This window comes from Passer domesticus, chromosome 9 (assembly GCF_036417665.1).
Source record: "Passer domesticus isolate bPasDom1 chromosome 9, bPasDom1.hap1, whole genome shotgun sequence".
Taxonomy (NCBI): domain Eukaryota; kingdom Metazoa; phylum Chordata; class Aves; order Passeriformes; family Passeridae; genus Passer; species Passer domesticus.
In genome coordinates this window covers 239598-703962 of record NC_087482.1, presented here as the reverse complement: position 1 = coordinate 703962, position 464365 = coordinate 239598, and the positions used below count along the sequence as shown (strand labels likewise).

The 464365-nt window shown below is 43.8% G+C and overlaps 7 protein-coding genes and 3 long non-coding RNA genes across 52 annotated transcripts; 3 read left to right on the top strand and 7 right to left on the bottom strand.

Annotated features, from left to right (window-relative positions):
- Positions 1-2204: 2204 nt before the first annotated feature.
- PHF2 (PHD finger protein 2) lies at positions 2205-55830 on the bottom strand. Of its 2 annotated transcripts, XM_064431933.1 has the most exons (22): positions 55147-55830; positions 33510-33595; positions 26704-26818; positions 24195-24355; positions 23566-23707; positions 21021-21207; positions 20299-20461; positions 19366-19453; positions 18702-18808; positions 18314-18405; positions 17820-17909; positions 16698-17060; positions 15780-15899; positions 15098-15216; positions 14582-14760; positions 14303-14376; positions 12872-13029; positions 8246-8523; positions 7197-7292; positions 6216-6325; positions 4805-5066; positions 2205-3312 (listed from the first exon to the last, which is right to left on the bottom strand). In XM_064431933.1, exons 1-22 carry the CDS (start codon positions 55242-55244, stop codon positions 3224-3226), a joined length of 3177 nt encoding a protein of 1058 aa, XP_064288003.1. In that variant the 5' UTR covers positions 55245-55830; the 3' UTR covers positions 2205-3223. The 2 variants fall into 2 exon arrangements, with proteins under 2 accessions (XP_064288003.1, XP_064288004.1); XM_064431934.1 differs by lacking the exon at positions 4805-5066 and having other exon boundaries at positions 55147-55829.
- A 6972-nt stretch (positions 55831-62802) lies between these two features.
- On the bottom strand, positions 62803-109955 carry FAM120A (family with sequence similarity 120 member A). Of its 3 annotated transcripts, none has more exons than XM_064431929.1 (18): positions 108977-109955; positions 103276-103522; positions 98494-98576; positions 90757-90885; positions 90185-90281; positions 89021-89121; positions 88452-88735; positions 87683-87770; positions 84121-84345; positions 81514-81688; positions 75796-76045; positions 74962-75076; positions 73251-73460; positions 72225-72408; positions 71216-71353; positions 69664-69805; positions 65823-65919; positions 62803-63346 (listed from the first exon to the last, which is right to left on the bottom strand). In XM_064431929.1, exons 1-18 carry the CDS (start codon positions 109448-109450, stop codon positions 63035-63037), a joined length of 3351 nt encoding a protein of 1116 aa, XP_064287999.1. In that variant the 5' UTR covers positions 109451-109955; the 3' UTR covers positions 62803-63034. The 3 variants fall into 3 exon arrangements, with proteins under 3 accessions (XP_064287999.1, XP_064288000.1, XP_064288001.1); XM_064431930.1 differs by having other exon boundaries at positions 89021-89118; XM_064431931.1 differs by lacking the exon at positions 71216-71353 and having other exon boundaries at positions 108977-109953.
- On the top strand, positions 109313-132865 carry LOC135307509 (uncharacterized). 6 transcript variants are annotated; one of them, XR_010368252.1, is made up of 7 exons: positions 109313-109451; positions 112043-112722; positions 112815-112903; positions 116889-116982; positions 119815-119901; positions 122212-123556; positions 127399-132865. It is a non-coding gene; the product is annotated as an uncharacterized LOC135307509 (long non-coding RNA). The 6 variants fall into 6 exon arrangements; XR_010368250.1 differs by having other exon boundaries at positions 116889-116971; positions 122212-132865; XR_010368249.1 differs by having other exon boundaries at positions 122212-132865.
- Positions 132866-139874: 7009 nt separating this feature from the next.
- WNK2 (WNK lysine deficient protein kinase 2) lies at positions 139875-234846 on the bottom strand. 14 transcript variants are annotated; one of them, XM_064431897.1, is made up of 29 exons: positions 233554-234846; positions 199952-200124; positions 198751-198971; positions 195488-195645; positions 188447-188535; positions 187452-187671; positions 184753-185041; positions 182457-182653; positions 181739-181882; positions 179381-179575; positions 177864-178361; positions 174641-174955; positions 171838-171887; positions 171037-171202; positions 170840-170956; positions 170520-170687; positions 170268-170313; positions 169975-170091; positions 168587-169539; positions 166965-167037; positions 166502-166557; positions 165737-166428; positions 165021-165235; positions 163333-163548; positions 162333-162431; positions 156846-156890; positions 155118-155371; positions 145312-148094; positions 139875-140112 (listed from the first exon to the last, which is right to left on the bottom strand). In XM_064431897.1, exons 1-28 carry the CDS (start codon positions 234265-234267, stop codon positions 147747-147749), a joined length of 6828 nt encoding a protein of 2275 aa, XP_064287967.1. In that variant the 5' UTR covers positions 234268-234846; the 3' UTR covers positions 139875-140112; positions 145312-147746. The 14 variants fall into 14 exon arrangements, with proteins under 14 accessions (XP_064287967.1, XP_064287966.1, XP_064287969.1 ...); XM_064431896.1 differs by having other exon boundaries at positions 179381-179578; positions 233554-234845; XM_064431899.1 differs by having other exon boundaries at positions 168653-169539; positions 179381-179578; positions 233554-234845.
- A 4878-nt stretch (positions 234847-239724) lies between these two features.
- LOC135307505 (uncharacterized) lies at positions 239725-273052 on the bottom strand. 3 transcript variants are annotated; one of them, XR_010368244.1, is made up of 5 exons: positions 272919-273052; positions 272553-272646; positions 270557-270651; positions 265843-268362; positions 239725-241540 (listed from the first exon to the last, which is right to left on the bottom strand). It is a non-coding gene; the product is annotated as an uncharacterized LOC135307505 (long non-coding RNA). The 3 variants fall into 3 exon arrangements; XR_010368245.1 differs by lacking the exon at positions 265843-268362 and adding an exon at positions 242313-242436; XR_010368246.1 differs by lacking the exon at positions 265843-268362.
- Positions 273053-273216: 164 nt separating this feature from the next.
- On the top strand, positions 273217-310127 carry NINJ1 (ninjurin 1). 2 transcript variants are annotated; one of them, XM_064431926.1, is made up of 4 exons: positions 273218-273351; positions 280282-280516; positions 284643-284804; positions 287325-289186. In XM_064431926.1, the coding sequence occupies exons 1-3, from the start codon at positions 273280-273282 to the stop codon at positions 284795-284797; spliced, it is 462 nt and encodes a 153-aa protein (XP_064287996.1). In that variant the 5' UTR covers positions 273218-273279; the 3' UTR covers positions 284798-284804; positions 287325-289186. The 2 variants fall into 2 exon arrangements, with proteins under 2 accessions (XP_064287998.1, XP_064287996.1); XM_064431928.1 differs by lacking the exons at positions 284643-284804; positions 287325-289186 and adding an exon at positions 309299-310127 and having other exon boundaries at positions 273217-273351; positions 280287-280516.
- On the bottom strand, positions 294710-310509 carry CARD19 (caspase recruitment domain family member 19). 7 transcript variants are annotated; one of them, XM_064431920.1, is made up of 7 exons: positions 307930-307992; positions 307292-307379; positions 305074-305216; positions 303085-303238; positions 299672-299731; positions 297988-298059; positions 294710-297279 (listed from the first exon to the last, which is right to left on the bottom strand). In XM_064431920.1, the coding sequence occupies exons 2-7, from the start codon at positions 307296-307298 to the stop codon at positions 297167-297169; spliced, it is 549 nt and encodes a 182-aa protein (XP_064287990.1). In that variant the 5' UTR covers positions 307299-307379; positions 307930-307992; the 3' UTR covers positions 294710-297166. The 7 variants fall into 7 exon arrangements, with proteins under 7 accessions (XP_064287990.1, XP_064287991.1, XP_064287989.1 ...); XM_064431921.1 differs by lacking the exon at positions 307930-307992 and adding an exon at positions 307509-307691; XM_064431919.1 differs by lacking the exons at positions 307292-307379; positions 307930-307992 and adding an exon at positions 310334-310504.
- A 4349-nt stretch (positions 310510-314858) lies between these two features.
- Positions 314859-348133, bottom strand: SUSD3 (sushi domain containing 3). The gene is made up of 7 exons (XM_064433244.1): positions 348021-348133; positions 347065-347233; positions 340935-341646; positions 327567-327755; positions 325057-325204; positions 322052-322216; positions 314859-315522 (listed from the first exon to the last, which is right to left on the bottom strand). Exons 1-7 carry the CDS (start codon positions 348131-348133, stop codon positions 315309-315311), a joined length of 1710 nt encoding a protein of 569 aa, XP_064289314.1. The 3' UTR covers positions 314859-315308.
- A 2349-nt stretch (positions 348134-350482) lies between these two features.
- Positions 350483-459026, bottom strand: FGD3 (FYVE, RhoGEF and PH domain containing 3). 13 transcript variants are annotated; one of them, XR_010368238.1, is made up of 21 exons: positions 458700-459024; positions 405262-405432; positions 400821-400989; positions 399241-399838; positions 392572-392661; positions 391241-391377; positions 389790-389946; positions 385717-385855; positions 384881-384939; positions 383192-383338; positions 382470-382562; positions 380711-380790; positions 380275-380305; positions 379716-379817; positions 375449-375511; positions 370992-371114; positions 359311-359463; positions 357620-357760; positions 355088-355391; positions 353406-353498; positions 351835-351879 (listed from the first exon to the last, which is right to left on the bottom strand). XR_010368238.1 is itself a non-coding variant. In XM_064431914.1 (20 exons), the coding sequence occupies exons 1-20, from the start codon at positions 458833-458835 to the stop codon at positions 351801-351803; spliced, it is 2757 nt and encodes a 918-aa protein (XP_064287984.1). In that variant the 5' UTR covers positions 458836-459025; the 3' UTR covers positions 350483-351800. The 13 variants fall into 13 exon arrangements, 9 of the variants coding, with proteins under 9 accessions (XP_064287984.1, XP_064287981.1, XP_064287980.1 ...); XM_064431914.1 differs by lacking the exon at positions 355088-355391 and having other exon boundaries at positions 350483-351879; positions 353406-353494; positions 458700-459025; XR_010368239.1 differs by lacking the exon at positions 353406-353498 and having other exon boundaries at positions 351741-351879.
- Positions 421941-424701, top strand: LOC135307506 (uncharacterized). The gene is made up of 3 exons (XR_010368247.1): positions 421941-422032; positions 423694-423757; positions 424083-424701. It is a non-coding gene; the product is annotated as an uncharacterized LOC135307506 (long non-coding RNA).
- Positions 459027-464365: the final 5339 nt, after the last annotated feature.

The following is a 464365-nucleotide window of genomic DNA, read 5'->3' as shown; positions in this document are numbered from 1 at the left end:
TGCAGTCTTTAACCCTGGGCAAGGGACATGTAAACCATACAGCATTAGTACACATTTTTAATTGTATGACTTGTTCTAGGTCCTATTTTAAGGAGTGCTCCCATAAATTCGTACGTAAGTGCTTCTAGAAAACTTTCACCCCCTCTTCCCTTTCTAGCTCCTCAGGATTCAGACAGCTGATATTCCACATAGTGTGGAAGGTTTGTTCTCCAAACCAACAAAACACTAAATGTGCTTTATGGTAGCAAGTGAAGTGGCTGTGGGCTGGAACTGCTGAGTTCAGCAAAGAAAGGGAAAAGAATGGACTATGGAGGGGAGTTTCTAGTCCACAACCACATGCTCCCCACAGACAGCAGGAGGGCAGGGCCGTTGTGAAGGGACAGGGAGTTTTGAGAGACCACGAAGGAGGAGAGCTGTGGCCATAGCAGTGCCCACGGTGCCCACTGCCCAGCCAGTGGTGAGAAATTAGTGTGAACTCTTCTGCAGGCCAAAGATGAACCCAGGGTGCCCTGGTGACCTCAGGAAGAAAGGGTTTCCACTGCACTGCTAAACAGAGCTCATAAATGAAGAAGTAGGGAAAACACAAAGACTTTCAAGATGTGTCACCTAATTGACTCCCAAGTGACTGCTAATTATTTGATTGAGTTGGAGGTGAGAGGAAGACACGTGGTCACACACAGTCTGCAAACACCTGCAGTGTGCGATGGGAAGAGTGAGGCAGAAGCAAGCTCAGTGAGCCAGGGAGTGAGCCAAGAGGCAGACAGCCCTGGCTGGTCCATGCCTCTCCCCGAGGAGCAGTGCACCGCGGAGATCAGTGTTTAGCAAATACAGTGAGCTGCGGCACAGAGGTAAGTTTGACAGGACAATGACCTGAAAATGAGTCTCCAAGTGTGTCTTCCCTGAAGACTGCAAACAGAAGAATATCTAATTAATTATAATTATTACTCTTTCAAGAGAAGAGGAGGAGCAGGCTTTCTCTTGCGATATGCAGAGCAGAACTTCCAAACAGTTTACACAAATGCTGTGAGTCCTGTGGGGCGGGCACTGAGATCCGTGGCAGATGGAGTGGAAAGAACGGAGCCTGCAGCGTGGGATGGCACCGGGCCACCGCTGGAAGCACCCCAGAGCCCAGGCAGGCCCTGCCCCGGCCAGGGGAAAGATGAATGTGAGGCCTGTGAGACTAAGGTGTGGTTGTGCCAAATGCCAGCGTTGGAGTGATTCTTGTCAGTATAAAGACAGAAACAACAGAAACACGAATGTTGTGAGTAGTCGTTTACCAGGAGCAGCCAACAGCCTCTCTGCAGGTGTGCACAGAAAACACCTCCCTGGCCGGGCCATCCTTAGTACATTAAGCAGCACGTTTATGAATTCACAGGCGCCAGTCACCGCAGAGGTAATAGCAGAGGTGAGCCGATGGCCCACACCGGCACTCAGGACCTTGTGGCAGCCCCGGGCTCCTGCGCAGGGAGGCTGGCACAGCGAGTGTCACCCCTTGTCCCGCCCTGGAAGGGAGCGGCAGCTCCGCGCTGGTTTTCCAGCTCCTCCGGCTGCAGCCCCGGGCTCTGCGTGCCCGCGGGGCTGGGGCAGAGCCGGCGCTGGGTGCGCGCTCCCTTCCCCCGTCACAGCGCATCCTCAGCTGTGCTCCTTGCGGGTCCCTTCCAGCTCGGGATATTTTATGATGAGCCAGGACTGCTGGCGTGTCCCCGAGCCGCAGGAGGTGCTCGGGAGGCTCCTTTCCGACGGGTCCCATTTTCCCGGCTGTTTGTGAACTGTGAACTCCCCCAGCTGGCGATAGCTCGATATCGCCACCAGCCACCGCAGCCCGCCCGAAATGTCCCTTCGGGGACGGCCTGCGAGGATTCCCCCGCGGAGCCGGGGATGGGCGCTCGGCCGCTCCGGAGCAGGGGCTGGGCCAGGGGCTGCTGCGGCCGTCAGAGGGGAACAGGCAACTGTGCAGGCGCAGGTGGCTCGGGCCACTGCCAGCACAAGGTGTCCAAGAGCAGGGAGCAGAGTGAGGGGTGGGAATGGCCTTCTTGCATGGCCCGATTCACCGGGGCTCCTCGCGGTGCTGTAGCAAGTATGGGGGTGGGTGACAGATGGGGCAGTGGCAGCAGAGCCACCCCCTGTCCCACCCTCAGGGACCCCTGGCTGCCTCCCCACTCCTCCTTCACCGACCCCACAAAAAGTCCAGGCCCAGGCAATTGTGTACAAAACCTGAAATAGTTTTACTTTGCTTTCTTTTTTTTTTTTTGCCTTTTTTTTCTTCTTTTTTTAAACTTTGCTCTAGGTTTACTTAAGATTTTGTGAAGTCGATACAAGAGCATTTGATATGAATCGGTAAATAAAACACCGTCATAGATAGATAGCCACGATAAACTTTGTTAGAAATGTACATGTCGCGAAAAAATAATAATACTAATAATAATAATCATAATCATAATAAAAAAAGCTGGCGCGACGCCCGGGCCTGCGTGGCCCTGTTGGCCCTGGTGGTGGCCCTGGTGGTGGCCCCGGTGGCCACGGCACACAGCGGCAGGTGGCTCTGGTTCCCCGCAGGCGCCGCGCCCCAGTAATGTGTGTATATAAACAAAGCCCATAAGAAATGTACAAATATAAAAAGCTACAAACATTAATAAATTACATCGTCACAAAACACGGAAACACTCCACAAGGTGCTAGTAAAATAACTGTCTCCCTCCTCGTACAAGAAGTTACGCAAAGAGCTGGTACCGGCGGGCAGCGCCCGGAGAGACCCTCCCCGTATAAAAACCCGGCGGTGGTTATTCCAAAAGCTATGTACAAGCTACATTCTAGGTAAAGGGGCCTGGCATGCGGCTGCGTGGGGCGGAGGCGGTGTCTGAAACGCGCCCGCCACCTCGCCGCCCCGCGCCTCGAGTCCTGCAGTCTCCTCCCGCCACGTGGCCTCGTGGCCCTTCCTGCTCCTGGCAGTGCCACCACAGCGGCTGCGGCCACCCGCCCTGCCCGCTCGCCGGGCGGGACGAGGGGCCCAAGGCCGGAGCTGGTGCTGGAGCGGGGGCCTGGCGCGCTCCTCCGTGGCCGAGATTAGTATTAACTTTTTGCGGCTAGTTGCTCTCAGCACTCTGAGAAAGGACATCTATATTAAAAAATATTTATAGCAGGATTCTGTACAGTCCGACCGCTGAAAGTTAAAGGGATTATTGTGGTGGTGGCCCAGAACTGGGTGGCAGTGTCCCCGGGGCCACTAGAGCAGCAGCTTCCCATTCCGGTGGATCTTCAGGATCTTGCCGAGCCGCTGCTTGGCCGTGGCCATCCCCTTCTTCGTACGCTTCCCTGGAAGGACAGCAGGGGTGGGGTGAGGACCCATGCCCACCCCACACCACCCCACAGGCACAGACCCTCCAACTGCCTCCTGCCTCCATGGCCCTGCTGCCAGCCCAGCCCAGCACCTTCAAGGACACCCACCAGCACCCCTCAGGAATGGGGCTGCTGGCCACAGGACAGGGCTTGGCTGGGAGCACAGCCCCTGGAGAGACAGCCCTGCTGAGCCGGAGCCCAGTGCACACCCACCCCCGTGGATACATGGGGACACCTGCTCTGGGGAGGCACAGCTCTGCTGGGCACCCTCCTGCCCCTGCAGTTCCAGCCCTGCTGCCCTGTGCCCTCACCTGCCCTGGCTTGCTGCTCATGGTCACCTGTTTGCCCACAGGGTGACAGCCAAACCCAGCCCCACCACTGCCATTCTGCTCCTCAGGGAGAGGCTGCACACACACGCAGACACACTGACACAGACACACAGACACATTCCCTACAGCTCTTCGCAGCTCCAGGCTCTTGGGCACACCTCTGCCTTGGACCTGTTTCCCACCATTTCACCACAAAAGCACAATTCCAAATACATTCTTTCCACTTGAGCTCTGCAGAGAGCCACAGGTACCACCAGCTCCTGGCAGGACCCCAGCCCCTACCACAGGCTACACACATCCTGCCCTATGGCCATCCAAGCTGCCAGGGTAGTGTGCACTACCTCTAATCTGCTCCACTCGAATACATGGAATTCAGGAAACATCTGCCACATTGCCTCACTTGTCCCTGGGGCCTTTCCCAGTGGGATCACACATAATTTTCACGCTATACAGTGCCTGCCCTACACACCTGCCTCAGTTACACTTCCTGAGTCAAGTTCAAATGGAGAGCAAGAGGTCCCAGCCCAGATTTTGGGACAGCCTCAGCTTTCTCACGCTTTCCCTATGACAGACAGCGAGCAACCTCTTCCTCTCTCCTGCCTTTGGTTGTAGTTGTGTTACTCCCAAGGTCTGATATTCCTCTGCTTCCTTGCAGCAACCCTCCAGAGAGATCTGCAGTGTGTCCTGCTCTACATGTCCTGGGAGGACTGTCCTCAGCTACAGTCAGCACAGAGCTGGTGTACAGCCACCACCAACACCACAGTGCCTGCCCCAGCCCTGGGCAGAACAGCCTTCATGGATGCTTCCTCCTCTGGCCAAGGCTCCACCGGCCAGGCTGTCTGGGATGTGGCCCTGCAGGCGCTCCTCCTGAGCTGTGGCCAGGTTGGGCAGCGCTCCTGCCAGTGATACCCCACATCCTGCAACCAACAGCCCAGCAGAGAAACTCCTACTTGGCCCCGCAGTGCCAGGAGAGTCAAGGCCACAGGCCCTATCTCTGACCAGATCTGACTTGCATCCGCACACCTGCGCCTGTGCATGCCCACACCACACACTGCAGTGGAGGCCCTGTGGAAGGCTCGGGTTCCACGGCCCTTCACCCTTCCCCACTCCTGCACCACAACCCGGGCGTTTCCTGGTACCTTTGGCGGAGGCATTGTTCTGCGAGGATGACGAGGGTCTCCTCTGTGTGAGGAAAACACCGGGTGCCATCGGCTGCGATCCCCTGTTAGGCTGGGCGACCCCAAAGGTGCTGGCCCCTGCGGTGTACTCGTGATCTGTGAGGCTGCTGGCCTGTGACTCCAGCTTCGGCTCGGGGGAGCTGCCTTCCTGAGCCTCTTTGCTTGCGTTGGGGGCTGACAGCTTCTTTTTGGTATTTTTTTTCTTCTTGCCTTTTTGTTCCTCCTTTAAAATGACAAAGATGAAGCTCAGATTAATCCCCAGAAGACCTTTAGCTAGGGCAAGGGCGAGCGGCGTTGCTTAGGGTCCTGATACAACGACACGCCAGGAGTTGGCCATGGACAAGCGCTCGGGGGCTGCTCCGACACGTCTGGCTCACAGCTGCACACACACGTTTGCCTCTCGTGCCTCTACGTCCTCGCTCTGTGCGGGGCCTCCTCGTTCCTTACCACTGCGGCGAGCGGGAGCCAGCGGGACCGCACCGACACCGCCCCGGCACAGCAGCGTGGTCAGCATGGGCAAATCTTTCCATCTTCCACAAAAACTGGCACCTCCTATCTTCGGGGATCTTCACACCCTCGCACAACAGCATGAAGGACATTAAACATCCCACTGATTCAGCCTCTGCTTCCTGCTAGGACACACACATCATCTCCTGACCTGTAACTGCACCTGGACATGCACACTGGGATGGCACTGCCACTGTCCTGTGGCCCTTGTCTACTTTCAGTTCCTTCTTCTTGAAACCCTGCCACCATCCTTAAAGCTCTTCTACTCAATAGTCCACATCGCAGAAGCCCAAGGCCACCACAACCTGCATCTCCACCAGCTGGCTGAGGTGCCTCACCAACCTCGCTCCAGCAGACCTTGTCACCTTAGCATCTCACCATGTCACCTTCACGGGGCTTCTCTGACCCCTTCAGAGACCAGACACTTACCAAACATCCAAACTGCCCCATTCCCTTTCCTAAACTGACCCTTTGCTGACAGTTCACCAATCCTTTGGAAGCAAACCTTGACACTTCCCAGCAGCCAATCTGCACAGACAGGCAATCACACCAGTCAGGCTCTCAAGTACACATCAAATACACTCCTTTGAGGCAGCCTTCTCCTGTTCTACCCCAGTAGCCATTCTCACCCCCTCGTCCTTCCCTGTGCTTTTCTCTGTCCCTTGCTACCCTGTGACATGCTCAGGTGTGTTGTGACACCTCTGGGCTTGGATCCCATTTCTTTCCCTGAGACTGCAGAGCATCGTGTCATTGGCAGGACCAAACACTAAGCAGGGCTGGCACAGCACTAGGCTTGGGCACAGCTCTGCTGCTGGGGACAGGGCTCTGCTTTCTGACAGCTCCTACTCTCCAGGCAACCTCTCACCTGCTGTGACAGCTTGGCGGCAGCGGCGGCGAGTCCAGTTTCGATGGAGGCGACTCTTGTGCCTTCTCGCACCGGTCTGTCCTGGCGGGGCACCGAGGGGCCAACCCGTGCTGCAGGGAGAGCAGAGGCAGGTGAGGGGCAGGAACATGCCCGTGGGAGCAGCAGAGCCACCACAGGGCAGCGGGCTCTGCCCTGCTCAGCCAGGAGAGATGGGGGCAGCCTCTGCCCTTCCCTTCCCCAGGTACAAGAGCCAACAGCCTCCCGGCAGGGTGGCACGGGCAGAAGCTGCTGATAGAGATGTCACACAGCTGAGCAGCTCCACAGCCACCTGAAGCCAAAGCCACGCAGGTTTGTGCCTACATCCTGGATTACGAGTGTTATCTCCGAAGTGACAATGCTCACCTGCAGCTGGGGGAGGACATGCAGGGCCACAAGCTGATGAGACCACCCATGAGCTGCTTGTCACAGCCAGCACACAAAGAGGGTGCCCTGCTCATGGACCACAGAGGTCAAAGGGGTCTAGGGGCCCTCTTGCCTGTCACTACCCCTGGTGAGCTCCAACAAACCCAGGGTAGACCAAACTCTTCCAGATCATGAGCTTCGGCTGAACCTGGAGGAGACTATTCCTGCTCTCTCTCACTATTCCCACAGTCAACCCTGAAATCCACAGCAATTCAGCTGTCCAGGACTTGATTCACTGTTACACCACTGCTATGGTGGCAACCAAATGATCTGTCACTAAGGGTGTGAGAAAAAATGAACCAGCCAAGGAATGACTTTCTCCTGCCAGCTGATTGCAGGAGGAAGGCTAAAACTGCTTGGCAGGAATCCCAGTGCCTGGATCACCCCCCACTGCCCTGGAAAGGGTTAACCTTCATGTGATAAAGAAATCACTAATTGTGTGTTACAGTTTCCACACTCCTTGAAAAATTTAGAGATTTGCATGACTTAGCCTGGGCAGCACAGACCACATCGACTTACCAGTTGGACTGTAAGGGGCATCATCCGAACTTTTCCTTTTCTTTGATCGGGACTTGAATACTGGATTATCTTCGTCTGATTCCAGAGAAGGGTAAACTACAGCAGGAAACAAAGGCAAGAGTTTCAGTTTAAGAAAAAGCTTTACCCTGCACAGAGGACCCTTGCTGCAGTGACCACAGGCATCACAGCTGCATGATCCCCAGAAGTGCCATTGAGCATTTCTGTCACAGCTGGGACACTCAGGGGACTTTCCTCTGCTCTCATCCACACATTACTATTGCGAGCTGCTGTCACTAAACTGTGACTGGCTCTCTATATTCCTCTAACAGAATATCCTGAGCTGCAAGGGAGCCAGAAGAATCAAGTCCAACTTGGTTGCCCAGTGAAGCTGTGTCTGCTCCATCTCTGCAAGTGTCCAAGGCCAGGCTGGACAGGGCTTGGAGCAACCTGATCTAGTGCCTGCCCACGGGAGAGGGTGGAACTAGATGGCCCTTGAAGGTCCTTTAAAACTTAAATCACTCTCTGATTCCATGATAATTATGGCAGAACTGATGTAACTGCTGTAAACTTTGTGCCCATTTCTGCTGCAGATGCTTGCCTTCTCTGCCAAAACTCAAAACAGCATTAGATCCCTTTTCCATGTACAAATTCAACTTCTCACTCCTCTCAACTGAAGGTTTAATTGCTACTGTGCAGACAAGGAATTTTCTGTTACAAGTAGCAGTACCTGACCCACATTTCTGGGACAGTCCCCCGTTTCTGGGTTGACTGCTGCAGTTTCGAGGGCTCTCCATGTTTCTTGAGAGTTTCTCATTGTGTCGCACCTCAAATCCAGCCTGCCTGGAGGCTGTGTGACCCTGGGCTCTGCAGCAGTCTGCTGTGACATGTCTTTGCTCCCTTTGGTGTGCAGGTCCCTGTTCCATGCACTGCTCCTGCGCACGCGTGGCTGATCCCAGGGTGGCAGAGAGGGAGGAAAAGCCCATGAGCAAAGGGACATTCACCAACAGGCAGCCCCAGGCACAGCCTCACTCTGCTTCCCTCCTACTCACCATAATCTGAGTCCTTAAAACAGGCATCCAAGTGATCCTGGTCCTCGTCATAATCCTCGATGTCGATGCTGTTCTTTGTGCTTTTCTTCAGGAGCCGTTTCCCAGCGTTTTTATTGCCACCACCACCAGTTTTCTTCAAGTTTTGTGTGGAGAAGGAGTTGTTCTTCGCCTGATTGGTACCCCACGACGTCTGCAGGCAGGACTCTGAGGCCTGGAGGTTTGCCATAGAGAGCATGCCCTGGATGGCTTCCTGCGTGCTGGGGGACGCAGGTGGCTGGCTGTGGGGCACACAAGAGATGCCAGAGCACTTAGTGATTCCAGAAACACCAACCCCTCACAGGCAGCCAGCTCCTGCCAGGCAGCTGTGCTAGCAGAGACCCCCTGATTCCTCTGAGTGGCTGCACATACCACCAGGGCCAGTGGGAAATTTTACAGGACAGGAATGCCACAAAGAGCACCTCAGATGTGGGGGTGATGGCCTAGGAGCCAGGGAGATGTGGGCAGGTCCCTGGGCTGTCAGCACTTTGGGCAGAACTCAGAAAACTTCCCAAAGCCCACAGCAGAATCCCTGACAGAGCAGTGTCTCTCTACCAACTATCATCATCATCACCCTCCTTTTCCTCCTCCTCCTCATCATCTTTAAATATCTATCTATCTATCTATCTATCTATCATCTATCTATCTATCTATCTATCTATCATCTATCTTTAATAATGTTATTTTTCTGTACTACCAAATCATCTTCCTCCTCATCATAATTTTTAATAGTATTATTTATAATCTACATTATCAGCTCCTGTGAAAGGAGAGCTTATGCATCAGCACTGGTGGGGGATGTAAAGGGGGCTCTACTCAAAACTGCCTGGAAGTTTTTGGTCCCTGTTCACATCATGGGCTGTCACCACTCCAGGAACTGCTGGAAATTAATTCTGAGACTGGCAGAAAGCATCATCCAGTATTTACAGAAGTTTGGAGTTTGGCAAGCTGTGAAATGCAAAAAAACCCTTGTGGCAATAATATTTGTTACACTTGTTACACTTGTTATACATTTGTTGTGCAACAGAAGCCACAAACATACAAGAAAATTAACAGCACCATGTCACTTTCTCCTACTTGAGCTTCATCTGGGCTCTGAATAGAGTAATGTACAAGACCATAAAGGAAGTTTCTGGGCACTAGTGGCATTAGTCATGATCCTGAAAATGAGTTAAGACTAATTCACAATTCAACAAACAGAAGAACATAAAAAAACTTATTTAGGAAAGTGTTATTTAAATCCCTCCAATATAATGCCTTCTCCTCTGCCTTCTTCCTGGCAAAGAAATATTTTAAATATCTACAAGGAATTATCATATTTTCTTCCAGCCTTTTTCCCTGAACTGTTTTTCCAAACACTGGACTCTCAAAACACTGCAAACAGACCATCAAATACTGACCACTAAATGGGCAAATCAGAGAGGAACTGCCTTAAGCAACACAAACTTCAACAAATAAATGGTGGGATATGATCAAAAACAGGGGTTCTGAGACTTAAACACCAACCTGAAGATGGGGAAATGTCTCAGAGCTGCACATGGGGCAGAGTGTTTCTCATTAGGGCATGTGCTTGGTGTGCTTCCATCAGGAGTATTTCAGCTTTCTAATCCAAAAAAATTCAAGAAGACTCAGGAAGCAATTTTGAAGCTCTGGAAGAGCCATATCCCCTTTCTGTAGCTTCAGCAATGATTTTTAAAAAACCACACTTATGAAAGTAAACTATCACTGAGTTACAATTATGGCTTAAAACCATTTTAAAAGCGCATTGGAGCAGGAACAAAGTGCTTCTGTCCCTGCTGTATCCCCACAGCCGTCTCCAAACACACAGGAGGTGGCACTGGTTGATGGCTCAGACCTGCCTCCAGCCTTGTTGTCCTGTCCTCGGGCTGACGGCTGCTCTCGTGGGTGCACAGAGAGGAGGACGCTCTAACAGACACGCTGGCAGTTCTCTGTGCCTTCATCCTGCTCGTGGCAGCCCGGGTGTGGCAGCAGGCCCAGGGCAGTGCCCGTCCCCTGTGCTGGCACTGCTGCGGCCCCACCTGGAACCCTGGGGTCAGCTTTGGGCTCCTCCTGACAAGAAGGACATTGAGGGGCTGGAGCGTGTCCAGAGAAGGGAGCAGACCTGGGGAAGGGGCTGGAACACCGGCAGTGGCTGAGGGAGATGGGAAAAGGGCTCAGGCTGAGAAAAGGAGGCTTAGGGAGACTGTGGTACCCAGGTTTGCCATTCTGTCCCTGACATGTCCCAGAGCATGTGGAGCAGGCAAACAGCTGTGTTGGGGACAGTGACAAGCACTGTTGGACTCAGGTTTTACTTCCTCGGTGGGTAGGGCACAGGAATGATCCCAGTACCCTCCATCATGCAGGATATTGTGTAGGGAGCCTGTGCCTTGCTCTTCATCACCAACTCTACCACTGCCATCTCTCTCACCCTCTCTAGGCAGATCATGTCCTTCCTTCCATCAGCAATTACTGAGTCTCCTACCAGTATCCTCATATGTAGAAACTGAATTTATAATATTTCAGAAGAGTATTACTGATTGAGAGGTGGCTCTGGAGAAGTCACAATTGTATAAAATGAAAGAACTCAAACAATTTCAAGCACAAACCCAGTGTTATCTTCCATTTTTGAGTCAGACCTGGACACGAGTAATTTTGCTCCTTTCAAGATCAGGTGAAGACCAGCCCTCCAAGCTTTTTGCATATTCCCTTTCAGTTCTTTCAGTCTGTTCCCACACTCACAGCAGCCTTTCTGCAGGAGCTCTGTCCTTCCCTCTCCCTGTCTTGCTGACACACACAGTTGAGCTGCAGCTCTCTAGAGCACTCCAGGTAATGCCATCAGGGCCTCTGGGGTGGCCAGCTGGCAGTGACAGCTCAGTGTTTTACAGAATAAAGCTTGCCATGGTTCAGATAAGGCCACTATCACAAAAAGTCCTGACCTGCTTCCCAGTGCCTGGGAATCCAGCACTGTTCTGACAGGGATGCAGGCACTGACTGCTTGTGTGGGAGGAGATCCCACAGTGACACAGGGCTGCTCCACAGCATCCACAATATACACATACAGACCTATAAATACACACATTCCCTACCCTTCATCTGCCCTGCAAGCAGAGAAAGGTGGGAATTGTTCCTGAGAGTCAGACATGACCGCACTGGCCTCATGCTGGGACGCAGCGTGTTTGCATATCGCGTTTCTTCTGCTTCATTTTCAAAAAGACCACGTTATGGCCATTTGAAAAGCCAAATGTAATTATGAAATGAAACACAGTAATTACATTTACATGGGGCTTTTTCCAATCAAGGTGCAGCGCACACTGCCAAAACCCAGTGTTTATCCCAGAGCCAGCATTGATGTGACACACTCCTCCTGAACACCCCACACAGAGCAGTAACTCAGCCGAGTCTGGGGTGGGACTTTGATTTCAGAAACCACAGAGCCTTCAAACACCCTGGGTACAGCGCCCAGGCTCAGGGGGGAAAGCAAAGGCCTGGGTTTAACCTCTGTTCTGGTTTAACCCCTTGCAGACAGCAAAACAGACCCTGAGCAAGGCAGACAATTGTCAAGGACCATTTCAAAGCATGCAGTGAGCTGTGTTATCCACAGAATGGCCAGCAGTGTACACAGGGCCAAGGAAGACTTCTTTGAGTTCTTATAATAGTTGATAATTTTTCTTTTTTATAGCAAACTTCCAGCATGGAAGTTATATTAACCCAGCAACTTTATGACAGTATCAGACACACCTAACTACTTTTTGCTGTGTCTAATCCTCTGCTAAAATGAAACTGTAAAATCAACATAAACACTCTTATTATGGACCATAATGCAGAAAGGAAAAGGAATTCACAGGGATGGTGTCAAACAGACAAGTGTTAATGTGATTATTTCTTTCCACCTCTCACTGTTTGGATCACTGAAGGATCTGGTGCTGTACCTTACTGGCCATAGCCCAAAACATCCAGTGTCAGTTTGCATGTTCCACATAAAACACCACTAAGCCCAGGCAGACATTGCCATTTCAGATACAGAAGTGCCCATGAAAGAGTGTGCATTTTTCCCCCAAGCCTTATTTTTTGGTGAGAAGAAGAATGAGAACCACAGATGGGAGGGAGGGAGGGAGGGAGGGAGGGAGGGAGGGAGGGAGGGAGGGAGGGAGGGAGGGAGGGAGGGAGGGAGGGCAGACAGTTTCCTATATCCTTTTTATAAACACCCAGCATTTGTAGCACCTTAGAGTTCCTTACGGGAGAAATGCTGGCCACTGAGATAACTTTATTACAATCTCACTACATTAAAAACCTTAATTCTCACCCTCAAGCTGCAGTCACTGAACTCTCTCCTTGTTTTGAATTATTAATCTATTACAGCATTATTGCTAAAACTGACCTTCAGCATCTACAGATGTGAAACCCTCCATTTGTTCAAATTATACCTCCAAAATCTTTCCTCCCTCTCCCTCCAGATTGCAGGATAATGGAAAATTTGCTTACTGGAGATAAAGCAGTTGCCAAGCTGCAAAATTCATTCTTACTCACACACAATCACAAAAGGGCAATTTTGTTCACAGGAAAGAGGGAAAAGCATCCCCTGGTGCATACCTGTTGGTGTTATACTCTAAACCCCCAACTTCCTTGCTTGCCTGCAAAAGATCAAGAATTCCTGCTGAACTTCCACTCTCTTTCTTTACTTTGGAATTGCGTCCTGGCTTTGCCTCTGTGTCAATGTGAAGCAAATCTTCATCTGATGAGTCCTCGCTCTGCAAAAACAAGGAAAGGGCTAAAAAAGGTGGAAACTCAATGAGCTGGTGCCCAAGAACAGCACGGTGATTTCTGCAGCCTGCTGCTCCTGCAAAGACACAGGCCTAGCCTTTGGAATTTGCTTTATTTAAACTACACAAAAAACAAACAAACAAAAAAACCCAAAAAAACCAAAAACAAAACCAAAAACAACAACAAAAAAAATCCAAAAACCCCAAAAAACAAACAAAAAGAAAAACAAAAACCACCAAAAACAATAAAAAACCCCAAAAAACCCAACAACAACAACAACAACAACAACAACAACAACAACAACAACAAAACCCTAAAAAAAAACCAAACCCAACCCAAAACCATGGCAAAAATCCATTTCCTTGTAGCCTGTAGGCATGGTAGGTTTTTCTTTTCCTGTCCAAAGCTTTGAGATCTGACTGATCCTGTTCATGGGATCAATTCCCTTTAGCAGTGGTGTTTCCATCCCCACAGGAGCAGAGTGGGAGGATCAGGCAGAGAAATGGGACAGACATGTGGAACAATGCCATGTTGGGCTCTGGAAGGGAGTTGCCTACATCTGGCCCTCTCTCTGGGGCTGAGATTTCTAGCCACTGTAGTCTGGTGCCTAAGAAAACAAGTTCTTCCCCGCTTCCTGCCCTGCCTTCAGGCTGCTACAGCACCAGCCCTTATTGCTGTGGGTGCCAGTCTTGTCTCCAGGGACTCTCTCCTTAGGCTCCTGCACATGGAGACACCCCCAGCCCCAGACCTCTGGTACTGACTCAGACAGAAGTCTGTACTTCCTCCTGAACGTCCCAGACACAAATCAGGGTGAAAACAACTCCATAGTACTGAAGGCCAAGCACTTTGGTCATCTTTGGCTCTGTCTTAACAAACTATTTTGCTTTTTCTGAGTTATTCTTGTACTATAATATGAATTTGTATTAACCACAGTTGGGCAAAACATTTAATTTTAATGTAATTTGATTTCCAGCATTGAGTTTCAGACACAGGGCACACTCACACCTGGGCCATGCCATCCTGCAGGTAAGCTCCACCCAGGCTCACTGACACTGCAGGGACTGGGCTGGGCTCACCTGGGTTAGGAGTGTTCCAGAGCTCAGCCCATAATGGGCAGAGAGGCTCTGCCAAGTGGCACAAAACAAACACTTGAGTTGCTACATCACAGGAAGAGAATCACTGAACGGTTTGAGTTGGAAAGGACCTTAAAAACATCGTGTTCTAGGTGTGTCTCCTTGAGAAGGTACAATAACCTCATACCTTGTATGGTACTGACTCCACCTTTGGCTTCTTAACAGGAGTGTGATGCAGGGCTTCCTTTTTATCTGATAAAACTGAATCAATAAAAAGAAACAAAAAGTCATATTTTTTCCCCTTCATAAACCAGCCCTCTTATTCCACTCACATTTGACTGATAGGTAAGACATGGCTTTCTTTATTCTAAATCACATAGTTTTTAAAGATTATATTGATTGTATTGGACAACCAGCACCTAAGATTTTGTTGAGCAGGTAAAGATAAACCAGGAAATATCCTTACAGGGCAGTTCTCTTTTTGCAGTGTTTTTCTTTCTTCTGATTGGAAACTCATCAATTTTTAGTTCACCATCATCTGACACATATTCATATTCATCCCGTACAGGTTTGGCTTTGTCCTCTTTAAAATTCTGCAGTGACCCAAACACGCTGGTATTCAGATGAGTTTTGACTCCCTTTGAACTGAAAAAAAAATATTTACAAATCAGTAACAACACTCTGAGTAGAAAACAGCTTGTGACTTGACAGACAATGAGTACCTCTGTGCAGAAATCTCAGTCAAACTGAATTCCTTCAGGGGTGCCAAATCAACTAGAATAATTTTACAAACACATTTCTGAACGTCCAATTTATATCTCAAAATAGGACTCTGACTAGAGCACTAGAAGAAGTTTTAATGATAGGGTATTTTCTACATTGACCAGAAAGGCAGGTTTTCATGATCTTGTATTAAAAAATATAAATAATGACTTTTTAATTTCCTTTTTCAGTTGATGTGTGTTGTCATATTTTTACTTACCCAAGCAACTTCTTATTAGAGAAAGAGAATGTGAATTTGTTGTCTTTATTGCCTGATAAAGGTGTCTTTTCCGATTTGTGTTCCTCTTCCATTTTTAGAAGTGAATCAGGTTTACTGTTCTGAAAGGCAAAAGACCAAACCGAAATAAATAAATCAGTTAAATGAGTCCTTTATGTTTCAGCTTCCCAGGTACCCTCAGAATCTAAGCCTGTTAAATTTTCTCTTATTAAAAACCCTATCAAATCTTCCCTGCAGACAAAATGTTCTATTCTGTGGGTGAATTTCACTCACACTGCATTATCCTTCAAAACAGGCAAGCTTTTAATCCATAGGCCATAATTCAGATTTCATTAACTCTAATCTTATGCCATGAAAATTAGTTATTGATTATTAGCTATTAGTTAGTTATTGATTTCTCATTAGTTATTGATTTCAGACTTAAACTAGTAGGACTGTGTCAGAGCAAGAATCACACTGAACCATCTCACTCTATGGACAAATGGAAATTCAGCACATGCTTTTGAAGAATCCATCCACCCTCTCTTCCTTTAGCAGGGATTATTTGATATTATTAATTCCCTTTTCTTTGGGAACCGAAAATTGGCTCCTTGTTCTCTCCGCTTAGACAGAGCCACAACCCTTGGCTTATCATCATGTGGCAGAATTTAAAAGGAGACATTACCTTGTATTTCCATTTGGCTTCTGTTTTGCTTTTATTTTGCTCTCGAACTTCAAATTTCTCCACCTCATTCTGTTTGCTCGCAGATTCCTTATTGGGAACATTTAAAACATTCTTTGCAGCCTGGGAAAAAAGTCAGGAAAAAGTCCTCTGAATGAGGATGGAGTGCTGGCATGTCAGAAACACAGGCTTTATGTGGGAAGTAACATGACATATTTTTGAAAACTCCCATTTATTCTTTTTGAATCCCAATTTGAGGTTCGATCAAATATTGCTCCTTCAGAGTGCGTAGAGTAGCAGCTGCACTTCTCCTTGATACACCAATACTCTCCGCTCTCTGTCTGTCACCTCATAACAGGTTTCACAAACTGCACACAGACTCTTAGAACTTCAGAAACATTTTAGGAAAGATTTTTCTTCATAAACATGGATATTTCTTCACAAACAGCATACAACAATTCCTCTGTCAGAGCCTTGATGGATCCTGGCCCCTACTGAAATCAGTAGCAAAATTCATGCTGAATTACAGGGCATCAGAATTAAAGGACGTCAAAAAGAAACTTTTTTGTCCTACATGGGCAAAAGTGGAAGAAAACTATTGTTCTGTTTCCAGTCACCCATTCTAGAGTAACATTTCAAGCAAATGAGATACTTTAGAAATAAGTTCTTCCATGACAGACACCTTTTGATACCAGTGGGTTTCTGGGAGGCTTCACATCAATGAATAACCAGCAAAGAGTCAAATCAAACCCAGCAGCTGGGTAAGAGAAGGGCAATGAGGCAGCAGTTACAAACCCCTCCTTTGCTTCTGCAGAGCCAGGCTTTCACAATGTGTGCACATATTACTTTTGCATGAGACTTACAGAGTGATTTTGTCTCTCTGAGGGTGGGAGAAGAGGGAGAGGTTAAAACATGACTCACCTTCCCCTTCTTTGGCGTCTCAATCTTGGTCAGAGCCTCCTTTGTGTGTGCCTCCAGCAGGTCGAGGTTGGGGATGGCTGGTGGAGGGCTCTCCTTTGCCTTCTTTCCTTTCTTTTTGCCTTCTCCCTTCACTTTCGGTGTTTTGGGAGGTTTGGGGGGTTTGGGAGGCTTCGGGGGTTTGGATGGCTTGAGTTGTTTGGGGGTTTTCACAGTTTTGGGAGTCTTTTTTTTAGGAAGCTTTTCTAGAGGTGGGGGCGGAGGGGTGACTTGGACGGGCGACGGAGCCTCCTCCTTCTCCACAGGACAGATCTCCTCAGCTGTGGGGTTGGCACTCAAGTCTGCTTTGCTGGCCTTTGAAGCATTCTGTGGTTTGGCACAAAGCACAAGGTGTTCAGACACACCTGTCCTGATTTTGATATTCACCTGCACCCTCTGTTAGGTGGGGAAACCACCCCAAAGATGCCCAGATTTGTGGTGGAGAGGATCTGCAGCACAGGTCAGTCTGACCGAGGAATGAAGATCCCATCATGGCCACAATTACACCCTGCTCACCAATCCCCACCCCCAGTTCCCACCTCCACATTCCCCAAGCCTGGTCTCCAGAGGCTTGGTAGGGAATGTAACCCTCTCTGGGTTGTACCCTCATGTGGCCTGACCACATAGGATGGAGAAAATGAACAGCCTTCTGCTTAAAATGCTGATTGGCTTCAGCAAAACCCCTTTCCATTCAATTCTGATGTGATAAATATATCAGAATCACATTTCATGCCCTTGGGAAAAATTAGCAGTAATATAGCTGTCCAATTAAAATTAACACAGACTAATTAAAAATAAATTATTTTCTGCTTAACTTGCTATTCTGACAATCAGACAACTTAAAATACTACATCAAAGAGGATCAAAGAACATTATAGGTTTCAGTTTTAAGGTCTCGGATTTGGTTAGGAAAAGGGTGGAATGCAGCACAATGTCTTCCTGAAGGGGCTGAGCCAGTTGTGGTCACCTTTTGCTGTCACACATCTCGACCCGGCTGGAGTTGGTACCACACTCAATGGGTGATACCTCCATGCATTTTACAGCCTGAATGCCCAATACAGTAAATATTATAAAAACAGCACAAACCTCACTTAATCTTATTTCTTTGGCAAGGTCCTTGATAAGTTGTGCTGGTTTGAAGTTTTCTGGCAGTTCATCTTCATGCTCTGCTAAAGCCTAAAACACAAGAAAAGCCAAATTGCTGTTTCTGTGCAAGTTATCTTCAAAAAATTTTTTTTAAATCCCTCTTGAAGTGACTTGTCTGTATTTTTTCCTATGTATTTAAATCAATCTTGACTTCATTAGAAATTCAAATAAGAAAAAAAAGGACTTTTTTCCTATTCTGCATGTTATTGTAACAAGTTGTCCTGAGAGAACAACAAATCAATCATCTTTTTTCAGGTATTATTTCATTTTCACAACTGCAACATCACTTTGCTCACCCCGCCATTCTCCCAGCTCCTTCTCTTTGGCGTCTTAGAATTGCATGCTTTGCAATGGAGATGTTATTTGTTCCACAATTTCCTCTCTGCTCTAGCAACAGACAAACACATAATATTTATCCATGCTGCCTCTCCTACCTGTTTTTTAGTCCACGACCTGAAAGCACCATTGAGAATCTTTGCTCCCTGAAGGAGATGAGCAGGTGGTTGTTGTCCAGCTTTATGCAAACCTAAGCAAAGAAAAAGACCAGTATCATTCAACCACTGACAGCTACAGTTGTTTATTGAAAGCATTTAATTTGAAAATTCTAACTGGGAAAGCTGAAGTTAACTCTTTGAGAGTTGATCCCCACAAATGAATCCCTACTACAACCTAAAGGTAATAAGCAGTGCTTTCATTGTGCCCCAAATCCAGCTAAGCCTTCCTGCCCTGTGCTCCTGTCAGTTATGGCTACTGAAATGCAGGGCAACTGTTCTCAGATCCCAAAGCTGAGCCACCAGGGTGGGCAAAGAAATGTAGTTTTACCTTTGAATTTCTCTAGTAGATGCTTCCCCATATACCAACACGCCGTTTCAAAGTTGGGAAACTGGGTCAGACTGACAATTTTCAATCTCCTTTCTACTTCATATGCCCTGCAAGATAAAGCCACAGGAATCTGAGCATGGCAGAGCACGAGTGTGTCACAGAAGTGCCAGGGTCACTTTGCAGTGGGTCACCTCTTTGTCCTGCTGCCACGTAGGCTGGCCTCAGGCCAAAAGCAAAACATTACAGCACTGGTAAAATACTGAGATACAGATGTATGATGGTTTTATTGCACTATTTGCCCAGAATCAGTAAAGAACTCGTTGCATTGTCTTACACTGGGCAAAGAGCCCAGCTGAGCATGTGGGGGTTGATCCAGCAGCGAGTGGCAGGTGCCAGGGTAAAGCTCCAGGCAGTGTGTAACTGTTCTGCCTTCAGGATGTGGCCACATCAATCCAGGCACCTCAGGCATTCTCCTGTGCCTTGTCGACAGGTGTAAGGACAGCTCAGGATAAGTCAGCACGAGGGAATATGGTCAGAGGGGACAAAGGTGGGTGCACCAGCCAAAACTGCCCAAGAGCTACACCAGCATTACTGTCAGTGATCCTTATTACTGATTTATTTTAAAATGAGCTCTACATAACTTTAGACTTTAAAGACAGATTACCTCATCTGCATTTCCACGCTTAGACTGTGTAGAAAATGTCCCGCAAAGGCCAGGCAGTCTACTGGTGTTAGAGTTGCATAAATCCAGCCTAAAAGAGAGAGAAGAGTCCTCAAGACAAGAACTCGAAGGCTATTAGCACAGACTTCGATCCCAAATGATATCTACACTTCACTGAGCACCTTGCTCCATAGGTACCCACACAGCCCAGCCCCAGAACCACACACACTTGGAACAAAGCTGCTTCTGGTCCCATCTTTGTTTTGCTACATAATGGCAGCTGCTTTCCTGTCTCCACAAAGACCTGAAACAGCCCATGACATGCTTTATCACAGTGTCAGAATCAGGTGTTTTCTAAATATGTATTTTCATACAAAAATCTACTCAAGTTTGTGAATCTCTGTAAACTGCTCTGTATTTGTTCCACCATCTGCTCCACAGAGGGTCAGAAGAGAAACACTTTCCACTTCTTACACCCAAGGTAAAATTCAAGTGCATAAACATTTGGTGCAAGAATCTACTCACACACAGTGACCTGTAGTTCCTTAGTGTCACAGGGGATTAAGGGGTGACAAGGATTTGGGGGTGTCATGGTCAGAATGCATGGTCAAATTCACTCCATATAAATTGTCTGTTAAATGTCAGAAAGCACCAATGACATGGTGGATACAGAAAGAGAACTCATGGGTTACTACAATCCAGCTAGACCATGAGTGGAACACTCTTCCTACAAGTTTAACTTTTAAAAGGCTGCTAAAATATTAATAGAAAGCAGTAAAAGTTGTGATTGTTTTGTTTGTAAGCACATGAAATAAAACCTCTACTGAGAATTAGACTCCATACTTTGTCAGAGAGAGTTGTCAAATCCCACCCCTCTGACATTTTGGATGTGCTACTCCAGAGGGTGAGGAAAGCCCTCCTCCCCCCCTCACCCACCTGATGGGATGAAGAGTGTCTGGCCTTGCTTAACAGTGCATTTGTAACATTTGTCTACTTGGTCTGCAAAAAACATCTCACTGTGATTTGCTGCTGACTGCCAGCGTTCATACAGAGAAATATTTGCAGAGGCTGGTTTGATGAGATAAAAGATCTTTTCTCCCTGAATTAGAAATATAAAATTAGCAATGAGCAGCCAAATCAAACAACACTGCACTGGCACACACACACACAAAGACACACACACACACACACACAAATAGTTATCTAAATACACATGTATGTGTATTTTGGCGGTGTTTAAATCAAATTAATTTGTCAGCTTTTTACAGAAGGGCTGAAATAATTAAATCACACCTGACCATATCTGCTCAGATTTGTGGGAGTGACGGTACAAAAGGTTTACAGTGCCGCGTTCCATCATGCCGCAAAAATAGGACATGGTATCTTTAAGGCCTAGGGTGATGTATGTGCAGAAGGCACTAAACAAATACAAAAATCCTAATAGTGAGAAAATACACAGAGGACTTCCATGCTCCAAGCCTTTTCTCACTCAGGAGACCCTGGCACCTCTGGGAGGGCGCTCAGAGCAGTAAAGGCTCACATACAACAGGCCAACGACGAAAAAACCCGAGAGCTGAATTTTGGAGAGAATTCTATATGGCCTTCGTGGATAAAATGGAGTTTGTTACTAGCTACACCTGAGAGCCAGGCTCCCTCACCTTCAGCACGTGGTACCAGGCAGAAGCTCCCCCAGAGTCTATGTGGAAGTCAGTGTAGCTGTCTTTCACGCAGATCAGGCAGTACTTGGTCACTTTGGGTTTAGCCAGCAGAGCATCGTCAGGCCAGTAATTTTCCACCCAGGACAGCTTCTTAACGATATCAGGAGGCTCTACAAAGCTGGACATCCTTACAGACAGAGTGGAGAACAGACAGGCAGCTTTTAAAACAGAGCACCAGGACCCTGGTACAGCAAGAAGCAAGTGTGACAAATACTTGCATGGCAAACTGGAGCAGCTCCTCTTGTGGTAGTGGAACTGCTCTTCATTCAGAAAATTAGGGAAAACTGTTTACAGACAGAGATTTAAGGTTTTTCAAGTGTGAAGACTTAACAACAATCCTTTGCCTTCTTTCAGCAGTATAATCTATGATCAAATATGTGCTGGTTGTAGTTTTCCAGCCCCTGCTACACAGGCTCAGGGACCACACTGCTGTGATCACAGTCACCTTCCCAGCCCCCTCCAGAACAGAAAGTGAAATGTGTGCACTTGGACAGAAATCCCCTGGTAAACTGTAAAAATTAGCAAGTCAAGCTTAATATTAATACTCCAAATAACAACAACATTAATGCTTGTTGATAAATAACTCTTGATCTGATGCTGAAAATCAGCAATCTTCTTTAGATGGAGTAAATTATATTCAAAGCTCAGAAGAAGGAAAAAGTCTAGTTTGGGTTGATAATGTGAATATATTTAAAATATAAGACAGATAATACATATTTCTATAATTAATATGAATTAATCTATTTATGTACATTAAGAACATACTCTTACTGCATATGTATCTAAATTTATACCACATATTATCTTCATTCACACTGAACATACGTTCCTGATTATTTATTTACATCATTCATATGTTTTTGTCAAATACATGACATATACTATAATCAGAGCTAAGACAATGCAGTAGCATGACAACCAGATATTAAATGTTTCGTCCTAGAATGTGCTAAATTTTTGATTCAAATAGTCCAAAATTTGGGCTGATAGTTCAGGAAGTAAAGATTCAGTGCTAGGCACTCTAAAATACCATGTCAGTAAGAGTATCTGCACTTCAAGCCAATATTAAATGCTCCCACATGTCATTGTGCTCAGTGTCAAGCCCTAATGACAATAACTCCATTGCCATGGCAGGGAAGATGGAGCTATGTATTCAATTAAACTGTCACTGTCTATGCTAAGAAATAAAATATTTGCTATTTATGTCTCGATTAGTGGAGTATGAATGACAGCTGCAGCAGTCCTTCAGGAAAAAAGACATCCCATTATTTGGGGATAATGGCAGAAAGCTGAAAAAATCTCTGCTGAGAATCTCGGTGGTCCCAAACCTGCAGTGAGCAGAGCTGCTCTCTGCAGTGATGAGTGTAAGCCACTAAATCCCAGCCACAGGGATCAGGGGAATGCCTGGGAAAATAAGCTTGTCATTATCCACCAGCCTTATTTTTTTCAGCCTTCGTGCTGAAGCAAAATGCTCCCCAAAACAACCATTCTTTGTTTTCTGCTGACATTCATTATCATCTGTGTAGTGTGTTTGTCTGTAAAAGGATCTTTTCCTTTTCTGGTGCTTCCCTTCTGGAAGCAACAGCTACCCCAAAGGATCCAGGGCCTGTGAAAATAACCTGCACAGCTTTTGGTGTTCCATATCTCAGAGATGCCCCTGTCCACTGCTGCAAGGAAAGCACTGCTCAGTTATGGCAGCACAGCCACAGAGAGCACCAGGCACTGCCCTCAGCATTGGCATCAGCTAATCATGGAATCACAGGGTGGTTTGGGCTGGAAGGGACCTGAAAGACCATCTCATTCCCATCTAGTCCTGGGCAGGGACACCTTCCACTGTCCCAGGCTGCTCCCAGCCCCAGTGCCCAGCCTGGCCTTGGGCACTGCCAGGGATCCAGGGGCAGCCCCAGCTGCTCTGGGCACCTGGGCCAGGGCCTGCCCACCCTCCCAGGGAGAAATTTCATCCCAGTATCTCATCCCTCTGATCTGCACCATCACCTCCAGACTGCCACTGGGAAGTCAGCATCACCCTGACCCTGAGCTGCTGTCAGACAGATCACAGATTACCTGGCAAAAGCACTGAAACCAGAACTAGAATTCATACTGTAGGATTACAGAATTATAACAAAATTCCAAAGTTATTCTCCTCAAAGGACACCCAGCAACATGTTACCCTGCACCTAAAGTCAGAGCAACCAGAAGCTGCTAAACTTTCCCTAAGGAGGAAAAGCACTAGGGAAGGCAGTGGCCTAACCCAGACACATACCCCAGTCGCAATGTGAGATTCAGTAATTTAAAATTATAATTTCTATATAATTCTATGTGAGCAATATTAATATAATTCAAAAAAAACCACATAGGGTAGTATAGTATAGCATACAGCTATGTTATTATATAGAAATATGTTATATACAAATAATAAATTAAATAAAAATTATAAATCAAAATAAATCTGTAGTAATTACTATGCAGCAGGCTGGATCCTTACCTGGTGTCAGAGAACTCCAGGTTTGTGACATTTAAGACCCTTTTCCTGTTTGTGCTGTAGTAGTAATCCACAAATTCCTTGAGCTTCATCTTGCAATCTTTCTGCTTGGTGACATCAGTGACATCAACACTCCGCTCCGGCCCTGCACATGAATTCAGTGGAGAGGACAGGTTGATGGACAGCCTGCCTTGCCCCCTTTTCTATGCTTGGGGTGAGTTAACCTGTCCAGAAATATCTAAATCTTCTGATTTTCTGCCTTTTTCAGCCCTTGGATCCTCCCTGTTGCTTATGTATGCACCCACACAGACACACGCACAAAAGACCTGCATATACATAAATACCCATCAAATGGTGCTTTTGTAGTCATGTCCCTGGGAAAACCATTCCTTGATGCTACTTTGGCTGTTACTGCTGATGCAGAGCTGTGGAGAGCCTCACTGCCAAGCTGCCACACGAAACAAGAATGACTTAATTGCTAACTACAACCTCCCACTACACAAAAAGCTGCACGGAGACCAGCACAGCTCATGGCACAGGCAATGTTTTAGAACGCGTTTTACAGTTTTCCATACAACTAATTGTTTCTGTAAAGCAGCTGAGCTCCAAGCACTGCAATGCCAGGTACCCACCAACGTAGTTCTCGACGTCGCTGACGTAGAAGGTGGGGGCAGGCACAGCCAGGCCCAGCCCATCCTTCTTGGGGACCAGGATGGGCTCGGCAAAGCCCTTCTCTTCCAAATACTCTGCTGTCAGCTGGCTGCCTGGCACTTTCACCACTATGTCTTCAGCACTGCAAAAGCAAACACAGATTCAGTGGTGAGGAGCTCCACGCTGAGGTTGGAATGCTCTGTGTTTCACTGCTGAAAGGAAGACACCATGAAAAAGGAATTATAGGCAAATTAGGTACATAAGCCAAAACCGCATTCATTGCAAAGCACAAACAGCACAAAAAAAATTCATGTAATCGCTTGAGCCTCATGCTCCAGCTACTGGGAAGTCCTAAAATTATTGCTTATAGCAAAAGACCATTTTCCTCAGCTGTAGGATCAGTCGAGCTACCAGTGATCAATGTTAAAGAATTAATGTTACATGTTTCACTCTAAAGAAGATGAGGTTAAAAACGTTACCCAATCTCAAATAAACGGCCCTAGAAATGCTTTGCAAATCATTTTAAAACAGTTGAATAATGTGCTCAGGAAGTGTTCTGCAGGTCATTTTGAAGTGGCAGGGACACCTTCCACTGTCCCAGGCTGCTCCCAGCCCCAGTGTCCAACCTGGCCTTGGACACTGCCAGGGATCCAGGGGCAGCCCCAGCTGCTCTGGGACCCTATGCCGGGCCCTCACCACCCTCACAGAGAATAATCAATTTAATTGTTTTCACTGCTACTCTTGCTACTCCAGCACTATTTTGGTATTAAACATTTTAGAAAGAATGACATGAATAATGTTTTTTGCCTTTTTGCTCCCATCAGTGTTCCTTTTGATCTGAGACCCTCCCAAGCACTCACTGGGGGTTGTTACTGCCTGCCTTGTGCTGGGAGTCACCAGTGATGCTCCTGGTCTGTCCCCCTGTCCCCTCCAGCAGCCATTAGGTCTGAGTGATGGGGCCTGGTCTGTCCCATCTGCACATCCCATTCATTTGCTTTTCTTGTTGAGAAAATTCCTCCACAAGACTTGGTGTCTGAGTCCTGAATCTTGCAGGCATTTTTGTGCTACAGACCCTCCTGTCTCAGGAGATTTCATCTGGCAGCAGGATTTTCTTATGCACACTTTAATGAGTAACAAAGAGAAAAAATGGGGGGGCTCTATTCTTTATAACAATTTTGGAGTGACTCAAAGATACTGTATGTGTGACTGCAGTCTCAGAGCCACCCAAGGTTACTGAAATCAGTCTGCCTGGGCCATAAATCTTTCTTAAAATGAGCTGTGCAACCTGTCAAATTACAAATGAAAAAAAAAAAGAAAAAAAAAAAAAAGGACAAACAGCAAAGATAAAAAACCTTGCAGGCCCCAATGGAAATAGCCAGGCAAGTGAAAATACTGGATCCTGAGCTCGGCGAAACACATCTGTAAAAGCTGCAAAATACTTTACAGGATTGTTTTCAGTTTTTTCTTTAAGCATTCTAAGACCAGTATCTTAAAGACAGTGTGAAATTAAATTCTCCATAAAAAGGAAGAAGTTCTGTGTTTACTTTGCCAGTCTCCAAGGATGGTTCTAAAATAATTAGTTATTAATAATTAAAGATTTATTTGGCTACAGCCTACATTAAAGTGCCAAAAGAAAATTATCATTCTCGCAAATGGCTGTGGAGCAGCCTAATAACATGTGGGACATGTCACCTAACAATTAGTACCATTCATTACTCCAGTGAGAGAGCCTTTGTCACCCAGTGACTGAGCATGTCATTGTTCTGTCCAAGACGGGGACAGACTTCAGCAAAGTCGTTAGGATTTTAAGAACTGGAGAGTTCTATGCAATAAGTGGGTTAGTTTCTTATGCAAGTGGATGTTCTAGGGGCCAAACACACTCTGGGTTCAGCCTGGAGAAGAGAAGGCTCTGGGGAGATCTTAGAGCCACTTTCAGTGCCTAAAGGGGGCCTATAAAGAACAGCAAGAGTGAGTTTCTCCAGAGGCAGATAGGGATAGGACAAGGGAGAAGAGTTTTAAACCAGGAAAGATTTAGATTGGATGTTCGGAAGAAATTGTTCCCTGGCAGGGTGGGCAGGCCCTGGCACAGGGTGCCCAGAGCAGCTGGGGCTGCCCCTGGATCCCTGGCAGTGCCCAAGGCCAGGCTGGGCACTGGGGCTGGGAGCACCCTGCGACAGTGGAAGGTGTCCCTGCCATGGCAGGGGTGGCACTGGATGGGCTTTAAGGTCCCTTCCCACCAAAACTATTCTCTGATTCCATGATCCTTGCCTTCCCAAATCCCAGCATCTACGGAAATCCACAGGCACTGGGCTCCGCTGAGAGGAGATCTGAATACAGCTGCACAAATGTGAAAAAGGGAAGAGCCTGGGACACCTGCTATCAAGCAGCACTGATTTAATCACCAGTGCTCTTCAATGCTTCCAGCACAGCCCATTCCCAGCCTCACAAGACCCCAGCACTGCCCCTGTGCCCCATTCACACCGAACCCACCTGGGAAATGTCCGGCTCCGCAGCTCTTTTATAAACACTTGGCTCCCGTTCTGCACAGGCTTCACCTCTGTTGTCTGGCCGGTATCATGCTTATGCCAATTTCTTTTCTTTTTCACTGGAAAAGAATGAATTGGTCAGCTATGTTAAGTTGAAGGTAATTATTAAGACATTGGCAGGAAGGATGAATCTTCATTTAATTTCTCTCACGAGTAGAGTGGAGGGAACCCCCGCCATGCTGCCCTGCAGATTTTAATATTGCTCTCAGTGCCCCATTAGACAATTGTGGTGCAGTTGAAGATCCATTACAGAGTAAGCAGTGAGCATTTTGGAGCAGAGGGCAGCAGTTGGGTAATTGCTGAGCTGCAGTGCCTGCAGCCTCACACAAGCACCGGCTCTGGACACTCTGGGCTCTCACACTGTCCCTGATCCTCACCAGGAAACTCCCTGAAAACCCCTTGGCACAACCTGCAGGACAGATCTGTGGGAATGCATTAGTCAGGAATCACCTCAGAATAAAGCTCTGTCCAGTGGTCCTGCATTTGACACCAAGTTTGATGGGATTTTATTGTGCCCTGCACAGGGAATGGACAGGGAAGGAAAAGGAGAAGGAAAAAGGAAAAAGGAAAAAGGAAAAGGAAAAGGAAAAGGAAAAGGAAAAGGAAAAGGAAAAGGAAAAGGAAAAGGAAAAGGAAAAGGAAAAGGAATTAGTTGCTAGAGGTGCAGGGAAGGGAATTTATCATTCCAGAGCTGCAGCTGGTTGAGGCCCCCTGACTATGCTCCCAGTGAGGGATGGATGGACACACAGGACAGTCTATCAGGGATAAAGGGCCAGCAGGAATGAGCACACTTGAGCCCATCAGGTTTCAGTGTGGTTTTGCCCTGCCTCTAACAGCCAGATAACACAAAGCAAGAAAAACTGGTCCTGCTTTTTCCCTGAGTCAGCACTATCTCCCTCAGCTTCCACAGTGAGTGCAGAGAAACTCACTTTGGTAGGAAACCGGCTTTTTCCTCATTTGTATCAGTTAAAGCCTCTGTTAATAGAATTTTCATATGTCACATACTTTTACTTTCCACCCTTGTTTTACATCACAAAACTCAGTATTTCACCCCAAGTCCAGGCCTCTTATCAAAACAGTGAGGGAAGGCAGCATACCCCTCACAGATGGCACCCACTCCTCACTCTTTGCACTCACACAGATCCATACACTTTTCCATTAGGAAAGGAATCTGGAGGCTACAGATACAATACATGAGATTTGGAATGAGCAAATTTTGTTTTCCCAACCACAGCCCTGGAATAACTCAAGGAAAGACATCTCCCAGTGAGTCCATCCCAGGTTTTGCACAAAGCATGTTGGGTTTATTAGTTCCATGCAGGCTCCAGCCTAGCTGGAGATATTCATTAAAGCTGCTAGTTCTTTATCTTAATGACTCTCAGGCTTAGTGTATTAATTCAATGCTCCTGGTAACAAAGGAAACAAGCCTGGCTTGAATGCCAAACCTTCCAGCTCTCCCTCCCTCCCTCCCTTCCCAACCCCTGCCTCCTCCCCCTCTCAGCCATCTGAATCCACACCACGAGTGTGCTGATTGCACTTGCACTCTGAGTGCAAGTCCCAGGGAAAGAGGTGTCACTAGCCACAGGAAAATTAAAGAGCTTAACCACATTCCTTTATTAACACTCCAGACAGCACATAGCATCAGAAAATGAAGGCGACAGATCAGTGCTGAATTAACAAATCTACTGCAACTCTCCCAAAACCTCCAGGGAGCTCTTTGCCTCAGCACCAAGGGCTGGCAGGCATCCCCTTTCCGATGAACCTCCCGATCCAGCTCTCCCATCCAGCTGTCCCCTCCAGCTCCCCCCATCCAGCTCTCCCCATCCAGCTCTCCCATCCAGCTCTCCCCTCCAGCTCACCCATCCAGCTCTCCCATCCAGCTCTCCTATCCAGCTCTCCCCATCCAGCTCTCTCCATCCAGCTCACCCATCCAGCTCTCCCATCCAGCTCTCCTATCCAGCTCTCCCCATCCAGCTCTCCCATCCAGCTCTCCCCTCCAGCTCACCCATCCAGCTCTCCCATCCAGCTCTCCCCATCCAGCTCTCCCCATCCAGCTCTCCCATCCAGCTCTCCCCATCCAGCTCACCCATCCAGCTCTCCCCATCCAGCTCTCTCCATCCAGCTCACCCATCCAGCTCACCCCATCCAGCTCACCCATCCAGCTCTCCCATCCAGCTCTCCCATCCATCTCTCCCATCCATCTCTCCCATCCAGCTCTCCCATCCAGCTCTCCCATCCATCTCTCCCATCCAGCTCTCCCATCCAGCTCTCTCCATCCAGCTCACCCATCCAGCTCTCTCCATCCAGCTCTCCCATCCAGCTCTCCCATCCAGCTCTCCCCATCCAGCTCTCCCATCCAGCTCTCCCATCCATCTCTCCCATCCAGCTCTCTCCATCCAGCTCACCCACCCAGCTCTCCCATCCAGCTCTCCCATCCAGCTCTCTCATCCAGCTCTCCCCATCCAGCTCTCCCATCCAGCTCTCCCATCCATCTCTCCCATCCAGCTCACCCACCCAGCTCTCCCATCCAGCTCTCCCATCCAGCTCTCTCATCCAGCTCTCCCCATCCAGCTCTCCCATCCAGCTCTCCCCATCCAACTCTCCCATCCAGCTCTCCCATCCAGCTCACCCATCCAGCTCACCCCATCCAGCTCTCCCATCCAGCTCTCCCCATCCAGCTCTCCCATCCAGCTCACCCATCCAGCTCTCCCATCCAGCTCTCCCATCCAGCTCACCCATCCAGCTCTCCCATCCAGCTCTCCCATCCAGCCCTCCTGCAGAGGCAGCCCAGATTCTCACCCCAGAGCATTCCCCAGGAGGAGCTGTGTCCTGGACACCAGCTGGAGTCCATTACACTGCATCAAACACTTGACTCTTGGTCATTTTCAGCCACACTTTCTATATTTTATCTTTGCCTTGAACACCACAGTAAGGACTAAAGACTCATTCTCACATGCAACAGATCCCAGCTTGGGCCAGAAAAGCTACTTTTTTGTAATTTATCACAGATTTCTTTTTCTGCAGATCTTTCTGATCCAAATTCAGCCTTGGAAGTCCAGCACTGGAAAAAGGGAATAAATTTTTACAAAAACTATATCTCAATATGAGTAATTAACATATATATATTATATTAATATATACAATTATATAGTAATATAATTATAATTACTATTAAGTATATATTAATTACAATTAATCATATATTGATTATTATTAATTATATATTAATATTATTATAAATTATAATAATGTATAGATACACATATATTGTGTCAAACCTATTTGTGTAGAAGGGATCATCAACTTGAATTCTCGCGAAGAATGAAAGGGTGGTCAAGCATGGGATAGGGCTGCCCAGGGAGGGGTGGAGTCCCCATCCCTGGAAGTGCTCATGGAACTGCTGGACATGGCACTCAGTGCCCTAGTCTTAACAAGCAGGTGATCAGTCACAGATTGGACTAAGTGATCTTGGAGTTTTTTCCAACCTAAATGACTGACTTTAAAGCCCATCTTGTTCCAGCCATGACCTAGAGCAGGGATAGCCAGGAGCACCCTGTGAGCTCTCTACTGATCAACCCCAAAGGTTGTAAGTACTTAAAGCCAAACACAGCCTTTGGCTCATTTGCAGCTCTGTAACTCCACTGATTCCAAAGGATTTCTCCTGATTTTCACTGTGGCAAATGAGGCAGCAATCAAACCCAGCATTTTAGACTGTGTTATGAAAATGAGCCAAGCCTGCCCAAATGAAGCCCTTACATTTTATTGAAATGATGTCAGAAAATGTTGGATGAATATGGATGATTTTTCCCAAAGAGAAGTCCCTACACATTTATTAAGCAGGAATGGCTTAAAATGCCATGTGACAGGAAGCAATCTTCTGAGAGCAGCCACTCACCACAGTGGTAATGTGGAAAAATGTAAGGAGAGGAAAATGATTTTTAAATTTGACATCTGGAAAACATATCTGGGAGAAGGCAAGCTCCAGAAATACATGTATATTTTTAAATCCAGACAAGTTGCATAACAGACAATTGGTGTCTGTGTTTCCCTTTGCTAATCTCACCATAATTAAATCCTACCAGAGAACTACTGGTGCTGGAACAACTCCTACTCCTTTATTACAGAGCTGATAGTGCTGGATAACGGGTCTGAACAGATTCTGGAGCAGTTAATAAGCAAAGGAAGCGATCTCCCAGCAGTGCCCAAGCCCTGCAGCAGGATATCCTCCATGCAAATTCCAGCAGATGGAATTCACCAGCCGAGCCGCTCCCTCCTTCACTTCTTCCAGCTTCTAACTCCCTTGGCCTGGTGTACCCTGCAGGGATGAGCTAGAGTAGAACAGCCTCCTTTTTCCACAGAATCCACCACTCCACACATTAGCAGGGAAAATTACTATGCAGCTTGTGACTTTGTCACCAAAACTCAAGGTAAGGATAGCTATGATTTTTATTTAAATAAAACTTTTGCACTTCACTTCTTTGATGATTGGTGTTGCATGCCATTAAACTGCCTATTCTGTATTCAAAGAGAAAAAAGGAAGTGTGCTGGCTGTCCTACAGAATGGATGTTGTTCTGTATTCCCACCATGCTGCATCCCCAGAGGGAGGAGGGTCAAGGGACACCTTCTGAGACCCCAGCTGCAGAGCTGCCCCAGATCTGCAGGCCACAACATCAGAATAATGTGGAGCTGCTGGAGAAATCCAGAGGAGGCCCTGGAGCTGCTCCAAGGGCTGGAGCCCCTCTGCTCTGGAGTCAGGCTGGGAGAGCTGGGGGTGCTCATGTGGAGAGGAGAAGGCTCCAGGCAGAGCTCAGAGCCCTTTCAGGGCCTCAAGGGGCTCCAGGAGAGCTGGAGAGGGACTGGGGACAAGGGATGGAGGGACAGGACACAGGGAATGGCTTCCCACTGCCAGAGGGGAGGGATGGATGGGAGTTTGGGAATTAGGAATTGTTCCCTGTGAGCATGGTGAGGCCCTGGCACAGGGTGCCCAGAGCAGCTGTGGCTGCCCCTGGATCCCTGGCAGTGCCCAAGGCCAGGCTGGACACTGGGGCTTGGAGCAGCCTGGGACAGTAGAAGGTGTCCCTGCCATGGCAGGGGCTGGAACTGTGCTCCAGCAGCACTTTCTGCTGGGCTGAATGCTCTGGGACACATCAGTGGATTTTTATTTGGATTAAAAAAAAATGGATAGACAGAAACCTTTTAAAAAGCATCAAAATGCTGTTGTCAATTCAACTCTCCTCATCATAACTGATATATTAAACTTGCAATCTTTTTATCAAAACTGCCATGCCTTGAATTCTAGGATGACGCACCCCAGTTTTTATAGAACTGATATTCAATTCCTGATTATAGTTTTTTGCTGCTTCTGACTTTGTTTTTCCCCTTGCCCTGAAAAGTAGGTGCCTTTCATAATTTTTTTTTTTAAGTGAAAGAATTCAAAGTATCAGACCCATCTCGAAGTTATGCACTGACAGACTCAGAGGGTGGAGATCCTGTGCTGCTTCTTCCCTCCTGGGTTAGGAACAGTCTGGGAATGCCTGCAATCACCCCCCCTCCAATCCCAAATCATTAATTTCAAAATGATTTGTGGTTATTTGTGTAAGCAGGAAAACAAAACACTACAAAGGCTGATCCTTTCAAACCACAACATTTTGTAGGGACATACTGATTTTGTCTTGCAGAACCAGCCCCCCAGTTGGGATTTTGCCAGTTTCTCAGTTGGACCCTCTGGGAGACAGGAGCAGCTGCAGGTCATTCAGGTTTCCAGTTCGAATTTGATTTTTAAAAATTCACAGTGGAAAACACAAACAAAACAAACATTCAGACTCCACCCCATTCTCACTAGAAATTTCTTAAACTTTAAAAATTAAGGCAATAATTGTTAAACAAAGGGTTAAACATTCTGAATTTTAACACAACAGCAGTCACTTTGCAGTCATCCCTTCTTTCACACTAAATAAAAGGTCATCAGGCTTCCCTCAGCTCCAGCAGATGAGCAGGGTGCTCTTCCTCTGCAGGACGCCCTTAGGTTGCAGAGCAGCAGGATCCTCCCTGGCACTGTTGCTTATTTATAACAACTGGTTTTCAAGCAAAGCTTTTAATCTTTCACAGGGATTGGTTTCTTTTCTTCTTTTTTTTTTCTCCATTGTATAATAGAAAGAATTTGTGAATTAATCTGACCAAAGCAAACACATCCCACGATTCCTTCCCAGACAAAACTCCCACTGAGATCAACTGTCACTTTTGCTCAGGAGAATCTTTTTCCTGTGAAAGAACTGCAAGAATTGGCACCCTCAGTGTATCCTACAATTTTGACTGACACTGAAATCACTGCAATTCTATTTCCAAGCCAAGCACAACAAACTGCTTCTTACTCTTCTCATCTGCAGACAGAAAACTCCATGTAGGTTCCAAAACTCTCTCTATTAGCACTTAGCTGCCTCCATAGGGTTTTTCTAGCCCACATTACTGAGTGTAGGCACAATTCAGCCCAGGAAGGACACTCCGTTTTTTGTGGGGTTGAGGACTGCAGTTTTCCAGGTAAGTGCCTGCATGAGCTCACACACGTGCCTAAGGCTACAGCAAAAGCTCCGTGATCCAAACATCTTTCTTCACCTTCTGGTTTGAATTCCAGTATTTATGGCACATGATACTGAGGTGTGCCTTTTGTAATGACCAAAACAAAAAGCTCCTGTTGTTCAAACACCCCCACCCTGCTGTGTGTCAGGGACTGGCTGCACAGGGGTACTTACAGGTTGACTTTCCGTGGGTTTTCTCACAATTTGGACAATGATAGATGTCAATATCTGGTGCCTCCTCTTCTTCCACACCAACACAGCTGGAACACAAGAAGGTAAATCTGACATTAGCCTGACCATGCCCAAGCATACCATTAATGATGATAGCCCCATGTGTTTGCAGCTGCACTGACCAGCAGCACCCTGCCCAAACCAGCTTTGGCGCCGTGTATGCTGGTTCAGACTGGGTTTTTGTCACCTACATTCCTGAGGGCTTGCTCCACAAGCTGCCAGCCAGAAGTCCACCCAGTAGCCCACTGCGGAACTCCAAGAAAATGTGGCAGAGAGACCCACAGGATTTTGTTTTTTCCAAGGAGACTATTTTGCACCTACACAGAGTTCTCCCAGTACCATCCCACACAAACCCGACTAACAAAACACACTTTCGCAAAATATGTGTGGACAGCTGTGAAGTACCAGAGGGATCTTGGCAAGGGATACCATGTGCACAGCTTCCATAGGTCCCACCTCTGCTGTAATGTAGGAAGATGAGGAGGTGAGGCAGACACGCCAGGATGCCACCGAGGTGGGTTTGGATGGGACACACCAGCAGCAGCCCTGGGCACGCCCGTGGACAATCCCGCGGGAGCACAGCGTGGGGAGGAGCCAAGCACACAGCTAAGCATTGAAGCACCCAAGACAAGAAGCTGCTGCACAGTCCAAGTGCCAAGCAGCCAGCCAAAGAATCCAGGTGCAGCATGGCACTGGCCTGCCCACAGAGGGAGGAAGGGCAAAGGGGACTCTGCTCCTGCTGCCTGTGTCAGGAGCAGCCCAGGCTGCAACGCGCTGCACAGGGAAAAGGGTTCAGTGCAGTGCTCTGGGATTCATCCCTGGTGCCTTGGCTCCATGGGAGCTCAGCTAGGCAAGATCACCCACCAGAGGCATCAGAGGCACCTTAAGCTGCAGCACAAGGAAGGCTGGATCGCACCGTGCCAAGAGCTCTCCTGGGCTGTCTCTACTTTATCTCCTGAAATGCCTCCTCAGGGCTCCTCAGCTTGCAGAGAACACCAACACTGCTTTTCTGCCAGGGAAAAGGTATGGGCAGGGGTCACACAGTGCTACCTCCATGCAAAAGGCCACATTCTGCATCCCGGCATTCCCCAGCAGGGCTGAGCACTGACAAGTGCAGGAGTTCAGAGTTCATGGCTCCTGTTTCAGCCTGGAGGAAGCAGAGCAGAGGATGGCTGCTTCATCCCAAAGGCCAGGAAGCAGTGTGAGCCAGTTCTAGCAAGCACCTCACAGAAACTCAGATCATTCTCACTCTGTTCAAGCTCTGCAGGACACCAGCGTGTCCAAAAATTGGTTCAGCAACAGGAGAGATTCATACAGGGTGGACACACAGCAGCACCTGGTGCTGGTCCAGAAGCAGGAAGGCCATGACCTCGGTGCTGATAAAGGAGGATAACGCACAATCCTGTGCCCACCCCTCCCACGAGAGTCCCTGGACCCACTCCCTAAGGGCTCTGGGTGCCCTTCCCAGGGCATGCACGTGTCCAAGAACCAACAGAAGCGCACCTGGGGCATGGAGCAGCTGTTAAAATGCACTGAGCCCCCATTTCCAGAGGTGGTTTTGAACCCCCTGCTGACCCCAAGGCCCCAGTGGTGCACGTCACCATCACAAACCACAGGCACACCTGCTGCTGGAGAACAGCAGCAACAAAACCAAGGCTGCAATCATGCTGGGAAAGGCCAAACTAGCTAAGATACAGCAACACATCCTTTTTATTACCATTGTAACTGTTGTGTCAAAATAAGATCCTGCCAGAAGCCTTGGTAGGTATGGTGCCCCTGTTGTCAATGTGTGAGCCAGCTCCCTTCCAAACAAAGAGCCCAGGGTGACAGGAGCTCTGTAACTAAAGCCAGAGACACTCTCATCTCTGTGAAACCAGACTGGGAACAAAAATCACTATTTTGGAATTGTGTCAAAGCAACTGCAGATTTGGCTGATTTTTTTCATTAAACAGTTACTTGAAAAAATACAAAATTATTGTGTGTCCCTGGGAAGCCAGCACAGAAAACTGAAGTTTGCTGACAGGAAAAATCACCATCACAACTATCCAGTCCTCAGAATCCTGTACATATATAGAGAAAAATATTAGATTGGTAGAAAATACCAGAAAAAAATAGTAGAAAAATACCAGATTAATCAGTAGAAAAATTAAACAAACCTTGGTAGATTAGAGCCAGTGTAAGAGAATGTAGAGGATTCCTCTACCCACAAAGCTCTGTCAGCTGCTTATGCCACTGGATTCAGCTGGCTAAGCTCAGTAAAGGTATGGATTAGGCTCTCTACAAGAGCTTGAAAACTCTATATTTAGCTGAAGTAAGGAGATGAGACCCTTGGCACGGGAGGGGAGGAGGTCTGAGCAGCTGTGGCACAGGGCAATGGCTGCAGCATGGTGGGAGCCATTGTTCTGAGAGAGTCAAACATCTGAGGGAGCAACACAGAGAAGTAAAAATAACTGACCTCAAACTCCAGCCAGCCCCTACAACTTTTCCAACTAAACTATGGTTTTGGAATAAGGCTTGGCCACTTACAGCTGCTCACAGGGATGCACCTGCTGTGCAGGGCACAGATGTGGATGCTGGAGCAGCAGCCACCACCACCTCTCACGGCTCAAAAAACCCTTTCTCACCAAACACAGCAAAGATGGCCTAAGAGATTAATTTTCCTGCATCCAGGAATCTTATAGGATTTCAACAATTTCAACCAACCTGATGGCTGATTTTTAAATGGTCGTTAAGTGATTTAACCCATGTTGAGGCAGCATAAAACTAATTTGATAATGACATAAAAGGGAAATATTATTAAAAATGTATTTGAATTTCACCAAAACTGTTGTAGGGAAAAAAATAAAAATGACAAGTAAAGGCTTTGATATTGCAGCTGTTTAAGCTGATATCTCACCCACATTACATGGATTTAAAGGAGAATTAGCACATTAGAAGCTTTTGCAGTCAGAGGCTACAAATTACATTTTTATAAGACACTCTGCCCTTTGCCACTTTAAAATGAAATTGCTTCTGTGTTTGCATTGAAGAGATGTTCAAGTTTCAATATTCTGATAAAGCTAACAATGATTTTTCTGTTGTGCAGGCAACACTAATAAAAGGTGAGTAAACTAAACTGGTTTTATAGCATGAAAGTTTCTGGCAACCTGGGGTTGTCATCTGCAGGGAGGTGACATTTTAAGTAGCTTCAGGAGAAAAATTAACCCACTTAGTATCTGTTCTATCAAAACCATGTCACCTCTATTATCAACCAGAAGACAAATATGAAAAAAAAAAAAAAAACCAAGAAAAATACTCTTAGATGGGGAAGAAAATCAAATCTAGGAAAACAGATATAGAGCTGAAGAAAAAAAATAGGCTAACTTCCCTTCCCTTCCCTTCCCTTCCCTTCCCTTCCCTTCCCTTCCCTTCCCTTCCCTTCCCTTCCCTTCCCTTCCCTTCCCTTCCCTTCCCTTCCCTTCCCTTCCCTTCCCTTCCCGGCACTGCTCCACCCCAGCTCATGAGGACAGATGATCAAAGCTCCATGGAGTGTAGAAGAAGAACTCACAGCATTTTTACAGGTCACAATTAGTGATTACCCTGAGCTCATCCCTATCCCTTACAGCTGGTACTCCTCGGTGTGTCACCAGTCACATGTTCACAGTCACGCTCTTCCTTAACGAGGTGTAATTTCATTTACTTCTGTAATTTGCACAGAAGACACCTGTCCAGTTCCAGGAGCCTCTACCACCTGGACAAAGCCATAGGTGCTGCAAAAAAGCAGCACTGCCCAGCAGTGGAGACGCTCACACTTCATGTTTGGATGCCAGGTCAATGTTAATTGTCCATCCCAGCACCCAGAAATGCAACAGCCAACACTGTGAGCACAAGAGAATTTAATGAAAGACAGAAAAGGGGAAAGAGGGAGACCATTTTGAGAGCAAGGAAATGAGCTGTTCCATGGGTTCATGTCTTCTGGGCTGTTTTCCTAGTGGTGAACTCTGACCAGAGCTCTCTCCTGTGTGCTCTCCAATGTCTCCAGAGCAAACAAACAAGCCTTTTCCTAAGCAGAAGGATTTGTCTCATCTAATCAGTCACATGTTTTCATGAAACAGAGATTTTGGAGAGATGAAGCCTGCTGTCAGCTGGGCTTAAAGAAAAGCAGCGAGTTCAGGAGTCATCCAGGAGAACAGGGACACACGTTGGTGTCACTCCAGTAGGAGACCCAAGACCAAGGACAGCAGAAGGAGCTCATGTGCTGGTGTGGGCACAGGGGTGAGAGTGCCCTGCATGGATGTCTTTAATTAAGGCCTAAATGAGAGAGAACTCAAGCTGTACTGGACAGACAGAATTTCACATCACCTCTCATTTGCTCACAGAAACACAAATGTGGAGAGAAAGGGATGGGGAAAGGGAAGAAGGAAAGGGAAAAGTGAAAAGGGAAAAGGGAAAAGGGAAAAGGGAAAAGGGAAAAGGCCTCCTTGCAAACTGAACAGCATCTGCACAGTCCCAGCAAGGAGCCCAGCAGCACCTGAATGCGGGCACAGGGACAATCCTCACTGCTTATTAGATTGCTTGGACTGCTTTTCATCCCAGGAAATGAGCTCAGCTTTTTGACTCAGTTTCCCCCCTGCAGGCAGCAGCACCACCAACACCTGCCCCACGGCCTCAAGGCTGCTGATGTAGAATGGACAAACACTCATTCAGTGCTTTGCAAATGCCCAGCTCTGTGCAAGAGCTGGGCTGTGCTGCCCACACAGAGCTTTCAGAGGCTTCATAAAATCATGGAATATCCTCAGCTCAAAGGACTCATTAATTAGGGTTAATCATGTTCAAAGTTATATTTCAGATCTTGGTTTAGTGCCTGCTGCCAATAAGTGGAAAACTGAAATCCAGAACTATTGGCAGGAGGGTTTTTTTTTCAGATTTTAAGTTAAAGACATCACTCTAGTAGGATGAAAATTAATGTGAAAGTTAAATAAATAAAACCCAGTTTGCTATGTATTCTTATCAGATTATCACAGTCTTCCTAAACAATTGCCATTTTGATATTTATGGAGAGAAATGAACTAATTCATACAAGTGTGACCATGTTTTTTCTGTATTATTGAAAATCTTCTATGTCTGAATTTTCTCTAGCTCAATGATAGGATCGTGGAGTCCAACCCCAGGCCCTGCCCAGACCCCCCAACAACCCCACCCTGGGCATCCCTGGCAGTGCTGTCCAAAGGCTCCTGGAGCTCTGGCAGCCTCGGGGCTGTGCCCATTCCCTGGGGAGCCTGGGCAGTGCCAGCACCCTCTGGGGAAGAACCTTTCCCTGAGATACAACCTCACCATCCCTGACACAGCTCCAGCTGCTCCCTCAAATCACCAGAGACTCAGCCTCAAGTAAGTAAGGAGAGATTTGGGAGGGAGGGTTGCAGGGGCCTGTGCAAGTCTGCACTGCTCTAAGGGCTCTCAGGCTGGTACATAACTCTCACTGCCAACACTTGAATTCCACCAGTGAAACATTGTTCAGGATGACTAAGGTTTTTAAGGAGCCAGTGGAACCATCCACCTCCTGCGAGTGTTGAAATCAACAACCACAATCTGACAGTACTCCTTCAAACCAAGCAGTTCTGAGATCAGCATGAGATGAAATGACAGCAGCAGAGGTGTGCATCCACCACAACATTCCAGATCCACCGAGCCAACTGTAATGTCTTCCATCCTTATTTCTGGGCCGTAGTGAACCACTATGGTTATTTCTGGGGCTGATGAGAGAAGGTCTGGTCCTGAATCAGAAACTGAGACCAAAACAAAACCAAAGTCCACTTGCAAGCCAGGAGCTGTGGACTGGGGGCTCCTCAAGGGAAGCTGTGTCCCAGCTGGAGCAGGGCACTGTCCTTTCCAAACGACATCTGCTGCAGGCCCCTGAGCCTGATACACAAAGGTATGGCTGGTGACTCTGTGCTTTGCCTTGCTATAAATAATATGGTTTCGTTTCCTTCACGGAGCTTTTGATTTGTTTCCTTTGGGAGACTCACAGGTTATAATGGCATTAATCCCTATTTGCCAACCTTGTCCTTATAAATGAGGATCTTCATTAAATGAATGTTAAGCGATGAGCACTATAATTAGGACAGATTTAAAATGCAGTGTGCCTAAATCAGAGACTGCCTAAGATGTTATCTTTTTTATTAAGATATAATTTGAAGGAGAATTACTGCTTAGTTTAGAATGAATTACATTTTCCAACAATCTCCTCTCACCGAGAGAATCTACAGAGCAAGGAAATACACTCTGCTTCAGAAGTGAAGCCCAGATCTCCTGATCCCTGCTGCTGGCAGATGACTCTCTCATGAAACACACATGGCTGAAAAGTGCTAGATGAGACTCTTTTCCCCCTAATTATTTTATGTCAACTCAAAATTCTATTCAATCTTGCTGTCATATAATTTTAAATAATTAAAGACTTAGAGACTGACCCCAACAATCAATCACACAATTCCAGCCGACTGCAATGCCTGTCATCTTGATGACCTCAGAGGCAACACCTCTGAAGAGGTGAACCCCTTCACCACTGACTGGGGAGAATGTCTCATGCCATTTTTTTGCACAGTAACATATCTCTTGCCCTATCCTCTGGCAGTGGCAGTGCCAGCCCCATCCTCTGCCACGTGAAAGACCTGAGCTGGGCACAGGACATGTGTGAACCCACTACTGTGCCAAGATGCTGCTGCAAACTGGGCTCAGCCTGTTCAGCAGAGACGCTGCTCACCCTTGTGTGATTACAGCTGCCCTGATGTTTGTTCTCCTCCTTCTCAGCACTGGGTTTCCCATAAGCAGATAGGAAATAAGCCGAGAGGGAGGGAACCAGACAAAGAGAGTGGTAAAAAACAGGAATAAAACAAAACTGAAGGAAAAAATTGCCAAGCCCAAATTCAAGGTCCCAAATTCTTGACCCAAAAGGTCAAAAAGTCCATTAAACAAACATAACAAAAATATCTCTCTTCTCAAAATCATTCTGTTAGGTTTCATTTATTCCTTATGTAACTCCACTGACAGAAGTGGCACTGGTCCACAAAGAAATCTAGCTACATCCAAAATTTTTTCCAGGCTGGGTGACCATACCACAGTTGCAGGGCACAAGAAGGACTCATCCCAGCCTGGGAGCAGGGGAGATGACAAAGCAGCCAGCATCACTGTGCAGGCCTTCCACAGCACCCCCGTGCATCCCAGCCCGGCCCCAGAGGCTGCTGCGAGGACGACAGAGCCCCCACCTCAAGGGCTGAGCCAACAGGGTGCAGGTGTGAAAAGTGAGCCCGCCTGCACGTCCTGCCTCTGCTGCTCTCTTCCTCTCTCCCACTCCTTTCACCAGTCACCTTCTGCTCTCTGTGTATGGTTTCCATTTCATCTCCAACTGACGTGCAGGTGTCAGCCAGAACCACAGAGCCAGCAGAGCTGTGACACCCATGGTACTCGGCGCGACACCATCCACACAGCTCTGCTCTGCTGCCACACAGCTTCAAACAGATACAGCTGAGCAGACACACTGCACTCTACAGAATTCAGAAACAAAGCCAGTGAGCGGGCAGCACACGTCCCGGCTCCCCCTGCACAGCCACAGCCAGGTGCAGTGCAGGGGCTCCTCCCCACAGCTCATCTCCCCAGTCTGTGGCACTCAGCCCTATGACCAATACAGCAGAATGACAGAATCATAGAATCATTTACATTGGAAAAGAATCTGAAGGACGTGGAGGCCAACCATTCCCCAGCATTGCCAATGCCACCACCAATTAATGTCCTCAGGTGCCCCAAACCCTTTCTGCCCCATCCTAAGGAAAGCAGCAGCTCCGCACCCTGATGGAGCCCATAGCACTGGGGGTTGCTGCCAGTTTGCTCCACGCACTAGCCTGACACTTACCTTACAGGCTCCCTGTCCTCAGACCTGTCATCCTCACAGGACACTCCTAACCAGAGCCTCTGTCAGCAGAATAACCTCTCACATGGAGCTCCCCCATGGCTGAGATCTACAGACAGATTGGGGGGACAGCAAGGTTATCCTGCTGAGGTCACTGAGAGCTCCACAGAGCAAAGGGCACTTGCAAGAGGAGTGCTGCCCTGAGACTCTGCCTAGGTGTAAACATAGTGTCTGTCAAGTTTGTGGCCATACATCTGAAAGTGGACTCATGCATAAAATTGCCCTTTACCTTTCCTCCCTCCGGTTCCCAGCTCATCCCAGTCTGCACAGGCAACTCTCCAGACCCCTAAAAACCTCCTCTTCTATCTCCAAGCATACAGCAAAACTTCTCTACAGAATTAGTGCTGGGTTGATCAAATAAATCCTTGTTTATCTGCTGCACATAATGGAGAGATGGAGTGATGGAGTGCATTCTCTCACATGCACTGAGACAAGCACAGCAGGAAACAAAAGATCCCAGGAATGGACTGATTTTCATGAGCCACAGGCTGTATTCTGCCTAGTGCAGAAGGGAGTAGGAAGGAGAATTGTCTCAGGGAAAATAATCCTTGAATTATTGTATGACTAACAAAATTCTGTGATATTAGTGTCTCAGCACTTCTTCCTCACGCAGTGCGTCACCTCAGCTGTTGACCACTGCTCCATGAAGAGCTCCAGGAGGCAGCCCCTGGGAACAGCCCACTGTCAGACCAGCCTTGTATGAGCCTAGCACAAATTATCCTCCACAGAGAAGTGGTAGAACCCAGCCTTTGTGTGTTTTCACTCACAGGGCACCTTGTGCCCCAAGCACAGGTCAAACTCCTTTACAAAAATATCTACTATTAGCACATGCCTTTCGTTCCTCAGCAAAAACCAACATTGTATAAAAGAAATATCACCCACTCTAGGAAAAAATAAATCAACCAAACAGAAATAAATGAAGTTTCTAGATTGCAGCAACCTGCACCTACTGCACAGCCCAAGTCTTTGCCAGCATCACACTGTTATGTGGCCTAACTAGAATCTGTGCATGCCAGCAACAAATCTGTTATTCAAAGCTGGAATTCAGAATGCCCAAAATCAGCCAGGGCTCACTGCTCAGTTCCTTGAAACCATACAGAATGAGCTCTCAGTTTCAAGGTTCAGTACAACACATCATGCATCCACGAGGGATGAGAAGGGTGGACACTGCCAACTGTCTAACCAGGATGTATCCAAACCCTACAGACCAACAGAGCCAACTCCCATGGCAGACTGGTCTGAGTGAGCCCTGACAGCCACCAGCCCAGTGTGGCAGCAAGCAGCACTGCAAATGAGACTGGATTTAACCTCAGCCTTTCTTTGCTGGCACAAGGATCTGAAGATTATAAGCATCTCCATCAGGAATAGCGCCCGACAAGTGACCAAGCAGGTAGGCCACATTTCCAGGAGAGCCCCACAGCAGAAGGAATCCCAAAAGCTGGGTTAAACCTAAGCCCTGAGGAGCAGCAGCCAGGATCAACTCTGCTGCAATACAAACCTGTGTTTACCAAGCACTGCTCAGTAAAACATATCCCTTGTTTTGCCCTCTGCAATTCTAGGAATTACCTTTAAAAATGAGCACATACACTCCAGGAAATCAGCCTGCAAACCCTTACAAACTGACTGCAGCCTTGCCCTGACCCTGTTGTTGCAATTCTCCCTCCAACAGGAACATCACTGCAAATAAATACCTCTGCTGTAACATCAGCTGTGCAGGACCCACAACTCACCAAACTCCTGTAACACTGGCCTCTTACAAACTCACACCTGCAACCAATGGATCCCTCTGGAATTTCTGATTTTGTGAGTTGTCCTTCAAAGGCCACAAGACTGAGCAACGCCACTCCTTTGCATTTCATGTCCCTCCTCACTCCTCTTGACTGCATTGAGGATCTGCTCATTCTGCATGTCACACGTATGGCAGAGCAGGCTGGGGATGGGCAGTGCACGTGTGGGACTAAATGGCAGATAAATGCAAACAAACTAAACACCAGCAAAGCTCCAGACATCATTAACTTTGTACAGTAACAACTACCTGTACTTGGGTATTTATACATCCATGTATGTATTTATACACATTAATAGAAATCTGACTGTATGTGTTTGATTTGCTTTAATTGTGAAACCCATTTATATAACTTACTTTTAAATCTGAGGTAACTTATCACTGTAATTTGCATAAGCATGCTCAGATCTTGCTAAAAAATACTGATCAATGGTTGGTTGTCCTTTTCAGTCACAGGACCATTTCCAAGTATTCCTTATAGATACATATAAATATATAAACCCATGGCAATCCTGATAGTACCCCAGTGTTACCTTTTCATGCTCTGTTTGGCATGGCAAACACCCTGAACCAACCGCAATGCTCACAGGAGGAGCTCCAAAATGAGCAGACAGTACAACAAGGAGGGAGAAGGAACAGGAATGATTTTCACTGTCATATTTACAAAGAACTTACTATATTAAACCCAACAACCACACAATTAAAGAATAATAAATTATTGACAGACCCTTCAAACCATTCTTGACTGTTCCTCTTGTTGACATGCATAACCCGCTCTTGTACCTTAATTTCACTTCAGCACTTCAAATACATTTTCAAAAGATTAACATCAAATTTCAAATGACCCAATTACAGCTTTATCACATTTTATTCCTATTTCAAGATGCAAACTGGCTTTATCCATGTACATCCATGCTGTGCTCTGCGTGTTCTTTCCATGCCATTCTCCAGCTGGCTCACCTCCACCACCACTAATCCAGGTGACAGTAAAGGGTCCCCTGCCCATGGCATGCTCAGCACTGCCCCACTGTGAATTCAGCCATGGTGGAGATGGTCCATCGTGCTTTGATACAGCATATGGCATGTGTGTGTGGGAATGATGGATAACATCCTTGATAGAGGGAAACAAAAGAACCTGCGTGTTTAGAAAGAAAACCATGGTAGCAACAGCCATAAATGACATGAGTGTCCTTGGATCAGGCATTCAGGCACTGGGCTGGAATGAAGTGGTGTCCTTCATGTCCATGGACTTGTAAGGATTTGCTCCACCTGGTAACTGACAGGGAAACCCCAACATATTTCTTCATCACCCATGATTTTGAACGGTGGAGCAGTAACAGCTCAAAATAAAATACCCAGTGACATGCAGTGCTACTAGCAGTGAGTTAGCAGCCAAGATTCCTCGTTCCTGTGCTGATGTAAAGTGCTCTTTTTTTCAGCTGATTCAGACATCTGCACATCAATGCATCCCGGTAGGAAGTGGGAACAAGGTGAGGTTTAAGGTCTCTCCCAACACAAATGATTCCAGGATTCTATGGGAAGTCATAAATTTCCTCTTTTTCTCCAGATATTTTTCTTGCCTTTTTACAAACATGACATGAAGTGTTAATATTCTTTCACTCCTTGTGACTTATCAACTCAAAATTAGAACTCTGCCTTGCTCTTCTCAAAGGGAAAACCTTACCTGACTGGACCCTTCCAGCCCATGCAGGATGTGCTCCATAAGACACTCCTTAAAAAATGACTGTGACATTTTCTGTGACATTTCTGTCCCACAGAAGCCCTGTGGCATAAGCAGGACTTGGAATGCCAGCAGAGCAGTGCCACTGAGCCACCCCATCAGCATGGTTTGCAGTTAAAGCAATCAGTTTGCTCAGAGAGGATTTCAGAGTTCCAAGAATGCAAAAAAACACAAAATTCAGAAGGAACAATGAAAAGGCAGCAGCAGCAGCTGGCAGGTTGAGGCTGTGACTTCAGGCAGCCAGATGGGCTCTGTTCCCACTCACTGTAAGATTCCAGGTAAGTGCTCTTCAAAAACACTTCCTTGACACACGCTTTCCTTCCTCAAACCATTTGCCAACTCTCACACCACAAAAAAAAGCAGAAATAATTATTCTGAAGAACGTTTGTGAGTGCTTTGTATCTGAAAAACTTCCTTGCACCACAGCATAAAACAACAGTTTTGCTTGTTCTAAATAAAAAGTCCTAAGCAACCAAAAAACCCCAAGTAAACAACAAAACCTGCCCACCCTCCCTGCAGAAATCCTCCCAGGAAAAAGCTTAGCTCTGGGAACTTAAAAACATTAAGTCTTGGCTCATCATTGAACATTACAGGCAACAGCAGTTCTGACTGCAAGTGACATGTTGAATAGATCATTTCCTACAGCCCTTTGCTTTGGAAGCATGAGGGAACAACCCCAGCTCCTGCTCATTCCAGCCCTTTGGGTATTTTTCAAGTAGGACTGTAACTGAATTCCAGCAACTACTTCAGATCAGCATTTTTTAAATGGAAAAATTTAGTAGTATGGCAAAAAAGGGACTTAACTGTATATGGGACTTAGGTAGCAGCCAACACCAGTTCAGGGCAGCCTCAGATGGTAACTGGGAGCAGAGCTCTGCCCAGTACCACCCTCGGTGCAGGACTGCTTGTCTCACCATCTCCTCCCGGCTGGTGTCACTCACAGCACCCATCCCTTACCTGCTCCCCGCTCCATGCAGTCTGCAAACGTCACAAGTGAATCTGAAACATGAACTCCCGCTTTTCCATAACACCCAGAGCATTCCACAGAGGCAGTGTCTGCCTGCAAAGCAAAGGAATATCACCACATTCCCTGAGAACTGCTCACGGGGAGCAGCGAGCGTGCAGGACAAGCACGCAGCTGATCATACCCAAACCCCACAGGTACCTGAGATATTAAAGTGTGGGCTGAGCAGGAATCACCACTGTACAGCCAACCTCAGCACTCTGCCTTTTACAGGAAGTGTTTGGGCAAAATTAACCTGTTCTCTGGCCTGCCTGGTGCAATGTCAAAAAGAGGGTAAAACTTGATAAAACTGGAAAATGCCGTGGGCACTGACAATGCTGCAGGAGAATGGTCCTGCAAAGCCTGGCAGGGCCCAGGAGAGGAGCTGGGGTGTCTCTGAAAGCATTTCTCAGTTCCTAACAGTCCTGCGCAATTCTGTGTCCAAAGAATGAAGGAAAATAATATATCCAAGTCCTTGTGAACCCTCTCCATCCATTTCGACCGAAGTGTCCTGACACACTGTGCCTCTGCCTTGCACTGTCTCCTCCAGTCTGTGATTTACAGGCAGCATCAGGAATAGTAACAGCTTCTCACCCACAGCTGCATTTCGTTCCCCTGGTGTTGCTCATAGTCCCCCACAGTTTTACTCCCACACCTTCCAGCAATCCTTGATCTCTAAGGACATTGCTGCATCCTTGGACACACACCCATTCCTTCTGCAGCAGCTGGAGCTGGGTTGTAGGGGTGCAGCAGTGCCAGCTGGGCAGAGGAGTGAAGCTGGGAGCCAGGGCTCGGGGAAGGACTGAGCTGCTGCCTGGGGTGAGTGTGGAGCCTGCTCCCAGGAGTGCTGGAAGGACAGCGCTGAGGGCAGGCATCCCTCAGCAGGAGCTGCTGTGGGGCCACCACAGTGCCTTGATTCCACCAGGCTGAACTTCGTCACAGTCCTGTGCAATAGGCTAAAAATTTCTTTTGAGGGACTGTTACATGTTTCTGTTTGCTTTCCTTGGTCCTTCAGCACTTCGACTTATCAGTGCTAGTTCAGCAGACTGGAGAGGTTTTTCTTGCTCCAACTCTGAACAAGGCTGAGGCTTTCTGCTGTTATTCATGAGCCAATTCCAAAAGCAGAAACCAAATTTCAAAACCAGGCTGCTTAAAAAGTAACTAGTACAGCCATATCTGGCTCCTTTACAAGTTTAATGCAGATAACCAACATTTGTCTGATAAGTTAAAAAAAAAAGGGAAACCTGAATGTGGAGTAGGAGATGAGAAAAATATTCACCTCAACATGGTCAAAAGTTAAAAGGTCTCTGTATAGAACTAGAAAATGAAGAGTATTTCTTGGACTGTAGAAGAAATATTCTACTATTTTAGCCAAACCCAGACAAACAATTTTATCATCTTACAATTAAAGAAGATGACTTGAGCAGAAGCACATCAAAACATTGATAGAAACACCTCAGTGAGAAAGAACCTCTTCACTCATGCAATAATACAGCACTTGGAAACTGAAAATAAGCAAACTTGGATTGGAAATACACATTATTTTTTCCAATAATGAACTAATAAACATTGGGACAAATCATGAGTGGATATGTTGCCTTTCCCTCAAGAACAGCTGTGCTTTCATTTGGCCAGTGTGTTTGTCCTGATGCAAAAGAGTGGTGGATAAGAGTTCCAAATACTGCCAAGAACCACTTTGGCAGTAAAAGCTGTGAATTCATAGGATCTCCTCAGAACATATCTGAGTGTTTTAAGATCTCCTCAGCCACCTCAACAAGAACAAATCCATCCCTTTTAGAACATTTGCCTGCAAGGAAATGGCATCTCACCTTTTCCAACCCTCTACCCACCTTTTCACCTTTCAGTGGAAGTTTCATTGAGAGGCAATGCCAGAGCAGGAATTAGTCAAGTCTTTGGAATGATGAATCCCTTACTAGCAACCAGCTGCAGAGTAGCACTGTCAGTGTTCCATACACAGGAGCAGGGATGAGAGAGAAGAGGCTGTCAGAGGCTGCCCCTGGACTCCCAGCCTCGGGCACCTCGGCTCTCTGGGGGTCTTGTGGCTTCTGATGGCACCTCTGTGCCTGGGATTTCTGAAGTGATCATGGAACAAAAGACTTAGCAGCAGCACGTGCTTACCACTCTTTGCTCAATGACTCCTCATTCAGGTATCAAGAGGACTCCTCAGTGACAGCTTTTATTTCATTCTATTTTTCTTTAATACCCTGGCAAACATTTCTGGGATGTGAAGGAGCTCGTATGCTGTTCATATGCTGACCCCATGCCTGTAAGGAGCTAGGGGTTCCAGCAGTCCTGCCTGCTCCTGGCCAATAAACTGCTCCTTTTGGCAAAATATATTAAGATACACTAGATACCCTCCACATTCCTTAGTAACTGCTGCAATCTATTTAAGGGTTTTTAGTGATCACGAGTGGAGAGGAAATCCCAAGTGGATGGTATGGTGGTCCAGGAGACACTGTCCCTGTTAACACATATGCCCAGCAGCAACAGCACTGCAAGTCCTTTTGCTTCCCCCACCTGCCCCAACCCAGAGGCTTTGCTGAGATGCTCCATAAAGGCATTAAATCTCACTTTCAACCTGGCTGTGGGGACTGTGCTCCTGCACAATGATCCCTGGCTGTTCCGTGTGCTGCTGACACAAGGGACATGGCACATATGGCACAGGAACAGCATTCCAGCCAATTTTCATGTTTCCATTCCCTTCCATTGAGATGTTAACAGCAAAAATGGAGGTTTAATAAAAAATCATACTACTGATATCTAGCAGAAATATTTCACTTCTTTTTTTTACTTGTTACATCCTTCCAGTCTGTCAGATGAGGCAAAATGCTGTTTCTGAGAGTAAATGTGCTGTGTATTTTGCTAAAAGAGGAAAACACGATGAAATCCATGAGCAACTCCATAAAAACAATAAGGTAGCTCTCACATAGTTCCAGATTAGTGGGTTGATAATTGCAAACAGGAAATTTAAAAATATCTTTGTTTCTGCAATTCTGGTTTCTTTTTTCCTGTCAAAATATACTATTGCTTAACTTTCTGCTTGTCTTGACTGCTTGCTAAAACAAATGGGTGAAGCACTAAAAATTGCTGAACATCCCAGGAGAAGTCTATCCTGGTTAGCTGGGAAGCTAAGCACAATTACACCCAGGGAAACTCAGCGTCCTCACTCCTGCTCTGCCTGTAAGCACAGGACTAAGCCCTGGCCTCACCTGGAGAAGCAGCAGCCATCAGATTTTGGGGGTGTGCCTGAGAGGAAAAGAAGGAACTCCTCCATGGGCTGCTGGCTGGGAGCCCTGTGCATGTTGTCAGCCTCTTCCAACAGCTCTTCCAAAGGCCCAGGAGAGTACAACAAAGAGGGATTTGCACTCTCCAAGACCGGGAGAAAACATTCATCCCTGGGTGTCCTGGGCTGCGGGCTGAAGAACACCAAGCACCAGAACAAAGCAGGAGTTCACAGAATCATGGAATTGTTTGGGTTGGAAACGACTCTAAAATCATCAGGTCCAGCCATCCCCCCAGCACGGCCAAGTGCACCACTAACCACATCCCCCAGTCTACACCCCTCTTAAATCCATCCAGGGATGGTGACTCCACCACTGCCCTGGACAGTCTGTGCCAAGGATGAAAACTCTTCTAATGCAGAAATTTTCCCCAATATCCAATTGAAGCTTCCCCTGGCACAAGCTGAAGCCATTTGCCTCAAGATGTTGCAGCCTGATCACACCACACTGCTGGAGACCATGGCCCCCAGGACACCCCAGTCCCACAGAGAGTGCCCTTCTGGGGGAGGAGATGCTCAGCCTTCACACAGGGTGGGGGACCAACATCCCAGGAAAAATCTGCATGAGAGACCTAACACATTGTTATTGCCATTATATTACATACCAGAGGTACTTGGATGGAACAGCCAGGTAACATCCAAAAATAGCCATGCATAAAGTCATAAAATGGACGGTGAACAGGCTCATTTTTTTTTCAGATAAAACCCTGGAAATGAATTACTATTGGTATCAGTGAGCCAGTGTAAGATTTGATAATGCACACCCACGTTACAGAGTTATCAGTCACTGATAAGATGCCTGACATGGTCACTATGAAAAACCCACGTGATTCCAAAGCATCAGCTCACATGTAGCACAAACAAACCTCCAGCACTGCTTCAGAGCAACTTTACAAGACACTCTTAATGCCACAAACCATATTTTAATAAAATATTTTGAGAACTGTAGACCTACAGGCTGCCATACAAGAGAGGGCTATTTGGGCAAGGAGAAGACACTCAATTTTCAGTGTAAATATACTACGCTGCTACTACAAAATTTACATTGGTCAGAAAGAAGAAAATACATTAAGGTAATATTGGTGGCCTCTGAGTTTTGGAAAGCCTTATAGTGACTATATAACACTTCTTCTCTTCACTTGTATCTCCCTATATGTAGTTACATTCCTTTGATAATTTTTTGTCAAGACATCTTTACCCATTTACTATGGAGCTATTCAGCACCAAGGAAAAAGTTCCCCTTTCCTTGCAGAACTCATTTCTTTGTTGTGACATGGCTGATAAGCCTGCCATCCCACTAATGCTGAGCTCAACAGGTACCTGGGAGCCCACAGGGCTGCTCACAAAACAGTGCAGCTGAAGGCTTGGGCTGCTGGAGAGTACTCAAACCACAGTATTTTTGCCTTTTTTAATTAAATATGAATTGTGTTTAATATTTCTAACATTTTATCCTTTCAGAGATAAAATTTGGGTGAAAACTTCTAGAATTACGAGAATCTTTATGTACAAAAATCTTCTGTGATCTATACTGGCTCTAAGGTACCAGGAGGTTCATGTAGGCCTTTCCACTCTCGGTATTACTTAGGCCTGGATTTTTCAAAAGCATTCTAGTATAGGCATTTGCATGGCTCATTCATGATACCTGTTGTGGGCAGGCTCCCAAAAAATCTGAGCCTGTCATTATTGTCAACTAATTATTCAGGAAAAATTGAAATAACCTGAGATTTTTAGTTATTTGAAAAACTTACACACTTTGGTCCTATCTGAACTCATGAAAGGAAATCATTCTGGGCACAGCACAATTAACCTCAGAGATTCCCTCTGCTGTGACAAAAGCAAAGCAAATAGCACTCTAGTTTTAGGATTATCCTCAACTTCAAATTTTACCCAAATTTCCAAATTTGCCCATAGCTAGTGATAAGCCAGGGTAAAAGAGTGGAACTAGATGCTGCTGTGTAAAACCAGACCTGTTTTTGAAAGGGAGAATGCTGAATGCTCTGTTATGAGTATAAAATCTGCCCACACACAGAGTTTAGCTTTGCAGTGTAGCAGAGAAGTGCTTTTCTTAACCCAGCCATGTTTACTCTGTGTGCCAGGGTGTCCTGAGTAACTCCCACCATCACTTTAGGCTGCTCTGATAACTGCACAAGCTGCTTTTTGGTAACTAAACCTTGTACTAATTTATTGACCACTGCTAGTCCTGGAGCAAGAAGGTTCAAAGTTTAAATATACACAGGGTAATAAAATCAATACTTGTAATTTCATTTAGTGAGCATGATCCCACCCTACAACACCAGGTGTGGGTTATAAGAACAGGTAACAAAATACTGCAGAGAAAATGAATAATTTACCTCCCCTCACCTACAGCTGTAATGAGTAACCCTGTACAGATTTCTAGTTGAACAAACTGGTACAAAAAGACTTGTCTTGGAGACAAGGTTCTGTAACGTTTCCAGTGCAGATGAGACGCTCGGAGATCTGTCATCACGTACAGCTGCTCCCAGGAAGGGGGCATGGAAGGTGTCCCTGTGGGGCAGCACGGTGTCACCAGGCAGGGACAGCCAGCAGCATCACCTGCAAGCTGAGGAGAAGGCAGAGCTGCTCACAGCACACAGCTGAGCCCCCTTGTCCTACATCACCTGTGCCCAAGCAGCACAGGAACCCTGTGCCATGGCCTGTGGCACAGCTGGCACCAATTTTTCTGCCCAGCCAGGCCTACCCTTGAGGCAGCAGAGTGACCCATGGCATCTGCTGAGTGTCAGCTTCTTCACACATCAAGACCTCTCCCTCTTCCTCCTCTTTTCCTGGTCTTCAAAGAGTCAGTTCCCATGCCAACCAGTGCCCACACCCTGGCTGTCCCTGCTACCAGGCAGAACAATGCCAGGATGCCTCCTGAGGATGGGACCCGAGGGGAGGAGAGCCAGCACAGGCGATGAAGGGGCCAGGAGATCACAGAGCACCAGGCTGGCTGCTCAGAGCAGAGTACTGAGGTGTGTGGGACTCGTCAGCCCAAAGAGCCACACCAGAGAACACCCGACCTGCACATGGAGGGGAGACAAACAGCCCTGTGCCCACTTTGGCATTAGTGCCCTTGGCCTCTCAGACCATCTCTGTCCTTTCCAGACAGCTGGAAGCTGCTTGTCTAGAGCACCTCAGGCAAACGGAGAGAACAGGAATCATCAAATCTCAGTCTCACAAGGAGTCACAGGGTTTGTGAACACACCAACAGCTCCATGGCTCAGCACGCTTCAGCAGTGTCCAAGGGTCCCCAGTGCATTTGGCCCAGAAGTGGAGAGGGCTCCATTGCCCTGTGTCCAACTTCTAAACTACATTACAGAAGCTTAAAACACTTTAGATACTTTGAAAATATCAATTTGCCATCAGAACTGCTGAAGTTGCCACAGAGACGTTGCCTAGCCTTAGACAAAAGGGAGACTGCGACTGCTGCAGGGATAACCCATGAAAAATATTAATTTTAGATATTTGGGAACCCCTGTCAGAAGGGAAAGATGAAAACACCTGATCTGCTTCTACAAAACCAAACCCATGAAATTACACCTTTTTTTTCTGAATTGCACACTGTACATCATGTTAAAAAGAAACAGAAGTATCATTAAAACACTAGGCAATCCTCCTGAGCGCTGCACAGCTTGGCGCACTGGCTCGTGTTCGGTTGGGAACCTAGGTAACATTGTATTTTTTGTTGCAGTACTATGTAACATTGAATGTTTTTGTTGCAGTTCCAAATGAACATTAACATCAGCGCTTTGAGCGTCCAGGACAGACACGATTTTACACAACTAAATCCTGATTTTTTTTTTTTCTCTATTTATTTGCTTATATATTATCAAGAAAAGCAAACAGTGTCATAGATAAGCTCTTGCTCCTAATACTCCATGAACTTCTCTGATACAATTATCTCAGGCTCTGACACTGTGAAAAGTGAACTCCTCCTCAGTTTTCTTTCTCTAGCATCAATCTCTGGGCACTACTACAAACTAAGGAAAAAGGGTACAAACCCAACCCCCCCGCCCCCAGCAGCACTACAAATCAATTCTGCCCCTTATGCCACAAAATCAAACACCTTTCCTCTTGCTATTGACCCTGAGCTGCCCACAACATGATCATTCGGTTGATCAGCTACAAGCAACCTTTCTTTGTCAGTTTCAATGGACATTCAGCATCCTGCGCAGGCAGCTTACCTCCTTTCGCTGCTTACTCTTCAGCAATTCACTCTGTCATTACTTTGCCTGAAAATCTTAATTTTTTTCATGCCCTTAAACTTTCTAAGTTTCAAGTGCACATGCTTGAGGCTTCTCTCCAGCCTCACCTCACCCTGTGTGCCCGAGTCCTCAGTGGCACGGGCCAGCGCGATTCCTGCGAGCCTCCCGTCCCGGACCACACGTGCGGAGCACCCTTCTGCCAGCACTGGCACCAGGACTGTCTGTTTCTGTATTTCCCTCCCTGTTTCTACACAGATTCTAAAATAAACGGCAGAACATCATTCCTAACGCCACGGCAAATCGTCTTGAATAGTTTATTCCGCGCGCGGAAGATCCGCGGACGCCCCAGTGCCCGCTCGAACATCCGTGAGCCGCACCGGGCAGAGCCTCTCGCCTCCGCCAGCTGTTAGGAGACTCTCCTGGGCGCTGGTTGCGACGAAAGAGCGACAGCCTAACCTGACCGGACCCCTGTCGTAAAAAGCGCTCATCCAGGTGATTTACCTGATTTTAATCACACTTTTTACACTTCAATCACTCCTGGGGAATTGCTGCGATGCCGCTGACACTCCATCCTCCTCCTGCTCCGTCACACCCGAAAGGAGCGAGGGGTCCTGTCGGGCGGCTGTCCCCGCTTGTACCCCCTTTCGCCCAGAGATGCCCTTCGCCTGCACGGCTGCCCAGGGGTGCGGGGGCTGTTGAGGCTCTCGGTCCCCAGTCGCCGCCCTCGCCCCCATCACACCAGGCGCCACCGAAGTTCCGCCGCCCGCCGCAACTCCGCCGCGGCCGCCCATTGTCTGCGCGCCGGGAGGCGCTCGGGGGAGAACCGAGCCGAAAAGCCGAGTCCTCCGCCCCGCCCGGCCTCCCCTGCCCGCGGCCCCGCCACGGCAGGCTCCGGCTTCGGGCAGGGCCGGGGGTGCGCGGGGGTCCCGGGGGCGGGGGCGCTGCCCGGCGGGGCCGCGGGGCGGGCGCTGCGCCAGCGAGGGCTCCCCCGCCCGCTGCCGCCGCCCCGCCCGGCCCCGGCCCCGGCCCCGGCCCCGGCCCCGGCCCCGGCGGGCTGCCAGGGCGGGCGCTCCCCGCAGCCCCCGGCCCTGCTGGCCATGGCCGCCCGCCACCGGGGAACACCCCGCGGGCCCGCTCCGCGCCGCGGGGAGCCGCGGCCGAGGTGCCCGAGCCCTGCCCGGGCGGGAGGCCGAGGCGCGGGAGCCGAGCCCGCTGACAGCGCGGCCGAGCCCCGCCGCGGCCCCTCGCTCCCCGCCCCGGGCCCGGCTCCGGGAGGGACGCGGCGCGGAGCCGCGGGCGGAGGGCGCAAGGCGGCCCCATCGCCTCCGCGGGCGCGCACAATGGCCCCCGCCAGCCCGGGGCTCCGCTGTCACCGCGGGGGGAGCAGCTTTGTGTCGGGAATCCAGCCCTAAACCCACAAAACACACAAAACCAGCGCGCGGGGAGCGCGGGAGCGGCGCCGGGAAGCGCGGCTCCTCCTTCCCCGCTCCGGGAAGGCCTGCGGGAGGGAGCGCGGCGGCGGGAGCGCCGGGGGCGGCGGGGCCGGGGTGCCGGGGTGCCGGGGTGCCGGGCGCGGTGCGTTACCTGCCGTGGAACCAGTCCTTGCAGGCGTCGCACTCGATCATGAAGCGGGTCACGTCGTAGGGCAGCCGGCAGATGCAATAGACGGGCACCGTCGCCATGTTCGCGCCGACCGCGCCGATCCGCTCCGCTCGCGGCCGCCCGCCCGCCCGGCCGAGCGGAGCGGAGCGCGGCGGGGCCGAGGCGCCGAGGGGGGTGGCACGGAGGAGGAAGGGGACAGCGGAAAACCAGAAATAATACGAAATAATAAAAAAACGCTACAAAACCGAGATAGTGGATTTAGGGCTCCAGAGGGGCGGGCGAGCGGTGCCGGAGGACGGGGAAGCGCTGCCCGGAGCCGGGGGCCATGGCCAGGTCCCGCCGCCCGCCGGCGCCGCGGGCCGGGGCTCTCTGTTGTTGTTGTTGTTGTTGTCCCTCCAGGATGGTGATTCCCGGTGCTCGGTGATCGCGGCGGTGCCCCCTGGTGACAGCCCGGCGCGGCCTCCCCGGCGGGCCCGGCCTTGCGTCAGCCCGGAGGGAGCGGGGCCGAGCGGGGCCGGGCCGGGCGGAGCGGAGCGCGGCGGAGCGGGGTTCCCCGGTCGGGGCCGGGGCGCGGCGGGGGCTCGGCGGAAAGCGCGTGTTTTTGTTAACCCCCGCCTGCCGGGAGGGAGTTGCCCCAGCCCGAGCGCCCCCGCCCGCCCCGCCGGGGGGGCCTGGGGGGCGGTGCGCGGGCACCGGGAGCGGGGAGCGCTCGGGGGCTGTGGGAAAGCGGGGACCCCGCTCGGGGCGCTCGGGGGCGTCTGCGACAGCGGGCAGAGCCCCAGCGCGGAGCGGGATCCCCGCGGGAGCGGGGGCCTCCGGGCCGCCCCAAGGGCAAGGAAGCCCGGAGAAGTGGCCGCAAGTGCGGCGCGACCCGCGGGAACAACGCCTGGCTGGGTGTACGGCTGAGGGCAGCCAGATACACAACGCGGCTAGTCCTCATCTAAAGAAACCCAAAGAACGAGCTTCTTTCTATTCAGTAACATGATCTTAGTGGGGTTCTAACCACCCGGGGGGTTTACTGGGCTGCGGAAGGAGGCGATCTTAAAGGTCCCTATGATTCTCTATTTGTATAATTTCTGCTTTTAAAGTCACCAGCTCTGCTCACAGCACCCTGCTGTGACACCAAGGGGATGGTAATGAACACCTTGTGCCTCCCAAGAACCAGATCACAGCAGCACATGAGCTGGGGGGGGTACACTGAGGCCCTGAATGACCATGAACCCCAACACTGCACAGCCCCACCAACCTCCTCCCATGCAGAGGCCATAGAGGAACACACAAAGAGTGTGAGCCAGGGCTGAGGATGCAGAACCTTGCTGCCCCACCATGCAAGGCTCTGACAGGGGTTAAACAAACAGGCTGGGAGCTTTTGGAATTACCTCTATTCCCAGAGTGTTCAAAGGCCAAGTGGCACCTTTCCCTGATGAGTGAGAGCTTCCTACAGAGTGCTTACAAAAGGCCTTCCAACTAAGGTGGGATCTGAAGTCTCTTATGGTGGATTCAGCTTTTTTAATCCATTACATTTAGCGGTGTGGCAGGGAATGTGTTTTTGAGCAAAAAACTAAAACTCAGACTTCATCTGTCTGCAAAAATCTTCAGAATCACCTGTGGAGGAAAAAGGTGATTCATGAAGCCAAAAAACTTCAGTTTCAAGTTTTTCTGCAGAGAGGCAGCTATTGTTGAATGGCTGAAGAAGGGCTGTCAGGATCATCCCCCTTGCCCACTGCATGTATATGCCACAGGCAGGACTGTCACACACAGGGCTGTGTGTGACTGACACACTTAGCCCGGCCATATTTGGCCTCTTGACACAACTGGAAGTGCAGTGACACAGTGGGAGGCCCCAGGCGTGAGTCCTGAACTGTCACTTGGTGCTTTTGCGTGTCTCAAAGTGTACCAAGGGACCTGTTTCCTTCATCACAATGCACTGTGTAAGAACCTGCCCCCTAAAACCAGTCCTCTTTAAGTTTAAATCTACTGGTCAAGGCTTTAATGGTTCAGGGCTTCAGCCAGAAAGTAGAAGATAAGTCATGAGAGTACAGCAGGATGGGGCAGAACGGCTTGAGAACCATCACAGAGCTTCACACACCTTTACACTGCTCCTTGATGCCAAGGACATCTCCCAGCATCACTCAGCTCAGGGTTTAAATGAGCCTCTAGAGACTGGGATGTCCTTTGGTACAGGATGGGTTTTGTGCCTCTGCACACCCTACACACCGGCAGCTGCAACCTGCTGGGCCTCCCTCCCTTCCTGAAACCAGTGTTGTCATGTTGCAGAGCATGGAAGCAGAGGGTGGATCCGTGATCTTGGAGGCCTTTTCCAAACAGTTATTTTCCAAAAAATAACTATTCCCTGAAGCAGCTCCTCCACACCACTTTCTGTGCCCATGTTCCCTCTCCCAGTTGTTTATGGGCTTTGTTCACCCAGCCCATAACAGCTGTGAAGAATTTTCCTCATCCCCTTTCCTTAGTCCCATGAGCAGCTCTATGCAAACAGCTTTATTTCCAAGGCACCACCCAAATTCCAGCGTCCCAGCTGCCGAAGTGGGTGAGCCAACCCTCTGAATGCCCTGAGGGTTTGGTGCTCCCTACAGAGGCCAGCAGGGCCATGCCTGAGTGCAGCCAGGTGCTCCTAGGGGCTGGAATCATGTCCTGCTCTCCATTGTCCATTGCTGGCCCTCAGGTGATGCCATATCTAGCAGCAGAGTGGTGTGTCTGTGGTTTTACTCGTTTCTACAGTGTCCATGTTTTTATGGATACTGCCAAGTGCCATAGACAGTTGGGCCATCTGTAATTGTGCTGGAGGATGCTGGAGCTGACACTGCATGGAAATGCAGAAGCTCAGTTCTGGCAGCCCAGGCATCTTACTCATAATTTTAACAGGGATTCATGAATTAAGAAATTTATGGGTGTGGTTGACCCACTGTCCTGAGCTCTTAATGAGCATTTCAGTCCAGAAGGTGCCTGGCTGCCCTTGGGAGGGGAGGGTGAGCTGTGGAGCTGTGCCCAAGTGCCTCAGTAAAACACCATTTGATCACATAGTTCACTGTTTGAAACCTTGAAGTGAGTTTTAAAACGTATTTTTAAACTGATTGGAAAAAAGCGGCACAGGTCCAGAGGGCAGTGACTCTCACAGCGTTGCTGTGCAGGGCCATGAGCATTCTCTAGCCCAAAACCAGGCTGATCCCCACTTATTTTGTCTCTTGCTAGGGATGAGGACACTTCCTGAGGCATCAGAAATTTCATTTTTCCCAAATTCAAAGCACCCAGGAATTTCCCAGGTAAAAGAGATTTTCCAAGTGTTTAGAACCTTTTCTATTTTCTGAGAGCTGTTAAGAACCAGAAACTGGAGTAAGATAACAGAGGAATGAATCACTGTTAGATGAGCCCTCTGCTCCCATCCCATCCCATCCCATCCCATCCCATCCCATCCCATCCCATCCCATCCCATCCCATCCCATCCCATCCCATCCCATGCAGTCCATTCTTTCAGATCTTTCTGGAAATGGGTCAGAGGGCTTCGAGGGACATGGGTGGTTTTGATCACCTCCTACAGCCGATGCTCACTCCTCAGCCTCATTCCTCTGCTTACACTGGACTGTGTTGTGCTAATCTCCAGAGACTGGAACAAGGACGTTTGTCCCAGGAAAGTGCTGCCCTCCCTCTGCATCACCCCTTCTCCAGCCACATCTTGTTCTTTTCCAATGGGGTGTTATTACCAACAATCCTTGGATGGCTCCACAGCTATTCCGGCTATCAGTGCTCGAGACACACACATTATTAGCCCCTTATCTTCTGGGATCCTACACTGTCCCACTTCATCCCATCTCTGTCCAATGGGTGGGACCTGCCTGTACTTGGCGGGTCAGTGCGACCGGGCTGGATTCACTTTACAGGCTTTGGGTGCGATCTAAAGGATCACACAGACTCTCACCACCACCGGCACAGCCATCTGCCCTGGGGCTGGATCACTGCGAGGCTGGACAACTGCGGGGCTGGATAACTGCGGGGCTGGGTAAATGCGGGGCTGGATAACTGCGGGGCTGGATAGCGGTGCTCCTGCGCACCGGCAGCACTCAGAGACGTGCCACGGCCCCATGCTCACCTCGTCCCAGCGCAGGAGCGATGGCTGCACGTCCCATTCCCCATTCCCCATTCCCCATTCCTCAGTCCCCATTCCCCATTCCCCATTCTCCATTCCTGGCTGCACCAGGCACTGGGGATCTGCCCGACAGTCACCAGAGCTGCTCACTGAGAGGGAGAACGGCCCCAGCCGCCGGCAGGGCTCCTCACAGCCCCCTGGAACCCGCCCCTCCGCACGGCAGCACGCCGGGCGGCCGCGGCTCCGCCGGCCCCGGGCAGGAAGGGGCGGAGCGGGGATGGCGCCGGCGCCGGCGAGGCCTTCCTGCCCTGCCCGCCGCCCGGACACTGCCTCGCAGGCGGCAGCCGAGAACAAAGCTGGGCCGGGACGCTGCCCTAGGAGTCCCCGGACACGAAACCTTCCGGGCTGCCGCTGCCCGGCCCTGCGCTGGCGGGGACCGGGGAAGGCCGGGGAGCGGCTGCGGCGCACGCCGAGCATCGCTAACACAGCAAGGGAAGAGCCCCGCTGCTGCCGCTGATGGCACGGAACGGACAGTGGCCCCACGTCCCACCCAAAGAGTGGATTCTCCCAGTTTTACTCTTTTGTTGGAGCTGGATAATGAGATAGTGGTCACACTGTCTCATGAGATATCTCAGTGAGATACTATCACACTATCTCAATGATAGTGTGATATCGGGCTTTCCTTACCGAGAAGGTGGTCAGACCCTGGATCAGGGTCCTGGAGAGTGGGTCAGTGCCCCAAGCTGTCAGTGTTCAAGGGACATTTGGATAATGTCCTTAATAACGAGCTTAAATTTTTGGTCAGCCTTGAAGGGATCATGCAGTTCAACTCACTGATCCTCGAGGATCACTTTCAACTGAAATATCCCATATTCTATTCTATTCTATTCTATTCTATTCTATTCTATTCTATTCTATTCTATTCTATTCTATTCTATTCTATTCTATTCGTAAATTCAGGTGTCACAGATGTTCTTCAGGAGCAAGTCCAGGCAGTAGCCAGTCATTCCATAGGATCACCGCTCCTGGAGTCAGTTTAGCTCCCTCTGAGAGGACTGTGTCAGTGCTAAATGCATCTGTCCTGCAGGAAGCTGCTCGGGACAGCAGGCAGGCAGGCAGCCCCGTGCTTGTCCCGAGGGTGCAGGGTCACAGAGCTCTCCAGTGCACCCACACTGGGGACTGGCACTGCCCCACGGGACCACTCCCGTGAATCTTGGGTTTGCTGATGCTGGTTATTCCATGCCAGCTCCCAGTTTGGGCTCGGAAAGGAAACCTGCTGGGCAGTGGGACAAGGGGTGCCCTGCAGCTGCATGAGAACCGGGAAGTGGGAATGCTGTCACAGCAAAGTGCTGGCATGGGGTGAGTCACACTGCATGGAGCAGGGAGGGCAGGGACATGACCCCTCCGGCTGCTGCAGGGGGATCTGACTCGGAAAGGAGACCGATTGCTGTGCCTTGTTTTCTGGAAAACACAGCTGTGCTTCGGGGCAGGGCAGAGGGAGCTGTGCCTACTGCTCACAGCGCGGGGGCCGGGCTGTAGCTGACACAGTGAGCAGACAGCCATGGTAGGGGAGAAAGCTCCCCAGTTTACACCAAGGTGTAAATCTGCAGATCCTTGTGTTCTGTCAGTTGGATCTTGTGTAACAGACTCATTGGTTCCCAGCTCTGCAGAGACATTGCCCACTACTCTCTCACTGCTCACCCCCACCAACCTCTGTGAGCACCTGCAGTTCTTTTTCTTTAAACAACTGCCCCATTATTTCTGGCTTATTTACTTCTCTTCAACCATCTGACATTTAAAGGTGATGTCTAAAGGAGCTGCACACACCAGCAAAGCCAGGGCATGACTCCAACCAGCTGTGGTGTCCCCCAGCAGTGAGTGAATCACAGAATCCCAGAATGGTTTGGGTTGGAAGCGACCTTAAAGCCCAGCCAGTGCCACCCCTGCCGTGGAAGGGACACGTTCCATTGTCCCAGGGTGCTGGAAACCCCATCCAACCTGGCCTTGGACACTGCCAGGAATAGGGCAGCCACAACCAAAGGCCATGCTTCCCTCCTCTGCCTTTTAGGAGGACACCACAGATCCTGGCAACTCAACCACTTGACTTGGGCATAGGAAAAACTTTTATTTACATGTTAATTAAAAAAATACTTGACAAAAAAGGCATACAGTATTTTATACTAAAAGAATAAAGATTTTTATTAAGCACTGTAAGTTGCATTCAATAGCCTTCAAAGACACCACACCACAATCCATCTACAACCAGCCAAACCCAACAGTAGTTCATTCTTGCACAATCCATGAGTTGGGGCAGAACTCCCTTCAACTTACATTAAGATACCTACTTAGCTCTGGCGGGCAGGGAATGGGGAATTACACCTCATTTCTGATCACTAATGTGTGATGAAGAGCATCAGGAGAATTATATGAAAACGAATATAAAGAAATGATTCTGATTTTGAAGTACATTAAGTTTGGAAACACTAACAAAAACATCAAAATGATACAGGTATATTTGCTTATACTAAATTCTTGATGGGAAAGTTCTCAAGAACAAGCCATTTGTTTCCTGCTACAGAAGGGGGGTACTTTTTTTTTTGAAGATCAAAGCGTTTTTTTTTTGTTTTTCACAGAATTTCATATTTGCTAATATGAAGGCATAAAACAGCAACAGAGAACAATAATGCATACAGCAATGAGTACACCAGGGTAACGTTGATATTCAAAACGGCTAGATAATTTTTTTTTTAAAGTTTTAGAATAAATGCAACAGAGGTCAATAATCACAAAATTTTAAGGTTAGAGCAAGATCAGTCAATGACTAAACATAGTTAACATCTTTTATAGGACTATTACTGATTATTAGCTTTTTTTGTTTTGCAAATGGGCACAGTACTTGTAAGAATGGAAGAAAGAGGACAATAACATGCATAATATTAACTACACACTTTAAAAATCATGAACCATGCAGAAGTTTAGCTCAAATAGTAGTACTAATGGTCTACGTCTGATTCAAAACCACATAGTTCATTGATCACGGATGCATGGTATTAGTCACAAAAAGTTTCCTAACACATTGTGTTTGTTTTGAAAGGTCGTTTGCATCTTCTATGATTTCAAGTTTATCTCCGTTTAACTCGCTCGTAACATATGTATGATGTCTATTGAACTCAGCAGAACTGCAGTGTTACTGAGAATTGGTAGTTTCGAGAGTTTGCACATTTTTAACACAAAAGAACCACGGCAACGGTGATGAGATTTAGAAAGAAAGAACTGTGGTTGTGCCTTTTTCCCCCCATAATCATGAAATCAAAGCCTTAAAGAAAGCTTTATTGTGACACAGTAATGCAAAATCAAATATAATGGCATACATATGGTGCCAAGTACTAAAAATTATAGGTTTAAGCTATATATACTTAAAGACTGCCAAAATTTGTTTTCTTTATATTTCAAAAAACAAAACTACAAGCTTTTGTCATAACCAGTTTAAACTTTATGCATACTTCATTTTAAGTGCGGGAGTCAAATGCTCTTCATTCTTTTTTTTTTTTTTTTTTTGTTTTATTGTAGCATTTTGACTACAACTGGTTAAAACTAAAAAAATGTGTTGTTTAAATCTCTGACATCAAAGAGGGATCCGAATTTCCAAAGTCCTCATTTTTCTCTTACGGAAAGGAAAAAATGTACGTAACTGTAGGCTCTCTTTCTTTCCAGATATTCCTAATCCTGACCCTTCCCAACATCCTTCACCCTCTATAAAAAATAAGTTTACTCTTCTTTTTTTAAGACAGTGGCCTCAAGAGTATCATCTTTATGGCAAACACTGTCTGCATTTAGTGCATTTAAGTGAGGATTCGTATTGCACATTTTAGAGTCATTACTCAAGGCACTTTCAGACTGATTGGAAGCCCTGATGTCTCCTGTATTCCCATTCATCTGGGAAGCTGGTTTTTCCTCAGTCACAACTCCATTTTCAGCCAGGGATCCATCTGAAGACACAAGTGAGGATTTAGATTCCTCGGATTTTGACTTAAGTTCTTTGGCTACTTCTTCTGCTGAAGCAGCGTAAGGAGGTTTGCCCTAGTTGTTAAAAAAAGAAGAGAATTACTGAAGAACCAGTGCTAAAAATGTATATAAATGTACAGTCTGATATAAGGACACTACAACAGGCAGCATGCAGGGCACAGGGTCATGAGTGAACACCAAATATTAGGCATTGCTGAAAGAAGTGGCCCACAAAATACACTGAGAGGATTTTCGGTGTTCCCCAGAGCCTTCTGATGCCCCTGGGGCAATGCTTTAGTTTTAACTTTGCTGTTGCCCTCCTTTCACGACATCAGAGCTACATAAATGTCCAAACCACCAAAACTGAGAATCAATGTACAGCTGCACTTTGCCCCTTGGTTCACATGTGCTGTGATTCAGTGGCAGGATTCCGTGTTACTCAAATATAAACACGACTGTTTCCAGCCAGTGCTTGGAGAAGTGCAGAAGCACCATGCACTATTACCTGCACAAAGCCATATGCTTCCAAGATTAGAAAAGGCTTTCATAAAAAAGCATATAGTAAAATTGTACAAGACTGAGTATAGCCATAAAAACCAGACTGATGCAGCATACAATTAGTTTTTAAGTATTTATAATTAATCTTAGTGTTCCAGAAACATAATAGGCTTTAAACAAACCAAAATAAGCAGGTTAGGCTGCTAAGAAGCAGCACACTGGTCTGTCACACTGTTCACAAAGTCAAGTGCTAAGAAATGGCTTAAGAAAGGGACACCTCAAAGAGCAGCAAACAGCTCTGCAGTATAAAAACCTCCACTGTTACCTACTAGAACACCTGCAGTAAGCTGCTAAAGGATTTTACAGAAGGACTTTGCAGGTGAGTCAAAACTGCCTCTAGCGTTCTTATCCAGATAATCATAATTCTCAGTCCCATTGCACAGGTATGGGACTGCACAAGGTACACTCATCACTGTCACATCCTTAACAGACATTCAGCTTTCAAGACATGCTTTACTTTTTTCCAGAACAAGAGTGAATATTTTCATCTTGTGACAAAACAGACCAGTCTGGTGTGCTGGATAAATCCAAAGAGCTTGTTTTGGTCAGATTCCCAAGCTGAGGGGAGGAAGTGCCTTGGGTTGAGCCTAGCCCTGCACAGGCACAGCATCACTGAGGCAGAGGGGCCACTGGCACCTCCCAGCCTCACCTGGCCCTCACAGTCCACTCACTGTGTGGGAACTTTCCCAAGTTCTCCCTGCCATGTGCATTTTAAATCATCTTTTTTATCTTCCTGTACAAGAAACATCCTATATGGCCTTAATGACCACAAAATGCAATGTGCTCAGGTCCATAGAAAATGCCACTTATCTTCTCCAGGCACAATTTTACACACAGGTCCCAGTGATCACAAGTATTTACCATTCAAATTACACATCGTTAATAAAAATGCAAATACCCAACCCTGATGGCACTTGTCAAGACACCTGCAGCTATTACCTGATCTATACTCCCATATGTACATCTGTAGTAAGCCTGGAGTATTTGGGAGCTCGTTTTCAGGATTTCCTTTATTTCAAAGCTTAAGATACTCAGAAATTAGATGCTCTATTATTAACACAGTGGTTTCTCTTCTACTTAAAATGTAAAGTTTCAGATCCACAGGTACATTTGTAGACATATAGTCTGCATACACAGCAATTTAACAAAGAAGAGAAGTATTTGAATTTTTATACCTGTAAAACAGTAAGTTTTCACTGGAAGTTAACAGTTCCTTCATTATCTACTGGAGAACATTCTTTTCTGTCTGACACCTGAAAACACCCCCCTACTCTCAGGTCTCTCTGACAAATGGCATGTCCATATGACATATTCATTGTGGAAGTTTTTCCAGCTATTTACTACTCATTCATCCAAACTGCATAGCAGCCAGAACCACAGAAAAGGGAGCAAAACAGAACTCTGAAAGCAACTGACATCTCATATAGATCATCAGTGTGCCTCAGCTATATTTGAAGGATCCATGGAAGAGACAGAAGTCATGATCCATGGACGCTTTGCAGGGTGTCACCAGGAAGGAACCTGCATGCTCAGGGGGAAAGGCTGCTCTGCTATTCCCAAGAAGTTTAGAGTGACCTGTTAGAACTGGAGCATGGCAGCAGCAAAGATCCTTCACTGCTACAAACTTTCCTTCATGAGGCTGGACCGTGGTCCCAGAAAAGAAACTGGGGAAGAGTGGGGGTAGGAACAGAACTGCTAATTTGTTTCAGCTTTGTATTTCTCCCATTTTCTAAATTTTCTTCTACTCCCACGGCTGGTTAGAGCTGTGTAGGCACAGGATTCATGTCAAAATACATTCTTCCACATCTGTCTTTAGAAGCAAAGTTTGCTTTAAGTGAGCTGTGACACCAGCCTGTCCTGTCACCGCTGTGCGGCTCACAGTTTCCACGGGTCGCCAGAAACACTTGTAGCTGTTAAAGTGGTGCTGGTCTGGAGTCCAGCCCAGCCCAGCCCATCACAGAGCGTGCTGCAGTCAGGCACATGGCTTCATTACCTGAATTGCTCCCTGGCTTTTATAACCTCGCCCATAGTACCTTCCACCTCTTCCAAAAGTTCTTATCACCGGAGTGGAGATAACTCCTCTAGGTCGCCTGCAGGGGTGGGACAAGGGGAGAAAAGAAAACACTGATCAGTTTTGTTTACAACTGCTTTACATTTACTTTTGCCAGACTATTATTTCCCTAGCTTTACTGTCAATTGCCTATCATCAACACATCTTGAAAGAAGAGATACCTAATTCTGAATTGCAGGGTTCTGCTGCTCGCAATTGTATCAAATCCAACCAACCTTTCAGGTACAGAGCAATAAAATGTCTCTTTCTAGATTTCCCTTCAAAAGAAACAATAAATGATATTTTCAAATGTTGCACAAACATTTTCCAAGTGTCAAATTATCCTCATGGCACTTTAAAACCAGAGCTCAAAATACTTTCACCTTACAAAAATAGCAAATTGAACCACATAGAAAGCCATTTCCCCCATTAAGTAACAGTTCCCAGTGTAAACACATGAGACAGGCTCTGACAAAAGAAAGTGAGGCAGAATTAAAAAGTCGTGTAGGTACAAAATTATCTAAGAAAGTGAGGGAATAAAGGAGTGTCACCTTTACCTGGCATGTGACAATTGATAAGTTGGGATGCTTTCCAATGGAGACTCCCAACTCAGACACATTAGGCAGTGGCTTTTGGTGTGATTCAGTACAGATTACACTAGATGAAACCAAACTTTCTCACCTTGGTCTCAAGTTGTGCCAGGGAAGGTGGTTTAGATTAGATATATTTGGAAAAATTTGTTCACAGAAAGGGTTGTCAAGCCCTGGTACAGGCTGCCCAGGGCAATGCTGGAGTCATCATTTTGGAACTGTTCACAAAACACATGGATGTGGCACTTGGGGATACAGTTTAGGGGTGAGCATGGTGGTGGGTACTGGGTTGACAGCTGGACTTGATGATCTTAGAGGTCTTTTCCAACCGCAGCAATTCCAGGATTCAGGTACAACTGCTTTAACTCCATCAGCTGCAGGAACTGAATTTCCCAATCATTATGTCAAGAACACTGATCTCCTAAAAACACCTTGTTTTCTCTACTAGAGATACTGGATTTCTCTAGAAGCCTGGCAATGCCCTAGATTTGCTCTGGATGTGCTGCCCGATACTAGGAGGTGCTAGTGTGACACCTGACCCCACTGGAGCTGGCTGGGTGCTGCTCAGGTCCCTGAGATGAATGAAGCTGAACTGCCCAGGGGAACAGCACTGTGCCCCCAGTCTCCTCTGATATGCTGTGAATTCCCACACTGGGCATTAAGAAATCAAATTTTGGGGTTTAGAAGCAACAGCAGAGAATGAAGCTGTGGTTTGCATGTGAGTCCCTCTCACTGTGGTCCCTCCTTGCCAACCCCACTGGCTGTCTTTTTACAAGGTCAAAGCATGTCCTTCAAGGAGTGCAGAAAAACTTTTCCCCCTCAGAAAATCACACTAAATACACTGATGGATTGAGGCTAATACAAAGCAGCTGGTATAATTTTACAAAATAAGAACAACATCCGAGCTCAGCATTGCAGAGACATGAGGCAATGGGGTAAACAAGCCTGACTCAATCCCCTCTGCTGAAAGAGACAAAAATGGAATATAAGTGTGTGAAACTGGGCCATGAACTAAGACAACCTGCTGTGCTGTTTCCTAGCTGTGACCTTTGGTAGGAAATAACCTCTGCCAACATGAACCTGTTGTTAAAGTACTGGAGATCAGGGCAAGGTTCTTCCCCCAAAGGGTGCTGGCACTGCCCAGGCTCCCCAGGGAATGGGCACGGCCCCGAGGCTGCCAGAGCTCCAGGAGCCTTTGGACAGCGCTGCCAGGGATGCCCAGGGTGGGATTGTTGGGGTGTCTGTGCAGGACCAAGGGTTGGACTCTATGATCCTTTTGGCTCCTAACGCAAAATATTCTATAGTTCTGTGATTCTGTCCTTAGGCAGAGCCCTTAACATGAGCATGTTTTCCTATTGGTTCTACTTTAGTATCAACTGGCCCAACAGACAGGTAAGCTGCCTGCAATCATTTTCCCTCTGGCCTATTCTAGTAACTCTGCATGTGACCAATGCCCTATCAGTGCTGATCTCATGGAGACAGGAAGATCTGGCATTGACAGTTTTCCTGTCTCTTTGGGGTGGCAACCTGCACCAAACCTTACTGCCCTTAAGGCAGTACCACCAACAAAAAGAAACTTCAGCCATTTTATCTCAAATTGAAACCTACTACTGAAAAATCATATTTCTCTGTCATAAAGGTTCCGGCAGGAGCAGCAACACCCTTTCAGTGATCACTTCCCCAATAAGGAGGGTTCTCAGCTACCGGCTACTGATGTTCTGCATGAATTCAGGTATTTCCCTCTTCAGGAGATGGAGGAACTGCTGTCCTGTATGGATTTAACTGAGCTCTGAGTCCCAGGCTGCCCACAGACCCTGGTTTTGGCAGGACACCAACCATCACCAGCAGCATCTCCCCACACAGAGTGCAGATCACTGGGAGAAGCGACCAGCTTCTGTTCATGTATCCTCATGAAAAACAGAACTGATGATCATCCAAGAACCTCATTTCAATAGTGAAAAAGGTTATTTTGTCCCCTGGTACCCAAGCAAACCTCATGCCTCCTCACCTCCTCTCACTCACACTCTCTCCAGATGCTGTTCTGGGTCAGCACAGGGTTCCCCCCCACACCCACAGGTGCCTGACAGTTGTCTGAAAAACCTAAAACAACACTCAATGCTTCTGCTTTGGCAGCTGGATCTCATTCTCGAGAACTGGGCAGTCCTAGCTAAATGGGTTCCCCTCAAAGGGTCAGCTTTGCAGCCACTGAACCTGTTCACATTTGTTCCCACTGCTCCTGCCTCTCCCTGGCTGCGCAGTAGCTCCCATTCTCCCAGGGCTTCAGATTAACCCTCACTCAGCCCAACACAACAGGCATTCCAACAGCTCTGGCTGATTCCAGCATGAAGCTTCATAGTGCACACTGGAGTAAATTAACAGACAGATGAAATGCATGCAGTGCAGTCTTTTACACTGCTGCTCCCTAGCTCAAGGTGGCAATAAATCCATCAGCTTTACTCCACTCCTAATACAGACAGACACAATGCATAGTACTTTAGGATTGTCTACTGTAATAGACACAACCTTAATGAAAGATAAAGACAGATCTGTAAGGCACAGAACCAGCAAGCCTACAAAAAAAATACCATCTTAAAAGTAATAAACAAGATTTTTTTTTGTAATAAAGTACTTGGTTTTCAGACATGTTGTGCACCTGTAACTTCAGCTGTAATGAAATGAAGTGGAAAAGCTGAAGAAATTTAAAAAGTGTGCTTTTAAGCACACTTCCATGATGACTGTAACAGAGAACTATTAAACTCAGAAATGTCATTCAGGTGTTCTCTGCTTCACAGGATTACATAATGCAGTTACTAAACTGCTGTCATGCTTCTTAATAAATGTCCTTCCACAAAAAAGAAAGACATTTAATGTAATGTATCTACTGGTTTTATGGACAAGTCCCGAAGTCATCTCCTCATGCAAAAGCAACATCTGTGTGTGTGTATATGTATATCTATATATATTTCAGTATGAATTTTATTTGCACCTGAAAATGCTTATACCTGTACAAATAACTGGTGTAAAGCATCTTAAAAGGAATGCCAATGTTTTTCTTGAATATTCAGTGGCTATAATTGACCCTATGTGTCCTAAAGTATGTCATATGCAATCTCTACTGCTTCCAACTTCTGTTTTCCTTGCTTCCCCAGTCATTAAATCCCATGTGAGAAGCACATTCCCAGGCTGGCACTTACCCTCTGGCTGGTCCTCCCACGGACACCACCTGCAGAGGAAAGGGCCCTCTCCCCCCTCGTCCACGTCTGCTTCCAGCCCAGTGGCCGACTACAGTGCCGGCAATTTCAAGTTTCCCTCCCTGAGAAGGAATAGGTTGGACTCCTGCACATAAAAGCAAAACCAAACTTTGATCTTCACAATCATCACAGTAAAGTTCCAAATGAATGGAAAGCTGGTTTGCCCGGATTTTACCACATAACCCATTTTCTCTAGGGATACTGTGAGATTATTGCTCATTTTGCAGTATTCAACAAGCCGTAGAACTCCACGAGCCTGTTTCCCCCCACCCCTTTTTAAAAATAAATATGAATTCTGAAAAGAAAAATTATCTGACATGAATGCTTCAGTTTCAGTAATTAAAAATATACTTGAGATAGGCCTCAAGAAACCAGGGGAATTTTACAAGCTGGCTGAAGATTGTTTTTTTCCTGCATTCTTGAAGAAGGAATTCTTGCAGGTTCCAGGCACTTTTTAGCCAACAGCAAATATCAGCACAGATCACACAGATTATATTGGCAATAAAGAACTTACTAGGCAGGATAAGCTGCACTAAGTTGCTATAAAAATGTAGCAATCAAACAGATCTGGTTTAAAAGGAGAGTTTATCATTTCCCCTCAAAGAAGGCAGCTAAAGTTACAGTTGTCTAAGATGCAACTACAGCTTCTGCTTAAGTTGCTCATGTCTTTATACTAAATCAGCTCTGAGGCATAACATATATTTCAAGAAATCCAGGTATGTGAACTGAGCAAGATGTTACTGGTAAGACCATCAGCACCAAAAGGGTTACAAACCACAGCAGTTACGCAGCCATAATTAGTCTCCAAATGTTATAGGCTGGGAACTACACTACTGATTACATCCAGAAGGTTCCTACTTCCCTGTGCAAGTCCTTCAGCTCCAAATGCAGATGGTTTGCAGGGCCAGAGTTATCCACACATGAAGCTCTAGAGGTATGTTTGCTCTTAGGATAAAAGCTCAGGGGCCAGAAAGAACAGCTAAATATGTGGGAAAAATTTACCCTCCACAGGTTTCCATAATCTCACATCACACAGGAAGTGAGCAATGGGCACACAGGTAGGGAAGTAAATCCCACTCCTGATCACCAGCACTAATGCCAGCAAAGAAGGGCTCAGCAGTAATACCAAAGTCAGTAATTTCTACACTGGGTCTTTGCAAAAAGCTCAACTGTCCCCAGATTTTGGAAAATCCCTGTTAATAGAGAGGCCAGTGGGTTACAGATGCCCTCTTTTCCAGTGGCAGCACAGGAGACAGGCTGCCTGCTGGGTTTTGGGCTCTCCTGTGTTTGGAGGAGGTTTCTGGCACAAGGAGGGCTGGCGCTGGGGGCTTGCGGCAGGGACGGGAGCAGAGCGGACAGCAGCCGGGCAGGCTCTAGAGAGGGAAGCTGAGACAGTTAAGGAGACAGGGAGTCAGTAGGAAAGCCTCAGACCAACCCATACAGTGGAGGAAGCCGTTGCCAGAAGCTCTAAGAAAAGGGGTTTGGGTATAATTACCGCCCTGAAACTTGCTAGTCCTGTTGCTGTCATTGCCAGAGAAGGCTCCGGAGTGTCCTGCCGCTGCCGCCACCCGGAAGGCCCGGTAAGTGCCTGTGGCTACTGTTTCCCCATAAGGGCCTCCGAAGCCATAGACTCCTGTTAGACCCAGGGTAAAGAAAGACAGGGGAAAAGCTGTGAGGGGGGCCAGGCAACCAGGAAGGCCACAGCAGAGAGGTTGCTGCCTCCTTCCACCCTTCCAGAGCCAGCCAGGAGGGCCGCGCTCCTGCGGGCCGGGCTCCTGTAGGCGATGTTGCAGCACTGCTGAGGGAGCCCTGGCCAAACGTGTCCTGCTGTCTCAGCCAGCAGGGAGCCTCCGATCCAAAAGGCAGGCCTTGGGGCTTGGAATGGAATCCCAACTTCTGTGGCATTGTAAAGGCTTATGACAATTTTTTGGCAGTGAGCATTGGTAGCTACAGTCATGGCACCCCTGAAATGCCTGTGGCCGGTATCTATACACCTCCAGGCCTTGGTTCGAAGAGATTTCAAGGAAGGGAGCAATTCCAGGAACAGCCTGGAATGGTTATGTCACTATTTACACTTGAGGGTGCCAATGGTTGTATTACTGCAGCAAAACACAGAGGAGTGGGGAGGGGGAAAGGTTGTCTTCAGCCCTGACAGTTAAACTGTGTCTGGTAATTTATAAATGTTTTGAACCAATTTACTGTGCAAATCAAAGCTTTTTCATACCGCCCAGTGTCAATCCATTCCTCTTTTTTCTAGTTCTACAATAACAGTAAAAAAATTTTGATCTGGCACAGTTACTAAAATCCTGGTGAAAATACTCAGCAATACAGTACATTCCCTATCACTGAGCTAATAAAAGCACCCCCAAAATACAGTGACTGGCACATGCCAACACAAGCTGACCACTTGCTTTTCTGTATCTTCACTATGAAATTAACTGGAGTTGGTAGTTTCGCAATGTGCAAGGTAAGGTAATGTTTGGCACCACTGTCCCATCACTTACCAGCAAAGCCTCTCCCCCTGCCCTGAGGTGGTGGGACTGGCCCAAAGTGTCGAGGATACATAGAAGCTGGATAGAAAGGCATGGCAGGTGGAGGTGGGAAAGGGAGAGGATGGTTCTGCCTGGAGAAATTTAATCCTTCTAGGATGCTCTGACGCATCTTTTCAACCTTGGCTGCCTGCTCAGCCTAGGAATAAAGAGAAGGTAACAGAGGGACATTAAAATTCTCATTTCAATTGTTTAAAGCTACATGTACACAACAAATTCAAAGGAAAACCCAAAATAATGGAGAAGCAGAGACAGAATCATCATCCTAAACCTGGACTGCAAACCAAACCAGAGTCTGTGCATACAAGCTGAAACATGCCTGGAGGGTTATAACCCTGAGAAGGGACCACAGCCACCATCAGCAGCAAACTTAGGATCAGCTTCCCTCAAGTCACAAAAAAAGAAGGGATACAATTTCATATCTTTCAAAAAGTTAAAACAAAAAAGTTTGGGTTATTCAGTAAACTGTTTTATCAGGTTCCTGGTTTTACAGGTGGATATTAACTTCGCATGATTTGGATAACACAAAAAAGGCCTTGATTCATATTTTAAGGTGGCTGTAAGAAACATGAAAAGATTTTGAGCTGAGGACCCCAAGAATGACTTCACAGTCTGTCAAATCAGTTAGAAAACACCAATTTTCTTTCACTACAAACCCAGTGCAGCTTAGTCCTTTGGACAGTCTGACCCAAAAAGGTGGGACTTGAAAAATGAGCAGTTTCCAACTTGGCCATTCCTCATATCAGTGTTTCCGTTTTCAGAGACGGAAAAACAAATTCAACTTGATGCCTCTTCTTCTAAATCTACCCAAATGCCATCCTACTCATCAAGAAATAAGGAGCTAAACAGTAAAACCCACCCATTAGCCATTCCCCTCATATTTGCCTTTAAAAGCGGAGGTGACATGTGGAGAATGACAACCCATGCCATGGAACCCTTGTGGACACATGGGACACTCCATCACCCTGCACAACTACACACCTGACCATCACAGAGGTCGATGAGCGGAACTTTCTCCCGGCTTGCTTTGATGAGCTTGGTCTGGAATAATTTCCCATCAAAATACATCCAGGGACAGCAGTGCTCCCATGGAATCGGCTGTCCACAGGCATCGTTGGCAAAAAGAGCCATGTCCACACCACTCATAAAGAGAGCAGACAACTGGATTCCACGGGGATCCAGATTCTCAATCTGTTCAAAACCAGAGTAAATATAGTAAGATCGCAATGAGATGAAATTCAAAGTTATTCCAATAGTTACATTCTTTTCAAAACTCTTGCAAACAGAGGGATTTTAAAAGGTCATCCAGACTTTCAGAGGTTTGAGCAGAAGTATGCAGCAGAACCTCACACTTATGCGTGCAGAGGTGCCATCTTCAGAAAAGTTGTTGTCCCATCCACCTGCTCTGGAGACCAGAGATAAACACAAACCCCTACTTTCTCAACACAAAGTGCAGGAAACTATTTCTAAAGACACTTACAGGAAATTAGCACTAGAAAACTTAATTATTTGGAATAAAATTTTTAATGAAGTGCTTCTGAGATGTGTGGCGGAACATCTCAGAAATGAGTTCAACACAAAATTCCATTTTTCTTCCCATGTAACATTTCTTTCTCAACTCCTTTATAATGGATTTTCTATTAGTTTGATTCAAGATTTTGCTTTTAGAACACATCTGTTAATAACAAAATAGTGTGTATGCATACAACAGCTTTATTTAGGATGTAGGATAGGGACACTAAGGTAGAATTAAACAGTGAATGTAGGTAGTGGTCCAAGAAAAATGGATTTGCTCACAGCAAGTGTATTTTTAGCTCTGGCATAAGAAAATATCACTACTGGTGTTCTCTGAAATACTTCTCAAAATATCAGCCCTTGCTTGGGAACATTTTCAAGACCTTGGTATTAAATTTTAATTTTAAACTCCATTACCACCTTCCTTATACATAAGCAACCTTTAAGAGCCCAAAGACTCTCCCGCTCATTTTGCAGATACATGGCTGGGTTCAATCAAATTCAGCTGCTCTTTATCTCTGACTTCACCAGCTGCTTCCTGTGAAGACAGTAACAACCCTGAGGGAATTACTGCATCTTCCAGCTAAGCAACATTACTTTATGTATGATTGAAAAATAAAAAAAATTACTATTAAACCAAAATATTATCTGCTATCAGTGGCCTGTTGTTTTGTGTTGGAATGGAAAGAATATTTTCTCTGGGAATTCCTTTCTTAGGTCTCTAAGAACAGTGATTTTCACAGTGGAGTTTCTTCCTTTTTGCATCAGATCTTATGAAATAAGTGAGACTTTGATGACTCTATAACAGGTAACTTTGCCAAAACCTCTACCTCTAGATGTCATTTAGGCTGAGGACTCAACAGGAGGTGCTCCAGGCCAGGTTGGATGGGGCTTGGAGCAACTTGGGATAGTGGAAGGTGTCCCTACCCATGTCAGGGAGTGGAATGAGATGGGCTTTAAGGTCCCTCCCAACCCAATTTTGATGTATTATGTTGTGTTTGGAAAATGGACACTGTAGACCATTGAAGCCATCTCTGCAACGCTTTAAGCCACTATGACTAATATTTTGGAAAGTATAGGCTTTTAGTGAGGCACATGTAGATCAACTACTACAGTTAATTCCTGGATCAGCTGGAAACAAATCTCTTAAATTATGTCAGTCCTAGTTAAGAATTACCTTGAGTTCCTGAAGCTGGTCAGGTTCATAGAGCTTTGGAGACAATGCTTGGGCAAGGAAAGCATCAAGCTCCTGGCGACGCAGAATGCGCACCCCTGGCCACTGTACCATATACCTGTGAGGGAAGCATGGCCTCAGTCAGTGGCTTCTTAATGGCTAAGTCAGAAATCACCAAGGTAGATACAGGATGTGTGACAGGAGAGAAACAGGCTGTGCCAGTGAAAAAAGAAGCTTTAAGATACCACTTTTTTTGCATACCTAGTAGCCTATAAGGAGAAACAGTGTCTTAGTGCTCAAAAGGCAAGATGAAGTTCAATAGAACCAAAGACAAATTTACATTTATCATTCTCAAAAATGGCTTAAATTTTACCATGTTTAAGATGCTAGCCTTGGATTCTGAAAGAATTATAAGCTAATTGTCTTAAATAACTACCCCAAATGTAAGCATCTCCCAACTCCTCTGTCAATTTTCAATGTGAAAATTAACCAGTTCAAGATTTTGGAACCTGTGACTTTTTTCTTTGGAAATCTGGAAGCTTTTGTTGGGCAACTTCACCTACAGAACCCTCTGAGGCCCTAAAAGCTGTTTTTTTTACTAAGCTGAAGTCTTCAGTACACACTAAGGTAAAACTAATTCAAATGACACAACATCTTTGCAACCCAAGATCATTTTGTCTTCCCATCAATCTTTTAGAGACTGAAAAAGAACTACACACATGCTTTTCTGCAACCAAACCCCCTCTCTCAGTAAGGCTGCAAATATGAATTAACACCTTCTAGAAATCCAGAGTAAAACCTTTCCTTGGTTCTGATGCCCCTGGAGGTGACACTAACCTCAGCACACAGCAGAGCACCATAAGATGAGTGGGCACATTAGTTGGGTTGAGCATTGCTGGTGTGTCTGATCGCATACAGGCCAGGAATGCCCTCATCCGCCGGTTCTTGTCTTCCACAGCTTTGCCCAGCCACAGTTTCTTCAGGTTTGGGCAGGTCCACTCCCTGAAGGCGAGGGCTTCCACCAGCTCAGGGGTCTGAGGAGATTTGCCTTTGTAAGCAGCCCATTCCTTAATTATCACTGGTGAAACTGCAGAATAGCAACAGCAGAAAGAAATCAGCCTGACTCATATTCAAGCATTTATTTCAAATTTCACATGCAAGAGATTCTGATTCAAGAAGCATCACTTTGAGACTGCAACAGTGTGTTGGATTTACACTGCCAAACGGGTAATTCAAACCCTGCATGAAATATCTTTTAATTGTGATCACTTACAAATTAGATGCATACAGACATGCATACATTAGGAATGTAATGCTATTATTTTCAAATGAATATACAACATAGAGGAAGGACACGTATTTTTCTAAAACAAACAGCACGATTTCCCCTGGAAGTGTTCAATGCCAGGGTGGACACGGCTTGAAGAAACCTGGTCTGCTGGAATGTGTTCCTGCCCATGGCGGAGGATTGGAAATGGACGGTGTTTAAGGTCCCTTCCAATCTAAATAATTCTGTGATTTTTACTTAGAAGTGCAATTTTCCCCTTAAATATCTGTGTTCTATCTGTGTGTGATCATATGTCATATTTGATAATACTTGTGTATGATCAGAAACCTATTCCAGAGGTGGTCTTTCAAGAATAATACGATGCTAGTGATTTTATTTGAAACATATTTAAACCTGGTATTATTATACTTGTCTGTAGCCGTTCAGCTACTGCAATGGAATGAGATCTCAAATATAGGCAAGTGTGGAGTTCTCTCTAAAAATTTTACAAAACATTACTTTATATTAAGCCTTCCCATTTAATGCACTGCTTTCTATGAAGAGGTTAGTGGTTTTGTGCCTAATCTCCCTCTCATCCACATCAGCACAAAGACAGTTCACTCTACATTGCTGCTAAATCATCTCCATTCTTCTATTTGAAGACAAACAGAACAGAACACAAGTTCAAGTCAAGGCTGAGACACAACACCTTTGGCCTTGGAGCAACCCTGAGCCTGACACAGTTCACAGTGTGCCTGCACCCTTCTAATTCTGAGCCAGTTATGCAGTGTGGAAAGGTTCAAGGAACTTGTTAGTGCAGGTTCAGGTTACAGCCTGGGCAGATTCATGAGGGAGCCCAGACCAGCTCTTTCTGCTGGAAATCCACTGGATACAGCCTGGGGAATAGATCCTACTGGTGCCAGCACAGGCTTGATGGCTATAAAGCAATGGGGCAGCAACCTAACGTGTTGCAACCTATAGCCAGGGGCAGGCAAACCACAGCAGAGGTGATGGTCAGGATTACAGAGAAAAGCTCCAAGAACACCCCAAAGAGCTCTCCTGCTTTTCAGGAATAAATCCAGCCTAGCATTACAGTTACTCTTCACAGAGCTCAGGGCAGTTTTACAAAGACCACATACAGCAATGCAAATAAGCACTCTGATATATTTAGTTGGTCACCTCACTATAAAATCATGTTCTATTTTGGGTGCTTCCAGGTTTTATACACTACCACACTCTAAAGATGGGCTCCAACAGCCAGCAGAGCTATCCTGCCCTAGTAAACAGCTCATCTCTCTGTGCTCCTCTGCTTGCTTAGGCCCAGAACAGCAAAAACAAATAGAAGTATGAATTTAAGCTTTAGATATCAGAAGCAAAGCTGTACACACCACCAGTGTTTTCCAAATGTTTCTTTCACTTAGACTGAACACACTTCTTAAGCTTGTAAGAAGGGAATGTTTTATGTCTATGTTTTCTACCTTATGTTTCAACATTCAAATACAATTCAAAGTTTTTAATCTGTGGATGAGAACTTCCATGGCCCTGTGACATAAAGGCCACAGGAAGAATACCTCAGCCTGTTCTTCAGCCACATACTACAAAGGTTACACTACAGATGCACACTGCCTTCTACGTTGTGCTAAACAATAATAATATACAAGACCCCTAGAACAGCTGGAGTGGGAACAGACCTTAAAGCCCACTTTGTTCCATCCCCCACTGCGGCAAGACAACCTGTGCTAAACATCCTCACCACTCTCACAAGGAAGAATTTGTTCCCAATATTTCATAGTTGCCCTCAGGAAGCAATTCCCCTTGTCCTGCCACTCCAGGCCCTTGTCCAAAGTCCATCTGCAGCTCTCTTGGAGTCCCTTTAGATACTGGAAAGGCCTCTAATTCTCTCTGGAGCCTTATCTTCTCCAGGCTAAAGAGTCCTCCCAGAGTGTCTCCACAGCAGAAGCCCTCAGAACATCTTCAAAGCCTTCTCTGGACTTGCTCCTGCAGATCCATGCCCTGTGCTGAGGACCCACAGCTGGGTGCAGGTAACCATGCTTCTTGTGGAAAGGTTTAACACGAAGGTCAATCTACTGGGCTGCAATAGTTTCCTCTCTGAGTGATGGGGATGAGAAATTGCAGCTGAATCCATTAACAAGCAACTCTAGCACCATCCACCCAAAATTAGCATTTAACCTAACAGATTAACCCAGATGAAACAGATGAACCTTGTCCATATCCACTGATTTTTCCAGGGCATTTCTTAAACCTTTGAAAAATCTCCACTGAGACTGCTGCCAAACTCACTGCATCCTCAGCTGACAGAATCACATATGTTTTCATACCAAACTTCATCTTACTGCTCAACAGCACGTTTGAAGGCCTGAGGCACCACACAATCTATGGACCTCTGCTTTCAAAAGGGCCCTCATGACATGCTAAGGTTAATCCAAGCAAAGAGGGTCACCATCAACCTGCACAACAGTAACCTGCTTAAAAAACACCTGAGTGCCATTACAGACTCTGAAGGCACCAGCCACAGCACCCCAGCAGAGCTCTGGTTGCCAAGCACAGCTCCAGTGGTTCTGGTTTTATTCATTAACTGTGATTTTTAACCTTACAATCCTTCCTGACAGCACAGCTTGAGCTCAGCACACTTGATTTTGCACAAGGGCTACTGCTCAAGAGACATGACTTGGCAGAGCCAGCGCCGGCTGAGTACATCCACGATGGGAACAGCACGTCACAAGGCGGCTGGGCTTAAAGGAACAAACCTTGGGATCCAACCAGGAGCTCTGACAGCTTGTGCAAGGGTGTCTTTTGCCACTGAGCAGAAAGAGCAGACAGTTTCACTACACACACGTGTTTATCAGGACACAGAAATAACCCGGTTCAGCCCTTGACAAGCAGAGCAAGGGAGACCCCCTGGTTTTCACCCCTGTGAGGGAAGGGCAGCACAGCCAGCACCGTGCCCTTGGCAGTCAAACACAATTAGGCACTCTGTGACCCAGCATCTCCTGTCCTCTGAGAGCAGAGATGAGGCCATGTACAGCAAAGGCATCACTTAGCAGTCACTGATCACTGAAGAACCCCACTGACTGCTGCTTCTGTTGTTTCTTATTGGCTTTTAAACTTCATACAAAAAATAATGATTTAAAAGACAAGAAGCCATCCGTTTCATGATAGATCCATTATCTTGCCTCTATATAATTAGTAGTAATCCTGATGTGTCAGTTTATTATGCATTTTTTCCAGCTTCCCATAACCCTCACGTACAATACTCTTTCCAATTATTCAGGCACTATTATTAAGTTGCCAGTGTTTGGTTTGTACAACAAAGATGACAGGATTTTAGATATTAATATTCATTACCTCTCTACATAAATCTTAAGGATCATTTACATTTCTTCAGAAACTAATTTCTTGATTCTCTTAACATATCTTAATTCCTAGGTTTTCTCTTAATTGTCTTCATTACTGCATTTCATAACATACTCATTTTTGAGAGCAGCAAAATAATTTAGACACTGGAGAAGAATGAGCATCACCAGTTCATGATAGCCTGGGTGCTCAGAAAATTAGAGAAGGCTAATCAGTGCTTCATACACTGTTCTCTCCCTATGTATTTCACAGACTGCCCATGCCTTGTAAGAGAGCCAACCAAAATAAAGGTCTTCCTGCACCAGAGCCCATTCATACCCCACACTTGCACAGCAGCCCAAATCCATCTTTACCAGCACTGCCAGCTTTGCAGCGAAGCAAGGAACTTTTGGGCATACATTCAAACTGGCTTCTGCTTTTTTAAGAGCTTGGTGAGTCCTAAGCTAGAAGTAGGTCAGTAGCTGAATGCGTCCTGCAGCATGATTTGCCAGAGCTCTTGTAACTAAACCAAGTCAGCAGCAGTGTGCTTACCCGCCAGAGGTAAACTCTGGAAAGCAGGAAAAATGAAGAGAAAATAGAGATTATAGAGGCTTCCCCAGTATCCTACAAAGAACATTCTAGGTTTATGAGATTAACCTGAAGCAGAACTCTAGCACTCAGCCACTTCACGAAAAAACAGCTGTAGTATGCTTTTCAGGACAGAATTCTCATGAGCATAAATGATGACTGCAAGTAAAATAATTTTTTAATCCTGAAATGACCTTGTAACCCAAAATATCACAATGTTGTGTGAGTTTTAAGAAGTAAGAAGTTTGTGAGTAGGTGTGCTGAGGTATTATTCAAGCAGGGTCAATACTGATTCCCACAAAGTATCTGGCAAAGATAAACAGCTTTTCAAACATCATTGGGAGATTATCATCTTCATGACAAACGTACAAAAACATTCACAATCACAAATGGAAAGAGCAAAGGGAATGAATACAAAGTTTACAACTGATACTTATTTTTATCCTTTTACACATGAAGCCTGTGAATGACGATTTCATACATTTTGCATATCTGATTCTTAAAATTACCATAGTGACAGCAGACTCCTACATTTAAATACTTGTGCTGCTGCTGTGCACTGAATGCTTCAGCATTCTTGTAACCTTTATAAGCTGCTACTGCAAAGTTCAGTTATTTGCTTGTATGCATTCATTATGACAAAAACACTCTAGAACGAGGACTGAAATGACAGTAATTCCTGGAAACAGAAGACTTAAAAAGACAACTTTCAGATTAATGAGAAGATTAACATCCATATATCCAAACAAGTCAAGGATCTTCTGACAAGGCTGTTTGCAAAAGTTTAGTCTTTCCTCACCCAGGTCTACCTTTGGTTACATTACACCCTGATTTCTGTGGGATTTAAGCTTGGTTTTTATATGCCAGTACCTGAAGGACACGTGATACTTGCAAATTTCCCTGAGGTACCTTCAGGGACACATTTGGGAAGCCAGGGCAAGTTAACCTATGCACCTCTCATTTTTTAACAAAGCAGGCAGATTTGTATGTGTGTGCAGAAAATAGAAGTTCCCTAAAATCCAGTTCTGCCATACACAGAAATGACATCACAAGCTGACATCACTCACTGCAGGTCTGGCAGAAGCTAAAGCAGATTTTCAAAACCAAGTCTCAGAGCTTGCTTAGAAACAGCAACATTTATAGCTCTTAAACTACGATAGGAAATAAAATTTCAAATTAACACCATCTTTTCCTCTTATCCACAGCACCCAATAGGCCTGAAATTCCTCTGGCTTCAGCTACCGTGATGGGATCTTAGCAACAATTTTCATTCACATCATGGTACAAGTGGCTCTGAAACCACAGCAAAGGGAAGAGGAATAAAGCATGGGTTCTGCAGTACGTACATTCTGGTGGAAGTCTGTTCTTTCTAAAAGCAAGCCTTTCAGTTTTCTTTCTGCTTTCTGCCAAACTAAACAGGACTCCGTAAACATACTGACGCACTGGCCTATACAGAAGAGCAGCAGGAGGCAAGTCTTTGTTGGCTTCATCTTCTATAGAAACGGCGATTTTGATTTCACCCTTTGGCATGAAAGAAAGCAGAGAAATATGACATATTACAGTGAACAAGAAGCATTCACGTATGCACGGCAACCCAATCCAACCCTAATACACGTCAGCGAGTCAAGACAAATGTGATTCAGTAGTAAAGTGGATCTCAGCTCAGGGATGAATTAGCCTGGCCTGCTTCATTTCCTCCAGGTTCTATAGCTTTCCTCTTTGCCTTCTCCATCACACACATATTTGTCAAGACATGTAAGGATTAACTAAATATTGATCTTTTAATACAGGCACTTGGAAAAACAGTATACATGGAAATAGAGCAAAGTGCTTTTAGACAGCCAAAGCACATTTGAAGCTGATCTAGATTTCAGGCAGTTATTTTACAAAATACTCATGCTGTCTAAAAACACCAGTCTGACTTTTTGCTGCAGGATTTGAAACAGTATTGGGGACTCACTGTAACAAACAACGCATGAGCACACCTGGACAAAAACCACCTAACTGGGAATTACTACAATAAGGCTAAGTTTTTACATGTATGTAAAAATTTAGCATTTTATACATTTTAAGAAAAAAAGCTTGAAAGAACCTTCTAACATTTTTTCTCAAAACAGCAACACTGTTTTGTATAACTGCACATCCAAACATGTTAAGATATTATTGGAAAATAACTGACTGCACTGCCCCCAAAAATCAACCTTTATTTTTAACACTGACAAGAAAACACTCCATTGTGCTACTTTCTCTTAAAAAAACCCCCCTATTTAAACTATCCCCGTAATGAGTTCTGAAGGTGACACCTTGAAGTGGTTACATTAGGATATTGTCAGGTTTAACTTGGACAACACTACCTTAAGTGCAAGGTTATGCCTCAAAGGTCTCTCTCAATAACAGCAACATAACTTGAAACATGTGCCCATTTCTAAAGAATCTCCATAATTCCACCACAGGGTTCAAGAGTTCTGCACTAGGGTCACAGAGACCCCCTGCAGCTCCAGGCTGAGCCAGAGGGGCTGGAAAGGGCTGGCAGGAAAGGCCCTGGGGTTGCTGGTGGCAGTGGCTGAACAGGAGCCCAGGTGGGTAAGTAGGACCAGGGCAGTGCCCATTCCCTGTGCTGCACATTCTGGGGTCAGTTTTGAGCCCTGCACAACAAGAAAGAGCTTGAGGGGCTGGAGTGTGTCCAGAGAAGGGAATGGAGCCTCCTTTTCTCCCAGCCGAGGAAAGGGGCTCAGCTGGGAGAAAAGGAGGCTCAGGAGGGACCTTCTTCCTCTGCACAACTCCCTGACAGGAGAGTAGAGCCAGAGGTGGTCAGGCTTGGCTTCCAGGGAACATGGGACAGGACAAAGGAAGTGGCTTCAGGTGGCTCAGCTGGGAGAAATGGAGGCTCAGGAGGGACCTTCTGGGACCTTCTTCCTCTGCACAACTCCCTGACAGGAGAGTAGAGCCAGAGGTGGTCCCGCTCTGCTTCCAGGGAACGTGGGACAGGACAAAGGAAGTGGCTTCAGGTGGCATGATGGAGTCCCCATCCATGAAGGGATTTAAAAGCCATGTAGATGTGGCACATGGGGGCATGGTTCAGTGGTGGCCTTGGCAGTGCTGGGTTAACAGTTGTACACAATGATCCTGAAGATCTTTTCTAACTGAAATGATTCTGTGATTAAACATCAAGTAGCATTTAAACGTGCTAAGAATATTTGGTTATGCAAAGTGTGAAAAAGAACTAGCATCAATGGTCATCACAGACCTTTTGATTCTTCTTGTCTTTGACAAAAAAGTGTAAGAATACAAGAGCAACACAAGCTGTGGTACTAAACAAACAAATGGGAAATAGGAAATCCAAACCCCAACCCCAATGCAGTAACTTAGTTTCATGAATTTCTGGCTGTGGTCCCTACTGTCGGGAAGAGGATTTTAAAGGTGAATAAAAGTTAACAACCATGGGGACAGTGCCATTTTTCTAGCTGCTAGTACAGAAGGGATTTCTTAGAACTCTTGTGTTTCTCTCAGGGCCAGCTATTAGTAATGGGAGGGATCAGATTGGGAGAGAAAACAATCTCAGTACTTTTGAACACTGAAAATAGAGAAGACTTGGCACAGACACCAAAGCACACAAGTAGGAATTTTTAGATGGAAATGGACTCTGCATAAACACACGCACACAGACATATACAGGCATGCATAGAGATATATACAAATAACTGCAAATAGCTGGGAAAAAAAATAAATTTTGTAAATAAACACTTCTAATTATAGCCATCTCATATTTACTGGAACAATGCACCATATCAGTGGTTAGAAAACAGAGGGGAAACTGGTTCAAGAGACTAAAAAGTGACCAGAAGTTAGAGCATTAAATAGGATGTAAAAATCTGATACTCTAGCCAGAAATGCCAGGGCAATTATCTTCAAAGAATCATTCTGTCACAGTACCTCATTTTAAAATGTCATACCTTAGTTAGGACATGAAAGATGTAGGGATACATTAACCCCTTCTTGTGCCTGTGCTCTGCCACTCGTAATACTTCAGGTGCTACCGGAGGTAATGGAGGGGTGGTAATATCCATGTGGTTTCTGGTGGGCATGGACAACAGGCATGGGATTTGTGGATTACTGGTTTGATTCCCTTTGACATCAGCTGCCTGACTTCCTGAAGAAGCACTAGAGGAACCTTCTGCCTGTAACAGAACATACAAAACAAAATGCTTTGGATGTGTCCAGAAACATACCAGGAGATCAACCAAGAGCAAATTTCCTCCCTCACCCCTAATGAAAATAGTACATCTTCAGATTACACTGCTGCAGTATGTAGAATACATTATCCAAAGCTGGCTACAAGGTTTTCAGGAAACCTTCAGCCACTGTTTGCTAGTAGAACCAAATTACTAAGAAAATAAATATTATGATAAAACTTTTAACTTATTAACAGCAGCAAAAATTGTTATTTTCAAAAAATTTTAACTGTATAATGCACAAGTGGACTGATAACCTTTTAATGATCTGTGAATGGCCTTTTAACTCACTATTTCCAAGATACTCCCAACTCAATGTGTTAACTGACAGTCACATAGTCTGTAATTTATCTAGACTTCCATAAACATAGCCCTTCTCAGCTTGCAAGTCTACTCAAAACAGGGGAAATTACATGGTTCAATTAAATAACATGCAAAATACATAGTGTCCAAACTCAAAACCTGGTAAATGCTGTTGGTTTTTTTGGCTGTTTGGGCTTTTTTTTTTTTTTTAACATAAAAGCTATTTGTCTGAGAAGACTGCAAGAAAAAATGCTGAAGTTTTCTGACTGGAAAACTGAAGTGGCATTCTATTCCAGGTCTAGAAATGCAGTTCATAAACTTATGGGGAAAATATGATACATAAAAATATATATACTGTAAACCTCCCAGCCTTTATAAGGATTCTCTGTTGATTTCTCACAGATACAACAAAAAAAATTTACAGTTCACTCCTAAAAATCTAAAAGTCTTGGCCTCCAAGACAGAAAGCTGTTTTTAGCTTAAGACTTCATGCTAGCTTCATGCCTATAAATTATTACAGCAATAGTAAAAACTTTTAAGAGCAAAATTTCATCACTTGATGATACATCATGTATGTGTATTTTCATAATATGAGTAAAGACGTTCACATGCTTCCTAAGACAAGAAAAGCAAGGCTAAAATGGAAATGGCCAAAGCATGAAATCCCATAAAAGATGTAACATAAAAAAACAGGTCCAAACAAGGTCAGGTGGTTCACCTCAGACCCATGAAAAATACAAACCTGAATGCAATCAATAAAAAACCTCACACAACTTCCAAAAGTCTTCTTCAGAAAGGTGTAGGTAGTAAAAACAGGCTCTAGCAAAATATCAAAGGGCAACCTTCTTTTCAGATGATGCTTTAATCACACAATCAAAGAGGATGCTACTGAAAGATTGTATTTTAGTTGTGTTTTAATATAGACTTCATTTGAGTTATAAAAATGAAAATACGTAGATGAAATTGTTAAAATCTGTAAACCAGAACATTTCCAAAACAATATGCTTAGCAACAAATACTTTTATTATCACAGCTTTATTAAATCTGTGTTATTTATAGTATCAAATATATCTATGTCATGTTAAAGACTTTTTCCCTGTCTTCTAATACCCCAACAACTTTAAGTCAGCAACACTGAACCACGAGAAGTTTACAGAACTATCAAGTACTGGGGGTGCAGAAGAAAGAAGACAAAAACCGTCACATGACAGCAATGCTTTCCCTGACTGCAGTACCCAGGATCTTCCTGCACCTGCTCCAGCAATATTCCAACACCTAAGCTGGGAAAACACCACAGTTAAAGGGTGATTCTTTTCTTTAGAAATAAGCATCCAGCCAAATGCGAGGAGTTTATCTTTGGCATGTAGAATTCACACTGAGAGATAACTCCAAGGAATTTTGACATTTAAGTCAAGTGAAAGGAGTGTCAAGACTGCTGCTACTTGCATGACCTATGCTGGATTTTCAGCACTTTACTTCAAAAAATCACACGGCTCACTCAGTTGAAATCTTCATAGAGTCACAGACTGGAAGGGACCTTTGAGACCATCTTGTTCCACATCTGCCAGGGCCAGGAACACCTTCCACTAATCTCAGGTTGCTCCAAGCCCTGTCCAACCTGGCCTTGGACACTTCCAGGGATGGGGCAGCTTCTCTGGGCAACTTCTTAAGAAAGTACTACCTTTTTTCTGAATCATTGATGTTTTATCTCTCCAGGAAATTAGTTCATTTTCAAAATGTACTCGCAACCCTTCCTTTTGTGCTCAAAAGATACTTCTGCCTTCTCCTGCAACTGAGGGCTGACAAAGTGATTTGATAATCAAAAACAAACAGGCAAGTAAAGCTCAGGAGCATCACTATATTAAAGTGGATATGTTTAAGTCAGTCTGTGATACATCTCCTGCAAAGTTTAGTGAGTGCTCCTTCAGCTCTGGCTCAGTGTAGGGGCTGTCTCTGTGAAAGGACATACTCAGGGCTGGAGGACCCACAGGGCTGCACACATGGCCCAGCCCAGCAGAGAAGAAAGGAATGTAATAGGTCAAATTAGCATTTGCATAAGGTGACTAATCCCAGGCAGACACAGTTACAGGCACGGTCTGCAGAAATAATAACTGCTGATGGATGAAATCATCCACTTGATATTTTAAGCACAAAAGCCCAAGTTTACTGGAATTCCTACACCAAAAGTACAGGGAAAATGTTCTGCTTGCTCATAGCGTAACTAACTCAAGATCATGGTTTTTTCACAGAGTTAACAGTTGGTGTACAGCTCCACCATCAAGGCACAGAGATATTAAGTGCAAAAGCTCTGAATGTTCTTTCCAAACACAGATCAAACTTGGAATCAAGACCATCATGCCCTTGATTTGAACATGGTTTGAAATCGCTAATTTAATAATGATAAACCTTCATCAAGGGCTATCTAGCCCATCTTTACCTAGTTAAACAGCAACACCACCATGGAGCTACTTTAACAAGTATTATGTGAAATTCCTACCATGCAGTTATAAAGGACTTTTCACTCCTCAGCTGAGCCCTAATGCACCTGCAGTGGCCTGTGGCTAACACTGATGGTGTCAGAGCTGTGCTTTCTCCACTGTGGGTTACAAGATATGGACTCTGACTCCATGGACACTCAGACTATCACACTCCTTCCTAAAAATCCAACATGCACTACTGGAAGGCCAGAGAACAACATCTGAGGGTGAGATTGTCAGCTCAAGGGCCAAACAAACTTATTGATTTGTTCCTAGTATTGTTTGTATCTAGTATTCTCTAAAACATCCTATTCCATGTTTGTTTTTATGCATATGCTACAATGTCCTTGGAAAACTTCCTCCTGTATTCCAAAGTTGTTGTTTCATAACTAACAAAGTGTACAGGTTTGCACTAAATACTATGGATCAATATTGAAAATAATCCTCGAAGTTTGCTGTAAAGTTTTAACACAAAGTAATAAAATGTGAATTTAGGGAAATACCTTTGTTTGGTCTCCCAGCTCTCCACGCGTTTGACCTTCTGGCTGGGTTCCTGGCTTTTCCCAGCCTATTTTGTTCCCACTGACATGGCTGAAGGACAACAGAAAGAAAAACATCATACTAAAATGCAGTTTGAAAGACAGTGAAATAAATCCTTGGTGTCTGTGACTGGAATTCTTGGCAAAATATTCTGATTTTAAGGGATGCTTTCTATTAAAAATGTCCATTTTCAGGAGCCTTGAAAAAATTTCTGATATTCACATTACATTATGCTCAAATTTAGGATGTGTAAACAGTACAAGTTCAGTGAAGTTCTGTAGATTATCGCTTCTGAAATTTTAATGAATTCTATTGTGAAGCAGGAATATTTTTTATACAATGTAAAGGACTGAAAGGCTTTATGACATTTACCAAAACCTCACCCTCTCAATAAAACATAAGGGCAGAAGAGGAAAAACATCCAACACTTTTTGGTTTTGGATTCCTGCTTAAGGAAGAAGGCAATGAGATTGAACAATGCACATGACTGCAGTCATAGTGACCCAAAACTACCTTTTTAAGGTCTATCATATCACTAATTTGCAGACTTCTGCAACGTCCAACTCTGCCAAGAGTCGGACTTCAATGATGCTTGTGGGTCCCCTTCAACTTGGGGTACTCTATGATTGATTCATTCTATGATTCTTACTTTCAGGATACAGGTAAACTATTTTGAAAGTAGATTCATTTTAACAGAAGCTGAGTATGAGAATATCCTCATGAGAAACTTACTTCACTGCACCCCCATTGCCTTCATCATTGTCAGAGGACGAAGATGTAGAAGAGGCAGGAAAATAGGTTGAATCCACATGATTAGGGCTCCCACTCTGGGCTGGATTTATTGGAGAAGACCGCTCATACAATGGTGTGTGTTTTCCTTCGTGAGGAATGTTACTGTAGTTGTTCTGCTCAGACAGACTTTTTCCACCCGTTTCCAAGGTGATGGCTGGCTCAGAGAGGCTGTATGGGTATGGACCCTGGCCTTGGGCCCCACCCTGACTGGACATCTGCTGGGCCTAGAATAAAGGGATCTCTCTTGAGTGAAGGCAACTAAGGCATTGCTTTTTTAAAAAAATACATTCTTTAATCAAGTGGCCTTTTCCAAATGTACAAACTCAGCCATCTTGAGCATCCACAAAAACTGTTCCACTAGAGGCTGTAATATCACTTTAGTTTCAGATTTAAAATTCAGTCAGTGACTCCCCACACTGAAAAAGCTGGCTACACCTTTCCCACCTGGATTCCAGTTTGCTGAGCACAGCAGACCTCCCCCCAAGGAGCGGGGCAGAAGCTGTACTTACCACAGGTTTTGCTTGTAGTGAGGTCTGTGGAATGTTAAGCATCTGAGAAGGAACATATGGTGGCACTATCCCAGGCATACCAAACTGATTTGGTCTGGCTGCTGTATTGCAGGGGAGGAGGGGAAAAGAGAAGGGAAAAAAAAAAGAAAAAACCCCAAACCAATCACTTATGAAAACACTCAGTATGTGACACAAATGTTACCCTGTTTGTCCTTTTGCTTCTATGGTTTATTTATTCTTGTTCTGTTAGCACTACTGTTTTCTTCTATGCCTTTAAGTCGGTTTTGTTCATTTTTACCTTTCAACAGAAATACTTTGTAGCTTGTGAAGTGTATTTAATGTGTCTCACCTTCTTTCAGGTCTTTGTATCTCTCATTGCTGGACATTCCTATTCTGTCTGGGAATCAAAGGTAGCTTACAAGAAAAAAAAACCCAAGACATGTCATAATGGACATGCTGCCAACACCAGGCAGAATGCTGGCATTTTGTCATTTGAATATTTGACCTAGAGTAGCCTCTTAACCCTTTGATGCAGGTCTTTGGAAGTAAATAAAGACACCCCACACCCTCCAGAAGGAGCAGGAAAAATCTCTGTCAGTGTACTAGTATAGTATCTGAAGATCTTAAGAAAATTTCAGCTAAAATGACATTTTAGTGTTAAGACTGGGGCATGAGTAGGAAATCCTGTGATCACACATTTTAATTTTTAAGCCTTGAGAATAATCTGTGACACCACAACAATGTGTGGCTGCAATTTGAGCAGGTTTGCTATTACACCAAAAAAATCAAAGACTATAAAGGAATTTCTAAAACATGCCAGCAAGGGCAGTGAGAAATAATAAGTATGTTTTAATGACTAGAAATAGCAACTTATGAATGGGAGTGGACACCAGACTTCAGCTGTTCACAGCACCATTCTCTCAAGAGTCCCAATGCCAGAATGGATGTTGCAATAGCCAAGAAGAAAAGTAATCCAGGTTGTTCTCCTCTGGGACAAGAACACAACATATCCTATGAAAACCTTCTTCTGAAACCTCATCTTCACAGGTCAATGGGAATTGCCAGAAGAGATAAACATTTTCTAAGATGCTACCACCAATACCTGATTTAGGGTTACCCCAGGTTTTAGTTAAAACAAAAGGCCCGGTTGCTGTCATTACTTACCTAGGTAATGTGGTGGATGAAATGGCATAGGTTTATTAGTTGCCGAGTAATAAGCAACCGCTCTCTTAAACCGAGTAACTTTGTCATCTGTTCTAGACTAAAACAACAACAACAACAAAAAAACCCATCAGAAGCACATCCAGGTTTGTCACCTGCAGGTCAGCACAGGCCTGTACAGTAGTTAATGTACACCATATCTCAGGATTAATGCCTATGGACCCTCCAGGGCTGCAGCACTGCTCCAGTACAAGAAATGTTACATCAACCCAGGTAAGGGTAAAGTTTAAACATTCAGTCTTCACATACAGCTGATTCTCAAAGGCAGTGCATACAGCTAGGTTAAAAATCCCTCTGGTTATCAAGAATTTAAAGCACTAAGGGTAAACACAGTATTTTCACCCCCAGAAAGCACAGAAGATGAAATCAGAACAGCTGAGCCACTGCAAATATCAACAGATTCTTATTATCAACTGATCAAATCACTATTTTATCAAGTGCAATTCTTCAATACAAATGTACAGCAAAATTAATTAAAAAAAGAAAACAAGACAATATTTGGCTTTATCCTTTACCTGCGAATGCTGAAAAACATCTTTTGCTATGGCATCCAAATCAGTGGTGTCCTGAATGTTGCGGACGTAGTCGGCTACGGCTTTGATCACTACGTCACACGGCGGTAAAACTAACTGGTGAGCACGTACCTGTGAGCAAACATGGCAGGTGAGCAGGCAATGGGCACACAGCTGAACTCCCCTCTACTGACAGCATGTGCAACAAATTCTCTGTGCCCACATGTGCTATCTAACTACTTCTGGGCCTTCCACTTTTAGACCTCACCTCAAACAGGGACTCACACAATTACAACTCACCTCTATACAAACATGCTGGTTAAGTATCAGCTCCAACAACAAATGTCAACAATGCTGATTCTTTTACTGCTTTCTAGTTGCACATTTCCTCCAGTACAAAATGTTTCATCTAATTCATCACACACTATAATCTTCACCATACATTCATGTATATATGCCAGGAAATATTTTGACACTGTTTATTTTCTGAGTGTAAAGTGATAACAGAATTGATGAAAAAGACCCATTGGAAACCCAGGACTTCCACCTCAGCATTCAATTAGTTACTCCTGAAAAATAAATGATGACTTGGCCTATGATTATGGGAACGGCTGCTTCTATGTGCCCTGTGTAATCCTATATGGGGAACAGAAGATTCAGGCCAAGGAACCATCCTGGACCTCTGCAGAATTCTAGGCAGGGAGCAGTGCTGACAGCTGGATCTGAAGAACTCCTCAACTATCAGCAGCTTCTGCTCCCACCCCAAGTGCTGCACAGGCTCACAGAGCCAGGAATGAGGTCTCCAAACACATGTCCTACATTCTAGAGGAAGCCTGAGCAATTTCTAAAGATTCTGGCTGGAAGCTCTGCACAATTCTGAAGCACTCTTCTTGGGCCTATAGGGGCAGCTAGGTTTTTCCTTTTAACATTTTTTAACCTGTCTGTTTGCAAAATTCTGTGATTCAGAACCTGAGAGGTGACTATTATCAGTTAACAGTTCTATTTTTAAGAAAAAAAAATTGAAAAATCTTTATGAGTCCTTACTGCATTCCATACAGAGAGATCACATTTTACTAGAAAATAGTGCAATTCAGACTTGTCAGAAACATTTATGCAAATTTCTGACAAATACTTTGTTAGTTTTCTCTTTGCAAATTTAAAACCCATACCACAGCTCCTTTTCATTTTGTATTTGGTCTATCATATGTGATTATTTTCTCCCCTGCCCTTATCTGATCTACTTATGATGTGATTTCTTACGCTGCCCTCTTCATATTTAGACCAATTCTTGCCAGATACCCATTTTCATTAATTTCCTTCTCCTCATGTCTACTTAATACAAATGTCAGGATATTCATTCTATACCTGATCATTCTCTATCAGAAATGAGCTCTATATTTTATAAGCCTAAATTAAACAAAGAAGCAGAATAGTTAAGGGACCTAAAGTCCAACCAGTTCCACCCCTGCCCTGGGCAGGGACACCTTCCACTACCCCAGGGTGCTCCAAGCCTCATCCAGCCTGGCCTCGGACCCTCCCAGGGATCCAGGGGCAGCCACAACTTCTCTGGGCACCCTGTACCAGGGCCTCCCCACCCTCCCAAGGAAGAAATTTTTTCTAATACCTGCCCTCCCCTTCAGGTTAAGACCATTCCCCTATGTTCTGTCAGTCCATGCCCTTGTGAAAAGTGAACAGATAAAAACAGTTTTGTTTAATGTAGTCAGTGGCAGCATAATTATTCCTATCTCAGATACTAAAATCTAAGTTTACACTAGTGAATATAGACAACAATACTAAATATAGATCACACTCACATGTAAGCTTAAAGTCACAAATATTGGTGATGAAATTTTGCCCACATTTTGCCAGAAGGAGGAATAGATTTTCTTCTCTCTGGTAATCCAAGTCAGCTGCTGAACAACTCCCATTTTTCTCCTATGTTTAACAATTGCCCAGCTCTAAAACAGCTGAATCATTCCATGGCTGTGTCATGCTGCATGTGCTCTCTGCAGAACCCTTGCAGAAACCCTGCACTATTCCCTGAGTGCTCCTGCAATCTCTGCTTGGAAATACAGTGGATGACAGAAGTAAGCAATCTCCCATTAATTTATGTGTTCTCCATGATGGCAATATTGAATAAACAATATAAAGCTGGCATCACAAGAAGACATCACATCACTTTGGCACTAACAGCCAGCTAAGGCCCTGAAGTTTGAAGCCCAAGTGAGGCCTATCAAGGGCTCACTTGGCGTATTGCTCCCACTGAGCTGCCTGTGAACAGCCTCAAGATCTCACTAGAGCATACTCTTAAATCCTGAAGTGAGACCTTCTGGAAGTATGTTTTACAGACCTAGAGACATCTCACGTATTTGGACATTCTTCTATTTCAAAGACATCCAGTGCAGATGTGAGAACATCCTCAAAACTAAGAGTATCACGACCTATGCTACACAAAATTCTGAAATTAAAACTGTGAAATGAAAAGTACTTTCCTGATATTAAGGAATAAAATATCCTTCTATTAATTTCAGAACTTTCCAGAAATCCAAAATTGTAGATCTTGTACTGAATCATAAAGAATGTTTCTAATCCTGTGTGCATTAAAACACAAGCTAAGTCTTACTGCATGTTAGGGCTAGGAAAAATTCAGACATGCAGCAGAAGTTACAGAGCATGTGTTGGTGGTACAAACTTACTTTTAGCGTCACACAAAGCATTTCATAGCAAAAGCAGCAGCATGTTTTACCAATTTCTTACTGGAAGTTACTTTTTTTCCCCTCATCCTCTAGAAAAACATTTCAGACAAGCAACAATACAGAAAATCAGTTTTGGAAGGCAAACATGGTGGTGGGTCCCGTACTTGCAGGTAATCAGGTTGGAGAGCTTACACCTGAGAGGGGCCCAGTTTCTTTGCTAGTTGTAAAAGGACTCCTTCAGTTTGACAGAGCACTGACAAAAATCACAAGTCGCTTATTTGTGCACTCTGAAAAGACTAAGTGGGGAAAGGCAATGAATTCTATTGGGGTATTTGTCAAAATGAGTAACAGTACAAACATAGAAGCAGCAAGATAAAAATGTCCTGTAAATGCTTTTTTGGAAGAGAACAGACTCACATAAGCACAACTCCATGGGATGATTAGGATAGTGTAGAAGGTACCTAAGCTACACTTGGCAAAAACTCCCCAACTCTGGGAACACCCCAGCTGCCCACTGTCTTCAGGAAGCAAAGCCTGCAGAGACTAATCAACATCACACTTACTGCTGTGCCTGCTGGGAACAAATAATTGGTTCAGTTTCATTTTCAAAACATTAAAAAAGAGACCTCAAACATTTGGTTGCTGTGAGGCAACACACAGGTAACATCTTTTTCCCACTGCTGAGTGAAAAGGCTGAAGATATGAAGAGGAACACAAATTATGTCAGAAAGCAAAGGAGAGAGCAGAAGCATAAGCCAAAGATGTGACACAGACAGACTTCATGAGACCTGTGGGCAGCCCAGCACACTCCAAACCTGAGGGTTGGGCTGCCATCCAGAACTCCCTGACAAACTGTAGGGGTGAGCCAAGAGGAGCCTTCAGAAATGCTACAGCTATAGAAGTGAAGCCTTGCACCTGGGCAGGAATAACCCCTGCCTACTCCACAGGCTGCAGGTGTGCCAAAAGGGACCTGTGGCCAGAAGGCACAGCAGACTAAAGGGGAGCTGGGGGAGCACCCTGGGCTGTGCAGCAGGAGCACAGCTGCCAGAGCCAGGGATCCCACTCCTCAGTGCACAGCAGATCCACTCCAGAGCACTGCACTCTGATTGGGGCTCCAGCCACCTGTCACAACAGTTGAGCTGGTTGCAGGCATCCAGATTGTCAGAGAGGAGCAATTGCTCTGGAAAGGGCTGAGGGAATGGGGCTTATCCAGCGTGGCAAAAAAAAGGCGTTGTACACACAGCCTTCCACTACCCACAGAAAGGTAACTGAGCACAGACAGCCAAGCTCTTCACAGTAGTAAGTTGTGCAAGAGCAAAAGACATCAGACATACCCTGAAACAAGAAGAGCTCAGACAGCACACAAGGAAAAGTGTCTTCACGTCGGGGCCATGAAACCACAGGGCAGGCTGCTCAGACAGGCTGTGCAGCCTCCAACCTTGCCCATTTTCAAGACTAGTCTAGGCCGTGCCCTGAGCAATCTGCTCTGACCTCAAGCTCACCACACTTCACAGGAGGCTGTATTAGATGACTTCCTGAGATCCTTTCTGACCTGCATTATGATGACCCTTAGCATCAAAAAACCCCACAAACAACAAGGCACTTACTTGAAGTATATCTTAATAGTGTCACCTTTGTCATCTGAGCAGCAGCAAATTACCTAAGCACCTACTTCACATATTAGTCTCCCTCTGGCAAACACCCTCTGAAGTCAACAAACAGTAAGACAGGAATTTCCTAGAGAAAGATTCAGAGAAGAAGCCTAACCTGCATAATCTGGATTGCTTTCTAGAAGCATCTTTGCCTCTCCACTGAGACGGAACAACTAAGGAAATGGTTTCCCTGCATACTCTTCTTATTTATAAAGGGAGATTGCATTAAGCTTTGTTTCTAAGGTTACATTGTGAATGAAGAGTCAGCACTTCTTCGGTGGTCTGTGCTCCCAAATAGGTACCAGTGCCTTCTAGAGGTAAGAAACTGCCCTCCCAAACTCATTCTGACAGTATTACACATTGATCGTGAAGCTCCATACTGTAACCAGTTTTTCCAGAATAAGAACCAAATTGTCTTTGTCTAAAAGATATATCCCAAAGCACACCAATAAAAAGCAGGATAATGCTGGTTTATAAACAAAGTCTACCAATCAGATGGTTCCTCAGGAAATCTATCAACTCTTCTTGTTTCAAACCCCTGATTTGGGTGTTCATTTTAGTCTGCTCTCAGGCAGGTGGCGGGACTCAAGTGCAGGTCTGCACTCTTATTAGATTTTTCTACAGGGACATTTGGACAGATGCGATCCTGACTCAGACCAGGTCACAAGAGCCAGCTTTTGATTCCTTCTCCCGGTTGCAGCAACAGCAACTCATATCTGTTCATTTAACTCTGGTCATGGAATCTTCTCAGTTCTGCTGAGCTGATGGTAATTGTTGGTGTCTGCTGAAAGGCTTTTCATCCAGCACATAGAGACCTTGTCCTGATTCTCGGGTTCATTTCCTTCCAGATGTTAAGGTATGGATTCTTCAGTCAGGCTTTCATTTCCCTGCCAGTGATGGCCCTGCCTCCTTCCCATTTCTACTCAGCTGTTCCTGGATGAACACCCATCCAATAAAAACAGAGGCAGGGGTTCCTTTGGTTTGTTTTTTTTTCCTTCCCCATGGTGACTCCAGGGGAGACAAAGCAATTTCCACCAGCAAAGCTGGTAGTTTCTTTTTTAAGTTAGCCTTTTCCACTGGTGAACTGGCAAAGCTTCTCTTGCAGGAAAAGTATCTATTTTGCTACAGCATAATAAAAGATTGAAAGAGAATGCAGGAAATAAATTGTACTTTATTAACTGTCACGGTTCTCCCTGAAAAGCACACAAATCCGGCTACTGGAATAGAATCTGTCAGCTTTGAAGCTCAAGACCATACTGTTCTAAAGACAAAATATTAAAATCTTTACACAGTGAAAAAGCTTTCTAAATCCTGAGCTGAAGGAGGTGAGGGATTAAAGCCCTTGGTTCCTGAGCATGAAGAACACTCAGTTGTGACTCTAAATAGACATAACAAAGCAAAGTTTGTAAGCACAGCCCAGGAAGGACATCCCGGGGAAACACAACAACTTCCCTCCATTTCTAGGTTTCATGAAGGCTCGTGCCTTTTGGGACTGTTCTAAAACTACTCCTTGCTATCAACCTTGTGGTTAATAGAAGTGTTTTGTAGGGTTTTTTAAGCATACATAAAAGTTACAAGTAATATTGCTGTGCCACAGCTACACTAAAGATATCCCTACAGAGAGCTGTGGTGACATCACTGATATACTGGCATGTCAAGGAAATTAAACTCAATTAATGAGCTCCTGAAACAAGTCACCATTTCAAACCACAAGCACTGTAAAATTAAAGCTGAAACAAACAGGCAGCTGTTCCGTTATCATAACTAAAGAAGACTGGTTTGCTGCAGGTACGTTCTTCCACATGAGAGCCCTGCCAGGCAGGAGACAGAGGTGCTGTGCTCAGTTTGGGGCTGTGCACTGAACAAATGGCCAGCAAGCTGCTGAGATTCAACAAATCCTGTGTTGTCATAGTCTTTCCTCAGTCAGGGCACTCATCTGGGGCTTTGCATTGCTAACAATGCATCAGTTTCCATGGAACCCTTAACAGCCAAATGGGAACTGCTTTCATATCTAATCACACTGGCCAACAGATGAAATCCAGCAGGGAGGACTGCTGATGGCAGGCCAGGATGCTCTGAGGGTACATGTTTCACTTCCTTGAGATGCCAGCTACAAAGTCCAGTTGGCCTTTTCACTGAACAGGTACATCCAGATGCAAAGATGACAAATACCTAATTTTCACTCAAGTAATTCAGTATAAATTTAGAGGGCTTTCCAGAAGGTCTAGTTGCCTGAAGTCATAATCTGACCTGACTGACAAACAAGTCTACTCAGGCTAGACCACAGGAAAGAACCACCAGAAATTTAACAAACACTCAGCAAGAACTGCTACATTTTAACCTCTTTAATAAAAAATGAAAATACAGGCACACTCACTCATTTTTTCACCCCAAATTTTAAGAGGAAGTAACAAACATGCATGTAGGTTTTGTTTTGCCACTAGAATGTTCTGATACTTACCTTTCTAAACAGCAGAGCAGCAGCAAAATAGAGGATGAGTGTAACATCAAATGTCATAGCTGTTCACTAATCAATGCTTGTGCAAGCATTGAAAATTCTGCTGAAAATCTGGAATCTTGTTTTAAATTCTACCTTTGGCAAAACAAGTTTTCAAGGCTTAATAAACTTTCAGAACAGAAGGGGAAAAAACCCGCTTATTTTTGCTGTAGAGATAACTAAGCAATCTGACAGAATTTACAAAAAGCAGATTATTTGCTACATAGTACACCTTAGGAGAAAGGTAAATAGATGTATCCGTTGTGGCAGAGACAAAGGTCACTATGATCCCATTCTCTGATGTGCCCAGTTTCCCTTTTATAGCCCTATACTTGGCAGATGCACAAGGCAAGTGTGATGAAGCAACAGAACACACATACTGTAAACTAAGAGCATCAGGCAATTTACTTGTCTCAAACCCCCTCCCCAAAACCTACCAAAGGCCACTTTAGCTTTCTCATGCAATCTGTTTTCCAGCATATTTACACTTTAAATACCAAAAACAGATTATTACACAAAAACTCAGAGCAGCAGAAAATAAAACAAGATGGTAGGAAGATATACAGCTCATTATTTTTCATAGCTGAAGAACATGACTAAACAAAAAACACTCCTCTTCAAGAAAGAGGAAAGCAAGAAGCTGCATTCTGCAAGCCAAACCACACTGGAGCTCTGACTCGTGCAGCTGAAGGGCACTGAGGGGGATCACCCAGGCTAAGTTTAGCCTTGTAAGGCCAATGACCCCAGGTATCCTCTGCAGCCAAGCACTGGGACACTCGAGGGTGACCGAGCACAAGGGCCGTGCAGAGCTGCTCTCAATTAAGCTATCACACTGCTCTTGTTAACCAGTAGCATTGATTTTAGCTTAATTTCTCTTAGTTATATTAAATTGTACCTTAAGTGAAGCTAGTGGATGTTCTGGACCGAGTAAACTCCAATGAAAGGAAGCCAAATCTTCATCAGGTAGAATATGATTACCTGGAACATAATGCAGAACTCATTTAAGTGCACTGTAAAACATTATACACTCTTTCTACGTACAGCAAACAATCTGCAGTCAGTCCTCAACTCCTGATCAAGAGGATTAACAGATTAACTTGCAGATAGCATTCTGTTACTCCAGAAAAACCTAATTAGCATGCTACTGCTGCAGCGGCAAGAGCCACTTGGTGTGTGTGAGGACCACTCTTCCATGAAACCAGCTCACCTACACCAGCAACGGAGCCAGGCACAACATGGAGACCACCTCAAGCCAGCGAGTCATATTAGGGAATCCTCAACAGATTTCACAATGCAGGTGCAAGAGAGTAAGAGCCCCTTCTCTTGCACCCTGACACATGCTGGTAAGGCCTTTCTGCAGCCCAGCACATGCCGTTACTGATCCACATGGGAGTGGCCGCTGGAATCTGCACTCTGCTCCACTGTGCAAGCATGGGTCAAGCAGCAAGGCACCAGCCAGGTTTATCTAACCCTCAAGAATACCAGCAGCTCCGGTGACACTTAGCAGGTCCCCAGTTCCTGAATTATTTTTTTTTATGATCTGACCAGGTCAGATGGGACCTTGGGTGGCAGCAGGAAAAGAATTGGGAAATTATTCTGTTGTTTCCATGGACAGAGATAGAGACTGTATTTACCATACTGTTCATACACAATCATCACCTACATTCAGTTTTTTTTTTCCAAAGCACATCATACTCAAAAAAAAAAAATTATTAACATTTAAAATATTTGTATTAATCAATGACATAACTGATCAACCTCCGATGGAGTTCAGTGGCTGTGGACACAAACTTTACAAAGAGCTAAACAGAACATCTTAACACAACTCTGGCAGAAAATTTCAGGATATATTCAACACCTGACTTTATGGAGCAGCAGTTTAATAGTGAATGCACTGTTCATAAAGAATATGAAAATATTCTCTGAATATCACAACAATTTTTTTTTATTTCTTGGTAGTTTGTAAAATCATCTAGCTTGCTCTTAATGCTCTTTAACCTGCGAAAGCCAGGAAAGCTGCCTGGTGACAAGCATATGTCTTCTCAGAGTGGGAAGTCTTTGTGTCCAATCAATACTTCACCCACTACTGAGATTTCCAGCAAGGAGATGTTATAATTTCTTTTCATTAGGAGCTAAACTTTAGTCTCACATCAGAAAGATTCAACAAGTTTGCATATAACAGCCACACTCACTAATCTGGTCAAGGTAAGATTAGACAGTCTTTAGACAGGCCTGCAAAAATCTATTGTAGCCAGAGCAGGACAGTTCTGTGACAACTGAATCACTCCTGCAGCTGCTACCTTTTAAAACACTCAGGGCCTCTCTCCTCTCCACCAAAACCCCAATTTTGTTTCGTCTCCATCTGTCATTGCAGTTAATTCATCCCCCAGAACACACAGAGGCCATGTTCGATCAATTCTCACCATGTACGCTGAAGAGCAGCAGTGTCTTCTGTGGTTCAATTAAGAAGTGATGCCTGTACTCACCTTATGTAGTTCTAAAATTTTACTGAGCAGCAGAACAGGATTCCATAATTAAACATGTTACAAAGTGCTGTCACAGTGGGAAAGAGATCAGTGTTACATAAGCAATCTCTATTTCTTGACCTGGCTGAACAACCTCAACATATATTGATTTTTCCCAATTTAATGGCTTATTTTAGGTGTATGCCTTAGGTTTGTTTTGTTTTGTTTTTTTTTTTTAAAAAGCAATCAGATACTAATTGAAGCCATTGTCCTTTCTAGAGTTCACTGAATTAGAGCCTATATTTCACACTGGATTTGATTTCCTACTTGCTGAAGCTTGGGTTATCCTTTTTAAAATTATTCTTAAGTATTTGAGTCAAAAGTTACAAAATAATCCAAACCATCTCCCTGTTTATATAAGCAGCAACTAGAACAGAAATTTTTAAGAGCATGCTCAGAGGATGCAGTATCCAGGCCACATTTTAACCACCCATTCCAAAAATATCCTTTATATTACAATGCTGCAGCTATAAACCCCTCCCGAATGAGAAGGTGTAAGAAGGAAAAAAAACCTGTAAACCAAGCCAATCAACCACAGTGTACACAGAACCTCATCTGAAAGCAATCTTTACAAGTTTGCCTTGTTGATACAGTCAGAAAAAAGATTTTGAGGGAATATTTCAATAGAGACTTTATCCCTGAACAGAACTCAATGCCAAATCACTTGCCATTGAGAACAATTTTTTAACTGCCCAGTTTAGAGTCATTCCTCAGGCATCTCCAACTGTTCAATGTGAGACTGAAACTTTGAGGATGATTTTCCTTTTTCAGTATTGCTCAAATTAATTACTGGAGTTAATGACAAGAAAGATTCTGAACACAAAGAAAACTTTAGTTTTCTGGACACAAGGAAATACATCTGCAGCCCTAAAGCTGAATATGGATATCACAGCTATAGTGATAGTTTGGGCCTGCTGGAATTACAAATATTAAACCAGCAACTTAACTGTAATTATTTCAGAACACATTATTTTATTCCTACACAAAGTACTAGCATGGGGAGTTACACTGATGTACCCAGAAAAAAATTCATGTGCCTTCCCATGTCATCAAATGCTCACTCATTCCTTCCCATTGTGCTTTTCTTTATTCTATTTAACACAATCAAAAAAGACCCAAAGAGGCCACAGGAATAAGGACAGAATAACCTGTGAAGCCAGAGAAATCCTCAGATATTCAACAAAAATATAAAAAATTTAGATTAGAAAATGAGCCACCCTAATTTAAACGCATTCCATGCTACACACACCTATATGCATATAGGCATGCAATATCCTATTAAAAAAAAGTTACTGTATTACCAAGGTTGCAAACTTAAAACATGTTGCCCATACTTCAAGCCAAACTGTATCTGTTTGTTGTCAGCTTATAGAATCACTTTCTATCCAAATACCTAAGGTTCCTAAAATTCACTCACATAAAAAAATCAAAAAAGCTCCAAGCACAGGAAGATCTTCAGAGTATCATTTGTTCCAACCCTGATTTCCATGAATTTTATTCTGCTTACTCATACTGAATACATACACACAAGAAATGCAAAGGAATACTCAGAACTAAACTTGTAGCTGACCTGGGGGTTTTTAACCTTCGTACCAATTTGACAGAGAGGGTGGCAAAGCAACCAAATCTCTAGTGTAATCATGTGAAATTACCTCCAATTTCTTTCTCCTAAGAACATGCTGAAAACTCTGTGATCGTGAAAGACAAGAGAGAAAAAACAATTAAGAGTTTCTTGCATAAAACTGCAAAGCCTTCAAAAACTTTATCAGAACTTATCTCACCTACTGTTTGATATAAGCAAGCAAAGCCCCAGCGGGCCATGTGGCTGGAATTGTGTGGTGACTTAAAGCCACACTTCCCATGGAGTGCATAAAGCATATCTGCAACTGAGAAACTGCTTTTCCAGCAGTAATTATTACTCACTGAACTGGCATGCCCCAACTTATTTATAGACTCCAAAACAAAGCCAAGCAATAGTAGTCTGTCATGCAATTCCTGCAACAAGAGCTCAGCCGTCCCTAGTATTGCCTTCCCTCCCTACACCTGTGCAGGCAGGAAAAACAAACTGACAAAAAGCAAGTCCAATTAGTCAAGTACTTGTGGCTGTCTACTGCAAGATCCATTGGATCTTTCCTTCTTAACATGTAAGGTGCCTTCCTGCACTGGGAACAATGTTAAAGACCACTAAAATATTAGCATTTAAAACAGTAACACAGCCCCTCTCACTGAGAGCTTTCCAAGAAGTTTTATTCCTCTATCTTGTAACCATACTGAAACAAAGTGAGTGAGAAATTAACAAGAAAATCCAGTTATCTTATTTGCACAGCATGACAAGATCAAGAACATGGCTGTTCCCAAAAAGCATTTAGAATGCTATTATAAATAAATCTTATTCACTGGAGTCAACTTTGTCAGTACTTAATTCACTCTTCTGTCTGAGAGAGTATGACAGTTATTCCCTATCACTGCTATGGAAATAGAGTGTGTTAAAACTGTCCCATTTAAGCAGAAATGTGACACTGGAGATATTCCCACCTATGCTACTGAGTATGAGAACCTCATGGGCATGAGAAGCAGGAGTGCTATGAAAGTATACAGCCAAAACCAATGGAATGGTACAATGTCGGTCACTTGTGCTTTCAGAAATGCGGAGTTCCACTCAATTCCAGCTTGGTATATTTCTGTTGCACCTGACATGCTGCCATATTTGTCCAATACTCATTTCTGAGGGGAAAAAAATGCTCCAGCAAACCAAGCACCTTCACTCCATAGGTGTTATTTTTAGGTAGAATTCAGGACAAAAGCATACTTCCCGTCAGGAAAGTGTACCTCATACTCTATACAGGACCCAAACTAGAACCACAATTGTCCTGATTTCCCCCACCTACAGAGAATATTCTGGCTAGGCAGAGCTCTACTGAGCCCTTGCTTTCAACTCTTCCTTCTAGACAGCCACAATTTGCATTGCTCAAAGGTTTCTATAAACTGGGCATGTCTGACCTCAAACACACATCCAGTCCACCTCACACAGCAGGAATGTCTGGAACAAAGGGATGCCTTTCCCCAGGTACTTGTCAAATTACATACACATTATTTTAAAACCGTTAATAGCAACTGAAATCATAAGGCTGACTAGCAGCATCTTCACTTACCTAAAAGAGCAGCAAAAATAGGAAAGCGATTTGGATTCAGGTCCAGTTGCTTGGCAACTTCATGCATTAGGTATTGGCTTGTTGTGAGGCTTTTCCCATTCCGGCTCAGTTTTAGGGCATGGGCACTGAAATAGTAAGGGATGTTGCACAATGCATAATCGGAGTCATATGCAACCAAACCATGGAAACCTTTTTCTCTGCAGAAAGCAATTACTTCTTGATGATGATCCTCAATGCTCTGCGCAACCTATAGTGGAAGACAGAGCAATTAGCTTCAGAGTAAATGGAAGCACTGACTGATCACAACTATTATGACATAGTGGGTCTTTCTGAAACTATACACGTGAATTTAAAATACTCAATATATTTTTAAAGTAATTTTAAAAATCCAGTGATGCAGCACATACAGACAGGATGTAAGGAGCACTTGGAAGCACAGCACACACTTCTGGAAGCCTGCACACTGCACTGGCATTACGCACTAGTGAACTTATCTAAAAAACCTGCTTATTACCAGAAACACTTGAACTCTGAAGACATTACTGTTCCAGTGTCTGTACCAGCTCATGGGAAAAGCCTTGAGGCTGTGGGTACTCCAGCAGTTCAGCACACCAAGATGCCCTGCATGATCAAACAAACCCATGATACCTTTTAAAGTTTTTTGAGCCTCTTTTAAACAGGTCGAACACAACCCCAGATGAACAGAGATAGCTTTGTTGACCTTTCAAATGCATACCTTGCTGTATTAAGCAAACTTTTTTCCCATTTCCACCTTCAGCCTAATCCCTTCATGCACAACTGTATCTGATGGTGCAAACTGCTTTGAGTTTTTAGCCCAAACTTCACCTCTCCGCTCTGTTGCCTAGCAAAGCACATATTTTAGGCTACAGAAATCAGATTACTTGAATAGACATGTGCAGGGAGACACGGGCCAATGCCTAATGTCGGATATATAAAAGGAACCCTTTCTAATCAAGAAGCTTATACTGAAACTTAAAGTCCTATGAGGACAGGTCAGGACCTACAGTCCTGCATTCCAACACACCTTCAGAACTGCTACAATTACAGTATGCATACAAGCACACTCAACTACAGCCAGCTGAGGGCTTTGGATCCCTCATGCTTCTGCCACCCACAGACATAATACACATTCAGTGATACAGAAATCCTCTTGGAAGCTGGGTGTTGGTATAACCCACCCTCACTGTGTAGGCCATTTTAACAACAATATAGATAGCAAGTTATCCCAAAATAGACTAGTACAAAACCATTAGCTTCAGTCTCCACAGCTGAATAACCACAGCCTTAGTGCAAGCAAGGTTATTTATTTCCTCTGCAGAACAGGAGACAAGGTCCCAAACTCCACAGCCACTGCAGTCACCCACAGCAAGTTTACAGTGACCCTTCCTCTTCTACTCATGTCTTGCACTTGCTGAACCTGATCCTGAACTATTCCAGATCTTGTACTCCAGAAAGGTATGTCAAATTTTACTTCTCCCATGCACCTTCATAAGATGCTCCCTTTCAAGCCAGATCCTGAGCAGCAACACAGTCAGCACCTCACCTGCTCCTGCAAACGAAGACCAGTTCACTAAGCTCTCCCTACTACTAATCCTACCATCCCGTGGTCTTCAGAAAACGTTATTTCTTCAGAAACTTCCTTTGATGGACTGTTTTTGAAATTTACTTTGTTTGTGAGAAGAACACACACACTCATTTTTCTTGCAATGATGCTGCCCTCTAGCATAAGGTGTGGGAGAAACAATAAACGTTTTTGGAAAAATTTAAACACATCAGATTTGCATAGTTCCTAACTAAAGGAAGGCAACTTAGGCTTTACCCCACCCCCACCCACCAGTCTTCACAAGTTTTAAATTAGAAAAATCCCTCTGATGTTTTTTAATTAAGGGTAAATAGATTTAAATTATGTCCATATCTGTAAACCCAACCTCTCTGCATGCACAAGCAGCTCTGATCTATAAAAAACCAAGTGAGAACTCCTTCTGCAACACTAGGTGTGACATGGGTGTGCAGATAACGCAAGAGGAAGCTCTGTGTACAGCTCCTCTGATTTTCTATGAGCAATTTCCTCTACCTCCACAACCTCCAGTTCCCTCCCCGCTTTATAGAACTCTTTAACCCAGCATGAATCTGCTGTGTGTTCAGGGAACACCAGAATCCATGTTCAAATAACTGAACCATCACAAGGAAAAGTGTTGCATTTACCAAAGTACAGTTAACCCACAAAGCTCTAACAAGATGGGAATAAGAGATATATCTCATGGCTCTCACAAATGCAGAGGTACCCGGGAACATGCAGGCTTCAAAAGCAACCCCAGGAGAGGGATGTAGTGGAAATCACAGACAGGAATTTGGAATCATTTTCAAGTCTAAATCTTGTGTAAACATTAATGGTGCTGGCTCAGAGAGAACCCTGCCTGAGTAAATACACATGAGCACCATTAGGTACTGAGAACAAAACAGTCCCCCCAACTATTAGAGCTATTAAGAACGCCACTGCCTAAATATTTAAATTTTAGCAAACCTACTTAGCATAAAAGTTTCTTTTAAGAATTATGCTCCCCAAACTGAAAAACACCAGGTCACAATGAAACTAAGAACCCACAGGAGATTTTTTATAACCTGGACGAACCTGTTATTTTTACATCCTGCTGAAAACATCTGTGAGTGATTTATAACTGTTCTGGATAGAAGACATTACTTTTTCTCCTCTCTAATTACCAAAATGGATTAAATTCATGGCCAGTTCCTAGCTTCACATAGAAACCTACTCCAGACTCAATACTCCTAAAAATATGAAGGAGCATTCACATTTAAAGTCAATCAGTATTCTCAAACCCAACTTCTCAAAACAAAGTGAGAAAACACTACAATTTAACAATTGTTTTATGCATATGTAGATTTTTAAAATCACCTATACATGTAAATAAAAATCACACTTTCAAGATGCATTTGCTCTGTGCCCATCAAGAGGGCTACACCAGAGTGAGAGTGAGACTAAAACTGGAGAAAGATTTAGAGAAAAACAGATACATGTAACAAAGCAGATTTAGAAATATAAAGAAACATGTAAGAGAAGAACAGCAGAGAAGGAAAGTGCTTTAAGCTCAGAGATATCTTTAATGTGTATTATGCATGTGACCACTATAACCACTATAACCATGAAACATCCTTCCTAACCTGAAAATTAATCCATTACAACTAGATTTATCAGCAGTTTCTCGACAACTGAAAAAATTGAGGCATCAAATAGAAACTGCTGATATCCTTCCTGTCCCCAGGACAGCTGAGCAATGCAGAGAACCAGCGCAGTTGGGACATCCATGGTGGTGGCTGAGTGGTGAGGACAGCAACAACCTCTCCCCATACACCCCTCAGTATCTGGTAATAAGCTGCCAACTCCCAGGGCTAACCCAACACAGACAAATAAATACAGACCTCATAAACCTTCTCTATCAAACTGGGGGGACATTGTATGTACTGATATTTTGCAAGTCTAGGATTTTTTTTTAATGACAGAAAAGGGACTCTGTATGAGTGTGCTCACACTCCTGTAACTGCTTCCAGAGATTAGGAATAAGGCCTGTCACCAAGAAACCATAAAGGAGACAAAAGCAGCTGGACTGGAAAGTAAACAAAATGCTACAGGGTAATACCATTGTTAAATGCAGCAACTCGACTCAGATGTAATGTACCTGAGTCAGGTCTGGAACAGAAAATGCTTAACAAACTAACAGCCATTTCAACATACCACAAAACTACTGCAAGCACTAAATTCCCATTGATATCAAAACAGGTGGCTTCCTGTTGAACACTGGATTTCTATGTTGCATTAAACCAAGTCTCTAACACATTAAAAGAAAAAAAATCCTTATTTTACCCCATTCATTGTTTTTACTAATGATCTCTATGTCTCAATAACAAATGAGGAAGATTTATAATGCACCCACAAACAAATCAAGGTAAGGACCTTCACTGCATGGGCCCTAACTTTTCGCTGAAAGAACAGAAGTATTTCCTAGCTACAAAAGGTCCCACAAAGTTCAAATGATAGGATGTTTTACTTATAATGCAAATTTCCACCATCCAAAAAACATAACACTATTCAGCTTCTACGATGACCAGGAAAAGTGACTGCAGCACATGCGGCCATAACCTCCTCACTTTAACCAAGGCCAAGTCCAAGCCCAAGGCATCACGTTTGGCAGAGCTGCACGTGCCCTGCAAGAACAAGCTTCGCCTCCACTTCCAGTTTGTTCCACACATGCTTTGCCTGGCCCAGCAGCCCCAGCCTGGTGACCCAATCCCCACCACGGCCGGGGCCACCACAGGGTGGGTCCTCCACTGCCGAGTGAACTCAGGATGGCTGTACTCCAGCTCGGTGCTCCTCCAAGGATGGGCCTGGCCCAGTGAGCGGGGCACTACAAGGGAGCAACAAGATTCCTGCCCTGTTGGCAGAACTAGGAGAAACTTCACCCAAAGCCACCTGTGGGGTGAGCTCCTTGGAGAGCGGCCTATGTACTCCAGGGCTGCAGCCGAGCCAGAATGTTTCTAATCCGCTGAAAGGCCAAATAACATTGACGTTAAGGTGCTGCTAGCGATCGAGCAATTCCGAAAGTTACATAATACTTTTCTACACACAAAAAGTAATTTAAGATAATAAAGCATGAGTATGTGTTTCCCTCCTGCTGCTCTTCCCTCCCCAGCAGGAAGGTGAGCAGGCAACTCCTAAAACTGCAGCTTCATCTCTGGGCTTGCTTTTCCAGCGTCTTGTGTTTCAATATACACAATCGCTCAGCTGAACAGAAACCATCGTAAATCAGGAACGCCATGTGGAGAGCTGCGACGTGGTCATATCCTGCAACCTTTGAAATCATAGCCTTCGAGGGCAAGATGGCCATAGAGCCCAGCTGCGACGTGAAGGGCTGTTTGTGGGGCTGGAAAACTGAGGCTGCCCCTTAAAATAAGGAGTTTAAAAGGACTGTCAGCTTGGCACTGCTGATTGCACAAACTAGAAGTGTTGCTGTTATGGAGTAAGGAGCTAGTTAGTCTACAACTGGTTTAAAAAGCTTGTTGATACTGAGAAAACACTGAGCAAACACGAAAACCTCCATAAAGCCAAAAGTGGCACCCCTGTGTTTTTTGCAGCGAACCATTTCCCCTTCAGCCCAAGTTTAAAACACCTCGCCTCAGCCGGGAACTTGTTGCAGATCCATCCTGCGCGAGAACTAAACTGATTAATTATTTTTTCTTCCCCTCAGTAATTAATTACAGAGATGCTTTTCGCCCACCCGCTCTCCCCTGCGGTACCACAGCCCACAAGGCAAGAAGGGACATTTTGAGTCAACGGAGCGAAAGAACATGGAGGCAGAAGCCGCCCTGCTGCCGGGCCGGGCCATCAGCGCTGCCAGTCGCCCCGCCAAGGCCTCCCGGCCTCCGGCCTCGGCGAGGCGGCGAGCAACGCCACGTAAATAAGCCAAAATCCCCCGGGGATTGAGGCCGCCGAAAGTTGTGCCGCCCCCGCGGGTCTGGGCGACATTTTGAGGCGCTGAGGGGAGCGGCTGAGGGTGCCCTCCCTCCCCCCGCGGGCAGCCCCCGCTGCCATCTTGGAGCCGGGAGGGAGCGGCGGGGAGGGGGCGCCGGGACCCCCGGGCGGGGGGGACCCCGGGCTCCTCCTCACCTTGATGTGGAAGCGGATGAGGGCCAGGCGGATGCAGTGCGCCATGCAGACGGGCGGCAGGAACCAGACCTTGGGCGGCGGGGTGCCCTTGTTCTGGACGTGGCTGACGATCTGCTGCGCCGTCTGGCGCTCGTTGCCCTGGCGCTTCACCCACTCGTGCAGCCGGGCCTTCTCCAGGGCGCCGTTGAAGAAGACGAAGAGCTCGATGTTCCCGTTGAAGCAGGCCTTGGCCAGGGCCGCCAGGTAGCCCAGCATGTGGTTCCACTGCCCGCCGCTCACCCAGTCCGTGTAGAAGCCGCCGTAGAGCCGGTGCAGGCAGTTGTCGGCGTCGATGAGGAGGCGCAGCGGGGTCTGGGGGGGCCGCTGGCGGCCCCCACCCACGAGGCTGCCCCGCGCCAGCTTCTGCAGCTCGACGGGCACCACGGCGCTGGGGCAGTGCTTCTCGATGTAGTCCTGGAATCCCTGCACTCCCATGGTGAGGACCGGGCGGCGGCGGCGAGCGGGCGAGCGGGGGCCCGGCGGCGGCGGCGGCAGCAGCGGGGTCTGGGCTCGGGCCGGGCGGCGCGGCGGCGGCGGGCGGGCGGTGGGAGCGGTGGAGCCGGGTGGGAGCGCTGGCTGCCGTTGGTGGCTGATCAGGGGGGAGTTGTATGGATTAGTGGGGGGCTCATGGCTGCCGCGGCCGCCATGTGCTGCGCTCACAGAGCCATGGCTCGGGGATCCGGGCGGCTGCGGCTCCGACTGCCGGGGGGCGGGGGAGCGGCCGGGCGCGCAGGAAGCCAACCCGCCGCCGCCGCCGCCTGCGGCAGCGAGAGCGGAACGGGCGGGACTTGGCGGCGGCGCCGCTGCCACTCACACACCGCGCGGGGCCGCGGCGGGAGCGCAGGGAGAGCGGAGCGCCCTCGGCGCCGCCCGTGCTCGGAGCCCGGAGCCCCTCACGGCCCCCTGCCCTGCCCTTCCCTGCGGCTCTGGCCCGGCCCGGCCCGCCCGCCGCGGCCGTTGCATAACCCGGGCATGCGCGGGAGCGCGGCGGAAGCGAGTGGCGGGGAAGGGGAGGGGGCCGGGGGCGGGGAGCGGCGGCGGGAACCCGGGCAGGGGTGTCTCGGCTCGGCCTGCTCCGCTCCCGGTCCCGCTCTGCCGTCCAGCGACGCTCCGTCAGCCCTGCGGCCGCTGTGGCGGGCCCCGCGGGGCAGAGCGGCGCCCCGGGCACCTGTTGGCTCGGGGATGTTCGGCCGTGACAGGGCCGCAGAAGTGGTCCCACAGCGGTTCGGTTCCGGCCGGGGAGCCGCGCCCGACCTGGCCGTAGCGCCTCCGGTAAAGGGTGACCGGCTGGCCTGGCCTCTCCTGGCTGAGCGTTTGCTGCTCCTGGTAAAGCTTCCAGAGCGTAGAATACCCCGATCTGGAAGGGAGCTGCAAGGATCATCGAGTCCAGCTCCCAGCCCTGCACAGGACACGCCAACAATCCCACCCCGGGTATCCCTGAGAGTGTTCTCCAAATGCTCCTGGAGCTCTGGCAGCCTTGGGGACATGACCAAACCCTGGGCAGTCTGTTCAGTGCCCCAGCACCCTCTGGGGGAAGAACCTTTCCCTGATATCCACCCTCAGCCTCCCCTGGCCCAGCTCCAGCCGTTCCCTGGGTGCTGTCCCTGTCCCAGGCAGCAGAGATTGGAGCTGCAGCCCCTGGTGAGGTCTGACCTCAATCTTCCCTTCTCCAGCTGAGCAAACCAAGTGCCTTCAGCCACTCTTTGTAGGGCCGCTCCGGACCCTTCGCCATCTTCATAGACTTTCTTTGGGCATTCTGTAATTGCTTAAGGTCTTTCTTGTATTGTGGCACCTGAAACTGCACACAAGACTTGAGGTGCGGCCGCACCAGCGGAGCACAGGGATACACAATCCCCTCCCTCAAGGATTTTGGCAACCTTTTCATCTTAGACATGCTTGAAGTAGCACCTGCTTGCATCTTGAGATCTGCCATCCACAGGGCAGCCAGACTTTTGCCATAACTGGTAAATGAGCATAAGTATCAACTACCAGGGAAGAATCCCATAAATGAGCATTAGTATCAACTACTGCTAGAAACCTGCTCTTCACTGCACAGGCAGTGAGGAATTAACGGTCTTTGGTTTTAGCAGAAGAAATTATGTTTTAAAAGGCCAAGGTGCCTAAGCTCCAGAGGTTGCCTGCAAATTTATCATTGCAATAATACCAAAGCACCTGAACAGTTCTCTGCTGTTTAGCTGTTGGAAAACTACAGGAAGTGTCAAGCTGCTGATGCTGTATATTCACTTTAATATTTTATTAATGAGGAAGAGCATATTGGTAATGAGATTTCAGTCAGGCTGGATTGACACCCACAGTAAATATTCCCAGCAGGGACTAGCTGTTGCAGCAGGAGTGGGCCAGCTCACCCCCAGGCAGTGAGTGCCATGGGTGTGTGTCTGAGCCCAACTGGTGCAGCATCAGGATAATAGAGTAAAGAATCCTGGAAAAGCTATGGAACTAATCAATGATAAGTGCATGTTACTTCTCAGAAATCTGTTTTTGCAGTACTCTGAGAGTGTGGTTTCCTAAGTAAATATTCTGATCTCTTTCTGAACTACTTTCCCCCTAGAATTATTAGATTACCCTATAAGAATAGATATGTTATAGTAACATTGAAATAATAAAACAGTTTGGAAGGAACATTTTTTGGAACACACAAAATATGGTAGCAGGCCAATAGTGCTAATAGAAGGAAAGGGGATCAAGGAGAAAGAACTTCAGAATTTCAAATATCCTAAAAATCACCAAAATTTGGTCAAAATAACAGCTACTGCCATGCATGAGATGTCTAAAAATAAGACTTTCAAACAGCCCTGCATGAATCCAATGCTCCAACAGTGCAAAGCTTGATCACAAACAAGACATTCTCTAAGTAGCCTTGTGAGCGATAACTGAGTCAAGAAGAATTAACTTCTTGTCGTTAATTGTCTTACAGAGTCTTTAAGTTCAATAGTCTTAGGAATGGCAAATGATCTATAAATAAAAGATGATAAATTTGCTTGTGCTTTTTTCTGTTTTGTTGTTTAGGGAGGAAACTAGTCCAGAGCACGTGCCACCAGGAGCCCGGCTCTTGGCATCCTTGGAGTCAGGAGGTGCAGCAGAACTGAGCGCTGCCAGCTCATGCCCAGCCACAAACACAACCCTCCCTCCCCAGTGAGAAGAAAAAGGAAAAGCACAAGGGGAATCAAGGTGCTTCTAGAACTTATTTAATATAAACTAAAAGTTTGGCCAGACAAGAAGACAAGGGAAAATAAGTTAAATTTATGGAAAACAAAATTACTCTGGAAAGCAGGTAGATTAAGCTACACTTAAAGAGCAATTAGTCAAAGACATGAGGCAAGGAAAGTGTTTTTTCATCAACCAACAGCAGAAAGCCTGCGAGATTAATCAATCTTCTACTTCAGCACTGAGATGCAATGTGTTCCACAGTTCCTAGATGTTGGTTGTGTAAAGGAAGGGTTAATAGCAGTTGGTATTAAAGTCAGTGACTCATTATCCAACCTGAACAGAGGCAGATTAGGAGTGGCTCCCTCAAAGGAAGGAACTGAACAGTCATTAGGAAGAACTAAGGAATAACCATGTCAGAGCAAGAACAGAGATGAATGTTATCAGTTTAGTCTTGGTTCCTCTGTTAAGGAAAGTCAGTCCCACAGCAAGATGAACATGGACACAGACTGTGGAGCAGACTAGCCACTGGGACCTGAAAGGTACGCCTGCCTGGGAGGAATAGATACTTACATTATCCATGGGAAACACTTGTTCAGTGTAATTTCCCTTAATATTTCTTCTCTTTTCTCAGCCTGGTGCATCTTGCTGTGGACCTGCTGCTCCAGAACTCCCCCATTCTTGCTGCTGTAGAAGAGCTCCCAGCCTTCACCTCACTGCCAGGTCTGCAAGTGGCTGTAGGCTCACCTTGTGGGCAGGTGCTTTTCTGTATTGCTACTTCAGCATTCACAGTTCTAGGCATGCATGTCACTTAGTTGAAAAAAGTTACGAAAATAAAAGAAGAAAAAATGTTCAGGTTTAAAAAAGTATTGCGGATAAAATTTGTCACTTGTTGCATTCTTGCTCTGATTTCGTATCATCATATTTGCTACCACATGTGACATCCCTTCCTTGTCTCTTACATTGCTGCAATTAAACTGTACACCATCACACAACATTTCTAGAAGGAGGTTTTTCATGTTCAGATATCCCCACAAAATATCAATAAACACCATCTTGCTTAAGCATACAATAACTTTCTTCAAATATCTATGATACTTCAGATGGAACATTTTTCTCTTAGGACAAAGATGTGCATGTAGAAGGCACATCACTGAGTTATTTAAAACACATACTGGTCTCTGCATCAGCTCTCTAGGGACCACCAATCCAAAGACAAGATGATTTAAAAGGTAGCATACTTTACTAGAGCCACTTCTATGCTCAAACTTAAAATTTCTGATTGTCCGTAGAGGCCAATCCTTGAGAAGTTTGGCCCTGGGCATATGTGGGGTAAATGATGGTGTTGCTCCAGCAAACTTTTAGGGCAAGAAAATGACTGGCAGTGAGTCCTCTGAGCGCCTGGGAGAAGCAGGCTGGAGGAGGAGGGGGCCATGACGCTGGCTGAAAGAATTCCTCCTTTCAGAGAACAAGCAGCGCTTTCACAGCAGTGGATGCTCAGCCACAGCACACACTACACAGATTACATCAGGGCCATTTGCTGCCTTTGATTAGTTTTAAGAAACAAAAGTATGAAAATTTTAAGTTCTAAACTTGGATTTTCAAGAGAAAAAGCATAATAATAAGGGCATTATGGAGCAGGCAGTGGGAGCTGGTGGGGAGCAGTAGCACTGCTTCAAAAACCTGGAACAGTAGTGTGCTGTTCCTGTGTGAACAGTAGTGTGCAGTTGTGTGAGACATACAAAAAGCCAGTATTTAAATCCTATTCTACTGCAGTTTTTGCCATCAATAATATTACAAAAAGATACTATTAGAATGCTACAGGTTGATATTATAACAGATAAGATGCACTTGCCAGTGGTATCACAAGAGCACATCTGAGCTAAAATACATCTGCTGTGGCCATTTCAGAAGAGCAGCGATTTACACTCCTAACACTTTAAAAACATGTCATTTTTGTTGGCATTTATGAAATTAACACAAGTATCGGAAGTAACAGATTTAGCTACCTAGATGTGGGGTAGGGCTGCCAGATTTGGGAATACCATCCTTGCCAGACCTTTCCTTTCAGTCTGCTACAGCAACTGAATTCTTCATCTTGCCCAAACGCACAGGAGCACGGTCTGCCAGCACGCTACCCGTAGATGTGGATCACTCAGTTATTTGTCTTACTATGGTCTGCCTGTATTTCATCCCTACAGTTCTTGCTGCAGACTCTAAAATGAAAGTATGAAAAAACCCCTAAATTAATTTGAATTGCAAAGTATAAAGTTCTGGTGCTGTGCCTGCTTGAATCAGCACACAGAATGAAATGAGGTCCATAAATCCAGAGTTTTCAAAGTAGTAGCCTGGACACAAGGGATACTTTGTGCTGCTGCCTTTCCTGTCACATAATGGCTCTCCCATGTCCATCCCAGAGGCACAGCCACCACTCCTGGGACAGGGTGCTCCATGAGCTGGTGCAGTTGGAGAAGCAGACAATCCTCCTGTTGTCCAGAACTGGCCCACGAGCCACCAATTAGACTGCTCTAAACGACAGCATTCTGTTCAAAGGGCTGCTAATTGTGTTTTAATGATGATTTAAATGCTGCTGCTGATAATTTCAGAGACATCCAGATCACTAATTACTCATAGTCTATGTTGAGCTTTAAGCAGGCGCAGGCACAGCACTGTAGAAGCATCAAGTAATGTCATTAATGTTCTCAAAGGCCTTCAGTGCCCTCCTGCATGTCAAAAGCATCATCTCCTGTTCCCAGGCCCAAGCCCAGCCCTGGCTACCACATCTGGGATCCAGCAGCCCAGCTGCACCACAGGTTCTCGCAGCATTCTGGAAATAAGGAAAGAGAAGCAGCGAATCAAAATTACTTACATTGATTAAACTAAATTCTACCAGTATTTATAAAAAAATAGCGTGAATTCTTACAACAACGCCACTTCAGATAATTTTACTTTTAAAGTAAAATACTAGCTTTATTGAACTGCATCCCTAAACACAATGTGGTCAGAATATTTGAATAAACTCACCAGAAATGCAAATCCTAACAAGCCACCTGCACAGCCAGGAAGAACATCAGTCTGTTGGAGCAAGTCTAGAGGAGGCCGCCAAGATGGTCAGAAGGATGGAGCACCTCTGCTACAAGGAAAGGCTGAGAGCATGGAGGTTGTCCAGCCTGGAGAAGAGAAGCTTCAGGGTGACCCAGTTGCAGCCTTCCAGTACCTGAAGGGAGCTTACAAGAGAAATGGAAAGAGGCTATTTACCAGGACCCAGAGTGGTAGAACAAGGGAGAATGTCTTCAATCTGACAGAGGACAGGTTTAGGTTAGATATTAGAAAGAAATTGTTTGCTTTGAGGGTCACGAGGCCCTGGCACAGGCTACCCAGAGAAGCTGTGGCAGCCCCATCCCTCGAAGTGTCCAAGGCCAGTTTGGACAGGGCTTGGAACATCCTGGGATAGTGGAAGGTGTCCCTGCTCATGGCAGGGGTGGCACTGGATGATCTTTGGGATCCCTTCCAAGCCATTCAACTCTCAGGTTCTCTGACTGTCTCCTTGCCGTTGCAGCAGGAGCAGTCATATGGTGGGAATGTGGCCGGCCTGCAGAGCTCACACAGTCAGAGCTGTGCTGTCCAGTGAGTCCAAGGGAGTAGAGTTTCCAAGGCTGGCAAATCAATACCTGCCATAAGCATGAAATTCCTTCCCAAATGTTTACTTGTATTCTGTACAAGATGCTCATAGTGTGTGGAGGAATCTATTCTCCAGAAAAAATATTTAGAGTGCAAGTCATAGTTTTCCCCTTCAGAAATTCAGCCAAAACACACCGAATGTGCTATCCATGGGCAGTGTAGTGCTGGTCAAGATGTTTATACATAAAACACTCTGTCAGTGAGAGTAAAGCACATGTCTTGCCTGTGTAATTGATATCTACAAACGGGGAAGCTGGCTGAGCCCTATTCTAAAATACATGCTTTTATGAGAATGTAGGTTAGCTGTAGTACAGTGGATTTTACATGCCAAACCTAAGCAGTCAGAATTCGGAAGAGACTTTTAATGATTCAGGAACAAAAGGGAGGCTTGTTTTCTCATTGGAAAATAAAATGCATGTAAACAATTCCTAATGCTGTTTGGCTTTTTTTTGGTGAAGATTTATGTGAGATTAATCACTTTATAATCCTAGACTGTATTAGTTTCACTAATCTACCCTCAGTTTGATGTGAGATTGCTGCCTAGGACAAGAGTGAGGAGCTTGCTCCACTCTCTGACCAGGCACACAGTAAAGAGTGTGGGATCCTCTGTGCACTCCTTCCCCCAGAGATGTTGTGCCTGGAGCTGCAGGGGCCCCTCTGCCTGAGCAAGCCCCTGAAACAGCCTTAAAGGAGACATTTGCTTGTGCAGCTCAGGTGGCTGGTACAGAACAACCAGATCGGCATGTGGGAAAAATTGTACATGTGATTTCTTGCAGCAAACATACCTAAGAGTTTTACTTTCTGTATAAATTGTCTGTCTTGCTTGTCTGAGGAAGGTTTTAAGTGTGTGTTTTGTGTGTCTCTCCATTTTCTGAGGGCTGTGCAGCCATGGCAGCTTTGTAAATGAAAAGTCATTAAAAATTCTTGCACTTTGTTACCAAGTGCTGTTTTATTTTTCCTTTTACGTTGTTGATGGTAGAAACTGAGTAGATACAAGGGCAAATAAGTCCTCCCTTTTCTGTTTCAGCAAGCACCTGCCTCATCTGCCAACCTGCTCCTACAAACCCCACAGCTTGCACAGAGCAGCTGAGCTGAGCTGATGTCAGGAAGGTGAAGGTCTTGTAAGACAATGTTTAAACTTGTGTATTCCCAGCTTTTGTAATTACAAGTTAGTCATTCAGTTTTCATTCTTTTCAACAAGACCTGAGATGTTGGTGTCATAGGTTTTCTGTCTGATCTACACAGGTTACTTCCATATCTTCATTTAGTCTTTTAAAGATACATCACATGAACTTTGTCCTGTGGCTTTCTTGCCTAAGATTAGTCAGGAAAATGTTTAAAAATGAAAGAATTAAATATTTTTGTATAATAGATAATCTCTTTTGCAAGAGATGAAGAGAGTTAAACCCTGCAAGCTTGTCACTCAATGACAGAAACCCTGACTTCTGGAAGTTGTACATACATGCAGCTTGGCCTGCGCTCAATGTCTTGATTGCCATGAAACTAGAAACATTAATGATCATAAAAAAATTGTAATCCAGTTCTGAAAAAGAAGAAAAAAAAAAAAACAAGAAAAAAGGCAAATATTACTCAGCTTTCATTTATGAGAGCATTCTTTTCTTCCAGAAGAATTCCGTTTAATTCTCCAGTTACTCTCACTGTACCCAGCAACTTTTCATCTCCCCCCACATACTACAGCACAGGAGAGTGTCTCTTTAAATTCATTTATAAAATAATTCAGGGCTGTGGGTGTCTTTGATCTGTTCCTCTCTGCTAACGTACAGAAGAGAAGAACATGTCGCTTAGCAACTCCGCTTAGCCTGCTCTGGGGGAGGCAGGAGGGATGGATGGTCCAGAGCCACAAAACGGGAGGATTAAACCCCGTCAGGAAACTAAATTTTGGACAATCTTTCTCAAACTGAAGCAAGCAAACATGGCTGTTTGCAGAATTGGATAACTGGGTAATCTCACTTTTTCCTTTTTTTTTTTTTACATCCACTTATGGTCTATTAATAGCAATCTTCCAACCAAATGGGAAAATCTGGCATGGCATGGACAGTGCAGGGTTCGACAGCTTCAGGGCTAGGTTGCAGGTGAAGGGAACCTGAAGTTTAACTTTAAACCAGTTCAATAGATTTTAAATAGAGTTAGTGTTGTGGTAATGAATTTCATAGGTTTAATCTTAACACTTCAAATAAATTTTGTGTGAGTCTCATCCCGTTGTACAATTGGACAGCCTAAGTGTCCCCAGCCTGACTTGTTCAGGGTCACTTACCTTGTTGTAAATAAACCCCAGAATTCTCTGAGTGGTTACCAGGCTGTGATTCACTGGTAACTAGGTAACATCTTAGAGCTGCAAAAATATACCAGTTAGGAAAGTAACTTTGCACTGAAGTAGACAAGCAGCCCTCAGCCCTTTGTCCTTCTTGCAGCTGCAGGATGGTGATGTCCCAAGAGCCATGGAAGGAGGAGGCACCAGCTCAAACCCTCCTGCTCGTGCCCTTGCTGACCAATGCTGGCCTAGAGCAGACTTGATTGATTTTTTTTTTCCCAAACATCAAATCCCACAGCAATGTATGGCTGAGTTATAGAAGGAAAAATGGTGCTAAAAACCTGTGTCAGAGGAAGAATCACAGAACTACCCACTTCAGTACCTCACACAGACAAAAAATAGGTCTAAATGAAATACAAGTAAATTGTTACACTTAGTCTTCTGTTAATGATCATAAAGATTGTCCTAAATCTAATTAATTTTTGCACTACTTTCATGTACTAATCACCCATAACTTATTAGTGAACAGTTAAGAGAGTCCCTAAATTCTAATGGTTCAGTTTTCTCCCAGAGCTCGGTGCAGACAATCTTGTGCTCAAACTCTGTAGTAAAACTGCAGATTATTAGACTGAGTACCTACCTCTGTCCACAGGCAGGAAGCTTGTCTAAACTGGCATCTGCTACATATTCCAGCAATTATAAACATACCTGAAAATGGACATGATTGGACTCTGAAGTAACATTGTTTTTATCTAGTAAGGGAGGTGGTAAGTTCTAATGTGGAGCTCATTCAGAGCTGAGGTTCTTAGAAGTGTAATGAAGAACTTAATTCCTAAGTGACAAGATAATTTTTATTACCCATATATAGTAAAGATCTGTACAGTAGAATAATGTCTTCAAGGGGAATTTTACTGGTGACTGTAGGGGTGCCTGGATTTTACCCAGATTCTCTCAGTGTGCTTTTGTATTGGCAAATGCCTGTGTAATGTGATTCTTTGGAGAAATTTAATTAAAGAAAAATGTGTAAGGCACTTGGCATTGAGTGGCTTAAGTTTGTTAACATACAGTATGGAGAATAAAGCCCAAATTAGAAGCAAATAACACCAATTTAACTGTGAGCATTTCCATAAAAATGCTTTAGTAAGAAACTTCTATTTTTGTAACACATATTTTCTCTATACTTTTATGATGATTTTCTCTATACTTCATACTTTCAATTTTATGATCTAAACAAATTTAGAGGCTTTAGTCGAAGTATCACAAGCTGAAGGAAACCCTGTTGACTTGACTTTGTCTTTGCTCTCAGTTACACCACAGTTAACAATTCTTAACTGTAACTCAATACTGAGAAAGTAATTTTGCTGACTGCCTAAATTGAGGAGGAGGAGGAGGAATCCAGCAACAGTAGAAGTCTTTTACTTGCACTTGTGTTTACAGCTGCAGTTCATACATGTAGTGGGTTTTAGTTTTAGGAAACAGAAATATGTCATATCCATAAGGCCAAGATGCTCTTTGTTGGAGATTCTTGTCACGAAGACTTTCTATGATTCCTCTAACAGATAGAACATCTCCAGCTTCTCGAGCAGTCTTTGTGAGGCTGATGGTCTTGAGGAATATATTTTGGACTACACTGACTTCCAAAACTGTACAATTAACATAGCTTTCTGCTTATGGCATTCAGGTTCCCATATCAGGATGATACATGGAAAAAGCATGCAGATAAAGTATCATTTGCCCAAGCATGTCATCAGAAACTGAGTTCCTAAAGGTATGTCTCAAGTTGCAGAATACAAATAGATGTGTGATATTTTTCCATTTCAGAGCAATCATTATAATATCACTATGATGCAGATTACCTTAATGACTTCTTAATCTCAGCACTGACAGAAAGAGAATAATCTAAATTTGCAGAAGCATCATGCTGGAGAACTCTCAGTTTAGTGCAGCAATTCTTGAAAATGGGGAAAAGAAGATTATCTCTGGCATGGAACCAGACTGCAACAGCCCCTGTTCTCAGGGAAGCAGCTCTAATCTAAAATCTATCAGACTATTTATTTGTCTTATAATTTCCTCCTAAATGAAAAAAGAATTATTAAACTTTTTGTCACAATATATAGAAAAGTGTGAAGTTAAAAATAAATCTCAGCTCTTCCTCAATGGAGGGTCAGTGGCTGTCTTTTTAAATTAAAAGCTCATTTGTCCCATTGCCTTCTGCTAAACAGTTGAGCATCACAGAAAGATTTTTTGGTATTTGAGGCTCAGTTTCCCCAGAGAAGAATAATTACAGCAAGGAGAACTGCAGAGAGATTGGACATCTTTACTGTTTGCAGTACTACCACCACACGTCTGACTCCAGCACCAGGCAGCTGGAATATAAACAGACTGAAAAATTCACTGAAATGCTTTGATACTGTATAGATGCAGAATTTGAAAGGATTATGAGTGTCTATTTTTAAAAGTAAATTAATAAAAGGCATTGTAAGGCTATGAAAAATACTGTGTGGTATAAAGGAAGATCAGGAAATTCTTGTTTTTCTTACAGTGTAAGGAACACAGGCATTCACACAAAGAGATACAGTGTGCAAAAATATTCAAACAAACCAAAAAAGCCATTCTCTCCTGGATTTCACTGTGTCCTGACTGCCTGGTTCAGCTGAGAGGGAACCATTGGCGAGCCTGCCCAAAGTAGCCCTGCTCGCGCCTGTCTCTCCCTGAAATCACGATGAGTATCATCCCCATGGTGCTGCCACTCTGAAAATTGTGAATGGAAGCAAATGGTTTTGAAGGAGAGAAAAAACAAGTGCAGTGAGGCCCTTGTCCTCAGAAAGCCTGCTGAACCACGCCTTTTCCTTGGAAGAAGTCATATTTATATGACAAATTTATGTGTAGCGGTGACAGTGACAGAATATTTCCAAGAAAATGGAATTATTAATGTTTTGGCAGTGTGAGATTGTTTTTTTCCCAATTGCAAATGTTGCTCCATCTGCCACAAAACCATTAGTTCCAACAGCCTGACCTTCCCCATTAAAGGGGCATCACAACACATCATGTTTGTGGCAGAGATGTGAGGAGAGGAAGGTGATACCAGTGTGTGGCACACTGCAATGGTGTGCCCTGTTGGCAAGGAGTTGGCTCTGAGAAAACAAGCCAGCTGGGGAGGTGTGTCTTCCTTCCTCTTTTCTGGTGTGTGAATATTAAGTTAGTTGTTTGACATCATCTATGTTAAGATTTTGATAACACCACAGGCTTAAATCTGAGTTATACCATAGAAATACTGGTTGGACGGGGCCTTTAGATCAGCTCCTGCCTTCTGCTCAAAGCAGGACTGAACCAACACTGGATTAGGTCTGCTGTGATTTTACCTGGCCAAATGTTTGGTATCTCCCACTGGGTATTCTCTTCCCTTGGTAGTCCTCATTATTTTTAGATTTTAAGATCATGACAGGTCTGTGTCTGCAAAACAATGTTTTTAGCAAAGCATCACATGTCCACAAAGATACCTTCCTGATTTATTTTTTGAAATCTGAGTTATAATGAGGATAAAAGATATGCAATTCCTTAAACCTAAAGGAGATATCCAACATAAGAAAGCAATCTTAATTCTAAAATGTCTATTTTAGTGATGACTTGTAATCTATGCAGTTTTATCTACTTGATAATATTCAGCTTAGTGTTGTATCTAACAAAAAAAAAAAAAGAAATGGGAAAACTATTCCTTTGATACACATTAAATTATTCAGTTAGTAAATTAGTGAATCTTATCCTGTTATTAGCTATTAGCATGTTACACTTCTTGATGTTGCTCATGAAGAATGCCTATGGAAATGAGGAAAAAAAATTGCCTTTTGAAGTTCCTGCCACTTGATATGTTGACATTTATTTTAATTTGTGACTGTCCTCTTGAATGCAGTATTCCACTGTCTGGTTTTATGAGAGATTCTGCATTTTTAATTTGTTCTCCCATTGATCAGCCTTTTTTTTTTTTTTTTGAATGGGTAGCTCTCAAGATAATTAGCCTTTCAAGGAAACCATGTTCTCCTAAATAGTTATTAATATCTCTCCCATTCAATACTCTTAGCTCTTTTTCATTAGGAGATTTTCAAGGCCTGGTTAACCTGTGCCTGGTACTACTGAAGACAGCAAGCATCTCACTGAAGATTTCAGGGAGAGCAAGAGCAGACCCTGGGAGTGAAGAAACATCATTTGCATTCACTTTGGTGGATGGCTGTGTTCTAGGAGAACCTACAAACACTTCTTGATGCTCCAGGGTACACTGAGGAGGGAGTAAAATGAGTGAAAGAAAACAAGGTATGTTGCCTTCTCTTTTTTCATCCTCCTTATAGTCCAGGTTTCCATCTTCAGAGGATTCCATCAGATGCAGCAGCTGTGATAAGGAGCCTCCATTAGACTGTCCTGTTCACAGTGCTGGAGATGAAAAGTTCCCTTTTATTTGAAGTCAATGTACATTACATAAACATAAACCCATTCAAACTAACAGTCATTCTGTGTCTGAAGCTATTTGCTGTTTTCATCTGCAGTTATGCACAGCCAATTTCAGTGAGGTCTTATTCTGTACCTCAGGTTTCTATAAGCAACAGAAAATAACAGTTGGCTATTTTGTCTCTGCTCGTCCTGATTTTAAAATACCTAAAGACCAACATCTTCCTTTGCAGTAGACACTGGACATTTTTGGGAAGAAATAGATCAAGAACTTCAATACAAAAAAAGGCTTAGAAACATCAACAACACCTTTCAGGAAGAAAATCAATATGAGATTAAAGAAATTAAATAAAAAATTACAAATGAAATGCAAAGTGATCCAACAAAGGTTGTAAAAGTCATAATAAATGCTGACCAAACAACCATCATGGAGTCATAATTTAAAGGGAAGCTTCACTTTAGAGAAGAGCAGTGTTTAAAGAAAAGCTAATTTTATCTTTTTGAATACTGTTAAAATAGCTATTAAAAGTAACAAGTTGTCATCCAAAACACTGCAGTGCATCTCAGAGGAGAGCTAGCACAGACTATGAACTGGCCTCACATGGTGATCTATGTCTGATACCATAAGAAATACACTATTTCAAGAGCCCAGGCAAGCTGTATAGGTGGAGCCCTGTTCTTGCTGCAATGATAGTTTTGCTAGTGATGTTGGTGAATTGATGTTTTCCTCTGATTTTAGCCCATACAAGTTTAAATTCTGAGCTAGGAAACCCATAGCAGTTCTACTGCATGTAATACCAGTGATTTTAAATACATTTGCTTAGGAGGATTACTGAATGGAATTTGAAAAGCGATTTATTATTGGAAATTATTTGTACTTGTTTATTCACCCAGTTTTCCTAACTGTGCCATGTTATTTTGGATGGTAGTGCGCCTCAGCTGTACCAGGACACGATAAACACGTAAGCCTTTGGGCATCTGAGGTGAGTTGTTTCCCTTCCCCATTCCATTGGAAAATCAACAAAAGCAAGCCTTCAACAGCACGAATTCCATTATGACCCACCTTAGCAGGCACCTAAATCCTGCAACGATAATTTATCTTTGAACTCCTTAGTAGTGGTGCATAATTAACAAGTAAGCTGCAGGAGCAGGCAGTTGCTCTGTATTTACCTGGTATTTGCTGTGCAGTCGTGGTGTAATTACGGAGATTATACCTGCTCTCTGGAGTAGGAGTACATGGTGTACCTCGTTTTGTGCTATCTCACACCAGCAAAGCAGACCCCAGCGCGACGGAGCTGAACAAAAATTCCATTCTGCAGCGGGTGGAAGGGAGCCGCAGGCAGGGAGGGGCACCGCGCGGGGCTTGGGTTTGGGACTGCTGCCCTGGCTGTCAGGCAGGCAGCTTGAACATGCAGATTCAAAGTCAGCCAGGAGGAGTTCGGGGTTTTTAGTATAGTAACTTTCCCCTCTGATGTATACTATGGTAGGTTTCTGTACTAATTACAGGAAATGCGTGGGAAGAATCTACCTTCTTACAAAGTTTAAATTTTTTAAAGTATATTTGATGTTAGCACATCCTCACTGCTTTGCCCTTTGGTATCACAATACCAAATGTGAAGTTGCAGCACTTAGGTGCTGGGAAAAAAATACCAGCAAGTGGTGAAAAGTGCAAAGAAATAATGCTGTGCCTCTTGAGTTGATCGCATTCTATGTGATTCAGCATAAACTATAAGTAAAACTAAATTTAAAGTTTCTATTATATTTGAGATCTACATCTAACAGGAAGGGGAATACTGTACACAACACTTAGTGCAGAAATTTCTGTGCCACTGCTCCAAAGCAGACTTTCTGCTCCTGAATGCAGTATTGCCTTCTCTAAGGAGAATGCACAAGCCTTTCTAGAGCATGGATACAGCAACACTAGTTAAGCAACTCAGCAGAAGAAACATGGATTTATTTGCTGTTGCCAAAGAATAAAATTTCACTTCAGCAGACAATAAAACCGTCTAAGAGTTCCCTGTTCTGCTCCAGGAAAAGTAGGTAGCTTTTCTAAGTGTAAATTATTGTTGTTCAGCTTCATAATAATTGTCCTGTCTTAAGTGACTTGATTTCTCAGTACAGAGTTAACAGATTCTCACTCTGAAGGGCCAGCCATGTGACCTGACAGGGGATGAGCTGTGCTGTATTGATTTCCAGCACTGCGTTAGCAGTGTTCAGCTACGTCACCAAAATGAGATACAAATTACCACAATATAATTAGTTCATTTGAATGTCTCATGGTGATTTCACTCTGTGCCACAGCCAGGGCTCTTGTGGTTTTTATGGGATCTGTTGACCTTGGCAAGGCGGGTGGGGCTCCCCCATCCCCTCCTGGCTGGGCTGCATCTGGCACCCAGCTTGGTGCAAACCTAAAACTGACTTTTGAACCTTGGGTTCAGGAAACTTTGATGCTTAACATCAATAACTTATTTCTGTCACAAACTACATTATCTGAGGAGTTGTTCATGAGCAGCGAGAGTTAATATTTCAGTCCATCTCAGATGGTGCTGCTTAAGGACATGAACACAGTGCACTAAATCTTTTCTGTACTGACAGATTTAAAAATCATTTCAGAAGAAGTTAGAGAGCAAAAATAAAATAAAACTTCTTTTCCAAAATTCATATTTGAAAAAATGGTAATTGGTTTCTCACTAGCAGTATTTCTATGCGGAGTTTTTTATTGTTTTTAAATTAAAAAATATTTTAAATAAAAGTCTTTTATTCTTAAATAAAATCTTCCTGTTTTCATAGTGGACAGTAAGGAACAATGGAAGAGATGCCCCTCTGTGTCCCATTTACAATCACAAACATCATCGTCCATGAATTCCATGACTTTTTCATTTCCATTTTTCCTACTTAACATCACAGAGTGCTGGGGTGGCAGCTGCAGCAGCTGTTTACTCTAGCTGGAACGCCAGCAAAGCATTTCCCTGGCACACCAACCAGAGCCAGGCCTGTATTTTACAAGCTCCTTAAAGGAAACATTTCAGGCCAACTGTGAGACTTGGATTTGGAATTCTAAACCTCCTTGGCTCTGGTGTACCACAGCACTCAGGCTTTGACTTTTACCTCCTTTTCCATATTGTCAGAGTCACTCCAATGCTTTATTTTGTGAGAGGATGCAAGGTACCCAACCCAGCTTCCATTGAAAAGTGCAATCATTCCTTTGAACTTTTCTCTTAAAAGACAGTGTTTTACCGTCTGAGAAGGGCACTTGCCTCCATCTAAAAAATGGAGAAAGAAGAACTTTGCACTGAGTCCAGCATGGTCCTGATCAGACTCCTCAGTTGGAGTTCCAATACAGCCTTGTTTTTCATTCAAGCATTACAACAACCAGGAGAATATTTCCATTATTTCTAGGAACGAAGTAATTTTTAAATGGTGAAAGTGTGCATAATTTCAATTGTTCTCACGGAGAATACTCAAGACTAGCTCTTTTGATGTTTTGTTCACAGAAATAGACATGTCATGCAAGTGTATATATACAATGAATGGACGTGGGACAAATGTTTGAAGACCTATTGCAACAAGTTGCTCACAAATGATCTACAGCAAGAGTTACTTCCAGAATGGTTACTGAACATGTGTTTGGAAAAAAGATATTTAAGCAAATCAATCTGCTTGTGGACAAATAATAAAAAGAGAAAAAGGAAAAATTCCTCTAACAAATATGAAACTGCAAATTATTCACTCAGTTCAGTTGGCAACAACCAACTTTTGTGGTAGTAGGAGCTCATAGAGTAGGAGGTAACTGTGTGAAGAATGATTGGTTTGGTATCTTATATTGCAATTCTGGAAGGGCTTAAATTTCTAATTTAAAAGCTATCTTCCTTCTTTTACCCAGTAAAGGAAACAAAATGATAGTTGATTTCTGTGAGCTTTTTTGGGCAGATAGGATCTATTTTATGTCCTCTAGACACTGACAACAGCTAGCTCATAAGAAAGAGCAGTTATTTATTAGAAAAGATCTCTCTTGCCAGGAAAAAACCCCAAAGCCTGCCTAAGGAAGGATATTGCCATCACAATCCTCTTTGCATCTTCCTAGGAAAGACGTAATGGGTCTGAACTTGGTGCATCTTTGAGTTGTGGAGCCTTGTGTAAGCTGCACCTCCACAGCCCGTTTTTCAGTACAAGCACTGATTTACTTCCCTCTTGGAAGAATATAAAGCTCATCTGGGACATCTCTGAGCTAAGAGCACCTTTTGCTTCTCCTTCCCCATTCCTGGGATGAAGCCAGCCACCTTTTGGTGAGAGGCTCTGGGATGCTGCAGTGGGATGCCAGCAGAATTGTCTTCTTCTCCAAAGTGACTATAGCTTGCTCTGTTTATACCTGTGGAGTGGTGGATGAGAGTTTAGCATTCAACTCTTCTCAACTCCTTACGCGCATATTCTTGATTGAATATGTAACTCCTAATTTATTCACGAGCAGGCACATGCTCTCTTCCAAGGCATGGCAGATGCGAGGGAGCACACTGCATCCCTACTGCTTTACTTCACAAAACCTAAAAATGCTAAAGCCATAAATAGGCATTATACCACAATCTTTGGCTGAACGATCTCCAATGTTACTGCAGATCTTAGTCATAGTGAAAGCTTTTACAAGCTACTTTGAGCTAATGGCAAAATAGTTTTCCTTTAAAGCAGTGATGTGTTCCTTTCCACAAATGCTAATTGCTATGATTGTATTGTAAGTTCTGGGCTTCGTTACACTGAGCTTTAGTTAGCTTGTTATAACTTTACCCTAACCATTGACCAGAGATTAATTTTACCCTTTCTGTGGTTTTAGAGAGAAAGATACAGGGACTGAGACTCTTTCATGTCACCAAAGTCAGCAATGGTAAAAAGGTGCGTTTCTGCAAGAATGTTCTAGGCAACCTCCTCAGCCACAGAAGGATGTGCTGCAGAAGCTGATGTTCATGAGCTATTTCACCAGCCCACTAGGATACAAGATGAGGATATCTGCATCCAGCTGAGCTGTGCCAAAACTACCTTGTCTTCCTGCCTCTTATACCTTTCTTTTCATGCTGCAAATCCATGTTAGTTTCAAGACTGCTTGAAATGTCTGTGGCTGGCAATGCCAGCCCATGACTGGTGAACATCCTACCCACTGCTGGTGCTTTAGGAGTCCTTTTGGCAGGACCTGCCTCCTTGGGACAGGAGCTGGAGCATACGGTAGCTCATCACCTCATTGTCAGAGCACAGCTGATATGTTGGTGGACTAACTTCAACAATTTCACTGCAAGAGAGCTTTAATTCTGACTCTTGCAAGAATATAGACAAATTTCTCAGTCTGCTTCAGTCTATGAATTGCAGATACATATATAGGTTGTTTGATCCTGGATAAAAACCCATCACTGCCCTCTCTCTTTTACCTTCCCCATTCCCTGCAATTTGGGAACGTTTGCCTAGAAAGGGTAAGAAAACATTCAGCTGCTGCAGATCCTCCTAAACACACCAGCTTTTTTTTTGTTTGTTTGTTTGTTTGTTTAATTTGCTACATATGACTAATTCCACTGAGTTTCTGCCAGGGAGAATTTGCAACTCAAAGTACCCCATGAGTGTGCTACAACACTGCCAAGAATTGAATACCACCAGTCTTCATAATTGCTGTTTTTCCAAAGATCAGGTATAGCAGAGGCTATTTTGGGCTATAAATGGAAATCAGAAAATGGGATTTTCTTTCCCTATTAGTTCCTCTCCTGGGAATTTTAGTCCTTTTCTCTGTGCACATGCTTTGGTTGTTGGTATATTGGTAATGTGGGTCTCTCAGAGCATCCGTCACTGGAGCCTGTTCTGAAGCACTGCAATGCCAGTGAACATGGGAAATCATTCCCACTAGTACCAATGTGCAGATTGTTGATATAATATCATGTATTAGACCAAAACCAAATCAGAATAGCCTAATTTACCCCATGATTCTGGTGACAGGTGATTCAAAAGTAAGGTTTACAAAATAAGTAAAGGTATTTCCCAGCTACCTGTACTTCCTTTCCTAATAGTGGCAATCCATTTGCAACACTCAGTTTTGCAGATTGCCTGTTACCTCCTGTGGATGATCAAAGTCCAATCATGAATGCAGGCACTCTGGACTTGCAGTCCTGTCAATATCAGGGATGTCTGGCCTTGCCTTCAGTTTACAGCACAGACATTGCCATCTTAATCACCCATATCATATAGATCTAATGCAAGATCTTTGCATGGCCTTTAAATCTGAGAAGTTCCAATTATCATTCTTTTATCATCAATTCTTCTGTCATCATTTCTATCATTCTTCATGAATTACGCATTTTTCTTTTTTTCTGGAAAAAGCTTTGCATTATTAGGAGTTCAAGAGATTAGGTTTTGCTACAGCAACATGCAGATCTCAGAACTTGAGAACAAACCCTTAGCATCATATGCACTTTTCTGTTGCCCCTAATGGTAATGAGAAGCATTTTCTGGGCTAGAAAATACCCTCGTTAGTTCATGACAGGGTAATTCTAGGCCTGTATGCCCTTGTTTGATTAAATGGTCCTTTGATAGGGTCAAAAAATAATTATCCTTTGATATTTTAGTCAATTGTAGTACTACTGAGAGGCACTCTTTTCCTGCCTATAGAAATAAAGAACCCATTTAACCTTGGAAAAACATGATTCATGCTATTTTCTTCATATAAGGAAAAGGAGTGGGCTTTTTTTGGGTACAAACCTATTCAGTGAGAGATATCTTAGTGTCCTGGGGTGACTTTATGATGCTTGTATCCCCATTTGTTGGTTTAGCCCAGAAATAAGTTTTGCACCCTTAGGTCTGGTTCCAAGAGTGAAGGGGGGACAAGAAGAATCGTGGAGTTTGTTATCAGAAACTGCTCTTGCACCTCTGCATCCTTCTCCTGCACTGTGTTGTCTGCGGCAAGGACAGACAGCAGGATAGAGGTCTGCTTTGATTTTTAGTTAGTTTTAGCTAGCTAAGGCAGAGAATTTCTCTGGACTGTGGTTTTTCTTTTTTTGTGGAACTGTTTAGACCTCCTCTGGACTGAAAACCCAGAAGAGCACCAGCAGCTCACTGCTGTGGCCCACTGGGCTGGGCCAGGCTTGCAGCATTTCCAGTGCCAGAGGGACTGATAAGAGAATGAGTTAGGAGAGCTATAGCCCACGAAGGTGACTGTCTGAGCATGTCATCTCTTCTAAGTGGCAAGAGGTTTTAGTGTTTGATATTGTTCATTTCTTTGTGCTGGTGAATATTTTGCCTGTTAAATAAAAAAAAATTTCCCACTTTCCTCCAAAGAAATCTTTTGCCGAACTAGTTAAAGGAAGGGCTGCTTAAATCTGCTTTCTAGAGGAGCCCCTTTGGAGGTTTTCTCACAAATTTGCCCTAAACCAAGACACTTAGTCAACAGGGGTCAGCTCTGGCACTGAGAGAAGATGAAAAAATTTGAGACAATATGTGAAAAAACCCCGGATGGCTTTAACTAAATTAATAGAAAATGTATTTTGTCTTTTATCCAGCCATCACATGATAATCCTGACATCCCAAACTTTTGTCACAGTCATATGCTCTCATTTTCGTAGTCTTCCACTTTGCTTTGTCATTTACAGCATTCATGTCCTTGACTTCAAGCAACCTGATGCTGTTCACTAGTTACTTGATTTGATATTAAAATATTATTAAAATTGAAAAAAAATTTAGAAATTTGGAGAAGTGTGACTCAGTAAAAATTCTGAGAGTACAGTGAAAGATGTAAAGTGACTGAACTCTTGGATTTACTTTGAAGAGGTCCTGTCCCCCTGTGTCTCTCCTTGCCCACCACCAACTGCAGCCACCCTTGTTGATGCTGCTTCCTCTGCATCTTTCACTTGGAGGCTCCTTTTTTTTTACATGATTTATGAAGATATCTTCATCCTCAGCTCTCTCTAGTCCTCCTTCAGAAACAGCTGGAGACCCAGCAATTACCTGTGCCTCCTTGCTCTATCACCCAGCTCAAAGCCTTTAGACCATTGATGTTAACAGCTGACCCCCATTCTTTAATTCCACAGTTTTCTCTGTAAAGCCCCTTGTCCCAGCACTTCTTTCTCCTTGAGCCATTGTGGTTCCTCAGAATTAGAGGTGCCATGGTTTAGCTGAGGTGTTAGGGAACGGGTTGGACTCAATGGTCTTGAAGGTCTCTTCCAACCTTGTGATTCTGTAAAAAAAGAAAACAACCAAGCAAACAAACCAAAAATAAAACAAAAACAACAACAACAAAAAAACCCAAACAAAAAAAAAACCCAAACAAACAAAAAAAACCCAAAAACCCCAGTGAACAGATGACAGCTGTGAGGACACACAGCTCTCAGCCAGCAGCATCCTGACCTACAGCAGTGTCTGTATTCAGTAACCACTGAAGCTGCAAAGTTATGCCTAACAGCTGGCAGCTACAGGTCCATTCCTGTATTTGCAGCATCCACCAGGTGCTTGATTCCATTGATGATCCTATAGGCTATCAGGGAGAGTTTGTATCAGGATATGCATCAGAAAAGCAGCTTTTCTCAGAATAGGAATCAAGATCAGGAGGCAGAAACCCTCACTTCATAAACAGGGCTTAAATCTGAACAAGAAGTGTGGGCTAATCTATCTGCCAGTCCTCTCCTGCTAGAGCTATGCTGCTTGAACAAGGAATACTCTGGTTTTGTTATTCATGTTTTCTTATATTGCCCCATGCCTACATGTCCCATATGCTGTGTAGGCACAAAAGAGCCAGTCATCCTTGTGCAGAACATCTGCAATACTAAATCATGATCCTTATGTCCTGCTTTCTCAGCCTTCAACCAGAGGTTATTTTTCATCACCAGTCTAAAAGGGCTCAGAAGAAATCTCTTTTTGGTTTAAATAATTAACTACTTTGACCTGGATATTCTGAGAGGCCCCACTAATCTCAGCCTTCACAGCAGTTTCTAAAATAAAGTAAAAGCAATAGAATAATATGAAATAACATGACAATAATGAAATGAAATAAAGTAAATTAGTCTAAGTCACCATTAGTTTTATGATCGAGCTCTTCTGCTGCATGCACAGCTCCGCTTGGGATCAGACCTGTGCTTCTCCATCCTGTTTGGTTTGTGCCCGAGGCAATGTCAAGACAACAGTTTATTTCAGCTGAGAATTTGATGCCAGGCTATTCTGGGACTGAGTAAAATTTGTTCTCCATAATTACTTTACAATCAGTGAAGAGCTCTTTCTAAGAGCAGCCTGATGCTTTACACATATGCTTTAAATATTCTGGGCTTGTACTGCGTAACAGCCAGAAAGGACAATGGCCTGGAGAGTGCAGGGTGTTCACTTGAGAGGCCATCATCTTCTCAAAAGTGCTATGGCTGTGACAGAACGGGCAGAAATAGACCATTTAACCAGTCCTGAGACTGCTAACAGGGGGTGAAAGAAGTCCACAGGAGAACTGGAAAGTTTACGATGTGTGATAACACATCACTCTCTAGTTCTACGTGGAATTTTATTCAAAAATATATGTACTTTAATAAATGAAATATCAGCCTGTGATTTTATTTCTCTGTTGCAGAAAGAAGGCGAATATACCGTTTATTGGGATCCTCTGGGTGTGCAGGCACTGCCTACAGTGTGTTTAACCGCGCCTCGGCAGGGCCAACACGGGCGGGCCCAGGCAGGGAGCGGGACAGGGAGGGCACAGCTGCCACCCCCTGCGCTGTCACCAGACACTGAGTAGTGTCCCTTGGTGTCACCTGGCACCGAGCACGTGTCCCAGCACCTCCCTCAGCCACAGGTTAGACAGTCAGCTGTTAGACACCCCTGCTCTCCACCTAGCACTGGGTGCGAGATGATTGCACAGATCCTGAGGTAGAGGAAGGGACAGCGGGGTGACACAGCCGAGGTCCCAACATCTGCCTGCAGCTGGGCAAGAGGTGTCATGGACACAAAGGGTCTCTGCTTACCTGCCCCAGACATGGCAGCACCATGCCCTGCAGGAAGAGTCTGGGCTCCTGCCTGTGACATGTGCACCCGTCGGGCTGGGCTCCTGGTGTGCCAGTGCCCAGACACCCATCTGGTCGGTGGCACTTGCTGGTGATCCCTGGCATGTGTCCCACATCCATGCACGTAGCAGGACACCAGGACCAGCTCTTGGCACCCTCTGGCAAGGCTGAGATCTGCAAGTGACAAGTTCCACCCCAGCTCTGACCTTGCCTGTACTGTGAGACACTGGACAGCACCACGAGCCAGACCCCAGGATTTTAATGGCACTTAGCAAATCTCACTTGCATCTTGGTTCTAGCTGAGACCAATCTTCAGTGCTTGAGAGGATGGGAAAGAAAAACAACCCAACACCCACAAGTTAGATGCTCCACCAACAGGATTTTTTTTCTTTCCAAAAACAGATAACCCTAGGAATCTAGCAGGGGAAAAACAAAAAGTTCCTTCTGTTCCCAACTACAGCAGTCCACCAAATCCCTCAGGACTCACAACAAAAGCCATTTTCTCCCTTACAGAATTTCTACTTAGTTGCACAATCCTTCCACAAGCTTCTCAAACCACCTCTGCAACCACAAGGTGCTCCAGAATTTTTGTCCTCCCATTACTATTAACTGTATTCTAATTTCCAGCCTGCGTTAACTTGAGAGTAATTGATTCCCGTTAAAAGGGAGGAGTTGACTTTTACCTGATGTAGTTCTTCCAGCCTGATACTTACCCCTAAGGGTATTTATCAATAGTTGTCTTTTGCTGTCCTTTCTTTGGTGGGGCTGAAAAAGAGAAACTGATCATGAAATCCTCCATTTACAGCAATGAGTATGTCCCTTCACCTGGAAGCCCAGAATGGGTCTGCAGTTTGCTAAAACACAGTATTCTCAGCTGCATGTAAAAGTTGGTTATTTTTGGCGTGCAGTGAAGGTGATCAGGTACCAGGGCAGGAGTCCTGGTCGGTGAATTCACAAAGCCCCACACTGGCAGGGGGGCTCAGCTGTGCCAATGTCCCTCAGCAGCAAAGAGTCACTGTCACCTCCCCCTGCAACCTGTCTCTGTCACTTTCCTACAGTATTACTGCTTCCAAAAAAAAAGTTTAACCCGGCAGATTTTTGACTAGCAAACAGCAGAGCCTTTGGGAGCACTTCCTTCAGTTCTGGTTAAATTCTCTGTGGTGGTTGCTGGATTTCGCTGTCCCTGCCCTGCACTCCATGCCCTGCTGCCTTCCTCTCACCCTGCTCTGTTTGCCATCTCTAGCCCCTGCTGTCTCTCATGGAGGTATTACAGCGATTCCCTGCAAGTTCTGAGCTCTGCTGGGCAGGACACAGGCCTACCCCACCCCTCCCTCTGCCCCTGGCCCAAATCTCACACACCTCCTGTACCAGGATAATGCCAGCAGTGAACCCATGGCATCTGGAGGGGCATGAACTCCAGCTGGTGCATTCAGCACCATAAAACCCCCAGGCTGGGGCTGGAGCTAAAGAAGATCATCTCCCACTCATAGATTTGGTATATTTGGGCATCCATTGTATTTACTCCCCACAAATATTCTGTCAAAATGAGATTAGCGGTAAAAATATTTGTTAAGAAAGCAACCAAAGCAATTATTGCTGCATGTTTGTAGAACAACAAAGAGTTGGAAGGGGCACATCTGCCCCAGACACTGTTCTGGCCATGGCCAACAGTTCCATGTGGGACAAGAGTGTAAATTCCAGCTCCCTTTGTACCCTGAGAAGGTCCAATGGCACCTGCATGTCCTCCATCGCTGCTCCCCTTCCTGGGAGGGTGGTGAGGGGCTGCCCCTGTGACACTGCCCTCCCAGGGCTGTGTGCCAGAGCGAGCCTGGGAGACACCACAGCAGCACTCAGACAGGGCTAAGAGGATTTTTAGGGTCCCTGTCTGGTTTTACTTTGCACATGATCTGAGCCATGACCAGGACACAAGTGGGGACACCAAATCTCCCAAATCCTTCCCTGACAGAGGCTGACACTGACACCACTGCTGCTGCCTCACACAGACAGTGGGGCACCTTCCACTGCTCCCGGGCTCACACAGAGACTCTGCTTAGATTAGGTTTCAATAAAAAATGAGCCTGTGTGCCACTGTGCAGCCGATCTTCCCCTGGCCAGAGGGGACACTGTGCCTGCCAGCTGCAGCTGGTGCCATGCGGGCTTATCCTTCTCCATCCCCACCCTCCTGTGGTGGGGCAGGAGTGAGGTGCTCTGCTGGGATCCTCCCCCAGGCATTTTGCCACCGTTTTCTTTTTTTACCTGGCAATGCATAAACTCTGAAACTAAACATAGTGACCAGGTTCCTGCCCCAAGCAAAGCAGTGATAAGGAATGCAGCACAGCTGCAACACACTGGCTCTCAGCCTCAGCAGCTCGGAAGATATTTTCCACAGACCTTTTCAATTTTGCAAGGAGGTTTCTGGACAATTAAATGATCAGTGAACTTTGCTTGGTGTTAAGGTACAAAACTCAGCCAAAGAGCTGAAGCAGAGTCAGACTGGGTATTTTGGAGGACAGCAGGAATCAGGTCTATCTGATCCCGCATGTTAGAAAAACAAGGCACAGGGAACAGACTGCTGCTTTCAGTTGACTTAATTAGTTTATACACTGAAACTATGAATAAAGGGGCTGTGCAGTGCTTTGGCTTCAGTAGTAGCCCCGCAACCATGACAACAGCGAAGCATTGCTGATTACCATGACAAAGAGCGGAGGGCTGCTGCCACAGAGAGCCAGCTCCGGCCCATCAGTCATTCGGTGTGAGTGGAAAAACCCACCCTGAAAAACAAGCCCTGAAAAACCCACTAGTACGGCCACTGCTGTACTCCACACTCCAGTTCTAGTCCTCTGCAAAAACAAGTGTTTGGAAACAGGTTTGGGCAGCTCACACATGTCCATGTCATTTCATGAACGGTAACAGTAGTATCTTGTGAAGCTAGGATGTAACACGGAAGTTTCTTTTAAAATAGAGATTTGAACAGTTAGAGACCAGTAACAGAATGCTGTGCCCCTGCCTGCCCCAAGCTCCCAGCCTGGCCTGGCACAGGGGAATTCTCCAGGCTCCAGCCCACATCTTAAACATGTTGTCCTAGATCTGGTTCAAAAGGACAATAAAAAAAATCCCCTGTTTGCCCCCAGTCCTTCCCTCTGGTTCAGTCTGTGGTAAGAGGCAAGCTCAGCAGTGAGTTGACAGCCTCAAGGATGACACTGTCACAGGGTGTACAGGCATGCACCCCCTCCAGAGTACCCTTTTCTGCCCTGGTGCCCCCATGGAGCAGCCCCAGCTCCCCAAGACCCTTTCCCCAGGGTGGGCACAGCGCCTTGGGATGCTCCAGCTTTGCAGAACAAGGAGCAGAGGAAAGAAAAAGGGGGAACTTTGCTTTTTCATCTGGGAAACATCATCTCAGGCTGTCCCCCCACTGGGGTCCAGCAGGGACTCCCTGGGCCAGCTGAGTCCCCCCACCCCCCTTGCCCATTGCTGGCCGGCACAGTCCCACCTGCCCTGCACAAGGGCCATTACTCCTGGGGACACTGCGTTTGTTACCGGAGCCTGAGCTGCTGACACTGAGCACAACCAAAAGTTTACCCAGGGAGATTAAATAAAGAAAATAAACAGTGCTGTGAGAAAGACATGGAATTGAGGCACTTTCTTAACAGGACCAACACCACATGTGTGTGAATGCAGATGAAGCACCCAGGGAAGGGAGGTAACTCAAAGCATCTCAGAGCTGAATAAAAACTGATGGAGAGCCCAGCCCCACTCCAAGAGGGTCCCACGCCTCTGGGACAGGGGCACAGCCCCACTCTGGGCACTTCTAATTCAACTGGAGGTGGACACAGGAAACCTGCTCATAGTGTCAGCTCCAGCTGAAATGGAGCATTTGGGTTTGCTTTACAACAACTGTGTTTTCCCATGGAGAAGCCATCCAGGTAGGTGATTTCTGAAGAATTTTCCTTGTCTGTTTTTGTAATAAGAGGTGGTAGAAAACAATAAAGAATAATCATACAATTACAGAATGGTTTGGGTTGGAAGTGACCTTAAGGCTTTTCTAATTCCAACCCCCTGCCAGAGGCAGGGACACCTTCCAGTAGGTAGAAGGAAATAGAAGGAAAAGGACAAATAAAAATCTCCAACTGCTGAACTGTACAAGTTGCATGTCCCTTTGCTTGTCTTTGCTCATAAGTAAACAGAAATATTCTGCATTGCTAATTGTCAGCTTCTTCATATCATCTCTCAGTGTTGAATAAATATAAAATAAATGCAGAAATATGCTCCTAAAATCCTACTCCAAGACCAAACAGGATGCTGCCAGTGATTTTCAGGGTGTTCATCACTTCTCATGTATGAGAGCAAACCCACAGGGAAGGTGTTGGGAGGAGGGTGTCTTCCTCCTGATGCCTTCTCCCATCCCTGCATCACCAACCAGCATTGGGACACAGAAAGTTCATTCTGCCACCAATAGGCAGCACAGCAATGCAGAGCTCCACTGATGCCAGTTTATGGGTTTTTAAAAAAAAAACAAAACAATGCGTGCTCTAAGAAGGATAACAAACATGAGTTACCTCCCAAAGTGTTCCCAAACAAAAGGTTTAGGGCTGCAAAGCCCTGTAGAGTCCCCAAGCCATCCCTCTCCCAAAGCACAGGCCACTGAGTCCAGCAGCTCACGTGCCATTAACAAACATTTGAGAATGATGTTGCTATGTCTGACCTTTTTAACTGGCTCTGCATTTCCATGACTGTGTTACAAGCCCCTGGAATCCTGGTTAAACATCCAGCAGCCTCAAACATCTCCACGTGCCCCCAGGCATCATATCAGTCTCTCACCAAATGTATTTCTTCTTTTACTTTCCAGATATTCTCCTGCTCAGACAACTAAAGCCCTGAGAAACTGCACAGAAAAGAAACCATTTAAACATCCTCTAAAGTCTTACAGAAACTCCAAAAATCCAGGGGGAGGGGATTTGAAACATTTCCAGTCTTCCCTGCCCCATAAAATCAGCAGCCACCCAAACAGTTCACTGCTTCAGCAGCCCCTGAAGTCACAGGGAACTAAGCTGTGCTTTAAACATTTGCAGGAATTTCCTTCCATTGCCATAAACCCCCAGTACTCACATCCCTTCTTCAGCCAGGAGGCTGGGATGAAACATTGGGACCACAGAATCCTGGGATGGTTTGGGTTGAAAGGGACTTTACAAGCCATCCTTGTCCACCCCTGCCATGAGCAGGGACACCTTCCACTACCCCAGGCTGTTCCAAGCCTCATCCAACCTGGCCTTGGACACTTCCAGGGATCCAGAGGCAGCCTCAGCTTCTCAGGGCAACCTGTGCCAGGGCCTCCCCACCGTCCCAGGGAACAATTTATTCTTAGAATCCAATCTAAATTGCTTCTTATTTAGTTTAAACTTGTTCCCCCTCACAGAATAATGGGGTGAATTAGAGGATCCCATTCAGTGGTTCATCCCAGAGGAACTCAGGGACCCTCAGCAGCTCCAAACTCTCAAGCAAGCAGCAAACACAGGGGTACCCTCCCAGAGGGAGCAGTTCTTCAGAGGAGAGATTATCCAATGCCAGGTAGGCTGGGCAGATGTGGGGAGCAGCCACCAGCCAGAGCTTGCTGCAGCTTCCACTCCTGAGCTTTAATCCTGGTGCTAATCCTCATATTTAATCTGAATATTAATAGAATATTTATAAAATGCTGATCTGGAGACAGAGGCCCCTAGGTTTCCTGCAACTGTGGAGGAGCTTAAGGGTCTGTAGAAGCAGTGAAGAGGTTCAGAACAACTGATGAAGGAAGTTCTGGACCCCAGGAGACCCTGCAAGGGATTTCCTCGGAGATAAAGATCTTTTAAACTCAGGAATAAAAATCTGAGACAAAGGCACAGTGCTTTGTTTCTGTGTTCACTGGAGTAATTACTCATCCCTGGAGAAGCACCTCGGGGACACGACACCCCTGTGCCCCGACCCAGCAGGAAGCTGCCCTCCCAGCCAGGGAAAAGAGAACAACCAAAAGAGAACCAGGAAGGTGCCCCACTCACCTGGATCCCCCTTCTCCCCCCCGTTAGGGAAGGGGCAGAGGTGGGTACCTACTGTGAGCAGGGATGCCCAAGGCCAGTAATGATTTACCACTTACCAGTCCCTGCTCCTGCCCAGGTGATCCATCCCCTTTCCTCAGAAAAGGACAGGGCACGAGGCACCCCAGATAAGCAGAAAATTAACATAAATATGTATATTATTGTATATAAATTGTATATTATTGAAGCCCTGGGGCTTCAAAATTCTAAATTAACCAAGTGTTTGAATGGTTCTGGAGCTTTACATGTACCTCCACCTGTGCTCTCCTCACCCCTGCTGGTGGATAGGAGGGGCCACGGTGGAAAGGAAATAGGGAACAACAGCATCAAAATAAGATTTATTATTTAGAACCAAGATTTGGAAGAGACAAACATGGCAGATAACAACGAAAAAGAACGCCCGGCTCCAGCTGCGAGGAGGGTGGTACTGAGAGGCTGACAGGCAGGGGAGGCTACTGTGGCTCTGGTGTCAAAAACAAGAGCGAGGGTCAGAACAGCCTGGGGTGAACGCAGGAGGAGCAAGGGAGGCCCGTGGGGGCAGAGATTTTGAGGCCCAGATGTAAAAGCAGGAGCAGCATTTTCCCACTTCTCAGGAAAATGCTAACCCAGCTTTCTGAAAACCAGGTGAGTAGTCCTTGGGTAAATGGTTACTCATGAGATTATTGCTATGAACTACTCTGTCCATCACCTCAGTCCAGGAGACAGCTGAAACCCACTGCCAGTGAACCCAGAGAAAGAAACCCCCACTGCATCGGTTTAGATCATTGAAGGCACTTTAGAGTCTTAAAAATGGCTCCAATTACCCACTCATCTTTGGGAGTATTTTAGTCTTACATTTAAAATCAGCAGTGACTTGAGACTGTATTTAAATCTGGCAAGAAAATGTGGTCAGTCTATGAGAAAAAGAGAGAGGTAAAAAGGGAAGTGACAAGCAGATTCATTCTCCGGTGCAGGATCCGGACGTTTTAAACTTGATTTAAGTTGATTTAAAATAGAATTTCATATTTTAAAAAGAACTGTGAGAAATTTAAATGGAACTGGAACTTCTCTTTCTCGTACGCGTGCCTAGTTTATCACTTGGAAAATGGCTTAAATGACAATTAACTGTGTCAAACAAAAAGCATTTGAAGGAGTGCCTCCTCCTTTTCCTCCTCCTCCCTCTTCTCCATCTGCTGCTCACGGAAACCTGGCTCACAACAAAAGGGAACAATTTGGAACAAAATCCTTTTCCCCCAAAATAATTCTCCTTTATTTTTTATTGCATAACATTTTTGTATTTCCAACTATAAATAAAAAAATGATTAGAAAGAAGTTACAAAATAGCATTGAATGGACCAGAACAGCACAGAATTCCTCACACACGATAAATCATTTCCCATCTTCCTCTTCCTCCTCCTTGGCCGCGGTGGGGCCTTGCGCTTGGCACCGTAGCTGTGGGGGCCACGTGTCAGTCACTGGTGGTCTCATTTTCAGAATCTAAAAGAAAAAAATCCACATATGGATTTCACATCTAGGAAAATCAAAACCAAACCCCAAAAGGCCATGTGAGCTAGGCCACCTCAAGCGTGTGAGAGGTGCTGCTGCCGGAGTGCACTCCCAGTCCCACTCCCTGAAAACAGGGACAGAGAAGGGCGCTTGTGCTGAGAGCTCAGGTGTGTAAACCATTTCTGTTGGTGGCAGAACCCCAGCACCTCACAGGGTCCTCACACCAGAGCTCTCATTCCTGCGGGGGGAGAGCCAGGCTCCCAGGAAGCAGAGATGGAAAGAGCCAGCAGAGCCAGCCAGCGTTTGGCTCAGTTTGGAGGAAGGGAGAGGGATGTGAGGCAGTGTGCGGGTGTCAGAGGAGGATGGGGTTGCCCGGGCAGGTCATGGCACCAGTTCCCCACGCCTGCAGGCTTGGCTCCCTTGTCCCATAGAGATGAGCCAAGCCTTGGATCACAGGATCACAGAATGGTTGGGTTGGAAGAGACCTCCCTGCAGCAGGGCCACGGGGATGCCGTGCCCCATGCCAGCAGGGATGGGATCCATCCGCTGCCACAGGAGCAGAGCACGGGGAAGGTGCTTGGACAGACATGAAGGGCACAGCAATGACAGGACTAGGGAAAGAGGCAAGGGAGGTGCCGAGAGCAGCACATCACTGAGGCAGCAGCACAGGGTGTCACCTCGTGTCCCCCAGCCCGCACCACACGCACTGGCCACGCTGGGGACATGCTGGGGGCATGCACCCCAGACACAGCTCCACAGACAGACAGACACATGCAGGCTGCTGTAGAGGGGCAGCACAGACAGATCTGACGGAGCAGACAGCTTTGGGGAGGGCTCAGAGCTCATGCAGGGAGTCCCTGGAGCAGCGGGAGGCAGGGGATGCTGGGGACAGCACACAGTGCAGACACTGCCAGGATCTGGCACAGCTCCTGCTGGGTCTCCGTGGCCTGGCCTTTGTGTTTGTTAGATGCAACCCCAACTTTCTCCCTCCTGTATTGCCTGCTCTGCTTGTTCATGGGAAGAACTGACTTTAAAGGGAAGGAAAATCACGTCTTCCTCATAATTCCTCCCCGAGCTTCTGATCGTCAGCTCTGAAGATCTGCCTGGATCCAGCCCAACACGTGCTCCTGGTGAATAACCAGCATTTGACATGGAGTTTCACCCAGGAAAATAGGACAAAATTAACTGTCTCCAGGTAACTGGGAAAAAAACATCTGGCAGCAGTGGGTCAGCCACAACACCCAGAGCAGAGCCAGCTCCCCAGGCACTTAGCTCCTAAAACAAACCCCCACAGTTGCTCAGCCATGGGCAACCACCCCACTTCTTACTCCAGGCTCAGTCAGCCTGAGCTTTCTCAGGCTGGGTGGGCAGCAGTGCTGGAGAGGTCGGGGAGCACAGTTACCCAAAAGTTTGCTCGGTGACAGCAGAACTCTGGGAAAAGGCAGCCATGGCACAACCTGTAGTTGCTGCTAACTGGGACAAAGATACCAGATTCAGTCTGTCTAGTCTGATGAACAAATTAGAAATGCTGAGGAAGTTTTTACTTTATTGGCAAAGTCAATGAAAAAAACCAACACCAGAGTAAATACTTTTTGGGGCTATTTTATGTCAGAAGACTGAAGAATCCCCATTTGAAAAGGACTGGCAGCTGGTTATTTCTTTTAAATCTCCTAAGTTTTTACAAGGTGTCAGGGCCCTAAATGCCTCACAAAAACTTCAACAGGCCCAGATAAGTCCCCTAAAGAGTGGCTGGAGAGGCTCTCACCATGTCCAGCTCTTCAAAAGCCACAGTGCCGTAGCTGGCACTCAACTGGTGCCTCAGTCATGAAAGGCAAAGTGTAGGGATGTGCTCCTTTCTGAGGGGAAAAAACAATCCTAATTTTTCCCTCAGCCTTGTGACTACAACAATGTGCTCAATATTCACCATGCATTCATCCTGTTGCACAAAGAAATTAATCCAAGTGCTCCTTGCTCACCAGATTTGGAAAAACCAAGAGCTTTGCACAAGAATTTCAGTGTTGTAACAGATACTTTATCAAATCATAGGGCACTGTCTATGAACGGCTTCTCCACAGTGACCAAGTGAGACCTAAAGCTTCCTTAGACTTTGTGTGTCAGACTGAAGGCTTGACCCATGCAGAGCCTAAACTCCTCATGAGAAAATTATTTCAAGGGAGAAGTTTGATAATCAAATATAGATTTAAGCATATACAGAAACAGCCTTGACAGCACATGACTACCCCTGAGAAGGGAGCAGAGAGGATCACATCATTCCCAACAGCAGCCACCTCCTGGTCTGAGCCTGACTTCCACCTGAATCAGTGTAAGTGATCTCTGTGCTCACACAGTCAGCAGTGCAGCACATCCAGACCCCTCTGAGCAACAAATTCCTTCATAAAGCAAAATTTGTAGCCTGACAGCCCCTAAAATCTATCTCATTACACTGCACTTCTGGAGCCTGGCAGCAGCACGGCTGGGGCTGGAGCATCCCTGTCCTGCTGAATCTACAGGGATCACTCAACAGCCAGAAATGTTGCCCCTACCAAAAGGTACACATGTGAGTCACAGCACAATTCCCACCAGATCAACAAACTGCTTCATTTCTGGGGTTTACAGACAGGAAACTGACTGTCAGGTATAAAATAATAACAGAGGTCAGCACATCAGAAAACTTCACTGAAGCTGAGTTTGCCCAAGCACCAACCAGGTGCCCAACACCATGAACCACTGAGGTGCTCCTCAAAGACTCAATCCATTATAAATAATCATAGCCAGAAATAACAAGCAATCATGGTTTTGTTGTTTTATAAATTCAATCCCATATCAGGCATTCATCCAGCCACGAAAACAAGAGTGTGAGCTCCCTGTCGTACACTCTGTAGAGAGACCGTGCCCACACTGCCCCACAGGAATCACCCAAAATCAGTACAGAGGAGGGCAGACAAAGGACTGGAGAAGGCAAGGAAACCTTACTGTACATGACAACACAGTCAGAAACTGTTTCATGTGTGACTGTCTCCGAGCCAACAATTTCAACAGCATCCATGGAAAACTTGGGAAAACTAGCTGGCAGCAAGGCAGAAAAAAGGCAAGCTTTTTCCATAATAGCTGTTATCTGATGATTAACATCGATCTCACTCCAGAAACCTTGAACCTTTTCCTTCATTGCAGTGGGGGTGGTAGGGGGAATAGGGATGACAGGGAAAGCAATACTGACATCACAAATTTTAGAAGGGAGACTTCTGGCTACAACTCTCCAAAGCCAACTTCCAAGGCATGTGTGAGGACAGATGTTTTTTCTGCTCAAATAAACACCAACCAGACAAAATCAACACGGACCCACAAAACATCCATGGGGCTTCTCTGGAAAAATTCCCCATGTTTCCAGACCAGACAATAATGCACTGGGATAATGAAAAATGCTTGAAGGGAAAGAGCTACCAATGGCATAGCCAAGTTAAACTATTGATTCAAAGTATTAGTGATTTCCCTCCACAAACACCAAACAGCAAAACCTCCCCTGGAGGAAGAAGCTCATTTCAGGAACCCTGTCTCTTAGCACCCTGTTCCCAACACAAGTAACTCTACAAGAGCACAGAGAATGCCACATTCAGTCCTTTGTCTTGCCCTCAGCTAATGTCAAGGATTTCAGAGAAAAGTAGAAGGCACAAACGGAGCCGTGTAAAGACAGATAAGGAGTAATGGTTAAGTATTCACAGAGCCCCAGAATGGTTTGAGTTGGAAGGACCCTTAAAGCCCATCTCATCCCACTCCTCCAGGGTAGGAACACCTTCCACTATCCCAGGTTGCTCCAAGCCCCATCCAACCTGGCCTTGGACACTTCCAGGGATCCAGAGGAAGCCACAGCTGCTCTGGGCAACGTTTCCTCTTTAAATGAACTTCTTAAAGATTTTTCTTCTTTTTAAAAGGAATTTTTAAAATATTCCCTCTTTAAAGTTGTGGAGACCAGAGTTAAACATGGAAACAATCTGCAAGGGCCAGTGTTGCATCATTCTTTTGAGTGAAATCTGCCCAGGGAAGTTGAATCCAGATTTGCAAAAGAGCCTTAAACCCCTGGAGTGTTTCTCCCTGCCACCTCCAGTGCCCAGCTTTGCATCCCTGTGGCAGATGAGTATTGCCAATGGCAGCAGCCCCTCTCCATGTCCAGTCTTACTCCAAGCAAGCTGGGAATGCAGTGGGAAAGCAGGATGTGGTCGTGCATTAAGATACTCCATCATGACATAAGGCAATCAGAAAGCCAATTGAAAGGCACACAGCCAAACTTCAACTACTTTCCCAACTTCCCAAACTGAAAACTGCAAAATTTCCCCACTACTGGGTCAGTGACTATAGGGGTTAAACATTTTTTCAAGATTTGTATTAAATTTCTATAACTGAAAGACTGAAAATCAGGGGATCTGTGAGCTCCCTCATTGAAACCTGGTATTTGAAGCTGGCCTCTGCTGACTTCCCACATGTCCCTGCAGCACAGTCCTGGCTGGTAATATTGGGTGATGGCAGAGCTACAGGACATGCAGGACTGGAACCAGCAAGGCCAGGAATTCTCAGGAATTCTACCAGCAGGTTTGACCCATTTGCTGCATGTTGAAGCAATATTCAGTTAGGAATAAAACAAGTTCAGTTCTGGGGTCTGTAGGGAACTTTTTAGGTGCAGTTTTCCCACTGTGATGGTGCAGCATGGACCCCGCAGTTCTGTCTTACTCTTGGCTCACCTTTTGCTCAAGAAGTTGCTCCATTTATTTAATCTCTTGTTATTTGTTAATTGCCACTGAGGTCAAACCACCCTGTGACACAATCCTCACAACCAAGGGCAAAAAAACCATGGCTTGAATTGAACAGCCAGAAGAGCTGCAGCCAAGAGAGCCATCAGGAAATTACAAATCACAAGCACGACAATACCAGCAACACAATCTGAGCTCCTGCTTGCCCCAGTGCAACGAGCAGGTGCACACCCCCCCAAGGCCCTGGAAGCTGCACCCACGCCCTGCTCCCCAGCCACCCCGCCTCTCCGGGAACACAGCCATGCAGCGCAGTCACCCTGGGGCAGACGGGCACCAGCGTGGACCAGAGACTTCCCAACCAACACAGCACAGACAGCAAAGCCACATGGAGACAGAAGCAGGAGTGTCACACCTGCATGCCCTTCTCTCATTTCTCCTGCAGCCTCACCCAATGATGGTGACTGCCAACAGGGTGCTGGCAACAGGACCGAGCTTCCTCACACTTAAATGATGCCAGGATCCTTCTGAAGGGCTTCCCTAGTACCCTGCAGTTCAAGAGAGAGTTCATGGGCCTCTTTCCCACCTACCAAACTGAGCATCCTCAAGAGCAGCACCAGCACCCCTGAGGGAGCCATGTGCTCAGAGGAACCAGCTGAGGCTGCAGCCCCTCTGCTCTGCAGAGCCCGGCCCCAGGCAGGGCTCGGTGCCCAACAACTGCTGCAGGCGCCACGTCTGCTCCTGCTACACAACCCCGGGACAAGAACCAGTCTGGAAAACAAACACACAATTACCTGGAACAGCTGGAAATCGACACTGCTCTATGGTTTAGGAAAACACTGGCTTTTTCACACCATTTTCAAGCACAAAATGTTTATTTTTCTTTTTAATCTATACAATTTCTTGGGGCTTTTAGTGCCACTGACTTTGTCAGTATACAAGGGATGGACTATACAGGCAATAGCAACATAAACTGTAGGATTCAGTGTGAGCCAAAGGGAACCCGGTGTGAGAACATATTTTCCATGTTTGCTCATGAAGCATACAGACATGAATTTAAAAAACCCAAACAAATTAAAGATACATGGTACAGAGAACAGAAATCTCTTACTGCAGTAAGTATTTTACCCAGGCAGAAGACTCTGCATAATTGTCTATAAATTCAATTCTAACTGAATTGATGGAGTAATATATTCAAAGGGTACAAACAAAGTAATTTAGACAGGTATAATGCTTGAAGTACCATAGAACTATACAATTCACAGCTTGGCAGCATAGGACGTCTCTGCCCCTCAGCAGAGGGCTACGAAATGTCATGGTGGGGCCGTTGGGTGTGGCCACACCTGGGTCCTGTGCCTGTAACGCTGCCTGTAGCACTCGGGGGAGGAAGGAGACTTACCATGGCAAACCAGCTCTAGTGGTTACCTTGTGCCTTTACACTAAGTGTAGGTGGAGGCTCTGTGCACAGTAAAATAGGAAAAAAGCAAGCAACTTTTGAACAGGAGAGAGGTGTCCGTGCCACCTGGAGCGCAAACTTGGGTAAAAATAAAGAGAAATAAATAAATAAATTATTCCAAACAGAAGGCGGTGAGACACCAAACCTGGAGTATCAGATGTGAAAAAGAACAGCTTGACATTTTTATTCTGTTTTAGCATGAACACAGCTGACACACCAAGGACCAGACATCACCCTCAAGCTCAGTGGCTGGAGCAGAACCCGAACGTGTGTGCGTGCTCTGCTCACACGGGGCTCACAGCCACCTGCAGACACGGTCTGCTAGAATCAACAGTTCCATTCACTTGTCTTCACTTATGGAACACGCACAAACTTGTGATTTAACTAAATTATAAAAGCCCACAACATAGGGAAAGGAAATGAAATCCAGCGTGCCGCTGATCCAGAGGAAAACAGCATTTGCTGCCTGTTACAGAATTAAGTTGTCGTCTACAATGACTTCACCACAGGCTGGGAAGGAGAACAGAGAGCGCTGCCTGAAGCTGTTCCCCTGTCCTTGTATACACCTTCCTTGGATCACTCTGTAAATGCTCCTACATTACAATGTGCACTTCACTACTTCTTGTACAAACACCAACAATTTTACGATCAGTGCATCAAACAAGCATGTCAAAGAAACCTCACCTCACAATTCTTATTTCTAAAAGCTTCAGAAATGAAAATTCAACCCGTGAATAAAAACAAAGCATTTACAGCAAAATGAAGCTGATGAGGAACATCAACTGTAAACCCGCAATATCTTTGCAAATAAAAAGACCTCCAACTCTCAAGCAGATTGTAAATAAAATACACCTTTCAAATAATTGTACATCTCTTTCCAGCTGGGACTGGAAAGCTGAGATTCAAGGCACTGAACTCCTGCAGGGTTAGTACAATTTGCTAATTATCAATTCAAGTACAATGACGTTAAGGATCACAAGTGTGAAACAGAACACAAGGAATAAAGTGTCTTCAGCAATGGGACAGAAGCAGGTATTGCCTTGACAACAAACGATCTGTGGTGATGCCGCCTCACAGTGATTGCTGATGCAGGGTACGGCTGTGCCCGGGGCCCTGCCTCACCCCACACAGACCATGGCACGTACAGAGCAAACACTCCAACGCGACGGCATCAAAACGCAGGGCAGGGTCCCCGTGGCAAGGCCACCCACTGACAGAGTCACTCACGTCAGGGTCCCCGTGGCAGGGCCCCCGTGGCAAGGCCACCCACTGACAGAGTCACTCACGTCAGGGTCCCCGTGGCAGGGTCCCCGTGGCAAGGCCACCCACTGACAGAGTCACTCACGTCAGGGTCCCCGTGGCAGGGTCCCCATGGCAAGGCCACCCACTGACAGTCACTCACGTCAGGGTCCCCGTGGCAGGGCCCCACGCTAGGTCATGCGCAGCCGTGGGCTGGCCGGCCGGGCCGGGCGCTGCAGCGGCACCGGGAACATCCGCAGGCAGCTCCGGCCCAGCGGCGAGAAGCGCACGATGCCGGGCCCTTGGACCAGCCCCGGCTGCGCCACCGGCCCCGGCCACGGCACTCCGTACACGGGCGACGGGAACACGGCTCCGTACTGACAGAGAGGCATCACGTACGGTGCCACCGCGCCAGCCAGGGCGGGCCCTGGCACGGGCACTGGCAGGGACGGTGCAGCTCCAGGAGCTAATCCTGTGGGCATGGGGCAAGCCACTGGAACGGGGCACTTGCTCCCCAGTCCTGTCCTTACCGAACTTACCTACAAAAAGAGAAACACAACAAATGTTGCTACAGGGCACTGCTCTCCCCATGCCAGCAGCGTCCCGGCCCAACGCTGGGCCCCGGGCAGCTGTGGGCACAGGCACAGGGGTGCCACAGTGTCCTTGGGGCTTTCTCTTGGGCTCATATATTTTTTCCTTTTATTGGGGGGCTGAGGTGAGGTTGTTTTTTTTTTGTTTGTTTGTTTGTTTTTTGGGTGTTTTTTTTGTTGTTGTTGTTTTTGTTTCATTTTGTTTTGTTTTTTTAAAGACAAAATATTTGGAACTTAATAGAAAAGGCTGATATGAGGCAGAGGGGAAAGTTATCTCATATAACCTCATTCTTTAAGAAGACAGGAAGCATCATTAAACAAGTGAAAATTAACACCCTCCCATGTCCAAAGGAACTCAACGTTAACTTGTGCATGAAAGTAAATAAACTTCACTCAACGCAGAATTAACCCAAATCCCACGCTTTAAAAACTCTAGCCCTTATTGTTTCACCCAGCCACGGGGAGCTGAGGGTGGTGAGGGTGGCAGGAGACCTCTCGCAGTGGCTTGTTGCCCGGTGCTTGTGCTGGTTGTGCCAGGCGAGGCAAAACCAGTAAGGACACAGCAGGGCTGCTCTGCCTCATGGGCTGCCAAGAGCAATTCCAGCCAGTTTTCTAAAATTCTATTAACATACACTTCAACTACTCAGCTTTTGCATGTGAGGGGCAGAGGAAGAGCTCTCCTCCCTCAATATGGGATGGCAGAGTTTCCCAAATTACACACTCCATCCTGCATGATGCCATGGGAACTGCTGCTACCCCAAATGTTTGCAGCATTTCATTACATTTTTCATGTCACAGAATTTACAGCTCCCTGCCAGAGTTCCCACCAGGTCATAACCTATATATGGCATAGAGAAAAAAGGGTGTTATGTAATTCTCGGAGTCTCCCATCAATGTGATATTTCACATTCAATTGATAAAACTGGTATGAAGGTGAAATTTCAGCACAAAAAAAAAAGAATATATGTTTAAGATTGGGTGGGATGCTTACTCTATGTTTGTGATTTTAATCTCTTCATAACTAAGAATAAAAATTGCAATGTCTCCCAGGATGTCCTACTTTGAGGCATTAACCTCTGTTCCTAGGGCAATTTTAGAAAAATACAGGACTCTTTTGATACTCTCCTTCACTTCCCTGTCTCATTCTCACCTGAAACCTGAATCTGATGGTGAACATTGAACTGAAGGAGATGCTCCAGGATCATGAATTTAACACCAATAATGTATAAAATTCCACCAAAATTAACAGAAACCAAAGAACAAGAAACAGAGGAATCAAGAATATATTTTTAAGACCTGCAGACATCTGCATGCTGTTATTAGATTCTTGTTTTAACATCCTCAAAATGGTGGTTTCCACCAAACTAAGCACCTGGGAGGAATGCCAACAGATGTTTGTGAAAATGCTGCATTTTGGACAATGCTCTCAGGCATGTGTGGGGCTGTTGGGGTGCCCTGTGCGGGGCCAGGAGTTGGACTATACTAGCAAGAGATTATTCAGTGGCACTAAGAATGTAAGGTGACGTTTTTGCCCTTTTTAAAAATTAATTTGAAAAAGCTTATTTTCAGCTCTTTTAAAATACTGAGAAATCTGACTCATTCCAGTTCTGATCTTTTTCCTTCTCAGCTGAATTCCTCAGTAAAGCAGTGGCTGCATTTAATGCTATGTATGTGTGACCAGAAAAAATTGTTATGCCCCAAACCCAACATTACACATACACATCAAACCTGATAATGTCATGATAAACACACATTAACGGTTTAAGTTTGCTTCCTTTACCTTCCTCCTATGCTTCAAGTGAGCTAAATACACACTTTAGGAGCCATGGCACCTGACTCTTGCATCTTCCCCTCGGTAGGAGCCTCTTGGGTATGACCTATTTTAACCATTACCTTTTTAACCAGTTCTGATGAGTCAACACTGATGGAGGCCCACACATCCCATCAATTCCTGCATGGAGGTGCTGACTGAAACAACAGAGTTAACATGTGCCAGAAAAGCAGCTCCAAAGCTGTGGATTTCCCAGCTCCAGGAAAGCCGTGAGACAGCAAGTCCCTCTGCTGGTCCCGTTCAAAGGGCAGCGATGAACTAGGTGTGTGCATTGCTCGGCTGGGATCACAGCACAGCCCTGAACAGGACTGGCTCAGCAGCTCAAGCCAGCCAGGCTGATGACAGCCAGGAAGCCCCTGTGCTGCACAGTGCTGTGTCCACGGTCAGGGCTCACCTGAGGAGGAGCCCGAGCTGCCGGGGCTGACAGTCACCAACCAGCGCAGCTGTGAGCCCGCGTGGGCTCCTGTCACTCCTGCCTGGCCAGCCTCAGCCCTCACAGCATCCCCACGGCCTCCCTGTGCTGAGGACCCAGACCTGCAGGCAGTCCTGAGGGTGGGGTCTCAGGAGGGCAGGATGCCACGTATCACATGGGTAGGAAGGGAAGCTCTTCCCCTCTGCATCTCCACTAGGCTCCTCTGCTGAAGCTATGAACTCACTGAGCCAGGAGAGACAGTGGCACCTTCACCCACCACACCCACCTCCTCACCTGCACGCACCCAGCTCTCCCTGCACTGACAGACCTCTGCTTTGAGCACCTGTACATGTCCCTGCAGGTACCAGCCACCAGCTCCTGCTTCCCCCACACCTACCTTCTCCTGACAGTTTTTCCTTTGTGGCTGTTTATTCCCCTTCCCCCAAATAAGCACACAAATTCCTTTCGAAAAAAGGAATAATACATACACAGAGAACAACATACCAGAAAACACTGGTAAAAATGAAAAAACTTCACAAGACAAAGACTAGGGTAGTTCAAATACCCCAAATCTGTTGTTTGGACTTGTTATAATTTTTCCTGTGGTCTACCAGGCAAACTTCAAAGCGCCACCCCAGTGACACTCATAGGTCCAGTACTGCCAAACTACACAGCCAAGCACTGGGTGTGACTTACCAACATCATAAACTCTTCTGGGTTTATATTAGAACAGAGGAAACCAGGTAATTCTGTTGTGAAAGCTGACCATAACTATCACAACCCACTTGAAAAGGCAGGATTTAGATGATTTTTCTTTTGCTGGCTACCCCATTAGCATCAGTGTTTTCCTTCTGCATGGACCAGCTACCACTGAAAGGAAACTGAGTCACAGGGCAGAGTCAGAGCTGGCTGCCAACACGAGCTGGTAAGGATGACAAAAGAGATGGATATCGCTTTTATCACTTCTGCCCAGTTCATTGAAACCCCAAAGCTTTTAGGCACTCCTGAAGACATCTGTGTGTGCTTTTTCAGTTCCCTGGAAAACTATTCAGACCAAGGCAGTGTTGAATAGGTTCAAATACAGATTCATTTTTTATTATTTTCCCAATCCAACAGAGAGGGAAGACACAGTGAAGGGGCTATGGCTTGGTTTTGCCATCGTGACCATGTCCAGCCTGGCTGCTCCCAGCAGCACACCCAAGCCCATGAGTCAGGAAATGCCAGCAGAGGTTCAGATGCTGCTGAAGGTGTCCAAGCCCCCAGTTCCTGTCACCCAGTGACACAGACCTCCGTGTTTTCAGAAACAACCTCTCTATGCACTGGGAACATGTTTCAGCTTTTTGGGGGTAATGTTTTGTTTTGTAAAACCTGTGGAGCAACACACAGCATGGAGAATAGAAAACATTTTTGGCAAGCCCTTCATTCTCAGGCACCTCCAAATAGTGTCTTTAAGTACACAATATTCAGTATTCTTTGCACAGAAGGCAGCTCATATTCCTAAGCTTATTCCTTGACTAATGCTAACCAAAATTACCTGTAAAAATGATTATTTCATCATATCTTCACAAAGACCACAGAGAGAAATCACTCAGGCAGTTTGACCTCAGTTCTAATATTTCCTACTGCATTTTAAACCGCTGCTGATGAGAATCTACCTGCATTTCCATGCTTCATAAAACCATTTGAAAAGGTGCATTTCAATGCTCCTGTGACACCTTGGATGAAGGCTCCTCCCCTTTTGAAAGGTCTCCCCCAGATTTCTAAAATGATTAACCAGGATTTGCAGGCAAATGGACTGGTAACTTCCCTAGAAACAAAGCACAATATGAAGTTTTCATTTACATGCTGATTACATGATTGCTGCCTACACCTCTGATGGCAGAGGATGAAAAGAAAACCACTCACTCTTATTAAAACACACTACCAGTTTCTCTTCTATTTCCAGCCTTAAAGAGTAGCTTTCACTTAGTTAAAAAATAATATATTTTATTCACAGCAAACAATTTGCTAGTGGTAGAAGGAGTCTTGAGTAAAAAAGAGATAACTTAGGGAAGTGAGTCCTCTGTTCCAGGGGGAAAGAGAAGATTTTGAGTAAGCCACACAACTGCCCTGCATATTCATAACAGTGGGTGAACAGTAAGAGACAATTTTAAATTAAAAAATGTGTTTTTCTATTTAAATGTATAGTTAACATTTTGTATTTTTTAAAAATTGTTTAATGTATTTTTCATCGTGGGACAACTCCCTTCACTCCCAATTCTGTATGAAACCCTTTAGGGAGGCATTTCTCTTTACAATAATCCCCAGAGACAAGGCAGAAGTGAAGGTACAAATCCTGCCACCCCCAGCCCCTCATTTCTGACCACCACAAGGGACCACTTCTCCCAAAACAACAACAGCTTTTCCCAAAACTAAGCCCAGGTGAGACAGCCCACCCTAACAGCTCCGTACTAGTTTGTTCCAGTTAAAAAAACCAAAACACAAAAGGCGTAAGAATCACCTTGCTTCCTACTTATCCAGCCTTTATTTCCAACATAAAACCTTATAACCTTCTCTGATGGGCTGGAAATCTGCATAGTGTTCCTTATTCTTTTCTTGCAAAGGCATTTTTGATCAAAAGAGGCGATAAAAGACTGTGTTACCAGGAGAAGTACAGCCCGAGCTTCAGATTCTCTCTCTCCTGGAAAGCCATTTTTTCCATCCTTTATGTGATATCCCAAATTCTTTTTGTCTTTCCAGTTGACTCAGCTGTGATTCAGCACATGGACATCTCACCATGGAGCTCATCCCTCCAACACACAGGTCACTTGTCCAGCTGTCCACACTAGGCAACATCTCATGCTGCTCCCTTCCTCTCCTTTGGCCATTTCTCCCCCAATACCATGCAGCTCTCTTCTCCCTCAACTTCAATTTCCCCGTTAGGGCCAATTTCAGAGGGTACAAACAGCAAACCAATGCTGAACTCCCAAACGAAACCTTGTCAAGCTCTTCTGTATCATACCTGCCACCTGCAGCATCCTGTGCCATTTTCATGGCTAAAACACTCAACAAAAAGTACACCAGCATTGTTTGCCTTCTGCCCTTGCATCTCTGCTGCAGCCAGCACGGTCCTTACAAGGACTTCGTGCCCCAAATCACCCCAGGTCTCACCCACCCCAGGGCTCCAGCTGATGCCACTCCTCCACACAAAAAGGAATTATGCAAAATGAAGAGCAGAGAATCCCAACCTCTCCATGCTCCTGGTAAATCACCTCCAAAGAACTTCAGTCAGCTCTGCTGGTTCCCCGGAACATCTGCCATGGTTCAGAAACACACAAACCCTCTAAGATCCAGTCTACTGAGACAGGGACATTCCTGCTCCTCTCACAGTGACACACTGCCTTCTCCACAGGCTTTGAGACAGAGACACCAAAACTGCAGGAGGTAAAATCAACCCTAAATTGATACTGACAGGTGATTTAAATAATAACCACTCATTTCTCCAGAAATACAGGTGGGCAAAACATCCACATCTAATACTTCAAACTTCTGCAGTGGTCTCAGAGGAAAGTGCTACAAAAAGTGTATCAAAAGAAAGTAAGAAGTGACTTAACAGAATCTGCACCTTCCCCGCCTCTTTATGGAAATACTCAGTTTGGGTTTACTAGCACTAACTTTGACTTATTTTATGAAAACTGTTAGGGTCTTAAGTAGACATTGCTTACTCCTGAGCTGGTTAAAGCATACTGAGTAAAAGGATAATTTACTGACTCGGGAAGCAGCAGGTACCAAAGCAGATGCAATGAAGAGGTTCCTGCTTTGGTACATTTCACCTCACCAACAGCTACAGAGTTACTACTGCTACAGGACTTTTCCCTTCTACATCTCAAAAAGGCAATGATTTGCTATCCAGATCTAGTTCTCTTGCTTTTAGCGGACTACAAAGCAGCTCCACACTGTTATTTCCCTTTATTTTGGCTCAATTTGCAGTCTTCCAAGAAAATGACCCCAGCAAAAATTACTAGTCAAAGAATCTCCAACTGTGAGAAGGAAGAGGTTTGGAAACCCAGACCGGGGTGGGCCAGAATGGTGAACTGGGATTCTGGGCGCGTGCTCATTTCTTACTGTGCTGCCTCTGTATCAGCCCTCAGCAGCACTGAACACAGACACGATACACCTGCAATGGCTTTGTCCTGCTGCTGAGAACAAAAGGGACCAGTGGGGGCTTTTCAGTTCCTTATTTTTTATAGGATACTTTGACAGCATTTCTGAGGATGGTATTGTCCAACAAGCAAGGGTCAGCACACTCCTAGCTGTCCCCTCTCCCAGCACTGGACTCACTCAAATTCCACTCAAACAATGGCTCCCAACCACAGAGCCACCAGCCCCTGTTCTGAGGAAGGTCAATATTAAACATCAAAAAGAAAACTTTAGTAATAGTTGAAACTGAAGTTGAGCAAGAGATGATAACAATAAGAATATTGCTCTGCATTGCTATTAATAAGCAGTTTGAAATTTTAAAATATATATTATATATACATGTATATATATTGCTGCCCATATATCCCTTAAGATTATTCCAAAGGACAATTAAAAAAAATTTTGATTTAGTACTGAATGAAAAGAACTGGACATTTATAGAAAGCATTTATCTGGAGTAATTTTAGTCTATGTCCTCCTCCGTATCTGAGGTCTGCAAAGGCTGTCAGACACATAGCAAAAGGTATGTCCTTCAAGGAGGGCCACTTACTCCACAAGTCTCATTCTGCGTTTGCATGGGGTTAGCCTTTGGCTCCATGTCTTGCCTTTTTTGGTTCTGCTTCAGTTGGTTTAAAGAAGGTTTTGTCTGTGCAGCTCCAACAGTTTTGCTCGTCCACTGGTCCACCAGCTTGTGCAGGTCATCTGTGAACGTCCCTTTCTTGTTGTTACTGTTGTTGGCCTGAACCTGCAGCGTCGACTGTGGGAGGGGCTCAGGACACGTCACCAGGCTGTTGGTCGAGGATCCTGGAAAATCACACAGAGAGCTGAGATGGTCTCTCTGCCTCACCCTGCAGCTCAAACCCCTTCTCACCTATTGCCACTCCAACGGCGGCTTTTCGGATTTCTAACCCGCCCCCTCCTGGCTGCAGAACACCTTTGCTTAAAGAAATGGTCCAAGTCCAATGGGTTTGCATTTTCTATCTCATCATGTTACCTTGGCTACTAATTTGTCTTGGGTGAAATTAGGGACAGGAAGTGAAGCCAGGAATGCAGCCCCATAAAGCTGACATTCCATACAACATCTCCTCGGACATTACCATGAGGAAGAAGGAGGTGGGATATATTGCTAACACTGCAAGCATTTATAAAATGAATTTACCATTTATTTCACTTGCCTAAGTTTACTGTCCTCCTGGAAAAATGTTATTGTCACAGAGGTTACGGGCAGGGCTGGTTCCTGCTCCTCAGGGAGCCCACCACCTCTCTCAATGATGCCAGGACGATTCACATGGCTATTTGTGTATTTTGGGAGAAAAAACCCCATTAGGACCATGAAAGTATAAAAGAGAGAGGAGAGAGGCTGTAGTGGGCAGGGTGACTGTTTGAGACAAAGATAGAGAACTTTTGATACACATAAAAGCAGTCAGGAAGAGTATTTATAGAGATTTAATTCTGTATGTTCACTTCTTTCCAGAAGAACTAGTAAAAAAAAAAAAAAAATCTGTCCTTTTTCTGCTTAGTGACTACAAGTCTGATACAGCAAGCTCAGCAGGGGACTGCAATTGAAGGAGTCTGAATTTGACCTAAGCAGAAAATGTAAATGTAAACTTCTCAGCTAACATAGAGACAGCTAAAAATTGGAAATAAAGACCATCTCTCCAAGCAAAAAGTTCATAGAACTGTAGTAAACTGATTATATAAGCAAACATGAACATGGAGTATTTTCTCTGTTTATCAGTTAGCAGCCAAAACCGAGTACACTAATTAGTCCTACAGTTACATAAAACACATTAATAAACTTTAAATGATCATGCATTCAACCTGCAACATCACTTCTAAGTGAATACTGCTCAATTCCTTTTCCTTGGGGTAAAAGTGAGAAAATTAAGGATTTTTAGAAGAAAGCTCTTCAATTGGTATTTAATATTTCATGCAGCTCAAGAGGGCTGGAATGGTTTTAAGCTATCAATTCTTCCAGCAGAGAACTGCAGTCATATAGAGGTGTGTATTTCAGAGACAGACACTGGACCCAGTTTCCTGGCTGCATGCGTGCACGGTCTCACACACAGAACACCACGACTCTCTTGCAGCATGCAAGGTTCTCAAGACATCACAGCACATGCATTACTCTCAAAGTGTCACAATTTATACAGTCTAGCTTCCAGTAAGTGCATCAGCTTTAGTTATTAAACAACTAGCTTTTAGTAAAAAATAAAAAAAAGCAAAGAACATCCCATGCCATGAAGGAAGTACTGAGAAACAAAAATGGGATAGTTACTACTACTGTGATCTTTGCCTAGACATAGTCGTTTCAAGGTGGACCCTACAAGGTAAAACAATACAAGACACACAGAATTAGGTAAGACTAAACACAACAAATCAGACGGACAAGCTTCTGTACTTTTAAGCAATCAAAAAGTAGTTATTACGCAAGAAAGGACAGACAAAGTCAGCAGTTCAGGTGAGTAAAGGAAGCCTAAATAACTGGACAGCTCAAACCTTTCTTAATGTGCAGCCATTCAAAAGCTTTGGGAAGTACCACAGCATGCCAAAAGCAAGGGCTCGTGACTTAAAGATGCATTTGTTTGGTTTGTTTTGGTTGGTTGATTTTTAAAGTTTTTAAAAATTGATTTTTTTTCCCAAATTGCCTTGCCTTCCTAATAGAAGGTTTTGATTTGTTTCCTATTAATGCAGGAAATAATGTCAATTTAGTTTGTGATTGGAGGCCAAAAATGCTTTCAGGAACAAGTCAAGCTAGTCTGGCTGCAAAGACAAACCATAAAACAACCCTAAAAATCTTGTTTTACAAGTCCAAAAAGATACATTGTTCTGCAGGTCTGAGGCCAATTGTTTCCAAATAGTTTATTTGTAGGATTTGTGTCTAAATGTGAGACTCTGAACTTCAATTGAATGGAACTGTGAATGAGTTTCCCTTATGCCTTGTCTGAGTGCAGAAAAGTAATCTGTCAGGGTAGCCGAGTTTTAATTTAACTAAACTACTTGTTTTTTTCATTATTGTCTCATTCCATCATTCATCATGATTTTACAGTCTGTTGATAGATAGCAGAGTGCCAGAAGTGTGCTGAGACCCCGACTTGACTGTCAGATCTTGCCAGACATTGGCACCGTTGCTATTTGGGTGCCAAAATTTCCTGAAAGGTATTTTGGACTTGATAAGAAGAATATTGTTATGGGATGGGGGGAGATGAGTGTCTGACGGGCTATGGTGGGTTCATTGGAAAGAAGCACTTGGAACCATGAGCAAAATCAGACTGGGGCAAAAAAGTAAGATAGAGGATGATGTGCTTTTTCTCTAGAGTACACAGTGGTGTAACATTTTGTTACTGTGCCAGAAATGCAGCTTTAAACTCAGAGATTGCAGGTCCAGGCTGACACAGGCCCTGAATGAGTCTTCAGAGGAGAAGGAAACAATTTCAGTCAGAGACTGAGGAAGAGAAAGTAAAGAAACGAGGGAGGGAGGAAGAAAGGGAGATATTTGTGCTTAGATATGGGTGGCATGAGGAACAGAGGATGCTTTGAAAGAATTTCTTAGTATTTCATATAGTTCATATGGATTTCTACCCTGAGAAAATAAGGACATGACTACAACAACACAAGCGTAACCAAGTTCAGTTCTCATCTCAAAGCCCAGATAGCAAACACAGTCATATTCACAACTCAACCATCTGTCTCGTATTCTTATATCTTTTGCTCTCTTTTCCCTCAGATATACATTACCTTGCCTAACCCAAAGTTAGCTACCAATTCCCACACTGGAAACAAGTCCCCACGATGGCAGTGACCATGGCAGCAATCCTAGAGGCTATTTCCTGCTATTTCCTGCAGCAACAGGCACTTCTTAGCACAATATGAATGCAAATGGAAAGCACCTGCCTGCAAGAAATAAAAGCAGGCAGCTGACTGCCGTATACGCTCGAATGTGTGTAAAAACACCTTCATCACCAGTCCCTCTGCTTCCTGCACAGCCAGGCAGAGGTTTCCCAGCACCTCAGGTGCCAAACCCGACCTGAGGAAATGAAAAAAGCAGCAATACTGAACACACTCACAAAACACCTGCATGAGGGGCTCCAGCTCTAAGGAAAATATCACAGGAGAGTCAGGCACTGAGAAGAGAGCTGCTCCTTCCAGCAGCACCACTCCAGTGTGGAGCTTGGGAGATGGGAAACATTCCCTAAGTGGTGAGACTGCCTCAAGCAGGGACTGACTATTATCAGCCATGGCTAGTTATGAACTCAAATTCAATTAAAAAGTCACTTTGTAGATCTAATTCACCAGATTAATTGTATTACTGCTAAAATTAACACTTTTAAGAACAGTAAAGTTAAGGAGATGAATCATAATTAAGATTTAATGGAAGATTATGAAAGTTCAGCAGAGCATTTTACCTACAATTCCAGATCTCTTATCTGAGGAATTAAACAGCTATTATATCATACAGAACAGAAAAAAATCCACTGTCCCATATTTGCACTAACAGCTGCCAAAAAGCTGGAAAGCTACAAAAAAATGGAAATGGCAATAAACTGCTAGACCATTTCCATAATTGCATATGCACATACACTATACGAATTGCTACAAACCTGGCAAAAATTGCATTACACAAGATTCCAAGCCTAAGCCAAATGGAGCTTTGAAAATTCCACTCACGTTCAGTGAAAACTCTTCCCTAGGGCACTCTTGCAGTTTAACACAGGAAAGGAACTCAGGATAAAATTATGCCAAAGTCCATAAAAAATATTTTATTTCATAAAATATACAAAGGTGAAGTCAATATTGGACATGGGCAACAGATAAAATGTCCTGCAGAACACTGTGAAAGTGTTTCGATGGATCTCGTAACCAGAGCAAGATCCTTGTGGTACTGTCTTTAATCCATCTGAACATTTATTTTCAAAGCTGTTGCCAACTTTTCTGCCAATGCAGCAGGTCTCCTGCTGGCATATCCTACCTCGCCAAAGGGCTGGCTTTCTCTAACCAAATGTACAGATTTGGAGCATTTCTGAAAATGCAGTATTGTGTATCTCAACTGCTCTCAAACAAAAAAAAATACCAGGGAAACCTTGACTTATGGAATAGACCCAGAACTCTGAACTATCTGGAGGCCACCGAGCTGCTGGCTGGACAGCCATGTCCCAGCCCTGTACAACTGCACAGAGGATGGAGTCCCACCTGCAATGGTTTGGGTTAGAAGGGACTTTAAAACCCATCCAGTTCCGTCCCCTGCCATGGGCATGGACACCTTCCACTATCCCAAGCGCTCCAAGCCCCATCCAGCCTGTCCTGGGACACTTCCAGGGATGGGGTATGGATGCTAACATGTTTAGAACCTAATGCTTTTCCTGCCTGTTGGGTCCACTGATGTCCCTTCCAGAGGGAAAGGAACATGAGACAGCTGGTATTGCCAACATCATCACCTTCAAACAATAGAATCAAAGGATGGTTTATGTTGGAAGACCTTAAAATCCCATCTTGTTCCAAACCCCTGCCACAGGCAGGGGCAGCTTCCACTAGACCAGGCTGCTCCAAGCTCCATCCAACCTGGCCTTCCTCAAGCACTATTTTTCCTGAGGCTCTAGACACAGCTGCTCTGGATCCCAGCTCCACAGAACATCCTGCTGTCCCTCCTGCCCTCTGCCATCCCAGCCCCAGCCGCCTGGGGAAGGACAGGAATGCACACAGCCCCAGTCCTGCGCTCACACACACATCCCACCTGCTGGGCTCACAGGAAAACAAGCTGGAATAGCCTCCTGCCCCACCAAACCTGCCCACAGCTCAGCCATGAGGAGCTGCCAAGCTCCCCAGGTGAGAGGCTCCCAGCCAAGCCGTGCTCTGGGGACTGCGACCCTCGGGGGTGACCTAGGATTGCAGTGTCACGCTAAGTGCCTGAACTGCACCCACGTCCTGGTGTGACTCAGGGATGGGGGAGGCCAAACCTCCCCCAGCACTCGCCCAGAACCTGAGAGAGCACATGGGCTGAGAACAGAAAGCAATTAGTCATGCTGAGTTATTTAAGCATGAGGAAACTTCACGATTCAAAGGCTTTACATATTCCCTTGGTTTCATTCACAACATCCATGAACCCAAACATTTTCAATACACTGGTTTTAATTGCCATCTCCCAGACTTTTTGCATCCAACTGAATAGTAATTCCATAGAAGATTAAGGAAACATCTTCTGGGAATTACATGTACAGAAGAAGAAATTACTGTGGCCACTATAACACCAAACAGGAATGTTTGGGAGCTGAGAATTCTCCTCATGTTCTCAGAAAAAATCCCTAAATGCAAAATTGTCTCATGACTTCACCAGTCATTAGAGTCATTAGAAGCTTACATGATAATAAATTATGTAAACATCAGTCACCTGAGCGTTTGTGCTTTCAGGGAGCTCAAACAAAAAAAAAAAAAAACATTTCGAGATTATTTCTTAAAATAATGTTTATTGATAAAATTAGAAGGAGTGTTTTGGAGTGGTCTTGCGCCTTTGACCTGACCCACTTGGATAGTAATGAGCAGTGCAGAACTCCAAGGGGAGATCTGATACTACTGTAAACCCACAAGTTATTTAAACAAATACTTTCTGAAAAACGCTATCAGCCCTTCTAAGGTTATATGTAAGTGGCCTATAGTACCTGTTCAGCACAACATATCTTTATTGTACAAGCAAAATCTGTTTGCCTAAAAAGCAGCATCTACAATTGGGTAAAAAAGTCTTAATTTTTTCATTAAATAGCTTGATATCGTTTGGTGGAATTGCCAATTACTTTAGAAGTCAAACAAATAGGGTACAAATAGAAGGTGCACAGTTATTTGAGACAAAACTCCTGGATCCTAACAATTCATTTCCAAGTATCATCTGAATATCTGATATTGCTTTTTACTTATTTATGCTTTGATGAACTGCTAATTGACTTCATCTCTGAGGTCACATAAGGTCATAAGAAAATAAACTGAGTCAAGTGCTTCAGCCAGATCAGCTTACACAAAAAGTTGATGGGACTCTCCCTTAGAGTAACCAGATCTTCCTGTGCCTTATGACTCCATAAAAAATTGCTCACTTAAACTAATTAAAGGGATGACTGCATGGGGAAAAGCCCACCTGGGACAGAGATTTGGGAAGAACTAGCTGGAGCACTGTTGTCTCAGCATTTCCACATGCAAAGAGCGGGGAAAAAAATTAAAGAAAATAGAGTGGATATAAACAGTACTGTATATCGAGTTAATACAGCCCTTGTATGGAAGTTATACCCTCCAGTGACCTTCTAGAATTGTATCAGCTTGCTACATGCATGTCTTCAGAGTCCAAACATGTGTGAAAGAGACCATTCGTCTACAGAAGGATGGATTTCATTTTGTTGTCGCTGGAACTGGGACAGCAGACATGTATATTTGCCACATTGCAAATAAAATTACTTCAACAGAAATCACATAAAATACATAAGCTTTGATAACTCCAGGGTAAAATTTACCATCAGGCTATATATAATAAATGATGAGATCTTCCACACATGCTTTTGGTGCCCAGGCATGAGCCAAAAGCAGTGCAAAAAAAGCTTTCACATGAAAAATTAATATAAAAAAGGTGTGTTCATGATGATTACTTAAAAGAAAGTTAAAAAAAAGAAAAGATGGTTGAGAAAAAGGGGCATCCTGCCAAACATATCAGAGATATAAATCATGGAACTGGAAAAAGGGGGTAAAAGAAAGATGGACTGTGATAAAATACAAAAGAACAAATACAAACAGATGGACAAAGACACAGGTCCACTGAGGAATCTGGTACGAGGTTTGCTACTAGATTTATAGGTCACTCTCTCAGACGTTTGGTGGAAAACCGTCCAGCCTGTAAATGAATATAAAGGGAAGAAAACAAAGACACTTATAAAGTACAAGTAGCTGTGATCAGATGTCCTAAACCATCAGTCAAATCAGCTTTGTTAGTTAAACCTCCATATCTCCCCCTTAACTTTGCCAAAGAGGAGCAAGTTCACTGACCATACACAAAGGATGCAATAACAGCAGAAGAGGACAGATAGGTATTTTGTAGATTAGTTTGGCAGGATGTGCAATGAGAGGAAGGTATTTTAATCATCATTGGAACTTCCCATATGCATGGCAACAAGATCAGTCAAAGCCCACGACAGGGGCAATACACAGAGGTCTCAGAACTGGGGTCGTAGGAGCACAGTCCTGTGGCTGGGACTCCAGAATTATGCACAAAGTGAACCCCTCATAGAAAGGAAACATAACTTGGTCCCCTGGGTTTGGTTTTCTTTTAATTTCATTTTTATTTTCTCTCATACCCAAGACGGTTTGGCAGTTTATAAGAGGAACTTGGGGTCAACCAGAATCAAGGGGCTAAAAAAATGAAACCAAGCAAACCCTCTCCTAGCCTTTCGTATCTTATTTGTTTTTCCATTCATTTTTTCCTCAGGAATCTGTAAGGCAGACTCCAGAGGAGGTATTAGGATAAAGCCACTGCTGGAAAAACTGAAAGGAATTTATTTCCTAAGAATTAGGGATGTCTTGGGGCATACCTTCTCGAGTGTTGGTAACACTCGGCAAGATACTTAAATTTTGTTCTTCTGACAATACCACAATGCTCTTTTTAAAGATAAGCCAGTAATTTAGATTGCCAAAGGTTCACATTCCTCTATCACTCCTAAGAAGTTCAAGGCTAAGGGAAGGGAACTAATTTTAGCACGTGCTGGAAGAGACATGAAACGGGCAGCAGGAAGAATCACCTTGGCCAGAGCCTGCGTTGGCGTCCGCTGCGTCGGGGCCCAGGCCGGAGCAGATGTCAGAGGACAGAGAGGCTTTGACAGAGCAGGGCTGCTGGGTCTGCACAGCCTTGCCAAAGGCAGGGGCTGCACCAGGAGGCACCGCGGCGGCTTCGGGGAAGCCCGGCTGCGAGTTACTGCTTTCTTTGTGGGGTGAGTCTTTAGAGTCTGAAAGGTTACCTGAAAGAGCAAACAAACACAACACATGCAATGGCAAAAGCTAGGAAAACTCTGAATGAAAAATCCATGCCTAAAAATAATCCATATCTCGACCCCAAGAGGAACAGCCGTTCACCATTCTGATGCACTGGATGGAGCACAGACTTTGGAGACAGCCTGCACCAGAAAATAATCCACACCTCCTATCGCTAATCCTGTTTCTCCAAGAAGCTCCTGGAGCAGGTTTGATTTTTACAGTTTCTCCTCTGTGTTTTCAGGAGCCTCAGAAGGAGCACTGCTGGAATAAAGAGAGAGCTGCTGGGGTGCTGAGGAGGAGGATGAATACACAGAATGATGAAGCAGGACACAGAGGTCTCTTCTCCCACACCAAAGTGAAATTAAGCAAATGGAGAAGAATAAAAAGTTGCAGCAAAGGCACAAGGAGCTTTTTGTTTATAGTTATTTGAGTATAATTGTCATTGCCACTGTCAGATGCTTCTACTAATAAATTAATGTAACACATGATTGGAAAATTATTTTGGTTTTTAAGCCTCTTTACCTGAGATATTTGTGTAGACAAAAGTACAGATAGAGACATTTATCTAGATATTTACAGATAAGTATCAATATATAACTATCTAGATAGGTGTAGAAGTACAGACAGTATCAAACACTGCTTCAGTCCCTGTGGGCAAGAACACTCAGTCTCAAGACGGGCCACAGAACTTATTGCCTCTGATTATATTTGTTTTTCCCAACTCAGCTGAAATCCTTAGCTGAAAGCAAAACACCTCCTCAACACCCTGTCTATAAAGATTGATGCAACAAAATTCAAAGGGGCCCTATGATGCAGTAATATTGAAAACAAGAGCCACCAGGTTTGAAATAAAGGGTGAATTCTGGAAATGCTACTGCTCCCCCAAATAAGAGCACAAACTAAGCTGAAGAAAAATTATGCATATTCTATTCTACATTTTTCTGAAGAAATAGGTACTGGTATTGGTATTTCCCAGGTAAATTATATTTTTGTACTTTTCCAAGAGATAAAAACTCAAGAGTGTAGTGCTATGTGAAAATCTCACACTACTTCAGATGGTCAAAGCATCCACCACACTTTTGTAAATGCTTTTACTTCTCAACCTTTGGGGGAGCAAATGCAATCCCATCTTTTAGACATGGCATCTTGGAGGAAAAAGGAAACAACAACAAGATACAGCATAACAGTACCTAAGAAGTGAATACAAACATCAGTAAATTGAAGAACGGAGGAGATGCAACCAGGATGTTTTCCAAATTAAAGTGGAATATTATTTCTCTGCCAAGCACTGTAGGCAATGCAGAGCAGGCAGGTATGGCTCGCCACCAGGACCTGGGATAAGCATGCCAGCTTAAAACCAACAAGACCTCCATCCTTTCCAGCAATCCCAGACATCACAAAGCACAGCCACAACTGATACAAGCAACAGGTGAAGGGAAGCACCCAGTATACCTACTTGTGCTTGATGTTCCACTCCTGAGCTGCTGGACCAGAGGATTTAAGAGTTTTCCAGCTTTCAATTTGTTTTTGCTGGTTCTTCGGCGCCGGCTGCTTGGTGGGGCAGAGTGAAGGAAGCCCAGGTTGGGAGGAAGGGGTTTTCCCAGGCGAATATACAGTGCCTCTATCTCGTTCTTCTGCTGCGTCTGCAGCTCAGCAATCTCTTTCATATGCCTAAAAAAATAAAAGGACTCTGTTAGCAATGTATTTGATAAAGCACCATGTCCTGACAGTGTAATTAATTGTAAAAGAAGAAACAAAACAATTACTGGTTATAAAACAATCAGCTGCTCATTCCTAAATATGCAAAGCTACAATAATCTATCTGTGGTGACTCCCCATCCCGGAAGGGAGAATCTCTGGCTCCAAGGCCAGGTTGGACAGGGCTTGGAGCAGCCTTATATAATAGAAGGTGTCCCTGCCTATGGCAGCGGTTGGAATGAGACGATCTTTAAGGTCCTTTCCAACCCAAAACATTCTGGGATTCTATGAGTTATTCTTCTAACTGGAACTGGCAGATAAGGCAAAGCACAGCAGGAAGGTGGGGGAAGGTCCTGGCAATGCCTGATCTGCCCAGAACCAGTTTACTCCTTACAGTTCTACTCATCCTAAGCTGAGCTGCTGCTAAGGTATGGTAACACAAGCTTCCTTCGCATCAGTTGCAACTCAACATACTTTTCTCTCAGGTTCTGCAATTCTTTCTTCATATCAGCATCTTCAAACTCTGAGTCATTGTCACTGCTCATGTAGGACGACTGTGAGTGGAAGGACGTGATGTTGATGGTAGGAATCTTCGCACCTTGCCCGTTGGGCGACTCTGGGCCAGGGGAGCCACCTTTGGCAGACCTCTGCAGAAAAGCAGCTGCTTTTTTGATCAAGTCCGTGGCTGTGCTGCTGCTGGGGGGAGAGAGCTGTGCAGCTGCAGCAGCCGCCGGCTGCCGCGGGAAGGGCTCCTCGGCGGAGTCGCTCGAGGCCTGGTCGCACAGGACATCCACAGAAGAGGCTGTCTGGACCCTGCGGACAGCCACCTTCATGTCCGGGCTGGAGGGCAGCTCGTCCAGGTACACGTCTGGTGGGGCCGAGAACCTCAAGCAGTGCGGTGCTGCTAAAGTTAATTCGTCCTGCGTGCTGATGACTGAAAACCTGCCAATGGTTTTGGCTGGCGTGCCACTCTCCAGAGCCTCAGGCTGTTTTCCATAGGAACCAGAGCCCGGAGAGCCATCCCTGTGGAAGTTACTCATCGCCCCATCTGCTGTTGCTCGCCGCATCACGCTCCCTGTGTGTGCGGGCGAAGCTGTCCTCTCTGCCTCCTCACTCCTCTGGAAAGTCTCCATCTGTGGAGCTGTGCCTGATGATGGAGGTGCAACCTGGAAAAAATAAGAGAGCTTAACAAAATGAACTGTAACAGTCAAGCAGAAAACCACTCCTAGTTCTGGTTACCTGAAGGAGGCCTTTTGCTGGAGCATCAGGAGCTGAAGCGATGCTTGGGACTGGACCTGATTTAAAGTTGGGAAAAAATATTTATGTCTGGAATGCTTTAATATAATAAAAGGCAATGTTTCACTGTGATAAACTGAAGTGTACCACTGAGGAATAACTTAAAACCCCAGTCTTTGTAATACAGGATTGAAAATGCAGGAGGCAATAGCAATGGCAATATAAAATATCTACAGACTGGCAGATCTAGTGGTTTGGGGAATTCAAATAATAATAGGTGTGTGGAATTTCACAACTCAGTTAACAAATTTTAAGGAGAAAAACAGAAGTAGAATGAAACCTGCACGGTACATTGGGCCTGAACTATTCTGATGTTCTTGGTGTCTCAGAGACACAGAGGGCCTGGACAGGCTGTAGCCCCACTCCTGCCACTGACACCGAGCAGGGATGGCTGGAGGAGCATTACCTGTTCTGCCTGCTGACCCACCTCTTGCCTCTGAGGGATGAGCACTCACACCAGTGACTTCCGGCTTGTTCAACTTTCAGTAAAAGGAAAAAAGAAACACAATTTCAGTCTCACTCACAAAGCAGAATGTGTTCTCCTTCCCTCACTTCCCCTTGCTGCCCTGGCACTACCAGAGAATAAGGAACAATTTCACAGTGCCTGTGGAGGTAGCCTTCAAGTCTTGCCTCCAACTCCACTATTTTCTTCCTCCTTCCCTGGAAGAAATAAAGCAGTGGCAGCATCGCAGCTGGAACTGCAGCCCAAGCTACTGAAACCCAGTATATTATATATATACACACATGCTTGGGGCTTTGTTCTGGTTTGGCTTTCCAGACTGTACGCTCCTCATCTGTACGTCTCTCTACAGAAGTTCTATGTCTCTTTCCTTACTGGCATAGATTTTAACAGGATGAATTCAAATTACGAGAGAGACATAGCACCTTTCACAGAGAGCGAATTTGGTTTGCTGTAGAAAGTAATTTACCATTAGAAAACAACACACCCTGAAGAGTCACTCCAGTACAGCTGCTTTCCTGTACCACACAGCACCTCTCGAGCAGTTGATAAGAGTCCCTGCAGCTGATGCTACACAGAACAGGCTCAGCCTTGCTAGTGGGGATGGAGTTACCTCCAGAAATGCTACTTTTGAGTAAGATATAGAATCATAGAATGGTTTGGGTTGAAAAGGACTTTAAAGCTCATCCCATTCCCTCCCCTGCCATGTACAGGGACACTTTCCATTAATCCCAGGTTGCTCCAAGCCCCATCCAACCTGGCCTTGGACACTGCTAGGAATGCAACAGCCACAGCTTCTCTGAGCACCCTGTGCCAAGGCCTGGAATAGACACTAATCTAGAACAATGTCCTGCAAACCTGATGATTTCATAAACTTGGGATTTTACCTGAAAAAACCTAACATGGGGGCTTCAACTGAGACAGAGTAACTGGCCTAGACTGGCTGCTACCTTTTTCCTAAGGCTTCTGTGGCAGTCTTGCTCTACCAAGCTCAGGAGAAGACAAAAGAAACCATTACAGGAAACAGAAGAAACTCCTGCCCATGGAATGTCTGCCTTTGGCTGCAGCAAGTGGACAAGGCAAAGGTACTTGAAGTGTTTGCTTTATCCAAGCTGACTTCAAAGGCAGTAATTGCAGCCACTGCCATTCATTTATACTTAAAATTGAAGCAAAATCACCTTCATTAGAACTAGAATGACTATACCACGCATTCTTAAACTACAAAGAAATTGACACATTTCTACCTGCTTTGGACAGGACACAAGAGAAGATTAATTAAACTATTGTACCACTTCTAAACCGAAAGGGAAAGTCTGGCTTTCATTAACAAGCATTTCTGAAAAATGAGTTGGGATGCATCTGACAAAAAAAAATTTAAGTGAGCTTTACACACTGGAAAGCAGTCAGCAGGCAAAGGTAACACAACCTGGAACAGAGATAGGAAATGTTTAGAGAAACAAAAGATCTACATGTGTCCGACCACAGGAGAGTGAGTTGAGCTCTGCCCTGGGGCCAGCCCTACAGGCTGGCTTTGAGGGGATCAAGGGCAGAGCCACTGGGGGACTGACCAGCGGTGGGCAAGGCAAGGCCTCCAAGGGCACAAAGGGCACCAGCGGCTCGGCAGCAGCTTTCACCTCCTGGCCGGTGTCTGGGATGCCTGGTTCTCTCCCATCCAACGCTGGGGCAGGAGCTTGCTCTTCAGGAAAAGGGGATAAGGTAAATTCATTGTCGCCCTGTTCGGGTGGCACAGAGGTGTCCGGCGTCCCTGCTGATGCCGAAGAAGTTGGAACATACTCCTGGTACAGCAAATTGCGCAGCTTCTCATCAAGGCTTTTAATTGTGTTGTCCACGAAGTCCACCCTGGGGGGGCCCTCGCTGTCAGACTCGGCCGTGCCGGGGGGGTTCTGCTGCTGGAGCAGGCTGACCCCTGCCCCGGCCATCCCCGTGCCCCCCTGTGCCAGCGGCAGCTGCTGGGACGCGGCCAGCGGCACCTGCGTGGGGCTCTGCAGCTGGGACCCCGACAAGCCCAGGGCGTCGGGGCCGGCGGCCGCGGGGAAGGGCTGGCTGCCCTCGGGCAGGTGCGGCCCCTGCGGCGCCGGCTGCCGCTCCAGCACCGCGGCGTCGGCGGGCAGCGGCCCCGGAGCCGCCGGCACGGCCGCGGGCGGCCCCACGCTGCAGCAGACGACCTCCAGGTCGGGCACGCACGCCGGCTCGTCCGCCTGCGGCTGCAGGTGCGGGGCCGGGGGCTCGGGGGGCTCCTCCAGCCCCACGGCTCGGGGGAACTCCGGCTGAGCGCCGCTGGCCACCGCGGGCTCCGCGATGCTCGGGGCAGATGCTGGCGGGGCTGGGACCGGGAACTCTGGCTGGCTTGCTGTGCTGGCAGGAGCTGGTGCCAAGGACGGGGTGGCTCCAAGGGGGCTGTCACTGGCCCCTGTGTGCAGGGGAAGCTGCTGGCCAGCCCCAAGCCCAGGGGCCTCTGTCACTGCAGAGCTCACCGGCTGCTCATCTGACTGCTCCGGGTCTAGAGAGAACACAAGTAAAAGGTGAACCTTTAAAGGAAAGGAAATCACTGCAAAGTCCCCCGGTCAGCTGCAGGGACAACCGACTAGCAATTCCCACCAGCAAACAGCTGATATGTACATCAAACGAAAATTTTCAGATTATGCAAAAAATATTTCACTGAAAAGACACTATAGTGATGAGAATTTCAACTACCCTGCAGCATAATGTATAACTAAAATACTGACACTACTGAAACTCAAAGATTCACAATTTGGTTCAACACCAGGAACATATGTAAATGCACATGCACATATAAATGCACAGCTTAACAAAACTCATCGTTTTCCTCCTCTGACAAAATCAAGTGAAACCATCACAGCTGAGTGAGGTGAGGACAGAAGAGAGACAACGCAGCAGCTCTGGAGAAGACATTTTCTATAAAGTTTGGAGATACCTGGCCCTTCTGTCTGCTGGGCACTGGGAGGCACCGGGGGAGAAAACTCAGGGGCATCTGTAGTAGGGTTTTCCACCACTGGACAAATGATAAACCACCTTTTTCCAGTATGCAAAACTAGGGATGAAAAGAAAATAACAAGTAAACACATTAATTTTTATTGTCTCCAGATCATGGCTTTGTCTTAATTACACAGGATGCTCTGGGTTGGAAGAGACCTTAAAGGCCATCTAGTTCCAACTCCCTGTTATGAGCAGGGACACCTTCCACTAGAAATTCAAAGGCACTCTTACCGTTTTGCTGATACACAGGTGTCTTCATTTGAGACTGACGCTTCTCCTGTTAAAGAAACAACACAAGAAATAGCTGGATCAGTGCAAGAGGACCAGCATCCCACTCATGTTGTATGGCTTAACACAGCAAAAGCATTATTTTTCTAGTTAAGAAAACTTTTTATTTTTTTACCACAAGATGCAAAGTAATTTAAGTATCTGGCTGTTAAGAAAAAAGAATTAAACTAGGAATCTGTATATAGCATTTCTTACCTCGCTTATTTCCAGCCTATCTGCATCTTGCTGGGGACTTATTCCCTGGTCAGAACTTCGCTCTCCTTCTGTATCCTCACTGAGCATATCTTCTGCCTTATCAATGATATCCTTCATTTGCTCAATAAAAGTCTCCTTTTCACTTTGCAAGATGAATTCATTCTCCACCTAGAAGGCCATATCAAAATAAAGAGGAAAACAGACATTTTTTTATTAATGCCTCGTTCCACAGCTGCCAGGGAGCTTAGGCAACAAGCACACACGAGGAGCTGCCTGAAGCAACTGGGAGCGCTGAGAGCCCACGAGCAGCCACATCTCACCATGTAAGTAGCAATTTCCTCCGGTGCGTCACCATCCAAGTCAAACTTGAACGTCACCATTTTGTGGTTATGGGTTTCAAGCTGGCACTCCACCATCTTATCCCCTGTGTTACACACCTGCATGCAGAGATCAACAACCCTTATTCCTGGCAAAGCCAAAGGAACCCTAGAGTTGCCCTCCAACAGGTTGTACTTGCATTTAATATGGTCAGTTTGGGTCTGTTGGACTTCTCCTGGCGCGAACGAGCACGCGTGGATTTCTTATGCTTCTTTGAAGACTTTCCTTCTTGCTTTCCACTTCCTGTTGCTCCTTCCAAGCTGTCACTCATCTCTTTACCAGAAGCAACATCTGGACTCATGTAGCTTCACAAGGAAAAGGAAGAACAGCCCCAAAGTAAAGGCAGAGTCACACACAATGGAGTCATGCATCACATGTAAGCTATAAGAGAGGCTGCAAAAAAGGGCACATTTGCACTTTTTTCTGGCCCAAACTGAGTCAACTGGAAGACGCTCAGTGAGCGAAGGGCACTACTCTACACCAGGCACATACTCTGGCTACAACACCTACTAAGAAATGATCTATTAATGTTTCTGGTAGTAACACGGAAAAAGTCCCATCACTCTGAATATATCCCTACATCCCCTAATCCCTTCACTTAAGGGGCCCTGACAGTCCCTCTCTGAACTGCACTAGCTCCTACTTTTCTAAGGTGACTTTTTCTCAGCTCCTGCCCTTCTGCCCTCCCAGCAGAAGGGTAAACAGATTAGGTTTACTGTAGAGGGAGGAAAAGAGAAGTTCCATACAGCTGTACACACACCAAGGCTAGGATGCTGCATCCAAACTAAGGAATTAAAAGAGCTGCAGGTGCCAGAATGGGCACACGGCACCCAACACTGTCAGCTTCTCCCTAGACATGCTCCCAGTCCTTCTTCTGATCATGTCAGAAAAAACAGCCTCAAAAATGCAAGCATTTCTTACGCCAAAGAGGTGATAATACCTTTCGCAACTCTGGGACAGAGCTTGGAGTTTGTCCTGTATTGCCTGCTCCTAAAATGCAAGAAAAAGTTATTTAAGCAAACACATTATATTAGCAGATGAAAGACATCTTTAGGAAAGGGTTGGCACCAGTAACTCTAAAACCATTCTGTTTAACCAGTTCTTGGAACCTAGAAATAAAATAAATGCCCTATTTTTACCCTTTCAACATCACTTCTGTCCAAGGCACCAACCACTCTTTCAGACTGAGACACTAACCTGTCAGTTCCCTTCCTCTGCCCACAGCAGATGAGATGGTGAAAGGAATAAAGCAGTTCTCACCACCATGGCAAAACCTGACTGACAGACAATTCCACATCAGCACCCACTGTCTTTTATCTTTGAATGTATCTGCTAATTTGGTTCATTGCTTTATATAGTTTCTTGAAATACGCTCAGTATCTTCATTGTGCTTGGCTTAGTGTGAAAATTTCTGAGGAACTTAAAAACGAAAGATGAAAATTCCTCATTTAAGAACACCACCCTCACATCGTGTCCTCTTGTCCTCTACATGAATTTCCCCTAAAAGCTTCCCTCTTCGCTGGCTGCAGCTCTGGGATAGACATCATAGCATGATTTCCACACCGGGCAGACCCACTCTCACAGAATTTGTGACAATGCTGCAGGCCCTGCTGTAACCAACTTACCATGTATGCACAGACACACACACCCATACATGTATATAGCTGTGTATATACAGTCGCACCAGATATACCCATAAATATATATAATTTTATATATATTTATAAAAACACGTCTATAAAATCCTTCTATAGATGCACAGATAGAAACAAGCCCCTCGACTGCCATCGCTACACTGAGCACTCAAGCAGTGATGAGCTGGGGTTAAAAGCTCAGAGGGGACCTGGTCAACACACTGGTTCTCTGCAGCTAACCAGCCAGCCCCCTCTTCGGCTGTAAACACCATACATAAGCCATGCCAAGCTTAAAAGCAGTTTCAGTAAAACTGTAACATCAATGAACAGTGACAACACAGACATAATGTATCGACATTCTGGTAAAGCACTTAACCAAGTGCCTTACAAAACATCTTTTGCATGACTGGTTCAGGTTGGTTTGGATGCAAGTGCTGCCACGTGCCTGAACACAACAGAAGAGATAAAAATTTCATGGCAGAGTAGCAACAAAATGTAGTGTTTTGATTATATAGACAGGTATGAAACTTCTCTTACGCTCAAGGAAACTTGAGCAATGTATGTCAGAAAACCAGCATGGAGAGGAGGAGGTGGATTGGTACTTGCTTCATTTCTTAAAGTGAATGAGAGATGTATGTGAAAACGAAATTAGCAAACCAGTGGTTTAATGTTCTGAGGGATGTGGGATGTGAAGGACAGACATGTGCCTCAGTGGCCATGAGTTTCTCAGGAGAACTTGTATCCCCCGTATCACAGTGCACAACAATGAGGTTTGTTCATATTTCCAGAATCTCTAATGGAATGGACCCTGCACGAAGGCACCAGCACCGACCCTGCTATGAGTTGTGCATTCAGAAAAAAGACAGCTGCAGAAGGAATAACTTGAGCGATGGATATGCCTGACCCAGCCCAGCTATTCTGGGGAGTCTGCAGCTGAAGCACTGCAGACAGGCTCTACCACTCCTGCTACACTTAAACAACAAGATACAGACATTCACCAGGAAACATCCTACATCACAGCAGGAATGCTGATGCTGTAAGAATTAAACTGCCATTGATGGACAGGAAAATTGGGGAACTAGAATCCATTTTTCATGTTAGAACAGCTCTTCCGGAGCATCTTCTGGAGGCAGCATTGTATTGTATCTCCAATGGAATTTCAGGCTGCACTGAGGTCAAGGCATGTGACAAGCCATGGAAACATTGGCAAAACCAAGAGATTAATTTTGAAAAGGTGAAATACATACGTTGGGAGGAAAGAAAACTCAGAACAGAGACTCAAGAGGAACCACTCTGAATGCAGAATCACAGAGGGACATTTCCATCCAGGAGTGGAGAAAAATCAGACTTATTTCCTGAAATCAGGTAGAAATGCCAAAGCTTTTGTTTTGTTATGTTAACAGGCAGCTGAAGAGAAGGGAATGTTCTGTGATGCTCTGTCAAGACTGAAGATTAAACAATTATGGAGTGGAAAGAAAAGTCAAAATAGCAGGCAAGGAGCTGACAATTCTATAAGGAAAACAATAAAAAGCATCCTGCTTCTATGACCTTAGAGAACTGGGAATGCCTATGAGTATCTTAAGAAACAAAAATCCCAGGGCTACAGCAGACATAAGGCAATACAGGAGGATACAATGCCAAATGAAATGAGAATAGGGCTCAAACTGAAGAGTATGAAGGGCTTCCACAATAAAAAGACTCAGATTGTGGAGTAGTTTCTTAAGGCAAATGATGGTTGGTTGAACAAGTGCTTGAGACATCTAAAACAAGACCGGACAAAACATGGGTGACACTCTACAGAACAACTTCTAATTCACCCACAGTGAGAATTTCTTGATTTCTAGCTCCGTGCTTGTGCTCAGCTATGGATAAGGAGGTGCTTAGTCCTGCTGCCTCATGAATTCAGTGAGACATTTCTTGAGCTACAACATGAGCTTTCATTTGGCATAGCCAATTATTTGCTGACCCAGAGCTGCTGGCATCAAGGAGCAGAAGCTCGACACACTGAGGGGATAACGTCCCTTGTGCAATAAGCCCACTGTTTCACACAGGGGTAACTAAGAAGATTAAGGCTGAGGCTGGTGAGTTACTTCAGAGGAAGGGCTCTACCTCTTGAGAAGTCTCTGTGCCTGCTGCGACAGCCGAGCAGGGAGCTGGGAGCTGCTGGCCCAGTGGCTGGGAAAGATCAGGCTGGAGCTGCAGCAGAGCAGAGGGCTGGAGAGGCAGGCCAGGCTCTATGGGGGCGGGCGGGGCAGCCGTGGCAAGGCTGCCATGGACCTGGGGGACGCCTTCGGGAGCGACGCAGGCTGGCACCAGCTCCGGCTGCAGCTGCAACGGCGGCGACATGACCATGGAGGGTTGCACTGGCAGCACGGGCACCTGCGCTCCAGCTTCCAGAGCAAACTGAGTGTGTCCAGGCATGGGCTGCAACACAACGAGAGCTGTTAGCACACATTTCTGCGCCAAGGGCTCAACACGTATGTGACAAGGGAGCAAAGTCACTGGTGTTCATGAAGAAAGGACTCAAACTTTGCAGTGCAACTGGGTTTGGGTGCTCTCAGTAACAACTACAGAGATAAACTTCCTGTGAAATAACCAAATAAAAGTTAAGGAGTCTTTCTGTACAGTTATGACAACGTCTATAGGTACTAGTTTATTAGTAGGGACAAAGCCAGATTTTGCTAAGAAAGGAAAAAAAATCACAGAATTCCAGAATGGTTTGTGGTGGATGGAACCTCAAAGCTCATCTCATTCCACCCCCTGCCATGGGCAGGGACACCTTCCACTGTCCCAGGCTGCTCCAAGCCCCATCCAACCTGGCCTTGGGCACTTCCAGGGATCCAGGGCAGCTGCAGCTCCTCTGGGCACTCTGTGCCAGGGCCTCACCACACTCACAGGAAACAATTCCTTCCTCATATCCCATCTGTCCCTGCCCTCTGCCAGTGGCAAGCCATTCCCTGCATCCTGTCCCTCCATCCCTTGTCCCCAGTCCCTCTCCAGCTCTGCTGGAGCCCCTTTAGGCCCTACAAGGGGCTTTGACTTCTCCCTGGATCCTTCTCCTCTGCAGGTGAGCACCTCCAGCTCTCCCAGCCTGGATACAGAGCAGAGGGGCTCCAGCCCTCAGAGCATCTCCATGGCCTCCTCTGGACTTGCTTTTAAGATCTTAGGTGATGAATTCATTCTCCTGAATACTTTGCTCTGCTTTCAACAACCCCACACTGTCCATGCAGAGAAAAACGCATTTTCTACCCATAACCTAACTTAGGATATTTTAAGAAATCTGCCAGATATGTAGAACGAGGACGTGGTACAAATGACACAATTAACTCTTTCACTGAATATACACCTGTGTCCTCCTTCAGTTTAGTGCAGTTTACACACTGCAGTCCCAACTTAACCCTTGATGTGCCAAGACCCAATGCCCCAATCCTACCAACACGTCCATGTGGACCGAGGGAGGTTCACTTTTCTCAGTGGATTTCTCCAGTGTATTAAAATAACTCAAGTGCGTAAGCACTTGGTGGGAACCAGACCCAGGCAACAGGATGCCAACTACCTTAGAGACTGCATTGTTATTCTGCATAACAGTCCTTTTGGGTTGTACATTTAAAATCAGAACATTCTCCTTTTAGGTACATCATGTATTTTTCCAGAGGGACTGAGCTTGTGGAAAAAGGAAGAAGGAAAGAAAGAAGCATATGGAAGAAAGACAGACTTTTAGTACTGGGTAAGAGTGTGCCCAATTTTTACTTTTTTTGAAGTATCATCACAAAGGGACTTCAGGCTATTGGAAAATACAGTAAAAAAATAAGACTCAGATGAGAACTAGGCCATGTGATTTCATTGCTGCATGCTCTCAGCAGCTTCTGGGTATGAGCTCAAACTATTATTCCAGGTTTTAATGCAGATAAAAGTAAAGACAGGATGTGCTTCACAACACCTCAGAGTTACACGGCTGTCCAAGGGGGGGTTGTTAGATTGACAAGGGTGGTATAATGCCACAGAAGGCTGGTTTAATTTTAAATCTTATATATCGAGAATAATTCACAAAATATTTCAATGTCAAATCACAGAATATTCTGACTTGCAAGGCACCCACAAGGATTATCAAGTGCAGCTCTTAAGTGAATGCCCATATAGATGTACCCAGGCAAAACAAAACTCAGAAGTGCTAAACATCAATTGTGAAAACAGCACGACATTATATACAGAAATACCTCTCCATTAGAAATCTTCAAATCAAAACAATGTTTTTTAAAATATTCCTCTGCACATTGTAATAGCTATTTTTTTATCCTAAATTCTTCCATATGCAACACATATTTGATAGGTAATGACTGTGTCAGGATGGTTTGGGCAAATCAGCTCTCCAGTTCTGGTATTTGCCATGCTCACTGTGTCCAATGTGCTTGATTCCATTCCCTCTAAAGCCACAGGGAACACTGAGTAACACTCCCAAACTCCATGCTGCTGACATTCTCAATGACAGTAATCCTGTACAAAAGATATGGCTGAAGAGAGAAATCTAAAAACTACGTCCTGCTCTGAAGATGCCATGACAGGTTGGCATGGAATGCCACAAATTTTAATGTGTTATGATGAAGGGATATGTCAGAACACAGATTTTCCAAATGCTTTATTAACAGGTTGAGTGCCCTTTCCTGCTCTGGTCAGACTGTGTTTCACGTTGACATATCACAGATGTGGCGAGAGAAGTATTTGCAGACTCTGTCACTCCTGAGGCAGTTTCCGTGTAAATACTGTTTGAGCTCATTCACGCTTCGTTTTTTTCAAGGGGGAAAAGAGTCTGCTGCTAAATTCCATCCCTGCCCTGCAGGTCTGACAGCGCTCTTCCACAGAGCTTACCAGAGTCCTTACCAGAGGACGACTTCCCTTTGCTGTTTAAAATATGTTCTACACCAAAATAACTCCACTGCTCTCGCCAGCTTCCCTGTATTTGCTGTGTGTACCCAGCAGCCCCTGCATCCTACATGGATGAGCTACAGGCACAGGGGCAAGGCTCGGTATGCCCTCCTGATCTGGGAAAACCACAGCTCACACTTCCCAAGATCTGAGACCAAGAAGGAAGAGGAAATTCAGAAAGCGCTCTGCTCATTTACTGTTCAAAGCCCTTTATCCTTGACAACCCCTGTCCCTGGCTGAGGAGATCACCTGCTACCCCACAGCTTCAGCCACCACCTCCAGAACTGAGAGCAAGAAGTCAACAAAACATCTCAAGAACAAGGATTAATGTTGGCGAGGAAGAGAGCCCCAGGAAGGGCAGTGCCCCAGAGCACCCTGCAGCGCCCAGCCCCGCGGCCGGCGGATTTACCTGGTGAGCCGGCTCAGGAGGGTGGATCACGCTGGGCTGCAGGGCTGGAGGAGGTGGCTGTGGCTGGGACATGGGCTGAGAGCTCTGCGTGTGGTGGGGCGAGGGCGTGTCGCTGGGCAGCAGTGGCTGGAAGGCGGGCTGGAACACGGGCTGCGGCGGCAGCGGCGGCAGCCCTGGCGGCACCCCCGGCGGCGCCACCGCCAGCAGCGGGATGGTGGCCGCTGGCATGTTTGGCACGATGGGCTGGCAGGGCAGCACCAGAGAAGCCACGGTGGTGTGAGGCAGGTTGACGGCCTGCATGGGCAGGGCGGGGGAGTTGGGTGCCATGGGCAGTGTGGGGTTCATGGGCAGGCTAGGCAGGATCACAGCTGGAGCAAAGTACTGGGAGGGAGCAGGAATGGGGGGCACGTTTGCAGCAGGTATGTCAGACAGGTTTGGAGGAAGGCTGTCAAGCCCTGCCAGAGGAGTAATTGCAGGAATGACAGGAAACTGAGGAATCTGAAAAAAAAAGAAATATTGCATGAATTGCCAGTGCTTTCACTGATGCTATAAAGCAGTTTCATTTGCCACACAAGTCCCTAAAAACCACCTGTGCCGGGAGGATAATTATGTCTGTTTGTTAATCACTTCCATTAATTCCCTGAGCTTCACAAGCAGTAATAAAAACTGATTTACATTTAAATCACTAGTAAAAGCAAAAAAAAATACATTTGAGGGGGACACTTTTATACCTCAGAAGCTCAGAACTACTTCTAACACCAGCCTGAAGCCTTCAAGCAACATCCTAATTAAAAGCTGCTTTAATTTTAACAGAAATTAAAAGGAATTGGGCCAGACCTAACGCAAAACTCTTTCATGCAAAATTAAGTGGGCAATTTAAACCCTTGTTTTCAAACAAGCTGCAACTCAGGCAGCACGGAAGAGCCCAGAAAAAGGGTTTTTATAATCAAAACTTCCCAGTGATGGAGCAGACATTGGCATCATGGCAGCAGCTTGCTCCTGCCCTTTGGCACAAACTGCTTCACATTATGGTGACTGTCACTACCAAACACAGCACCATCCACCTTCCTAGGCCAAGGGAAGGGTTTGTCCCTGCTTCAGAGAACAGACCCAGAGCAGAACAACACTGACATGGCTGGCAGGTGTTGGGGGAAGGTGGTGAAGTCAGGAGGTCAGAAAATAGCAGAAAAAACAGGCAACTGCTCATGCCCTCAAGCTGGGATGGGGAAGAGATTGTGCCAGAGGGAACAGTGCAAAAGACCAAACCAAAACAACCCCAAAAAATTATTGCCATTTTGGAGCTGCCATTAACTGGATGGGACAGAGTTGGGCACAAAGGAGATTTCTGATTCACCAAACAAATAACAAAGAAATACAAGGAATTAAGAAAGAGCAAGAATATTTTTATCGCCTAATTAAACTGGCATGCAGTCAAAATAGCCACACAAAACCTGCAAATCATGTTAATTATTAGCTGGAAATTTCTCCTCAAATGGCTGTGCTCAGCCCTCCCTTACCTGGGAAGGGGCCACGGGCGGGATCTGCGGCACCGTGGAGATCTGCAGGGGCTTCAGGGGGGTGCTGCTGGCGGGCACCTGCGAGCCCTGCGCCGGGAAGGGCGGCAGCAGGTGCGGGGCTGGCGGCAGCGGGCACACGGGCTGGCTGCCGAGCACCTGCTGCAGGGAGGCTGCCTGCGAGATGGGCTGCTGCTGCTGCTGCGGGACAGGAAGGAAAAGGTTACTGCTTGTGTACTGCAAAACAACCAGATGGTTGGCCATGCTCCCCATTGCTCCCCCCCATCTTACTGTCAGGACAGACCTAGTGCTTGGAGTACAGAATCACAGGCTCATTAGGGTTGGAAAACACCTCTAAGATCACTGAGTCCAACCACTAACCCAGCACTGAAAAGTCCACCATTAAAACATGTCCCCATGTGCCACATCAAGATGTTTTTCGAACACTTCAAGGGATGGTGACTCCCCCACTCCCCTTGGTAGCCTATTCCAATGCTTAACCACTATTTCAGTAAAGAAAATTTCATCGATATCCGACCTAAACCTTCCCCGGCACAGCTTGACGTCATTTTCTCTCATCCTGTCCCTGCTCCCTGGGAGCAGAGCCCGACTCTTCCCTGGCTGCCCACTCCTGTCAGGGAGTTGTGCAGAGCCAGAAGGTCCTCCCTAAGCCCCTTTTTCTCCAGGCTGAGCCCCTTCTCCAGCTCCATTCCCTGCCCTGGTCATGCTCCAGCCCCTCAGGATGTGCTCCAGCAGGGACAGCTCCCAGGAGAGACAAGCACTCAATTCAAACACTGCACAGGAGCCCACACTTAAAATCCATTTAAATGCAAGATATAAAATGACAAGTGCTAATTGTCTTGGAGAGGCTATTTGTAATGACTCACTCTTTAAATCCCAGAGATTTTTTGGGTTGGTCCTGTGAAGTCCCCACCCACTAACTTCCAAGATACAGTTGATACCCAGCTCATCCTGGCAAGCAGAAGTTGCTACACAATGGAGCAGGCATGGAAAATACAACACGTATTACCTGAGACACAATCAACCACAATAACTGCAGTAAAAGCTAAGTTCCAGATATTTCTGATGTACTGTAGTGACAATGTAGTAGCCAAAAAAGCAGCTTTACTTTTCCAGAGAAAGTAGTGGTCCCCTGGCCTGCCAGGCTTCACAGACAGCAGAACAGACAAAAAGTTGCAAAAAAGTAACAAACCCCCACATTTTATGTGCTATTGGTATCTTCCTCTTCAGTTCCTCTAATTAGTTCTGGGAATACTAAAAAAACCCTTCTGGTTCAAAAAGACGACCCTGAGGCATAGGCTGGCTCAGGGTGACTCAGGGGACCACAGGGCTAGTGGCCTCACCCAGGCCCTGCAGCACACAGAAGCTCTGCCATCCTATGTTTTGGAAAGACATGGCATCTCCCCAGTTACAATCCCAAATGCATGGGAATAGCAGCCTGGCTCTGGTGATGGGACAGAGCAAATCCACCAAAGTGGAGGCACCTGAACACTGAAGGATGAAGGAGACCCACCTGGGATGGGGGGGACCCCACTCACTCCATGGAGGAGCTCCTGCAGGACCAAGCCCCAGCTCCAGGGTGGAAGAGCCGCATGCCCACGGCGCTGGGCTGAAGCTCATAAAGCTGCCAGCTCCCAGAGCCAGCTCTGCTCTCGCACCCCAGCCGGGTTAATCTGCAGCTCAGACAGCTACCCATGGTTCACCAAGGGGACAGAGGGCACTGGTGCTTGCCAGTCACCTCCCACTCCAGGAGACATCGCATTAGAACAGGAAAACTATGCTCAGGGAATGGAGCTGCTTCCTAAAACCTCCCTCTCAAATCTAGCTTGTGTCTTAAAAAATGCTTGTGAATTGGGTAAGGCACAGGGAAGGGAAAATATCCAGGCAGATTAGGTAACTTTGCCTCATTATAACTTTAGCAGTGTAAATGCACGGTCACCCAAACTGGAAAAATAAATAAAAGTTAGGAGACACAACATTGATTCCACATGTCTGATCCACCAGTGCATATTGAGACAAGATCAAAACAATTCATTCTGTAGGTAGCTGAATTTCTCACCCTAATTTCCATTCTTCTGCTGTCCTGCCCTACCCTCCTTACCATGGACATTCACTGGACACTGCTGTCTCTGAGGAACACAGGTACTCTGGGAAGTTTTGCAGAGAAACTTGGGACACCTTCCACTGTCCCTGGGTGCTCCAAGCCCTGTCCAACCTGGCCTTGGACAGTTCCAGGGATCCAGGGGCAGCCACAGCTTCTCTGGGCACCCTGTGTGAGGCAGAGCAGCCACAGGGAAGGGCTGAGATGGACATGGCTCCATGACAGAACCCAGCTCTCACCTGCTGGCCGGCCAGCACGGGTGGCGGCGGCTGCCCCAGCGGGAGCGAGGCCACGGTGCTGGGCACCACGGGGAACGGCATCGCCGGCTCCTGGTAGTGCTGGGGCACCACGGCGGGCGTGGCTGGCACCACAGGCAGGACGGGCTGCAGAGAGACAGCAGCATGAGGGACAGACACTTCCACGGATCAAGCAACCTCAGCTTCTCGGGGAAACCTCTTCCAGAGTCTCACCACTCTCACAGGGAACAATTCCCTCCCAATATCCCATCCATCCCTCCCCTCTGCCAGTGGGAAGCCATTCCCTGGGTCCCGTCCCTCCATCCCTTGTCCCCAGTCCCCCTCCAGCTCTGCTGGAGCCCCTTTAAGCCCTGCAAGGGGCTTTGAGCTCTCTCTGAAGCCTTCTCCTCTCCAGGTGAGCACCCCCAGCTCTCCCAGTCTGGCTCCAGAGCACAGGGGCTCCAGCCCTCAGAGCATCTCCATGGCCTCCGCTGGACACACTCCAACAGGTCCATGTCCTTCCTGTGCTTTGCTGAAAAGCCACTAAGGCAGTTCAGTGCCCACAGACTGATAAGCGACTGAGCAGGTCACTATGCACAGAGGCAAGTGAGGAATGCATACAGACACCCCTGGAATCCATACCCTCTGGGAACAAGAGCATAAATGATAATACGAAATATGACCCAAGGTACAGAACTATTTGAAAAAGCTTTGGACTTACTGCCGAGGGCTGCTGGTAGTGTCCAAGCTGGGGGAGGCTGTGGGGCACAGGCTGACCCTCGCTCAGGGGGGGGCTGTACACCCTCTGGATGGCAGGAGGGACAGTGTCTGGCAGGGACGAGTAGATGACGCTTTGCTGGCTGCTCTGTGAGTCCGAATAAACTGTGGAACCCTGGCCGCTGTCAAACGTGCTGTCAGCTGGAAGCACAGTCATTTTTATTAAAAGTTCAACAGCTCCCCATGTTAAGGGATGATCATAGAGCAAGGTCACCATGGTTTACGTAATTAGCATTTTTACTACTCTAGCCCTGCTTTTATATAAATAAATTATACAACACCAGTGTTATGCTCTACAAAAGGCACACACTGCTTCTCTTAAGCCAAAACCCATCCCCATGGACTTCTGCACACACTGATATTTCAGGCACTTTACTATATCCTTTAAAGGGCATAAGGCTGACATTCAGAATTGCAGATGCTTATAGATTTTGTAGATGAAAGGAGAGGAAAGAAACCCTGATTGTCATGTTCAGAGCAGATCATGGGGTCTTTTAGAGCTCCATCTTCCAGGGATGCACTGACTTTAACACTGCTTTTATCAGCAGCCCTGAAAATTACAACATTCTTTATGCTGTATGATTTTAGTTCAGCAAGTCATGCTCTGCTTGAGTGTAGTGCAATTAAGGTCAGACACAAACCCCTGTGCAGGTTCCAGTGGGTTTGGCACACTCAGCTCTGTGGGAGTTTCTCATGGAGCATTTGCCCAGTTAACCTATGGAACTACACAGCTACAGGCACTGGGCAAGCACTGAGCCCTTCGGGAACTGGAAATTTCGGTATTACTGACTTTAAAAAGTCTTTTCACAACTTTTAAAATGTGTAAAATACAAGTGCCCAGCTCTGTTTGAGCCTAAGTTACTGTTTTCTTCACTAGAGAAAGAAAGTGAGACAACCAGACTGCAGCTAGATGTATCCCAAGGACAAATAGCATCTAATAGGGATTTAAAATTCAAAACTGAAAGAAAACTGCAACACAGTTTCAAAAACCATGTTAAGTTACAGCTAAGCTTAAATACTATTTCTTTCCCCAACACCTTCCACTGTCTCTTTCTTCCACATTCTAAATATGGAATTATTTGGCTTTTAAATAATGAATTATTTTTTAATAGCACCAGAGATTACGTTTCTCTTCAGTACTCCTAAACTATTCCCCCAAATGTTTTTCTTTTCCAAAATTAAACTCCCCTCTCTATTTATTAAATTCATTTCTGAAGAGCCAATATAGCCCTACTTTCATGATGGGATTTCTGCTGCATTAACATTCTGTTTTATTACAATTATTCAGGACCTCAAAGGAAAAAAAAAAAAAAAAGGAGAGTCTAATGGTAGAGTGCTAAAGTAAAAGCTGTGAGCCAGTCTCAGATTTTTACAGAATGTACATTGCACACATTAAGTTATTAATTTCCACTTTTACATTTAATCTCAAATTATATGAATGGGTGCCACCCTAACTTATAGAGGTCCTATGCTAAGAAAATGTTCAAATAATCTGATAGCAAATTCCCAAATAATACCAAGTTCTAGTTACAAGTTGAGGAGGAGAAAAAATAAATTGTGGAGGTTATATTTAGTATAACATTTTGCCAACTCATGTGCTTCCCATGCTGTGCTGGACAAGTCACTTCATTGCAGCACTAGAAACAAAGAGCCATAATTGCAGTGTTCCTCAAAGGAATTAGCATGAAATAAGGATATGATCCAAAAAAATGAAATGAGCTAATTTTAGCTTCAGATAAAGTTTTGTGAATGTGGCAATATTGTGAGTGTTATGTAAATGTAGCTATTTCTCATATCATTGAGCAGGACACGAGTGGTGAAGACATCATTAAAAAGGGATTTTTCCTGTACAGGTACACATGGATATTTCAGTATTCAAAGCAGACCTCAGTGTAGCCCTTTATGAAATACCTGAATTGAAGCAGCAGCTGTCTTGCTAAAGGTAACGCATCTTTTACTTAAATGTGCTTACATACCAGCCCAGAGCAGTGAAACAAAAACTCTGTGATAATTGTTTAGTAGCCAAATACATAGAGAGTTATATAGAGATATGTATATAATACGGTTTTCTTGAAACTTCATTGCTTTCAAAATTGTCATGCATCTGTCCCAGATGTTTGTGGGTTTTGAGCTACTGTGCAAAACCACCCACCACATCAGTTCATCTGAGCTCAGGTCACTGTGGGTTTCCCCTTCAGACATTCATCCCCGTGTGCCCCCAAAGCCAGCACAGGACTTACAGGCGACAGAGGTGACGCTGGCGGGCAGGTTCTGCTGGAAGGGGTGCTGGTCCGCCTCCGGCTCCTCAGGCTCCGACAGGATGTGGTGGCCCGTGTGGGACAGGTAGGTGACCTGGACCTGCTGTGCCTGCGGCGCCTTCAGCTTGTCCAGGCACTCCGAGTCGCGGCGCTCCTCCAGCTGCATCCTGGGCCAGATGCGCTCCCTCCTCCAGAGGATCAGCGCCACTCGGTCACGGATGGACTTGGCCACAATCTTGAGATCGTTCTCGTGGAAAAAGCCTGAGTCAATCTGCAGAGGAGCACACACTTAGCAAGGTCCCAAGCATGTGGCTGGAATGCACACAAGCATACACACAATACTGGAACCTCTTCCCAACAAAGAAAATATCCATTTGAAACAACACTAATTTATATAAATTTATTTCTCACAAGAGCAGGAACTCAAGAGCTTGATGGAGTGGGGTTCTTTCTCAGTAAAACTTCTATTCCTAATGCATTAAAAAACCCAAGATGTAATGTCTAGGACCTGAATATATACTGGCTCTAATTACCCACCACTGAACATCCATTGAGGAGAGCAAGTTTAATGGCAGATGGGTTTCCTTCTTTTTTTTTTTTCTTTTTAACACTAAAAGAATAGACAAAACAGGAAAAAGAATCTCTGAACAATGCACCTGGAGTGAATCAAACTGCTCTTAAATCTGAATTTATTGTCTTAACCGGTCCAGCACACAGAGTTATCTAAATTGCTCTGCTTAAAAGCACAGCAAATCATAAAGGACAAGATGTTAGCAGAATTACATTTCAAATTAACTTCTCTTAAATAGTGAAGTCAGTCAGTATTGATTGACTTTTACAAAGAAAAAGCAGACTGTTCCTATTTGATGGAAAAGGGGATGAGGCTTCTCAGAACTCAACTGCTCAACAGATAAAGTGGAAATTCATCTTTGTGTTATTTGTTTGCATAATCTCCTGCAGGGCAGGGTATGAATTTTCATTTAAGAATGACGTACCAGAGCTTTGTCTGCTCTCCCTACACTCTTAACATGCACATTCGACAGATTTGAAAGCACTTACATACACAGGCGATCTCTAGAGGCTTTCCTGCTTTGCTCTTGCCCAAACATAAGACACTTCCACAGCTTAGATTTTCGCTGCTAAAATTAATGGGTGCAAAGCATCTTAAAACAGCTTCAAGAGCTAACTTCACTTTCCAAACCCACTAGAATGTTTCCAGTTCCCTTTGCCCATATCCTTCGGGCAGGTGGGACTGCCTAACTACCAAAAACCCATCAGTAGTGATAAATAATTCCCTGTACTCAGAAGGTCTCCTGCATTCTTCTCTTCCACAGCACACAAAGCAACAGATAGATGAAAGCACATGGCTTTGGTGTTCCACAATTCATGGAAATAGACATTTAGGAATAAATGTCCCCTTTTTCTGCCCCTGCAACAGCCTCAGGTTTGAAAGCATTTAATGGGTAGTCTCTTAAGTATGCATTAATGTAGAATACAGATTTTTTAATAATTTGGGAACAGGTACAGTGTCACTGTAGTTTGGGCATGATCCTTTTAAATATACTTTTCATGAGAATTATTTCCTCTTCAAAATAAAACATGACAACTATGGACCAAGCAACTTAGAGAACTGTGAAACTCCAAATATTTCCATCAATATTTAAATGTAAAATATAACAGTAAGTAATGGTACCAGAGCAATTTTTAAACTAAAGAGTTCTGTAGTAATAAATTGCTGGAAAAACATTGGACCTACTGCAAACTAACAACAAGACAAAGGAGCCTGAATTCCTCCCACTAAACTTGGAGTAGAGGGTGATGAGTTCCAGCAGAGCAAGGCAGCATTACTGAAATGAATGCCTCTTGAGCAGGACACGAGTGGTGAAGACATCATTAAATGGGATCCCTAGGGATTCAGAGTCTAATAGGAATGTTTCTGCAAGCACAGGAATGTTCAGACCCTTGGTTCAGCCCTTATTGACCCTGAGCCTCTGTGATATTGAACACCAAAACAACTGCAGCAAAGACACCATCAAAATAGGAGTTCAAGGACAGTGGTGAAAATGGAACACATATTCTCTAACAAAACTCCACCATTATAAAAATACAGAAATTCAGCAAGTGAAACTTATCGGTTAAAGAATCCAAAGCTTACTCCTAACTCCATGAATCCAGTTTCCTATTGAAGTTTGGGGGTCGAGCAGCTGACCACAGACCTTTCTCATCTACATTCCTTCTAAGGAACACCAACAGAAGAGATGCGGGAAAGTGTTTTGGAGAACTCAATGCAGGATATTTTGTGATTGAACTTCTGAACTCTTCTAATGTATTACTAGCTGCTGTCTGGAACTAAAGAGATTCTAAATAAATTCAAAGTCATTCAGCAGCCTATACAAAGTGGCAGAAGAGCGTGCAAAATATAAAAGTAGACCAGACCTCCATGCTCCCTAAGCTACGTAAACTGTGATTTCAGGCATCTGTTTTCAAACAATATGTCTCAGTTAGTTGTTCCCCGTTCACCCCTTTCTTGCAGTAGTCATTCAAAAATCAATGCAAATCACCTAAACTGGACACCTGGAGTGGTTCAAGTGAAGTTACTTTACCCAGCTCGTTCCTGTTGACCCTTGACATTTATGCATCACTTTTTATATATACACATTTTTATCAGAAGTGTATTTTACCATTTCTTGTGCAACGTCATCAGGAGTTTCCTTCTCCAGATCAAAAGTAAACTCAATGGCTCCATTATCTTTGGGTTTTCCTTTCAGTTTCTTAGGATCTTCTACCCAGAGTCTTAAGGCAATAGAGGATTTCCTACCATGGTCTTCTTCTGCAAGTTCCACTCTTACCCCAGTATCTTCAGCAAAAAAGGCATGGCTTAATAAATCTTTAATTTCATATCTGCAAAGGATATAAAGAAGAATCAGACACTGCAAGTCAACAATTTCAGAAAGGTTTGTAAAAAGAAATTGCTATTAAAGGTGGAAACACTTACACTGTTTCATGTTCACCAATAATGAATTTTGTTCTTTTTGAAAAGATGTGGGATTTTGAAAAAGAAGTGAAATTGAAAAAGTGACATTTCCAATATTCATATACCACAAGCACTTAGAGAAATGCAGATCATAGCTTTGTTCAACTTTTCTTAAGTATCTGAGCTTAAAGAGTACCAGAGAAGAGATTCTCTCTAGGCAGTCAGCTGCAGTCCCTAAAAACTGTATTTGTGAAAGCCAGGAAATACTCAGCAGGAGACAAACTGGCAGAGACCAGTAACACATTAATTTTTAAAACCAAAGCTAGAAACTAGGCATAACGCATCTCCATGTCCAGAGGGCAATACAATCTGCTACCACAGCTTGTTATGAATCTACCACACCAACTTTTATCACCCTCCCTGTCCCCTACAGAACCTTCCCAGTGACATTTTTTGGACTGCTGAACCAAAAATTGCAAGAGTACCCTAGCTCAACTCCACAGTGATGCTGTGCAGCTGAGAGACACAACAGCATTGTTTATACTGACAATGAATATCAGGAAAGCAGGAAATAATTTAGATTTGCACTTCCATGCTGCATTTTCTTCTGCACAGGGGAGACCCACAGACCAGAGCAGAAATCCACAGACAGTTGTGAAATCCCTGCATACACATTATTTAATACAAAACCTGGAAACACACCTTTCTTCTTTGTTTTTGCAGATGCACTCCCCAATTATCTCTTTAATTTCAGGATCGGTAACTTTCTCAAAGCTTGCTGGCTTTATACCCTAAAAGCATAAAGAAAAACAATTCAATGTGAAAAAGAATTATATTATACCTCTTAATGAAGCACACTTTCCCTGCATTTCAAAGGTAACTCAACCCAGGAAGTTACTAACACTTTTAAGTTGTTAGTCTTAATGCAAAACTGAGTTGAGAATTTAGGAGTACTATACTTCTAAATACCATTGCACTTCAAAAGTAATACACTAGTTTGCATGAGCTCAGCCATACACAGGGAAAGTATTCCTTTTTCTTTACCAACCTTTGCAAATTTTACCTTTATATCCTCTGGACTCTGAAGTGAATATTCAAGAAATAGCTAAGTTTAAATTTTAAAAATAACCATTTTCTGAAATTATTCCTTTTATGTTTTTGCCTCAACTCTCAAAGCACTAAATGAATACAGACAGATAATCACAGTTTTCTTGAGATAGCTAGTACTGAAAATGAGTGAAAAATACCTTGGAATAGTCCATATTCCTGTTTCCCTCTTGCTTTTTCATGACCCAAACACTCTTCAACACATTCCCCTCTACATAAAAAAATTAAAGATCAACCCCAAAACCAAGCAGGGAAGCAGGAGAATACAACATCTCTGCATTGTTCCCAAATTTCCCAGGATATTGTTAGAAACCCCTTGGGAATATGCGATAAGAGCAGCTGCAACCTATAAATCTAATAAAATCTCTGTCAAATGTTAGCATTTTTGCTGGGAACAGATTTGGAGCAGCAACCTATGAGCATGGCCTTTCAAGGAGAAAACCAACTACCCATTGCAGAAGAAAACCTGGGAAGCAGAATCAGTCTCCCCACGTCCATGTATATATTCAGCTACAGGTGACAAGTGGCAATGCAAGAAGTTCTTCTGTTTATTTTTTATGTCCAGCATAAATCACAGAATTAATTAATTCACTTTTAAAAACACATTATTACCTCTACCTACTAAACCAAGATGTATACAGATGAAAATATGACAAAATTTATTTGAGAAGAGATGATGCAGTTGGACCCTATCACTTAAGGACTCAAGTACTTCCAATGAAGTCAATGAGCAGAAAAAAAAGGAAAGACAATTTCCTTTATCTAGAAAACAGAATGTGGTTAAGCACATAACTGAATTGTGAATGGAACATTTAGCTCCATACAAATCCTTTTAATGTTTCACTCTGAAATAACAGTAAATAATGGCTCATGCAGTCACAGATAAGGAGCCCTGCAGAGTGGACTTTTGGCTCACCCAGAGGATTAAAAGAAGAAAACAAGTATTTTCAAAGAGGGTCTACAAACAATACACTGAATTAAGTTCCTGAATAATTTTTATGGATGAACTTCACTGAGGGCTGGAGCCTCTCTCAGAATTTCTGAATATTTCAGCATCAGATTATAATTTTATCCTTTTATGAACATTCTGTTGTTATTCAAGCCTCAGATTCTACTTCAAATTTATTGACTAAAATTTGACTTGAAATTCTAGTGTGAAATATGTAAATTGTAGATTTTGAAAAAACAATAAAAAAATATAGAAAACACTTAAAGACTCAGCTCCTTGGTTTTCCTTCAGCAGAAAGCTGCGGAGATCCAAAGAAACCCATTTTTGTGAGAACAAAACAAAATAATCTGTACACATGGGTGGCTGGCTGTGACCCACTAAAAAGAATTATTTGCTTAAGCAAACTTAAATCTTACTGATGAGACGAGGGTTCAAATTTTGTGTATTAGAAAAATGTGTCAGAAGGCACTGGAGTGCCCGGGCTGCAAAGCCCAGGCTGACACCAACGTGCCAAGATGAGCTCTTAGGAGAGCTAGGATACCTGAATTAGAAATGAAAGAAAACAAAGCACCATCAAAATGTATTCTCAGCAGGACTCCTCTGTACCACAATTCACCTTTAAGCTACAGGAGTCTAGTGTGTTCTCCATCAGGAAGGAGGATAAATCTATACATTTCATTTCACTGTTTGCTATGAGAAAACTGATTTCCATATTAGTGTGACACTCTCCAGGAAGAAAGCGTAATAAGATCTAATAAAGGCTTTAACCTGAAGAGAGGCAGGTTTAGATTAGGTATAAGAAATAAATTCCTCCCTGTGATGGTGGGGAGGCCTTGGCACAGGGAGCCCAGAGCATCAGACCCCTGATGACTGGTTCCCAATATTGACCTTACAAATTGCTTCCACAAATGAAAAACAGCAACTCTTCCACCAACACTTTATTTTCCCCATCTTTGGATGGAATCCCGACTCCTCTCCAAATATCCACTGTGTCAATCTGCTGAACAGCTAAGCTATGAGTAAATGACTAAAACAAACGAGGACAAAACATGTGGAGTGAAGTACTGAACAGAGTTGCTTTGGCAAAGTGTTTTCTCTCTGTCCCTGTGCTATAGGATGCTTTTCTTCCTTACTCTTCACTAAACTCTCCAAGGCCAGCTCATTGGGATGCTGCAAACTGTCCCTTGCAGCACAGTGCCCCTGACAGTGAAGGTGGATTCTATTTGCCACCAAAGGACTCATCTCATTCACCTAAACAAAAGCCATTTGTCTTCCCTGAGCATTCCCAAGGAAACACGGCACCAAAATTCAAAGTGTATTAGCTAAGAGATTATCCATGACAGTTTGAAAGCTGTACAGCCTCCTATAAATTAAAATAAATTCAATGCCACTACATGTGAAAGGCAGGGCTCACTGGGTGGCATAAAGGGCATAATGATAAAACAGATTCCTCAAATGTTAAAATATACAGACACATATATAAACCAACAGCAAAACGAGAGATCAAATTGAGAGCTTCTCTGCCCCAAACAGGATGATTTATTCTGACTCCCTCACCACCACTTATCTCCAATCCTTTATTTCTGAACCAATTAGATTCGTGATCCATTGCCCTCCAGTACAAGGCAGCTGCTTCTACAGCCAGACACATACAAAAAAAGTTGTATCCTTCATGCTGAGGGAAGAAACGTGCGGCTTATTCTGCAGGGTCTAAAAACAGCCGCTTGCCATTTTCCATCAACAGAGCACACTTTGGAAGAGCAGCACACGATGCTCTGAAGGGACACAGCAAATGCCACACAAGTTACTGGCACATCTGACCCATGTCAGTCCGTTTTCCAGAGGCTTTCTTGGCCCCTAGAAGTGCCCCTCTACCCCAGAGACAGCCTGCTCTGGGCCACCACTCGACCTTCCACCTGAAGGTAACTCTAAGTTCATGTCATTCCTAAAAAAGGAAAAAAACTTCTACTAAAAAAAGTTAAGCCATGTTTCCAACTTAAACTGCACTCTGGCACGCACTCTCTGAAGCCAGTGAAATGAAGGTAAAGCTCTCAATTTTACCAGGATGTTGTTCCATGACATCACTATGTACAATTATAAACTCATCTCTGTTCTCCTCCAGAATGGTCCTCCATCTTAATGCAAAGCTAAGAGGGTTACCTGCAGATCTAAGAAGATCTCCAAAAGGAACAAGAAGTCCATGCAATGACACTGACAGCATTATTTGCCTGCTGCCATTATGCCACAGCCACAGCATTAATTCTGCCTGTGTGCACTATGGCATACAGCCCGCATATGCGAAGGAAACCTTAAATAGTTGATGAGAACAAACAATATGAAAGCTTTACATGCAAACCAGAACACTGTCAGAGGGAGGGTTGTTCTGAAGTACAGGTTTGTACCACAGGAGATGGCCAGGAACTCTCTGGAGATGCAGCTGCTCTGCTGTGCATTTTGCAGCACGTGCCTAAGAAAACACCAGGCTGGAGCAGCCTGGGAAGGTCACAGATTCCGATGTTTCATCATTATTGTCTACATCAAAATCACTTGGCGGAATGATTAAACACAAAAAAATCTGAGTAAGAAAAACCATCAAGTTATGCATGAAAAATGAGATTACGGCATCAGAACGAAGGGCACTGCAAATATGCTGACCAGGAAATCACTTCAAAGTGAACTGTGGTAAATGTGGCTTGGCCCCACTGCTTGGGAAAGATGTGTTTCCTATTTATGGTACATATCCATTTTTGAAATGTTTACACTCCATCATTCAGGCTGAAAGGGCAGAGAGAGGTGACAAGTTGGAACAAGCATGTCTTGTCTGGCAGAGAAATGAGCCCCTCTGCACATTCCCAAACATGACCACCTCCTTATCCTGCACAACTGCAAACATACAGGCACACATAGAAAAACAGGAATGCAAAACTTAAAGCAGCAATTTAGCCATAAGAATACAGTCAGGCAGAATAAAAGGTCACTGAAATACATTAAGTATAATAATCTTACACTACAGATGTGCAGAATGTGACATATGCTGAAATTATGTCTCAGAAAGATAATGTTTACATTTTCTACACCAATAAGGAAGACCAACATGTATGACATGCACAGCCAGGACTTGAGGTGTATCTCATGTCCTAGTATCAGGCAAGGGCATGGTAGAGTGTTAGGACACAGAGTAGAAACTACTGAAAAACCCAAATCATACCCTGCCTGTGCCGGGCAGTAGAGGGAATATCAGCTCAGTGGGACCCAACAGAAGGTAGGCATTCTAAACATTTTGCTGGTTGTCACTCCTTGATGCAAACTCTAGCCAGCAATTCCAATCCCTATGGATGCTATCTATCAACAACTCTGGTGGTTGCCACTACAATGCTGAGCCCAAGGCAGGAAAAGAAAGTTATTTTATTTTATACTTGTTAAATAAAGGCATCAGGCAGCTAGACACAGTAAACACATTTCACAATGCACTGACCCTCAATTTAAAACACTAGAAATAGTATTTATATTTCTAGTACAAAAAATGCCCCAGCTTCATAAAGAAGCAAATGTCCCACTGAGAAGCTACAGCATTCAGGGCTCTGCATCCTCTCCATCCAAGAAGGTTAGAGCGACCTTCTGCTCTATTGAGATTCCCCAAAACTAATCTAATACTGGATGAAAACAGTCTAATTCAGCCTCTTAGGTTCAGCCTACACTCAATTCTTGACTATATTTCAGTCTATAAGCCCCAAGGCTCACATAAGCTGCTGCATCACCAAACCTAAAACTCCTCATCCCAGTGATCTTAGAGTTACTTTGTCTTTTTGTAGCCACTGCCCCAGCTTAAGGCAGACCCCACTGCATGGGGCTGGCTCAGGACCCCACACCCCAAACTTCTCCACCTCCTCAGACCCCACAGGCTACTCACGCTGCTCAGAGCAGGGTCCCTTCTGTTGGCAGCTCCCCTGTGGATGCAGCTCCGCTAGAGAAGCTGTTGAGCCCACCAGAAGGTTCCTCCTAGGACAGAGGATCTCCCCCAGGATGAGGCTCCTCCTGCACCCTCACCCTAGAGGTCCACCCCCAGCTCCTCCTTCCTGCCTGACAGTTGTGCAGCTCATGGCATTTGACAGGGCTTTCTCCACTCCACAGGGAGCTGGTTAACCCTTTCCTTGGAAAAACAGTAATGCCAATTTTGCCATCTAAGGAATCCTGGTGCCTTTGCTCCCACTGCTACCACCCCAAATTCAGGTGAAAACTGCACACCCTCCGTGCTGGTACCTGATGTTTTTGTCTTCAGCTTTCCCTGACAGACAGCTCTGCTTCAAAAATACCCCCTACAAGGACATCTCAACAGCTTCTCTGCCATTGTTTTTTCTATATGATAAACACAATCTCCCTCCTCTCTGAAGCTGCCAGTATAAAGCCAGTTTTACAAAACTATAATAATTTACCATCTAATCATGAGCTGTGTAAATTTTACTGCCATAGAAAATTAGTTGCCTCAGGCTTCCATCAGTGTTTAAAACAATGGCTACTTAAGTCTAAAAATTGTAATATAACATCTAATTAGGAATCCTCTGATTAATCATTATTCTTTGCCATCTTGGCTATTGCTTTAATAAATGAGGCTTAGGAGCCTTGCAAAGTCTTAATTACCAATATTCCAGATGGCTATGAGGTGTGCACACAGCTTCTCTGGGTACATGGAGCAATGAAGAGCTCGATGTTCTCTGTGGCTCCAGGTGCACACACACCTTCCCCATGGTGATACTGAGTACCTGACTGGTCTCACATTCAGGACATAAGGCTACAGAGCCTGAAATTAGAAGAACTTCTTGTGAGCCACTCTGTGAAGCTCTAGAGTCCAAGGAGGTGCCCCCTAAGCTGCCCACACTGGTAGCCTTTCGGCTGTATCTGAAGGACCATATCAAAACACAGCCAACATCCCTTGTGCCAAAGCTAATTAAACACTGTGAATAAAGAGCCATGGAATAACAACATGGAGTAACCATGTGGTTCTATGATCACAGAATCACAGAATTGCTTGGGTAGGAAGGCACCTTAAAGACCATCTCATTCCAACCTCCCTGTAATGGGCAGGGACACCTTCCACTAGACCAGGCAGCTTCCAAGCCCTGCCCAACCTGGCTTTGAATAACAGGGATAAAGTCAAGGAACTCCCCTGAGCCATCAAACCCATTCCATGTCACTGAGAAGCTGCAGCATGGTTTGCAGCCAGTCCATGGTGCAGAGCATGGTCAGCAGCCAGCAGATCCATGGCTGCACACACTCACCTCCCTGCAGTGCCAAGGGAGCTGCTACAGCCACAGGATGAAGGTAACTGCACTGCTGAGCAGTTTCCAAGGCCTTTTGTGGGCTTTAAAATTATTTGTGAGTGACTCTGGGTTGGAAGCAACGCTCTAAGAAGAAATAAACCACCAAGCACCAGCCCACTGGGTTGTATTTGTGGCCAATGGAGATAAAATCAGCGACAAAGATAACTGAAAATATTTGATGTGGCTGTATCAAAACACACTCCAAGTGTAGAATTATAAGCTTACGCATAAGCAGCTTGTGCAACACAGAGCTCAGATACCTCATCTTCTAGAACGCAGTATACACTCAGCAGTACCGACACCTCATCAAAATATGCTTTTGAACCTTCCAATGACAGGATCCAAGACCAATTAAGGATGTGTACTCACACAGGTTACTTTCCGGTAGATTTGAGCAGCATTCTGGCATTCTGAGTAAGGGTATTCTGAGGTAGCCATTTCCAGCATGCACATTCCAAACGCATAGACATCCACAGATTCATCATAGTGTTCCTCGTACATTTCCGGGGCCATGAACTCTGGTGTACCTACACAGACATACAAAGATAATGTTGATTTTTTACAAAATCCAAATGGCTTTAACCACAAGCTTTTTCACCTTTGAGAAAAAGTACAACTGTGTATAGGCACATGCAAGATAATTTCAAAAGAGCTCAAGCATCACCCAGGGAGGAAATCCATTGTCAATGTATGCACTTCCATGCCCATGGCTTGCTGACAATAATCCAAAGTGGGGAAGCAGGGCAGAGGGGAAGCAGGAGAAAGAGGAGGGGGAAGGAAAATAACTAAAAATTTCAAAAATGGTCAAGAAAATGAGCTATGGTTGTTTTGCTGCCCATACTGAAGTGACAGAATGGTTTCTGTCTGGCTGGAGAGAAGGTTGTGTACAGGGCTGGGGAGGTGAGAAGGGATGAAGAGAACCTTCACTCTTGCTTTTCAGTGCAAATTTGCATTTTTTTTTTTTTTGTTTTCTCCAGAGATACAGAGTAACCACCAGCAAGCAGACAGCACTTTGGAAGCCAGTAGTGTGACAAATCACCTCCAGAGTCATGCACAAAACATCAAACCTAATTCTGTCACTGGTTTAGTGGGACAAATCAATGCGACTACTCACAGAACAAGGTCCTACTCAATAGGAATTAGGGTATCAGGAATCTGATGCAACTTGGTAAATATGAAGTGAGGCACTGGGAGCTGCAGCTTGGGGACAAGCAGCAACTTCCAATACCTGCAACATTTGCTCAGCAAACTACTCTGAAAAGCAGGGGCTTACAAAACAAAACAGAAAACTATTAACACTTGGGTAATTCATTCCAGGAACTGCATTTCATACTGTAATTTATTTATTTCCTTTCTACATAGAAAACATTAAGGAAGAGAGATCAATGCAACGGTGTGTATTGGGACAGTACAAGGGTGGTGCAAGGGACAATAGCAGCAAGCTGTTGGGATGCCAAAAAGAGAGTGGCAGGTCTTGGACCATGAGAAAGACACAGACAAACCCTGCCTGTCCAGCATCAGCACCTAAACTACCCCCAGTCCTGGCAGATCCCATCAATGCTTTGTTATGTTATCATTAATCAGCAGCAAAAGCACAACTGTAATTAAAGTAACATAGAATCAGAAAAAGTAGTTCTAGCATATCCCAGGATGGTTTGGATTGGAAGATACCTTAAAGATCATCCCATCCATCCCCATCATCCCACCCACCCCAGCCATCTCACCCCCTGAGAAGAAGGGACACCTCTCACTATCCCATGTGACTCCAAGCCCTGTCCAACCTGGCCTTGGACATTTCCAGGGATCCAGGGGCAGTCACATCTGCTCTGGGCACCCTGTGCCAGGGCCTCACCACCCTCACAGTAGTATGTTTCTTCCAATCTAAATCTCCCCTCCTCCAGTTACAAGCCATCACCCAAGTCTCTAAAGAAACTGAGGAAACGTCACACCTGGAGGTGTCCCAGGCCAGGCTGGATGGAGCTTGGAGCAACCTGGGGTAGTGGAAGGTATCCCAGCCATGGCAGACAGGATGATCTTTACGACCCCTTCTAATCCAAATCATTATAGGATTTTTTGACTTATCCTAAACTCTTTTTAAATGGCAACATAAAGGACAACCCTCAAAATTAGGGTCTGCTTTTGCATACATTTCTGAAGTAGACTCGACTTCACTCGTGAACAAGCATTTTTGTAAAATTAATTTCAGAAAATTCAAGATTGATCTCTTCCCATGTTTATGTTCTTCCACCTTGTCCTTCCACCTCAAAGACACTCATTCCTCCAGCCTTAGCAAATCAGCCAGACCCATGTCATGGAGGCTCAGTGTAGTCCCTCTCTCTGGGTGTTTGTTACAACTGTCACCGAGGCAAAGGCTGCTGCTCAAAAAGGGTTAAGGGCTGCCACAGGAAATTATTTTGGAGCCGCTGCCTTGCTTTAGAAGGAACACGACTCAGCAGCAGGAGTGAATCTCATGAATTACAGAGCATTTAAAACAAATCTGAAAAAGTGATAGCAATAGTCTAAGAAGCAAATGGAATACTTGGCACCATTCCAAAACAGGACAAAAGTGACATTTCCCCCCATTCCTTGGGGTGGAAAGGAATACCCACGAGCATCCTTCAACATAACAGCCCAGCTAAATGTGAAACTGTTCAGCTCACACTCAGCTGCTCTTGGCAGGAGCAGGTTTGCCCTGGCTGGGCTCCTGCAGAGACACTGCAGTGTGCTGATTTCACCCCTTGAAGACAATGTGATATGCCTTTAGAGCTACTCCCTCTGCAGAGGGGGCAGCATTACTCATCACCAGTGTTTCCAAGCTTCCTTAATTCTCTCCTTGGAGCAGTACTACTCATGAAAATTATAAGCTCAGTTTTATTGCCAAAAGGAACGCAGATACTTTGCCAGCATCCTGCAGCCCTTACAGTATCCTTTCAGTATCCTTTCAGACATAAGTGCATTTTAATGGTGTTCTGTTCATTTTACAAAAACCTGTATAAGTATTACTAATATTCCTACCAATATTGGTATTACTGATGCAACTCCTTGTATTGTACATCAGTAATCAGTAATATTCCCAGTATCTGTATTACTGACATTATTCCTAGTATAAGTACTTCTGGAATTATTCCCAGTATTGGTATTACTTATATTATTCCTGGTATTGTTATTATTGATATTATTCCAATATGTCCCCTGAACAATTGTTACCCTGCAAAAAAAATATTTGAAGAAATACTGACCCTCAACAGAGAAAACCACCACCAGTTACCAGAAGTTAAAAATGAGAGAAACTTAACAAATACAAACAAACAAGAGTTCATTAAAATCAATTCAATTAAGCAGACCCACAGCAGCCAAGCACATATCTGAAATTTCTATTGTTTTGACTTCACCAGTTCTGGGCTCCCTGCTCATTAAGGATGATACAGGAGGAAGGAGAAGAGGAAGTTATGATACCATTACTTACTGATTCCTATTTTTACAGGGGTATAGAGGCAACAGTGCCAAACCCACTTTTAACTTCCACTACCAATCTGCAACTTAAAAGCCACTAATGCAAAATGGGAAAGGAAGATGTTAAATAGACAGCCACAATACTGACCGAGGGAAGCCAAGGAGAACAGGAGCATTACCTATGACACTTTTGGCAAATGAAGCTCTTTTGAGGGTTGCCAGACCCAAGTCTCCTATTTTCACAGATCCAGTTGGTCCAGTAATAAAAATATTATCACATTTCAAGTCTCTGTGAATTATTGGTGGAGTTCTTGTGTGTAAGAAAAGAAGACCTTTCAGGATTTGCCGACACCAGCTCCGCAGGACTTTAGGCTTCATCACTTTAAACCTCTTCAGATACCTGGAGCACAACATACACACAAGTGAGTATAAAAGAAGTGAAAACATTTTGTTAGTGATTTGAAGAGCTTTAACAGCATAGCTTAACTTTTCTGAAACTCCACTATGGATAAAAGCCCCTTATTAGACACCACAAGAGCACAGAAATATCCCAAAACTGAATGAAATAGATCTTTTCAAAGGAGGAGTTAGAACATTCCGTTTTAGGAAGGATGATAATACGCATTTTTGGTGCACATACAACAAAATATTTTAAAGTCCAAGAGTTCAGTAATTCATTTCATGCAGAGAAGAGCTTTAGAATATGTTTGTATATTTAGAATCAGAAGAATACTGAAGTTTAATTTTAACCACAAAACTTAGGCCTTTGTACCACGCACCTGCATTTCTTTCTATGTACCTGAAGCGCTGGTTGGGACGGGAGATTGTGGGGAGATGTAGGGCCTGCTAATGCACTGGCAGAGTAGCACACCGGCTGAGTACTGCTCCCACTGGGGCTGAAAATCTGTTCCAGAATTCATGCCAACTGCTTTATATCAGCCTTAACAAGACTGTCAGTACCAGAAGCTATTAATTAATCTTTTTTAGGAGATAACCTAGAGCACCTTCAGCTTCTTTGAGATTCTGCCATTCAAGTGTTATTCCATTTGAATTCCCTAACAAAACATGCAAATAAAAGCCCAAAAGCAAGCACAAAACACACCCTGACAAATCCACACGTCACAGGTGGAAGATGAAACACACCAGAGAACAGCTTCGACTTGCATAACCGAAACAGGGAAGCAGGCAGAAAGAGATGGAGGCCAAAATTCTGCCCATCAAACCACTGTGGTTCAAACGCAGGGACAAATGACAGGCACCAGAGAACAGCTCCATTTTTTGCTTTCATCTGGAGATGGCTTTTTTCAGCATACAAAAGTAGGATTTTGCTATAAATGTCTGCTGCTATTCTTAGCCCTTTGCCAGGAGCACAGTACTTACGTCTTCAGCGTTCCAGAGGTCATCAGCTCGGTAACCAGCACGATGCATCTTTTGCCTTTTGCACAGGATTCCCAGAAGTCATAAAACCTCACGATGTTTGGGTGCTGTAGACCTTTCAACATCTCTGCTTCCTCTTTAAATCTTTGCCTCTCTACTTTTGTGAGCTTTCTGTCCTATAAGCCAAAATGAGACATTATTATTAGTGACAGACAAAAATAAAGGCTCTGCATTGCCAGGATATTCTGAATTTTAGATTTGTTTTATGCTTGTGTCAAGAGCAATTATAAAATATTTTATGTAAGAGAGCAGCATTATGAACTAGGGCACTCGGCCTAAATCCAGTATCAAGAAGACAAAGAGATGCCTGTGCTATGCAATGCTCATAACAGCACTAATATTTCAGGCACCATGAACACACCTGAGGCATGATGGATCAACCTTCAGCTATTTCTTCATGTTCGGGTGTTGTGAGGCTCCTCATTCAAGGGATTAATACCCACAGGATGCCATTTCCAGGTATGGATATTCTCACAGCCAGGACAGCTCCCACTGCCCTCCGCTGCTCCTGGGATGCTATGGTACAGAGCACCAGCTGAGGTCTGTGTAGCTCAGCACACTGGTTCTACAGCCCATCCTGTTTACCTCAGGTTCAATTAAAACCATGTTACCTTCCAAAACAATCCAAACACATCAATTTTTCTATGTGTTTGCTATTCTGCTTCATTTTAGAGACTGTTCCCTTCTTTTTGGTAAAAGAAGTGTTTGCAGCTGTCCTTCAGTTTCTTGCATAGGCTGCTTATGCATGGAAATTCTTTAGGTTAGATATGTGAAATTGTCATGTTCTACTACTCTGGCTTTCCTCAGGAGTTTCAGGGCACTTCCCACAAGCTGCAGCTGTCCTGTGACCCAGCACATGCAGAGCTTCTCTGTCTCTCCTATGGCTGAAGAGAGGCTCCGGGGCTGCCTGGACCTCCCCCAGCACACGGAGACCTCAAACAGGCATCCCAACACTTGCTTCAACCTTCTAGGATGATGAAACAGAGCAGCAGGGGAGTTCCACCCCAGACCCCACCATCATGCCTGCCTAGTTTGCCCCCCTTGGCCAAAGCACTGCCCACCCCTGCCCTAAAAATGGAGATTTTGGGTTCTTTAGAAGGTGCTCTTACTCAGAAAGCCAAAGGCTCACCAATCCCCAAGATTAATTAGTTCATATTTTAACCTCAGACTTCCTTATTTTCTCAAGTCACTTAGGCACATTTATACGAGCTGCAGTCCTATGCACACGGAGTGAATTAAATGGGAACACAGCTGACCTGCAGCCAAGATGCAAAAGCATCAGCCGCTGCCATTTCCACACCCTGTCCTCACCCACAATCCCAGACAGTTCAAGATGGGAATGAGAATTCCCATGGCTACAAATGCTTCACACAGAGACTTCATCAGAGGAAACAGTGTTGGAACCGTAACTTGGCTCTTGGAGGATGATAAAACCCTGCCACAGTGCTGTGTGTGCATAGGGAAAGCATTCCCCTTGGTACCGGGGCTGTTCGGGGTGCTCTCTGTTCCCTCTGAGATCCGTGGAGCACCATCAGAGCAAACCCTGCCCAAGCAGCAGCAGCAGCCCTGGGACTGAGCTGTGCAGGGTGCCTGCAGTAACCTGGCCTGGGTCCCCAGGGCAGTCAGAGCCCCCATGCTCCATAGGGACAGCAGCACATGGAATGCCCACAGCCGAGCCAGGCAGCACCTCTGCTGCTCTGCACCAGCCATCTTTCTTCTAAACCAAAAAAATTAAGCCAAAAAAACCCAACAAAAAAACCAGGCTGTCTAACGAGTCAGGCAAGAAGAGCCACAGAACTGCTCCCAAATCCATCACTTCTTCCCTACTGCTGAGTTTCCTTCTAATTTAAAACCTGTAGAATAAACCAGACACACTGCTGTTAGGAAGGAGAAGGAGCAAGTCCTCGTTCTAGGCAGGAAGAACAGAGTGGGAGCTGGCAGAGTAAAGGAAAGGTGGCCACATAGATTCAGCAGATTTGCAAAAACTTTCCAATGTGGGGGGGGGGGGAAAGAAAAAAAAAAAAAAAAGAAAAAAAGGTAATACAATAGTGCTTGACTCGTTTCTGAGCACTGTGAGAACTTTTCCACTGCTACTTTATTGGTAACTTTTAAAACTATCCTTCAGCACACAACCATATTCTGTATATTTTACATATTATGAGCAGGATAATTTTGGCAACTGCAACAAAGTGATTCTGAAAGGCAAATGTGTGTTTTATTTGTAATTACAGTAGAAAAAAATCTGTATTTTTTTTTTCATCAGATTGATGAAAAAGCATTGAGTGTTGTTGAAGAATTGAGCATTGTCTTCCAGCTGGAGAGGCAAGGGCCAGGGCAGAGCGGCCACTCCTGCGGCTGCAGCCTCCACCACGGGAGGGGTCTCCGGTGCCATCAGGGCTCAAGCAGCCTCCTTGAAATTCCTCCAGGCTGAACCTGACACATGAGTCACTGGCAAAAACATAAGCTGATTCTGAAAGGGCTTAAGGGTCAAAGTGTTTTCTACTCTGAAGCAGCAGAAACACCTGTTTAACTGCATGACTCACTCAGGGTTTAATCCGAACCCAAGAAACCTTCACTGGGATCACAGACACTCATTCCACATAGTATAATCCACACAAGGCAAAATGTCCTCATCCTGAAGCTAAGGGTGTAAGCCTGAAACAACCTCTAGGCATTACATTTTAAGATAAAGAACAGGATTGTTTGGAAAGGTCATGACAAAGAAAGGTGTTCACAGACTTATGGAATAGTTTGGGTTGGAAGGGGCCCTAAAGATCATCTGGGTATGAGGAAGAAATTCTGCACTGTGAGGGTGGGGAGGCCCTGGCACAGGTTGCCCTGAGAAGCTGTGGCTGCCCCTGGATCCCTGGAAGTGTCCAAGGCCAGGCTGGACAGGGTTTGGAGCAGTCTGGGACAGTGGAAGGTGTCCCTGCCCATGGCAGGGGGTGGACAAGATGGCATTTAAGGTCCCTTCAAACCCAAACCATTCTGTGATTCCATTAATTTCCAATTAGCACTTTAAAGCCTCAATTTTGGTAAATCCCACACTCATTTAAACTGGATTAACATGATGTTTGAAGCAGGAAGATACAAAGAAGTGAATATCCTATCTATAATCAAATTTCTGCTAATCTAACACATGTATGTTCTCTGCTTCTCCCTACTCATCACAGCCAGGGGAAAAAAAAGCTTCTCTCTGTTAATATAAAATTTATCCCTTCATTAAGTTCCTTATGGGGAACAACAGCAAAGACAGGAATTAGTAAGTAAATGTGCTAACAAAAGGAAAGGGAAAACTTACTAATTAAATTTCTGGAATGACACCCAAATTAACAGCAGGAACATGTTCAGTTAGTCATCCCCAAGCATCATTTCCTCCAGGTTGTAACATATGGGCTCTGACTAAGGATCTGAAAATTATACAAGCAGGAGACTGGCTTTCACCTGAGCCTTCAGAAGATTTCCAAGATTAACAGACAAGGTCAAGTTTCTTGCCTAATTCCTTACAAGGAGCAAACAGATTTGGAAATGAACTCCATCCCCCCACCATGAAGAAAGGGGCTTTTGCAAAGAAGATTACATAAATTTTCCACATTCAATGCGCAGAACCATGTAGGAGCAGGGTCTGGAGCACAGCTGTTGCAAACTAGAAAGTTGTGTTGCTTTGCAGTTTCACAGAAATTTTTTAATTTTCTCCTTTTAAAGTCTTGAATTTTCACTAATGTTAAAAAAATTTAAACTACTTTAAATACTTGGATCTCTTACCTACTTCATGGCCTAAGGACTTCTGTGTCCAGCTAGCCTATAAATACTGTTTTCTTGAGAGTTTTGTGCTTTGTTGTTAAATTCTTAAACTGACACAGCTGCATTTACTGATGGCTATTTCATTTTCTCTCATTTTGAACAGATGAAGGCCTGACTGTAAGACGAGTAGGAGGAGCATTAGGTCAGAAACGAGGGCAGGGCTCACCTCCATCATGCAGAAGCCTGACCCATGATGGTGACAAAGAAAGAAAAAACAGAGGCACTTCTGAGCCAGGGACAGACATCAAATACCTACATCAGCAGAATGAACATCTGTACAGATCATTCCATTTTCACATCTGCATTCCAAGCACGTACTTTTGCTCATGTACCACAACTACTCTTCTAATCAGAGATGGCCTCAAGTATGAAATCAGCCATGGGACCCACTGCCAGCTGTCTCCTGTGGAACTGTTGGTTTCCCGTGAATTTATGGACAGAAGCAGAGTTCTGCTTTCATGTACCAGTCCTGTATCTTTAGTATTATCCTGCCTATGTGATAAATGTTTAATAGCATCGAGGACCTTTCATTCCCACACCCCGTAAACTCAGTTATAAGCACTTATCACTTACAGTAATCCTAAAGGATAAAATCCCCTCTCTGTGAACAAACAGTACATGCCATGAGACAACTTGCAAATCAAGAAAAAAGATTTTACAGCTTCATTCCCTATCAGAATCCAGCCAACATTCTTCTTCAGTCAGTAATTCTCGGCCAAGTTACACCCTGCTATTTGTCAGCGGCACTACTGAAGCGCAGGGAGATTTACCCAGGGGGAACTCATTTTCCAAAGGCACTAAAGCAGTCCTTGTCCCCATGGATACTCACAATTCAGTGAACAGGAGCTGTGGAACAGGCTGAGGAAGATTTACTTATTTGCTTGAGTCATTGCTAGAAATCTATGGAAAATTAGGAATTGAATTCAGACCTTTATGGCTAAATTTGGCACAGTAGAAGAGGCTGAGTGTGCTTTATTGCTGGATGCAATCACAGCTTGCTGCTTTCTAAATTGATTAAGGCATACCTCAAAGCCTTACAGAAGAAGAACAGTGGGATTCACATCTTCTACTGAACCTCAGAACTCATCCTGCAAGGACAGGAGGAAGGGGAATGAACACTCCAAATCTCCAATCCCAAAAGAGCCACAACCACACCCAAGAAACACAACACCATGGACAGGCCATGTGTTTTAGAGGTGAAAACCCCCTAACACCACAGTCAGAGTGTGTTTTACAGGTGAAAACCTCCCAACATAACCACACCATGACAACTGATGCTTAAACAAAAGTTCTTGTCACTAGCAATTAAATTAATTTCCGGTAGCACCTCCTTAACTTTCTTAATTACCAGTGCTTCACAGGTTCCACATAAACTTCTGATTGCAGATGACACATGAAAACAGTTCTGACTTGCCTCACAAAACACCTTTTTCAAAGGAAACTCTGAAATCAATGTGTGAAGAAAGCTCCACAACACCAGGTCCCCCCTGAAAGAAAAAGCCCTAACCACAAAAAAAACACTTCAGGCGTGTCATGAGAACCTGGTGTTTCAGTATTTTCTGGAATCCCATCTGAGCCCAGCATTTACTGAAGTTTAAGCAACCATTGACTGTATTTTTAAAATGTGTTTTGCTTCACCTACTTCCTGTAACCCACAAACACAGTAACTGGGCAGGTAAATTAACCTCGCTCCAGTTCTGGACTTGTCAGCACAGGAGGGATACTCCAGCTATCCCTTGGAAGCTCAGTCCTGGGCTGGCCCACAGCAGGAGTGGAGACATTTCAGTGCTGCTGCCTAAAATATCACCTTCAGAGAGATGGAAATGGGGGAGAGGAGCCAGAGAGAATCCACTGCCCTTGAAGGGCTGTGCTTCCTGGTGTGCTGTGAGCATTAAAAACTGTCTCAGCACCAGCCCAGCAGCAGAGTGCTCATGTGCTGGGACGAGCCATCCGCTTTGTGCTTCTTCCATCTCACCTCCTTACTCTAGGGCAGTTTGCAAATTAACTTATTGCATAGGTATGAAATCCCCTTATATTTTCTCGTCTAGTGGAAGGTCACGGGGGTTGGAAGATGATCTCTGAGGTCACTTCCTACTCAAACCATTCAAGGATTCTATGATTCTCTTTGCTGTGTGTTTGCTACACAGACATGGTATTTTTCCTAAAGAGAGGTGTAACCCCTTGACCACCAGAGAGCCTGCCAGAGAAGCCCTACCACCCTCTGCAGCCTGAGAAGAGGCACCAATACTGTTGTTATTAACCCAATGCTACCAAACAGCACGCAGACATTAATGCTCCCTTGGCCAATGAGCTTCACCAACCAAAGTAAAAGAAGTGTGAAGAATTAGCAGAACAAGCAAAGTTTGATTTAGCTTTGCTTTGGCAAGTTTAATCTTGGGGCAGCATTCAATCCTGCCTTTCTAACAAGAAAACAGCATTTTCATCCCATTATTGCTACCATTTCCCGTCTAGTTATAACCTAGCAATTGCATACTTCAATCTGTAGAACACTCTTAAAGTGAAATATTTGTACCAGTGAATTAATCATAGTCCACCAGGAACCCTAAGCAGGCAATAGGATAGTCAGAGATGATAGCTTAGGAATGGTACTCCCCAGTTCAGTTCCTCCCAATGAGGCTGTCTAAGCCAAATGCTTTCTCTCGTTCCCCTGTTTCACCCTACCCTCTGTGGCAGGATGGAGAGTAGAATGTGTATTTTCTGACTCCCAAATAAAGCCCATGGACTGTGTTGCATTTGTCAGTGAACACCCGGTTAGGCAGCCTTACCAATCCTAGAAGATGCCATGGAATAGCCCTTCAAGCCTTGTGATGACGTCCCTGAAGGGTTGGCAGTCTTCAACTACACACTAAGTATATTTATTTTAGGAAACTATTTCAAGTTCAAATTAGTAAGAAAATCACCACAAACCCACAAATACCCTAAGATTCCTCACCAACCAGATAGATGGAATATCTATCTCTAGGCGAGATTTTCAGAGTTCCTCAAATCATCTTTCCTACACAGCCATGAATATACCTTTAATATGACCACTCTTCTAACAAAATCACCTTGTGTCACATAAAAGCGGCACTAAAAAGCCATTTCTCACTTGATTCTGTGCTGAGCCCGGGAGAGCGCTGAGCATGAGGAGATCCCCTTAGCCACTGAACCATAGAATCCCTTGAGTTGGGAAGAACCCACAAGGATCATTGAATCCAATGCCAGTGCTGCCCAGACCCCTCAACAATCCCACCCTGGGCATCCCTGGCAGCACTGTCCAAAGGCTCCTGGAGCTCTGGCAGCCTCGGGGCCGTGCCCATTCCCTGGGGAGCCTGGGCAGTGTCCAGCACCCTCTGGGGGAAGAACCTTTCCCTGAGACACAACCTAACCCTCCCTGGCACAGCTCCATGCTGGTCACTCAGGTCCTATCACTGGTGACCAAAAGGAAGAGATCAGTGCCTGCCCCCTCTCCTGTCCCTCAGGAGGAAGCTGCAGACCACATGAGGTCTTTCATAGTCACCATCATCATCACCATCATCGCTCTCACTGGCCAGAGCTGCAGCAGCTGCCTCAAGCTCACCATCCAGGAGAACATCTTGTACCATCCACATCTTTTATCACCCCAATGACTGGAGTCTTATTGAGCTGGACATATTTTATCTTCTTCCCAGTGAAGAGCTGTCCTGGTGCCAGGAAAGCATGGAAAACTTGCCCGCACAGCCTTCAGTGTAAGTTCAGCATCTCAGAACTTTTCACATCCCCATTTCCACAAAACATGCAAGACTGACCAAGTTCATATGTGCCTTTATACAGACATGCTGAACTTTATTATGCTGAGAGATAGGAATGTAAAATAGCTGCAAAACAGAAAAGTGATGGGTCTTTGCACAGATCTTAATTTAAATGCCAACAGTGGCTCAATGAATCCTGGAGAGAAACTTTCTCAGTTCTTTCCTCACACTGCGGCCTACTGAGCCTCCTACACAAAGTCATTTAATGCTTCTGTGCCCACATTTTGAATTTCTAACACACACAGAAAAAGGATAAGGAGTTCCTCAGTGCACCCTGAGGATCTATGGAAGAGCAGCACCCTAACCAGCAGTATTGACAGCTCTTCCCATCCCAACCTGCTTCTAGTTTTAGCTAAGGACCTTTGCAGGGAAATACAGGAAAAATATTCCTTTAAAATAATTTGCTCTTTCTGTTTTGAAAAAAACATCCTTGCAGAGGGTCATAAAATTGCAAATACCCAACTCCTCAGTAAATGTCCAGTGCCAGGTTGGACAGGTCTTGGAGTGACTTTGTCTAATAGAAGCTGTCCCTGCCAATGGGAGGGGTGGAACAAGATGAGCTTTAAGGTCCCTTCTAACCCAAACCATCCTGTGATCACATGATTCTATAAACTCCTGCACCTGAAAAGTCATGAGCCTCAGAGGCCCTGAAGCTGCTCCAGGAACACTCTACTCTTGTTCCAGCCCTGCTCCACAGCATGCAGCACCCAAGAAAGGACCAACCACTTACTGCTGGTGGAGGTAAAATTCAAAAGAAAACATGAGTGGGAAGAATATAGTGTGGAGACAAAGGAAAAGGCGAATAGCCCAACTGCCGTAACAACTCAAGAGACTGAACAAGCATTCAATGCTTGCAAAGCTCTGGGAAATTGAGGAGAGGGACCTTTCACTGTCAAAGTCACTCTTCAGATTGGGGTATCCCAGCTCCTAAATATTTAACAGAGCTATGTGTCTAGAGTTTGGAAATGCATTCCTTGTGAACCTTTCTATGTGCTGTAGGGAGCTGTCACTTCTAGTGCATTCCTAGCACCACTTGACAACCTGTTAGAAAACACTCCAAGGCAAATGCTGCACTCCCAGACAGGACACATTCATCACAGTCTCCCATAATGGTTAGGAATTAAGCTGAAAGCATCCCATTTGTAACAAAATAGTTCCTTTTTCTTTTTCCCTCCTGCAAGCTTGACATTCTATCGCTCTGCTCAAAAGAATAATAGGAGCTTGTCAACTAAAACACACTTATAGTTAAAAACTGAACTCCCCATCCCATGGACAGCAAGGCATGAAAGAGTAACATCAACATGGGTATGTGAGAAACAGATCTGGGCCATTTTCCAAGGAGATTATATGTTTGGGTTGATAAATATAGTAATGTTAACATAATAAACTCAGATTTCTGCAATGCATTTGCTTCACATCAAGAATTTTATTGAAACAGAAAATATCTGTTTATATAAAATAATTAACAACTGGGTAAGCAGTAAACATACACATCCTTGAGGATTTTTCATGACGTTTTGCAGGGCTCAGGTTCTATTCTAACAAAGTGATTTAAATTTTTACAAAGAACTGTGGAAAAAAAAGCTCATCGATAGTAGCAAATGCAACAGTTTCGAAAGAATTAGCAGAATTCTGCAGCATAAAAGTGAGAGGCCACAAAGAAGGACTGAGCTTCTCAGTAAACTGCATGTAAGCAGCCCAACAATGCTGAGGCTAGACAGCCAGCCTGGCCATGGACTGATCCCAACAGAGCTAGGAATGCAGCACAGGGGCCAGTCAGCCAGAATGGTCATGGACTGGTCCCAACAGAGACTGAGGTGTCCTCCTGCTGAGAAGAGCAGCTCCCAGTGCAGAGAGCACTGTGCTCCTTAGCATGGACCCTGATTTAAGGACAGGCTGTGAGAACCAGTAAAGCTCTGGGCCATACTGTCCACGCTGAGGAGTTCAGGCTGAACAGTTTCTCTGAGAGTGTCAGGGATTACCAAATTCACTGAAGAAACTCTTACAAACCAAGGCACATACAGAAGGCTCGATCAGACAAGTACTTTATAACGTGAAGTCTGTGAAACTATCCTGTTACAGCCCCCGTTATGTTACAGGACACATGACCTTGGCTAAGGCCTAAAATACTGATTCAAATGGTCTTTATCAAATGAAAACAAGAAAGTTCAAATCTTGGCTAGACACCACCTATGAAAACATAAAGTCAGCAGCCCCAAATCTAAACAAATGTGAGTGATGCTCAGTGATAGGAGTCCCTGCAGCCTATCATGACAAGAATTTGAGAACTGGATAAGCAAAAAAAACCCAACAAAAACAACCCCGGTCTCATACTTGCAGATTCCCAACTGGTGGGCACAGACACATTCCTCATCAGTTGATGCATTCAGCCTTGATCACAGATGTTTTGTAATTTAAAATCTGTGGCCTACAGCAGTATGGATTTTACAATGTGATGGCAGAATTATTACATGCATTGTAGTTAACAAACAACATTTGACAGAGAGTCTATGGAAAGCAACAATAATCAGGAAACACTACATTTGATGTTCTGAATGATTTCAAGAACAGAATCACATGATTTGGGTTGGAAGGGACCTTAAAGATCATCTTGTTCCCCCAATCATGGGCAGGGACACGTTCCACTGTCCCAGGCTGCTCCAAGCCCCATCCAACCTGGCCTTGGGCACTTCCAGGGATCCAGGGCAGCTGCAGCTCCTCTGGGCACTCTGTGCCAGGGCCTCACCACACTCACAGGAAACAATTCCTTCCTCATATCCCATCTGTCCCTGCCCTCTGCCAGTGGCAAGCCATTCCCTGCGTCCTGTCCCTCCATCCCTTGTCCCCTGTCCCTCTCCAGCTCTCCTGGATTCCCTTGAGGCCCTGAAAGGGCTCTGAGCTCTCCCTGGAGCCTTCTCCTCTGCAGGTGAGCACCCCCAGCTCTCCCAGCCTGGCTGCAGAGCAGAGGGGCTCCAGCCCTTGGAGCATCTCCAGGGCCTCCTCTGGATCTCTCCAGCAGCTCCACACGATTCTCCTGTAGGGGCCCCAGAGCTGGGTGCAGTGCTCCAGGGCGCACCAGAGGGGGAGAATCATGGCCCTCAACCGGCTGGTGACACAGCCCAGAATCGAGATGGTTAAATACTCAAAAGGCTTTCAAATGGGAAAACTAGGTTATGGGAAAGAACTGCCCAGTAGTTTGAGCTTCATACTCAGATTTCATGGACTAGTGCAAGAAGATAGTGTTTACAGAGACTATTTGCCAAAAAAAGGTTTGTTGTATGCTTAATCACATATTGTTTCCTACATTGATAAAACCCAATACAAGTTAGCAAAACATACAGAAACCTTCTGCTCTGTTCTCTCTCTCTCCTCAGCTGACAGGAAAAAAAAAATGCAAAAGCTGACTTTATCAAACTCCCTTAAGAGGGGATGACACTGCTCTTAACTACCTTGACGTGCACCTACACAAAGCAAACAAAAAATCCTTTCCATTTGGCTGTCATTTGACTTCAGGCACACCAACAGGGTACTATGGAACTGAAGAACTCACCCCCAGAGAGACAGCCCAACAGAAGGATTTTCCCTCTATCAATTTAAGTAAATAACAGGACTAAAATCTCTTCAAACTAGATATCTGAAGAAAAGAACAGTAGTGCATACACATATCACATTAATTGGAGTGAACAGCACTTGATTGCTTGGATTTGGTTTTTGGTTTTTTTAAAGAAAATTGCATTGCCAGCAAAATAGGACTGAAGAACCATTGGGTTCAATGTACCTTAAAATGGTTCAATTCATCAACCCATAAACTGAATTACTGGTACACATTTTCACTAACAAGTTTTTGAAAATAACTTTTTTTTTTCTCTGAAGATGGATCTCTTTACTCAGTAAAACTTTTTAAAAAACAAAATATAACATCATGAAAAACATGACTAGAAGTTTGGAGAAATTACCTAGGAACGATGCCTAGTTTCCACATGACTTTAAAAGGCTCTGCAATTATTTTTTTTAACTTTACAAAATTCAGGTACTTCATCTGTCCTTAGAGGATGAAGGCTTTTCTATTAGTAAAGACCCATCAATATGCCCATTTATGATTGCAAAGACTGGTCTCTGTGAGGTCCCTGTGACTGCATAGAATAAAAGTTTTTTCCAACTGTGTAACAACAGCTTAATTAGGACTGAAAGAGAAAAAGCAATTGGAGTAAGACTTTTTTAATTACCAGCAATAATGGACACCCACTGTACGGAATTTAAATCCTGGGACTGTGTTACCCACAGTCCCCAGGATAAGTGACAGGTAAGTACATGAAAGGGCTTCATCAGTCAACAAGTTATTGTGCAGTCTTGGGGAAAATGGTACTTGCATAGAAAAATGAAAGCACAGATGTCTGCAGCATTGCCTGAAAAAAAAGTAAGCAATGTATTAACCATGTGTCACCAGTACCTGCCTCACCCTGAAAAAGAAAGGTTGTAGGATGGCACCTTGCAGGAAATATATCCTCTTTGAATACTGCAGAGAAAATGCAGGTAAATAAATTATAAAAAGCACAAGGCATGAAAATGCCTTAAAACCCTACATAAGAGGGCAGGGCTGTCTTTAAAACTCACTGGCACATTAAAACTCAAGGCCACACACTTGCTTGACATGGACTGTACCCAAGTACAAGGCACACACAGCAGTTTGAGTCCACCTGAAAGTCCAGCTGAAGTCAGGAATGGCAGTTTTTGCTTTTTTTCACAGCTCATGTTGATATGTAGTTGGGGAGAGGTACTGAAAAAGTTCAGAAAGCACAGTTTAAACACAGTTTGTTTTTTACATCACTGTGCAATTTGGCAGCTCTTTATCCTCATGTGAGCACACTATCAATGGGCTTCATTCCCTGAAAGCTGCCAGGGATTTCTGGGCCTTCAGACTCCTTTCCAAACAAATGCTTTATTACAGATAAAGCCGTGCACTGCTTTCGTGTTCCCTTCACATCCACACCAGGATTACAAAGGGGTCCACAGATGCTAATTTTGCCAGGTCACAGTGCTGCAGGAGGAGAGAGATGCAGTGAAAAATGACCACCAGCGTGAACCCACCTGGGTTGTCCCTCTCCATACATACAGGTCCATCCCCAGAGAGGCAGAGATGTCAGCCTGAGCCCACCCTGTGAGTGTCAACCCCCAGAGCAGGCTGGACTTACTGTGTATGTACAATAAATTAACACGCCCACACCTGAGAGCTGGGCTGAGCACAGCCTGCCCACTCGTCTCAGATCCCTGCCAAGCACACAGGGAGCCCTCAATTTCCTGCACAAAATGTACAGACTCATCAAGGAGATGCCCATGGAAATCTGGCCATTTTGACAGCTCTACTAGCCTCACAGGAAATACACAGGAGCCCTGTTTTCTTCCTCCTGGTGCTCACCATACCTCCAAGCTCTTCATTCCACAAACCACTACCCTGTCAGCAAGCCAAGCAGCACCAGATTGGACATACAACACTTCTCTGACTAAACACCATCTGCTTCGTGTGCCAAAGAACAATTCCACTCACAACCAGCCAGCACTACTCTCCAGAAGAGCACCAGTGGAAGTGATTCATGCCATTATTAAATAATACTGCTCATGTTCTACTAACAGACACACAAGGACCCATTTTTGGTTATGAAAACACTGACAAGGTCCACTGGTTTAATTTTATCCTGAAATGGGAGCATATGGAAAATGGTGCCCTAGGGAATAAAGCTATTCTCCTCAACAGATGTTCTTGTCAAAGAAAACATTTGGAAGTAAAGCAGGTGTGATTGATGAAATGGTTCACAACTGTAAACCTTGGCCACAACAGCAATACCATTTCCATTTATTTTTGGGCTATATCAAGAAGAAAGAAAAGCAATTATATTACCATAACAGAAAGAGAGGAGGGCAAACACACACTCATTCTGTGTCCTTATAGAAACCATACTGCATGTTAAAATAATGAGTAAAAACAGTAATAATTTAATAGTGTTATTATTTCACAAAAAAACACCTTTAACATAATACGATATTACAGTAATGAATTTAGAGCTGATTTACCACTACAACAAATCAGATTAGTTTCTCTTTTGTTATTACTGCTGTCTCTCTTTACCAACCTTAAGTTAATAACCAACAATTTCTTCTAGTCTATTTACTTGGTTGCTTCACTAAATATGCACTGAGCCAGGAACAGACCTACTCTCAAGATAAGAGCTTTTGTGGAAAAGCAAGTAATAACCTCAGTGTTTTAGCGTCAGCCAAAAATGACACATTAACACTTCACTGCTTTTGAAATTTAAGTGCTGCATTTTTCCTCTGCTATGACGAAACCCCACCATATATGCTGTGACAGTATTGGCACAAGCTCAACACTTTCAGATTATGCTGAGCAGAAGGTGGCAAGACACTCAATACAGCATCCTTGGGAAGACTGTATTCTTACAAACAGTGACCTTGGCATATGCCCCCCCAGACACAACATTTCTAGAAGATATCAAGACAGGGCTCCTTCATTCTATAGGATTCTGTAGGATGTCCAGGTACCCTTGCAAATTAAGTCATAGAAACATTGGTTGAAAACCTTTTTTCAACCCTGTCATTAAGGAAAAAAGGAAAACTAATCACCACTGGTTAGCTATTTAAACCAAGATCAGAAAGACAGCAGGAAACATCAACATCTACTGGGAACGCCCTACCATCACTTCTACAGTTGTAACAATGAAGGTTGATAAAGTAAGGATGACAATATTAGTTCACATATGACCCCAGCACTTTGGGCTTGCTGTCCCCCCTTGCTCTGAGGCTCCATGACCATCTCTGCCCACTGAGCAAGTCACACACTCTTCCTGTGCAGAGCAACATTTTGCTTAAAACCGGTCCAATTCTTCAGTGCTGGATAAACCACACTCAATCAAGCCACATCAGTTTATCTCTGCTCTCAAGTTCAAGGCTCCACTGGCATCAGACACTTGGGTGAGATTTCTGATTCTGAGCCTCCAGTCATCACCAACAACTCCAACAAAAATCAAACCTATAAACAAAAGTGTAAATGCACAACCTTAGAGGCACCAAAGCTCATCAGCAGACAAAGAGCCTTTTGTCCTGTTTCTTTTTAAACAGGAAGTACTCCCTGGAAAACAGAAATCTCTGTGTTGACTGGTACATTCAAAACTCAAGGATTCCTGCAGGAGCAAACCTGACATAACTTCAGGATACTACAGATCTTTAAAAGAAAAGGCAAAATCACACAATTCAGAAGCAATATGAGCACTTAAAAATATATTTACAAATTAAAGTGGGTGGGGAGGGGGGGTGTTAATCTTTCTGAAGTTTCCACCTTCACTACTACAAGGTGTTGGATGAAACCTAAAAATTTTGACAATATGTTCCTGACATTTGAAAAAAGAGACAAGCAGTAGCTCAAGATCTTAGAAGAAAGACCACCTTCTTTTGGAAGCCTCTTAGATGAGAACAACCAAAGTCAAGTGCAGGACATGCCAGATAATCAATCTTGTTGATAAACTTAGCAACCTTCGTATTAAAACAATTAGAATTCTTGTCATGTCACTGCTAAAGTAAAGCTCTGCTAAACCTTTACCCCTCCTCCTTGTTTAGTTTGCTTGAAGTCAGTCCTTCGCAAGCCAACTTCATCCTCCAGCCTTCACAGCTCTCTTCCTTATAGTGCCTTTTCCCTGCCTTTGCCTTTCTATAGAGTTATTACAGACCTCTTGGCTTGCCAGGCTAACTGAGCTGAGGTCCAGCCTTGCTTTAGAAGCAAGGTTCTCCTTTCATTGACTCACTCTGGTGGCCCTTCATAATATGTTCTTCAGTGAAGAACAACTGTCAGGGCACTCCCTGCACCCAGACAAGTCCCGGCTGCTCTCAGGTGCTTGATTACTCTGCAGCAGAACAGGGATGATTTTTGTTGATTGGCAGTCATGCTCCATAAGCCTCAATGCAATCTTAAACCAGTTCAACCCACTGTTTATGAAATAAATGCAAACAGAACTTGTCAACATGTCAGTTTAAAGATGAGACAACTATTCAGTTCAGGCTGGCTCCTTACCAAACTTATATTATCCGTGTGCTGGTTGAAATAACAGTGCTCACAGGACTGGCCATATCAATGTCAGTGCAAATCTTGTGACACTGAGTGTGTGACCAATGCCACAGGACAGAGTAATAGAATTGCAGCAAGTGGATCTGGAAGTCACCAGGAAATATCACATCTGCTCCCTTGCTCCAAGATAGGAGCAATGATTTTTACACTATTCCTGACAGACCTGCACACAGCTCCGGTGAGCCTGCCTAAGGAATACTTGTCAATGCCTATCTACTCTTAGAGAGGTCTCACTGTTCTCTAACCTACATGTCCTTGGTTTCATTTTGAGCCCATTAATTATTTGCCTGTACGTGGTGGCCAGGAAGACTAATTCACCTCAAGTCCTCCTTTAAGAAAGTGTTTGGGTTGTTTTTCAGATTCTATTCTTCAAATGGACAAACCATCTCTCACTATCAGCCACGTACCTGAGATCTCTGTGTTGTTGTAACCATGTGCTGGATTCTGAAGGACCAGCCCCCCGTCTTTCTTGAATTGAGATGCATGCAGTGGTTTGCACCAGTAGCCTGTGGCCAGTTATCCAAAGGAAGTGCCCAACATTTTGTACAATGAAGTTGGGGAACATCATCTGAGAGCAGAGTTCACGGTTCACAACTCCCCTACTGATACACATCCCTGCTTTTGGGAAGAGCAGAGCTCCAGTAGATGTTCAACAGACTATTAATTAAAATGAATCTGAAAAGCAGATATTGCATTGCAACGCTCAGCACCAGCTGGGGCTAACGTGAGTGCTCAGACTTTGAGCCATAGGTTTAGTTTACCTGTGGGAACAGGTACACAATACAGCACTAAATCATTTTCTAGAAAACCTTTCGGGTCTTGGTGCACTTGCTGTGCCTTAGAACCATGGGACAAGGCACTCCAGTTAGAAGGAAAATCCAGAAAAGGCAACAGGCACTGTAGCATTTGGGATATTATCTTCCAACAGAAACAGATTTTCAGAATGGCCTGAAGAGGCTCATATATCCCAATTAGATACATCCCTCCTAAAGGAACACCTCAGAGGAGGCTCTGCATCCCCCCTCCCAGCACCTGCATTCACATCCAAGCCACCTGGGCCAGCCCACTTGTGTACACCTCCCCCCAGCCCCACTGCTCTGTGCATGTGGTGCCTGCTGTCCCTGCCCACCACAGCAAGGCAGGTGGCCAGGCAGACACAAAAGGTGCTGCTCAGAGCAGCATGCTGCATCCCACCTGGAAGGCAGAGAAAGGGCAAGGACTTTCTCCACAACTCACTGCAAACATAATGCAGAAGGAGAAGGAGTAATTCCTGCAAAATCCGACCCAGAGGGCAGAAATCCTCCAAGCCCTACCTCACACTGAAGACTCAAGCCAGCTCCACTTAGGTGAAGGAACCAGGAGAGGATTCAGGCATCCCAGGAAAGAGTGGGATAAGAAGGCAACCCCGCAATGACTGCATATTGCTGGCAGCTCCTGAACTGTGAGCTTGTCCCTTTATATAACCATCCATCCCAATACATCCCAACTCCTCCCTCCTCCCCTCCCCCAGTCATCCTGAGTCCCTAAGTCATCCTTCTTGCAAGCATCCATTCATTTCCCTTATCTTTCCTGTTGAAACACTTTGAGTGCCATCCAATTTTCTACTGCACTGATGTTACTTTATTATTTACCAAATAATACCAAATAACACCAAAAAAAACCCCAAACCCAAAGGGTCAAGCACTGCAACATGATTTCCAGCAGTAGCAAAATTCAACCTGACACCAGCTGGGCCCTAAGGATAACCTGCCCATGAGAAACCAGCCAGGCAGAAAGCCCTGGCGTGCCCAACAAGACAGACACAGTGCACGGCTCACTCATCTTAAGGCCTTAACTCTTTCCCAAGCTGCATTTTCCCTCTGCTGTGTCCAAACAGTAGTGAACACCATGCAAACATTTGAGATCAAGCAGACCAACCAGTGTCTGGGACAATCCCATTTCCTTTGCCCTGTGTGTTGGTGTGGAATGCCAAGCTCACTGCTCTCCACCACTCATGGTTTCACTGCAGACAACAGCTCCTGTTGTTCCTCATGCCCACACTGTGTAACTGTGCCTCTGCATGCGGACAGAGCTCTCCATGACCAGCTTTCACTGCGTTGCCCCATGTACACTCAGTTTTGAGAGGAAGGAGCAATAGGAACTCTATCCTATGAATCATTCTCTTCCACAATAGTACAGGCAATAAAGCAACAGCCTGTGCATGAACAACTTGTGCATGGGAAGAAAAGGCCCTAATGGCAGACTGACCTGCAGCTCTGCTTTACAAGAGGCTCTGTTACAATTCCCTGTTTCCAAACAGCTCAAGTTATTCATGCAACAAGTTATGCAGGTAACAAGCCAGGCAACAAATGAGACAGGACAAGAGGAGATGGCCTAAGGTTGCAGTAAGGGAGGGTCAGGTTGAATATTAGGAAAAAATTATTTACAGAAATTGCTGTTCAGCCCCATCACAGGCTGCCCATGGCAGTGGCAGAGTCACCATCCCTAGAAATTATCAACAAACAGCATGTATTTGGCACTTTGGGACACGGTCTAGTGGTGTACATGGTGCTGATACTGGGGATGGTTGGACGTCATGGTCTTAAGAAATCTTTTCCAACCCTAATGTGTCTGTGATTTTGTTTGCCCATGCCAGTTAACACAGCAGGAGGGCAGCACCCACAGGGCCCCCAGGAGCCTCATGGCCATCACCACCACCCACTGATCCCATCCCCAAAAGACCCACACAGGTCTTGCTAAACAGACTTCACAGCAGGTAACCCAGCTAATCCTTGCCCTTTTGCTCTGCCCCATGACCCCTGCTCGGCCAGAGCCCTCTCCCTGAGCTGCTGCCCTACAGACACAGCTTGGGCTCATGGAGATGCCCCAGCCCACCCTGCACACCAGGCAGAATGGGGAGATAGAGGCCACACAGGGACACACATCTGCAGCCATCTCTGTCCAGGTTTCATTTCTGATGATAAGAAAAAGATATCTGAATACATTCCTCAGAAGACGGCTTCAATTTCTCAGCAGCAGCTGAGAACTACTGCCTGTCACAGAAGAACCTGCTTGATTTTTTTTTTTTTCACATTTTTTACTTCAGACAGAAGATCATTCATTAACTGCAGAGTATTATACGGCACAACCAAGTCTCATGGTGCACCTTGCATTCATTATATTAAAAGTTTGATTTGACATGCAATAGTTTATTTAAATTGTTATGTAAAGTGAAGAAAAGATTTCCTCACTCAATTTAATTTGCAGGCTCTTGAGAAAGAAATTCAGGAATACTTGAACCTAAAAAATTATGCAAAACAGATGGAGAGAACATAAACAAATCTCTTACAAAAAATAAGTGTGCACTTAAATCCAGAACAAAAAACACCTCTTAAGTAACTCAGCAGAGTTAACTAACTTTTAATACTTAAATAAGAAAAAAATATGTAAATAACTTTAAAAAGAAATTATAGGAATAGGTCTGTTCAGAATAAATAAATATTTTCTGTGGCATTAGTAATTGGAATCCCTTACAATACGGATACCCATCTGCAAAGAACAATTATCTGGAAATACAAAGATGAAGAGCAATGAGTTATCCCATAAAGCCCAGACAGCTTCTCATTATTTATTAAAAACTTAAGAGAACAAACTAAACCACATTTAAAGGAAGCCACCACAGGCCCATACAGGTTAGTTTAGAGGACATCCCATTAAACTGAGAGGAGGATATAACAAATAATTTTCTTATTGTGGCTTTTATATGTTGGCTGCTGTGCCAAGGACGGATTAAATACCACGGCTGCTTGGTTGGATATCAAATTAAAAGCTCTGTGATGACCCTTCATTCCCAATGGGACATTTTTAGTCAGTTTTTCTTTTTCAAAAAAATCTATCAACTACACAGTAGGTCCTCCAGAACATTACCCTGAATAAAAATGGTTTCAAATGACACAGAAAGAAATAGGATAGGAAACAAATATCTCAACAGAGGTTTGGGCTATGATTCAATTGACAAACCTCCCAGATGTGCACCCTGTGGGTAAGCAAGGGGAGTCCTTGGTCTTGCTCTGACACACCTGGAGCCCTACAAGCACCAAACACCCAACAACGCACACCACAATATTAAGACATTTCACATGATAATAAGATTTTGCAACTTAATAAGCACACACAACTAATTTCTTCTAAAAATCTCATGGGCTCGGCCTGGAATAAGATTCAGTATTTCCAACTTTCAACTATGCAGGTCATAAAGGTTAAAGACTAGTTCCAACCCGCAGCTTCTGAAAGGAACCAGGAAATACAAGGTGAAAAATAAATGCCCTTACCTAGTGAATATGAAAAGGAAAAAACTGAACTATGCCAGGATAGTTTCTTTTTTTGTGTTTAATTTGCATTACCTTTCCTAGAGTGGGAGAAGCTCAAGTGAGAATCAGGGAGTATTCGCCCCTCAAAACAGAAACAAGGCTGGTTGAAGACTTTTTTTGTATCACACCCCTTTCTTACTAGACATTTCCATAGGACAAAAACACATTAATTCCCCCTGTAATAACACAAGTGTGAAAAATGTGTTATTGAACGAGCATTACAGGCACTGGCCCCCAGCATGCATTCCCAACTGCTGGCTACCAAGACACAGCACAGGCCACATCAGTCCTTCCCATTCTCCCTTAACTATAAATCCAGAAAAATTCTCCTTACTCTTTCCACTCTTTCAATTAACCTGATCATAGAATTAATCTGTGAGATTTCTCTGCTGCAGTGTGAAGAACTAGAGCACTGGGCAGCCTCCCTGGGTATTCAGTAGCAGTATCACACTATGCCGAGCCTTTCACCAGGAAAAAGCTTGGTTTTCATCAAGCTCTAGATGAGAAAAGTTCTCAGGACCACTCAGTTTGTGTTAGCACACTTGAAACAAACAGAATCTGATCTACTGCAAATAGCATTCTTTTACCAGAACGTGGTAAAAGAATGCTATTTGCAGTAGATCAGAATGGTTTTTTTAGTCTGCAAGGCTAAAATTCAGGTAGAGTACTTTAAAATATTGTCTGTGACATCAGTAAACTGGGATCCCTTTATAAAAGGGGTACCCATTTGGTATCCCTATTTTAGGCTACAAGATTAAAAATACACTAAATACTCCAGCTCTTGTAGATTATGTTAATCTACAAGATTAAAAATGTACAAGTTGGAGCTCTAAGAGGTTCTAAATAGCTGTAGATAAATTCTAGATCTCTCAGAAGAGGATGCTCAGAGGTACTCAGCAAAGGACTTTTTGCAGCAGGAGGCTGGATTAGTCTTGCCATCAGATTCAGCTGATTTTCATGAAAGTCAATGGTTTCAATCACAAAAGTGATAACAACAAAACATCATGATCTAGACATGGATTACCATCCTATACAAAAGCCCAGACATTTTCAAGATGCAAAAAAAAACCAAACTTGTGAGTCCTGAAGTGATTCACTTTAAATATTTTAAAGCTTTGTTTTCAGAAGCTTTCAAAATTATAACTGTCATGGAAAATTTATTGACTGCAATAAAAAAAAATAAAATTTAGCACAGCCTTCACGGAGTTGCAATTCCATTTTAAGCCCCAAATTTCTTAACTTTCTAGCACCTTAGAGTATGACAGCGAATATCAGCACAGCCTCACACACAGCACTCAAGGAGGAGCTGATTGATCAGTTGCACAGTAAAGACACTTCCAGATCTTTGTAAAAGCCTTAGGCAGAACTACCTAACCAGTTCACAGTCCACCTAAATGACTCCAGGCACTTTTAAAAGAAAGCACCTGAGAACTGACAAGCTAAAGAAGATTTGGGGTTTTTTTTAAATCATTCAACCTACCAGAAGCACATTACCTATTCCATTGTGAATGCCATGTACTGCAATTAATTTTCAAAGCCCACATGCTTCAAAACACCTTTTAATAAAGAATAATACTCATTGCCATAATCTCATTTATTAATTCTTAAATTTAGGAGGACACTGACAAATTTAGATTCTTGTATTTATGTCACCTGTCCAAACACTTGATTATGGTAATTATTGCACACATGTGTGTGGTCTTTTAAAGTAATGCTCACATACTTCTTAGGGACAAGCCTTAAGCAAAGCACAAGAACACAAAAGGCAAACATGCCATGACTATGGAAGAAAACAGCAATTCAACAATGAGACCGAAGCAACCTAAATCAAGTCAAATCACTCCACAGCCATCTCTAGGGATTCCACCTCCACCTGCAGTGTTCTTCTCAGATTTATCCCACATTAGCTATTAAACAATATGTAACACTAAAAAATGCAGCCAGAGAGCAGCTACAATGTTCCTTAAATCAGCTTCATAAAGAAAGGCAGAATTAACAGAATATTCTCTGAAAAGCAAAGGAAGCATTTGAGCCTGTATTTTCACCTCCATTTCTAAGGTTAAGGAGAAGTCAAGCCCCAGAACCATCAATTCTATCTATGTTATAAAAAGACACGTATTTGCAAACATACTGATTTTGCACTGAGATTTCCCCTGTGGGGATTACAGCCCCAGTCCAGGTTTACACGCTGCTGCATACTCTACATAGCTACAATGTGGCTTTTCATGCTTCCCATCAATTAAAAAAAATTGCATGTTCACTTTGATCATGCCAAATTCTTAAGACCATCCCAGCACAATCAGTGCTTGCAGTAATTTTTTAAAGCAGGTAAATTTACATGGGAATTCTGGGCAACCTAAGAATAAAAGCTTCTGCTCTGAGAATGTTACCACATTTCAAAATATGTCACATCCTTAAAGAACAGACTGAATGCTTATTGAAACATGCATAAACCCTGCCTCAGGGGGGTAAAAACTTCAGTACAGGAGCACCTTAGACACAGTATGTTTCTTTTTTAACACTTTTTTTAACTGAACACCTTAAAAACAGGTGAACAGGCTTTTATGACTAATTTTTCATCTGTCTTAGACCTTTAAAACGAATTAACATTCCAGCATATGTAAGATCTTCCAGTTAAACCAGTCCATCCATTCATTTCAGTCACACAATTAAACACTTTGCTGTGTCACAGATTATAGATTAGTGAAGGATGTGTCCTCCAAGAAAAATACAGACAAAACTACTGGGAGTTTGTTATCTTGTGTCAACTTCACAAACTTATGAAGAGCAAGAATTGTTTTACAGGACAAATTGTTCCCTGTGAGGGTGGGCAGGCTCTGGCACAAGTTGCCCAGAGCAGCTGTGGCTGCCCCTGGATCCCTGGCAGGGTCCAAGGCCAGCTGGGACAATGGAAGGTGGCCCTGCCTTGGCAGGGGAGGCAGTGGATGGGCTTTTAGGCCGCTTCTAAAACAAACTACTGTGTGATTGTAGGAGTAAAAAAAGTCACCCATTCTTGTTATTTCTAGTGGTTGTCAAAAACACATTCAAAGGTTGATTTTCAGCCTTTGCTTCTCCACAATACAACTAGTGAGTAAATCATGGTAGCAACAAACGGAAACAGAGCACTTCTCAATTTTTGGTAAACTTGATAGAGCACTATCAGAAATAGCCAAACTGTTGAAGCAGCCACACGGGGAGTTCACATCCTATTAGGCACCAAGGACCCCACTGCCAGAGAATTTCAATAGTTACCCTGCTGTCAGAAATCCAATAGGAAATATACCCTATACATTTTTCAAGGCACAAAGGTCACAGTTCACAAAAGATGTCGTTATCTCTTTTTGCACTCAAAAATTAGCTTTGTTGAAATGTTTTAATGACATTTTTCTTTCTCTAACAGAAATAATAAATTACAATTTCAATTCTAAAACGCCAAGATACTGCAAACAGGATAAAGCCTACAAAAATGCTCAACATATAAGCTTTATGGAAGCTTGTTTTTAAAAAAAAAAAACACCTTCAGCACGTGGGCTGTACTTGCAGGAGCAGAACTGCAGTATCAAAGCATCAACAAGGCAGGCAAAAAGATAACTATTAGTAACTGGTAAGAATTAGAAACAATTATTGCACAAGAGGTTACAAATTGCCTTTGTGTCTTGTCTCACTAGGTGACACCCTACTTTCCTTTGTTTTTTTGCAAATTCTGATTTCTCTCCCAGGTTCATCAGGATGTTCAGAGACACCAGATGCTGCTCCAGCTGTCACTGACCGATGGCCCCAAGGCTGCACAAAGCAGTACCCAAGGAAACACCTTGAACAACTGGGAGGCCCTCAGGTCAAATAGCATCTCATCAGATTAATCACAAGAGATAATTTCATGCAATTGTTAAGATGACCCTCTAAAGAAAAATAAGGAATGTGAAAAAAGGATAAGTGTATATGCCCTGTGGCAGCATAGAAGGTGTTAAGAGCAGAACCATGTCCTTTAAACTTTTAGAGGGGTGGCAAAAGACTGGAAAGAGAAGGAATGAGAAGGAAAAAAGTAATTTTAACTGCTTATTAAAAGCCTGTTGGAAAGTTTTTGTGAGGTAGCATCCATTTTACTAAAAAAGCCTTCCTAACAAGGCAGTGAGGGTGATGAGGCACTGACACAGGTTGCTCAGAGAAGCGATGGATGCCCCATCCTTGGACATGTTCAGGGCCAGGTTGGATGGAGCTTGGGACAACTTGGTATAGTGGAAACTGTCCAAGCCCACGGCAGGGGACTGAAATGAGATGGTCTTTAAGTTCCTTTATAACCCAAACCCTTCTGCAATTCTAAAAATGTCAAAGGCAGGCAGGAAGGGGCTGATAAAGCTCCCTGTAACCCTTCCCTAACCAGAGGACCAAAGCCAGACCAGCATCAGTCACACCTATCACACCCAGAGAACGTGGGGTTCAGCAGCAACACTGCATTTAATTTTCAGGGCCCAAGTTTGTAAAGTATGTATTTTTTGTGGTGTCCTGCTTGGACAAAGCCAACTGCCCCAGGCACAGACCTTCCCATTCCAGGCACTCTCCATCAGCAGCTCCATGCCGAGAGATTCCCTCCCAACATGGCTACAACCCCAGCAGTGTTTGTTATAAATGGGATTGCTATTCAGCAACATCACAAATAAAAGGAAGAAATTGTCTGGATAGTATTTGTGTGGCTAAAATCAAATCCCCAGTCCCCTCCTTGTGGCAGTTGCTTTTGAATACCCAGGCTTCATTATACCAAGTGTCCCATTTCACACCGAAAAGCCTCAAAACACAGCCATACAGCAAACATTCTTTAAAGCCCACAGGTGCATAAGCCTGAGCTTGTTATCTCCTTCCCTCAAACAAAAAACATGATTTATATATATATATGCTAAAAAAGTATATCCACAGTTCAATAAATGAAGCTGTATTTAATGCTTTAGTGTTACTTGGAGAAAGAATTGCTCTAATAGTTTTCAAGCTTTACTGGTTAAAAACTTACTATAGATTCATCCAAGTGAACAGATACACACACATTTTAATCACACACTTTTTAATCACTAACTGTTTCTCGTGGTCAGGGACATCAGCCTCTCATCAAAGCCTACCATGTGGGGATGTTGTGTACCTACTGCATGACAGGAGAAAGGGCTCTGGCAGAGTACTCATGAGTGAGGACAGAAATTGAAGCTGTCAAGTCATAAACATAAAAATTATCATTTATTCCAGCAAGTTAAAAAGACATTTCACTTCACTCTCCCGACCAGTTATTTGCTACAGGTTTCTTCTTTCTGTACTTTGAAATCCTCTTGCTCAGAGAGGGATTCAGAGTTGTCTATAGCCTAGAGGAAGCCACAGCGTGCTTCCACAGCAGTATCTTGTATCACGTGGGAATCTAGCCAGTCGGCTTAATTTAACATGAGACTGTAAAAATAAGGCATAAAATTGACCTGGGTCCAAATGAACTCAGCTGAAGGCACCTGGGGCTCTGACAGCCAGTCCTCAGCTGCCAGCACACTGAGGGCTCTGTGCCTTTCCTCAAGGTAAGATGCCTGCAACAGCTGCAGCCTCCAGCACACACCCCAAATGGCTTCAGCCCTGGAATGTGCCTTGCCATGTGTGACCACAGCTGGGACCCAGAAATTAACTCTTCAGCCATTTCTCAAACTGCACACCCATCACACGGAGACAGAGCTGAGTGACGGCACCTACACTCCTCTGACATGACACCTGGAAGAGGTACTGCCCATCTCCTCTCCCACAATGGCCAAACTTAGACTAAAGAACTTACACCATGAGGGGAGATTCATTCCCAGCTCCCCTCACATGTGCAAGGCTCGCTGGAGCCTTTACCAAACTGCCTTAAACTACTACCCTGGCAGCTAAGGAAAGAGTGAGGGGCACAGCTCCTGCAATTTCATGCTTTGAAAACAGAAGATTCTGCCATTCTTAGCAATGTAAGTGTTATAATTGAGATAAAAGCAAGTCCATTTCATTAGTGTAACACTTGCTTTATTATCTACAACAACTCTACAAACACACACTGATATGAAAGAGAAACAAAACAAATTCAGATGCACATAACCATGCCTGTTTTCCTTAATTAATCAGCAAAGCCTGGAACAAAACAAGCCTATTTTGATAATATCTGTCTCTTGCAAAACTGATTCCAGTGTTTCAGCAGAGCACCACACAGGCCAGCAGCAAAGAGCTACATCCACTGGAAATTTTGTGATTCCCCCCCACATTCCCAAGCATTCTGCTAGAACAGCAGGATTGATTCTGCTCTAATCAAGCACCACAGCTGCACCAGCACTAGCTGCCACAATGGGGCACCTGAAATGCTCCTCTAACTGAAGCAGTCCAGCATCAGGAAAGGCAATGTCAAAAAGCTGCTTATTGTATAAAAATCTGGAATAAACAGCACAACTTTAATCCTTTGAGCACGCACTAGTGAGAGAAAGGAACATCCATTTCGGAAGCAGACAGAGGCAGTGCCTGGTCCAGATAGTATTTGTGTGCCTACAATCAAATCCTGCTTCTGTAAAATCAATACTCCGTTCTCAATACATGAGGTGTCTAACTGTCACCTGTTCTTTTTAATAAACTCTTATTTTTATAGAATATAGAACAAATTTTATTATTCAGCTAAAGAAAAAAGCCCTTCCTCCATCTGTTTAGTCTGACTGAGTCTTAGGCAGTTTAAGTGTGCAAGATACACTGACACTTCCTTTGGACAAGCCCGGTTAATTCAGGAATACAGAATATCACATTACCATGTTCAGTTCTGAACCTCAGTTTAGAGGCTCATGCCTTGAAAAAAGTTAATGGAAAATATTTAAGAGTTCCCCAAAACTACATAAATAAACAAAAAAAAAATCCCCAAACAAACAATGAGGCAGCCATCATCCACAGAAGTTTACACTCAAATTCTCTGAATTTTGTGAAACAAAAGGCCTTTAAAATAGGGAGAGACTAACTATATCAGGACTTCCAGAATCTGAAAAAGATAATAATTAATAGCTTTAGCAACCAGCTACTGTACAGCCTCCCCCCAAATAAAAGCACTACCAAACAGGACTGGTGTGTAGCAAAAATAAAAAAAAAAAGCTATTTCCTTTTAGGTTTTCATCTTTTTACAAAAAATATTAATCTAACCAATATCTAAAACTTAAATTAACTTTAGTAAGTGGTGCTGAGATACATCACAGGATCAAATACTATTTTAAGAACATTTAGTTTTCCTTTAATGAAGGAAATTTCCTTTAATGCTCTTCCAAGAATGAAGATCAGATTGAATTCACATAACATGGCCAAGTTAGAATCCCCCACAGTGTTACTTGGCCCTGTCTTCTCCTCTCAGTTTTCCTCAGAGTTCATGAATAAGTGATTTATAGCCCTCTGCAGCAAACTGAAGAACAGATGGTATTAGGTCTTCAGTTACTCCTTCCTTGACAGTTTAAACAAGATGGACATTCCCAGAACATGGGGTTTCATTCTGCCCATTACTCCAACTACACATTTAACCACTGTATCACACAGCCATATTACTGTACTAACACTATACAGTAAAATCACTTTCCAGTGGGTGTGATTTTTTTTAAAAAGTATTTTGGAGATTATGATGAACTGAAAGCACAGGTAAGACCATTCAAGACCAAGATGGAGCATCCTCCATAAAATACAATTCAAGATGAGTACAGGTATGAGTTTACTCATATTTCTTTAAGGGATTGAGAAGGGACATCACCATGCCCCTGCTATCTGTACATCATGGAAGAATCACTCCAGAAAGTTTTCAGGGCACATTTTTTACCAGCTGATTTGAAACTCAATCTAGATTTCATCAATTGTTACAGACAACCAGCTGGGAAATAAGATGCTTCCTAAAGGCTTAGAGGTGTTCGGTGATATGTCACAACTTGTATTCACAACACAGGTGACGGCAGGGGACAGGGGAGAACAAGCAGGACTTGTGATCCACTCCATGCCCCAAACTCCCAGTGCCTTTTAGAAGGCACGGGCATTTGCGTGTGAAAAGAATCTCTCAGAAACTATGTATTTAATTCTGAATGGACAAAATTTCCAACAAGAGCACTGTTTGGGATAAGCATCATGTCAGAATGAGACATGGACCTGATTCCTTTGGAGGACAATGAAATTTTAGTCAGGGATAGAGGAAGTTGCTTATGGTTTGAAGATCAGTCCATTCCAGAGCAAGGGACCGGTCACACATAAAAGGGGCTCTATTTTGTGGTTTATGTAGAAACTGGGTTTAGAAGGATGCACAAGTACTCTTGTACTGGTGCAGAGACCAGACAGAAGCAGCTGCAGCCAGGCAATGCTGGAGAAGGTGGCTGTGATGCCTCCTGCAGACAGCTGACCTCTGCTTCCCAGGAGGCAGGAGGGCAGCACGACCAGGGAGCTGCTCCCTCCTTCCAGAGCTACACAGGAATAGCAAGGTATTGGACTGAAGGTTGTTTCTACTTGACTTGACACCACAAGGAAAATCCTCTGCTGCCCTTCTTGGCCAACCTCGGTTCCAGGCACATCAAAATCAACACCAGGATAGCACCCATACTGTCCACAAGTGTCACTTGAGGGAAAAGATACATTTCCAAACATAACTTCATATATATATACACTTAAACACTAAACAAACCAGTTCTGCCTCCACATGACCCTCATGGATGTTATCCAACTGCTAGCTGCAAGCCCCTCCTGTTACAGCAGAATGGAGAGGTCTCTCCCAGTAGGAGTGCCAAGTGTCACACATCTTGTGTGACACACCTTTGGCTGCCCTTGCCTTATACCTATGGCCTGCCCAGGCATCATGCATCAGCACTTGGCTCATATTTATGTCTTCTGGCCAGCAGATCCAGTCCAGAGCTTAATGCACACACAGGTAAGTGTCCTGCTGCTGACCGTCAACAGCCACGTCGTGGCAAATCTAAAAACCAAACTTCTTAATTCTCACTGAACCCACATGCACCACCGCAGTAGGCTCCTGAGGCAGGAGCCTCCCTCCTCAACAATGCTTTCACATCCAACCCTTACAGTGGGTCTTCTACCTTCCAGGAGACACTCTTTCAAACCTCTGCAGCATCTCTAATCATTCAGACTACCAAAATGCATTAACTCCAGCAGCCAGCATCTTTTAGCACATTATTACCATTGCCTCTGAACTCTTAAACCTCTGTTACACCCTAGCCACAAAAGATCACCAGTGTAAACGTCACTCATGTCAGACTGCGTCACTCATGTCAGACTGCATATCAGTTGCAAGGATCACCACAGTGACAGCTTGCAACGTCAACTTTTTCCACCCCCCATCAGCTGTGGATATGAGATGACCAAAGGGACCAGAAATATCCTTTACACCCAGCTCTATTTGAAGTAATTTCTGCTTATGGCAGCTGGACCCACATATTTATCATGAATAGTTTCACCAGAATTAAGAGCACACAACCAACCTTGAGCCACAATGTGCTCAAAGCAAAAGAAAGGAGTCTTGTTTGATTCACAAGCAGAATGTGAAGCCTGACCCAGGTCTATTTCATTTACTGAATTTGAGAAGCAGTCTATTAATAGTTCACTACCATTTCCCTGCCCTGTTTCTCCATGCCAGGGCAACAGCTCTGCTAACAAATACCAGAGATACAGGCACACATTTTCATACTGACACCATAGAGCACAGCTAAACCAATTGTTTCAATTTAAACAGAAATCACACTCACAAGAATTAACTGGAAACAGACAAAATTGGTCTTGAAGTTCACTTAGTGTGAGCAGACAGCAATACCAGACTCAAGCTTTCAGGTATAGTCTCCGTCTCATTCTCCCAGATTTCCTAAATTATTCTGTTCATTTACACTACAAAGTCTATCTGGCCAATAAATTACCAACACAGATAGTAACCTGCTATTATTTCGACATCAGATAAATGCTGCCAGCCAGCAAGGTCACTAACAAAAGCCAAACTACCACACTACTTGAAATCCTGGAGTTACTACCCTTTTCAGGAAAAAAAAAAAAAAACCAAACAATGGAATTTTGATACAGGGGCATAAGACTGTGATGATCACCAGGCATCTCGCACCTTCCTGCAACAGCAGGATAAGACAGCCCAACCTTTCCCATTTCTCAACACAAAAAAAAATTAATTAAATACATTGGTGATATTCACAGTGCAAGTAAGAACCATGAAGTACAATGAGGCTTCTGCATTTCACAATACCAGGTCTGACTCTTTGTAGAGTCCCTATACATTCCCAAAGGGAAACATGATGGGCATTTTGAAATCATTCATCTAACTAAACAGAATATTTGGCTTGCAAGCAGGGGAGTGGCAAAGCCTGTATTCCTTATTCATGACCCAGCTCTACTCAGAAGTAGAACTGTTATGCCAAAGCCTCACCACACAGCGACTGTAGGCCATCAATTAATATTAATTATAGCTGCTGAAAACTTTGGAATGCAAACCCTTCCAAAACTGTAAGGGCACACTAATCCTGCTCTAGCACTTTAGCTTCATGAAGGAACAATAGCCTTATTTTCTAGCTAGAATGCAACTATACAGCTTTCACCTCTTCAGACAGGTCTTAAAGCCCAGATCACTCAGTTAACGCTTGGGTCCCGCCCTAATTAGAGCTATGACTTCAGTTCTGAACCCTAAAGCCGTGTTTTCAATGAAATAAAGCCACTGAACAAGAATGGCTCGCGAGGCCTTTATACAGATGGACAAAGACACACAGACAACAGCACAAGTGGCTGAAAAACCGCTGAGCCAGGACAGGATTACTGCCTGCATGGAACCTCAATGCTGTCCACTTTCATTTCCCCGCTCCAAGTGGAACAAGCACAAGTGTATCTCCACAAGAAAAATACTACAGCCTGCAGCAATTTTTCCACAAAAAGGCTCTGGCCTGGGTTCTGATGGTGTGAGGCTGCAGAGGAAGGCATTTTGTCTCCAACAGCATGGTGATATGATGGCTTCCACTCAGTCTCCTGCTACCTATAGGGAACTCCAAATTTGTGCAGAGAAACACACATCAGGGCAGATCTAACTGACACAGCTCACAACTAAAAAAAATAAAAATTAAAGCAGCCATTAATAAAGTGATTTACTCGACAGCACCCTCTGAATGTTTTCCCTAAAATTCCCCATCTGAACTGAGATTATTCTACAAGTCAAAGAAACAACACAGCCATTCACACCCTCTCCCATTGCCTCCTCCATGCAAATCCAGCCCAGAGTCACCGGCTTTAATCCTGTGGCCGTTAAAGGCTTTTGTCATTCAATGAGGCTTTCCCAATCCAGATCGAAGTACTGGCTTCCAAAGTCACATACCATCTCACATTACCTTCGGCGTCACTCAAAACTGCACACAGTAGTTTAAGGAGACCCAGCAGCCCCTGCCTCCAATGGATTCACACCAATTTCTCTAAAGCAGCCAAATAATTTCCACAATTAGAAGCCTAAAGCAAATCATGTATCAAATTGAAAATATCTAGCAGTAAGATCTGATTTGGGCTGAAGCACATATAGTGAAAACTAATGGGAATTTGAGCATTATACAGATTTTTTCACACGCAGTCAGTACAAGAATTCCTAAACAAGGGTAATTAAGAATATGAAGGCCATTCACCAGGTAAGAAAGCTTTCACACTGCAGTTTTCCCTTCCCAGTCTCTTCCTTGGGTGTACATGATCCAGACTAGCACTTCCAAGCAGTGTTCACCAATACATTTGGCAGGCTTTGGTCGTTAAAGCTGCTTCATTACAGAAAATACTTGGAAAATCCATTTATGTCAATCCTGCTGCTAGAGCACTCTGAGAAAACGTGGCATCATGCTGAATTCTGGGTCTGTGCTATGGCTCTGCAGCAATGGGGCTGGCCTGAGCTGCGAGGACTGACAGGAGCAGCATCAGCCCCTTCCAACCTGCCCGCCAGCAGCTACCCAGCCACCATCCCTGGTGCATTTCAGGCTGCTGAAGCAGAAGCCTTACACACTCCGGATTCAGCTCCCAGCAAAGCCAAACAAGAGCCCAGGCCTGCCCCCAGGCTTTCCTCCAGCAGCTCTCTTTTAAACCCCCTTATCAATCCCCAGACCCCCCTTTCCCCACAAACCCACCAGGACCCCCGGGCTGAAGGAGGGGCTCAGCCCCTCACCACCAGCCCTCGAAACCTTGCCTGGCTGCTGTGTCTGCCATTCTGCATTCCTGCCTGATAAAAGCCGGGGAATGCACGACTATGAAGACTGAGAAGTGTTCCCCATAATTCTTATTACGAGAGCACTGCTGCAGTGAATTATGATTATGTTGTGTAATGAAATCATTAGAGAATAAAGATGTGGCTGTACATCCATCCCCAGCTATCCTAGGCAGCCAGGAGTAATTTACAAACAGACTGGGCCAACATTAAAATATAAACAACCAAGAGCTCAGACATACAATAACACGTTATTTCCACATCAGTTTCAAATACTCTTGTAAACCATAAAGCTCAGCTATCCAATGGAATTCTAAAGATCCCAAATTATAACGAAGAATTAAACCTTCTTTCACCTAAGTTCAGAGTAACTCAGGTTGAAAATAAAACAATATTAATTCTGTGTTAGGTTTTTCTCTTAAATAGGTCTCATTCCAATGGATGCCAACAAAAGTGAGGTAATAGGCACTATAAGCAAAAAAGAAAAAAAAAAAAAAAAAAAGGCATGTACCACAGTGATTTTTACCGAAGGCTACAAAACCCACCAAGAACAGGGTCACAGCAAAAGACAGCATCTAAACCTTTGTTCTCTTTAGATATTACTGGATGATACTACTTCATTCTGAAGATCTAGAACTTTAAAAAAAATGTAAAAATCCGCCTTTTCAAAGCTATTTGGACAGGTAAGTCTTTTACCTAACCAAAGTACTGCAAACATGTTACCTAAAAAAGGGCAAGCACCGGGGCATATTAGGAGGTTTGATTCACCAGGACAGTGACAACTTCATGGCAGGGGAGAGGGAAGGTCGGGGAAAGCAGCTCCTCAACCTTCATGAAGCCGTAACACAAAAGGAAATTTTCCTCTGCAAACGTACTCAAATCAGTGACTGTCGGTGCCATTTTAACCGGGAGCTGCTGCCCCGAGAAAGGGCTGCGGCCAGGCCGAGCATCCCCACTGCGACCTTTCCCACGCGGCGGGAGCCACGCGTGACCTTCGCGGCACCAGGCGGGTCCTGCGCGGCCCCCGCGGCGGCAGCGGCGCCGGGCCCAGGGGGTTAAGCGTGGAAGGAGTGCACATAATAAGGTGGTGGATCCGGAGCCAATGGGGATATTGCGCTATAGTTAGACACTGGATTCTAAGCGATGGTGACCATAAAGGATGCTCAGGGCTGAGCTGCTCTGAATGACACCAGCACGGTGCCTTTAGTTTCCGGCTTATAGGGCAGGAAAAAAAGCACAGGAGGATCAGCTAGGCTTACCTGCAGTTCACACCACGCGACTTCCACCCACGTCTCCGTGTCCAGACCCTTGTAGACCGTTTTGAAGGATCCCCGCCCGAGTTCAATATCAAACTTTAGGAACCTGCCATCGGGCGAGGTGGCAACCGCTTTCATATCAGCCTCCTCCTCCGGCTCCTCTTTCTTAGCCTTGCCCTGGTCCTTGGCAGCATCCTGCGCTTCTCTCCGCTCCGCATCCTTGCCTGGCTCCTTCGGCTCCTCGGCGCCCGCGGCGCTGCCCGCGGCCGGCGCTGCCCGCGGCTCCCCGGAGCACTCGGCCTCCCGGCCCGCCGCCTCCGCCGCCCCCTGCCCCGCCTTCGCCCGCTCCGCGATTATCCTCCTGGTTTTGGGGAGCAGGATGATTCTCCGTTGGTGCTCCGCCTCGGGCAGGTCGAAGGCGGGCTCCTCCTGGTCCGAGTCCACCACGCTCCTCCGCAGGAACCGCTGATGGACCAGCTTGGGGTCCCTGGAGCCGGGGCCGCGCGGCGGCGGGGTGGGGGCCCCGCGGGCCGCCGGCGCTGCAGCAGCGTCCGTGCCTGCGGCTGCCCCGCTCCCCCCGCCGCCGGGCCCATCCATGTTCACGCCGGTCTGCGCGGCCGGGGGAGCGCCGAGCTCGGCGGCCGCTGGAACCCCGCCACGGCCGCCGCCTCTGCCGCTCCGCCGAAGCGCCGCTCTGGCATCACCCCCACTTTCCATCCGGGCCGAGGGCTCAGCGCCCGCCGCCGCCCCGGCCCGGGGGAGTCACCGCGAGCCGCGCCCGCGCCGCCACCTGCGCGGGGCAGAGCGCAGCCCCGAGGCGCCGCCACGGCCCGGCCCGGCCCCAGGGCACCTCCCCCGGCCCCGGGGCTCCGACGAGCAGGGCCCCCGGGCCGGGCCGCGGCCGCTCTGACCGGGCTCCCCCCTGTGCCCGGTGCCCGGCAGGGGCGCGGCCGAGAGCGCCAGACGACCGGTGCAGCCCCTCACCTGCGGCGGGCCCGCGCACAAAGGCGCGGCGGGGCCGTTACTTACGTGCGGAGCCGGGGGCTGCCGCGCTCAGCGCCATGCGCGGGGAAGCGGAGGAGGGGCGGCTCCGCCGAGCGTGCGCCTGCTCGGGTGCGCGGCGGGGCCGGGGGAGCCGTTGCCGGTGCGGGGCTCCGCGGCTCGGCTCGGCCCGCCCCTGCGCCGCAGCCCGCCCCCGCCGCAGCGCCGGCCCTGCCGCGCCTCCCGCACCGCGCCCGGCGGCTCCGCGCCCCTGCCCGCGGGCACCCTGCGGCAGCCCCGCCGCGCCCCCGTCCGCCGCCGCTTTTTTTGTCAATGGCAGCGCTCCCGGGCAGCGCCCATTTAGGACATCGGCGCTCGGCGGCCGCCAATGAGGCTGCAGAGGGTGGGCGGCCGCCCCTCGTCCTCGGCCCCCGGTTCCCCCGCCCCGCCCGGCCCCGCCGCAGACAATGGGAGTGTCCCGCGCCCCACCGCCGCCTCGCTCCGCGTCTAGAAAGGTCCGCCCCTTGGCAGGTTCCCCCACGGGCCCGAGAGCATCCTCAGAGAGCATCCCCCGCGAGCGTCCTCCCACTCCCACGGCATCCTCCCGACAGGCATCCCCCGAGTGTATCCCGTCCAGAGCATCCCGCCGAGAGCATCCACCGAGAGCCTGCCCTCCACAGCACCCCTCCCAGAGCGTCCCCCGAGAGCATCGCTCCCAGACACCTCCTCCAGAGCATCTCCCCGAGCACTCAGCGCCCGCGCAGGTGCGGGATGGATGCAGGGCGCGGGCCTCAATTCCATCTGATTTCTGGATCCGGGAGGTGGCTGTGCCAAGCAGCCGACTGTCACTGCTGCAAGCAAAGGGAAGGTGACTTGAAGGGAACTGGATACTCTTGGCACACAGCATCTTTCAGCATTCCTAATGCAAAATGTGACCAGGGACCGACTCGTGTGGCCGCTGCAAACACCACACAGGCCACCCATGTACTGTGTGGCAGGTCACAACACACGACAAGCCTCACGACCTTGGGTTATCTTTTTTGGGTTTTTTTCTTTATTCCAGGCAGTTCAATAATCACTCTGTGGATATTAACCCCATCACTCACTGTGAGCAACACTTCAAATTAGCCTAGATAGAGGGAAACTTTGATCTCGACACCCATCTGTGCTTTAAAGAACCCACCTGGAGCACTGCCTCCAGTTCTGGGGGCCTCAGCACAAGAAGAATATCAACCTGTTGGAGCTCGTACAGAGAAGGCTGCAAGAATAATTGGAGGGCTGGAGCCCATTTGCTCTGGAGACAGGCTGGAAGAGCTGGGGGTGTTCACCTGGAGAAGAAGGGCTCCAGGAGAGCTGGAGAGGGATTTTGGGCAACAGCCTAGAAGGCCAGGACAAAAGAGAATGGCTTCCCACTGCCAAAGGGCAGGGTTAAATGGAATATGGGGAAGGAATTATTGGCTGTGAGGGTGGGGAGGTCCTGGAAGAGGTTTCCAAGATTCCAAGAGAAGCTGTGGCTGCCCCATCCCTGAAAATGTCCAAGGGCACTTTGGATGGGGCTTGGAGCATCCTGGGATAATGGAAGGTGTCCCTGCCCAGGTACAGGGTTAGGCAGGGTTAGGAATGAGATGGGCCTTAAGATTTCTTCCAATCCAAACTTCTGTAACCCATCCTTACGTGAGGTCAGAGATGTGGAACACTGGCTTTGCCAAAGGCTGTGCCCTGTAACAGCTGTGACATTTCTGCTCTGTAAATTCACAAAAGGATTCTGGTTGCCACTACTGCCAAGCTGCTTTCTCAAGTATTAGGTTCATACAAACATACCATATGTTTTTGTAATTAAAATTTAAGTAAATAAAGAAAAATAAAAAGAGAAGGTTTACCAAGTAATTATTCCCTTAGATTTCTGAGGGAAAGGAAGTTGATTGTCAGGCAACCATAATTAGTTCTTCTTTTGATTAATTAATTTTCAGTTAAGAAGGATTTTTTTAAAAACTCCTTTAAAATAAGAAACTGGGTAGTTATTGTCATTAGAATTAGAATCACTGGTGTTTTATTTTTACAAATCACACTTTACTAATAATTCAGCCTCAATGATTACATTTGATCTTTCAGTGGTTTGCTTTTTGAAGTGTTCAAATATCAGTGCCGACTTAGACCTTTCCAAAAACACATTTCCGGGCCAAACCACGACATTGTGATATTTCTAGGACTTGCAATGGTGGCATGAAATAAGGATTTGTGTGCTGTATAGAAACCCGAATTCCCGAATATTAGTCCTGTATGCTGGGCTCTGCACCTCTCTGCACATGGAGGTTGGGTACACAGAGAGCAGTCCACAGTTACCAGGAGAAGAGAAGGGAAGGTGAAGAGCTCTGACACCTTCTCCTACTTATTACATAAATTGACCTAAAACTCTCTTCAGAGCAACAGAAATTCCCACAGTCATGGATAAAAAGAATAAGATTCAGGGTAATGAGAGGGCTAAATGTAGCTGGCAGCATTTCACTCTGCAGGTGGACAGGATAAAATGGGAATATTCTAGAGCTGACCAAATACCAACCCCAAACCCACAATCAAGAAAAATACGTTGGGATGGGGTGGGGGGGGGGGGGGTGGGTGGGAAGGAGACTGGATTTCCCTGTCTATCAGGCCTTGCCAGATGAAAGAAAGAATCTGTACACTCTCAGGTGTAGGGAACATCCCACCCTGCCTCAAGAGGATACGTGAGCACTGCCATGCTGCACCAGTGTCCCCTGACCCCTTCCGAGGGCTCCAGAGATTAAAGAAGACCTGTTATCACAGCTGAGTTTTTGTACTGTCCAATGCCACATGGTGCCCCGGGCTCTTTCTGTGTCCATTTGTCTACTGAAAACTTGGCAATAATTTGCATGTCACAAACTTAATCGTGATCTACTATCAAGTGCTCTGAGTCTGTTACATGATGATCTTTAATATTCGAAAATGGAAAGAAAATGCTTCTTCCCAGATGGCTGTTTAACCTTTTCCATGCTGTCCTCTGCCTGCTCCACATCCCCAAGTGAGTGAGCTGGGCAGAAGTGTGAGAGCACGGGGCACCACGGGACTGAGGTCCACCCCCCACTTGGGCAGTGCCACAGCTGCAGAGCGGCGTGGCACAGCATGGGCAGCTCTGGGACTGGCCCCAGTCTGATCCAGCGCTCCATGGCAGCAAACAATGGCCAATCCCAGCAGAGGGGTGCCACCCACCAGACAGAGAACTTTTCCTCAGCCATCAGGAGCTGTCATTCCAGCCTTCCTAAGTGTCAATGACCACAATGGATACACAGCCTCGGAGGGATCCAGTGCCCAGTTCTGCCATGCCCTGTGCTCAAGCAGTCCAAAGCCAGCCCCTGGTCCCAAGCTCATGCCTGATGAGTGAGGAAATGTTCAGCAAGCATATGTGGTGGACTGGAAAGACACCCAAAATACAGACTGGTGCACTCTTTGTTTCTGCCATCTACCCAAAACCCTCAGCGCTGGGAACAGTCACCTACAAGCTCCCTTTCTATAAGGGAGAACGTCTGTCCTGGGCAGGGGACCTCACAGTTGAACAACCTGCACAGAGAGGGTGCAGAGTCTCCCTCACTGTCTGTGGTCACAATCCTGTGCTCTAGAGTAGCTCTGAGCTGGAGCACCAGGTGACCCACTGTGGTCCCATCCAGCTTTCTCCATCCTGTGTTGGGGTTTTATGGGGTTGCCTCTACTTTCCTCAGTTTACCCAAGACAGAAGCCTGTTATTGATTTTCCTGCTCACCTGTTTCAGCCTGTGCAAGCCAGCAGACACACAGACACAAGGATGTTGTTCTACCCACACAGCTTGCTACATCAGTGTGTTTTGTTACCAAAGGGCATGGAAAAAGATGAACAGTTGCAATTTTCCTGAATGTTGGATCATCAACCCTCATCAGAGCAAGCTAGAAGCAGCTTCACCTTTCAGAGCTAACTGATATGCAGATGGCATTGAAAATTACAGCACGTTTTAACTAACAGGCAGTGAAGGTGCTACCTCAGACTGTGACCTTAATCAAACCTTTCACTTGGAGAACTGCTCCTTGCAGGAGTGAAAGCCAAGATGCTCATCCCCTGGGTGAAGTTCTCTCTCCATGCACAGCGCTGAGTGAGACACATGTCACCCCAGAGCACAGATGGGCATTTCCACTTGACAAGCAGATTACCACAGGTCTGTCTTTGACTCGCCTCACTTCTGGCAGGAACAGTCAGTCACTCACTGACACAGAGCAGGACAGCTTGTCCCAGTTAATAGCTAGTGTTAGTTTAAAGGGAGAAAAAGAACCATTATCACTTAATAACAGCCCTTATTTTCCTTCCGTGTTTGTTAGTTTTGAGTGAGGAAGTTCAGTCATGTTCCACCAGCTTGACTTTCAGGTTCTCAGATACTGAGAAATTTTTTATTTGTTTAAAATCAGTGCTTGCAGGAGACCATGGAAACCTCTGTACTGGCCTCCAGTTTTCAACTGACTCAACTTTTTATACAATTTATTACCAGATGAAATCAGGTCAAATACCTTTGGAGAGCTACTTTCAGTTGCACTCAGGGCATGCTCTTATACCTGCACATGTGCTATGGCCCCTAATGTAGTGTTATGCAGTAATTGTTTTTTCTTTGAAAGAGCAATAATGACCATTTAAAAACCCAGCTTCACAATATATTCTCCGTTAGGTCATCTGTGTTCTGTTCTAATAATTTGTTTATAGAGCCTATAGATACAGTGGTCCAAGTATCATAGAATCCTAGAAGGATTTGAGGTCATCCCTTTTCATCCCCTGACATGGGCAGGGACACCTTCCACTGTCCCAGGCTGCTCCAAACCCCATCCAGTCTGGCCTTGGACATTACCAGGGATCCAGGAGCAGCCACAGCTTCTCTGGGAAACCTATGCCAGGGCCTCACCACCTTTATAGCAAAGAACTTCTTCCTAAGTATCAGTTAATGGTTGGACTTGATGTTAAAATTCTTTTCCAACCTTAATGACTCTGATTCTATGATACTCAGTCATTGAGTTAATACAAACTGATCATAAAGGTGTAAACAAGCATCTCTTTATGTCAGAATGATGGATGCTGCTGGCACACTCACCTTGCAGGTCAGGCAGCCAGGCAAGGGCAGGGAGTGAGCAGTGGGAACGTGTGTGCCACCGTCCCCAGGAGGGGCTGGGCTCCATTTATCTTTCTTTATCCTGCAGTGTGACACTGGTACAACACATCATTCTGACATGCATGACAAGCTTAGACAGAAAAAATGTTGCATGTTTTTAATTCCTACAGATTTTAATAGGCATAATAATATGCCACCACATTACCTCTCAGGTTTCTTAAATAAACAAGCTTAATGGTGCTGCACAGAAGTTAATGGGCAGTATCTTCATTGCTGTATGGATTTATGAGTGTGATTGCTGCTCCCCATTCCAGGAGCCAGCTGTACCCAGGGAATTGTGTGCAGGCCTCCCTGAAGGGCAGCTTAGTCAGCAAAAACACAATTATTTTACAATTCTATGATTTACATCAAGCATTATCTCTCCACGCCACTCTATGAAAGTGAGGTTTATTTTTCAGACAGGCAGCCTGTCATCTTTTCCACACCAAATATGACCAATGATGAATAGTTGTTTTAAAATTACTGCGTAATTCCAAAGTTTGTACTTAATTATTTATCTGCTTTTCTTTGCCAGAAAACAATGGCTTTCAGCCTGCCATAAGCCCAAATGAACGACCCAATTAATTTCCAAATGCTCCTGCGTGGCCACAGGGATTGCAAGAGTTCAAAGAGCAGACTGGGTTTTTTGAAAACCTCTTTCACCTCTTGTGCCATTTCCTGCTATGATCCCTCAGGTACCTTTATAATGAAAACAAAATAGATGGAAAGAGCAATGTAAGAATTAGATCAAAACAAGGAACAAAGCAAAATAGATCAAATCAAGGAGTTGAACGTGACATTTAATAGCATGGTTAGGACTTTCCGAAATGTTAAATATTTAAGTTAAGCAAGTGAATACCTTTACTTTTTATTTTTAGCATGCAGCTATATTTATCAAAGAGCCCATTGAGCACATTGTGTTGCAAAATATGCAGATTTAACACATAATGACAGTGCCATTATTCCTCCTAACATAAAAGATGGGGCATAAGTACTTCTAACTTCAATAAGAACATATGCTGATCTCGTCTCCATGCAACGCTGCTCGCTGCTTGTTATACTGAGCTCTTTGATCCTGGATTTTCCATGAACTGAAGAAGTGGTGAGAGCACAAAAATCTCAGCACAAAATCCTCCCTCCATGCAAAGTGCATTTAGTGACAGGCTCATGTCACAAACGAGTTTGAACAGGTGCTATGCTGTGAGGATTGCACCCATGTGCCTGGCTGGTTCGGGTGACTCTGAACACACCACAGTGAGGAGCACCCAAAAGTCACAAGCACCTCTACCACGGCATTAACCAGAAGTTGAAACAATATTTACAAAGGTTAACCACTTAAGGAATACAGAAACTGTGTCACATGCAGATGGCAATGCAAGACCTGTGGAGTCAACGCCTGTGCTCCAAACAGCTTTCATCCTCCACCCTCCTCATGAGAAACCTCCTGTTTAGTACACCGACACTTCACTTTTAAGGGCTTTTAAGTAAGCAGCAAACACCATTGGCTTCCTGAGGCGAGTCACCACATGGACACACAGAGCTCCAAGCCTGTTTAGGGGTCACAACAAGGACAAGGAACCTTTTGGAGTCCCAAGGTGACTGAGATACATGACATCCTAGATACATGACCAGGCCTTTCAGCCAGTGCTAACTGATGTGCTGGAATCATTGGAAAGCAGGCAATACATTCAGGATAAATAGGTCTATCCATGGACTCAGTGCTCGGACATGGAGTGTGGGCTACACAGGAGAGGTGGCCTCGTGTCATCTCCTGCAGTTGTATGCAGTTGCTTAGTATAATGTTGCTCTTCTCTCTGCTGGATCCTCTGCAAACATCTGAAAAAGCCATAGATTCAGTGAGGTTGGGAAAGCCCTCTAAGGTCATCAAGTCCAACCATTAATCCAGTACCGCCTTATTCACCAGTAACCCAAGCATCATTAACATCTGGTTAACATCTGTTAACCCATGCATTATTAACATCTGTTAAATCCCTTCAGGGATGGTGACTCTGCCATCGCCCTGGGCAGCCTATGCCAGAGCTGGACAACTCCTTCAGTGAAGAAATTTTCCCTATTACCCAATCTAAACCTCCCCCCAGGGCAACTAACAGAGGCTGTTTCCTCTTATCCTGTCACTTGTTAGTTGGGAGAAAAGAAACCCCCATCTGGCTACACCCTCCTGTCGAGGAGGTGCTGAGAGAGAAAAGGCCTCCCCATGAGCCCCATTTTCTCCAGGCTACAAGTTAAGTTGTATCACCCTTTTGGGCAGAATTTCATGTGTGGCTTTTTTTCTTGTAATAAGAATCAGTGGAGAGCCACTGGTGTGTAAGTTGCAGAGTCACAGCTACCTCTGAATTGTTTTTAGAGGTCCTAATAGAATTTCACTCTTACTCTTATGACTTGTAGAATAATACTCCAGAAGAACATTGATATAACCAGTTTTCAGTATTTGATGAATATGTATGGCACATTGCTATGTCAAAATTTCCTTCTCATCTGTCAGTCCAACAAAACAAAGAAAAAATTGAGAAATACCACGGTATAAAGAAGCGGCAATTACTGTTTCAAGTTCCCAAGAGGAAGCCAGAAAATCCATTGACGATCCTACCTCAGGCCACAGACAATAGATTCCAGGACTGAGTCCTTCGCTCTTTTTCTGTCTTCTCCCTGACAGCAGCAAAAGGCTGCACGTGAACCCTTGATCTTGGGACTCTGCCAAGATAGTTGGCATCCTGCATGAGGAGGGTTTAGGAAGAGCCTTTGAGACCTCTCAGTTACAACATACCTCCAAAAATAAAAGCAACATATCTCACTTTGGGTACCAAACACCAAGGTCTGGAGTTCAGGTTCAGATGTTAAAATTCAGTATTTTCAAAACATCGGATATCATTCATTGGACAGTAGTATTTGTCTGATAATTTAGAATAAGTGTTGAACAAAAATACAAAACTAAAACTCCATAAGATTTGCAGAGCAACTAATATATACTTAACATCAGGTTGTTTAGATGACAACAGAGTGAAATTGGTGTAATGTCCTGAGTTTCCAGGTAGGCTCTAAACACAAGATCTATGCCTGAGCTAAGGTCCCAGTTCTGGTTTAATTGCACTCACTGGCCATTGATTAAAATGAAGGCAGGATCAGCATGTGAAATAATAATTTCCTAGTTTAATTTTCTGCACAGTGTGCATGTTCTTGTTGAGTAAAAACATGCATTCAAAAGAATGTGAGGTCTCTCACCCAGATACATCCCAAAACTTTGCAAGGGAAATGAAAACATGATTTTTAATCTGAAAAATCAACCAAACGTGACATAATTCTACCCATCTCTCATCCTATATACCATACATTCAAAGGTCCTAGGCCATATTTTAACTTTTTCCTTGAAATTAACACACTATATATTTTACTGCTTTTGAGAAGGAGAGATGATTACCAAAGTCATTAGCAGCTACGCACCAGCACCTTGCTCATTAGAATTTATAGTTTGCTTTCTTGGCAGGGATTTGGCCCATTTTGAAGACACAGTGACAACTGGTTGTGTAATTGAAGAGTAAGTTTACAAAATTATGTATGTGAGAGCCAAAATCACCAAGCTCCACCAAGTGGCATAAGAGAGAAGGTGTTGCCACAACGTTGAAGCATTAGAATGGTTTCAGAGGAACTGATCTCTCTTAATGCTGCCCTACTTCAGTTTGCAGCTACCTATGTTCTCTAACTTGTACGTAGCAGGTGAGTAGAGCATTGAGGGAGAGATTCCCTGCAATGTAATTATTATCCACCATTTAACTTGTGATCCTGCAGTACAGGTCTACTCATCCATCCCATGGGTTACCATGGAATCGTGGAATATCCTGAGGTAAGAGGGAGCCATAAGGATCATAAAGTCCAACTCCATGTGTATCTGTATTTTGAGCTGTAGACACATCATGTCCTTTAAAATGTAGACCATTCAATAATATTACAAATAAATATGAACATAAATAACAAGTTCCTTGTCAATAGAGTACATATTTTTCTACTTTGCTCTGCTGCCAAATATTTCAGTGATCTTCTCTCTTCAAAACCACATATTAAGAACACCTGCATGTTGCAGGTAATTTTGACAAACACATAGTAAGTGCTTTTCGTGCAAAACTGCTAGTTGCCAATTCCATTCTGGTGTTATTATACAAGTCTTAAGTTAGAATTTGGTTGAGTTCAAAAACATGTCTGCTTTTTCCAGGTCTATCAGCTGATGTGATAAAGGCCATCATTTTCATCCAGAAAAAAAACCCTCCCAACAATCTTCATTGCACAGAACTCCAAGGATGTTACTTTTAGAATCACTTAACATACTTAATGTCAACCCTAGCAGGGTGTTCTCCCTCTCAGTGAATCATTCAGAATTGCAGACCTCCCCCAGAGCAAAGATAGAGGCTGAACATACTGTGGGAGAGGTGCCAACACCCTGGGACAGGTCCCATAGTGAGAGTAATAATAAAACTCCACTACAACTACTCACAGTACTCTTATCAGTAGTGGTTTGGGGGATCTTTTACCCTTTGTTTATTTTTAAGGGGACCAATACATGTCATATAACATGTTGTAAATTGTGAATTTGACATGGGAAATAAGCCAGATATGATTTGGTGTGCCCAGAGCATAGAGGGAGAGAGCACACTTGGCAAATAAAAGCAGCAAGTACTGTACAGTTCCTTGACTGGACTGGTGTGATGTAGTGTGGTAACAGGAAGAATGAAGCCACCACTGCAGCCGTGAGGCATCTCAGGCTGCTGGCTGGTATTCACATCTGTCTGGGACTGTTGGGATGGCAGTACCACCAGCCAGGGAGGAAAGGAAGGAAAAACTTCGAGAAAAAAAGTCCCCTCAACAAAACAGCCCCAAACAAAAGAGTGAAAAAGATGCAGGACTGAATGATCCTTGTGGGTCCCTTCCAGTTCGGGGTATTCTACAGCTGTATGATTCTATGTTTCATCAGTGTCTTGCTAGTCAGACGAGAATGACTAAACCTCAGTTAAACCCTGCAAGCTATCTAAAAATAATGCTAGATTTTAATCTTTGTTCAAGATAATTCAAGGTATTTTTTTCTCTCTCACATATTACTTGTCTCAGTAATGTCAGGGCTGACATTAAAAGAGATTCCCTAGCAGAGGAGAAGCTATTACTATGTTCCCAGGGTTTAAAGATGAATGCCTTTTAATATAAAAGTTTCCTAGCAACTTGTGTTGTGAGCCCAGAATGTATTCCAGAGGCAGTGATGCTTTCAGCGTTGTCTCCACCACTCCATCTGAGGCAGTCGCTGTGCTCTGCTGCCATTCCTGCCTTCACAACCCACAGCATTATAGAACAGCAGTCTCCTCTCCCTAGGTTCATCTTCTCACTGTCTCCCACTTTGCTTTTACACATGAAAATATCTACCCACCCTTGTCTAGTGATGCGTATCTGTTGCTTTTCTTTCGCATTCTGAGGGAGGATCTCCTTTTCCCTCACTAAGTATCAGTCTCCTGAGTATTTCTGGCTCTCACATTACTTAGACTGCACATGCTTCAAACTAGGTGGCCCTTTTATCTGTGTTTGGAGAGCTGTGGACAGCTGAAGGATGGTCCTGGACCAGCACCAGCACCTACCCACCTGCAGCACCACATTCTCCAGCATTGTGCATGAACACAGGGCAAGAGCAGGGAGCAGGAGCACCTTCCACATCAGGAACTGCATCCCACAAGAGAAATAAACACGGGAAATGGCTTAGCAAACTGGGTTTTTTATATGATTGGGGAAGAAGAAAGAAAGGGGAAAGTAAAGAAAAGGAAGAAGGAAAGCAAGAAGGAAGGGGGAAAGGGTTATCCTGTAACTCCTTTAAAAGGGAATCATGATCCAAAAGGTTATGCCAGGTCAATGAAGTCTTGAGGAAAATAATTTGGTGTGTGGGTGTGGAGATTCAGGTCTGTGAGAAAAGGTTCTTCTTCCCAGGAGCAGATACTAGATCCTGACCAGACCATCGCCCTCTCTATCTAGGATTCTCCTCTCATGATCAGGGCTCTCCAAGTACTGAGAGAAATGACAGGGGAGGGAGGGCACAGGTAGGGAGATGGGATGCTGGAGAATTTGTGAAAGTTGAGAAGGGAAAAAAAATTGCACCCCTGACTATTTTTTGGAGGAATTGGGCCCAAATGCCAGGATTGCAAAGTGCAAACAGACAACTGTCTATCTGGCAACCTGAAAAAACACAATAAATACCCACTGTGTGTACTGCTCCTCCTCTGGAAGCAGGGAATGCCAGCAGAAAAGGCACGTTTCGGTATCAAACACAAGTTACACAGCCTCAGAGGGAACAGTGTCTTCCTCATACTGAGGTGCAGCTGGTCCTCAGCAACTGAAGGGCAGATGTCACAAAATCACAGACTGGTTTGGGTGGGAAGGCAGAGCTCATCCAGTGCCAACCCTGCCATGGGCAGGGACACCTCCCACTGCCCCAGGGTGCTCCAAGCCCTGTCCAGCCTGGCCTTGGACACTTCCAGGGATCCAGGGGCAGCCACAGCTGCTCTGGGAAACTTGAGCCGGGGTCTCTCTACTGTGCTGTCTGTAGCTTGGGCTGGAAGTGCTGGAAGTGCAGCCCTTTCTGGCTTTCACAGCTCCCAGGTACATTTGAGGATGTGTGGCATTAGGAACTGTACAATGTACAAAGGCCAAATAATCCAGATGCTAAAGGGACATTAGCTTTGCCCCAAGCACTTGTTGGTCTCAGAGGAATAGGAAGGCAGTGGGATTTCAGACAGTTTCCTGCTAAGTCAGGCTGTTCCAGCCCTAACAGGAGGCAGGCTGCTGGTGAACACTCTACACAGCAGCATCTAGGAGCAACATCTGAGCCCTTTTGTGATCCCTTTCTCACTTATTTACTGCAAAAACATACTAATGAAGTTTTGCAAACACAAGGTTAGGCAGAAGCAGCTGAGATACCACACTGTCAGTGGTTTTGTGATACAGCATTTGCTTTAATGCACCCCTTAACAGCAGGTTGCAAGACTGAGTTAGAGAAGCTTCAAAGAACATTACTTTCAATTTACTCAGTTCCTACAAGGAGAAATTAATCTGCAATGTCACAGAATGCATCTTGATTCCTTCATTTCACAGCAGTTCTACAGTGCCCCCTCCCATTAAACAAAGGTGCCTCACACCAGCTGTGCCAGCTCTGGACCCTGCAAGGTGCCACAGGGAACACAAAGCCAGGAGTCAATCACTGGCACACAGAGCTCTCTGCCAGGCTTTGGAGTTGCCTTAGGACAGGTAGGAAACCTTCTTTGGGTTTGTTTATAATGCAGCTGTAGGGTCCTGCAGCTGTAGGGAATATACTCTGTACATGGTCCTGATCTTGTTAGCAGCCCCTTGATGTTTGCATATTATGGGATCTCTAGGCTGAGGAGCCAAAGTTGCCCAGAAAATTCTAACACGTAGTTCCTTGCAAGGGGAGCCATGACCGCATCCCAACTGCTTTGAGAATTCATGCACCTGCCTCAGAGATTTCGTCCACAGGCTAATAAGCATGTGAGTCCCTTTTCTTTGATTAGGGCAAATGTGAAGCAGAAATGGCTTTAGAGGAAAAGTTCTCTTTGTGCATCAGGGGCTGGTGGAGGAGAGAAAGGCTCTTCCTCTCCCTTTGACCCCAGAAATCAGACCCCAGACACCTCCATTTGGGAGCCAGTGCCTTGCTGAGCACAGATTCCTTGATGCTGAAAGTTACCAATCCAGCAGCATTCTCACAAGAGACAGATTTGGACTTGGCAAAGAGGAGGCATAACTGGGATTCCTCTGCTGAATGTCAGGGGTGTCTCACACTCTCCCTTCCTCTCCTAGGGGACTGGGCGGCAAACCAGCTCGTGAAGAGTCTGTATTTTTCTTGTTTCTGCTAATTCTGTGATAAAAGGGAAAATTTAGGTTCTTGCTATGGGAGGAAAATATTCAGATAACCTTTACAGTGTTAATTGTAGCACACACAACCCAAGCTTAAGCCATATATTTTCATTTGGCTCACAGAGCACAATTTGCACACTTTCCTCTTTCCTTTTTGGGTTCTACATCTGATGTACCTTATTTATAGACATCTGCCTTTCTCAGGCAGTAGCTCTGGCCCTTCTCACTCTGCACAGCTCCCTGACAGGAGGCTGGAGTCAGGGTGTCTCTCAATCTCTTCTCCCATGTAAAATGTGATAGGACAAGAGGAAACACCTTCAAGTTCCACCAGGGGAGGTTCGGGCTGGATTTTAGGGGAAAAAAAAATCACTGAAGGAGTGGCAAAATCACTGAAAGAATGGCCCTGGAATATAGCGGAGTCCCGGGTTGCTCAGAAATAAGAGCAGACATGGCACTTTGCAATGTCGTTTAGTGACCAGGCTGGGTTTTGACTGAAGACTGGCTGACCTTGAAGGTCTTTTCCAAACTTAATGATTCTATGATTCCACTATTCTTCAGAACTATGAGTGCTACAGCTTCTATCCCGTACCAAAAGCCAAACAAGCAAAGGAAAAACACTCTGCAGCCCAGGAGTGCTGCTCTTCACATCTTACCAAAGTCACAGAGAAGAAACAGCCAGAAAAGATAGGACCCTATTGTGCCCTAAGTTCATATTCTTCTTCTGCTACTTTAAGTGTGCAAGTATCACAGAACCAAGAATGGCTTGGGTTGGAAAGGACCTTAAAGCCCATCCCGTGCCACCCCTGCCATGGCAGGGACACCTTCCACTGTCCCAGGCTGCTCCAAGTCCTGTCCAGCCTGGCCTTGGGCACTGCCAGGCATCCAGGGGCAGCCACAGCTGCTCTGGGCACTCTGTGCCGGAGTCTGCCTACCCTCACAGGGAAGAATTTCTTCCTAATATCTAATCCAAATATAGAGACGTTCCCCCTTGTCTTACCACTATCTGCCCACATAAAAAGTCACTCTCCATCTTTTTATAAGCCCCCTTAAGGTACTTGAAGGATGTGTCTGCTCTCTTTCATTCATGCCGGAGTAGAAGAATTCCTTCACAAACACAAACATCATAAATCCATAATGAGCTGTTATCATACATATTGTTGATTCTCTTTAAATGCATCCTCTGGATTTCAGCCATGTACCCAAAACAACTAATAACACATCTTCAAAGTTCTGCTAACATTTAGTTCTTTTAAACAAACTTTTGAAGGCAGGACAGATTTCCCAGCTCCCAAGCCCACCTTCCATGGCAGAGCAAGGTATCTCCTGGCACTTTCAAGCTTTCAGTGCTATGGAGTTTTCATAACTGCTCAAGGGGACCAGTCCTGCTTCAGCAGCAACCGTGGACCCAGCCCTGAGGGTCACAGAGACCAGAAGGTATATGCAATTTTCCTTCCTGCTTGGAAGGAAAGCAGGAAGGAACATGCTGATCCTACTCTTACCTCATTAAAAAATTGTACTGAAAGTCCAGTTTCTGATCTCAGTTTTGCTGTCCAGGCATGTAAACTTAATTCCCTGATCCTGATTTTTTTACAGGTTCTTGTGCTTTCTTAGCTTCACATTTTTAAGACTTCATTTCTTTTTCCTTGTAAACTGTGCTGCTCCAAAGAACCCCCTGTGATGAACTAGAGGAGGAAAAACCTAGTAACACCTGAACTCATTATGCCCACTTTCTTTACAGTTTTACATGGTCTTGTAGATTTTGTGGGAACTGCTCTTTAGTGCTGTTCCTGCTCTCTGCAAATGACTGAGATGATGGCAAAACACTCAGAAACTGCACTGGGAATAGAGGGGACTGCCACAGTGATGAGACTGCAGTAAATCCTAACTTCATAACCACACTGGGCTGTAGCTGCTTGAGGAACTATTTTGCTTATTCCAGCAGCCTACATTGTCGTTATTAGTCAGTGCAGTTATTCCTTCCCCATGGGGCTAGAAAACTGTAAATAGCAAAAAGAATAAGAATAAGCAGCAATCAAACAACAGAATATTAAAAAGGTCATATGAAGTGCACGGCACCAAAATATCGGAATGGCTATATTAGAATGATAATAGCCTCCCAATTCTAAGATAATACTAGCATGGAAAACTAGTACAGAATGCGAATTTGGAAACAAGAACTGTTTAAAAGACAGGGTTTTCTTCAACATTCAAATTCCTTTTCTGAATGTCAGATAAATTCTGTGAGCTTTATCATCCTTTTACCAGAGGTTTTAATGATGCTCCATTATATGAGAATGCAGTAGAATGAAGAGGAGCCTCAGTTGTTCTCTTTGACCCTCCACTTCCATTTCTCATGACATGCTCCACCCAGGCCCTGTGAAGCTCAGTAAATCCTGTGCATCCCCATGAACATGAAAATACACCCAGCTCCCCACTGGTAAAAGATCAATCCATAACAATCACGGGTGCAACCCCAGGGAAAGAGTGGAAGAGGGAGATGTATAATTGCATATCGGATGAGAGATCAGTGGTTTGTGAGCTCATCACCCTGGGACATGGGACCAAGCTGCCAAGTCATTGATCATTTCAAATGAAGTGCACAGTGTCTGCTGCTCCTGAACACCAGAGTGGCTTCAGGCATGTCAGGCAATCTCTGTTTTCTTCCAGTACCCTCCTAGAAAGGAAGCCAGTTTTCAAAGACTTCAAAATCTCTGCTATTTTCATAACTGTAAGAATTGGTTTGCCTCTAGGATTTTCATCTGAAGACTATACATCACCTTTCAGGGCTTCTGTCAGAACACCAGAGATGGGGACAAATCTGTGTTGCTACTGGAGACCAAAGCAAGGTTTCAGTCCTGGTTTCTGGCAGCGCCAAGTGACAGCACCCAGCGAACACAATCCTCAGCTGTAACAACAGGCATCACCTGAATGTCACCTTCTAGCTGGGCAAAGCATATTGGTATCAGACAGGGAAGTTTGAATTAGACAGGGAAAAGAAGTGTGTGGCTTTCACAGCTAAATGCCTGAGCAACAGGTATTCAGGGAACTGTGAGCATGTCACTGGGAATGAATGAGGGGTGGGTGTGTTTCAGTGCACACTGGAAAGTTAAATCTGCAATTTTTATTACATTGGTAATGAAAGGGTGTGAGGATGGGGAGGCCTGGCATAGGGTGCCCAGAGAAGCTGTGGTTGCCCCTGGATGCCTGGAACTGTCCAAGGCCAGGCTGGACAAGACTTGGATCAGCCTGGGGCAGTGGAAGGTGTCCCTGCCATGGCAGGGGGTGAAACAAAATTCTCTTTAACATCCCTCCAACCCAGACCATTCTGGGATTCTATGACATATAATAAACTGCAAATAGGGTGACAGTTTCCAGAGGCTGAATGTGCTGTCCTTTGACAGATCAGGCACTGAGGGTGGTTCAGCACTTCACCTGGGCACAGCACCACCTAAAGCTGACTTCCAACATGCTGATCCTACTCTTTCCTGCCTGGGAAGTCAGTCTTTGGCCATCAAGTTACAGCAGTTCACAACATTTGGTAAAATTTAGAATATAGAGCCTAAACTGGCAGAAGCTCTCATTTCTACAGGCCATGGAACTCAAAGCCAGGCATGGTGGAAAATGCTGTGGGTAACAACTGACAATTTGAATGGGGATGCCTAATTTTCATTTGGCCTTCCAGATCTTCTTTACTGGGTCTTTAGGTGGCTTTATAGCTTGGCTTTTGCAGGAAACAGGATAAACAATGCTTCTGCTGGTACTAGTTGTGAGTGGGTTTTTAATAATTTACTTGCACTTTATAGGGAATCATAATAATTTTCAAACAGTGTCGCCTCATAATATCATTTCTTCCTCAATACCTCTGTAATCAAGGGTGCAGTGCAAAAATCCCAAAGATCTTAGAAGCTGGAAAAGCAGCGAAAACATGGGGCTTTCAGGCCATGGATCAGAGAAGCACTCTAATTACTTTTGGCAACTTTTGACAACAAGACACAGACCATCCTGTACTGCATTTCATTACAAGTTTGGACAAATCTGAATAACAAAATCTGTTGTAAAAATTTATATCCATAATGCAGATGGACTTTCAAAGTTTTTCAGAGGTTTGCAGAAAATATTTGCTAAAAATTAAATAAAACCAGTTAATAAAATATTGTTATTATTATTTTAAAGCAAAATTCTCAGTTCTTCCCTTTGTGCAATATCCTGTTACAGCTGGATCTTTTTCTATTTCATTTTGTGTGGCAGAATTGCTCTTCATAAGGCATTAAGGCAATACCTCAGTAGAGAATTTTCAAGCTCACTCTTTTATGCATTTACATTTTCTGAAGTGTTATTCTAGTTTTACCAATAGACTCAAACTTCAATAAGTAAGTGAAACTCTATCTGTGTTCAGTAGGTCAAACATCCCTTATCTGAGCCACAGGGGAGCAAAAATAAACTTTTATCCTCTGCACTGGAACCCTGAATTTGGCTCTTTCCAGTGATCTTGCAGATTATATTGCAGAATTAACTATTCAGTGCCAAGTTCTCCTATTGGGTTCAGGTCCATTTGATCTAATTACTAAATAATAGAAACATTGGAACAATAAAAAATCAGTTTCAAGCATGTCCTATTTAAATACATCTGCTTATCCCTAAGGTTGTTTATATCAAGGATATAATAGAATTAGTGCAGTAGACATTGGAGCTGTATCATATCAAGGAAACCACCACTGCCTGGGAATGCATTTTCCCAATGTGATGTATGAATATACACATAACCCCACCCTTCCCAAACACGGCAGCTGTGGGGTCTTCCATAGCAGAAAGAGCAACAAAGGGAGCAGAGGTTCTGGGAGTGCCATGGAGAAGGACAGTGACAGCACCAGTAAAACCAAAGTCTCATAAAATCTCCTGAGCTGGAAGGGCCACTGAGTCCAGACCCTGGCCCTGCACAGGACACCCCAACAATCCCACCCCGGGTATCCCTGAGAGTGTTCTCCAAATGCTCCTGGAGCTCTGGCAGCCTTGGGGACATGACCAAACCCTGGGCAGTCTGTTCAGTGCCCCAGCACCCTCTGGGGGAAGAACCTTTCCCTGATATCCACCCTCAGCCTCCCCTGGCCCAGCTCCAGCCGTTCCCTGGGTGCTGTCCCTGTCCCAGGCAGCAGAGATTGGAGCTGCAGCCCCTGGTGAGGTCTGACCTCAATCTTCCCTTCTCCAGCTGAGCAAACCAAGTGCCTTCAGCCACTCTTTGTAGGGCCCCTCCAGACCTTTCTCCATCCTGCATCCGTCCTTTGGACACTTTCTAATGAATTTCTTAAAAATCATCACACGGTGTCTCTCTGACACGGGGTAAGAGATCACAGCAACAGAAATCTGCTCATGCAAGGCAGATGTCCTAAAGGCACTCAGTCTGCTTTTATGAACATTCTCTGAAATGCTTTGCCAGCATTTCTGTAGGTAGTTGTACACTATCAGCATTTGTTTTATCAAGGATGACACAAGCTCTGCAAAGCCTGCCCAGGGCAAGGCTGGGCTGCCATGGCTCTCACAGCCCAGGACAAGAGACAGCAGCCAAGGCTAAACCTTCCGCAAGCACATGGCTGCATTTAATGCCTCTTCCAATATCTTAAAATAGCTCTATTTGCTTTTCTTTTGTCATGACACTTGCTTCACTCACAGGTTGGAGCAAGAGTATTTTTTTACTTGATTAATGTCCCCCTAGCAAAATGAGTTATAAATAGATATAGAGTGAGTGTTGCTGAAGTGTTGAGGGCTTGAGCCTGTCTACCACTTTGGGTTTCATAACCATGAACATGCTGCTTTCCAAAGCTCAGCCCTCCTCTTTGCCATTCTGCTGACTCAAAAATAGGCCTGTGTTAGGTTTTTTCATAACCACCATATGGTGCCTAGAAAATCTTTGGTACATTTGCAGTTCCCTGGGGCCTGCTCTGGATTTAAGAAGTAGATTTCTGAGGATGGCAATCATTTATGGCAGCTCAAGCAATTTTAGGGGTGGTTTTTTTACATCTTTTCTAGTGCTTAATGTTTGTCCAGCAAAGAGGCAGCATCTGAAGACAAGTGGCTCCTCAGTGAAACTGTGTATTGCCTTTTCAGTACACCAGATTTGATGTCTCTTGATTTAAAACACTTGCTTCTGCAACCAAAGTACATAGAAGTGTGAGATTTCTCTTCAGGTCTCTAAGCACATCCCCTCTTACCTGTACCCTTCATGCCTGCCATTTGTCTGGGTTATCTCTTACCCTGCTTTTCTCAGTAGTTTTTATTTTAAAAATCCTTTTGCAAACAGAATTGAAAGTTGTGCTGCAGGTGAGGCTGTGATATGGATCTCAAATAGGATGTGGTTACACTTCATGTGGCATTTATCTAGATTATTATCCATCTTCCCACATTTTGTGATATGGCCACAGCCACACTCTGATCAGCTTCCTTTAATTTCATCCCTGCAATGTCTAGAGATGCTTCAAGTTTCTTTTCTATTGTGGGTTGGTTTTTATTAACCCTAAATTTTATCCATTTTGTGGCTTGGTTGGCTACATTCATCTGAAACCTTCAGGTTTTATCTTTTAAATTAAATATCTCCATGAAAGCTGTGATATGAGTCATCCACATTTACTTCCTTGCCCTCTTTGCTCTAACACCTTCTGCAGTTTCTTCTGTTCCAGGGATGAGAATAATTAGTACCCACTCTTAATTTTATAGTTTTGGAGTGTACTATTTTTGCTAGAATGAATATTCCCTTTCTTCTGAAAGTGTTTTAAGACATCTGGAGGTAGGTGACTTGATCTGAATAAATTAACAGCTAAACTTCCTTACAGAACAGACCAAGATGTACTTTGATGAGTTAATTCATTATTTCCCTTTTTTTTTCCTGGAAACTGGTTTTGACCTCCACAATGGAAACAGAAATATTTAATAATAATTATACAGGTCACCTTTTTTAAACTACTGAAATCTCAAGATTGTGCTGGCCATTTGTTTTGGGGACACTTCTGCCCAGTTTATCACCCCAGGCCTTTGATCAGCTTTTTCCAAGTATCTAATATATAGCTGTCATTAATTACAAAGCAAATAAAAATAAATGAGATAGCACTTTCATTATGAAAATTGGTTAGAACAAATACAACAGCCTGAAATTAATCTACAGTGGATGTAATATAACCCCCAGGAGATTAACTGAGCACTCTCATAAGCATGGATTTACTGGAATAAGTCATTGGAAGTAGATGCTTTTAGACAAGATCCATTAGACTCCAGAATTTTCATTAAACACATTTCAGATGTTAGCTAGGAGAACAGTTCAGTAGATCAGCTCCTCCGGCTGAGTTAATTACTGTGACTTTGAAATACACAGTCAGTTTCAGACACAGGGATTGACCAACTCCTACCTAATGCATCCACCTGGCAAAGTGCAGACACAGGCTCGTGGTGCAGAGCTCCCGCCACAGCCAGGTAAAGAGCTCCTCAGCATGAGTGACCCTGGTGAGTAAATCTGTGCAAGAGACAGCTGACAGAAACAGAGTAGCTTAGAATGCTGAAAGAATGGATTAGAGGTATGGGTTAGTGATGAACAGGGATGGATTAACAGTTGAACTCAATCTTAGGCAGCTTTCCCAGCCTTTGTGATTCTGTGATTCTGTCCCTCCATGTGTTGCACAGACTGGACAGCAGCAGTGGCTCTCTGCAGCAGCAGGCACAGCTCCACCTTAACCTCACCTGGGGACAAGAGCTCCCCACTAGAGATTCCCTTTGCTCAGGTTCCACCATCCACACACTCATCTGGAACTCAGTAAAGGCACCTTCCCCTTTTGTTAGATGGCTTTTATTTACATTTTCCACTTGGGTGGTTCAAACACCTTATCTGGTGGAACACGCTGCACAGAGGAAGCTCCCAGCAGAACAGCAGAGGCATTTCCTTGTTAAAGCAAATAGTATTTTGAGAAACCTAAGACTTTAACTGCTATAATAAAAACAAGCAGGAAAATCCACATGTGCACTTGTGAAATAATTTACAGTTTCTAACCACGAGACAACAGAAAGGAAATACTACAGACATCCCTGCCAGTGCTGCCATGGGTGTATGCCTCACTGGTCCAGACTCAGCGCAGCAAGCAGGAGCTGCCTGTTTGAAGCAGGCTCTCACCCTGGGTCTCTAACTGGTTCCTCACTATCATGAACCAGCAGCTACGGGAAGATGCATCAGGGTCTTGCAGTCTTTCTTCCAGGTTTCAGCAGTTTATAGGGAAATGTGCTGATTCCAGCTGCTCATTCTGGAGCTGAAGTTAATGAACACCACAGCAGATAGAAACAGTTTCAGATACAGAAAAATAAGGAAAACCAGCAGGGAAACACTAATGGGGAGCTAAAAAAACCTTTGGATAAGTTTGGTTTTTTTTACCGGGTCATTATTTCTGCTGTCAGAGAGGACATACCTTACCAAAGAGAGACAGTTCCAGTGCAACTGCAGAGAGGTGTTGTTTTCTGCTATAGCTGGATAAAGATCCACACCATCCAAAAACACTTCTGATGCCAATAACACAAATAAAGTACATAGTGCACCATACTTTCAACAGCCTCCTTCTTTCAGCAGTTCTCCAGCTTGTTGTGTGTGTTTTCATTAGGGCTTTACTGCCATGCAACTCTATTCTTAACTCACCTTAACTTTGTTCAGACCTTCCTTCTGCAATACAAATGAGTTTCTTCAAAGGAAGACAACTCAACGGCAAGAGGTAATGGACCAGGCAATGTCACTTGTATATCACAGCTAAGATATGAGGGAAGCCTGGTTTGAGGCTCATTTCAGTGAGCTGTGCTTCCTCTACCTGCACATTCCCTTCAACATGTTCTGAAGGCAAGACATGAAACAGCTGGATAAGATGTGCTCATCAGGTGAGGGGGCTGCATGTGTAGAGTGGCAGCAGTAGTCAATACCTCAACTCCCTCACCTTTTCTGGGAGCTGAGATACACAGAATCTGAGGCAGACCTGGTAACCCTTATTTAAAAACATGACAGTAAAAAATATCTAAATGTAAGTATGTAAAAAATCAAAGTTTGATGGTATGGCTGCCCAGTTTTGTGACTTGTGAGCTAAAATGAAGATATGGGTTGGAACTAGTTGATCTTTAAGGCCCTTTCCGACCAGAAACATTCTGTGATTTTATTTGTCACAGCTGCAAACCAAGTAAAACCAAGCCAAGTATTGCGGCACTAATCAGCTAACTGATGACAAAGTAAATTTTAGGAATATTGTCTTCTCTATCATTAAAAGAAGACTGTATTAGTATGCACAAGATAGTAAAGAAAAGCTGCCTTTATTAAAAACTAAGCAAAGATTTCTTGCTAAATTTAGACTAGATCAAGAGAGATAGAGAGGGTTTCTGCCTATTTTCATCACATTATTTTATACTGGATGTGTTTTAAACCATAATATGACACCCTAGGAAGGATGCAAAGAGCTATCAGTGGTTTTTATTGAATGCTGTGACATTTACAGATTACTCTGAATAATTAAAATAATTAAGAAATGTAACAACTTCTGGATAAAACCCCTGTTGATAGTTACTAGCTGAATATTGCCTAAACACCTTTTGGGTGTTAAATTCCCTCAGAAGGGATGAAGAGAGAAGTGATTTTGCTACATCCCCACCTTGCTCAGCCAAGGACTGGATGAGATACATTTGCCTGGAGAAAAACAAAATAAAAAAATTTAAAAGTAAAAGAAAAAGTTCTTGGATCATAAAATCTGATGCATCATAACAGCGTTCATTCACATTAAAACAGCCCACTGCCATTAACAGCACAACATCCACCACTTCAGGATGGCTGCATTTTCTGAGCAAATTAAGGCCCCATCCAGCTTTACCTGGGTATATCATTCTAAGAATTCAAAAGGCCTTCCATTGAATTACAGCAAAGTTAAATATGTTTCTTCTTATTGTTTCTTAAAACCAAACACATCACACATTTTCTTTTGCAAACTCAAAAGGTTACAAAGGCATGGGATAGATTTAAAGAATTGCAGCAGGTTTTCCTAGAGGCATGAATTTTCCTGATCTGGTTCAACTTTTAAAGTTTTTAAATGACAGATTCAAAAGGATTTTAAGCAGATTTTGGAGTACCCTCCTGGAACCCATCTGTGTATCTTTGCTTTCCCTGTGTGCATCCTGCATTCTAAGTCCCCTTGACAGGGCTGTCCATCTGCTCTCCATGTTCTGAGTGTGGTGTGTGGGGCCCTTTGGAGTGCAGCGCCATGGGCATTCTCTCTCCGTGCTCCTCTCCATCTCTGCAGCCTTCCCCTGGGGTCTGAGCCAACCTCCACTTCTCTATTTTCTCACAGACAAAGACAGAAAAAATTACTTTGGGGGCAAAACTTCAGAACTAGACAGAGTTTTTGCTTAGTTACACACAGGCATTTACATTTTTATCACCTGTCAAGAGGAAAAAAGACAACTCTATTGGAGTACCAGGGATAAAACAGCACTGTAGAGAGGTCACCCAGCCCAGCCCAATGCTCTGAGGCAGGCTCCTCAAAGCATGCACCACTCCTGCCAAGTTACATGTTGTTCCAGCCTCTTCTTAGTAGACCTCCAGTGGCGGATAATCCACGTCTCACAATGCAGGCCAGCGGCCAGGGCCCCGGTGGAGGATCCTACCCTCACACCAACAATGGTTCTTTTTATTCTGCTTTGGCAAACACAGAAAGGGATTTCTTATATCCCATAGATCAGGATAATTCTCTTGCTTGGTTAGTTTCTGCCAGCTGAGCTTTGAAGATGCCAAATAATTCTAGTCCTACAAGACTGTTACGAGCTGTTCTCTGACGAGCACATCATCAAGGATAACACTTGAATGGTTTTTAAATTGTTTCTCTTAGTCATAGCCTTAAAATAAAAATTAAAAATAGGCAGAAGAAACAGTACAAGCTTTAGACAAATGTAAAAGGAATGCTTAGACACTGTGAAAACCAAGAGAGAACATAATTACAGACCATATTTCACTGAGAGATGACTCATGAGAGAAGACTAAAAAAAATGCATTAAACATATGTATCTAACTGTTTGCTGATAATAAAAGTGATAATTAAAAACTCCAGACACTTCGGGACTCCTCGAATCCCTCAGATTCTTACATCCAGAAATACAAATCAGAGCATATCCTCAGGTGGTGCACGGAGTATTCCAATTCCCCCAGCTGCCAGATGGCTGCTGCAGTTGCAGAGCGTCTGGACCTTGGACAAAACACAAGCAGACCTAAGGGATGGTGGCAAACAGGAGTTGCTTGGACATATGGCTAACGTTTGAGTGGTGCCCCATTAGGCTGGGCTGGCTGAACAACCACGTGCCCCAGCAATGTTGGGTGTGCCGGTAATCTCAGACAGAAGCCAGGAGAGGTACTTCCAATTCAGAGAGACTTGAAAAGGCCATTTCCACTCCCAGTACACTCACTTGCACCCGTACAAGATTACTGGAAGCTCAGTATTGTGGGTTCCATCACAGAAGTGATTTGAGCTTGAGTTATTAGCAAGGTAATGCCAAGATTGCAAGGAGCATGGTCATTCCAGACATGCACAAGGACACAGCAGCAGCATGGTTAGATTATGTTTCTGCACAGCTTCCAAGAAATGGAAAAGAATAGCAAAACTTGACATTTTTTTAGTGAAAAAGTGGTAAAGCATTGGAACAGGCTGCTCAGGGCAGTAGTGGAGTAGTAAGGCCAACAGGTAAGGCCAGCTTTAAGGTTCTATGATGCCTGTCTTTTGCTGAGAAAAGTGAAAGAAAAAGAAATCTGTGGATATCTGACCACTGAATAGATGTACTCCAACAAGATTTACATGAGCACCCACATACACAAGATGTTGTCTGATGTGTGTAAATGCAGGTATATAAATGTAGATACATGTATTGATTAACTCCCACAGCAGTTTAAACCTTTCAGCGATTAAAAACTCCAAGTCAAATTGCTTAAAAGTTTAAGGAAAATCTAGTTTTCAGGTTTTATTATTCTGCATTCTGTCCAAGAGCATTGAAGAAGTCTCAAGGCATGCCTAGAGAGACATAACCATGCTGGTAAAATAACCTCAAGATGCTTTTGTGGAAATCTGTACTATGCTGTGTCCCTGAAGTCCCATCATCCCATGAAGATAATGTTTCCATAATGTAATTGCAGATGCATGATATTACCACTATTGCATTTTAAGAACACATGCTTAACTGTGTAAGAGAATGAACAAGAGCACTTGGAAAAAGCCATTACACAGTAAAATCGTACTCTAGGCAATTTTCTTCAAAAAAATTGAAAAAGCCCAGGAACCCTGATTTTACGTAAGTTAATTGCAGAGGTGAAAAAAAATAATGGGAGGTGTTAGAATTGTGCCACAGTTAAAACACAACAGTCAGCAATGCAAATTATGGACGGCTTTTAAAATTAATATCAAACGCCAGAACAAAAAATCTAAATATGTAAATGTCTTGGCAAAAAATCAGCTCTTTTCTTAAAATCAAATGTACAGACTCCTCTTTAGAGCGTATAATGTATCCTTTGTGCCTCTGCCTAGCAACAAGCTGCCTGGAGCTGGATGCTCCCAGGAGGGAGACTATTGACTCCTATTACCCAGACCTACCATCTCTTCACAACTTCTGCTGGGTTTTTAGGGGAAGTCAGTCCTATTTCAGGTTTTCTCCACACCCATTCTGTCTGAAGCAATGGGTAAGGTGGGTAAGCTGCAGAGTTCTCACATTAAACAAACTAGTGGTGATCTGTATTCTGTCAGTACACAGTTGTAATCACAATTACAGTCTCACACTCAATGTTCATTGTCTTTACTGGCAAGACCCATCTTGTAAATGATGACCAATGCGCCTAATGGCTTTAACTTATTTATAGGACTGCACAAAGGCTTCAGACACAACCTGTGCTCTCATATTGCCAAAGGCTATAATTAAATTTTAATTGACAGCCTGAATCCACCCAAGAGTTATTACCTCACCTCTCCCAAGGACTTGCAGGGTGTTGTTCCCTGGACCTGGCTTGCACTTACTCAGAGCTGAAAAGTGCTCACAGGAGCATTATGGTTTTTATCAAGATTTAATTCAAGCCCCAGACCTAGAACAATGAGTAACACACTTAACCTTTGTCTGAATCAAAGGCTTTTCCATTTTATGTGATAGATTAGAATTCCTGAGGATGATGGCCATTCCAAATAGGAGGGCTACCAGCAATCCACTATGTACCTGTATGAATGCCTCCTACAGCTCCAGTCTGAACAGAGAAACCCCTTGACCAGTGGTCTCAGACCCTGTTTGACAATGATGAGGTTTGGTAAACTCTGTAAAGAGGATATGTTTGCTCTTCCAGCCCACACCTCAGCAGAAAAGAAATCTTCTGCCAGAACCAAAGGTCACCTTTGCAACTGGGGTTGGAAGCTGTGGAGACCCCCCAGAAATGAGGGAAGGAAAGCACTGGCAGAGGAGAGCACACATGAAGGTATTTGCCTCTGTATGTGTTCACTTAACTTCATTTCCATTCTACATAAAGCCCTCTCCCACCCAAAACCAGCCCAACAAGACCCCAAAGAAATACAGATTTTAAATAAGGGGGTTTTTTTCCCACACAGGCTGTGAAAGTCAATGGGACATTTGATACAGGCAATATATTTTTATCCTGGAAGCAGCCTGGTTCTTTCTCCTGCCAGTGTATATTATTCCTATAAAAGACTACCAGTTAAGAAGAGAAACCCACAGCTACAGACTCTGTATAAACCCAGTCTGAAAAAAGAAAAGCTATTGTAGGCAAGGGAGATCAAACACGCAAGCTACACAACAGGTATCAAATGTCTTTTTTTTTTTTTCTTTCATTTTAACACAAGCATTTTTATATGTTTTACTACAGTCTTGGTTCATGTGCAACACAGCAAAAGCTCACTGCAGGATTTGCTTCAACTTTGACAAGACCTGGATGAACTCACAAAAATACAGGCTCTCTTTCCACTACAGAATCACAGAACCATAGAATGGGTCAGGCTGGGAAAGCCACACTGGGCTCACCCGGCCCAACTCCCTGTCAGTCACCTCCCTAAGGTCACTGGGAGCACTTTCCTATAAAAGATGCAGAGTACACACAGGCATGACAGGCAAGGGGCTCAACTTGGAAATTGTGTTGGTAGCAGCTCCCTGCCCGTGAGCGACTTCACCTCAACAATCCAAAGTGTCTTTAAAGATGCATCAGGACGATTGCTCTGCACTGGCAGACTCTGGAATGTTGTCTGGCAGCCAGCACACACAGCTGTGCTACATAAACACTGAAGTGGGGTAGGCAGTTTAACTCTCTTTCCAGTGCATTTTTCAGTATAGATATTAGGGAGATAATGCCTGTCTGTGCCAGGTTGTTTCTCAAATCACTAGCCCCATGAAAAAGCTTTTTCAATTATGTTTGCATATGTCTGCAGACCTCCTTAACTAGGCTGTTGGCCTTTCCAGTAACACATAGGTGCTTTTCACAGTGAGTCTGTAATGAATTGTGTTTAAAGAGAATGGCCCTAGATGTCCTTGAACTTATTAAATCAAAGCAAGCTGTATCTCTAAACCTGAGCAGATACACAGAGAGACACAAGAAATACTTTTTAAATCTTACTCTGCTTTCTCTAATTCAGTGGCATAGCAGAAAAACCTGTGCAAACGTCTACGATTGTATTCTAGAATCGTACTTTGAAAGACTAACCTCAAATGTACTGTCTACAGACCTGGTTTACCTTTACTAAAAGCCTTTTGCTTCCTATGAGTAATTTCTGAAGGCATGTTTCACCATACTCTTGATTTTTGGCTTCTAACTTGAGCTGGAAACTGAGAGCAGCTTTCTTGTTTCAGTGCACACCCAGACTCCTCAGTACAGAGAAATCTCAGGGCATCTGATGGCCTCAGCACAAAGCTGTTTTTTGTTCTGCCTATCTGGAGCCCACTCGATGTGATGGTATGACAGGTCCTGCTGCAGGGAAAGCCTTCCACACCACAGCACAGCTCCACAGCAGATCTGCTCCCAGGAAAACTCTCCACAGGCACAGAGGCAGAAGCTTCCCCCACAGCCTTCCCAAAAGGGCAGAAATCCTGGACCTCAGTTCTCACACAGTATTACCTACAGACACAGTTTTTTTACTTTCTTTGTTTGCAGCTGCTTAACCAGGCTTTAGGTCACGATTTAATAGGGCCCCTTATTTTGATTATTCAGGAATTTTAAGAGTTGTGTTAAAACCTTTGTGAAAAACGTAAGTTAAACACACCAGCCATTTTCAAATTGTCCCAAAGAATCAAAGCAGGTTAAAGAACTACAACATGCAGTTGGTTAATTTGTGCTGGTTTGGCTCTATGGGGCTGTGGTTTTTTCAAGCCTTGTGTAACTGTCCTTAATTGTACTTTCAATTAATTCCTGAATGGACAGTAATGCTGTCTACAGCGAGGCACACTGCTTAAAAGCAAAGCAAATAATTTATTTGGATCATTACTACAACATGGTAATATGAGCATATATTTTGTGCCTTGACCAGCAACAAACTAAACTGAATCAGAGCACTGACCAAAGATGCCCTTTCTGCCCTTTCCTACTGCTTTTGACAGATTTACTGAAAAAAAAAAAATTAAAATAGAGAAAATCTATTGTGGGATAGTCAGAGAAACTGACAGGCAAGCTTTGTATATACTTACTGGATTAAATTTCCTTTAATAAACTGGAGCCACTTCAATAACAATAATAGAATCCTAGATGTTGATTTTCAACAATTCATCCCATATAACAGTGCAATTCCACTTTGCATTGTTTTCTCTATGGCTTGGATGAACACCATCTAAGGGCAGGATGTTGGGAGGATTTACATTGTGAAGTCATCTTCAGACTTTGCCCTAAGGTTGCCAAAATAATTTTAAATTCCTGGAAAGTGACACTGACCCCATGTCTCAGTGAAAGTGGAATAAATACCTAATTTCTTTTCCTAAGAGCTTTGCTGCCAGAACAGAACAGGATGAATCTCTTTACATGCTAGCTCATACACATATTTCTTATCTTATCCAATTATATAGATGCTTTTAAGACTCCACCCAAATTAATAAGATGCACTTGACTATGTCTAGTCTGAAAAACAATTAAGAACACTTTAAAAACTTAAAGATTTTTGGAACCAGGATGTTAAAGTTCGTCTTGGTGTCTAAACTATATGGTCTTTGAAACTACCAATGGATCTGACAAAGATATCAAAGCTGAAGTTTTCTGGAGTTTTAATTCTGATTTATTTAATACATTAAGACAAAAATTATTTGGAACATACATGTAATCAGAAACTGGCACCCCTCAAGTTGGGACAGTTGGACATCTTAGTTTTCCTACAACATTTTCAGACAGATGGTTTGGAAAACAGCCCCAGTTTTAAGCTTTTCATGCCAGGTATGCTAGGTTTGGGAGAAATGTGGTTTTAGGAGGTAAGTGACCGACCAGTAGCAATTAAATACATCAGAGCAGTTTTACTTCTCACACTTTGCATTTCTCCTGACAGCAGTTCTTTAATGTCTACGCTCAAGGTATTAATGCCTCACTTCCCATACAGCCAGCACCATTGCAAAAGCATCTGCCAGGGAAATCTGCAATGTTACTTACCAAGAAGGAGACTAAACATCATTGTTGACAATAATACCTGTCAATATTTACACCATAACATAAACCAAGGCTTATACCATAACATAAACATAGTGGCTGGGGCATGGTGCAGCCAGGCTAAGGAGTCCACGTACAGATTTCTTTCTCATCTTCCTCATTCATCTTTATACACCACTGACATTAAAAAAATGTAGCATTTCCAAGATGGGCTGAAATTCTGTGTTTTCCTTTCTTAAAAAATATGAAGGTGTTAATTTCTGTCTTGGTCATTTTCTTTTTTAACCTTTTCAAAATTGCTGTTCTGGATTTTGAGTCTACAGTTGCAATGCTTTTATAAAGGTCCTGAGACTGCCCAGTGTTGTGGTGCAAGTATTTATTACTCTTAAACACTACCATTAGAGTTTCTCTTCTGAAATAAAAAACAAGTGGCTAGAGATGCAGCACACAACAGCATCCAAACCACAACTGCCCTGGCCTCAGCATTAGGATGTTTCCTGTCTCTGTCATTGATTACCTCTGGTTTGTATATTAATCCTGCAGGAAAGTAACAGCAAAGGGAAAGAGAAATTCATTTCTCAATCCTCCTGCCTACTTAGGAAGTCAGAAAAATTGTTTGGTGGTGCTCAAGAAGGAAATCCTCAGAAGGGACTAATGACTTACCCTTGAATTATAACCCTTTTGCAATCCATCACACTGATTTAGGGCCTCACAGTTCAGCCTCCCGACAGACACCGCACTGCAGTGATTCTCTACGGCCCTACACAGAGACAGCTCTATCCCAAAAGATTAAATTCTGCCTGCATCCACACCTTGAGCCCAGCCTTCCCTGGGCCTCTGGAGGCTGGCAGTGAATAAGAGTACAGGTGTGCAAATGCAGGCACCTGGATTCTGCTCCAAGCACAAGGTGTAGCCCGTGTTTAGTCACTGCAAGCTCCCTTAGGAACCAGATCCACGACAGAACTTGCAATTAGCAGTGCTTCATGCTGAAGCAGCTGATCCCAAAGCAAATCAGGGGATTCTGTGGTTGCACCCAGTTGTTTTATCACAATGGGATTGGACATGGCCAGCAGTGCCGGATTTCCCTTTGGGGCTTACTCTAATTAGCATGCCTGGCTTGCCAATGTTTTGAGGCAGCAACTTTTTCTCCTTCTATCCTCAGACTTTCAAGTCACCCAGCTTCAATGAAGATTCACAGCCTAGAATGACTTTCCCTCCTCCAGCAGATGTGTGAAATTCTTTTCTGAAATGAAGCGGTGTGTTTTGCCTAATAAAGTGCAGCAGTGTTAGCACCCAGCTAACTCCTTTACCAACAGGAGGTTCAGGCCTGTGCCCCAGACACCATAACCATGGCTTTGTCACTGTCAGGGTCATGGTGATCTGCCTCTCACACTGCCTCTCACGCTGCCTCCCACACTATTTTCACTTCCCCCGAAAATACTTGCTAGATCAGCAAAAGAGTGATTTTGGATTGACTTTCTTTATGCTAACCAAAGCACTGCTGAATAGCTCCATGCTGGTCTGGGACCCTAAACTTCTTGCACTTCTGGGCATAACACCAAATTTTTATCCAGTACTACCAGCTTACCTCCTCTAAGGCCTGTGATTTAAAGTAAAGTTGCATCTTCGCCCTGTACACCAGAGGGACCTCAGTCTTGTCAATATAATCTGGACATTCCTGGGACAGATGGGGAACCGCTCCATCCTCAGACCTTCAGGGAGCTGAGTTAACCAGGGTTCAGCTTTCAGGCAAATTCAGCAGCAGGATGCTCAATGAAAGGATTTCTTTAGGTAGAAGCCCAACCATTGATTTTAATCTCTGACTAGACAGAGGGTTTAAAAATCACATTTGCAGATCTTAGTGCCATTTATCTACGGGAAATTTCCTCCACACCTCAGTAGTTCAGTAACACTGGACTGATGTACAACTGCTTCACGAGTAATGAGAGCATTAAACAGAGATGTTGGCAGCACAGTTTGGCAATGGCAGAAACTGTCACAGCAAAGTTAAAAAAGTAAAATATGCATCCTCATGGGGCAGTTACCCTAAACTTACATTCTATGTAAGTTTCTACAAAGATTTGATGAAAACAGATAGGAATTAATTATAACAAATACCCTGTAAATACAAGCCATTTATATATCCATGGGCTATATAACTGACATTATTATATTCTTGATACCTTTCCTTGATACCTTTCATACTTATTTTATGCACTATTACTTCCACGATCTTTGACTCAAAGTCAAAGTAAATAATTCACAAGTAGTACAATCACCCAGATTTAATAAAAACACAAGAGTCAAGTAAAAGTAGAAAAATCAACAATGGGAAATAATTGCAAGTATGAGGATCTAGTGAAGTGAAAACATGGCAACAGTGCTAATAAACTGGTTGTGTTGAAATTAGTCTTACACACTGCAACAAATATTTGGTGAAAAAAAGAAAGACAAAGCCAGATGGCGCTGCTTTCATCAGACAACAGGTCTTGCAAGAAAAAGCCCTTATGTATATATGAGGTTTTGGAGACATGATCCAGAAGAGAGAAATATTTGCAATGTCTTTCTAATAGTCTGCCAGTAAAACACCAGAAAATTTGTATTTTTACAGGCAACCCTCACCATAACTGCAGAGGGGAATGCAGACCACAGGCAGAATTAATGTCTACAGGTTCTGCTGAGGCCACTCAGCACTTTGAGGTGAAACAGATTTTAAAATTTCCTTATGTGTCATATTTAATGGTTTTAGTCCAGTCTAGTCTATAGGCTGAGATTTTACCACATCCCAAAGCTGTCAAGTTTTTTTAATGCCAGCTTTAAAAATGATGCCAAGGACTCCAACAAAGCCAACTATCCTTCTCTGGTTCAACCACAAGCTACAGGGCAAACTGTGAGTGGTGCTGCATGAAATTCAAGCAAAATTATCACAATAGTGATTTCTGGCCATAAAATTCCATCTGATCTTGACTTTCCTCTTACTATTTTAAACTGTGTGTCAGTAGTAAAAAACAATCTGTGTTTGGTACCTATCTGGTCACTTTAAATCATCCAGACCTAAGGATTTAATGTGCTTTTCTTTAAAACCCAAACAAACAAATGAAAAGTCATATTGTCAAATTCTTTGCTTTCAAAAAGCTTCTGTCTATGAATCTGGCAAAAAAAAGCATGGCAGGGATGTAAATTTATATTTGCAAATTCATATATTGAAATATTATCATGACAAAGAAACTACCAAAAAATGCTTAAAGGCCAATGAGCATGAGCCAGCCCTAAATCACCCAGTGTGACCTCACAGCTTACCCTACTTGAGCAAAATCTTAGCCTAGCTGACCTCCTGATGTTTCTTTCAACCTGGATTATCCAGAGAATCTAGCAAAAGCTATCAGAAATTTTGGAGAAAAAAAAACAGACCTTAACTAGGAACTCTTTCTAGAGAATGAAACCAGCCCCACTGCTTGTATACTGCAGAGATGTGAGTTCCCATGTTGCACACATCAGTGACACTCACAAGCCTATTTTGCAGTATTTATGGTACATGCAAGCACATAAACTTACCCCATTGCACACTGTGGAACATGAACTCCGTTTTGAAAGAGCACAAAAAGCCCAAAAGGGATCAGCCCTGCGCACAGACACAATCCTACTGCTGCACAGCAGCTCTAAAGCCTTGACTGATGCTGCAAAACTGGGATAGCTGGCAAACATCACCTGGGTTTCTTAGGTTTTTTGGGGGGTTTTGGGTTTTTTTGGGGTGGGGGGGTGTTGGTTTGGTTTTGGTGGGTTTGTCTGTTTGTTTTGGTGTTTGTTGTTGTTTTGGTGGTTTGTTTGTTTTTGTTTTGGGGTTTTTTGTGGGTTTTTAAGGTTAGTAATATTAATCAAAAACACAACAAATGGGGCCGGGCTGCACCTTGCTAGTGAAGGCCGCTTTCTTCATGCCTTCCCTCTGGGCCATGGCAGGGCAGGTGCTTGGGCTCCTGGGGGCCTCAGCACTGCTGTCACTTGCGGAGCTGGTGCCCTGCCTTGTGGGGAAATGTCTTTTTCTTCCTTCCTTTCTCCCTCCTCTCTCCGTACATGTTGGAAGCTGGGAACCGCTCCTGAAAACATGAGTCTGATACAAAAGAACCCTTTGAACTTGAGCTCATTTATTTCCTTTTTTCCTTTCCTATTTTTTTAAAACACATTTCAATAGCATGCATTGTGCTATGACTTACATTTGGGAGTAATTCCATACACAAAGGCCTTTTCATTTAACTAGATTAGTCTTTTCATTGAATTACCCTTTCCCAACAGTAGCTCTAGGGTTTGATTCTTCTCTTATTTACCTGGTTGCTGACAAGCTATGTGGGGACATACAATTCAGATTCACACTTGTAATGAGACCTGGCATTTTAAATAGATGCATTATTTACTTTACATTATTTTACAGATAACCTCCTTCCACTCCCTCTTCTAGACCACTGCTGCGCTTCTGCACAACCCTGTAAAATACACCAGGTTTTATTTTTCTTTGAATTCTTTCTTTTGGGGTATATTACTGCAAATGGGTCATTTCTGACCTATCACTGCCTATACATTTGATGAAAAAAGTTTAAATTCACCTTTCAAAAGTAAACATTAAATCCCAGATTTGCACATAGATGTATTTAAATAATTGTCCACCTATTTGATATAATAAAATCTATAAAAATAATTTATTGATCGTAAGAAAGTTCTGTTGGCTAGAATGAACAAAGACAACACAGTCTGGGAAAGTAAATGCAACTGATTCCTGATCTCATTCATTACCTAGATTAAGATTCAGCACCTCTGAAGTGAACTGAAGTACACTGAAGTACATCCTCTAAAAACATACCACCGCCTCCTAAACACTGTGTTGTTTGTGTATTTTGCAACAAATCACTAAGTTACACAGCTTCAGGCACATGCAAATGTGATTTTCTGAGCAAGACACTTTACCACCTAAGAGAAATCATTGACACACAGTTTTTAAAAAGACAATGCTCAAGCAGAACTCTTAGACCAGCCTTACCATGCCAAATTTGCAAATTTATATACCATTTCATTTCAACTCTACAATTTCCTCAATAAATTTTGCAAAAAACCCACATCCTCTAATTGTAGTAGTGTGTAAATATATATGTGCTGTGGTTAAAAAAGGTGCAGAGGTTCTACTAGGACTTTTGAAAGAAGAAATTAATATATAGAAATAGACTAAGCTATGCAATTTCAGCCAGAAAGTATAAAAGTTATGAAGTCTTTAAGACCAAGGATAAAAAGAGGAGCTTTATTTCCTGCTATTGAGTCTCTTCTATCCAAACTCCTGACATTTCTTTCCTATTTTAAGTACAAGGCTGTATCTAGTTTCTCAGACAGCATTGTCCTGTCACACTCGCTGAAGCAGGAAAGGTGCAGCAGTATAAGCACACCCCAAAGCAGGTGTTCCAGGAGGGAGTTAATAGAAAGCTTACGCCAGGAGTGCCAGATCTCCTCAGGAAGTGTGCTCCAGAATTAGAGAACAGTACCTGCTCCAGAATTACAGAACCACCTGACAACCTGGCAGGCTGTCATCACTATCTAAAAAATATGTAAAAAAACGGATCATCAGGCTCTCCAGGGAGGAATGCCAATAATTTGTGTAAAGGGCCAGGCTGGGGGATCACACAGCTGTCTCTGAACACAAGGTTTGGAGTCAGACAACATGCTGCCGTGCCATGCCGGGCCCGGGCACAATTCCACGGTCTCCAGACGACTCGTGGCCATGCTGCAAATCTGTACCTCACATTCAGATGAGATACCCATGAGCACTCCCAGCCACCTCCGTTTCAGAGGAGCCTGGAGCCATTGGGTCCCTCTTCTCCCTAAAATCAGTCCTGCCAGGCACAGCCTTACTGACATTTGCACTGCAGGCACGTCGGCTGCTCACCAAACAGCACCCAGCATTCCAGACTATGGAACAGCTGTTTGTACAAGGCAGAATAGAGCAGCTGAGAGGCTGATTCGAGTGTACAACTGATGTGCTGTGAACACAGCACACTGCACAGCAATGTGCGACTGTGTGGAGGGCAGCAAGCCCAGGGGAAGTGAGCGCTACCGCACAGAGAAGTCCTTTGTGTAATGGGTAGTACTTGCTCTTTACAGAGAAAATTAACTGCTTACACTTCAAAATGCATCAAAAATAATCCAAGAGAGTATTGGTAAATTGTATATTCTGGTCAGAGCGTTTTCACAAACTCCAGACATCCCCATTTTAATGCTAAACCACTTGCATAGATGTTTCTGCTCATTTTTACATAGGAGCTTACCCATTTCCTTTTGGCACAAGTCCAGCACTGCTGGAAGCCTTCTCTTTCTCAGCAAGTCTGTTCCAAACATGTGTGTGCCAAGCAAGGCAGCACATCTTAAGAAAAAAAACAAAACCAAAACAAAACAACAACAACAACAACAAAAAAAAAAATTAATCACAGGCTTCAAGATTTTAAATCCAAAATTGAGAAATGTGATTGCTGACACTTACCTTCCCAAAAACTGAGACTGGAAATTTCTTTATGTGCTTCAGATATTAAACCCACACCAGTTGCATGTGAGCAGGCAAAACCAAAATCAAAGAATCGTGGAATGTTTTGGGTTGTAAGGAACCATAAAGATCATTTTGTCACAACCCTCCTGCCATGGACAGGGAACCTTCAACTAATGTCTTTCTAGAATGTCTGGAAAATGTTCTGAAATGTCTTTCCTGGTCCTACTGATTAGGAAGGAAGGGCACTATCCCTTGCCCTGATCATTGGCTTTTCAGGAAAGCTCAGAGTAAATAAAAAGGTTCAGGTCACTTTCAGGACTCTGATATTGACATTTGTTCCTGGGGCTGCCAGGCAGCCCTGCAGTTCAAGTTATTCTGGAGCATTTCAAAGAAATGCTGTCCTTTCTAATTGTTTCTGCATTTATGATCATTCTTGGCCTGTCACACAGTCATCAGAGTGATTTTGAGAGGAAAAAAACCTCAAAATGGTTAATAATTACTAGCAGCTTGACAGTCTAATAGAGACTGGAAATTCCTCTCATAGCTAAGATGCAGAGCAGTGGGGTTTTATTTTTGTTTCTAATATTCCCATCCAGATTTTAATGGCTGTTCTGACAGTGGTCCCAAGGACCACTGTCTGTGCACACTCCAGTATCTGGTTGGCAAAACACTAACCAGAACCCCTGACTCAGACTCCTGCAACAACACTTGCAGGCTTCTTTTCGTAATTGACACACAAACAAGACCTATCTACCAGAGTGCTGTCTTGTTGTTTCATTCCATGGCTACCGACTGATCACATCACCTCTGCCTCTCTCTGACCGCAGTCTGAGTCTGAGGTTAATTCCATGTAGGGAGAACAGGGTCTTTTCCATAAGCAGCAAAAGATTTTAAAAGATTTTTTTTTTTTTTCAGATTCAACCCACAGAACTAACTCAAAGGCTGGATAACAGGAAATTTTATTGTTGAAAAAATTATACTGAAAAAATTATACTGGACTGACAAACACAAAGTTTCAACAGAGAACTACTGTTTCAGACCGTATGTCTCACAAACACAAATTCGGCTGTTTCCCAGTTCCACTGAAATTACACCCATTTCCCACAGGATTAAGAGCAGGTCCTACTCTCACGTCTCCTTGGCACATGACTGTGCAGCACAAAGGGAGTTAGCACTCAGGAGGTCATGTCCAAAGAGCAGATCTCTCATTTCTAGGACTAAGGGCAGAATAATTTCACTAGAGCACATCAAACCTTTACAACTGCCAAACAAGATCCTCAAAATGCATTTGCAAGGAAGTACAGAAGATGAAAAAGGGGTCATTAAAAATACAGCTGTATCTCTGAACATGTCACTGGATGCTTGCAACCAGGGAGGTTTCTGACCAAGTTGTCCTGGGATCCAAATGCAGCAACAATTATGGTTCACGCATATTTAATGACTGTTAAATGAACAGGTAATATAGCTGATAAAGGCTGGCCTAGCTGAGTGTATTACTGAAGTTTAGCTACTACAAACCCAAAAATTAAGGAAAGCAATGTGCCTTTTCAAGCCTCGGACTAGTTATGAACAGTGTCATTTATACACATACATCTTTGCTGTCATAATACATTGTTTCTTCCATTTTCTATGGACTGTAACAACAAACTTTATTGCTGTCTCCAAATTAAGTGTTTCCTAGTCTACTGCACTAATAACTACTCAGGAACATTTTGGGTGCAGATGAGCAGTTCAGGCTTTAAAAAAGATTACATGTGGTCACATAAAACCCAATTACTTACATTTATATTTTACCTTTCTGCTCTCGCTGGCAGTTGTTTCTATACATCTGAGTGTTCCTCTGATATCCCATCCTGTATGTTGGTTTTGTACATGCTTGTTGTCACAGCAGAGGTGGCAAAAAAAGCATAGGGAGACAAAACATATAGGACAATATATAGGACAAAAAAAAGACTGAAACCCTAAAAACACTGATCAGAGAGCTCTTAAAGATATGCATAGGGAGACAAAACATATAGAACAATATATAGGACAAAAAAAAAAAGACTGAAACCCTAAAAACACTGATCAGAGAGCTCTTAAAATCAAACTCTACCCTTCCACTTTGTCAAGACAGATTTCTGAAATGAGTCATTTGCATCCATTACCGATTTCCTACACACAGAACAATACGCAGCGTGATTCCTGGCCAGCACTGGGAATTGCGGCCCAGCCCGGGCTGGCCGGGTTCGGCCCCGGTGCCGGTGCAGCCTCCGCTCGGCTCCGCTCCGCCCGGCCCGGCCCTGCGCGGAAACCTCCGCCCGCGGGCAGGGAGGGGGAGGCCGGGGAGACGCAGGCAAGGAGGCGGGGAAGAGCGGGGGGAGAGCGGGGGAAGAGCGGGAGCAGGCCGGGGAAGGCGGCCCCGGCGGCGGGAGCGGCCCCGCGCGCGCTGCGGGGAGGCCGGGCCGGCTCCGGGAGCTCCAGGAGCCGTTGCTCCGCGGGGACCCTTCCCCTCCGCCCCGGCCCGCGATGGACGGCGGCAGCGAGACCCACGAACTCAACGGGACGGCGGAGGGCGCGGAGTCGGCGGCCGACGAGCAGGTGAGGGCCGGGGCCGGCGGGGCGGGGGGACCCGGCGCCCGCGTCCTTCCCGGCGCCGTGTCCCTCCCGTCGTGTCCCTCCCGAGGCCGGGCGGGACGGGGACCCCGCGCGGTGCGGTGGCGGTCGGTGCTGCTCCGTGATCGCTGGGTTTTTACGTGCCTTCGGCGCACTCGGCGCCGGCAGGGCCGGGCAGAGCATCCCCGGCCGCTCCTGGCCCCTGCGGCTGTCACTGTCAGCAGGGCCCTCCTCGCCCGGGCCCGCCCGCAGCTCCCGCACCCGCAGGGCTTTGCCCACCCAGCGGGCTGGGGGGGACTGAATAACCAATTATAAAACTAGGAGGAGTTACTGAAATGGTTGTGCCCGTATGGTTAATTTCCATGCAGTAATCAAAATAAAAACAAGAATACGCAGCTTTTTCATACTATGTGTAGTCAAAACATGACCAGACATCCTCACTGGGAAATATTCATCCGGATTCCGTTTAAGTATAGAGGATGTGTGCAGAACATGCCAGTTATCTGAAGAAAACAGATGGGTAAAAGAGTGTCTTTTATCTTGTTTTGGAAAGGACTGAACTATAAAGGCAGCTCTTACTCCAGTCTAAGTCTCTGCCACACAGAAACCGCTGTACTAAACCCTCTTATGTGTCACTGGTAAAACATACTAGTTACAGACAGACTGGGTTGATTGTGTAGGACATCTGTCCTTCCTCCAACCCTCCCTCCCTAACAAACCCTTGGAGTCATGGATATGAAACCAAGAAAAATAAAAATCTGTTTTTAATAAATCCTGGAAATCCTACCTAAAGTTAACCAAGGCTGGGATGTGCAGGTCAAACTGGTGGTCTGAAGTGGTTTCCTCTAAACCTCTCACTTCTCAGGAGTTCTCTCATTTTCTTGACGCAGCTTTGTGATTGCATCACAAGTACTCTTGATGGGTTTTTTTTTTTCCCAATGTGGTCTGCTCCAATAATTTTTCAGCAACTTTCTTGTTTTACTTTATCTTCAGTTGCAAGCAACTCTCATTTTGTTACATCTTTCCCATCAAAGCTCAAGTTCTTAATAAGTGCCATATAAAGAATAAGCAGTGAGAGATGCTATTCCATTGTTTTAAATGTATACAGTGGCACTTCAGTGAACTTCATAAACACTTTTTAAATTTTCTCACACATACACACATGTGCACGCACACGCACAAAGTATATGCAAGGTAAAGCAGATGGGGACAGATTTTTCAAAAACCCATATCTGAATAGAAGATAGCTTAAAAAAATCTGTCAGTGTTCACAATTCCCACAAGCAAAAGAACCCCCCAGCTCAGCAGCCACCTAAACCTGGAGAGACCATCTGCAGCTGCCTGAATCTTCTGTATTGGAGTCAAAAGTGTGTCTGCTTTGAGGAATGCTCACAGGCATCGGAACATGGGTCACCCTTGTTTCCTTCCTGCCCGTCCCAGCATCTGTCCTCTCCTCAAAACCGACTCTCTTGCACACCTTCACCACAGACCACTACCTTCTCATACAGAAGAGCTGACGTGAAATGCAGCTTGTGGTTGTTACCTCCAAAGAAATCAAAGCAAAAATTTTAAAAAGACCAGTTAAGCTCTCAGTAGTTCTGAACAAGTGGTCACACAGTGGTTTGATGTGGTTTATTTTTACTCCAGCATTCATTTGAATACATTTTTTTAGCAGATGTCAGGCTTTTGGAAGCATGAAATTGCTTGCTTCTAGGATTGGAGTGGTGTGGCACACCTCAGTGACTAATATGTGTGATTACACCTGGCAGAAGTATCTCATCTCTTCTTAAAAGGATCTGTTTATACAAATACAGATTATAACTGTTTTTTCATCCACTTGCTTTCCTTGTTCATGGTACACATTGAAACACTCTCCATCTACCATGTTGTAAAATCTAGTTCAGTGTTTCCAAAATAACAGGATGTGCTAGATGAAGGAGTTAAAGAAGAGCTATGGAAAAGGTGAATGAGAATTGGATAGTAGAAATAAATGGTTTTAATCATGTTATTCCTAAAAACGTGTTGAAGTCCATATATTAATTCAGGAGTAATTTGGAACATGAAAGTAATTTGAAACATGGCAGTTTCTTTGCATCATACTGCAAGTAACCAGCCTGTAGGAACTTGAAATTATTTTGCTGCATGTAGCCTAAAATGGTATGTTCTCATTACGTATATCAAACTGAATTTGAAGTGTTCTATATACTCCAAATATTGATACTAACTTAACTTGGTGTTAAGTTTTTGCTTGCTTGTTTTTTTAAGTAGCTAGAGTAAGCAAGCAGTGTGTTAACCACACAAAATAGACAGTCTACAGCCCAGTTGTGAGTAATAGTATTGTAAGACCAAATGACTGGAATGAGTGGTAATAATGCAAGGCAGAAAACATTATACAGGAGCAAACTTCTATTTAAATAGCTGTGTGAACAAATTTCAGTTACTCCTTCATTTCACAAATTTAGTCATGAGGTGTGCTGATTATTTTAGAGTAATTTAAATGAGTAGAAATATTTTAACTGGATCCTCGACCAGTACAGCTTTAGGAAAAGAGTGCTTGGCCCTCAGCAAACTGTACTTTTCCCTTTTTTAATATTAACTTTTCTAGCTCTCAGGAGTCAACATGATTGCCACAATTTTTTTTCTTGATGTAGTCATATTTGCATGTTCTGTTTGTATAAAAGTGATTCTTCTTAAGCACAGGGTTTTAGAGCTGCTGGAAAATCATGACGTCGATGAAATAGAAACACGTGCTGAGTTTTTTGCCTTTTATTTGCCTGCAACCACAGCATGTGATTGCAGAGTTCTCACAAGCTAGTTAGTGTTACACTGGGCTGGCGCTTGGGTGAACATCTCCCCTCTCTCCTCAAAATGAAATTTCCATGGGAAATGAAACTGATGATTCATTCCAGAGCCAGAATAGGGGTTTTTCTCTCTTGAGTCAGTGCTAAGCTGAACATGTGATCTGATGTTTTTTTGAAGGATAAACCACAGAGTATCTTCTGAGGAGGTGTACAAAGGATCCATTAGAGATACGAGGATGGTGAAGGGCCTGGAGGGGAAGTCTTGGTCATTTCAGCTGGAGAAGAGGAGGCTGAGGGGAGACTCACTGGGGTCAACAACTTCCTTGTGAGTTGCAGAGGAGGGGCACTGATGTCTTTTTGTGGTGATCAGTGATAGGACCTGTGGGAATGTCCTGAAGTTGTGTCAGGGGAGGGTTAGGTTGTATCTCAGGGAGAGGTTCTTCCCCAGAGGGTGCTGGCACTGCCCAAGCTCCCCAGGGAATGGGCACGGCCCCGAGGCTGCCAGAGCTCCAGGAGCCTTTGGACAGCACTGCCAGGGATGCCCAGGGTGGGGTTGTTGAGGGGTCTGGGCAGGGCCAGGGGTGGGACTGGGTGGTCTCTGCGGGTCCCTTCCAACTCAGCCTATTCTGTGATTCTGTAATCATCCATTGCATGACTGATAGGGCTTAAAATATTTTTGTTGGAAGAATACTTTTTTCTTCGTTGAATATTTTACCTGGTTGTTTTTAGATCAGCAAGATCTCTGAGATGGAGGGGAAGTCTAATTTCAGAGTGGCCATATATGGCCCTTTGCAATTTCTGTGTGTAGGTGATGGAGATAGGGACAGAAATTCTACAACTATAAGTATTATTAAATACTAGTCTAAAGTTGCTGGTTCAATCCTGTAACTGTAGGTTTGATCTTAGAAAAAAAAAAAAGTTCTGAAATGGTGTTCTATTTTAGTCATGTATTATTCCTTTTATGTCTGATCCATCTCTTTTTTGATTTAACTGGAATTTTTTCCAGACATGAAATTTCCCTTCAAAGATCTGAAAAAATTAGCCATGTGGTATTTTTCTGGAAGATTAGTACTTCAGAACCATAGTAAATTACTTCTTAAACAAAATTGCTTTTTAGCATCTTTTTAACAGTTAGGATTGGGAAGAATTTTTCAGAACACAATAAAGAGCAGCCCCACTAAGTTCAGTATGGCTCAGCTTTAGTTCTGCACAGCTTCATTATTATTTAGCAAGTTTCCATTGTTTTATAATTCACACTTACTTCTAAACACAAGATTTTCAGGAAGCTTTCTCTATGGCATTACAAACCCTGAGGTCATTTTGGTCCATTCTCATTTTCAGTCAAGCCTGTTGGCCCATAAAATTGCATTAATAGCTAACCCCAAATAGAAAGAAAACTGCTGTAATACTTTCTATAACAATTTATTGTATTTAGCAAAGATACTTTATTGTTTTCAAATATTTCCATTTTCAGTGCTGTTTCCTTCCTTTGAATCACCAGGTGGGGCTTACCTGTGATTCACTCAGCACCTAAGGACATTTGCTGCAGAGCTGCTGGTATTTGCTTTTTAATAAATGTAACCAGTAAATCCTTTCTGTACTTGAAAGGGACTCAGTTTTCTGGGTGTACCATTGAAATGGGGAGCAAAGCAAAGCAGACGCAGAGTCTGTACTAGCACAGAGGGACTGTGAACCAGTCTTGGAGTGAAGGTTCCATCTTACAGAATCAAAAACATGCCTTTTTATAACATGGCATTGTAGCTTTGTCCTTACAGAGTGTAGTGCTCTGGGAAAGCAAATAGCCCCTGCTTCTATGAGGAGACCTAGAGTGGTAGTGCCTGTGGGAACAGCAGCATGTCACTGTGAAAATCAGCTCTTCCATGGTATCCTTCCAGTCACAGATGGAGCAGGAGGGAGAGGCTTTTCACTCCTGTCCTTTGTCTAACTGTGCATAGACCATCAGGGCAGGTTGTTGTGCTGTGAGGCTGAAGCTTTGCAGCACTGGAGACCTGAAAGCAGGCTGGGAATACTGCAGGGAATGGAGTCCCAGCTGCACATGGCTCTTACACACATGTGAACTCACTGCTGGCTTTGCTCAAACTCCTTTGGAGACACAAACACGAGGGCTTAGCTTGTCTCTACCAAGGAATTTGAATGTTGAATATGTGTGAGGAGGTGTTTTGGTTGCACTGAGACTGAAGCAGGTCTCATGCAATGCATACTGCTCTTTTGCCAAGTGATACCTGCAGGAAAAGCATTCCATGTATCCTAGAAAATCTCCAGACATTCCACTTTCCCTCTGCATGGCCCTGTGGGTGATCACAGCACAGTAAGTGTTGTTTGGTGCTGTGGGCTGCACACGTTGCTGCATGCCCTGAAACCATAAAACCACATAACCAAGTTCTACTATAATTTCTGTTGTACAGACTGTCACTCTCCTGGGGTTAAGGCAACATCTCTTCTTTCATTACCTGTGTATATATTGCTGTGTAACACACAGCCTGGTCTTAAAAAGTGCTCATGTGGTACTGACTGCATCAGCTTCAATACCTCTGGCAGTGGTCTTCAGCTTGCTCCCAGAAGACAAGGCTAATTTGCTCTTTTTTTTTTTGACTTTTGTTTTATGGTTTTCCAAAATCAGTCAGGAGACAGGAAGTGAATGTTTCTGGGGTTTTCATGATTACAGGTCATTTTTCCTGGTGAAGCAAGATCACAGGCTGAGAAAAAGCTCTGGCATTTGCTGCTGCCCTATTACACTCAGTCAAATACTTAGGCTTGTGATGGATGACATGTCTGGTGAAAACAGGTCAAGTTTGGTATTTAAATGCCCTGAAAAAACTGGCAATGTGTACATGAATATCTACCCTGTTTAAAACGACGGTTTTAGGCCTGGACTGTGGCAAGCCTGGCTTGGGAGTTGATAATGTTTAGTGCTGCTGAGGAGAGTAATTAGGAGGTGTCTTCTGCATTTGAGCTAACCTGCAAAGCCAGACTTCTTTCACAGGAGTCTGGCAAGCAGGAACACATTGGGCAGTAAAAAAGTCTCTAAGAAGTAGGTTTAAAGAAGACAGCTACCATAAGCTTACTTTTCATATATTTGTCTATTATTTTTAAAGTGTGGAAGTAAGAGCAGAAAGAATGAAATTCCTAGCCTGTTCAGAGACAGCAGGATAGAGCATCACTTACTCTTCCTTTCTCGTGGATTTGGGCAGCTAAATCTAACCTAGTTACTCTAAGCTGCATCTAATCTATAGAGAAGTAGGCACCTCTGGGAGACAAGCAGTCAAATTTCAAGTCAGGTCACATGAATTCATCATCAGGAAACACTCATTCATCCTGTTGGGTTAACTGGCCCTAAGTTTGCCCTGCAGTTGGTTTTTATTTTCCTGTTTGTGTGCAGACCAATTTAAAAAATAAAAAAAAAAAACAAATGAAACAACCCAGAACCAGCTGATGTGAAAATGGGGGAAAAAAGATTCCCTTGTAATTGGGCAATTCTTGGCAGCTGGACATCATATGATAGTTCAGTGGAAAAACATCTCTGTGTGGGTGTATGGATGGCCCTGGACAGTAGCATGGTGGAGGAAGGAGTAGCAAGGAAAGGAGGGCAAGCAAAGCTCACACAGTGGCCAACTTCACATCAGTCCTTAAAAGAAGACTCATGACTAATGAAAGAACTTTTTGGATGTGTAAGGAGAGAAAGTGAATTTAATAAATATCTGTATTTTTAAGTGCCTTCAGGAGTAAATTAGTCACAACAACATTATTTTTGTTGTTTGCTGGTTTGTGTTACAATGGTTTTTCCCTCCCAACTTTTTCTCAGTGCAAACTTTTCAGCCTTTCCAGTCTCTTCTTTTCCCAGGGTAGAAACATGCTGACTGTTTAAACTGATCCTGCAGGCAAGCTGGAAAATGTGCCAAAGGGCAATAGAAGCAGGCACTGTTTTCTGCTCTCCTGGAGGACGCGGGTAACAGTGGGAGAACTGCACAGAAGATCTCAGCACTGTTGTGGCCCTGCCCATACAATCACAGGAATCATTTGGTGGGCCAAGTGATGTCTCACTCACCACCAATTAAGAGATATGAATAACCATTTTCCTCTCTGCTGGCTCCAGCACAGAAGGCGGCAGTGGTTCCAAAGGAACAGACCCATCAACATCAACCACTACGCCAACAAGAAGAGCGCGGCCGAGAGCATGCTGGACATCGCCCTCCTGATGGCCAACGCCTCCCAGCTCAAAGCTGTCATGGAGCAAGGGCCATCCTTTTCCTTCTACGTCCCACTGGTCATTCTCATCAGTCTGTCACTCACCCTACAAATTATGGTGGGAGTGCTCCTGATATTCCTTGGTAGGTAACAACAGCAAGAACCGCTGACTTGTATTTTTCTTATAGGACACAGTCTATAAATGGTAAATAAACACACCCTTTGCTTTTAAAAAGCCTTTACCTCAGAACTGATTCAGGTTAGAATCACAGAATCATTTAGGTTGGAAAAGACCTGTAAGATCATCTAGTCCAAAAGTTACCCCGGCACTGCACTGTTCACCAATAAACCATGTACATAAACATCACAATTGCACGTCTTCTAATTATCACCATGGGTGGTGATTCAACCACTTCCCTGGGCAGCCTGTTCCAATGCTTGACAACCCTTTCAGTGAAGAAATTTTTCCTAATATCCAAAAATACAGATTTTCTCTTGAAACCATAGAAATACTGCAACAAAGGAAGACATGGCAACTTTATGTGAAATCTTCAATTTTTATCACCTTCCTCCTACTCACTTGCCCCTACTATGAATATTTTTTCCTCCAGAAAGCCTGAGGAGGAAGGAAAGTTATGAAATATTGTAAAAGAAACATCAGTAGGCCAGAAGGGATAATGCAGTCTATCCAGTTTCATAATTATGTTTTTGGCAAGACCTGTTACTTAATCTTATGACTGAAATGCATTTCTTCCGTACCCTATATGAAAATAATGTCAATGTGGAACTCCAAAAGAGAAATGAAAGTCAAAATGTCCATCGTCGTATTGGTGTGGCATGTTGTCTTTAGCCTGGCTGTGTTGCAGTCAAACTGCATCTACCATTGCCTGCCTGGAATAAATGACACTGCCACTGGTAGGAAACAGCTGTGTATCATTTCTGCTAGTGATATGGGATCATTTATTCTCATAACATTTTTCAAATCCAATCCTTTACCTTAGTGGGAACTAGATAACTGACCTTGGGCCTAATGTAAATGAAAAGGCAGACTTCAAACATGGCATTTAATGAGTTATGGGTGCCACCTTTGGCATGCCTGTCAATATTTCCGTGTTCTGCTCTCTTATCACAGCTGAAAAAACAACGTTCTGTTAAAGGAGAAAGTTCCTAAGGATCCAGGATGGCTTATAATATTCACAGTTGATGTGGCTTTTTTCTTTCTTACAAAAGAGATGGAATACAGCTGTCTCTGCATTTGTTAGAGTTGGTGCAAGAGCAGAATCCAGGTCTTGGCTCAGAGGAGATTGCAGAAGGGGACTGGAAAAAAACCAACCTGTTGATGCTGGCAGGTGTGGGAAACGAGTAATGGAAAAATCGGTAAAATACTTCTATGTTCCTTGGTTGAAGGCATCTCCCTGGTTGCTTCAGCAGGCTTTGAGGCTGTAAACAAGCTCCCTGTCTTTCTGTTGGGCAATAATTTCTCAGTTTATGCTGAGATACTGCTTTTTAATGCTTGTTTCTGCAAGACACTGCTGAAATGGTTTAAATTGCTATTATGTTACAGGCCACATGTTCCATCAGATAGGTGGTTGGAGACAGGGACAACACGCACACCTCAAAGCTCCATGCGACAAACAGCATGTTTTGGTGTCCAAACCTAATATATATATAGGGAATCTGAAAACCCTGGTCTCAACTGCTAATTGGTCTGATCCCCACATAGCCCAGCTCCTGACCTGTGAGATGTCTTCAGCTTAGGATGGAACATAATTGGTTGATGCTCCTGTCTGTCAGCCCAGGGGCCAGTTTATGGAACCAATTGGGTTTCTTATTTATAGCCAAATTAATTGCCCAGTACAAGCTATCTTGTACTGTGACAAATTGCTGTCAATTTTATCTTTGTCACATTGAGGGTAACAGAACCTTTGGCTTATGGTGATGCACTCTTGGAGCAGTGTTGTCCTGCTGAGGTCAAAGACAGGAGGAACACAGGAAACAGGACACAAAGGTATGAAGATACAGGCATCAGAGCAAGAACTTGCTTTTCACAATGTGCGTTTTATAGTTTTGGCTTGCAGGAATAGTTTCTTTCTGTTCAGCCATGAAATTCTGTCTCTTCAGGCTCTCACACAGCCAAACAAAAGTCTGTGCCACCATCCAGTTTCTTTCCTTGAGTCAGGGTTTTAACCTGGGAGCTACCAGTTCTCACAGTTTCTACTAGGCATTAAAAGCTTTTCCTCCTTCTAAAGAACCTTTCACTAAAACAATGTGAGAAATGTTCAGCAAACTTGTCCTTGGAAGGGTTGTTGACCTTAACTTCTTGGAAGAAAAGCAAAGAATGTCTTGAAATAGTTTCAGTGGCATGAAATCATAGTAATCCATTATAATAAAATACTTAAAGAATAACTGTTCTTAAAAACATTTTCACAAACACCCTCATCTTAAGTCCTGTAATTACAAAGAGAGGATTACTGCAATTCTACTTCAAACTTCAGAGCTTTTCCTAAACTGACAAGTATTACTTATCTTCTCTGACCCTTCTTTGGACAAAGGGACAGCTCTGAAAGTGTCAGTGTACTTATCAGCATTATTGCTTGTAACTCACTTAACAGGTTAGGCCATTATTGCCTTTCTGTCTCAAATGCTCATATTCCATGTTTCAGAGCTAATGATTCAGTTTCATTTATTCTTCATTCACGTGGCAGTACTAGAGTCCTTCCAGGTCCTATTGGGGTGCAAGCACCCAATATATGCCTCCAGATACTTTACAGATGTGTAAACTCATTTTAAGGTTGAAGTACTACTGAACTTAAATTATTTCATGCCTGTAGAGGTGTGCAGTAACTTCTCAGGGCAGTTCCACCACCTGTTCTTCAATGCTTTGCCTGGCCTGTGATGTTTGTCTACACTGCGTTAGCAAACAGGACTTGAGTAGGTGCTCAGAATTCCTTGAAACCAAACCAGCATTATTAGGGACTCCAAGTGAAGCTGGCTGTTAGCACTTCAGCATCACGAGTGTGTTTGCGACCACTTAAGTGCTTCAACAACAAGGGATATTGGTTCACTTCTGCAATATGGAACAGGGTGATGATGGTACAAGCAAGTAACAAATTTATTTTGTGTGGGAGTCATAAGCTGTATGTGCCTATTAGAAGGAGCTGTAGGTTTTATGTTGCTGTAAAAACTTGTCTGGTATAAACTTTCTCTCACATGTTGTGTACATGCAGACACAAGCTCCAGTGACTTATGCTCTTGAAAACTTGGAGTCTCAACAGACAAAACACATTCTCAAAACATGCTCCAGAATTCATCAGCACTCACTCCATCAGCATCACAGGAATGTAGCCAAGGGTCTCAGCTGCAGGACCCTTGCTGTCAGAGAACAGACAGGAAACTCTTGGGTTTTTACATGGTGTTTCACTGGGCATGATAGTATTTGGTCAAAGTTGGACCTGATGACCTTGGAGGTCTTTTCCAGACCTAATGATTCTATGATGCCAGGCAAGTGCCCCAGACTTCTCACTGTCTTAAACCAAACCTATTATCAGCCCAATGTAACCAATTTGTATGCTATCATGAGGCCTGGAATCAAAGCTTACCCTACATTAATGCATGTGTGAGCCTCCCTCACTCTCTTTAGCAGTTCAACCAAAAAACAGCTGCAAGAAACAAAGGAAAATGTTTACACAGCAGATGCTCTCTGTATAAAGGACTGCAGCTACACTGCTCTGACACCTCCCTCTGTTTAATAGATAGAGTACCCTTCCTTTCTAAAAACAGAATCAGGGCAAAGGCAGGGAGTAGAAGGAAATACAAGCTGGGGAAGGGCACCAGTACAGAAAAAATCCAGCACTGGTAACAAGATTTGTAGCATTTTAACTAGGAAATTTAACTTCATCCTGTCAGGGCTTGAAGCTTCATGTATTCAAGACTGAAGTAATTTTTAAATGCTTAAAGTCTGTAACAGAGCTAGGCTTTAAAACTTCAAGAACTCAAAAGATTTCTAGTGATGTTAGTGCATCCATTGCTTCCCATATGTCTCCACAGAGATTAGATGCTAATTACTGGAAGTTAATAAGCTCCTTGTGGTTACAGACCTTCCCCTTGGCACTTTCACTGACACTGCAGAATCTGACTTCCCTTTTAAATAGGACTGATCCAGATAGCTTAGTATAAGGTAAATTCTGTAACTGCAGCAGTATGAAACCTTTTATTCTGGATTTTGAAATATACATATTATTAAACATTTTTTCTCCTTTCTCTTTGAAGTAAAATATGACCTTAACAACCCTGCAAAACACGGAAAGCTGAATTTCCTCAACAACCTTGCAACTGGACTAGTATTCATTATAGTTGTTGTGAATATTTTTATCACTGCCTTTGGAGTGCAGAAACCAGTTGCTGAGCCAATATCAAGACAGTAAGGAACAGGTGAGTGTGGTCTCCTGCAGCATGAGGTAGCAGAGCACTGCATCTAGAAATGCAGGGCACACTGGGGCACTTTAGAAACAGCCACGGGCTGATCTGTACTGTTGAAGTTCTTGCAGATACCTGAGCTCACTTCCCATTAGTGCAAAAGCAGAAGCTGCTGGGAACTGGTAAGCTATTACAATGTGTTTGTGAATGTGGAGTTCAAAAGTTGAGGGCAGCATGTGTCACCCGAAGGAAGTGTAAGGATTGTCCTGGCCTAGCCACTCCTTTTCCTTACTGCTGACTGAGATAATAAGGGAAATAATGTTGTTCTGCTTTCTCCAAATGCCTGTCCTTTTTTTAAGGAAGGTTTGCATCCAGTCTGTTACTTAACACTGAAGACAAGCTGTTTCCAAGTAGCTAGGGCTGTTAAATCTGACATGTAACACTGCACATGCTGGAGCCTCTCAGTTGCTGTGCTGGCTGCAGATCGTGTGGCTCCTCTGTCCTTCACAGGACAGGACTTTACTCTGTGGGAGACTAAGCTCACAAAGATGAGCACTATCACTTCACATTGACCATTTAGGACAATGCTGTTGCTCTACCTGCACTTGTAGCTTTGTTCTTTATGTATACAGCAGAATAAATACAGGAATTATGGGGATCAAACCGGTTATCTTCCTAGCATCATAGCTGTGATGAGCAGTTTGGGAGGAGATAAACCTAAATTATAGGCTTGTAATGCAAGAAGCAGTATGGTCAACATCTGCCTTCAAAATAACACTGCTAAGTCTGTGTGTGCCAACATTGCTCTGGCACTTGGTCTCCCAGATCTCAGCCCAAAATCAGACATGCTGAAGAAGGAATGACTGGGCTGACAGGCCATGATTGCACTCTGTACTACGCAGACAGCCCATGCAAGTAACATTACTGCTTTGTGGAGACTTCTACAGGAAACCCTTTCTCCATGAGAAAGAAGATACAAGGCCTTTAAACCATGAATCTGTAGATGAAAGGTGCAACAGAAATCTGTAACAAAAATGGGAGTCAACCCAAAATTTATCATCAGTCAAAACAGCATGGGGGAAAAGAATTGTAAAATATTACTAGGAAAATGAAAAACTACAGTCATTTATCTCAGAGTGTGGGTGTAATTTTCTGCTTTAACCAAAACCTGTGAAACTCTGGCAGTGAAATAAGATCGTTTTAATGCAATTTCTGGCCACAGTCGCTACAAACAGTCTAATAAGTATTTAATTTTAACAGCGAAGAGCACATGGATTATCTGAGCTATTATCCAAAATGCAGGTAGGATGTTGACTCCAGCAGTACATGTTAAAGCAGTACTGTCTCCGTCTGTCTGGGGGTGCCTCTCAGTGAACCCCGGCCAGCCCCGGGTCCGCAGACAGCAGCGGGGGGCAGCCCCAAAGCGGCCGACAGCGGCGGGGGGATGCTCTCTGGTGCCCCGAGGGTACCGAGGGCAGCTGAGCTAGTGCCTTTGCATCAGAAGAGACACTGGAGACATCGGTAGAGGGTAAAAGGCCGACTCTCAGCACAGGGCCAGTCCAGGATTTATTCAGAGCTCCTCAGGAGCCCCGCTCCTCAGTGGGCGCCTTGCTCAGAGTAAAACAAAAGGGAGGAAACTGAAGGTAGATACATTTGCTGACCAATAAAGGCCCTCCAGGGATGCAACCTTAGGGATGGACATTTGGGATAGCGTATAAAATAATACTTGGGGGGCTGCCACCTGGCCTCAGACTAATCACTCGACGACTTTGACCGAAAGTTCTAGATAGAGGGGATGGGATGCTGAGTGACTGACAGAGAGCCAGGGCGGGGATCTGGGGATGATCTCAACACAGGAGAATGATTACACAGGTAGAGGAAGGGGGGACAAAAAGGGGTACACCATTTGGGAAAATAAGGGGATACAAAACCAAAACTATTACAAAGTATTACAGAGTATAACTGCACACTACAACACAATACTGAAGCACTAACCCCAAAATTACACTGGGAAAACCAAGAGAGCTGCATGAAAGATTTTTGGAATTTTAGCTGCCTTCACCGGACAAAACACACAAAATACCAGAGACAGAGGCAGAGACAAGGATCTGAAATAGGCATAAAGAAGCTCAGAACAGAACCAGAAGCTGTGGGCTCCTGCCTCCATGCTCTCACACATGCAGTTTCCTAATTAAACAGCCAAATGTGGTGTCCAGAACCTATTTTTTGCTGCAGACTTGTTAAATGTGAAAGTTCTGTATTGCTTTGGAACATTACAGCTGTTGTTTGCATTTGTACCCATTGCCCTTGCTAAAAACATTTGGTCATCTCAATGTAACCTAAAAAATGAGTATTTTTCAGTCTGTTGTCACAGTCTCCTCAAAACCCTGAGAGAAGTGGCAGGCCACCATGTTCTGGCTTCACCTTTACTATTATGCACCCTTTTCTCCAGAAAACTTAATTCCCACTTTAAAGTAAATGTGTCATTTACTATAATTCCTGTATCACTAAAATATCAATATCTTTGTGTTTCAGAGACCTGGAGCATTTATTTTAGATGTCATTTGCAGTTGAGCCAGCTACACTGGACACAGTGGGAAAAGAAAAATAATTTGAAGAAGCTGGACACACCAAGCAGCTTTCTCAAGCTTCCAACACACTTGTATACCTGAAATTTTCCCATGTGTTAATATTTAAATTGTTTGACATCTAAGAAAAGGTTAGATTTGCCCCAAGGATGCTGTTTTTCTGGAATGTTGGCATTTCAATTTCTGAATAAACTTTTTTTTTTCAGAGAAGTGACATAAATTCATGAAACAAGGAAATATCATCTGATAGCATTTCACAGGACTTTTCTTTTTATATGCCTTTGGTTTTTGTGGCAATTTCCACAATGGTAAGAAATGTCAGGCCTTTGATTCTGGCATGGTCACATTGTCCTTTATTTCACTGCTTGGCACCAAGCCCACATACTCTGTAGCCCAGCAGGGCTCTTCCTTTGCAGTGTGTAAAATAACTGCTTTTGCACAGCTTTTTGTTTTGCTTTTTTCCCACTCTAGCTAAAGAAAAGATGAGACAAACAGAAACAAGCAGTATTCTTCTGTCCAGTTTTGTTCACAAGTAATCATTTGTATTGTTTCTTCTGGACACACTTGAAATTTCCTGTCCTTCATGCACAGACACAAATCACCTAATTGTTAATGATTTCTTACCATGAAGTGCTATTCTGTGCATTATATGTACTTATTTGAATCATAGAGTAGTTTGGATTTAAGGGACCTTTAAAGGTCATCTTGTTCCATCCTGTCCCAGGCTGCTCAAGCCCCATCCAGCCTGGCCTTGGACAGTTCCAGGGATCCAGGGGCAGCCACAGCTGCTCTGGGCACCCTGTGCCAGAGCCTCACCACCTTCATTGTAAAAGGTTCTTTCTTATATCAAATTTCTATTAGAATCTCTATTAGAAGTGCCACCTTTCTAGGCTCTACTGGTAAACTGGAGGGTCCAGGGTGAACTTTACCTGTTAAGGTAAAGGTACCAAGTGCCTGTCAGCGAAATTCAAATGGCAAAATGAACTGAGTTTTTCTCTCTAGTTTCCTCTCTCTCTTCCCATCGATTGCTGCTGTTTTGTTCCTTTTATGAGCTTATGGCTAAAAGCAAAATAAATTTTTAATTTTTTTTATTTTTAGATATATATAGAGAGTTATAAATATCTTCTAGCCTCTTACCTGCTGGATCAGGGACTTACACTTTTTCTAAATACACTATTGCTAATAATGGTGTAGGTTGCAAGAATTTCTTCAACAAAAACATTTTAGTAATTTTATTTCCAAAGTATCATACCTGCAATCTAAGTTTTCTAGGTTGCACTTATATGTAGATGCAAGATATAGATTTGTATGAATCAATTTTCTTGGCATCAATTTTCAAAAGCTCTTTTGTACATAAGAATAGAAGATTGACTTCATGTGTCTCATCTCATTTACAGGTTTTGTTACTGACCTTTCTCTTTGGGTATGTCTCAAAGCCCACTGATGTACCAGATTTCATGTATATGTTCTGTAAGAATTACTAACAGAAAACAGATCAAACTCGTGTGATTAGTAATGGGATAGATATACTTTTTTATTTTCTAATTTGTCTTTTGTTGCTTCATTTACATTGTAACATGTATTTAACCCATATCCAGCAGGCAGTGTTTTAATTTTGTGGGCTGTACTAATGTAAACATAACTCAGAACAAGTTCTGAGTGAGGCATGCAGGACAACTTCCTTCCTGTATTTGTTTGTCACAAAGCACCAACTGCTGTAGGACTCTTCATGCCCACTCGTGGCTGTCACACTTCTGATGCTGCTTCCCATGTCTTTTATTGTGATTAAATAAGATTTGCAAAACATTCTCAGATGTGAAATCTGTACTTTTAGTCTTTGAAGCCTTCAGAGTTCATGTATTTTTTAGCAGACAGAAGCATCTGCAAGTTGGTTTCAAGTATAAATAATTTAATCACAGGATTATTATTCTTTTAAGTCAGGTGCTGCTTTAAAAGTAGGCAGGCAAGTATCTCAGAGGGGCAGCAAATACATACGTTTGACTCATTCTTGGACTCGTTCTTTGGTTTGCTGTGCTTTTTCAGAGTTCTTGGTTGGGGGTAAATATCTCTTTTAAAAAGAGGTCATCAATAATGAAGCGAGATGAATTTTCCAGGCTGTGTGAGGAGCAGTTCGTGCCAGGTCAGCCGTTTGCTCCTGTTTCATAAGCTCTGGGCAGGGAGAGCACTGCTCATGGTCCTTCTCATTAGTCCCTTCAGCATCCAGAATAGCCTGGGCTGAGATTTTCAGCATAGCTGTAGTTACTGAAGCAGGTGACAACAACCATATTTACTGGAACTCACTGGGTATTTGTCTTCTAAACCAGGTCACTGCTGGAGTGCATTCTGATGCTGAGTCTTACATAAAATAGGCTGAAGCAGAAAACACCATCCTGGTTTCTGTATCCCCTCAACTGCCATTCAGTTGTATGAAGTAACAACTTCTTTACCCTCAGTGAGTTTGCAGATGACACTAAGGTTGCTGGGGGTATTGATGTGGTGTCAGGCCATAGTTTTATCTGGAGAGGCTGGATCCAAGGCCAGTGATCTGAGCTTGAACAAGGCCAAGTGCCAGGTCCTGTCCTTGGGTCACAACAGCCCCTGCAGCTCCAGGCTGAGCCAGAGGGGCTGGAAAGGGCTGGCAGGAAAGGCCCTGGGGTTGCTGGTGGCAGTGGCTGAACAGGAGCCCAGGTGGGTAAGAAGGACCAGGGCAGTGCCCATTCCCTGTGCTGCACATTCTGGGGTCAGTTTTGAGCCCCTCACAACAAGAAAGACCTTGAGGGGCTGGAGTGTGTCCAGAGAAGGGAACGGAGCTGGGAAAGGGGCTCAGCCTGGAGAACAGGAGGCTCAGGGGGAACCTCTTGGCTCTGCACAACTCCCTGACGGGAAGGGGACAGCTAAGGGGGTTCTGGCTCTGCTCCCAGGAAACAAGGACAGGAGGAGACAGAAGGGCCTCAAACTGTGCCAGGGGAGGGTCAGGTTGGGCATTGGGAGGAATTGGACAGCACCAGTTCCTGGAGCAGATTGTGTTTCTGATAAGCCCAAGAGAAGCTGAGCCCAGGTGTGTTTCTCAGATCTTGGTGCAACTTGAAAAGGGGCTGGGGGAGGCAGACCACTACCAGGACCCCACCACCTAATGCTTGCAGCAGTCTTGCTGGAGCCTGTTAGTATTCACAGGTGATCAACAAAGCTGAACCAGAGACAGAAGCTGAGATGTCCTAGAGAAAGAAGTAAACTGAAATAAATGAGAGAAGGTGCTCCAGGAAGAGATAAATAACAACATGGTCACAGCAGGCCTCAGGGCAGAGTTTCCATCAGAGGCTGGGTTGCATCCAAGTGCTGCAGGGTGACATGTCAGCTGTACCTGGAGTTTCACTCCTCTCCCCATCACTGAGTATTCCCATCCTGACATTGGAACACATCAGGCAGCGGTGGGAGGGCAGAGAGGGCAGAATCATGGGCAGAGCTGACCGAACAACTCGAGCTGATTGACAGCAGACCACTCTTGAGCATGTCAGGAAGCAAACACATATTGTTGGAAGTACATCTACAGCAAAGAGACAGGAAAAAAATGTGGTATATAAACGCTTCAGCTGTTGGCAAGAATTTCTTATTTTCACACTGATCAAATTATTTTCACTGTATGAAATAACGAAGTCACAGAATCACGGAATCATTTAGGATGGAAGAGATATCAAAGAAAATTGAGTCCAACTTTTGACTGACTCCATCTGTAAATGATTCCCCTCATCCCCCTTAGTCCATGGCCATGCCAGTGGGAGGGTCACTGATGTGTCAGTGCAGGATAGGGCGTGAAACACTGGATATAATCTTTTCAAAGTAATGTATAACCAATAATTATCCAACTTCCTAACAGGGTGGTGACAAAACATTACCTGCCCTCCTATTGGATACTATGGGTTATTTTGAATTCACTTTTCCTCCACAGTCTGTTGAAGGTCTGTTTTCATGGTTCATTTTATTCCCTTGGGCTCTCATATAACAAGAACTATTTACTAACCTGGCTGCCTTCCCAAGAAGAGAGTGCCACAGCTCCCAGTCAGGAACAGAGAGTTATCAATAGATCCTCATCAGGCAAGTCAGGCTTTGTCAGAAATAGAGATGGCAGAAACTCAGGTTCCTTTTTCATTCAGCCTCCTTCCTGATGTTTTCCACTCCTCTTCTTTCCAGTCTTCCAGCCCAAAAGTTCCCCACTCCCTTTTTAATGGTACAAGTTTTAACTAGTTGAGAAATGAGTGTAAATATGGTGCCATGCTAGGAAGTACCACACCAGGACTACTGAAACATTGCAAAACATATTCACTGGTACCAAAAATATTTGAGAATAAATCAGTTTCATCCCACCCAACATTACCACAGATTTCTGGCATGAAGGATGAAAATAATCTAAACTCTTGGGAAGGCCTTATGTTTCAGATTTGTTTTGGACTTGTGGAAGATATGGAGGGAGACAACTATGTGTCTTTACCCTGAAATAGGAGTTATTTTTTTCTGTGTCAGATCAGAAAACATGATTCACCAGGCATGCCAAGGAGAACATCGCTCAGGAAAGAAATGACTGTATCCCCTCAGGCTTCTCCATCCCTTGCAGAGTTTAAAATCCTGGCAACGTGACTTGGAAACAAGACTGAACTTCACAAACTGTGTGAAGTGCACTAACTGGGGAGCATTGGGAGCAAGCCACAATGCACCTGTGTGGGTCAATGTTCTTCTTCGTACTCCATAAAAATTCTTTCTTCTCCATGTGAGTAGAAAAACAGGTTTGAAAGCCCCACATCCCACAGCTGCACTGGTAGGACACCTCAGAGCCTCTTGAAGGGACTCTGGTTATCACACAGAGGTCCTGCAGTCTTCAAACCTGATGTCACTGATAATATTTTGCTTAATTTGTACATCCTCTTCACTTGCAGACACAGGGTGTGATGGAATGATGTGTCTTGTTCATCGTTCCAGAGTCAGGACCAGCCTAGACTCATCCAGGGCTGAATTTCATCCAGCTCAGAATGAGGAATTTACTTCCTACTTGTTTTCTTATTGACTCTGAGATCACCAAGATGAGTTTCACTTTTATTTCACAGGGCTCCTGGCCTGGGAATACCCTGAAAGATATCACTGCAATTCTTTAATAGAAAACTGCTATCTAAATTATTGCTATTGATATTAAGTATTATTTTCTGCTATAATTTTACCTGTTACACCTGGACTTTGAATTTGGTTCCAATCTGATGTAAGTTATCTCCCTACCTCCTGGCAGAACAGAGTTCTTGCACAGCAGAGCAAAGTAGCCATGTTAAATTGGCTGTGAGCCAGCTCCAGAGGCACAGGTGAAACAAAATCCAGCTCTATGCAACCATTATGGATCAGGAATATTTAAGAGGCACAGGCATCATTTTTCCAGCCTTCACTAGGAGCTTTTAAAATGAATTAGCTCAGAGCCCACAGAGGAGAAACAACGTCAGCTCTCTCTTTCTGATGCAGCGGAGCGTTCAGCAGGGAGCAGCCACGGGGAGCCAGCATTTATCCCTGCCCGTCCCGGCCGTCACTGGAGCCGGCGGGGCTGGAGGTGAGGCACCACAGGACGGCTCAGAGCAGCCTCCGGACAGCACCCGCAGGGCTGGAGCACCAGGAGACCCCCAGGGTGGCTAAAACCAAGGCTAAAAAGGAAAACAAAAAGCCACCTGAGTGTGATGAAGTATTTTGCTATGGAGAAGAGAGGATTTGCTGCACATTGTGAGAACACGTCTCTATGATTTATCCAGGGTTCGTGTGCAGTGGCACACTGGCTGCTGGCACCCAACTTCACCTGTTACCAGTTCATGAAGCACAGACTGAGTCTGAAAGGCCTTTGTTTTGCTAGACACAATGTTAAGGATTTATCAAGAACACCATGGCAGAAAGCTTTTCCTTGTGACCACAGTGTAAAGTGGCCTGCGCTCCACAACGGCAGGGGCAGCTCAGGATTCACCCAAAATATTATTTTATGCCAAAGCAATGGTACTGAATTAACTGGAGCAGTGTTGCCGCATACCTGTCTCATCTCCTGCCTCCGATTCCTTCCTTCCATTTGCTCTAATAACATCCCTATGCAGTGGGTGAGATGAGGATGGAAAATTACCCCCTCCCCTGAATCCTATAATTTTGTAGTTTCATCAGGCTGTTGTTTCACTCACATCCGAACCTTGGTGATGCTCTGGTCCCTTCACCTGGTGCCTGGCACAAGGCTGCTCCTGCAGCAGCAGAGGGTTGGGGCATGCTACCCATCACAGGTACCAGCACAAGCACAGCCTCCCACTAACAGCTGCTCCTCTCCCCAAAGGGCCACAAACCAGCAGGCAAGGAGGGGAGTCCAGTTCCCACTCATCAGGGAGTCAGTCCACAGAAGGGCACAGGATGAAGAGGATTTCTCCTCCTGATGAAGCTATCTCAGAGATGCTCCTCCATGACCACTCAGGCTCTGTTCAACAGAATCCAATGCCAAGTTCTGGGGCTCTTCTTGTCCCCAAAGAGTCTTGTAGCAACAGATACAATCCTCACTGTGGGTTAGTGACTCTACCTAAGGTTTCAAGTTGTGTCAGGGGAGATTTAGATTTAGTATTAGGAAATACTTCTTCACGGAAAGGGCTGTCCACCCCTGGCACAGGCTGCTCAGGGCAGTGATGAAGTCACCATTCCTGCGAGTGTTTAAAAAGCATGTCAATATGGGACTTTAGGACATGGTTTAATGGTGAACATGGTGGTGGTGCCAGATCAGCCTTAATTATATTAAGAGCTCTTTTCCAACCTGAACAGTTCTATGATACCATGATTCTCCTGCTACAGCAAGAAGTTCCTTTGGTGGGATGCTCACAGAGGCACCCAGGTCAGCAGTTCCCCCTTACCAAAAGAAACAGGCCAGTAATAAAATGGTCTACATGGTTTTCCTTACATGAAGTCCCTTTTGGGTGGTCCAAGTAGCACTTCAAATGAACAGTGTGTCAAAGTCCCTTTATAGCAAGCACCAGCGTGCCTCCAAGGCCTCAGGGGCAGTGATCCTTGCAATTCCCAAAATGACACAAAATCAAGGATTAACCCAAAGACACAGTTTTTGAACTGATGAGCCCTGTTTAACTCCAGATCCCTAAACAAGCTAAGCAAAAAACCTGCAATTTTGAAATCAGGTGCAAATGTTAAAAATCCTGGTGCAAATACCCAGAAAAACTTAACCATGAGAGACGAGAGCCCAGGAGGGGTTGGTCAGCAGCTGCAGGAGGGCAACAACCAAGGGGTGCTTTTGCAGGGAAGAGCAGTGCATTAACTACAAGAAAAACAGCAGCATTCTTCTGTCAGATTTTATTTCAATACAATTGACAGCTTCACCCTATTAGAAAAATAAATACATTAATTTCTAAAGGATTCAAGAAGATGCACGTTCAGAGAAATTAATACAGGACACAGGCCCTGTGAAGTGCAGCAAACTGATTCTTGCCAGCACAGCCAAGGCATGGCATAACATGGAGTAACATCTGTGCACACAGAATGGCAGGGGAAAGCATCCACAATGGCACATTTTGACCAAATGTTTTCAATTTATTACAATATGGAAAAAATAACAATTAAAAGAAACAAAAGGAATAACTTTGTCTTGACAAAGGCACTTTTAACTGCAACTCCATCCAGCAGCTGTAAAGCAGCCCAGTGCATCCCAGAATGAATAATCACTTCATTCCCACTCCAGCTCACCAGGCACATCATCCTTCACCAAGTCTTTTAAATGGCAGTCTGGCTTCAAACAGAATTGTGCAAATTCTTTGTAGGATCTATCACTTGCTTCCCAGCTCTCTGCACACAGACAGTCCCGTACTCGGCCTTAACCATTTCCATGGCTCAGGCCAGTACCTGCTTAGCTCCTGTACAAATTCCTGGCTACAGCATGGCAGCCACAGTGTTCACAAGGATGACCTCCACCCTCCGCATGGAACCACCTACAACCCAGCCAGGACAACTTCCCTGCACAAAGTGTGAACCATTTCTAAATTAATGCCAGCACAGTTTCAGCAGCGAGAGCCAAGCTGTTCTTGATTTGCCAGGAAAACCAGAATTCTGCAGCTAAACAGCTTCATCCAAGACCCTGCTCGATTTATTCCCAAGTCTGTAACACTGTTTGCCCAGAAGGACCTGACTCCCATGCAGGTGCACATGTGCTTCCTCCAGGAGCTGAAAATGGAATTATCGCTGTTCATATGTGATGCATTGATGTGCTTGCAGAGAAGCAAGCTCCTGAAAGAAAAATATTCTAAGAATGTCTCCCAGCCTGTGCACATGCCAATTGTATAGGCAGCCTTACATTCACTGTTCAAATTAATAACTGGCACTAATGAAGGAATAGATTGTTTTCTATTCTTTGCTGTTAGGTCCTTTAACACTAGGATGAACCCAGACTTGTTTTTTCTTCCTTCTTCCAGCTCTAACCCTTGGCATAGCTCATTCTGGACCATTTTTTTCCCTGAGAGACATCCTCATCTCAAGCAACCTCAGGAAGGGAGGAAAATACAGCCCTAGCCATAGTAAATTTTCCTGTACCATACTGGGAAAGAATTCTTCCCCCAGCCCTGGCACAGGTTGCCCAGAGAAGCTATTGCTGCCGCATCCCTGGAAGTGTCCTTTCGAAGCTCTCTAATAGTTTAATATCTTTCTTATATTGTGATTCCCAAACTGCCCTCAGCACTCGAGGTGAGGCCACCCCAGTGCAGAGCAGAGAGGGATAATCCCCTCCCTGGCCCAAATGGCCATGCTGGGCCCCCCAGAACAGGGATGTCCCCCCTGGCTGTCAGGGCACCGCTGACTCATATCCAACTTTCCATCCACCAGGATTCCCAGGTCCCTTTGCATGGTGCTGCTCTCCAGCATCTCCTTCCCCAGCCTGTCCATACATCCACGGTTGTACCATCCCAAGTGCACAATCTAGCACTTTCCCTTGTAGAACTTCACTGGGTTGGTGATTGTCCAGCCCTCTAATTTGTCCAAGTCTCTCTGCAGAGCCTCCCTTTACTTCACTGGGAAAGGGAAAGCTAAATGAATCTGGAACGCTTTCTTGGTAATCGCAAGTGCTTCAGGTCAGACATTCCACTCCCTGGAACACCCCACGGGCTGGGATGCAGCCTGCACCAGCTCCAGGGCATTCAAACCAGGGCCAGCATCTGTATGGGACCAGGAACAGGGCAGACTGGGATGAGGCACCAACAGGGAATCAGAAGACACAATGAATACAAGGCACACATCAAGGAAACTGGCCTCCATAAACTTTTCACAGGTGCCAGTGCCCACCTGAGCTCAGGCAGTGACTATAAAGGGTCTAGACAAAACAGTTCTGAGATGGAGATCCATTTCTTAATAAGGGCTTTGAGTGATTGTGTTTAAGTTATTTTCTTAAAAATTAATTCTCATAAAAGGAAGGCCAGAGTTCTTCAAACAGTTGTGATCCTTCATTCCAGTACAGAAAACACATATGCAAACATGGCTTCAGACCCATGCTCACTTAAGAGATCATTTTAAAGCTTGTAATAAAAATATTTTTTATACAAACAATAAATACTTCAAGCATTTACAAAAATAAACGGTCCATTCCCATAAAGAAGGACATTTAGAGCTGAAATTCCAAATACATCTGAAGGCAAGGCAGTTATTGATTAAGCTAATTGATAAAATCTTTGGTATGAGTACAGGACATTTTTATGCACTGTTGGCTTCCTTTGGCCGGTGTACTGTACAGTCAAGCAAAGAGAAAGCTTTTCCTTAATTTCTCGACATGTCCTCCAAATACAACATACAAATATTTCTGACATGTCTTCCTATGATAATAGGAGAAAAACCCAAGATTCTCCTGGCTCTTCCTATGACTTGCGTTTCTAAAATGGAATGAGAAGAGGAAAAAGAGAAAGTGAACACAGTTAGATTTCATTTTAGCTATAAAGCAGCATCTGCAAAAAATAAAAATCAATTGAAAGTAACTCTAGAGGAAAGCCCATTTCCTTCAATTTGTAGAAATCAACTGCCAAGAGAGGCTAACAAGGAATCTGTTCAGATTCAGTGCTGCAATTGAGAGAGGAAGAGGAGATTGGTCAGTTAGGGAAGGGGGCAGCTTCACCCCTGAGCACAGCACTGGATGGTGTGGAACAGGTGACTGTCAAATCACACAGGGCGTTAGAGCTAACACCCAGAGCCAGCAGCACAGGGACAGCTGTAGCTGCTGAACTCAGCAAATCCAGCCAGCATCTCCCAGCCCTGGCCAGGCTTCCAACAGCTCCCAAGGGCTGTGGGAGCCAGAAGGTTTTGGGTCTCTCTCATGACTGCTGGGAATCATGACCTATTGCTATAGCAACAGGAGTTCACATGACTACTGTATTTAAAAAGTGCCCCTATTTGTGGCATCTTCTGTAGGCAAAATATCCATTATTTATACCTCAGCATGTTCACTGTGCAATTTGTATCTGGAGCTCATTAATGAATGATGACACCTTGACCCACCCTGTTAGGGAGCCCTGTCAGATGAGGAGCCCAGTTTACTCCATCCCTGCTGAGGGAAGGCAGCCAGGAGAAGCCCCTGAAAAGCTCACCTGAGTTACAGCAATACCAGAAAAGGGCCAGTCCTGCAGCCACACTGAAACACGCCAGGAAAAACACTGGGCCTACAGAAAACGGCAAGAAAACACACTGAGACAGAGCAGAGCAGAAGAAGTTAAGCTCAGTTCACAAATCACCAATTGCTACCAATATGCATAATTAAGCATATTCAAATGAAGCTAACATATTCACAATTCTGTATGTTCTGTAGCTAATGTACTGCGAAGCACATTTATTAGCGTCAATTAATTTTTACTACAGTTGCTTTGCCACCATTGCCTGTTCCCCTCTGCTTATCCAGCTACAGACTATGGTATTTAAGGAGAAGTATCCAAACCAAATCTCCTGGAAACTGCCTGCCTAGAATTACACACAGTTTAATGGTGATGGTCAGTATGGATGTTCAGTAAAACCATTCTAATTCATACTTATCCACTGACAAAACAGCATGAAGATTTATATCTGCTTCTTTCTTACCTAATACTCTTTTATAGTTACTATGTCACTAGAAACAAAGATACAATTAAATAACCCAGCTACTTGTAGATACAATTAAGCTACACTTCTCAATTTGAGGACAAGTGTACTGCCTCAAGGAATTCCTGGAGCTGACTGCGTGGACAAGGACATTGGAAAAACAGCAAAGGAGCACAGATTTGGTTGGTCTTTGGCAAGTAACCTCCCAAGGAGGGTGGCTAGTGGCCAAACAATCTCTAGTCTGAGGCCAGGTCAGAAAAAAAAACAAACCAAAAACTCTCAAAAACACACACACAAAAAAACCCTCCAAACCCCCCCCCAACCCAAAAAAAAAAAAAAAAACTACTTCATTTTCTTATTTCCAAGCACTTTCTCTGTTCATCCTGTACTGTTAGGTTGCAGACAGCAACAGCAATGTGTAAAGCCTGAACAGCAATTTGGTTCAATATTCACAGAAACACCATCACCACAGACAAAAATATACACTGAGTTAAAAACAGTGTTTCTGCTACTTATTTCAGTTTTCTCTCAGGAACCTGCAAAAAAGGCATAATTCACAGAAGGTGTTTTGAATCTCTCATTATTGTATCTAAATCTCTAAATAAAATACTGAACTTCAATGATACAATAGTTCATTATAAATGGTGAGAATTCTTCAACTTTATTTGAGATCTTCCTTTTCAAAATATCCTACCATGAAAAAAATATTTGTCTCTGTAATCTAGCATTGAACAGAGGAAAGTGAAACTAATTAATATGTTTTCCTAAGGAAAATATATTTAAGCTTTTCCTTCCTTTCTGTCATTGCTTTCAAATGACTTGTAGTTAAATTGAGAACTTTAAAAAAATTGAAAAAAAAAGAAAGTCAGATCAAAAAGTTATTGATGGCCTTATGCAAAATGAATAGACCTTACTGTTCAGGTATTGAAGAAATCGCAGGAAATTAAGAGCTTAGCTGTAATAGTGTAAGTAATACCATTGTAAATATTGATTAAACTCTACAGTCTCTTCAATTTCCTGGCACTGGTTTCCTCAACAGTAACTCAGTACATTTTCCTCCATTAATTCTACTTAACTTGTGACAGTAAAGACATCATAAGCCAAAGTAGTTGTTATATGCAGTGCAAATTACATGATATAATAAATTGCATCATAATCTGCAAAGCCATTCCATCCGGTGACACTGTATGATTTATTTACCCCTGTCATTTAGCATATATTGCTCCTTGTCAGTGTCTATCTCTGTGGGATCTGAGGTTTCTAGAAATAAAAGCAACACACGAAAAGTTAGTATTCCGCTCAAGCAAACAAACATAATCAGCACATGCAAAATGGTGCAAAACACCACATTTCAGAAAAATATCCAATATGGACATAAAGTATTAACCCCTCCAGTGGTAAACCATTGCTAGAGTTAAAGGCACAGAGCCACCGGAATGCAACTACAAATAGCTGCAGCCCCACCTCTGATCTACTTAAGCACTGACCACATAAATAACATTGCACATTTTTCCTAAGTTAGGAAAGCAGGAGATAATCCTTCACAACACCAGTGAAGTTTTCATTGCAGTTTTCATTTGTAGTTTTCATTGCAATACACACAAACTCTTTCTTAACAGATGCACTAATCTGAAAACACCTCTATAATTTAATGTATCACTATTCTTTGTTCTTGAGCAAATCTCCAGGCATTGATGTATTTAGCAGGTAAAGCACAAAGAAAAAACTTCTTGGTGTAGATTCTTTACTAAATGCAGGTCTCAGCTGAACACATGCCCAGCTTCTTTAAAACTCTGTAGGTTCTACATGCTAACATTTGGCACAAGTAATTTCAGCCTCTATCTTTCTGCAAATTCTAATAGAAAAGGAGGCTGGCCTTAGGACAAGATGTTCAGTAGTTTCCAGTCTGGGCAGAAAGACCCTTTCAGAGCTGCCTTTGCCACACAGATGTGGAGAATATGCTGACTGCAGAAGGGGGATGCACAGGTGTCACCAGACATGGCAGAGTGACTTTCCATAACACATCACTGACGTGCAACACTGTTTTAGCCAAACTTTTCTGTAGTCATGCAATCACAGAATCATAAACGTTGGAAGAGACCTCTACGATCACCAAGTCCAACTGTCAAAGGGCTAGGAGGGTTAAAAAAGGGAAGGAAAAAAAGTAAGAATTCTGGATCTGGCTGTCAATAGGGAAAAATTTAAGACTTATTGGTTTAAACTTCTTTCACATGACACCAGGATGTAGGACAGGTGCCTCAAAAACTGCCCTGTCCACCCAGGCAGCGACAGGGCAACACTCATCTCCCCTGCTAAGGTTATCCCTCTCAGTGTGGGGACAGAGCATGGCCCTGGAGCAGGACAGAAGCATCTGTTGCCCTTTGCTGTGAAGCCTGAGAGTCACTGGAGCAGCAAGGATTGCTGCAAAGCTTCCACGAGCTCAGTGTACCCCTAACAGCCTCACCCAGCCTGCCCCTTTGAGGAGCTGATGTCCTTCCTAGAAATTCCAGCTAGGAAATACTCACATTGCACAGGAGGGCACAGACAAATCTCTGCCACTTCTATCACTACGTGGGGCTGATCCGAGCCTTTACCCTTTAAGTCTATGTCAGCACGGAGAGAAATAGAAACATTTTCCGAGTCCCTTGGAAACTCCCGTTTGAGGCTGCCCGTACCATGTGCCTTACCCCCCCTCTAGTGGGAATGTTCAGACATTACCAGACACTTCACTGGCAATTTACACTTCAGGCAAAGAAATTTTGTTCTAGCACGAATTTTAAAGCTGTCTTGAAAATGAAAAACAAATATTTGAAAGGATTTCCTCTGCTGAAAAAAATCTGTCCTATGTATGTAGCTGAGTATAATCTATTACAGAACTACAGAGTTCATCCATGAACCATCCATGGTTCCCCCATGTCCTCACTGATAATTTCTCCAGGTGTTTGTAATGCTGCTTGTTTCAGCTCAGCCTGCATTTAGAAGAAAAGCCCTATGTTATTGATTCTCCTTGCTCTTCATATTTACAAATTCTAGTATCAGTTCTGCAAATGCTTTGTGCTAAATTTAACAACTGCTAAGAGCATTACAGAATGATGCCATGCTTTGAGTTGGAAGGGACCCTGAAAACCACCCAGTTCCAACCTCCTGCCATAGGCAGGGACACCCTCCACTGACCAGAGTGCTCAGGACCCCACAGATCTTGGCCTTGAACAGCCCTTGAGCACTTCCAAGAAGTAACATTCAAGTAACAAATTGTGCGTGTTGGAGGTCTGAAGGATAATGCCTTAAATATTGAAAATGTCCAAGTTCACTTAAATGAAAAGTTTCATATATCGCATATCGATAAAGGGGCTTTTCCTGAAGCATAAAGGTGTTTGCAGTTTTAGCTTTAAAAGCTGCACAGATGTTTCTTCTCCATTCAATCCAGAATGCAGACATTTGTTTTAATTACCAAACTCTAAGAAGCAGCAAGCATATTAACACAATCATCTCAATATTTATTTCTTAGGTCAACAGAAAGAAACTGCCGAACCTCAGCACACAGTAATGTTTTAACTCAGTTTTTAAAATTATCCTCATCCTTCTGAGGATGGTAACGTGAAAGAGTGTACCAAGAAAACAGAGAATTTAATGACTTTTTATGGTTACTGAAGTCAGCAGTTTGCAGCAGCAGCAAAACTGTTTTCAGGTGCCACAAAGAGCTGTATGTTTAAGTGAAGCACTTCTAGCACAGGTATTTGCTATGCAGAGTCTGAACATGAGAAACCCTAACCCTGCCTACTCATGGCTACCTGAGGAAAGCTTGGAGTAACCACATAAATTGTGCAAGGATGAGCACATTTCTGCTCTAGCTAAAAGTGAAAACATCCCACAGACCCTATCCAAGTCTCCTTGTAAAGACACATTTTCAAAAACGGCTTGTAAAATGTGCTACTGAACATTAAAAAAGCTTCAACTCTTAAATATCAAAACAGTCATAAAATTTTTCTTCTTAGTGACTACACCAAGACTTCTCAAACTGCTCTTAATTCATAAAGGCTGTCTGCTAACAGTCGGCCTGGCAGAAAAACTTGTTTCTTGACCTCTACCAAAGTAAAAATGATAGATCAAAGAAAATTTGATTGAAGAGCCTGTTCTTCAAAGTGCACAACTTCTGCAAGGTGAACATCAGGTCAAAGCACTGCCTTCAAGCTGCTGCGAGGCTCAATCAGTTGGGATTGGGGCTCATCTGAGATTCTGAGGCAGGATGGGCCCAGACTTCCCCAGTTCAAAAGGGTTCAGTTATGGATGTGGGGTAACTGAAGCCTCCACACGCAGGCAAGAAAATGGTCCTCCACCACTTTGTGCTGGGTAGGTACAAATTGCTTCTTTCAAAATGAAAGACAAAATGAAGGAAATTACAATTTTACATTACAAAATCCCCTTACAGCTTTTGGAAAACTCAAGTCAGAAGGAATTAAGGTATACCCCAAAAATTATTTAAGTAACTTGGTTATTTGTATTATTTATAACCTGTTTAAGTTGTTTAAGTGACCTACACTGCATCTGAAATTAGGTTTTGTAATACACTGGTGAGGAAATCCACAACTGAATCAACTTACAAGTCAACTTACTCAAGATTTTTCTGCTTGGCAGGTCATTAAACAGCTGTTCAGCATTGATCTGCAGAGCCCTGTAAAACTCCTGACAGTGTCTGTCTCCTTTCTTTTGGAGGTGTTTTAACAGATCTGAGAGCCTGGTATGGAGTGATGCCTTTGGGTTCCTGAACTGCAAGAGAAAAGCACACATCAGAAAAGAGATTAAAACAGAAGAGAGATTAAAAGATCAATTTTATATCACTATGCCAGTTATGTAGCTTCTTATGGAGCTTCTTTGATTTTACTAAAAGAATGGATCAAAAAGGGAAACCTAAAAAGGATATTCATGCACTGCACAGCCCTGAGCTCCACGTGGTCAGCACTGCCTGATGGAGAGCATATTGTCTCTGTCTCTCCTTCTGCTTTTTTCTGTCCAAATCAAGTGAAAGGTACTCTGCATTTGATGTCTTCCCTGCATCCAACCTGCCACTTGCTATTCTACAGTTTAATTCTGGCAGCTGTAGATAGAATATTTCAGCAAATCGTATAATTTGAAATAAAGTTTGATGCTTTCAAGTTTGCCCTTAGCTGCCTAGTAATGATTCCCAAAAAGGCACTTTATACTGCTTATCCTAGTCCCAGTACTGGAGCATTCATCATCCCAAGATTTCGTATTTCATGATTTTTTATTGTTTCCAGGCAATTAACTGCTGTTAATTCAACAGGCACAAATTCCTGTTACTCAGGCTGGCAAACAGTTGCAGTGGGAAATACCTTTTTTCTGTAGTGCCAAATGCAATGAGTATTAGGAGACTTTACAAGGAGAAGGAAAAAGCATGCCTAGCCTTACACATCAAACCGTTTTATTTTAAAAAAATCCAAAGCCATACTCAGCAAAACACCATATTTCATTGCAGCACAGTGGAAAACCTTTGTAGCTTACTGAGTTAGGAACAATTGCTGCTTTAATGGGGACAAGAATGCCACAGATTTTACACAATACTCTTTATGCTGACAAAATTCCCACAGGGTCTACCAGATACAGCTGAGATTATAAGCTTCCTAAACATTCAATAGAGTTGACACAAACTTGCCTGAATCCATTAAAAAGCAGTTCATTCCTGCCACAAGTAATGTTTCAGATTCTTTATGGGTTTATTTTAAAGCTCTTGAGGGAAGGTGGCAAGACTAGCTCAGTAAATGATCTAGCTCTGCTCTACACCACAAAACACTAATTGTCCCCACGAAGTTTGATTACGGTAGAATTGGACCTATTTTTCCTGATGTTAAAATACCGATATGCCAAAACTCTCTGCAGACATGAATCCAGCAGAGGGCAACGACAAACTATTACAGAAGCTCTTAACTGACTTTCATTTGTCTCCACACAAGATTAGAAGCTTTTTCTCCCTAAAAAGAGCTACCCATTTTTGAAAGCTTCACATCAGGGAGGGTGGCCTTCCTCCACACATGGTGGCACTACTGCAAGATACTATTAACTCCACCCACTTCCCACAGCTTCACACTTACTACTGGGACTAACACCCCCCCCACTTCTCCACCAGTACTTAAAATTATTAATTGGTTACCAAAACTGATTGAGCTAATATAGATGATTTTGTGGGCAGAGATGGATGCAGCACAAATCATTTGGTGTGCCACTCCACACCACCTTATGGGAGGAGACAGACACTCCAGGCATATGGTCACAGGATGGGTGCCCTCCTGCCCATGGACTGGCTGCACGATTGTGCGCCCCTGATCATGGCAGGGACTGTGGCATTAAACTGCTACTGACGAGAGCATTCTCTCCCATGACCACTTGGCACAGGGAACCTGCCAGCCCTGTGACTGCTCCTCTTACATGAGATGCCAGACACAACTGGTCAGCAAGCAGGACGTGAGGCAGGTTGGCTGCATGTGGCACCAAGAGTTGTGTCAGGAAGAGGGGAGAGAGGGCAGCTAGAGTAGTGACCCACAGAAGCAACAAAACAGTCAGAGACACAGCAAAACTCCTCAAATTACCTTTTCTGCTTCTTCATTGGTAAGAATTTGGGGATAGACTCTGTTAAGCTGAAGAACAATTTTATCAACCACTTGCTCATTCAGTCGGCTAGTGCTTGTAAGGAAATACATGTCATGCTGCAGCCGATGACAATATGACTGATCTAGAGATAAAATAACACAGAAGAAACCACAGCACTTAATTAATAAGCCATTTTAAAATTCCATACATTTCATTTTCCTACCAGAGATTAAATAGCTAAAATAAAATTAACACCACCACCTAATATTAGTAAGCTGAACTATCTGTTAGGGAAACATAACACTGCCATGTGCTTTCAAAGACTCATCCACTTGAAATTACACAAATCAGAAGTTCTGACTGGCCACTCCTACTGCCTCTCTCCTTCAAAGGGAGAAGGCTATAAATCATTTAGAAGTCAAGCTCTGATGGATATTTAATCAAATACAGCCTTAAAGTTACTAAATCACTGAAGATAAATTCTCTATCACTTATTAAGACAATGACATTTAAGGCACCTGCAAGATGCTTCTCCCATCCAATGTGATGCTCTCATGCTGCTCTTGGAAATAACAAGGCTCATAAAAAAAACTTATCATACATGACCATAAGGTGCCAGACTGTCTGCTAGAGCACCTGCAGAAAAAACATCAGGGACACCCTTTTGTAAGTTCTTCAAACAGGGAGTTTGTCAGACACAATTCCCAACAGAGGAAGAGGAAGATGGAAGAGGAATTCCCAACAGACTCTGGGAGCAGCCAGAATGTTGGACAAACCCTTGCACTCCTGCTTTATATGCCTGTGGTGAGGTATGTGGCCCCTGAAAGCTGTCACTAGCAAGCTGTCACTGGCACAATGCAAACCAGAACTTTCAAGTTATACTGGTTGCCAAAAACCCCTTTGTAATTTTGTTTCTGCTTAACTGTTTTTAGCATAAAAACCCTAATGTACAAGAAACATCAAACAGGATTTTGTTTGTCACAATCCCCTGCATACATTTCTTCATTATCTACTTTCACTGCCTTTCTGGATAAAGCCACAGGGCCCTAAGGAGCTGCACTGCCACTTCATATTTATCACACTAAATTAATAAATACAGCTGCATTTCAAATTTGTAGGCTGAGATCAGTCCTTCCTTGCCACGCAGCAACATGCAAGCACTCTCATCCACACCTGGGCCCTGGGAGCTGCCAACCACCTTTAGTCAGGTAGGTACACACTCCCAATTAATAACTCCACTAATATTTACATAAGGACTCTGGACACTGTCTCTGACACCACTGTATCTTTATTATGGTTTCATCCTTAGTTTGTTTTCCCCTTAAAAGCCTTCCTAAGTTTATCAAGAAAACAAACAGAATCATTAAGGAGATAAATTTAAATACAATAGACACGAAACCCAGCGCAACTTTCTGATGTTCTCTGTAAAACACCGAACTTGCAAACATCCATTTCAGAAACCTCAGTGGTGTCTGCTGTGCAGTGCAAACATGAGCTGCTACTTCCTGTAAAACTCCTGGGTGATTTTCATAAACATTATACAGGAAAGCTGGCAACCAAAACCTGGAAGGTTTGGATCTGATGATCAAACCACTTGTATGTGTCCATGACAACTCCTTCCAGAAGCATCTCAGGAAAGAGGAAAAGTCTTTCAACAAAATGTTAGCTTAACACTAATTTAGTTTTGCCTTTTCCCTTTCAAGACCCTAAGAAAGGGATGCCAAGGATTTAAGAAGGAGACTGGGTGCAGAGAAATGGTCTTGAGGTGATGAGATGGCACTGGTTACCAAATGCACCCACGAAGAGCAGCTGGTCTGCTCCTCTGGGCTGAAAGGATGACAGAGAGGTGAAAAACAAGATGCCACCCTCCTCTGCTACTCTCACCCACTGCCATGTGCTACTGGGAAGTTATCAGAAGTCAAGGGTCTCTGACAGCAAGTCAAGAGAATCACAGAATCATTTAAGTAGTAAAAGAACCTTAAGACTATTGAGTCCAACCATCAATCCAGTATCACCATATTTAGCACTAAACCATTTCCTGGAGTGCCACATCCATATGTTTCTTTGAACATTTCCAGGGATGGTGACTCCACCGCTGCCCTGGGCAGCCTATAGCAGACATGGGCAACCCGTACCAGGCCTGGGCAACCCTTTCAATGAATAAATTTTCCTTAATATCCAACCTAAACCTCCCCTGGTGCAATCTGAGGCTGTTACCTCTCATCTTGGCACTTGGTGCTTGGGAGGAGACTGACGCCCACCTGGCTACACCCACCGGTCGTCAGGAAATTGTAGACTTCAACAACTGCAGTGAGCAAAATATTAAAAAGCATTTGATACTAGAGTGTGACTTTAGGTTACACACAGTCCCAGTCCTCAAAGTTCCATATGATGGCTAAAACAACCGGGCCCCCGAGTCACCAGGATAACTAACCTGTGTGCTCCCCAGGTGCAGAGGCACAATACCAGCGAGCTGGACGGAGTTTGGGAGTAAACAGCAGATTTCGCTGCCACACAGTACGCAGCCAGTGTGCCAGGGTGTGAAACGTGGCACTGCCCGGCTACACCAGGCCGGGGCCCGGCGCCCAGCCCAGCCCCGCCCGCCGTGCCAGCGGCCCGCCCGTGAGGGGCCCAGCAGCGCTGCCCGCGCCGGGCCGGGCCGGGCCATGCCCCGAAGCGATCCCCCCGACCCATGGCCGGGCCGCGGCCGCGCACCAGACCGCCGGGGCCACCGCGGGGCGCGGGGACACCGCGACACCGGCGCTGCGGCCCCGGAGGCTCCGGCCGGGCCCGGGAGCGCGGCGGCGCTCGCCAAGCCGCCCAGGGTCCCCGGAGCCTGCCCGTCCCGCACTCACCGGCCATGGCAGCCCCGGCCCCGCCCGGCCCGCGGGCTGCGGCCTTCGGACGGCGGCCTTCGGCCTTCCTGCCAGGCCGGGGCGGGGCGGACGGCGCTGGGCACCGCCTCCCGGGCCCGGGGGCGGCGGGGGAAGCGCGGAGGGCAGGGCCGGGGGTAGCTGGGGCGGTACCCCCGTAGCCTACACCGGGCTTCCCATCGCCTTGGCCTTCGAGGTAAAACACTTCTTCAGATGTCTGTGCTCGCCAGCCCGTCCTATGTAGAATTTACACTTGCACAGCCACGAGTTTTGAAACAATTAATGCATGATTAGTAAAGCCGCGATTTCCTTTTCCGGAAGAAATTACACTATCCAAAATACTATGTCTACATCTTCACAACATCCATGTAGAATTTATATTTTCCTTGTGCTGCAGCACAACGCGCATTTAAGTGCAGCTGAACACATAAGGTACATTGGGCAGGTAGTGACTCAAGCCTAAGGAGCAGGGACAACTCTCATAGAAAAAGTTTCAGTGAAGCATGTAATTAATTGGGATAGTTAACTTTGTGAGTGAAAAAGTACAAGCAAATCTGTGGATGTAAAACCTGTTATTTGCCCCAAATTTCATCAACAGTTAATTACCTAGCAAGGAATGGAAGAGAATACGCCTTGCTATGGATAAATGCTGCAGAGGATTAAAGCATTGTCAAATGCTGTGACATGCGTGGTGCATGTCCTTGAGAAGATCAATAGAGGATATACATCCTGAGTTTATCCTATTTACCCTCCAGAATACAGACCTTCCTAACAGCATGAAAATACATTTTAAAATCAGTATTATTGCACATGGAGACCTTGATCATGCCTGCATTGGTGTGATTTTGGCAGTGTATTTTAGTAAAGAAACAGGAACCTTGTGAAAAGAAACTTGGAATTTTGTAATTCCTTTTGTGATATATTTTTAAGGCTATTTTGGATGGGGTTGAGCTACCTGGCACAGTGGAAAGTACCCCTGCCCATGGCAGGGGTTTGGAACAAGATTATCTTTAAGGTCCCTTCCAATCCAAACCATTCTTGTATTCTGCAATTCACTTCCATATGTATATTAAAACATTACAGCAAGAGGGGTTGCCTAATACGAAGAAGCAGTGGGAGAATGCCATACTGATGATTTGTTTTTGTGACCCCTTTATACCCCTGTGAATTCATTGCATTTTGTGCTCTGCTAAAAAGTTTCCCTGGAAACTTTTAGAAATTTTGGAGGCTTTAAATTTAAAAACTTTTAGAACTTTTTAAACTACTGGAATCTAAACCACTAAACAGAAAACCTGGTAATCTTAGTGTGATAGGGACTGAAATCTCTAATATAAATCTAAATGTTTTTCAGCACACTAATTCAAAGCACAGTGAGTGAAATGGAAGCGAAAATTAATCCCTCAGGAAAACTGCGGTGTACAGTGCCACACTGCCTGGAGATATTTTTGTCCTGCAGACTCAGATAAATACACAAGAAGCAGAGGTTAAACATATCTCCTCCTCACGCCTGCAGCAGGGTCGCTGTCAGGTTCGCTTTGCACAGACAGATCCTTGCGGAGCCACGGCTCCAGAGCGGAGGCCGCCGCCGTGCCCGAGCTCCCGGGAGGGACGGAGCGGGCTGGGGCCGGCCCCGAACGCCCTCCCACGGCGACAGTCGCATCCCGGGACAGTCACAGCGCGCAGCCGGGGGCAGGGCGCGTCCCGGCCGCGGTGACGGCGAACGACGCGAACAGCGAGGCGAGAAAGGCGCCCGTCAAACCGCTCGGAGCCAGCGAACCCCCGCTGCCTGGCAGAGCCCAGGGCCCTTCCAAAACTCTGATTCATTCCAGGGCTGTGCCTCCGAATTTAGTGGCCATGCGAAGTGACCTGCACCACGTTTTATTTCCCAGCAGACTGATTTCCTGCTTAGCTAATCTCAAAAGCCAGTACTGTTTCCCCCCCGCTAAAGCGACCGATTTGTTTATTAGACTTACTAAATGACACTCTTGTCCTGGCAACATTATCATGCAGTGTTTTGTTTTATCTGTGAACTGTTGGATCACAATACTCTTTGTTGTTTTCCCACCGCCAGAGGACTGAATCTCTTTAGCAACAAATTAAATCTAGATAGCGCAAGCAGTTCCTCTAACAGTCTTTCTTTGTGCTTAAGAAAATACAATAAAGTATTTATTAAAAGGTCAGATAGCGCACTAGGCTCCCTTCAGTAAGTTTCAGTCAATAATTTACAAAAACAAGGTCTAAGAAGGGGGAAAAATGTGAAGGCAGCGACGAGCCGGCCACTCCCGTCAGAGGCACTGCCCCTCTGTCCCTGAACTCCCGTTCCCACAGATTTGCACCTTTCAGGCCCTTGTTTTGCTCAAATTCCTCATTACAAATGTGCACTTACAGCTTCTGTAGAGCATCGTCCATCGGTTTCAGGGTGGGTGTGTGCCGTACCCGGCACACGTCCCACGCGGAGCGGCCGCAGTGCAATTCTCCTTGACGGGATAAGCGGAGGTCACGGGCAACTTGGGGAAGCGAAAGTAAACAGGGAGGGAGCGAGTCCAGCTGTGACAGCCGGCAGAGCTCCGCCGGGAGAGATGGGCGGCTGCTCCTCTGCGCCTGGCAGCCAGCAGCAATTTCCTGGTGATTTTAGGGGACGTGTAATTAGCTCTGAAAACCAAGATGTTTGTTTGTTCGGAGTTACGAAGGCTTTTTGTGTGTATGCTAATAATTTCTAGAGTTGCTTTGCATATAAAATGGGTTATTTTCCAATCTTATTTATATAGTCAGAGTATGATTACTGGTATGATTACTTCGTTGGCTAGAAGGAGATGAAGAAAAATGTTCTCTGACTCCAAACACAAAAGCAGAAGCTGTGCTTCAAATTCCCAGCTCTTTATTCCTAACCAGTTAAGCCAAACCGTGAAATGGGAACAGAACTGGCTTGGATGAAACTTCCCCCAGAGGGTGCTGGACACTGCCCAGGCTCACCAGGGAATGGGCACGGCCCCGAGGCTGCCAGAGCTCCAGGAGCCTTTGGACAGCACTGCCAGGGATGCCCAGGGTGGGGTTGTTGGGGGGGTCCGGGCAGAGACCAGGGGGTGGACTCCATGATCCCTCAGGGTCCATTTCAGCCAGGATATTCTATGATAGCCTGGAGCATCCACAGGTCTGGAAAGCCCTGGTGAGTTTTAACTTCCTGTATATTCACCTTGTACCTGGTGAATTACACACCCCGGTTCTGCTCTGATACCCTATTATTGGAAATTTTAACAGCATTAGTAAAACAAGAAGATGATGCAGATAATGAAAAAATTATGCATCTGGCACAAGGGAATAATGGGCATGTAGAATAAGTCCATGTATACTGATCACAAACAGTCCTGGTAAATCTTGCACAGATTCTGGAGAATGAAAAACCAGCTTCACAAACATGTTCAATACTGCACTTGGCTCCTTATCTAAAGCAGAAATCAAATTGTACCCATGAAAAAAATACACAGCTAATTATTTAAAAGAAACCCAAACAACTGAATTCTTTGAAGATAGGAAGCAAATAAAGCTGTTAGAACATCCTCCCCTTAAAAGAGGTGTGTAAATAAACAGTTGACTGATTTGGCAAACTGACATTCTGCAAAGCTGTGGGAAGGGAACAAAGCCACTTCAGGTACACATCCTCACATGGAAGTCATCTCTGTGCCAGCTCTGGGGTTCATCTGACCCCCACAGCTAGGAATGAATGAGAGGACGGTGTGCAGGCTGTGTGAAGAAAAGCCCAGTACTGGGCATGGGTTAGTGTAGGTCCCTTAAGAGTTCTTGGGTCATCCTTGAAGGAGAGTTGCTGGGGTGTGATGGTCCGCTCAGATGGGCAGATGGCTTTATCTTTAGTAAAAGGGATTTTGGGGATTTTAGTTGTTGTAGTCATAGTCTTGTTTATGTTTTCCTGTTCACTTAAATGTTTACAGAAATCCACAGGAGAGGCCTTTTCAATAAAGAAAGAAAGGGGAGTTGTGGAGGCCTGTGGGCCTGCTAGGGGACTTCCTGGAAGAATGTCCCCTAGACTTTAACCTCTCCCATGGACTCCTGTGACATGCTGTCAGTCAGCCCCAGTGCCACTCCCCCAGTTGGTCCCTTGGCCCTTCAACCGCCTGTTAACCATATATGATCAAGGTTCTAGCAGTTTCTTTGTTCTTTGTACCCTCCTTGGTCTGTACCCCTGTCTGTTTACCCTTGTGTTTCCCTGCAAGGTCACTGCAATCCTTTTCCCTCTCACACCTTCAGGTGATTGGTTGTTGCTGTTGGCTGTGCCCCTTTGTACCAGTATATAGTCCTGGACCCTCTACCTCTCCCCGTGTTTGTCCCTGGACCCTTTCAGTGTGTAGGTGAAATAAACTACCACTGGAAACCTATAAAAAGACCCTCCCTGCCTGCACTGTCTCACATAACCAGCTGCTGCATGTGAGTGTGGTATTTGCTGTGTGCTTCGTGGAGTGCGCTCCTCGTGGAGACCCTTCAGGAAGGTTTCAGCAACCTACCATCTGCCCACGCTGCAACAGGTTAGAGGCCACTGCAGACTCCAGCTCATAGATACAGCATAAGTCCTGTGGGGAAGACTTCTGCGAGCAGTGTGCAAGTCATCAGTTTTATGAAATACACAAGGAAATGCAAGTGTTCTGTAGCAGAATTAAGAGCTTGAATCCAGCTGGAACCACCGGACAGCAAACCTTTAAGGGTTACAAGATTTTAAATGTCTATTTTAGAGTGTCAGCTGCTTTCATCTCCTTCCCACACAGCACTTACTTCCCTTCTGACAATAAATTATGTTTGCACGAGCAATAAAGCTAACTCCAGGGGGTGCAGCCATCAGAACTAAGCACAGTCCCAGAGGGAGCCAAGCCACAAATCTTTCACAAACAGTTTGGGTGTTACTTCCTTATCTTGGTGTAACTTTGCTGCCTCTTGGGTTAGCTGCCCAAGTAAATGATAGTCATTTAGCTCTGGCATAGGGACAGTGAATCTACCTGCCTTCTGGGATGCTTCCCATGGCTGCCAGCATCCCTGGCAGCCCAAGGGTGCACTTTTTGTCCCATCCAACATTACTCAGCTCCACCTCATGCAGAACAGGAGCCAGGCTGTCTGCTCACACAAAGTGTTGACCCAAACATCCCAACAGGGAATTAATTTCACTTGCAGTCATATTAGTGCATTTAAAAGCCACATAATAAAATGAAAACATCAGGGAAGCAAATAATGAAATTCTGTGAACATAATCACAGAGATGGGAAGAGATAGGAAATTCAAAGGCGCTACAGAGAGGCAGGATTAAGGATATCTTGGCCACCTTCACATGTGTACCTTAAGCATAATACTGCCAGTAGGGCAGAACACCTCCCTCCCATGCCTATAACTCTTTTTAATCCTAGGCTGAGATATATCTTCTTTGTGAAGGACTTGTTTAACCATTTGTTCTACACTTCTGGGGATAAGAGAAATCCTTCCATTCTGGTACTTTTGAGGTTCTCTTCTCTCCCCATATTAAAGTTAGGTTTGCCCTTTTCAATTTTCTAAGGGCCAGGCACTCAACACCCTCTCAGACAAGAATTTCTTTCCTGTATCTCATCTAACCTTCTGGCAGTGGGGAACCATTCCCCCTTGTTCCCAGTCCCTCTCCAGCTCTCCTGGAACCCCTTTAGGCCCCGCAAGGGGCTTTGAGCTCTCCTGGAGCCTTCTCCTCTCCAGGTGAACACCCCCAGCTCTCCCAGCCTGGCTGCAGAACAGAGGGGCTCCAGCCCTTGGAGAAACTCTGTGGCCTCCTCTGGACTCCCTCTAACAGCTCCATGTCCTTCCTATGCTGGGGCCTCAGAGCTGAACACAGAGCTTTGTTTGAGATCCTACCAGAGCAAAGCAGAGCAGAGCAGAAGGACAGAACCATCTCCCTTGACCTGCTGCCCACACTGCTGGGTAGAGAAGCTGTCTGGGTCTGACAGGCGACTGAAAACTGCAGGCAGAATAGTTCACAGCACAACTGCATCCTGATAAACACTAGCTAGTATTAACTGGATGAACTGAGAACTTAATTGGGTGGAGTGATGGGAAGTACATCCATTCTCCTTTTTGCAGTGCGTAGTGAGAAGTGTGTTGCAGGGTGCACCTTGGTGTAACGTACAGCAGAATGGAGCTTATTAGAAACAATAAGAAAGCTCTTCTGCTGCAACGTCCATCTTACTGAATTTCAAGCACATGTTTTTGATCTCTGCAGAGTATGGCCAGGATAGAAGAGGGCATTTGCCAGCAAGCTACAGTAATTTGAATTTCAAAACTGAAGCTTCAGAACTGCAGGTTGTGAGAGGATACTGGATTCATACCAAGGGAATATACCACAAAACAATTACTGCAGCCTGCTATAAGGTCATGCTTCCACCCACGAGAGGGATGTGATGATACCCATCAAACAGAAAACTGATGATAGTATTAAGTAAGACTTCAACTGGAACAAAAATAACTATACTATAAGTAATATATACATCTATTTGCATATAACTATTCAAAAAGGACAAAACAAGAAAAAAAACCCACCTTGTTTCCTCACATGATGTACAGATTAACAACAGGAAACGAAGGCAGGCATTCAAAAGCTACCTCAGCCCTTTATTTAGAGAGGTGTCACAGGGATGATGCTGCAGCGATCCCGAGCTGCCTGCTCCAGGAAGGCTGCACTGCTGTCCCCACCTGCACATCAACTGCTCTCACACTGGGACACCAGTAGAAGCTACAGGAGGTCACTGGTGGGGGTCCCAAGGTGTGCCACAGCACCACACCACACCCCTCCATGTGCCATCTCCTCTCCCATAGGCTGGCAGACCTGCAGACGGGCCTTTGTTGCACCCAGTCTTACATGGTCTCTAAACACAGAGCAGATGAATTAAAGACCTTTCTGATACAAAACAATGGGGCATTTAATTAAAACCAAATTTTTTTGTAGTTCTATCATCCTACTTTGTAAAAATATGGGGGAGTTTTCTTTCTGAAATTCTTACAAAACCCACTGATTCAGAGAAGACTGAAATCTGAGAGGTGTGCAATTATTATCAGCAACTTCATATGAGGCAAATATGCCTCTATGTTGTGCAGAAGGGCACTGTGCTTTCATCATGGTCACACTGCACAGCACACTGCAGAGAACAGCTCTGGATTGACAGCCCCAATATTCACATCTTTATTTGTATCAGACCTTGAAGCATTTCTCTTAAATAACCATCTTGGAATATAGAAAACTTACAGTTCATATGAATAATGAACTTTCTATGTTGTCTTTAAGGCACATATTTCTATTGACATTTCATTTTGGTCCAGAGAAGCAGTTGCATTTCAGACACCAGCTATCCAGGTAACTGGCAGGTTGGTTTGCTGTAACTATCCTTATGACTGTAGACTTCAACAACATGTATGGAGTTCACCGTCTGCAGTGCAGCGTTGTGTCTCGGTACCGTGTGTGCCCCAGGTGCACCACTGCTCTTGGCTACCTTCAGCAGGTGACTGTTGTCTTTGCAACACCCAGGAACTACGACATCCCGAGTCCGCTCTTCCTGGGACCTGTAAGCATAAAGGGAAAAGTTATTTCTGTTTCATTAATTCTGGTGAAGGTACAGAATTTGTGCATTTTATTGGCACATCAGGTGTTTCGCAAATGACTTGTGCTGTAACGTAAAGAACTGCTTCTCCCAGCATCAAAACCAGCTGGCAGCAATGAGGCAAATAGTCGTGTCTCTGTAAAAGCCTCAACAAGACCTCAAGTACTTTTTTGCTGGGTACCAACCAAGCACTGAAAACCCCATGACCTGCCATCAGGGAACAGAAGCTATATGGGGTAATGATGCACACCTTGCTGCCAAAATAAAATCTTCTGAGATACTTGCTGTTGTGCACTTATTTATTTTTTATAGTATAAGGAACTTAGTTCCATCTTCTTGAGATGGTAGTCAAAGGTCAAAATAAAAATCAAATCAAAGCAGCACACAGACAGAGAAGGACTGGAATAAAGTTTTGCCTGGGCCAGCAAAACAGCCTTTGAAAACAAAAGTCTTTGCAAATTGTTCTGCCAGAATTATAGCTCAAGTCTTGTTATGCTGGTTTTAGAGCAATAAATAAGTCCACCTGGGCAATGGTCATCCCACTCTGATGTTTTCCCCTATAAAGCTCTATGTTGTGAAACACTTCAATTACCCACAGTCCACCACTCAGGAACCCAAACTGGCTAAAACTGTACTTGGAGAAAAAATATACTCTTGGCTTAGCAACCCATTCATCCCATTTCAGGAACTATTAAGCTTTCATTGACATCTGCTGGCACAGGTTGTCCAGAGAAGCTGTGGCTGTGTCCAAGGCCAGGCTGGTTGGGGCTTGGAGCACCCTGGTCTAGTGGAATGTCCATGCCCATGGCAAGGGGGTGAACGGGATGGTCTTTAAGGCCCCTTTCCATCCAAACTATTCCATCATTATGTGGTTCTATAAGTGTAAGGTGAGACAGCAGGCACCTCTCTTTCCTGCAATAGATTAAACCCTGAGGACATCAGAGGGACAGTGAAGGCAGTGGGGTTTCACCTCAGCAGAGAATGAGAAGAGCTATTAAGAGGGTTGCAGTGTTACCAAGGGACTACTGTGCAGGCAGTGGGCTTTGCTCTGTGTGCATGACCCTCAGTCAGACACAGTCTTCAGTTTGCTCTCTCATCCTTGGAAGCTCTGTACTTTGTCCTGAATAAGTATGACTGTATTTTCAGCACTTCAACTTTCCTCAGCTCCAGTTCCCAAATGGCTACTTCAAAACACCACAGCAAGAGGATCAGAACCCTTCTCTGCAGCCTTTCCTGGCAATATAAACCTGCCCTGGGTGCTGCACAGCCAAATGCATGATGCATTTGACAAGGACAGCCTTTATCTGACATATAAAATTTGGAGCTCCCATCAGGGGAGAAGAACAGCCATCACAGCATTGTCAGTGGGATTTAGAGGATTCACAAGAATATTTTTCTGTGTGACTTGAGAGATGCTCCTTGCTGGAGGGAAAACACTGTTAACAGGACATCCAAGATGTGTGAGAACGCAGCCACAAAGCTGCCTGGTGCTGGCACTGTGTCTCAAAACAGCTTTTATACTAGAGGGTGGGAGGGGATTTTTTTCTTGCTGTATGCCTAGAGGCTTTGTACAAGACCCTGGGGTAATCAGGAAAGCATTATGGAAACAATAATAGCAGCATTATTGAAAGCACATGTTGCTGTACATACCCCCTTCGAGCTCTTGCAATGACAATTAAGACTGAAATTCAGAAACGGGAGTAACTTAAAAGCCAGTTTACCCTACCCTTCTAACAGGGCCCCAAGGTGAAACCACAGCTCACTTCCCCTGTCTCAGCTTTCTTTGAAACCTGCATGTCGAAAGGTACTGGGAAGATCTGAGCCTCTAAAAGGTGGTGGTGGGGAACACAGAGTACAAGAAAAACAAGAGGTAAAAATAAAAAGAACTCCATGAACAGAGAACCTCAAGGCTGGACCAGTCACAGGGAAAAGCAGGGAAAAGAAGGGAAAGCAAATCTGCTCCTCTCCTGTGCTGGGTCTCCTCCCCTTCATGTTGCCATGCAATCAAACATTTTGTGTAGGGAACTGTATCAGTTCCATACAATTGTATCAATGGATGCTGTATGTGATGCAGCATTAAGCCCCACAGTGATGCTGAAAATGCTGAGCTGCCTCTCCTGATAGCATGCTGGCTTTGTGATTTTTTACAAAACCTTTTCAGTTGGAATTCTTTGTTGTTGGATTGCGCTTATTTGCTTTTTGCCAGGTAGAATGGTAAAGCATCTTTTAGCCAGAAAGGTCTCTGGTTCAAAAATTTCAGTGACTAAAAATATCTTCTGTGGGAGAATATACCAGCCTGCTTCTCTGCAGAAGGATTTTTTCTTCTTGGTAATGTGCTCCAGCTGTGTCAATAGCTGAAGGGAGGACTTTAACCCTACTGAGACATGGGCTTTTCCAGTAGACTAGCTTCTGCAGTCAGATCAGCTACTTCACAGATAATGTTTTGTAACTTGACTTAGAGTTGTGAAAAATAATTCACCTCTAAGCAGTCCAAATTTGGAATGCTCAACTTCTTCCAAATGCTTCCACGCTAGACAAAAAAAACACACCCAATTTCTTTGATTCTCTTTAGATTGCTTTTTTGAGCTGGACTACTATTTTTTTTCTGGTTCTCATCTTAGCTGACAGAGAATGAAAAGGAGCTAGTGTACAGCTACATTCAGTTCTCTGAGTATGGAAAATGCTGGATCATCAATTCTCCCTTACAAAAAATCAGCACATCCCTTGAGTCAAGGGAGTGTCTATTCCAGAACAGGTTATAGGACTTTTACACTGAAAAGCAGAGCAACAGAGCCAAGGTGTGGCTATTTCTGACCATCACTAGGAAGATGATGCAAACTGAAATGAGCTCTCTCAGCAATTTCTTTACACTTGCTATCTGTGCTGCACCTGGGACGGTATTTTCTACACATACTGATATATAAATAGGTTCCAAAAGAGAAGTGCCTGGTTCTTTAATGTCTCAATGCCAGAAGGGTTTGCTGTTTGCTCTCACCATGTTAGACTAGGTTGTGCATATTTTGTCAGACCAAAAGTGGTTCCAGTTGGATTCAAGATCCCATTTCTGGCACAGAACACTTGCATTTCCTTGTGTTTTTATGGAACTGATCGCTTCACTTACAGAACAAGTGTAAATGCTACAAACTACTTAAATAAGCACAGGACAGCCCCCTTCCTGAATGGATGCTTAAAATTTAATTGATATACATTACAGAAGTGGACAGGACAGGACAATTCTTTACAGATTTAAAAACTGGCAATGGAATTTATCAGAGCAATTGCTTATTTATGCTTCCTCACCCTGTATTCCTAGAGCAACAGCTCTGCTACGGCTGTTGCACTAGTTTGCTGTGAAGCTTTGCCTCCTTGCTGAAAACTGAAGGCACTTTTTAAGCTCTGTCATTTTGGGGGACGTTTAGGTTGGATATTGGGAAAAAATTCTTCACACAAAGAGTTGTCAAGCCTTGGAACACTTTCAACTGGGGAGCAGCTGCAGCTGACCATGAGCAGTGGGTAAGTGTAGCCCTTGCCAGCATTAAGCTGACCCCACTCTTCTTTTGGACACCCATTTCTTTAACATAGCATCTCAGTGACCTTGACCTCCATCTCTCAAACACTACTAGCAGCTGGCACAGAGGAAGGACAGCTGCCATTAAGTTTCTCTTTACTGATATTTTACCCTGTGGCTGTCATGGGGCAGAAGACAACCTGCCGTCTCAGGCAGATGGCTGATCCTAGCTCTCCCACATTGCTGCTTGCTGGGATGGCAGAGGGCTGTTTGTCTTGGGAGGTGAGTGCCCAAGCAAGTGCTCCAGAGAAGAGTTACTGCAGGGTCAAGTATTATTCTTCATCAGAAAATAACTGAGTCAAAAATAACACATCCTGGTACATCTTGCAGTCAGGCTCTGAGAGCCATTGCCAACATGCTGACAAGCTCTCTGCCAGCAGTCCTCCTGGGGACTGCTTTGGAGGCTCATGGACATTGTTCTCCTCTAACTACGTGGCCCAGGGCTGCAGCTAATCTCCCTTCCCTAGACACAGACCCTTGTTTTTAGCTAATCTGGCTCAAACCTCTGTACCACAGAGAAAACTGCTATCTCTGCTCTCTGAACTTCTCAGAAGCAATGCTGGGGAAACACCTCCCTCCCAGCAGCACCATGATCTGTAACTTGCTTTTCCCTGCTCAACATTATGTAGTGTTTTCAATAATATAATAGAGCAAATACACTGTAAATACTTGCAGCTCATGCGTATAAGACCTTCTGCTAAAAATTGGTGTGTTCATCCTCATTATGATTCTTTACATCCAAATGAAAGAGGTGGCACCTGGAGTGACAGCACTCTGTAGTTAATGATCCCGGGTATTTGTACACATATTTCTTATAATTTTAAAGCAATTTGTTCAACTAGAAAAGCAGTAAGAATGAGGATCATTATAATTAAAGCGGTTGCCACTAAAACTCAATGTTTCCCTGCAAAACTACATATTCATGATGTTTGTGATATGCTTCAAACATGAGGGGGGAAAGTTCTCACTTTGTGGCAGCCAGGTCCAGAACAGCATAGTGGAGCCCCTACAGTCACACAGCTGGGCTTCTCTGTTATTTATCACCTCTGCACATCAGCACTCTGCACCCACATTGTGCCACTTCACTGCAGCCAAAATTATCTCATCAGCATACTAAGGCCCCTCTTTAACTGATTAGAGTGTTTTAATCCTAAATTTGTCTGTAAACCTTTATTTGTTTTGTAAATCTGTATTTGTTAATACCTTACCTGCTTGAAAGAATTGAATTTTTATTTTATATTGCCTTACCTAAAAGAATTAGCTTTTTATTTTATCTCTACTTACAGTATTTTGACCCTAAAGTACTGAATCAAAATGTTAATCTCAAAATCTATTCAATTAAGTCTGAAAAGTAGCATGACCTACATGCTTTTCTAGTAAAAAATAAATTAAGATATACTCGAGAGTCTTCTTCAAGGGTGGAGGAGTTCTTACTCTTCCAGATACTTCATATGCTACAAGAAGCAGCAGAACAGTTTCTTTGAGAAAAGAGAGAAAGCTATCATAAAAATGACTGAATTTGTCAGGCCTCCACCCCCTCCCTTGTCAGAAATGGGCAGCACTCGTCTCATCTTCCCCTTCTAAGTGGGCTGCAGAGCCACTTCCCATGGCTGGGTTGCAGAAAACAGCATGCACCACAGCCCTGGGAAAGGCAGGGAGGAGAAGATTTGTGCTTCCTCAGACAGCTCCTGCCTAGAAAAACCAAGCAGGATTGCTGCTGTGCTCAGAGATCTCTTGATGCATTGAGCAATTCCTCCAGATGTCTGAAACCTTAACACAAGAGGATAAGGTAGGATAGAATAGGGATAGGGTGCTGATAGACTACAGTAGACTACACTAGACTGGACTAGACTGAAATATTTCAGTGGGGACTCACAAGGATCATTGGGTCCAACCGTCTGACCTCTTTATGGCTGACAAAAACGAAAGCTCATTGCTAAGGGCATTGCCAAAATGTCTCTTGAGCAATGCCAGTTTGGGCCACCAACACTGACCCCCTCTCCAGAACCCTGTTCCATGGTCTGACCACCCTCTTGGTACACAAATGCCTACTCATGTCAAGACTGAACTTTCCCTGAGGAAGCCTGGTTAAATTCTCTTTTGGTTCTTGACCATAGGTATGCAGAAATACATAGAATCTTTCATTTGGGACTGCCTGCCCTCAGTTTTGCTGCTGTTTTCCAACCATGCCACATGCCTGTATTTATTTCTTTGGACAATCAATACTGTAACAGCTTCACCACTGCAGCAACAGTGGTTGCACCCAGGTTTAGAGATTTCCTCCAGGCACAGGCTGCCAACATTCCCACCTCACACTGGAGGGGAAACAGTACCACAGCAATCAGACAGACAGGTAATGTGTCTTTCCATTCTAGTCCTCTCAGCACAGCCCAGCTCCATGTTTGCACCTCCCCAGTACTTGCACTGTTCTCCTGTTCCCAGTAAGCCAGATGAACACAGGATGAGGAAACTTAGCCTAATTTGTTACACACACTAAAAAAAAATCTTGCAAGTGAAATACAAAACTGACAGGCCATTTGTTGTCTTCATGAAATCTAGTAGCAGAAGTCCCCCATCTCATCTGGCATGTCTATTCATTTTACAGAATTAAAGAATAAAAATCACTTGAAATTACTTGATTAAACAGCTCTTATTTGAGTGGAAAAGGGGAACAAGATATAAATAATAAAGGGTCACATCTGTTCCAAGAGCAATTCCAGGGCAGTTTTATTCAGAATCACCTTTAGCAACGCTTCCATCTCTGATTACAAGCAGTGCCACTCTCCATACGCAAAACAGCCAGACTTTTGGCTAGGGGTGCACAGACTGATATACCTGCTCCCATAGCTGGTTTTAGCTCTGGTTAGTGATTAGCCAGGTTCCCATCAACTCACTCAAACTTACTTTATTTTAACAGCCTTACCTGTAGAAGCCTTGGTTATCATATGCCATGTCAGTCGCATCACCAGATACAGATGTATTCCTGAGTTTCTTACTGTTGTTATTGTTTCTTCCCTTAAAACCAAAGTAAGCAGCTTGCATGTGCTCTAGTTCTTCAGTCCTCAGCTGGTACCACAGCTGCATTTCTCTGTGAATATACAAAGCAGTAGAAACAGTTTTGTCATATATGGCTGTACAGCTGAGCTGTTATCCGACCACAGACCTGACTCAGTAGAGCTTAAATCTCATTCCAGGTTTACTGAAGAAAGTACTTAAACACGTGCTGAAATTCATGTGTAAGCCAAACTTGCAGAAATTTAAATAACACCCGAGGATAGGGAGTTCTTCAGTAGCATAAATATTATTGTGTAAAATAGTGTTGTTTTAAGTACTGTCCAGCACTCCTCAAAAAAAAAAAAAGCAAACAAACAAGAAAATGAGAACAATTTTCTTAGGAGCACCAGTGGATAGTTCAAAGGAACAAACCTCCAAGAATTATGTCCATTTCATTCAGTGTTTTTCCAGATTACATGTAGTAAGAAAAGTCATATAAGGTGGGATGATGTGTCAGTGTTCTAATGGACCTTCAACAGTGACATCAGGCCACAACCTGTTGTGTATAAAAAGACTTCATATCATCTCCATTTTATGGGATAAATTATTTCAGGAAAAAAAAATTTCTGTGACTTTTTGCATCACTCTATTCTTAATGTTTCCAAAATCACCACGCAGGTTAAAAAGATATTTACTTAAAAATGGAGGAGACAGGTAGTGTTGCCTTTGTTAAGCATAGGGCATATTCCCTCACTGTCAGAATTCTCTTTTGGAAATATTCAGAGCTGTTTCCATGCTGCTCTCTGCAACTCTGAGGTGAGAAAAAAAAATCCACCATTTCTTTTCTTGTTTTTAAAAGAAGTCTAAGACTCACAGAATCACAGACACTCTCACTGGCTGATGGGAGAAGATCAAATTGTGAGAACTAGCGATGCTGATTTTGGTCCCATTTCTGTCTTCTTGGGATGCAATCCTGCTCTTTCCAAAGAAAACAGCAGCCACATTTCCTCAGCAGGGCAAGATCTATGAGGAGCCTAAATGGTGGGAGGACTTTCAGCAGCCTTTGTCCCTTTTCTCTTCAAAACACATGTGGATGTGGCAGTTTAGCTGTGGACATGGTGTTAGTGCTGTGTTGACAGTTCAGTTTAAGGGTCTTTTCCAATCCTAATGATTCTACGATTCTATTAAACATAAGATGGCACTTCAAAGATCATTAGACACCTTGCAAGGCAGGTTTGCAGGCAGAGATGATCTCTCAGGTGACCAAGTAAGAGCCAAAAGAAGCAGACATGCAGACCTCAGAGCCACAGGCAAGGTGAGGAGATCCACTCTGCTCCATAGGTACAGATTACCTCATCCTTCAGATCTGGTCTAAGAGACATTTAGTTCATTATTTCCTCCCCAAGAGTTCTCATTTTGCATTAAGTTATCAAGCCTGCAGCTTTTTGTCAGATTAATGATTTGTGCATTCAGAAGTCAATCCATTTTTCCACCTCCATTGCCAACAGAGATGCTGCCACTCCACCTGACAAGTTTTGCACAGGGTTATGTTACTTTTTCTCCCATGACATGGACAGGCGGTACATGACTTCAATTCTTTCTGACAGAAGGGATAAGATACACAATGCCTGCAGTGCCCCCAGGTTTCTCCTTGGAGCTGGGCTCTGTTGCCAGTGGGATGTAGCAGCTCCTTCAGGAGACAGGGAAAGAAGCACAAGGGAGCAGGGAACTGACAAGGTCTCAGCAAAAGGAATAACTTTACAGCCTGATGACAGAATCAGGTCATTATGTCCAGTGTGAAGGCGTTTTATTTTGTAAGAGAAAAAATATCAAGTCATCACAATAATGAAAATGGCTAGTTTTCACAAAACTTCATTTAAAATAAATGAAAAACAAGGACTGTGATATGAATAGTCTTATCTAAAAGAAAAGTGGCAATTCCAAAAATGTCAATTAACCTTTCATTTCAAAGCAACTTATTTCATGCTACCAGTAAAAACCTGAATATTATGATTGACACTAAAGACTTTCATTTTTTGACACAAAAAAATCTTTTAAGAGAAACAGAAAATCTCTATTTTGGCTACACTTGGATTTCAAATGACAGAAATTCCCCCTTCAGCTGGTTCCCACACAGCTTCAGATAAATCACAGCTCAGCACAGAAACCTTCACTACTGTCTCCCCCAGTCTCCCTCCACTCCACTGGAGGGCCTGGTGGGAATAACCAGCAAAAAAAGTGAGATGGAAACCAAGCTCCTGTGGAAAGATTTCTGCAGCAGTGACTGTAGGTGGATGCTCTCATAAGCAACAGTAGCTTGGCTCCAGCCTACAGGCAAATGTGCTCCTGCTGACACTATCCACACTGAGTTTTTATAATGAACTGGACTGAAAATTTGACATTTTCCTGTTCCTGTTCATAATCCACTGATTTGTGCTCCAAGCCAAAAGACAAAATCCTCTGCCCTTCAGCCCCCATGCTGGGACAGCTTTGAGGATGCTCTGCAGATGGAGAGGCCTTGGATGGCTCTGACACAGGGAGATTCCATTTCCCAGCAGTGTTAAAAGAAAGAAAGGAAAACAGAAAAGGAATAGAGAAAAGGGAAAACACTGCCAATCTTCAATAACCTGAGGAGAGAAATGCTGTGCCAGAAAATAAGATTTGTGTGTTCAGATCCTGCATAATCATGGGTAAATCCCTATCTGCCTGGGCCTGCTGAGGTTATCTGATACTAACAGGCATCATGTATTTAAATACTCTGGAATTCCAAGTTCTTCTTTGCCTAAAGCCTGACCTACAAATTAAGGATTTTAAGTAATTAACATCATTTCGGTGCTGCAAGCAGCAAATCCTTTGAAGCACTTGTTATCACAGCAATGGGGTCCATATGATGTACACTCTTACACTGTTATTAAAACTGTCTTCTTGACCTACCTTTGAGTTCTCCTCCTCTCACTTTTCTTCACACACTTAATCAGACAGCAAGTTAAGAAAGCCATGGACATCAGCAGAATGACAGCACAGCTCACAATGGAGGCAATCACTGCGACCTTAAAGCCAAAAGTCTCGTATTTTGATATGGCTGCAGCAAAGCAAACACAGAAACGATTATAAGATCAGTCCATGAATTTATCTTTCACATTTTCATTAAACCCTGCTGAAACCTACCTGCTTCACACTTCTGCTCAGTGAGGACTTTCACATTACTATGTGTCAAGATACCAGAGAATCTTGGCTTCAGCTTTGACCTATGCAAGCCTCAAACCGGACTATGTAAAAATCTCCTGTTTATAAGTTACTAATGAATTGTTCACAAGCATTTCACCACTGCAATTAATTAAACACAGTGCCCTTAGCACTGCAGTAGCTCAAAAGTACAACTCTGCCAGCAGATCAAATGCAGATGAGCTGCAGACTCTTTATTAACAAGGACTGAAGTTACAGAAACGAACACTAACACGGGTAAATGAGCTTAAAGAAGCCATTTAGAGCAAGGACAGTTCCATGTAATTACATCCTCTTTGGCAGGCAGCAAACAACAGGTCTTCCTCTGTTTGGGCAAGGATGCAGGATGTGAATTATTCAGACAAAAGGAGGAGTAGAAAAGTGATGTGGCACAGCTCACACACTTCTTTCATAATGCCAACTCACTTGGAGCAGTAAGCATGTCTTGTTTCAAAACTCAGCTAGTTCTCCCAATGTCACAATGACCAGCATCACAAACAGTTCAGCTGAGCTCCACACAAAGCATTATACTTCTGCAGCCTCTAGGGGAAGGATTTCTCTCATGTTTTCTTTTATGGGATCTCCAAAGAAGAGATGAGAATAACTGAGTGTGGGAGAGAGCACTAAGTGTCTGTAAGAGCAATATATCCACTGGGGATTTGAAATGACACAAGGTCTAAGGCACCTCAAAGCTCAGAGGTACCAAGATTTGCTTGAGTCTACTTCTGGTCAAACTATTAACAACCTTATAATAAACAAGCAGAAACACACCTAAAAGGTAATTAATGCTGTTGTCATTCAGACACTATTTCTCTATATGGTAAATTTCCCATGCAGCTGCAACAACCAAGAATTGTTCAAAAAATATCACCATGCTTCTTTTACAGCAAAAACATTGTCAGAAAAGACTGCCAGGAGATAAGAGGTTCACAAATACACTTACACATCAGTAGGTCATTCCCATAGTGCTGGGGTGATTTATGATGATGGTCGGTTCCCTGATCCTCTGCTTTAGGCCCCAAAATGATTGCTGTGTCTTTAAGGTGGGCCTGGGGGAAGGGGGAGCCTTGGGGGCCTTTGCTGGGTTTTTCACAGCCTCACTCCCCCCGGGTCTGGGAGGTGTGGTGCAGTCTGGGTTTTGCTTGGCTAGTTTGGGGTTTTTTTGTTAGCCAAGGCGGAAATTTGGTTTGGTTTTTTTTCTTTTTCTTTCTTTTTCCTGGGCTTGGAGAGGCTGCAGCAGCAATCCTTCAGCTGCTTTTCGAGGTGAATGGGACGGTTTGGTTTTGGTCCAAGATCAGAGAGAACAAGCGCCAGGGGAAGAATGGGCCAGGCCTGGCAGGAGAGAGGGGCTGCTCCTTTTTGGCCCCCGACCTGGGAAAAAGCCCAAACCGGGGAGGGAAAGCACACCTGCTTCACCTCTTGTGTCTGTGGACAAGGGACCAACACCACAGATTCACCGGCTGCCCATGTGTTTGCGCAAGCTGCTGCGTGAACCTTTTGGTTTTTTCCCTGAGGCAGGAACTGGTGCCATCTTTCTCCCCCACCGGCCGTTGTGGGTTTTTATCTTGCTCTGGAGTTGTGGGTTGTTTTGTTTTTTTTTTGTTTGGGTTTTTTTTTATTATTATTTTTGGGGGTTTTTTGTGGTTTTTTTTTTTGTTTGTTTGTTTGTTTGTTTTTGGGGTTTTTTTCCCCGGAGTGGGTGGGTGTGTGTGTTAAAGTCTGACAGTTCAATATCTAGCATTTATTTACTTTTTCTCCCGTGCCGTGTGGGCAGTCTGTTTGTCAATAAACGGTTTTTTCACTTTCATCCACTAGTATTCATTTCTTGTTGGTGGAAAGGGATTGTTGGAACCCTTTTTTTTTTACAGGAAACACTCATTCCAGAGTGTTTTTCTCCTAAACTTGTCTCTAAACCGAGACACCCATGCATTCTCTAAAGAAGCATACAGCTTTTTGCTGAAGGCAGAGTTATTCCAGGCCATACCAGTGACATGAGATCAGGGATGAATCCAACAGAATCTTTTCTGTGTGTCGTGATAATTGCATGTCAGAAGATATATGGAGTGGAATTACCATCAGTGGGGCAACATTGAAGAAAATTGGATTTGTCTTTTTCTTTGCACAGGTATCTAGAAAGAATCCGAACGTTTCAGGATAGGCAGGGCAGAAGGAAGGCAGCCCATCCCAGGGCGAGGGGCAGGGTTTGGGAAGAGCCTTACGCTTGCAGGAGGGCACTCCGGCTGTCCACTGCGTGCTGTTCCCTTTCCAAACGCAGGTGACGGTGTCCGGTCCCTCCAGCTGGTGCTCGGCGGAGCACTGGAACGCCACCACTGTCCCCACATCGGTGCCGTTGCCGTGAAGGACCTGCAGGGAGCCGAGGTGCGGCGAGAGCAGGCGGCCGCACTGCCCTGCAGAGCAAACACAGAAACAATGCAGCGCCGCCGCCAACAGCGAAGCCATCCACTGAGGTTTTATTGACACCAGACTGTAAATCAGTCACAGTTAATGGTCAAAACAAATACCAGACCTCGGGGTGGCCGATGCTGGCTGCTCTGCCAAGCATCAGCCCACGGCTATCCTCCATCAGTGCCATTCAACAGCTCCTCTGCCTCATCCCCAGCACAAAGCAACTAATGTTGTGACATTATCTGCTCAGACTGGTACATGTTGAACACTAAAACACAAAAAACCACCCAAAAAAAGTAATTTCTGAGTAGCACGGTCCCCTATGGATCCCTGTATTGTTGAATTCTGATTAATTTTAGTACTTGGGCTGGCTGGGAGTATTCATTACATGTCTTCCCCCCACACAAATTTCCAAGATCTACTGAACTGATCATGCATTCAGCCTGCTTGGTAGCATCTTGGCATGATCTGACTGTAACTTCTTATCTTTACAAGCACTGCATGTCTGTTTGGCTTGGCTGAAAGGGGCCAGCAGGGTCAAAACCATAGGGAAGAGCATAGAAGGACATACACATATAACTTATCTCCCTTTTCAAGTGACAAAGTCTGCTTTACAGTAAATCATTAATTTTTAAAAAAATTTTGTTCATTCCACTTTTCTATTACTTTGTTGTTTATACAGTTGCTCTTTGAGTTATGGAGCAGCTCTCCCCTTGGCCACCTAATGTTAGCCTTTAACTTCATACATAAGTTTTATTGTCACAACATTCCTTGTTCAGCAATTTTAAACAAAACTTTCAATGAGAGGTGATTAAAACAACATATAACATATAGATGACTTCAAAGATAACAAATACCTTTTCTGAGTCTGTATGTGTGCTTTGACAGAATCTGGAAACTAGGGTATTTTTAACATTTACAGAATACCAACAATGCTTCTGCATCAGAGCCCAAGTTCCCTATTTTTCACTGGATTTCCAAATGACTTGAGAAAACTCAGAGGCATAATGCTGCAAGCACTATGATGACACACACAAAAATATTAAAACAGGGAAAATATATTTTCCACATCTACAGGCAAAAAGAAATTACAGCCTCCATGAGAACATCCTGACAGAACCACATATTGTTAGCAAATCTATTTTATTTTGAATGCTAAAACTCCCCCTATGTCATTATTGTTATTAAGCCTCTAGATCATACCACAGCAGGCAGGCATCCCGCCTATCTATCTCCAATTCATGATCTTAAACTCCTTGTCCCTGGAAAACAAACCCAAAGGAATCTCAGCAAAAGACCAAACAGAAGTCCCAGTGACAATTACTAGGCTAATCTACTGAGTAAATACGCACCAAGCACTAGCTTTTAAACCCATACCTCTTTAATTCCATGCTGATTATTTCTGTTTGTTTTGCCACTTCTTTCAGCCACTTACTACAGCAGCAATTGGCCTCAGTGAGAGCAAATATTTTCTATAGGACTGGTTTCTCTTCACCTCTTCCCACCCACATCCCATTCCTGGAACATACAGGATGTATTGAACAATTCCTCCTCACTTCAAATGAGTGTTACGAGTTTGGGCTTTTCTTTTTATTTTAATCAATTTAATCACTCTGTGGTTTACCATGAAAATACAATGTCCTAATCCGTAAAATTAAGATTTTACATATAGTTGGGTTTTTTTTATTATTTTTTTTCATTTTACAATTTCAAGGCTATTTTTAGACATCAAGCCACATTATTAGAGCTCATATTGATGACTCTCGTAGCTGGACAAGATGCAAAAATTAATTAGAGCTGAACTGGACTTGATGCACACCTGCGAGTTTACCTGGACTCATTGTTCACTCTTTGTTCTCCAAAGAACAAATAATTTGGCACTGGATCCTTTCTTTCAAGACATATTTCATTTAATCCAGCATTGACCATCCTGAGTAATACGTGCAGCTGCAGCTGCCGGAGTGTTTTGAACCTTCCCTGCCCCATCCTTGCACCATTCCTCAGCTGTGAGCTTTAAATTATTTTTGCTCCACTTGAGCTCTACAGAAATGCCTACTAGTCAGTATCCCCTGAAAATGTGGGTATTTCCATGCTTTGCCCTGGGCTGCAACAACATCATGGATCATGCCCAGAGGATCTTTCCCTGGGAATATGAATATATTTGGGGCTGGAATCACAGAGGTACCTCTCAACGAGAGCTACACATCCAAAACCTTCTGTACCTGAGCTGAAAGTTCATCAACAACTTCATGTACCTGCATTTGTGCAGAGGAGAAACACTATTCTTCTTTTAAAATATGCTATTCTTCTTTCAATACCATTTCTTCCCACTAAAGTAAAAAACTTGAATGTGTCACTGCTTTTTGCTTTTCACAAATGCCTTTATTGAAACACCCAGATGGAGTTTTGCCAGAATGATCTTTTGAAATTTCAACCAAGCTGAGATTAAGCTTCTCTGCATAAAATTTGCCCTAATTTTAATCATCAACTGTCTTCTAAAAATGCTTTTGGAAAACTTTCCTGCAAGCCCTAGTGTTCTTCACTAATAGCTACCTGTAATGATTTGCAGTTAGCCATGGCATTCACTTTTCTGCTGGGTTGATTTTACCCTTACAACTCCAAAGAATCATGTTTAAGTAAGCTTCCATCTTTATACTTACATAAGCAGATGTTCCATACAGACCTCTTTTTTAATACTCTTCAGGCATGTTTATCAGAATAAATCTACTACAATCAAGAATTTTATTACTGTTTTTATTAATAGAATTAGTATTATTTTTGTTTTCAACTGAGACTGGTGTCTGACGCTGCACTGCTGCCTGGTAAAACACAAACATTTGTGCTGACCAGATGTACATTTTGATTTGTATTTCTTTTCTAAATATCTAGAAAATGTCATGTTCAGGTCTTGGTTTGCATAACTGGCACCCTGAAATGTAAAAATGAAAAACTGTAAAATTGAATAAATCCCCTAATTAGAGAGGTGGAGGCCCTCTGCTCTGGTGACAGGGTGGAAGCACTGGAATTGTTTAGCTGGAGAAGAGCAGGCTCAGGGGAGACCTTAGAGCCCCTTCCAGTGGCTAAAGGGCCCATGAAAGAGCTGGAGAGGGACTTTGGAAAAGGGCCTGCAGGCACAGGACAAGGAGGAATGGCTGAAACGGTAGATTTAGATGGGATATTGGAAAGAAATTCCCGGCTGTGAGGGTTGGGAGGTCCTGGCACAGGGTGCCCGGAGCAGCTGTGGCTGGCCCTGGATCCCTGGCAGTGCCCAAGGCCAGGTTGGACAAGGCTTGGAGCAGCCTGGGACAATGGAAAGTGTCCCTTCACATGGCAGGGGTGGCATTGGATGGGCTTTAAGGCTCTTTCCAACTCAAAACCTCCCGTGATTCTACAGTTCTATGATTCCGGTTTCTGCAGCTATTTCTGCAGTTTTTTTGTAGAGCAGGAGCTGATTTATACAAACACAATTCTCAGCTTGGCCTCATGCTGAGAGGATATCCAGTGTTCAGAAAATCTCTGAATCTGATGCTGCTGTCTGGCAGTGCAGAATGGCACTGGCTACAACATACAGGTTAATTGCATATGACAAATAACTTTCGTCAAAGTAAAGACAGACACTAAAGCACAGTGTCCTCCATAAGCTCTTAATTCACCCAACCTCTGGGTTCAGAAATAAACACATACATATTTTCCAGGCAGTGAAAAACAGAGAGTAATGTAAAAATTAAAATAATCCAAAATATCTCTTCTCAGTTACAGCCAGGATTATCTATATTGCAAAACTGATTTGTCAAAAAGAGGAAGCATATGGTTTCACTATCAGCAAGCTGTGGGTTTCTGTTTGCTGATAAGAAAAAGAAATGAGAGAGCAACGTAGGCATACCTGCCTGGTAAACATTTCCTGTGCCCCTTCCACAGCAAAACAGTAAGTAAAATCAAATAAATTGCATAAGTATCTACCAAAATTATCTAAACTACAGAAGTAATTACCTGGAAACATGTTAGCAAGGCTGCCGCTTGCTGTCTGTGTGGAAAGAGAGTGATGCACAGAGCAACGTCTTCACCTCATTATTCCCAGACACACAAAGGTCACCCCTTTGCATTGCTTACTGTTGGCAATTTAATACCACTAAAATATGCTGGAATAACTAGATGCCAGAAAGAAAGAGAACACTAGGCTCTGTCAACCATGTAGAAAGCAAACACACCAATATTATTGCTGCAAGGCTCTTTTCCTACAGAAGAACACCTCAGAAACTGGTGTCCCTGAAATCACAGGCATTTTAAGCATCCAGAGCAATCTCACAGAAGAGCTCTGGGAAGAGCTCACTGTGTTAAAAAGCAAAAGAAAAGCAGCTAGAAGTGAAATATGAAATAAAGCAGATGTAGCAAAACATCTTGTATAGAGTGAAACTGTCTGGCCCTGGCACTGGTCTCCTCACCACCATGCCTTTCCTTTCTTGCAGAGCTGGCCTCGAGTCCTGCCGGGGCTGGGCTTTTAAACCAACAAATGGCCACCAGGATCTGATCCTCCCATGAGAAAATCCAGATGCTAGCATGGCTTTTAAAGAAGTTAATGTAAACATGATACCAGACCTACAGTAAAAGAGCAGGGCGAGACCCAAGCTATAGAAGCTGCAGAGATTAACCGAGGTCCCCAGTTGTGCTGCAGTCCCTGGGAAGCTGCTGTGGAGATGTGGGAAAGTTCTTACAGACCTGTCTGCCTTCCAACACACAGGTACAGCACTATAAAATTATCCCCTGGGGGAAGCTTTGGAGGTTCAGATGTGGCACAAACCACATACACCGAAACACAGCCCTCTGCACACCCATCACTGCAAGGACCACCTCAGAGGCAGGGTCAGGCTTGGCCACCACTGCTCTGGGAGCTTCACACCCCAGATTCTGATGGGGACCTGCAAGAACTGAACAGCAGCCACAGGACTGCTTCTCTGGGTCAGTCGCATAGAGGAACATCTGGACAACGGCACAGGGTAAAACTTGCAGGTACCTAAGGAAGGCATCTGTCACAGCACATTACCTGACAAAAGAAATGCAGCTTATTAATATGTGGTTCTGGCACCTGCCTCATATCAGCATTTCTGAATGAAAGTATTTCCCATAAAACATTCTGTGTTTCTTTGATAAAACTATTTTTAAAGTGTGAAAGATGGAACCCAATATCTGATGATTCTTACAGGCCACCATCAAACATTTGTAAAAACACTTTTTCAGAAAAGCTTGTTCTCCCATTAATATGTAATTTCCATGCAATTAAGGAGAGCAAAAAGGTCTTTAAAGAGAATATATTTCTGTATTTGCAAATCCATGCTTAAATAAGCTCTCTGCTCCCACCTCTGTTATAGCACATACCTCAAGTTCACTCCTACCCACTTCCTTCATTTTATTCTGTGGTCTGTTTTGTAGGTAAAACTGATTTTTCAGCACATGTAATTTACAACATGCAAGGGTTCAGGTGCTGAGACTCCCACATCCATCACATTTTGGGCAGCATTGCTTTCATGGAATCACAGAATGGTTTGGGTTGGAAGGACCCTTAAAGTTCCATCCCCTGCCATGGGCAGGGACACCTTCCACTATCCCAGGCTGCTCCAAGCCCTGTCCATCCTGGCCTTGGACACTTCCAGGGATCCAGAGGCAGCCACAGATGCTCTGGGCACCCTGTGCCAGGGCCTCACCATTCTCTCAGGTCACCATGGGACCTGCAACATGGGAGTCCCAGGGCAAGTGTGCACTTTACCTCTGCCACCAGTTTCTGTTCTCAGACAGGTTTTGGCGGGCACATCCTTGCTGGTGCCCTTCATTGGGCCAGTGAAGTCTGTGTGTTTATAATTTCAACTTTCACCATTATTTTTTCCCAGTACTCATGAATAATCTCTCATTCATTAAACAATTGTAACATTTCTGCAGAGGGTGCGAAGTGATCCACTAGCTGGAAAGCCAGCCACTGGAGAAGCCAAAAGAAATGCCAGATGTATTTCCACAGGGAAAGCACATCTCTGTTAGGAGCCATGGATAGAGGAAGGATGAAGGATGCCCCACCAGAGAAGTGGACAGGACAGAGGTGGTGTGCTGCCCCATGGGAAGCCTCCTGCAGCATCCCTGGAGGAAGGGCAGCATTCCTGCATGTCCCCTGCCCACCCTCAACATGCTCCTTTCTCCTCCACTGCTCTGGGTGCTGCAGGACACAGAGCTCAGCCTGGCTGCATATTTGCCTTGCCTGGCTCTGGGTTATCTGCCTGCACCAACTCTTTGATCTGGCTTGTGCACAGCGACATGCACATGCTGGGGTACTGAACAGGGCTGATAAGAGCAGACGGGCCTGGATGATGTGGCCGGTGGCCTCTTGCTTATGTGCAACACTTGCCAGACTGGGCACAACCTTTATGGATGGCTGGGGCCACACTGCACTGACCTACCTTGACCAGAAAAGTTCTCAAGGAGGAAGGGTCCAGAGCTGGACAAAAAACATTTCAGTCCCTAAAAATCCACCCCCAATGTGAAATTTTAGGTGGACCAGATGGCTACTTGACGGTTATATATTAATTTTTTTGCCAAAAAAGCTTAAAACATAGGAATTGCACTTCCACAAATAACTGATTTGTAAAGAATATAGAAACTTTCCAACCTTTTACCTTTGAAGCCACTTTCCTGTTTTAAAACAGATGATGGAATATAGGTTTGTTATTCTTCATGAGGAATTTCCAACCACCCTGTTAAGCAAAACAAGCCTGGATGATACAGATCTTACCTGCATTCCCTCCCCTTGGCTGACCCATTTTGGCTTCCCTAAGTCTTTCCCAAGAGCAATCTGAAGCTAACCCTGTCCTTGGTTTGCTGTGTTAAGCTGTGAAATGCATATCACAGAGCTGTGACCTAGCATCCACAACTGTCAGCAAGAATTTCTGTGAATAACTGATTTTTCAGATACCAGTCTGAAAATGTTAGCAATAGCATGCCTTTTATTATGGTGAGAGAAGTCACTCATGGGCTGAGAAACCAACAGCCCATTTAAAACCCCTCTCTGTGGTTTTATTATTTTTTATCTTTCTTCTCTCCTGGTTGATTCTTTTCCTGACAGAGTCTGGCTTTCCTATTCTGGGCTTCACACAGAGAAACATGCAGCCAGCAGCTTGGCCACAGCCACCAGAGCAACCTGCAAACTGCTCAGTGAGAGCCATGCAGAATCCTGCCAGGAACTGCTCGGGCACAGCAACGATTAACAGCACAAGTCAATACACACACCTGCTTTCAGCGTCCCTGGACACAGGAATTGCTGCAAGATGGCACGAAGACTGACAAGAATGCCAGTATAAAGACAAGGAACCAGTGCACTGTGTTTGCTTTTTCCCATTTAAAAAGTCAAGGACTGCAGGTGAGTTATGCACAGAATGACAAGCAGCTCAAAAGAGCAGAGCAGAGAATGGCAGACCCATGTCCTGTCCTTCCTTTGCACATGGCTACACCTGAGAATTCAGCTTCTGGGCTGAAACAGATTAAAATGAATGAAAACCTTAGTCCTAATCGAAATTTCTGCAGGTATTAAGAATAATGGGCCAAACACTAGAGCCTGTGAAAAACTGACCCTGGTTTTGTGGGGCACCACTACTTAGAGCAAAGTAGAACCCCTGTGTCCAGTCCAGATGCCTCTTTTGACCCAATCAAATAGCAAAGATCTTGGAAATAACTGTGGCTGTAAGCAAAAACCTTCCTGGGTGTAATTCTGCTTTTACACGAAGGCACACATTTCTGCTCTTCTGAACAGGAAAAATCAAACCCCAAAATGTGCCCTTTGCACCTCTCTGAGGTTCCACAGGCCAAATCATCCCCCCACACACTGTTCCCAGCCCACACATGCACTCAGGGAATTTTGTACACCATCCCTTCACCCTACTCAACTTCTGTCCCCATTTTGACCTCTCCTCAAATTCATTCCAAATCAAAGCTACTCTGCTTAGGAGTCTGGAATACATGAGCAGCATTGTGACTGGCTTTATTTCATCCCAGAAATAACAATGGAATAATCTCTCCCAGGTCTATTGGAGGAAAGGCAAGCAGTTAACTCATCCCTTTCCCCAACACTGCTTCTACTAGCCACCACCACTCCTATCTGGGCTAAGGTAGCTGTGACTGCTGTCCCCACAAGCAGCTACTGACCCCCCTAAAGATGCTGCTGGGCCACAGGGCCTCTGCTCTGCTGCAAAGGTCATTTGTAGTCCAGGCACCAGCTCAACCCCATCCCTGAGACCCTCAGCAGACACAGGAATTGATTTATTTTGGGGAGCAGTTGCTCATACTGCAACTTCTGCATTTCTCTCTGTCATCTGACAACCAAATGAGAGGCAGACATTCACACTGACTGCAAAATCGCCTCTCTGCCAATCCTGATCCACTCAGCCACTCAAAACTGTTCTTTAGAATAACATGCTTGCTTATCTGCAGCTGCATTTCAAAGACAGCGTATCAATAAAATGCCTAAATGAAAACTAACATTTCTCCTATATGTTAGCTTGTCTCCATCATAATATTGAAGGCAGGACTCTACAGTGCACATAAAAAGTCAGTGGCAATCATGATTAATAAGCAAAATCACGCCAATTCTACCATAGTTACAAATCTCTTTGCTGTAGAGTTGCAGTGATTCTTGGGGATGCTCTGCTTTTCCAGGGGAAAAGTCCAAGGAAGTCCTGGCTCTGACATAGTGGGACCAGCAAAACTGGCAGCAGTTTTTTGCCCTTTAAAATAGACCATGCCACACCACCCAGAAAATGCTGGGCTAACCACTGTCATTGGGGTGCTTCTTTATTTTAAGACTGACTTGTGATTTTTCAAATTTCAATATTTTGGATCCAAAGCATTCAGCTCACCTCATTCATTAGCTGAAATTCAGAAGTCTCCTAACAGTCTGTCTCTCTAGCCTAGCCTAAAGTAGCTAGGACGAAGCATGGAGAATACCACAGGGAACAATCTTGCACTGTGCAGGACTCAGAAAACCCAAAAGCTCTCTTCTTTCTCTATTTTGTACTGTACTAATGCTTAAATGACAAGCACAAAAATCCTTCCCTCAAAGCAATAGCAGTGCCTGGTGCAAATGCCTAACCACCCAGATTAACTCCTTGCACTGCAGGAGATAAAGCCAATTAGCTGACATTCTGCAACTGTCACTTCTTTTACATAACTTAATACAAAGTTTGACTTTGAGCTCATGGGAGAACAAGAAAGGAGAAATAACCCTGGAGAAATTACAAACCCATATATTCCAAGTTGTATCACCTTCTGCCCTGTGGAAATGGAAATTTGGATCCATGCTTTCTTCTGCAGCCTAAAAACAGAACCACATCTGAGGATCGCAGGGACAAGTTGATAAAATTCTATGCATCTGTACTGTAGAGCAGCAGCGCTCCTGGCTTTGAAGAACAACTTTGTTTTTGCTGTCCTGGAAGAGCAACTGTAAGTTTTTAGTAACATGACTTCAGTCTCTGCACTGCCAAGGAAACTCACTTCAGAAAAACTTAAAGTTGCTCACAACAAAAGAACAGATAGCTTAAGTCACATCACAGGTACATCCACCCTGGTACCGGCATCCCACCGCAGCCACCAACATCCAGGCTACAACTGGGCCAATACAGGCTGTCACGCCCCTATCCTCCAGCAAACTGCAACTTCTATCTGTTCTAAGCAGGAGACCCCATCCCTTTCTTTCAGTGGTGTCTGCTAGATAATTTCTTCCACAACTAGGTCTGAATAGAGCATTCACTGCAGCCTGCAGCATTTCCCACCTCATGAAACCTCTCCCCTTCCCTGGTCTGGAAAGTGGAGGAAAGCAGAACCACAACTACAGACATCAGCCCAGCAGTTAGACCTGGGCTGTTGTGTAAATTTTTACTAATTTAAAGCCTGTCATAATGAGTGTTTCTGCCAGATCCTGTACTTATTGTCCCTCTGTCTGTGGCTGCACTGATGTTTTTGTCAATCCATCTCTATGTTGGCAGAAGTATGTGCTACCTGGTCTGAAAAAGCTACAGAATGGTATTAAGGAATGAGAGGAACCACAGCAAAAAAAAAAAGGTACCACCCTGGATAACCAGAGGGCCAGAACCTCCGACTTCAGCAGACTAAAAATAATGATATGCCTTTGTGCTCCTCTCTCTTTTTCCTGTTTCACCCGAAAGACCCCAGTATAATTTGGAGAGCTTCAGAGGCGGCAGTACCTCAGTGGCATGGGCTGACAACAGCACCCTGCTCCATGGTGATTCCCACAGGGCAGGAGAGTGCTCAGGTCACCTGGCACAAGACTTTCAAGATCTCAGAGGCTTTTCCAGAGAATTTACGGTGCCCACAGAACACTACCACAGCATGGCAGTAACACTGTAAATGCCGCTGTGACAGCACAACAGCCACAGGACAGAAGGCTTCTTCTCAGCTCCAGACATCTGTTGTACTCTTCCCCTGCCCCGTGCTCCTGCCCTACACATTTGCTGACCTTCCTTCAGGGTAAGCCAGGCTAGGCTCCCACAGCTCCTCAGGGAAGCACATCGCTGACTCTCCCCAGTCAGAGGGTGGGATCATTCTCCCTGCTCCTGTCAGTCCTTCAAAAGAAGGCAAGACCAGGAAAAGTGCAGGGTGTTGGAATCGCACAGCTGTTCTCAAGAAGCTCTAAGACCTCTAAATACTACAGGCATCAGGGCTGTACTAAGGAACTTCCTTTAATTTCTCTCTCATTCATGCGTTAATTCAAATGGAAATCCTGCCACATTTTTTTCATCCTCTCAAAAGGAACATGTGAGGGAGTTTATCTGTGCAAATCTTTATTATCACCTTATTGCTCATGATCTGAAATAATGTAAGGGGGTACTCAGCATCAAAAAGGATCACCAATAAGGACATGATGCAATGAAAGATACTGTATAAATACTGTGCAACAACTGGCAGCAAACACTAATGTATAAATAACATGGTCACATTTAGATGAACAAGAGTTTGATTTAAAATTATACAAGTAGCTATCATTTTAGCTGTCTAAACTGCTTAGGGTTGCCAGCAGTACATACACCTGCCTCAATAGTTCAAATGGATTTTTGCGAAGGGGAATTGCACCATGGAAAAGCCCCATGATGCAGCAGAGAGCGTGAAGAGCATGAAGAGTATGAAGAGACGATATCTGGCTAAGGTCTGGCAAAGCTGCATGGCTCAAGCATGACTGCTGGTCCTACAGCCAAGCCCTGATCCAGCATATTCCAGTTTAGCACCTTACTGAGAACTCCTGCGCCACAGTTTTGGTGTAGCTGGCTTGGAAAAAGTGGTCTTTGTTGTCCTGGCTGAGAGGAGCCAGGTCTATAGATATCCAATGGATTAACTGAGGGTGGATTTCTAGCTTAAACACCAAACAGTTTCTGGCAGATTGGCATTTCTAGATGTTTTGCCACAGATCTACAAAGAGCAAGATTAACCTACAAAGAATCAGAAAGGCTGAGTGTAACACAGGACATGCCACTTCCGAAACTCCTTTTAGTGTGGGCAAACCCAGCCCCACAAGACTTTGACACACCACATAAAAGCAGCCAAATATACATTATTTTTAAAAAAGAAAAAAGTCAGTAATTAGCAACACTATCAGGCTAGAGCAACAGAGTCTACCCTTGTGTTTGAATTAATTCTCTAAGCACATTTCCCAGAACTTGTTTTGCGTTTTCAAATTAACTTCTATATTAAATTCAAATTAAACAGTCAAGCACATTCAGAGGATACAATTTAAAGCATTGCTATGCTACTAGCCCAAATACATTTGCCAATTTCTATAGGCACAACAAAATTAGGTCATTAATGAAGTTTGTTAGAACTTCACGAGCCAAATAAATTGCAAGGATATGAGAGAACAGGCTGCACATGAGAAGGAGGTCCCTGGATTTTAGCAGCACTCAGCTCTGCTTGCATTGAAGACAGAGAAAAGCCCATCTACTGTGTGATCTGAAGAAAAGAGGAAGAAACCCCAGCAAGAAGCAGGTCACCACAACTGCACCAAGCTCCAGCATCCTTCCATCTCACCTTGGTCCTGGACTCCAGAGGTGGCTGTGGCCGGGAATATGCATCTCCTGCTGGCCAGGCCAGCAGGTCCAGACCCTGGTTCTGCTCTCTCCAGGCCCAGACACCCACCAACACCACAGCCCTGTGCAGCAGACATCTCCCACCAGTTCAAACCCTCTGTCACCTCGCATTATCTCCAAATTATCGAACCCACTTAAGCCAAAGAGGTTTTGAAAGGATGTTGTGGAATTTGAAAAGATGTCTATGCAATCGAATTGAGTAGCAAAACTCCAGGGAAGAGAAAGATAAGAAGGAAAAAGCTTTGACTGGTTTCTCATTCCACCCCTCAATGCATTACCATATTCCATTAAAGCACTGATATCTTAATTTCCTTCCCAGCCTGGTGATATGCGCCCAGGAGCGATGTCTCTGAGAGCCAGCACTTTCCATCCTTGCCAGACAGTCCCCGGCGCCCGTGGCCATCCCAGCGACTGAACCCCAAACTTCTATCACTGAACCGCAGCGCCTCCTCTTTGGAAGCAGTCACACACACCCCCGCCACCCAGGGCCCCAGCAGCCCCCCGGGTGAGCCGCTCGGACGGCTCTGGAGCGCGGCTGCTGTGCGCAGCCCCGGCGGCGCTCGGCCCCTCCGCCCGAGCCGCACTCCAGCCCTGGCCCCGCTCGGCGCCCCGAGTGCAGCCCTGGAAGAGCTGTCCCAGGGTCGCCGGGACCTGCCGGGACCCTCCCGTGCCGGGCTGGCTCCGGGACGGCTCCGGGACACTCGTCTCGAGGCGTGCCCGAGAACTCCAGGGTGCGGATCACTGCCCCCTCCGCGCTCCGCGGTTGCCGGGACCGGCCGGAGGCGGCACGGAGCGGGACGACAGGGCCGGGGGGTTCCGGAGCTGAGTGGGAAGGTAATGCAACCCCGGCTGCGGTCTCCCGCGCCCCTCCCCGGGGGCATACAACACCTCTGCCCAGGGATACCGCAACCTGCCCCGGTCAGCCCGCATCCCTACGCGGGAGACATCCTGCACCCTGATCGTAATTCGCCGCTACCCCCGCTGGCATCCTCCCTCCCCTCCGCTGCGACGCAGGAGGGAACTTGTGCGAGGAACGACGCGGGACCACGCTCGTACCTGCGTATCCGCGGGGGCCGCCGCTGTCCCGCCCCGGCGCGGAGGTGCGCGGAGCGTCCAGCCCGGGTGTGGTGGAAGCCGGCATGGCTCCGCCGAGCGCTGCCGAGCCCCGCCGCGCCGAGCCGCCCAGCAGGTGCGCCGCACCCGCCCGCCGTTCGCCGGGGCCGGCCCATCCCTGGAGCCCGGCCGGGAGCCCGCCCCGCGGCCCCTCCGCGACACCCGCGGGGCGGGGGAGGAGGGCAGCGGAGCGAGAGGCGGGACCGCTCGGGGCTGGCGCAGCCGGGCGGCCGCCGGAGCCGCCGTGCCCGGGATAGCGCCGTGCCCTGACAGCCCCGGGGTTTGGCCTGGCCCTTCCCCGGCCCGCGCGGCACCCCACCAGCGGCCAGGCGGGGACGTTGCAGCGGCCGCGACGCCGGGCAGAGACTGCCTGCTCCTCGCTGCCCGCCCTGGCTAACCTGTCTGCTGCCTGTCCCTCGCTGCCCGCCCTGGCTAACCTGTCTGCTGCCTGTCCCTCGCTGCCCGCCCTGGCTAACCTGTCTGCTGCCTGCTCCTCGCTGCCCGCCCTGGCTAACCTGTCTGCTGCCTGCTCCTCGCTGCCCGCCCTGGCTAACCTGTCTGCTGCCTGCTCCTCGCTGCCCGCCCTGGCTAACCTGTCTGCTGCCTGCCCTGCTTCCTGCCTGCCCCCCGCCCGCTGCCTGTCCTCCTCTACTGCCTGCCATCAGTTGCCGATGCAGCCAGGCTGGTGCTCACAGCCTGCAGAGCCTCAGATACCCCAGTCTGGCTCTCATGGGTCTGGTCTTGCAAACACAGTATACTGCTCTGTATGTGGTTATATTCCAGGAGCAGAATCTCTCACATACATCCAGTTTATGGTCTGCAAAGTTGTGTTTGTTTTCAGTGGGATCTGCAACTAAACGCACTGGATGGTTCCCAGATCCATCATCCTATCTGCGGCTGGGTGGCACACACAAACATGCACAGGTTACTTGGTGAAACCCAAGTGCCTTGCACATGCTGTGTGTGTCATTTTGTGCTTGTCACATCCTGGACACGCCACCCCCTGCCACTTACTGCCCTTGCAGCATTACCACCATGTGTCTGGGTCTCAGCAGTGTTCATTGAGATCCTTGATTTGCTGACACTGGCAGTGGATCCAAAAAAGGCCTTTAATGGTCTGCACTGTGTGTCCACAGAAAACAAGAGGAGGAACCACTGATTCTGCTGAAGAAGCTCTGTGTGTTGGTACTGAGCCTATAGTCTAGGGCCCACACCAAGCACTGGTGCTATTAACACTCCCTCCACTTGCTATACCCTCTCATTATTTTTTTCACCTGGAAGTAGAAGGAAAAAAATAGTCTGCAGGAGCAGATTAGAGAGAGATTAAATTCCAAGGTGCACCAAACCCAAACAGACTGAAAAACCTCTTATGGCTTTTCTGGAAACATCAAATAGAGCAGGATCATGCCCACATGAGATGGTGACACAGCTCAGTGTGCTGCTGGCCATAGCACTCTTTCCTATGAGCTTATCTGTCAGGGAGGCCTCAGGAATATTGCAGATAGAAAGGACTGCTATTTCCATCTCTACTACTAAATCATAATCAAAAAGCAATGCTTGGTCACGTTATAGCAAAACCCCAGCATTTTTGAAAATGCTGCAGCTTATGAATTAGGTTTGTATTTCCAGTAATGTTAAATATTAATCAATCTAATTAAAGTCAACAAGAAACTGTAGCTCCTCAGTCAAGTCCAGTGAAACTGGAGGAATACCAAAGACAGAGAAGCAGTTTTTTTCTGTAAGCCACTACCCCTGCAGCTGCTGTTACACAATTCAAGCTGAACACAAGTGTGTTGCAAGTCAAATCTTTCCTTACAGGCACTCATAGAAGCAAATTAAGCAGCAGCACCTGAATTCTACTCACCTCATGGCAGCATTCAGGTTTGCTTTGTAAGGGAACGTATAACCCAACAGCACTGGTTTTGCTCCACATGTCCTGGAGCACCACAGGCAGCCCTGTGGTGTGATACCCCAGAACAGCATTCACCTCCCTAGGTGGAGGTGAGTGCTTTCATAATTTTTAATGCCTCTGGTTTCACCTTCAGTATCAGGGGAAGCCATGCAGCCTCAGCCACATACTTGCTGCTTTTTCTTAGGGATTATTTAACTGTTGGATTTCACTAAATTGCCCTAAGACATTTCCTTTCCTTAAATCCTAGTTATTAGAGCTGGCTCCAGGCATGCCAAGGGCACAAGACTACTGAAGTGACAGTCCCCAGCAAAGCTGCCTGGATGGCTGCAGGTGCCAGGCAAGGACTGCCTGCCCCTCGCTGCCCACCCAAACAGGGACAGGCTCCCAGATCCCAGCTTTCTAGCCTCCAACATCAGCAAGCTGATCACCTTTCTCCTCTCCTGGCTGGCCCTGCTGCCACCCTTCTTCCCTGAGCCTCAGGAGCTGAGGCTGGCTCAGCTGAGCATCAGCCCTTCAGACCCAGGCAGTGAGTCTTGGGTTTGCCTACGCTGCTCAGAGCCTTAGGCAGACCCTGTTGCTTTTTCTGTAACTGTTGAAAAGGAGAATAGTAGCTCTCGGCTTCAGCTTCTGTTTAATCAGATCACACATGCACAGGTGTGATAGCTAAAAGCTCAGCAATTAGATTGCTGAAAGAAAAATGTGACCTTTAGAATTGATATGTAGTGATGTGTTGGGTTGTCAGATCTGTTGCTGGATCAGTGGTGTGCTGCTGGCTCAGGGAGATAGCTTCACTCTGCCCCCTGACTTTTCTTCTTCCTCCTCTCCCAGATATAGGTTTCACTCACAGTATCACAGGATTAACTAGGTTGGAAATAATGTTTGAGATGACCTAGTCCAACCTATAATCTAACACCACCTTGTCAGCCATACCAGGGCACCGAGTGGCACGTCCAGTTTTTTCTTAAACATCTCCAGGGACAGTGACTCCACCCCCTTCCTGGACAGCCCTTTCCAATGTCAAACCATTCTTTCTGTGAAGAATCTTTTCCTTATGTTAAGCCTAAACTTCCCCTGGTGCAGCTTAAGGCTGTGTCCTCTTATCCTCATGTTGATTGCCTGGGAGAAGAGCCCAGCCCTCACCTGGCTGCACCCTCCTGTCAGGGAGTTGTAGAGAGTGATGAGGTCTGCCCTGAGCCTCCTCTTCTCCAGGATAAACAACCCCAGCTCCCTCAGCCGCTCCTCACAGGACTTGTGTTCCAGACCCCTCCTCAGCCTTGTTGCCCTTCACTGGACATGCTCCAGCCCCTTCATGTCCTTCCTAAACTGGGGGGCCCAGAACTGGACACAGCACCCAAGGCAGGGAGTGGAACAAAATGGGCTTTAATGTTACTGCCAACCCAAACCATTCTGTGATTCTGTGATAGATGTGGGAACAAAGTGTGGTTTCTGTCAGCAAGGAGCAGTGATGTTCCCTGGTGTGGAAGAAACCAACCTGGTCCTGTAGCAGGGAATACTCCATGCAGGGACCTGGAGAGTCCTTTCTGCCAAGGACACGCTGTATGCCCACACCCAGCTCCATTTTGGCTCTTCCAGTGACTCCCCTCGGCTATTAGTGGCACAGAGCTCTGCCATGCTTGTGTAAAGATGGTTAATGGCTGATAACATGTGATCTGCTTGCCTGCTGCAAACTCCAGTGTGTTTTCCTTGTTTCTAGTAGGTGTTAGGGAGGATTCAGCTTGGGGCCACAGCTCAGGAACTATTTTCTTGTATTAACATTAAGTGCAGTCCAGTGCCACAGTATAGAAAAACACAGCAGCACACAGGTACATATATCCCATCAGAGCCTGAAAATGCTAAACTAATTCGAGGAGGGAACTTCTTTGTTCCTTCTTTTATAGAAATTAATAAATACAGTGTGACGGGCCAAGTGGCATCAATACACATTCTGTTTGTCAGTAGCTTGAAAAAACAAACACTCTGAGAACAACCGTTTTTGTCTTCAATCCAAGATAAAATGTTGCTGTGAGCACTCACAAAAACTATCTCCTCCAGCATTGTTTGGGGCTAATCAGCACGATTCCAGTTAAGCTGATATGGTCTTGCAAATTCAATAAATGGGTTTCCTTCTCCTAATATCTACTTTTTACAAATGTCAGGATATTCATTCTATACCTGGTTATTCTCTACCAGAGATGAGCTTCATATTTGATAAGCCTCAGTTAAACATAGAAACAGAATGGTTAGGGGACCTTGAAGTCCAACTTGTTCCACCCCCTGCAATGGCCAGGGATACCTTCCACTAGCCCAGGCTGCTCCAAGACTTATCCAACCTGGCCTTGGACACTCCCAGGAATGGGGCAGCCACAGCTTCTCTGGGCAGCCAGTGCCAGGGCTTTACCACCCTTCTAGTAAAGAATTTATTCCTAATATCCAGTCTAACACTACCCTCCTTTAGTTTCCCTTTGTCCTATCACTATATGCCCTTGTAAATATCAAGTAAATTCCCCTAATTTCAGAGAAAGATCACTCACTTGGTGGAACCTGCTCAGAACCGGTCCTGAACCATGGCACTGTGGTAAGGTTTGTGTGAATTTGGCACACATTATCAAATCCTGGGGAATCTGGTCTGCATAACTCAGAAGAGGATTGAGCTCATGTGAAACCAGCAACTGCTTTAGACCCTTGCATGAGATGCATATTAGATTTGCTTTTATCCCTTCAAAACAGCAACAGGAAGCAATCTCTAAGGAGCATAGTAAAGCATTAGTGTGCTGTTCCTGAGTGACAATTTCATAACAGACTTACAGAAATGCATTATTATCCTAAACTTAGTGCAGACTTCAAAATCAGGGAAGAATTGCTAACATGCCACAAATTTGACACAAAATTGATCTCTCAGGCAAAAAAAACCCCCAAAACCCCCAGCTATTGGAATAATACTGTAGTGTTGGGTTTTTTCTGTGCTAGGAGAAATGGTGGGAAATTCACTGTAGAGGGAGAACATTAACTATTTGCAAGCCAAGACCAATGAAAACCTGCTGGGCCTCGTCTTCAAATGTAGAGTGGACATCTTGCTCAAATTTCCTGAGACAGCAAAAGCTGTGCTGTAAATCGCTGATTATCTCAGCCTTGGCAGAAAGCAGAAATGCTTAAAGATCAAACAAAGCTCTATGGTCGGATCCTCAGCTAATTTAACAGAGAGCTGTAACTAAATCCATTCATTTGTACCAGCCAAGGAGCTGCCCAGTGTCCACTCTAGCAAATAAAGATTTATTTTATAGTGGATGTTCAGTGCTTTTCACAGCTCTGCATTTCCCCTGTGCAGTTTTAAATGAATTGTCACAATTTTATTAAGCAATTTTTATTTTAACCTTTTGCTCTTTTCAATTCACATAGTGGATTTGTCACAGTCTCTAAGTGGTGCATTCAAATATAATTGCAGATGCTTTGCAACATTGTCAGTTTGCTCATTTAGCAAAGGACAGTGACTGAAGGATATGTGTGTCCAGCATCAACTTCAAAACAGACTGAGCTGATATTGGTTAATATTTTTTCTTCCAGCTGGCTTAAGGGACTGAGCAAGAGAAATACTGCCCACCAGCAAAGCCATGCCACATCACTATTGTTCAAGACAGTCAAAATGGCACAAGATGCTGAAAAGGGAAAATATTAAAGTATTCTTTGCCCCAGATATAAACAGTGTGGGACAGAAATGTGAGAAAAAAAATTCCCTGCCCAAGCATCTGCCCTTGACCCACCTCATGTACTGTGTGGTTAAAGAAAGGAGACTCAAGGAGGGGAAACAAATGTGATCAGAGCTACCCAGCAAAGAACAAAGAAACAGACTCTTTAGCTGCAGAAAGAGACACCTGGGAAGACCCAGGAGAGTTCTGTGCAACCTCAGGGTCCTGAGGAAGTTTAAAGGGAAGCTGTTCAGTGCTGCTTCCCAGGCCAGACCTGGAAGGTGCCAGACCTGGAAGGTGCCAGCACTACAGCTTCAAAAAAGGGAGAAAACTTTTCAGCCAAGGTGGGGTTTAGGTACAGAATTCTTTGACACAGGATATTGTGGATATAAAAAAAAAAATAGGATTTACAGTGAAAAATCTCATCAGCTAAGTTCAAGGTCAAAAATCCTCTAAGGGATTATTAAAGGCCAGGTACCATCTCTAGCTTGGGATATCTTTGAGTGTCGGGCAGCTGGCAGTCACACATCCATACATGTTCCTTCACATCTGTCATGGCCATGGCTGGACACAGGTTCCTCACCTGGCTATGCTGTATGTTCTGGGAGGGTACAGAACCCAAATCCACAAGCCTCATCTCCACATCACTGTTGGAGAAGGGAGACAGACATAAAACGCAGTGCCAGTGTGCTCCAGCACAGTGATTACTTTGTTCCATCTCTGAAGATGCTTATAATGGACATAAAAACATATCCCTCATTTTCACTGCTCTGCTGTATTTTATCTCTCTGAGCAGTTCCAGCATGAAACAAGAAACTCACAGGTTTGTCATCTTTCTCTCTCAAGCAGCTGTGAGCATGTCAGTGACAAGGAATTTCATGAAAACAGAAAAAAGATCTGGGATTCACATTCCCTTGCCTGCATCACCTTTAGAAGCAGTTTTACATACATGTGTATGATTGTGCTCACCTCATGGGGACTCATGGGGTTCAGATTTAAGAAATATATCTTAATAATTAATAAATTAATAATAATTTAATTCTTCCTGGTGAAGGTGGTGCAGCCTGGGCACAGAGAAGCTGTGGCTGCCCCATCCTCTGAGAGTTCAAGGCCAGGTTGGGGCTTGGAGCACTCTGGGATAGCAGAAGATGTCCCTGCCTATGGTAGGAGGTGGAACAAGATGATCTTAAAGTCCCTTCCAATCCAAACGATACTGTGATTACATGATTTAGCAAAAATCCTTATTTGATCATAACCAGGCATTGATATGGTGGCACTAGTTCTCTTAAACCCTCAGTCAATGAACCCTGTGCAACCAATCATACCCAAGAGAGGCTGGAAAATGAGTAAACCAAATGAGCATACTGAAATCTAGCCTTTTTATAAGAGATTAAGGTGAATAATAAATAGTCCATCTGAATGGATCAGTCCCACTTGCTGATGTGAAAACCTGGCCCAGATTCTGTGGTGCTGATGGTCTGCAGCAGACACAGCAGGTAAGGACCATCCATTTCACAGTTTTCCTGTTTCTCAGCAGATTTGTCCATGCCGACTTTGCCCCTGATGGACTCTGGAGACAATACCCCTGATCCTTTAGATACTCATGAGCAATTTGGAGTCAGAGATATTAAAAGGTCACACATCATTTAGCAAAAACACAACTTCCTTCTTCATCATTTTGAATGGAGACATTGATTTCAAATAAGGCCTCTTAATGGACTGGTTTGATTTTGTGTAGTCTTGGTTTGAGTCTTGTCCAAGCTCAAAGATGACAGCAGTAGAGCTCAGGTATTGCTTGTACAATACCAAAGGCTTAAATGTAGGTGGAGATGATGTAGCTGGATCAAGTGGATCCAGATAATTTCTGGAATGCTGTGTCTCTCCGAGTCTTAGTTTAATGTTGTTCCTCATTCTGATCACCTCACTTTCTCACCACTTGCAAAATGAGCCACCAACATGCATCCCACCTCTAGGAAGGAAATAAATAATTGGAGACTGGCCCTGTCTGTCTGCTCTGTCACTGCCTTCTTCCCTTGCCAGTTCTTTGTATTTTTGCCTTTGCCAGCTCTTCTTTCTGAAGGCATAACACCACATTTTAATAAGAAAATTAATAAATAAACTCTCAGAATGAAGAATTTGTGGGAATGAAATTAAATACAGCTAATTGATTTGTTAATGAAATTTTTCTAAAGCAAATCCAGGGTTGCTCAAATCCTTAATCTGTGATTGTCAATTTACAGAAAAAAAATACAGAAAAAAATGGTGGCAGACATCGGTTTAATTCAGGCAAGAGACGATGGGCACCTTGGAGAATGACAACAGCTCCTGGAGAAGCAAAGGAAAGGTTTATCTGGCTGTTGACAGGAAGGACCAAACAAGCTCTCACAAGATTTGTGAGGTTTAGCTCCCAAACACAGCAGAACTTTGGCATCCTGCAGTGCCTGAGAGCCCAGAGCACCAGAGCTTGGTTTAATTCTGCCCCAGCCATGCTCAGAGAAGGAATGTTATGTCTGTGAGGCAGGTAGGGTCTGGTGCCTTGACCTGACAGGCAGAGTCAGAAAGACCTGGTGGGTTTTACTTCATGGCTGCAAGCAGCAAAGTGGAGAAGATTTGTTGGTGCAGCTCCACAGGTCACATCGCTTATGCACAGGGAAGGTTCTTGGCTTATCATGATATCTGGGCATCTTTTGTGAAATGTGCTGATGTCAGGACACTGTAGCTATGGGTATTGTACTTTTCATCCCCACTTCATCAAAATTCAGTCCCCTGGTTGAACTTTACTGCTGCTGCCACATCAAAATTTTTTCCTCTGGTCTTATCATGGCCAGCATATATACTTCAGTGCTATGTAGAGCTAGAAAGGGGCTATTAGTGGCTTAAGTCTTATTTATGCACTAATACAAAGGCGTATGTAGTATTTATGGGATGCTTAATCCCTCTGCACAGAAGCAGGCTGAGCTCAGAAAAACTTTCCTTTTATGACAAAGAAAAGTCTAAGGCTTGCAGCTTTTATGAGAAATAGTGTCAACAACACCTATTTCTTCAGCTTTAGGAGTTCCTACTTCCTTCCAAAGGAGAGAAGATGAGGAAGGCGAATGAAACAAAGGTCCTAACCCTCCAGCCTTTGATCTGGATGAGATTGGATCCTGCTGTAAATTCAGGACAAGCCTTCAGAGATGTGTACTGACTTCTCAGAGCATTTGATTGTGATTTCACAGCAGCACTGTATTTTGGGACCTTGTGCTGGTCAATCAATGCCAACCAAGAAAGACTCTCCCACAACAGCATTCTGTAGCCTGGGGCTGTTCTCTGAGGGCACTTTGCTCTTGCATTACAGCATGTTGGTTTGTTAATGTGTTCAGTAAGCACAATTCCCTTGATTTGCTTAAAATAATAGAATGAGAGAATGTTAACACATTGTAAACAAACAAACAAAACCCCCACCTCCAAACCAGAAATGTTACTAAATGAGTAAATTTTCAAGGCAAGCACTCTACATCATTACCTTTTCAAGGAAGCTTGGGGGAAGAAATAACACACACTGGAAAGAATTCCTTTTCATGGTAAAAACAATCTTTTCTGTGTAGGGTCGGTAGGAAAGAAAGATGCAAGTCTCAAGAAAATTTCCCAGTAGATAACCAAACACATGGCCTCTAATTTTTTATCATCACAGACGTCAGATATGTGATTTATTCACCAGTGTAAAAAATAAGCCAAACCCCAAACAAGTATAATTCCCTTTCTGTAGGTCCAAAAAAATACTCACTGATGCAGATCACTAATTTTCACCAATCCTAAAAAACTCTGTCTGTATGGAGCATTTCTTCCTATCTATCAATATCAGAAAATGTAGAAGGTTGAAGAGGAAACAAAAGTTAAACCAAACCATTTAAAAATACAGTACTGTGACAGATTTTATTTCATTTTGATACTACATGCTTACTACGACTAGGAACAGACATGCCTTTTTTAGACTTGTTTGTTTTAGACTTTTATAATTTTTTTTAACCTATATTAAATGTTGACCTAAACTTTGCTGTGCCTTGGAAATCTGGCTCAGGAGTTAACTGCTGGAATTTTTATTTAAATAGATAAGCACTTATGTTTGAAAATAAGACAAAAACAGGTGAACAGGGAAATTAAATTACAAATTCAGTTCATACAAATATCTCTTACACTGTGTACTAAATCCTGTTAATTAGCTGAGATATTTTCAAAATTCTTAAAATACTTATGAAACATTATTTACAAAGTATATAAATAAAATTTCGGCCACTTAAATTAACCAATACAACAAAAAAAGTCACCTTTTTGTATGGTATGTACTAAAAATGTTCTTGTTTATTGATCATAACCCAGTTTGCAGTATAAAATGCTTGTTCACTTACATCAAAATGGGTTCCAATAGAACGAAGGAAGGTATTGTTTCCAGAAGAAAGCAATCAGTATAATAAATGCTTAAATCAATGAGACTTCTTAATGTTCTGTTCTGCACCATTTGCAGTAATTTTTAAAAGTCCCTTCTACAGTATTTGTCATTTGAACAGCTCATCTCAAAACAGCAGAGACATGGTTTTAGTAACAGGAAAATACTCAGTACATTGCTCACATATCACAAAGACCTTACCAGGAGGGCAAGGCAGAGAATGGAATGTCAGTGGCCAGCACAAGCCTTTACAACATTTAACTTAAAAGGCAGCATTTATAGAACTAATCACAGACTATACACATCCTGCACTCAACAGCAATCAAAAGGACTGGAAAATATACATTTAGGAAAACAAGACATGATTTTCCATTACCTTTGTTAAAATTAATGCTTTGCTCCTTGTCTTTTGTTTTAAAACCAGCACTGACACCACCAACGACTATAACTACTTTTTTCTTTAACATAATATATGGCAGGTAACTACTGTACTTGAAAAATGTACAATAAAAGGTGAGAAACCACTGAACTTCCTATGCAAACACATGAAAATATAAAGCCATATAGATTCCAAAGTGCCAGGAATACCAAATTCAAGTGATGGTTTATAGCACGTAGGAAAGAAACGAAATTAATCTTGCTCTATGGGTTGCTGAGCCCTTCAGCTGTATCCTCAGTCTCCCCTTTGGCAGCTTTGGTGAGAATTTCCATCCATTTAATCTGCAGCTCTTCATCTTCTGCACTGAAATAGAGAGTTTGATGGGACTGGCAAAGCTTAAAAACGTGCTTCACATCAAACTTCTCACCAGAACCTGGTAAACTGACTTCATAGCCAGGCAGAGGGATTGGACGTGGGCTTCGTCCATCCTAAAGGAGAGAAAACAAATGTAAGGATTCAGGACCAAATACAGTTTGAGGCGGGAGGCGGGGTACACTGCACGGAGCCAGCAGGCACACACTGCAGGCAGCACACGGACGCAGTCCCAGGCTCCTTGTTCAGCGCTGCAGCGAAGGAAGCAGGGACAAGGCAGTACTGACTGCAAACCAGCAAAAAAGCAATGGCTTAGTGGTGCTTTGTTCTTATTTCACTGATTTGCTTTCACAGTAAGTATGGCCGGGGATTTTCATATAATGTCATGTAACTTATGCGTGTGTCTTTTACAAAATTTCCTCTGCATTATATACAGGCAATGGGAGCCAGCTTAGAAGAGTTTGATGTTGTCCCTTTTGAACATCATGGGACATTTTGTAGGATTGGTTAAAAGGAAGCAATTAAGCAAAGCTGGACCCTGAGAGATACCAAGGCAACTAAAGGGCAAAGGAAAAGTCTTTGAAAGAAAAGAATTTTTGATTTTCAGTAATTTATGATGCCTTTGAGAGATGTCAAGAGAGCCAGTGCTCAAATTCTTGACCATCTTTTCAAAGCCAGATTGACTCACAGATCTAAGGAGCAATACAGCTCTCTAACAGTCACATCTTGAGCATCAACCAACTCCTCTCCTAAGCTCTCAAGAAAGACATATTTTAGCAAGGCAAGGTGTGCCATGGCCAAGCAACCTCTTCAACTGCTCCCAGCAAAGTGTTTCTAAAGATGAGTCCCCAAACTGAAGTTTGAATCACACAGACATCAAGCATCTGTACAAAGCTGTCACCTTCTGTAGCAGCTGCTTGCATTGCAGCCCCACATCAAAGCCAACGAAGCATCCCACAGAGAAGTGGCAAAGTCATTCTTTTGTCAGCCCATACCAAATGCAGATGCCTTGGTAAATCGGGAAGAGGACCAAAACTCTGACAACAATGGCCAAAAAAGATGCCTACTTTTCTCACACTTTGTCTAAAGTAATTCCAGTACCAAACTGCTCACATCAATGCAGACTATATGTATCACCATTTATCAATACAGGCTTCTTGATTTATTCACCTGTTGCTTATTATTGTCATGCAAAAATGCCGGAGTCCAACTGCTTAAAGACCAAGCACTGTTCAAGGAGATTTAAGGCAGCTTTAGGCCAAACACTAAAGTTACACTCAGTTCCCATTTGTGTAACTAGTTGTCCTAAATTCAGCACAGTTTCTATTCCCTAAAACCACAGCCACATCCCTAAAAACAGGAAGGTCTTGCCCATGCAGAAGAACTGGCATGTACAAAGCAGCTCCTGTACACGTGGCACTGCTCAAGCAAGCAAACATGAAACTGATGAACACAAATGCACAAGAGCACATGCATGCTCAACCATGCCTGTTTCACTGGTCTTGGTTTGGAAGAGTAGACATTTAGACTTGTCAAATGGAAAATTGTAGGTTGCCCATGACAATGACAAATGATATTATTTGTAGCCACAAAGTGCACTGTAAGAGCAAATTGATGTTTGAATTGTATGTGTTACACCTACCCAACATGTGCAGACACAGGCAAATTAAGCAGTCTGCCTTTGGTCTTGCATCCTCCCTTAATATGCTGCCCTTGACACTTTGTCTGTACCTGCCTGATCCAAAAGGAAGGGATTTACATTATCTCTGAAAAGCTGTACTACTGAGAGGTAAAGGTGAAGCATTTGGCCTTGAGGAATACCCCACCCCCAACCCAGTCTTCTCTTTGGGACCAGCAGCATCTGTGGATGTCCTTTGCCGCTGAGCCCTTTCCTCCTACCTAAAGCCCAGTAAATCCAGCAGCTATTACGCACCCATGAGGAATTACAGCCTTATACTGAGCATGTAAGTAGGATTTACAGGCCTTATAAGAGAGATGAAATTCATGTTTTCGTTTTAAGAGCCTACAGGATTTGGCTGGTTGAACCGTATTTTTTAAAAAAAATATTTCTGCATGCAACATAGTATGACTGCATGATACTGGTATTTCATCAAACCAAAATACCCAGTGCTGAAAGAGCTTCACTTTAGGGCTGATTACAATTATTTTCCTCAGATAGTGAGTGAGGGATAGATAAAAATTTATGGATGTGTAATAATGTCAGCAATCAAAAGGACAGTGCACTCATCTTGACTCTCAGCAGCACAACACAAATGGGTTATTTATTTAGGTCATTAGAGCAGCATGTATTTATTACTTTGTTACAGCCATTGCAACACCCAGGGTTTAAGATCTGGGAACAGACTACTCAGTGCCACCACACAGGCAGTTCTGTTTCAGGCACCCCTGCATATAGACATGCCTCTGGCACCGCACAGCTCTTTGCAGTGTATAAGCCCTTTTGGACAACAATGACCCACCAATGGCATTTTCCCCCTACTACTTCAGAGTGGGCTTAGAAAATCCATGATTTTTTCTACCCAAACTCCACTCTTTATCCACTCATGATCTAACCCCAACCTTACACAAGTCATTGAGAGACTCCTGTAATCTTCAGGATCAAAAAAGGGCAAGCAGAGTTTAGTGCAGGGCCAGGTAAAACTTCTACTAAACAGGATCAACAGGCAAGCAAAAAAAATACTTCTCAAAAACCCTGAGTTCAATTTCAAACTCAGCTACTCCCTTATTTTCTAAAAGTAAATCACATTTACATGATGAATGGAAAATTTCTCTTCTTTATAAAGCAAAATTTTCTCTTGGATCAAGCTTGATCTGATATATACATAAATAGACTAGCCCTAGCCATACTAGTTTTACCCTTCATATTTCTCCTAAATTGATTACTTTTCCAGCTACTCTGGAAGCCTTTGCGTGTCTTACTCAGGTAAGTTCATGTCAGAGCTTTGCAAGCAGCTGTGCATTTTACAAGGCCAGTGGGGGCAAAAGGTCCAGGTGGAGCCCTTGAAAAGACTAATTTATCTTAAAACTGCTTCTCCTTACACTTGAAGTGGTCTTTGCTTATAAGGAAACTCTTATAATTTCACTGAGATAAGCACGACAAACAGTTGTACAAATTGTGACTACATTTGAGGACAAATCAAATTGGTATGATTCCCAAACCTAAATAAGCTGGGAATTCTCATGCATAAAGTCTTATGCAAGATTTGAACTGTGAATACTCAGGGGATTAATTCATTCTCCTGGAACAAAAGAGCAAAAAGAGCAGTTTTCGTGCTATTTTAAATATGTGAGTCATGTTTCTACCTGCACTTCTTTGGTGTGAGGGCCAGGGGTGCAGAGGAAGAAGCTTTCACTGCATTCAAAGCTCCAGATTCCGCTTGGTTTGCTCCTTCTTCCCAAGAGGCAGCTATTATTTTTGTTCTTCTTAACAATAATCCCCCGACTTTCAAACTTCTACAATCATGCTTTACTCTATGTTTCAAGACCTTTAATTCTGTTGTTGGCAATATTATTCCAAAATACACATCTCAGGCACTGAAATGCTTCTTTGCAGGTCTAAAGAGGTCTGTGAGATCCACGGAGCTGGTTATGCAAAACAGAACTATGCCTGGGAAAAGAATATTTAAGCGTATGAGTGGCTCCCAACTGATTCCAGACATTCAGCCACCAATAATGAAGCTCTGGAAGACATTTTCCTCAGAAGTTTAATATATCCTATGTAAACCAGAATTAACAAGAATGTTGGATTAATATCAAGAAATTGGACTTCCTAATTTTTTCTTGCAGTTGGATGCAAATTGAAGTATACAAATGGGAATGGCAGGCCCTTGAAGAAAGGAACAACTTTTTCTGTTTATAGTCTCATTCCTGACAGTAAATGCTGGTTTTGGAATGTAAGATAAATAACCTTGTTCTTTTGCTTTCTTGATACTTTATTGGGAGAATTCTCTCACCGCTAAAATAGTTGAGAACACTAACCTATAAATTTAACTGTCATAAAATTGACAATCAGTGCCAAAGGCAAAAAAAAAAAAATAGGATCTTACTAATATCAGCAGAGGCTCAAGATCAAATTTGGCAGGACATGGACAAAGTACACAGCAACTGAAGCAGAGAAGTTCCTCAGCTTCCATCTGTGGCTTTGCATGACTGTCAGGTGGGACCTGCAGAATCAAGCATCACTGAGTGTGCACTGAATGCAGGTGATTTATGTCTATGGATTATTATTTGTGCTGTACTGCAACAAATAGTTGGGCAGTAGGAAAAATTCTCAATCATACTGTGTAAGGGGTGTTGAGTCCTCTCAACTTCTCACCCCTGCCACCTCTTAGATGATACACATTGTTTCTGTGTGAGGAAGGCCAAAGAATTTAAACTTCTCTCCTTCTATTTCCACTCTCCTTGCCCAAATATGAGACAAGCTGGCTTGCTTTGTGTGGATGCAGGGCTTGCACTGGCCCTTGGCTGAGGCACAGCTTAAGCATCAGTTCAAAATTTCTGCAGGTGAAGCTGTTCTCTCTGTGTGGCTTTTTAGAGCATTGTTTCTTTCTCCAGACCCTGGCTCCAGAGAGAGCCAAAGAGTGGATTTGCTGCCTTTGTTTTAGTGCCTTGTCTGAGGCTGTTTGCTTTTCCAATGTTTAATTTCAGCCACGCATGTCCCACTGACTAGGAGGGAAACCAGGCATCTCACTGTCTGCAGGACAAATTGGAGGCTTACCCATTGTGGGGTTGGAACCACAGATGAAGCCAAGGGGGCTGAAGCTCCAAATTCAAGCTTTCAGCCTCTGAGCACTATGTTTAAAATATTACACAAATTTACTCAAAGCCAGAGGTGCTCCTCCTGACAAGCTGCGAAATGAACACAGCACTAATGACAAGGCGTAGTATTTGTCGATCAGATACAGGGTGAGCTTTACTCTGAATTCCTTTATAAAACCACAGGGAAAATTTATTTCCTCGAGTCTTCCTAGCCACAAACAGGTGCTAATAAAAAGAAAATATGTTTATCACGACAACTACAGCAGAGTAATTGCTGGCTGAATTCAGTTCCATTACTACTTCCATCCCACACAGGAGATAAAAAAAGCTGTGTATAAATGTGTCAAATGCCACATGCAAAACTGGATAAGGGGAATCTCCTTTCAGCATTGTCGTTCTTCAATGCTAAGGAAGCATGACAGGTATTTCTAGTTTGGATATAGGTGTTTCTATCCCTTGATTTTCATCACACACAAGTGCTAGTTAGCTTCAATAGTACATTTAGAGATGAAAAAACCTCTTACAAATGTAAGTATTTCAATTAATGATAAAACCCCATGATGCTATGACAAGGAACTTTGTAATTTTTCAGGCTGAAGAACATCTAAATTTTCACAAATTCCTCTATCTCATCAAACCAGAACTAGATTTAAAAAAAAAAGAAGCTTGAACCAGCAGCTCCAGAAATCGCAATGTCCAGCCTCCTTTGCAGCTCTATATGTTTAACAGGAAAGTGCTTTTCCTAACGACAACGTAATAAAACCCTTGAGTACACCTGCCTGAAACCTTAAAAAAGCTAAAGAATAACCTAATTATCCTTGTTGTGTCCTCTTTTTTTTTTGCTAAAAATTTGAATGGAGAAGCAACAAGATTTAACATGTGCTCACAACTGTATCAGCAGTAAGTACAGGTAACAGGGTAACCTAAAATCTCTGAGGCTTTGTGCCATATTCAGAATAGGAAATTCAGTTCTGGTGTTGAAACCAAGCCAAATTCTTTGACCTATTTCTCAGCTCAACATGTTTAAACTTACGCTTTTCTTTTTCTGTGTGTTAGCCCTCATGAATGCCATCTTACCTGGCTGCTTCCTTGCAGATACAGAACAAGAGGTTCACTCTTGGGGATGGTCACCCACATTTTGTACCAAGTCTTCCCTTTTTCAAGGAACTGGAGGTAGCTGCTGAAGAGGCTGTTTTCAGCCACAAGGATGCTTTGCTTCTGGATGAAGGGGGGAAAAAACAAAACAGAGCTATTTCTACTTATGTTGAAGTGTGCAAAATACTTAGAATGAAATATAAAATACTCAAATGGTGCAGAGTCAAATAACACTTGAGTGCAAATGCGGGGTAGGCCATAACCAAATAAGAAATTAATAATTACTATATACAATTAAGAAATAGCATAATTCTATGTAACAGAGGCAGAACCACCATTCCCAGCGGACATGAAGCTAAATTCAACTTCCGCCCAGTAAATTGAAAATGGTAATTAAGATGATGCACCTCATTTCTTGCTCAGCAAAGTAGGCAGGGAGATGACTTCAAATTAATGCAAAGGGTTTATTAACAGAACCTCTTGTGCATGGTGGAGACAAATCAGAGTGCAAAAAAAAAAAAAGGAAGAAATTGTTGTGCTCTGATAAAAAGGAAAGAAAATCAAAATTCCTGTTTGCATTAGGATTTGCACAGAAGCCTTCTGAAGATTTCTGGCAGCTGCTAATAACATTTGTTAAGTGGTAAGCTCTTCAGCTGCTACTAAGCTTGTTAAGAAAGTTTAATGTAAATAGAAGGGAAAGAAAAAGCCTGACTCTGATTTTTTTATTTCTATACACTGGTTTTCTTGCATTGTACTTCATCCTTTGAAGATTTAACAAAAAAACTAGCAGCCTGAGTAGAGGAGGGAAAAATGACATGTTTCCTTGAGTTTTTACAGCTTTTTGTTGTAATCTGCTTTCTGAAGTAAAGCCATGGGTTCTATTTCACTGGTTTGGCTCTCGGCTTTTCAGATTAACAGGGCCCTCTCTTCCCTGTGTAGGTGCAGGTTTGGACCTGCAACTTTCCCTACTGAAACAGTGCTGCAAAGTTTGTCATGAGCTATCACAGGCTGTATTGGCACCTATAAAGAGCTCATTATCTGTAGTCACAGCTGGAGCATGCATCACAGAATAACATGGTTGGGGTCAGAAGGGACTGTAAAAACCATCTCATTCCAACCCCCTGCCACAGGGAGCAATATCTGATACCACATCTGAAGGTTTTGATGAGATCAGGTTCCGGATCCAGAACTTTTTCTGTACTCTGCAGACCTGGCAGCTCAGGCCAAGGGGGACCTGTGGTTTTACCCCACCCTATTGCTGAGATCTTGGACGTGTTTAGATACAAAGCTGACAAAGCCCCCAAGCAACAGAGTTGCTACATGGAATTAAAAGTGAAAAAACAAATCTTATCTTTTGAATAGTTACTGTGCACAGCTCAAAATTGGAAATACACCATAATAAAAAGAAGTCAGAGGGTTTTCCTTCTTTTTTGTAAGTTTGTAAACTGAAGCTTAGCTGCCAAACCTGTATGCATCTCTGTGTGATCAGCATCCTATGATGAATGCTCACCATCTACAAACAGCATCCAGGCTGCAGATGTGTTCAATGAGATTTATAGGTCAGAGGAATAAATCCCATGGTGGGGCAGAAAGGAAAACAAATTTGATTAGCTTTTAATAAATACACTAAAAAAAGAGAGAGTCCCACAAAGTGTCTTAGCCAAAGACTATACCTCTGCAGCTAGTCTTTTCTTCTGTTCCCCAACTGCTTCCACTCCAGGGCTGCAGGGGCTCGCTGGGAGCTGCAGGAAACACTCTTTACACACTCGATTATGGCGGTTATTATCTGCAAGTGGCTTAAACTCAGAGCATTTTGCACAGATCACCTGTAACAGACAGATGGCGTTCAATTAGTCATGTTTAAAACACAACCCTTTATCAAAGAAATGGACTTGCAGAATGGTTGTTAGTAAAGCAAAATTCTATGAAAGCTAATGTAAATGTAAGATAGAGAGACCAATATAATATTCACTATATCTGCCTCCATTAATAACTAATATGCTTGTGATCCCATGCCATATACCAAAATACCAAATTAAGGAAAACTTACGTCTTTGAGGAAATACTGTATGACTAACAGCATGAAGATTTGCTTTTCTTGCCTTTTCTTACAAGCTTTTATAAGTCAAAAAGAGCTTAAGTTGATGAAGCAATTAGTGCTTTTCAATGGTTTAAGAAGGACTCATTTTCAGAGTGAAAGTGGCTGACATTCCTCATTAGTCAAGGACATCCTGGAGAATTGAGTAATCCAGAAAGTATCAACTGTTTTAGAACATAGTCCAATATATTATCCATTAAAAATTAACTGTCTGCCTCAGCTGCCAAGAGCGTGCAGTGGCACATTGGGCCGGAGGAACCAGAGCTTGGAAACAATGCTGGATCTTCAGCTCTGAACCTCTTTTCATGCTAAAAATTTGTCTCTAATACACCTGTTCCAGGGAGAAAAATTGTCCCCAGGGTGTCAGCCTGATGGACATCCATTCTAAATTTCTGTACAATAATAACCAAAAACCCACAGCACACATATATGTTGTTAAATGGTTCACTGTAAGAATTTAATTACTATATAAAGAGGACTGCCTTAATTGAGGAAGTGTTACCTGTTAGGAATATAAGTAGTAATTAGTGGAGATAAATAGTGTATAAAAATATATATGTGAACTGGGGAGAGAAAAAAGGGGGGGGAAATCCCTTCATTCCCTTTAGGTTGAGAAAACCAACAGGATGACGAGATCACAAAGCCGCAGCAGATGGACATCTCAGTATTTGCATCCACAAGGAGCTCCAGCTGCACCCAAAAACACCAGGTGCTGATGGCCCAGACAAGATGCCTATCTGTGGGGATCAGAACCATCAACACATGGAATCTAAATGCCAGATTCCGGGAACCAGGGAAATGGACCATTCCACCCCCGGACGAGGCTTTGTCCAAAGAAAGAAACCACCTTGAATATGAAGAACTCAGAAGGAAACAAAGACTTTCTGCCGCAGGCCAAATAAACTGTATAAAAACTGCTACCTTGCAAGCAGTAGGTGTGGATGGGGAGGTCTAGGTACCAGTTGGTCCTTTCCTCACGTTCACCCGTATCACTTCCTGGGGGTGATACGCTGGCCGTTTCGGTGGTGGCTGTCGAGACTGTTTTTATGGTCGCGGAATAAATTTTGTTTTTCATATTTTTATTAAAATTGGCTAATTCGCAGTTTTTTATTTATAACAATTTGGTGACCCCGACGTGATCTGGTAAGGATTCCAGGGTTCCCCTTTCAAAGTCCGGGCGCGCCCCGCTGATTTTCAGCGGCCGGACAAGATTGGGAAAACCCATCGGAACCAACCAGATAAAAATGAACTTTTTGTAGCCAGAAATTTTGCCACAACCAAACGGTGGAATGGGCCCAGAGCTCTCGAAAGCGGAGACAGCTCTCCGTGGAAGCCGGCTATTTTTACCCGTAAAATCTACGTGCACGAAGACTCCACGCGAGAAAAGGAGCCGTAAGTATCGCGGGGTTGGGTGAGAGAGTGGTCCAGTGTGTGTGTATGAGACGTGAAATTTTCACAAAGCGAGTGCGGACCCTGAGATTGCAGTTCCGTCCTCCCGCGAGGGAAATGGTCGGTCAAAGGGGAAGCGAGTGAAAATCCGAGCAACACACACACTTGAAGCCCCGGGAGAAAAAAGGGAGGTGAGGGGGGTTTCTTCGGAAACACACACATACAAGAGCCCCACGTTGGGGGTCTCTTGGACCACTGGCTGGATCAGGAGGAACGAAGAACCTCGCTGGATCCAGGGAAAAGGTACGAGAGCTCACAAAGTTGCTAACTGAAAAATCCGTGGTTCGGTTCTCTGCGTGATCAATAGGTTGGCAAAAAGTTTTTTTCTGTTGTTTTGCTTTATTTTTATACCGGTTAAGTAGAAAAAGGCAGTTCTGCAACTATAATTTTACCTCGAGGAATAAAAACAAACCATGGGAGGGAAACAGAGTAAAATTCAAAAGAGAATAAAGAAAAAGGGGGGGGATGGAAAACCTAATCTCCCCGACATCCCAAGATACAGCCCTTTAGGGTGGATGTTGGAACATTGGGAGGAGTGTCCTATGAGAAGGCAGAAATCCAAAGAAAGGGTAATCTTTTTCTGTATGGAAAAATGGGCACACGTAGAAATTAAGAAATATATGATTTGGCCCATATTCGGGTCTTTCAATAAAGAACTTTGTAGGGCTTTGGGGGAGTTTGTGTTTGCGGAAGGGGAAACGCTGGAAGAATTAGAATATACTGGGGTATGGGAATGCGCGAGCGTCTCGTTATATCCTGTCAGAACATATAAACAACTCAAAGGTATGGACAAGACTTGGGAGCCCCTGGAAAATTTACCTCCCCCATACCCCAATCATCGGGCACCCGGTTCCCTCCCCGAACCCGAAAACCCCGGACACCACCTGGTGGCGTCACCGGCGCCTCCGCCGGAGGATCCACGGGAGTCCGAACCCACCGCTCCTTCCCTGTCGGAGCCCACCCCGCCCCCTGTCCCCCCTCCCGCGCCACCCAAGGGACACACGGTACACGCACCGCCATCGGCAGGGGAGGAGTCCCTGCCCGCAAGCCGCACGAGACGAAAGACCCAGAAAACACACACGGACGATAGCGGGGATGAGGGGGGGGCAGCAGGGGTTTTACCCACTCAGAGAAGTCCCAACCGCTCTGGGGGTCATCGGTTATGTAAACATACCAATAAACTCGGGGCATGTGTGGGCCTTTAAGAAGGAAATGGGAAAGATGATGGACGATCCCTTGGGGGTGGCGGAACGACTAGACGAATTTCTGGGAAATAGCATTTATTCGTATGATGATATGTGTGCTATTGTGAAGTCGCTGTTTAATGCTGAGGAGCGGGATATGATACGGGCGGCTGCGATCAAAGACTGGGAGCATAGAAACCCACAAGGGGGGAGCGGGGAAGCCAAATGGCCTAACCAAAGACCGCCCTGGAATGCCCAGGTAGAGGAGGACAGGCTGAAAATGATAGATCTAAGAAATATGGTAATCCAAGGTATCCGGGGGGCGGTACCTAAGGGGCAGAACCTGGGAAAAGCACTGGGGGAATGTCAGGGAAAAAACGAGACTCCTACCAAGTGGCTAGAGAGACTCAGAAGAAGTCTCCAAATGTATTCGGGTACTGACCCTGACTCCCCGGTAGGAGCCATATTATTAAAAACTCAATTCGTGGCAAAATCATGGGAGGATATATGAAAGAAATTGGAGAAATTGGAGGATTGGCAGGAAAGGTCCCTGCAAGAGCTATTATGGGAGGCTCAGAAGGTATACATGCAGAGAGAGGACGAGAAGCAGAAAGTGCAAGCTAAGGTCCTGGTGGCTGCAGTCAGGGAAGCACAAAGACAGGAAATAGAACCTGCCAAAGGGGGGGGAGGAAAGGACTCGAAAAACCTTAAAGAATTCGGCGCGTCCGATAAAGAGTCCAGCACCTAGACAGAGGGAGGCACCGGAGTGTTTTTACTGCAAACGGAAGGGGCACTTTTGGAAGGATTGTAAGAAAAGGATGAGAGACGAAAAAGTGTTTCAGGAGAATTAGAGGTGTCAGGGGCTCTTCCATTTGGGGTCTGTAACACCAAGAGAGCCCTTGATAAAACTTAAGATTGGACCCCAGAAACAAGAAGTAACATTTTTAGTAGACTCAGGTGCCGAGAGGATTACGGTACAGCACCTTCCACCGGGATGCTCAAGGAGCAAAGACTCTATGATGGTAATTGGGGCAAAAGGGGAACCCTTCAAGGTGCCTGTGATAAAGGATGTTGAAATAGAATCAGAAAATAAAATATGCTTGGGGAACTTGTTACTGGTAGAAGAAGCAGACTACAACCTGCTAGGGAGGGATTTGATGGTACTCTTAGGAATAAGTTTAATTGCACAAGAATCACAGTTTATGGTAAGCTTGTACAAACTTACAGCAGAAGATGAGGGAAAAATTAACCCTCGGGTATGGCATATGGGGGGAGAAGCGGGGAAATTAGAAATAGAACCTATTCGTATAGAGGTGGAGAAACCTGAGGACCCCATCAGGGTAAAGCAGTACCCAAATCCTCTCGAAGGTCGGTGGGGTTTAAAACCAATAATAGAGGATCTTATTAAAAAGGGTACTTTGGAGCCGTGCATGTCGAGACACAACACCCCCATCCTGGCAGTCCGGAAGCCGAATGGGAGTTATCGCCTTGTACAGGACCTCAGGGCTGTAAACCAAAGGACTAAAACCCTATTCCCCACCGTCCCCAACCCATACACCCTGCTGAATAATGTTTCACCAGAGGACGTCTGGTATAGTGTGATTGATTTGAAAGATGCTTTTTGGACTTGCCCTCTAGCTGAGGAAAGCCGCAACTACTTTGCCTTCCAGTGGGAGGATCCGGAGACTAATCGTAAACAGCAACTCCGATGGACCTCCCTCCCCCAAGGATTTGTAGACTCGCCAAACCTGTTCGGCCAGGCTCTTGAACAGCTTTTAAGCGATTTTGCCCCAGAACAAGGGACTAAGTTGTTGCAATATGTGGATGATCTTTTGGTAACAGGACCCGAGGAGGAGGGGGTGAGGGCGACCACAATCGCCCTGCTGAATTTCTTGGGGGATAGAGGTTTAAAGGTATCAAGGACCAAGCTCCAGTTCACGGAGCCCGAAGTGAAATATCTGGGTCACTGGTTGGTAAAGGGGAAGAAAAAGCTCGACCCAGAGAGAATCGCGGGGATTATCTCCCTGCCTTCACCCCAAACTAAGTGGGAAATTAGACAAATATTGGGGCTTCTGGGCTTTTGCAGACAATGGATAGAGGGATACAGTGAGAAGGTTAAGTTTTTGTATGAGAAGTTAACTATTGAAAAACCCAAGTGGGGTGAGCAAGATGAACGGAGCCTAAGGGAATTAAAGGAGGCACTTACAATGGCTCCAGTTTTAAGCCTACCAGATGTAAGAAAACCCTTTCAACTATTCGTAGATGTAAGCAACCACACGGCATATGGGGTAATGACCCAAAACTGGGCGGGATCAAAGAAGCTGGTGGGTTACGTGTCAAAACTATTGGACCCTGTCAGCAGGGGATGGCCCACCTGCCTCCAAGCCGTGGTGGCCACAGCCGTACTAGTAGAGGAAGCCAAGAAGGTAACATTCGGGGCCCTTTTAGAGGTTTATTCTCCACATAGCGTGAGAAACATTTTGCAGCAAAAAGCAGAGAAATGGCTCACTGATGCACGGCTTCTGAAATACGAAGCTATTCTAATTAACTCTCATGATTTAGAACTTAAGACCACAACAGCCCAAAACCCTGCCCAGTTCCTATATGGAGAAGCCTCGGGCATCCCCGCCCACGACTGTGTCGAGATAGTTCAGCTTCAGACTAAGATCCGCCCCGATTTAGAGGAGGAAGAATTGGATACAGGGGAAAAATGGTTTGTAGATGGGTCGGCAAGGGTCATAGAAGGGAAATGAAACACGGGATATGCTATAATAGACGGAGTAACTGGAAAGACTGTGGAATCAGGACCCTTAAACGCGGGATGGTCAGCCCAGGCTTGTGAACTATATGCGGTATTAAGGGCACTCCTGAACTTAAAAGGTAAGAAGGGAACAATTTACACTGATTCTAAATACGCCTACGGCGTGGTGCACACTTTCGGAAAAATTTGGGAAGAAAGGGGGTTGATTAGCACCAAGGGAAAGGGGCTCATCCATGAAGAGCTAATAAAACAAATTCTGGCAGCTATCAGGGAACCAGAGGCAATTGCGGTAGTACATGTAAAAGGGCATCAAACCGGGACTCAATTTAAAACTCGGGGTAACAATCTAGCAGACCAAGAGGCAAAGCACGCAGCATTGTTACAAGTAAGTGCTCCCGCAGTTTGTGAAAGGGAAACTCAGGAATTTCCTCCCCGCCCTTCAGAAAAAGAAATTGATGAATTTAAGAGGTTGGGTGGGGTGTTCGAGGAAGGTAAATGGAGACTGCCAGACGGCAGGGAATTAGTTTCTAAGGACTACACTCGGAAGATTTTAGGGAGACTACATGCACAGACCCATTGGGGAACTCGGGCTTTAGCCGATCAGTTCCTGAAATTCTTTGGGTGCAAAGGCATATATGAATTAGCAAAGCAGGAGGTACAAGGGTGCTTGATATGCCAACGAATAAATAAAGCACAAATGAAACGGATTGCAATGGAAAGCCGTCCGGTGGCATACCGACCCTTTGAAAGGGTCCAGGTCGACTTCACCGACCTACCAAAGGTCGGAAGATACCGGTGCCTCTTAGTAATAGTAGACAAATTAACTCATTGGGTGGAGGCATTTCCAAGCTCCTGAGCGACCGCCCAGGTGGTATCTAGGATACTACTGGAAGAGATTATACCAAGATATGGGTTGGTGAAATTCATCGACTCAGATCAAGGTACCCATTTTACCTCAAGGGTGATAAAACAAATAGCAGAAGCATTGGGGATCCGCTGGGAATATCATACCCCTTGGCATCCACAAAGTTCAGGACAGGTTGAATGAATGAATCAGACCCTTAAAGCACAATTGGCAAAATTAATATTGGAAACAAAAATGTCCTGGATTAAGTGTCTTCCCGTAGCCCTGCTTAACATCAGGACTCGGCCGAATGCAGATACGGGGATATCACCCTTTGAAATGCTTTATGGGATGCCCTATGAACATGGGATGCCAGTAGGACACCCCAAGATTGAGGATGGACAAATAAGACCATATCTGATAGCGATTAACAAAAACTTACAAGAACTAAGGAAGCAGGGGATCATAATGCAAAGGACCCCTGTAGGTTTCTCTATACATCCTGTCCGTCCCGGAGATCAGGTCTTGATTAGGACCTGGAAGGACACTCCATTATCCCCCCATTGGGAAGGACCCTTTCTTGTTCTTTTGACCACAGATACAGCAGTACGGACCGCGGAGAAGGGATGGACCCACGCATCCAGGGTTAAACGAGTAAAACCTCAAAAGGACATACCGTCTCTCCTCCCAGAGACCTGAAACTGACCTTAAGAAGACCCCGCCAACGACAAAGATCGACAGGAGAGAGTGTTAAAAGCTTAAATTGCCCTTCTCGTCCTTTTGTAACTTTTAAGTGTTCCTATTGTAAAATACTGTGGGTGACTCACTGTGACCGAGGGGGGGGGAGGCCCAAGGGTTTGTGTGAAGATTGCTATAATAACAAAATGCGGGCAGCTAACCTATTCTTGACGCTCCTCACAGAACTACGAGTAATCGAGACAGATTCCATATTGTGATTTGAAATCTCCCAAAACCGGCTAAGGGGGAAAGCTCCGATATCGAGCCCAAATTCTAGTAGTTGAAATGCCGGAGAGAGTGTAAAGTACCCTGCAGTGCTCGGCCAGTAAGACGCAGCCGGAGGGAAACATATAAGCGAAGGTACACAGCTTGAGCTAGGAATGATCTCCGCGAGCCTAACGCCTGCTGCCAAGAAGATGATCTTCCCCGCCGCTGGTGGCAACCCAGTGGGCGCGAGTGGGGGCAGAGGAATGTTAGCCGGAGCAATCCTGATAAGCCTGAGTCTAGTCATGTGCCTCAGGACTAGTACCTACGCTGACAGACAAAACCACTTGGTTCAATGGAATCCTAACCGGACTTGTGAGGCTTGCACTGAGGACGGTCGGGCCGAAGCGGAGGCTTCACCTAGCCACACCTCTGACAACTGCGCAGGAGACACAGTAAGCAGGTACTGCTGGCTCAAAGGCATTCAATACGGGGCTTGTATAAAAAGGGGGGAGGAAATCTGCATCTCGCAAGGAGCAGTGTCCAGGGTGGGTAAGTTAGCCCATCTAAGGCACAAGCGGGGTATAGAACCTGTTAAAATCTCAGTGTGTGACAAATGCAATCGTACTGTATGGACTGGGGGGAAAATGGAATCGATCTTTGTGGGATATTACCAGGTGAATCAGTTGTGTTATGAGGACAAACAACTAGGAATGTGTAAAATGGGGGGAAAAACATATTGGGTCGGTAAGAACCAAAAGTATGAAAATAACATCCCCTTGGGAAGGGATCCAGTGGTCATTGGTATGCTTGAGATGAATGATGACCGAACCTGCCTCCAATATGATAAAACCTTTTGCTTTTCCCGGAATAAAGAGGGGGTGGACCCAGAAAGTAAAATTCAACAGGTCGCCCAAGAACTACAGGGGATGCAGATTGAGGCTATGCCCATGGATCCCGAATTGGCAGAAAAAGGCAACCCGCTTTCAAAAATCATGAAACTGGAGGAGGACTCCTCACGTAAAAGGGCAGCAAAGGTATTAACACAATTTGAAGAGCAGATTGAAAGTAATAGGTCAGATATCAAGGAATACCAGAGAATACCACTGGATGACTAAAGTAAGACAAAGATCAATTAAAAGTGTACTGGGAGTCAAGAGGGTCTAACTAATAATAAAGCACATAGTTTTATTCTTAGAAAGCTCCACGAATTAATTAGTTTATAAAGAAGGGGAGGGAATTGTTAGGAATATAAGTAGTAACTCGTGGAGATAAATAGTGTATAAAAATATATATGTGAACTGGGGAGAGAAAAAAGGGGGGGGAAATCCCTTCATTCCCTTTAGGTTGAGAAAACCAACAGGATGACGAGATCACAAAGCCGCAGCAGATGGACATCTCAGTATTTGCATCCACAAGGAGCTCCAGCTGTACCAGGGACGAGTATTCATCAGCACCTACGCCCAAAGACACCAAGGTGCTGATGGCCCAGACAAGATGCCTATCTGTGGGGATCAGAACCATCAACACATGGAATCTAAATGCCAGATTCCGGGAACCAGGGAAATGGACCATTCCACCCCCGGACGAGGCTTTGTCCAGAGAAAGAAACCACCTTGAATATGAAGAACTCAGAAGGAAACAAAGACTTTCTGCCGCAGGCCAAATAAACTGTATAAAAACTGCTACCTTGCAAGCAGTAGGTGTGGATGGGGAGGTCTAGGTACCAGTTGGTCCTTTCCTCACGTTCACCCGTATCACTTCCCGGGGGTGATACGCTGGCCGTTTCGGTGGTGGCTGTCGAGACTGTTTTTATGGTCGCGGAATAAATTTTGTTTTTCATATTTTTATTAAAATTGGCTAATTCGCAGTTTTTTATTTATAACATTACCCAAACAAAAGCATTTTTGCTTTTGTTGTTAGTATTGCAGAATATTTTAATCCTGCAATTAAAAAAGACAACATGATAGTCTTTCCTGTTGTGGTGTGTTGTCATGGTGTGCCTCAGTTTCCCCAGTCCCTCCCCTGAAGTTTCCTTTCCCAGGTGGGCTGTCAATCACCTCTCCTTTCCCCCACCCTTGTCCCCTGCTGGGCTCTGTCTATCAACCCAGAAATTCCAGGGGCGCATTGAGTGATTGGCAGGTTCAAAGGATGCTCTCCATCCATTGGCCCACCCAGGTGTCCCTCTCACCTGAGGCCCCCTCCCCCCGTACCTGGCTGGTGGTCCCTGTGTCCCCTCCCCTTCTTACCCCTCAGTTAAACGGGCGAGTACACCATGTGGCGGGGGTCTTGAGCTGTTACTGCATTCAGAGGCCATGTGGCCCAGAACAAAAACTCTGGATTAAACCCTGTATCAGGTCCAACTCCTTCTTCACCATCACCCTAAGAGGTTTCTCCAGCACAGGGAGGCCTGAGGAGTGACCCTCTTTTACCTACAAGCACCAGCTGTAAGCACTGGAGCTTGGGACATGCCTGGACTTGTCCCCACATGCCCAGCTGTGACCACAGGTAGCTAAATAGCATCTCGGGGAGAAAAGACCACAGCTGCTGCTATTTGGTTCAGCAGCGGGAACCAGACAAGCCAAGGCAGTCCTGTTCAGTAATATTGGTACAAACCAAGACTTTCCTTCAGACAAATTAACTTTAATTCGAATGCTATTGCCACACCACAAGGCATTGCAAAACAAATGATGGTTTAACGATAAATTATTCATTTTGTAATTCTTGTTATCTCTTTGTTCCTGGGGGAAAGCCATTATTTAATTTCTTTAGTAACACTGACTTTGCAATGGGATGTTTTAAAACCCCAGAAATATATTTCATTATTTAATAAAAGCAAACCCAGAAGATTGAAAATCCCAACACTAGGGTAGAAATGCCTCCTCCACAATTTGATTTCAGTTGCTGAGACTGAGGTTTCTTTAAACACCTTAACTATACATTTAGATCTCTCAGCAGCTGAAAATTTATCTCTACTTCAAATGACTAACGTTATTTAAAAAACATTACTCTTAGTTGCATTAGGAACACTGAATGAGGTTTCAAATAATTTTGCAGAAATCCATCTCATCTTTGTCATGGTTGTGATTTAAAGAAAAAAAAAAGAGAATTCAACCAATGATAAATGGCGCTAGAGGAAGTGGCTAAGGGGCTTCAGTAACCCAGCCTCTGGGATGGATTTTCTTTGGTTTTTCAAGAAGGAGGAAAACACTTTTGCACAACATTTCTTTAGGGAAAGAAATGCAGAATCACAGAATATGCTGAGTGGGAAGGAAGCCACGAGGATCATGAAGTCCAGCTCCTGGCCCCACAGAGGGCATCCCTAAGAGTCCCACCCTGTGCCTGAGAGTGTAGTCCAAACTCTCCTGGAGCTCTGGCAGATTTGGTGCTGTGACTGCTTCCCTGGGGAGACTGTTGCAGTGCCTGACCACTCTCTGGGGGAAGAACGTCTTTCTAACATCCACCCTAAACCTCCCCTGACACAACTTCAGGTCTTTCCTTGGGTTCTAGAAAGAGATCACAGAAAGAGATCAGAGTCTGCACCTCCTCCTCCCCTCAGAGAAAGTTGTTGACCCCAGTGACTCTCCCCTCAGCCTTTTATTCTCCAGGCTAGAGAAGAAATGCCCTCAGCTGCTCCTCACATGGCTCTACTTCACCATCTTCATTGCCCTCCTTTGGATGCTGTCTAATAGCTTAATATCTTTAATGTTGCATGTTCAGGTGTTCATTTTAGAAGAGCTACTGTCTGGGTGAAGTGAGGCTGTCTTAAGGCCATTGTTTCTGCAAACAAACTACAACCCCCTCCCCTGATACACGCCCACCCCCAGGAAAAGCACCACCTTTCTTTCTATCCACTGAGACACTGATTTGCCTTTAAACCAGCACAAACTAGGACCCTCGTGCCAGTTTTGCTGTTTTCCCCTGATATCCAGAGAAAAAAGCAAGGGGAAAAACCTACTCTGTCAATGACTTGCCATGAACCAGAATGTCTTTTAGTCCCTACACTGATAAAATAAAAAATTGTCTTCAATGGTCTCTGCAGAAGAAATTCAAGATTAGCGTGCTGGGATACTTACTGCCCCACACTGCTTACAATGGTGCCGCCTCTTTGTGATGGAGTTGAAGCTCTCGCTGCAGCTCTTACAAGACTGTTTCTCTTTGTCTCGCTTGGATTTGGAAGATTTCCTAGAGGAATCACTCTGAAATTAAAAGTACATGTATGTGATTAAAAAATAATAAAAATAATGTCAACATTGTTCATACAGTTCTACTGACAAAGACCCTCTTTGGGGTTCTTACCATTTTAGGAAAGAATTTGCATGGCTCTGCTGCTTGCCTCAGCTAGAGGGCTGGCTCAACCATAAGGGGTCTCGGGGGAATACAATGTGGTCTCAGTCCCTCTCTGCCCACTCATCTCCTTACCACCACAGAGCAATCTCCGCTCCCTGTCTGTCAGTGCAGAGGTGGAGGAATGGCCAAGGTGGGTGTCTCAAGAAAACTTCCCTTTCAGCACTCACCTCTTCCTTTTTCAAGATACATGTTGACTTTGTGAGTGCGCTGTAAACTTCCCTCCCTTGGTAGGAAGGAGATGTGAAGATTTGGGGGAAAATGGCTTGACTGAAGAAATGAATGGTGTTAGGAGTGGACTTTGCACCACCCAACTTCAAATAGTTAATTGAGGAGTTTTCTTAGTCTCCCTCCCAGCCAAAGATGAAGCATAAGGCTCCTTAGGAAGGCAGGGACACCTATGCCAGGGACCTGCACTATCTGGGACCTGCTGTCTAGGTGGCCAAGCAAGGTTAGCCTCTAAATCCAAGCTGATATCTGAAGTCACTCAGCAAACCCTATTGCACAATGTCCTGATAAATTGAATAGCATTACTGGATCCAGCATAAACTCGACTTCCCATGCCTGGAGGAGTTTAAAGCCAGGTTGGATTCAGCTCTGAGCAACCCAGTCCAGTGGAAAGTGTCTCTGCTCACGGTAGGGGTTGGAATGAGGTGATCTTTAGGGTCCCTTTCATCCCAAACCATTCCATGATTCTATGATTAACATACAGATCTCGTGCAGACCACAAAAATCTGCTGTATAAAGATGTCTTTAAGTGTTTGATGAAAGCCAGCAATATTTCATAGTATTTCTCAACATTGTCAGAATACAGTGAAAACAGAAGAGTTTGAAACATGGGTATTGTACCTGCAGAAAAGATAATAAAAATTAAAAAGTCTTTATTACTTGGCAAATTACAGAGAGCTAGTATAGAAGAAAGACCTTTTCAACAAAAAGTTATTTAACTACTGACACTGAAAAAGAATTAAAAAAAAAAAAATTCCTTTCCATTCCTGTGAAAAAGAAGAGACCTTCCTGCACTGGTGGTGCCCTCATCCTACCCAGTGATGGCTGAGGTGACCTTACCACATACTCATAACACATCCTCTGAACAAAGAGGCTTTTGTAGCAAGCAAGGATATGCATTGTAACTCACATTGTTCATTGCAGATAAATTTAACAGTCACTTTGCAACTGTGTCCTTTATTACACAAGCTACTTTATTTATTGCCGATGCCCTTTAAAAGAGGTGCTAACACAGAGCTGCCCTCACTTCAGCATCTTGATAATAATGAGCTTGAATAATTGCCACATTTCTCATCTTTCTCAATACACCCAACTCTGTTTTGAAGCTGCTGAGTCTGACAGGAAAAAACACTCACATAAAATCTGTCCAGAGCCAGGATCTACTTCTTCCAGACTAGGCTGTTTTGACTGTTAATTTGCTTTTACTCTACTGCATTTAACTCTCTAAATCTTGACAGTTTCCTTGAATTTTAAAATTTCAGTGGGAAAATAGCAATATCCCAGCAAGAGGTACAACTCATGCGACTGCAAGATGAAGGCCTGTGGGAGGCCTTCTTAGGTGAGCAGACATCTGAACTTAGTGAACTATGCAGCCTCCATTTGCTTCTGAAATGCAGGGGAGAATCACCAAAAAGCTGGTAGGAACAGCAAGAAAAGCAGTGGGCTTAGGATACTGCTGTTACCATTATTTATTACTTGCTATACAGTTGGAGAATCACACAGTCCCAGAATAGTTTGGGGTGGAAGTGACCTAAAAGCCTATCCAGTCCCACCCTGCCATGGGCAGGGACACCTTCCACTAGCCCAGGTTGTTCCAAGCCCCAATGTCCAACCTGGCCTTGGACACTTCCAGGGATCCAGGGGCAGCCACAGCTTCTCTGTGCCAGGTATTTCATTCTGTCTGGGCCAGCAGGTTGTTCACGTAACTCATAAATAGAGTCTGACTGTAACATGAGCTACAAAGCAGTTTCAATTATTTTCCTTCTTATTATGCTCTTACAGGTGTATTTTCCATTTATAAATTAACTACCTGGAGCAACCCACAATGGGGTTGCAACCAGCAAGTGTTTCTGGAAATGCTTACTATAAGTGAAAAATAATTTAAAATGATATAGCAGATTTTGTACTTTGTAATATTTTAGTTTGTTTCTCTACAGCCAACAATATAATGGCAAGACTATGTGTAAGACATTTTCCACAGGCTCATATTTCCTCCTGCATATAGAAGTCTGAGCATAACCTGCAGTAGCAGTGCAGAGCAGCAAGACAATTCAGCAAAGAGGCACCATGATGCTATAGACAAGCAGATGATCCTTCCTGCAGTAGGACTTCATTGTCTGGTTATGCAAACGTGAACGTGAATGCTGAAGAAAATCACACAAGCCTCTCAGGCAGGCTGGGGAAGCACAGGAAGGAGCTCTCAGTGTGATGGCCACCGCTACCACCAAGTGGTTTGCATGTGATGCTGTTGAGCACACAATGTATTGCTTGTGCTCTCACTGAGCTGTACTAAAGGGATGTCAACACTAAAAATTCATATTTTCTGAAGCTACAACTAACATTTTTATTCATTATTCTCTTGATATTATTCATTTTTGCAAAATTAGAGCCCAGAATCAATACTACACAATTCGGGGTATTTTTAACTTTGTGTTTTTGATCAACTCCATTTTTTTATATGTCAGGAATTAAATTTTCCTTTAAATACGTGATTTAAGGACAATTACTTAAAATATCAAGATATGCTATCATATGCAAAACACTGACACAACAATTTATAATCAACTAAAAAGTTACAAGTTTTTTATTTAATTACAAATAAAATTATATAATTAAGACCAACTAAAATTTTTATGTAGGCTTGGGGTTTTTTTAATACTATAAAACTTTTTTTTTTAAAGTAGCGCACTAAATATAGCACCCGTAACTCAAGGCAGAAAACACTAATCACAAAACTGACTGTAAATAAATTAAAAATTGTTAGGTGAAGATATTAAGTGAAGATAGAAAATAATAAGCAAGGAGCACACTAATCACAAACACTTATAACTTGGTTTTTTAATAGGTCAGGTTGCTGGCTTTGCATTGACACTGTTCACTTTACCAGAAGGTTCCAAGCTTGGCCAGAGGTCTAGAGGTGCTGCTAAATGACTCATTTGTTCCTAAAATCGTCATGCTAATACATAACATCCTACAGCACATCTCTACAGGTAAAGGTATTTTTGTGGCTGTTTGTTCTTGTTGAGGCTAATTTTCAGTAAATTCAACTGACCCTAGGCATTTCCTGAAAATCTTTCAATCTAGAAGAGAGAGATAAGAATAATAAAAAATAGACCTTATTAAGGGCTCAAACCCTCAGTTTGATTCAGCAGCAGTCACAGCCATTTTACTGAGCAAAATTAATAATGCCTTTAAAAGTATATTTTGCTTTTGTGGCAGCCAATGTTTTACAGGCTGGAGACATACGAAAGTACTAGCATCTCTTCCTCTGCACTAGCAGAAACATGGAAAGGATACTGTGGAAGAAGTGTTACACACAATGTGGCTCTAGAGATGACATCCTGAGTTACACAATGCAAACAGCATTAATCAGATAGGTTTCCTGATATCTTTTGCCCTTCTCCTTGCAATCAGCATAGCTCCCTATCACAATTTAAATACATGCACACAAAACCAAACAAAAAAAAAAAAACAACACCAAAAATCCCCACAAGACAACAAACGAACAAAAAAAGCCCAGACAAATCTCCCCCTTTCCAAACCCAGTGCTACAAACTGAAGAAACCAACTCTGTTGCGCATGCAGCATATATCCCCTACCGAAGGAGTTATATTGCTTTAAGAAATCTATTCATGCTTTGAGGAGAAACCCCCTCACATCCAGCACCGTTAATAAAGTAACATTGACTTTCTAACCCAGCAAAATGGTTGGAGAGTTTATTTCCTGGTTTTTGTGACACATCTGAGCAGGATTCAAATTCCCCGATGCTGCAAACAGCAACTATCTGTGGGTATAACTTAGCCAGGAAACTAATGACAGCACAGCTGAGGCCACAGACAGCAGGATATAAACCCTATAAAACCTATATTGAAGTATGATTATTTTTTCCTGCTATAAAAGAAACATAACTCACCTCCCAACACCGCTCTGACTAAAGTATTAGCTTCAAATTACTCACCCCTCCTAATGCACCACCTCCATCTGCTCCTGGCATTGATTCGACTGAGCTGGTGCTGGCTATCTGAGGAGAAAGAGAATAACACAGAACAGTTTCAACATGGACATTCTTCCTCAATTATATTAAACACTGAAAAGAAAACAAACAAACAACCCAAAAAACCAAAAAGAAATTTAAAAAGAAAAAAAAAAGAAAAACAAGGTGGGGGTGGCGGGGCAAAGAGAAAGGAAAAGAGTTTGCTTTCAGCCGCTCAGTTCTTTGCTTGTGAGCACACTTTAATTCATAAAATCAGATCGCAGAATCATAGAATGGTCTGAGTTGAAAGAGACCTTAAAGCTCATCTTGTTCCAGCCTCCTGCCATGAGCAGGGACACCTTCCACTACCCCAGGTGTACATGTTGCACATGTGCTCAGCCACCCTCAAATACGGGGTGGGCTTTACAGATGGCACTGAATTGCCAACCTTTCTTTAGGTGTAACCTGTGCCTGTCCCTCACATGCTGCAGAAAGCCACTGCCAAAGTTTGAAGGACACTTCTCTACTGGAGCCTGCCAGCTAGGCCAGCAAAAGCTGTGTGAAGGCACTTGATTCTGAGAGGAACAAAATTTACTCTGTTAAAACACCACTCAGAGTTAAGTTTCTCTTCTTCATAATACATTTCAATCCCTAAATAAATGCGAAGTGGCATCTCCATTTATACAGTTATGGAGATGTATATGTACTAAATACACATAGATATATATTCCTATAGGGTTCACATATATAATATTCATATATCTATATGTATGCCAAATATATAGATATATATACACATTCAATAGTATTCAATACATATAAAGGGCAAATAAGCTTTGTACACTGAGTACCAAAATCACAGGCAACATTCTAAAAAGAATGGAAAACCACCATATCTGCAAATTAATTTACAGGGAGTTTGCTAGTTTACACGAGGTGTTCAAATGATCAGATTCTTTATGATAAATTCTCCTGTTATTCCCATAAATCATTCTTCCTTTGTCAATCAGACATCTCTTATTTCAAGATTATCCAAATAGCCAGTGCATTTTGGCACACCAGCTTGGTTTCATTTTAAAGCAAGTAGGTTTAATCTCTGTTTGAGTGGCCAAATTGAAGAGCTATTCATTCTGATGTCTCATCAGATCTATTTATATTTTAAGACAATCAATCAACTCTTTAGAACAAGGAAAGGAGCAAATGCATCCCCCGGGGACCTGGGCTGTGTCACCCTAGAGCACTTCTTCAGGGAATACAACTGAATTAAGGGAAGCATCACACTACTCAGCTCTAACCAGCTATTTCTGCCTCTGCAAAAACCCAGCAACCCTGAGGAGTTCACATCATCTGTTCCTCAGTCCTCTGCAAAGGGGGTTCTTTTCCCTGGAATCCTAATCAACCCAGGGTTTTACTCTGCCTAGTAAAAGGACATCTATGTGCTGTGACAGGACTTGGAAAAAGAAAAATGTGGAGGAAAAACAGGGTTTGAAGAAGAGCTTGAGAAAAACCCCAGCAAATTTAGGGAAAAGAGTAAATTCCTCCAGTTGCCTATTCAGATCCCCATGTCTGTTTGTTTATTTGGAATAATGGGCTAAAAATCAAATACCCTCTGCTCCTACCTGGAAAATATTTCAAAAGGACTTCTCCCTGTTACATCACCATTACCACTCACAGTGTCTCAGAGCTGGTAACAATACAGTTATTGACATTTGTCAGAACCAGCCCACATCTATGGGGAAAGAAACAGGGGCATCTAACATTCGTGGTTTATCTAACAGAAGCATTCTCAGTCTCAGAGCCTAGGAATGCCACTTCCACAGAGCTCAGCTTTCTGCAGCACTTTTCCTTGCCAGCCTTCCAAGACTGCACAAACTGTGTCCATCACTACACCAGGAGCCTCCAACTCTTCTGAGATGAAGCAGAGGTGAAAGAGGTCCTTTTCCTTGGTAACATTTTTAGATGGCTTTAAAAACCTTTCACATAGCCTGGAAATGCTGCAGGTGAAAATGGAGGAACTAAACCACAAAGGAACCTGAAAGCTTAGTAAAAACCCTTTTTAAAATTACTACTGCTACCATCACCTGGCCTGGCATTGATTTGCAATGACACTGGATATTCCCCTCCTGAGAGGTGAGAGTTCATTAATTGCTGAAGACCTGCAGAGGCATAATCTTAAGAGCAGGTCGAATTTCAGATCTCTCCACCTCCCAGAAACCACAAGTCTTCTGTAGGCAAATTTCAGGCTGACACCAACCCAAAATGCTGGTATGGGCTTATGTGAGTTAGCAGGGAAACACAAGCATGGTCAGAATTGCATGCACTGGTCATGAACTGCAACCAGTCCTAAGCACTGTAAGAGAGAAAATGTATGGCCAAGGATGGGAAAAAAACAATTTGACTCTTTTTGTACAGGCTAATTTCTAGTAGCTGTTACAGATCCAGACAGGAATCCATGAATGCATATCCATTTCTCCACTCATGAGAGGAAAAAAAAGGGTTGCTTTTTCCTCTAAAGTTGCTGCCCAGTATTCCATAAGTGATATGTCTGGTGGATGCTACCTAGTGTGGTGTATTGCAGTTAGAATGTTCTCAGTATTTGTCCAGTTTTCATTACAGAAATACTTTCAGGCTGTTTTAACTGACAGCAATTTCTGTCACATTTAGCTGTGACATCAGTTTCAAAGCTGATTATCTAGAGAAGATAATCTCCTAAAAATGCAGGTTAGTATTCTGGCATTAAAGAAATTTCAGTACAGACTGCATTAATATACAGCCAGGGATAAACCAGACTCCTGCTCTGCTTGGCTTTTACAAAGAGGCTGTCTGTTTCAAGTATGAGGCTACACCATGAACACAGAAGCAAAATCAAATTGAATTTACAAAGCAAGATAATAATAATAATAATGAACTTGACCAGATGCTGTGTCTTCATTACATAGAAAGAAGTGTGCTTATTAGTTTGCTTATTAGCAAAATATTTTTTTCCATCAAAGCATCCTGGCTCTGAATGCAACCATAATTTAACTGAAAAATATAGGCATGAATTGACTATTTTCTATTTTTTTCCCCAAGTATTTTTAGCTGATGAATAGTTCAGGATAAGTAAACAATGCCAGATTCTGAAAATGGCTCATTGCTGGCAGCTATTAGTAGCAGGATTCTAGACTCTAGAGTGTTGAGAAGATCTTCACTGTCAATCTGATTATGTGGGGATGAAAGGCATACCCAACATCTCTCCTGATGCCTCTGGGAAATCAGGCAGATAAAAAAAAATCTAGATTTTTTTATCTGAGACACCAAATCAGTCCTGAATCTCCAAGAGATGTCAAAAATGGTTAGGCACCAAAACAAAACAAACAAACAAAAAAAACAAAAAAAGAAACAAAAAACCCCAAACAAACAAACAAATAATTTAGGAGGCAGAGGATGGGGAAGATAAAAAGCTCCCAAAATTCAATCTCTGCAGATAGACCTTCTCTTCCTCTGCTCCAAGAGCTACCATGTCTGAAGTCATAAAAGTCATAGGCAGCACTGTATGATATTCCTAAATATTTTGCTCTCTCAGGCCCCATTCCTCTTTAGTTTGTAGCAAATGCCTGTGGCTAAGGTTATCACCATCATTTTCAAGTTGAATGGAGAGATACAGTCCTGATGTCAATACTTCTAAAACAAAATTCCTAGCAAACACAGAGTGATACCTTATGGCTGTAGAGAAACAATAAACTTTCAAGACTATATTACATATTTAGTAGAAGAGTATTTTTCTGAAATATATAGTATCTATAAGACACTATTTTAAGATCCTTTTTAAATGCATAATTTTCCTTCTCAGTCTTTAAAATATTTTAAATAATAATAAAATAACATCAAAGAAATAATCCCAAAATGCATCTCTGATGAGATGGGGAAAAGTAATGAACAAAGCCCCCCAGGGACACAAAAAACATTCCAGACAACTAAGCACTCATAACATTGAGGGATTATACCTGTTCTGTTAAAAAAAAGCCACCAGCCTGAAAAATATGCCTGGTGGGTCTCTGGCAATTGAATTGTCCTGGGTAATTAATTCTGTATCTGCATGGCTGAGAAACTGTGACTGATACACATTTGAGAGCCAGAAAAATGGAGATTACTGCCCTGTAATGTCATAAAAAAATCCAGAACAAGACTCCACTATTTTAAAGTTAGCTGTGCCAATCTTAACTGTTGGTAAAACTGTTCTGGCAAAGGAGAACAAAGCACTGGTACTTACTGAGGAATCGGGAGGATGCTCCTCCTCTTGTGAAAAAGAGCTATTGAAAGCTCTGAAGGTCTCACTGTTCTGTTTGTGCTTTTCTATTGTGGCTTGAATGACCTGAGACAAAGATGTCAGCAAAGATGAGAAGCATCACAAAAAAAAAAAATTCTCTCTTAGGAAGATTGGTGAAAAACCCTTACTTGTATAAATGAAAGGGAAACTTAAAAAACCTTAAGTGATGGCGTTAAACCCATAATTGCTTCAGTGAAAAACTAAGACTGCCACCAGGCAGTATCTTTACAAGTCAAATTGGAAGAATATATGAGGTCTGATGCCTCACTGGGCTTGAGGAATGCAGGAAAGGCGAGCCCAGCTGGAACACCCAGCTACTTTCTGGGGCCAGCTGGTCAGCACTGGGACCCTGACTGACCTCCACACTTCTCCATGAGCAACTCCACCACACTAGCCCACCCAGCTTCCTTGCACAGTCACTTAATTCAGAACCCCAAAACAATGCTTTCAAATGCTGCCTTCATGGTGATTGCCCTCCTTATCATCGGTGCTTTGTACTAACATGAATCCATTCCCTCTTCTCCTCTTCTGTCCTGTTAAAACAAAAGAAAAACAGAGAAAACATCATCATTCTACTTAAAATATTTTCAGTAAATTCAACTCACAGCTTCACAGCTTTATATCCTTTAGATTTTTAGCTTTGCTATCCACTATTTTAAAAAACATTATTAATAATTACTGACAGTAATTATTACAAAATGCCAAAAATACTTGAATTGTTGACACAGTGGACCTTACAAGCACTACTATAAACACTGTAAGCATTCAATAAAGGCAATCAACACACTTTGACTTAAGACCAACATTCTCTTACATATCTAAGTTTCCCACCTCTGCTGCTCACCTTATGATTTAAAACTCTGTCATACTAGCACAGCCCGTAGATCAATTTCTCCACACATATTCACAAACCTTCAAAGACACAACAAATATCATACCTGGCTTGTAGTTCCAATGATCTCTTTTTTCCTGTTATGGAAAATGTATGAGCCACATTTTGCTTGGCAATTTCTTGGACCTGTAAAAACCACATCAGCTTTTTTACTCATTGAACTTGTCTTTCTAACATTTTTAATGACTTACAAGTACAGTAATTCTTTGAAATGCTTAGTTGAAAGGATCATTTGGAATAAAGTATAGAAATAATAAAAATAAGGGATTGTTTCCATAGTTACCTGTCTTGCTACAAAACTTGTGTCTGTATCACCAGACTCCTACGACAGTAGGAGGTGTGCCAGCCAGGGGACAAGGAAAGGCTCTTAATCCAAACATGTCACACAGTCACCATTATTGTGCTCCCCTTTGAATGATTCTTATAAAAATTTTAAAAGCCCAAGTGTCAGAGACTGAAATGTTATAATTTATGTCTTAAACATCTTCATTAAAGACTTTTGCTTGTTATAGCAAAACTGTACAAAAGCTGCAGAGAAAACCACCAAAACCCTGAATAGAGCCCTACACTGTTCATTGATGAAGATAAGATAAAGCGAGTCAGGGGAGAAGAAACCATTCAGAGGGATCAAGCTCAGGACCTTCAGGGTAGAGGTCGCAGCCCCGGGGTTGTCAGCTGCCAGGCTCAAACAGACCCTCACACCAAAGGGTAGGGGGAGGAGAGGTTTTGGGTGTATCATGAAAAAGCCTCTGACTTGAGCAGTGAACACCCATCCTCTGCTGTGCAGAGGAGCTCAGCTGTGGGCCCCTTCACCCTGGCAAAAGCCGCATCCACATGAAGGACAGCAGAGTCATGACCCATCAAAGACCCCCCTCAAAGGGGTCCACAGACCCTGCACCAGAGATGATGCAACAGATCCACAGTGTTGCAAAGGACAGTGTCAAACGTGTCCTACTCAGGGGAGGCATGTGGGTGTTCCCACCTGCCCCAAACCACTTTATTAATCCACTGGACTCCATACTTTCCAGCGACAGGCGGCAGGGGGACTATCATCACCAAGAAGAGCAGATGGAGGGGAGCAATGAAATGTTGTTGGGATCCTGGGAAGGGTGATATACTTCCACCTAACCCGTGTTACCCTCTCCCTTTCTCCCCACCCACAGAAACCTCTTTTTCTATTTCTGTACTTATTTTCTCTTTCTTTTTCTTTGCCTCTTTTACTATTAAATAAAATGTACCACTTTTTTAGCACCAACATCTAACTTAATTTGATTTTAATCAAGTTTTGGGGTATATTTCGAACCTTTCTGGGTTCAATCCATTTTATTCACAAAGGATTAGTTTCCTTTGGTCTTCTGTATTAAACCGGTTCATAACATCAAACCAAAAGAACACGAAAAGAGAAAGACTCATAGAATCACTAAAGTTGGAAAAGACCTTTAAGATTCTCAAGTCCAACCATCAAAACAGCACCATCACATTCACCACAAAACCATGTTCTCATGGTTTTTTGCAGACTTCCAGAGATGGTGACTTCACACCTCCCTGGGCAGCCTGTGCCAAGGCTGGACAACTATTTCAGTGAAGAAATATTCCCTAATATCCAACCTAAGCCTCCCTTGGTGCAACCTGAGGCAGCTTCCTCTCATCCTGTCACCTGTGAGAAGAGGCCAACCCTCACCTGGCTAAGCCGGGTTTTAGAATTCTATTATGTTTTTACATTCATATAATGTTACGTATATAGATTCAGCAGGGATCCAAAACTATCAAGAATATTAAAAAAAGGGAAAAGAAGAGATGCAAACCTGCAGTCCTGCAATATCCATCTTCTCTCGGACACTGAACTTCTGGCCGATCAGCCTCAGTTTTGGCACACAGTACAGCACCATGCTGTTAAACTGCAATGAGGCAAGAGGTTAGCTTAGGCAGTTACATGCTGGACACAGCCTGCACTGTGAAAATGTAGGGCTCTGGTGTGTTTTACTCTAAGACATAGCTTTCATGAAGAGATTTAAGGTGAAAGTGAGGCTGATGGATCGTTACCAAAAGAAGTGGGCAGACAGAAACACCTCAGAGAGTCACTTCTCCCTTCTGCCCCTCCCTCTGAATTGGACTGCCTTGAAAGGACAAGAGCAGCAAGGTGGTTTGGCTGCAAACCACTTGCTGTGGCACTCTGCAAAAACTCAGCCTCTGAGGAGGGAGATGGAAAAGACCTCTTTGGGCCAGCAAAGGCACAGCATGGAAGAAAAAAGGAAATCCTTGAGGAAAAAGTTACAAGGGAAAACTGCTGCTCATAACGAGTAGCTGGGCTCAGTTGGTGAATGCTTTTTGTCTTTAAGCTTAGGAACATGGAAACATACCAGAGGATCATAGATTCAAAGTATGGTTTGGGTTGGAAAGGACCTTAAAGCCTATCTCACTCCACCCCCTACCATGAGAAGGGACCCCTTCCACTAAACCAGTATGCTCTTAGGCCCATCCAACCTGAGCACAGCCCTGAAAATAAAAGAGCAATTGAAACACTCACCAGGAATAAATACCTATCCTGTGCTGTGCCATTCTTTGCTGAAAGTTTCTGAATGTGTCCTTCTTTAATGAGCTCGTTGGCTGGGTTAACAATATCCTCTTCACCACCCAGGCGCTCATAGACTTCCAAAAGCTTGTGCATCTTTTCCTGTCAGTACAAACCCCCAGCAGTTTAAATTTTAAAAAAAATTATTCCATGTGGTCTATTGCCCACTGTTTAATTTCTGTGGTAAATGCATGTAAGTTGAAAGAAAACAGTGTTCCACTATTGCTTTGCATAGTGCTTTCAGTGCTTTTCCCCACTCTGAATTAGTCATACTGGATTAATTATACTTGAATTGTACCATTTAATGACACTTTGAGATAAATTTATTTGATACTTTTAGACTATTGCTATTCAACAATAAATATGTATCATAAAATCATTAAGTTTGAAATAAATCTCTAAGATCATCAAGTCCAAATATTAATCTTTGGAACTTTAGAAACAATGTCCAATAAAATCAATGGTCAAGTTGGAGACCTGTATGTTACCAAATAATGAAAGCATGATTTATTTCTTCTACTGCACCACAATAGGAGTTAGCAGCCAACAATTAATTCAACCCTCCACTAACTTTTGGGGATTTTGCTACAGCATTCACTTTTCTTTCAGTCTGGCTTGGACCTCATGCAGCAAAATTATTATAGCAGCCTTTTCCAATGGGTCCTTGTGTACTAACAGAAAAAGCAATCGACACAGAAACCAATGAGGCAACAAGTTGTTTCATATTTCTGATATCTGCAGAGACACTGTACAAAGCCCCCAGGAATTGTTAAGAGGCCCGAAACCAGAAAAATTTCCACCAAAATATATCCTTATCAAGAGAACATGCCAGACGCAAATAGAAACAGATGGTTTCCTAACTATGTTTTCAGACATACTGGCAATACACAGACATCAGCTGGCTACTTCCCTATAGCAGCCACAGGAAATGTGGTCTCATGGTGTCCCCACCAGCGGGGGGAGGAAGTAATGGCCTGATAGGGAAGTGAATATAAACCTTGGACCCCCAAACGTTCAATGGGTGCTAAGCCAGATACACAGCATTTCAGGTCTGTTTGATTCAAAATGTCCTGAGACACCTGGGTGCACCAAAGGGATAACATCTGCAGCTGTGAAGCCCATTTACTTTAATGGTAATGCACTAGCTCTTCTATATTTAAAACATGTGCTAATGTCCAAAATCCTCACAGTCTGATTGCCCAGCCTTTGAAGCACAGCTTTCTGAAGCTACTGATGCATGCAAAATGCACATTCTGTGCACATAAGATGGGCCAAAACTACCTTAGTTCTATTTAAGAACTGTAGGACTAGAAAAACAGTGTGAAAATCTGCAAGGACACGTGAATGGGCCTAATCAGAATACTTTCAACAGTTTTCAAGGAAAAGCAAATAACAAGTTTTATGAAGACTTCCTTTTTCAGCTAATTGGGCTCTTCAGAATGAGGGAGGTGGAATTTAAGCCCAACAAGCCACAGAAAACTGCATTTACAATAAAAAGAACTCAGACATCCAACACGTTTAAAGCCTGAACGATAGGCAGATATTCCTCTCCATTTACCATTCTGAACCTGTTGCAATGGGAGACCCTCAGTTCAGCCACATGTTTCAGTCAGATCACAATTCCGTTCTGGAATTGCTACTCACCATCTTCCGGATGGCTGCATTGGAATGGTTTGCTGCTGTCGATATCAGCTCCAGTGACTCTGCAATAAAGGTACCAACAGTTATGCATTCTCTAGATTATATCTTTTAATAGCACCTTAGGGAACAGGTTCACCTGAGTAGTTTCTCCTTCAAAACTGATGATACATAAGCAATTATAGACAATCAGTTCTGCCTGTTCAACTGATTGTTTCATCTTTCTCTCCTAAAAATCTTGATGAGCCAAAGCACACAGTGACAAAGAACCCTCACTTTCTAGGAATCACCTATTAAAAGTCAAGTCTCACTTATGTCTTCCCAAGCATATTTTTAAGATTGTTTTCCTAAAACAGGGCTTGCCTGCTTATGGTGATAAGGACACTGTTTTGCTTGAGATCAAAAACTCCTTGTAATCAAAAGAAGTCCATTTCTCCTGTTTCACAGAGTCTTTCTGGCTTTCTTGGCAAGAAATACACATTTAAAAACAATACAAATTTAAAACCATTCTTCCTTTCTTCCTCTGGCTACTGCAAGGATGTCTTCCTGTCTTTGTCCTTAGCCACACAATGGATTAAACAAAAAAAGTTAGATGTTCTACTACAGCAAACTTCAACATATTGTCACTGTTTATTTGCCAAAGCTGCATTCATTCCTAGAGCAGGCATTTCAACCCTTTTCCTCTCAACTCCAAAAGTATTCAAAATATCTTTGTTTGGCAATAATTTGATTAATTCCAATGTCCATTTCTACCATAGTCCCGGTTCTAAGTATCTGAACATGTGAAGAAAAACTGCCCAAGATTTCATTGTGGTTTTAGACAGAAAGGCATTTACACGTACTTTCAGCATCTTTCCTGTCTGGAGATTCTTCTGGAAGTTTCTTTAAATAGTCCTTCAGGAGAAGCTCATAACGAGGAATCCTTTGCACTGGTTCAAGCATATGATGCTGCAAAGTCAGGTTTCCACACACCTCCTGTTTCTGTAATGAAGAGAAAACAAGAACAGGAGGGTTTAATTTTTTCCTGCCTTTGATGTATAACAGCAATGAAAAATGACCATTCACATACAGCTAGAGGAGTATACAGGAGTGGGTCAACAGACTCATTAGGTTGGAAAAGATGATAGAGTCCAAACATAAACATAACACTGCCAAGGCCAACTAAATCAAGTGCCATATCTGCATGTCTTTTAAATCCCTCCAGGGACAGTGATTCCATCATTGCCCTGGGCAGCCTGAGCCAGGGCTAGACAACTTTCTCCATCAAGAAATTCTCCCTAATATTCAATCTAAACCTTCCCCTGGCACACTTGAGGTAATTTTCTCTTGTCCTATCTCTTGTTCCCTGGAAGCAGAGCCCAACCTACCCACCATCTGCCCCTTCCTGTCAGGGAGTTGTGCAGAGCAAGAAGGTCCCTCCTTTTCTCCAGGCTGAGCCCTTTCCCAGCTCCGTTCACTTCTCTGGACACACTCCAGCCTCTCAAGCTCTTTCTTGTTGTGAGGGGCTTAAAAGTGACCCCAGGATTTGAGGTGGGGCCTCAGCAGTACCCAGCACAGGGGATGGGCACTGCCCTGGCCCTGCTGCCACACCAGTGCTGAACAGCCCAAGATGCCCTGGTCCTTCTTACCCACCTGGGCTCCTGTTCAGCCACCACCACCAGCACCCCCATGGCCTTTCCTGCTGGCCCTTTCCAGCCCTCTGGCTCAGCCTGGAGCTGCAGGGGCTGTTGTGACTCAAGGACAGGACCTGGCACTTGGCCTTGTTCAAGCTCAGATCACTGGCCTCGGATCCAGCCTCTCCAGAGCTGAAGAGCCTGACAGCACATATCAGAGCTGGCAGGTTTTATGTGAATCTTCATCCCATGTCTGGCATTTTCTGCCAATATGCAACTGTATTCTTTCAGAAGGCTCAGAAAAGCTCTTCCCATCCATGGCCCCATGCAGCATTGTTCTCCCAACTTCACGAAATCAGAATGCCCCCAGGAACATATTGCTTGCCAGAGCTCACTGTATGAGCAGTAGACACACTGCTCACACATCAGCATTGAAAGGCAGAGCTCTATCAAATTCTGCTTCTTTTTCACTTGGACAAGAAGGAAAAGAGCTTTGAGTCTGGTTATACTAAACATAATCCAATAAGGCACCAATGTGCTCTGCTTACAATGGCACTGAGTATTGCAGTGTACTTGTTTTCATAGGATCCTGTGAAGCAAAAGAATATTTCCGTTTAAAAGAGAAGAGATGAGAATCTTAGTAAGAACCAGTAACTTGCTTTAAAGCACACAGGAAGTTTCTGCTAGCGATGTAATCTGACTCCATAGCAGCATGTTAACCACATAAGCTCTTCTACACAGCATTATTTTTACATCAGCCCACTAATGTGGTCTGTTCTCGTGTAAACAGCCTCTCTACAACCATGTTAATTTCACTGTGCATTTCTCAGAGAAAGGAACTTCTTTCAAGTATCTGCAATTTCCTCATAAATATTCCAGCCCACACCACACTGCTGACTTGCTGCATTCTCACAGCAAGACTGGAGATAATGAGATGAATGTCTGAGAGAAAAATATTAGCTATCCTTCCAGAAATGCAAAGGACTAAATTTGATAAGCCACAGTCATCAACTTATTAGTAACATTTGATTTTTGTTTTCTGCTTTCCCTAATTTAACATAATTAGTAACAGTGAATGCCTTATGCTGTGTATTATATATACACTATTCCATTAGCAGCTTAGGTAGATAGTGCATCCCTGAAGGATCACAACACACTTCAACTGGTATGTTGAAAATTATCAGTGGCTTTTGATAGTGCAGCTATGTCAGATGAGTGGACTAAGCATTCTGGGTCCAATCTCTGCCTCCTGCAGCTATGATTACTGAGCAACAGAGCAAAAGGTGCTGTGTAGGTGTGACTAAATAACCTACAGTGCAATTCTGTCATCAGCAGGCTTCCGAGGTGCATCTTCTGCCTGCATTGCCAGTGTCCACACTGCCTGGCAAGAGTTCTGCTCAAGCAACAGCAGAGCTGCCCATGGTCTGAAACTGGTGCAGACCAACAGGTGACATACATCATTTATGTTGAAAGCTCGTCGGTGGGAGGAGACAGGTGAATTTTAAAGAAGGCTGTGCTGTAGGGGAAACAGTCACAAACGGATTGCCCTGCAGAAAGTCATAGCTTGCCACAGGCTGAGGACAGCAAGATACAGTGCTGGTGTGTGTGCCCTTAGTGTGAGCAGGATGGCTACAGGCAGAAAAAGGGTAAGAAAAGGCCCTGTGGAGCAGCAGCGTGGCAGGAAAGGACCTCCCCAGTCCTTGCTTCTCCAAACTTCTGTCTGAGTCTCTGACACAGCCCTAAACCTCCACACAGGGCCTCTCCTCTCCCAGCTTGCTAGGGGATTACTTGATTCCAGACAGCTGGCCCAGCCACCGTCCTCCCATTTAAGGCAGGCAGCTGTGCTCCCTGTTCAGCTTAACCTTCTCCTTGCCAGCCCTCCCCTCCCAAAGGATGATATTTGCCTTCCCAGGACTGGCACAAGGATGCTTATGAGCATCCTGGAGCCTGCATCCCATCAGCTGGCCCAGGGGATGAGCAGGATAGAGCAGTTTTATGGATACATCATCATAACTGGAGCTCTTCTCCTCTTCCTGAGCAGCTTTTTGTGCAATTATGAGAAAACACATAGAAATCCGTGTTAAGCATCCTCCTGCGGAGCTGTGATCCCGAGAGCTGCTTGCAACTTTGGAAACCTCAGGAAAACCAGACAAACAGCAGATGCTGTCAGTGACACATCCAAACTTAAGCACACCCACCTCAGAATGAAACTGTATTTATTTAAAAAAAAGAATTAAAAGTTAGAAATTAGGAAGACAAATCCAAAAGAGTCAGAATTACTGGGCCAAGGGTGAAGTTTCATTCTGTGATCTGATACTCCTCTTAAATCACAGAATCATGGAATGCTTTGGGTTGGAAGGGACCTTAAAGACCATCTAGCCCAACCCCTGTCCACTGTCCCAAGTTGCTCCAAGCCCAATCCAGTCTGGTCTTGAACACTTCCAGGGATCCAGGAGCAGCCACAGCTTCTCTGGGCAGCCTGTGCCAGGGCCTCACCACCCTCACAGGGAAGAACTACTTTCCAATATCCCATCTAATCCTGCCCTCTGTAAGTTTAAAGCCGTATTAAAAAAAAAAAACCAAAACAAAACAAACAAAAAACCCCAAAAAACAACAACAAAAAAATAAATTCGTGTGAGCGGAATAAAAGCTGCGTGTGAAATCTGTGTACCAGAAAAAGAGAAGAAAGGATACCACTAAAATTGTGTAATTTTAGTATGTCTTATTATCTTGACAACATGTGTCATGAACTGGGAAACAAATAAATACACTGATTTAAGTGAGGACCTCTCACTCCTGCTTCTAGCCAGCAGAGAGTTAATTTTTTCCAGTAGCCAGGAGGGCCCCAGTGTTATTGGATAACACCTCAGGTCATTGCCAGGCTGGAAGAGAGGGTCTCGTTTCAGAGGAGAAGGTTCCTTATGGTGGAGCAAGCGTGGCACATGGAGCAGATTGGGTGATGCTGGTCCTGACTGGAGGGAGTGGTTTGGGTGACATAGCTGCAGCTGGATTGAGTTCTGCACTCTCTTTTTAGTACACCTTTATTTTTATTATTAATAGTGTTGCACTTACTGTTTGTTTTCTTATCTCATTGGTGTTTCCAGTAAATTTTCCTTACCTCAACCCATGATTTTTGCCTTTTGTGCCTCCAGCTCTCCTCTTCAGATGCTCCACGGGGAGGGAAAAAGGGCAGAGGGGGAAAGCAAAAGAGTAGTAGCGTGGTTTTGGAGTCTCTAAACTGGGGAGTATCATTCCTAAACCATTACAATCTCCAAGTCCTATTATGCCAATTAAAAACATACCTGTATGTTCTGAACAACATCTTTGAAGGGAGAGGACCGCTGCATACATGTGTTCACTATGTCCATTGCCCTGTCAAAGTTCTTTACATATTCTCCATACATTTTCAGAAAAGGAGCAAGTTTCTGCAGGATATCTCCTAGCCGTGGGTTGACGCTCCTATGGTAAAAATACAGGTAAGTACTGAAATGTCTGTAAATCAATGGTATCTTCAGAGAGAAAACACAGCTGTAAGATTTCCACAGTTGTCTCCCACATGCACAAGCACTTACACATATGTGCAATCAAGACAGGCTAAGTTTAGTTGAAGGTAATCTATGCAATATCCTAGATGAAAGTTCAAACATGAATCCTGTTGTACAAGGGATAACATTTCTGCCCTCACTGTCTTAAGTGAAGAGCAGACTGACTACACATCATTAAAGGAACTTCTGCCCAACACAAAATCTTGTGGAAAACTTTTACGTCTTAAAAATAATCTCTTCCACCACAGCCAAATATCTGAATTGGTTTTAATGCAAAGAGATGGTTCAGTTCAGTGGGGTAATCCCTAGGGGCTAGTAACCCCAGGGTGGAGCAGCAGTAGCCACACATCTCTCTCTGCCAAAGTCATGGCCAGGCAGAGAGGCAGCCACTCTCCCCCAGTCTGCCCGCAAGACCCTCTTTAGCCAGTTGACAAGCTTCTATCCTCTTCTGACCTCCAGACACTGCATTTTTCCTCCGCTTTGTTACAGCTGTCCTTGCAAGTGCAATAAATCTCAAGAGTTGCTGAGACTCATTTACTCCTGGTCACTGATGAACATGTGAAGACTGGACTCAGCCAAGAGAGGCAAGCCCTGGTCTTGTCTTGATCAGTCAGGGTATCTGGAAAGGTCAGCACTATCTGCACCTGCCACTGCAGGACACCAGGCAGCCAATGTGTCCCCTCAAACTGGGTTTCCTAGATCTGACTTACAATTAACGTTTCTACCTATCACTGTGTTTCTGCCTTATCTACAGCTTACAGAATCACTAGGGTTGGAAAAGACCTCTAAAACCAACAAGTCCTACCTTCAACTCCTTACAGTAGCCAAATTTTAATTGGTATTTGAAAATATTTATTTCAGCTATGGGGCCAAAAGAAGAAATTTCATTCCTTCCTAGTACTGTAATTTCATAGTACTGCAATAATGGGAGAGTGGGAATGCAGTAAGGAAAACAGCTCTGGTAACACTTCCAATTAAAAAAATGCTCACAATATATTCTGAAAGTTTTGAGTGCTCAGGCCTTCTCAAGGCTCAGGCCTCTCCAAGTCAGAAATGTTTGAGAGACTTCAGAAATGTTTAAGAGTTAGTAAATAACTAATGTAACTACTGCATTAAACAATTTAAAAAATTGAATTAGACTAGGCCTTATGTTTGCTACAGTTTCTTGAAAATGTATTTTTAAAATAATTGTAATAATAGCTACCTACCATTCTTGTGTAATTCTTGTTTTGAGCTCAGGAAGAAGAAACTGTCCATGGAAACAATAGATGGAAGAAATATTTGAGAAGATGCCCGTTATCACTTCAGATGAGATCCCTGCTTCGGACAATTTAGTGCAAAAAACCTGCAGAAGGCAACAAGACAGTACCAACATTTTATAAAGATAAACAGTCCTAGACATGCAGATTTTAGACTGCAATTTTCCAAAGCTGACTGCTTAGAACAGAGCTGCAGATTTTGACCCCTGGTAGCCAGTTCTTGGAGTCTTAAGGAGGTTCACAAAATTTAAGCCCACTGTCATCCACGGTTAGATATATCACTACAGGCTCTTGAAAAAAGTAGGAAAATCTGAGTTGTAATTCAAAAAATATTGAAATGACTGAGAAGATCAGACATCTCATATTTGAGTGCAAGCTGCAAAGATCGTCCAGTCCCTGAAAAGCATTTACAGTTATTTACACAAAGCAAAATAAATAATGTGATTGGGTTTTTCTCAGGAGGAAAAATTACACTATACTGAACAAAAGGGAAAGACAGATTTCTATGGTCTAGAAACAGTTTCTGCTAATCTAATACAAGCACTGTAAGTCTTCCATACAGCTCCAAGGGTTGTAGGGTAAAGCATTCCCCAAGTTACAGCTTCTAATGACATTTCCTGCCAGGTGACAGTTTTCTGTTTTTTCTTCTTCTAGTAATTTTTAAAAAGCACTTGGTTAGAAATGTGTCTCATCCTCATTTTTATTTCTTTCCTGCACATTCATGCATTTTTTTCTTTGAGAAAATTATATAAATGCCTGAATTGTGTAGTGTCAATTCAAAGTCTATGGGGAAGAAAGTTCAGACTCATCACAACAGTTTCACTTCATCCCCATGGGTAAACATGATGGGCAATAATTACAAAACAGAGTGGTAAAAAAGTAGTTTGCTGTAGGCACAGGGCTAACATATGTGGCCTGATTTTAGTAAAACTTCAACTTCTTGCACATCAAAGAGCAATCACAGATTTCGTAATTTCTTAGTGCCTTCATTATTCCTGTGATTTCCTCCCCCCATGCACCCAGGGAGGAACCAAATGCTGGCAGTGTCTGTGTCCTGGACTGCTGCTTTCCCACTTCCCTTTCTGCCATTCCAATCCTCTGGTTCCTTTCAAGGAACCGTCTTGCCCAAAGCTCGAATCTCCGACCCATGGCATACAGCCTGACAAGCAAACTCCATCTTCCACCTACACACAGTGCTTGTATTGAGCTATAACTTAGGCAATGGACAGGAGACATCATTGCTACTCACTGAAAAGAGAATTAATTCAAAATGGAATTACCTGGTCCAAGAGATGGAGTCTTTTAACATATGCTTCTTCCGTGTGGAGCAGCTCATTGGCGATGTTGAATAGCTTTTGGGGCTCTGTACACTGAAAAAAGTTACAAATTACACAATCCATCTGCACCTCCACGTCTAAGTTCCACTAACTGTTCTGTTTTTCATTTTGTCAGTGGCCAAAATCCTACCAGCAGAGGAGACTGGAGTGAAAGAGGTTAACACATTTCAGAATCTGCTCCACATCTCTCAAAAGATCACTTTGCTCCAGAGACATTTTAATGCTGTTTTCTGAAAGAGCAGTTAGTAATGCAATCAGTGGCTGGTCAGGACATCATTTGAGTTCATTATGGCTTTATAAAAAAACCCAGAAACATCCTCTAAACCTGGAAATAAGTCTAGTTAATTTGAAAAATAAGGCAATAGACTGTAAATCAACAGTTCTCCTTTTTGGACTCTGGTTCTGTAACTAAAATGTAAAGTAGAAACCAGGCTGTTTGGCTAGATTTCTACCCTTGCCAGCACAGCATTACTCTCTATGGCATATTTGTAAGACTTCTGTGCATGTTTAAACACAGACAATTTCCCTGGAAAGAATTTTCATCAAGGTAACCCAAATTATTCAGTGAAGCCTTTCATTTTAAAAAAAATTGAGAAAGGACTACTTAAAAACTCTAAATGCAGTTCTAAAGCACTGACTTTAGGCACTGTTCAGCCAAAAGCTACATAGACCCTTCACTCACTAAGTGCTTAAAAATACCTGAATTACTAGAATACAGGCTTGAGCTTTCCAACAATCTTTTAAAGTGTTAGACTTTAAACACTTTAAATGCCTACATATAATGAAACCAGCCCAGAACAGAGCATTGGCTGGCTTGTGTTCAGGAATACAAGCATAGAAAATGGGCATCAAGGATGATCAAATGTAGGGAAACTATACTGGGCTGGATCCAGAAAAAAAAGACAAATGCAGTGAAGGTAACAGATGCGTTAATGATTTCTGGAAGGGAGAACACTGACTGGGTGCAATTAATCATTATTTATATGGGAAAAGTGAAGAGCATCAAATAAAATCACCACAGTGCTGCTTCAGGGGCTGCTTCCTCAAGAAACACAACATTGCCGGCAGTAACCTTCACACAGGTTCACAAAAGATCCAGATATATACATTATTAAGTCTACATATAGTCTATATTATATATATAGTCTATTAAGTCTATATATAGTCTATATATTAAGTCTATTAAACACATGGGGCAATTTCCAGTTCAGGAAGCACCTGGGCCTGTCACCAGTAGCAGTGCTCCATCTCAAATGCCTGTCTCTGGTGCTTGCATTTGGGGCAAGGACTTGTAGATATAGCCTTGTGACCCACCATCAGATTGTTGGAAAATATCAACTAAAAGTTCTCTTTAAGCTTCTTCAACTTTTATTGGAAACAAAACAAGGTAAAGTTGATGAGAAAAATTTAAACACCAGCCCTCCACACACATTCAGACAAACTGTAGTACAACTGAAAACCTCAAAGGCTTTTCAACTTTCAACTGAAATGCTCAAAGGCTTTCTTTTCAAAGAAAGCCATGAACTCCAACAAATCAGACCCGAAATTATCCTACATGGAATGAGGTGCCACTTGGCATGAAGTACCCATAGCTCCATGATGCAAGTATTATTGAAGGAAAGTGAATAGCTTTTCTTTATTTGGAGCAACATCAGACTTCCTTTGAAGCGATCCCTCTATTTCCAGGCACAAATCTGAAGATAGGCAAACATGCCATGAGTGAAGTTTTGACATGGATGCTCTCTCTCTTGCCTCTCAAATTATTCCAAGTCAATTCAAATACTCTTTAAACTCTTTCAACATACTACACAACATCCTGCTCTGTTCACTATGTATTAATATTTAGGGAAAGTGAAGGGGAAAAAAAAACCAAACCACAGCACAATAAGTTTTGAAATTGTTCCAAGCAAATACATCTTATTACAGTTTACACTGAAGTGCACTGCTGGCCAGTCAAGCCCAGTAACGACAAGGATCTCTCACTGAGAAAGAATTTATCTGCTGGTGTTGCTGGACACAAAAGAGTGCTCAAATGAAAGGCACTGATGTAACCAGCTGGCATACCAGCCACCAAGAGCATCCTTTGAGTTGTTTGAATTCAGAATTGGAAAAATTCTTATTTCCAAACAAATACATTTGTACTCAGAAGTAAATCTTTACATATCACAGTTACTCTTTAACCTCCTGACCTTCACCATCTGCAATTCAGTTTATATTTCAAGAAAACTTGCTGACATCTGCTTAAATACCAAACAAGGGCTGAACAGACTCAGCTTGAGCTCAGTTTTACAGAGTGACTCTATCTTCAGTTCCTCTCTCTGCTAGGCACATTTTTCAGACAAATTTGCAACATATTTGCCTTTCAATGGGCATAACATTTTAAATGAAATTGTAGATTAATTAAATGTGAGGCAGTCCCATTCTTCTAACTTCATTTTGTGCCATGGTGGGATAGCTTTAACAAAGCCTGAGCCATCATTCAGTTCACTAGGAGCAAGATATTTCATGGTCCATGTTTCTAAAGGAAAAGTAAAACAAACCTGCAAACTGAGATTATGCTCTGCTCTGTGCAGTGCTTTTGCTGGGTGACTGCTTGCCACAGCCACCGCATCTCCTGCGCAGTCATTCGCCAGAACCTTACACCTACTGCAAAGGCTGCATGGAACATGTGTGGCCGGTGGGGTGACAAGAAAGATGAGAAAACAGAAGAGGGAGGTGTTGACTTCACAACACAGAAAGTTCACTCCAGTGCTCAAAGCGCCATGATGCACTTTCACTTCTTTGTGAAAGATTCAAAAATTCATTTTCAGTTGCAACTGCCCATAAAACATTTTAAATAAAAAGAAACAACAGCCTGAAATCAAACAGAAACAGTTTCTCATGAAGGTCAGATTCACACTTGGAATGCATTTGCACCTCAAATCTTGCAGCAACCATTTTTCATACAATGGGTGTGCACAACTACATTCAGTCAGCATCTGTCTCACATAGGGCTTTCAGCAAATCTTGCAAGAGAGCTGCTGGGATAGAGCTTAGATTAAAATCATACATGGTTATGCTTCAAAACCCCACCAGTCAGCCCTGCAAAGACCACAAAAAGTCCCAGAAGATTATAGACCACTTCCTACTCAACAATGCTGAAAACAATACAGAAAAGTTATCCTATGCTTGGTTGTCTTTGTTGCACTGAAATCACATTTTCCTTAAGATATTTAAATCAAATATGATGATGATTACATATCTGAATTTTCTTAACCAACATTATGACTAAAACATTGACATACAGACTTTTTTTTTCAGAATATACATGGAGACAACCTCACCCAAAGGTCATAGTAGCAGGATTGCAGGCCAAATTTTACAACACACACTGGACAATGAAATCAGATGTGAAACTCCAGCCACGTACAGACAGAATGGAAGCATGTGTCCATGAATGCATGAGACCCAAGTGGGGCTTCATTGTTACTATTTACACAGCAGGAAGCAGGACAGAGGGAGAAAAGCATTCTTTGGTGATTACAACAGAGCTGTTACTCTTACCGAAAAAATGCAAAAACCCCCCTATGAAGCACTGATACCCCTCCCAGAAGCATTACTTAGGCTCTCAGGCAGTCAGCAGAAGTCTTGGGACTTTGGAGCACGACAGTCCCTCAGTCTCACTTTCATGTCACTACTTTTCTTTGCAAACATTTTTGTAACCATCCAGGTTAATGTGCATCACGTCCTGCAGCTCCTGACACTTTGAGACATTATCAAAATCAATAACCTCCCCTTGATTCATTTTTATTTTGGTAAAAGATAACTGGAAATCCCAGTAAGTCACTCCTGAGATTTTAAAACATATTTTGTGCTAATAGTGAGCCCTGTTAGACTGCTGCAGACTCTTAAAGAATCACTGTATAGCTAAGCCTAGACTAAATAAAACAATACCACTCACGTATCAGGCAAGGTTACCTTTCCCAGCCATGAGCCGTGTGCAGGCCTGGGTGGAAGACAGAGAGATAACTGAAGTAGAAAAGAATAGTTATTCATGATCTTCACTTACACTGATATCCTAGGAGTTACTGAGCCATCATTAAATCTCTCTGCAGCTGTACTTATGCTCCTCCTCCAACTATAACAGCCTTCATATTTAATGAGACCACTGGCTACCCTAATGGTGCAGCTGCAAAGCCTGGTACTAGGGGTAGGAGGGGAATGCAGGAAAAATGCTTTCCCAACTTAAGGCTTTTTGAAGGAGATGAGGGCTCCCCAGCTCCCAAGCCAGCAGCTGATGCCAACTGAATTCTCTTTTCAAGCAGGAAAATTATCAGTTTTGTCAAGGGTGATGTGAAATTCCAGCCTAAGAATAACCATGGAACATAACTTTGAATCTACCTTAGCTCTCCTTGCTGGAAGCTATGGCACTTCACTCTAACCCCGAGTCCATAGTGTCCCAAATCTGCAACAGAATCAAAGAGGGGAGCAGGAAATGACCTCAAGTTATGCCAGGAGAGGTTTAAATTGGATATTAGGAAAAAGTTTCTTCACTGAAGGGTCAGGCATTGGAAGAGGCTGCCCACGGAAGTGGTGGAGTCACCACCCATTAAGTGTTCAAAAAACAGGTAAATGTGGTTTGTAGAGAACTACACAGAGTGCAGTGGTGGACCTGTCAGTGTTAGAGTAGTGGTCAGACTCAATGATCTTGGAAGTCTTTTCCAACCATAATGATTCTGTGATTTTATGTGGACACATGACACAGAAAATGGCTTCACTCAATGTGTCCCTAGAAGAGGGCACAACCTTTACACTGAAGAAGAGGCAGCTGCTCTCTCAGCCTTCCTCCTCTATGTGACTGCAAAAACCAGGTGACTTAGTATAGCTTGGTGAGCCTCAAAACTGCCTTTTGGAAGGAGAAATCAACTCAAACTGCATGGGAAAACCTGCAGTGCATCACATAAATGCACCTCAGGAGGAAGGGTAATACAAAAAAACCAAAACAAATGAGTTTTCTTCTGAAGATATCTCTCATAAATTCACCAAATAAGCTCCAGAGGATTACAGCCTCATAACTTTGTGTTTTGTCATCCTTATTTCCTATAATATGGACACATAACCTAAGGAACAAGACTCAAAAACAGCCATCAAATCATTGTTATTGTATGAAACAATGGTATTTGTCAACAAAGCACTTAATCATATGGTAAAGTGTTCAGCTTGGGGTTGTCACAGTTGGTTTGATACAGCATTCCTAGTCCAAACTGTAAATTTAATTACCAGATTAAAGATTTTTTAATGTAATATATTATTTTCCAGGAGTTGGTCTTTGATGATTGTTATGGGTTCCTACCAGCTCAGGACATTCTACAGTTCTAGACTTTCTTGCTGGCCTGTTGCAACTAATAATATATCTTTTAAATAATATTTCAGTGGCACATGCACATACATGCACATTATGAATAGAAAACAATTCAAGTATTTCACAGTGTGTGTATGTAGGTATAAACACAATTGTCAAGCTCTGAGATACAGAACTTCCATGCCATTTTCACCATTCTTTTATTTATACCAGATGATTGAGCTGGAAACTAAGAAATACATTCTAATATCCACATTTCCCAAGGGACAAGCCCTTGACCGACACAAATAATTATATACTCGGTGATTTCAACAGAACCACTTGATTTGTAAAAACTGAGGTGTGGACACTGCACTTCAGTAGCTACAGATCATTAGCTGCAGCTGCTTGTTGTATTCTTTAGAACACAAAAATCCCACATATTAACTTTACTGTCATCATGGCTGGGGGGGGGAAAAAACCCTAACAAACCCAAACACCTGCAAATACAAACAAAATGAGCCACCAAACAAAAAGTGCAAAAAGTGGAATATTTTGCAGATATTTTGCAATATTCTGTTCTGTTTTTCTGGAAAAATCAAATCCCTTTTAACAGCACTATTTCCAAAAATAACTGTCTTGATAAGCTGATAATCAAAGGACTCATTATCTTCCATAGCTGCTGCAAACACACAACAGCCTGGACTACATTAGTCTGGAATCAAAGAAAAAAATCTCTTTTCCAGCTACAGTTTCCTGAAGAGTAATTTGACCTAATTACCATTAAAACAACTTCTTTGCACTCAAGAAGTGGTCACACCAACAAAAGCAGATGTTTCTGTAAAAAAACACTCTGAATTTTGTGTGAGACAAGATTCTGATCCTACTTGGACACAAGGTCCTCACCCTGCAAGACGCACTATCCAATTAACTCTCTGAATAACACAAAGCTCCATGGAAAAGAACATGCTCTAACAAGCTGAACCTAGACAAACCCAAGCAACAAACACAAGGTAGGAGTCTTGACCTACAAAAGCATTTGAATTTTAACAGCTAACCTCTGGGCTGTGGTGGATTGCCTTATATTAAACCTTTTGAAGCAAGCTGGGAACCTTTGTAAAAATCTATCGAGGTCAGGAACAAGTTAGGACCTGCATAAAGCAGGAAACAGTACTGACTATCATGATCCTTTGATGAAAAACCAAACAAATTATCCAAATAATGTATTTAAGTGATGCAAGTGTCAGGAACTGGTTTCTGAGCACTCAATAGCAACAAACAAGCTCCCTTACCTTGTTTACATCCAAATACTCTAACTTTGGCACTTCTGCTATCTCTTGCTCCTCACTGCTTCCTTCATCAATGTCACTGTCATCATCCTGCGTGGAGTCTCTCTTCTGCTCCACAGAGGAAGGTTTGGTGCCCCTTCTGTCAGGTTCCATCTCTTCTGGGTTCCCAGCCATGCTGGGCTTCTTCTGCTCTGCCCCTTCTTCACTGGGGAATGTTTCCCCAGCCACACTACAAGAAGGACTGTCAATGCCACTGTCTCTGTTGGGAATTTTACCACTCCCATTCAGTTCTTCAGTTGAGTCTTTATTGCCAAGCTCTTCTTGGTTCTCTTTGCTCACAGTCACAGCAGTACAGTCTCCATGGCTTTTGTTATCACTTATGCTCAGCTCTTTAATTTTCATTATGTCTGTGTTAATTAGATCCATGCTGCACGGTATGCTTGGTTCAGCTTCATCCAATTCAGTTTTGTCATTTGTGGAAGAGTCACAGGAAGCCACTGTGTCATGGTCACACAAGCTCGTCTGCTTGGATGAGTCCAGGCCAGGTTCCATTTTAAGAGCTAAATTTAGCTGGTTTCTTTGAAGAATATGTACAGGTTGCCTGTGGGTGAAGAGAAAGCACCACAGTAATATTAATGCTCAGGTTTCACAAGCACCCTGAGAGGATGTGATTGCCATTTGATTCAACTTGTATTTCTTGCACCCCACTGACAATCCCAGAAGGCAAGAGTGTGCATATTGCAATAATAATGATCACCCAACAACTCCCAATGAAAAAACAGCACCCCTACATTCTACTGAAATGGCACCACCAGAATCCTGGGCCTTTATGCTTTCCATGCCACCTTGAAGAAAAGTCTGGTTTGAGGCTTTGGAGAAGAAGAAATCACCTTTAAAAAGAAGCAATTGGTCCTGGGCTCATTTAAACAGAAACTCTCATTCTTCAACAGAACCAAGTCCTTTTGGCAAGGTATTTTCTGCCAGAGAGGATGTACTGAAGCATGAGAAGGCATTACTTTTCCTTTTTGAAAGACAGCAGGTTCACCCAGGTGATAACACTCCATGGCACAGTAAGATGCCCGTCTCCATCTCCCTCTTTGTGGAAAAAACCCATCACTTAGCTCCATCAGGCAGATTTGTTCTTTGGAAAAGTTCTCATGTGTTTGTAAAATGAGCTGGTTTTACAGCAAAATGTATATATTCTATCCAATTTAGTGTCTTTCATGACAAAATTTTACAACAACTGCTGTTCTACATGACATTGTTTCACAGTACCCTATACCCTTCCCTGCCTCCAAGAAGCAAGATCTGATGTTTATTCTATCTTGGACAGAAAACTCAATTATTTAATATCATAACAATCAAGTTCCTATGATGCAACTCCCACATTGAGCCAACTTACCGAAAGCAGACTGTGGGCTACTTGCCTCTGTTAGAATCTTAACAAATTCAGCAGGTCTTAAGCTCCTTAAGCATGACTCTATGTTATAAACTAAAATACAGTTAATGTTTTCTACTATTATATTTTAAGTTAAAAATGCAGAAAATGGAGAGAAGAGCAGACGTGGCAAAGCCATATTTACCTAATATTTTCAAATTTCTCAATGAGCGTGTTGACTCCTGCTGATATTGGTATTTCTTCCTCTCCAGGTGCCGAGTTCCTTGATGACTTGGGATCAGCTGGCAAAGGCCGAGATGGTGCAGGAGGAATTCTTTCCTGCCCAGGTTTGAGATGGACAGGCTTAGGAGGTACTAGTGAAAGAGAAAGGAAAAACAGGAGGATAAATCTCCATCTTCTTTATCCTAAACTGAGAACAAAATCCAGACAAAGAGGTATGCATTCTTTTCTCATTTTTTATGAACAGCAGAGATGCAGTCCTGAAGTATTGCTTACACCAAAGCAAGCCGCTAAAGAAAAGTGACAGGCTTCTATTTTGTGTTTCTACAGCTGTCTTAGCTGTGCTAACAAACCGAGTGGCTTGCAGCACTGCACTGCTTCCTCATTACCAAACAGGATGCACAGCTTACGCTTCAGTTTGCAGGTTTGCTTGCCATCTCAATCACACTAATGAGCTTCCCCTTCCACGACTTCTCAAAATTCTGGCACCTGATTGAATGCCTTATATTGGGAAAAAAAGGTAGAGGGATGAACCACATCCCAAAATAAACCCTCAAAACCCAACGCCAGCATGGATTTCAGTGCCTTGCATTTGCTTGGTCCAAAATGCCACAGCCTGAACATAATGGCTTTTCTTCCTCTCATCGTCCCTCCCCCCTCTCTTCTGTGGTGTACTAGTCTTCACAAATTTCCTTCCTCTTTTGGTTCTATGTTGTGTTGCATACGGTATAAATAAAAGAGGTATTGTAATCAGGACTTACAAGAAGGCCAAGGTACAAAGTTTAATACAGTATTTTTAAACATGGTGTTAAAATGTAATGTCATTCTAAAAAGATTATTCAGTTCTTCCATTGGTGTAGAGTAAATGATTTAGCATACACAGGCAGTAACTCATGGCAACAGGTTCCCATGCTGTCATGGTTTTATATAGGGAAAACAACTCCCATAGGAAGAACTGACATTGGAAGGCAGGAAAACTGGCTGTAGGATTGTTCCCAAAGCACACACTGCATGGAGTAGGACTGCCAAGTGTGCCCTCCAATCCAGGCTGTCCAGTGAGTTGACACTTTAAATGAGGAAATTCTAATTACATGTTGTATTAAAGAAACATTTTCGAAAACAGTTTCTTTCAACCATTTCTAACTCTGATCATCCATCTGGGACATGTGATCAGCATTGTAATGGGGCTTGAGTTAACAACTATTCTGAATGTAATTCCAGGGTTACTTGCTTTAGGAGGATAAACAGAGGCATATGCACCCAATAAGTAAATTCCAATTGTCCCTTCCTTGCAGAAGGCTCTGCATCTGTTCTAACATCCACATCAGCCCAGATGTCTGTCCTGCTCCAGTGGATGTGCAGCTGCCATAGTAGTGCATAGCCAGACAGTGTGGCTAAGGTGGAGTTCTAAGTATAGGTCAGATTTTAAACTTCCTACATTACTGAGTTTATTTCAGCATAAAAGAATAAAATAAAGTTTTTTAAGGATTTGAGCTTTAAGAGGACATTTCCTATAAGAGGACTGATTTGCCCAGTCTCCAAAACCATCTGAAATTCCTATCATAAAATAAAGGTGTTAAAATCCAATTCTGCAAAGACCTCTACAACCCCTATCTTCTACAGGAATAACAGGAAACAGGAAAAGAAAGTCTTCTTGCATATAAATGGGATAGTGAAGATCTGTGTTTTGTTCCCCAGGTTTTCAAGTGCACACCATGTGACCAGTGAGCATCTGGCCATGTTTCTCCATGTAAAAATAAAAAAAAACAACCTAAACCCAAGTATCCACACAGCCATCTGGTCCATCTACCAAAGACAAATTCTGTGCTCCTTTCAGAGGACATACTGCAGGCAGACATGTCAGAACCTACCACACATCAGGCCTTCAAAGCTAGCCCTGATCCATACACCCAAAGGTTTTACAATAGTATCAAAGCATTTATACCAGGTCTCACTGCTGTGCATGTAAACATTTAATGTCTTTCCTGTTAGTGGATTCATCTGAATCACCTCAGACAAAACACTGCACTGGACCAAAAGGAAGCAGGAAAATACTTTTGTTAATTCTGAATTTTTACCTACTGAAGTAATGTTGAGAAATGCAGAAATTAACATGGAGGCAAAGTCACTAACCCTACTGAGGATTACTTAGCAAGCAAAATTTCAGCCACACCAGATGTTCAAAGCCACTTTGGTCTAAGACCAAGTGCATCTGGAGGAGACTGGGTGGAGAATGGATCAAGATTAGTCCCAGGGAGAAGCACTTTGGTGTGTGGTTGCCAAGATGTTTCACTGAGCACATGCACTGACAGCCCAGAACCTTGCTGTGTCCTGAACTGCATCCCCACCTATAGCATGAGCAGCAGGTAATGCAGATTCTCTGCTTCTACTCCATTCTGGTAAGACCCCACCTGCAGCTCTGGGTCCCCCAAAATAAGAATGATGTTGACCGGTTGCAACCAGTCCAGAGGAGGCCACAGAGGTGCTGCAAGGGCTACAGCCCCTCTGCTCTGGAGATGGGCTGAGAGAACTGGCAGGGTGTTCAGCCTGGGGAAGAGAAGGCTCCAGGAAGAGCTTAGAGCCCCTTCCAGTGCCTAAAGGAACTCCAAGAAAACTGGAGAGAGACTTTGGACAAGGGCCTGGAGCACTAGGACAAGACAGAATGACTTCCTAACTGACGGCAGGGTTAGATGGGATATTAGGAATTAATTTGTCCCCATGAGGTGGTGAGGCCCCACCACAGGCTGCCCAGAGAAGCTGTGGTTTCTCTATCCCTGGAAGTGTCCAAGCCAGGCTGGACACAGCTTGGAACAACCTGGTCTAATGGAATGCATCCCTGCCTATAGCAGAGGATGGAACAAGATAAGCTCTAAATTTCCCTTTCCACCCAAACTGTGATTCTTTGGCTCCAATTAAAACTAGAAGTTTGCTACATGGAATATACCAGTATTACAAAGCACTTTCAGGAGCTGCCTGAAGGCTGAAGCCACATGCTGGAAAGATATCTCCTCATTCCTCCTTCTCCTGAAGGTTTTACACAGCAGCTCATGGCTTCAAATCAAGCTAACTAGGGCCCCTCTAACTTTCTGAAATACACACATAGAAAAAACAGTTTACATCCTCAGCGACTGGAAATCAGTGCCCATGAATACAACAGCAAAGTATTTGTACCAGATGAATTAATTCCAGTTCTCACTGGACAGACACTTTCGCTATTCTGTTTTGTTGCCAGTAATAACAACATTCATGGAACAATCACTAATTAAACTTGGGCTACCAAGACCTCTAGGAGAAAGCTCCATAAAGACACAGACCTTGTGAGATGTTTCAAGCATGAAGTAGTATATTAATATAATGTTTAAAGTTTACTTCCAGAAGCAGAAAATACAATGCTCTCTTTGTTATTGTTTAAGGCTGAACTGCTTTTGTATAGATATTTTAATTGCGATGGGGTGGCAGTGCAATGGCTTAGTGTGTACAACACAAAAATATCTTCTTTTTCAGATGACAATGACCATCTATCACATGGACCTATAGCTTCTGAACATTTTGGTTTATGAGCTTAGTATCTTCTTGAGGCTTAACTTCCTTTGTTCCAAACACCTCTCAAGCTCCATGTTTTTTGCATCCCCAATTCCCTTGAGGCAAGCACCCATTACATACATAAGTGTAATCAATTTTACAAAGCATGGGGTGGCCAGAGTAGGACTCTTGGCAAACTGGCATTACAAAGACAGACCACATGTCATTTCACTGGTGAAGAAACATGAAAACAAATTCTACTCTTTCAAGAAATTTCCTGCAATCTTTTTTATAGAATTCAGAAGCCTGGGGAGACCAGAAGAACAGCTGGAGACCAGCTGGAACATGCTGCTTCCTAGCTCCTCTTCCATCATACTTTGGGTTTGCCACCTATTTGACTATTAGCTGGCAGTTCTGTGGAAGTACCACAACCCACAGGTGATTGGTTTAGCTTCTACTTCATATTTTCAAAATACATTTGTTCGGCATTTCCTCTTGCCATCTTATAATAAATGGCAAACAGACCAGGTTTTAACAATAAGATATTATTACCTAAAATACTTCTAAAAATTTATCAAAAATATATAAACAATTTTATTAAATTCAACTTACACTTCACAGCTGCATGAGGTATACCAACAGGACAAGAAATATAAAGTTATAAGTTACGTAATTGGTTATTGCTGAATCAATTTCTTCTTGAAGGCTTTTCTAAATGGTTATCTAACACTGGAAAATGAAGATAATAAAGCCATACCAGCTATACATTACAATGTAAAAGTAATTGTTTTGCTGTGACTCAAATTGAAACAATAATTTTAAAATATTATACTTCCTCTGCAATAGAAATTTGTACAAATTTCTAGAAGGACAAAGCCACTTACCTTGGGGTTTCTGTAGAGGATGCATTTTGGCCAGTGCAGTTTTGGTTTTGGGCTTCCTTCCAGCCTGATGGAGACATTGCGCTGAGCTGATATGCTGCAGTTCCCCACATGCTTCCAACACAGGACTGGAGTCAATGTGACACTTGATTTGAAAAGGAGAACAAGGGCAACCTGAGGGAGGGAGAGAAGGAAGTGGCAGAAGGAAGGAAGTGGTGGAAGGAAGGAAGTGGCGGAAGGAAGGAAGGGAGAGAGGGAGGGAGAGAGGGAGGGAGTTAGTATTTGTTCTACTGATCCTGAAGAAAATTTGTGCTACTTCTGGAAGTATATCACTCATCCAAGTTCCTGAGGAAGGGAAGGGGGAAAGGAGAGGGGTGAGCCATTCACTCCACTCACAAGTTATTACAATCAATATACCAGTGTTAATAATCCTGTTAAACTGCCTGACTGATAAGACAGGCAGAATTTCCACAATACTGTCTTTAATTATTTATTTACTTCTTTACCACAGATATCCAAAATAAAAGAGCAAATATAAAAGTTAAAAACCATTTCAAAATTATTGCTCCAAACAGAAATACAAGTGTTGTAGCATATAATGTTCTGTTACTTGATAAAATACAACTGTGTTAGGATGATGCAGACATATGTTCCACGTGGTGGGAATGGTACGTGTGCCATTTCTTCAGATTTAATCACTCAAGTTATTTATTACTCTTCCTTATATAAAAGATTAACATGCCTGCAAAAGCACCAGTGTAGAAAATGCCATTAAGATACAATCCAATGGCAACAGAGAGAAAAAAGTGATTAATATGATTGTTGGTCTTTTGTTTTACATTCTTGATTCAATTCTGTGAAGACTCAGTAAACAAACCATCATGGACCCTGCAGTATTTGATTTGGAGTTTTTTTGGACTTGTGGCAAGGCTACATAAAACCCTCACATCAGCTTTTCTAGTGTGTCATGAGACGGTTAAGAAAAGAATTGAAAAAGGAATGTGGTTTAGAGTTGCTGCTTTTGAACATATAAATATATGGGGTTCTGGCAGTAGTCAGAAAGGAAAAACACATCAAATTTAGAAATTTGACATGAATGCACTAAAAAGGGGCAAAGAAAACATGACAAACATTCTTTTGCTATTACTGTTTAGAAATGGACTAGCTGAATTTACCAGAATCTCACCTGAGTTGAGGGTGGCCTACATCACATAGAAAGGATTCATCTAAAGGTGAAAAACCAGTCTTTGCCTTTCTGTGATGTCATCAACAACATGGCTTTAGCTTCAAAAATGCAACCTACTTTCACCCAGATTCCTATTAAGATCAAAAACCTGAAATGAAAAGCATTCCCATTCACATCAACTAAATTTTCCTGGATTTATATTAATGGTATTAAATCAGGATGCGACCTTCTGAATAAAGTCCTTGGAGTCTGAGCCGTGCAGACTGCAGATTTTGTTGTCAAAAATAGATTCAGATGGCACAAATCTACTTACTGATCTCTGCCACCCAAATATACAATCCCTGAATTCCCCATGTATGGCTGCCAGTTGCTGCTGGTTGAAACTTCATTAGCATTTCTACCACAAATATCTTCTTTTCAGCAGATTTGAGAACAGCTATTTTCCAGCTAAAACCAGGAAATTATAAGTATTAAGTTCTATTCAAATATTATTTCATTTAACAGAAAAATATGGTGAAAACAGAGAAGATTATTAGAGCAGATTAATAGATTACTGCAAACACATCATCACTGACAGAATTTATGCTGATGGCTTGGCTCTGGGTACCAAAAGCTCCCTGTGACAGCAGCAGTGCTGCACAGGCCAGATTTTAAGGGGAAGGACTAAGACTTCTTCGTTATGAACAGCAGCTCAACACAGCCAGAAAGGGAAAAGTCTGAATTCAGGAAAATTAAAAGGGCAGCATGCAAGAAAGAGACCCAAATATTTCTGCAGGTATTCACCAGCATGTGACTGGAATGCAATCTAGCAATGTTGTATGTTCTTAAAAACTGCTTCAGTGATCCAGTTCCTCAGTGGACAAATCTCTGCACATACCATAGCTCTAGAAAATATGAGAAGACCCCTCTAACCTGTGCTCTGTCGTGTGATGACACAAGCACAGCACCATTTTCAGCTCTGGCAAAGCACTGCATTCCTGGTAGATGCTAGACACGTCCACAGTCTCCCACAGCCACTGAAGCAGGAGAGCCACAGCTTCTCCTGCCCTCAGGCACCACATCCCTAGGAGATCCCCTACTGGACATCTTACCCTAAGCATTCCCCATTCTTTTTCAACCACTGCCACAAAAAAAACCCCAAAAAACACCCCACACACAAAACAAACAAACAAACCAACCAACCAAAAAAACCCACAAAAAACCCACACACACACACAAACACCCCCTCCCCAAAAAAACAAAACAAAAAAAAAACCCAAACAAAACCAAAAAAATTACCCCCCGAAAAATACCACAAACCAAAACTATTCTGTTGGTATAATTTTGTGAATTTTCAAAAGGAATTAAACCCCAATTCTGTTTCTTTCCTCTTGGGATTCATTGCTGTCAGCCATCTTACATTTATACTGAAAACAAAAGCTAGTGGTCCCTTCATTGGTTTCAAATGTGTGGCACCCCTTTTATCTAGGCTAAAACCTCTTATGAGCTACTGATAGTACTGCAAAGTGGGGTGTTTTGACCCTTATTTTATAAATTCACACATACATTCTTCCTCTTATGCTGCTTTATCAGCTCCAGCGTTTTCCTCAAACCTGCTTAAAGCTCATCTCTTCCTCCTGTCCACGGCCAAGTTGAGACCTCGGCAGGGGTTTAAGACAGTGTTTGTAGTAGGGCTGTAGAGCCCTGCTATAGAACCCAGCTCAGTGACACTGACAAGAAGTAGCTTACATTTTTCAGGCATTCCAAAACATCAAATTCAGCAAAAAGAGTGATAGCAAAGTTACCACCATAAGCTTTCAGAAACAGATGCAATCAAACAAACATGTTCCAGAGCAAGCAAGACTATGGCATGGACTGCAATTCCCCACCAAAAGAGAGGCATATCACTTACTTGTGTTTGAACAGAGACATTTTTTCTTACTTGCTTAATCTGTAAGACAACTAAAAAGAAGGAAGAACAGCTCCTGTTGCAGCTTTCATTTCATGGGTTAAATGCCATGTTCACAGGAACTGACCTCCCCCAGCTCACTTCCGACCGACCCCCCCCCACTGCGGTTGGTGAGTCAAAGCATATAAACGTGGCAAATGCCCATGGAGGAGCTGTACTAAGCACAAGTCACAGGAGATTACTGCAAGGTTTGAGTTTCAAACCATCTGAAAGGCAATACAAAGGATGTGGATGGTATAGAAGCCTGATTCTTCTGCAATAGAAAAGAGAAAGCTAGATCATGGAATCATAGATTCTCAGAATGGTTTGGAGCAGAAGGCATCTTAAACAAAAACATCTTGTTCCAATCCCTTTCCACTAGACCAGGTTGCTCAGAGTCCCATCCAGCCTGGTCTTAGATACTTCTGGGGATGGAACAGCTGATGCTTCTCTGGGCGAACTGTGCCAGGACTTCACCAACCTCACGGAGAAGAATTTCTTTCTAACATCCAACCTAAACCTAAGCTCTTATTCTGTCACTACATACCCTTGTAAAAGTCCCTTTCCAGCTCTCTTGTAGGCCTCCTTCATATTTTTAAAAAGTTTTTTGCTTAAATATAGTTTGATATTAATGTAAAAACAGTCAGTAACAACAGTAACATGTCATGGAAACCAACAAAAACACAGTTCTCAGCATGCAAACTCTCAGTCTGCTTCACAGTCTGAGAAGGGAAATGAGGGACCACAAAAAGTGGCAATAATGAGGAACCACAAAAGTGACAATAAATGCAATTCTACCAGCATGGGATGGAGTTTGCTAAAAGATTTACATCAAATGTCTTGAAAATGTTCAAAGCTTCTTCTTCCCCTATCCTGCTCTCCCATCAGAATCTCCATGGGAAATTATAAAGGATGAAGCAAAATCTAAAATTTTTGAATGAATGCTGCATTGCAGGGCAGACTCCATCTCTGAGGAGCCACAGAAGGGCTGCTGCTTTGAATTCTTACAAAAAACACAAACCTGACCAACCCTGACAAATTGCTCAGTCTGAGCAGGGCTGCCAGAAATTTGGTCTATTCAGTTCATCTCACACCACCACAGAAATACAGACATAAAAAAAAAAAGTTTTTAGTGAAAGAATCACATTGCAGAAATTAACAAATTTGTGCATGTAAAGCACAAGAAGGACCAATAGTATCCCTAGACCTATAACACTAGTATTTGGGAATTTGGGATTTGGTGTTCTTTTATCCTGTTCCGACTAATTTTAACTGCCTTAGGTGAGGATGCTTTCTCTAACAAATGTTTCATAGCATCTTGAGTGTCACTACTGAACATCATTGTCATTGTATCTTCCATAAACCTGGATCAAAATACACCACCTTTATTCTCATTAGATTCTCCTATGGTACATTCCTGCAAGCTAATCCAAATAAAGGCTGTGCTTTACCAGCGCTGGCACACATCTTACATCTCTCATAATCTGAATCACAGCAGGCATATTCCTGAGGAGTTTTCAGCTCTAACTTCTGTTCTTCTTGAACAGGTTTTTACATACAAAGAATAAAAACCTCTTTTACATATTCATTTCAGTGCAGTCTCTGTATCTGTCATTGCAATCTTGTTTTTATTGCCCTATCTAGAGCACATATCCCAGAGGCAGAGGAGTGTTGGAAAAGCTTTGCACAGGTATCTGGGTTATTTCACACTTGATCCTGCAGCAAGGAATTTCTCCACAACTGCTTTAAAGAAAGCAGTTTCATTACTCATTTAATCTGGTATACTTTCCTTTGAAGAATTAGCTTTTCAACAGACCTACATCAGCCCTTTCCTCACAACAATAAAGCACACTCTTTGTCCCACTCAATGCTCCCTAGACAGGATACTATAGCACAGTTCTCATTTTCTATCTTGCATGTAAATAAAAAAACTTCACACTCCAGACCCACATTTCTCCAGCTAGAAATACTGCTGGCACTGAAGCAGGAATGCAGTGTCAGTACAGGCTCCCTGGCCCCCCACCATTGCAGCAGCAGCTTAGGCTCTGGGGCCTTTCCCTCAGACATGGGTGAGATGGCAAATTGCTATTGAAAACTGGCTATAAAAGTGATTCTTAAGTGTTTACTTTACATTTATATAATTACAATGGCCAGGACAAGATTTCTGAGTGACAAAAATGAGAAGCTTCCATGTTTCTTTATTGCAGCACTACTTAGCACAGATGTGTAAACCAAATTCCTAATTCTTTATTGCAGCACTACTTAGCACAGATGTGTAAACCAAATTCCTTACAAAATCTTCATACTTGCCAAATGACAAGGTAAAGAAAAGGCAAAAATACAAGCACATCTCAGAAATCCTGCTGCTATAAAGTCATTACATACAATTTTACCCTGGGGCAAGGAAAAAAGGCAGGAAAAGATCAAGCAGGCTCTACTTTTAGGTGTTTTATGTTGCTGAGTGCAGCTGGCCATTATATCCCCCAGAGACAGCACAAAGCAAGGATCTTTTCAAGGCCAGTCAAATATGCCCCATCATTTCTACCACAGTGGCAATGATACCATCTCTTGAGATCTAATACAGGATCAACTCAACTTCCCACTAAGTTGCCACAGAGAAAATTTAAACTCCTTTCCAGGACAAAAAATTCAGAATCTATCACTAACTGTATGGAAGGTCATCTTTCCCTAGTAAAGAAGGAAAGTGGTATTTCTTATGTTATTTTTATTTTGTAGCAGGCGGCCAAGCAAATTCTGTCCAAAAATGAGTGAAGGGGAAAACCACATCAGCTGAATGGGAAGAAGGGCCAGCTTCCAACCCAAGGGATTCCAAGGGGGAAGGAGTGGAAGCAACAACCAGAAAAGCCATACTGAGAACAGAATAAATTCACTCAAAAGGAAAATGAAAAAGAAAAAGCACCACAGAATATGTTCTCCTCCAGGACGAACAACAGGCACAACAAAGCCCCGAAACAAAAATATTTTTCTTTCCTGTATGAAACAGGATGTGGTACTGCAGTTAGCAAGAACTTACCTTCAGCTCAAGGGGTTATTGGTACAAAGTTAAAAAAAAAAAAAGTCTTGTGTTTTTACTAACTGTGTTTTAATTGAATCCTCTGTGAACATCCACACAGACACCGAGGACATGCAGTCTGCCGCTCAGCCCCAGCCTCCCTTCAGTCACAGGAGTCAGCCCCAAATGACAGGGTTGTACTTAAGCCTCCCTGTAAGAAGGCACCTGGCTCATCCAGCTGGCATTCCAGGGACAAGTCCAGCCTGACAATCTACTGCAGAGGAGGGAGTGTGGGGAAGCAGCCCCTCACTGTGCATCACTGTTATCAAAACAGTAGACAGATGCAAGTCCCAAGAGTGGAAAACTCCACATGTAATTATTTTTTTGCTAATAAACTTCTAAGTGATTATAATTTAAACTCTGCTGGAGAGCAGATAAGGACTGATGGATTTTGTGGGGGCTTGGGAGATTTTTTTAAGTAGTCATATATGTTCATGTGGTTTAACGAAAAATTGTAATTTCTAGATCTGTTTCTGCAGTGCAGCTGAGTGGGATAATGAACTACACAGTAAATATCCTGAATCAATATCAACATTTTGTGCTTCTCCACCATATCACAGGATCACAGAATGGTTAAGATTAGAAAAGATTTCTAAGAGCACCACATTGAACCATCAATCCCCCCATCATCTGCATGTTCACCACTAAACCATGTCCCCCAGGTGTCACCTCTACACATTTTTTTGAACATTTTTGAAGGCTTACACTTTTTGAGCACTCCACCACTGTCCTGAGAAGCCTGTGCTGGGCTTGACCTCCTTTTCAGTGAAGAAATTTCCCCTAATATGCAATCTAAACCTCCCCTGGCACAACTTGAGGCTGTTTAATCTTGTCCTGTCACTTGTTACCTGGGAGAAGAGACTGACACCCACCTAAGTGGCAACTCCCAAGTTCTTCCACACTATCCTGTGACAAACTTGTACCAGAGGTATTCTTTCATATTTTGTTTATATTTGTATCCCTTTGGAGAGTATCAGTTTGCCCTTAGGTTTCATCTCTCAGTTGACTTGGACATAGATGCCCATCAGTAACTTTTGCATTAGCATTTCTATCATACCTCAGAATGTGGGCATATCTTTACAGATCTGGTCCCTGAAACTTTGTCATTATGATTTCAAACCTCCAGTGACATTCCCACACAAGAAACAGACAAAGCACACAGGAAACAGGTTTCCAATTTGAAAAAACATGTTTCATATCTCTGTCTAGGGCTGGAAACTATTCATTGGTAAGCAAATTCCTGCATTTAGCCATAGTCTTCTCAATATTTACATTTGGCCTGCTCTTCATATTGAAATACAGTGAATAGATGTTAGGGGATACTGAACATCAAATCCCCATAAATGAAAGGTAGTTACAAACTTTTATGATCTCACAAAGTATAACAAAGAAGCTGTGAAAATCTCATTTTTCTGGAGGAAGCTTTTAGCTGATTTTTCCCCTCAAATGGGGAAATGGTTTAATTAGGCTAAAATAATCACCACAGTTACTTTCTGTGACACAAGATCAAAGGTAGAAGAGAAAAACCGCTGAGACTCTTCCATCTAGTAAGAAAAGCAGGTTAGATAACATAAAAAGACTGAGGCATAAAGAGTGACAAAGAAAAGGAGAAGGAGCCTGGGGTAGGTGTCAGCCAGCCTGACACTGAAAGCAACAAAAGCCCTGCCAGAACGCTGCACACGTCAGGAGATTCACCCTTCACGTGGGACTGTCAAACACCGTTCCTCTACTAGAGAAATGGAGGCAAGAAGGGATGAGCAGCCAGACTAATTTCTTTGGTACATACAAGTCGTGTCCTACTTTTGTGTGATGAAATGCAAAGCAACTAGTTTAACTTCAGCAGTAGATTTCAAGACTCAATTCCTGCATAGGCCAAGCCACAGATGCCAAGGTCCAGACATCAAAGTCCATCTTAAGTTGTTGCATGTGCCTAATTTAGAAGGGGAAAGGGGAATTGGTTTTCATTCATATATTTCATTATAACTAACATGAAACCCAGAATTCATTAATTCATAAGACTGTGTTTTGCTTTGATTTTCTCTTCTCTTTGATTCATTGAAGATGGAAGATAATGGGCCTTTCTCTAATTTTTTCCAGAGTTCAGGATTAAATATTGTGCAGATAACATGCACAGAGTAAAAAATAAACTAAGCACTTGAAAGAGGCTAGAACTCTCTCTAAGAAAGTTTTAGTTACACTGAGGTATTTCTCACCATAATTTTACCCTCACTGATCTCATTCTAGCCAGGTGAGCATAAGCAAGGGCATTTCTCTGACTTACAGGACAAGTCCCACACACCCCCACTGTGGGGTCTTTCAGCACAGCAGCAGCATTTCAACATATCTTTTCCTCCTCCTGCTTCTTCACCATTCAAACTTGCTTTGCATCCCATATTTCTGGTAATTAACTTGGTTTAGCTCTGGTCTCCAGCTTTAGTCTGGCTGCTTCCTCCATGACACAGGTAAGCTTACCCATGGACAACTCCTAGTCTCCCAGAAGGGAACACTCCATACCAAACTGATCACTCTATAGTCTTCAGAGATCAGCCAAAGGCAGCTGAGCATGAGGTGCAGTGTGTAGCTGCAACTATGAATGCATTTTCACCACATATTTTCAAAGATGAAGCTATCATTTTGCCTGACAGCCTCAGAGCCCTCACTGATATCAGATGTCTATACCACCTCTAAGATGATCACACTGGATGACCCTCCTTTAAAATGCACATACCAGATCCTGATATAGGTATGCAGGCAGAATCTTTATTCAGCATTCCTGAGGCTTTCCTCTTAGATGAGCAGAATTTGCTTTTTTCTTTTTCCCCTGACAAGTAAAAGGTTTTTCATTATGATGAAAGTCCCAATTAATAATTACACTGATTTGGCAAATCAATGAACTATTTCAGCCTAATAATATACCTGCAACTTCACATCTGTACTACTTTAACACAGGAATTGCAACACCAGAGTGATCCATTACTGTGAAATCCTAACAAGATTTAGTCTACAAACAAATTACTGCAGCCAAAGCCATCTCAATTTGTTCCTTTCAGGTTACCTGCAGCTGTGTGATTTACTGTCTTTGGGATTCTCTCCCAAGAACAAAGAGAAAGATGGCAGATCTCAAATTCCCAGAACTGGTGAGTTGTGGGAAGTTTTTCTGTTCTCCAAACAGAGAAAAGCATTACACTGCCCACCTTCCAGTGATTTAAAAGGCAAAATGATGAGAAACAGTCCAGTCGAGTCCTATGAACAAATTCCAGCCTTCATTCAAAACCATGTCAAAAAGGCTTCATGTGCTTAATTTCTTCTATTACTAAAAACTTATTAAATTATTATTCCTAATGACAAAAGCAGCATGCAAGGATATCTCTCTGCTCAATTGATGTGCCTGTGCATCTTCTTAATGCTACGCATTACAATGTGTAAGATGTTATTTAACCAGCAAGACGAATAAAAATTACCCTCTACTTAAGATTTAATGACAATATAATTCATCTCCAACAGTGTCCCAACCAACTGCCTTTCTCTTTAAAATCCTGAATTGTTTCATTAGTTTTAGTAAATCAATAATTAGCCTTTGCTGATTTAAAAGTCTACTTAGGTACTAAATAAAAACAGGTAAATATAAAGTAGCTCTAAATTGGGCTCAGATTCTTTGCTACAGAAGTGAGCATTGCAGGGCAGGACTAGCTTTTCTGCGTGATCACAAAGTGCTGTCACTCCACGCTGCAGAAATTAAGAAAATACAGCTTCATTATTGAAACATAGGGAGTATTTTTACACTATTTTGACAGCAGAGCTGCATATTTCAAAATCCAGAACAATTTCACAATAATCACTAAAAGAAGACATATTTCAGTTCTCAGGGTGGCTCAGTAACACCCTACTTGAAGTTGAGAGCTTTGCTAGAAAATGGCCAAGCCACAGATTCTTTGAGGTTGGAAGGGACTTGTGGAGATCACCCAGTCCATCCCCTCTGCTCAAAGCAGGGCCACTCAGAGTAGGCTGCTAAGGACCTGGTTTGACTAGGTCAATCACACATATTACAATATGACATGCATAATAATATTTTTGTCCCTTTTAAAACAAATGTAACAAAATAACAATGTAAATTATCAATGAATAATGTTCTCAAAAAATAAGTCCTTTATTGAGAAAAGGACACAGAAAAAAACATTTCTGACTGATGATGTGAACATGGGCAGCAATGAGAAGCAAACACGTCACTGTGGTGCCTCTGCTGCAGACTGGATGATTGAGTGCCACAAGGGCTCACAAAAGCACAGTTGCAGTTTGAAAGAGACTTTAAGAGCCTGGACAGCACTGAGAGACTAACAGCAAAAGCATCCCTAGTCCTGTGCCTCCTTCTCATATCTATACTTCCAACAAAGCAATCCCACACAATGACTGCACATGCAGCGCAAGAAGAGCCTTGGAGGGGTCTAGCCACTGTGAGTCTCTACTTTTTGGAGACTTAGAGCAGCCTATAATATTGACCAAAGGTCCACTCTACACTGCACTGGTTTCTCAGCTGACTAGAGAACACAGTCTTTACCCTTCTCTGCAGCCTCGGGCTCTGCACCCTTCTCCTCCAGAGACCTACACACCCAGGTTATCCCAGAGCTGCTCCTGAGGTCAAGCTCCACATCTCTTCCAGCTCTGAGGGAACATGCAAACATATTAGGTACATTGCAGATGGAGGAACCAAGAGCAAAGAGCAAATAGCATCCTTTCACTTGCATGACCATCTCCTTAGCTTAGATCAATGCTTCCTCTCACTCTGTGATCCACAGTCTCTAAGATCCCAAGTGAGAGCAATAAAAAGAACCTGGGAAAGGTTAAAGGTGTCCATGGGAACAATGGACAGATAAATAAAGTGGAAAAGACTGAAAACCACTGAACCAGCTCTAGTATTTTGGATCCCAGTCACAGGATAGTATAAAGTATCCTTTATTTCAGCCTGACAAGCTCCAAAAAAAGTAACACCATATCAAAGGCCTGCAATATAGAATACAGAGAAAAACTGGAATAAAAGGAATTGGTATTAGTTTTCCCAACAAAACTTCAGTTAATTAATTGTATCTATAGCAACTATTCCACCTCTCCAGTTATCTACAGTTGCATTTTCATCCAATCCATAGCCACTCCAATGTGAAAACCAAAGACATTTTTCAAGAACCCAAGTTATCATTTGGGACATCAGTTATAAATCACAAAAAATAAAATCCTAGTGAATGACTGCTAGATCTTCATTCCAAAGAAAAAACAATACACTTCATGTCAAAATTGAATTACAATTCTGCCAGAAAATATTTTTAAATATTTTTAAAAAGAAATTGGAAGCTCAAGCTGGACAGGAACAGGCAACAATTTCAGAATCAGATCATTAACCCAAAATATGCATTCAAATTATTATTGTGAAAATAATACACATTCTGTCTTGTTTAGGTGATAGCTTTCAATTCTGAAGTTAACTTAGAGTGTGGTCTATCATTAGATAAAATATAACAGGCAACTAGCATTTTCCAATATATACGGATAATTATAAACTATGCCACTTGCACAGGATAGCTGAATATTTTTGTCTAAAATTATGTTGCATAAATCAGCACATACTGCAGGGCAGTCATTGTTTCAATAATTACTGGTTTCTACATAATTTCTGCAACATTATTCCATATTATTCTTTCATTATTAGAGAAATCTCCATGCATACAATGTATGTTTGTTGGCAAAGCTGCATTATTAAGAAAGGATGACTGGAGGGATTAAAAATAAAAGTCATTACAGAAATTTAGATGCTATTAGGAAAAATGCAAAGAATTTTCACTGCAGAAGAAAAACAGTAAAAGAAAAAATCATTACAAGATTATTTCAGATAAGTGACTCTTGTAATGAATTTGCAATCTTGAGTTCTTATAATAATTGACAGTGAAAGTGTAATTTAGTAATAACATCATAATCCAGTTGCTTAGAATAGGTTGTGGATAAATAATTTTTGTTTGGTTGGAGTTTTTTCAGATGTATTATGGCATATTGGCCCCAGAGAGCTTTAACTGCTGCCGACTTCAAAAGGAGAGGAACAAGACACCTTTCAGTGCAATATCTTTACATGTAATGTGAGGATCTGAGTTGGCACCCATCAACAAAGAACAAAACAGTAACATTAATACATGTCCAAATTGCCTAGGACACTTCCTTTTACAGCATGCTGGTGTCAGCAAACACCACTGAACCCTCCATAGCCCTTTAAAAAAGAAAAACAAAAACTACCAAACACATGTATACATGAATAGCAATAAGGTCTGATGATACCCTGGCCACCCTGCTCCACTCTGGGCATGATTGATACACACCAACTCATTAACTGTCATTGATCATGACAGTTGGCACAGTCCTTAGCCACACTGCCCTACGGCAATTGGGTCAGCTTCTGCATATGATGGGCAGACTCCTCAAAACACTGTGATGATTGTTGTAGAAGGAGCTAACAGCGGGCCTGTTAGCTAAAGGAGCGAGAAGAAGCTGAGAAGAAAGAAGAAGCTGATAAGAAGCTCTCTCCAAGGCTGTAACCAAGGAGACCAAGAGAACTGAAGAAAGAAGAGAACTTCACAGCTGCACAAATTATTTATAGAAAGTTAATTAAGTCACTGTAACTTTTCACCAATGGTATTATGTTGATTTATTGTGTCCAATAGTTAAGATAGAAGAAGCATGAACAATTAGAAAGTGTATAAAAGATCAGCCATGTTTGATAATAAAAAGTTGCCATCTGAGACTGCTTGTAGTCTCTGCTTCGTGTCGTGACCGCCTCGACAGCAACAGATTGTCACCACACAAAGTTACTGCTCCAAAGGCACCTTAAGCCATGTTATCCTAGCTCACAAATAAACTCAGACTAATTCAGAGATGCTTGGAGCTCAGGCATCATCCCTCCATATTCAAATCTGGCATTCATAAATATATGCAAAGTCTGCACCAGCCATGTCTCCCCACCTGTACTGCTCAGAAAGGACAGCTCTCAGAGAAGCCAAACAGGACTGCTGCAGCTCTGGCAATTTCTAAGTTAGGCCAAGTGCACAGCCTGTTGTGCACATCCTGTCGTGCACAGACCAGCACACAGACCTGGTGTTCCCCACCTGCACTCCATACCACATCACTGTGCTGTGGCGCCATTCCTCTTCTGTGTTCCTGCCTCACCTCTCAGCTTCCTGCAAACGCTCCATGGAGACATACTCAGAGGGACCAGCCCTGAGCGCCAGTGTCCACTGGCTAAAGCTGTGTTCTCAGAATAGAACACTCTGATCAGTTCTCAGAATAGAACACTTTGATCAGTTTTGTACTGCGGCAAAGGAAAAATCAGACTTTCAAGCAAAATGATTGCTTCAAGATGTTTTTTAACTGAAAAGCCCATTTGCACTAATGGTCAGGAAGAATCGGATATTTTGCTCCCTGCAGAGTTACATAATCACATGGTTTAGGCTGGAGGGGACCTTGAAGATTATCTTGTTCCAACATCTGCCATGGGCAAGGACATCTACTAGACTACATTGGTCAGAGCCCCATCCAATCTGGCCTTGTGAAAAAACAAACAAAATAAAACTAGAAACAAGTTAAAATCCAAGGTAATCTCTCCAATTTTCAGGTCACATATCCAAGTGTTTCTTCTTTCTCACCATGGTGCACCTTCTCTTCCTGCCCAGATACTTGAATGCAGCTCCTACAGCATTCCCAACTCAATATCTGTTGAGGTGAACACTCCATGTATGGAGACACCAGGTTTGACTCCATTTTCCCCGAAGGCTTATTTATTATCTTATATATTATACTAAAATACTACATAAAAACTATACTAAATGAACAGAGAGAAAAGAATTATCAGAAGGCTATAAAGAACAAGAATAAAATAGAATGTGTAACAAAATCTTGTGACTGCTCACAGCCTTGGCACAGGTGGCTGTGACTGGTCATCAAGTGAAAACAATCCACATGGACCAATGGAAGATGCACCTGTTGCATTTCACAGCAGCAGATAGTTATTGTTTACATTTCTTTCCTGGGGCCTTCAGCTCCTCAGGAGGGGAAAAATCCTAAGAAAGGATTTTTCATAAAATATCATAGCTACAAATATCTATAAAAAACATTCTTGGACTGAACAGATCCCTCTTCCTCTCCTCAGAGCAGCCAGTTTGAAATTCTCAGATGCACGAAAAGGCAACATCCCCTGCTACAGATATATGTTCAGAAAGGCACAGAGCACAAGATGCACTCTACAGAGGACTACTACATTCATCTTCTACTAATCTTCTACAAGGAGATACATTTGATAACAGGAATGTGTGACTGGCTTAGCATAACAAACATTAATTGCATCAATCTCCTGTTCTTTTTGCATTTAATACGAGCGTCTACCCAATACATGTTGTAGCAAGTCTGTACCTGTCATTTAAAAATATTAAATAATATTTGAATGCCAGTGTGCATAGCATACTCAAAGCATAGGCAGTTTTCAAAATAAGTGACCCAACCAGGGATGTTCTCCAAATACTTCAGCTTAGTGACCTCATTTGATGATGGAATTACAACAGCTAGATTACAGTTCCACGAAGGAATTCATTCTATATACAAATTTCTCCATATCAAGTAAAATTCAATTTACCACACATTCTAAACTATATTATACACTAGGTTTCCTCCTTCTTCTGTTCAGTAAGATATACTTTATTTCAAAACATTTTCAGAATTAAAAATACAAAAGCTATATAAAAGCCATAACAATATATTGGCTTCTTTGACTAAAGAACCTAAATTGTAATAACATTTAACAGCATAAAATTCCAATCGACTCAGCAATCTATTGGAAATGCACATGCTAATGTTAAATTAAAACTACTGGGTTTTAACATTTGAAAAAAAAATTAAACAAACTAATTGTTAAATTTGATTGTTTAATCACCTGAAAGTGGCAAAGGCTTCAAGCAGTTTTGGTGTTCAAAGAGGATGCAAACAAGCCTTTTAAGAGTCACCACCATCTGGGCATCAGGGACAGCAGGCAGGAGTTTCATCTCTCCCCGGGGACATACACACAGTGTAAGCTCATCATTACCATTCTTATGTAGATGTTCAATGACATTTTACAGTCAGGTAAGACTAAAAAGCCCTGCCGTTAGGAACCAAAGCCTTCCAGGACAGGGCAAAGCCTGTATACCACACATTTCAAATTAGAACTGTCCAATCACTCTTACCCATAAATCACTTCACTGAGAAGTGATTTATGGGTCAGAGCCTGTGGATGGATGGAATGCAAGAGAACAGATATAGTGATGAAGGTAATCTCACCCCTAAGGAGTTACAGCTGAATTAGGAACAGGCCTGCCCTTAATAGGCCACAGCTAGATCCAATGAGGATGTATATTGTAAAAGAGTAGGCTGGCTGGCAAGTTAGATAGTGTTGGCTGTGCTGTGAAGAAGGAGTCAGTATTGTGAGGAGCTGCCCATGAGAAATCACCTAGAAGGTATGGAGCTTTTGCAATAAAATGACAATAATTGGTGATTCCATGGTGGTTTGGGTAGAGAACTGCAGAGAACAGTAAAAAGATGCTCCCGTCGTGGTTTGGGAAAAAGGAAGCAATGTGATCCTGAGGTGACTCAGGAAGATGACCACAGACTTAAGAGCAGCAAGTCAGTGGAGACAGGCAGATTAGGAGCCTGGGACCTAGTCAGGAGGACCAAGGGCCAGATGAGTTATAGCCAGGCAGACGTGAGAAATTGAAAGAAATATAAACAGACCTGAGAGTCTAGAAATCTGGACATGTGAAACACCATCCCTAAGGAAGAAGGACCTGCTTGGGAGAAGCTTATGATAACCTCAAAGATGAAATGTTTAGAATTACAGATGCTGAGAAGAATCTCCAACTAGCCTGCAAAAGAGAGATGCAGCTAAAAAGAAAGTAAAGACCATTAAAGCGAAATTGGCTACTAGGCTTAATACCAATGAAACTGCTGAATTTTTAAAAGAACGGGAAGAGCAAATCAAAGGATTAATGGAGGCAGGGAAAAAGCTTTCCAAACAGTAGCTGCAGAATTCTACCATTATTAAGAATTTAAGAGCCAAATAGAAGGAGAGGGAGTATATTAACACTGAACAGAACAAAAAGATTAAGGAATTAGAAGAGAAGTTGCAGCATTTAAAACAGGTGCTTGATGGCAAGGAAGACTTGGAGAAGCAGCATCGCGACAGCATTAAGCAATTGAACAGTGTTGTGGAGAGACAAGACAATGCGTGAAGAGAAGCCTTCTGAGAAGTTTGCTAAGTCACTGCTGTATGAGCAGACAACACGTAAGAGAGGCCTAGCTCTGGAATAAAAAACAATGTGGAACTCTGAGAGGCAGATTCAGAGCTGCGCAGACAACATGTAAGAAAAGCCCTCTAAAATTGTATAGTGACCATCTCCACTGTAACCTGATGTGATTCCAAATTGGGCTGTAGGGTGAGGTGCAGCTGGAGATGGAGCCCAGAATAGCACTGAGAGTAGCACAGGGAAGCTGGCTGGTCTGGACCTGGCTGACTTTGACACCTGAGATACAGGTGAGCCACTGGGGACACAATGGGAAATAATATATCAAGTGAATAATAGACTGTTTTATATACATGGAAAGAAGCTGAGGAAAGACTGTGAGATACAGTATCAAAAAGGGGGCAAGGCAGCTGCAGATTTGGCTGCCACCTGGAAATCACTTTATAAGACTTTAAAAGAGTGGAAAACAGAGCAGGACAAGAGAGGCTTGCAGTGGTCAACTAATACAACAAAAAGGAAGAAGAGAATTACTAAAGCAGCAGTGTGAGCTGGAGAAAGAGTAGCTCTATTATTTAGTACAGTGTATTTGTTGGTGGATAAAATGTGTGCATTTTGTTTGTGAATTGCAACTATTAATCTTTGATTCAGCATAAGTGTAAAAGTTTATATTCCATAAGGATAAGTACACTTGACAAATACTGTATCAATGTTGCTCAAAGTACTATAGCTATTGATAAAATTATGTAACTGTTGATTTGTTGCTATCTTAATATATTAGCCTTTAACTTATTCTTGTGAGTTGCCTTATAAAGTTGTACAGCTATTGATATTGTAAATATTCTAGAAGTATAAGGGTTTCTGATGATAAGTAACGTAAGTTTGGGTAATGAATTAAGGTCAGTGCACGGATATATTCTAAAGTTAAATGGAAATTACACAAGATGATTGTACTGGGTTTACTATCTTTTCCAAGAGCCTTGCAAAAGATAGTAAACACAACATTAGTTTATGAAAAGCCTTAAGTTGATATTCTAGACTGTGAAAAGCAAAACCAAACCAGAACTTTGAAACCTATGTTCTTACTGTGGTATGTTGCCTGAGCATTCATATAACTGTTAGTCCTAAGTGAGATATGTGAAATGTGTTATAATGCCAATTTACTTGGACATATTTTTCATGAGATACTGCAACTTTGTAATTAAAAGAAAAGGGGGAATTGTGGATGGATGGAATGCAGGAGAATAGAGATAGTGATGAAGGCAATCTCACCCCTAAGGAGTTACAGCTGAATTAGGAACAGCCCTTCCCTTAACAGGCCACAGCTCATATATATATTTATATATATATACCAATTAGGATGGGTATTGTAAAAGAATAGGTTGGCTGGTTGAGAAGTTAGAGCTTGTTGGCTGTGCTGTGAAGAAGGAGTCAGTATTGCTAGGAGCTGCCCATGAGAAATCACCTAGAAGGTATGGAGCTTTTACAATAAAATGACAGCAAGAGCCCTGTAAAAAGTCAATAAGACATTTAATTTTGTAACCATTTTCTCAGAAAAGACTATAAATTACCTGAAGATTAAAGGCGATCTTCAAAATGTCTGTGATTATTAGGAAGTTAGCTCCAACTAGTGCTGCAGGACATGATAAAAGACACAAGTAATGATTCTAGAAAGCCCATTTGAAGATTTATTCAACACCTCGCCTCTTGCAAAGCAACAGCTATGCAACTAAGAATATAAACACAATAGAAACTACAATTAACAAAGTCTAAGTTTGCTGCTACTACTACCAGAAGATATTCCCCAGTCCATGACCAACATAAACCCCCAGCTGTCAGTAATGTTCTGTCTTTCTTCAGTTTCAGTCCTCCATGACCTAAATATTCACTGATTAATACTCCTGTGTATTTAACTCTTTGAGGCCCCAGTCCTGAAGCCCTTCATATTTTTCAGTCCAGGCTGGTAAGAAGAAACACAAGCACTGGGCACCTCCTTTGGAAGGGAAACTCAACACCTGGTAAGATCAGCACATGAGAACCACCAGTGTTCCATGATTTGTATCTATTGTCATTCTGCTTCTCATAGCAGTATTTCCCATTTTAACAAACCAGACCAAACACCTAGTTGCAGAAAAAAAATGCGAAATCCTGGGCTTAAGGACAGAATTTTACACAGGTGCAAGATACAGGTGGTGGGACAAATGGTATGGTGTAATACTACCCTTAACATCCTCCTACTGAAAGAGTCTTCCTGCCCTACTCCCTCAACCACAGGCATTACATTATTCTTACTTGGAAGGTTTTGACCCCACTCAGAATTGATTGAGCTGATCCCATGCATAGGGCAGTGATGTGAAAGCTGTGCTCAGGGTGGAAGCCAGTAAGACCACAGGCAGCAGAAGAGGAATTGGCTTGGAGGCATCTTCTACAGTTGTACTGCAAGCAGGGCTGCTGTTGTACCAGGTACCATACACTGCAGAACCCTGGGAATGACATTATTTACTGCAACTCAGTTGGTCAGCAAACAGAAACACTTCATCTCAGTTATTATTACTAATGGCATGGAAAAAAATATATCAAAACCTCTTGTTCTGCAACAAAATACTTTTTCACTGGGAATCAGATGTATTGAAAGAAGCATTTGAAAACTGATACCATTTATTCCTCTTAAAAGCAAAGTCACCTTTACAAGGAAAATAACTCCAGTTTGATCTTTCCACCTTCTCATACCATGACAATTTTATCACTCATTCACTAAATATAACACAAGTTAAAGCAGTGTGCCTTTTATAACCAAAGAGGTCAAGACCTTGAGCTATTTCAATGAAGTGTGTTTTCCAGACATCTACAAGTTTTGTGGCAAGGGTTTTTCATTGCCATATCACGCTTACAGGGGAAGTTAAACTTCAACTGATCCCATGCTTAAGTGAAAAGGCTCAGTTTTGGTTTCCTGTTGGGACTTGCATATGCAGAAACTTTTTTTTTTTGGGGGGGGGGGGTGGGGGAGTGGGGAAGCAAGGCAAAGAACAATAGCTCTATAAAAAACAAGATTCAGTTTTAACACTGAATTGTGAATTTATACACTGTGATGAAGTCTTCACTTTTTTGAAGGCACAGTAAATGGGACCCAGTAAGTGGGAAAGAATTTTTAAACTTTAGATGTAGTTTTTTATGGCAGTCCATACATCCACACTCTCCATGTACTGGGAAGGGACAAGAAGCAAGATTACAGTGTGTTGTGGTTTGGCCCGGAAGTGTGTTTCTGGAAAAGTTGTGGTCAAACCAATCAGTGGCCAGATTTTAAATTGGCACCTATGGTGGCCACTGAGGTTTTGGATACACCTCTGAGAACACACGGGTTAAAAGCAGAGGATTCCCAGAGAACTTCCTCTTTTGATCCGGCGGTGAGTTGATCTGATCTCTCCCCTGCCCAGCTGTGTCTGGGTGGGGCAGGGGAGGCCATGCGGCCTGTGGGGAGGGAAGCCACAGCCCTGCAAGGTGCAGGGTGGAGGAGACCTGGGATGTTTGGGCAGCCCTCCCCACGAGAGAGTGATAGAGACTGTGCTGGCTTGAATTTGATATCTTGTGCTGGCACCATGGCCAGGAGAAGAAGGGGGGGGGGGGGGGCCCAAGGTGCTGAGCCGCGGGCAGACCTCTGCTGGAGTTTTCACCCCTTTGGTGCTCGGACAATGCAAGCTGTAAAAACACGGATCCTCCCCAGCTGAGAGTTTAGAGGGGATGGAGGATGGGCAGATGAGAAGAAGGCTTGAGTGAGTGAAGAAATACCAGCAGATGAGAAGTGCCCTAGATGGAGGAGATGATTGGAGTGGCATTTTGGCTGGACTTTTCTCTTACAAGGCCACGGGATGGAACCAAATCTTCCTGTAATGTAGAGACTGCACCTTGGGGGAGGCGGTTGGCCAGAAGCCAGGAGTGACAAAGCCATTGTGAGAAGAAGTAGAGGGAACAGAGACTGATGGGGAGGGTGTGGTGGAGCCCTCTGCCTTCAGCGGAGAAGGATCTCTGTTCATGAGGCCCCTCGGCCCCAGGGGGTGAAATATGAGGGGGACAGGTGTCCCAAATGGTGAGAGGCGGCCACTTCTTGGAACTGGGTGAGGCATTCTTAAAGGACCTAAGAAACAGTCTGGATCCATGGACAGTGGTGAGAGCACTGGACATGGAAGGAAGATGGTCACCATGGCAGATTCTCTCCGGGCAGCTGTCACGTGTGACATGGAAGCACAGGAGGTTCCACTGTGTTTCCTGGGGAGGCCCATGGTGCAAGAGGGAGACTCCTCTCTCCTGATGAACTGGGGGAAAGTTGTGTGAAGGATGGTATTGGATTGAGAATTCAGTGTTAGAGGGGATTGAGTGTTAGAGGGGTGGAGGGAGGAGGAGTGTTTTGGAGGTATTCCATTGTGGATTGCTGTGTGTGTTTTTGTTTGGTTTTTTTCCCTTCTGCCTCTTACGTTGTATATTAATAAAGTGTTGTGTTTTTCCCTCCATTCCCAAGTTGGAGCCTGCTTTGTTCTGTTTCTGGGTCACATCTCACAGTAACCATTTTGGAAATACACCTTTCATGGGGGGCCCTGGCATTGTGCCAGGGTCAAACCATGACACAGTGCAAGCTAGTGCCAGTCTCTAACACACAGCAAAACAAGGTTGTTCCTAATAAAATACTGCAAATTACTTTAATCCTATTTTGTAGGACTGAAACGAACACTTTTCTTTCCTCACTTAGAAATGAGCAAAATTAATACGGAAAAAAATACAGATGCCTTGATTTCAGTCATTGAGCTCTTAGAGAACTATCGCTGAGAGCAGGTGGAGTAAAAAACATCATTTTCATTACCAGAATCCTGAAGTACCAAGAATGCTGTAATGGCCTTCTGCCCTATCACTCTGTGTCATTCTGCCCTATCAGTGTCACTCTGCCCTATCCCCACTTGATTTTCATATATTTGAGAGATTTCTTTTGCTGTTAATTGCCTTAGAGCATCAAGCTTGACTCTAACCCTAGAAGTAAGAAGAGGTTTCATTTGTTGTTTGCTGTTGGGGCTTTTTGGCAGGGAAAGGAAGGGTGTGTTTATGTTTGTTTTACTTATTAGCTACTCCTAAATTCAGGACTTTCAAGTTTTTGCCTCTACTGTTACAATATGTATCCTAACTGTAAGAATCTTGAAAGCAAGGTATGTAACCACAGAAGTCTGTATAACTAACTCCACCAGTCTCTTGTTTTTTTCTCATAACAGATTTATCTCATTATTTGAGCCTCTAGATCAAAAGAAATCTTTTTCTCAGATACTTGAGATGAATTTCTGAAGGACTAAATTTTCCTCACATTCTCTATATTCAAAATTATAACATCAGGTAACTTCAAGAAAAAGGGAAAATAGGCTTCATCACACACACACAGCTCTTCAAAGGAGATAATCCTACCCAGGCACAGAAAATTTCTTTTAAGCACTACATGAAAATTTTGCTCCAGCATAAGACAGAACTCAATATTTTTCCAAATTAAGTCATTTTATGTAAGTCATTTGGCATCAAATAAAACACTAGATTAATGGGTGTCAAGAGGACGTGGTTCTTCACATTCTTATATTGAGATGTAGTGTAATAATACAAGGTAAAAGTCACTGTCATGTTGCACTTATTTTTCAGTTGTCTCAATACTGAAACATACAGCTCTGCCACAAGGGCAAGTAAATCCGTACATTCTCAGAAAATGTCACAGGCCTACTTTCCCTCCAAGTTTAGTTAGGTACAAATGACATCTGCAATGATTTTTACCTTCATTTACTCAAATTACAGTGGGTTTTTTTCCATCAAGAAGTATGACGGTAACTGAGAAGCATGTAATTGCCCTCCTCTACTGACACTGAAAAGTCACCTCCACAGAATATCTGATACATTATTCCACCAAATTCACTATCAATTACATAGGTTGCTGCTACAAGTATGAAACAAACACCTCTCCAACCCTAGTAACCCTGCCAGGTGGGAGCAGAAGACAGCACCAGGGAGAGATCTACAGATAAGATGTCTCCTCCCCAAAGTAAATACTCTTCTAGAAGATTCCTAAGCTGGATCACCCCAAAATATTTACCACAAAATAGGCACATCTAATTCCACACACATGCCTACAGCTGTGGCAGTGGAGACCAGAAATCAAACTCTGCAACTCCCCATCAAAGCCTCTTACTGTGCTGCAACTACTGCCCTCCCTGCACACCCTCTCTAACATGGGGAGTCTTTAATTCCCTTCTGAACAATGCCAGGGCTTCAGGAGAGCTCAGAATGCCCTGTATGGTCCAACTTCTCACAGTCTGTGTTCACCACTCCAAAATCTCTAAGTGGTGATGAAGAGAGGAACTGAACACAAACCTTACACCCCTGAGGCAGCATAACTTCACTACATCCCTACAAGTGCAGAGGAGCAGCCAGCAACACATCTTGGAAAACCCTCTTCCTCCCTGAGAGGTACACTCAGCACCCCTTAGCAAAGAAGGGTAGGAGAACTGTTTGTTTCTTGACCATGATCAGTCTTTTTTCTTGTTGTCCCAGAGCTTGCCCCTAATTCAGGCACTCCTGAACAAAGATTCTCTTGTACCTTAGCTTGCACATAACTTTTAGGAATCTCCAGGCTCTGGGTCCTACATGGGAACACTAAAGCACACAGGAATCTTCAGGACCATGGAAGAGCTCAGCAGAAGTTTTCAGAGCTTCAACACCAAAATAGCAGTAAAGGCAGACCCTTAACTCCTGCTGAAGGTGCTCGTGTTCTCATTTAGATCCTACCTTAGCTGTACAGCAAACTGAATACATTGAACTGAGCTTAATCCAAAAAAGCCCTGCATACATAATTTACTTTAAGAGCTGGGTATCATTGAAATTCCTGTAGCAACAGGAGCTGTGAGATACCTTAGGGAATGCCCAAATAACAAATATTAAAAAAAAACAAAACAGCAAAAGCATGGAGAGAAGTCTGATCCAGGTCCTCGTTGTCATGGTGACTTCCCAGTCATTTATGTACTTCAGACACATTTAGAAAAAAGGTATATTTTCACCCCTCCCCAACAAATAATGTAAGAAAGGGGGAAAAAAAAAACCTGCTAGTCTGTCCCAAGCCAACCAAATGGCAACCAAATACTTTGATCAGCCAGCACCCCTGAAAAATTTTAACAAATACTTTTCCTGCACTGTGAATTGGATAGTCAGACAACATGGAAACAGACATCAGTGGAAAATACAAATTAATAATCCATCCAATCCCTTTATCATGCAAGACTCTAAACACACTTGGACCAGACAGGTTTCTGCTTTCAGATTATTAAAAAAATCATTACTTACAAAATAATTTCATTCATCCCCCATTTGCAGACACTGCTTGCAAGCAATTGGTTTTCTTTGACCAAGTACTATGTGTTCCACATGCTGCTGTTTTCATACAGAGCAATCAAGCTGGCTCAAAAAGCATAAAATCCTCTCAACATTTACATGCAAATACTGCATAAGTATGGATTTTAAAAAGCATAAAATCAATACAGCTCATTATGGAGCTGCACAGAAAGAGCAAATGTTTTACTACTAGCACTAAATTGCTCACACTCAGCAAGCACTGCCCAACACTGCCAACCCCCCCCAGTTTTACACCAGGAAAAGGCTAATGCATAACACAGTCAAGGAGCAGGCATCTAGTAAGACACCATTTTCTACATGCTACGTGAAAAAGCATCACAGATTCCACAAGAAAGCACTATTTGAACAGATCACAGCATGCACACTTACCAGCAGCTCGCCAGCCCAGCCTGGCCAGCCATCTGCCCTTGCCCACCACCTCCCAGCATTCAGGAAATCACCATATTCGCTTCACAGACAGACCATTCTGATGACCCCCACCCTCTCTGTTAATCAATTAATGAAGCAAGACTGTTTTTTCTTACTAAGCAATGCACAGACACTAGGCCACTTAAAGGTTGTCGTCTCTTTCCTGCTGTAGGGCCTCCCAAATAAAAATTGCCCAGCCAAATTCAGGCTTTTTCTTTTTTTAATATTCATTCAAAGGCTGTAGGAATACACTCAGCCCTTGACAATGCCAGCTTGCATGATGAAAGAGCAAAAGTAGTTTTGAGGCTACAGAATGCCTTCTCTGGGTTACCATGGAAATAAATGTGGGAAGGGGAGGCGTCTTCGCTGATGGCAATTGCTGCTACTCGGTGGAGATATTCTAAAGCCAGACTGCGTGGGAGTGTAGTCCAGGAGAAGAAAATGTGTTTTACTATTACTACTATAATTTATCTGCACTTCCTTTCATGTGCACCAAATTTCACATAGTTGAAAAGCATGAAACTTCCCTGAGATGCTGAGGGGATGCTGGTTGAAACAAGTGTGGTGTAAGATCCCCTCAATAAGGAGCTGAAGAAACTTTATTTACATATTGGAATTTACACGGATTGGAATTAATGCTCAATTGCAATTAAAACTTGATTGACAAAAATGAACCTGTTGCAGAGCTCAGGCTGTAGCAAGAAGGACTAGTTTCATGAAGGCTTGATAAGAAGCATCACTTTATCATTAAAACACAAGGTTTCTCTTACAAAAAATTCTCGCACATAGGATGAAACAGATCACCTCAAGGATCTTGTCCCTTGTGAAACTGAGAAGAGTTCATCAACAAAAGCAGGGTGGACACTGCTCCACAGTGCTCCTCTATGAGATCCTGACTCACACCATCACCACCCTTCCCCTCCTTGCATCTTGTCAGGGTCTCCACAGAAAGTCAACCAAAATAATCCATGGGAGGTGGAAGCCTGGCATCAAAATCCCAGTGAGAACAGCAAATACAATTTAATCAAACTGATTATATTTTATACAAATTTAATTAGCATTTTTAGGATATTATTATTCGTGTTTTTTAGATATTTAGAAAAATTCTTTCATTGAAACAGAATGGCTAAACATTAGAACAGGCAAACCAGAGCAGTGGTGGAGACATTGTCCCTGGAAGTATTCAAAAAACGAGCAAACATGGCATTTGGTGACATGGTTTAGTGTCCATTATAGAATTCAGTCAAACATTGGACTTGATGATCTTGGAGGTCTTTTCAACCTCAGAAAGAGTAAGAGCTGCTCACTACAGTGACATTAACACAATGCTCCAACCAAAGTGCAATACTCACTGTGCAATATTTGCCACAAAACAAAGCAATTTCCACAGTCACCAGTTTACCACTGACTATTACCAATGTAATCTAATTTTGCACATCAAAAAGTTCTCCAAGCACTGTCTCTGAACAAACAGAAAAGGTTTTTTAACAGTAGTTAATTAATAGAGAGCTCCACCTTGGCACACTAGCCAGACCTCCTACCTCCTCAGCCTCTCTGCAGAGGATACCAAGAAGCCTGCACTGACACAAAGATCACTTTGATTTCGAAGAACAGCAGCTAAAGGCAATCCACTTCAACATCCACCATTTATTTAGTTATCATTTCCAATGGGCTTGTTTAGAAAGTTAAGCCAAAAAGGAGGAGGTAAGCAAGTTGTGGGCCATGTAAAAGGACAAAGTAAAGCCAGGCTGGAGACATTGTGAGAGCAATTACAAGCTAGCTGGGCACAAGGCTGGAAAAAACCTGTCAGGCTTTGGCTGCTCCACAGCTGCTCCAGCCAGCCCCCATGAAGCTGCCTGCTCCCTGGAGCTCCCTCGTCTCTCCAGTCCCACATCACAGAAAAGGAGACACCACCAAGGTCCCAGTGCCCCAAGAGAAACGGCTGTTGTCTTCTACCCAAGTGGGACCATGGGAGAACTGGTTTGAGAATTAACCTAGGCTAGGTCCCTTTCTGACTCCTCTCTCACTTGCAGCAATTTCTCCCCCAATCTGAACTGAAAGAAAAAAAATATGAAAACATGGTTTTTGCAACATGTCACAGTAGTAAGATGAACTAATACATTACATTTACACATATAAAATCCCTAGAACACAAACTGCCAGCCCAGGAGTGGAGAAACCCCTCCTGGACCTGAGGGAAGGTCCATTTCTCTGTGAAGCAGAGAGCAAACAGTCCAACCCATTATTTGCACCTGTGTTCCTCAGCCAAATACGAGTTCAACATTTCTTTACAAGGCCACAAATCAAAAACCCTCATACAAGTAAAACACAAATCTGATTTTATGATATCACAATAAAAATCAATTTTGCTGATCACACCTGACCCAGATCACACAGTACAACTCTCCATGCTTTCCCAATTTCCTCCAGGTGGCCTCGCCATCATGTCTTTATAACTGCCAACAGCAAAATTTCACTCACAGCAAAATCTCACTTCATACAGAAAGTCAAGGAAGAGCAGAATTAAATCTGCAAATGCAAACACAGCAAAGCACTATAAAACACTAGCTGCTACACACAAGCAATGGGGAAAGGCTGAAAGGGCTTAAAAATCCAAACAGCCAGAAACCAGAGCAACCCAAAATCACAGAGCAGCTCTTCAGGGCTTACATGTTTCTAGCCACATTGCCTCACACCATGCCAGCTTTCCACTGTGCCACTCTCCCAGCTCCAGCAGGCACCAAGCAGTGCAGGATGGGGCTAGTCCGGAGCAACTCATGTCCACTGTCCAGCTGGCAGCTGTCATCCTGACGCTTCTGCCTACTTGTCTCCTCTCTAGAAACCAGTCTATCTGGCTAATAAATTGTAGGGAAAAACAGAAAGGAAATGGAAAAAATAATATTGTTTAGTTCCTTACCCTTTCTATTGACCACTCTGAATTGAGCCTGAGGAGCAAGAAGGGACAGAAAGCACAATGCATAAACCTCACTTACTCAGGAAACCAGATTAAAAGCCACACCATCAACTACCAGGGAAGATCAACAAGACCACAGAGCAGCTCAGATTGATTATTCTTTTCTTTAAAAGGCACCTGCTAGGGAGAGATAAAGGTATAAAGTGAGGCTGAGCAGAAGGCCAAGAAATTGCAGGGAGAGCATATATTGATTATTAAAAGTCAAGAATATATTGTTTTCTATATTTATCGTACATACCCAGGTATGTCTTGGAAAGGGCAGCCAGGAGATTTCTTTGAAGCCACCCTGAACAAACAAAAAAGCGTCACTGTTTTAGACTTTCTAACAGCTAAATAGCAACAGACTGACCAGCCAACACGTCTGTGATTATGTGGCTAAAACCATTGTATTCCAGGAGAGAAACAGACACATCAAAAAAATCATACCTCATCTCCTAATAACAAGGCAAAGTATCAGATGTGCAAAGCTGAGGGGAAAAACAGACTTTAGTCTTTTACTGCAAAAACATAAATGGAACAAAACTGACAAATGACTGGCTATTCATTATCACATGATCCTCCTGTAATCTTATTGAAGCTTTTTATCAAAACACTGCATGTGCAAAGAAATGAAGAGTTGATCTCATGGTTGGTAGTAGCTTTTAGATGAATTATAACCTCTTATTGAAAGAACAGATATAAAATTACAAAAAAAAAAAAAACCAAGAAGAAGACATTGTTAAGGATAAACTATAATTTCAAATAATGTACCCAGAAAAACTGGGAACAAGTTGATATCTATTATTTGTTTGCCTTATTTTTCGTGTTCAGACAACTACATTCATCTGCCAGTGAAACAAAGGAAAAGTCAGCTTGCCTTACTGCAAACATCTGATGCAGACACTTGCATTGCTGTATATTCATACTTTCACTAGTTGCATGCACCAAAATGAAACAAAATAAAGCAAAACAAGAAGACACAATTAATCACTCAAGCCACAATGGAGCAAGCAAAAGAGCCTTTTTTTTAATGGAATAATATCTTTTAAATAACCAATAAAAATACACACAATTACTAATCTGTCTAAGAGCTGCACAAGTGCATCATGTTATCTGGTTCCCAAATAACACCACTAAAGGTGAAATGGTACACCAGCCCATGGAAATGGAGATTTATAGAGGTCCCAGTTACACCATGGCGACATGCTGTGATTTGCAATATGTATTTTTATAATTTTCTCCTGTGCAGAGATAACTAATTAGGAAGGCAGAACACTCAGGGTACTTTTGTGAGCTGTACAAGTTTGCCATATATTTCAACCTAGTCCAAGTCACGTGAAAGGAAACAAAAGTGATTTTTCAAAAGATGATTTTTCATAATTCTCCTTGAGTTTTCAACATTTTAAATGCCATCTCTGCTAACACCCTGCATTTCCTCCTCATATGGTAGCAGAAAAATTCCTTATATGCACTAATAGGGCATATAGGTGCTACCCTACAGACCCTGGCTCCTATAAATATCAGTTTTAAAAAGCTATATGAAACAGTGTTTATTAATTATTTTGCCCTGAATGTGCAATCACTAGAGGGGCACTGCAACTTTAAAGCTTGATCATTCCAATCCACTAGGAGTTACTTTAAAGGCATTAAGACAGTAAGGAGATTTTATCACTGTTCTGTTACAAGACAAGCTTTGAAAACCAAATAACTTTTGAGAAAATGGAAGTAGTTCTGATGTCAATCACCTCTGCTGCCAAAATATTATTCCTTTAAGAACTCAATATCTTTGCTCTTTTAGTCTTAAACAAACTAAACAGAAATTTTTGCTCTGGTCATACAAATTTCTGAAACTTATTTTAGAAACTCCCTGCACTAACACCTGCAGTAAAAATAAAGAGAGATATTTAAATTACTTACATGGTCTAAATGGTGCTGAAAAAAAGGTTAAATACCCAAATAACTCCACCTACTTAAACTGGGTAATTTTTCTACTAAAACAACAACAAAAAAATACTCCTCAATAAAACTAGAAAATGGGTCTTCAGAGACCTTTGATCCAGCCATTTCATACCACATATTCAATAAGTGCATTAAATTTCCCTAATAATAGGTTACTATTATTACTATTATAATTACTATTATCATCACCTACAACAAACAGGCAGTGCTGACCATTCCTTTAAGCACAACACTTCTGAGTTTCATCCTCAGGCTGCATGTCCCCAGTGTTTTGCTCTGGAATCACACCAGGAGAAAACCCAGAACCGAGCCAGCTTGAAGTGGGGAACAGAGGAAACTGGAAGTTCAACTCAATGAAATCTGTCAAACAAATATGAGAGGTGTGAAGTGCCTTTTTCCACTTTCATTTTTTTTCATAGTCAGAAAATGCTTTGAAAGTAAATAGAACTTATTTGTATGAAGTCACTGATGGGAGCTGTATATTTCTTCCAAAACATTTGGAAAAGAGGAACCAGACTCAAAAGCAGAAACCATAAACTATGACATGCACATTTATTCACAATTGACTTTGCACATTACAGTTTGGTTTTTATCAGGACAAAATCTCATTGCCTCATTTCCTTCAGTTTACAGTGAACTTCATTATTAAAACACGAGGTTTAAAATAGACCATGACTTCACCCAAAAAACAAAGGTAGTCTTTGTGCAAGAGGAACAACAGTTGTATGCTCTGAATGGTGCATAACACCACACAGCTTTAGTAAGAGCATGAGCCAGGCCAATTATTCTTAATTTTTTTAAATGTAATTTTTAATTTTAAATATATATATATGCATCCATACACTACACATATATATATGTACACATATACACCTTGACAACCACTCCCTTTAGTAACTTCAAACTTAAGGAGACATAGTTTGCTAATGTTACAGTAATTTTTCATTATTAATTTTATGTATCATCTCTTTAAGAAAAATATTAATATAAATCTATCCACAAATAACATCACTGAACAATTTTCTTCCCAAAATCCCTTTCACTTCTCTCGCAGCAGACAGTGCACAAGAGCAGCACACTGTGTTCAGATCTGTGACATTCTGAAGTCATCAGTGAGGAGAATGAATCTCTGCAATTAGCTGAATATGTGAGTATGTATAATGTAGGTGACTTGCTGTCTGCATTTCCAGGGATTTCACATTTTTTTGGAAGCTCAGGTATGTGGAACACCAGGGCTTGCTCTTGGTGAGAGCGCTTTGATAGCAGCTTGTTGGACCATTGGCTATTTATAATTTTATTATTCCTACAAAGGCACCCAAGAATCCCAAAAGAAAGCAGAGCCCATCAAGATAGGCACTGTACAAATACTTACTAAAAACAGGCTTTGTTCACAGTTCAAATGAACAATGCTTGAAAATTAAAGAAAATTTAAAAAAAAAAAAGTTAAGTGTTGGCAAGGTTTCACAGCATGAACAGAAGTGTAGCATGGACTCCTGGCCAGGGTCCTACCCAGCTCCTGGGACAGGGGTCTTTTTAGCACCGGTTAGTGAGCTGGTAGTATTGTTTCAAACAAAAAGAAGTGAATAGGAGCCTTTGTTCTCCCACTCCACAAAGTAAATAACTGAAATATATGTGTTCTTGGTGCACACAACTCCTCCACATGGGAGAGGCAGGGGAATTCTTGTGGGAATCCCCTACTAAAACACTGGCAGAGCATCACTGGAACTACAGAAAGCAAATCTGTACATTAGTCACAGCCCAATGCAAACAGAATGTGCAATTCTGCAGGGAAAAACAAAAAAAAAAAAAAAGGGGGAAGAAGCAGAGAGACTGACACCATGCAGAGAAGTTAGTATCATTTCATGCAAGAAGCAGTAAAAAGAAAAGAGTAGTATCCCATATGGATTCAGTTGCACTGAGCACTAAGCATATTTGAAAGAAATCAGGTTTAAATCAGTTCTTCCAAGCAAAACCTCAAGTTTTTCAAAGAATTAAGTCCTTTTCATGGCACACTGAAACAGGGTCATGCTACTGCTGCCATACAAGGTTTAATAGATCAAAGATTTTGTCTTCCACAAGTAGAAGAGACTTAGATTGATTTTCAGAAGCCCATTAAAATAGTTTTTAAAGATACTTGTTAGCACATGGAAGGAGTCAGGTGGGGTCATATAAGGATTTATATCAAAGTAACACTATCCAGAACAGAAACTGTATTTCCATAACAATCTATAATGTAAATATGGGATGTCCAAAACAAGGGCCAATTCCCATCCAAATCCCATAATACAGCAGCCTTGGACAAAAAAAAAAAGTGTAAGGATTCATTGAGTTAACATCTATTCTTCTATGTCATCTATAGTCATCATCTATGACTAAGGGTGACAGAACCCTGCAATCATAGAATCATTAAGGTCAGAAGAGACCTGGAGATCATGAAGTCCAACTGCCAACCCAGCATCATCGTGTTCACCATTAAACCATGTCCTCAAGTGCCAACAGCAACATTTTTTTAACATTTCCAGGGATGGTGACTCCACCACTGCCCTGGGCAGCCTATCCAATGCTTCACTTTCACCGAAGGAACTTTTCCCTAATAGTCAATCTAAATCTTCCCTGGTGGGGAAGAGGTCATTTCCTGTTGTGCTGTCCCTTGTTCCCTGGGAGCAGATCATGATCCACCTCTGGCTGCCCCCTTCCTGTCAGGGAGTTGTGGAGAGAGACAAAGTCTCCCCTGACCCTCCTTTACTCCCCCCAGCTCCCTCAGCCACCCCTAGTGCTCCAGACCCTTCCCCAGCTCTGTTCTCTTTCCTGGTACACTCCAGACTCTCACGGTGGAGCGCAAAACTGAACCCAGGTTTTGAAGCACAGCCTCAGCAGTGCTCAGCACAGGTGAAATACAGACTTCCCCACTGGGCTTCTTTTGGGTTCAGTGCAGCATCTCCTGCTGGAGCAGGCAGAATGCTACACTGCTTTCCTCTACTCAAACACACAATTAGACCATCAGCGGTCCTTCTTTCTCTTACTTAGTTTCCAAATTAATTCAGAAACACCAAAAATGGTGTTAAGACAAAATACTCTGCAGAAATTTGCACAGTAACAAAGAGCCTGTGATTATATCAGCAATTTCACATGGACTATTGGTCTACTTCTGGTTTATGAAAAAAGCTTTAACACTCAAAGCTTTATTCTGCAGCTTTTGTAATTAGTTGTACATATGCATGCTTTCATGAAAAACAAAGCAAAAGTCTTTTTGTTTAATTTTGCCTTTCAATTTATCCTTTGCTGTAAGGAAAACTGTTACAGTTCACTCAATTGGTCATTCCTCTACCAGGCTTAAGAGGTACAAATGCCCTTGTTTCCTTGCCAGGAGCCAGCAGCAGCACACTTGCTTGACATGGCAAATCCACGCATCTCACTTCACACCAAAGGCAAAGTTAAAGCTTTATAGATACAAATTTTTTTTTAAATAGCTAAAAGAAGAAGAAAACAATTCTACTAGTTTCAGTATTGCATTGATCCAAAAGCAGTGCCTGTACAAAGATCTGCAAAATTCAAATAAATTCAAGCCTGTAGTTTTTAGAGCCCTCATCTTGGATTTTGGAATGTGTTCAATCATAATTAATCAGGCTTAATAACAATATTAATATACAAAACGTATTTTTCAAAACCCCCCCAAAAATTCCCAAAGCACTTAATGAAGTAACATTTCCATTCACATGAAACAATATATTAAATACAAACATTCAAACACCTCCCACCTGAGATTTTGCAAGCTTTTGGTGAAGGGACCCAGAGAAAGAACTACAAATCAAGAGGCTCAGCTTTGAATTTTGCCAGCTGCTACTTTAGGCACTGAGCATGGCAATTTGGAGAGCACTGCTCTGTGATCAGAGCCTGGACACAGAATTAGCTCAGTACCTGCAGAAGGAGGATTTACTTTAGTCCTTTGATTTTTCAAATAGCCATGAAACTGCACCCTGGCTTGAGGAACAAGGTCACAATGCATTTGTCTTGCACTAAGTTGCCTATTTTATGGCACCAGGGCTTCTGGTTTGAATGTTGTTCTTTTAAGCACAGCCTCTCACACAGGTTTAAATGTTTGGCACAAGATAGTCCAAAAAGCTCTCTGTTGTAGCTTGCTGCCAAGGGGTCTGGACTTAGGATGGTTATCATTTGTTCCCTCCATACTAGTGACATCCTTTAGACAAGCATTTGGCAATGCACTCTTGGCTCAAAAAAACCCACATTGTGTCAAGGAAACATCCTTCCAAGTTAAATGAATATGAAAAATGAGGATCTCTGTATGAAAAAGGTGGACAACTACTGTACTGATTGTGAAACTTGGACCTGTTGGACTACAGGAAAAAAAGTAGGGCACAAGTGAAGATAGAAAAGGCAGAACACCACTTCCAATAAATTCCCAAGTTTCCCACAGTGAGAAAATGCGTGCAAATGGAGTCAAACAAACCACCCATGCCCTCAGTTAATGCCAACAGCACTAAAACAGAACCGCACTGAACTATCCTGTGACTGGTGTCCCACTCCACTCTTCCCTGACTTGTAAAACATGATTTTCCACACAAGTAATTTCACGTTCATATTAAGGTAAATATTTTGTTGCCCTTGAAACATTAGAGCCTTCTGCCTGCCTTTAAGAGCTGTTCAGATCCTCTTTAATCCAAAAGATAATAATTTTTATGCATCTTTTGCCCCCTTTAGTGAAACACGTTGAGAATATTCTGGATGGTTTGTTGTGGAGTTTTTTGGTGGTTTTTCTTTTGTTTTGGGGTTTGTTCTTTTCGGTTTTGTTTGGGTTTTTTTTGTATGTTTGTTTGTTTGGTTTTTTTGGGGGGGGGGTTGTGTGTTTTGGGGTGGTTTGGTTTTTGGTTTTTTTTTTAGTGAAACATGTTGTTTTTAAGGAAGACAATTTTCTGGACACTTGTAGTAAACCTTGCACAGCAGACAGAGCCCCAGGATTGTTGGGACTGGTCCTGCAAACACACCACAACACAGCTCCTCCAGAGTCCCATAGGCACCCAGGAACTGCATCTGAGGCAGCAATAATCTGCTATTACTTATTAAGTTGGGCTTCAACAGATGTTTAAACAGGACTGAGGTTTATCATCAATAAATCTGTCATGCTCACTTAGCTTTGCCTCTTATTAGGGATGCATAAACCTTCCCTTGTTCTATTTCAAATCTCTTCTGAGCACAGCTTAAAAGCTCCATTTCTCTCAGTTACTGCCTTATGGTTTTGGTCTAATTCCTTTGTGGGGTTTTGAGACAGAACTGTAGAGAACAAAAGGGTTGACCATGAACATTTTAAGAAAATTTGTGAAAAAATAGTGAAAGTGAAAAATAAAAGATTTGGAGAACAGATGGTAAGGGAAGAGGGAGGGCAGCAAAGAACACAACAAATGCATACCATGGCCTGTAAACTATGGCCTGCAAAATCCCAGCTTGGAGGATTTGTAATTGCTGTCAGTATTGTGGTAAAACCTGCAAAGGCACCAGAACTCCACCACACAAATGGATATTGAAACTACTCACATTCTGATGAGTTTAACAGGGTAAGAAAACACCCTCCTGAGGGTCTTTACTCCCACCAGCAACCTCTCATTAAACAAGAGTATAGAATCATGAAAGGGCCCTCGAGGTTCATCTTATCCCATACCCTGCCATGGGCAGGGACACCTTCCACTATCCCAGGTTGCTCCAAGCCCTGTCCAGCCTGGCCCTGAACACTCCCAGGGATGGGGAGTATCACTTGTACACACCCCTTAAAATTTACAAGTACCAAATGAAAACATTTTAGAAATAAGGTGTTCTAAAATTTTTTCTAAATCAACATAGGAATACAGAATTTTTCATGCAGGACCACTCATGTTGTCCTCCTTAGGCATCAAGTGTCATCTGGTGGATTGACTCAGAACTGCACCAAAGAAACTCACACAAAAAAATTTTGCTAGGGAGGAAAAAATTAATGAACTAAACTGCAGGTACCCTCCCTCCCACACTAAACACAGACAATCTATGGCCTCAAACATGCAAAGAATAGAAGTCCAAACCTTTGCCAGGTGCAGGTATTTAAAAGATCAGCCAAAAGATTCTTACAACATATCCAGGTATTTGGTGGACCTTACCTCTGAAATTTGGGAAACACAAATTACTGTCTAAAAAGCTGTATGCCTCCAACAAAGACATTAAAAAATCTCAGTCAAATATTTATTTATTTTTTTTTAATCTAATCTGAGATCCATAATTGACTACCTGAATCTAGAACTGGAGCTTTAAAGGAAATCTGTCACCTTGGGTAAAATGTCAAGCTATTTTTCCTCATCAAGAAAAAAAAATCAAAAAAGGAATCAAAAATCAGATGCCTTAATCTAGGCAAACAGGGATGCTGCAAACCTTTAAATAAAAAAGCAAATATTTAACTAGAAATCAAACTTCCTATTTCTTTCTGTGCCTTTGAAAGATATATCCTGTGCTTCTTTCTCAACCAACATTAATCAGCTCTGATATCATGATTTTAAAACCAGACATCTCCTTTTTTATCACTAAAGAGAAGTAAGAGACTGAGCCAAGAAGAAAAAGATAGATTACAAGAAACTCCTAGTAATGAACTCCTGGAGACAAATAATAAAATTTTTAAAAACCAAACCCAAACAAACAAACTAAAAACCACAAAACAAACAAAAAACAAACAAACAGACAAAAAACCCAAAACAAAACAAACCCAAAACAAAAAGGAGCCATTGCCAGGATCACCACAAAATTATTTTCTATCAGTTTTAATGCTTCAGTTTTGAAAGTAATCCCCCCTCCAATGAACATATTACTTTAAAGATACTTTAAAGATATTGATTTTGAAACATATTTAGCAATCTTGATAAAAAAATCAATAGGGCACACACCTCCAGGAAACACTCCAGTTTATAGGAAGTAGAAAAGTGTTGATCAACTTAGGAAGCAGAAAAAACAGCAACATCATCCTGACCTTTCAAACAATTCCATTGCTTATTGTGGAAGGCCATGGTCATGGCTACTGATGGCACTAAAGCAAGTTTTAATTGTTTGAAATCACAGCAAAAGCCAATTGTCAGAGAAGGCAGCCCAGCCTCCACAGCACGGCTTTATTTGTCAAGGTCCTAGAATGATTTGGGCTCAATGGCATTTTAAAGATTGTTTCATTTCAACAAGATGTTCCTGCCATGGGCAGGGACATCTTCCATTATCCCAGAGTGCTCCAAGCCCTGTCCAACATGACCTTGGACACTTCCAGGGATCCAGGGGCAGCCCCAGATTCTCTGGGCAACTTGTGCCAGGGCCTCACCACTCTCACAGCCAAGAATTTCTTCCTAAAATCTAAACTAACCCTGCCCTCGGTGGGAAGCCATTTACTGTCACTGTCACTGCAGGTCCTTTTCCAAAGTCCTACACTAAATCTCTTAGAGACTCTTTAGGCACTGCAAGGGGCTCTAAGGTCTCCCAAGAGCCTTCTCTTCTCCAGTTTGAACACCCCCAGCTCTCTCAGCATAGCTCCAGCTAGTACAATCATAGGACTGTATGCTTTTAATTCCTCTTGTTTATTTTCCATGCTGTATCAATGTGCATAGAGGAATTTAAGTTGGATCCTAGTGAAGCCAATCTACTGGCTGGAGTGGTTAGAATTGCTTCGCAGTGTCCTTCAGATGCTCTCCTGCTGACCTGTGATCCATCTCCAGGCTCTGGGCATCTCTTGCTGTCACTGCCATCAAACCAGAAGGAGTAGGATGGATTGAGGTTCTCCTACTTTAGTTTTTGGGTCTAGTGGCTGAGTTCTGTGTTAGACTGGGTTGTTCTGTGTTATGCAGTCAGATTCCATCAATTTAATCATTATCCAAAGTCAGTTTGGTGAGCAAAGAACACCTTACAGACACAGAATTAATCTGCTCTCTGACACTTCTTTCCTGTGTGGGATCAAAGAGAAGTGTCCAAGGCTCAGTTTGAGCCTTGAGTATGGCCCCACTCAGCCGGCTGTCAAACTCCACTGTGCAGGTTTTCCAGGGGCTGACAAGGGGTGTGTCACCATCCCCATTTTGGTGCTAGTCAGAGGGCTCCTTTGAAGCTATCTCCCACCTCACTTCATACTACTGTGTTTTGGTTTGTAGCCAAGCCTGGGAGCATATGACCTGCTCTCTCTCAAGGGAACAGGCATCCAGTGAGTGTATCAAGCACACAACAGCAGCTGACAGGCACATGGTCTTTCAGGGCCTACTGTGAGCTGATCTAAAAGCCCTTCACACTCACACTCAGGGCAGATGGTGATCCTCAGCATCACCTTCCTTCCAGAGATCCAGTTCCACAGGCTGATGTAGACATAGCAAATACAAGCTATTCTTCCTTTCTTTGATATTTTTAACCTCAAAGTAAACATCTTACCTAAGCAAAATCTACCACTAAATACCAAAAACTAAGAATACATCCTAAAAGGAACAATGTCCACTATAACTGCTTCCCACTCCTGAATCAGAAAGAGAAATACTCCAACAATTGTTTATACTCCTCCTTTACAAGCCAAATACAGTCTTCCCCCAAAACTGACACAAGAGAGAAGGCAACCACCAAGTCCAGTCTTTCCAGGAGAAAGTGAGAGCAGACTTCTCATCAGGAATTTCTAACAGGCAGCATTCACTAAGAAAAGGTTTGTAAGAGACTGTTAGTCTCTGCATCCCAAGTCACAGTTGCCACTAATAAATGCCAATGCTACAGATGGAGAGAATCCATCCGGCTGCAAGGTAGACCATGTATCTGTGCACTCTGGATCAAGCTGAAACCTTAAAGTTTATCCAAAACACCACCAGTTCTTCATGCCAAAAGGTGTCTTGCTAGCAACACACTAGCCTAGATATCCAGCCCAAGCTTTTGGGTAGCCTTAAAGCTGATCCAAGTCCAACAGGGTTTTCCAGACAGCTCAAATAACCTGATCCTGCTTTTTACAGACTCCAAATAAAGTCCTCAACTGACCAAGATGAATTATGGAAAAGACAAAAAGCTTCAGGAGGTCAGAGGAAACAAAGCCAATCCTCCTCTTGACTTTCTCAACTGCTGTTTGAGGTCCAACTGAGCACACAAAGACCAAAAAGCATTACCTCAAAGCTCAATTCAGAAGTAGCTGATTCAGTCAAAGTGTAAGCACTATATACTAATACCTAAAAGTCAGTTGTTTCAATTATACAGTGTAAGTCAGTACTTGAAACGGGACAAGCTTCTGATTCTCCTGATTAGAAACCCTCAAGCAACCAAGTGCAAAACATGGCCTAACTGCACAGAAAGCTAGAACACTAAAGCAGCACCTTATCTCTCAGTAACCTCCTAGTTCCATGCCCAGTTGTTTTGGGTGAAATCTAAAAATCTAGGTAGCTAAAGAGGTTAGTACAGTTTTTTTTTTTAATCAGTTTACTGCAATATACTATGCATTTACCCCTGGTGCTCCAATGTAAATATGATCTTGATCTTAGTCCTAGCAGAATAAAAACTTCTCATATATAGTAAGAGGAGCCATCCTCTACAAACTGCAGGGCAGCAACAGTGCCAAAATTAAGCTGTGTTACAGCTCAAGGCATCAGAATGTCTTACCACAGTGCCAAGTAAAGCCACTTCAGTGAGGAGTCCTCATTCCCAATTAGGGATTGCAAACCCTATGTTTAGGAGCATGGAAAGAAGCTGAGAGATTTACAAGAATTAGCAGGGCCATATCCTGAGTTTCCTACAACACCTACTTTTTCCAGTGAAGGAGATCTGTGGTCTTCTGATGACTCCATCAAATGCCACTTTATCCAATACAGAAAGATGTAAAGCCACCATGACACCAGCTTCTAGCTAAAGGAATCTTTTCCTGAGATACATCTTAGAGATTCCTTAAACACTCACCTTTCTAATTTTGCCTTTTGTGTTGGTGCCAAGACTGCTGTCTGCCAGTACAGTAGCAACTCAAGTTTGTAATGGGGGAGTGGGACCAGGGAGCATTCCTGACAGTATTAGCAATTAGGAGTTTCCTGTAACACCAGCAGAGCACTGACTGGTGAACAGCTCTGAAATGCAGAAAATTTTCCTCTCTGAGACCTAATCAGCCATTATAAGAAGCCAAGACAGCCTCTGTTACCACCGTGACTGCAGGACCCCCAGAACTCTGCAGAGACAATAGTTTAGACTACTTGCCAGTGAATAAGACGATTACAAAGCTGTTTTCTTTGGTAGAACCCAAATTCCCCCATTTTTCAGCATCATATTTTTCCCTTGCCCTCATGTAACTGCCTGAGCCACTAATCACTAAACATCTTATATTTACCTCAAGAATGACAAATACCTTTCTCTGACTGCTGCAATTTTTTCCTAATCTCCCAAACTGAAAGAAATCTAGTGTTTCTAGATAGACTCATGTACTTCACAAGCTGAAGCACAAAAGGAACTTCTTCAATCAATTTCCACTGTAACAAACACACCCCCTCTGACGAAGAGGAAAATGAAGTGAGGGGAAAAGCAAAATTTTGTTACTACTTTTATTTTCCTATTGGAACAGAGTGGTGTAACAGGCCGTAAACATTTCTTTTTCCTGTCATTTCCTGCTCTTATGGACCAAAGTCATGCCACATAAACAATAAAACTTCTATCAAGCCTGTAAATAGAGAGTGGAAAAGATAATAGAAGAACTATTTAAAATAGTCTGGGCTTTTTTCTAATGACATTGACATGTTGAAGACAATCCTCAGTTGTTAAGCACCCCAGATCTTAAACTAAAATTACTTTACAATCTGTATTCTCAAAAACTTTTAAAGACAATCTAAGGACATTACCCAATATTTGAATATGGAGAACAGTCATAACATGACTTGTAGGGAACTCTACATTTGGTTTAGATCTCTGAGCATACTTTGGACCTAAATCTGGAGAAAATAAATATCCATTTTCTTACAAAGCTGAATCTGCAAGGGAATATACTGAAACCCCATGAACTCAGAAGAATATTTTTTTTCCCTAACAAGAAACACATTTCTCCTCTGGTGTACGGGGTCTGCCAAGTATTGCAGGCTGACTACAGCACTAAAACCTCAAGTGTCACTGCTTGTTTCTGAAGTGTCATTGCAAAAAGAACACTTCTCCTGGGTTCTAGCCAGGACAGGGTTAATTTTTACTGTAGAGCCCAGAGGTTATGCTGTACCACTTCACATCATTTTCCAGGATGGCAGAAGGGGTCCCTTCCAGGTGGCACAGCATGGTGTGGTCAGGTATTGTCAAGGGTCCTGCATGGTGATGAGCACATGAATTGTTGGCTTCTTTCCTGTTAATTCTGTATTACTATTGTTGCCTTTACTGCTAATTTTCTAACCTCATTGCTGTTTTCAGTAAACTGATCTTCTCTCAACTCATGATCTTTATCTGCTGTACCTCCAATTCTCCTATCCAGCTGCCACAAGGGAGAGAGCAAGTGGAGCATGGCTTGGAGAGTCTTGGTGGGAACATTTAGCTGGGGAGTACCATTCCCAAACCATGACACCACGAAACTAAGCATGTCTACAAAGAGAAGAAAACATGTCACTGTTTATAATAATCCTGGCTACATGATATAAAACTATGGTGTGCCCACATTTACAAACACTGCAAGCCAACTTTTAATAGTGGGTTAGCCTGTTTGAACTCAGAAGATAATGCTTCTTTTCTAGTGGAAAATCCATCCAAGGATCAAATAATATATAATGGAAACTAAAGCTGAACTCATACTGCCAAGGGTCTGCTGTTTGCCTTCACTGGGATGGAGCTATTCCAGCATGTATACAACACATAACGTTATTTTTGAAGGTCTTCTTAAAAACCAAACACACTCAAAAAATCCCAAACAAACAAAATAACCAAACCAAACAAACAAAAGAAAAACCCCAAACAAAAAAATCAAACAAAACCAACCACAACATCATCTTCCAACAAAAAAACCCCACAAATCCCCCAACAAAAACAAGAAAAACACCCCCAAAACAGTACTTGTAACAAAGATTTCTGTATCTTCCCAGCCAGAAGACCCTTAGCCATTGGCTAGACCCCAGCTGAGTTTACAAGGACAGGGCCAAAAAGGAAGGAGCTGACAACCTGCAAGTTGTTTTAGCAGAAGAGAGATTAAAGAGTGCTCTAAATTTGGAGACTAGCACATGGAAACTAATCAAATCTAGACAGAAATAGCACTTCCTACATGGTCAGTAGGACAGAAGCTGAGGGAAGGAAGAAACTGGAGGTGTTTGCATTAACTTTCTGGAATACTTAGTGTGCCGGGAATGTATTCAGAAACAGGTCTGCATGATGGAGTGGATCTGTCAGCTCAGATCTAACATTCAGGAGACAATTGTCAGCACTGAAAAAAACCAGAAAGAAGGAAGCCATACTCCTGATATCTCTCAAAAAGCAATTACTTAAAAAAATTCCCAACCCTACAAGACAAAACCCTAGCCAAAAAACACATCAGATTTAATATCAGTAATCAACAAAAACAGAAAATCAGAACAGATATAATGTGGGGGATTGACAGAGAGGAGCAACACTGACCTAGCTAGGTTAACTCCAAGAGACTAGAGATATCAATATCTTTAATGAGTATGCTACGTATTTCAGCCAAACAACAGAACCAAACACTGTCACTATCTAGCCTCTACAAACATTTCTACACTTTCTATAAACTGCTGTAGAAATCCACAGCTGAGCTACTCTTCAAATCCCGCATAATCAGCCTCTATCATGACTGTCATTAAATAAACCTAAAAATAACAATGTAGAAAAAATATAGACTTCCAGTTTTTGTGGGGTTTTTTGTTTAAACAAACTAGTGACATCCAGCTCTTAAAAATGCATTTCATGTATTCCAAAAGGAAGTGGAAAAAAAATTGGGCACTACAGTTTAATCAATATCAGCAAGTGGAAATGAAGACTCTACACCACATCTTGAATAGGCCAGCTGGGTGCAGGGCGTGGGGACAAATTCAGAGTCAGCTGAAGAGTCAGCTAAAGATGCAGCAACACATTTTCATCATTGAAAACCAAACCCACTACAAGTCAGAGCCAAAACAAGGAAGTATAACAATCTACATCCAATTTCTGCATATTAATAGAATTACAGAATCACATATGGTTTGCATTGGAAGGGACTTTAAAGACTACCACATTCCAATCCCCCGGCTATGGGCAGGGACACTTTCCACTAGACCAGGTTGCTAACATAGAAAAGACAAACCTATTCGATAAATGTGGTCCTTATGAAGAAAAATCCTGTTAATTACATTTATTTTATTCTGGACCTTAATTACACATTCATTCAGTAGACACGTTTACACAAGTCTAAAAATACATATAATTAAGATGCAACATTTTAAGCAGAACTCTGATTATAAATCCATCAGTAACTTGAATGTTACCAACATATTTCCAGTTCAGGCTCCCTTTTGGATAAGCATTTTGCCAACAGATTCCCGTTCTCTGGGGAAACTCTGGGCATGTGATCTGGCTGATCAGCTCTAGTCCTTTACTGGTTACTCACTGACATTAGAAGACATCTAAGAAGCAATACCCAGGCAAAGCTCTGCCTACTCTGTTCAGACAAGGCTTTATCTTGTTCCAGCCTGTGTTAATCCCTGGAAGTGACCTCCCTCCAATGAATCTATCTGGCAGCAGAATTTTCAAGAGGAAAACTATAAAATTTCTTTGGGTTGTGTCTTTGAACACCAAAGTTGCTGAAAAGCCTACTCTAAGTTAAATAAAAGACAGTAATCTTCACTACATCAGACTGAAAAATAAGGATTTGGATTTGAAGGTCTGCCACAAGCCCTCTCAGCAAGGGAATACCACTGCAAATCCCCAGCATCAACTTAAAAAATCCTTAAACCACCATTTGATTTTCAAGTCTTAAAAAAACAAACAAAACCAAAACAGAAGTTATAGAATCATATTCAAACTATTCCCACTTCTAAAACTATGCTCCCTTGAAAACTCTTACTAACATTTTAAAAACAAAAAACAATTTTATTTCATAACAAAGAATTTTAAGACCTTTACTGCAAATGATGATTTTGCAGTATTTTTAGAAATGAAGGAACATGTCATTTAAACATCTTTAATGCATTTCAAAAGATAGATCAATATATTGATTTACTAATCAAATGGATATTAGATTAAGTCTCATCTTATTTCCCCCACTACCTGGTGAAACAAAAAATCAGCTTTTAGCGCCAAGCACCTTCTCAGCAGATGACTGAAGGGATTCCCTGTGGGATGCATGGTACTAAGGAATGACAACAATGATGAATTTTGTTATTTATCATATCACCACACCCAGAATTCTTCAAGCTACACCAAGAGATTACATGCTCAAAAGTCTCATTTAATACGTAAGATCGCTTCTTCTGTCACAAGATAGAGGAACATAAATTCAGTGGGGGGTGGGAATTAAATGAAATAAAATTAAAAATCAGGGAAACAGCAGCACAGGGTTATCATAACTCCACAAATACAATCTATCTAAACCTCAATAACTTTTGGATATAAAATTAAAAGTTTTAGAGAGCTGAAAGTAATGCACAAAAATGTGCATTTTTGCAACCTGGTCTCCAGAAGGATCTGAAGATCAAGGTTAAGTTCAGCTCAAACTGCAGTAACTCAGGGTTTATTAATTTTTATAAATCTGCCAAGCAGATGTCACAGCAGAAACATTTTGGGAAAAGATGTCATCAGGAATATCCTGGAACTTCCACAGAACTGTGTCACTCAGAACTGAATATGTCAGAGGTAAGAGACCAAGAATAGTTGGAAATGAGGGAAAAAAAAAAAATTGGTAGGTTGATGCTGAGCCACATCAGTAGTAATCGAGGATTCCTCAGGCACTTTGAAGTGGGACAAACAGATGACCAGGACTCAACAAGAGTTTGATGTACATCCAATAAAGCTGATGGAAAAGATCAAGAAGCAGGAGACGGGAAAATCTAATGCATTTGGCAAATTTGGAATATAGTCTTAGCAGCCAATACCTTTGTGGTTGGGAGACCCAAGAAATATAGGTGCAAAAGCAGATGTAGGGGAATCAAACACCCAAATTGAAAACCTGTGTTCTCATGGTTTAAGATTTTTAAGAGCATTCACCAAGCCTCTCTCAAAATACAGACACCACCTATGACTCCTGGGTTTCTGACCCTCCATGGAAAAGAGAGGAAGCTGCCACCCTATAGAGGCTCTGCTGTTATCAAAAATCATTCAGCAAGATCCTCCTCAATTCTCCATGATGAAACCTAATCCAACAAAGAGGGAGTAGAGAAAAGGGAGCAATAAAACAGTGCACACTGTGCACCTGCACTCACCTGCGGGTTCCTTACAGCTTTGAATAAATCAGCTCAAATCCAAAATTCAACACTGCACAGAGGAGTGGGGTGGATCCTCCCTCCACCGTCATGATATATTGTCATGATACAACATTTTAACACTTCAAACATACAAGTGAAACAGTGGCACAACTCTGTATACAAAGTTGTTCTGAACAACTAGAAATTCTGTCACCAGCCATAAGAAAATTTCAATTTCCATGGAGGCCATTAATTCTGTGAGTCAATGAACCCTCCAGCTTTAAGACACAATGGAATTTTTAAACAATTGAGAGTAGGGGGAAGAAAATAAATAATACAACCACCTCCTGCTGCCAGTTATTCCATAACCATTTACTACAAAAGTTTTCAGTCTGTGGCCAGAACCTCGAAGTAGATGGACAAGTAACACAGCAGCTCTCCTATTCTCAAAATTTCTTTGTCCTAAGAGGATTAGCACATTTAAAAATAACTTTTAGGAATTGCGTGGTCTGGAAAATAACAATAAAACACCAGACTCTCCTTTCAAGTGAATAAGAAAAGCATCTGTTCTGCATTCCAAATAAAGCAACTTTTTTGACTGCACAGCCATCAAGACCAAGCAGCCATAACTCCAACCAAAGACCCAGTTCCAACAACTCCACAGAGTATGGATGAGACAGGATTTTCTTATATTACTATTTTTATTTTATTATTTTGAGGAAATCTTACTCTCCCCTACCTGGGAACACTTATACTTCCAACAGTAAATTAGAAATGGCAAAGCAAGGCATGCATTTGCATCAAATGAAAAAAATTTTAAGAAATGCATTTCTCAGCCACGCAACAATTAGAAGGGGACTTCTCCCCCCAGTGTTGATATCTGGCCCTGCATTTCTACAGCCAAGAAACAGACTGTAGGAATTCCAACAGCAATTAGTAAAACAGATCCAGGAGAGCTCAGCAGGTAGCACCTTCTGTTCCTCTGTGGGAAACTTCACTCTGTATGGACGACTCCCACAGCCAGCAAGAGCGATTAACAGAGGTGGCACACCTCGCTCCAACAGGAAATAGGAATGGCTGAAGTTTCCTCCAGGCAAAATTCATCTACCCCCAGTCAGGGGCTTTGCAGATATTCAACAAACAAGGAAAAAATGGGAAAAAAAATTAGAAAAACTATATATGTTACTTCAATACAAACCCCTAAGAGTTCCAAGATGTACACTACTACAGCCTGGGAGCTGGGCCTTAATCACTGTCAGTTTTTGTAGGTTCAGTCACAGCTCCAGTACAACCACATCAACCAACGACACAGTTTTACCTGTGGGAGCACAATCCCCTTTTCCATCCAACTTAAGAAGGAATACAATGCCCAGCTTGCACTGGGTTACGTGTTCAGCTATACCATGCAGGTGCACACAACCCTGCTCTCCTGGCAGCTCACCAGCAGCAGCATGGAGCTGCAGTGGTTGACCAAGGGCCACACCACTACCAAATCCCTGGGGTTCCAAACATATTTCAAAAGGTGTGGCCAAGGTGGGCTTGTATGAGGAAGCTCCCTCCTCTACCAAGAGCCTCCATGAGGAACTTTGCGTATTTCTCCCCCAAAGGCGTGAGAACTGAATATACTCTCATCCCCTGTCTTTCCCAGAGACACTGCAGCCAGCACAGGGCATGATGCTGGATTGAAACAGCAAAATCTAGGGAAAAAAAACAAACTCATGGAAAGCTGAGATCTGGTGGTATTTTCATTCACTGGTCTGCAGAGAGATTACTCCTTCCTTTACCGTATTTATTCAGCTCACTGTTGGTGTTACCGTGGAGAACTTTTCCCTTATTTATACAGTGCCCACAGGTTAGTCTCCCAGAGCGTTTTGTACAGGTTTCCTTTTTCACAAAATTCAGATTACTTATTAATTTTTACTTTAAAACCTTCTTTCTTCAAAATCTCTTCCTACACCCCTATGAGATTTTTTTGCACTGTACTCATTTTTCCTTCTTTCCTATCTCATTCTTCTATTCTACTTCTTCATTCCCCTTCAGTTTTTACACAAACAGTTTTATTCAGCTTTTTAAAGCTGTGGGTGAAATTCAAATCACAAGCCCCCATCAGACATATAGGGCCAGTGGCAGAAAACACAGTATCTCTGTAGATCTCATTCTGGAAGTAATAACCAAATTACACTTAGCAAGTGATTCATATCAAACATGGTAAACCCATGTTTGGAGGTTTCTTTCGTCTTCCTTTCACAGTTCCTTGCCCCAGTGTTTGGTACATAAACTTTCACCCTGTTCCAACCTCAAGGCTCAAAATGATTACTGAAGTAGCAAGAATTTCATGAATGTAAATATTTGCTCAGGGTTAAATTACCAAGAGAGAATTTCTGCTCAGAGCCTGCAAGCCCAAAAAGAGAGAATAAAAAGAGGTCAAGAGTTTAAGAAAACTAGAGCCCAGTGTTAAATTCCTTCATTATAGTTAGACACCTGCCTGTTTTCCAGGAGTATAAAATAAAGAGGAGAAACCTCCGACATCCAAGTGATATTTAGTTGTCACCCTGTCTTTCAAAACATACTGGGACTGCTGGGTTTGTCGGACTTTTAGAAATTAGATTCTTTAATATGAAGACTAGTATCCTCCAAAAATCTCCATCCAGATTGCCATGATACTGTGTAGAGATGTGTATGCTGTTTGCACACACTGTATCCATATGCTCCATCCCAAGGATAGAGGTTGAGCTTCCAAATACAGGCTGACATCTAACCAGTGTCAACTTTGGACTCTGTATTAGTGTTTTAGCCATTCACATTAATTAACCAGCTCAATGAGTACCAGAACTTACCTGTAAAGGTATACCACACTTTTGGTAGTGTTTCTGTGTACTTCAGTGGAGATTACTCAAAATGCTTCAAGACAGAAAAATGACAAATTGCATGTGTAATTGATTCATTCAATAGTCCAGCATTACAATGCTCTCTCCTTGATTATTCATTAAACAAAAGAATTTCTGTGAAGCAGCATCAAGTTAGATGAATAAAGAAGAAATAAAGAACTAGAACAATCTTTCAAAAGGGAACATCTCAGGATTTTAAAATGCAATTACAGTAAAGTAATTCCTTATCACCGTGCATGAGGACCTAGAACTTTTCAAAGCTCCTCACCTCTCACAGCAATGGCTAGTGGTCTGCTCTGTCTCTGCTAGCCCCTTGAAGGTTCTGTCATCCCAAAAGATGCTTTTTTACTATGACTAGGAAAAAAAATCAACAGATTTGAAGACCATTAATTCCACATGACTCTATTCACTGCTCAATGACTGCTTCTGACCCAACCTCAAGAATGCCCTCTGAATAGCTATCAATACTTCCAGCACATTTAAATGTACTCTAGAGGGCTATGAAATTTCAAAATTTAGAAACGGTTATTCTTGCCTCCAGTAACTCTGAACTCTCCAGAAAGTCACCAGCATTTAAGACACCAAAGGTAGTAACACGTGACATATTTCTTTGAGACACAAAACATCCTTCTCAGGCTGTTGGTGCCTAACACGAGCACAGAGAGGGACCAACAATGCCTCTTGGGGATGCCCTGTGACAGTGAAGCCAAATTTACTAGCCCTACCATTGACACACATTACATCATTCAAGCACTACCAACCTCCTCAAAAAAGGAGAAAAATCCCATTTTAGCACTCCTGCAACTTTTTTATGCTGATGGTTATCTGTGGAAGAGCTGTTGGTTTTTAGAGTCCATAACCACAAAATTAATTATACTAAGAGGGAGAAAAGAAAGACTGAGGGACAAAAGTATCATGCCCATATCTGAAAGGTTATTCAAACGGCCTGGCTTCACAGTCCCTCTGTTAATGGAAGGACTACAGATCAGGAGTTGATGAGCCCCACAAGGATCCTGCAGGGAGTCCTGTATGGCATGATTGAGATTATGCTATGGCAACAACCTCAGCTTCTCAGCCTTTCACCTCAATTCTTCACCTAGCCCTCTCACAGCAGTTAAATCATTGGCTTTCTGTGCCACACAAGGGTCTTAACCCCAGACAAATAGCAAGAAAAGTGCAACCCAGAAAACAAGGAACTAGGTAATACCAATAAACTGTTTCACAGAACAACAAAAAAAGTAACAGAAGTCAGTAAAACCAGAAGAAAAGGCAGGGAGAACAGCATTTTGTGAGGTAGTGGTCAGGAACCACAGAGAAAATGTGCTTTAAATAATGCCACTTAAACTCAACAAGTTAACCCTGAGAAGCCAGACCACAACTGCAGACATGGGTATTTCTCATACAAGGACATGGTGACCACTGCCAGAAAAATTAACGGCCACACCACCAAGGGAGTGGAGAGGAGCATGAGGCTATCACTCCAATTAGCATCACCAGCAGGGACACATCTCCTCTGCACAGGCTGGCACAGCACTTGCTGGGTACCCAGGTAAAGCAAACACTCGGTATTGTAATATCAGGAACTTCTAACTACAGTCAGCACAAATAGAATGAACAGCCACAAACTGTGAAATAAAATCCAAAGACCCACAAAATTTTAAAATGCTGCAAAGTGTAAAATGTAAATCAAGTTATAACAACCCTTGCTTTTAGGAGCTGGCTGTGAATGGGAGGGGGGAGAGAAGAGGGAGGGGGAAAAAAGTGCTTCTCATGGAAGTACTTTCCAGTATACCTCACTATTGTTCCACCAACAAAGGCGTCTCAAATTTCACGACTCATAACCTCCAAACCAGCCAAAGTTCCATGCTGTGACTTGACTGCCTCCCAAATGCTCCAGAGAAAGCAACACTGAGCTGCAGACATCTACTTGCAATTTCACATGGATTTTCACCGTGGAGGTCTGGGGTCATGTGCTTGGGGATGCCAGGCTCAGCTCTCAACAGGGTGTTCAAACGGGTTGGCAGAGGGCAAAAAAAATGAGAGCCCTGAGAGCTGATGATGGGTATGCAGCATGGCTCAAGAGCTGTCACATCATGGAAAGGACTTCAGTAATGCTCCCTCCTACTTTCCCTCTCCTCTCTCTCACTCATGTCCAAGTCCATCTTAGCTCAGGTTATGTCATATGCTCTGTTCCCCCATCTGAGGAATATATGAAGTCACATTATTTTTTACTTAAAAGGAACTTTCAGCTAGTTCAGACAATTTGGAACAAGAGACATATTTTCAAAAGAGTATCAATATTCCTCATTGTGTAAGAATCGCAAGTCATTGCAGTCTCTCAAGTGAAACATCAAATTTCACATTAAATTCTGATAATGCCAATACAAATGGATACTACAGTAGTTATTACTGATTTTAACCTGCCACTGTTCACTCAACTCAAACAAGTTAACATCTACACAATCAATGGTTCAAATGTCTAACACAATATCTGTATCCAGGGAGCTAGAAATATTCATTACTTAGGTTTTACCAGTCACCTCTTTTGGTTTCAAATTGAGTTTTCAGTAACTGAAAAATTTAAATTTAAAAATTAAAATGCAAATTTCAACAAAACAGCTTGAAGAAGAAAATCTCACTCAAAAGCATTTCAGAAGTTCATAGCTTTAGCAGAAACCAGTGCACAGTCAGAGGAACTGAAGCATTAATCACATCACTGCTGCATATATACTCCCTGCCCTTTCAATTCTCACACAGACCCCTTGGTCACACTCACTGACCAAAGCAGGACCATTATTGATCTCTAATAATCTTATCAAGATCCCTTAAAAAAATGACTAGACAATCTGCAAAAAAACCCATGCATCCATAATTATGGAGCTCGGTCAGCAGGAACAGACACACTTCAGTTAGGAACATTCAGTATTTTTTAAGCTTACAGATACATGGGAAGACAGGGCTGTTCCCAAAACTTCCTGCAGAAGTTAGCTGTACATTTTTCATTGAAAACCAGTAGGAAACAGTTGGTCTTTAGGTCATATTTGAGAGAGTAGCACTGCCCACACCACTCCACCTCACATAGCTTGTTTGAGAACAAAGCTTCTTCAAAACCAAACACATTGAACCTGATCAGGGAACTACAAGTATAAAATCATTGGAATACTTTGGAAAACCCAGTGACAAAAACTGCCTTGAAAACACTGCAGTGCAAACAATGCACAACTGAAAAATCATCACCTGGGATTTTGACTTCCCAAGTTTATCGCTCCTAGTGTCACAAGGTTTCAACATCCCACTTCCACTACCACTGACCTAAGGCAGACTTCCTCATTCTGGATCACACTACAGAAGCTCATCCCACTCAAAAAGCCATGGGGACCATCATCACTATGATTCTACTGCTTTTATTGTTTTGAATGTAATATTCTCTCTTGCACTTATGAGACACTTCAAGACCAAATACACTCTGCAGTCCCGACCTTGTCCTGCAATATCACCTCAGCCAATGTTGGGAGTTGGATAGACACCCACAAGAATTCTGTTGGTCAGTATTTCTGTAGCGTTAGTACACTGCACTGGATTTCCTTAAGGAAAGGGCAACGCAGTATCAACTCCATCTTCCCTGCTTCTGTGGAAGATACCTGACAGGCCTTAGATCTGCACACTCGGCAAGAAGCAAAGGTCCTCTGGAAAGAGAAAGTCCTGGTTCCACTTTCAGCAAGAGCTTTAGACATACATTTAAACGCAGAAAGCTCTGCCAAATGTGACTGAACAACAGCAATTCCAGCTCCATTCAAGAATGATTCCAGCAAGGACTGTGCAAGTAGGGCACATCAGATCAGAGCCACAAGAGCAAGCAAGCTCTAATTATTTCCCTTATATCATCACAATCTGAGTCCCCTGACTCTGAAAACAGGAGTAAAGCTCACTGGTTGATACTCTTCAGTGAGATGCACCACACTCAAGAAAATTACAAACACACGCATACAGAGGGACACATATTGCACCAATCTACAAGCAAGTGACATTGCAATTACATACTGCTTGTATTGCAATCTACAAGCAACTGACATGAGAGCCCTGGCTTTTTCACGAACAGAGCAGGAGGCTGCTAACATGGGCATTTCAGCTACTGCAGGCTCCAAACCATGTGGGAGGACTAGCCTCTAAAAATTAATGTACTGAAGATTGGTACGCAAAGAGTTCAGGAAGAGCCAGAAGTCAGATTGCCTGAATATCTCTGGATCCAGGGCAGGTGGGGAACTTCAGCAGCTCTGCAACTCACCATAATCTTTCCTAGGTTGATCCAGGTTTTGTAGGTAAAAGCAGGGCAGAAAACTTCCACTTTTTAAAAATAAGAATTTATTTCTTCAAAAGGAGTTCCTTCACACTCAATTTCATTTTTGTAATTTTTCTTTAGTGTTATTAAGGTAAGAACACTTACAACATAACCAACAGGGTCACAAATGAGCTAAATCAGGAACAAGCCAGCTTGCTTATTTCAAGGGATATTATAAACAGAGCTCTGCTAGATGGAGTATGAACTCTAAAATATTCTCCTAGCAAGCATTGTGAAAACCAGCTTTCTATCAAAGGCAAACTTCTTCTAAAGAATGCAAGAATCCTTTTGTTAATGTATTGGTTGCCATACATAACCCCTTTCCATTCTGCATGCTTCTCAACAAAACCAATTCTGGTCATCAACAACTGCCAATAGTCTCTCCCATTCCTTGGTGCCGCTGTGTATCAGGCACTGCAAGATTCTTTTAATGTTGCAGAGCTATTTTCCTTTGTGTTAAAATCCCCTAAAGCTTGCACCAGAAAGTAGAGTATATCCTTTTAAAACAGTTACATCACTCCTAATATTTGGAATGGAAAATGTGACATAGGCACTGAGGTTTAAAAAACAGCTACGATGCATGCGGCCAGTTTTCTAAACATAAATTTCATAAAGGGTTTTTGGGCTTTTTTGCCCCCTTCCTTTTTGTTTCTGTTTGTTGGGGTTGTTTTGTTTTGTTTTTCCGCGAGAATGCTGGTTTTACAAAGGCAGCCAACTAAACAGATCATTATGGTTCAGAGATTTCCAATTTGCGACTGGAAATCGTTTATGTTTAGAGTACTAACAGTTCCAAAAGGTATTTTAAAAGGAGAGAGGGAAAAAAACCCTCAGCATTTCGTAAGTGCCTATGAAATATGGATTGGCAGGAAATAAATTTAATCGCTACAGTTAATAGCAGTCTTAATGAAATGAATGTTTAACAGAACCGATTTTATGTGGTTTTGGGAGAACTAAAACATATTTACACAACTCAGTGCTGCATTTACTCAAACATGGATTCTCTGGCCATTGTGAGCCGCACAGGGACGCCGTGTCCAGGCTGTGTGTGCGGGGGCAGCTCCGGGTGAGCCCGCAGCTGGCGCTTGGGAGGCCGTGGGTAGGGCAGCCAGCGCCGCTGCGGGTCCAGCCTGGGGAGGGCGGGCCGGCCCCCCGGGCGATGGCTTTGCATCAGAACTGCGCCAGCCGCTCGCGGGGGCAGGGAATGAAAAGGAAAAAAAAAATCAATTAAAGAAAGAAAGTTGGTTGAGCGCGCCCCCGAGTCCATACGAGCTGCTCCGCTGGGCCCCCGCCTCCCCGCGGCCCGACCCCGGGCTCCCCGCCGAGGGCGCGGGCGGAGCAGGGCCCTGGCGCCGGCAGAGCCGGCGGGACCGCGCCCGCCCGCCGGCCGGCCGGCGAGGGGAGGGCAGGGAAGGGAGGCGGCGGCGGCGGGGGTCCCGCACACCTGGAGCGGGGCCGGCCAGGGAATCAGCCTCCCCGCCCGCGCCGCAGAGACCCCCGCGGCCCGCCGGAACCACTGCGCCGCCTCGCTCCCGGCCCGGCTCCCCGCGGCCGCCGCAGCCTCCACCGAGAACTCGGCGGGCCAGAGCGGGGCTCCCTCGAAATCGCGGCGGGGGCGCGGGGGGCTGGGCGTAGCCTTACCCTCCGGCTCCATCTGCTCCCGCCGCCGCGCTCCGGCGCTCCCCGAGCCGCTGCGCGCCGAGCTGGGCCGGGCGGTTACAAAGGCGGCCGCCGGGCGAGGGGGGTGGGTTTCCTCTCCCTCCCACTGCAGCTGCATCGCGCCATGAGGCGCCGCCAGCGGGACGCGGCGCCCCTGAAGGCGGCGGAGGCGGGATGCGCCCCCACCCCGGCCCGACCCAAGCGGCAACGGGACACGCCGGAGGGGCCGCCCCGGCTGCCAGGGGACCAGGTGCTGCGCCCGGCTCGGGGACAGCGGCGGGGAAAGGGCGCACCGCCGGGGCTGGCCCCTCCCTAAGGCCGGCAGCGGGGGCCAAGGGGAGGGGAGAAAACACCCTTTCCTGCCCCCTTCCCGCCCGACCCTGGGGAAGCAACGCCGGTCGCTTGCGTGGCCCCTGGGCAGCTCTACGAGGAGCTCCCGCTGAGCCAGACCCGTCCTGGGCTAACCGGGGGCGTCCCACTTCCCCCACAAGTGAACCGGTGATGCAGCTGCAGGGAGCAAGGGACCCACAAGCTCTTCATCATTCGCATGCCACAGGGAAGGTGTTCCTTAGGGTCCCTTAGGTGAGAAAGTGGACGAACCCGTGGCGAAGCTCAAAATCACGTCACAAGGAATAGAAAGGGAAACCTAAGGGCTACAGGCTCTGCGCCGGCTGTTGCCCTTGGAGCCAAAAGCTTCTCGGTGCAGCTGCTGGGGGCTGCTGTGGGACACGTGCCGAGGCCCAGGAGAGACCCTGGGCTGTGCATGGCTTCTCTGGCTGACCTGTTCTTCCATGTATGCATCAGAGATCAATTCAGATACGAATTTTGTCTGGGGGGCCAAACCCTGCCAGCCTCTTCCCAGCTCCCAGAACCATTCCAAAAAACAAGAGCTTCTTAAATAGTCAACTGAAGGCCCACCTGACTCAGTACTCTGCCTGGACAGGGAGTAGGATACTGTAGGTAGGAGGGATTGAAGCACAGTTGGAGGGTGATGCTCTCTTTTGTAGGCCTGGTGAAGTGCTCCTTCCACAGAGGTAAAACCCTGCTGCCTCTTCAGGTGAGGCACATTTTTAAAGGAGAGCTTTCTGAGATTTCCCAGCTTCTCATCACAAGGAGTAAATAATACAGAGAAAAACAAAAGTACCTATCAAGAAATCTCCCTGAAAGCAAAAGACATGTAAAATGGTCTTCACAAAAGCATTTACCTTCAGGGGAAAAAACAGCAAAACAATAAAATGAAAAGTTATCTGTGTTGGGCTTCCATCTATGTTTTATTACCCAGTAGCTCATCATTGCTCTTTACCTTCCCCCTGAAATATCCAGTGTCGATGCAAGCATTAGTGTGGAAATATACTGCTGAGCACTTCAATAGTGTGGTGGAATGGAAACACAGTTTTGCAGTTACACTCCCAGAAATAATTTCTGTGGACTACTCACTCCAGAATAAAAGAAGTAGCTGTTCTAGATCAACTCTATTAATAGGGTCTAGATAATCCAGAGTAAAAAAGCAGATTCAGCAGTGATGAACCAATCTGGATTTTTTGTCACTTTGACTGTTACTTTTCAAATCCTACCTTAAAGCATTAATATTCATACACAAATTTAATACACAACAAATTATTTCAGAAATTTATTACTGTAAAAATGGATACAGCTCTCTTAGATTAGTCCTGTCCTTTAGGACAATGAGGTGGGTCTTCTCTATAGCACTTTCACCAGAACAGAGCCAAGCTCACCAGTCATTGCTGCATGGTCATCAGGTATAATGGAGATGGAGCAGCAGAAACAAACTTACAAATTGTTGGAAATTTCTCAGGTTCTTTGCTCTCACGGAAGCAAGGTCCATGCTATAAAGTGTGAAGCTGAGACAAGCTTTATTTTAAGCATTTAAAGTTGTTAGATATAGCACAAGAACAGCAAATAACCAGCATCCCTTAAAAATGCCTATTTATATCCTGTCCAACTCTTTCCGTACTCTAGCCAGCATTTTGGCTTGGTTTGGTTTCTGAGGTTTTTTTTTCCTAGATAATTGGGCCATTTTCATTTTAGGCACTCAGTACCCACAGTCTGGGCATCTGTAGCATTTGTTTCTCTGACCAGAATCAGTCAAGTTACTCTGGAGTGAGTTAACAATTTAAGCAAGTTGTAGCCATTGCTTTTGACAAGCAAAATTGTCACAGAGGGCCAGTGTCAATTTCTTTACATCCGGGAAATAAGCCATGTCTGCAACCAAGGTAAGTTGTGTGGTCTCAGAGAGAAGTTTCAGCAGATAAGTAAAGTTTCAGCAGAAAAGAAGGGCTCTGCTTTGAAGCTCTGATAGGGATTGGAAGGAATAAAAACTAAGAAGAAGGTGGTCTGACACTGCCACAAAAAGAGCAAAACAGAGCAGATTTGGGAAAGCAAAAGAAATTGCTGGGACACCTCCCCTGAATCTGGAGCTTTCTTCCCACCTGAATTAAGAGGCATGCAATCCTTTAAAATTGTGAGGAGCAAAATGTTCCTGGGATCAATTACAGCACAGTTTGTGACTCTTGAGTAACAAGCATGGGATGCCACCTTTCACTGAGTTGTAGGCAGTAGATACATATCCTCTATGAAGTCCTATAGCTCTGTAAAGCCCTTTTATTCTAACCTGTCTCAGTTAGGTTAGAAGAAGTTACCTGAGCTGTTTTCCTTCATTTCTTATGAAGAAAGTCATAATAGAAACAAGTCTATTATGTTGGTAACATGCATGTCAACATTTCTGTCATTTCTGCCATTCACAGTGTTAGTCTCAAAGAAGTTGAAGATTCTCCTAAACAGATTAGAAACTGGTTGGAAACCTCTTGCAGTGAACTGGACATTGCTGAGGACCTGAAGGTCTTTGTTTTATTAAATCTTAGCTGTGAATTCTACTTTGGGTGTAGTAAAATGGGCTTAAAGCTTCTTTAAGCCCAATGCAATGTCATTGAATATGGTCCTTGGGCTAGTTTTAATTGTTTTCAGTCCCTTGGTACCTAATGCACATGTGTAAGGGTAAAGGGCCAATAAATACAGTGTGAGTGGTCAGCAAAATTCATACAGATATTCTTTTCTTTTCTTCCAAAAATAAAAAAAACTTGCCTGTCATATTGCATTAAAATTCTGTTACAAGATGAGCTCTCTCAATACAAAGTAAATCATCTTCATGGTAGGCTTTGCAGTTCAATGAGGATTACCACTGCATGTCCAGGAAAGATAGATTTAATGAGGGTAAGAATAACCTCTTCTAGATTTAATAAGACATTAGAGACCAAAAGGCCAAGGCTTTGCAAATACATGGGGTTTTTCTGACATGCTTTTCCTGTAGGAGATGCACATTGTGTTTTGTTCCAGATCACATGATCCTTGGGGTGACCCTCATGTGCTTTTGCACATGACACTCTATGGCCAACACAGAGTTCCTTTGTGCAGAGTCCTTATTTAAAATATTAGAATTTTGATTGGAGTTTCTTCCCTTTCTGAAAAGACTATTTTTCATGTGAAAATGAAGATTTGAAGATTACTGTGACATCTTTTGAGTATTTGTGCAATGTCATTCTCATGAATTTGAGGCTGGGCCTTTGCACTTGCAGATAAAGCAGAATTGCTTTATTAGTCATTTACAACGAGACTAAACCAGAAAATGCAATAAAAACAAATAAATTTTATGGCAGCACTGCAACTTATTCTGTTGCTTTTAAGTTTGGAAAAGTAAAAAAAAAATGTCAGAAAGAAATGATTGATCAAAGCTAGTTTTCAAGGGAAAATTTATTTAAGCCAAAACTCTGCTGTGATAGGGTTTTGATTTTGTTTTGTTTGGGTTTGGTTTTTTTGGTTTTTTTTTTTAATGATATCTTAGGCAAAAACAAGTCTATTCCATATTCACCAACCCCTTTTACCACAGCAGCCAAGAATCTAGAAAAAAAAACCCCACAGAACAATGTACAGAAATAAGGCACTGCAGGTAAAAGTAAAGCAGCCCTCCATTTGGGATGCAGGTCCTGTGGCAGCCTTTAAACTCTGGCATGACATTTTATAGCAGAGTAGAATAGTATTTTAGCTGCACATCATGAAGTAGTTGAACATAAATATTTACTGGGGCTTGAATGTTAATTTTTCTTAGCAATGAGGCATTTCCAGTCCTGGACTTTCTAATATCACTAGTATTATTTAAACACCAACTTAACAGTTTGGGTTGTTTTTTGTTTTTTTTTTCATTTAAATTGATTCAGATCTTTCCAAGGTAATACACCTCAGAGCTGTTATCTGGGGTCTCTGAAAGCAGAATTAGGTTCATACAACAGGTAATGAATGATCAGTGCACCAGCTGTTTTTGAAGCCCGATTTCACAACTGAAAATGTTTTCTATGTCCAAGGAGGGCACAAGAGCCATTCTTCACCCTTTAAATGCTGGTTTGGGGAAAACAGTAATCCCGTGGCCATTGTTTGACAAAAAAGAACCAATGAGCTACAATACAAGGGTGTGGATTCATTCACTTCTGTCTCTGGGGTATAAAATGAGGGTGGATCATTAGGGGACTCGTAATATGTTGACCAGAAAGGTTACACTTGATGTGTGACTGTCCATCCTCACCAGAGAAGATGATGAGGATGAGGAGGTGTTGCTGACCACTAGCTAACAGCCAACATATGACAGACACCAGAATCCTCACCTGTTCAGTCAGTGTCTCTCAATTGGCTGTTACCAGAATACCAGGGCTGAACTCATGACAGAGCATAATAGTGTTATAGAAACCTCTGTGTGTAGATTAGGTTCTGTTTACTGTGGGTTTGCATTTATATTTTGGATTACTTGAAGTTGTAGACTTGTCAGATGTGCATATTAATTTGCAGCAGTGGGGGGTGAACTCAGTGACCCAGAAGATCCTTTCAGGTCCATGTTCATAATTTCTTCTTGTATCACATTATAAAGTAAATGAGGAGCTATAGCTTGTCACCATTCAACTAAACACTTTAAAATAACACTGACTTTTGCATTAGCTTCAAAAACAAGGTGTGTTTTAAGAATTGAATCATGCATCAAGGGTGATGTGTTTTGCAATCAATGACTTTCAGGAACAAAAATCTCATTATTCAAAAGGAAAAAGAGGTACCTAAGTGCTTTTAACAAAGAGCAGAATTAGAATTAAGCCCTTTCAGAAATTAAATAATCTAAAAGGCATTGCAGATTTTACTCAAGATTTTCAGTACCCTGAAATCAACCAAACTGAGATTCTGTCAGATTGCTGCTTTGATTAGAAAGGTACTAAAACTGGAATCTCTGTCAAACAGGAGAGGGAAATAGTGTTTTTTCCTGGGCACCACTAGATTAGAAATTTACTCCAGAAATGTTGATTTCTAATACATGCCACAATGGTCTGGCAGACATAAGGTATAGCTTTTAAACAGAAAGAGGGAATTACAGCACTTGATTTTTGTCACCCTAGTCACTGCTAATCTGGGTTCAGAAACAAACACTGACTCATTTTGAATTCCGATAAAAGAGTTCTCATCTCGGTTTTTTTTGTTACTCTACGTACATTTCATCAATTATGGAATTACTTCATTACTGAAGGGTAATCCAGCAAATTAGTTGAAGCCAAAATATTTAGTAAAACTTAACTCTGAAAAAAAACCAAAGCAAAACG

Coding starts and splice junctions, on each gene's coding strand:
- PHF2 (XM_064431933.1), bottom strand. CDS start 55,244: ATGGCGACGGTGCCCGTCTATTGCATCTGCCGGCTGCCCTACGACGTG. Junction 17,910..18,313: donor GGTCGTGGACTAAAAAACAG/GTAGGAGAGGCA, acceptor CTTGTGTTTTAG/GCTTTAGCAGAGCATGAAGA. Junction 5,067..6,215: donor CCGCCAAGCTGTCACAGCAG/GTGAGAGGTTGC, acceptor GTCATTTTAAAG/GAGGAACAAAAAGGCAAGAA.
- FAM120A (XM_064431929.1), bottom strand. CDS start 109,450: ATGGGAGTGCAGGGATTCCAGGACTACATCGAGAAGCACTGCCCCAGC. Junction 84,346..87,682: donor AGCTGGGAGACCAAACAAAG/GTATTTCCCTAA, acceptor GTTCTGTTACAG/GCAGAAGGTTCCTCTAGTGC. Junction 81,689..84,120: donor TCTTTCATGTCCTAACTAAG/GTATGACATTTT, acceptor TTCATGCCAAAG/GGTGAAATCAAAATCGCCGT.
- WNK2 (XM_064431896.1), bottom strand. CDS start 234,267: ATGGAAAGTGGGGGTGATGCCAGAGCGGCGCTTCGGCGGAGCGGCAGA. Junction 170,957..171,036: donor CCAAACTGACCATATTAAAT/GCAAGTACAACC, acceptor CTCTGCATGCAG/GTGTGTAACACAGGGGATAA. Junction 170,092..170,267: donor ACCTGTGTATCAGCAAAACG/GTAAGAGTGCCT, acceptor TTTCATCCCTAG/TTTTGCATACTGGAAAAAGG.
- NINJ1 (XM_064431926.1), top strand. CDS start 273,280: ATGGACGGCGGCAGCGAGACCCACGAACTCAACGGGACGGCGGAGGGC. Junction 273,352..280,281: donor AGTCGGCGGCCGACGAGCAG/GTGAGGGCCGGG, acceptor TGCTGGCTCCAG/CACAGAAGGCGGCAGTGGTT. Junction 280,517..284,642: donor AGTGCTCCTGATATTCCTTG/GTAGGTAACAAC, acceptor TTCTCTTTGAAG/TAAAATATGACCTTAACAAC.
- CARD19 (XM_064431919.1), bottom strand. Junction 298,060..299,671: donor ATATATGCTAAATGACAGGG/GTAAATAAATCA, acceptor CGTTTTCTGTAG/GCCCAGTGTTTTTCCTGGCG. Junction 297,280..297,987: donor CTGGTATTGCTGTAACTCAG/GTGAGCTTTTCA, acceptor ATTCCATTTTAG/AAACGCAAGTCATAGGAAGA.
- SUSD3 (XM_064433244.1), bottom strand. CDS start 348,133: ATGGACAAATCTGCTGAGAAACAGGAAAACTGTGAAATGGATGGTCCT. Junction 341,647..347,064: donor GATATCCCAAGCTAGAGATG/GTACCTGGCCTT, acceptor AACTGATGGCAG/GCAGTAGAGGAGGACAGGCA. Junction 325,205..327,566: donor CGGAGTGCCCTCCTGCAAGC/GTAAGGCTCTTC, acceptor GCTTTGCTGCAG/CCATATCAAAATACGAGACT.
- FGD3 (XM_064431910.1), bottom strand. CDS start 458,835: ATGCAGCTGCAGTGGGAGGGAGAGGAAACCCACCCCCCTCGCCCGGCG. Junction 385,856..389,789: donor ATGTTGTTCAGAACATACAG/GTATGTTTTTAA, acceptor TCTTCATTACAG/AAACAGGAGGTGTGTGGAAA. Junction 375,512..379,715: donor AGCATCCTCCCGATTCCTCA/GTAAGTACCAGT, acceptor CTTTCTCCTCAG/ATAGCCAGCACCAGCTCAGT.